Consider the following 549,812-nt stretch of genomic DNA (forward strand, 5'->3'; position numbering starts at 1 on the left):
ATGACACTTGTAAATGGCCACGATAGCGCAGCAACGACAGGCTCGGATGGTTGCAAAGTGATACGCGCTGGTACCGGAACCCGCGAAATGAATAGTCCGCATAATTACACGCGGTTACCTCTGCTCCAGGTCGATATTTCCATCCAAGTTATCGGTGTCATCGGACACGAGGCATTTATCGCGGCGATTCCCGAACGTGTACGCGTAACGTCGTAACGCGTCGATGACAATCGATACGACATACATTTTACCTCGGTGTGCAATTCGACCATGACCTCGAAACAATTGTTCCATTCTTTCGATACGATCTGCCGCCATCGTTGCGTCGCGTCGTTGCTTGGTGTCGTTTCAAAACATGGAAAAGAAGGTGACCAGCCGAGATCCTAACATTGACCTAGTCGTCGAACTATAGTAGTATAAATCCAATGGATAAATTATAGTCGGACTACTTTACTTACTCATCTACTATAATTAAGTTAAACGCGTGTATGTTTGAAATCTTCCGTAATATGTTTCAAGTTGCTCCGATAGAATTCAAGATAATGTTTATATAATAGGATTTCATGTAATAGGATTTTGCTTCTAGACGAGTGGATTCAATCGGCAGAATTTAATTAGACAGTGATTAAAATTTCGTTCGAACAATGGAGTTTTACTGTAGCGTCACTTTCCATTTGCTTTCGAACGAGTACGTGGATTCAATTTTTGCGCTATTAGCTAGTTCTCCAAAAATGCCCACGCAGGAGAACATCGAGTAGCATCGAGGAAATCGTCGGATATAATACAATAATTTTTCGATTTATTTTTTTGGAAGATCGATAAACATAGGTATATAATTTATCGCAGTTAATTTCGTTGGAATTATCCTATATTACATAACGGTAGATTTTATCCGTAATGATCGATCAGTTGCTAATATTCTTGCTAATTCGACCACATCATTGGTACTCGCATAAAACTTCGAGCAGGAAGAGAAAAAAAGTAGAATAAAATTAAGAAGCTGGTCAATCGGAAACCGGTATGACGTGTTTCTCGATCTAGCTTGCTAGATTCGCCGCTTATGAATGAAAGAACCTTATAGGTTCCGCCTGTTTTCCTCTTTCTCTCCAGCGCAGGATATTTCGGGGTCGAGTGAGTAATAAGCCGATGATTAATTTTGTCATTCCCATTGAGCAACATCGATCGCGAGCCAAAGAGATTACCTGGCAGTGGTTTCTTCGCTCAAGGAAAACATGACCAGTGGCGCTTGTCGCTTTAAACAGAACTGTATGTTATTCGAAAGATTATGGCAGGCGACGTATCTTCGTCACGAGTGAGTTTTGATACTTGCGGTTTACGTCAGTCTTGTCTCATCTTCGACAATGAGAATGCAGCTGCACCTGTACGCAGCTATAATCATGGTATTTGCACACTCGGTGACCTTGTAGGTATCCGTATCGCTCTGAGGAGCCTTGAACTTGCACGCTGAAGAATCTGGTACGAACATGGAAGAAGATCGAGTCGATCCGCTTGCTTCTCGTGTCTTCGTTCTTAACGAAACGCGGTTAGTTACTAGATTTTCGATGTTTAACGATCATCCTTTTCTAGATTACGTAATTCTATTAAAATATCGTACGAGTTTCTCAGGAGCTAATATGGCACCAGACATAGGATAACAGTGAAAAAAATAACTGGCTTGTCTTCATAAATTTATTTACACTAAAAACACGACATAATTAACGATGAATTGCAAGATAAATTAAAAAAAATAACTTCTCCTTGTTATTCGATTTTCCAGTGGATCAACGTGATTTCCGAGTGACACATATCGTTCTTTCGTATTTCTTTCTTAGGTCATTTTTTCCTGCAAGCAATGACATTAATCGACGGTAAAAAGAAAGATTTATCGGTGATACGTTGCTATGGATGATCCATTGAATTTATCTTACTGGAACAGAAAAGTGAACGACTGGAAAAATTCTAACATCGTTGTTAATTATTCGCTCATGAAGAAAATGGCAGAAAGAAGAAACCTTCGGATGCACAACCCCCTCGCGTGTCTTAAAATCGACCGACATCACGCTCTTTTTACCGATAACCATTAACATGGCTCTCGAACGTGAAATTACACTGCGAGTTCAACCTTCTCGCAAGGTTAAGCGCAAAATCGTCTGACGAGCGGCGAGATTCTTCTACTTGTCCGGCGGTTGCATCGCTGCTGCTCGAAGGCGATTATCCGTAATGGCGTTTCAGCGAAGGCAACAATTGCCAAGACAAGCACGCTGATCACGCTTATCGTTCCTTAATTCCTATGAAATCTCGCGCGTTATGCAACCTAGTGCCGCCTTCTCCTCGACCGAGGAATTTTTTTTCTTGCGCGTGGACGCGCTTGACCGAGACGAGCTGTTTAAGGTCAATGTCGAGGTGGATCGATCCAACGTATCCAACATCCGATATTCGGCCTGACTGATTTGATCGATCGAACACCGATTCGCATTAACGTGCGGTGATATTTACGAGAAACAGGAAACCCGGTAACGAGGAAGCTACCATCGCTGCGAGCTCATCTTATTACGCACGCACCACAATCTAGTCGATGTGCTCGTGCAACATCCTGATCGGAATCTTTGTTTCCACGTGTACATGGTATGGAATAAAATAAATCCAACAAATGGTAGATATATTCGATATCGCGTGGTAATGAACGTTAGGGTGCTCGTGCAACGTTAACGATTAAATTATTAAGCAATAATGTTAATCGATGAAGAACAAGTTTAGGTTGTAGATTTCTGCTATTCGAACAGATCGTTATACATAATTCGACAATGCTTTGTACGATTCATTTGCAAATCTTCGTTTTGCTATCAATCCTCGTGTTACACGATAATTTATTTCCTAGGAGTACTAATGAATTAAGAATCGTAGGAATTGAGGAACGTAAGTCGTAGATTTTTGTTACACGAACACAATGTTACATAAACGTTGTAGCTTTAGAATCTTCAAACCTGTGTAATTTGTAAGATTCATTAATTTATTAATGCACAATGTTTCACTCGTGATTTATGAAATTTTGCTAAAATATTAGTTCAAGCGTGTGAGAGGTTGCAAATATATTTTCTATCCGTTCCACTTAAGTTAGGTTCTTTTTTTTATTCTAACGCATGATTCTTAAATCACAACGATTGTTTCCACTCGGACGTCTGTTCGGATCAATTTTCACGATGATGGAACATTGAAAGAATCGAAGGTATGTGAGGCAATGCGAAAGATTCTTACGCAAAAACGGACGGTGTTCAAGGATCTAGTTTTATTGTTGGCGCGGGCATTTCTGTGCGAAAACACGCAGGGTTTCTTCTCGTCGCGTATATCCGCGCGAACCGATAATCAAGCGGCAACCTCGAACGCGAGTTGTTATTTTCGAATAGGAAGCGAGCGTTTCCGTGTGCATGGCGAGTACACGCGAGAAAGGAGACGCAAGAAAACCGAAAAAATCTGCGCGTCGCTATAAAAGCGCGAGCGTTATTTATTTTATTCTTGTTTTCTGGCTGGCGCCAGCTGATCGTCGTCATATGGGATCCGCGCAATTAAAGATTCAATTTCGCATGAAATTATAGTTATCCAGTCTGGGGAAAATGATGTGTTATTACAGGCCTGCTCGGTCTGTTCCGTTCTTCGCTCGCTGATGACTTCTTTCGATCCGCGAACATTTGTCACGGGCAAAAAGTCTTTGTAAAACAAAGTCTTGGTAAAACGCAATTGAAACTGTAATGCATAACGCGTACCACGTCTACGAGAAGTATTTCTGCAGACATCTTTAACAAGCACAGGTAATAAGGAATCTTTTGATTCGTTAGGACGATGCATGTAAAGCGTGAAATTTCCTCAAACGCAAACTTGTTAATGAACGGAGCAAGACTAACGTCTTCTTTGGTCAAATGTAAATTTACGTTCAATTAGCAATTGATTTCGGTCACGTATTAGCGTATTGATACGAATCGGCGCCACATAGATTAACGATAGATCAACGAGTTTGAATGACTTTGTTAGAAAGGCAGAGCTTGGATGGAGCGCAACAACGGTAATCACATCAATCTTTACGTGCATAAATTAACTTTGCACGGGGATTGAATGCGATGCAGGTTGAAAGGAGATTCACCGTATGCAAATTGACGATCGATCGTCGGGACCGTGGGGTGAATTATACCCATGTTGGCCGACATTATGGCTAACAAAGGCAGGGCTGGCACCGTCATCATCCGAATGCTTTACGAGCCAACGTAATAATCAAACGATCCAGAAAGTTGCAGCTCGTGAGTATTCATCTCTGCCTACGTTCGAAAGTATCGAATCGGTTTTGTTCTATTCAGCTCGTACGCGAGTCTACAACGTTCTATCGTTATTGTTCTAAGATTGATTCTAATCACGAGAACTTACGTTGATGCACGTCGTGGTAATTTACGTATTAGAATTTTAGATCGCGATACGAAATGCATTTAATCGATCTTGTTTGGAAAACGGAAATTCCTTTCAGGTTGATATCGACGGTAGCGTTATTACGCTATATGACAAATGCTGATCAATGAACGTAATTCGTAATACATGTCGCAGCAAGGCCATGGATAGCCGCATCGCGCGAATGGCAATGCGACCAGCAAGATAAATAACAAAAGACGACGAAGGCGTCTTCAGTCTGGCAATTATATCGAAGCGAAAGGTGGATGGTTTTGATCGAACCTTGAACGTTCGTGCGAAGAGATTTTCTCGCGATGCACGATGCTCATCGTGTAGCCACATACTCGGTTGCACAACCAGCCCGGAAACGCTTTATTGGTGGTTAATTGTTTGCATTGTTATCTGGCGTCGACATAACGGTTATGGAAATTCCGCGGAAAAAAACGAAATTGCCTTTCTAAGTAAATCACGGTCTCTTGTTTTAAACTATGTTTCATCCTGTTTCTAGCGTTAACGAGATATAACAATGAAACATACGCTTGAATATAAAATTAAATATAAAATTCGTAGAAAAGAAATCGAAGCGAAGGGCGTATGAAAAAATATATGAGACAAGAAGAGAGATAAAGATTCATCCATATATTGTACGGAAAGGTATTCGAATCTTAAAAAAATTCCCTGTTGAGAATCAAACTTTCCTCCCGATATCAAATTTGTATAAAAAATAAAACGAATGAAATGCGAGGCTGACTAAGTAGTTAGCTGTTCGTTAATCTATACAGATATATATATATTTGAAGTTTGTATTTATTTTTCTATTCACTTCCTTATGAAGTAAAAAAGATTTAATCTTTTATCGAAGCGAGCATCTCTTACGCATCCAATTTCATTATGACATTATAATTGCGAGATTCTTATGATTCACGGCGATGATAGGTTTCGCACGATTAATTTTACTTTCAAAGCGGCTCTACACTCGGTTGGTTTAGCATTGCTACAGTGTTTACAATTTCTATTTTCGTGTTACGTAAGTGCATCGGAACAAACGGCTTTATCTGTCGGTGTGATTTTCCTTAAAAATATCTATAAAAGAGGGGAAAGAAAAATATGCAAGTATAAAGTAAAAACGTACATTTTTAATTACTATATGAGTAACGCAGATATAATGCACGCTTTTAATAGCTAAAATTTCAGGTACGCGTACGGTTGTTTGAAGTTAAAAGCGTTTGCAAATACGTAAAACCTTTTCGCGCCATTGAATTTATTTGTATCGATTATAGGTAGCGCTATTTCTAATTCCCTCGTTTGGTAATCTATACGCAATAGGTAAATATTGTAAATGACATTAAAATGTTAAAAAAATCCAGAAAACTTCATCGAGGCTTGAGATAAAAAGATATATTAGCTGATATCTATTTTATATTTTGTCAGTTTTTATATATTTTTGTGTACGGTACCTTTTTATATATTTTTTTATTACAAATATCGGTCGATATCATGGAAGCGACCATGTTCTTCTTCATTTGGTCAGTTACTATAACTGTATGTTCTATGGATAAGGTAGATTCGGTAAAGCGACTTGTTTCATTGGCAAGACTGCGATTTTGCGTTCGCCATTTTGTTAACTGTCGGTATTTTTCGACGCGTGAGATTTTATTCATCTTAACTTTTATTGTCTTAATCGCTTCTTATTAAAAGCTTGAAACTTCGGTACTAATAAACTTCTACAATTCGCGATTATAGAAAATAAGATAGGGAAGCATTTGTTTTTACTTTTTTCTTATTTCTTTTTGTTTTGTTTATAGTTTTATAAATTCTCTTCTATTCTCTCAAGTCATAAGATCTTCGCAAGAAGAGAAATTTTTAACTTGATCTCCGAATGAGCGAATACATTAGTTTAATACTGAATATGGTCACAAGGTGGCGGACGTTATTACGAGTTTGCGCTGGATTGATATCTATTCTATATTTCGTCAAGGTTTATACATTTTTGTGGTTCTTTGTTAATTTGTTAACCTCAATCATTTCAAACATTTCTATAACGCGTGTTCAAACGTTCAGTTTCTTAAATATTTTTCATCAAACACTCTCATCTTTGTGAACAAGTACATTTTACCATTTTTATTCCATGTATACTCCGTTTGTTTGGCAATAAAAGTTTATATATGAAGGAGCCTAACCTATCACGAAACTTCCTACACGCATGTCAGAATGGAGACTTATCAAGAGTGGAAACTCTCGTATCGAAGCACGACATTCAAGATTGGACACACTTTAGACACACGACTTCCGGTGACACCGCGTTACATGTCGCCACCCGCGAGGGTCATTTGAATATCGTTCGATACCTATGCGAGAATTTCAAGGAACCAGATTTTAGAGTGAACGTCGCCAGTAGAGATATGAAAAGACCGCTGCACGAAGCGGCGCAGTTTGCTCGTAGCGATATACTCAAATATTTAATTGAAAAAGGTATTTATCTTTCGTTTGTAGCGCTAATTTTATTTTATAATTATAAATATATCATTCGCAACGTTATTCTCGTTTAAAGGTGCAGACGTGGATGCCTTAAAACGCGCCGATTGGACGCCGCTCATGCTGGCGTGTACAAAAACCGGAAGTGATGCCTATAAATGTATCGTAGCGCTTTTAGAGGCAAAAGCAAATCCGCTTTTGCGAAATAAAGATGGATGGACGTCGTTGCATCTAGTTTGTCGATCTGGCGATGAAAATGCTTTTGATTCGTTAGTAAATAAATGTATTGAACGCATCGATGATCGAAGCAATAATGGCCGTAGTGTTATGCACATTGCTGGTAAGAATTCCTCCACAAAATATTTTTATATTATCAATGATGTACAAATGGCGTAATACATAATTGGTATAAATATTTATAATTATGGATTATGAACCTGTTAAATGTACAGCATTTCACGGTCATGAGGGTTTAGTGAATCGTCTTATGGCTCTTAATACGAAACTTTTGAACGCGCGTGATTCCTCGGGGTCTACTCCTCTTCACGAAGCAGTTAAAGGAGGTCACCTATCCGTTGCAAAACGATTAATCGATTTGGGAGCCGATGTCGAAGCTAAAGACAACGCTAGTCAGACTATTTTACATATAGCAGCTGTAATTGGAAATACCGAAGCTATTAAAGCCATTTTGAAAAACTAATTTCGATAGGAAATTTTCTAAAATAGACAAAGACGAGACACATTTTATTCAGAGATTGGTACACATTTATTTATCCTTTTTTCCTGTATCAGACAGTCTTAAAGAAGCATACAAAAATGAAGAAACGGAGGCTCTTAGTAGATCGGAGATACCTAGATTTTACATTCTTCTTATTCGTTTGTGTTCTTCTTTTTCTTCTTCTTCCTCTTCTTCTGCTTGTTGTTCGGTGTTCCTCTTCCTTTTCATTTGTCAGCGTGCGCAGGCAGGCGATGATTCACAGGAAATCTACGCGCTTAATTACGTGCTAAAACCGTGTCCGCATACTTCTTTCTCTTTCTTTAATTACGTTCGTTAAATATCACTTACAAAGAGAGAACATAAATGGTAAAGATCACAGAATTTTCACGAATCCTATGTGAAAATGAATCGTGCGTCGGTTTGTCCAAAAATTCTGTAATTCGACCGATGCTGCTTCGTGCCTTTGGGTAAAACGGTTCAGAAAAAAGCCGATTCGAAAAATATTCCGACGCTTTGAGAGGATGGCTGCGGGTGGGGAAGGGATATTTTTGAGATGATCGGTGGAGTGTGCACACGTGGATGCATGTATATGTGGGCGTAGTGCGTTTCTATCTCCGCGGATTGACTTTCTGCGATTGCTTCAAATTTTCTTTCTCTGGCTGCCCCGATACAATTTTTTTCATTTTCTCTTTCCTTTCTTTCTTTTTTCTTTGCACGCAAAACGAAAGCTTAGCCGCTAAATATCTCGAGGGACGACTCGATCGTGGTTCGTTTGGAAACTCGATTACGCGATGCTGCTGCAGACAAGAGAACAAGGACGAAAAGTAAAGAGAGACAGCACACACGATTTGAAAGGAACATCTCGAGAATTGGACAGTACGGACAGGTATACTCGATCAGAAGAAAGATCAGCTTCGCGCCTATTTTGTCGCGTGAAAAGAGGAGAAGGATGGAGATCAAGGGCGAGGGGTTTGAGAAAGGAGGGGGAGGGAAGAGGATATTTATATTTATAAAACGGCTAAGGATAAAACATGCACTGTATATCTGTCCATCTGATTAACTGCTTGCACATTTTCATTCTTAATCATTCCCCTTCTTTTCTCCAATCTTTTTTCCCCTCTCTTCCGCTTTTGTCTAACGTTCGTGTTCTTGGTTTGTTCCTTTCTCCTGACTTTCCATTCGTTCAAGTAACAGTAACCTAACGCACGGGACGAGTGCTTCAATTCATATTATTTTTTCTTTTTACATTCCCACGTTTTCTCATCGAACCTACATATTTATCGTCCTTTCTTCTCTCTCTTTTTTTTTGTTTGTTCTTTTATTCATTTGTCGTTTACTTCTCTTTAGTGGAGTTCGTTTATAAATATCCAAAGATTACTTGGGCTCTCATTTAATATTGTTTTTTTTTTTTGTTTGTTTTACTTCCTCGCTTAATTTATTTACACATTAACTAATTACGCTTGGGACTTAAGTTAAATCGCGTCACGCGCCCGCCATCACGATAATAGTCACTGTAATATCCACTACTTACTAATAACTTGTCTTATCTAAGTGTATTCTTTTCTGTTTTCACATCGATCGTCTCGGTCGCCTCCTTCTTGTTCTCTCTTTCTCTCTCTCTCTCCCTTTCGTTCTTTACCTCTTTCTCTCATTTCCTCATGCACACATAATTCTCTCTTTCTCTCTTTTCCATTTACATTACAACGTGTTCAACATGTACAAAGCCCTATTTACATTATGTACACCTCATTTCGAGAATTTCCCAATGATAATGCTTCTATCTCTCTCACTCTCCTCTTTCGCACGCAACAATCTCTTAAACCAGTGCGTCTTCTTTCCTTTCTGTGGCTGCCGGTTACGCCGTTGTCGATGCTTAGAAAATAAAGAAAAATAGAAAAGGAATAAAGGAGAGACAAATAAAAAAAGAAGGAAAAAGAAGACAGACGGAAAATTACGTAAATTCGTAAATCGATTGCCTATTCACCAGGCACGTTTGCGCTCGAAGTTGTTCCCGTCTACTTGGCTCGTACACCTTTTATCCCCTTATCTCTTTCAATTACGATAAATCGAACGGATGGAATGTAGCTGCGTTTACGATTATATCCGATAATAGTGGTTCCGTGGGCAAGACCTTTCGCTTGTACAAAAATGCATAGAACTAAGCCCCGCCGCGTCGTGGACAGAGCGTTGGAGGACGTTCGCGAGACGCGACGACACAATCGTCGAGGGATACAAAAATCTTTCGTCCCTTTAATTCGCTTTGGAATCACGGGATTTAACAATCGTGTGTCTAAAAATGTAACATGCACTTCTGTGATTCGCGTTCACCGGAACGCGCGTCGAGAAATAAAATCTTAACGAGTTAAAACGTACAACGTCGTCGCGCACCGTCACGTACCGTAAAATTTCTTAAAGTTTAAGAGCAACCGCACGAGAGTTTTAGACGTGAAAGAACGCGAATCCGATCTTCATTTCTGGTATCGTTCAAGCTTGTCCGCGTATCTCGATTCCAATTCGATACAGTTTGATTTTTGCGATACTCGGTACGTTGCTCTGTAATTGACAGAAAATGATATCTCGCGGTTGGTTGTTGCTTATCGTGACGACGAAGGAATGTAAAAGTGGAACGAAAAAATGTCGAAGAAAGCGTGCGAAATTATCGACGCTGAAATACACGGTTCCGATGGCTGTTGTCGAACGGCGACGATTCGATACGCGACGACCGAGAAACGCGCGTACAGAGTTCACGTATTTATTCGCTACGGGCAAGAAACGAGACGGCAGAATTTTCATGGCGTTGGAAATTATATATACACATACTCGATAGGGTTACACATTTTCGTTCTACCTTTAACATCGTGGACAGAAACGGTTTTCAGATGCTTGACTGTCGTCTCAAGCTACGCTTGTGCGAAGGGTCTTCTAAACAGGAAAAACCAAGATAACCGCGAACGGGTTTTCACGCGATGCCAGAGTGAGCAATTACGTTTCATAGAAATCGGAGGAAACGCTCGTAACGCTTAATATAGCTACGCTGGTACCCTTAAAACGCTGTTTATCGCTATTTTAATAATTCGCCTATAGATTTATTCGTCTTAACGTACGATTTGCCGGAGAGAAGGATCACGGCCGGCCCGGCTGAGCAGAGAAATAAATTAAAGAAAAAGGAAACGACGAAACGCTGTTCAACCGAGAGAAAGACTATATTGAATTCACTGAGTTCGCGTGTGCCCTTTCTCGTTTAGGCAAATTTAAACTTCCATCGATTTAAACATAATTTAACAGGTTTCCGTTCGCGTACAACCGTAATAACACAATTAAAGAACAAAAGCTTGGTAAAAGAAGAACCTTTTCTCGTCAATTAGTCAATCCAACATATCTTTCTCCAGTCAAAAATGGAGAAGTCAGATGAGGAAATCGGATGTTCTGGGAAACGAACATCGAGCCATTGCTGACGTGTTTCAAAGCTCGACGTTCGTTCGTCTAATATATACGCTTACGCTCGTCGACGATGGATCTTCTTTGCAAGCAGAAAATGTCGTCGATCGATTCGACCATCGAACAACGGCGATTCGTTCGATCCATCTCATTTTGATACGATCATCTTCGATCGGTAATTATATCCGAACGATCGCGCGTCATTGATCGTCGATCTCGACACGACCGCTAATTACACATTAGATAACACTCACGGATGATAAAAAATAAATAGCGCGCGGGTTCCCTTAGTTACATATTAGATTACGCGGTTACGACATATACCTTTTTGTTCTTTAAAAAATAGTAAAAAACAGTGACTAAGTTTTTTTCGCTTTTTCCACGTCGCTCGGAAAATCGCTTTGTATCACTATATATATATATTTATATTTATATTTATATATATATATATATATATACTTGTTTCGTACAACTCTCACCCACCTTCTCTCTCTCTCTCTCTCTTCTCGTATTTTCTATATATATATATATATATATATATATGTAAATATAATATAGTTACTGTATACATACATATACATTTATATATATATATAATTTTTTTTATTTATAAAAATAACATTCTGGGACTAAAACGTAACGTTCCAAAGCAATATACATTGAGGAGCTGGCTGGGACGACCGATAAAGGTACTTTTAACCGCTGACTCTACCTTTCCCCGGGGGGAAACTTCAAGTTTTCAATCGTCGAAACTCGCTCGAAATGAACACGCGCGCCCTTTTCTTCTCCGGAACTCGAAGATTCTTTTTCCTTCTATCTCGCGAAGATACTGCCTGCATCTTTTGACAGATCGTGTCGCACGGAATTTTTCACGAAAGCAGTCTTAAGACTTTAGAAGTAACTCTACGATGCGACTAATGTAACGCGATAATGATTAATCGAAGTAAGCGTTGATCGATTATTAAGTAACTTTAGTTTTCTTCTACGTTCCGTGGCGAGGTCGGTTATCGATCAGCGCACCTGCGATATGTCGCTGCTCTTCGGTTCGATGAAAGCGGAGACGTTTGCGAGGAAACACGGACTTCAGATTCCTTTATCGAGTCGTCGCCGATTTCCTTCGGGGATTCGAATCGAATTCTCGTCGGTTCGACACTCGTTAACGAACGATTTTCACGCCCCCGCGGCCAAACCTTTTCCCTATTCGATCTCGATATGTCTGTTATTTTTCATATTATCCACGAATCACTTTCGTTAACGAGCAAAGCCAGCATCGACGAAACCATCGAGGAGAAAGTCTTCTCTCGATTTCTCAACGCGTACGAGAACAGGCTTCGAGGATACAATCGACAACGAACGAGAACATCGTGCTGAAGAACGCAAGGAAATTAATTCGCTCTGATATCGTTACACTTACTTACGAGCGTATATACGATAACTTCTCGTTCGAGTCGTTTACAATCCGCACGCGTACCTCGAAACCTCGAGCTCTGTAAGCGTTCTCCTAGCAAAATCTTAGCAATCTAAGAGGACTCGTCACGTTTTATCGTTTTCCGTACGATATCGTATTTTCCACTCTGTCAGTGAGCCAATCCCAAAAAGCCGAGCACAGCTTCGACGGTACAACGACGATCGATTAACTTCAACAACAGGTCCATATCGAATAATTCACGCTATCGTACACAGATCTTCGACGTTTCGTCACACATTCGCACGGTTCTAGTTCTGGAGACGACAGACACGTCCGTTTCGCGTGGACTTCCGCCATTGGTTGCACGCAATTCCCGAGTAAACGGATATGGAAACACAACAAAGGAGGTTCGGGGCCATCTTCGTAGAATCGGCCCGCTTATGGCTACAGAACGCGGCAATCATCCGGCTCCAGGTCGATCAGTCGCGTTCATGTTTGAGCTAGAGACGCGTTGTCATCGTTCGCAGCTCGTTCATCCGGTCGAACGTAGCTCGAGACGCGTCGGTTGTTCCGGAGTGATGGTTTTCTTCAGCGAGGAACCACCGTGCACGTCGCGTTAAACAAAAGACGTCGCCATCGTCGTAGTCATCGACGATATTTCTAACTTCGCGTGTCGAGGACGCGACCCTATAACATTCACGAACTACGCGTTGCTTCGATCGTTCCTTCGTCGATGGCCACGAGACGCGGTGTCTCGACAGCAAGGAGCGCATCCATCGTCCTCGTGCAGGAAGACGAAGAGGACAACAGGATCCTGCCAATGGAGTGCGTTCTAACACTCGCTGTAGGAAGGCGGTGGCATTCCGCGCCCGGTATACATGTCCGTCTGCGGCTGCAGATGACAGACGACCGTGTGTCCATCTAGAACCGCGACTGTTCTCGTGTGATCTGGCTGAGGCGGTATACCGTAACTGGCCGGAAGTCGAGGCAGCTCGCCACGTTCGTACCATGCTTGCTGCTTTCGTAGCTTCTCCCAGCAAGTGTTCAGGGTCCTCTCGAACGCAGGACTGTACTCTGACGCGTCACAATGGATATTTCCTCCGCCGCCACGGTCCGTCAACGTTTGCCCGTAATGCATCAGATTTCTATCGGTGGCCGGCGAGTATGGGATCAGCGGTCTGTGATCACCGTAACTTCTCGACGATTGTCTGCTCATGTCGCTTTGCCTTCTGCCGTCCTCGTCGGACATGTCCGACACTTGAATCTCACCGCCCCCGCCGCCACCGCCGCGCTCGATCTCTTCGTAAACTGGTTCGTCCTCGTTCGTCAAATCCCGCGGAAGATGTACGTGTTGACCGTGATGGGCGTGCAGCTGATGATGAGCTGGCCCGTTACTACGACCGTCCATGATCTCCGTGTATTTATGTTTGTACGGTATCGCAGTCCTTCGGCCACCACCGCCGCCTCCGGTAGTCCTATTGCCGCTCATCTCGTTGTTCTCGTTCAGTCCTCTCGCGCCGCGGTTTCGTCCGGAGTGTCCCAGGGTCAGGGTATTGTGTGTCCTAGGCGAGTCTTCTTGCTCGGAGCCACCATGGCCGGAGTCACGGGAATACGATTTAAAAGAAATGTTCTGCGGGAGAGACAGATACGTTTAAGTAGCCGCAGGTTGATGATGGTTCGAGGGATTTGATGAAATTTGATGGTCTGATAAATAACATAAAATGACTTGGCGTGTAACTTGGTATGTACGAGGAAGGGGGGTTGTGAGTGCGTGAACGATCATCTTCGATATTTCTGGAGTGACTTTTTAAGTTGAATTTAGAATTAGACAAACGAGGAATTCTTTGGAGAAAGAGAAAATGACGAATCAAGTAAATCGAATCGAAGCGATTCTGATTTTGTAATATTACCTTTGAATTGGTAATTAGAATGCCTCTTGAAGGATTTTGTTCTTTTTATATTTACTAGCTGATTAATTATACATTTCTTTTCTTTTCATTCTTTCCATATGTGCAACTATTTGATTATAAATTGATATTCGTCGTAAACCTATATGATCCTTTTTTAGAAAGCTCTTCAATTATTAATTTAACTCGCAGAAATGCAAGGATCTCGTTCGCACGACACCTACGAATTATAAATAGGGGAGGGTCAATGAGTCTCATCGAGGTGGATCCTCGATGACCTCGGGAACGTTTTACAAAATTCACGAGCTCGCATGCATGATCGAAGGAACGAGCGAGAAGATCCGTTACGTGCTGTATGATGATATGTACAAAGGCTATGATCATAAGGGCACGTTCATAGTATCATTCTGTCACTACTGAACGAAAACGTAAAACACACACAACGAGCTACGCGCCCCGTACGAAAATAAACACGTTCATCTTTGACAAAACTGAATATGGTCTTGTGTCTTTCAGTGTACCTATATACATTCTCCAGGATCATCGTCGAATTCGAAACCACGAGAATATTTTCTTTCCAGGACCATATACCTTAAACGACGAAAGACGCCGTCGTCTCTTTTTTTTTTGTATTTTCCTCGAATTTTCTTTCGTTGATCAACTTGAAGGTTTCGAAAACGAAATGATCGCGATGACACAGAGAACGAAAAGGGAGGAAAAAGGGGGGAACGCAAGCTCTCGTCCGACGAATATGTTCCACCGGAAACGGGTTTCCCCACACCTCCATGCGATTTCGAAGCGTCGGGTTTGGTCGAACCACGAGGTGTCCTCTAAGTGTGCAAAATGTGTTTCTAGGTGCTTGTCAAGTAAGGATCGAAGAAACGTAACGAAGAAGAATGGAAAAGACATGTTGAAAAACTAAAAACGTAAAAAGAGAATGAACGTAAAAAGAAAAATAAAAACCATGGCACACCATGCAGTCAATTAGAGAAACAATGGCAGAAGAACATAGTGAGAGAAAGGAAAAAGTTCGATCGAAACAATACACGACACGAGCGAGCGAGCGAGCGAGCGAGTGAGCGAGCCTTTTTCTTAGCTGCGGTGAGTTAGTTACCTTCCACATGAGGTTTTTGTTAAGGTGGCCCCAAGTGGCGGTGGCAGATTTGGGGATATTGGGAGCTGAGGGTAAGAAGGCGTGACGGGCGTATGGCAGGGTGGCCACGATGTGAGCCTCTGTTGGAGAGGATTCACGTGGCACGGTAACTGCCGGCTGCCTATCGACAATCGCCCAGCTTCGACCGGACGCCAAGTACTGGAAAAATCGAACCATTCGCCGTTCTCTCTTAACCCTTCGTTTACTGATACGCAAAGGGATGATCGAGTGTTGTGTCCTTTTTCATGAATCGGCGTAATGTGTGAATCGTTTAGGGGATGTCGTTTGAAATATTCTTATGGGGCCGTGTGTTTACGATGATTTGATGTAGTATTTGGACGATCGTTATCCATCGTCAATTACGCAATTCGGGAGTCATATTGTAATTGGAAATTACGTCGGGTCGAGGTTGTTACGTCCGTGTAGTACAACACACGAGGGTATAGTACTCTCGGTCCACGATACTGGAAAGATCAAGTGATTAATATCGAGGACATATCTGACACGGTGAATAACAGTGAAATACGATATTAAGAGACTGTTAAAGCGTCGAATAAAAGATCGTAATTAATTTTAAATAATCGATTATAAAAGTATCGCAGTTTACCAGTAAACAAAGGGTTGCTCGAATGTCACGAAACCTTAGACAAAACACCCTGCTCCGTAATTCCTCGTGTCCTTCTACGTATAATCTAGACAAAATTCCACACGTTCTCCGTCACCGGGAACTTTCTTCTTTCTCAAGAGTTCCCTTCGAAACTAATTAACCCAGCAACGCGAGGTTGTTCGTGACAAATACGGACCGGTGCGATCGTTTTCGTCGCCAGGCGGACGGATTAGTCGGATTTCGTGTGACACGGTTTAAAAAGGGCCTCCGACCCATCGGAAGCGACGCGCACACGGAAGATACGGACGGGGTAAGTCCGACGATATCTGACGGAGTTGCGATGCTCGCCGGAAGTGTGGCGGATTTAACTCGTACACGGGCAAATCTACGGCATAACGGACTGAGATACGCGACGTCAGCACGCACTCCCCGACCTCGTGCGTGTTTGGCTTCGGACGATACGCGACCACACCTGTTTTCCGGCTGTACCTGAACGACGATGAACCACCGACTTTCGATCGAGATTTTTTCCGCTTTCGATGAAACGTCGAAACAAGGACGAGCGACGGATTTAGGAAATTTTTCACTTTCCTCGTCCTTTATGTTTGATGGAGAAGAATTTTGTTTTTATCGCGTTTCTCGAATATTCTGAAGAGCTTCCAATTTTCTGTTCTTTCACCAAGTTAAAGTAATCGTCGTCTGAGCTTACCCAACAGATTTTTAGCTTTCATTACGTTTTACGAATAGTTTCGGATAGCTCTAGATGATTTTTGAATCCGTCAAGACACTCTTCAAACTCTAAGCGATATCGAGTTACAATAATAATTGGGATTAGTAAATGCACGAACAATTGTCGGAAAATGATTTGATTTTTAAGCGTTTTTACGTTGGAAAGGTTCTAGATTATCGATTCGTTGGTATTCCCTTGAAGCAACGCGATGGAGCAAGGTGAGATGCGACAGAGATCGTGGCGCGGGGAGAACGAGTCTTCTTTGTTTTCTTACTGTCTGTAATGAGGTAACGTCGGGAACCGGCTCCTCGTTTGCGCGGCTGACGTGCAACCGTGCCGAGACTGGGCCGTCTGTATCAGAGAGGAAATAGCGTAATACCGATCATCGTGATGGCGTTTCACCGACCCATCGAATAAAATTACCATCGTGCAACTTGTAAAACCGGCTTTGATCAAACCGTTCTCGTTCTAATGGGAACGCACCACTTTTCCACGTTCGCTCGGCTAATTATGGATTTTCGCGTTCTCGTGCTTTGCAGTTAAAGAACGTGAAGCGTCTCCGAGTTGTTGGAGCGCGAGCTGGATCGTTAGAGGCTTCGATGATCCGTATTACCCTATCCTTGCCTCTCGTCGCGCGAATGTGCACCTGGTGTTAATTAGCGAAAACGCACAGAGCAAGGGGAGAGAAAAAAAAATAGGAAAAAAAAAGACGATGTGTCTGTTTATCCATGTGTGTATGTCTGCCGTCTGCGTATGTGTGTGAGCGTGTCTGCGTGTATGCAGAGAGCAAAAGTAGTCGAGAATAGTATGCGATTGTGTATGTGTGTACGTTGCGAAGGAGGTGTGAGAGAGATGTGAATCGGATCGGTTCGACGAAGTCTTTTCTCGCCTTTACGGTTTTCTTCGCTCTTCGCGGTCATGTAACCGATCGTGTGATAGGTGAGTAGTCCAAAGAGCGTCTCGACGCGTGTGAACACGTACGTTTGTCCGACTGTGAACCGAACCGAGGCCGTTGATCGAAAGGCGCAGAAATATATATTTTCGAAAGGGAACGAAGAGAAGAGTCAATTCGAGCGCTTTTCGATCGAACGATCGCTTGACAGCAAGCGGCTTAAAGATATTTTTGCACTGCGTGGACAGAATTCGACGAACGAGAAGGATAAGATAAAATCTATAGCTATGGCATAGATTGCAAAAGTATTTTTTATGCGTATTTCAATAAGTACCGATAATTAATCGTACTCTGTCCACGCGGGCGGCTAAAAACAATATTCGCTCGTACATTACGAATCTTTCTGAACGTATACTTCCTTCATGTTCTACGGAAATTCGTTTAAACTTCTTTAATGATAGTATTACCGGTGGGCTCACGCATCAGTGCCTGCAGAGTAAAAAGGAGTCGATAAGCGACAAAACAGGTTTGCGAGGAAGCCATGGCTGATTTGCTAGAGCAGATGCTATTCGATGGAATGTGGGACCTGCCTTTTTAACCTTGCAATGGAAACTGCCAACATTTTCCTTATATTTTACGTTTTGCATATAGGAAATATAGAAGCGTGTCGAACGGTATCATGTTAAAATTCCAACTGGATATAAAAAATGAAAATTTTGTTAACTCTATATGTATACATACAAGGCAGATGATCAAATCTTTGAATTTTTACACTCGTCGTTCGTGAATATAAATAATATCGAACATTTTAACTAACACAGCAATATTAAAGTGTATATCTACAACCATGCACATTGTTGGCGTTAATTCAGCATGGATACCGACGCGCCTCGTTTTAGGGTGATAAAACATTGAGCAGACAGAGAATGGGCGCAGGCTGAAAGTGTTGCAAATAGCAGTCAGTCGTCAAAGGCGCAGCTGCGAAACCGATTGTATAAATCATCGATGTTACAGATTCGTTATGTCTCTCGTGCGTGTACCGGTCCGTAGCGAAGAGTTTCATTAACGTTCCGGAAACATCATCTGAAATAAATTGCGAGCTGTGTAAAGTCGGCTCGCTTTCACGTGCGTTGCAATAAAAGTAGGTCTCGATCTGGCGAGACGTGGGAACAAAAGGAAGGGAATAGGGTACAAAGTAGCCAGCAACCGCGTTACACCAAACCCAGAGCCAGATAAGAAGCACGAAAATCACCATTGTTAGTAGGAGGTCTTGCAAATAGTACGTTCGCGTGTTTACAGGTGTGCAAAAGTCGAGCGAGAGAGCGTGCCATGTATTTTTCACCTGGTGCTCGAAGACCAATGCTATGCTTACCGCGACGAGAATTTTCTCTCGTTTCGTTCTCTCTCGTTTTTGTCGCTTGTCGCAATCGACACCGTTTTCTTTCCTTTTTTCCCCTTTCCACTCAGGGTTGAAACAAGAACCGATATCGTGAATATCGATACAGAGAGAGAAAGAGAAGAGAGAGAGAAATAGATAGAGACGGGAGGGGGGACAATACGAATACAAATTTATCGAGAATCGTGATATTACGAAACACGGTTTTTATTTCTTTGGTTTCCCGGGTTTCGCTGCACGTTTAAATTGAAAGCACGAATTTTTTAGTATCTCCCGCGCGCGTTCGAGCTCAACGTTGACAATAATACAACTACAAAAAAAAAGGCACATCGTGAAACCGTACGAGTATCGTTTGCTTTTTGCGAAAACCACGAGGCACGTGCGTTACGAGCCGTTCTAAAATTCGGTGAATTTACGCCGGCGCGTCAATGACAAATTCATGAATAAACACAGCGGAAAAAAAAAAAAAAAAAAAGAAAATAGAAACAAGCAACGTGAAAAGGCGAAAACAGAAGAGAGAGGTGACAACGATATGAAATTATATAATCGTCATAGCAAATGTCGTTTATCATTTTTAGTCGATTTGTGTCTAGTAATTTCTACTAAATCCGATAAATTCAGCCGACAATTGGCAATAAATTTTTACGGAGAACATAACAGCGGCGCGATCGCGCATATTATAGCTCGCTGTGTGGTTATCGTTTCATCTACAACCGAGTATCGTTGTTTTATCATACAAATCTACGGCATGACCACGTTCAATCATGTCACCTATCTCTCTCTTTCTCTCTCTCCCTCTCTTTTTCTCTTTTACTGTTCCTCCAAACCAACCCCTGAATATCATTCTTCGCATGCTCTCTTCTCTCCCTATTCCCTACTCTAACTCCCTGAGTATATATACATCTGTCTGTCTCTCTCATTCTCTTTTTTCTCTCTAAATTTTCTTCACAGCGAGCGCGATAGAGCCGAAAGAGTCGAACGGTTCACGGTTAAATGCCGTTTTAGCTCATCCCGTTCCAGAACCAGCTTTTCGAGGCGGACGAAGAGACTCTCGGTGACGTTAAAAAAGTGTTTCTGGCACGCGTCGCTTTTGAGCGGAACGCGCGGCCATTCGAAACGAATCTCCCTCGACTAGGAGGGTCGAGGACACCCACTTCACAATTTATCCTGCAACAGACTTGGGGTAACACATTAAAAAAAAAAAAAAAAAAAGAACACGAAGAAGGAGAAGAAGAGAGACGACAAAAGGAAGGTAGCTGGAGGGCGCTATTTCGAAGATGATACGACGACGCGGTTGCATTAGCATACACGAGCGAACAGAGTCGAGGGTGGTAGACATGTTGCTGGTTAAACGTTTAACTAGTTTCGAAAGCCCTCCATTTCCTATGGTACTGTCTCTAAATACTAATCACAAAGAAAATCTGTTGCCTTTGTAAAGCGTACCTTCGTAAATCTTTACGAAGTCATTAGGAAGTGATAATTGTTAAGAAAGAGACTACCGCTTTGGATGAATAAGAGATTTATATCGAAAGAAGAAAAGGGTGCACGCCACACAGCCAACGATTGCGAATGTCTCGTGATCGTTTGGTGGAACGGTGACAGTGGGTGCATCGTTAAATTGAAGAGGAAGGTCCGGCCTTCAAAGGGTCACGTAGTAGCGGTCGTTAGAACCGCAACGGAAACCATTCTTCTTAATCGCGTGGATGATCGTGCAGCGAACAAGAAAACACGAGTGCTTGGTTGGTGTCGCGGTCGGTCGTCGACGACGGACGAAAGAATTCGCCCGATAAAGGTACAAGAACCTTCGTGTAGTTATCAACTCGAAAAGCTGGCTGACGTTCATGTAACGAGCGACAGAATGGCGTAGAGGGAGTGTGTTATTAATTCCAGTACTATTAATTATACTTGCGTTACTGGCAGAAAGCGATAGTCGAAAGTAAAGAATAACAAGAAGAAAAAAATAATGACGGAGTAATAGATGGCGAATAAAGAAGAACAGATGAGAATCAGTTATCGAGTCAAAGACAAATAGAGCTAGTTAGAAAGAAAAAAAAAAAAGAGAGAGAGAGTGACCTATTTTCGTTCGTTCTCCTCCTTCAAAAAATATTCCCTCTTTCGATCGTATGTTCTCACATTTTTTCCCGCGCGATAGACATACAGTTGTCAAAAACTGTTCGAACAATCGTTACGAAGAAAGAAATTGGTTTTTTTTTTCTCGGTTTGGTGTAGAAGCGGCTATCGGATACCTTGCTGAGCGGGATGCCTATTGTGGTTGCTAGGTGCCATCATGTGCATCTGGTGTGCCCCGACCGGCGACCTCAGCGACAAATTGTTCAGGTTCACGTTTATCGAAAGATTCGTATTGTTACAGGCGGCGGTCAGGTTGTTGTGATTGTTCGGCGGTGACGTGGTCGTTGTTGTACCCACATTGGAGGCGGCGTGCGGCGACAATCCGGAGCTATCGGTCGTCGGCGCCGACGGATTCGACGAGGTGTTGTGAGAGGCGAAGTCCTTGCCTCCATTAGCACCACCGGCGCCGCCGCTGGTACCGGAAGAGCCGCCGGAGCTTCCGGCCACCGTCTTCGAGCACCTGAGGCACTTGGGCAGCCAGGAGTGACGGCGCACGAACTTCCTGTATTCCTTCCTCACCTGCAATGGCGAAGCAAACCCACCCCCCGAACGAAAGGTTTTTTTTTAACGGTGCACAAAGAACCAAGGCAAGTGCGAGCGCGCGTTCGTTTCTCGTTCGTTCGCGTATGAATAATAATAACAATTAAAAGAAAAAGAGAAAAAAAAGGAAAACTAATTGAAAAGTATATATGATACAATCTTCCAGGATGACGATGATGATATACTTTAACGATGAACATATATATTTTGATATATTGAGAAACATGAATATGTGATCGAGTTTATGAAGCATTGGTGCTGAATTTACAGATAAATTAGGAAAAGAGCGGTGCATCCTGCAGTGGCAACCAAAATATAAACGTTGTTCAAACGAAAAGGAAGAAGATAACTGAATATAACGAGCTGCAAATCAGGCTACAGGATCCCGGTTAATTCGACAAATAAACGTGGGTGATTTTCGATTGCCACAGCACTTTATTTGAGACATCATTTGTTGTCATCGTGTTTTGTTTTGCGAGATACCATTACGATGTTTAGACTGCGTTTAACATGATTCCTCTCAAATGATCCTCTTGCTTATGGAGTTACTTGCTACTTATATAATACGAAGAATCCGCTTTCGTACATAGTGCATCGAATTCTTATGTTACAAGATCCTTGACTCGTGAATAATTGTGTTAACTATAAACCTTACGATAGAAACAGTTTTACAATTCTCATTATATAAAGTTCCGATTCGACAATTGCTTTCTTACTTTCCTTTAAACTTCGCGTTGACATTGCTTCTTGCTTTCGAAACGTTTCGCGGTTGCTCGATACAAAATTGAAAAATATACGCAATATAATCCACCGAGTAAACTAACATCCTGTTTTGTTTTTAATAATAATAATTATCGTAAATAATTTGTAACATTCTCTCGCAATAATTTTTCGCGCTGTTTAAGATGCCACTCGAATTTCGTTGGTTTCATTAACGATAAGAATGCACGACGAAAGATGAAAGAATGAAGGATGATTCAACGAGGCGTTCAAAAACGTTGGAACGCGCGTTAACAACACCAGAGAGTTTAAAGTAAGGTGGACGTTTGGACCCCGACGTATTCCCTTACCTTCTCGTTCTGAACGCAATGGAACACAAAGATAAACAGCCCCTGCAGACTATTCAATATGGTGAAGATGTACGCCATCACGACGGATTCTTGGTTCAAGTAGAGAAGCCCGAAGGTCCAGGTGAGTCCCAGTAGAAATACTAAGACGATCGCTCCTCTCAGCCATGCCCTAGTCAGAAAATATCGATCAATCAGTCACATTGAAGCTAAAAATCTCAAGAACAAGATAATCGCGAGCGATGCTTAAAGGAACGTGAACGAGAGCTATGTGAAGTTATCGGTATGAGGGATTTAGAGAAAAAAATACAAGAAAAAAAAAGGTAACGAAGAGAGTGGGGGAGGGGGGATGAAAGAAAACGATCTCTTTAGTCTCGTGCCATTGAAAGAATTAAGAGTAACGTGCTAAATGATCGATGATGGTGTGACTTTAATTCTAATAATTCCAATGCTACATTTGTCACGTTCTTATCGAAATGGAGCGGCGAGAACACGGAAGATTATCAGGAGACGGCGTTATGCACCGAAGTGCACGCAACATTTCGAGCTGCGCGATGCTAACGTGTATTACTAATGTTGCTGGTTTCTACACGCGTGCACGCGTCGAGTACACACTCTTCAACAAAAGCATTAGCATCGTTAATGTTCTCGCGAGTCTCGAAAGCGGCTGGCGTCCTATAAGCATCGCACACAGTGTTACTATTTCTTACTTCTTTCCACCTTCTCCGTATCGACGTTCTTACTATTTTTTGCTTTTTCTTTTCTTTTCTTTTCTTTTCTTTCCTAGTTCCTGATCTACTAGGAACGATCAAGACTGCGGATCTACGGGAGGATCGGGTACACGAACTACACAGGTAGGCAGGTGTTTATTACTTCTAATCTCGCGCGTATACACTAAGCTACTCTCAAATCAGGCCTTATACCCGAAACTAAAGGATAAATACGGCATGCGGTTTAAATCGTCGTATATGTACTCAGAGGAAAGGCAAACAGCGTGATGTAACTAAGAAATTCCGAGAATATCGATCGTCGCCACGTGTGTTCTCTGTCAAGCATTATCGCGAGGATACCACGCTACTTAAGCCATTGATAATTGCAAATTGCCCAGGCTTTTCTAAACCGATACAAAATAATATAACAATCAGGATAATAACATTTGCGATTCCAGTGAGTCACTAGATCAATGATCGTTCGATTAAACGATCACCGTGACTTTGTTCTTCCCGTGAACAAACTATGTACTACGTTCTACGTTCTACAGTCGAAAAAAAAAAAAAAAAAAAAAAGAAAAAATGATAAAATGAAACAATTATCGTATCAGTAGCTTTGAATTATAACGAAAAAGAAACAAGAGAAAACAGTGAACTTGTTAAATGAAAGAATGGTGAAATTAAAGACATGTGAATCGACGATTAGTAATAGAATGATGTAACGGTGAATGAACGAGATGTGGGTAATAATAAAAATTGGTAAATATCTTACAAGTGCGCTTGCAATTTGTTGGGAAGAGCATTCTCTTCCTTTCCACTACCAACCAACCACGCCATGCAGAAGAATGTAGAACAGTGTAGACAGAAGTGGGTAGAAGATTTAATACAAAAATGAAACAAGACAGCAAAGTTAGGTGATTGTTCCGGCACCATTTTAATTAATTGATTATTAAGAAAAAAAAAAACAACTTATCGTTTCGCTAGTGCAGTACTCGATTCGTATTACTATACGTTATATACCTGCGTTAGTACAATAGAACGTTCAACGACATTTAAATACGTTCGAATTATTCGAAAGGAAAATAATGAAAATGAAGTACAAAAAGGACGTAAAATGATTAAAAACGGAGAGGAAAACGAAACATAAAGAGAGAGACTGATTTTTTACGATAAAGCAATTTCGATAATAAAACGAGTCGAGTTTGCACGAGAATTTAACTACCGTCACCAACATTTTCGTACAGAAATTTATCAAGTTAATTACTTATTACTATCTCTCTCTTCATTCGACATAGTTTTGCTCGTTTCATTGAAATCACAGAAAACACAGAACGCAGGCTAATTATCATTGTACCCGTTCGATTGTTCGTGCGTCTAATTTCTCGTTGAAGCATGATTCGACTGTGACGGCATTTTTAATCACGTGTAATACATACATATTAACGAACGTTAGCAAATCATAGATACATGTATGTAATAGATATACATGTATATTATATATATATATATAGAACGATACCCATATAGTACCTAAGATTTATAGCAATACAAGTGGTGTGTCGAACGAACGGAAATCTTGCGATCATTCCAACACAGTAAATTAATAAAACGGAAATATATAGAAACGAAAAGAACTCAGCATGGCCGCCAAAAAGATGCGTGACAATAAAAGACTCTCTTTCGGGAGATATCTTTAAGCAAGTAAAGCTTGCGAACGTGAACCGAAAGCACCAAACAAACATTTGGATTCTACTCGACGATAGGATTGATATATCTCGAATGTGTTAACGGACGGACTCGATCGATTACTTTAATATAGAGATACATAATATATATGTACAAATTCGTTTGTTACGTTTCTCGTATTTACGGACAAACCCTGGAATTTCTAGGCTTACCTTGCGCTGGCCAATCGAGAGTGCTCCTTACTCTTCATCGCTACGGTCGTGTTTGCGTGTCGGCACATCATATAAATCGCCATCGATAGGAATACCAAGTTTGCCTAACAAGAAAACCGGATAACAGCTTCTGTATTGAACTTATTCTAAGAATAGAATATATAGATAGGTATATCAAATATTCATACGGCTTTACGTTTCATCGAAACACTCGATGCTTTAAAAACATTATTATATATTAATATAACGTGAATCGATTACGATTTATTTCGTACTTTTCTTGGGCAACAGTCATCTTACCAGTATAACGAGTATCACTGGTCCAACGAAGCTGAATATGAAGTAGTTATCCGCTCGTAGCCAGCAATATCGATCGGTACCGTAACTCAGAGGATCGATTATACATGAAATGGCTACGACCAGCAACGGAGCACCGTAGGCGACTAGATAATACCAGCGTAGCCTTGATTTTTCTGCTTCGAACACCTCGATCAGCATGACGTATAATTGAAACCCTGCAAAAGAAAATCGAAAGGAAATCAAACTGGTACTCCCGTTTCGCTGAACCGTTATTTGTTGTTAGTTAATGCGTGATTCGACAAACGGTAGCGTTGCGGATATTCTATTCGAGAGATACCTTCGAGGAACATCCAGGCGAATGCACAAAGAAAAAAGAAGTGCAACAATCCAGCGACGATACCGCAGATAATTCTCTGATTCGTTTGTCCGATTCCGCAAACGAATAAAATTTCCGCGATCAGCAAGCACACACACAGATTCTTGTGGATGGTTGTTCTATCCGACTGTAACAAAATGGCAAGAAACGCTTGGTAGATGTTCGATCGATACAGCTAAAGCTTTCGTACTTTGCGATCCATGTAAGATTCGGCACGGAATAGTTACCTTTAGTCCGCGAAATAATTGGAAAGTCAAAATTGCCAGAACCAGGCAAACCACGGAAATGATACAGCCGATATAGGTGATGATCTGCAACGCGACTTGATGAGCAATATCCAATCTGACGGCGTGCACGTCCATTAGAACGGCGAAATTTGTAAGATGGTTGCACTCGCATACTGTGTGAGTTTCGTTGGTTTTTCGTATTTCACAACCCTCCTCTGACCAAGCACTGAAATGGGAATTAAAAGTATATAAGAATAACAATTATCCCTGTGTCATCTTCGAAGAACAAAATTTTATTACGTATATAAATATTTTCCAAATAAACGACACTACGAATTAGCGAGAGAGATGTAATTAGAAGAGGAACTCACCTTAAGATGTAATCCCAGAACACACAAGTCGGATTGGTGACGTTCTCAATGGACAGATGCTTGAAATAGACTCTGACAGGCTCGCTGAGCTGTATGTGCCTTCCTTTGCCCAAAGACGCGGAGATCACTTTACTATTTAGAAGCCTGGTCGTGTTCCTTTTCGGCAGTGGCTGAGGGTCGTCGTTCATGACTAACGATGATACCTCAGCTTGCGGCTGTAAGATCTCCTCGAGCCTGTCAAAGGCCATGAAGACCAAACGGACAATGCCACCCTCGCTGTTCTCCAGCAAAGCTCCTCTGGTTAACTCGACACGATCGTTCGAAGCTGCCCATCTCTGTTGAGCTGCCTCCGTCGGGAACACTTCTAGATCATCGCCGATATTCCGTGCATCCAGAACGCGTACTTCCATTACTATTTAAAGAGACACGTGAATCGTGAACATCGAAGGATATCATGATATTTTTATATGGTGTAAACTAGTTTGGGTTGGATAAGATGTTTTATGCAATTGGAAAGAATCGAAAATGAAATCCAATACAAAATGTGTTGAATTCTTTTATTTCAATCGACGTTTTATAACCGGGAACTCGCGTTATTCTCGGTACCAATCATTTTGTTATAACCTTGGCCTTTACACTCGAACTTTCGAACGCAATACATATTCCGTAGAAACATGTCCACGTGGTGCATCGAAATAAAATTTATATCCTCGGGAAGGTATTTCGTCCTGAACAGGATGGCGCGGTGTTAACCGAACTCCGCAACGTTCGTCAATCTCGCGACCATAAAGTTCCGCTACTCGATTCATCTTCTCGAACGAACGATAAAACTAAACGCGCATATCTTTCTGTCGGTTATTTTTTCCTTGTTGTCACGGTGTTTCACTCATCGTATATTCCATTCGATCAGTCATAAAAGTGACGTCTTCGGCTGACAAGAAAAATTCGAGAGGACTAAACCCGGCGATAGTGGTAGCTAGTTTTCTGTTAGCACGAAAGAAAGAACACGGTCAGACGGGCGAATATTATGTTACATGGCATCCGGCCGGCTGTCGCTCATCAAACTCGTCTTCTTTTTACCCTTTACTGTTATGCTATTTATCACGTGCGGATCTAATGTTGGTGCTACTTCGTTCGACCGCGACGCAGAAAGTTGCTTCCAGCAGCCTCAATCACGACCGCGCGCTACGTTACTTTCAGGAAGTAAATCAAATTGCTCGTAATTTTCTCGGTGGTTTTGTTGTGTTAATGCCGGGTAGGGAGAGAGGTAAAGCTCGGGTTACAACATTATCCAGCTAGGTACCAGAGAATTACGATGGGTTTGAATCTTTGTTTTATCTACGCCGGATATTACCACCGTCGCATTCCACAGATAAGGGATCTAGATTTATGCGACCCGATGTTAAAGTCGGACCTACGATACTTGCATGTCCATTGTGCTAGACGACTCAACGTTAATTCGTTATACCGTCTGCCACTCCTTTTTACTCATCACGGCCCGTCGTCCTTTCTCTCAGCTCTTATCACACCATCTAAATTAGTTCGTGGCTAATTTTTCCTATAGACGTATCCTCGTCTATGATATAACTCCAACTAATTCGAGATTACGCGTCGCTAATTTAAATTTCCAATTACACTGCTTTCAAACGAATTACGGAAAGTTCAATTTGCCGTTCTAATTCAACAAGTAAAGATATATGTAACAATACTCACGTATGTTCCTCCCCTCATGAGTGATCGTTTTCTCGTGCATCAGCGTGTCGGCCAACAAAAACGCGTTCTCCTCGAGTCCGATCAATAAAGAGGTCGCGACTCTCATTTGTTCCTGATGGCTGAGATCCTTCCAAGACGCCATTTGCGCCTTGTCAAGCAGATTGCTGCCCGTCCTCACGACACCTTGCAGCAGCTCGGTCACGCTGACCTCCCTCTGATTCGCGTCTTGGTACGTCCTTATATCTTGTGCCATCTTCTCCGCCATATTCTTGATGATCTTAGTCGTGATCATCATGTCACCACCATAGAGACCTCTGCTGTTGTTCGTCACTTGCGATAATTCTCGACTGATTCCGAGGATCACATCGCCTTCTGTTACCCTGTTTTCCAGCGTGGTGAGCCAAACGGAGCGACACTCGCTCAGATCCGGACTGTCTCGATGCCAGAAGGCCGTGTCTGCCCTGGCCAGGCATCTCCAACGCGCCAAACCGTTAGCACCGCCTGGACAACTCTGAACAGCCACGTCGCCAGCTCTGGTCGTGTTCCACGACAGGTTCCTGGCTATCACCGGGGGACACACTTGTCTACCGTAGTCGTACCATTGGCCATTCGAGCTGGACTCTGGATACAGCGTGCTCGGCACTGGAATATTTGAGTTAGTTACGAGCGTTAGTTGGCCTGTTACTTGGCTTTAGTTAATGGCGTGGCTTTAATGTGATTCTAGTGTCAGGTCCCCGGCGGACCGGAGCTTAGCTCGCGCGCAACATCGTATCGGGTCTGTGAAATGGAATTTTGGATACCCAAGGGTGTCTTAATCTTTTGCAGTGATTGTTACGAGTTGCCGAGTTACATCGAAATCGAACGTTGGTTAGCTGATACGATTTATACGTTGACAGCCGTATTTCCTTGCTATTTTAACACGCAGTTGTACATTTGTCGCGAAAGAAAAGAAAAAGAACAACGCAGGCGATGGAATTTTCCTAATTAGAGATCGCTTTAGTTTCGGATATCTTTATAAAGTTACTTCGACGGTCTATCCATTCTTGGAACTCCCAAGTTTCTGACAGCTGCCTTTTGTGCATTAACCCTTTCGGTACGATCGTTGGCTGTAATTGACAGCTGACAAGCCCTCGAGCCAACGTGTCGACTATAATCGGCCGATGATGCTTCAAATCATCCACTCGATAAGTCTTGTTTCAGAGTGTAATTAGAGTGCAATATTTAATTACATTAATAATTCATCGATTTCACCCTTTCTAGGTTTCAGCGCGTAGTGATCGAACGAGAAAGCTCTTTAAGTAGCTTTCTGTTCGAAGCTGATGTTCTCAAGTACCGTCTCTCGATCTCGATGATAAAATAAACGATACATTCCGTGCTCTCTTTATCAAAACGCCATCAACGCTCTCCTCTCGTTTATGAAGACCGCTCAAACACTCGAGAACTTACCAGTGGTCCTTCGACTCGTTCTCCAAGGAGCAAAGGTCGACGTGGTTGTGGCCTGAGTGGTTTCAGGAACAATCGGAGGCACCGCTGGTACATTCGCAGACGGAACGTTTGCAGGAGATATTAAGTCTTGGTCCACTTCGAGGACCTCCGTATCGACCGGTGACCTCGTCGACGTGGGACTACAAAATGAAAAGGGTTTGTCACTTTCAACGACGCTCGTGCAGTCCAACTTATCGGCTCTCGTCCAACTAACGACGTAACGAAAATATTTCCCCGTCGAGAAAACGTAATAAAATTCTGCTTTTAATGGAACGTTTCGATAACTTTATTTTTCTAGCTGACACCGAAAGAATATCCTTCGAATCGTAGCAAAGTTACGTGACCGTTGAACGTTAAAGAAAATCTTTATTATTTCACGATCCATTTCGAAATATATCGTTATCTCTGCTATTAAAAATTACTATTAAACAAAATCTACAAAGACAAATTATGATTCGATAACGAATCGTTGAAACAAAGCTCGATAATTCAAACTAAACGAATTTGAAACTAAACAAAAGTATACTGACCTTGGCGTGGTGGTTATTGGGAGCGTCGGGGTGGACGGTGCTGGCGGCTGCGGCGGTTGTTGAGCCTGGGGTGTCGTAATCCTCGAGGGAGGCCTGACAGTCGGCTTAGCCGTGCTCCAAACGCTTGGCTGAGAAGCCATGATCCACGGAGGACTCGGACGGGACGTTGTGGTGGTTGTTGCCGCTGCAAGTGTTTCGTCGGTCTCGTTTTAATTCGTGGAAAACGGGAGAAGCACACGGGTGGGAAAACGAAACACGGGCTGATGACGAACACGCGGAAAGAAGAGACGCCAACTTTCAGGGAGGGTTACTCTCGAGGATGCTAAGAACTCGTCTACGAGCTTATCGGATTCGAACGCCGAGTATAATTAAGAAGGAAAGTGATTCGAGGAGCTCGAAGGCAGGGCCGGGTAAACGAGCTTTTCGACTGAGCTCAAACGACGGGGATATTTTAAACCTCGTTGCAGGCTAGGGGGTAGGGATCAATCTCTCGCCGATTCTCATCGGAACGTTTCCTCTCTCTTACGGCCAGAAACTAACGATCGCACTTTGTTTCTCGTGGAATTGCCACGTCACGGTGAAAACCTCTTTAATCTCTTCGATTCAAGCTCGCCTTTTTATTTTCGAGTGTTCGGGGTCCGACGAGAAATTAATCGTCGCGATAGCTATCGCGATGGATGATTACAATGAAGTTTTAACATTTTCTTGAAACTTATTATCGAAGCTATTTGGAACAAACGACTTTCGATGGAAAGTAACTCACCGTGTTATCTCTCTGCTTCGTAATCGATATGGCAAAACATTGATTCGATAACGATGCTTAGAAAGGACAAACGATCGATGCTCTCAGAAACCGGCAATTGTATCCTCTATGACCGTTCAAGCTCATTCCAGGATTCCCGTATCTCGAATATATATACGTATATACGTTCCATTACAGAGAGACATCCTTTGGTCTGGATGGTTCAATGCATCGGTCGAACAATCGTGATGTTGTATCGATCGCGACAGAAATATTCCCGAAAACGAAAGGTCTTGGCCATTCGGCGAAGCGAGTCGAAGCGAGCGGCAGGATTAGCCTACCTTCGAGGCCGATATCGCGACTATATCTGGCCTAAGAGGAGAAAACGATCTTTAACCCAAGATGGCGACGGCAGTTAATCCCTGAACGGGATGGTCCGCGTATTTCGCGGTACTATCTCTATAGGGGTCATCTTTATTGGCCGAAGGGGTTGGCGATAAGGTAAAATACCGGACGTCGCCGATGTCCGTTACGATAGTCGGCTATGCAAGAGAAGGACACCCGTATGCATACAGAGGGACGAACGAGAGAGAAATAGAGAGGCTTTCTCGTGGTATCGGGGCTACCAACAGATCCCTTACTCCCTCTTGAATATACACGTCGGTTAGACCGATCTATCGAGCCTCCTGGATATCGATCAGACGAAGAGGATGTGTTTGGAAGCTGTAAAAGGCGAACAGAGAGAGCCATAGAGAGAGCAGAGGGTTGACACTTTATGGTCCAATAAGTGATTGCGTTGCTTGGTGGTTTTGGTAGGTCGTAACCGGTGGGTGTTAACGCTGAAAGGTCAGGAAAGTCAGCTTCATTCGTTCGCTGCTAGTTAGAGTCTGTTTGAACGTCGTAAAGTCTTCAAATACTAGCAACGCTACACTCCGGTTATCATTCTGTAGAACGTATGCGTATAGAGAGTCGATAGAGGTGATTTCCTTTTGAACGTTTAAAAAAATCTCCATGTCTGGTCCTGTATATGTATTTTCACGCGTCTATGAATCGAAAATGTTAAGCTACTCTTATGGTTACGATTACAATAGCATGCATTATGTCAATGCTTATAATATGTAAATAGCTAGCAGGAAAATTGATACGAGTATTAATAATTGATGAGAGGCAAATTAATAGAAAGTACGATGCGGGTTTACTGTAACACGTCGAAACGTCGTTTCGTCACAGTCGAATCGCAGTATCATCGAGCGTAACGATCGACGCTCGCAGTAATCTTCCCTGCTTCTCTTGATCTCTCTGCTGTTTGCTCTTATTGGGTCGTAGAAGAGTTTCATTACGATACGAAACACGTCAGAAAAGTTGGACGTGCAGCCGTGTGTTCCTCTGCGTTACCGATCCCTACGATCGATTTCTCGATCGCAAAGATCACGTCTTCGCGAACCCTTCCACCTCTCTTCTTCTCTCTCTCTCTTTCCTCTCTTTGCGATCTTTTCTTTTCTTCACTTTATACTTCGTCTGTCTGGAGAGTGCATAGCCGATGCAAGCCGCTGGAAGATCTTTATCGGGACACGGGCTCGCAGTTACGTGGGCAACGTGAATCATAAGCGCCGGCTTCGGGAAATTCTAATCGATTCTCGCGGTCAGTTGAACAGCTTTTTACCCGTACGCTATGTATATAAACGGCCTGATAAAAAAAGCGAATATCGAGCTCTAGAACATGAGAATCTCGAGATGCGTACCATCGTTCTCGAGAATCGCATAGGTAAAAAATCGGCTCCTGAATTTTTTGCCTAATAATCATCGATATCGATGTCGGGAAAAAAGCTTAACGATTATACTTGTTATCGAAAGATCAGCTGGTTTCAGAAAACGAATTTAAAAATCAGAAACTCCTTCGGTATACGTGCTATAAATAGTTTTCTAAATTATTTTGTAATACATGTTGAACGTGTAATTGGTTGATTCTAATTAAAAAAAAAAAACACTATGAATTATTAACGCTAACGTATCATATTAATCCTTAAATAAAAATTTAAATAGGATCTCTTTAACGATCAAGTACAAGGAGAGTACAATTCGATTAATGTAATTTAAGTAATATTCTAATAATCGCAAAGGTTTCTTCTATATGATCTTGAAAAAGGAATATGTTCGCAAAGGAAAATGATCGCAAAGTCGGCGCCTATGCGATCGTTTGCCGGTATCTACGGAAGACCGTTCGTAGAATAAACGATACAGGGTACAGAGATATTACGAAGAGAAGGGCGCGTACAAAAATGGTGGAGTCTTACTTACCGGACAGGCAACGATAATGCGCCTCGAGGTACTTGTGCGTGTTGGGACAGGGATCGCCGAATTGCAGCGTCGATGCAACAATGCTGCAGTTCTGCTGGTCGTTGCACCTGGGTTGCGATTGGTCGGTTAACATGACAAACGTACACCCTTACCAAAGTGTACTGAACCATGGATCCTGTCCCTTCTCTCTTACCGTTATGGATGCTCGAAGAGGGATATTCACGAATGGAGAGACTTTTTCGACAAAGTTTGTGTCTTTCGTTGCTTTCTCGCATCTCGAAGATTCACGCTTTTCTCCAAGGTATTTCACACGAGTTTTCAAATTTGTTAATCATATTTGTCCTTTTAATCGCGTTTATCTTGGAAAAATCGTGATCCCGAGCGCTTGTGTGTAACTCGACGAAGGAAGATTCGTCGGTCGAAAAGAAAAGTATGCACCAACCTAGGCAATAGTACTGCGCCTCGATGTACTTCCCGGTTCCGGGACACGGGTCCTCCTCGAAAATCTCGCTGCGTACGTCCACCGAACAGGAATTACGATAATTGCACCTGTAATCGTCACGTGAGCAGAAAAGTCACCCCAGGGGACAATGATAAGTCACGAAGATTCGATGAAATGGATTTGATTAACGAGAATCAATGGCGTCGATGAAATGTGAACCGTGGCGATCTTGGAAGCATCCTCTAACTTCGAGTTTCAATGATTCTTTCACTCACAGCCCCAACTATGAAACTTTGCAAGGTATTTACAATCGAAAATAGAGAACATTTTTAAGCGTTTCGATGTTTCGTTCGAACGTGATATTAGATTTTGTAATATGTTATTTTCAAACGGGTCGCGACAGCGTTCCGGGAGGAATGTTAGTAACAACAGATGTTCGATATTCACGAGGTACACGTGTTAGCAAATAACAACAGAACAATGAGTTAGTAGAAATAGAGATTTGCAGTAGTTGTAAAAGCGCAGTATACGTTCGTGGTAGGACAGATGAATTCGTATTCGCAACATCGTGCGCCGATCGTTTCGTGTTAATAGTACAACGGTGTGTATGTACAGTGATACGAGTATCATGCAGAAAACTTGAATTTTGAACTCAAGCGCGTTTAAAAATTTTCCTAAATAAAATATTCTTCTCTCTTTTAGTTCATAGTTTTCGTTCGCGATTTCCATATTTTTACATAAAATAGTATACGATCACCGATTAAACCGAAAACACCAAACGAAAAATTTGGTTATTCTTTTAAACGTAACGCTTCGTTCTTGAGTACACTCGTCGAACGAACGCGAAAGTATCGGTGCCACGAAATAGTAAACTTTCGAGAGGAATCCTACATTACAATTGCCCCTTCTTCCGAGCAATACTTTGCAAGAGCCTCCTTCGTTAAAGAGTACCTTATTGTTGTATTCGCGAGGAACTTTTAAAGCTTTGCCCTCTTACAAAGCACAATGGAACGAAAAATCGTGTTCGACGATGACGCGTGGGAAGCCGCGTGTCTCCGACGACATCGGAGTTTTCTACTTATTTCCAAATCTTCAGTCACTTCAAAGATGTTTTCGCCCGATTCTAATCCCGACGACGCGACGTTTCGTCATTGTTCGCATGGATCGTTGGTCGTTTGATTCAAAGCGAACTATAATCGTCTTACCAACGAAAGCAGCTTTCGCCTCTTAAAACAAAATCGTTCCATTAAAAATAAATCGATGAATTAAACGCGACCTTTCTTGCTTCTTATACCTTTCGCCACTTCGGACGAAGTAAGAAAGTACGCGGTGCCGCTTTCTGATGTTATTAGAAAAATCCCGTTGACGCGAGGAAACGGAAAGAGAGAAAACGGCCGTAACGAACCGATCGATGACGTGGAAGTGCGCCCGACTTAATGATCAACATCGATGCATTAATTAACGTTTCATACAGTTTTGCACGTTCGTCTTGTTCCTTCTTTTATAGTATATTATGTTAAATATTTGTATCATATTTATAGCATATTTATTCCGAGGTAATTTTAATTCTTTTGAAAGATAAATATGCCTTATTTCATAACGTATCTACTCCATCTCGAGCATTGGATATTAGGTACCACTGTACGCTATATAAATAACTCTTTCTCATCTTCCTAGCGAGATTCCACGATATACTGTATTTTACAATGAACGCGAACGTAGCCAATTTCCCACATTCACCACGATCAAACAAAACACCTCGCGGTTACTTCGTCGATCCCGGCGAACTCGTCGCTTCGATCCGACCACGCCGCTTACTTTCTGCATAATACACGCACGCGGGGCCCCCGCCTTAGAATCGGTAAAGTGTGCACGGTTTAATCTCGATCGGGGGCGAGCCATTAAAGCGAGTGCACGGCCCATTGTTGGCCAGGCGGAGCGGTGTGCAGGTGAAAAGCCCACACACGACCTGTTATCGGTCCTCGTGGCAGCTACTATTTCAGAGGATTAACCGGCCTCTGCTTTTCACCCGAAATTTCATCCGAAAACCCCTGTTCTCCATCGTCTCGAAACAATTTTTTCTCTCCCTTCATCGAGGTTGAAACACGGATTTTCCGGGGGCGTGAACACGACGAACGAACAACAGGAAGGAAGGAAGGTAAAAGAGAAACGTTCCTTCGGGCGGGAAGGATTAATTCGCGCCGCTGACACGACGACAATCGATCGCCAACCGAAAGGGCGGGATTCCTGTTGACTTTGCTACGGGTTCCGGCCACGTCAATTTGTCGTGATTCGAGTGGCGTGTATCGACAGGCAACCGGGAACTTCTGGTTACTTCGTGTAATTGGCCCCGCTAGTAGATTACTATGTTATGGGAGAAGAAAACGGGACCGAAACGTTCCTGTTATCGACAAATCCCGTTTGATTCTTGACTCTCACTTCTCGCACGTGCCTCTTCCACTCAACTTACGCTCCGTAAAAGGTCACGCTTCTTCGAATTCATTAAACGTAGCTGATGGAAAGCAAGAGCGAAGAAAAAAAATTATACGAAGATGTAAAATTATATGTTAAACGCAGTAAATAAACGTGTGTTCTCTTTCGACGATGTTGGTTCGTGTCGCGATGACGTCGCTCCCCTTTTCGTCGGGGATCGTCCTCCTTGCACGCGCGCCGCCAAATAGAACCACTGGCGAGGGTAAACGTAATTTCAGACGGATAAACTACGAGTGAACACGAAAAATCGCCATTTCGCGGATGTTGCGCCGCTCGTTATTAAGGCCTTCGGTTTCCTTCGACCCCTCTTACAGCCCCTTCTCGCTTTCATCGTTCGTTTCCATCTGAGTCGACATGCCGGTCGCGTTTGCTCGTCGTATCGTGCGACTCCTTTCTGCCTGGTGGTTGTGCTTTAATCATCGATTTCACGACGATTCAGACGAGCCTTCCGACACGCCTGGGCTGACCCCGGATTTAATACGTTTCGACCCGTTCACGGTTTGCCCCGTTATTTATCTGGGCCAACCACTGTTATTTTTTCGCCGAGCCGACGCGACGTTTCGGCGCACGAAAAAGGAGTTTCAACCGCGAAAAGCCCGCCGCCTCGGCGCGACGTTCCGAACCGACCAACCATTTTTCTTCTCTTTTATTTTGCGACCGCTTCCTGTCCAATTGCTTCCCCCTCCCCACATTACGAAGATACGCGTATAATCTATGCATGGAACTTTTGATCGACTCCGCATCGGTTTAATGACCGTTTTACGCGTTACAAAGAGAGCTCTCACCTCGTTTCTGGCACTGCATTAAAATTTCAATTTCGATGAACACTTTTTTTTTTCTCCGGTTTCACAACGCGTTTGCATCGTCGATATTATAAATGATATTCCGATAGATCAGCGAAGAGAAGTATAATAGATAGTTGCCCATAGGTATTTACAGGAAAGTATGACCGAAAAAAGTAATCTATGTGCGCTTATTGGATTGTGGTAAATGGTATTCGAATGGTATTTTACAACAGAGTAGAAGAAAATGAAACGATTCTAAAAGTGGATTGAACGATCCACTTAAAGTAATTTAGTACGATCGAGCGTCAGACATTTTGAAATGTGTAATTTAGCCAACGGGAAAAACGCTAGGAATCCTTAATGAAACTTGTCTATCGTTACGTCGAGTGGTTTTACCGTGCATGCTTAGACACGAATCATATAGCCCCGTCGTTCATCTTCGCGATTTAACACCTTCAAACACAGACGTATTTACATTCCGCGATATGCAAAATTTATCGTTATCGTTATACATATCCGCGTGCCTCAGGTTGGTTCGAATAATTTACGGCTATTTTAAGCGACCACCGAAACGTTGCCTGTAAATGTAACAACGCGTAAATTATACAACAAATGTCAAAAACAAAGGAAAATCCGAATCCAGTAAAATTCTTGTTTTAATATGTTAAAGAAAGGAAACGATTAAAAAATTGCCTTCCCCTCCTGCTGGGAGAGACGGCCATTAAAAAACGCCGATTCGATCTAACTGCTAAATAAAACTCGGACCTAAAGTCTTCCGCAAAAGTTTATTCAAATGATAGCTCGAACCCGGCGTTTTTCTCCTATCTAAAATTCTGCCCGATGATTTACGATATCCTTATTTATGCACCTGGCGTTTAATAACGCCAAAGGGAACGACCACGACGCTCGACTGTCACGCGACACCTCGTCGCTTTAACCTACGTTTCGCGAGTGGAACTTTTGTACAAACCTGATTTTTTATTAAAAAAACTAAATATTTTTATCTAGGAATTCTTCCATCAATACATTTCCCTGTTATTTATCGATTATTCAATTAATTTTACAGGACGCCTGCAATTCCTCTTTTCTTATTTTCTATTCTTTGTACTTTTACTCGAATTAAAATCTTGTTATATTTTCATGCGATCTTTCTAGCGGTAATCGAATCGTATCAATTATGAAGCGAACGTTTCTAAAACGTTTCGAGTAATTAAGGTTGAAGACGGAAAGGAAGAATTACAACCGACACGCGTGAAAAATGCAGTGCATTTGCCGAAAATATCTAAACGATCTACGTAAACGATCGATGGTCAAGTTTTTTGGTCGATTAGATGACACGAAAGCGCCATTCGCGTGGAAAATGACCAGGCGAAATGAAGTTCGTGACGGTGGTGCGGCTACACAGATTCAGTTTTAACCGGAAACGCGGTCGAAATGGGCGGAAACGTCGGCGGATCGGTACGAGGGAAGCAGAAACGTGCTACGCGATTGATCGAATGACGGTGATGGCGCTCCCGCGCGAAATTAATCGAACGTCGAAGAACGATTGGCCTTCTCTCATCCCGTTGCTTCGAGTGTGGCGTGTATCGACGAAAAATCAATTAACCAAGCCCCGAGGAAGATTATGAAAAATCGTTTCGGGGCTGATTCGCGTGGCCGTATCTGCGTGGAATCGCGAGGTCGTAACGCGAGTCGAGTCACGCCTACGGTTTCGTCGTTTGGAAACGTATCGGCAGGGAAGAGAAATGCGCGAACAACACACAAATCGAACGAACAGTATACACATGCGGCGGTGGCGGCGGAGGCGGCGGCGGATGTTCATGGAACAGAGACGATAGAACACGAAGCGGTTCTCGTTTCGGATCGTATCCGAAGCTCGTGTGACTTTTTAATCGACGAAGGAATTTCTTTGTGCAAGAGAAGCCGAGTCCCGTCGATTGTTCGCGAATCTTCGAAGGGGGTGGAGACGCACGAGCTACCGAAAATCACGCGTCGAGAAACGAGATCGTTTTCCTTTGACGTTTTGCGAGAGACACAGAGATACGGTCGTTGCGCGCATGGTCCTCGCGATACTGGACGCGAGCAAAACGAAGAATCGTGGCAAAAAAGAACCGGACCGAGGAACGAGGCAGCGCACGTCGAAAATTGGTCGCTTTGAGAAACTCGATCGTCCGTTTGTAAACGATCATTACCGCGTCACGCGCGATGACGAGCGAAAGAGAGATCCTCCTGGGAGGTTAATAAAACGCTTTTAAATGGTAATTGATGTAGTGTCTTGAAAAATTTTTATTGATTACCCATCGATGATATTAGTAGGATGAGACGATTCATCTCGTATGAATTACTTTTTCAGCGGGGGGAGTGATGTTAAACGTTTTTTTTAATTCGATGTAATTGCAATATTGTTAATTATGCATTGATTAATGTCAGATATTGTTTCGATTGACGTAGTAATTGGTTATGCTGTGTTTGTTTTTTGGTAGGATAACAAGTAAACGAGTATCGGAATGTAATTAAAATACCGTATACTACTAGATCCACGAAGATTGGAAAAAGAAAAAAAAAAAAAAACGATCTGCAATTTGTTTTAGTCAGAACAAGTAATTAATCGATCTTACGTTGTCTACGGAATATTGCACTTCGTCACGAAGCTGTTTCGATCCGCTCGTTTTGCGAGCAGGATGCCACGGATACGCTCACCCATGGCTGGACAAGTCGCCGACTAATTTCATCCTTCGATGCTTATTTTTAGCGTAACACGGGATTCGTAAACGTGCATTCTGTACGTTCACCGTGTTAAACGATACCCCGTGCTCTTAAAAAAATGACACATTTCAAAAGCGAATTTTTTATCAAATTTTTCTGACTTCAATCTTTTTCATCAATCTTTCGGAAATATATTGCGCGTAGTTCGCGAGTAATTTGCACGAAACAGTATAATGAATGGACAGCGAAAAGATTTAGTGCAGAATCTCTAGAGGAAATTGATTCAGACTGTGATTGCTATGAGACGAAAGGGTGTGACGAATGTCGACGAAAAAGCCTCTGATCCAGAAAGAATTTTCCCCAGGATAATTTCCCTCGCAGACACCACAAGGACGTGTGTGCGGCGATCGTGTCAGAGTGGAGAAACAAGAGAACACAACACAGGAGCATCTCTTCGTAGCATTCCGGACGGTGACAAGAGTAAAGGGAAAAAGATCCATGGTAGCACACGTGGCGTTCTTTTATGTATAAGTATGTATATGTTCATTTTTCCTTTCCATTACGAATTAGACCTGGAATAGTAGCGTCGCAAAAAGAGTTCTTAACGTGTAACATGATTCGTAAGATCACGCGATATTACAGAAAAAATTATTCTTTCCAAAAAGGCTAATAAACAAATTTTTATATCAATTTTTTTCTTAATAACTCTGCTCTATTTTACAATCGGTATCGATCGATCGATAAAAATATCACGATTTAAGATCTCCTTCTGCGAATCCTCTAGTTACCGCCACGATCGTCGATTTCAATAACAATTCTCTTCAAATAAAAGTTCACGCAAATAGATCATTTAACTCACAATTAAGGAATCGTTGATCGAAACTGAAATCTCTTAATGGATCATTGCAACGAATCCGCTAACTGGCCAGCGCAAAGCGTTACAATGATCGAACAGAACGTGCGTACGATCGTGGCTGTAACGAGCTGTACAAAGATCCAGCAACTCTCTACGTCTGTAAGAGTACATTATATAATAAACTTTGTGGCATGCAATTGGTCGCTTGTGTATCAAGATGGAGCAAGGATATCACGGAAAGTGCGATATATACATTGCGTATCTACAAAAATTCATTTCCTTTTTCCGTAGTATAATGTTTTAAATATTACCCTCGTAGCTTTCCCGCTCGTTTTCACCCTCCTTTTGGCTCTACCTTTATTCGTTCCGCGCTTCCACCCTGTATCCGCCTGTGCACCACCCTACAACCCTGTTCCACGAGGGTAACGAGAAATATTCGTCGGACTTTCGCCGCGTTCTCGTGATTGGAATACTTTTAAGTACCTAACTGGGAGCTCTCTAACTCTCTTGCTCTCTCTCTCTCTCTCTTCTCTCCTCCTCCCTGTTCAAGTCTCTTCCTCTTAATCTGCCAGAGGATTAAACGAGTTTTGTCGAGAGAACTTGAAGATACGTAGAACGTGTGCGGATACGGTGGTGTCTTATTCTTAGAACGAGTTACATTCGAAACTGGTATAAACGCAATATGGTTGTCGAGGATCTCGTATTAAACGAATACGATTATAGAGATTCGGTTGGTTCTTTAATAAAGTCGGTTATAAAGCTATATACCCGTAGATAAAGTGGCTGGCGAGCTAAACCTTCTTTTTTTAAATGTGGTTCCGAAGCATCGATTAATTATCAGGGATGAAAAGAAACATCAATGAAGCAATCTTTTACACAATGATTTAAGTGGATAATCCTGCGATTATATCGAGCAGCGTAGAAAATCACATTCTATTAACTGGGATCAACGACAGTGTCGTAAAAGCGTTCTCACGACGGTCCCACGGTTGGGAACCGCATTGCGTTAATAGTTTATCGACGGTCGAACGCTTTGCTCGCCAATTACAGTCAACGTCTATTAACGTTTCGACCGACCATTTAAGGGACTAATGAAAATCCCGACCAGAGTAAGCCTCTCGATCGTCCTCGAGAAAAAATTCGAGAGGCGACCAGACAAACATGTTCGAGTGTATTTTTTGAATGAAAAAGGACGAACGGTCGATTGAAAAATCCGACGAAAAGGTAGGACGAGCAGAGAATTGTGCTGCTGCCTTTTAACGAACAGCCGGTGAGATTGGAACCAGGCGAAGAGAGGAATTAAAAAGAAAAGAATCAAAAAAACAGAGAGAGAGAGAGAGAGAAAGAGGGAGGAGAAAGGAAAGGCAAAAGAACAGGAAGAACGATCGAGGCTACAATCGAGAGGCGAAGAGTAACCGCGACAGCGGCTACGATCGCGTTAATGTCTTTTGATTGAATGAAAGAACTAATTTCGTATAATACGATTATCGACGGAATTCTCGAGACCGCAATTAGTTTAGGTTAAATGCCAAGCCGGGACAGACCGAGATTGGTAAGGGCTTGCAAAATAATACAAGTTTATCGAATTAAAGAAAGTCAGAAAAGTTCTAATTTTCGATCGGTCGATGGAGATTGACACGGCTTATTTTATGCAAATGCAATTATCGAAGAGAGTATCGTTCGCGAAAAATCACCTCGAGAAACGACTGGCTTTTCGAGTACGTATCGATCGAACGATGCTCGGTTTCGATCAAACGCCATTTTACTCTTTGACTATCGTCTTTTGTCGAACGATGCACGTATGTAAGTACTTACGTTGATTGCTTCACTTTTTGTTTTTTTTTTTTTTTATTTATTTCATCCCTGATATCTTAGATATTTTTAAAAAATATCCAAGTGAATGTTTCATAAAATTTGAACTAAGAGTACTAAACATTTTATCGAGATCTGTAATAACGCGATAAAGTACAGAAATAATATCAGAAAACGCGTTCGCGAATAGACTTTGTTCAAAGTGTATCGTTGAAAAATTACGGATATGTTTACGATTTCCGTACGATCGTTGTATTAGCCAGGAGCAAAACACGCAAGGAACCTGTCACGAAGAAAAATTCCCGCAGAGGAATGAAGGATAAACACGAACAGCTTTTTTCACATCGCGAAAACGACGTATACCGTGATCATTTCATTAGTAGCTATTCTCCCATAACAGAGGAACTTGTTTATCAACGAGGCACCGGGAACCAGAGAAACCAAGCTTTCCTTTCTATTTATTTTCCTGTTTCTTTCTTTGATCGTGAAATGGGTGTATTTTGACAAATATCCGACAGGACAAGATAGAATTTCGTGGTAGACGTTCTCATAATTGTTTGTTATCCCGGTCAAGATTAAGTTCGGCTGATTGCGGTACGAAATTACGTTCTTCTCACGTTTTCTGCCATGGTTAATTATCCTCTTCGAAGACGATGACGAATCGTGAAATTGTTTAATGTATCTACGTCGGATCGATTACGCCGTAACATATCCCCGTGTAGCGTGAAACAATCTCCTTTCTCCACCTACCCTCGTCATTGTACTATTTTTCTCTTTCTCGTTATGCTCATTTATGTATGTCCCTTCTTTTCTGTTTATTATTTTTTTTTCTCCCTTCTCGTTGATCGCTCGTTATTAACTGGCAAACTAACAAGCACCCGGGAATCAGGAAACGTTGAATTTAATTTCCGAACGTAACGAGAATCGACACGCGCTCCACACGTATCGCGTTGTGTCATCGATTATCGTCGGTGTATAGCCGCGACTGGATAGAGAATATCGCGAAAATATAAATATTAAGAACACAAACAGCGAGTATCGCTTCATATAAAATATTTTTTTATTTTTTTTATTCCTTTTATCGCTCAGTCGAACCTGCACCATCGTGTCGTGTTTATTAGTTAAATATTAACGCCTGTAATTCCGCGGTGATCGTAACTGTTTACGTTAAAAATATTTTAAACAACTATCGAATCGAGTTTCTTTTGTATTTTTTATTTTTCAATGAATTGTATTGCGTTGAATGATCAAACGTTGAGAACATTGTGAATTGTAACGGTGACTGGTTTTCGTTTGTGGAGATACCGTGATGAACGAGAAGAAAGAAAAAACAAGTTGATAGAAAAGAAGGTTCGAGGATCTTGAAGTTTTCGAACTGGTTCCCTGGCCGGTCTGAGTTAACGACGAGAATCGAATCATCGAGTGGCTATTAGCGCAATGTAATTACGCCGCGATTGCGCAACCTGGTGGAAAGAATTCGTTCCCAGAAGGTTTGGGATGGCAACAGCCTCGCTACGAACTCTTTCAGCTACTTTTCTCGATGATCACTTTGTATTATAGCGTGTATACCTGCTCGTCAAGCTGTCTCGAACGTATGGCTGGTTCGCACGAAAAACTTTGGAACTTTCACTTTCGATTACAGTACGTTATTGATGAAGAAAATTTCGAAAATTTTTATTCTCGATATTTTATAAATATTGTAATAAAATTACAAATATTTGACGAATAAGGCCAGAATTAGAATTACAACGCTACCAACTCATGTATCTCGAAAATATTAAACAGCTCATCAAAAGTTAATTCTAGATTCAAGTATAGATAGTTATAAAAAGAAATATATAATTGATCAAAATCCGATTAATGAAAACTTTGAATAACAAAGATGTTTCCGCCACTTAAACGTTTCCAATTTTAATGCACTTTTATTATGTATACTATCTACGATAAATTTATCGTATCTTAATCGTCAAGCGTTACCACGTACCAATGCTTCAAAGTATGCAATTAGACGAAGCGCTAAGACAATTAAGAAATCGGTTACGAAAGTCTACTCTACAAATCACCGCGATAAAAACCAAGCCAGTAACAGTATAAAATGCAAAACGTAAAAGAAAGATCGCAATGATCGATCGATCGTGATGCTTCGAAAGAGGTGATTACGCTGATTTTAAACTGCGTCTCTTGGTGGGGAGCTGTTAACGCGACACATAAAACGGAACTAATTTTCACGTTGGAGCCCGCGACCAGTAAATTGGTCATTCTTTTCCGATATAATTGCTCACCGGCTTCTAGCGTGGCAGATTAAGAGTGGAAAATCCAGCAAACCAGCCGCGTCATTTCTCAACTGGTGTAATGAACATTTCCACGGTTACGCGCGGCGCGCGTCATTAATTCCGTAGACTGAGTTTCGCAGCGAAACCCGGCCGTTCAATTTCATTAATCGTTCCGGCAAAGCCGCCCCCTGCCCAGTTTCACTTAAATCGTAATCTCGTACGTGCCCAGCGCACCCTTGATAAATCTGTCTCTAACCGGCCTGTACAACCGTCAATCCGTCGTTTCGACGCTGGTTTCCGGCTTTGTCCGTAGCCCATCGCTGTTAATCCGCGATCGATGTTCCTCAACATGGCGCGTGAATTAGACGATTTCTCGATGAGAAGAGTTTTTCAACTTGGATATTTTGCCGAAGCAAGATTGCGAAAAGTTTCTTTGCGTGAGACGTCGATTGGTCGATTTTTGCGGGGGATTACCGCACACGTATTTCAAAACTAGAAAAAGTTTTTCAGGAAAAGTAAGAAAGTATTACTTTAATATTGGCAAAAAGAACAGTCTCAAGGAAACTAGGATGATCAAATATTATTTAATTATATCATATTGTAATTTCTAATGATAGTTTTTGATCACAGAACTGAATTATTTCGATTTCTGACGCTTGAAACACATGTGCGATATGTACACTGCTGGCCACAAGTATTAGAATTGTCCCGCTGTTTTTACTTTTTAGATATTTTATTATAGATCCGTTACATCATTTAAAATACCAAATAATTACATAAATAGTTACAATTTGTTCGAGTAAGTGTCCTAATACTTGTGGCTAACAGTGTCTATCGCGAACAGCGATGGATCATGGCGTTGAAACGATAGATACTAATAAATCGCGAAGGTAAACTAAATCGTATAATCGTCGAAGATAAACTTGATACAGGGAAGAAGCTAACGAGCATAGATAAAGAGAAAGAGAGAACACACTGATAATTCCACACCGGTATAACTATAGAGATGCATTAGGAGGAAGTGGCGAGTGTAGCTTGCGAGAGAACAGAGAGAAGGATGGCATGTATCATCCTCAGAATTACCGTAAACTACTTGTCCCTTGATTTAGGATACGCTTGCTCCATTTTGCTTACTTCTAGAAAAAAAGCCTTCCTAAGGAATAACGTTAAGAGGGGATGTTAAAGAAACGCATCAACTGACATATAAGAGCTTGTGAATGGATATGTTCGAGAAATCTACGATCAGCTAGAATTTAAATTAGAATCGAAATGGTTGGCGATCGACTAAATGTACGAGATTTCTGAAACGTACACCAAAGATTGCATAGCTCCCATTCACAATGCCAGGTAACGCGTTAATGAGTGAAACAAAGTCTCATTATTCACAGGGATCGCATTAACAAAGGATCTTTCGGAGCGAAACACTGTGGAAGGTAGACCCAGAACACCTAGCGGTAAATGTTTCAAGCGAGAGTATGTACATGCGTGTGAATTTTTATGAAAGTCGATGCACCTTGCCCCAACTACAGCCTGGTGTTAAAGGAAAGAGCAGGTTAAACGTAACAAACGGGATCGGTTATTGCAAAGGATGTAACAAAGATCAAACGAACGAAAATAAAAGCGGTTTGAATTATGCGAAAGTTACGACTACTCGTGAACGAGATTCTCGAATCGAGCGAGTTGATAAAAATTCGCGCCGTTGATTCTCGATTTTTGGCTAAGTGAGATGTCCTCGCGAGAAATGTACCAGAGATTCGACGCTTCTCATAGACGATGCCAACGATAACGGTGCCGATAAGGTACGATCCGCGTAGCACGTTAAAGCCGTCCAGTTCACGTTCTGGCTTGGAAAAATGGGATGCGAATGATCGAGAGAAAATATCCGATCTGGAAATTAAACGAGCTACTAATACGTATCCGAGGTACAGATATTTTTCTACGAGAGAAACCGTCTTCGCTGGTACACTGTTCGCGATATTCGTTCGATATTCAGCTGCTAATATATGTACTAATATATATACTATCGCACAACGTTTTCCCGGTTTCGCGGAATATACTTTTGAGACACGGCAAGAAGAAAAGGAGAAAAAGTCGTCACGAAGTCTAGATGGATCCACGAAGAGGAAAGAAGCAAAAAGGTTACAGATGATTGTCAAGAGAGAACGAGAGAGAATGAGAGAGAAAAGAGAGAAAGGCGAACGTATACCAAGGGAAGAAACGGTGATTACGATCAGGCAAACTGGTGATCTTCTCGATCGATTCCGCGAAACGAGTTAAATTGACGTCAAACTCTCTTGCCCCGTCTCGCGAAACGCATAGATAGAGTGTTGCCGTATGCACGCGCGTAGAACCGCGACAGACGTATACGTGTATGACTCCACGGTAGAAGCAACACCGTGGAACTTCTCCACTTAAAGTTAATCCGGAAGTTATTACTCGTCAGCCAAAGGAGGTCCTTAGACCGACTCCAAGCCGGCGAGAGACGGCGCGGCGCCACGAACTTTAAATGCATTTTTCTGAAAATCTACTTCAAGCCCTAGACGGTGGCACATTTCGATATCAACGCGTGCTTCTAGCGGTTCTTACGCGATTACGTGGCGCTTTTGTATTCTCGCAGTCTTCTTATGTCTCTTCTCCTTCTTCTTCTTCTTCTTCTTTCTCTTCCTCTTCTTATTCCTCATCGTCGTTTCGTTTTCTTCTTCCTTGGTTTCACCAACGTAATCGACAACAGGGATCGAGTTTGCTCGCAGCTACCGCTTTCAGAGCTACGCGACGATAACGTTAATGGATACGATTTTGATTCGTCATCGCGATTATCTTTCCCAATTATTCACACTACCGGCACGTCGACGGTCTTATCGTCGTGAGACGTAGCAACAGTCACGTTTCCCCTTTTTTTTAGTTTCCCGCGAAACTAATTTCCGCTAGCGAGCTATTAATCACAACGACGAAACGCGCTTCGCGTCAGATCAACGAAATTCTACGTCACCGTTTTCCCTTTGTCTCTCTTCTCTCTGTGTCTTTCTCTCTCATCGTTTCCCTTTACCTTCTGCGCTTTCGAATCGAACATCTAGACCAACGGGTGCGACAGATTCCCGATTTCGTCATATGCCGTTCAAACGAAAAGAAAGAGAGAAAAAAAAAAGAAATAAAAAACCAGAATATAGAAAAAGGAATCCGCAGGATATTTCATCAGGTTGGGTATCCTAGAATACGGATCGGTGGAACGTGGATCTTGTGACACGTGGAAATGCGCGTGAAACGCGCGTGTCCTTGAGTGTATATATTTCATATGTATACGTTTATACGAGTGTGCATGTGTTTGAAACTTAGGAGGACGCAAAGACACGAAGACCGAAGGAAATAGAGGGGATGTTCACGAGGACCGAGATAGAGAAGCGACCGCTGAGTTTGCGATTCTTCCTACCGCTCTGATCCGCCGCGAAATACGCTCTTCAATGGTCAAGCAATTGGCCAGTTCGCTGGACCATATGAAGCCGTCCACTCCTTCCTCGTTTTCCTTCTTCTCTGGATATATCCTCTTTTCCCCCGTCCTTTACCCCTTCGTTTATTTCCTCGCGATTTCGACTCCATGCTCTTTGCTCCATTTCCGTGGGCGGACAGGGATAGAGATGGAACAACGTCGAGGAAGCTGATGGCTCGTGTCCTTTCGTATCCGTTCGAAATTATTACTCTGATTTTAAGAAATCCGATAACTTTAGTAGAATAATTGCAGTCGCGTGAAAGCTGCCTTGATTTAATAATGTGACTGTAATCGGTTATCCCGAACCTCGTTTAATATTTTATACAGTCAGATATACTGCCTTCCATAAGTCATCAAACACCTGTTTATTTTAGGTAAAATGATCGTTAGAACGTAGGTGTACAATTTCTTGAATTTTTTTATCATTTATCTGTAAGACACTCAATCGAATTATAATACGTGCGATTTTATACTACGAACTAATCTGTACTATGAAACGAAGTTAGTATTTGCGTCAAATATCGAAAATAATGCACGTAATGTGAAAAACATTGTACATTCTAAGAAACATTTTGCCCAAAATAGACAAGTATCCGATGACTTATGGATGCGAGAGTACACGTGCTATCTCGTTAAACCTTTATTCAACTTGCAAGCTTTCTCTCCACGCTGTTACTAACATATTTTATTACCGCATAAATGAGGATGCGTTAAGAACAGTTTCAAAAGCATGGAAAAATATTCGAAGCTAAAAGTTGAGTAGATCGATATTTCGAACGATTGATCTGAGAGAGATGGCTTTCGCGGTTCGAAGAACGGCCACACATCTCCGGACAGCATCTTCCCTCCGTGCGAAATCGACGAGTCGAATTTCCGCATACTCGACGGTTAATAATTTTTCACTCTCAGGTACTGACCGAACCATCCAATAGCGCGCGCGTAACTCTGGCTGCCGAGGGATAGATCCGCGCGATCGGATCGAGATTCGCTCGGATAGATCGTATAGATCGGCCTCTCGTCCAAGGTCATCGAAAGACTATGATCGATATATACACGGACACGCGCGCACGGCACCGTTCAGGAAGCGTTTCTCGTTACCGCGAAGGGAACGAGTTAGACTCTCAGGTGTCATGCTGGATATCTCTCGAATGGAACGGTCGTAAAAGCTTCGCCGTGTAGATACCGATCCATGTGGAAAGTCGGATCGTTCGATAACCCGGGGACCAGGTGACAAGCGCGATCTACGCTCGATCGGATCGGACGTCTCCTTTAATTGGTGCTACTCGACTCATTAAGGATAGAAAATGCTTGTCAGCCTGACCGTTCCCACTTTTCTCTCTTTTTTTTTTTCTTGTCTATTTTTTCTTCCCTTATTTCTCCTCTTTTTCGCTTTCGATAATATCGGCAGAGTTCAAGAACGGATTCGATTTGACGTTGCCATCGTGATTCCTCGACGCGATTCGTAAAATAGGGATAAAGGATGGGGGGAAGAGGCTGATTGATCAGAACCAGTTGCGTATGTAGGATGCAAGTACGTCGATCATCGGAATACTTACTCGCTGTTCAGCACCCGAAAGGATTTCGGTGACATGCAGTTCACGCTCCAATCGGTGTTTCCGTGCTCGTTGCATATCGTTATCGAGAACCTTCCATAGTTCGCACGTATGAGGTGGATCAGCTTTCCCTCGCCGCACTCAATCCACAGGGTCTTGCCCTCGCAGGCGTACGCGGTGTCGTACCTATCTGTAATAGAAATGAAACGAGATCGTCAGCTGGATCAAATATTACATTCATTCGTGATTCTTCTTTAACATAAAATCTAACGTAAAATCTAAATGAGATATCGTTATGCCTTCTATCAAAATAATTTTACCAATCTTGATTCTTCTATAGACAATTCTTGGTAAAAGAACGTCGTTAGTAAGAATGCCTGTCTCTTCCAAATATAACAACCATTTATTTTTTCGTATAGAACCAGTTTCCCCGTCGACAAAAACCAACAGAAACATTCCAGCTGGTCAAGACAAGCGAAAACCACCCTTCACACTATAGCCATGCTTCGTTTCGCCCTCGAAAGTCGTACGCAACGAGGGTCTAATTAGTCAGCGCGATCGCTCAACAATGAGAAAACGAATAAAATACCAAAGTCACGACTTGGTTGTAAAGAAATAACACCGACAATCCCAACTAACCCCCTGCACCTCCCCTTTAGCGATAGACTGTAGAGAGGGGGTTGAATTACCGCGAATGAATAAGGAGTCCAGAGTAAGAGGATGAGGGTCGAGATTTCCAAGCGGCGAGAGTCAAGGATACGTCAAAGTAGCTTGCACGAAATTACAGTGACGAGTCGGTTGGAGAAGGGTGGCTCGGTGGTTGTTGCCGGGCAGGCTGAGTCAGAGGGTGCATTACCGGCACGCAGTTGGCTGGGTCGTGTCGCGTTGCGAAGTGTAATGGAATTAAGATAAAGGACACCGGTGTATAGACGCGCGTATACAGGAAACGCAAACAATGAGACGTCGTTGAGAGAGACAGAGAGACAGAGAGAGAGAGAGAGAAAGAGAGGGAGGCAGAGATCATGGTTGTTACGGTACGGTTCGTGGGATCGACTGACAGGAGGTCGAGATAGCCGGCTCGAGCTCAGACCTCGACTCTTTGTCGATCCTACCCCATTTATTCGCTGCCACGGGGATTTATCCCGCGGAAAATTTACCGGAAGGTTTCCTTTGAAAGAAAATTAGCGAATTTACAGGCGCGACTTTCTTCGAAGAAAAGTCCTCTCGCTTTTGCTGCTTGTTACTTCTCCTCGTCTCGTGATACGCGTCTGACAGCGTTCTTCCGGGACCACGGTTGCTTTTCTTCCTGCGAATGCAGACCGTGGCTCGGTTTAATGGCCGCGAAAATGGCTGAAGTGTATATTCTGTCTGTCTCGTTTACACGGTTTAAAAAGTGTGAAATAAAGGTTGAAAACGGGGGACGTTAGTACGGTGATTATCTCGGTTTAAAAAAGAATTGACTAACGAAATAAGTCTGTCGTAAATAATATGCATAAACGATAGTTTGTTCGTGTACATCGATATTTCATTCGTTTCATTTCAGAACCTAGCATCGACAATTGTGATTGTTATACACGTACACGTGGAGAAGCAGGCGTTTGAACGAGATAAAAGGAGTTGCTAAGAAGACTAACAGCCAGAAGAAAGGGTCGTAAAACTAGGTCCGGGCTTATTTAGACGGAGGAATGATAGATCTGCCATAATATTGGTGAGCCATAGTGTTCAGTTCGTGACGGAGGGCGCAAGCGGTGTGTCCCGAAGAAGGAAGAAGGCGGCGAGAAGTACCCCGGGGAACGAAGCAAGAGGACTAGCACGGGGGCAAGGACGAGAGGAGTACTATAGTCGGGGAGAAGGGCTGTAATAACTCTGTCCGTGAAAGCCCCGTCGTGAGTTCATTAGTTCCATACTGACGCGCCACAATGCCATTTTAGACCGCTGTTAGGACTTTCCGCAAACGATGCAGTTGGTTTCTTGCTTCCTCAAAATACAACGAACGCGTCCAAGGTTTCTAAACAAATAGCCTGCCGAGGGCGTGTACTTTTACAAGAAAAAACAGCATAACTACACGATCGATATCGGCTCGTTACATTTAATAATGTTTTTACAAAGACGCGAAGACAATTTTCCCTAGTCACGGTTAAATCGACGAACAAAGGACAAACGAGAGATCGCTATAATAAGGTAAACTTCGAGCCTATCGACACCGATTCAACGGGAGTGTATACACATTAGAAGAATGTTCGCCGTAAAAACGGTAGGGCGGTTCGACCGGCACGAAGAAATGCCGATTTTACGGTATCTCGAAGGCTTTCCATTACCGTAAAAGATCTCAAGGTATTCGATTTAAACGAGAACAAAATCGCCGGTCACGCTAGGATGGATTCCTCGAGCTTCGGAAGGGAGCGAGGAAATAGAAGATTTTATAGGATCCAGGTAATTTCTCACCGCTTCCCTTCCTAGGTGTTCGCGTCGCGATTAAGCGGCACCAAGACACGGGCCACGTTTATTCTTCGCTGTGGTTTGTTCGTCGTTAATTAACCGTATCTCGATAACACCGTAAGCGAGAGGTAATCGATATATGGCGTCATCGTAGTTGGAACAACATCCACACGGTTGAAACAGAAACAGGAATGGCGCGCTACGCGTCGTACTACGAAACAATCCCACGATAAAAACTTTGCTGCTGTTGTCGAGCGTTGCTATTACGTAGAAACGGAGCGGCTCTCGAATAAGCTTACCTACCTTTCGTGAAACGAGCGTGCCATAACCGCGGCCGCATGTCGCCCGTTCACTCGCTCGCGCGTCACTCGCAGCTGCGCCCTGCAACCGGTGCATTCTCTCGGTGCACCTCTAACGCGAACGCGATGAAAAAAAGGCCGCGTTCAAGCTGACGTAAAGGAACACGCTTCGCATCGGCTTCCTTCTCTCGTTCGAACGTCGGCCCTCTGGCATTCCTCCCCCTTTTATCACGGCAGACCGAACACTCTCGACCTTTTTCTCCTGTTTGTACGCGTTTACCTTTTTTACTTTGTTTGCGTTGCGCACGAGAGGGCTCGAGTTTTTGGCTTCCGAATTTAATGCAAGTGGGAAATGTTTGCCGTCTTTTAACGGTAGTTAGAGGCATTCAGGTGTCGTTACCTTTTTGAATATAATCGAGATATGTGTAAGAGGTATAATAATACTTGTCCTTTTGTTACTCGCATTAAGGTATCGCGGTAATTAATTGCAATCTCTCGACATCAAGAGAAAACGATGACTCTTCGTTTTCACGAGTCAAATACCAGTTGTATGGCCATTGTAACCGCGACTTTGAGTCGTTTACTCGTCGCGTTTCGCTTCTCTGTCTCTTTCTTTCTCTGTCTCTGTCTCGCCATCTCTAACTACGCAGCGAGACAAGCAAACAGTAGAGGACTATTACGATTCGCGCGAAAAGCGAGATTGAAGTGTCGCCCGAGCATCCTGTGTCGGGAAGCGTTACTTCCCGTTTTGCGATTTCGTTACGCTGGCTGTTTTGAAAAAAGGTTTTCTCGCGGAAACGCGCACCACGCGAACACCAAGGATCATAATGACGATACGTAGGGGGTGCGCGCGTGATAATCTGACTCGTCGTTTCACCGAACGACAGGAAAATCTACCATCTTTTTGCCGGAGTTCTCGCGTCTGACCCTTGCATAGCACTTTGACGGAGTGCATTCGAATGAATGCCGTGAAAAGTTTTTAACGAGTGCACTCTCTTGCCGACGCTGTAACGCCCTGTCGTGTCTAGTGGAAATGACGACGACGCTGTCGGGATCCGAGATGGTATAACGATACATACTATGGTTCCGAGGATAATATCCTGGAGAAATTGCCGAATGCTGTTATCGCTTTACTTCCGATTCCACTCGAGACGCGATAATCGTCAAGAAAGAACGACGTGAAGATCCATCGAGCAAACTTCTTTTTACAAGGACTCGCTAATGTTCTTGTTGATCTGTTTAAATTACAAGACTAGGTGGAGCAAACACAAGAATGCATTTCCTTGAACGCTGAAACATCGTTCTTTCTGCTAAAGCAGAAAACAAAAAGAACGACCTATCTGCCGTTTCTTCTGATTTCTTTCCATCTCGTTCCAAACTTGACCTCGTTTCAAATATAATTTTTCGTGGGACCTAAATTGTTTCAGACTTTGAGAAAAACTTGTTCGTACCAGTAATTGACGACAGATACAGTTCAAACGTTGTTGCTGTCTTCGTTTCTCCGCGATCTCTTCGATCCTTGTAGTACACGCAACATCGACCGATGGAAGATTAAACGAAACGAACGAAAAGCAGGAGCAACCAAAATCCGTAATTCACGACATTCGAAGGAAACGCCGATATTATCGTTTCTGACGCCAATTAATCGGGTCTCAATTGCATAACATTCAAGAGGAGGATCTAATCAGGCAAGTTTCCCGAGATTGCGGCGGAGACGCGGATTTCCATCGCGGTCCCATTGAAGCTCTTTGAAGTCGCGTAGCTCGCTGTCTCGCGACAGACGCCGCATCGGTCGCCAGGGAAGGTGAGAACGCCGCAGGATTTCGTGCGGTCAATGCGCAGCCTGAACTCTGCCCAGGGATTCTAAGTACGGATTCTGAGGCACAACGGGCTTCAAACTTGCCGTGGCTCTCTAGAAAGCTCTCTCTCTCTCTCTCTCTCTCTCTTTCTCTGTCTCTCGTCTATGTGCACATGCCTGTAAGTCGCGGCTGCGTGTATCGGTTTGACCGCGCATAAGTGCGCGTGTACCCGTGAACGAAGGGGTGGAAGCGCTTGAATACCGACAGGACCTTTCCCCAGGGACAAAGTTTCAAGGGAGCCGGGTTCGAGTATCCGTGTTTCGAGTTCGATCGTCCTCGGGATTTACGCGCTGCGGCGACTTCGAACGGCGAGGAGCTGCGTAACTATCCGCAGCGGTGTTCGCGCAAATCTATGCGAGTCGGAAGCGATCGTGACCGTCGACGTCCAAGATGTAAGTCCTCGATTTCGATTGGACAAAGAGCAGAAACATATATCGATGTCCGCGCATTGATCTTTGAGTAGAAATCACGCTTGAATTTCGAGTTCCGTCAGGCGAAACGAACCTCTGCGGTTCTTGGTTCGATCTGCACGTTCGAAGACCATTAGTTTCAAGTCAAAAGTGATTAATCTGGTCGGTTAAAATAAACGTTAATGATAATTGATGAATATAAACAATGGACAATCGAAGATATCATCGTTCTTCCGAGGTAAAATGAACTCTTGAACTCGGATGGACGAGTAAAAAATTCAAGGAGGAAAGAATGGCAGGAAGCAAGACAGGGAGGAGGAACAAGAAATTCCAAGTGCTCGAGTATTAGCGTTTCCTAGGGGTGGCAAGGGGAGAGATAATTAATTACCTACAGTATTCCATCACACGAGTAGGCTGAACGTATCGTCAATAAAACATTCGATATTTCTCGATTAATTCCAGATCCGTTGGACCGGCTGGGAGGCAGGAGACGCCGCTCCATGGCCAAGAGAGGGAACCGTACCTTCTGCCTCGCCGGGCATTCCGTGGACGGCACGTGGAGGGAAAAGAGGAGAATTGCAGTTTACCATTAATGACTTCGGGTAATAATATATCGGAGGTCCGGCAAGCCGTGCCTCCCGCTGCCGCGGCGGCCAACTTGAAAGGACCGACCTAACAGCGGGATGTCGTCAGCTCGATGCGGTCTTAGGCCTCGAAACCTTTACTATGGTATATACACTCGCCGTGGGTGATGCCTTGTTGAAACACTGTGCGGCCATTGTTGCCCACGGACACAATTCCCCAGTCGGCAAACGCTCGTCGCGCCATCCTTTCGACCCCAGAAACACGCGCTCTCCAACAACGATTTTAGCGAATCCGAGAGACGAACGAAGTGAGCATCGTTTTTGGAGCTGTGTCCAGTATCGCTGAGACTCGGGTGTCGCGAGGAATTTTGATGACACGACAGAAGAAGAAACGGGTGGAGGATTTGAAGAGTTTCATTACGGATAGTCGACGGGTGGAAGACGAGGTGCTCTTGTTTGCGACTTGGTAGATTTTCGAGTAGTATACGGAACGGCAAGAGACTGTTTTCCGTAGAAGAGGGATATAATGGTGTACTGATTCTTCGCGCTTTAGTATAGCTCGCATAGCGTTGTATTTTCTCACCTGAAACTATGTAGCTCTACTCTGGATCTGAAGCTGCTGTTCTTGGATTTCTGGTGTACACTTCTTCTAATCTTGACAAGCGAATTGACAAAGAGCAATCCAAGAGAATAAGAATCTCAAAAGATACTAAGAATCTCATATTTTAGCTCCGGCTTGAATTCCTATCCTAAAAATGTCGTGTACGATCCTAAACGTCACTGTATCTATCAAGCGTCGAGTATTTCCTATTTCTTACTTCAAATATTCAAAAATGGAAGAAACTAGGATAACGCGAGCAACGAAAAATGTGCTTCTCGCCGTGCGATTCAAAATCTACTTATCTTCTTGCGGTCGCTTCCGATCCTCCAATAAAAGAAATCGACTCATTACACCATGACAAATTGAAATCCATCGTACACCTCTGGTGCGAAGAAGCTTACGTATCCGTGCCACGGGTACACCGTGACACGCTGCTAATTATTTCCCCGGGGATTAAAACCATAGAACACAGAGGAGAGAGAACTATTACTCTTCCGTGTATCACCGGCCATAGAATGCCGTGAGGCGTGCAAGAGAAGAAGAAAAAGAGCGCGCGTTTCGTTTTCGCGGCTATCGATCGAGGGCAACATTATAGAGACGCGAGTTTGGCGTCGGTGCACTCCTCGTCCGGTTGGCCATGCATCTTTGGACTCGGCGAGCTGCACACGGTTGCTGCACTCTCCGTGAAGCGCTCCCGGGACGCATAAATCAAAGTCCTCCGTAGAGACTTGCCTTGGTTACGTTCTTCGTTCGCTTCCTCTCGCTTGCTCTTTCGTGTCCCTTTGCACGTCTCATCCGTGCTTCTCCTACGAACCGGAGCGTGGTCCGCCTTCGTTGCCTGGTCCGTTCTCGTCCCTCCTTCGAGCCGGAGCCGAGCCGTGTTGGCGGAATTTCTAATTCGAGCTAATCCTTTTTCGACGCTCTAATTACATTATCAATTCACGGTAGATGGGACCTGCTGGCCAGGCAAGAACCAGCGTGAGCGCGCGTGCATATACGCGCCGCCGCGCGGATACGCTCTGTGCATCGGCATTTACATGGTCGGCCTGTTGCACGTCGCGGTCTCGTCGCGCTCGACTGATTTATGGCGGCCGAATAAATTATAAGGAGCAGATAGAAAACAGCGTCAACCGGCTTCGGAGGACAGTGTCAGCAATTATCTGCCTCCCTTGATCCCTTCGTGCCCCATGCGATCGATTATGGCGCAGTTGTTCCTCCGGTACCTGGAAATGGAATCGCCTGCTCCTTTTTGTCGGCTGTCCCCGAAATTATTGAGTGGGGTAATGCAATTAAAGCATGCATTTTATGAGAGAGAATTACGCTTTTTAGTGATACGTGCAGTTTACGCTAATCATACAGCATTATTCTCATTTCTTCGCATTCGATCCTCTCCGCCAAAAATTACATTTTTAATGGCGGAATTCTTGAATTGATATATCAAAAGACGAATACAAAATTCCGGGGCTTACGTATATTTAAATACATACATGTATGCATGTATATATTTCAGCTACGTCGAATATTCCAGCCATAATTCTCTTGAATCTAGAGATAGGATTCTAGTAAGAATTAAAAAGAATCCGTGTCTTTTACGTGGCTGCCACGATGATACATCCTGATTTAATTATCATTTAAAATTCGATCGGAATGTCATCGTCGGATGGAATCTACTTTGTCAGTAGTATAAGTACATCGCTTGTCAGCCTTAATTAGTTCTCGCATGCGGAAATATTTAAAAACGGCTCATCGGCCACGTGTTTGTGCGTGTGCCGGATATAACGAAGATGCACGATTGAACAAGATTCGTAATTACATTCCGTGAGTAATGAAACGGTATTTATGAAGTCTTGGTGAATACTCCACACAGGCCTTCCCTTTCGACCGTAATGGATAACGCAATCCGGACATAATTTCGCGCTTAGGAAAGCACGTGGGCATAATTTACAACTGGCGGGACAGCTGGCTAAACGAGGAGAATCGCTTGGATCAGTTCGATGGGAGGAATAAGTGCGAGATGATGGTTCGAAAGTATCGTTCGCGTCTTCTGGCTGGTATTGTTCCTGGCACGTCGATCGGATCGTTTAACGGGGCTAAGGCAGATGCAGCGGTCGGAAATAAGAAACCGTATTATGCATCCTATCGCGTAGTTTCCACGTTTTACGATGACGTCATCTAAGATAGCGGGTGGGGTAACACGAGACACCTCTTATCTGGCTTATTTAGCGATCACGTTTCATACATCTCCCATTCATAATATTTTCATTGTGCAGGCCTTATATGAATCGCCGATCCAATTACACCGGCCTGGTATCGTCGATCGATACCAGCGAACGATCCGCAGCGCTGCAGCGACAAATTATGAACGATGAACCTACGAATCTCATTGCACAGGCTTTTCTAACATTCTCGTTCGCTCGTGGGTCGAGATCATAATTTACGCAGGCAATTGGATGCTCAAAGGCTTTATCGATGCTCTGTCGGCCACTCAAAGAACTTCCTTTTCTTCAAGTACCTTTATTATAAAGATGAACTGCCTCCCTACCATTTGTTTCTTACATATTCCGTTCTTCCACCTATACAAATACGTATTGCCGAGTAATTTCCGCACGCGTTTATTCTCCGACGATACCCTCGAATCTCGAAGATTAAACGCGAACCGAACTTAAACCAAACAACGTACATCATCGCCGCGGCTCAAAGGAAAAAGAGGCAACGATGCGGCGAAGGATACATCCTTTACACGGCTCCCACTTCGCTAATAATCAGCGTGGCCCACATTTCACGACATCGAATTCGATTCGCGTTACATGACAGGTAACACGAGCGGTCGCGTGTAAATGGCCCCAACGGAGCGGTGATGGGAGTAAGAGGTGTGCGATGACAGGGACGGGGAGGAACGTGGACGAGAAACGAGGTGGCATGACGGAGAGAAACGAAAAATCGTTACTGTCGCGTTCCCGAGGAGGGAGGGAGAGAAAAAATTTTTGGATAGAGGATGGACACCGGTCGCGAGACGTCACTCATCGCGGACGTCGGCACCGTCGTCCAACCCTGTCGATATCAGTTACCGTACTCGCTGCGCGTCGCTTGATCGATGACCGACGCGATGGAAATGACATTTCGTGGAATGCCGTTGTCGTCGCTGACCACTTTTTTTTCTCCCACACTCGCCTCTTCTGTCTCCGTCTCTGCCATCCCTTCGTTCGTTTACCCCTTTCTCTCTTTGTATCTCTGATTTTTTTCCACCCTTTCGTCGTGCCGCTCTTCTTTGTCCGTTTCTCTCCTCTTTTTTTTTTTCATATTGTTCCTACCCTTTTGTTGGAAATTAACACAATTCGTTTTTGACGCGGCTCGACTTGTTTTCACGCCAACAGTGGGTTTATCATAAAAATATATTGAAAAAAGGAATGGACGCATCGTGGAAATACGTTGAATTTGCGAAACGTTGGTACGAATCGAGGGTAAGGTAATACGTAATTTGTAGAAAATATTATACGATACAGCTGGAAAATAGTTGTTAAATGAGAGCTGTGCCTGGGGCTGACCAACAATCGCTGAAACTAAATGCATCGCCGTTTAATGGCTACATTTTTATTTTCATCGAAACGAGCGGCAGGTAATTTTCAGAAATCGTGAAACGCTGACGCCTCCCGCCATTGTTTCAACGCTGTAATTGGCCGCCTTTGACAGGAATCATGCAACGGACGGCAATCGACGCGGTTTAAAGCGAAATATGCTTTGCATGCAAACCGTCGATCCTGAGCCTACGAGCCCACGTTTCTCCGATTTGTGATCCCATTTTCACCGAAAATCGAGGATCGCGTCGCCTGGAAAACGATGTGTTTTCCAGCTTTGACAGCAGCTTTTTAATCGCAACGACGAAAAAACACGATATCAGGAATATACAGAATTAAAAAGAGATGGGCAAGATATCATCTACCTTCTCCGATATTTTATTTGTTATCCAATCTCGACGTTTTTCAATCACGACACGATCTTTCTTGTTTTCAAATAAAGCTAACAAAATAATAAAATTTTAATTTACGTAGAAAAATCTGAATGCAAACAATTGCCGCGTTTCACGAGATGCTCGTTCAAGGCCTCTCTAAAGCAGTAATTGAAGCAGCATCCATCCAGTTAAAGGTTATTAAAATTCTTCGAAGGCGTGTATCAGAGGAGGCAGAGCGTTTTCGCGTTGGCTAACGGCATTACGGATTAATTTCCAGGGACAAAAAGGGTGCGTCAGAGAACGGAAGGAAGCCAGGCAAGGGGATGGGTGGGAAAGGCGAACGGCTCTCATAAATTTCCCAGACCGGGTTGGAACAAAAGAACGATTGTACGCCGAACACGCCAGGAAAAAATCGTCCCAACGTACGTATATACCTATATCTTGATTAATTCAGATACTATACGTTGGTGCTGGTTGCTCTCGTGAGAGGATCGTAGGAAGTTGCGTAGCAGACAGTCGAAGAGGGAGGCGAAAACGAGGCTTCTACCAGTGGTCCGACAACGAACGACGCGGAGATAGGAAGAAAGAGACGTCTAATGCACATCTACGGCTATCATGAACGACATAATTGCGAGGTATACTTCATTAAATGAGATCGCCTGAGTCGGTAGGCGTATGTGGCGCGTCTCGTTACGTTGATTCTCGTCTCGCCGTGCCACCGTATTGGTACATGCACACTCGTGCACACCTGGAAAGAGCGGCTCTCAACCATTTTCAACCCCCGCCGTTTCCCTCTGTCTCTGTCGTTTCTCCCACGCTCGATGTCACCCCCCTTGTACCTGTTTCTTTCTACCTTTTTCTACCCGCTTTATCTACCCATCCTCTTTTTATTCGCGCACCGCCGGTTCACGTACACGCGCGTGCACACACGCCGAGCTTAACCCTCTCTGCGACGACGAGCGTACTCCACTCGAAAGCTTTGACATCGGAGACGTCGGCAAGTACATCGAAGGACGGATTTATCGGATATTCTTTTCCACCCAGAGCGCGCGATGCAACGGGCCAGACGGAGAATTTCAACCACGATAGCAGAGAGGTGTAAGTCGGAATTATTACCGGGTTGAAGAGAACTTTCCCGGATCTAAGCATCGGCGCGTTATGAAAATTTGTCCCGTGGATGAGCCACGCGAGTTACGACGTGGTCGGGGGTTCGGATGACTCGAGACGAAGAAAGGAAAAGGCGTATTAACGCGCGGTATTCCCGTCGGTATTAAGACTTTTAATTTTCATTATAACAGGGACCATCGCTGAGTGGTGGAGCCCTTTGTTCAAGGGTTACTCCCGTTTAGTTGTTAATTATAAAATTCTTCGTTGCTTTCATTAGCGACGAATTATTTTTTTCCACGCTGTGGAGAAAGAATTTTGTTTAATTAGTCTGTAGTCTTTCGGCTCCTTGCTTTCTCGATGTCTGCTGCCACAGTCTCTTGATATCGATATTTCTTTCTTTCCTTTTTCGATACTACACCGAGAAAACTGTATCGGTATTCGACGTTGCGAATTTACAACGAGGTAGGTGATGTTTCGTCTGCAAATTATTTTTATTATTTCAGCTAGTATCGTGAAAAATTATCTCTTGGAATCTCCTGTCTATCTCTCTGTACGTAATCGATTGATTCGACTATCTTTACGTTGAAAGAGCTTAGGCAAACGAAATCTGGACGAAGGGCGAGATGAAGACAAGGCGGATAATTGTACGCAGAAGACTGCGCAAGATGCAAACCTCGAGGGACCGGTCTCCGAGGCCAGTTCCGATCGGTCGTACGTCTTCCTGAGATACTACTCGTATCGAGTTTCCTGGAGGATCGACGTATATCGTTCTCTACGTCGGCGTAGGACAAGAAACGACGATAGAACGGCGTTCTTAGCGTGGATACGGCGTCTCGTGTGCGGTATGCTGCACCACGACACCGCCTCCACGGGTCAAAGACCATTGACGGGGGCTAATAAACGTAGCACGTGTCCTCATCGAGGGAGCTCGTAAATGCAGCCGGGCTACGATACCCGCGACGCGAGTTAATGAAAGAAACAACGTATCCGCTTCTATACTTTTCTACCACCACCGCTCTCAATGGATCGAACGATAGGATTTTACAACGAACCCATCCTCTCGATGGAAGATCGTTCGTCGCCATAGCTCTTGCGTAATGTAATATTCCATAACTTTTTTACTCTAGCAATTCTTCCTCTACATCATCAGCGGAAAAAAAGAAAACGCAAAAGAATCGAAAGAATAGCGGATCCGATATTTCAGTAATGGCTTTCTGTTACAGTACAGAGTATAACGAAGTTGAAATGTTAAATGGAATTGATGAATTCGTGATGTGGATTAAACGCGGTATTAACTCAAGATTAATATAAAAAATTCAGTCGCGTGATATTGTATTCTGGAAATTTTCCTAGCGCGCTCGCTTAAAATTGCACGGATCCTCGCTCGAATTTTAAGGCGAGCTTCTCTTTAATCCGACATGGTAGAACGAAGCAGAAGAAAGCAGGGTTAGGATAAAGAAACCACAGCCGCGTTTTATAAGATTTCAAGAGTGACTTAATAAGTCGTACGACTCTTGCTCATCGAGCGAGGAGGCAACGTCGGGAATCGCTGAAAGAAGACTAATGAACTTGTTGGCTCATGGCCGAAAAGGGGGTCATTTCGTGCTTCTTAACCGCGGCTTGAATAAAACGGTCATTTGGTTCTCGGCAACGAGCGACTGCCTGAAATTTCCAAAAAATGCGTCCATCGTGGCTGTCGATGAGAGGCTTGGTGAAACGCGTTGAATCTCTGCGAAGTTAAATCGCTGATAAAATCCGCCTGAAAAATTATCAACTTTTAATTTTCCAGAATAATCTCGGAAAACTAACTTTGATTTCCGACTTCGTTCATCGATAATCCTTATTTGCGAACTATTATCGTAGATCAGCATCTAACGAAACTGCACAGTCAGTTGCGGCGCGTTGGCCGAAAACGGGTTAACCGGTGCGATCGATTACAACCAGTGACCGCGTTTAATATACCGGCATAAATAATAAACGGTTCTCGGGGGTGTAATGTAAACGGGAGCGTGTGTTCCGGTTAGCGAGGTACACAGGGCGAGGAAAGCGGGCAGCGAAATGCTTGAGGAAGATCAACAACGCGTCGAACCGTCGAGGTGGAGTGAAAAGTTTGGAAGCGAAGGCGTTTCGGTTGAGTCCAAAAACTTTCTAAATTAGAGTATAGTTCGAGGGCGACGAGTGCAATGATTTTTAACTAGTACCCTTCCAGTGAGAATTTCAGAAAGTGGTTGAAAGTTTAACCTAGAGAAAAAGAAGGAGGAGCAAGTTGTTTGGTTTTATTAACCAGAGGCGACGTCAAGTTGATTGGAGTAGAATATTAAAGTGCTGCCAGGAATATTAACTCTCTGCCACGGACGAAAACGTTATCGAAGACGAGGAAAAGAGTATCGGTGAAAATTGAACAGCAATGCAGCGTTGGTTACGTTTGATATAAACATTATTAATATCGTTATAAATCTCTAAGCTGTAACGAAAGCGTAGAGAGAACGCTGTGAGGTTATTTGCAATTTTTAACAAACGATAACAACGAATGGAGAACGCGTTCCAACAATGTTGCGACGCCACTGAAGAATGCGGACATGCTACGTATAGATCACAACAGCGCAAACAGTGTTGTTGCTTGTACGCTGGAACCAGACTAATGAAAGTTCATCGTTTTTGAAACTGAATCGTACATATGTACATAGCATGTTACTGCTTCTCTCATTTTGTTAGAATACTAATGATTTGTGTAACTTTCTAAAAACAAAGATGGTTTAGTAATGTAAAGTATCTAAGTAACTTTAAGTATAATTTTTTTTTTTTTATTTTGGTTTTTTACAATTTATCCTTATGGACATTTGGTAAAGTGTTATATCTTATTGCTGAAAAAAATAAAATAAAATAAAATAAAAATAAATATAGCATGTGGGTGGCTACCCCCAGCGGGGTGCCAGCTTCGTTTTTTCTAAGTTATATCTTTTATGATTTAAGTATAATGTTCTCTAAACTCATTCAACAAACAGAATTTTCAAATCTATGAATTTATCAGACGCGTGAACTGTCTTTCGAAAGTATTTTTAAACAGACATATCGTAGCTATTAGATATAATTAACCTAGTCGGTTAAAATTTGCAACTGTAATCTAACAAAAATACATTCGACTCACAACGGTATTTGTAGAAGTGGTCATCACTTCTAAGAAAACTCTACATCCGGTCTTTTAGTTTTCTCAAGCGCCGAAGCCATCGACAGAGTATGGACAAAAGACTGGGAAGACAGACCATAAACATTACACACGTTGGCTTCAGGGTTTTCAGTCATAGGGTAACACCGCTAGCGTGCGGGTCTGGATCAGCTCAATTATATTCCGATTTGTATTTACACTTCAGTATTTAAAATATATTTTCTACCTTACAATTTATCCACGTGTTCCTTTGTTCATATACATCTAATAACCTCAACATGTTTGACCAGAGAATGTATTTAACCGAGTTTCTCATTTTACACAAACTTCATAATACTATATTTACGAATTTAAATGCGATTGACATTTGTGTGGTTGAAACTCTCGATGATTTGCAAACTACACCGTCGTGTGCAGTTTCGTTTCCATGGGAACACAGAAATTCTCGCGTTAGTGAAGTTTCTAGAGTATATGTACAAAGTTTCGCATAATGGTCTACTCGAGACAAGTGTTCGTTGCAGTAATCATCCACTTTTAAATGGTGAAACATATCTCGTTGTAATTGCTCAAAAATACGATTGAAAAATATTCCTTCTTGATTACCACTACTATTGAATATTTCATATCGATTTACGTTTAATGGAAACGAAGATCATACCACTAATTAGGAGGAGAGTTCGTTAAATTCTGATTTTCATAAAAGATATAACTTAGAAAAAACGAAGCTGGCACCCCTCTGGGGGTAGCCGCCCACATGCTATATTTATTTTTTATTTATAATTTTTTTTTTCACCAACAAGATATAACACTTTACCAAATGTCCACAAGGACAAATTGTAAAATAACCAAAATAAAATAAAAAAAAAAGAAATGCCGTATAACATTCTGTATATTTAATAACTCTTGCAATAAAGCGAGCGTACACCTGACGATAACCAAGCCAATGGTTCGATGAGTATCTTCGAGTTTCCTATAATTCCGTTACCAACGTCCATCGTAATATTTTTTGGTGCGGGAATCTTAATAGCTTTTGCTGTCGCTGCGATAACGCGGAGGGAAGTAGAAATAAAATAAGAACTCACGTCTAGACGGTGAATCCAGTTCGGACGCGTGTTCCTGAAATTTTCAAGAGTCGAATGCCGCCACTTTTGACTACACCTGTCATCTATAATTACCAACTGTAGCGAGAAAATATTGCCCATTTTCGAAAGAGCTATTCTGATCTATATATGAATAGTCACGAATGACATAGCGGAAGATTTTGAAACGTATTCAGGAGAAAGAAAATCAATATAATGATGGTGAAACTCGAGCAACGCGACAGATAATTCGTCTGCATTTTCCTGAGAGCGAATGCACGTGCACAAACTTCTCGTAACTGGTTCGATTACAAATCCACGATAAAATTTTATCCGCGCTGGGAATCCGCGTCTTCGTTCTAGCTTTCTCTGACCAGTTCGTTCGACGCTGATTGATCCATCGATCACGCGAATCCGACGTAGTCGTTCGAGATCGTTGATCCGTGTAATTTAATCCTTTAAATTTCTGTCACATATCTCTCTACTGTGACACCGTTACCATCTCATGCATCGCATTTAATTTTAACTATATCAAGCAGAAATATCGATCTCGAATTCTCCACGAGAAAGCCACGTTAAATTCGATATCGAAATTGTGGTGGAATCGGTGAAATAGAGGGGGAGGGGGAAGATCGTGTTAGAGTCTGGTGGATCGAGAGTTTCTCTTGTTCTTTCTTGAGGATTCCACTGAAGAAACGGGCGTTATCGGGATAGAAACGTTCGATGCGGCACGCAACGCAGAAATGGAGGCTGCAGTCACGGCACGACTGCATTCCTGTGGTATTTCGGACAGGATGGAACGTGGATGGATATCTGGACGCCTCTTTCGAAACGATTTAGACGATGCATTTCTCTAATGGCTGTATCGAATTAAGTTACGGTTCTTCGACGCAAATCTGTTATCCAACTTTAACTAAATTCCCATTTTAATCTGATTTCTCTTCTGATTCGTTTTATTTCTCGATCTACACGTTTAGAAATGTAATAAGTTTCGATCGAAAGTAAATCATCCGTTCGTTGGGGCATTTTTTCGATTGAAAGCTTCTAGGTGAAAGATTCGAATCGATTCAGAATGCATGGTCGAAAGAAATTCGACTCGTTTGTGCGACGTGAAAGTGCTAAGATCGCGTTACGTGGTTTCGTTTCTCGCGCCAGAGGTTCACGGGTGTGGGCTGTACAGGCACGAAAACGAAACGGGAGAAGACGCAGGTGCTCACGGCTACTCGGCCCTGTAATTAGGCTAGGAACGCCGAATCCGTCTGCACAGCCAGCGGGACGGTAGCTATTCACCTTAAGGGAAACGCGTCAAATATGCTTTTGCCGCTTAAGGATTCACGCGCAAGAAACTTGAGTCTCACATATTTATTTATACTTTGTTCAAAATTGTTCAAAAAGATGTTTTTCAATATCAATGTCAATATATCGTACTTTCTAGGAATTTAACTAATTCGAATCGGTATATTTGATATTTGGAAACTTTTTACCGCGTAGCGCATGTTTTATCGCAGACCTTACAATTTAATTTCCACGTAGTCTTATCTACAGAGAGAAAAAGATTGTGTAAGTCGAGTTTCGTGCTACCCTCGAAAAACATCGGCCTAATCTCGCGAGAGATATCGTTCTAGCGACCACCAAAGTGTCTGTCTTGTAATCGTTAGAGGGGGTAACGTACAGGCCGGAAGAAATTTGCTGCTCGCACCAGTAGCCGCAACCATCGCGTAAGGGGACAGCAAGGGAAAGAGATTCAGATCTTCAGAGGTGCGCGAACGCGGCCGAGGGGGAAGCTGGAGAAAAGGGACAAGGGCCGTGGCGGTATAGACGAGAGTGGCTGGCTTGAAAGAGGTGCTTTACATTATTTCAAGAAGCCGGTTCCACGTTGTGGAGGGCGAAGTGCGAAGGCGGCGAATGAATGGCGAGCGGCCATGAAATAAAACGAGAGCCAGCTGGGAGAAACGCAAGAAAGAAAAGAAAGGGGATGTCGACGACGACAACGTTAATGTCGACCAGGGGGGTTTTAGAGGGAGTCGCACGAGATTTAATTACACGATCGGTTTAAAGGTTTTTCTTCTTAGCTGATCGCGACATTGTAAATGACCGAGAACCGTGGAAACCCGTTTTCCACGGATAGCAAACCCCGCCGACTCGACTTCTTTGATTCATTATCGAACGATTCCTACTAACAGGATTACGTCAATGTTTTTCTTGTTGGCACTGGCTAATTTAATAAGGCGAACAGTTCTGCTTCTTCTTTTCTAGTCAGTGTGTTCGCTCGACTTTAATTCTCGGCCCGTGGTGATTCCTCCGCTTGCTCTTTTCCCGGTCGCGGAGCCGACGCGACGACGACGCGATTAAAAATTCAATTTTATTTATAATCGGATTAGCCCGTCGACGTTTTTCACTGTCAACGTTGCGCAGGCTGCACGCCTTCGCGTCCTTTTCCACTTCAGTTTCAACTTTTTATTCGAGTTACGTTGTTTTCAGTTAAAAGGTACGCGTTTAAATATTTTGATGTCGAGGAAACGATGGAAATACAACGCGATAACGCTATGTTCATCGAAGCTCCACATCGCATCTATCAGCATTCTCCGCACGAACAACACTCTCGCTCTCGTGTAAAATTGTTTAATACACAATACGCGCATACACCCGTTTCAAAATTTTTTAACATATCGACTAACGTATTTTGTAACGAACTCCTCTCATCGAAATCAACGTTATCTATGTATATGAATTCATGCGCAGCGTATTCGAAATTATTCTCGATGCTTTCATGAAAAACAAAACAGACACGCTTTTGATGCACGAATACACCGTGCGATTCCTACGATATCGTTCCCACAGGTATCTCGCGAGGGAAAGAAAAGAGCGGAAAGTAAATTTCACGGTGGTAGTTCGGTGCAAAGAGGGAAGAGTGTTGCACTTAGTGCGCGGTATATAAGATCAAGTCCTTTTCGTCGAGGTCAGTTAGAGCCGCCTAGGGAGAACGTTGCGAACAAGGCAACGAGATACACCGGGACGAGCTTCCTTAAACATTCAATGCTCCACCCTCGCCAAGGCGTGCAACAACCATCCGACCAGACCATGGAAGGCGCTAACCGATAGAATTGGAATTACCTATAGCTAGTCGGTGGCTTGCCAGCTCGGCAACGCAACAAGAACAGTCCTTCACAGACAGGAATTAGGGTACGCGGTTGTATTCACCGGAATCGAGCGTTCCACTTGAATTAGGAATTTCCCTGCTTGCCGATTCGACCGTTTCTATGCGCCTATCGTCGAAAATAGTTTCAGAATGGTTAGTCGAGCTCGATATAATCCCCAAAGGGACTTTCGCTACGGTGTACGCCACTACGATACACGAGGATTGATCATCCAGCGAACTTTTTACGAGTGTTTCCGTGAATCGGCTCACCTTTCGTAATTTAACGATCTCGGGGATTCGGGGTACGCTTTCCAAGACGATTCGAGATAAATGGAGCGACCTGTATAATGGGGTTAAAGGGAAGATTAACGAAGAAGCAGCGGAGAATGAATAAACGATGGTACGAGGGTATTGGTAATTATCGAATGGAGCCTTTTAGAAGTACATTTTCATTTGGCGTACTCGAATAAGAACGGTCTGCAGAAGGGTTTCCGTTATCGGGCGATTTCAGTTATGGTTTCGAAAGTCGATCTGCAAGTTTAAGTTGCAAGCGTTTACATTGAACGAATATAATGTGAATGGCCGAGAACACGGAAAAAAAGGGATATTATGTTGGTACATTAATGTAGTACGTATTCTCAGTAAAATCTTAAACCATTCAGGTCAACTAATGTTTAATTTAATTATCGATATCACGTACACAAGGGAATTTCAACTAAGAAAAATTCTTTCGTGTCATTCGCCATCAATTGTCACCTCACCGTCATCAACATCAAGCCTCAAGTAAATATAAATTTTCCGATAGTTGGCGAGACAAATAGTATGCAGCCGAGGAGAGAAACAGCGTGGCTTACAACGCCACGAAGTTTGAAACAATGGCGACGCGGGATTGGGGTTGCATTTCCCACGTTCTCGAAAAGTTCCCTTTGGCCTCGGCCTCGGCCAAACCAAGTTGCATTATCGTTTAATTTCGTTCGCTTTACACGCAGCCCGATTGCCATTCTCGGTTCGATTATCGCGTTCTCTCGGCTGATACCCCGAAAACAATGCAGCGCGACTGTTTTCAAGCGGATAAAGCGGTCCTCGTTGGCCACGACGAAAATGAAAAAATCCAACCGAGATGAACTGCGCGTAAGCCTACCAGAGTAGCCTGGTATTTTTTATTTCCACTCTAGAAAACATCTCGTATTTCCGTTAATACCGCGCGAACTTGATACTCCCACTACCATAGTTTTCCTCGCTGTAGCCCGTCTCTCCCCTTGACGTTACTGTTCCACGTAATTGCTATTGATTTTGATTCGCACATTTTCGTTCGCCACCCGCACGGTGAAGTTATTCTCCCGCTGCGTCGTGCGACGCGAAGCTTTCGCGTTATCGCACTGCCCGATTCCGCGTTTATAAACGATATTTTAATCGACGGAATTTTCAATCGCGCTCGTGCGCAACGTGAGAAATAATTTAATCTTTGATTAGAGTGTGCACGCTAGTTCCCAATCGAATTACCTGGCGGCTAATTTCATGCTACTTTTATTCACCTCTTTTACCATTACGCTATGAAGCCGAATTTCTTCGAAATTATGTACGATGATAAAAGAAGATCCAAGGGATAGTATCGGTTAAGCATTGGCTGATTTATGTATATAGCCGGCATTAGTCTACGTTTCCGCGCGGTGGCAATCGGAGCGGGAGTGGGAGAAGCAATTCAGCCTCCATGCTTGACGATGGATGGGTCCGATCAATCATAGCTCTTTCAAACGCGAGATCGATGCTGTTCCCGTGAATGCACCATAGCTCGATTCTCTAGTCGATCAGCAAACCGAAACAATTATACAATTCTACCGCGCGATTTCCGTAATATCCCTTTACGCGATTGAATGAGGGGAAGGAGTGGTGGAGAACGCAGCCTGGATCGGTCGGTTCATTCCCAAATGAAGAAACATCCCCGGCACGGGGGACGGTGTTCGGGCTCGTTCCGGCCAACGTTTCGTTCGATAAATTCTCGGCCGGGCTCGCGTGCACGCGCGATCTCGCGCGGAACACAACGGAAAGTCGAATAACTTACGCGACAGCGAGGTGGTGGGGTGCGCGCGGAACAGGCACGAGGAAAAAGGGAGGCGGCAAAGGAAGACAGGATCCGAAAAGTAATGTGAGAAATACGAGGAGAGGTTCGAGGGTCAAAAGGTGCATCGCTGACCGTGCCGGTGAAGACGATCAAGGGTGCGAGAAGCAGGGCGCGGAGAGGCTAAAGGGGAAAAGAGGACCGACAGAGATATTTGGAACGTTGTTGGTGCACAATTCGAGGGATAGGAAGCCCGGAGAGATATCGCGCGTTGGAGAACTGTGCCCGTTCGTTCGCAGCTTGCTCGCTGGCGAAATAACCGAAGAATCTTATGCTCATTTCACGAGTCAGAGAGAAAGGGAACCCGGTACCCGGAGTCGCCGACAATTCCGTATCGGACTGGAGATCGCATTGTCACCACCTTCCTTTCTTTACCTCCTCTTCCTTTGCCAGCTTCTCGTCCGTTCTGCCCGCCTCCCACCCTTCCCCTCTTACCTTTCTTCTGTTTCCGCCTGTTCGTTGCAACCCTCGTATTTCCTCGAACCTCTGTGACACTCGCGCACGGCGCCGACATTAAATCTAACCTAGCACAATGGTACGCGTTACGGTATATAGGATATTTCGCGGATCGATGCCTTTTATTTCTGCGTGGTCTCCTGGTGCGGATAAACGGCACCGCGCTTCTGTACGCTCGAAATCTCTCACCGACGAGTTCAGCATTCTATCGTACAGTTGACGAGGCAAGCGGATTTGTTTTATTAGGAACGAGCATCCTGTTGTTGATGTTGGTTTTTCGCAGGAAAAGAAAAGAGTCGGCGATGAATGAAACGCGGCTAGCAATTGAATCTACCGGCAAGTAGTATAGACGAGGATCTGTTGTTCCGTGAATAACTATTGTAATCCATTCGGTTGTTCGAATCTACCTGATATATTTTTTCGAATTTCCGCACTTCGAGCTTCTACGTGTTGTAATAACACGTATAGAGAAAAATTCACTGACCTATTCACTTTTCGATACAGGAATTCGGTTTTAGCGTAATATTATTCCAATTGAAATTTGTAGATCGCAGAAGATGAACGCGATAAGTACGTTTTTCTAGATTTCTTTATTTTAATGTCACTTTGTGGCTGGACAGAACAATTGTAATATCGCGCGATTGAAAATGAAAATCTGTCAAGTTCTATGTTTTTATTCAAAATATTCGACGAATTGACGAAGCTTCAAGATAGCCACTCATTCCAAAGATATAGAATAGAGTAACATACTAAAAGAACGATAGAAAGACACACATTTATCTTCAAAACCACGTACACGGGCAATCTTAACGATATAGGATTGATTTACATCGTACCGAACTGCTTCCTTGTAAAAGCTACGAAACGCGATATATCGTGTTCTTGTCTTAGTAATGTACATTTATAATGTTAGTCTATTAGCATTGAATTGGAAGGTTTGGCGAAATTACGTTTCCGCGTATGATCTTCGTAATTACCGCGCTGCATCCCAGCAAGGTCGGATCTGATCGATCGCGTTGAGAGATTGTATTCTCGCGAGACAGTTCAGCCGGCGATTACGATTTAATCCGGCAGACGTTTCGACTTGTCGTATTATACCCCGGTTAGAGCTTCCGTCTGCGCGATGCTGATATTTCGTGTCACGCCTGTACATTTCAATTTGTCCGACAAATCCGCGGTTTCCGGCTGAATCGGAATTTAACGCGATCGCTTAAATTTACATCGCTCGCCAGGGTTATTATCGCCGATGCATCGTTATCGCCGATCTCATTGTAACATTTATGTTATCGCGGACCAATATTGTGCGACATGTAAATAAATAGCGTACGCGCGAGATCACACGCGGCGACATCGAGCTGATTAATCGTTGTCAGTCTATAAAATAAATAGCGCGCGAGTTTCGCGGCTCGGTTCATCGCGAATGAGTTTCTCGCGTTCTCGCTCGTGCGCGGCCGGCTACGTGGCCTAATTAAAATTGCGGCGGCGATTAATTCATTGCACGTAAACGCTCGCTGAAGAAAAGCCCGGTCTTTCTAATTAAAAATTACCACGCCGCGCTAATCCCGCCCCCGTTTTAATTCCGCACCGTCGCCAGATAATACGCTTTTTCGAATCTCTTTTTGGACAGCCTCGTTTTCATGTTTGCGTGAAACGCGCCGTGGAAATAGAATCACCGTGTAGGACCGTGTATGCATAATAACGAATCCCTCTTGCAAAAATAGCCGAAGCTATTAACTGTCGGCGTAGAAACCGAGCCGCCCATAGGCTGAATTAATTCGATATTGTATTAGCGACTGTTTCCTTCTTTTTATACGATGGATGAATGAATTTTTTTTCTAGTCGTCTCGTGACGAGAAAAGAGGATGCTCTTCATCGTAGAAAATCGATCCGTTGTTATAGAGAAGCTTGGCTCGGAAGCGCAAAAAAGTAGCTACCTTTGGCTCCGGCTAATATCCATTCATCCGATCGAACAGGAGCGAAAAGCAGCGGCGGAAGGAGATTGCGCGCGTTATCTTCTCCACCTCTTTCACGTCTTTCGATTCGATCCCCTTTTTATTCTTCTTTCTTCCTATGCATCTCTCCACTGTTCCCTGCTGGTGGCCGTTTTTTTTCTACGCCGAGTCGATCACTTGGAGGAGCCGTTGCATCTACGACGGTTGAAGGTGATCGATGGGCCCGTCAGCAATGTATGGTAATGATACGTCTCCGCGACGAGATGTACCATTACCTGTCCCGAAAAATAGGAAAAATATTGGATTCGGACGAGGCCGATACGTGAATGAACATCGTGGAACGTTTCGGTTTTCAGAGAAGTCCGAAGAGCGTTCGAGAAGAACGAACACGAGGGACCGTAGTTAAAGCGCACGAGGAAGAGAACGAAGAAGCAGAAGAAGAAGAAGAAGAACGCGGAGAGTAAGAGTCGTGGAAGAAGGCCTGAAACTGCTAGTCGATATTTCATCCAGAGAACAAGCAAGATAACAGCAGGCACGCCCTCCCTTTTCTCTCCTCGTTTCTCCGTTTCTCTGTTCGCGCGTTCCACCTCTTTCTACGAGTCAGCTAGCCCTTCAGCATCGTGCGCACTCGCCGATATCCTCTGCTCGTAACAGACTCGCGACCGTTTTAAAATATTGCTCGCCACCCCTCAGCCGGCATCGTGGCAGCCTGTGTTACACCCATTCCGAACGCTCTGCGGAGAAGTGGCCAAGGGTGGAGACGACAAACGACAAAGACGAAGAGAAGTGTACCGATACAAGCCGTGTACGACCCTTGAAAATCCACTGGCGAGACCCTGCGCCGGATTAATTCTGGCCGGTGTTTCTAGTATCGCGCCACTTTTCTTGTCTGGTCCACGGATTTTCTCCCGAGTCGAGTCCCGACATCCACGCGATCCCGATATTTTCACGATGTCTCGAGTGGTCGATCTGCCTCGTCCAACTAGTCTCTGCCTCGTGCAAATCGCTGGTGGTCACTTTCCATTCGAACGTACAAATACGACGACGTGTTTACAGAAGTTTCACGAATAAAGACCATGGAAAACTCTGAACATAGACAAACGGGAAATATAGCTTCGAGCTATCTTTGTGTACTTCTATTGTTAACGCCGTATCAATGAATATTTGATGGAAACTATATATTTCGGAAGATTTTCCGAAGGTTTGACGGTTCGTTGCCCGGCTATAAAAAGGATCCAATGATATCTATCGTGAAAGCAAACATGGAAACTGTTTCGTCCGCTAAAACGTTATAGAAACCGATATTATCCACACAGAATATTGTTTCGTGGACGTGACGTGTCAAATAAGTTGGCGTAAAACTCGATATTTCCATCCAGCTGTAGCGGAGCGGGCGGTTAATTGTTTCTAACGCAGCGGCGTTGAAAATCGACCTTTACCGACCAAACTTTCGTCGAACAATGGAATACGATCCGCAAGGAAATGCGAATCAAATTCGTTATCTCTTTACGTTCCTCGTTTTCCTTTCGGTGTGAGCGGTGATGGAAACGCCAATTCCCAGAAAGTGGCAACGAACGATCGCCTTGGCCAGAGGATACCTCTCGGATGACTCGCCGAAACGAGCTGACTGGCAGTTTCCTGATCCCATTTTGGCAGGATTCTTTTCTCTTCTGCTTCGACTTCCAGCGAATGCAATTTGTGTCGCGGTTTTTTATCGAGTAACAATGCCGAACGTACAATGCCGTTTTCTTCGTTCGATTAAGAAACAGAAACGGCAGGGAAGATGGAGAGGAAAGCTGTCGCGGTTGCCTTCTGCGCGATCGACGGCCATTCCACCCTTCGATGTGGCTACGTTCGAGAAAGTTGCGCACTTGTTGCTGAGCCACTGGCCACCGGGCTTTTATTCTGCTCGCTTGCATGTCCATTCGATCTTGGAAAAAGAGTGGAATCGCGGCGCTCTTGTGAATGGTCGCGACACGGAAGTTCTTCCATGCTCCCGCAAGAGTAAACGAGAGCGAGATTCGAGCGAGTCGCGAGCCAGTACGAGAGCCTAGGGTGAGCTTGTGGAAACGTACTTAAGAGAAAATAAGCTGAGGTTTTTCCTGTAGGGCTCATCGAGAGAGGAAACGACGCAAATTCCCCCTTTTTTCCTCCTTCCGAGGGTTCGTTAACGACATCAGAACGGAATTGCTCGAGTAGTCTGCGATTCAAGATGCTGAAAGAATTTTGTCTATTTTTATTCGAACGTTGAATCAAAGAAAATCTTTGGTTAACAGAAATTTCCTAATTAACATGTACGATTTTTCTTCGTTTTACGAATAACTGTAATATAAATGAAAACAAAATGAGGAAAATATTTACAGGCACGTAAAAACATCGATAGAGAGGACATAATTTTATTCGTACGCCCTAGATTTGATCTGGCAGGAAACACGTTCGCGTGGAAATAAGCGGTCCGGACCGGGCATTTTGTTAACCACATTTTCGGTCTGATCTCGATCATTTTCATCGCGGATACTCGACTATGAAGTCCGTCATTGCGTCGGATTACAGGCTGACCCTTTCTCGCCGCAGCGATTTTCACGCTCTCGCACGCACAAAGTGGCCATCCGTTCGAGTGGATGGTGCGTGCTTGCACATACACTCGTTTACCAGCACGTATACGAACAGCTCTACAACAGAGAATGCTGACAAGCAAAGGCGAAGAAAAAGTTCCGAACGTAAGATTGCAGGTGGCTTTTTTCTGTCTGAAGAGCCTTGTTAAAAGGGGTAAAAAGCGATAGGGCAATCGTAATTTCGAACCGCCAGGGACCGCTGGCTTTTTAAACTAGTTTTACCATTTGATACCGTTATTTCGATTACGTTTACACGCGTTGTCAAAGTACAGTTATAAGTTCGTCCTCGTACAACGATCTATCGACGTCAGGGTTTTATCGGATAGCCATTTATCAGTGTAAGAAGGAAAAGATTCCTTCGAGCGATCGCTCTTCAGATTATCGCCGCAATTAATTTCCACCGGGGCGTACCGATATTTCTTAAAATCTCCCTGATGTATAATATACCCGTTAAAAGAGAAAGAGATAGAGAAAGGCTTGAGAAGCACTGCGATCCGGAGCACGAAAGAGTCAAAGTCCGGCTTTCGATTCTAAGTTATCCGATTAACCGTGACACCCGTGCAATCTACTTCAGCGGGTCTTACCGACCTCTGGAAGGTCCATCCAGACCGTCTTACTTTTTCCCTTGCCACTGGTCCCCCGCCTTCACGGTCAACTCCCATAAGTCGTTGAAAATCTCTTCGTATCTTTTCTGAAAGGCGGTCGGACACACCGAGTCGCGGATCTTTTCACGCGTGTCCCGCGTGACCGTGTCCACCGGCCGTGATTCGTCACGCTGAATGCCTCACCTATATGTAGCTGTGTGTCTGTGTGTGCGCGCGCGTACCAAGAGTTACGTGACGTGAAAATTTCAACGTCTCTCCAGCCTGTTTTGAAGCGTCGTTGCCAAGTGTCAGCCACGAAAAATCGCCACGTTGTTCAAAATTCCTGCGTTGCGTTTCTATGCGCTCGACGATCTCGTCCGAAACGATTGTTAACAGTCGCTAATTGGTAAGTACACACGAACGTGGAATTATACGAGGGAAGACGCGTATCGTCTCAGGGACATGGTCTGTCGTTGTACGACGCAGCAATTTTCGGAAACGAGATTTCTCGTGCACGATGGATTCGTTGATACATCGTCGATCTTGCCGCGCGTAATTCCTCGACGCGATCCTGTCCGGAGAATTTCGACGATGCGTTCGAAGGGGACGAGCTACGGAGAAGACGTGGCAGATAAAGGCGAGAAGATGAGCGACGGTGACGAGAAATGGAAAGGAACGCGAGACCCCGTTCCTATCTTTCAAACAACGTAGTGCACTTTAAGAGTGCCAGATAACGGGCATACTGACCGTTATATTACCGACCCTATAATTATTATTCCAGCCCTCTCTTCTACTCTTTCCTTCTCTCCTCCCTGTGCCTTCTTCCTTCCCTTTTTCCCCCCTATCTTCGAAACTTCCCCCTGCTGGGCCGCCTTCTTTTCTCTCTGACTGTCTGGAGACCGTAGGGCCTCCTGTTTATCGAGACGAGAGTGGTCCCGGTTCGGACGGGACATCCGTAACTAATGACCCTGATAGCCGGCTATCTTCCTCCGCTGTCCGTCTCGCTCTTACCCCCTTCGAATCGAGCTGCTTTCGTCTTTCGGCCTCTCCCTCGCATAATTTCTCGTTCATTGTGTCTTCGAAGGTTAAGAATACCCGGCGAATCTTGGGAGTCACTTAATTAATTTTCCGTTTCGATGCCGAAGGGGAAGGGAAGGGCATCGAAAAGCTCGTTATCTCGACTTATTACTCCTCGCATTCTCGTTGTCCTCTCCCCGTGTGCCACCCCATCGAGAACTGCCGCTCCCTTTCGTACACCTTTCAGCTACCAACCTAAGCGAGAACCGTTTCGGGTATTCTTCGATCTTCGTGAACCGTGACGTGAATAAATAATACGCGTGACGATCTACAAAAAGGGGGAGGGGTGAAAGGTAGGGTTCGTTCGTTCGTTCGTCATTCGTGGTATTTTTCGATGTTCTTTCGGGGTTCCTCGGTCTGTGCGGCAACGCGAGCCTGATAGCCATGGATTTTAATTAAAATTCCTCGTTCAAGATTATCCCCCTGCTTTCCCTCTTTTTTCTTTTTCTGGAAAGTGGCTTCTATTCCGACGGATTGTTAATCATTCTTTTGAAATGTATTCTCTCTTTAATTATTTGACTTAACGCTTTTGTTCCTTCTTTTTTAATATTTAGCAATAAGGTTTTATAAAATTTTACATCGCTATGTCTCGGAACGTTCAATCAAGAGATAGAAGGACGATTCTTTTACGATCATCGATTTATCTTTACTCCTAACGGAGCAAGAATTACGAGCTGCGGAAAAAATTTGTAGAAATGTCTTCCGCGTGTTACTCACGCACGATCCGCGCGTTAATCGAATCGAACGATCTACGCGCGCAATGCAATCGCGAAGTCGAAATTCCAAGGCGGCGAGCTGGGCTGCCCTCGGCCTTTCGACTCCACGATATTTCTTTTGTCCTTTGTTCTCACCGAGTTCTCCGCGTGTTCACGCACAAGAGTCACGAAGCTCGAAGATTCCACGCCTAATCGAAACGTAATAATTAAGGAACCTCTTATCTCTGTATAAATTGCGCCTACGTACTATTGTACCCGAAATCTCATAAATATTATGTATATTCGTATTAATAAATCATTCTCGTCTCTCTGAATCTTTTTTAAAATTATTTACAAATTAAACTGTTCTTATAAAGTTTCCTAAAAGAAATTTAAGCCTGTTGGACGATACGTGTCGTAGCAAAACAGGTGAATACTTTTGCCACTGCAAAAAATGTCAAAAAAAAAAAAAAAGTAAACAAACGTAGCGGAAAATGCAAAATTACTGAAGCCGGTCGACCGCCGGTGGTGCAATTATCTTATACGCGAAAATAAAATCTTCGCGCTACGGTGCCATTGTCCCGCGGCGCTTAAGCGTGCCATTTCCCTGCGAGGCGCGACCGTAATTGCTCCTTTTTTCCCCTCTCCGACTTTCGGCTCGTTAGCTCGCTGAAAGAAGCTGGAATCTACGCTTTGTAAGACGAGCGATGGACCGTAAAGTCTCCCGAATCTGGATGCCTCTCGTAGCCCGAGTGCTCGTTGGCCCTTCGTTTTCTTCGGCTGATCGATATGTTCGCCGATTTATCTGGGTCCTTCGGCTTCGTCGGAAATTCTCTTGGAAATTTCTTCGTCGTCTTGGCTCTGTTTTTCGACACACGTTGCTCTTAAATTCTTTCCATCTAACTACGAATGTTCTTTTTTGACAAATGATCCCTGTGAAGTCATTACTCGCGAGATATCTTCTTGTCAAATACAATTTAATGTAACTGATAATCGAAGATAGAACAAAATGTGATAGATAGCATTGATGCGCTAAATTTGAAGTTGCAAGATTTCGTATGTACCAATCCGATATTACGTTTGGTCGATTTAAGTTGGTTTCGAGTTTCTCCGATAACTTTCGCTTAATCGATGATAAATTTTGCGCTCGTGTAATATTCAATTTAGTGTAATATCCGAAAGAACGATCTCCATTAACGTATTTCGATTGAAAGAATTTTTTGCACAGTTGCGTGATTCTACAAACGGAGACGCAACATCCGATGATCATCATCGATCGCAATTTGAATTTTCGCATACGCTTGACAGACACAGGACTCGAGATATAAATAACACGCGTCTCGCGTTTGCATCGTTGCAAAGGTTTATAGTGCTAGATTATGACGAAGAAAAGTTTCGCAAAAGAGAACCGTGTGATTATGCTAATCGGTCGTTGGGTGAAATAACAGACAGCTATACTGTCCGGCCGGCAGATACGAAAACCGGGGCTAGAGGGAAAGAAAAAACAGAAGATCGATGCGACGTCTGCGAAATGCGAAGTGGCATAGTTAAAAAGTTGTCGAGCGGCGTGTTGACGACGTAGAAATTCTTGTTCGTCGATGGTATCTCGCTCTGTTCTACCAGTCATTTTGTCACTTTTTCATTGTGTAAACGCAAAACGAATATCGTTCGGACATCTGTGGAGGTGTTTAGATCGCGATCCGGGTATAAACGAGGCCTTGAAACGAAAAATGACGTGAATATCAAGAAGCTGTGAATCGGTCGACCGAAACGGATATATGTAAATTAATGAATTCTCTTTCAGGAAATCAACATACAAATGCTCGTTTAACAGCCACGAACAATGTCACGGCAGTTCGATTTTTGTAATCTACACATGTCTCAAAATTAACGAATCTTTAATGAAACTTTTAAAAAGCAAACTTCGACGGTGAATGAATTTAATCGATATCTAACTTTTTCCCTCGTCAAACATCCATGAAAATTGGATGAAAATTTGTCCATGTAATAAGAAGAAAGAAGCGAGGAGGAGGAATATTCGTGACGGTTTGGAGCAGCCACCCTCGAAAAAGAGGTCTGAACGTCGAATCCCGATGGCACCCTCTCCCTTCGTACCGGCGTCGTCTGGTACGAAAAAGCACGTACGGAAATTGCCGAGGAAATTAGGGAACGCCGAATTAGAGTACGTTTGGAAAATACGTGAGCGGCGGCTGTATCGGCATCGATCGGCTGTTAGACCATTGATTATACGAATGTGGTCGGAGCCGCCCTGTGATTTGCATACGACGATTAGGCCCCGTGGCTTGGCATTAGGCGTATACTCGAAGCATTTAGACGCGTCGCTCTGATAAAACGCGATTCGATGTTTCTCTACGTCCCTTTACCGTTCGATCGTTCACCGGCGACTCAGACATCGCTGTCGGAATTCACGTGAGCCATTGCCTCTCATTAATTCGGGACCACTGTGAAAAACATAATCGATTCTGGTCATGCACCGGGTGCCACTCGTCCTTCTGGAGCCGATCGTTGTCCCGAAGGGAAAAGGGACGACGCAGGCCGGACGAAACTGCGCGAGGTATTCGAAAAAAGGCCGGGATTCCTCGGTCCTCGTGTTTTCTCGAATCGTTCGGCTACGGGTGTTTCCGTGGATATAGTTGTCAGCGATAACGTCAGAAAAGGTGTATTTTTGTGAAGGCCCCCGGGAACGCGAATGTATCGATCGAGACGACTTACGTGTATCTGGATTTCTTGAATTCTCTTTACGTCTTTGCAAATGTTTTGTCGTAGGAGTATTTGAGTACATACCTGAAACAGAAAAATTTAATTCGCTATTAATATCCGATATCGTTTCATTCTCGGTACGCGCTGCTCTTAGAGCACTTAGCGAACTATCGTATCATGTACGTTATAAAAGAGTTTAAAATTTCATTAGCACCGTATTACACAGGAATTTTCTATAAGTGCTGTAATATTTTCGTGAGCACTGAATATTAATAATAAATTAGAAGAATTTGTTACTTTTACGAAGAGAATCTTCCAAGTCGATTCTATTGTCTGTTGAGATTCTCTGGATCATTGTTATCGGCATAGAAATCATAACGGGGAGGTGTAGGTATCCGCGCGGAAATACGCGTATCGTGTTAATCCTGTCAGGTTGGATAAAGAGAAGTCGCGAATCCCGAATCGGCCGATCCTTTGCCGGATAAGCGTCTATACTCTTCCTGTGGTCGCAGTCATAACGGTTCGCCGTGAAATACGCAAATGCTCGGTAACTCGTAAAAGCAATCGACCACAAGCTAAGCTTGCCAATAGTCCCGACCATAATCCACGAGCATGCAGCAGGACGGAGAAGGAGAGGACGAACAAAAGAGGGAAGAGGGACGATGGTGGATAAGCAGAAATAGGTGGAAAGCACCTTGAACCCTCGTATAATCGACGTTCCATCGTTGTTCTTATCTTCCTTCTCCTCCTTCTATTCCTCTTCGTTCGTTGTTCATCGATACGGTGGTGCCCATTTAGTTGCCGATAATTTTAATTAATTAAAGGATGCGAGCGATGAAATGGATTCTGCGGAAAATTACGTAGTAATTTTCTAGATTGCTTCCTAATCATTTCGTTCGGCTGAATCGAACTTCGTGAGAGTGGAACCCGTTACCCACGATCTCAAAGGGACCTAGAATTTCGTATAAACGTGAATACCATGTGCTGCGTAATAATCATCGAGGCTTCGAACGCAACGAGATAAAAGTAATACTCGGACGTGCCGCTATCGATCGGCCGAATACCAACAGTTGGAGTTTCACTGTTCGACGAACCACGATCAATTGACTTTCCAAGATATCTTCCTAATCATAGGTTCTTCTTTTTACATTTCTCATAGGCTGAGTCTTAAACAGTAATGGAAATAAGGAAATGATATGTTAGTAACGTTGGGAATAAAGTTCCGAACTCGATACGTATCGTATATTTAAAAATCTTCAGGCTCCGTTAGTTCACCTCAGAACTGTCGCGTACAGCGATTAGCGTTAGGAAATGGCACGAAGTATCACGAAGTTCCTGTTCATTCGACTCCGCGTCGCGTATTAAATCTGAATCATCATCGGTCGATCGGCCGTCTATTTTCTCTCATGACTACGTCCGCAGGGAATCTCCGCGATGCAGTCGCCGTGAGAATCCTGCGCGAGAACCTTTGACAGGAACGTGTCTCGCGTAATCGTTTATCGAATGATTCAAACGCGAGTTTCGGTGCTTGGAAAACACGTGAAAGTATTGCTACCGTGGCGAAGGAATGCGCGTGGAATGGTGGAAGCTAGAAAAGAGGAGGACGACACCGCTGAAACTTTTCAAGGCTATATATACCGAGTTATGCAACGCGTCTTTTCTTTGAAATTTATTCGCCAAGAGAAATATTTTCTCCTTTAGCTCTCGGTTGGTAAGCCGTGCCAAGAATTACGAAAAACGAGCGATCAATGGACGTTAGTTCGTTTTCAAACGATCTCGAAGAAAAACGAACGGCCCGAACGTACCTACTCGACGAGAACGTGATAAATTTCCCCCCTTCTTTTTTTTTTTATCGCGTCCTCATCGTCGCGCGTATCTTTATCGCGCGCTTCCTACGCCGCGTCACAAATCACCGCGATTATTTTTCATCGATATCCCCGATATCACCGGCCATGTTCCCCTGAATCGGAATCAAATCGCGATAGCCGCGCGCACGTTATTTCTGTCGCAGGACAATGCCTCTCGCAGGACGTTCGCACCGGAGAATTCACGAATCGCGAACGTGCACGCGCGACCAAAGCCACTTTCTGCACGTACGTGCAGAGAAAACGTGCACGCGTGTACGTGTGTCGTCGCGCAGGGCGTATCTCGTTGACGTAGTGCGCCGCGCTTGCGCTATCGGTATCAATGTCCTGGCGTCTCGTGTCCTGGATGGATTACGAGAATTTAAAACTTCGACGGCGTGTACCTTCGCGGAATATGCGCTGCGGTGATTTTTTGCGCACTTGGTAAAAAGCAATCGAGCGTTTTCAGATCGAACGAACACCGGATTGAGATTTTGAATCGGAGATTCATCGTATGCACTTGTAGATTATGAATTGTATTGTTAAGTCTCCTTATCACGCGACATTACGAGCGTATAATTGTGATGCTTGGTGAAAAAAAGAGCTACGAGTTACAGTAAATATAATGATAAATATCGGAAATATAAAGTGTAAGTGAGTTGTTAGAGAGAAAGATTCGTCGGTCGACTCATTCGTATCAACATATTTAAATTATCGTAAAACGAAAATGTTTACAAGTTGAAAAATAAGACTCAAACAACATCTCTCTTTAGAAAGCTTCTCTATCGTTGTTTTCAATGTCGTAAGATTTTTTAACAATTTCAGGGCGAACACTGGATGAAAAAGTTATTTAGTAAACTGCAAACTTCGTTGAACGTTTCATAGTTTGTAACAGAGATTTTGTAACAGCAAGAAAGAAAACATTATTACCATAATACTCTTACTGTGATTCAAATTAATCTCCAGCTCTCATCAAGATGCATCAAATATTTCGCAGACTAATGAAGGGAACTAAATACCTTGGGAACTCTGAGGAAAATCCAAGCAAATGAATGCAAAATTGCAAATCCATGGGGGTCGCGAAAATACGAGAAAAGGGTAGGCAGGATTCCTAAAATTCTGTTTGATCGTCCTTCGCGGTGATAATGTGTCAGACTGCTTAAAAACATGCAAAAGAGCACCGATGTTCCGACTGCGTATTTTACAAACGAATGAAAATATTTCTTGAATTTTGCATCGTGTTTGAACGTTCTAAAATCTGCGTTAACGTTAAACCACGAAACAAGAGTTTGGCTAAGACTGTTTTGTCAGACGTTTTAACAAACACGATGAAACAAATTATTTTGAAAACTCCCAAGGCTCAAGTTTCGAAGAAAGTCGAACAAACGTTTGAGCTTGGAAGCTCGAGGTTAGACCAAAAGCTTTATTTTCAGAGTGGAAAGAAATATTCAATCTCGAAAGCTTAAGGTCGAACTTTACGTCCCATTTTGCGACTAATTTGTCGATTAATTGAAAGATAAATGTTTTTGTCGTTGGATGGCATCGGGAAATATAAACGAAATATATGGAAATCTGCGTGCAAATTCCATGTCAACGACAAGGTGAACCTCTTCGTACGGTGTTTTAATGAACAACGTTGCTTGTCCCCGTTGGCTATAAAAAAGGAATCGTGAAATTGGAAAGAAAGTTCTTAATGTCCCGGAGGAGTTCCGTGCTCGTATTAAGTGAGCTTGTTGGCCTTTTGCGCAATTCTTTCACTTTGCTGTACCCATTATTCTGCCATGAGGGAACACAAGTAGGAAATACCTGCGTGAGAAAGTTCGAAGAAAATCGTTGTCTTTTGCGTTCTAGTACGATCGCTTCCATAAATTTTGCTATTCTCCGGTGTGCTCTTCGTTCTCGTTAATCCGCGAACAGCGAAACGATAAATCATTACTCGTTGGGTTCTTCGTGCGTGGCAAACGGGCGAAACTTTCGTTCTAGTACTTGCAAAATTTCCAAGAGAATTACGAATACAATTTAATTCCTCGCAATTATATCGCGACGAGTGCCGGAAGAGAATATCAGAAAATAGGAAATCGGCGATCCTCGCGCAGAGTCAGAGTCTTTAACGTCGTCTCTCGTTTAAATCGTTATTGTAGTTGATGAAACAGACGGTGGAATCAGCAAAAAATCTATTATTCCTTGCTTTCTTCGTCTTGGTCTCTGGATAAATCTCCAACGAGCAACATACCGAGGAGTTGAGTATTTCACTATGGTAGAAAAACACCAACCGACGAGGAGAGAGAACTATCTTAAAGTGTCGTTAGGAAGTCATCCATTATGCGGCAAAGGCTGCTCGTTCGCCTAGCCCACGCCAGAAGTCTTCTCCCGGTGGACTTTACACACGGACACGCCTCCACAGCTTTCTCCGTCTCCTTTCTCGTTGTCTTCCTCATCCCTCTGTATACCTTGCTATGCCCTTAACTCTTTGACGACGCGTGTTTTCCATCGCGCGACTTTTAGGAACCATTCATTGGTTAGAACGTCGTTGAAAGATCTCTGAAAGAACCTCCTCGAGTAAATATTTCTTACATTCTGTCGTAACTCCATTATGTGTACGTAATTCGAAATTGCTTTCGAACGAAACAGTCGGTCACTTTGGCTGATTAATCGTTCCAAGTTACTACTCGATGTAAAAATCTTCCAAGAATGTCCGTAACTATTCCAAATGTGAAAGCACCGTTACAACACTGTTGTACATCGAGTAATTTGATAAACGCATAAGGAATCTCGCACGAGCAGTTAGTTAACACTGCAATTGGCCTCTACTAACGATGCTATCGATATTCCCGTAATTTGTGTATCGAAATGGTTGCTTCTTCTTTTTTCTTTTTCTCTCACCGTTCCCAGAAACCGACACGCTTCCTGGCCACGTCCTCGTTACGGCTTATCGATAAATCCTTCGCGAGAAATTCCGTTCCGCGAGACTATCGTCGGTAAATAACGAGCATCCGATTGATTTAATAAATGCATCCTAATTAGCGTAACACCGTCGGTGTGGATGTTCCGCCCGGTATCAGCCGCGGCATTCGTGGTCGATCTGTTACACCGAATCGATCCTTCCTACGCCGATTAATCACGGAAGTGTGTCCGCGGCCCGGAATCCCGTCTAACAGATGTTACGTCTGGGACACAAACCCTTTCGAGTGCCATTGTTTCGGTCGCGTACCGCTTTGGGAGACTTGCAACCGGCGGAAAGTTCCTCGGGACACGGTGTTTCGTCGCGGAGCCGACATTACAAGCGCGAAGTCTTCCCGAGAAAAGTTATGCTCGGGGTGCCTCGTCGGAATACAAAGGGGGCCCCTGCGTGATCCTTCACCGCTTGGAACAATGCGCCGTGAAGCATGGCCGCTCGTTTCCCGTGTCGCACACGAACACGCGCTCGAAACTTTGCGAATCGCGAGAACCTCTTCTAATATCTGTGAGAGCCTGCCTGTATTTCACGCACGCTAATCGAATCCGCTAGTCCGCCGGGATATGTATACAAAGGTTTACGTTTTAACGAAACTTAGAGGATCGTCGTTATGAGACTGGATCGTGAAAAACATTCCTAGTACTGAAATGCTGTGACGTTATTTAATTCGACGAAATCGTTTAATTGGCGAGACTTGACGTTACGATGACTGGCCATTTTCGGAGATACCTTTCGCGTTAAGAATTAACAAAATTTTTAATTTTATTATTTAATAACTTTGAATATTTAAAAAATGAGAGGTAAGAGGTGGAAGTAATTAAAGGAACAAACAACGCGTATAGCCTATGTAACGTGTTTTTCGTTCACGTGCGAACTTGTAACGCGGGTTCGAACGTTGCACTGACGATGCAGTTCCTCGCTTGTACGGAGGAAGCTCTGCGGTCGAGTTTAAACAACTGCGTCTGCTGATTAACGAACGTCACGATAATCAAGCAACTTATTAACCGTCACTGCCATCAGATATCCGTCTATTGCCCGGCGATGGATCGTTTAATGTCGTTTCATCCAGCAAACGTGGCTTCAGTGAGAACTGCATATAGATGAGGATCGAGTCTCTTGTACGACGTTTGTACACGTCCTCCATCCACGACGTAATGATTTTCCGCAAAGAGGAGTTGTATATAGAAATTAATACGATGGTTTTGAATGTTCGTAAGATGAAAAATTCAAATATTGATGTGACACGTAGGAAGAGGCAATACATCGATGTACGAAGGCATTTCTTAGAGAAACGTCGACGAAAAGATTAAAACAAAAATGATATGTACCGATTGGCAGAAGTCGCTCCTCGATCGCATCACGCTGATCACAGATAGAAACTATTTCTGTTTTTGACATTCTTCTCGTGCTTCGATAATCTCACATTCTCGGTTCGAGCATTCGATAGTTCAAGCAATTCACCTGGCGAATTCTATCAACGAGGCTTTTATTAGTGAAACGATTGTAAATATGTATATAGAGTAGTTGTCGTCCGATATTGATTTCAAATTAGCAAGATAGTCGTGAGAAGGTCGTGGTGGTGAATAGAAATGATCGAACAAAGATCGAGACTATAATAGAATCAGTTAGGTTTGCATAGATTCGAATAACGTCCCTCTTATACGCTAGTTAGCCGATCATTCTCTATTTAGATTACCTTTGATAAATTTGCAGTGCAATCCATTTGCTTTCCTCTTTTTAACCCTCTGGCATTAATATATAGCCTTCCTCTTAAACAACAAATAAAAGCAAATCGGCAGGCCATATATAAGATTGGATGTTGCAGCCGGCTCAGGCAGCAGGTTGAAAGCGTTACGTATCCGTGCAGCAATGTGTCTTAAGAGCGGCGAGTTCGTTCAACAAAATTGTACGGCCCAAGTCAAATTAGTACTTGTAATAAGTGATGAAACACCATTAGGGCGTACGTTATGCCTGTATAATTTCATCAGCTCGATACATGGGACCGCTTAATCGGTCATAGAACAGAGAGGGGAGTGTCGACGTAACCGAGAAGAGATACGAGGTAAGGACAGGTTTGTTGGTTACATAAAAAAGCGTTGAGCTGCTGATACAAAATTGCGAGGCTTCGACTTTGTGGCAGCTGTTAGATAATGGAACGAGCTTGGTTCAAAAAGAACTCCGAATCAACATTAATCTTTGTTCAGAATCCGTGCTTGATTTACACGAGAAAAAAGGGTGAAAGTGCATAAAGGTGTCTAATCGTTGCATGGTTGCAATAAAATTGCGTGGCCCTACGATAAATCAACTCCGTGTATCGCATCGGTTAATGGAACACTTTTGCGGATCGCGCTCGTTGAGTGGTTTATTGGATGTCGACGTGGGAGGGCTGAAACAAGGGAGGGAGATGTTCTTTGACATATTAGTGCTACACATCGAGGAATACATTTAAGTATCTATAATGTAATGGAAAATCAATATCAGAGTTGTTGGTTCAGTGTTACGTAATAGAAATCGCTCGATATTTATACTATAATTAATGTACGGATAGAGAGACACGTAGTTGGCATATATATATATTTTTCTATAAATGTCTACGTTCTATGTTTAGATTATCGTATATTTATAGTTCGGTACTTTAAGTCGAAAATAACGAGGAAGCTATTCTTAGAATTAAATTCTTTCTGTTATTGAAGAAGGTAAGTGCTGGAGGGAGTTGTCGCGCGATTAGCGCCGAGGGTGGAATTGCATAAAGGTGTCTAATTATTAGTTCGTGCGAGGGCGCGGCGCCAGATCGAATCAGCGTGCATGCACAACAGCCATAATATTTTCGATGTGCTTTCTCTACTATCACCAACGCATACCCTATACACACACCCCATATACACACCGTGAATTTCCATTTTTCCACTTTAATCATAGTGAGCCGTCCTCTAAATTTCTCCCGCTGCAATGAACAAGCCCTGAAAAAAAATAATGCTAGGAGGATTTCTCCTCCCCCGCTCTTCTGTTACGCCCGTATCACAGGTAAAAAATATTTCATTTCGTTTTTACTACTTTTTTTTCTTCTATGTCCCTCGAAAGGTAAACGTTTTAATGGCTAGATTTTTACGAGCGTTTCTCGCGTGTCGTTTACTTGAGAAGTATCTGACGAAGCCGTAGCCGTGTACGTCGGTCTCTATCGGAAATTCGAGATTGTCGTCAAACACGTTGAGGGCACTTGATAGTTTCCGTCTGGAAGTTTTACGATTCTTTTCAAGGCTACACGCAATCTCTAAGTCGCTTCATACTTTTCAAGCACGTTTCTTCTTTTTTTTCTTCTTTTTTCCGATCTTAAAACTGATCATACCCTCGAACGTACACCGCTATTATTTAAGAACTTCTCTCTCGGAGGATTTACTCCGAAGTTTCGTTTCGAAGCTTTTCGAAATCATCTTCTTTCAGAAAGATCACTAATATACCATCTGTATATACATATTAAAATAACCAGAGGGGTTGGTGAATCGCGGTCCAAGAATAACCTTTCTTAAATTGTATTTACCATTCGCAAACACCGTGAACCTCTGGAAAAGCCCATTACTGCTCGGTCCCTGAATGGCTCTTTTCTCATCCGATCAAGAACTGAATCGCGTCTCGACCGCCAGGTCTCCCAATGCCTCCTTGTCCAACGAGGTATTCGTATCCCTCCATTAAATTCGCATCTGAGGATAATCGCGAGTGACGCAACTATAGATATTCGCAGAGTTTATCGAGCCAGGTTGTGACCTGATCTTCGCCAGTCGAAAAGGTTAATTACGTTTGACGGTAAGCGTTGTAACATTATCGTAAACGTGCATCATCGAAGACGACGAATAGTTTTACCGGCGTTGCCGCGATGAATATCGTACGAGCAGTCGCGATAGAAGACGCGCAGCGTTGAAAGTAAATCGCCAAGAAGCATGCATGAACGATAAGTGTGATAGGCATTGATGCGGTAACTTATCGACGATCCCGCGTAGCTCGCCACCATTGCGATTTATTATTACGTCCACGTGGTATGAAGAATAAGGGGGAAAACAAAGGATGCCACGGAACAGCTTGAAAAAATCAAGTTTTAATACTCTGCAGACAAAGTTTGATGAATTTAACCGTATTAGTAAGGAAATGAGGACAGAGTGGATGAAGGAAGGAGAAAGAGGAAAGAAGCGAGAGAAGGAAAAAAAGAAGAAGATAGGGAAAGGAAACCATTAAGAGTAGTACACTTTTATTCCTGTTCCTTCTCTTGCCTGATAAAGATATTTTATACTCCACTACCCCATTATTCAATTCTAAATCTGTTTCGCCACAACTCAATCAAGATTTCTATCAGCAAAACACCTTGTATAAAACGTCAACTAATTAGACCAATTATCGTAATAACAAGTACGAGAACGACTGCTGTAAATATTAATTAACCCCGCAGAGGTTGCGATTAATCACTTAAATATGCGCGAAGACGTCGGTGACCACTATTCTTCGCATTGCGTATGCCGTTGGGGTACGCTTGTATATCGTCTGAAGAACGCATGGGTTTTCCAAAGGCGTGCAAATATTCGGATCGGAGAGGGGGAGAAAAAAAGGAAGGAAATAAAGGCGGGAAGAAGGCGCAGGTTGAAAGAACTTAGTCTAGCCTTCGAAACGCCCGTGAGCGTGCGCTTTAAGGCACGCTAAAGCCGCAATTATGCCATTCTATAGCGCGCCTCTTTTACGACCTTTACTCCGCTTCTCTCTTTTCAACGGTGTGCGTGCGTTTACTTCTCCCTGTCTTCCCTATCTTCCCCTCTCTTGCTCCCTCGCACGACGTTTAAACGCGTATCCTTACGTGTACCACACACGTACGCGTCTTACACGCTACAAAAAGCTGTCATGGTAGTTTAATATAATTGCGTGGCGGCTCAAGATCGGAACAGCAGAGGGGTTGATACCGGGACGAGCTGTAATTTCGTTCGGATGCTGATTGTCGGATGGGTAACGAATCTATTGAAAAAATCCGAGTATTTATGCCGAGAAGAGAATCGAAGTCGGACGAGAAGGAAAGGCGTCAGGTAATTGCAACAACGATAGGCGTTGGGCATGCCATTTCTGCTCCACTTATCGTCGTTTTCACTTGAATTCTCTTTTCGTGCGATGCAACTTTGCTAGATGAGATACACGACGATGCGACACAGTATTCAACTAAACTTATAATTTATTACAATACACGTACATGTATACAATAGCAAAGAAATCACGCTTGTCTTAGAAACTTGGCCCACGATGAATAAATGCGACTTCCGGGGTTTGTATTTAAAGCGTCGACAGAGATATGCGTGGCTTTGTTTCGCGATGATGCATTCGGAGGACGCGTGTGCAAATTGCGCATGCACACTACGAAACACCACTTTTACACGACATAAATCAAAAAGCATTGGCTGTAAAGTCATCCTTATGAAAAGCGCTTAGCTTCGTCGGTGGTTACTTTCAGTTTCCGTTTTAACACGAAGAAGCGAAAATATATTGAAACCGAACGCAACAACGTGTAAGTCGTCGCAAAAGAAATCTACGCCAGAGATCTGAAAAGATAGCTACCGTTTCGCAGTGACGATTTAATTCGTTCGCTGTTCGTTTCTCTTCCAAACAAACGTTCACCAGGGCAATCGGAGACAGTCGAGATCGTCGTTCTGAGAAAAATTCTTCGCCCCGCGGAAAGAAGGCCGATAGAATAGAAAAGGAGGACGCGGGCTGTTTGTTTGCCATGCACTTTGCGACTCTCGTCGCCAAGTTCTTGACACGACTACTTCGTTTTCAGGTTGCGTTGGCAGGATACGCTTAGCAGAGCCGCGCGCGCCGTGTGAATCTAGATAGACCGTACACAGATTTCGAGTTATTCGAAGAAAAGCGTTTTCTTATCTGATAACGATATTAACGTCTTTTATCGATAGTTCGTTCTATCGACTTGTAAGAATTTCACGTTCTAACGAACTCAACGTTTAATTCATTTGTTTCAGACTTGCCGACTGTCGATTTAATTAAGTAGCGGATTGAAGTGACGTTTCTAGAGCGATGAAATACTTACGTGCGTTCTGTCTAACGAAAGACGAGTACAATGGCTTTTAAAATAATTTATTTCTCTCAAAATATCCGTTTCTATCGAACGAAATTTTAACAGCACGGCTCTAAATAATATTCCGCAATCTCACCTAAAACATTTTCAATCGTATCGCAAAACAAGAGAGGAGACTCGATTGGACAATGTGAAATTCACTTGGCCGTGTCCCCGTGCAGCGGGAATCTTGACACGACTTTTTCCTTGGTCGTTTTTTCTCGGTTGTGGCGAACGCGTGGGCACGACGCAGTTAGGTAGTCCCGACGGACAAGGCCTTCCGTGTCGGTTGCCTCGTCGCTTGTATTCCGCGTATATAAACCGCAAGCACAGCCGGCCCCGCCTTCGTTGCATTTCGTCGTCGTCATCTGCCGATCGCGCGACCGTGTGTTGCAACGAATGCAGCGCCTTCCGAATCGGATCGTCTCTTCGTTCGCTTTATGCACGATTCCTTTGCCTTTCTTCCAGCGTGTGTGTATCGCGCGTGAGGCATCTACACGCGCATTCCGTCTGTGGTTTACGTAAGGTGACATTATCCTTGCGAAATCGAAACACCTCCGCGATTTCCTCCCGAATTATAGCGGAATCATTTTGATCTTGAAAAGAGAGAGAGAGAGAACGTCGTTGCGTAGGAGAAACTGTTGTTTTCAGCGAAGAAAAGTTGGGTAGATTTCTGAGGTAGCGGCCCATTGACGACAGAAAAGAAGCAACAAGTTGAGTCATACTTCCTAGGGGTTGTTTAATTGACTTTATATAAAGAAATAGAGGTCGGGAATTGAATTTATTCAAAGTTTTCGTTAGAGACGAACGGAAGAATGTTAAAACTGGCGTAACAATGAAATAGCTTTTTATACAAAGTATAATAACAGTGTTATTGCACAATATATTTAAGTAGAACATTTTCCCACGTTTTAATTAACCTCATCGAAATTTATCAAACGAAATATGTTATATCACTTGGTAGATTTTCATCTATCGCTCTTAATCGAGAACAATTTTTGTTAGCTTTCCGCAATCGATGTGAAATTTGATCGCGGAACGTCATACAGACGGCCTCGTCACGAAATAATACGCGCAATTCATTTTATATGTTATCGAGCCGCGCCAATCGCGATCACTGCAGCGGAAAAGCGGTCAGTTTTTCGTGTTTGCGGCAGAATTTCTGGCAGGGCCGATTTTCCATACGACCCCGAGACGGCTGCAATTCCATCATCGTCATAGATTATTTCGGAATTCGGGCGCAATCGCATTTCCGTTCGCTGATCGACCGATCGAATCGAACGTGTTCGACACCCTCGAAAACGCCCGGCTGCCGTGCAACCGACGAAAGAGAGAACGGATCGATGGAAATGACTGTTGTCCCGTTAAAAATTCAACGATAACCCGCGCCAGACGCGGCGCATGGCAATGTATTCGACAGTTATTTGGGTATTTGGAGCCGGTAAGAGCAGTTATCGCCAATATTGCGGCAATCCCTGGCTAGTTATTTGCCGACAAGATGGCTAAATAATGAAAATAAATATTCTCAGGACTAGTCGTCGGCTGGTAACGCTGAACTAGAAGCTCCGCTAGAGGTGGACGAAACCGGAAACCTCTCTTTTCTACAATTGTTTCTTTTTCTGTTGTTAATCCCGAATGACTCGTACAGAAAATTCGTTCGTTACAATATAATTTTTGCTCGAGTTAATTAGTAATGTGGATACGAGGAACGTAACACGAGACTAATAAACGAAGAACCTTGAACTTGTTACAAATATTCATATCGTTAGATTCGCAATAACGAATGGTAATACGCTGGAAACGATCGTAAGAAAAGAGGAAATAAATACAGAGCTCGTATGTATATGAGTGCGCGCGGCAAGCTGTTCTCGCAGCAGCTGTTCACTAATACCGAAAAGCTACTTGACTTTTAACGTCAGCTTGTTCGACCGATGAACAAGCGAAATCTGTCGCGTTTACAAGCCAGACACGCCACAGGAAGGTAGGTGAAAGCGATCCCGTATTAAGATCGATAAGGAAACGGCATAAAATCAGGGGACTGGTGCGCCTCGTTACCGGTCGAGGTGACTAAAATTCCATATTTGGGTCAGCCGAGTGAGGCACGAGGGGGACGTCCTTTTCATTTGCATACGTAGGTACATCTGTAATGGCAGACCCGCCTGCGAGAGTCGTACACGCCTTCGCATAATGCCTCTGATGCATTATGTATGCTTCACACCCTTCTGATGATTCGGAAAATCACGGGAGGGTCGACGTGGACCGTCTGTCTTCGTGCACGAACGATCGTGACGCGTCTACGATGCTGCGTGTCGTGCCGGCACTGCAAATCGATTCTAGCGAAAAAGCGGCCTGCAACCAACCTGTCGATCGATTAGATTTGCTCGACGGTGTACGAGGATCGTTGCTGCGCTTTTAAAGCCACGAAAAATTCAAGGAATTCGCGTCTCGTCTTTCTCGATGTTTTCTCTTTACGAATAAACACTCGTATACAGAAACAATTACCGCGGTTGGCAATTGAATCGCGTTTTTCAAATGGAATTTTTCATCAACAGCCGTTTTAATCCCGTTTCACGGACCGGGGTGGTTTGAAAACATTCGTCCGCCCGCGGAGAACGAGATTAAACATGAAATTTCCAGCGCAGCCGGTTAAACGCGCGGTTAATCTTCCGACTCTGTTCGCGAACGGACTTATTCCACAGACTGATTAACGCGTTCGGAACGGAACAACTTTGAAACGGGAACACGAACGATGTGCATAGGACCGCGATTAATTATCGTAACGTCATATGGAAACAAAGTCGGCCAATTACGGTCGATGGAACAACGACAATTCCGTGTAATCGGTAATCGGGGCTACGAAAACACCGACACGTGAATCAGAAATTCGAGTGTGCAACGTATAGAAACGTCTCCCATCCGAAACGGGAACTCGAGGACGCTTTAAACCCAGATCGTTCCATCACCGATAATTTTATCCGTCCGTCTGTGTTTGCCATTTTGACGTCGTTCTTTTCATTCGTTTAGTTCTTCATATATGAAATAATCGTTCGTTTCATCAAAATGTCGTGAGTATAAACTGGATGCGAACGGATGTCGAACGCAAGAAGCAAGCGAGCCACCTACTCAGAACTTTCGTGCATCCTGGACGACAAATCAATTTCCATTAGCACGATTAACGCGATTCATATCGAAGCTCGTTCTCGCTCGATCGTCGTGCAGTTTCGGGAATAATTTATGCATGCGCACCGTTCTCTTTCGAACGGCCTCGCCGCGCGTTTGACTCTCCCTTTTCTGCCTCTCTCGACATTGCTGTTTTTATTTTCGCGAGTCACGAACGCGCCAAGGCAAAGCGCCTCTCTTTTACGTCCGCGATTTAATTAGCGTGGATTAAGCTCGGACGTCCTCGATCTACGTTTCGTCTTCTTCCCCCCTTTCCTCCTCTTTACACCCTTGTACCGCCTCATTCCCTGTTCTTTCTCTCTTCCCATCTTGGTCCGGAGCGCGCGCACGGAGCTACAGGGAAGAGGAAGGAGAAAAAGCACAGTGTGTCTGTGGATCCATTGGAGAGAGGGACGATTCAGGCAGAGCGCGCTACAAAGAAGGACGAAAACTCGCTGAATTATGCGCGATACTTTTTCGTTCATTTGTCGCGGGCCCTCTCTCGTGTGGACAATATCTATTACGGCCGTTCTGAAATTCAATGATTCAGAACCTAATGAACTGCACGTCGATAAATTCGCGTTCGTTGGTTTCGTTGCTCGCCCCCGGAACACAGTCAATTTACCCGCGGACCGACTATGAATTATGGAGAATACGAATTCGCCGGGACCCCTTTTCATTTTACATCGTCGCTCCGTAACGTTTTCCGTGTCCGCGAGAAAGACCAGCGACCTCAATTGCAACTAGCGTCGTGATTTCTAAAAGTAGAATATCCCGTAAGAGTCAGACGTGTACGTCTGATGCAAACGCGTCTGTTGAATCTACTTAGAGGCGCTTTTTATCGATATACACTGCCCTCGTTGGTTTAAATATAATTATCCAGTATTTTTGTATTCTTAAAGATTTCCCATAACTTTTAAGCGAATTTATATCATAGGTAATCGCTTTTATATAAAATAATGACTAAATATTTGTGCTGTGTCGTATTATGATTCTGTTTCCTTCAATTTTGAAGTTGTGGACAAGACGCTTTAACAAAGGCGAACACTGTACTGTGATAACAAGCCTTTCACGCTAGTAGGAAACTTCTAGTGTGAACGTTGTGATCCTGAAACTTATAGAAAGGGTATCGCTTTCCATGGGACACGGATTATTTATTGACTGAAAGAAGAAAAAAGGAGCATCGTTACACCCTGTCTATATCGAGTGACGGGTGGCGAGCAAGTTTTATAAAATTCATATAAATTCAGAATATACGCGCGATTCCCGGTACGCGGTGGCTCTTCTGTTTTCCAACTTCCATCAGAAATTTCGTTCCATCCGTATTCCCAGCGTGCGCGTAATTCATAAGCACTTCCATTTCGTGGAAAAGCGTGTCCGGTGTATAAACAGGCTAACACAAAAGCGCGGCTATGAAAAACAAAAATGAAAAGGAGAACTAGGTGCAGAGTGAGAGGAAAAAAGAAGGATATCAAGGGAAAGCTGGCCGCGCGAGTCATAACACGCGACCGGCATAAAATACGCGTCCCTTTTGTTCCCCAATTAACATAAACACGAGACTCGACTCTCAGCGAGCGTTCGACGCATCGTTGTTACGATCGCGTTTGGCCACCTGAAATCACTTGGGATTACCGAGTTTTTCCACATTCGAGTGCCCTTCCTGGTAATTGATCGAGTCACGGTAAAAGATTCGTTTATCTTCCGCCTATCGCGGGCATTCGCTTTTAATTTCTCAATAAAGAGCATTCGTTGGATCGCTTGGATAGAACGGATCTTGGTAGTATGCAACCTTTTTTCGTTAACTCGACCAATTCCAGAAATTCTCTTTTAAGGCACACCGACGACAACGTGGATTCGGTCCACGAAACATCTAAATACACCATTAAAACGAAGCCCGGGAGTCTGGTCGGATGAAAAAGGAGACAAGCAGGACGATAGGAGATAGGTGAAAGGCCAGCAACGACGCCGGCGGACTTCTCCACCGCCATCGTCGATGGAACTAAAGGGACTCTCTGACTAGCGCAATTAAAGCCGAGAAATCTTTGGGAGAGATAAGGCGCACAGTCGGCCGTTCCTGTAGAGAGGGAAAAGAGGAGTAGAAAAAGAGAAAAGGATAAAGGAAACCGAAGGAAAGGGTCCTCCGAGTAGAGGGCTCGTCCCGGAATGGTCATCCGCAAGAGAAACTGATAAAAACTCGCCTCTCTATGCTTAATTAATGATATCGCAATTAAACGCATTGTCCCTTTGTCCGATGTTTCGATGGTCATCGTACATTCTTCCACGAACAAAAGCAAACACTTATCATTTTTCTAAATTCGTGTGTCTCTTTTCTGTTCGATCGTTTTGTCTGCTTTCTTCCGCTCTATCCCATTACACGTGGTTTCTTTTTCTCTTTTTCTTTTTCTTTTTAATAAAATATACCTGATCTGCTGCGATTTCAAAGGGCAGTGTTGCACGAGATCCACAGAATTATTATCCCTATTTCCCTTTATTCAGGGAAAAATGTGTCAGCAGTGGCGGTAAGAGGGAACGCCACGATTCAGAGGCAGCCATTCTCTGATACTCGATATCGTTCTCTGGACACAAAAGGACCTCGGTTGTTCCTTTTTCCCCCTTTGCTCCGTCTTTTACCCGCTTGGCTTCGCTGACACCGTTTCCACGCTTACCCGTTCGTCTCGCGAGCCTCTCGCGTGTTCTCTAATCTCGCCGGAAACGACCGTAATAGCTGGTCTGTCTATCGCTTTATCGGGCATTCTCATTAATCGGACAGACGAAGAAACCCAGCAGCGAAAAGGTAGTAGGGATGGTCGAATAATAGAGGCCAGGTATCGGCTCGTTTTTCGATAAAGCGGACACACGGTGACTCTCTTCGATAAAGTCACAAGGAAAACGCGATTGTGTGCGCGCTAAACTCACCCCGGTGCAATGGCATGGAGAATAGGGGAACGTCTGGTAGGTTCTACAATAAAGCCAGTTGACCACCATCGATCGGCGGTCCACCCCGAGAGCCACCGATTACCACCGAGAATTTCTAATTAACCGTTGGGCTCCTTACCATGACCGTACGAGGCTTCCCATACGAGATGCTCGGAAAGCACCACTTCGCGTTCACCGCTAATTTTCAACTATTCTCCATCCACCATCCCTTTTTGCCGCCCTTCTGCCTGTTTCCGTCTCATTCTCCACTCTCTGCAGTTGTATCGTCGAAGTTTCAGTGGGATCGTTCGAGTTCGAGAATTCTCTAGGAGTCACTCGTCCGAGTGGATGATCTCGAGGTTGCACGGTAATAGTGTATTATTACACGAGATTACTCGGATTTATCACGGATTTTGACGAGATACAAAGAGTGTAACGTCCGAGTGTATCTACTTAGAAAATTACAAGTTTGGAACGAGTGAGAGACGCGATAAGATTGCTTGGTTCTGACGAGCTCCTTAAAATTTCCAACCTAATGATTTCGAACACTCGCTGCAGCGGATTTTCCATATTCCGTTCACGAGCGTGGTGAATTATCATCAGAAGCCAGGAACAAGGAGAACTTTCGTTTCCAGTCCGATACTCGAGAGCTTCAACAACTTGGCCACGACTGTGAAATATCGAAGAAATTTCGCAGAAGCAGCATTGCCTGTGAGTACGTTTTCGACCGGTTGGGAATGCTTAATTCCGTAAAACTGATAACGCGTATCTGATCCCAGGAGTTGGTGCACGTACGTTCTATGATGCTGCTAGTTTGTGCCCGGGTTACGTGGAACAACGTTTCGCGGCAGAGATGGTAACTGGAAGTTGGGAAACTAGTGTACAAGTCGTACCTGTGACCCGATCCCCGTCGCTGGCACGCCTCTATTACCGCCACCGCACTCGGACGGGTCGCGCAGTAATTAATCGTACGTCTTGCAACGAGCTGACGTACTCTCGAGTTCAAGGGAAATCCCAGACGTCCGAGGAATTACGACTCGGCAAGCGACCACGGATTTCGAAAATCGCGCTCATCCCATGGCATCTGTAACTTCGATTTCAACTCGGTTACTTAATAGCTGCGTTGCGTTCGTCATAGATCGTACTAATATTCGTGAAAATCGAAAAAATTATCTGGCTGTCTAATATTATTAATTATACACACCATTCTCTCTGCTATTTTCCTCGCTTTTGTTTTATCTTCGTATCTCTTCGAGTATCTTCTTTTTGGAATAATTTATTCGTAAAAAGCGTGGAATACGCGAGAAGGCTATTACCAAATAACTAAAACTAATCGATATTTCAGTGATATGCATTGAAATGTAACATCCATTACGGTTCATACAGAGCTGAGGAGAACAGCATGGTTAATTATAAATTAGCGTAAAACTGAATGGACCTATTTGGAATTCTGGTTAAAGAATGAAGATGAAACAGAACATCATTTTCGTTATACTGGTTGCGCTTTTATAAAGCCTTGCGTGTATGAGGGAGAGATTTGTCGTAAATACGAGAAGAGGTTCTATCAGAATTTCTCATTTGCATGTTGCAATTATTTTTCATTAAAAATGCAGAAAGGAGAATAATTTTCGGAATTTCTCCTAAAAAGGCAGCGAATGGTATACCGATTTCCAGTTTACATACCGACGTTGTTAACGAGGGAATATCACTAATCAAGGCTCACGGGATTAGAGGAAAAATGAAGAAGAAGGAAAGGGAGAAAAAAGCAAACCCTAGCCGTACAAGTTGGCTGATAAAAGAGCGCGCATGAGCGCGTCGCGTTAAATTCATCGTTATCGAAGCAACCCTTATTCTTTCGTCTTCTTACACTGGCGTCGTGATCTTCCCTGGTATTCTATTCCATTCTATCGATCAGGCTACTCTGCAGCCTGCTCCCATGCAAACACACACGACACGGGGGCGAATGCGGTGAAACTGCTGGTATCTGCGATCGTTGCAGGCAGTAACAACGGCAGTTAATGTCCGAGGGCCCGTGCCTGGGTACTTCGTAACCCAATGAACAGATACAATCGGAACATAGATTAACTGCAATATAGACCTCGCGGCTCTGCCTCCATGGCCTCGAGAGGACAAAGAGAGAGGGAATCGAAGAGGCAGAGAGAGAGAGGGAGGGAGAGAGAAGAAGGATTCCCAATAGCTCCAGAGTCGTAGCTGAGGACGATCGTCTTATAATTGTCGGGCAAACTGCGATCGTTTCGTGAGCTCTTGATTGTTTTATTTTCATTGCCTTTTACAGAGTGTCGAGAAGTTGCTTAACAACCTTTCGTGCGATAGAACTATACGAAGTTGATGAAAATTTTAATTGTCGACGATCCTAAATTTAAACGGATCTTCCTGAAATTTAACTTTAGATGGACGTACCTGTCGAATATTAGTTTAAAATATCTTTTTCTTTTTTCATATTTCTCGCAAAATAAAATCTTTCAAGATTCCTAATTCAACCGATGATTCGTTCAACTGTCTCGACCGAATTTCCCAACAAATCTCATCATCGTCTGGAGCACTTCTTCGAAAATGCTATCGCGCGATTATTTCGATGTCCCTGGCAATCGTCCATGGCGTTATCGTAACGGGTCGCCGACCATCTGATTCGGCATCGCCTACCTCTTTTTCGTGGCAATAATCACGCTTATCTCTCGTTTACCCGCATTAAAGGGAAGGACCAACCTGACCAGACGAGCAGCGGCATTCTTGGATACCGGGTGGCGCCTAGTCATCCCGCCGGACGAGTTATTATCTCGAGCCGAAACGCCAGCGAGTCAGCCTTTCCGGGCCTTTGATGACGCTCAACTTGCGTCTCATCGCGGTCTCCACGAGCTAACGCGTAATACCTGTACGCGGTCACCCGACAACAGCAAGTCGCGTTCACGATGAATAATTATTCCGATGGAATATCCTGTATTCGTGAAATGTTTGGACCACGGATAAAAGGATACGTTGAATTTCAACGATACTACGTGGCGGCGATGTATATGCCGAGTACTTTTTATTAGGTACTCGAACCACGAATATGAGAAAATAATTCAAGAAATAATATAAAGTAGCGGACGATTATTTAGGATTTTGAATAATCCTAGGAGTTTGAATTCAGTGTAATGAATGTCATATTCGCGTAGAAACGTTCAAAGAACAAAGTTTACGACTGTAACTCTCCGGAATGAAATTTTATTTCCATAAACCACGACGAGGTCGAAACACGTCCGGGAGAAAATGGTAGCAACACGCAAAATACGAAGACGAATTAACGAAGTCGAGGAAGCCGGGGCACACCGGCTGGAATTATCCGAGGAGAGAGAAAGAGAGAGAGCGGGGGGAGGGAGAGAGAGAGAGAGAGAGGACCGTGTCCCTGGAAGTTTTGAAGTATTTTCCCAAGCGACGAGGGCCCGGCCAGGCAAGGACGTGCAGGTGGCAGGTGGCCGCCGGTGTTCCAGACAGGTTCGGGTCTCTGATCCTTCTGGTATAAGGACGCGCGCGCACAGTCGCGGCGTGGCGCGGCGCGGCATGGCGAATCGGGCGGAGTGTGTGCCCCGGCCCTCGCCGCTTCTTCGCTCCCATCGAAAAGAATCGACAACTTCTCCTTCTGTGTCTTCCATATATTATCGATTTCTTGCAAATCATGGTACGAATTCGATCGTAAATCACGCGCGAATCCCTCTTTCGTCCGCCAGTTCTTATCGGGGATATTCATAAATTAAGATCGAACGATTAAGCCTGGCGGATTAAATTTAAATCGGACGATTCGAAGAAGCACGCAAAAACGAACGAAAACGTTAGGCCTCGGCCTTTCTCCGATCGTCTACTTTCTTCTTCTTTTCTTTCGCTCGACTACAAGCAGGAGAGAGAGAGAGCCAGCCAGCCAGATCTGCGCGGAATTCGATTATAATTTACGCGCGATCGCGATCGTTAGGCGGTATTCGAGGCTACGAGTCATGATAATTAATCGTACGAACCGCACGCGGGACATTCGCGGGGTTCATTGAATCGATGCAGAAGAGATTAGCGACGGCGAATTGCGATGAAACGAGGACGCTCTTCTTCCTCTTCTTCGGCCTCACCTCTGCCTCTGTTGCGGAGAACTCTCGGCGCAACTTTCTTTCCCCGAGCGATGTGTTTGCGCGAACGCGCGAAAATCACGTTAAGTCGCGATTCAGGGCTGTCATTTATGTAAATGAAACATTAACAACGTCTACCAAGTTTTATGGTTCCGAGTTAACTCTTCGCCCCCAGGTACACACCGTGTTCTCGTTCCGTTCTTCTTCTCTATCTCGTCTACCTATAATCAGACGCAGGACGCCAGAGAGGCGCAAAGAAGAAGAGAGACGGAAAGTAAGACGAGGGAAAAGTGGAGAACGGAGTAGAATGGCCCTCGCTAAAGTTTCCTCGGCTATGAACGCAGTTTAAGAAATGACCACTCTTCGAAGCTCGCCCTTATGATTCACCACGGTTTTCCTCGAGTCGCTAACAAAGATGAAGCTTCGTCTCTCTCCTTAGCCTCTCGTGCCACTTTTATTCGGGTTACGTTCTTCCTTGTGCTTCTATTTCTTCGTTGGTACACGTGGAAGAGCCACTCAATTTTAGCCGAGCATTTAACACAGCGAATAATCTCATCCTCGAGAGGAAACACGGTTCCATCCTTTCCCCTCTCTTCGCTCTCCTTTCGACCCTGTAAGTCCTCCCGGACTTCAAGCTTGTTCCTTCGAGTATTACACGAACCGAGCTTTCCTTAGTCGCCTCGCGCTTACCTCGACTTAACTCACGAGCCTCAATTTCTGCTATCTATTTTCGCGGTCGACAGACTCGCCCCGGCGAATCCCCGTGTTTTCGTGGGAGCATCGACGCGAGGAAGGATTAAATTTTGGTACAGTTTGTTGGCAACAGTTTGTATACACGAAGCCAAAGGGCTACGAAGAGTTTTGTTGTTTCGATCGTGTACCGTTCTTGCTAGCTATAAACCAGCCTCCTCGTATACCTACGACAGAGGGAGATCACTTTATTTCGTCGTCGGTGAATCGACATTTTCTCTAATCTCTTCGGCGAAGATTGCATGACGAACGGCGCTGCTAATTGGACGGATGGATGATTAACGAGCAGCACCGGCCCGGATCGATATGTCTCTAATAATTTAATAACCACGATTAATTTAATTTCCAAACATTCGACAGGGAACGTGGGCGGACGGTAAAGGGAACTCGCGTCACCGGTGGTCCCGGCGTCGTCGACTTGATTGTGATATATGGAATTATTTCAGGAATGAGTTTGGAATTGGACAAATAAAAACTTGATCGAGAATCGATTGATGCCAGAAGTGGAAGGAATTAAAATAAAAAAAGGAAAAAAAAATAGAAACGACACGGAAAAGGCCATCCACGTTGTGGATTCATGCGATGAAATTTCTCTCGGCGATTGATATTCTCCATAATATTTAATATTCCCGTTCTCCTAGTTTTGCTATTTTTAACCCGAACTGTCGGGTGAAATAAAAAAAAAAAAAAAAAAAACATGATTGATCTGATCGCTCTGAAAATAGGACGAATCTGCGAAGAATAAAGTTAATCCGATATGTTATAGTCTTGCGTATAAAGTACTATACATCGCGTAACATCCCACCTACCACTTTAAAACCGAAGAACGAAATCATACATGACATCCAGGCAAATAAGGTCCCCCTCTTCCGCCAACGATTCGACAGAAAGATTATTAAGAGATAGGCGAAGACGAATACGATTCTGTTCGAGCTGAGAACAAACGCGAGAGCAAGAGGAACAGAAGATGGCCAAAGAAGCGTGAGAGAAACGGAGCGGAAAACGTTTATGCATATCTGCAGTCTGCAGAGTCGATTATCGTCGTTGGGATCGCGCTTTAGAGGCATCGTTGCACCTTCCGCACAGTCGGCCAGGCGTACACCAAGAGATAGAGGAGCTCGTAGATATTACTAGACATCGGACCATTATTCGGTCTTTCCAAGCCCGTTTTGGTGTAAGCATTTTGCTTTTCGTTGCACTCGCGAGTATCAGCCCTTGGTGCACGCGCGACTTCCAAAGAAAAGAAACGAAACGACGCTTTGTTTATGGAGTCGACTACCAAAGAATGGCGGAGAGTTGCAACTGCTACTATTTACGGACGAATTATATTCCGAATCGCAGCTTGGTCACCGCTGGCGACCGATTACAAATGTCACCTCACCTCTGTTTGCCTTTTGCAACGCGTTTCTAAGCATGTTTCTACGAGGCGCAGAATATATTATATCTAAGGACGTTTGTTACATGTTTGACAAATTTATCGTATATATTAATTTTTTGCAGGCTTTTTGCGGTATTTGAATACCTCTTAAATAATCTAATAATCGTATAAATCGGAGAGGATCAGAACGATCGGCATCTCCTCGAAGAAACTCATTCTCGTTCCCTTTCGACCAATTAATATTCCAATAGAGTTTGCGAACGAGAAAGCTCCGGTTGCCGCAGGTGTGATATGAAAATCATAAATTCTCGGCGGTCTCCGGAGGTACAATGAGATCGGCTAGGCTTCGTTAATAACATCTGCCGCTTATGACCGGGAACGAAGACGCTGTTCGGTGTCGTCGGAAAATTACCAAAGGGTCGGAACGAGCCAACTATTCCCACGTAGTCCAATCTTTAAGATATTCCATCGAAGTACCTTCTAAATCGTACGTGTGCTCTATGGAGAAAGAAACTGGAAGTATCGTCACGATTTCCGAGTTCTTTTCGAGGTGTATGAAGAAATCGTTGCGAATTGCTATTGACTCACGACGCTTGGCCAATCGAACCGAAAGCAATTCGAACACCTCCATTCGACGTTCGCCACTCGATATAGGAATTTCTCTGAACGAGCCTCGAGGTGGCATGACGCCACTTTAATTCGTAAATAGCAGAAAACGAAGCGAGAAAGAGATTGGTTCCTCGATTTTTGAACTTCGAGTCGTGCTTCGTGTCTTTTTTCTTTATTTCTTTCTCGTTCAATACTGTATCGACAACTCTAGTGACGAGAGCAGAGGTAAGTAGAAAACGCGACGATTTCCTCTTTCTCCGCCTCGTCTTCCGCTTTCTTCTTTTCGCTGCAATTTTCCTCCTACTTCTTTCTATCGTGTTTCATTTTCCGCCGGTTTCCTCGCCATTCGGTTCGTCCTCTTTTAGCGCTCATCAAGCAGCAGAGTTAAATAAAATTTATCTCGTCGGACGCAGTCTCCGCGGAATTCCGGCGCGTTCCAGCGGTCAGACATAGAAGCTGCATCCGGGTTCGTTGCGACGCAAAAGGAGGAAAGCGGAGCGAGAAACATGGGACGAGAAGCGCCTCTGTGGCGGACTTTCGGTCGAAACGTCGCTATGAGTGCAAATTTTAGCCCTCCTCGTCTTCGTTCTGCCATAATTTTTCTTGATTCTACGCTTCTGCAAGACCACTGCTGATTTCTTTGGTTTATTAACACAGTGACGTGCTATTAATTGGCAAGGCTTCGATACCTATCGATTCGATTAATATTCGCCGTGGTTGGTCTGCGAATTTGCAAATTTAACAGACGTTAATATTTCAGAGTTTTTATTTATTTCCTGGCATGGCTGCGCATTACATTTACGTGGCGAATACTTCATAGCCTCTGCCGTTGCTTAAATAATTCGTCGCTTTTACGTGTGATAGTACTTTGCGCCTGTTCAAGACACTAAGTGTCTTAAATAATCAGTGAATCATGCTGTCTGGCTAAACCAGATAAGTGCCGAAAAATGCTACTTCAAAATTCACGTGCACATCGTATATAACGTTTTGTACATCGTAATCGTCTTCAAGCTACTGAAAATTTTCGTAGCTTCATCGATTGACGAGAGAGTCGATGACGATTTTAAGTCATTCCCGAACGACGAAATTGAAGATCTAAATACAGCACGCAACGGGGAACCGAACGACGTGTAACGCACGCGTCTCTACGCACGACGAATTTCAAATATTTGCCCGCACGCGCGCTAAACGACACGTCACGCGTCGAAATGCCGCGCGATTTATTTCCTATCGCCCTCGATCGAGCCCTCGACCGTTTTCCGCCCCTACGAGACTCGCTAACCGCCAACCAACGTCGCGACCTTTTCACGTTGCGCAGTTTGCAGAAATAATGCAATTTTCGTGTTCGCCGCTAATTTACGGGTTGCACGGGTTACACCACCCCCCGCTGGATTTGATCTTAGCCTCCGTTGTTCTCGTGGGATTGTTCGCATTGTTTGTTTCCTCCTGTGGCCAGCGCCAGTTATTTTAATGCTCCTTTTTCTCTTTATTTCGGTGGGCGACGTAAAATTGGTAGAATTACAGGACGAGAAGTTTCTATATACGTAGAATGTTGCGTCGACTCCGATATAAAGGTTGAAAAGTTACGGTAGAAAATATCGTATTTAAGCGCGAGAGTAGCGAATTACTAATAAAACGTGCAAGCTTTAACGAGCAGCGTAATATTTTCGTATTATTCTACGTAAAAGTCCAAACACTATAGACGCTTGAAACCTTCGTTTTCGATGCGCCTTAATTTCAAGCGACAGAAGGATAATAGGGCGACTTTATTGCAAGCACATACGCGGATTAACAAAGCTGCGACGCGTTCTTTTATTACCGTGGCTGCATGCTCCAGCCGGTTAACGAGTTTAACTTCTTTTTGGTAACACCTTGGCGCGAACAAATTACGCAGTTGTTAAAACGCGATGGAAAGGAAAGGGGAGCGCACGGCAAATCGTTCGCGTACCTTTGAAAAACTAGTTTCGTATCTCGTCCACTTAATCGCGATTCTATTTGCTTTTCGGAGCCTAGAGCGTAGCCGAGGTCTTGATGCGTTTCACTTTTGTACTTGCCAAACTAATTCGCGGCGCAAAATCTCCGCACGCACGCCCGTAAGCGGCAGCCTTAATTACACGTTCGTATAATCCTATCGATCGGCAATTTACAGTGGTGGCGTCACCGTAAATGGGGAAGTTTAAGAGCTCGGCCGTTAAGTTCTCTCGCTCGTCGAATCGCGCGCGCAACTTGGCGCAATCAGCTTCGTTCTTCGCAGTTTACACCCTGTGTATGTGAGAAACGCGCCAATAAAAATCCAGCCGCATGTCAGACGAATATGTAGCCTGAAGGATAATGACGTCGCTAATTAACGTCGAATAAACGGAGCCCAATGTACACCGTTAACGACATAATGTCGGTGTGCATTTAATAAAGTCATTAACAACGACCAGAGTATTATCAGCTTGTCCATAGCCATTTCATAAAACTGCTTTTGTATAACGTCGAACGATCGTGATATAAGGCGTCATCGATGTTATTCGAGAAAACCGTCGATCGATCTTTTAAGCTCTCGAAAATAAGAGAAACTGTTCAAAAATTATGGAGCAAAATACCGAGCGTCGCGACGTTTCCGTTACCACGGCGGTTGGACGGCTGTTTAAGGTAGTAAATTTTTCAAGAAAATACTAAAACACTGCTCTCCAAGTAGCTGTACATTCTCCGCGAATACGGTTCCCGCGAGGAGAGAGTTATTTACCTTTTCGACCATCAGTTTCTCCTTTACTGATCTTTTCCCGTCCAATGTTCGTCTCTCGCTTTATCCTCGCGCGTTCGCTAACTGCTCGCATCGGCTTCATACGTTTATTCCGCAAAACCCGCAAGTAACGCTATTCCGCTGTATTCCCTAACGTTACCTCCGTTTTCTCTACGTTCTTTCTTTTCTCCCCTTTCTTCCATCCCTTTCCATCAAGCTTGCGAATAATTACGTTTTCCCTCTAGAAGCTGTCCATTCATTCTCGCATCTTCCCACCAAGGATTTTTTTTATTACCGTTCCCTTGGCCCGTTTTCTCTTATTTACGTGACTCTCTGTTATTTGTTCGAAAATTGTCGGACGATATAGCGTACGAGCGGCGATTCAAGACGAAATAAAAAGGGGCTCGGGAATCGCGTTAACGCAGAAGAAGCTACCGGCTGCTGGAAATCCCTTGAGAAAGGGCGGGTTTTCAAGCAGAGAGAGGAGAGTACGCGGCTTCTCTCACGCGAGGCTATGTTTGTTCCGGGGCTGTGTACATACTGAGGCCACTCGAGGCTGTCGGGTTTCGTGCTTTATCGGCCACTTAACGTGCGCGGCTAACATTGTGCCGAGCGCGAGGAACGCGCCGGAAAGAGCTACGATTGTCGCGACATCGCGAGGAGGATATTAGTTCTTAGCGAGGGAAAAAGCACGAAGGATATTGCCTCGGCCGTCACGACGCCAAAGGAATTAACCCGTACGTGCTACGAAATAATTGCGAGCGGATAAATCATCCAGGAAATATTCAATCGGATCGTTTGGATGCACGCGCCACATTGTTGATTCAGCCCTGCATTAATCGAGCTGCTTCGATTTTTACTTCGACCGGTTATTAATTACGTTCGCCGTGGGATTAGTTGTAGCGTATACTTCTGTATTATTCTTATCAGTTGTTTTAAACGAGTAGCAATTTTTCGATAAAGATTATTGAAACGTGTATATACGTAGAAAATAATTTTCGTGTCCGTAGCTGTACAAGATTAAATATAAAATTTCTATATCTCGCCATAGAGTCTTCAACCCTTAACGTCGTAACCTTCGATGAACTAAATAGTATCGCATGAAAATCATAATCGTTGCCAGAAGCTGTCAGCAACTCGATATTACGATACACGATGACAAGAAACGCTTCGTTAATAAGATTTTTCATTTTCCGTTAAACAATTATTCCGTTATCAACTACTTAGCTAATTCATCTAAAGTGCGATCGAAGCATATTATTCGAAATGTCAGACACTGTCAAAGAAACTCTATAGGTTAGCATGAAACAGGCGTTAAAGTCGTTTGACACAAGGAATCCTTCTAATACGTCGGTCTGTATTTCATCGAACTAATGAATTAAATAACTCCTTAGGCACGTACACACCCCACTGCAATATGCAATTACGGCTGCGATGCTGCTCTCATTGCGCGGGCTAAACGCGCGCTACGTAATTAATTTTCCCGGCAATCTGGCACCGCGTCCACTATTATGCCGCTACTATTTCCCGGGCTATCGTCGAGCATTATAGTGGCAACTATACTCCCACCTCCAGGCGGCGACCGCAACGCGCGTTTATACAAAACGCAACGCCCAGGTCAAATTTGTCGAGACTGTAACACGGAGAAACGTAGCTGTAATAAACCGTAACGTGCGATAATGCCGAACAATAAGCGAGGGTACGGTTCACGGTCGATCCGTAATTGCCGATGTTACGAGCTAATCGTGCTCGATCAAAACGGCAGTACGATTTATTCCGCTGCCAGGCTAATGAGCCGGTTTGCGGCTAATTTTCAATTTCTTCTCGTTAATCCGATCTACCATTCCTGTAGCAACATCCTCGGGGACAGTCATGATTAAGATCGTTCCCCTTGGTTGCAAAGTTTGAAACCAGATCGCAGAAATTTCGTCTGTGATGTCTACATAGGTACAGTTTCTTTCAAGCGTCAGACGCGTACGTTCGATATCGATGTGGTCGTTGAGAATCATTGAAAAGTATGCTTCTTCGTTGTTGCTGATAGAATATTTTAAGTTTATGAATTAACATTTGAATCGTTCAGACATTACGTTAATCAACTCTCCTGATCGAAAAGAAAAGAAAAGTGACGTTACAAACACTGTTTTTAATTTATCTTACTATTCTGTATGTCATTTCTATTTTCTTTTACTTTTTTTTGAGAATTGAAATTTGATTCCTCTCCTACGTAATAATATCGAAAGATCGATAAGTTTGCTACCGATAATTTTACTGAAATTAATCGATCCAATATAAAGTTCTAGCAAAGAGTAAAAAGTTGTACCAGAGAAGATTCTACGGTAAAATCGAATCGGACGGTTTAGAAAGCGTGGTCGGTTCTACCACATCGCTTACAGTGGATCTGATTTATAGCATGCCCGCAAAAACAAACGTATCGCGATGAATGATCCATGAATCGGGCGGGAAAAACTTCTGATTAATGGTGTCGTTTGTACGGCTTATCAACGCGGTGTATTAATGTTTGTCATCTCGGGCAACAATTTCGCGACGATGATAAGCTCTCCGGGAACGCAGCCGGTACCAGGTATAACAAGGTAAACCGCGACGAGAAACGCGAAACGATCTACGTGACCGTTCCGTTCTCTTCGAGGTTGATGCACGGCGAATGAAGAACTTGATACGTGCATTAGACGTTATAGCTGCTCGATAACACGTAGTTTCGTACTTCTCGCGTACGTGCGAAACTACGAGAAAAGAAGCTTACGAATCCAGATGAGAAGTTTTTTTTTTACGACGCAAAGTCATATACTCGAATTACTTCGACGAAACGATAATAAGTTTAATCGATCGTTTTTCAAAATTACACTTGTAATTTTCTATCAACGACGTCTATTTCGGTTTGCAAGAATCGTACGAAATTACTATGATCATGCAATTATTTCCGATAGATCTTACGAAGAAATTATTCACGTTATGAATTGGAGTTGGAAGGAATAATCGGGAACAAATATCGCACGGATCGGATCGATTCTTGAGATACTTTCGAATCATTTACAAGAAAACGTGAAACGGATTACGTTCCGGAAGTCGGGCGCCGGTGGCGAATGGCGATGCTTCAACTCCAGGCGGCCATATTAAGCAATATATCACAGATTTTATTTTTCACGAGCAACAAACTTGGACGACCGTAAAACAGAAACTAAAAGTATAAATCACGCGAACTGGCCGATATGAAACAACGAACGAACGAAATTTCTACGGCGCGCTGCGGTCACCGTAGTTCCGTGTTTTACGTCGCGCGACAAAAAGTAAGACTAGACTTTGGTTTCTCTCTTTTTCTCTTCCTTTTTCCTCGTCCCTGTTACTGATAAAAATCGAGTTGCGTAATCACCGTCCGCACAACTATAACCTCTGTGTTGCTTCTGAAACGTACGATTGACAAACTTCGTCGTTAAAAATCTGCGCGATGTCGTCCGTAAAAATTCAATTTCGAACACGTTCTTTGATGTTGCGAGATTGTCGGTACAGAAGTAAATTTTGTTAAATGAAAATTACATTAAGCATGGCTCCGTTCTATCTTGATCGTCTACAATTTGATTGTTCCTTTACGCGAATAGTTATTCTGCCATTAATAGTGACATTGATCGATACGGTGATGCAGGGTTGCATTTTATTTTCCTCTATGTTTATAGATATTCGCTTGTTAATATAACGCAGATCGTGCGATTTAGTTTCTGCAGCCAATATTTATTAAAAAAAAAAAAAAAAAAAAATCTAGAATTGATGAGAATCGTATTCCCATTTACAAAATTAGAAAAAATTCCAGGATAGCAAATGTATATGACATAGGGTTGAACTACATAGTTGCTGATGTCAACCGAGACACGATATATGTACCTATGCGAACTATACGGGGTTATAATAGTAGTGCATATACGTGATTTGACGATACGTATCTACATTGTTTCCGGTGTTCGTGCTACAATGCTTACATTACCATGCCATGTGTGTTGTAATCTGCGTGTCTCTTGCTAACTAACGTAGAAAACCTTAAGGGATTTACCTGGAAAGAAAAAGAGAATTACGTCGATTATTAAATATTAGAATTTATAAATAAATGTATGATATTAAAAAACTTATTGCCGAGTAGGTTTATTTAACTAAAAAAGAAAAATACGGAATAATAACAGTGTTTGAAAATTTTCCGAATAAGGGTGAAAGTGGTAACAAATTCCGGCGGCGTAACTCCGTTGATTACATTACGAAACCAGCGAGAAGTTAAATAACTGAAGGTACACTTGGTAGCCAACCGTCAGCCAGAAATAAACTACAAAAGCGAGGGAATATAAATAGCGGGGAAAACTAGCACCACTTTTCATCACTCTCGAATTCCGAGTCCTCTTCAAACATACAACCGAGCTGACAACCCGTGCACGACGTTCAAATAAACAATCCGTCGGTATCGAATGTCCATATCGAAGAAAACAAATTTCATCCGCAGCACGCACATGTCGTGTCGCGTTCCAGGTCGTATCGCGTCTACTCTGGCTAACGAATCCGATAGACGAAGAATAAAAATCACAAACGAAAAGAGAATAAGCTTATGAGATTTGCTTGCCTGCCTTCGTTATCTTTTATTATTTTACGCTACAGTTCACGAAGAAATACGATCGAACTCTAGCGACAACAAACTGACACAGCTTATTTGTTATCCTTTTCTTTACCTTCTTCTTTCTATTTGTCTATTATCTTATCAAATAGTCTACAGTATAGAACAATAGTCGTTAGTTCTGGTTTGAGTATACTCGTCTCGATAACTATACTCAAGTAATATCTTAAATGGTCTTTAGAGGTAGGCAGCTGAAACTTTGCAGAAATTAGCTTGCCGAAACTATCAATAATTGAGGAGGTCGTATTACTCGTAGCAAGTAGCGTAAGTCCTCTCGTCGTCCGCATTATCATCGTTCGCGATAAGAGTAATAAGAGGTCTTAGGCCTTCCAGGGACTCTGCGCGACTCTCTCTCTCTTTCTTTAATCCTCGGCATTCAGTGCATGCTCTTTATCATTATCCAGATTCTCCTGCCACCTTTTCAAATACGAAACCTTTCATTTTCTACGTTATACATATTCATACTATATAATACTCGTGCATTCGTTCAAATCAGACCTTGGTAGTCCTTCGAAACGCACATACTGTGTCACCTCGAAACGAAAACGAAAGAAACACGAGATTTTCTTTCACGCGATTCGAAGGTGGCACGGTGTCACGCGCGTCCCTAAGGATACACGCACACGCGTGCACGCAAATGAAGCACGGTCGCCCACGTTCCGTGGCGTGGATTCGCTGTATCACGATACGATTTACCGGTCGCATTCTCGTCCGTTCTACCCTTCCGTTCCTTTTCTTCTTTTTCTTCTTCTCGCATCCACTTTCCCCTCTTGAACAACGCAACGTACCTATGGCCGGGCCATCGGTCTTCAATCACGCTCGGATCTTTCGTCTCGATAGCGTGAGCATAAACGTACGCGAGACCCACATGTAACTCCTTACCTTTTTCTTCGTCTTTTCCGCGCGCGAACATCGTGCAATCACGATGCTGACCAGTCGGTTAATAATAAACCTTGTGTTTTTTCGCGCAACCAACGCGATCCAAGCGGTCAATCACCGCGGAGAACGTTATCTAGGAATCCACGAGGAATACAGTGTGCGCAGTTATCTGAATAATTGTACGGACGATAGGTGGAGAAACATGGTAAAACTGGCCACAGCACTGACCCGCTTTCCACCATTTTGGATACAATGTGTCGTGATAAATAGAGACGCGAGAACTATTTCTTGCGGCTCGGTGCTGCCCGTTGTGTTGCCTGGTTATTTATTAACGGGGGCAATGGAGAGTCTAATTTAACACGGCGAAGTAATTAATGATGCGCGCCAGCGGAACTGCTATGAATTTTAATAAAGATCGCGCGACTCTGCAAATTCCATGGGAACACATCGAACCGACGAGCGAACCGAATCGAATTTTGCTCGGCAAAAATTCGATCGAACTATTGTTCCGTTATAATGGTAGCTGGAACGGTAAATTCCGATTAACAAGATAATTTGTCGAAAAAGTATTTTTGCAGCGTGTGGTTTTCTTCGTTCCAGTTAAGATTTCTTCGATACATCAACATCGTTTGTGCGAATAATTGAAAATCGATAAGCTATCGAGATCGACGTATCACTGCTATTAGTAAATTATCGCGTTTCGAACGTGCTCTAACGACACATCTTTAGAAGTGGGTGCTTAACCTACATTTCTCGAGAGATCGCAGAGGTTTGCTTCATTTATATTCAGGTTACTATTAACCGTGTCTTCGAATTCTCCAAGTTGGTAGCGAACCACCAGATGCCTGATACAATATTCAAATATGTTAAACCAGCAACGAATGGATTCCCAGAGAAGCAACGAAGCCGGTCAAATCCTCGAACAACTACTATGCATTCTCCTTGGATGGATCTTTTTTTCGTTGGAAGCAGCACCTATGACCGGGCCATCGGTCTTCAATCACGTTCGGATCTCTTATCTCGTAAGCGCGAAGCGTATGGCGATACGGCAGCGGTTCTCAGCCGCGATCGCCGAGATTGACGGAGATCGACGAAGATCGATAGGCGAACGGCTGATTTACAGTCGTCTACGTGTTCCACGGACGGATATATTTATCCGGTAGAAATATTTAAAGAAGATCGCCAGGTCGGCCGGTTCGAGAGCAGACAGAAACGTTTCCCAGGGAAAATATTTGTTTAAACGCTTGCGTCCCCCGGGCTTGCAGAGGCGGTCGTGACGGTGTTCTAAATTTTTGTTCACCGTGTGTATGTTTACGCACCGCGCAAAAGGATGGGCTTCCATCTTTTTTCCTCGCTTTATCCACCCGCTGTGCGTCTGTTTATACATTGTCCATTATTGATGCGGTTTGTGGTGCACCCCGCAAGCAGAAGAAGGGATTGATCGGGCCATGGTTTATTCAGCAGACGCTTCAAAACTAGATTTGTGCCCCTTAACTGGAATATTAAGCACCATGCGAGAAGTCGAACGCGTATCCCTTCGACACCCAACCAAGATGAGTGGCGTCAACCATATATCCTACTATGTATTATTAAACTATCAATGAGCGCGTAATACAATGGAAGTATTAAGGACGTTGTAACTAGATCAGAATATCGTTGACACGTGAACGTCAATTTTCGTGATAAGTCGGTAACTGTCAGAGTCGAGTAATGAACGAGACGAGCGCGGTTATCGAATAATAAAACTAGGAAACGGTACCGCGAGAAACAACTTCGATTCTCTCTACAGCCTATGTCTTATCATTCGATCAATCTCATCAATTACCCACTTTCCACTCGATCGAGACGGGATTATTACGGTTCGCTTATACTATCCGCTATAAATCAATATACAGGCAGTCGGCGCGAAATCATTCGAAATCTTAAGATTCCGTTCTAACCGGCTGTTCCCACGAAACGATAGGAGCGCGTCGTTCACCGGGTAGAAGGTGTAAGCCGAGCACGCAGCGTTCAACCGAACGAAAATGAGTTTTCCCCGCGTTATTAATGGGGCCAAGTGGGGGCAAGGAGGTTAAGGCATTTTAGCTGGATGATAAATAACCGCGGTATTCCTAAGTTGATTTTATTTATATCATTTACAGCCGTCCTGGCTGTCTGCGCTTTGATATATACCACCGTCCCGTTTATTTCTTCGGGTACATTAAGTCACGGACGCCAAACTCTGTATTCTTTTCATTATCTCGCGGCCAGATACCAACAACAACGACGACTACGTGACTCTCCTTTCTTTCCCCTCGCTCTGGAGTTTCCACCATCTCGAGCGTTCCCCTTTCGCGTATCGATGCCGGGAGGAGAAAAATTGATTACTTCGGAATATATCGTGGAACACTGGCTTCGAGCATTGCGTATTATAAATAGAGCGCGAGAGCTGTCCCTGGTAAGGACGTGCTCTTTATAGTTCGTTATAAATAGCACGGCGACTTGAGATAACGAAAAAATATCTAACGAGTCGGTTGTAACCGGTAACCAATCTCGAATCAATACCTGCATTCATCGAACAAATGAATAGGCATTTGCGAGTAATCACTACGATTTAACGAATAGAAAAGCGCAAATGAATGGATCCGACTTAAACTTTATTATCGATAATGTAGTATCTTCTAGTAATTGATCTCGTACGATCGTTTTCAATAGACGATAATAATCTTACCTTGAACGTGAGAACGGGACCAGTTTCTCTACTTCCCCATCGATACTTTCTTCGATCGATTTCTCGAAATTATCGCGTTTCTCTACTCCGCTAGATCGAGAACCATAGAGAAAGAAAGGTAGACGTTCCGCGGTGAGTACAAAACGTGAAATCCATCGAATTACGATTACCTGTTTCGTGGCGCTCTACGTTCCTGCCAGATGGAAAAACCGGGGTAAGATCGATCCGGCTGCAACACATATATCGATGGAGCAGCGTGTTCGCACGGCTGGTATGCGAGCAAAATCTACGTGCATATAGAGAGAAAGGAAGAGAGGAAGAAGGATCATATGGCTGTATATTGTGTATACGCGGACACCGGCAGGAAGATCGTGCAGCTTTCGTATTATACCATCGCGACGGTCGAACGTTTGACCGCAAGATGAAACGGATTATTGCTCGGCCACGTTTGTGTACCGTGGCTAGGTATACCTGTCCACCGGCGCCGAGATAGCGACATATTCATGCCAAAGGGCTCCGACACGTCGCGATATATGCATATGTATCTGACGACGCGTCTGTATATATATACGTATATTTAGCGCACGTGCGTTTCGATGGTCGCCTCGAGGGGACTTGGCCCTCGTCTGATCCTCAAAGGCATAACGTCGTGATCCGTGAGCACTGGCAGACCCGTTGTTGTCGAATCGATTTGGATAATCCTCGATCGACCGTAAGACGTTCGATTAACTGGCAGAGTATCGAGCAGAGGATTAACAATTAGTTGGCTCCACGTCGGATCTTGTCTATTCCTGGTTGGGCGTTAATTAACTTTGGCTCCGTTCGAACGAGATATGTATCGTTGTTGTACGTTCGGCGGTTTGATTCGATTTCGTTTGATATTAAGGCGCGTTTTGCGATACGGTAAAGTATTATGACGTCTCTCGTTCCGACCAAGATTATTACGCTACATTTCGCGCGGAATAACCGAGGTCTGAGGATGCCTCGGGCAGCCGGCTAGGATACGACAATTCTATCTTCTACTCGCGTACCACCACCAAGGCAAACAGATTGCCAGATGTTGGGATTTCGCTGTTTGTTGATCCTACAGATATACTTAGGTCGTCTCGTTTACGTTGCAAGCCTGCTACTCCACGTTTTCCTTTTGATCGGTATTCTAAGAATTATTTTAATAATTCTAAATAACGGTCGTTCTAACTCGATTTCCATAAAATATCGATTACAGATTATCGATTCGTTGGAGAAGTCAATGTTACGCGACTTACTTATAATATACGCTGTATTAATAAATTGAATGTCGATTTCAAGGTAGCAGCCGTTCATTATATATAACAATGTCATTTATTTTTGCCGTTAATTTGACTTAATATTTCACAGGCTTTGTAAACTTTTATTTGTCTCCTTATAGCGGCCAACCTTCGTCCATGCATTAGATCTACTACCGATAACTCTGCGATCGAACGAATTTGTTTCGCGCCAGACTTCCTTTAGGTATCGAGGACGATGTCTACTTACGCGATCCTGCAAGAGGTCGAAAGATAGAGAGAGAAAGAGAGAGAGAGAGAGAGAGAGAGAGAGATTTATTATGCAAGAAGTCTGGCGCAGAGGCACCGGTTTCCTTACATTTTTTATCGTCCTTATTGATTTTCGATTATCGCCCTCTAATGCGTTGGACGTTTTTGGGTTAAAGACCAGTGGCAACGGAGCGTCTTCTCTCCAATGCTTCTCGTCCCCGAAACCCTTAAATCCTGACACGATCCCTTCGAGAGGAATTTCGAATTTCTATAGGGCAGTTTAATCAAGCTTGAAAGCCGATCCTCCTCAAAAGAGTCGACGACGCTGTCGGCATCAAAAATATCGATCGCGTTTCAAGTCAATTTCTGCAATTAACTAGAAGACTTTTGGAATAGTGAATTTAGTCGGATGGAGAATCGAGACGGCTGACTACTATATCGATGATAAATAGGTAAGGATAGCGTCAGAATACAGGAGCGCGAGGAAAGTTTCGTTGTAACAATAAGCGTATTCAGGCAACGAGATTTCTTGGAGCAGTATGGGAGCGTGACAAAGTTTCGAGCGGAATCGACTGGAGTTTCTAACGCGTACCGAGAGACGCAGTTTCCGTGGATGTATTTATAGCGAGACATCCGGCGAGGCAAGTATGACCTTCGGTTATTGATCGAATAAGTCAAAATCCGACTGAAGTTGAACCATTCAACGTGGATACGCGAGATAAAGAGTAAAGTGAAACGAAATAAGTTCGACAAGGTATATCAATAAGTATTCGTCCTCTGTGATATCGATGTGACGTCAAGCGTATTGTAAATTCTTCAGAGAAACGCGACATTTTTCAATAGCAGCAGGAGCAGCAGACTCAAGGCTGGGGAGTATTCAGGTTGGACGATGACTTCGATCGCAAATGTCGAACTGCCTCAAAGCGCAAACAAACGAGTAGGAAAACCACGAGGACATCGATGGATACGCTAGACAGACAGTTGGACAGATAGTATCAGGGTGCTGTGCGATGGTTTCGACGAGTCGCCTCGCGAAATAGGGTTAATCGAATTCGCATGCAGCGCCAGGGTATCTTTGATCCCGTTTTTGCCCCGAAAGAAACAGGCCCACGGTAATTCGTGTACCGGCATGAATAATTTGCCGGGCCGATATATCGGTTGGTTCTCGTCCTCTTTTTCGCTGTTCTCGTGTCCTGATCTCTTTACCGCTCTAGATCCTGTTACTCGCGAGGAACACGTGAAACGTTCTTATATGCCGAATGTATTATGTATAGGAACACAGACGCGTCTGTAAACATTTAAGGGAAATAGGCTCGTAACGCGTCGACTGCCGCGTTTTAAGGGAAAGGTATCGAGAAGAAAGGAATCCTGGAGGTGTAATGAAAACAAATGACGTGTATGTTTACTTTTATGCTGTTAAAAATATGCTTTCAGTCGTGCTAATTGTAGTTAAACTTTGATATTTATTTCTCAGAGGAAGCTTTGTCTTTTCAGTTTATCGTTCATTCGCGATACGATGCCTTTTCTTTCTTCGTCGTTTAACATCGAGATACGTAGAATGGTAACCAGAATATTACGAGACGAGATACACGTCTGTGCGTAACTTGATCAGACGTATCCACGACAAGAGAAACGCACGGCATCCGTGCGTGATTCCACCCCTGTGTTTAGGGTTGTCTCGGCCCCTCGAAAGTGAAATGGAGCGCGGCGAACCACAGAATGAGGATGATGATCGTTGCATAATTGAATGCCACATCCTTCGAGCTGATAGCGAGTACATTGTAGTCGATCGATCCTTCTCCTTAATCGTGCGTCGTTTTCTTAACGACGAACATCCTTGTCAGGGGATCGCTCGTACGAGATCATCCATCAAAATCAAAATGTTCTATGGAGTATATCTATAGTAAGTAATTTTTGAATCACGCGAACGAAATTGTTTGACGCTCGAAAGCGGGAAGAGAAGAAAACGACGAGCATGTTCGTTTGAGCGTTCATTTAAAATTGGATCCACCGTTGGCGATCGTGGCGGCATGCACGAAGAGAGTAGACTCCACGGGGAATCCTTTTTCGGCGAATTAATACAGGGAAACGAGTAATCTCGACGAGCAGCATGAAACTTAAATCCGCGGTGCCGCGCGTTAATTCCTCCGATTGGTTTATAAAGAACGCCGTACCGTAAACAGGGGAACCTTTTTACCTCTTCCGCGCTCCTTCGCTTTCTACGGTCCTCTGTATTTTCGTTAAAAGCCATAAACAATTCCATCTGTTTTCTGGTGGTCGAGCGGTTACATTACCTCCGCCAACGGCGAATAAAACCAAAAGAAAAGAGAAGAGAAAGAAGCATGTGACAGGATAAAAAAGTGTTGAAAAAAAGGAAGAAGAAGGGAAAAGATTTCCCGCTTAAGCCGGGGCGCACGGAATTTAAAAGCAGTTTAAATCCTGCCGAGCGCGAGAGAGCGTCATTAAAATCATAAAAATCTCATGGATATAAATGCATACGTGAAGCGCGCGGTCGTGCGATCCGTGCCGCGCTTCGACGTTTCCCTTTAAAACACTTTTCACCGGCGCGGCGGCCTTTCCCCTCGCCTGATCGTAATGGATAGAAAGAGCCTCGTCGAAGCTCTCTGCCGCAAATCCGAAGCACCCGGAGCTCCACCCGTTTCCCCGGCGGCCCCTTCAACCCTCTTCACCGTGTATCCACACCGGAGCGGCGTCCCCGCGTTCGCGTGCACACACGCTGATTTTTATTCTCGACTTTCCGTATCTCGTGCCAAGCTTCGGATACTTCAGAAGAGGAGCTGACGAAAGCTGACGCAAAAGCGTCGGCCCGTTAACCGCCGCCGTCGCCGCCGCTTCGAAAACGCCGCGCCGTGGCTAATGCTGCCTCTGCTCGCTTGCTTATTGCTACGTGCAGAGGCAAGCTCGCGCGATACTCGAGACAGTATAGTGGTGGCGGAGCGATGGTGGAAGCAACCGTGAAACTTGTAAGCGGGGCCGACCGGCGAGCAGTTCGAAATCAAACGGATCCACCCCTCGTCGAGCGCGAACACGACCGCGTATACTTGTTACGCCCATCTTGTTACTTGCTCGACGAAAACTCAGACGAACTTCGCCGAGATTGCCGATCTCCGATATTATCTTGATCGTACCGGTGTTTCAAGGGCGGCTACCCTTACACAGACAGTCTCTATCTGTCTTTCTTTCACTCCTTTACCTTCGCAAACCTTTCTCGTCATGCAGGCGAATTTCTTTCCTTTTTAGACTTTACGAGTAATCGCTACTTACGATGTTAGTTCACAGATACACGAGAAATGTAACGCGAGTGTATCGTGGTACTCGCGACACGTTCGACGGAGACCACCACCAAATGGGATCAATGTCGCGGCATTGCGATCCTCTGCAAGCAAAACGGAGATGCACCGGGCTCGGCTTACGCCTCTCCTCGTCTCCCTATTGCCTTCTCTTTGGTTCTGACATGCTCCTTGGTCCTTCTGTCTCTGCTGTCCTTCTCCCTCCTTCTCTATTCGTCCCCGTCCCTCTACAGATCTACCTCTTTGTAGCGCTGTTCAACGTACCCTTGCCCCTCCACAGTCACCGCCTCCGCCGCTCTTGTGCCGGTATTAACGCTTACGTGAGAGACACAATGTACCCAGGCGCATTGTAGCCTAAGTGCATAGCAGTGCAACTATCGGCCGCTTGGTTTGTATACAGGGTGACCGGTAAACACCGATTGAACTTCTCCGACCATGGAATCGACGGAATCGGAGAATCGCTTAGCGGATAATACGCTTGCGCTTTCAACGTAATCTCGATTGCTTTCGCTGCGATATGCTTTCGATGGAGATAAGCATTTCCATTTGGGGGACGAGAGAGTGTGAGGGGGGAGGAGGAGGTCGATGCGCGTGAAACTCGCGAAATAGCGAAACCGATCGACCGCGAGATTATCGCGACGCACGCGTACTAATGCGATCGCGGTATTACGCTTAGAACGATAGATCGATGGCAAACAACGATGGAATTGTCATAATGGAGACGAATGTGCGTTTCCTTTGTACGTTTTCGATGGATAAAAGCGAGAATTCCAAATCTCTCTCGCGTCGTGCGATCGAATAACTCTTTGGGGTTGTAAATAGTTTAAAGAGAAAACGAAAGGGAAAATTGGAAATGTGTAGGAATCGAAAGCGTGGTATTCATAAGGGAGTGTCTGCGAGGATCTCGGCGCTATTGATTTTCTCTAACGGGATGGCGAATGTCAATTTACCGATGCTTGCAACCGTTTCTACTTTCCATCCAGCGGTACTTCTACTTAACGTGTATTTCTTCAAGCTTTTGCCAGGAACTTCTTCATTCGCGTGTATCGTGATCTTTCCATTTCGAGAAATCAACCCTGTCTAGGAAACGTCTTGATCGATTGGCAATCTTAATCTTCTACATCACAAACACATATACGCGCTGGTTGGATGGAAGATGTCGTGTCGGTTGATCGAACGGCACGATCAAATTGTGAGCAATGTTGCGTGCATAACTAACATTTGCACGCTCCAAATATTCCTCGCGCTATCGAAGAGAAACGCAGTTGATAGCTATTCCTTCTCTCTCTCTATCTATCTATCTATCTATTTATCTATCTATCTACCTATCTCTTTGCTCGTTTCTTTGATACGCTCATTTCTGTTTATTGCTTCGATGATGATAATGCATCTGATAGAAATACATTGATAATGACAATAACGTGGTACGAAAGTGAAGGTAGTCGTGGATCATGTATATCCCAACACAATGCTGTAAAAAAATGTCAAGGGTTGAATTTGAAAACCTTCGTGGATATACGAGCGAAAACTGGCACATAACTTTCGTTCGTGATACGAACCCTCGTAAATACCAAGTTAATTAATGACACGATAAATATTATTCACTTTTATTTAAAGTGTACAACGAAATCAATTAACGAAGAACGGTATTCATTTGCGTCGATATTAATTACACAAGACGCGTTGCCTTTTGGCCGTTCGCGGCATTCCTCGATATTTGCCACGTTCAAACGCTGGCCAAAATTTTCCATGAACCATCGCGTGAAGAGCCGTTCATCATTAACGAAATTTAGCTGCTCTGTTATACGTTGTCGATCAACGCTGCGTTACATACCTCGGCAGCGTATCGAGCACCGGCGGCGAGCACGAATAACCAAATTCGATGGAAATCGACATTCCAGCACCGGCGAAGATTAAAGGGCTGAATTTCGCAGCGAGGTTTTTGTGGCAAATATTCTATCGAACGAATGATCTCGTCGAGAGTTCAACTTTTGCGTTTCAGTCGTGGCGGTATTTTCATCGATTCCATAGCGTTCGGATACGTCGATACGTTGTCGTGTAAGACATTCTCAGTCCTGTGTCTGCCAACTCACGTTTACAGCTGTTAGACAGAATTGTAATAAATAGACTGCGCATTTTTATGCAAATTTATGGTTTTATAGTTGCAAGTAACTAAAGAGAGAGAACTTAAATAGATGTTCAGTTTACCTATTAAAAATTACGACGTGTACTCTGCTTTAGATATTTTCTGCATTTTTATTCTATATCTCACATATGTACACTCTACATATTTTTGTATTTTTAAATTTCCTGTGAATACATTACAATCTGTGGCCCAACAAATGAACAAATCCAAGAGAAAGCACACCTGGTGGAATCGATCGAAATTCTACGTGGACCACCTCGTAGACGTGTAGGCTCGTAGGAGACGCGTTACTTCGTGAGCCGCGTAACGCATCTACTTATCCACTCACCTGCCGATATGCGCGACCAGTGCAGCATGTTGACAAGCATGTACACTGTACGCGCGTCGCGGTCGGTGCAGTACCCGCTGTACGACAAGAATTATCATGTGGACAGTTTAGTCTGGTCGTTAAACTTCGCGGACATCGTGTTCGATTCGAGCTGTGAAAGGATAGCAAAAGGAGGAAGAAGAAGAAGAACCAAGACGATCAACGTGTAAATAAAAAGAAGACGAAGGTGAAGAAAGGAAGAGAAGCCGTGCGAATTGAAGAGGAGCCGTGACAAATAGAACGAGGAAGATCGTTGGTTGCGTGAAGTGAGAACTTGGCGAAGAAAAAGAAGTTGGATGATACAGTGGACAAACGTGTGGATTAAAGTAGACAAATAACCTGGAAAGAAGAAGAGGGCGATAGGAATCGTAATGCAGATGCAGTAAAGAAGCGAATGGGAGGTGAAGAAGAGAAAGAAGAAGGCAGGTTGGCGAAGATAAAAAAGAAAAAGGAAAGAAATATAAAGGAAAAGGTATGAAGACGAAGGCAAACGAAAAGAACGCGTAGATCGTTCGCTTGATTATTTAACAACGATATCTGAGGGCGTTGCGAAAGCGAAGGAAACGCCGGATGAAAAATATATGATCCGCGAATGCAAGAATGGGGGGTGGGTACGGGCATGAATAACGAAGTTGGGGTGTACGCGAGAAAGTCACGACGTCACCGTTCAGAGTTTCTTGCTTTCGCATTTCTATTTCTTTCACGCCTCTTCCAAGGTATAGGGTAGAGAGTGGGAAAGGACGTCTTTCGTTTGGCAACGGAAAAAAAGCCACGTGAAATATGCCACGATTTTTCTTCGTCGTTCGAACTTTGAAACTTTAAAAGGGAACCGTCTAGAATTAATGGCATTCCAGTGACATTATCTCAAAAATGTCGACGAAACGAACAGGGAACAGGGTTTAAAACGTAAAAAACAGCCGAATGAACGGGAAATTTACGAAGGGAAGGAAAAAAGAAATAGGAGACAAAAAAAGAAAAAAGAAATAAAGAGAAGAATGAAAAAGAAAGATAAAATATTCGAACGACAACGGAAGTAAACGCGTTTTCAATATACTCGATTATTCGTAGCAATAGGCCTGTAATTTCGCTGGTACGGTATTATAGTAATTTACGACGATTAAACCGGCCCCGTCGAGTTTCATAATTTTTCAGCGGCAGTGCGCGTTCGTGCGTTCGCGTTGGTTCGCGCCGCTTTCTCAGGGGGATCAAGACAGTTCTCGGTGGCGAAGGTCAACGGTGTTAATAGAAATAAGACGGCATTAATAAACGCTTTAATGAAACATTCCTTCGAATAGCGAATTAATTGGGAGCGGCAATTCCCCGAGGCGTGAAAGTGACTCACGTAACGTGCTGAGTGCGGCTCGTGAGGCTGTTTCGACTTTGGGCCCCTCGCCAATTTTCTGCGATCAACGTTTATTAAACGCATTCCACGATTACCTCCCTCCTTCCCTCCTACCCTCACACTCACTCTCTCTCTCTTTCTCTCACTCGTTCCACCGTCCCTCCTCTACTTTCTTTTATTGTCTAACCGTAATTATGAATTTCCGTGAGCGGCGTACACGATCGAATCGGTTCCCGTTGTTACGCCATTCGATCGATCCGATCGGCTCTCTCCCTATTTCCTCTTCTACTCCTCCTTCTTACTCCATCGCCACACCAGCCGCTTCTTTTGTCCCTTGTGCGAGAAAAATTTTCCGCCAATCAGCGAAACAATCGAGTGCTGTTCTCGTCGAAATTCGATTCACGAATTCTTTTACTACCTGGCAATGAAAATTGTTCCCTGTAACCACAGCTAGCTAGTTCTATCGTCAGATGAGGGTTAATAAAAAAAAACCGGACGTTCTGCTAGGCTTCGTGGTTACAATGAAAAATCAACGAGATTGGTGGCTTTACTTTTAACGCTCTCCGAACGTACTTGCCGAGATGAAAGGCAGCACCAACACCAGCAGCAGCATCCGAGCCGCGTGAGATATGGTCGGTATCCATCAGCGTAGAGTGGGTGAGAGAGGCGTACTTTTGAATGGCTTTCTAATTACGAATAGCTCGGTACGAGTGAAATACGCGCATCGTATACCGGCGTTTCTCTCTGCTCTAGCGGGACGACAAGACGAAAAAAGAGAAACACGGAGATTCGACCGCCTTCCCTTCGCGGCAAACTAATAAAAAAATTTAGAATTTATATCGCGAGCCCACGATGTTGTAGCCTGAATCACTGTAGTCCGCATGATGCGTGCGTTAACCGTGCACGGAACAGGACGTTTCAAAGAAGAACGATTATATCGATCGCTGTCCTCAAAGAAACAGAAATTACGTTGCATTTTTTACCCGATGCTTGAAAAGCGTTTTAGTAGACTGTTTAATGACTCGCAATTTCTTTACGTATGATTCATATTGCTAAAGTGATTCACAATGATCTTTCGTTAAATATCGTGCCTGAAGTAACACGCGAATCAATATGTTCGTGTCGTAAGAAGTACGGTCGCTTTGTTCCTTCTCTTCCATAAAAAAAAATCTTAATGTACAATATTGAGGTCGTATTAAATGCATCGTTATAAACCGCTACGAGAAGTATCCGGATCTAAAACCGCAAAATACCTGGTACAATAAAAAAAAAAAAAAAAGCGGGTCGCTGGAATCTCGTGACATTTTCAACCGGAGGTGAAGCATTCCGAAAGAATGCTCTTTTTACGTAACTGCTTTTCTCCACCGAACAATTCCGCCCGTTGACTAAACGTGAGGTTACGATAAAGTTTCGTGTGTCATAGATCGCGAGACTCTGGCCATCGAGAGGTCGAAAGTCGCGCGTTTCGCGATACGAAAGGAGGCACGGAAAGGCGAAACAATTTCACGATCCGCGCGATACCGGCGCACACCTCGGCTGTTCCTTAACTTATCTCGAATTCGAAAATCGAATAACATCAATCTCTTTTGCGGCGTCCCTCGCACCTTGGGACCCTTTCGTTTTCTTCTGGGTTCTCCCTTGGCTTTTGCGCTCGCCGTGGACCCAGCAGCATTGACTGCTCGAGTGCAAGTCTCTTTGTCTCCTCTGATGGCATATACGCGAGGCAAAGGTACCCGCTACGAGAGTTATAACGGTAAGGCGGCGGCTTTGGCTTTTGAAATTTATTGATTTAAGCCCTTCCGCCTTTCTCCCTCTTCTCCGCGTTTCTCGTTTGCCATTCCCTTTCACTTTTTTTCTTGCTCTCCTCGAGCCCCGTTTCTTTTCCCGCCTTATTCCTCCTCCCGTGATGTACGACCCGTTCGCGGAATCGATGTACAGCCCGCCACGACACACGCTGGAAAATAGAGCTCCCTTTTGTGCGCTTTTGTGTCTGTCGAGCGTAACACGATCGAGTGAATTGCATCGCGGAATCTCTGGTTAAAATCACGCCTGGCCTTCTGGACGCGATCCGTCCTTTTCGAACGAAGGACTACACGAAGGGCTCTTCTTGAGTAGAAGGACTTTGGTACTTGAGCGAAGGGAACACTTGGAGGGCTGGCCGAGCGTTGACGAAAAGCAGCCTTACTTTGCTGAACTTTTAATGATTTTTTGTGTAGTCGAGTATCTTCGGTACACTAGCATATTTAGTACGGTAAATTAGTAACTATTATTAGACAATTATATAGCAGTGTTTACGTGTTTTCTCTTCTTCTATTTGTCGTGTCATAATATCCGATGTAAATAAAAATTCTTCTACATATCGATTTAAGTATAACGCGAAACATTTATTTAAATGAAAATTTTTACACGCTCCAATGTATAGCGATTGCAATTGATGCGAGATGTAATAAAAAAGTTAATCTACGAGAATTAAATATTTCGTTATGAATATACATATTATAGATCGATTGATCACGTACTTTCGTTTGAATGATTAGCTGGTGCTGTAGCAAGTAGCCTCTTTTGTTCGGCCAGACCGATTCAATTCGATTGGCAGAGTTTTTGTTCAGCTGAGCGATCACCAGGAGAAGAGGATGGCGGTGTTCTCTGGTTTAACACGGAATTACGAGACTGGACCGTTCGCTAATTCCAAATCAAAGTACATGGACGAAATCGTGGCAAAGAGCAGATTCGTATCGGATGTTAACGAATCGAATGTAATCGGGCGCCAGGCTCCAACGTGAAACGACGACTATTTTGTACAAAGTTCGTAACGAACGAGTCGTTAAAGTGTCGATAGCTAATTAAAAAAATGGAGACAGAAACGTGGGTCTCTGATCAGGGAACACGCAAAAAGTTACGATAAAACAGAAAAGTACCACTCGTGCGAGAAATCGAATTTTTGAGCCGAGTGATAAGCGAGGAATATTTAAATTCATTTTTGAACGAATTTTGGTCACGGAGAAAATGCTCCATTCATTATGACTGATTGCAAGAATAATCTTTTCATTTTATTGATATTAGGATCCTGTATTTTTGTACTCCATGTAATATAATGTATTCCATCGTACGAACGAACGTAGTGCATTCTACGTTGGAAGATTTTTGATAGAAATATCAACCAGCAATCAAACTCTTATGATATATTTAGTATCTATATAAATGTTTTAATATACGAGTTATCTACTATTTCAAAGCCACATCGGATAGAATATCGAAATGATAATCAAATATTTAATTATTGAATTTAATAATTTTCGCTTTGAATTCAAGCTAAGCTTAGACTTCAAATTAAATTTTAATATAAATATAACCTTTCATTAAATAGAAACCATGACACTTGTTATGAGCATGATTAGATATTATAAGATTTATAAGACCTCGGAGTTTATCAATCTAACTCTTGGATAATGCACTATGAATTATAAATATAATTTATGCCTCTCATCAATTTTATCAGCAAATTGTCGTCTTGTCTTCTAAGATTAAAATTACGAAATTTAATAATGTAATTCCTATAGAAAATAGTATCGAATCGAATAGACGTATTATGCGTGTCACGAAATAATTTGACAAAGAATCGTCGATGGACAGAAACTGCGTGCACTGTAAGTGCGATGCCTTCGATTCGTTCGCGAACACGCATCGCAGGACGAACTAATTGCGAGCGCGCGAGCAGTCTCTTCTCTCCCGCTGACGCGTGTCAAACGATAATTAATAACCTCTCGCTGGTCGGTGTCGACGGTAAATAAACAACGGCGGCCTGATCGAGCGATCGACCAACGTGAAGAGTCGGCGTCGGCCGAGAGCTCTCATGTAAAATGCCTAAAATACATTGGGCCGCGTCGCGATAAATTACGTGAGCGTCGCGGCGTCGCATAATAAAACGGAAACAGGGCTTTAGCGCGCGAGACCGTGGATGAAACACGATGGCGATCAACCGGGGTCACAGCCTCGGTAAAGATAAGTTGCACACGTGAAAAAGCGTAAAATATCAGGCGATAAGTGATTCGAACAAATCTGTCGTGTTTCGTTTAAAAAGTATTCCTATTGACATTTTTCAATATTAATTTCTGAATATAAGAGAGATGGAAAATTGAATTTTTAAAGATTTCTTGGAAGCTTGATAAATCTATAAAATTCTTCAATTTGAAGCATTTTGGGAAAATGTTGCAATTGTTCGATATAGAAAAAAAATTAAAAAAAAGAAAACATTTTATGCGGGCTCAAGAGTTCGGTCGTTCTAGAAAATGATCTAATTCGAAGAAAATAATAATAGATAATATAGCAGGTAATGGATAATAGATAACTGATACACTACGTCGAAGATACAGTTAACATACGTAGTTTGTGCGAAAAGTTAAGAGGAGATATTTTTCTTGCCAGGGTGGCGATTCTCGTACGAAACAGAGACTACGTTGACCTCGAACCGGTCCGAAGGTAGTTTATGACGGTGCTTGATTTCCCAAACGAAAGGGAGGAGCGGCGAGAGACCGGAGATTCACAATCCACGAACCATCGGATTGATATATCGATGTTCCCGCACGGACATGGGGCCTCGCCCCCATGAAGCATTACAACAGGCCCCCGGTTGTTGGACCAGGGGTTCGTGTGTAGTCGAAGAGCATCGAGTGTCTGTCTTCTCTCTGTTTCCTGCCGTACATTCATTCTCGATCCTCTATCCCTTATATCGCACGTTTTACTACCGTGTAATATACTTTCTACGATAATCTAATTCTACGGCTACACTTTCGTCTCCTGTTACATATATCGAAGAATTTCATAAAATAATTCTAGTAGAAGTATACATATAAATTTTACATTTCAAAACGAATTTCATTTTTATCGATGATATAGATTCTCCTCCTTATGTATCCGTTGTTCGTATCTCACGAACAGCGATACAAATCGATGTCATCTCACATCAAACACTCTGTCCATAAAGCACGACTCTCTGAGGTCCATAATTCGTGCCCGGAAGCGCGTATGACCCGGCAAATCACGGAATCCGGATGAGATCGAGGGTTAGATGAAAAGCGCCGCTATTAACAGCTCCCTTCGATGTCCCTCGGAAGCTTTAGCCGATCAAAGGTCTCCCTTCCGCCGTTGAGTAGTCGGAAAACTGGCACGCGGTCGGACTAATCATCGAAACGAAGAAAAGGTTCGACTCTCGCGCGAACCATAATGGTCCCTGCGGTGTCAGAGGCGAAGCAAACCGAAGATAGGGGAATAAAGAAGGAGGACAAGGTGCAAAGAGAATTTGTTTTTTCCACCGACTAAAACATTCACGAGATACCGACCGTCTGCTGGGGTTCTCGAGGTTTCTCCGACGACGGCACGAGACACTCTCGCGTTCATCCGATGGCCTTTTCCCTTCTGCTCACCGTCGCTTCTTCGTCGTTACCACGGCTCCTTTTATCGCGCCACTTTTTTCACGCTATCGTGCTTCTGTTTCCTCCGGTAGGTTCGCCCTGTCTGCTGTCTTTTATCACCATCGACGCTTTTCGCGTCTGGCTGGGCTTCTCTTCTGTTTGCTTTACGGTTTCGTGTCCGCCTTTACCATTTCCTTTGCGACGAGTTAATCAAACCGGAGGATCTTATCGTCCACTCTGGTCCGTTCCAGCGAGACCCGTAGCGAGACAGCGATTTTGAAAGTGGTTTTATGAAAACTGGAGAATTTAATATCGAGGGTTGGGGATGGTGCAAATAGTCACGATGAATTTCGGTGTCTCTGTGAAGAGTACAATATCCTGGCGATCGAGCGCGGGACCGAGTCAAAATCGTATCGTAATGGAAGGAAGTAATTAATTCGTCCGAGGCAACCGCGATTTCATCGGTTTAAATAGTATCGTATAAAAATCGTTTAAAACGGGGTGGCGTTTTTATCTTTTTTTTCTTTTTTGTTCTCATCCTGCAACAAGAAACAAAGTGGTCGAACAACAGCGGACGCGTGTAAACTCGGGTGTACCTTATGAAAATACGACGGGACGTTTTTCAGCGGGATCATGCATTATTCATTCGTCGATGGCGGATCAACGATCGAGGCTCATAGTGACAAATTGATTGCTTCCGGAACGAGCGGCGTGACAGTTCAAAGCGGCTCCATCTAGTCGTGACGCGATATCAGTAATTGCAGCAGCTAGTGTCAGTCGCACACAGATATGATTTGTTAGATGGCACGTAACAATGCGGTTGCAATTCGTGGAATTACCCCGTCTGATTTATTTGCTTTGCTCGCACGATAATGATACCGGCGAAGAATACGCCGTTTCTCCGTTCGCTTGCACATCCAACGATTTCTAATGTCTAGCGTTATAGTCTGTATAAATCAAGCGCGGAAATGTTCGATGAGAAAAATTATTGTTACGTCAAGAGATGGACAGCTGAAAGGAAACTATGTATGTGCATGCATTATTTTTATCCGACCAGTGAAGGCACGTTACGGTGCTTTCCATGTATTCTAATAAATCCCCAATATTCGAAGCAACTCGAGCGAAAAATAATTTTAATTATTCGATAAAAAAAATGTGTAAAGCAGGGTTTGGGGATTAATCATTCGCGTTAATCACTGTTTCTTATTCATTAAAATTTGTACACTTTTTCAGCTCGATATTACAATATTTATAAACTCGCGTTGTTTAAAAGCCGATTAAAATTTACGCATCCAGCCCTCATTGTTACATTTTTTAACAACACGAATGCGTGGGATTATACAGCGGAGATAATCACGATTGGCAAACGAGATTTCATAGGGAACAACAGGCATCACCCCCGTCACGGTTAAGAGTCCAGTTGAGCGATTCAGACACGTATCAATAACAGCGTAACGGACATTTACTGGCGCAGTTTGTTAGGTGGCGCGTAACAATGGCGGTCATGACTCGTGGTCGGCCATTAATTAAACAAGCCGCGGGTAATTAGGTCGCGGGGAATAAATTCGGTTTATCTCTAATTATTCCGCGAGTGTATCGACGGTCAAAGGATTCGTCTGCATTAGGGATGAAGCGTGACTGGCGGAAAGTACTCGTCGGAGCATTACTAGATAGCGTATCTGAACGTTTCTAGAGTCAGCGCGAGATATCGATCGATCGATTTAATTAGCCTTGTATAAATCGAAATAACTGGGAACGAGTGTCGGTTCGTTTGTCTGGCTCGATGAAAAGAGTTCTTCCGCGGGACGAAACAGCGCGCAAACCCCGAAGAATCGTCCCGGTGCGTGTTTAACCGATGCAATTAACGCGAAAGAGCGGGCCGCCTAGCATACGCGAAACGTTTCATCGTCTGGCTGGTAATTGCGTAGATAAAGTGTCGTAATTGATGTTGCAACGTTTATCGTCGTCCGAGATTGCTCGTGTAATTACACTTGGCTGTGATAACAATGAGAGGAAGGAAGGGAGAAAGGAAAAAAACCGCGAGTTCATAAGCCGAAGGAAAGCGCGCGAGCGATTTCTACGAGCTGGAACGATTGCTTGCCAGCCGGAAGCCTTCGAAACTCTTTGAATTTTAGGGGATAAAATTTTACGACCTCGTAAACCATAAGTGGAAGAAACGAGAAAGAAAGCCACAGACCAGATACCATAATCGTGCTCGATACTAACAATTCTCCATTAACGCATTGCGAAATTATCATTTCGGAGATTTCTACTTAGCAGATTCACTGACAAGAAACTACTAACCACGAGCGTAGAGGAACACTGGCGAAGCTCGTGGAAATTACCCGGAACTATCGTTGCCTTCTTTCTTACCCTGTCGGTTTTTCTCTCCCCTCGATCACAGTTTTCCAGCGTTAACCCAGAGACCCACGCACGACTAATCGGAAAGGAGACGGCGACGCGATCCTGAAAATGGGCTCGTATTACTTTTTGTCCAGTCCTTTCCGAAAAACGATTGGATCTAAGTGGCAAGAGGTGAGCGCACGGTCGGTGAGCAGAGGGTGCTGGCGCCAAAGCTGGATGGCGTTCCACAGAGGGGTGGCTGATGTAGCTAAAGGAACGGGTAGCGACGGAGGCCAATCAAGCCAGAACACACACAGCGGATTCGGAAACGAAGCAATTTCTCTTCGAGCCACGTTGCTGGAACTCTCTTGCCTGCGTTTCTGCCCTCTTCCGCTTCCTTTCGCCCCGCTGCCGCTCGTCGACGCTCGTTCCCTCTTATCCTCGAACCGCTCTCGGCTTCCTCTTGCACCGGCAATCGAGGTATACGCTAGAATTTCTCTGGTCTCGGGCGAGAAAAAGGGAGTTTTCCTCGAGATAACGACCGGAGAGTACTTCGGGAGGAACACCCTTCTTGCTTTCGGTCTGCCGGCGAGAGGGGAGCATGCCGCCGAGAAAGAATACTCTCTTGGTGGAAAAGGGAAAGAGGGAAAGGACGAGGACGTACGTGCGAAAATGAGAAAGGGAAAGGTGCACAGGAGCAACAAGAGAAAGAGAACGAGGTTCAGTCGGTAGAAACCGGCCAACCGGCAAGAACGCGAGACGATCGCCATTAGCGCCTCCGTCCACGGTGTACAAAGGCGGAGAAACGCGCGAACGTGAAACGGCAGCCATCACGAGGAAGGCCGCACGCGAGAATGCGTGAAACGCACTGGATCGCGTCGCGATGAACCCTGGCAGATGCTTTTGCGCGACTTGACGTCCCTAAATGACCTAAGGGAGAAAGAGAGAAAGAGAGACCGCGGTGAGTGTCATTTATCTAGATTCTAGACAGCACCTGGAAGTGGCTGTCTGACCAGTAATATTACCGATGTAATTTTCCTTTTTCTTTATTGAATACGAGGCATATACGCGGCGAATTCAGTAGCGTGTGCACGATAAAGTGATAAAATTGGATCGGTTAACCGAGAAGGATTCTAAATATAATTAAACAGTAGCCACATTGCTCTATAACGACCAATTACCATGAGTTATAATACAAAGAAAAAATTAAAGGAGATACATAAAACAATGGGTCGGTTGAAAAAGTTGGCGCAACGAACCAGAGGAATTCTCAGCGATCGCGGACTAATTTTTTTCTTTTTACTTTGACAGTAATAAAGGCTGTAATATTAGCCATTTATGACCGTGAATGTGTACGGCGCACGAGACGGTGTTGCGAGGAGGCAAAGGAGTCGTTAAAGGTAATGGGTACACGGGAGAGAGATAGCCGTGCGCACCTTTCGTTCGGCGAAATTTGCGGTAATAGCCGAGGCAGACCGGAGGAATCAAATTTTATAGAAAATTTTACTGCGTTCCATCGACGCCACTTTATGGGGCGAACTTTTTATCGGGAAACAGGAGCGCCAGAGGAGTGGAAGCGGTGAAGTTTTCAGAAGCCACGGATTCGATGCAGCTGACACGAAAGCCTGGATGCTAGTCGCCTATCGGTTAAGCCCAATCACAAGGGATAAAAGTTTCTCCGCGATGTGTTCTTTCTCATCTTCTGGAAAAATCTAACGGTGACCCAAATTCCATAGGCCTGACCATTGTAACAGAACATTGTAGCAACGGGACGGGGGAAAAGATAAGTTTCGTGCCTTTAATTTCCTGTTGTATCCCCGATCTCGCGTGTAACAGTGTTAAGAAGGTAGCTACGTTAATTGCGTTTACCTTCGAGCCCAATATGGCTTTAAATGAAGCTGTTTCATCGTACCTATATTTCAATTAACAGATAGGCATACAGACAAACATTCCTACACCCGAATTCCATGTTTCTCAAACAAATGCCCGCAACCATCGCCTTCGGTTGAACCAGCAACTTCTTCGTCTCTTCCAGGTTCTCTGATCTTATCGTTCGGATTCATCCGAATAGCCAGGTTATCTGTTAAATAGATTCAAAAGCTGACGTTGCTCCGAGCGATCAGTTTTGTAGGCGATGTTTACAGAAGCCACGTGACGGCATTCCGGAGCGTTGTCGTTAATAAATTCATCGGAGGGACGATCTAGCCGCGATTGTTTCTTGAAAATTCATGAGAAACTATACACCATCGTCTTTCAGGTTAGTGTAGGAGACCTAGGCGAGAACGAATGAAATCGTTACGACTGAGCAGCACAAAAGCGCGTGGCTCACGGACGAATCGTTGGTCGCGGCAGGCGTCTCAATTTCCCTGGACATCTGCGATGTAACGTCAGATAATGGACGAGTTACACGCTGAGAGAGCAACGATGATGCCACCAGGCACCGTAGCGACTTCTGACCGAACGATAAACCTTCTTCTCACGCCGGTTAGTGTTTTTCCAACGTTTCACCATAAGTCATCGAGAAAGAGGGAGAGAATCGCCCCCTGGCGCGAGCGTTGCTCGCTAATTAAGAGGCGTGCCCGCGCCGCGTTTCTACCCTGTACCGTGAGCTACAATAGAAACCGAGATCGTTTCGCAGTCGTTGTTCGTGCGCTCGAGTCTCCTGCGTTAGGTCGCCTGCGGCTAGCCGCATGTAACCAAAGAGTACCGCGTCTCGACGCTAATGCGAATTTTTATCAGAGGTCGCCTAGCTTCGCCAAGATGCCGCGCTGTACGCCGGTGTCTGTTTCACTTCCGCGTGGAAAGTTCGATGATCGACGCGAGATGTAATCGGCGATGCTGTGCACGGATAACCGATAATTTCAGGTCTGCTGGAAGCCGTCCGTGGCGAGGCGAGCACCGGGTTCGCGCGCGTCCCGCGCAGATACGAGCGATGGAATTTTTTGAAACTGGATCCTCGCGCGCCACGCTCTAGCCAGATTCAATTATTGCACCCGTCGTTATCGGATGGGCGCCGCGTGAAAGGTTACAAGGGAGATTTCGCGTCCGTTTGCAGTTACGTCGAATTTCGCCTTCCATTAGGCTGAGCCGTTCAGAATCGTGACTTAATAGAATCGGTACATTATTTAATCGCTAGACTGCAGATTTTCGTTCAGTCGTGGAATATTTGAAAATTTATACAGATAAAATTCTGTAGCATCCAAAGTAGGGTACCTAATTGTTACATCACTCGGTAGACGAAACAAATCTGCCTAACATCGTAATCGTACAAATGTAAATTCGCGCGAGCTTTCGCAGTTTATCAATCATTATTAAACGATGTCGATACGAAGAAATTTCCTATCTTTTGCAAATAATTCGACAACTGTCCACGTTGAGAAAAGTACGTTTCACATCGATGGATACTCGTTGAAATTCCATTGCACACGTTATATTCAAACACGTATCGTATTTGAAGATTCTCAAGAATTCGTAAAAAAGCTGAAAACGTACGATCTAGTGGCGAACTTTTATTCGAAGAGCGCTACGTGCCGAGCAAGAACCGTCGATCGGCATTAGTGAATTGCTCGCCTACTCGAAGCAGCATGAACCGGGGAACGACGAGGAGGCAAAGAGGCGGGGGCAGTCGCGGCTCGGTGGTGGAGGAATGCGAGGAGGCCATCTTGGTGAAGGGGGCATCTCCCTCGGAGGCTTCTCACATCCATGGGATCTCCTTGTTGCACCATGGTCGGGGCCCGATCTCTCGCTCGCACCCTGTAGCTCCCTGTCTGTCGATCTGTCGGCCTCGTCCGCTCATCCGCCCGCCTGCAGAACCCGTACACACACCTGCGTTGATTGGCTTTACGCACGCGAGCGCCAATGTCACAATAATTATTAAAACATAAATCTTCGACAGCCACGGAGCAATATAGCGCTACCAGTCCTCCTTTTCTTTCCTACGTAGTTCATCAGCTTAAACCGAAGAATAGAGAGGATATTAACGGATTTATATCGAGTGGCATCTTTAACAAAATGCATATCGAATCTTCCGTTGATTCTATATACGCGAGCATGGAAAAGTAGCGAGCTCGATGGAAATCAGGGAATACAGGAAAGTACATATAGAGTTTATCGAGTTGACGCTGGCACGCGAAAGACGAAAGGGAATTGCCGTGGTCGAGTGTGTTTCCAGGTCGTCGTTTGAAATTCTAATTTTATAGGAATCCGTAAACGCGTGAGAACGTACATCATGGTGTTTCCGAGGGAAACTCGAATCGATAGGTTGTTGATATTGGTATTAAATTTTATTCGCTTCGAACGCGATATATCGTGACTAATAGAACCATTCGTTGATATTGGAAAATAAATAAGTGGAAGTACCTTCGAAGGTGTATCCTGATGGCTGGCGGTATATATCCGCAAGAATTTCTAAGCGAGCACACAGTAGCCGCGTGTGCGAACAGCTACTTACGAACCGGCTAATGCTTTCGGATTCCCGTTCGGAAGCGGGGGTAGCCGGAGTACATGTATCTCGACGGCTTAGCTCCGTTCACCCATCCTCTCTGTTGGATCTTTTCTTCGTTCTTTTCTTCCATCTGGCCAGCGTGTTTCGCGCTAAGATACATGTACAAGGAAGCGCAGGATGTTTTACTCTCCACGCCCGTTACTTGGCCACACACTAGTGCTCTCCAGCCGTAAAACACTGGCGTGGAAAACGGACCGAAAGCTCTGTGAGTGCTTGCCGGCCGTCGAAAGAAAAACGTTTCCTAATCCCCGCAACTGCGTCCTTCGTCGAGGCAGTAAGTGATACGGTTTAGGATTTTTTCTCCTTCCACGTTTTACCCCTGGTGGCTGAGTTTCTCCCTCGACTCGCGAGAATTATGACGGCTATGAGATCTCTCTTCCTTTTCCTCTCTGTTCGAGGAGCGTACCGCGAGCACGTTGGTTATACTTATTTCAACCGAGTTTACTGGCGGAACGGCCTGACATCCTTAAGTTCTCGTATCCTCCAGGGAGGGGAGGAAGTTTCATATAAAGCGCGAGGAATTTTCGAGGCAGCGGAGAAACGCGCGAAGGACGAACTTCCGCTGTCTAGCCTGACTTTTCTACTCATAGTCTTGACACTGGTTAAATTACCAGTTTCCAACTTTTTCGCTCGTTTTTACCGACGAATAAAAGTTTAACACTGGCACGTGTTAAATCGCATTTTCGATACAACCTTTCTCCCAGTAATTTATCGAGGTAAACTCGGTTAATTCTGTTTCTGTGCTGGATGTTCTCCGGTTCGTCAATAGTCTTCGACTACCTATATACGACAAAGGCGTCTGGTCCGTTTATCGATACTCTTGTGTGTTCATGAACAAGGCTGACATTTAGCGAAGCTGCACCAGCCAGACGACGATCTTAGCCCATAAACGTTGAATGGAACTGGACCAAAGAGATATCTCGTTGCTTTTGTGGCGAGCAAGCGATAACGGGAAGCGCGTATCGTGTCTTCTTATAGTAATTAAACGCGAGTAATTTAAGATATCCTTCTGACCACCTGGTCGTTCGATAAGACGCTAAAAGCGGTCATTCGGTGGGCGCAAGATACGTTTCCATTGGCGTAGCGTAGCATAGAAAACGAGCTAGCACGCGAATTACGACGAGGGGAAGCTGTTGCGTCGAATCGCATCGTAACTATAGCGTTATGGCTCCTTTAATTTTTTAATAAAGTGCAAGGAGTAAACTCGGCCGTATCGGAGCCGTTCAGCAACCAACCAACCAACGATAAAAGAAAATTGCTTGCCAGGAAGAATATCTCCCTTAACGCTGCACTTTGCGACCAGGATATCCTACGGGTAATTCTCCTTCGATCTTTGTGTACACGCGAGGATTATGTTGCTTAAGACGTTCGAGAATGCCTAGCTGAGTATGTACTCGTGTCTTGTATTTTACTAATTGTTATTCTACCGGTTACCATTGTTGTACGAAGGCATAGAGGTAGAAATACTCGTACACGTCAGATACGTTAACGGAGGAATCGGTTCTCGGCAAGTTTTCGTTAAGTAAAAGAGCAGACGTACGGCAACGAGTGATGTTTAGTCGTATCCTTGTCAATGTTTCGAAAATTACCATGGAAAGACGGACGCGCTTCTTATCGCAATTACCAACAATAATTTCGTAACTACTCATGGACGGGTGGTTTAGTTGCACGCCATGCTAAAAGCAGCCGTTCGATGGATGCAGGATGCACTCTCGTTCTCGTATATAGTCTGCAAAATGCACCTCGGAAGCACCTCTAAGTACCATGGAGAAACCTGCTGCGCGGAATTATGTCAGCGACGCTATATTATAGCTATTCTAATTGTTCAATAAAGTGGCTGAGCAACTGCTTAGTGCACGTTCCGAAGTTATAAAGCGATACATATCTATTACGGCGAAAAGAGTGTCCGAACTGTAAAACTCGTTACCATACAGATTTGTCCGATTGTACGATAATTACCGTTAATTAAACGCAAGGGACGTAACGAAAGTAACAAAACACGAATGCGTACTATGTTTCTAGCAAGCACCGCTGTTGTATGATCCGGGAACAAATTAATGCTCCTTTAAACGCTATCGGTGTTTGCTAATCACTCTCAACATTTCCTTCATTCTGAAATTTTATAATAAATTCCTAAAACGATTCCTTGGAAACTTGTAGTAAAAAAGTTCAAAATATTAAACCCTTAACAGTGTAATAATATTTCCTCATCCTTGAAATTTCTATATTTCGAATATTGAATACAAGAATATATGTTTTCAATATCTTATAGGAAACAAATGTCGATGATTTAGCTATGTCTGATGACGGCTTGACTTAGAATACGAAGTCTCATTTATGTTCGACAAGATATTTAAATTTTTCCATTTATTTACTTATCTCAGAACACTAGCAAATTATTATATTATTATTCCAATTATCACAGCAATGAAGCATTAAATTAGTCGAACGATCTACCAATCGAAATGTCAGAACAATCTACCGCTATCGTCGCATTTGAACAAAACGTCCCTCGTCGCCCTTGCCCGAGTCTTGAAGATTATATCCCTTTTCGCTTACCGATAGACCATTAAAATCACGCGTGGCAGTGGGATCGATCCCACGATCGGCCAGCTTCCAGTAAATTACATCCGCCGGCGTCTTCGCGAGCTCCTTTGCGCGATATAACCGTCGACGACAATTACGTAAGCGGTGGTGGGTTCTCGATACAGGTCGGTGTCGCGCTAAAAGCAGCCGTTCGATGAATGCACCGACACCGCTGTCTATTCAGCTTGCATGGCAGAGCACAGGGACGCGGTCGCGCGTTCACAAGCACGCATACACACACGCGAAGCCAGGGCTCACCCACGATGCTGCCGGTGCCGCATCTCCGGCACGCACAGAGGCGAAACCCGCTGGCGCCGGAGGATTACATCGAGACCCACCCCCGTGGCCTCGGTAATGCATCCGATTGAATATTCGACGGGGGTGGAGCAGGGAAGCGGGGCACCCGCAACGGTCCCCAGGCACGCCAATGCCAACGACGGCCCTTACGACGAGCAACCAGCCCGTGTACGCGCGCGTATTTGCACCGGCTCCTCCGCATTAAATGACCAGGGATGGATGCCGTTATTGCTGCTGCTGCGAAGCGATCCAGGACCAGGGAAAAATAACGAGCCATCACGGATTATCTTTTATTGCCGGCCTCGACCCGCGCCAATACATATCTGTTTTCCCTCCGTTTGAGATCGTGCTTGACGCCTGTTACTCGACGGTTTTCGTTTTAACCTTCTGCGATTGGCTCCTGAAAAAGCACAGACTCGCCAATGGTTTGTGGAAACTAAGTGTGAAACACTCCATAATGAATTCTTCTTTACGATCGAATAATCTGGTTGTTTCCTATCTTTGAAATATTGTAATCTCTTACCCGTTAATCAACGTGGATCGAACGTTAATTATGCACTTGTGTAACGAAATGAAAAAATTAACGAAAAGTGGAATTGATCGGCTCGGGGCTCGAGAGGTTCGTACTATCGTTAAGAACGATACGATAATAAATAAATAGATTTTGCAAGATGCGTAACCGTTCTCCCGCAAGATGCAACGCGTTACCAATATATTTAAAAATCATCGCGTCTGACATCGATGTCGCGTCGTTGCGTTTACTCAGACTCGCCCCTTACACGCTCATATATGTTCTACGTGGTTAAGCACACGTGCTCGCGATATTCCGAGCGACCCTCGGCTCATTCCACCAACGGCACGCCAGGGCAAACAGCCTAACGCGAAATTGGTTTTTGAAAATATTGAATGGTCGACCGTTCCATTGGGTGGATGTGTTGCCAGAGTATTCTTGTGGTTGACGGTGTCATCGCCCCCCTTCGCGTTTTCTTCGCACGAAGTACGACAGACAGAGAAGCTGAGAAAGCTGTTTAGGGATACTACAGCTCGAGATTTCGAAAAGGAAAGAAGAAATGAGACAAGACTGAGAATGAGGCAAGGGTCGATCTTGCAGGCGCACGTGCGCCTCGTGGATGTCGAAGATAGTCGACTATAAGGGAAGTGGAGAATTATCGTCGATGATCGATATTACATGGCGACGCGTAACTGCACAACCGTCTCGTGGTGTGCTCTATCGCTTCGTGTTCCCGTAAAGAAATTCGCCTGGTAATTTGCTCGCTCGACGCTTGCTCTCTCCTTGAAATTCTTTCGAAAAATCGATCGCGACGAAATTCTATCTTTGATAGATTTATGGCCGCGCCGTGTATCCTAGCATGGAAATTTTCGACGCGTGGAAGGCAACCGGGGACCGTTAGGTGTGGGTAAATGTGCGGTTTAGCGACACCCAGGTTGCGTCGAAGTAGCTGAATCTTCGGTGATTTATCGTTCGTTCCGGGGAACACGCTGTTAGTGGACTACGGGCTTGACGTGACGTGACGCGGCTACCACTCGCTCCAACCCTTCGTTCGGTAATTAATTACTTTCTGAAGCACCGAATGATCCTGTTAATTATTTTTCAGACCGGAATCGTTAGGGGCGAAGTACGTGTGTGCACGGTCGGCTGTGTAAACGTGGGATAAATCGTTCTAAGTGTTTCGTGCTCCGATCCCTAAATCACCTATATTCTGGTAGCAATCTTGTCTACCTGCCGATGACCGTTGTTAATGAGCGTTTTTAGCTAGAAAGAAACACAGATTTTTCTCGAACGGAACGTACTTATTCGACGTCGTGTACAAGGACGGAGGAAGCCTGAGGTGGTGTAACAATCATACACACGAATGGAACTGAGAGAAGCAGTAGCTCATAATTGAAGCGCTCGGTGCTTTCAATGTAGAGAACACGTTCGAACGATTTACAGAGGCCGGCCGTGGCAAAGTCACGCGACACGTCGAATCACCGCTGGCCGAACGGCCGTCCTTCTTCCGGTGCCCCTATAGACACCGCAGCGTATCCCTCCGGGCGAAAGAACGACTAGAAGAAGGCGAAGGATTTCGACGTTTCTTACGACCGGATCCCTTCTCTCGAACCGGTTAAGGATTCGACGATTTATATCTTCGCGTAAAGGGGCGCTTAGGAGAGTGTTCGCTGTGCGCTCTTGGCGTCTCGCTGGATGGCCACGTGAAACGGCGAGGACGGTGAACGAGAGCGAAACAACGGCAGGGAGAGAGAAGGGATAGAGAAGCTCGCGCGACGTACCGAGACAATACGACTATCGGTCGAGAGCCTTTGTAACGCGCCACCTTTTAACAGGGGTTCCGGCGATTTCGTGGAGGGTGAAAAAAGGGGATGAAAAATTAGAAGGACGGTGGTGGCCTCTGGGACGGAGCCTGAGAACGGTACGCCAGGGCGTTAATTGTGACCCGGCGAAAGACCGCGTGGGAGGTTCGAGAGAAAAGTTCGACGGCGAGACCGTCGAAAGAGAATTAAGCGATTCGAGATGAATTTTACGGGCCGCTTAAGATTCCGCCGAGATTCTCGAGTACTTTCGTCCCGATCCGTTTTTCTTCGGGCTTTCCCCGGGCTGGTTGGCTGGCTGGCTTGTTCCGCCGGGCTATGGGGGTGAGAAACACAGAGGGAGGAAACGATGCGACGAGGTACCACACAGAGAAAGACGAGGAAAGAGACGGGACGAAGGGAGGGACAACGGGAGAGGGAAAAGGCTGGCTCGTTTCGTAGCTTCGGCCTTTTTAGGAGGAGAAGAAAGGCCGTGAGCGGCGAAGAAGAAAAACTGGAGGAGAAGGGTGACGGAGTAAAGGGTCGACGACGACCTGAACAAGGACCGCCGACGACGATTTACCGCTTCCTTAGACGTATTGGAACGCAGCCTCGTTCGCTATAGTACCCTCGACAACGAGCGGATAGCAGGCTACTTCGGAGAAAAGTATGACGTTCCCGTCGAATTTCGGTGGAAATTTGTGGTCGGCAAAATGACCAACGGCAGAGGGGCCGAAGAGAAATTTTCCGCCACTTCTCTAGTACGATCGTCTTGTTGCTTGTTCCTTTCGTTTTGCTGCTGTTTATCTCGATACGCTATTAAATCGTTAAAAGAATCTGGGTCTTTTATCGTTCGCATTTTCATCGCTGTAAAGGGACGAAGAATACGTATGCGAATTCGGTAGCTGGTCGAGCGATCAAAATTCTCGGTGTCGACGATGAAACGTATCCAACCATCTATCTGATGTCCGCATCGCTGGAACTGATTCTTCGGCCAGTCGATGCGAGATAAGTTTAAGCTTGGCGTGCGTTCGATCGGTCGATCGATCTACGTATCTCTCGCGTGCACGAGAAAAAGAAGACCGAAAGAAGAACGTATAATTCTCAATTGGCACGTAGTGATATACAAAGGATGGGAAACTCGCGTGAGATTAATAACGACTTCGCGTAATCGAGAAACCTGGTGCACGCATACGTACGATATACAGAAGCGAGGAAGATACAGCAACAGCAGCTACGTAGCACAGTGTGCGTTCGAAAGTGGGAAGAAATCGCGACGAAGGAAGGACGAGGACGAAACGAGCGATCGAACGTGCGACAGAGAGGTGTACGCTTTGGTTTAGGCGATGGCCTGTAGTAACCTCAGCGGTCGAGCGGAGTCGGATCGACTGCGGTTCGAGACAGGAGAAAAGAAGATGCTGGAAGGACGGAGCAGCGAGGAAACAGGCGGAGAAAAAGGGATAAACAGAAGGAGAGAGCAGTAGGGAGAGAAACTGAGCCTTCTTACCCAAGGAACCGGTTCTCTCCTCTCTCTGTAGCCTGGTACGACTGCCGTGCCGGCCAGGATCCCTCTTCTTCTCCTGCTCTACCTCCGAGACATGGCACTTAGAGTCATCCGGGGACTCTGCTCCCCGAGATCCGCGGGACTTTTAGCGATCGGACCTTGCACTTGCCTTTAAATCGCTCCGCGTCAACTGGCTCTCTGTGATACCCGCTCGTGCTCTCCGGCGTGCACGCGTCCCTCATTGCTCCGGCGAACTGGTTGCCTTTCCTGCCCAGGAAACCATCGCCGTGTACTCTGTGCATAGTACGAGAGAAAGAGACCCGGTCGCGCATCCTAGGAATGTGTACGCCTCGGATTGACCGCAGTTTAATTGAAACGAACGTTCGAGAGACATTCTTCGCGTTCGCTTAATTAGCTGTAGATCTCCTTTTTTTTTTTTTTTTTTTTTTTTAAGAGATTAGCCATATAATTTATAGACAACTATATGGTAAATCGAAACGGTAAATTTTCATTACGTTCGTACATACGACTTTGCACAATTCCGTGCTTCCCGTGTTTCTAGTGATATCTTCGTTCGAATATGATTATTAAAGTGCAAGAGGAGAATAATAAAATAGGTTTCCATATAATAACTAGTACCATGGAACCAGTGTATCGGCTCGATTTCACAGGATTCACCAGGGGCGTTTTCCAGAAACCTAATATCGACAAGCTGTTAGGTTGGTCGCAACGTGAAATCCTATCTCCCGCTCTAGCGACTAAATATAATCGTCTATGAAACTTCTAGCCGCGCCTTTGCTCGATACCATGACACTGGCACCGGTCAACCCTTTCTCCCTCGCACTCCTCCACTTTCTCACTCTGTTACAGGAAACCTGTTTCGTGCGTTTCAAGTTTTCCCCAAGCGGTAACAGTACGCCCGTTTGAGGGTTAAGGTCGTCCCCGTGCAACCGGTCCGCTATTCGCGACACGTTGGTAGCTTTAACGCGAACCTACGATCTCTTCCTGTCGTTAAATCACGGTCGATCGTGTTTACTATCGATGGTGTTAAACCGTGCCCGCGGTGGATCAGTGGCTTGCAACGGGCACGTTGTTCCAGTTCGACTGTCGATCTAATCGGTACACTGGTTTCGTGACACTGGAGATAGCTTTCGTTTCAGTGTTGAACTAGATAATCGTTGCTTCTATAGTGTAGTCAATTTTACGAGTTTTAGCCGTAGGCGATCTGGGTCAATGACAATCCACGAGAAATTTCACCTTTGTATTTCTTCCTTTTGAATCCTTATTTCATCGAAAGAGGCTTCGATATTTTGAAAACCAGCAAAGGAGAGAATTAGACCTGACTATAAGCTATCACGTTTTCACAAGAAGTGCAAAAGGAATGGTTATATCTATCGTTTCTTTGCGCTGTCTCCTGTTTTCCAACGAGTCGTATTTTTATTAGGTTCTGCACATCATTTTCACGGTGTTGGATCGTTGCAAATAATTTCTATAATATTAGGGTTGCATTACATTATTTAATTTCTATATGAAAACAATCGTTTTCAATAAAATATTCTCTAGGTAACTTTCGACCAACTTCGATACTATCGTTCTGCAACTAAATTTTACTAGGGGTAGAATAGCTAGCGTTGGGTTGAAGGAAGAAATAGGGAGGTGAAACGCGTACCGCCGTGTGCAGACGCGCGGAACCACAGCGAGTGAGAAAGCGAAAGGGAAAGGGAAAGTGGGATAGAAACGGTCAGACGCGAATATACGAGTTGCCCTTCGCTCCGTTGCGTTATAAATCGCGGATTTCTACGTAGGTGACTGCTGGCCGCACGTATACCGTAGTCGGACGTCGGATGATCCATTTAATGCCGCGCGCCGTCATGCGGCATAAATCACGCGCACGTTATACCGACATGTAATATAACCGACATCGTGTGCTTTCTGCGGTACGGGGACCCGCGATCCCGTCGACGATGCGACGATACTACGTATGCAGTCGTCCTATGTCTAGGCTAAAATGGACTGGCATCTTGATCGCCTCTAACGCGCCCACTTTCCATCGCTGTTTCGCCATTTTCATAATGACGGTAGTATACTAAGGGTGGGTTATTTGAGATGTTTAAGCTTCGACGTCTTAAAATTCGTTATTATTCTTTCATATAGTAACGAAGGAATGAGAGAATATCGTGCGTTTTAGGTCTAACGAGAAAGAAGACGGAGAATGAGAAAATAGTTTAAATATCTCTATGGTGAAGATATTTATTTGAGTCAGAAAACGCCGCTGAATTATCATAATTTTCCAAGGAGAATATTAACATTAATTGAACAAAGAATTCCGAGGCAAATTACATACTTAGCTTGACTCGAGTGTCCTTTTGATCCAGATGATCCTACCTTTTATCTTGTAATCAAATTGGATACACAGAATAGCAATATGATTAACTTTGTGGACGACTTTTATCTTTCTCGGGCTAATGATAACGATGGAAATAAAATTTGGAGAGGTGAACGAACTGGAAGAATACGTGATAATGTTCTCTTCCTTCTTTCTTCTCACCAATGGATTGCGCGAAGAATTTATAGCTCTCCTACGTATTGTTGTTCTACTGATTATTGGACAGGCTGATTAATGGCTTTTGATGCTATCAAGGCTATGCCACGGTACTTCCTTCGTGGCAGACTGTCGAAAGTACATACAGAACTCGGATCCCAAACTTCGTGAAACCGAAGAATCTCAAAGCGAATCCTAAATTTCGCAGGGTGCAAGGAACTTCTCTCTCTCTCTCTCTGTCTCTCTAGCAAAGCGTCCAGAATCTCTGTGAAGTTCCTGGCGTTTATGTAGCGCCGCTTGAATTTAATTATCCTCGCTAATTGTCGTACGTATAATCGGAATACGCCGCTCGGGATACTCGTGTCTCGAGTTTCTTACGTGTGAGAAAGGAAAAAAGCTGAGAAACGAGCGATCATCTCGTTCTGAGAGATTGGCCGCGTTCCGGTGGCGTTAAGCGCGAGCAACAACGTTACTAAAGAAGGAAAATGACTGATCAGGTTGATGTCGTGACAAGCGCGAACGAGCAAATGTATTCTCGGCTGGCAATCGTGGAAGAAACAGTTGCCAGAGCGACTGGCGTTTAATTGCGACGACTTTTCAAGTATCACCGCGATGTCAACCGTATGGCAGGAAAGCTCAGGTGTGTGTGTACACTGAAAGACCTCGAGCTGTATCGGGACACTATGGGTATCATAAATTCTATCGCGTATCCGGGCATTCCGAGCGTTTCGTAGCCATTCTCCGTGTAATTAACACCGGATGAGTCGGTCCGCGCGAGTACCAGGGGTGAAGAGGTGAAAATCCATTAGCGCGAAACGTCATGCGGGAAGGGTCCACGTGAAATTAACCTGCTATACGATCGGCCGAAGCTTTTTACCATAGAACCTTCGCCGAAGTAGAAGGCGATGAAGAAGAGGGGAGAAGAAGAGGGGGTGGGAGCAAAAAGATATGAAAGAAAGAAAGGACGGTCGATTGGATGCGGAAACAAACCGGTGGATACATTCGCCGGTAAGAAGGCGCGATCGGTATGCGTCCCCTGCAGTTCGACGATAGCTGTCCCTCCATTCGCGGATAATTAACTTTCATCCAGGCGTTAGTCGCGCTCCAGAATATCCGGCACGATTTCTCGCTCACGGCCAGATTGGACAGTTCGATTCGCAAAGCCGGGGCTAATTGTGAAATTCGATTTCGTTCGATTGTCCGTAACGAGGAAATTAATGCCGCAATTTAGCGGATCGAAGAAATATTCCGAATGAAAACGAGGGTCCACGGAGTTCCAGTGTTCTGTGACGGTGCAAAAACCGTACCGTGTCATTTCATACGAACCTCCCCTCGCTTTAAACGTAGGATTTTATCTAAAGAAACTGGTCTTCGCTCGGAGATCGGGGTGGTCTGAGAGCGAGAACGCGCAGACAAGGGGTTGTAGATCTTTGCCTAAAATTCCAAAGGATCCAGCAGAGCGAGGGCGGAAGGAGCCAGCGCTCGGTAAATCTACTGGCTCTGCTGCTTTAAATTGCGTAATTTATATTTCCAGCCCCTGGTTCGGGTGCTTATAATTAATTACGCTCAAGTTCGCCGAGAAGCCCCGGTGGAAAGAAGGCCAAAACGACCGTTTCGAGTAGTACCTAGGGGTTGAGGCGGGAAAAGGATATTCAAGAGAACCCGAGACACCCGACTGTGTTCGCTCAACGCGAACATTCTTGTAGCTGGTACGTGATACCATCGAATAGCGTCCGATTCGAGGGCCGAGCCAGGCGATCAATTATTTCAACCAGGTTCTTTCGCGTATCTCGTAATCAGCCCTTCAACTCTATACTCTATAGAGTCCTAAACTTTCCGGGTCACGGTGATTTCATTCTCTGGGGTTACGACAGGGGTTACGAAAGTAAAACGTAGGAAATCGGTCTCACGCGAACCACCGCTACCGGAAGTAACGCCGCTGGTGGTGTACTAGTGGAGGTCCTTGGCGCGCTTACGATGTTTCGGCCACTGGTATTTCCGGCAAACGGCGTCCACCCTCGCGGACCACAGGCCGTTTTTCACCCATTTCCACGGTGCCACCGTTGGTGAAGATGGTGGTGTTCTGCCACTGGACTCGTGGGGCTGAAAGTAGTTGGTGTGGAGAGCAACGGAACAGAGGGAGAGGGCTGCCGTTGCTACTTTCGTTATTTATGGTCGACGATATAGCCTCTCTTCTCGTCGCCTCCGTCGGTTGCACACGCCGACCCTAAAGGCGCGTTCTCCCCGCCAGCCGGCCTCCTCTGCTTTCCTTCAACCCTCTTAATACTTTCGCCTCTTCGAGGTCTAACTTCGGTTTCCCCGGAACAAGGGTTGCAAAGGCAACGCGCGAAATGAGATCCGGTCGCGCCAATGTTATACTACTATTGCTTGCGACGACAACTCGGAATGAAAGGTTGCCGACGCTTTACCGAAGGATATACATTCAGCGGTGCCGTTCCTCTCGGTATTGCGGCCGATAAATCTCGGAATCGATTACGGTCGTTGGATACTCGTTTCCACCATCGAGCAGAGTTTCTTTCTCAATTATCTTTTCCTTCGAATGATCTTGTTTCTGAAACGCGGCGGACCAAAGGAGGAAAAAATATATTTTTAAAAGTTTATCAAACTTTGCTCGTTCTCCAAAGATCCTCCTCTATTTCGAGTTGTGTAAGTACATGGAACTTCTATAGAGCAGCTATTCTCGAAATACAAGTAAATCATTTTCACCGTCCTGTCTGATAACGCTATAAATACGTCGTACGGTTACGAGCGAGTAATCGGCTTACGTATTAAAAGGGCTACATAGATAAAAAGCGTAACAGAGCGTGGCGGGTGATTAAAGCGTTATCTCGCGAGTGAACTCTGCTCGCGAAACTTGCGACCGGTATGGCACGACATCAAAGGGACGCCACGTTTTCCAGCCACGTCGGATTCCAGAACTCGCCTATATTAATTAAACGAGCCACGATTATCTTTCCATTTAGCTTCGGCGTCGATGGGTAATGCTTTCTCCGGCTGCCTCCGGATGGATCCAAGGTTATCCGGATGTCCCACGGTGCGGTGTGCGCGTCCAGCCCGATTTATCGTGTACCGTAAAACGCCACGGCATGAATTAACGGCGCCGATCTTTATATATAACCGCGTTTCTTCGATTTAAATCGATTACCCGAGCCGCGCGGATACGGGGACGTAGGAAAAGAAACGAGCTCCGGGAGATCGGAGCACCAGCAACCAGGAAAAAGATAGAGAAAGGGTAGAGAGAACGAAAGGATGAAAAGGGGGACCCGGAGTCGAAGAATAAGAGAAGCAGCAGAAGTAGCAACAGCAACAGCAGCAGGTCCAGCAGAAAAAGAAGAACGAGGAACGAAGAAGAAGAAGAACAACAACAAGAAGAAAAGGGAGAGTATGCGGCGTTCCAGAGCCGAGTTTAACATAAGCGCTGTTTTCCTATAGCCGGGCTCATTAGGAGTGCACGCAGATTACCGAGAAGATGACCTCGAGACGGCGGAGTCGTGGTGCTCTTTTAGACTAGCGGCCACAGTATGAGCGCCACCAGTATCCACCGCGTGTCCCGTAAGCTAATTAAGACGACAAAAGTCCACGTTAATCCGAGAAACACTCGTCTCGATAGGGAGGACCTTAAGTAAACCGTGCATCGTCGCCTGGTCGAAGCCTTCTACCAGTTGAACATCCGGTGGAATCCGGACGAACCGGAGGGTAACAGAGACAAACGGAATGCCGGATCGTTGCAGGAAAATGTGGCGAGTCGGTTTGTAAAACCAGGGATTATATTAATTTACGGGCAGCTGGTTAGAACCGACTCGTAACGGTTAACGATTTTAAATATAAAATTGAAGCTTGCAATTCAAAGTTTGGAATTTGTTATTTAATCTCGAAGATTTGAGAGTTTAACATTTATTACAGTGAAATGACGTTGAATGGCTTAATTTAATTCTCGCTTTCACTTTTGCAACTCGCCCTCAGGTGGTCCGAAGGAAGAGGCGAAAATACCTTGCAACAGAAACAACTGGAAGAAAGGTAGACAGTGTATGACGAAAAAAAGAAGACAAGCGGTACCACGGAGGACGCGTTTGCAAGCATGAAGAAAAACCGACATAATCATATTTAATGTGCTCGTAAAAATGTACATTTATATGTACCGAAAACAACGCAACTGGCGAGGCGAGTCTCGGGACTTATGGTAGAGGATAATTAATGCGGGATGCGGGCAGCGTAAAACGAAAGAGACGAAAATAGAAATAACCGAGGAGAAAAATGCGCGATTGATATATTATTTCGCATGAATATTATAAAATCCGTAAAAATACGAGAGGGAAACTTCCAATTACACCACGTTGCTTCAGTCTCCTCCATTCGATCAAATGCACGTTGTAAATATAAAAGAACGAACTGCACGATATCGCAAGAACGAAGCGGAGGATTTGCAAACGCGAGTTCTCTACAAATGGAATAAAGTTCAGATTTATCCAACACGCGCATCCACGCTATTACGATACTTAGTCTATAATAAATGTTCGCGTGATGCTTCTCTAGCGACACCAACAGCCTCCGCTATGCTCGTTCTCACCTTGTTACTTACACACAATAAGGTGCATGCGCATAAGTAACTCGATGCAACGGCGCGTCGCGGAATAAACGAGTTGACAAAGGGCCAGCAACCGTGCAACAGCAGTATCGTTCGGGACACGGCGGCGTTTTCTATCTTCAGCGTCCTACCGTTCCCGGTCGAATCGTCGACATCGTTATTCCTGCTTTTTCCACGTGCCACTTTCCGTTTCTCTCGGAAGGTAGCATCTTTCAATGCTAATTGCTACATGGTCCCGCTAGACTCCAATTACCTATTACCAATACACGGCTAAAGAACGTGGCTGCGAGCCAGGTTGCCACTTTTATTTTTTTTCTTCTTTTGCACACCGAAAGTACAATGTTAATCGTGACGTTGCTCGATAGTTAGATAGGTAGTTTTTAACTTGAGAAATTTTCAGCTCTCGTTTTCCCATTCGTTTCTAATAAAAAATACAAAATCTAGAATTTCTAAGTCATTGTATCTTTTAACTAAGTCTCGTGTCGAGAATTAACAGAAATATGCTTTCCGTTATATTTGTAGGAAAATTCGATAACTTCGACTGCTTCGAAATGAGGATAGAAGTAACATCTAATTAGAGAATCGTGTAAATAAGTAAATAAATGTATATATTGTGAACCAGTGGTTACCGCCCACGTGCCGATAGTGCCAGTCATCGTATTATCATGGATGGAATTTCGAATCAAATTGAAATACCGAACACGTAGAATAACCTTCCCAAGACTTTTAATGAATCGAAGAAATCAAGGTATGCCAAGGATAATGTACAATCTGAAGGAAGTAATTACCATATCGCGTGGAAATTACAAGAATCGCTGCAAAAGAAGCATCGAAGAGATAAAATCGCACGGGCAAACCGTTCTCACCTTATTACTTATACATTGTAAGCCACAGTACGGTACCTATTTGCCACGACTCGAATCGCAGAATAAGCGACGCGACAAAGACGCCTTATAAGCGGGTAAGACCGATGCGCGCACTCTTTTATTCCCTTTCGCGTCGCCGTTGCTAATCCCCTGGCGTTTCATGCTAGCTGCCCGCTCTCAGAAATATTTATATGCATCTTAAGCCACGCGGCACGCGCGGGGATACGCGACTGTCGAAAAAGATTATTATTAACGCTCGGCAGTCGACGGCATGGACCGAGCCGATAAGGGTCTTACGAGAAGCTACCCTTCTCTTTCACGATACAGGGGTTGGGACCCCGTGAAAAGGGCGACAGGAGACAGAGAGGCGCGTATATAATCGACTTCTCGATAAGCCTCGCGCCATGTCGCTGACAGCTATGATGACCGTCCACGGGGATCAAGCAGGGAGTATAAACTGGCTTTCAGAAATACACCCGGTCGCGATTTTTCGGCGTATCGCAGCTGATAGAGGGAGGGATGCGGTGAAATTGGGAAACGGAGATACTTACGATGGCGCCAAGGAGTCATATGGCCACCGTAAAGCAGGAAGAAGTGTAAATAGAAGGGACGAGGTTTGCTCGATGTACTTGGGTTCCAGCATCGAGGGTGAATGAATTAGTGGGGTGGTCTAAAAAAAAAAAATTGCGCCGTGTGCGAATATTTTTTGTATATCGCACAGAATCGGCGTAGTTAGCGTATAAAAGATCAATGTTTACGTCACGGGTAAATATTCGAGTAAGAAGATTCAGCAAGGAGTAACGGGTGGGTGTCGGAGAATTTTGGGCAGGTAGCAGCCAGCCGATAAAGCGAATTCATTCTCGTGACAAGCTGTGCATCGTTACGATAAAAACAACATGGTCATGAGCCATCGACGATGTCTAAGTTTCGCCCACACGTTCGCGGGGGAGCGCTTTTAAGGATCATAAGCCACGCGAATATGAAAAGAAGGGTGCGGTAATAAACGTTCCGGTAAAAAAATTAGTCTAATGTCACGTGGTCATAGCCGCGGAACCGTGGAACGCGGTGGACGTTTGTTACGCCGCCGGCATTCGCGTTCTTCTCTGTTTTAATGTCCAACGTCGATCTCTTCCCCTTCCTTGGCGAGTGGTCCGCTCGTGAAACACCGGCAACGCGCGGCGTCCACTCGCGGGACCGTAAAGTCGAAATATTTATTTCGAATGCGGCTTGTAAAGTACGCGGGACCCCGCCATTACAAGTCATTTTCATGGGGCCCCCAAGATCAAACGAGCTGATATTTACGTTCTATGCCTTTATACTCGTGTGTCCAACCTGCTCACAGACCGCGGGACCTGGATTCGCTCTCGTCCACGATTTCGGGACCGACGATCTCAGGACGAAAAGGTCCGGTAAAAACTCGTCCACCTTTCCCCCACGGCAATAATTAAAATCCCTCTACTTAGTAACGTAATGATACTTTGTAGCTGCCCCGCCAGCGATCGACTTTGTGAAACGGCCAAACTTTACGATTCAGGAGAGGGATCTCGATAAAATATGTATACGAGGTTGATTTTAAGACTAGTTTAACGACAAGTTCGCCAATGAAACTTGCGTTTGACGATGTGGCGGTGAGTCTAATTATCACACACAGCAACCGTGTGTTCTCAAAAATTGTAAGAAAACAAAATTCTCAAAAATTCTAAAAATGATGCAGATATCGAGAAAAATTGAACCCTTTAACAAACACATATATGTATTTTCTTAGTTAAATAGGTTAGAATCTGTAACTAGATTTTCTATATACTCTATAGTATCTTCGCGAAAGTGGAGATCACGCGAAGAAAATGCAAAGATAAACCTCCGAAAATCGAGTTGGTCGAAGGAAAGTCGGGGGATGGTTTCAGGAAACGCGGCCACGAGACGGGTTCGCGATTGCGATCGTGCTCCGCGACAAATTGCCCGTTCTTGTATTCATTTTTTCCCGGTGCTTGCGATCCGCGGACGAAATTTTTCTCGGTATTATCGCGTGGGACGTGCGTCGGTTGGAGCCGGCTTCCTTTCCCTCGGCTATCTCGTGGCGCACACGCCCGCAACCAGCCTGCTCTCTCGCGCACGTGTTTCACCGAGAAAAAGACGGTTTCCTGTGTGCCGGGGATGGTTTCGAGATGATGAACAGTCTCGGCGTGCGGCCTCGCTCGAAGCCTCGTGATATCTCGTGAAATTGTCTTCGTGCTTCGAAGCAGTTTCGAGTATGCGAGTCGGTACACGCTCCACCACACGTCAGGAAAAATATGTTTGCGATATTTACTCGGTCGGACGAGCAGAACCTTTGCTCCGACCACTACGATCGTCGTTTCGATCTCGTTATGGTGAACTTGTCGAATCTATGGCTAGCGCCTCTCTCCGATCGATCGGCTAATTAACGTCTAATCGCTCATGTAAGCATCACGAAATATAACGGTCAAAGCGAGGAATCTTTACGCTCGAACGCGCAGCCGCTGTGCTTAATATACTAATCACGTGGCAACGTATTTTCACGGGCTGAGATAGAGGGCGAAATCTCACGTCAGGGAGTAATTTCCCCGTACGCCGATATTTTACGCGCGTGCCTTGACCCATGATTGCCTCGATCCTCGTCTCGATCTTGTCCTTTTTTCTCCTCTTTTCCCCGATGCCTCTGCCGTCGCCTCCCCTTCGATGGTTCTTCCTTTTCGATCGGACCAGCGGCATCCTTCCGGCGTCTTAAGTAGCCATGAAAGAGACACTCGCCGATGGAATCTGTAATAGCTGCCTCCTTCGTTTTCTTCCACTTTCTTCGTCGATTACTCGTTCTACTCCTATCCTTCTTCTTCCTTTCTTTCCTGTCTTGATAGAGGCTGTCTTCGGCTGTTCGTTTTTTCCGCAAGGGCGCGAGAATAGAATCGCAAATAGGAAATTTCCAAGATTCGCTACGACTCGTTGAAGGAACCGGCGTCACGCGAGCTGTGCATTCTAACGGGGAGAAAGCAGGTTTGCTTTATTCAACGCGAGGCTCCAACGATTTCGGGTTCGATTAAGCGGAACGGTGATTCGCTAAGGAGTTCCACATGCAGCAGTGTTCGAAAGGTAAAATGCATGGCGTTCTTTCGACGCTTTCAGCCAAACAGCTGCTCTGCTCGCGAGTCACTTGAGCTCTAAACGGAGAAAAGTGCGAACTACGGTGAAATTTTGATGCGACTGAAAATACCTGAACTCTCGCTCACACGTCGGTGCAACTGTCAGACGGTAATCCAAAGAAGTAACAAACTGTACGCCAGTCGTTCAACTCGAACTTCTTCAACGCGAAACACCGGCGAAAGAAACTTTTCATCGACAAAGCAATTTCAGTGCCGCTTTCTCCGAGGGATGGTATACGAAATTAGCCCGGCGTCTCGAAGAACGAAACTCCATTTGAACGAGTCGAAGAAAAAGCTCGAGGAGCGTAAACACGGAAAATCGCGGAACCAGGGAGGAAACGATATTTTTTCCACTTAAGTGGCAACGCTTTCCTCGTCAATCTTCTTCGTTCTCGAGCGAGTAACGTTACGGGATCGATTCGAGGGTGCCAGAATTCAAATTCGAGCCCGAAAGAGAAAAGAAGAGATCGTGGAATTTTTCATCGACAAAAATGATAGACTAGAGAAAGGAAAAGCATGGAGGGAGAATAGCGTACCGTTGGTCGTGGAGGTGAAGATGGCAAGAGAGATATGTATGGCGAGAGCGTCAGTCTGCAGAAACTTTGACCGGCTTCATTCCCGGAATATCCCGCGGAAACGGAGGATTAATTCTCTGTCGGAAGTTTCTGACGTCTCGAACGTTCGGGGTCGGGGAGAAGCGTTTAAAGTATTATCCCCGAGACGGTTTCCCGATGCCCGGGCTCGACGACGTTGTCCGGGAACAGCGGGAATATCGAGGAGGCGACCGCGCCCCCTGATATCGGCCAATTTATCCGAGAATAACGCTTTAAAGCGTTCTCCGGCGTCGTGTCCAGGGGGCGGAGGGAAAGAACGAACGTTCGTTCTCTCGCGGATGGAATTCGTTTTGCTCGATAGATTCGGCGACGTTGAAATGTTGTCGCCATCCTGAGTTTTATCGGGAAGGATTATTATGGTTTCGATGAATGAGAGCGGTCTTGGAAACGACCGTCGATTTTTATATTATTGAAAATTTGTCTGCGTCGTCGAAAACGAAGTTCGCTCTTTGTAACCAGAATGGTTACCTACGAGAAGGAAAGATTATATTCGTGACAGGTTTTTACATTTCTCCTATACTTGTTACGAATAATCAAGAATAAAACTTGCGTTCATATTTTCACTAGCACAAGGAAAAACGTTTAACCTATGAAAAGATTTATTTCACCTACTGAATATTTCATTGCAAAGGTACATTAAATGATTCCTATATTTTGCATATTACGTGCGGTTTCTTCCTAGTTCCTTTAAATTTCTCATAGATACATGTAAACTCGCAATCTGGATACGAGTAGATTATTTGGTACGAGCATCGTGTTATACCGTTAAAATGCTGTAGCAAAAATAAAGCGCGGGGAAAATAGAATTTATAAAAGGTGAATACATACCATTGTTCACGAAAGTATTTCAACATTTTCATCAATATATTATTATGCGTGTTACGCGAAACATTTTGAAACTTTCTTAGTACTGTAATGTGTATAGAATTTCCGTGTTACACGAGGTTATAGAGAGTTGTTAAAGAATCACCTTTCCACTTTCAGACACTGCAGAGCTACCTTAAAAGGGAACGAAGGATATCATTAACGCTTTCCGAATAACAATTCCCTTTTATTCTCTTCCGAAGAATGCCAATGAAACTCTCTAACGAACGCAAAAATGCGGTTGCCTCCGCGTAAGTCACACCTCTGGTGGGTTAATTAAAAGGTTTTTCCGTTGTTCGACTGAAAATCCCACAGAACGGGAGAAAGGTGCGGTCGTTCCGCGAAACGGTACTGACGCTAATAAAGCGTTTTTGCAACGATTCAGCGAAGAACGGGGTGCGAGTTATCGCGGCCATTTTCCAGCGTCTTGGCGCGCGAGCGTTCGCGCGGTCACCGTTGCCTGGAATGGCTGGAAAAACGAGCGATAGACCGCTGGCAGGGGCCGTCCCTTTCCTACGGGGATAATGCCAACCCATATCCGGTTGGAACGTGCGAATCCCGCGACACCTGCGCCAACCTCGAGCGGATGATCGCGGCAATCATCGAGGAACGACGATTGCGGACAAGCTCGATCCCTCTCGCCCGGTTTTCTCGGAAATCGACGTCACGTAAACTTAACGTCCAGTATATGCTCGAGTCACGACTCGCGAAAGTCCCGCCGGAAATGTGGAAATCCGTCTGAATCTGTCCGTTCGGGGATTACCACCCCGATCGTTTTTCTCCTTTTTCTGCTGAGTCGTCCTTTTTTATTGACGCCTGGCAATGGCAAGAAACAACATCCGGTTTAACCGAACGTGTTGGTAGTGTAGTATGGTAAAGTTGGAGTTTAATTGGATGAAATAAACGAATATAATTAACGAATAATTAATGAAATAATTCTGTATCCTGTTGAAAATTATTATTTCGATTCTAAGTGAATTTTCTTAATGTCTTCAACTTCGTATACGATACGTTATGTACCCCGTATCAAAAGTTACGATCTTCGTTATCAATCACCAGTGTCGCCACTCTCATCAATTCCCCGAACAGGCTGCGCACCATTCACCGGATCTGTCTACATCCAGTCCCCTCCGGGAGACAGTTTGTTCTTAAGAAGGACCATCCGCAGGCGGAAGGAATTAAAACGCAGGCGAAGGGTGGCCGAAGGGGGTGGGCGGTTAATCGACCGTGGAAATGGCTCGATCTTTCCAAAGTGAATTTCCACGATCACTTCTCCCCTCGTGTCTCTCTCGACTAGGAAGACGAGAGACGGAGAAACGCGACGCCACTTAAGGTCGAAAAGATTGGCCAGAATTTTTTCGCGGACCTTCGTACATAGTCACTTCGCAGGGTGGGTGGGCAGTGGCGAAATGAGACTCAAATTAAAAACTATAAATCAGGCACGCGGAGGTTACGCGACGTTGAACGCGACCACGGGGATGGAGAAAGGTCGAAGGCAGAGAGCAGAGACGGATAAACGAGGATGGAGGCTGGAGAGAGTAAAAAAAAGCGTCGGCAAGAGTGCGGCGCGAATAAAAAGAGGAGAGAACGAGGGTAGGAGACAAGTGGAATACGAATATCTGCATAGGTAGACGACGTCGACCTAGAAATATTCTCGAGTGCTGCCTCTGAAACTTTCACCCCTCTCTGTCTTTTTCCCTTCGCTCTCCTTTTTTCTCCGCGTCGCGTCGTTGTCCTCTTTCCTTCTCTTTCTCTGTACGTGCAAGCCAAAGGGGAGGGCCGCACGAGTTTCTCTCTTATCGTTCTTTTGCTTCACGTTCCGCCGTAGTTTACATACGCAGCCGCCAGAGCACATCGTACGGGCCAAGTAGCTGGTATTGTTATTGCTTTCGCAGACGAGGCGGTCCGCTTCGTTACAACGTGTACAAGTGTTCCGCCAAACTTTTCTCGAAGAACCAGAAGGGCTGCACCAGACGATATTGCTCTCTGTTCGCCTCCTCCTTTAACCTGCCGCCACGTTCCCTCTGTAACCCTGCGAGCACACTCTTCTTCCGTGCACGCTTTCCACGCTTGCGTTCCTCTCGAGATATTCGCAATAAACAGAAATAACGAGAGAAATTGATGCGCGTGTATCTACTACGGTGTCTGCACCCACGACTCTCTTCGTGGAACGACCTCCGCCGATTCGTTTCGTTCGGTACTTCGGTTTGCATTGCTTTCCCAACACGCGACTATAAGAATTAACGGATTTACAGCGGGGAGGAAGGAGAGGTCATAAAGTCGGCCGTTTAACCGAAATTACAGCGATGCGCCGCCTCGGCGCAATAAGAATCCGTCTTTTCAGCGAATTACTTTTCTCTGTGGATCGTTCGTTTCGCGAACGGTCGTGCACCTCTCGTCGGAGAATAAAGACTGCAACGAAGGGAGAGAGAGAGAGAGAGAGAGAGAGAGAGAGAGAGCAGAGTAGAGACGAACAAAGGGTACAGTGCGAGAGAAGAAATCCTACGGATGGCAGAAGAGAAGAAAATACGAGGAACCAGCGAGAAAAAAGGAAAGAGTAGAGAGAAGATGAGGGGAACGCGCAACGGCGACCGGGGCGTTTACTCGCTCGCGAAAGGCGCCGAAACGGCGCTCGTAAAATGGCGCCCCCTTGCACTCTAAGCCACTTTTGCAATCAACGGCTCAATTACGCTCGTCCACGGGCGAACGTTTGAGCCGTGGGTCGATCCGCGTGGCCCGTTGCAATCCGGAAACAGGGTCACCGGTCTGGCCGGTCGCGCGGCCTGCATCATCTTCCGGGAACGAGGCAGAAGCGCGCGAGCGTGCAAACGCTCACACGCGTTTGCCGGACGCTTCGAAGGGCTATGAATAACATTAAGTCGTGAACGAGCTCGGCCGCGAGGGAGCGTCGCGGAACAATGTCAAAGTTTAAAGGGAATTTTAATGCGGCCGCCGGAAGGCATACATATTTCAGCGAGAGGAATCGCGCGGGAGATTATTGCGCAGCCCTGCAGCGAACGCCGCGAATCTATCGTTGAATATTTAAACTCCTATTCGAGTTGTTTCTTCATTCCATTTGGACGCGATGGCCACGCCGTTTCATTTTGGCCGACTTTAAACTCTAAACGATACTCTGTATTACCGTACAACTTAGTTGCGTCTTGTAAGATCGGACGTTAAAAAGATCGGAATGAAACGAGTATACGAAAAAGCGTGCGTCTGTACACAGGAGACATCGAAGAATATTACCATCGGAGAACGTAGACTCGACTGAAATTCTTTCGCTGGAGCAAATCGAACCTCTTGTTCGAAGATGGGAAAAAAAAGCCGAGGACTCGAATGAACACCGAGTACCATTTAAGACCGCTTAAAAGACAGCAGTGTCGCTGTGGAAACAGCAGCGATAAACGAGCGAATCTCCGGCAGACGAACCGGAGAATCGAGATGCAAGGGGTCGCAAAAGGACCCATTCAAAGTCGGTCTACTAAATTTCACCGACACTGGAGGCAGGTTCGTTCTCTCTCCCCTAGTCTACGGCGTAAGAGCGTCGTCCTGGCGAACCTGACTCGCAAAGACGCCACCGTCTGAGCTTTCCTCGTTCCCTTTCTTCCTCCCCTCTCGCCAATCCCTTCGTTTCCCCTGCTCACCCCATAGCCGCAGGGTAATATATCGCGGCAGTCCGGTATTAATCACTTTTATTAGGTTATTATAATACCCGGCCGACTGGCTCTTGGTTAAGGCGCAATTTATCTCCCGAACGATGCATATTTAACGCGAAGCGCCACTCTTCGTTCGCTATCATTCACGTGCGGCAATCTCGCGTTCCCGTGCTTCGTCCGCCACCACCGCCATCACCACCATCGGGGGCAGCGTAGAGGAGACGAGGGAGAAAACGAGAGAGAAAAGACGATAGAAGCTCGAACACGACGAAAAGAAAAACACGTACACTTTGGTTGTATATACAAGCATGCGAGGATAACACGTAAGCTTATATCGCTACCACGATCTGCCTTATTGCTAACTACGATCATGCAATTGCCTCTCTCTTCTTCTCCCTTTTTTCTATCCTTTCACTTTTTTTCCATTGCTTTCCTCTCTAACTTCCCTCCCTTCTTTTATTCTACGTTCACTCCACGGTTGCTCCTTTTTTGTGGTTCTTCTTACGGTTTACTCTTTTCCCCCGTTCGCCGACACGTTGCACCGATCAACTATCAATTACCTGGGTCGGTGCACCGGCAGCCTGCTGCAAGCACGACCTGCTCGGAATGCACCTTCAACCAGCGCCGGGACGATTCCTGTCGACCGCAAATCGAGACCGAGGAATCTCGTCTTCCGACCGCTCGACATTTGTCCCGGCTTATCAAGCCCGAGTTCGAGTAGCCTCGTACACGATACCGAGAGGGTTCCGGGACCACGAGGGACTCGTTGCTGATCGAACACCGATGCTCGGTGTGTCTATGTAGTAGAAGTTTCGTTCACGAAGAATAAAACTATTCGGTTGATGCCTTTACGATGCGGTCTTACAGACTGCTTCTCTCTGTTCGCGAAGAAATTTCATTTTGGCGAAAGTTGGCTAGTCGATGTCCGAATTTTAATTTTCAACATCATCGAAAGGGGTTCGGTGATAAAGAGAACGGCGAGGATTTGTGCCTCGATGAGTATTTTACGATGATACCTGGTACGTTATTTTATCGGCGCCGAAGTTTCCACGGGGACATTATTGAATTTGTTAAAAGTTATAGTCGATCGTCCTCCCCTTAGCGTTCCTTCCATAACGTCGTTTGATCGATGCGATGGACGAAGGAGCGTCTCTAATCGATGTTATCGCGGTACTTTCTTTTCAATATCGCTAGTACATAAAACGATATCGTTGTCCGCACGAAAAGTGTGACGTTCCAGGATTTTTAATAGCCGTTAACGATTGCTTTTATTCCCATAGACCTTAAAATTTCCTAGATGAAGAAAAAAAGAATCAAAAGACGATCTTAAAATGCAGGAAAATATTTCTCTCGTGAAACTTTGCATCTCTGCAACCTCTGTTTCGTAGCGACCAAAGCTGCAATCTCTTTCGCACTAAGCATCTCTTGTTTTCTCGTGGAACGAAGGTGACATAGAGAGGCGTTAAACTTTTCCATGCAAATTTCCTCGAGACCGTTTTGGTCTCGCGTAGACCCACCTCGGCCATTCAGCTTTACGAGCGCGAGTTTTTCCAATAACCCTGTCTTGCCTGCCTCTTCGTTCCCTTCCATTTCCCGTGTTCACCGATGCGTCCGGGCGATCAACTATCAATTACTTGGATCCGCGCTAGCCGGTCAACCGGGAACGCGAGTTTAAGTGGAAGGTGATTTCCGGCCTGTGTAACGGCGCATCGTTAGAACTTTGTCTCCGTGTGGCGAACGATCAACGAACACGAGGTCGACAGAGAGAGAGAGAGAGAGAGAGAGAGAGAGAGAGAGAGAGAGAAAGGAGAAGAGAGAGAAAGAGCGTGGAGGTGAAGAGGGCCGAAGGGAGCTCATTTTCTTCTGGCTCGTTGGTATGCAACGCGGGACACCGCGAGAGATCGACTATCGATCGAGGCAAAGCAAGGAGTACGAGAGAGAGAGAGAGAAGGAGAGAGAGAACAAGAGAGTGACGAGGCCAGGCGGTGGCTTGGCTCTCTGCACACGCGAGGCTGCGATTTGCAACGCGCATAATTTCGCGCGGCGGGCACACGGCAGGTGCGAGGCGACTGCGAAATTTCAGTTTCCGATAGTTGGACGCCGCGCGCGCCTCGCGATAATGGCGATCGTAATTCGATTTGCCGTTCTTCTTTTCCTGCGGCCTATTTCCCGCGTCCGTGGCAACGTCGTGCTACCAACCTGTGTCGCGCCAGGAATGTGAGCATCGTGCCAAGATACTCGGCGATTCGCAAGACCTCGAAGTTTAGCGGCACTTTCAAGAAAATACGCGTACAGAATTTAATCGTCGAATTTGTTTGGAGTTGCCGCAAAGAGCAAATAAGAATCGCCGAGTCAATTTGGGGGAAACATTCTTAGGCGACGATGTAATTGTATCTTTTTAATGTTACATATATGTAAAAGAACACATGGAAAGTCATAATGCAGCGCGTGTCTCAATCTCAGCCGAAGTCTTTTATATGCAGGCTGATCGTCTGGCGAATGACGGCGCGGCGTGTCACCTGGATCGTGCGGGATTTCCGGTGCACGCGCGACACATCGTCGGCCACGATCAATCGGGTTTTTCGCTTTGGCGCTGAGGACTCCGCGTCTTGCATTGATAATTCCGCAGTCCTTGACTGCCCTTACTCGAAGCGTTCGCGATGGATAAGGCATTCGACGATTTACCGTGACAGGATTCTCGAAAAATTTTCCTGTCTCTTGGCATTCGGTACCATTTACCACGATCCGTAGCTTCTTAAACCGACCGTGATACATTTCTACAGGATCGCGGAAAGAAGGTGATGATTTCCGACGTCGAATCCAATGAAACGCGATTTCCTTCGAGAAGAGAACATTCGAATTCATCGCGTAAGATTACGTAGGTTTCGTTAGTTTTTCGAATAGGAAAATAGAGCATATCGCTGTGTAACTCGATCGCGTTACTAAAGTAAATCGTTGTTTCGATGTCGGGTGTTAAATCGAAATTATTACCGACGGAATCCCCGAGGTCCGTGGAAGCCATCGAATATCGTCGCGCAAATCCGACGTCGAAAGTATGGCGATTCCGGTGGCCGATTCGCACGCTCGTCGATTTTCCTCAGGATTACCGGGCATTTCCATTTTCCGGTAGCGGTCTCGTGCGAGATGTAACAACGACCTACGACAATCCTACGTAATCGAGCGAGCTGGTCGAATAATTCTGGCCTCCCTGTACGACTCGTAAGCCATTCGAATGGTCCTTTGCCTATCGAGGCGATAGCCTTCCACGCCGGGAGGTAACGTAATTTATTGCACGGCTTGCCCTTAAATCTTAATGGGATTCGATTAAAGACGACATTTCCCGGCGACACCAGGAGAAACCCCTGCAACGTCTGCGACCTCCGCACTCTCGTACCCTACCGGCTTCCGCCAGCGTACCGCTCGATTCACGATCGTATTTCCACCTAACGCGATTCCCTCGTCCTACAGCGCTGGGAATTCCGTTAAGAGCCTGGCTTTTTCGTCCATCGTTTTTCCGCTGGCAGCCGCACGATATCGTTTCCACGAGCCGGCTTGAATTCCGTTTCGCCACAGGCTGGCGAAACCTCGTTTTTACTCGGTTACGATCTACACGTCTATTCTCAATATTGGTCCTGCCGATCAGGATACGAGTGTTACGGTTATTCTACAGCTCCAGATGAAAGTTTCGAAAAATCCTAAGCAGGTTTAAACGATGTAAAATCGAACTAAACGCGGTCGTATTTAAAACGTAACACGATGTACGGACAGGAAAACGTATTTTTCTTCCCTATAGCGTGGAACGAAGGTATCGCTAAATGTCTGATCAGCAGTATCGAGACCCGTGACAAAAGCAACCAAAGGACTTCGAAACAGAACACGTCAAAAATCAGAAACTGATGTGACAAAGATGCGGATTCAGCAAAGCTCATACGGAGGCGTCGTACGATTCGGAGCGTGCTAATTCGAGCGCGTCGCGCGTGACCTGCATCCGGTATCGTCACGGTGCCACCAGTTCCCGTACATTTTCAAGAAAGACGCTTCGACAATTTCCTCGAATACGAACCGCGATCCTTCGGGATTAAGTCGAGAACTAGCAGGTGTAATCGGCCGTTTCCATGCTGCCGGCAAGACCTTACCAGGTTATATTCCGACCGGGATCGCTCGAACGCGGAAGCATTCCAGCCCGTCTTTTTGCCGCCTTCTTCTTGGCATTTCTGCTGTCGTGGCAAGGGTCTTTCCTTCTGGTGAACCTGCTGTAGCTCCCTCGAAGAATTCGAGTTTGCTTCGTCGAGGAAAGAGAAAGAGAGATGCAAAGAAAAAGAAAGAAAGAGAGAGGGCAGCGCGAAAACGAATGGCCTAACGCTTGCCTATCTAACGGGGACTGCGTTTTCGAACGAATGAATCACGATTTTTCCAGGATCGAATGCCTCTCGGACCACGGTTCGTTCCACGAGCAGCTACATTCCCTGTATCCGTGCAGGAGTATAATTAGCGATGCTCGGAACGCGGGAAGAGCATGCACGGGCGTGTGTTTCGTTCGCTCGCTTCGAAAATCGATGCGACAGCCACCAGTGGAAGCGCGGTAGATTGCAGTAGATTCAGCTGTCGCTGGACAGGCCATCCGCGGTAATACTCCACGTCAGGCGTATACAAAATAAATTCTGTTTAAAACACTTCCGTCACTAATCATTACGAGTAAACGTAGCTATTTCGAATTAATGAATCTAGATATCTTAAATATATAAACGCGCATACACCTTAGCCGACCATTCGAATCATCGTCGACGTAATGTATCCAACGTAACGGTGTTCGCGCATCGAATATTCATTTTACGGGATTGCAATGTGTATACTGTGCGCATATTAACGCGAAAAGAAACAAACCAAACCACCGAGTACACGGTGATCCTTCTATTTTCCCCTAGGAGACGAGAAAGTGCTCGCGGACCAAAGCACAGCTGTACGCCTGGCAAACACGGGCTGGAATAACCATGAATCTTTAGACTGAACGTCCGCTACGAAGACAAAATCACGGCATTAACCATCCGTGGCTCGGATAAGGAGGAACACACGGGTGCACAGAATGAAGCGCCTAGAAACGGATGGCTTCCGTTTCAGGTGGACAAGCGGACAGCCATCGAGAGGCGAGCACCGGCGGATTCGTTGATTGGCTACACTGCGGAAGGATGAAGCAGCACGGCACAACCACGTCCATCGTTGTTGCTGCAACCGCTTCTTACCTATCCTCGCTTTCTCCCTTGGCCCTCCCACGCCAGGCTGCCTCTTCTCTCGACAGCGATGTACTACGTACCGTTTGTATACCGGCGCAAACCTTAACGTCGTCGCTGTGTACCCCGGTAGCTTCCAAATAAGACACGTACAAGACGCTCCAATTTCAGTTGACACCTGCGCTCCACGCCAACCGTGAAACGTTTCCAACGCGATTCTATCCCTCCTTATCCCTGGTCTTGCGATAGTCGCTCCTTTCTACGTGCGAGGAGTCTCCCGGAAACCAAACTGATCAACTGCATAAATTGAAGCGCGCAGGAAGATGATAGTTCCGAATAATATTCATTCAAACTTAACTCGAAATTTCTGATAAATCTTTCGTTTCTTTAAATGTCGAGTAATAATTGCGTAATTGAATAACAAAATCGAGAATGCTATAGAAAGAGTTGATCAGTTTGGCTGCCGAAAGACTCGCGCTATGTTTCTGTGAGCGATACAACGGAAGAACGAGAAGTACAAGTCTCGCGAAGATTTCAAATCACACAGCCATCCTGTGCGTACACGAGTAGAGTTTACTATCACGAGAACCGCGTAGTCTAGAGCTTAATCGCGCTAGGATTTAACGATGCTCGGCGGTGCGGAGACCTTTAATTCCGAAGATCACGCCGACACGTCTCTATCTCTCGGGCCAGGTGAAAGGTTCGTCCGACGAGCGTACCTGAATCTGCAGATGAAACCTGCACCGTGCTCTTTCTCTCTGACTCACAGTGAGAATGGCGGAAGATCCTTCGTGCTGGATAGATGCTTTATTATTCTGGGAATCGCGGTGCTCGAACGAGCGTACGTGTGGCATTCCACTGTTATTTCCGATCTCCGCTCTCTTCCTCTGGCTCATTAAAATCGAGCCAATTCGTTTCACGAACCGCAATGAAACTGCGCATCCAATGACCAACGAATTTCCTTTTCGTGAAACGATCGAAAGGAACAATTGTCTGCGTTTCGCGATTATGTGCCCCGGCAACATCTAGATTTGGTGTTGTCACGAAAACTAAAACGATTTACGACCGACGAATCGTGAGATTACGTGAGATGAAGATATTTGCTTAAACGTACAAGAGCCATTAAAATTCTATGATTTCGCGTTAAGTTAATATTACATGGTTTATCGCTGTTTAGTTCGATTGCTATTTCAAGCATAAAATAGATCCACTCTCGAATGGAAAGCGTATTTGTCAAGAATCGTAAAATTCACGGGGTTACAGGTGAATTCCATATCGACGCAAACTGCGATCGAATCGGATTGCTTAAATTAAGATCGACCTACCGTATTCTGTACATTCCCAAGTTTCTGCTTTCTAATCTTAATAGACATCGATCGAATTACGTACCTGAAACAGAAAAAGAGAATACGTATTCAGTATGGCGAACATGAATGTTTAATCCATCTAACATCGAAGTCACAGATCATGAAGGAAGATTTAGTACAATAATTAAGTACAAGACAATAATTTGAAAAAAATGATTATTTCAATGGTGAGAACAGGTAAATAGTTTTACGAAATATCACCGTTTAATTGAATCTACTTAGTTTTTATCGTTATCCTATTTTATCCTTATTGTAAATTTATTTAAACGATATTTTAATAATATTTTAGAACGTAAAATTTAAATAATTCAACGAATGTCTACATAGCTTAATTCTTTGATAAAACAATGAAATGACAAAGAATTTGGAATAGATGGTCTAGGAATTAATTATATCTTTATCCCCAAAAGTTTCAGAATTTTTGTTATCAGATACAAGAAATAGATACTTTCAGCTTCTGAAAGTAAAATAAATTTTAATAATTGTATTATGCGCGTTATCAACCATTGGAACAGGTACTCCTGAGATTTATTGGAAAAACTTTAACAAATTTTGCTTTAAGTATACGTATGATGAAAATGAAACGACATATTTATCTTACAACATGTAAGACAGGAATCTTATAGCTATAGTTGTATTTGAATCTACGAAAAGATCAACAATTAAATAACGAAAATAACCAAACTATTAAACTTATTTTAAACATAGATTTACAAAAATTCGCGTGCAAAATTTGCAAACAGGCTGTGTGCACGAGAATCGGAGGAGCTGTGGCACGCAGCTGCAGTGTGCGTGTGCACTGTGCAGACGCAGGCAGGTGGGTCGTAGCAAGACAATGCTTGCAACAGGGTAGAGTCATCGTTAATTAGCAATCTTCAACGTGTCGGTAAGACGTGTGGGTGACGCGTGGACGCGTGTGCGTGCATAGGTAACCGCGTGCATGCGTCATTCGGATGATACGCGACTGCGTAAGCGTGTTGTACACATTCGGCGAACAATGCCGGTCCGAGTCAATGGCTTGTCTTTTAAAACGATGATTGCGGACCTCCACTCTCTGCCCCACGCCCTCTTTCCTTTTCTACGCGTATATGCTTTCGCAGCCACACTGCGTGTTTATCAACCGTCTTCTCGTTTTGCCTTCTTCTCCCGCGTGTCTCGTCCTTTTTGCTGTCGCATTTCCGATTTTCTTTCCCGCGTGCAGAAATCGCCCGTAAATGGTCAGTCACTAATTAACGCGTAATTAAAGAGGAAAGGGATGCTGCGTTAAGTCCGATGCTTAACGGTACGCCCAGGGACGTTTCGCCGTAAACGCGGTGTAATTCCTTCGATCGTACGATTAAGTCTTCATCGTTTGGAATTTCAGATGTACGACGTAAACGATTCTCAGAGAGATTATTGCTGCTAGCGAAGGGAAACATAGAGGACTGCCATCTGATCTAACGTTTATATTCTACTCCCAGAGCCAATTATCGTATAAATCAAGCAAGTATGCTATCTAGTCTTCGTGAAACGTGACGAAAATCAGAGACGGAAATCAACCAGATCGACGACAGGGTTAGCAATATAGAAGCGACGATACAAGATCCAGATAGTTCCTCTCGTCTTCGGAAAAACGATACAATTTCATGTTGGTCCAAGGGTGCGCGATGTCCGGGAGCAAACATTTGCGTTACCGGTTTCCACGTGCACGGCGTGCATCTACGAGACACGTAGACTGGAAGCGCCTTAAATCACGTTAAATAGAAGGTAACTAGCGTCGGTTGTAGCTGTCGTCAAGCCTTTAATCCTCGATAGGTCTGTCGATAGAGGGTACAGCCGAGTGACTCGTCGCGATCGATTGTACGTAGCCGGGACCACGACGACGGAAACCGAAAGATTTACGGGCGTTCGATTTATCGATGCACGCTGACGAGAATGAGGGGGGGAAGAGAAGGAGGAGGAGGAGGGGGAGGAGGAGGAGGGGGAGGAGGAGGGGGAGGAGGAGGACGACGACGACGACGATCCCACGGCGGTTGACTACGTCGCATCCACAAATATACACACGCGCACACAGATACACTTACATAGACGCAAACAGGAAGGGATCACCAGCGCGCATATTCGACCCGGTCACACGTAACGCATTGATAACGAGAGTTAATGTAGCGAGACGAGGATCCAGCCGGCGTGTACCGAGCCGTAGTACGAAAAGTCATCGCAAGCGTGCGCGCGCGTGCGCTCGTACAAACGGTCGCACAGAAACGGAACCGTTTCTCGTGCCGCTCAATGAAACGTGGTCAGGCTGCCGCCATATTTTATACGTCGTGTACAGCGCACGATGATGTGGCACCGGAGTGCGGCGTGACGTTCCGTGCCACTCTCGACGCGACTGCACACCCTACGGCCACCCAATGACCCTTTCGAATAACCGCTACCTTCGACCGACCTTCGCGACTCAAAGGTTCGGACCGCAGATGACCCGCTCGGAGACTATGCACAGCTAGAAAGAAGTTCGGGACAGCGTAAGAGGCGTACTGATTGCCTCTGAGAATTTTTTAGTGTATTGGAGTCGATACAGGAATAAAAAGAGTATATATCGGTATTATATGATTTGCTATTAAGTACTTTAAATAATTACGAATGGAATATAATCGTGGTAATTATGCGTCATTGGAACGCTACTGAAAGTGCTTCGGAATGATTCGTATAAAACAGCTAACATTCATAAAAATTTTCTATAGTAAATGCTCAAGTATCTTTGCGAGTCGGTGTATATAACTTTACTGGTGGATGTGACTGTCAACTAATAAGGATGTCTAATTTTATGATCGTGTTGAATCTATTGGGAATAGCCAATCAGGTCCGTATTCCTTCCAGAGGACTTCCTTCTAAGTACGTATGTACATAGAACTGCAAGGTTTGAGATCTTCATCGAATGTTCTCTTACCTCCACTTCATTCCTACGCGAATTTCGTGTCTCTATGGTTTCTACTCGATTCAAGATGTACTGTTAACGATGTACTCGCATCCGGTGTCTTTTTCTATCGAGCAACATTAGTTCGGTTCGCTGTGTTCTCGCAACCGATTTCTTTTCATCTCTCATCCTCGCGATTCCGTGACCATGGGAGTACCATAATTAAGTTGATTCCGAAGTCGATTCGTAAGTTCGGCTTTTGCCGAGGATGTTCGAGAAGTGATCAGAGTAATTGCACGTTGCCGATAATAGCCAACGTGGCCGCGCTTTAATTAACTTCGCCCTCATGAGCGAATAGATCGGATAGCGTCCAGTGACGGCGCTAAACATTCTTTCGTACCCGTGACCTGTCGTCATCAAAGGGCGTCCCCTAATTTTTACGGACGCGTGTCCAAGAATCGATCCGGGACTCTCGTAACATCCTCGGGGGCGTAGTCATGTCGTGCGAAAGCTATAATCCCTGAAAGGGACAAGAACTTCCTTAAGAGAAACGAAAAAACTTTCGGTGGCGTGACTTATCTCACGCTGGCCCACAGTGATTTGCCAAGGTATTGTATAAAAGTACATATATATACAGTAGGTAAGTAAATATATATTTATATAAAATATACTTTTATATTACTTTTTGATTATATTCTTTACATAAATATATATTTGTGTAAGATATAAATCAGTTTACTTCTCGGCTTGATAGCTAGACGTTCCATCGCGACACGTTCCAATATGCGCGAAATACGACCGAAACTCGTGCAAACACGCGGCAATTCGAGAATAGAATGGCAAAGGAAGAGAGGAAAGCAAAGAGATGGGAAGCAGACCGGTCGAGATAAAAAGATATTTTGGGTAGCGATTGATGTACTAGTCCAGAATGGCCGCTCAAAGAGATGTCACTAGCGACACAAGCTACTCCTTGTCTTGTTACTATGAGCAAGACGTTGTACGATGTAACTCATGCTCTAAGGACGAAAGCCATTACTCGTGACAGCCGGCATCATAAAGTAGCTCGGAACGGTTTATATTAGCAATTTGCGTGGCGTAGACGTTTCCGTTTTCAAAGTTTGTCTCCGTGTAGCGAGATATTTAAAATGCTTGTCCGAGAATATATCGAGTCGAACGCTTCTTAATTACTTCTTTATCATCTTGATTGCTTATTAATGACCTTCCATGTCACAGATTTAAACTTCCTGATGTAAATTTTATTTTCCGCTAACGCTGCAATATCATCTGTATGTATCATCCATTCAGATCCATTTATACACAACAACCTCTTATTTCATTGAACAAAAAGTTAAACCAGTCTCCCGCGAATACCTTCCGCAATATTGTATCCGAAGAATCTTCAGGCAGCTTCATTGAACGCTGCAGCCAGGACAAAATTATCTCTGAGACCGTCTCGAATCGCGCGACACACACGGTAATTACGAAGCGTCCCGCTCCAGAGCCTTCCGCATCTTCTTATTCCACGACGAAACTCATCGTGGTCCCGTTGAACTTTTCGGCCATTAGTCTCGGCCCGTCTGGACGCGCGTTCCGGCGCGGCCTGTGCACTCTCGATCTCTCGAAAACGCTCGATTCAGGAAGAGAGAGTCGGACGGACGAGAGCAAAGAGACAGGTGGCCAGACTGCGTGTATTTATACACGGTGGTGTGAACGTGCGCCGCGTGTTTCTGCGCTCGCGTGTTCCATCGTCGAGCGTCTAGGGAATTCGCGGCGAGTGCCAAACAGCGTGTTTCTGGCATCTAGGCGCGTTCATTCATTCCGCCAGTCGGACCCACCTATGAATAGACGCTATTTAAAGGACACGCCATAGCCACGGAGTGCAATGGCTTGCGCATGGAACCGAGGAATTCCCGGCATCGCCATCAGCCTCTTTTCTCGAATTTGCGTCAGTCGCTTCGCCGTGGTGCCCAAGAGAAATCGTTCTTCAACGTCGACGCGCCATTGTGGCGGATCTCGTGTTCCTCGGCTCTCGATGAGTTACGAGCCACCGTTTCTCTCTCTTTCTACGCGTCTAAATCCCCATTAACGCTTTAACGCGAGTTGAGCAAAAACGTAAAGAGCGGAACGCGTTTCCAGCGTTCTAATTGACCGTACGGAGAATATGAATTCTCAGGTGCAAGCCAGAACAACGCGCGTTTATGTATCTGTATGTATCTTCTTTCGACATTTCAACGTTTCGTTACTGCTTGTTCGAGTTGGAGACGTACGAAAATGGAAGTTTCGAATAAGAAAGACGCAGACCGATGAGACGAGACACGTTAATCGTTTGATCGTTGCAGGCTCGAGAACGGCGGAGGGTTGGGACGTTGCGAGATCATCCTTGCTGGCAGATTACACAGGAAGCGGGGACCGTGAAGCGGGTAGGTCCAGGAAGATATAAGCTCCTCTCTTTCGACGATGAAAGGTTCCTTTTGTCTCGGGGCTTGTCATGGATAGCGTTGTTGCTGGCACGTATCCACGGCGTGCACGATAATAACCCCCAGTGGTAAGAGAAAACGCGGGATCCTTGCTACGTTCCCCGGATATTGCGACTCCGCCTTGTTGTTGCGAGACCGGCACGGTATGCATTGGCGACGCGGAACGTCTCCTCGTAGTCTCTCCTTCTCTCCCTGTCCCTCTATGTGTATACCACTGTATACGTACGAATCTGTTCGCTGAAACGTTCCGTTTCTGTCTTTGATCGACGTCTGGCTACGGTCTGATAAAGGAAACACCGCTCTGCAGCCACTTCCTACTGCCGCGCGTCTCTGATCAAAGGGGAGAGAACCGACGATGCTTTCGTTTCGATTCGGTATTAACGTTGCTCGCTAATTTCCGTGCTAGCGCCGCACCAGACCGGATCGATAGGCTGAGAGGCAGCCGGAGAAAATCGTTCGCAATCGTTGGCTTAAGCTCGCCAAGGGATACTCTGGTGGCCGAGGCAAATGTTTCACGAGTTGATGCGTTTCGTGTCGAGCGAAAGCAAAGCTGCGACCGGCATATAGCCGCGAGAGTGAGTCGCGGAACGGTGATCGGCGGTCGCGTGACAAGAATTGATGCGGCCACAGGTACGCGAGCTTGTTACGTGGACGGCAATTAATGCCGCGCCGCCGGCAATTGTCATTCAGATAGTTATCTAGGCCGGTTACGAGTCCTAGATACGCGGCTTGGTAGACTCGTTGGCGCCCCTTTGCGATTTCTATGCATCCTATCACGATTCGATGTATGTTTTCGTTAGCCGTTTTCGGTGCAAATTCCACCGGTAGCCAGTCGAACGAAGTTGAATGGGAAAATGGAATATGAAAAATGAACTACCGTCTTCACCCTCCGTCCCTTCTCCTTGCTATATATCTTCCCATTCGTTGCGCCCATTGATCAGCACACACAGCCATACAGATAGCCATTCCGCCCACATCGATCTGCACGTTTCAGCTTCCTCGTACCACACCGCGGAAAGCTCGTGAAAGAATTACAATTACAATCGGACAGTCTAGCTGTGCGCTACCTTTTAAGCGCAGCCGGCCGTATCGCGACACTGGGATCGCGAGCGACCGTTTTGATCCGCCGTCGCCGGCGCTGCCAATAGAAACCAGTTTGTACGACTCATTCGCGGAGTCACGAATAAAGTAACTTATCGCGTTGTGTGTCGTACAAGCCGGGCAATATATTTTCGTACGGCTAGGATGCGCCGAGAGCTCGAAAGATCGCGGTTCACGACGTCGCCACGAACCCAGTCTCCTTCGATAACGGTAATGGAATACGTTTTCTATGTTCTTTCCACGACTACCGCCACCGTCGAACGGACTTTGTCGTTGCTTAACCGAGAGTAAGCTAGCTGCAAGTTACCGGTAACGTTTGTACGTCCCTTGCGGATACCGATCTAAAGACCGAAGAGATCGTGTAGCATCGGCTTCCTCCATATTTTCCTGGCCTTTCGCGATCGCGTCCCAAGCTCCAGTAAATCCGTTAGAGAACTACGACGTGTTTCTGTTCGATCGATAAAATCCGCATCACGATGGACCAAATAAATAAGCGATCATTTTATTCGAGGGAAATGTTGCGCGGTACCCTCATAATCGATTCGACGTTTAACGGTTAATTGATTTTTAATTACACCGATCGACGCGCTTCCTCCGGAATCCGTTTGATTTACGGACTGGAAAAATAGCGTGGGCGTTTACTACGTTACGTTCGCCACCTGGAAGGATGCTCGTGAAAGGCGTGGTATCGTTCGCTGCTCGGGTTATCGACGAATACCTCGCCATATGCAGATTCAAAGAAACTTTTTGTATACTATACAAAGCGTTATAAAAGTATGGTAGACTTTGAGTGGTTTTAGTATTCTTCGAGAAGAGTAAATATTTCTAGTAAACATAGGTGCTAAAATCGATCTTTACTATGTTACGTCAAATCTTATTTTTCTATAGCATTAAAGAACGTCGAGATTGAAAATTTTCCCTTCTTAATCGCTCAATTTTAATCTGCCGAAGTTTTTTCTTCTAAACATCGTACGTCTAAAAATGTGAACAGAAATTTCCATGTTTCTCATAGGATGGAAAGTACCTATATATGGATTCGACATTTTTTATTCCCCTTTGTTTTGAAATACAATCTCATAGAGTTTCGATATCGTACGTAGCGCAACGCTATTCGCTGTAGGAGAAATTTAACTCCAAGACCGATTCCACGTTCCACTGATTTTCTCTTTCCACGTGCGACGAAACGAGTTCGAACGAGGCAAACCCTCGAGAAGCGTACGCCCCCGCGTACGAATCGAGCAGAAATCTTGGAAACGTCTCGCGTGGAATCCCGAAGGATCGGCGATGTAGGACGCAGTCAGCGTATTTCACCGGTGCAGATATTTAGACGTCGACGAACTTTTCGCCGGTTCGATTTGCAAAGGTGTGTACTCTTCTCGCGGCTCAGGACGCGGCTATGTAGCGATTGTGTGGCACGCTTCCAAATTCGATAAGGATCCAGCGGACGTAGGAGAAAGAACGCTACCGCTCGACACTCGAGATCTGGCACGACGAAAAGAAAAGCAAGATGAACGGCCAGATAGAGGGATTTATTGCCCTCCTAGATTCTCGAGTACCCCTTACCCCGTAACCGATAACGGATTCGGTCCGATTAACAAGTAAAAACGGCCACGGGAAGACGGAGAATATGTTAGAGATTAAAAGTGTTGGCGCGAAATGGTCCTGCATCGATAACGTTGGAACGAACACAAGTACCTTGCGATGAGAAACGAGCGATCGTTAGAATTGTGACAGGATTCGGAGGAGGAGTGGACTGGAAACGATATTTTCACAAACGAGCTATTCGAATGAATTATCTGTCCGTAAAATTTAGTTATCCGTAGATAGGAGTGTCCCTTTGACGAACATGGTAATAAATGTCGCAAATAATTCAATTATTTAAGCGATATCGGGAATTGATTCTGTGATTGGAATCGTGCATGATTTGCTTTAAAATTCGCTTAAAAACGCGATAAAGGAAAATATGTTTCGTTACATACGTATGCGGAAGAATCGAAACGATGATGTAATTATCGTTCTGGAAGATTCTAAAAGATTAACCTCTCGCTGAATCTTTCAACTATATAGCTAATTATATCGACAAATTCAATTTCCGTATTTATTGTTTCCCCCGGATTTCAAGCACGAATACAAAGCAGCGAAGCATCGACGCAGCCCCCAAACGAATACTCGACGAATCTTCCTATGAATTAAACATGTTACAATTACCGCGCGTACAAAACCTCCTGTTGTTCGCCTATAAACGAGTAAATAACACACAGCCAAGTCTCGCGGAAGACCACGCAAAGCTTTGTATCGCTCGACCCAGTTACATCGAGTTTCGTGAGTCCCATATACAGCGAACAAAAGAGTGAGCCCTTCAACGGGAAAACAACGAACCTCTGCGTGCCCCTTCCCAAAAAAAACAAGGGGGCAAACAGAAAAATGTGGAGAGAGGGAGAGACAAAGGAAAAAAAAAATCGCGAAACGTAGAAATCATTAACCACCCTCGTAACCATTCGCTGAGCTACCGAGCCAGCGCCAGTGGTTGCGCGTACAGACGATTGTCTGCAGGATTTCCGGTATATCGGTATCGTTCGTGGTAACGAAGGATGCGATCGAGAGACGAAGGGACGACAGGAGAATAGGAGGAACCGACGAGGAAGTGCGGGAAAGAGAAAGAGAGAGAGCCGTCATATTGACGTACATGCATTCCGGTCGGCGCATATTTGTAATGCAAATCTTCGCGGAGGTCGAACGGGGGTGGAGATGGAGGGTTTGAGGGAGTTAGCTGGTGCAGATAGAAAGGGCCGTCCATGATATACACGCCGATGACAAATAGCCAGGGAGAGAGAGTCCGCTCGGTGCGGTTCGCGCACGATATTACGAAGGGATACGCCCATACATTTCGCGCCGTTACCGCTGCCAACGTCGACCATTGGATTTCCTTCCGTTTTCCGTGGAAATTCTCTCTACTTCTCTGCGTGTATCCTTTTCCGCGAAACCTAAAGCTGTTGCGGCAAGGTGATCGCCGGTGTCCCTAATTAAACGATGTTGCAGAAGCGAGGATGCACGCAGGATGATTCGTCCGTATAACGTGGTGGGTTCGAATACGAAAATTGATATACATGGTTTTTCAGAATGACGGAAGAACGGAACGATTTCAATGTGCATGGTGAGTGACGAGCGATCGCGGTGGTACGAAGTGTCAGTCAAGCCTGTAATTCCATCACGCACGGTGAATTTGCTACGTTGAGATTAACGGAGCCCGTGCAAAGTGCCAGGAATCCACAAGGTTCGTCGACCTATCTTCCGTCCTGGAACCTTTCACGATCTCCTCTCTGTCATTTACAATGTTTGCGTCCTCATCGACGCAGAACTCTTCTTTAAGCAACTCGTACTCTACCTCGGTCCACTCTTAAGTTTAACGTTGTATCGATACCGCCCACGTATGCTCCGTACATTTCCTCATACCTTGGTATCAGGTAGTGTCAAAACTGCACGCGAAAAAAGTTCTATACTAAAATCAGGATATACGATCTCGATCGCACTCTTTCTCGCGCACTGCCTATGGTACAATGGTTAATTCAGCAGGCTTCGGGCGGGACAGCAAAACGCGATTCCCGAAGTGCGATAGAAAATATAAATATACGCGACGCGGGAGGTTCGACGACCTGCCCTATCCATTTATAACTCTTTTATAACCCTCTCTGGTGTGTGTCGCGGCCGTGACGCTTCATTTATCCCCTGATCAGCAGCGGCGCACACACGGAGCTCCGATCCCTCTTCTGGTCGCGCCGTGTGGCAGAAAATTATGTAAACATCGCGTCTAAAAACCGACAAAAGGCGGCGGTGCCAGCTAAACGCAACACGAGCGGGGCCGGTCTGCATTGTCAAAGGGGGCTAGCGTCGCTGGCCGATCGTCAAAGCCTCGTCAACCCCTTCGGAAAAGAAGGAAGAGAGCCCGAGACACACACAACGGGGTAGCAAGAGGGAAGAAGAGGAAAGGGTTAGTTCGCGTTGGCGCGTTTTGTGGAACGCGCGCGTCTCTACGAAAGGATCCTCCTCTCTTTTATCTTTCACCCCTTTTCTTCTCTCGATGCCACTCGAAAGAGGAAGACAGGGGGACTCTGGCTTGCTCTTGTTTCACGACGACGAAGGTAAAGGGCCGCTGCTCGAAGAAAGAGGCAAAGGGACGAGGGGGATGGACGAGGATGGAGGGTTCAGTGTTCTCAGCCACGAACCGACGACCACGCGGTCACGGACCATTGTACACAAAGATCCGCCAGCCCACGGAGAATCTGCTAATATGTCTTGCGCACCCTGCGGCTGCTATATGCCTCGTGTTTACCCCTAATCTCGTCGACGTTCTCTTGCCGAATCAACCTTCCTATCGTGGTGTGCTTTTCGTATTAATTTCTGTCCTTTTATTATCCCGATCACATGGAACATTCCACGGATCCATGAACGGATCATATACACGAGTGATTTCGTGGATTTCTTATTGTTGGTCGTGATATGAATCGTTCTATAAACTGCCGGGACTTGGCAGAGTCGTGGTATGAAACAGTCGGCACGATTTTACGCTACTCTCTCGTTCAAAAGTCTTAGGAGCTCGATATTTCATGCGAACTACGAACTTTACATTATATGCATTTTTTAATCAAACTTTTAATTCGACAGCAACATACAGATTAATTATTTTCTTTGTCGTATAAAATATCAAGTTAAGTAATAGTCTGTACTTATTACGTCTTGTTACAGCTATCTAAACTTCTTTAAATCCAACTTTGGCGTAGATATAACACCTATCGTAAAACTTTTGAACAGCGGAATAAGTTCTTTCTCCGCGATGCATCGATGCGACAAAGTTTATCACGTTCGTCTCTCGTATTTCCGCCTCCCACCAATTTGCGTATTTATTCTATATAATTTATTTTTTGTTTCGTCAGACGCCAAAAGACACGCACGATTCGCAACAGATCGTGAACGATCACGCCTCTCTCGCGAGTTCCTCGATTCTTTCGAAACGCGTATTCTTCGCTCGGTACAGTCTCGGTTCGAGTTTTCATGCTATATTATCCTCTGACCGGCCTGCTGTCAAACGACTCCGAGGTATATTCCACCTCCTGCTATAAATGCAACATTCATCGGTGTCCTTTAATCCCTTTCGTCTCGCGGCCGTGCAACGGGTACCGCTGTTGCACGTCGTTGCATATGGATACGCGTGTTCGCTTTGTTAGCCGCGTGGACAAGGGCGGAACGATCGCGACGCGGAAGGTGACGAGATCTCCTGCCGCCTTGGGACAGTACACGCAATACACGCTGCATCCGTGAAGATGCGCCACGATAAAAAGTTCATTTCCGCAGCCGAGGCCGGCTGTCGCGTCGTTGCAACGACCCGTGAGGAAGGTCAAGAAACGGCTCGACGTGCCTCGACGCTGCATTCCTCCGATGCATTATGGAATTCCTTTGAAATTTGTTGCGTTATTATTCCATGTACTAAAAATTTATGTATCTAAATTATAATTTTTCAAAGTCAATCTAAATACAACAAGCAAATACGAGCTATTCGGAATATCGATTAGCTGGATAAATCGAGAAGCAAAGACAAACGCGTTGAATCATATAATTTCTAAACATTTTTTAATTTACAAAAATTGAAGCCAATTAACAATCTTAAATATTCTTCTACTGTAAAAACTTGGAGAATCATAATGATATAGCAATCGTTAATTGCATCGTCGGTAGATAGGAAAAATCGAGGAGATTTCAAGTCAGAAATAATCGAGGAAAATGAATCCTTCGCGTCGGGGAACAAAAAGCGCTCTTATCGGGGCAGGAATAGAGCTAGCCGCAATAACCGCGTTGGTCGCTGATTAATTTCATTTGTCATCGACTTGTCGATGAGCGAACGCGATTTCAAGGGTTCGGCCTGCCGTTGTAACCCATTACGACCTGTCCTAGACGTCGAGGACGATAATTTGTTCGTCGTCCAATCGCCGCCGCAAGAAACGACAGAAGTGACGTTGACGAAAACGCGTTACGGATTGCGAGAACTCGTCAGAATTAATAGCTACGTCCAGTTCTAACCGCGTTTTACGTGGACCAGAACGCCTAACGACGTTAGCGACGAAACGATCGTCGTTAACGTCCCCCTCGCCCTCCCTCCTCCCACGGGTAATTGTTGCGACAAATTTATCGATTTATTCCAGCTGTTCGTTCGCTTGATTTTAGTTTGTTTGTCTCTAGGATTAACGACTTTCACGACCGACGAAACTTTCGAATCTCGTGGTCCTTCGTTTACGGTCGTTTTACGATCGCGACGTTATCGAATTTATAGGGGAATTTCGAACAGCGGAGAAAAATATCGGAGTTGGCCCTCTTTCTCTCATTCGTATTTAATACCGGACTTGTCGTTTCATTAGAAATCCTGTAATAACGTGAAATTGAGAATTTTTTTTATTACACTGGCAAAAATATAGCCGGTAATCCTGTTGATTAAAACCGCTGATTATTCATAGTTACGCGTGCACCCTGCGCGCGCGTTATTCGCGAACGTTATTCGCCGCGCCCTTCTAAATACAACAAGCCGGCCTCTATTCATAAAACGATAATACAACCAGTGATCAGACCAGATTAAATTTTACATAAAGTGGAAAATTTATTATAATTTTATGCAACCTCCATCCCTCCCTTCCTCCTACGCTCCTAAGCGCGCCAGGGATATGAATAACTTATTCATTAAGCGTTATCAAGGCCTTTCTCTGTTGGCTGCAATTCAATCAGTTCTTTCGAGCCGCTCTGCTTTTTAATCCTGTTACGATTCTCGTGAATTTGTTATCCACGAATATATATCGGTTTTTCCCCATGACACTTTTTGATTCTACCCGGGAGATTCCTTTGTTCCTTGTTAATTATTAAAATTAATAAAATTCAGCCAACTCGTGTGGTTCATTTATACGAGTACCTTTCGACGAATTCCCTTTCGTTGCTCGTTTCATTTCCTCTCCACTCTCTCTCTTTCTCTCTCTCGCTCTCTCTCATAAGTCAATTACCTCACGGATACCGTCGGATATAGAATATTAAGGTAGCGCCGTTGGCAGACGTTACAACGGTGACGGCATCGAGATCCAAGTTTTAACTACTTCCGAGATCGGGTCTACAATAATCCAGGACTCGGCTGCCACTGGCTTAACGACGGCGAAGAACGGATAGGAAAACGAAACGCCGCGGGAAAAATACAAGAACGATCCGTAAGCAACGAAGAAACATCGTCGATGTCTGGAATTCGTGTCGTCGAGCTTATCAACTCTGATTTTTCTTTAGGCATATTCATTCGAGACACGTGTTTTGCCCGCGGTATCTTATCAGTCGGTTTAACGTGGTTATTTGGTATTGCGGTTCCACGGTACGTGATCATTTTCCGTAGAATATTGTGATTTATCATAATTCCAAAAGTTGATAAACACGATTGCAATCAACTACGTGAACTATTTGACAAATGAGAGATTATTATTCCATGTCCTCCCATGAATGAAAAAGAAAAAATTCATATATTGCAGAATGCAAATCACTGTCATAATTCCTACGATACTTTAAGTATATTTAAATTCGAACATCGTAAGAGAAAATAAATTTCATCGTTATCACCTGTTCTAATTAATAATTTCAAACTTTGAACTTTCTACCTTAAACTGATTTCCTAAAAGACGTGTTCATCTTTGACCAACCACCACCAAATCAGCGATACGTATCGATGCAAAAATACCGCGTGTCCTTGGTATGCGCATTCCTGTAATTTACGTGTTTTCTTGGATCATACTTGCGCGATACCTATGCAACGCGTACACACGCGCGAGCATCGCGCACAAGCTCGCTCTTAGATAATATAATGACCGCTATTTACTCAGCTGGATCCAAATCATAATCCCAAACCAACCGCGAACGAGTACGCGGTGTGTTTGTTCCATTTACTGGAGGGTGCCCTCTTCGACAAGGAACTTTACGACCGCCCCTCTCCTATCTCTCTTTCTCTCATTTACTCATCCTCTGTTTCAGCTTTCGTTCTCAGCGTTCCGTGTGTTTCCGCGAGGAAAGGGTCAGAGGATATCGCTCCATGGCCCTCGTTGTCCCGCCGCCTCGTTAAGTGCAATAACTATGCCCGCCGACTGCGGAACTCTAATTGTTACTTGGCAACCAAATCGGATGGACCGCGGCGGCCATTCGTAGACTTGGACACTCGAGCGAAAAGGGGCGAATACTGATGGGGTAAAGTCTGCAGGGACGTTAGTTGGCAAGACGCGAAGGATTCGTCAGAGTAAGTCGAGAACCCAACTAAATTTCTTCTAATTTTTCCTTCCTGTTCCGTTACCTGGTCGTTTCTTCTCTTCAATTCTAAGTAGCTCTGAATGTAATTTTCAAATGGAAAGCTCGAAAGTCAATGGATGTAAGCCAGTTTTTCATTTACGTGCAGACTTCTCGTAAATGCATAAATAGTGATTATTGGGCAAAAACAGATGTCGATTATCTACTGGAATCGACTTCAGAGGCGGCTAATATCATTGTAAGTATTAGAAACGCGTATATAAATGTAAAACGAGTATTAAGTAGCAAAAGTATTCGGTAGAATAAGAAAACACGAATCGGATTTAAAATCAGCAGTTAGAGAAAGGAACAATCGAATCAAGCGTTTACCATTTGCCCTATAATCGTTTCTTGTTTCGCCTTTTAAAATCCTCTTCTGGAAAAGCTGCTGCAAAGCTTCGTAATACGTATACAGCCGGCTATTTTCGATCCCGTGGCTGGATTAAACGTTGACCGACATTCGCACGGTTCGTATGCGAAAAAGGCACGAGAAAGGGGAAGGAACTGGGCTCGGGGAGCGGTAGTTTATCGCAAGAAATTCCAGTAATCCCGGTGACAGTAATCGTCGGGAATAAATTAGAGCGGTGCACAAAGTCGCGGCGATATTCGAGGAGAAGTCGAGCACCGCTTATCAGCAACAGGAACGCGTAGGCCGTGCACGGTGCAATTAAAAAGAGATTAGACTCGACCGACGATCGACGATTAACCGGCAAAAATGCGCAAAAGGAAGTGCGCCGGTAAGGGCAACGATTCGTTGGATGAGGCAAACGAAAAAAAAAAAAAAAAAAAAGAAAGAAAAAAGAGAATTAACGGCGCATGGAGAACAACGGCTGATTGGTAGCCGATAGACCAACTACAAACAGCAGCCAGCGCGAAATCTCAATTAGCGATCCGCGTGGCTTTCTAATTACGCTCCCACGTGGTTCCGTGTAATTAAAATCGCGCTCCGCTCAGCCCGGCGATTAGTTTTCTCGACAAGAACCTATTCGACGGAGAATACTGCCAGATTACGAATAATTTCGACGCGCAAATGCTAATTGAAATGGTAAACTTGGTTAGCAGAATCTGATTTCCAGTTGTTAATCCAGTAGGAGATACTTTGTGTGCAGCGGATTGTTAAGATTACACAACTACAGATTTTTCCGTTTATTTCAATGTAATCTAGTCTTTTAATGACATTTAATTAAACGGTATTGTATTCGGAGAAGAGGCTGGGAATTAAATAATAGAAGGTCGTGTACAATGTGTTCATTTTCGTCGGTACATTTGAGACCTAAGAGAAGAAGAAACAGTGGATAAAAAGAAAGATGGAGAAACGCGCGATTTGTGCACATCGTTCGATGGGACTTGATCCTTTAAACTGCAGTAAAATTTATTTTGCTATTACACCGGTCGGTTTTACGATCGTTCAAGATCCGGAATAAAACCCAGTCGAACGTGCGGTCGGACAATTCTGCATCGATTCAAAGAGAAAAGAGAGATGAGAAGCTCGGTTTTATTTTCGAGGGAGAACGCGTATCGGGGAGGCTTTTAAATCGCAGCGTAGCCTTAAGAAACCGGACATCGGTAATCCGCCCGCTCGCTACTACCAAATCGAACTGGTTTCAATGTAGCGTACGCGTTCGACTCTCTCGTTAACGGTCGGTTCGACAGAATCCTTAAAAATCGTTCGGCCAATTTCGAATTCTCAGTCGATAATGGCAATGGTATCGCGATTACAAGCCGCTTAATCCGTTGTTGATGATCCTTTACGACTCCACAGCCATCGCGTTCTAACTCGAAGTTTGTTCAGAAATGAATTTCAAAAAAAAAAAGACAAAAAGCAAACGGCAGATCCTGTAATACCTACTATAATCGTGCGATTTTTTTGACAAACAATTATTTCATAAATACTGTGTATTTACATATCTGGCTGCAAAAAGTATTTGCACGACATTGTATTTATTACAGAATTTAATTAACTAGGTTCAAATATATTACATCTCGTATGGTTCAAAATTTATTTTCGTACGGCTGCAATAATTTGTTACTATGGAAATAAAATGTAAAATCTGATAAAAAAAGCGCTTCACTGGAAAATAAGAATACGCGCTGATATTTTTTTGCGTTGTATAAACCAGCAACTTGGTAAGCAACGTGTTCAAATAAACGTTATTACTTTCCAATTCATTTCTAATGAGTAGAATATGCAACTCATAAAGATGAGTCAAGATTGATAGCAGTGATTGTATGAAAATTTCCACGGCAGCGTATCAGTGGATCGAAATCATCCTGTTGATCCTCTGGAAACAGACGATCGAACATCGAGACGCACGATGATTGCACGTACGATACGCTTACGCATACACAGAGTAAAAAATTATTGAAACGACGGAGTGGCGAGATGAAAGAAACCTCGAGGGGCGACAAGGGGAGAGGATTGAAAGCGTAGATGAACGGAACGGCGCGCAGCTTTGTCGTGGAACGAGTGGATCGGTCGTCGCATTGTCCGACGCGACACCCATAAATTTCTTAACCATTGGAAAATGCATTTTTCCAAGCGTGCACCGGGCCGACTATGCACAGATAGATTTCTTCGCCGATCCGAAATCTCCCTTTGATCCTATTTTAACCTCGGCATTACGAGTCTTTACGGAACATCGTTGGGTCTCTAACCTTTCTCGAGTAGGCTTGTGCGAGCTGCGCACTTCTTAGAAGCTTAACACCCCGCTGCGCGATTCGTAGAAGCGTTTCCAGGCGTCAGCCCCTTCCGGTGTTGTTTTCTCGTGACGACAAACTGGTACGATTCTAATAGGAACGCGCGATTACGACGGGATACGGGTCGAAGGTGAGACACCTGGGGTAATTCGCACCAACCCCTATGAAAGGCACGAGTCGTTCGATCGACCGGCTAAATATTTTTCCTCCCTTTGTGAACGGTTACGTTGAATAGCCGAGGCTCGACGTGACATGTTTCGGTTCGGAATAGACTTTCGAGGGGCGGATTGGTCCGATGAAGATATCCAGATGATGAATGGAGAACCGAGGTTCCGTTAATTATGGGTGTAACGAATGTGGCGAGGAAGACCAGGGAAAAAAGAACAAATGGGATGACCGATTGGTGGCAAAAGAGCGATGTTGATATTGACGAATGAGGTATACTCTCTTGGGACTCTCCCTCTCCACCGTAAATAAGCCGATATGGATACTCGAATGTGAACAAAAATAATGCTTTTCTAACTTCTAACCCAACCTTGTAGACTTGGACCTTGGTATATTTTTCTATAAGGGAGAACTCGCTTTCACGGCGGAGTTTAAATTAAATTTGATTTATCTAGAGGCGAACGATCTAAAAACGCCAAGGAGAAAAAAGCGGAGGAGAGAGATTGGATCGCACGTGGGTAAATTTAATAAGTGCTGCTGCATTATGTCGACACGCGAAGAATGTTCGTTTAATTACATACGTTTCTTTCGATATTTTATTTTTGGTTTTATTAAAAAAGAAATAGAAAATTAGGACGCGAAAGCGAAAGAGGAACGCTGCGGAGAAATCGACCTTAAGTTTGAATGTTGCGGAAGACGCGTTTCGCGTGTGTCCATCCTTTCGACTCATTCGCTCAAAAGTTACCGCTCGTACGATATCAGCGACCGGAGGAATGTAAAATTTCGTGAAACGAGGAGGACGAAAAAAGAAAGTGAGAAGAGAAACAGAGAAGGGAAAAATTATGTAGCAACGGGGAATTCATAGGCCGGCACACAGAAACCGAGCGTGGAATTGCGAAATATCAGAAAGTTTGTTCCCGTTTGACGTCATCCTTAAAGCTTGCGTTTGCCCTCCTTTTCCCATATAATTTTCTTTTCCTTCTGCGTAATTCCTTTTTCGAACGGTGTATCGTGTTGCCACATTGTATCGACGATGTAATGGCGCATTGCCTCGAATTTGGAAAAAAAATTCACGTTCTAACGCCATCGATCAGCCGACATGGCAGCGAACGACGAAACTTAAAAAGCAGGGAGAATAATAGAACAGCTTCGAGAGAAAGTTGCTTACGGCTGGTGAATGATAAGCAATGGTGAAGATGTTTCGAGATGGAATAAAAACGTAGATGAAATTTAAAAATAGAAATTACTTTACCACGAAGTACAGGAATTCTATTATACGTGAATGCGACGAATCTAATCAAGCGCCCTAAATACCAAGATCGAATTTCTCGAAAAAATGTAATAGATACATCGTGAAACGTTACAGAACCTTGTTTCTTCGTGCAGAAACCTATAAAACGAATTGCGATCGTACAGCAAGAAACAGAAGAAATATATCATTCGTTATTAGCCAATCTATTTCCAATTACTGGAACGACCACAGATATCCGTGTTCGACTACTGTGCAAGAAATCAGGCTGCGAAAAAAGCAGCCAGGTCTGAAAGTAAAAAACGGAACAACCGAATCCGGGAAACCATCGTTTCCAAGTAGTTTATTCAATTTCACAGGTAACGAGTGGCGATTCTCGTGCACTGTGAGACGACTACGCGGAAGATAGAAGCGCGGAACGGTACGCTAGAAGGACTAAAGGGTGGCGGGTGGAAGGGGTGCCCAAACAGAAAGCGAATTCCTGGTGGAACCAAGTAAAAACCATCCAACTATCAAATTCCGTGGAACTGTCGTCGTGGGTACGATAAATACGCTGGTCGTCGCTTAATGCGCCTCACGGCTCTCCCACAATTCAGTCGAAATTCAGGTATTCAAAGTGAGCGCGGAGAATGGCGCTGGTGCACAGCCGGAAGGCTGCGAAGGAACTTCCGGCATCGAAATCGTCGTCCAGAGTTTCTAGCGGAGTCTTCGTCTTCGTCCAGAAGTGCAGGGTTTCCTCGTCTCGCGACACAAGAGGCTTCCTGTCGTCGTCGTCGTCGTCGTCGTTGTCCCCGTTCCCTCGATCGTCTTCATTGGTCAGAAATCTAGCAGCCGCGGACGTGCATTTGGCGCTCGTACGTCGTGCTCCTGGTCCCTGGTAATAGGTAATCGTAAACTGGCCAAGGTTTCCAGTCACGTACGGGAAGTCCGTTCTAAGCAGCGGGGCTGCTTCGTCGAGAATCTATGCTCGGTTTGGTTGGCGCGTTCAATTTTCAACGAGGGCCATCGGAAGCTTGGAAGGAGTGACGAACGCTGGAAGATGGTTACTCGAGGATCACAGGAAAACACGCTTACTCGTCGCTTCCACGGAGACCAACGAGAGTAAAAAGATCTAGCAAGAATTCTTGGCTTCGGAGGGATCGCTCGCGGCATAGTTTGAAAGCGGAAGAGGAAGAGGAAGAGGAAGAACAGAGGAAGAAGGTGGTTTTGATCGTCGGGATTCTTTGTCGTTCGTAATTCCAGCGCATAGACGAACGTGCAGCGTTCATGAACGACGATGTTATAATCATCCATGCATTCTCCATCGCTAGAACAGGCTGGTTGGATTTGTAGCCGTTGTTGTCACGTAATATGTAATCGTAAATTGGACAAGATTTCCAGTCACGTAGCGAAAGACCATTCGAACCGCCACGCTGTCTCACGAACCGCGGCCCCTCTTATCACCCCTCGAACCCTCCCTACCTCCTTTACCATACGTCTCTGTTTCTCTTTAGCCGCTTCCTCTTATGGTTATCCACGTAGTGGTAGTGGCGCAACGAGGAGAAGTAGAATGGAAAATACAGGACGGGGAAAAGAGATAAAAGATCGATGGAGATGAGCGCGCGTAAAACGTGATCGGGTAATACAATAGATGAGAGATCGATTGCGTTTTCATCCTCTGCCCGAGTCAACATCCACACACAGAGTCCGGTCTCTCTCGTTCTCTTTTTCTTTCTTTCTAGTCTTTGCTCGTCTCTTCCTGTTCGTCTATCATGGTCTCCTTTCACCTTCATATTCGTACGTGACTCCTACCTACCGGGTAGTCGGGCTACGAGTACGTGCATCCTGTTATATAAGGAGTTTAAATTGAGTATCAATTTTCACCAGCTAGCCAGCCGGTGGGAGCGCGTCCGCGTGCCTGTTCCAACGCAAGGGAAATATGAGCGAGAAAACACGAAGTTCGACCGTATTAACCAGCCTTCTTTCGTTCCAGATATTGCGATCATAATTAAATAGAGCCAGAAACATCTCTCTTTTACTTCACCGTTTCATTTGAATTATCTCGGAATATTTGTTTTTTAGCGCGCTTCTAATAATGTTCGAAACGAATAATGTTCGTACTTGAATCGTCGAATAAGTACAAGAACACACGTAATCATAGCCCAAATCGTCACAGAGACTTTACTACTATTAACTATCGAAAAGAAAACAGGAATTCAAAGAGCCGACGTGAATATGCGTAACAAATGGAATTCCCTTCGACGAGGCGAAAAAAAGTCAAAGGCCCAGTAAAGATTCGATTTCTCTTCATTCGTATAAAAATTTGACCGTTTCGCGGAACTAGCGAGCGAAGCGCAAAATAAAACGCGTTTATTACGACAATGTTCAGATTGTTGAGCAAGAACAAGGGTTGCGATCGAAACGCAATTGCCTTTTGTTCACCCTTTGTAGCCGTTCTCTGCTTGGCTTCGCGAGTTTTCCCGCAACGGAACGAGCGTTACGTGCGCGTAATGAGTTCCGCGGGGGCGCAACGCAGACGGTACGAAAGAAGGAAGAAGGTAGGAGAGAGAAAGAGAGAGAGAGAGAAAGAGAGGAAACTTTAGAGGAGAGAGTGTCGGTATCTGCGTGGCGATCTACAGAAGCGCAGGCCGTGTCAAAGAAGCGTGGAAAAGTGTGTCACGCGAGCGAACCCCGGGCGAGAAGTTGCCCGCATCACGGAAATTCAGCGGGTGTTTTACTTTCGGCCGAGCACAACACCGTCGGCGGCACCTTTTCAAGAAGTTTGCCCCGTGCTAAGGGCGGAAGCACTTCGAGGAATCGGGGCCGGCCGACCAACGACTTTTCGCGAAATTAAAAATGCACTCGTCTCGCGACGCTAATAGTTTCTCGCGAGCGTCGCCTCGAGTACGGTCTCTTAACCTTCCCGGTGCACGAACGAACAATTTTCAACAACGATACGGTCAAACGGAACTCGCTGTTATTCTTTCGGTTTATTCTTCTCGAGAAATATTCGCTTAAAGGATGGGCCACGCGAAAGTATTTCCATTTATTCGCACAAAAATTATTTCTACACTTTCTTTTTTCCTTCCACTCATTGACCGGAAAATGTTTCACTTTAATCGTTACAGAAGCCATTCGGTCGTATGTAACGAGTACAATTTCGTATTTAAAAAGAAAGTTCCCCTGGTGCGTTTTCTATCCGCGACATCGACCGCGCCACCTTTCAAAGCTCTCATTCACCGCGCGACAGGAATACAGCGCGTCGTGCAAACGTTTGATCCCCTTCTTCATTCTACGTTCACGGGGACGACAAATATCTCCAGCATTATAATATTTCTCGAGGGGTGGCCAGAACGTAGGGAGCATTAGATGGTCGCGGAGGGTCTGGTGGCCGCCTCCGGGTCTCTGTCGAATCCACAATGTTCCAACTCTTCCTCTCTTTCTCTCTTTCTCGCACGTTCTCTCTCTTGGCTCGCTCGCTCGCTGCGAAACACTCGTCTCGTTTAGTCGTTGCCGCGGGACAACGGCATGGCGGCAGCTTACCATGTGCATTTTAATTACGACATTAAGTCCCGGGCTCGTTTCGAGAGTCCGAGAACGGCAGCGTCGCGCCGCGAAAGGGAGGCCGAGTCTCGTCGGAATATTGGCGGCAGGAAAATGGCGAAACGGATGGGTAACCGCTGCTGCTGTCGCTGGAGGTGCCGCTGGCTGCTCGATGAATCGACGGGGGCCAAGATTTGATGAGAGATATCGAAACTGGTCCGCTGGCGCGTCGATTAATTCGAACCCCTGAAAACTGCTGACTTCGTCGATGCACGAACGCACGAAATTATGCTACTCCAGGTTTCTGACCCGAGGAACGGTCCATAAGGAAGTAGAAGAAGGAAGAAACTGTCGTCGTCTTGCTCGGTGCAAGTTTCAATTACACTGGCTTGGTGCGCCGTCGAAAAATGTAAATGTAATCAGGTTAATGGTAGCAGAAGCAGGCGTCCTCCCGCGGAGAACACGCTGACTCGCCAGTATCGAAATTCGAGACAACTACTCCCAATAACGAGCAACGGTTTGAAAGCTTCGCTTTGTATTCCGCGAAGCGAGAAAACCTCCTGCCAAAGATGAGTAGCCTCTCGAAGGTACGTGACCAAAGGGAGGCCTGTTCATTCATCACACCGCTTCTTACCGTCGTCGCTTCAGACTCCGAATGTTTCCAGTCCATCTTCTGGACGGCGAAGTTCCGACGAAGTTCGTGTTACAGGAAGAAACAGCTCGTCGCCCGTCAACGAGTACAATGGAAGCGTCTGTTGTATCGCAAGGAACAACGGACGACTCGACGACTCGAAACAGTAGCCGAGAAAGAACTAGAAGCTTGAGAAGCGTAGAGCAACGCGATGGCGCCATTTTAAAGTACGTGCCGATTAAGTTGACTCGAAAAGCTTGTCCCTGTCCCCCACGATGGCAATAGCCGCTGGAAATTGCGGCACTTTATGAGGTAGTCGCTGCACGATTCACTTCTACCCGTCTTCTATCTGTTTCCTTCGATTTCCCTTTTCGCGTGCTTGCCCGCTCGAACCGAGCCAAGAAGGAGCAACGTGGCTGAGCCCGAGGCGTTTGTATTGCTTTTCAAACGGACGAGAGAGGACCGGACTCGAGGTACACACGAGCTGAACACCACAACTCTCGGCTATCGATAAAGATTCCAGCCTGATTTCTTTGCTCCCTGGAATACGGTAGCCGTTATTGGTCGAATATCCGAAGGGATCGGAACTTTCTTTAAACATTCTCCGTGTCGAGCCAATACGAGGGCAATTTTGGAGGTCTGCCCCACGATCGCCGAATCCTGAATATTGCTAGAGAATATCGTGTCGAAAGATTCGCGAACGTACGATTTCGCGATGATGAAAGTTTATGTAGAATAGCGAAGAGTCTGGCGTGACACTTTTGAGTTAGGTCACAACGTAAGTGACCGGAGGGCTAGTAGGTTGTTGATGCGAGGTAACAAGGCTTCGCAGAGCTTTGTTCCGAGTTCTAATCTTTAATTCTAGAGCGGCAATCGACTATAAGAGAAAACAAAGTTACTTCCACGAGGATAGAATTCTTGGAATGGGAAATTCGCTGACATCGCTAGTGGGCAATTCTTTCGTTCGTTCCAACAACACGAATCAAACATTTTTAAGACTTCTTTAAACACTTCCGAGGAAATGAATATTCCATACCATACCGCGTACCGTAAAACTCTCTGTTTAGTCAAAAAGAACATCGGGACCGCGCTGGAATTAACAAAAGTCCGAGTTATTCAAAGCTTAATAGGTGTCCTAAATTTGCAACAGTTGCAACAAACTTCGCTTCGAACAACTCCCCTTTTTTATTTCCTCTGCTTTTTTAATAATTAATGGGATCGCGTAGGGATGGCGCACGCGGAAATAGAGGGGATTAGAGAACAATGTGAATTAATGAAAAGGGCAAGACGAGGGACGCGAGCGAGGAATAATTTCGATGGCCGTTGAGTTCACACCGCGAGGAGGGTGTAACACTTGTAATTTCGTTCTCGTTGGGAAACAACTGGCGGCCACGACTCGTTTTCCTTTTTCCCCCCTCAACTATGCTTTCTCTGCACGCTTTCCTCTGTTCCACCTGCAACGGCAATTACAAATTGTCCGTAATTTCGTTTACTTTGCGGCATCTTTGTCCTGACGAGGGATAAATGGCGAATGACGCGCGTATTGCCTCGCCTGCGCTAATTTATTCCGACGGGTGACGAATATATTCGACGAATTTTGACATATGGGAAACTCGATTGCTTCCAACTTTTGGGTGTTTCGTTTACAAGAAAAAATAAATTAAGCTCCTTCAAAAAATTCAACAAAATTTCTTTTCTATGTTTATAATTTCCCCTTCGCAATTAATTAGATTACCTACAGATTAGACGCATTTCAAAATTCATCAAGAACGGTATAGAACTAAAAAAAAAAAAAAAAAAACGAAAATAATCGAAAACTATCTCAAAGTCTAGGACTCGGTGTTTTAGTAATTGGTGGATTCCACGTGTCTGCGAGCTCCCGTTATTTTTTATTCAGAAAATTTATGTAACGTGCCGGAACAGAGTCGGGACGAGTACCCGAAGGAACATCGGCCGCGGAAGAACAAGGGAGAGGGACCGGTTCGAGGGAAGATATTGGTAGAAACAGAATTCTGAGCCCTCCGTCGCGACGGTAACTGTTTAATTATGTAATCGCGAATTTACATAATTGGCCGCGTCGCGCGGTTCTTCCCCGTCCGCTTTCCAGCAACTAACCGCGCGTCGAACAAATACCGACACGAAATTTTCATCCAACTACGCGTCAGACTTCGATATTTCGGTACAATTTCCGCCAACCATGCACGTCCACTATATTTCTCGCTCAAAAAATATTGTAATCTGCTATAACTGATTTTTATAATTAGTGCTTTTAAGTCGCTAAAGAAGAAAACGGCAAAGAAGGAAAGGAAAGATATAATAAGGAAAAATCTGCACGTTAGTTTCTTCTGTATGCGTTGGCAAATAGCAAACGTCGTTGAATTTTACGTTCCTTTAACGTCTTTCCTCTTCAAATCCGACTTTATCTGCTGAAATTGCTGAAAGCAACTGGCCACTCGAGAGCAGCACACGGTACGCTATTAATTATCGAACACACGTTCTCACCGCGGGGACACAGATTAAGAAGTAGCCAGTCGGTCGTGATCACTTTCCATCTCTGTCGGCAAATTGAAACACGTTTTCTCTTATCACGATCCATTCATTTCCCTCGAACGTAGCGATGTTTTATTATTCGTATTCGCGACATAATATGGAATTCCTTGCAAGTACGAAGAAAAAGATCCCATCGACGTAACGAAATTTCACGAAGCAAAAACAAGCGCTGTACCGAAAGGAGAAGAAGAGAAGCGGAGAAGAGGAGAACGTAACGGAAAGAAAAGGGCGAACTGAAAAGTCTTTTAAAAAATAATCCTCCAGCCGTGGACCACCTAAGTGGCACGAGGAACGCACAAGGACGAAAGGTTCGATCGGGAAGCTGTGTAACCGTGGCCCGCACCAAGGGATCCCGACCTGTTCGCCTGCAAGAAGTTGACAGGCGGCTGGGATTAATTAAAGAAATTCCCTCGGTTTGTCGACGCGCGTGCTTTCCCCGCGTCGACCTCTTTTCCCGGTCGATCTTCTTCGACCTGACGATGATCGGCAGGCAACGTCGTACTCGCTGCGACTTTCGAAGACAAATCGATGGTATTTGCATTTTTAAGCGACATAAATTAAGCTTGCCACGTCGGTGCTCCGATCTGGTCTCGCGCCTGCCTCGAAAAACCGCAGGCTAAAGCCGATTGTCGTTCGCGTTTCTCCGTCCGTCTCCATAGGGTGTTTCAGAAGTTGGTTACCGAAAGTAAAATGTGTTTTATCTTCGATACGAAGGTTGATAAGAAATTGAGTAAATCTAGCAAGCAAACAATATTGATAGAGCGATATATTATTCGCACGATACGAATGATGTATGAATAAAATAACGACGAGTAAAAATGAATAAAAATTAATTGTAAGGCAATTATTAAAAGAATATATAGACGCAAGCATGATCAACTAATGGAAAAAACAATTTCCTAATCGTTTTTTCACATACTTCGTATGTACATTTCGCGATGATTGTATATAAAAAGAATAAAAGATAATTGAATAATCGAATCGCTGTTGCTGCTTGTAAAGACAAACTGTATCCTTCAAACATTTTTTAATAAATCATTTTCCATAAGATTGGTTATAAATTTCTGCGTTCTTTCGCATTCTACCTTTTACTTTTGGAACATCCTATACACAGATGCAAGTTTATACACCGTGTGCGCGCTCTCGTGTACTCGTCAGCCACCTGATGTCTTTGGACGTAGATGAGATGTCACCGGGAACAGGCGAAAGAGAGAAAGGGAGAAGAGGGCCACGAAACGCGAGGCATCGGCGAGGATTGAACCAGGAACGCGCGTATACCGTAAAAGAGCCGACCAACGCCATTCTTTTGCGGCTTTCTACTTTATTTGGCCGTAAAGCAGCAGCGGCTGGTACGTTGTGGGATTAAGCGCACGCCAGAAGGGAGCGAGGAACGGTCAGAAACGAGGATGACCGAGGCGAAGGCTACGCGCGATTGGAGGAGAGGTCGTTTCGCGCTTTCGCTATTCGAATTAACTGTTAAAAGATCGAAACGAGTCGTTGCGTAAATTTGCCGCGGCATTTTCCTATTATTCGTCCACCATCGCAATGCCATTCGTTTACAACTTCCTCGTTCCATCTCGTCTCCCTAACGCTGCACCCTTTGACGTTATTCGGGAATTTATCGTTCACAAAGGATCACTCTGATCGTTTTTTGCTTCGAAATATTCCAGAATGATTCCGAATAGCAGATTTCTAATTGACAGATGGCTCTTTGAAACTGAAAGGGTAAAATGTGAAAAGTAAACGCAACGATTCTATCGATCGTTTCGATAAATGAAACGAGTACATTCGTTGAAAATGTTTGTGATTTAACCAAGAGAGCTTCACTCGCCGATTTCTTTCTGTTAACTACGATTAATTACTTAACGATCGGCCACGTGTCCGAGCAAGGACTTTTAAACAGACACACAGAGACGGGACCGCGTTTAACGGGCGAAACTCTGAATCGTTAATTTTCTTTTGAAGGACTCAATTTCGATTCCCATCCGAATCACCGGGCTGACCGCCGCTTAAATTCGTTCGATTCCGAGCTACTGCTGGACTCTCTCTTTGAAGCCCGATCAAGCCCGGATTCCCTTCAGGTGAATGGCGCTTTCATCGCGTGAAATGAGCAGACCAGCGTAGACGAGAGGGAGGACGATCGAAATCGGGTGAAAGCTTACGATAATCTCGCTTCGCACACGCCGATTACAACACTATGTTGCCGCTTTACGACGCTACGGCTGAGCGTTTTCCATCGTTCCATTGTGTTTCCGACCGTGGAAACAAGTCTTTCTATCGCAACGATATGAAACAACGCGCCTTTAATAAGATTGCTAACCGAATAATCTGGAATTCTCTTCGACAAAGTCACCGTTTCGAGCGAACGTTTTCAACGATGCAACGGTGGAAGAAAGAAGGAAGACGCGAGGCCGGAGTAAAGATAGTGGGATAGGGGGAAAAGTAGAGCAGAACGAGGATAGAAAAGTGGACAGATAGCGAAATGATCGGCAAATTTTTCTCTCGATCTTTCTCGCTGTTAGCTGTATGTTTCTTTCTCGTGATACAATGGGTAGAGCTCGAAAAAAAGAGAGGGAGGAGAAAAAAGAAAAAAAAGGGAAGAACGAAGACAGAGAGAGAGAGAGAGAGAGAGAGAAAAGCCAGGCTTTGACCTGGCTTCGATTTGGTGCGGCAGCCAGCGTACGCTGGACCGGCTCCCCGAGGCGAACGGGAGCACTCTCCGAGGAAATGGACAGATGGTCTGGAAGCTGCTCGATTCCACCTCGAGCAGAATCGGAATCCCGTTGTGTATATTCCCGCACGTTCGTTTTCCAGTCGTGTCCGAGTTCGCCACGAATCGGCGGATGGAAAATCCAGCCGAGAGGCTGGTTTACGGTAGCTTCGATCCGACGTTGGTTCCCTCCCGTCTGACAAATGCAATTTAGACAGAGAAAAGTTGCATCGCCGCGGTCCATATCGATAAATTTCACTCGATCACCGACTACAGGATTAATCGCGTTGTTGTTCGTGTGAAATTTCACGCTTTCATTTGTTACCATTGAACAGCGTCGTGTCTTTTGCGTCATCCCTCTTTGCGTTCGGGTCAACGAATTTAAAGTTCTCCCAATTTCTCGCTCCATTCGTTATCGTTTTAAAAAGCAAATCGATGTAACGGCGCTTCATCGTCGACGCGATTCTTCTCCTCGAACGGAGCAATGAATATAAATCAAATTTCGACGCGGAGGAGGTCTTTCGTTCTTGCTCTTTCTCTCTTTATCTCGCGAAGCGCAGGGAATAAGGGAAGACACGAAAGGCGACGCGACGTCGAGCGCCCTCGCCGCTTCCTCGAATTAATAACTACCCCCCTCGGTGTGGCCCGAGTGGATCTCTCTTCTGCTCTCGCGCGACTTTTGTCGAGCTTTTACTACGAGCACGGTGATCGAAGAGGTCCGTTTCTTTTGGCACGAGGTTAGAGAATGTTCCACCTCCCCGCACCAACGGAAAAGAGGGGTGGATTGGTTGGGGAAGGACAGATACAAATGGAATACACGGAATTCCGGGGCCATTAATGCGGCCAATGATAAATCGCTGGCAATACTTTAAACGATGACTGCCGAGGCCTCGTTCTTGTTCGTATTTTTGCCAACAGCACCGCGCAGTCAGTCAAGAAGACATTCCCTCTGGCTGTCCCCATCCCACCTCGTGTCCTCGTGTGCGCTCCACCCGGTGTGTGTCCTGAGCTCAGCAACACAGGAACGGTAATTCCATTCCGTCTCGCGAGCAGGACCACGCGTGTGCCTTCGTCGGAGGCAACGAACGTCGCTCTTCTTTGATTTATCGTACGGCAATGACGGCTAAGTGCTCCTTTGACTTTCTTGACTTTCGTTGGTCTCGCGCCCTCCTCGAGACCAGACCGCGCAAAGGGAGCCAGTAAATCACGCCACGCAGATAACCGATCGAAGAGACACGAACCTACGCTTCCGTACGCTGCGTGACAGCCGCGTTTGCCTTCTACAATCCTCTTCGGCTTAATGTCGCCCGGCACGTCGTATCGATACAATCCGGCCACGCATTATGCGTTCAACGGGGACGAACTTCGTTTTGTCAGACGTTTTTCTGAGACCCGTTTCGAAACACGCCACGACGAGAAGAGCGCGATTGCGATCCGATCTCTCGTCGCGAAACTAACTGGACGAATTCGTGGGAAGAACGGGCTTATCGTTTCTTTTTTTCTCTGCTTTTATTTGGAGAGAGGGCGGCTTTAGGCGAGGAGTTTGCGAAGCCGGGTCTCTCGTTTATTGGATCACTGCTAGCCGATTGAACTGTTGTTAAGCTTGAGGTTCCAATTGGCTGGTGTCTGTTATTGATCCCAGCAGACCGGGCAATAGAGTTCCTTCCTGCGATCCGCTCTATCAAATCGTGCACGGTTAAATTATCGAAGAATGTCAAGTAAGAAGTTTCAGGGGCTTGTTATTAGTTTTATGTTCTTCAGTGCTGCTGAATATAAGATTATAGTGGGTAGTACTTAAGTGCGTGTTAACGTTAAACGCGAAAAGACAGCGATGAACGATGTAACATGGTAGCTTTACACGTCATGGCCCGCGACACCGAAGCGTCCTCTTGTCCGACAATTTTTTTAACCCGCGTTGAAATCGTCGAACGGGCCAAAAATTCGTGATTTATGACGGTAAACGTGTCGAGCGAAGATCCATTCAATTATTTCTGTACCGACGTCGACGCATTTTCAATTTGATTTATCACGGTACGCCGACGTCGCGATACTAGATGCCTGGCAACCACCCAAATACGACGAATTCACGCGGATATCGTTTTTTCTAAGATGCTGATCGTAAAGTCGTCGGTCGGAGTGTCATAAAACATGAAGGAACAGGATAGAAGGGCATTCGTGAGAATGGAACAACTTTTAGACCATTAACACATCATCGTTAACAGCTATAGTTACATCATAAGCTTGCACGTGTTTCGTTCATCGTAAATCTGTTCTATCGTTCTCTCCAATAATAAAGCTACGTCTCGTAAATTACCAAATCGATATACTTAAATCCGTCAACTGGCGTCTCCCGTTTAAACTTGCCGAGAAAGTCGAACAATCAAAAGTCGATCCTAATAAAGAAGCCTGCTCGTGAATCGTGAAATTTCACAGTCTTCCTCAATCTTCCACTAAACTCGTGTAATTCTCGTTCAAATACAACGATCGTTTCGCAACACTGGAAGCGATTTCGACAAGCATCGACGGTGTTCGCTATCGACGAAGGAAACGGCGACGTTATTTCGACGAAGAAGCCCTACGAGGAAGGCAAACAAGGGGGAGATTCGTAATTTCTTTTCGCGTTCCAGCGACATCCTCTGGAGAATCCATTCTCGGAAACGAGCGGGAATATCGTTTTTCTCGTCGATGTCTTGACAAGCGGCCCGCTCGAAATCTTCAACGCGAAACCGGCACGAGCGCAAGTGTAATCCTCCCCTGTGGAAACGCGGGCCTAATGACGCGCGAGCTATCTGCGTGCAGCGAAGCGAAAGAGGCCCGGGAAGAGTGGCGAGAAGCCGTTTGTGACACGAGGGGGTGAAAACAGGGCGAGGAAGAAAGGGAAAAAGGCAGGCGAGGTCGTGAGGTGCTGCGAAATAAAGAGGGTAGCGTTTGGTTACCGATAGACGGGACAGGAGACGAGAACGGGACAGGTCCGGACACGAGAAGGTCTTCCCAATTCCAGGAGTCAATACACGCGGATATTGCAGCCATTTGAAGCCCCTTTCTGTCCGAATGAGAGCAAACGAGGGAGAGGCATCGAGAGAGAATCAAGGGAAAGAACGAAAGAGAGAAAAGGTTGGTAGAAGGGGAGGTGACCAAACGAAGGATCGAGGGCTTGCACAGAAGGGAAAGAGCGTTAGTGTCACATCCAATAAAATTGCCTGCTCACCCCCCAAGCTCTGACCCACCCTCGTGGAATAAAATGCAGTATCGGTCTGCAGCGGGTACCGATTGTAAAATGAGAGTCGGAGAACCGGCTGAACCGAAAGTAGGAAGGAACGAAGAGGAGCGGAGCGGCGGTTCGAGGATCCAGGAAAGGGTGAGGAACCAAGCAAATGTAATATAGAAACGTAACATGGCTCTGTTCTACCTTTTGCCTTTCTCTTTCTCGTTCTACTTCTCTTTGTCCTTCGCTGTCCGTGATCTATAATAGTTCCTGCACCTCTCTACAGCGCACGGTCAATTTACGAGATACTACGTCGTTCTCATGACACCGGCAACACACGTACATATACATATATATATTTATGGCTCGTGGCGAGGGATGAAAGTTGTTCGTGCACGTCAACGGGTCCCTTTTCCGCGAATAGACCGAGAGAACGGGCTGATGGGGGCGGCTGGGAGGACGAGGGGTTTCGCTGCCTTATTTTCAGAACAAGGTGATCTTCCTCGGGACGCGTATTACCTCGAAAGGAGCGTAGAGCTACGTCGTCGGTGAGGAACGACAATGCTTTCGGACGAACGTGGTGCGACGTGTATGCATGGTGGATACATCGCACGATATACAGAAATTTCGATCCACGAAGGAATTCTCGAAAATTCTTCGAAATAACGCGAAGAATGGGACACCGCCATTCGACGGTTGATTTCGAAGAACGAAGCGTTTTTTAATTCGCAAAAGAAACGGGACAATTTAAACGTTTGAACGTTACCGTTCGATTTGCTCGACGATCTCAGGAAAACTTCTTCGACAGTCGACGAATCGACGGAAACCACCTTCGTATTTCTGTACCTTTCCCACTTCCATCTTCTGCCCGTCACGTCGAGCCAACTCTCTTTAACCGAGTTAAACGTTATTCAACGGAGTGACAGTCGCTGGGAACGTGGCACTCCGAAGCTTCCGCGCGAGCGGTTCGGGAACCGATCCCACCGTCCCAGCTGTCACACAGAAACTCGCCACCCCTGTATAACCGTGTCGTCCCCGGGGGATGCGACGAGGCCACCCCGACGTGCCGCGGAATTATGATTCACGAGCAAAACATTCCACTGAAAGCTACTTTTTCTTTAGTCCTGTCAACGCTTCCCGTGGTTGATGGTGTCGCGGCGCGCGCGATGGGCGTACAGGAGAAGAATGTGGAATAAGGCACGGGCTCTTTTGTACACAATCCTCGTCGATGTCGACGTCGAACGGCAGAGGATGGGGTAAGAAGGAAGCGTCGCGAGAAAATGATTTGTGGTTAGAGGTAACAGGCAGCTCGTTTCCATTCCCAGAGGATCTTCGTTCTCGCGAGGGAAGAGTCTATCCAAAGCTCGTGCCTGAAAATCGATGCACGACCAACCGACACCGCTTGGATTACTTAATAAGACGCAGACGCAACGAGACGCAAGTGTCACAATTACCGGGCCTCTCGACCGTCGTCTACTCGCTGCTTCTTCGACTCTCCGGCAGTTTGTCCGCTCTCGTCCTTCGTCGAGATGGTGGTAGGAGTTTGGGATAGCGTCGTCCCAAGAGGTAGAGTTTCCAGCCAGACTTCGACTACTCGATCCGTTCCCGTCCTCCAAGTAGTTCGTCCCATACCGTTCCTTCCTCTCTGCTGTCTCCCTATAGCTTGTCCCGTGCCGTACGTGGAATCGTTCCTGAGTGGCTTCGCGATTGGAGTACTTAAACGGGACACGGACGAAGCGTTAATGAATCTCCGTCGGGACTCGTTCGCGCCACAAGGTCGATATCCTTTAACGCGCTTCGACGTGGAACGATGGTCCAACTACTCGAAAGGGACGAATCAATTTGGAAATTGTCGCGCGTCTCCTCCCGTTTGCCTGGAAACCGGTCGCGTACACGATGGCGGAATTGTATTCGGTTTATGGTGAACCTTGACGAACGAGTCTCACAAGGGGTTTCGTTGCGAAGAACATGATGCGGAAAGTTTCGAGAGGCAGCGGCGAAGTGCCGGTTAAAATGTAGAAGTTTCGTATCTTCCGGAAAGAGTTGGTGATTTATTAATAAATCTCGGTGTAATTAAACCGGTGGCCTTCTATGGATTCAATTATACTGCAGCGAACTCTCGACACTCGATTAAACTCGTTAAAAGCAACCCTATGCGTTAGGGTCGCTCGTTATACCTGGCTTCTTCGTCTAATCAAAATTAGTTGCCTATTTCTGCCGTTTTCTAATTAATATCCCTTACTCGCGATTCTACGTCTGCTTCTTACGAGGTGCTAAAATTGATCGGTTATTTTCGATAGATTCCACGCGATCATAAAATTAGAAACTCTTACGGTTCGAAAGTTTCACGTTTACGAATAAATCGTATAACATACTAACTGGCTACGAAAAGTATTCCTAGATAAATTTCGTGAGTCGGTGTACTTGGCTCTAATTAATTGCGGCAAACGCTATAATAAATACAACGGTACTTTTTATAGCCACTAAACATTCCTGCTATCTGAGAATATTTCCTGCCAGGTTTGCACAGTACTTTCGCATGACCGTTACAACTATTCAGAAATTGGTCGTCAAAGACCCAATTATACACGGAAAATCGATACCGGAATGCTTGCGGAATGGTCGGTCGAGTGGCGAAATCGCGTCCGATGCGCATTCCGCTCGTAATCCGTGTACGCTGCCGGAAACCGGTATAACGCCGCGCAGCTCTTCCGCGGATCGCCGTTTAAGGGCATCCTAATTGTGCCGCGTGAGATCGGGGCTGCGATCGGCGACCCTTCAAGACCGCTAGCGAGGCCGCTAGAAAATCCTCGTGTTGGCGAGCGTGCACGGTAGAAGCTTGGCGTTGAAAGAGAGAGAAAGAGGAGATAGACACGAAGGGAGAAAGAAAGAGAAGAAGGGAACGCGTGTCGCCGTGGCGCATGGAAAGGAGATGCAATCGGCCATGTAAAACAGGCCTGCCGGTAACGTACGTCTCTCCTCTCCTTTGCTGGCGTTCGTGGCGTTCCCGAGGCAGCTCGCGCGGTCACGAACGCGTGAAAGGGACGGGGAAAGTCGGAGAGAGAAAGAGTTTAACTTCGTCCCGCGCTTTCGCGCTTCTTTCGGAATTAATTTTACAACTGCCGCGTGTTAATTCCTAGAGTTAGTATTAAGAATTCGCGATAAGCAACCCGTTCACCTTTCGCCTTCCTGTTCAACTCGATTTCCTCTATTTTCTTTTCCTTCGGTGAACACCGTTAATTAGCCACTTTTAAGATTTCATTCATTGAATTAATAATAGGTATATATTATACAGGAGACAAATACATTGTTAATTAACCATGTGTTCTCAAAATTGTCTCTCCGTTTCGAGTCACATACATAGATCCGACAAGAATAAATCTTCGCAGAGAATACTTCCACCGAATTAACGACATACACGTGGAGAAAATAAAAACGATTTCAAGAAATACTATATCACGTTAATTCCACTCGACTATTCCGAACGTGGTTCCGAATGTCCGCGTTGCTCACCCTTAACGCCTCCACCAAACGGGGTGAATAAATATGTCGCCGAGAACGTCGTGCACCCAGGGAAACTGCGCGTTCTCGACATCCACCTTCCCCATCGCCTCTACACACTCTGATTTCAATCTGACCATTCGTGTTTCGAGGTTGCGGTAACACGGCACCGAAACGACCCGTGAACCAAGGGGGTGTTAGTGGCAGCAGGAGAACGAAGGAGGCGGAAAAGGCGGTGCACTCGCCTCGCACGAAACACGACTGCATTACGCTGCTGGCTGGCGTACATTAGGCGAGCAGGCGACGAGTTTCCACGTAGCACACACGATTGGCCGGTAATGCGCCAGGAATTTCCGACCTTCAGCCACGGTTACAGATGTTCCTCTTGCCGTACACTTCCGGGACACTCCAGCCTGCGCCAGAACACGTTCCCGCTAATGCTTCCGGCCTTTTCTTATCGACGATTGCCTGTCGCGCGTTCCCGACAATTGCACCCTTGCGATTTACGTCGAACAGATTGGAGCAACGGACCGAAGGAACGTGAACTATTCAAAATCGGCCTGACGTCAGGAAAAATGAGGACGAGATTATGGGAAGCAAAGTGTCGCGTCGAATAGAGGACATTTTAGAAATTAGAATTTTCTAAGCTAATTTTGAACGGACCCAGCATTTTCTCTCGATTCAACAGGCGAAAAATCTGACCAGTTCGTTTTTGTTGATTTTTTAATTCTAGTGCCAGTTTATGATTCTAGTTGAAAACGAAGATAATTTATTTGCTAAAAACAGCCGACAAATTGGCCAGGTTTTCTGAACGGTTATGGCACGCTTATTAAGAAAAGTACCATTTTTCAAAATTTTGCAAGGAACGACAACTATCTGACTAGAAAATAGGAAACGCGAAATATCGCGTGTCGTACGTTTTTCACGGAAGACTTGTAGAGAAAAGGAACGAACGGTATTTTCTCCACACCCTACGATTTTCTCCAGCAACCACTAAACCCGTGAAGAAACAATCGGTCGAAACCGAACGCGACGTGTATGTACAATTACAGATAAGCATAGAACCGAGTACGTTTCGCAAGGCCTTTCGCGACTGCTCGTCGGAGTCGTAGTAAATTTTCCGAAGAATTCGCTCCTTGGCTGGAACGCCAACGGTACCCCATTCTTTTCCCCATTGTGGAAACAATGGGAAATCCATCGGCGTTCCTGGCGAATCGCGGATCGCGCTAGTTATTTTATCGAAACCTAAACAGGGAGAGAGAGAGAGAGAGATAGAATATGTGTGTGTGTGTGAGGGAGGGTGCGGTGGTTTCGCGGCTTGGCCGATCTAACGGGACGAAAGTAGAGGAGAGAACGTAGCCAGGAATGTTGCTCCTGGTGATTTCGATCCGGCCGCGCATTATCATCGGGTCCATGTACGGTATTGCCACCGGCGGGAATAATAGTTAAGGACAATGGAATCTCGTAGCGCGATAGCGCCGGCGACGACCGTTGACGGCTCGCTGATATAACGTATACGTTACTGCCGGTGACGGACAATGGCTGGTAATTAATTACCTACAAAGTACAGAGGGGGTCGCATTGTAGTCTGTATCTGGTATTTATCTTGAAACATCAACAATGCGCGGAACAGCGGTGCGCTCGGCAACTGAGAACGAGAGAAAGAGAGTGTCGCGTGAAACCGAGAGATGCACCGTCCACCAATGCAATGGTTGGCAGTCTTCGCAAGAAATCACCATGTCATGTGCCCCCTCCTTTTCTTCTAACCATTTTCTTTCCCTTCTTTTTCGCCACCTATCTTCTTTCCCTTCTATTTTCGTTTATACGACTCTTTTTTTATTTTTCGCTCGTTTTGTCGCCGTACCCCCGATAAGCGAGTTCGCCTACTATTTTCGCCGCACCCACGGCCCGCGTTTTGCATTCCCCGTGTCGCGTACACACGCCGTTTAGTCAGCACTTTTCTCCTTGCGCCGCTTTTTGCATCGGTATCGCGAACGAGCGATTTCGTTTAGGTCGTTCTCGCGGGAGGGGCAGAGAGATCATCGACACGCGACACCAGCCACGCGATGGGTGGGGTCAGGGTGAATGGAAAAATCGAGCGTTCTCAGTGTTATTAGCAATGATGTATGAACGTCACAAACGTGACGAAACGAAGTGCGGAAAAATATAGTCGTCAGGGTAAAACTGTCATACGTCGCCGCAGATAATAGGTTTTCCGCGAACCGACTGGAAAGGGATGCACGAAATTACCGGTTCTCCCTTTCTCTCCCTTTTATTTGCAATTTACAACCTATGGTGGATTGTCTAGCGACGTGCAGTCTATAGGGTTCACACAACACGGATAAAGTCTCGTTCAACGCGATCGCTGTAATTCTCCTGTATTTTGAGACAGTCGGAGGAACGAGCTCCACCTTTCTCTGGTCGATCGATGCCTCGTTGGTAATTGGTTGCCGCGTATAATTCAAGACTTAGATTTTCGAAAGAGACGTGAGTTGTGTCGTTGTTATTCAACGCCCGAGAACCGTATTTTCTATCGAAAAGGTAAAGATCCCAAGATGGAATCGACAAACAGTCGTATCTTTCGAAAACACTTAAATTATTAATTCCAAATACCTCTGGTTCCTTCGAATCGTCCGTAAATCCCTGGGCATTTGTTCGTTTGACAAATCACCGAGATGAAACGAAAAGGAAGGAAGAAGGGAAAGAAGTAGAAGAAGAAGCAGCGTGTCGAGCTGAATCAGCCGGGTCGCAGCTTTTCCATGCCCGCCTATTTTCGCCGCCACAAATCATTCGGCGCCCGAGAAAATATGTTTCGACGTTCTGGTGGTCGTTCTGGTGGCGTTACGCGGACTTCACACGTTTGTAAACCCATTAACGGATTTAAGGCGGTGCCTCAGAGATCAGGCTCGTCTCAACCCTTTTCTACCTCAAGCCGTTTCTTTCGCCTTTATCCCGGAAGGAAGATTTATGGGCCACTAAACGATTCCACGGAATTTAATTGCCACGTCGCCGGTTATTATCGCGCCCCAACTTCGTTACGCATCGCTGCTTATGGATTAGATGTCGGCTCGATGAACGTCGAATCCCAGAGAGCGAAAGATAACCTCTCTCCCTCGAGCGGAATTGCTACTTCGAGGAGATTGCGAACATCGGAATGCCTGGGATCGTCTCGACGAGATTGATTCGCAAATTACGATATGGAAGATTAAGGATAAGAGATACCGATAGTTTTATTTCACTTTAGTTTTTAGCAATTAGGAGAGAGATTTATCGTTTAATTTATAGATCTCCAATGTCTCAAAGAAGCCACGAGGTATTTTCTCAGACGTCGTCATAGTTACTTTTAATTGAAGACATCTGGCGTGCTAATTAAATATTAAGCTAGAATTATATTTTTAAATATAGCGGTTACAAAGAGTATTTGCAGACATTTTCTAATTAACCTTTCGTTATCAGGCTCTACCTTTCATAGTATGCAATGTTTTTGTAGTCACACGATGGTATATCATGAAACGATACCAACGATGATACGACGATTAATATACTTGAATCTGATTAGTTATTAAACGCTAACCTATTTCTAACGTATTTTCTTTACCTTATTGATAATTTCTTCTTACATAGGGACAAGGATTGTAGATTGTAGAAGCAGAAGCGTCGATAAGCGTACTTTAAAGGTGCGACTGTAACTCGCGAATTAACATTCAATTTCTCGTCAAGCGCTCTGACCTCCACGGAATACTTTTCCATTAATCCCAGCGTAAATCTCGAAGTCGGGGGTGGAAAAGTTCTAGAAGAGGGTGCAAAACGCTGCAAGGCACGACTAATTCGCCCGGGCCCGAATTAATTAAGAAGAAACAACCCCGAAACCGAGTTGAAGAGGATTCGAATCGAATTTCATGGACGAAAGCTGTTTCGAAAGCGAGGATTTAAGATTTCTATACGATGGAGAGGAGCGAGCGAGAGGAGAGAAACGATCCTCTCGGTGAAAGTAGGCGAGCGGCTTCTTTATGGACCTCATTTCTCTCGGAGGCCGTGAAACAGTCCTTAAAGTACACCGAAGGGCCATCGATGCCAAACCCCGCGGTCCGCTAAAAGTGTTTTATTTAAAGATTTCTCGATCCAGCGAACGATCGCCTTTCGGCCGCAGAAAGGTCGTTAAGGGATCTCTCACTTTTCGTTCCCGCGGCCACGTTCTCCTGAGGGTCTGCCAGCTTGCGGACTGTTCTATCGACGGGAAATTCTAATATATAGCCCCGGCTTATACGACCTCGAACGAAGCATTGTGAATTTCCAGCCTGGAAACTGGTCGGTTATCCGTCGTGGTTAACCATTCCTTTTATACTGCCGTTCAGCTTCCGTTGCCTCTTAACTATCGCTTCCTTTGAATCCACGCGAGGATCATAGTGCATAACTAGCAAATTAAAGCGTAGCGAGTTTAATTCTACCAATCCAGTAAAAGAATTCACAATTTATGCACCCTCCATCTTTATTGCGTTCGTTCCAGCTACCCACAACTAACCATCATCCCTCGCCGAGCATCCACAACCTCCATTACGGCTTTCTTTATATAACTTTTCCTTATTATGATCACAGTGTCACGAGGTAACGAGCTAGAAGTCTACGAGTGGCAATTATACCGAAGGGTCTCGATATAAATATTCCATGAATAGCAGCTCTTTTCGACGTACTATTATATTGTAACACAAAGGTTGAAACTCAATGACCTCCGAATAATCTATCGAGACACGTTAGAAATACCCAAAAGAGAATACCTATAGTCCGACGTTTAAAAACTCGCTTGACGTTTAAAAGAAAAATGTCTGCAAATAGCTCTTTTTGCTTTAAGGAGCAGAAAAGTGGCGTTGGAGAAAAGGAATACTCCGTAGCAGCATCTGGTACACGCGACTATATACCTCGTTAAAAATATACCTCGCTCTTCGTCACGGTTTTCGTGACTCGTGATAGCAATGAGTGGCAAAGTGTTAAGAGACGCTTGCATCGAAGCGGAGATCCAAAACAGCTGTTTGAAAAAGCGTTGACTATAGTCTCCTTCTACCTTTCACTTCAGCGGCCACAGTCAAAGAGTTACGCGTCTGGAAAGTTCATCGACATCAATAATGAAACGCGGGTGTCGTCGACCGCGATGACGCCTATCTCCCTTTGCTCCTTCTCGAGACTGGTCCAATTAATTAGACGAATGTTTCTTAGCCGTTGTTTGGTATGAAACAATCCACGGAACAAGCCTTAGTCGAGGCTGACGCGCTGACGAATCGAGGTACCGACCTTATTAATATACATCGTAGTTGGTTCAGATGAGTCGGGAAGGACTCTGAGAAAACGACAATTGCGTCTGGCGTATTGTGATCGGACTAAAAACGCGAACGTTTTTAAGCATAGCGCTGTTATTCTTCCAGCATTCGTCTGAATTCACAGAGGAGAAGTTGCCGTTGCCCTGGGTGAATAACTCGTCTCTTCCATCTCCTTTCCGGGAAATCGAAGTACAGCTGAGAAACATCGTCGTGATAGCTTTAAATTATTCAAATAATAACACGCTTTGGTTCTAATCTACCAAGATATCGGAGCTCCTTTCCCATCGATGTTTAACATAATTGATACTTTTCCGCGGCCAGCTGGTAGACACGTTTCGCGCCGTTCTTTCATTACCGAGATTGCCTGCTGCGTTTAACGACCATCGTCGTTTCTTACTGTGAACGGCGAGCGTTGGAATTCTATGGAAGGGACTGTTGATATATTTACAATCACTTTTAAGCGATATTACTTTCAGCTTGCGCCGACAGAAAATTCCAAATAAAAAGATTATTTTCCAATATCTCGAATCCAACGAAGCAATTTATAGATTATATATATATATATATATATATGTCGGGTTGACGTTAGGGGCGTTTAATGAGTCTTCACCAGTGTTGTTCATGGTTGTCGCACAGATATTTATTACACAAGTATGGCTGATACAAGATTGACAATCGGACGCGGTAACTGGACGCTAATGACAATGGCCCTAGGTTCGATATAGCGAATCCACGGTCAACAGGATAACGAATATACTTTGCTTCAAAGTCTAAGTCGTACTCAACTTACTACTCGTGATACTAGGAACGCTTGATTGACTCTTAGCTAATCGGATTGCCAGAAAAGAATGAATTTCCGTCGCGACGACGCTGCAGAGGAAAACTATGACGGGGTGTGCCTAAGGGCACGAGATCATCGGATTCGTCAAAGAAAGCCTCCACTCGGAGGGTGAGGGAAATAGGCGCTGCTGTTAATTGGTCAATTTCTATGTTGGCGGTTGGAAAAGGATGCTAGCCGCCCTAGAGAGAGAGTTCCTAGCAGGCAACGCCGTACGTGACCAAATCAGGCTTTCCCGTAACTTCTCGCAATAGGTGACAGATTTACAGGCTGATGGAACAAAGACTGTTTGTCAATCTGAAGGACTTTAGTTAACTAGGTCCTAAGATTTATAACGGTTCCTCAGGCTATCTGAACATAAACTGTAAACGATGCATCGGCATCTGGCGATCATCTGGCCCAAAGAATGGGGTCTGTGCGTGGCGAGCTGCGGGGCCGCTGGAATGTCTTATTGTCAAGTGTCTGTACTGCCAATTCTTTAAAGGAAAGCTATGTTACTTTATGTCTCTGTTATGTGAAACGTTCATCCCGTGACCGTGGCTACGCTCGGCGACCGGATGTCGCCTCGAGCCTAAACTCATTGTCTCAAGTTTCGAATGACTGTGTCTGGGTTATTTCGTAAATGCTACAGTATTCGGGCTTTTCCAAATAATTCCAATGGGGGGGGGCCCGGTGTCCTTTCATCTCCGACATATATATATATATATATATATACTTGAATATATAAAATTGAACACGGTTGTTCTACATTTTCGTACTAAATTACAGAACCAAATGTAATTATATATTCTAATTTCCTACCCACCATTGGGAAGTCAGGACGGAGAATATTGGGAAGCGACCAGGCGTTCCATTTCCACGGATCGACACCCAATTCGCTGCTTCCTGTTCGACGAATAAATTTCTAATCTAGGCGTACTCAAAATAATTCCGTGTAATGCTGTCGCGATCGAAGAAGGATCAGTCTCGCGCGCAGGAAGAGGAAGAGGAAACGCGACGCGGATTCAAGGGTTGAAAAGGGAGGGCGCGCACACGACCGGGGATGCATCGATGGGACGAGCGAGCTTGATGGAGGTTTACAGCTGTTTGCCTCGGATATCGATGATCGCGAGGGAGGCGGTGATGCAATAAAAAGGGACGGGGAACGCGGCTGAGATAGAACGGGATCGGTGCAAACGTTCGAACAGGAAAGACGAGAACGGAATATGGTAGGAGAAGAGAGTAGGAGAACGAAAAAGAAATTTACCTTTAAATTCCAGCGCGACGCGGGGAAGTACGTGGAAGAAAAACGGGGATGGGGGGTGTCCTCCACCCCTCGGAGGAATAAGTAGATCGAGATTCGAGGCGCGCCTTTGCTGACGCTACTCGGCTCGATGCCGTTCGAGCGCAATAGAATCCCTTCCGCCAACAGGATCCTCGAGGATACCACGATATCACGGCTAAACGAAGCGCTTTCCGACTGATTTATCCACTGGCTCCCGTTCACTCTCTTCCCGCTCCTCCCCGTTCGATTGCTGCTTATTCTCCTCTTATTTCGAGGGTTGCGTCGTTCGATGGCGTATTCTTTTCTCTTAAGCCCAGCAAGAAGAATCGAAGCTCGTCACGATAGAAGAGCGGAAGATTGTTTCTCCTATTTCTCGTACGTTTCCGGCGTACAGTTCTGGCCGATTTCACGTGTCGCGAAGACGTTAAAGGAATGATATCCGTCGCAGTTGGTTAAGGGGAACGGTTTATCTGGTGATTTACGAGTTAAATGAATATTCTTCCACGATCTTTCGCGTCGAACGATAAAACTGTCACGCTCAGACCTTCCTAAATATCGCGATATTACGGCCAAGGGAATAACCGTCCGGCGACTGATTTATTATCTAGCGCCGGCTAGGCCTTTATGTAATTGTCGTGGTTCGGAGGCCAAGCAAGCCGCAAGCCAGTCTCAACGACTGCAATTCTTGTAACAATCGTGAAACGCACGGGTACGATATATAAAGCAAAATAGTGTTTTTACGAGACTGGAATAAAGGGAGTCGTTTCGACGAATTTCTGCGTGTCCGCGTGCGATCAAACCGATTGGAAAACCTCTCTATGTTACTCAAACTCGGTATAAAATTTCCTCAAATATTATATTCTATATACAGGTATAAAACAATGTAAAAGCGCACTTTCGATCGATTTATCAAAAGCGAAGCAGGATGCAAATTATCACGAATTCGACAAGAAGTAACGAGATGTCTAGACCACTCAACGAAGCGATAAAAAAAAAAAAGAAAGAGAGAAACCATTACACATCGTGTGGTAGGAGAAACAAGCGAAAAAATCATCTCCCGAACGCTGACGCGGTGTGTTCTTGTTGCGGGCGCACCGGTAGCGGGCACAGGGGTGCCTGTACAACTAATTAGTACCCTCCGGTGATATTACACGCGTCGATACAGTTGTTCAGCGCCGCGCAAGCAAGAATTTTCCACGGCGTAAGCCACGGTAGCAGCCACCCTCTCGGGTCGACTGGGGTGGATTTTATCAGAAACGTCGGAGAGCCTTTTGAAGGGGTCCGAAGCTACCCTTTCCTCGCACTGCACGCCCGTGTATATACACGCCAGCGGGTCCTTCGTGTTCCCGCTAGCGAAATCTCGGCTTCCCGGTGTGGAAGAACGCACCATCGAACAACCTTTCTCTCTCTCTCTCTCTCTTTCTCTATCGCTAGCTCTATCGCTCTTTGTTCCTCCATTCCCGACAAATCCATCAACCCTCTTCAGCGGCGATTGCCAACGTCGCGGTCGGTATGTGCGCACCGGCGCCAAGCAAATATTTCACGTAAACCCGTTTCTCTTGTGTACTTATACATATTTGCGGCTTGCTTTATAGCGTATTATTTCCCTGACCGTGTGTATCGTCCTGCTACGCGTTCGAAATTTATCCATTCGTTCCGTCCGTTCTAGATACACGCGGGGGAAAGATGCGTGACGCATACGCGTATAAATCGCGTAGAAATATTCGCAGCCGCGGGACAGTAGTTCCGTAGAACCGTAACTCTCTGTTCAGAGACCGTACACCCCCGAATGTTTCACTTCGCGTCAAACGCAACCCTCTGTGATTTTGGTATTTACGAGTGCGATGAAAATGTACTGGAACAATACCACGGTTCATCAGCGTGACTCCAAAGGCACCTGATCGCGCGTGCCCGTGTTTATTTTCCAATGACAGCAAGATAGCTACGGAACACGCGTGTATTTTCTGTTAAACGACCTTGCGTAACAGTTATTCTCGCGCAAATTACAACGAAACATGGCGCGCGCGGTTTCCACATTTCCTATCAGTCATTGCCCCGCGAGGAAGGTTTCTCGCGCGCGCCTAATTACAGGGAAGAATGACCAAGTGACTTTCGAGCAAAGTGCCAATTAATTCCATCTATTCTTCTGTGGATAAGAGGTAACTTCTTCCTGGTAGTTACGACTGAACCTGCGCGTTGCGACCCCGTTTTTACCTGTCACAGGCGAACGAGCTAAGCGAGAACCAAGAGACGCCGCGTTACGCGACCGATAGTGCGCGCTAGAGACAGAACGCGCCGTTCCACATACAAAAGTCACGCACACATCGCCAAAGCAAATGGTACGCGACGAGTGAGGCATTAACCGCATCCCGGGGCGATATCACGCGCGCTCACACAGTCGTAGGTCAAATTACCTGGTGGTACGTACCCGCGCCGGCGCTGGTTTCGCGTATGAAAGCACATTAGGAAGATATCCTAGTCTCCAAGGAGGCAACGCAAATTAAATACGTAACGCACACGACTGCCTCGCCGTTGTCACACGTGCTTATTTATGGATAGATAGCCAGCCGGCTTGGCTGCGTGCGTTATTCGGACATGTAAATGCTAGCGCTGGTCTGTATCACGGTACGCGCTAAGGGAAAGCCAAGGTAGGCGAGCTAAGTACAGAGAACGGGTGCATGGTCGACGCGGTACGCTCGTGAAACACGAACTCGCGATCCCGTATCGCGTGTAACGTCGTAATAAGGGATGTTATTACTTCTATTGCGTTTCCCGCTTCCACAGATAAGTTCTTGCGCGCCGCTGGACGACAGAGAGAGAGCATACTCTCCAAGCGAATCTCGCGTCTACGTGTGTGCAAGTAGATGAAACCGTGAAGCGTGTGCGAGCGGAGAAAGCACGATTCCTCGCAGGCGCGCGTGTGCATGTGCCGCGCGAGTGTACGAGCCCATTGCCGGCTCGTCAGCCTCGCTCGTTACTCCATAACTCACTTTGCTTGCATACACGCCGTGGCGAACCAGCGTCGACCGTACCTGCAGACCGAGCACGCGCGACCGCGATTCTCATGGTGTCTTTTGCGCGCCCGATTGACGTTCCTTTTACGGATTCTTCGGCTTTGAAGAACTCGTACCGTCCAACTTTCCTGCTCCGCGATCTTTTAACGGTGTAACGCGCAATTGGTTTACAATCGTGACTTATTGCTGCTACGAGAAACGTCGAGATACCCCTGAGAAATTAGTAAACTTCAACCCTCTATTACAGAGAGTAACGTATCCATTACAATGCAACGTGTGTTGCAATTAACCACCAGACACAATATAATCTCGGAGAGGTTATCGCGCGAAGAGTTATCGTTCCGCAGCCAGGTTCCTTCCGACGAACGCATTCGCCGTTCAATGCATCGCGATCAAGAGGAATTCACACAGTCACCGCTTCACACAGTCGCGTAATTCAATCGATCGTTTGCCTGTCGCAATCTTTTCGAGTCTCGTTGATAAACGCTAGAGAAAACCGCATATCATCCCTTCCACAAGCAAACGACTGTGTAATTCATTTGGGTAAATCGTGTACATAGTGTGGCTAGCATATCAACCGACATCGTCTTTGATATACGTGTGCCTTTTACAACTCCAAATGCGACACGTCCGACTTCATCTTTTTTACATATCACGCCGTGGCCGCGATAGGATCGCGTAATTTTTCCCCTTGCAAGGTCGCATGAATATTTTACCGAAAGGACATTGGTGGCCGCGATAAGTGGACGAAACTGTTTCCCTCGTGTATATGAATCACGGATAGAGCACTCGGTCGACTCTGTGATTGTGTTTCTCCTACGAAAAGCAAGCCAGCGTCATCACCGTGAAAGGCGCTGTTTCGCCTGAGATACAACAGTCGACTGGGATCTTTTCAAAAGTACACGCTCTGTATAGATCAGCCGAACGAAGAATAAAATAAAGTGGAAGGTATGAAACGTTAGGCGAGATTAACTCTCGAATTTTGTACGTCCCAATCTCGTTTTAGTTTCAACTCGGAGAACTTGTAACGTTTTAAAGAAATTATTGGAGCAAGATCGAAATGAAAAATAATAATCATAATTTCCTCAAATTTAGGAAGATACGTTTTGGTTGAAAATGACTCAAAGGGTGCAATATTAAAATGAATGAACGTAAAACTCGCGTTTGCTTATATCGATAGGTAAACAAACTTCCGCAAGCTTTACGAGCACACGATGTCTAGTCAAAGTAATTTATTCGCCAACAAGTTTCTCGTACGAGTCGGAAAGTTAATTAGCAGTTGATCCGAGGAATTTAGTTCATCGGCGAGTAAAAGGCTTGTTTCACGAAACATCTCGTCGCACGCTCCGTCCACGCGAAGTTTCATTTTTTCGTCTAAACTCCACCGTTGCGGTATCGATTGTCGCGTGCTTAGTCCGGGCTTAACAACGAAAACTCGGTAAGTCGAGAACCAGGTCATGGGAAAGCCAGATGGTAAGCTTTAGTGCCCGCACGTCCCGTTTCTGTGTCTCCTTCTCTGCGTTTGCTTTACTTTTTCTTTTCTGTTGTGTTCACGTACTAACACATAGACATGCACGAATGTCTACACGAGGAACCGCGTGTGCGCGAGAACAGGAAGTGTACGAGGGTCGGTGGTCAGTAGGAGGGTGGAGCGTGGTCTTGAGTGACGCGATACATGACTTAAGGATGTAGACACAAGGACACACGCGCGTGCGGTGCACAAGCTTTGAGGGTAGTTTTGCGAGGGAACGAGAACGTGCACGTAAAACAGAGTCGTATCACCTGGTTGCGGCGTCAGTCCTCTGACCAAGTAACGCGCGTTGCTCATGAAGGAAAAGACGAACTTGGAAGAATCAAAGAAAACAAATGCACGTGTATATTTAGAGACGACCGTAGGAACATCTACTAGAAGGAACAAGAGAAAGAGAGAGATTTGCGAAGTGATATATAGATAAATAGATAGATAAATAGATAGAGAAAGGGAAGGAGGCAGAGAGAGAGGAAGGTGACTACTTGAAATCTTGGTGCAAATAGGTAACGCAATTGCAACGGATAGCGACGTTAACACAGTTACGCAGAGGCTTACGGCAAATATACGGTTACCGCCACCACTGCTGAGCTTGTTAATTGTCCCGGTGGGAATTCGAATTTCCTCGGTCAGAGTACTTGAGCGGTTACCGCCGCGGAAACTTGCTTCTTACTTATGCGTTTGCGTGTTCGAGGAATGTTTGGTATATCGAAGATTGTCAAGAAAGATCCTAACATTATGAAATTATGAATCCAAGAACTCTACCTGTTTTTAGAAATCTACCCTTATATTAACCTTCAACACGGGAGTTGAAAATCTCCTTTGCACTCGTTGCAAAGAAATCCTTGACTCTAGAACGATGGGCTTCCAAGTCGTTACCAGGAAACGATACACTGTGCAACTCGGCTGATAAAATAAATCGCGAGGGTTGTTGATGCCAAGTTGTAGGACTACTACAGGGCTAGTGAGATCGCAGGAACTGGCAATTTTTCAGGGGTAAGGGGGTGCTTTCGATGGTTCGATCCGCGGGGGGCACCCTATTCACAAGGGCGGCCACGAGTCGTACGTTAGAGTTCGCTAAGTCGTTTATACTCGACCGGAGGGGGAGAAACCACCCTGTGCTCTCTTTTCGATGTTGCGACGGCCATTGGCGTCCTCGCGAAGAATAGGAACGATTTCGTCACTGCACGTGTACAAAGGAAAGAAAGGAGCGGGCGAGTGTACTCGCCGGGTAAAACCACACCCTTTCGTCCTGACTTTTTAGCTTTCTGCGGTGCATTTGTGGCCAGACTGGTTCTCCCTCGCCGTTCAGCCGCGCAATTTGAAGTTAATCGTCGTATAGCGAATTCTGTGTCTCCTGGGTTTGAACAATGTCTTCCCGAGGAACGGAAGAAGAATGGAATCCCACTGGTTTCATACGAAATGTGACAATTAATTTAAGACATCGAGCAAACGACTACTGGTCGACTACAATTTTGTATTATAAGTTTGTGATTCAATATATATGTCAAAACCATTTAAAAGGATTGCGGTAATATAACAAGTTAGAATAATTATGTGTTAGCTTCGATAGTCTTCTAATCCTAGTCCCATTGAAAGAATTTAAAGTAAATTAGCTAGGATACGATAAGCTTGACGAGTGACAGCTTGACGACAAAAGGTCGGCGATAACAGATATCTCGGATATTGGAACCACGCAGCTTTGCCCGATTCAGCTTCGACCATCGTTCCTACCCATATTTTATCGCGCTCCATGCATTTCGGCGAAGATCAATGCGATCGACTCGACATTTAGATCCTCGTTTTTGGGCGAGGACAGCTACGTATCGCAGTCAATCGGATGAATAGTTCTCGTAACTTTCATCGCGAGAGTGTCATAGTTCCGTGTTATAACCACTTCTTTCTTCAGCCGGTCAGTTTGAATAGGTTCGATAGCTGAATCTCGTCTGTCTCCTTTCGAAACGAGCCGCGTACGCGTAAATCGTGGAAAAATGAACTCTTGGAACGATTATTCGACCCGTTCGAGTTTTTAACGACGCGTATAAATTTTACGAGCCGACAGACCGAACTGTTCGATCCCGGTATACGCCTTAATTGAAGTTACTCGCGTAAAATTCAGGCCAGCCACTCTGCTGGAAACGCCAACAGCCAACCATCGTCGGCTCTCCCCTATTACACCTCGCAATCTCGTTTCAGCTTTTCCACGGATACGTTTGCTCGCGGTACCGTTCCCAAGGGTAACATTGTCTAGATTACCGAGTGGAGTTAGCTAACCTCCGAGAGAGGCTCCCCAAGCAGGCGCGAGGACATTGTAATTATGTATTCTCGTTGCTCGCATCTGGGACCCTTGGCTGGCAAGTTACGTGCTTGGTCCCGTGTACACGGGGCTACTTCTGCGTCGGTTATGTGTGCAAAGCCGCCTGTTAGTCTTTCCGACATTCCCTTCTACGATGCCAAGCACCGCCATCCCCGGCCAGGCTCTCCGCCCCTCGATCCTTTTTCTCGCCCTCTGTAACACCTCTCTCGCCGTTAACCTCGTCTCTTTTCAGCTTATACGCTTCTCGTTCCCTCTCTTCTTCGTGTCTCCGAGGACCTCTCTCTCTCTCCGATCTCATCCTCTAGAAGTCACCCCCGTACGCAACCCCCGATGACTAGAAGATTCGGCTGATTAAGTGACACGGACTCCCCTGTTATTCTACCTCGTGTAATTTAATCCGGTTCCTCGTGTCCTTCCTGTAAATCACAACTGACCGTCATGCCGTCACGCTCGAGTATTTAAATAATCTCTCTCGCTTGTCCACGTGTCTGGACGCCGACAATTTAAAGTTCACGCGATACCGGCAGCGATTTAATTCTTGCTACGAAGAATCGATTATCCACGGTTCACCGGTTGCAGATACAGGTTACGGTAGTGGACCAGTACACACGTATGTACGAGTAATATTATTACCGGGCACGTCTGAAAGCGGCGTGGAACAAGGGGTGTCTTGACCCACCTCCCTGCTCGGTCTTTCTCATTCCGTTTTCGATCCGCGGTCATAACTGGAACCCAGTCTTGCGCAATCTGCACGCTTATCTCGTGCACCATACGTCAAGTGCAGTACTGTCGGTGCCGGCTTTTTCTCCATTTTTCCTATCCGCTTTTTGCCCGTTGACCTCGTGTACCTGTCCAACCGTTGGTTATCCACCGACTTTTCCCCTACTCCTCCCTCTCTTCTATTTTCTTTATTTCTTTTCCATCCGCGTTTGGAATTCGGTCCTCTTTAACGCGGTTCTTCCGTACGTCGCATTCGGTCAACGGCAGAACCATTTAACTCTTACGAACGAACGAAACTTTTATTCAACGAGCGTTTAAGTTCGAAGTTTCGATGTTTAAAACTTCTGCATAAATTTCGTCGGAGAAATATTCAAATATCCTCGTGATATCTTCATTAGATCACGTGATATCTTCATTTGCCCATTTTGGATCAAATCGTCGTTGATGGGAAAATATTTGAAAATGGATGAACGAATAAAATTTTCCAGAGCTATTTCATAACGCGGTACGATATCTTCCGTATCAATAAAACACAAGAATCTTGCTTTCCAAGATGAGAAAGAAGCACGTGGTCGTCGAACGAAAGAGATCGCCGTATGACTGATTCTTTTCTATTCGTTTAAGACGGAAATAAGATTTGAAAAACCATCGACCAGTCAGTGAACTGAAATATAATAACGCGTGGATAGGGAGAACGTGGTATACGAGTGTCGAAATACGAGTGGCTCTCGATAGGAGGTGGAGTGCGAGCGATCGTTCGATCGATCCACCGACGTCGTCGCTGAGGAAACAAGTATCGCCTCGTAAAACGGAGCTTATCCGCAAAATTCTAATATTTATTCATATCCGCGGTGATGCGGGGCGCTGGTGGCATCGGCGATGCTGGCCGACCGGGCGGAAAAGCGTTCTCAAAATCCCCGGAGGGACGAAAAGTGGATGGCAGGATTACCCTTTTCTATAAGGCACAGCCAGCAAGAGCTGATGCGTATGTATATGTATGTTCCTCTATACATATATATAGGGACAGATAAAGGGTGGCTTTACTCGAGAGTACAGGTAAGGCATAACCAAAAAGAGAAAGGGGTGAGAAAAGACGAAGAAAAATAATACAGCGAAATAAGAATAAGAGAGAAAGGAAGAGATAAGACCAGAGACAACTTTCGGTAGGCGGAAGACTGAGCAGAAAAAGAGGAAGATTCGATGTCGTGGTACGAAGCTCGCCTGTTAAATGGCCTCGTGTTCAAAGTCTATCGAAAACACCGGACGTTTCGTGCCACCCTTTTCTCTTCTGTTCGAGGCACCCGCCTCGAATTCAACATCAGCCCATCCTTCCCCCGTTCCCGTTCCTTCCCTTATTCATCTTCTTCCAGCCACGAGTCAGCAGATCCGACGCAACCCCCTTGTATCCTCGCAATAAACTGCCATCGGCTAGGGGCTTGGGACCAACGTCCCCATCGGTGCTTTGCTTCCTCGTTCCGTGGGCCGACGACGATGACACCGTCACCATAAAAGGCTGTCGGAGGAGGCCGATTCCTTTGTCACCCTCTGTCAAACGCGAGGAGTATAAGAGAGGAGACAAATAAGAGAAGGAGAGCGCGATGGGGGGAGGTTGGAGAGGCCTCGCGAGACCGTTTTCAACCTGGAGAGCCGAAATTGCTCGTCCCGCCGCAGCAGAACCTCCCCGATCTTTCTCTCTGTTTTCATGAATTTCCTTGACGTCTGCCCGGAATTATAATCAGCGGTAGCGGCGCTTTATCACAGTTTACCCGTGGCGGGAGTTAATCATTCCGAACGGTGGAATCGGCAGAGCCTGATGAAACTCCGGCAAGATAGGTTAGCTACGGAGGGGAGACACAGAAGATTTTCTTGCCCTCGATGTTTCGTCGATCCCATCGAGAGAAGGATCGAGTTACTGGTTTTTTGTTCTTTCTCTCTAAACTTTCTTCGTTGCCGTGGGTGCGTGTTTTGCTACCCTGATTCTACCCACAGTGGAACGAAACAATGGATAAACGTAGAGGGATATTTTTGATTCTACTCGGGATGTTCGTGTAAAAGTAAAGAGAAGGGAGAACGAAGAAAAGAACGAATATATTTCATTGTTTGGTTAGAAGGGCGCCTGTTTCATCGTGCCTGTTTCTACCTACCTGCTGGATATAATCGAAGTAAAAGAACGCGGGGAGAAGCCGTCGAAGATTGTCGACGAAACCTACGCTATAACGAAAATTGCCTAAAGGTCTGCTCCAGGGGTATGAAATAACACACCTCGCTGGTTGCGGCTCACGTGAGCACGAAGTGTGCGAGAAAGAACAAGTTACAGTCTGTCGGCTGTGCAACCGTTCCTCGCGTCTCGTCTGTTCCGTTCACGAGACTTTCTTTCCTTCGTGTCTAAATTCTCTTTTTGGCCCCGGTGAGTTCGCACGGACTACGTACAACGTTTCTATTCTCGCTGCACGTTCTGAAAAGATTGCAGATAACGATTTCCTCTAGCCGTCGAGTGTCACGGAGTGGAGAACGAAAGGACGGTAGGGAGAGACGACAACGACGACGACGACGACGACGAGACTCTCGAATTAAACGACGTTCGAAACATCCTCGTCAGGATCGTTCGAAATCGCTTTCCGGCCCATTGCCCCGTCGTTTGCGCGGCTCCCGGAAGAACTCGCTTTTAATTGGGCGGAAGGGACCGATAAGGGAGGGTCTGTCTGTCTCATTATCGGACGCACGCACCAGCGAGATCGCTGACTGTCCGTTAGAAAAATACTCCAAGATCTTTCCTGCTTTCGTTGGATAACAAAGAAAGAAAGGAAATAGAAAGAAACAAAAAGGGAAAAAAGAGAGGAAAGGAACAAAAAGGCAAAAACGAAGCAATAAAACATGAAAAACGGCAGAGTGGAGATGCAAATCGTAGCAAGGTGCGACCGTTGCTCACCCACGAATCTTTTTTCCCCTTCCCACGCAGCCTTTTCCCTCGGCCACAGCTCCATGATTTCTCTCTCACGCACGTTGTGGCCAACTTTTAATTAAACGTCGATAGGAATAAAAAATACGCGTCCCGGTCGCCCGGTTATATTTCAACCCTCCGGTCCGTGCACCCGGTCTCAGAGTGATGAATGCTCCACCAGCTGATATATACATCGCGGGTCGTAGGTCGATGGAGGTATCGGTGCGGGCAGAAGCGGCTGCCAGCCACTGCCTGCTTCTTCGTTATCGTCAAAAAATTTGCCAGGCTGACACCTCGGCCTGATTAACCATTAAAGTTAATTTGCGGTTGACTGGCGGCATCTTTCGGGAGCATTCTCCAGGCGTCCCACGGGGGATCTTCTCTGAAAGAGCTCTGCCACCGTGAGAGGACATTTATGATGAATTGGAAATCGATCAGCCCCTGGTGGTAAATTAATCAACGGGATAATCGAGCCGGATCTTTCATAAATCATTGCCCGTCGAGTGGAAGGGTCGTGCTCCAATTCGCGTCTCTCGGCGGAAACTTGCTCCTTAAAAAATTCCATAGAACCAGCGTTTTTTCCCCTCGTACTACTATAGGTATTATTCAAGCATTCAACGATTATCATCGAACGATCGACGACGCGCGATCCCAGAGAAATTTCTTGAATCAAGCTCTTCTCTAAGCTCTTTTCCTCGATTTCGTTGCATCGAAAAAAGCAGCGTTCGATGGCGCGAGGCTTATGCCCTGGGTCCAGTTAAGCGCCATTTTTAGACACAAAGCGACCCTATGTAGTCGAGAGACCTTAACCGAGGTAGAGGAGAGAATACGAAGTGCTCGAAGAGAGACGCGAGAACGCCGGTAAAGTTGAAGGCGAAGAGAAGCGAATTCGCCATCGTCGTTGTCCTCGTCCTCGTCCTCGTCCTCGTCGTCTTTTCGTCTCGTCGAGGAGATGGAGGAGATGGAGGAGATTCGGTGAGAAACGACGCGACGGTGCAAAATAAAACGTCGCTCTATGCGACGCCTTTTTTTGCGACGGTACAGCCACCACTTCAATTTGACCTGTACAGCCCTCCGCGAGATCTTTGCGCGCCCTTTCTTAAGCATCGAGCGCCCTTTGTCGCGCGACGAGCGCCCTTAAACGAGGTCAATTGTTCGAAAAGTAGTTCGGACCCGGGTTCTTTCTTTTCTTTTTCCCTCTTTTCCTTTTTTTTTTCTTTTTTCTAATCCACGTGCATCACCTTTGAACGTTCCTCTGTTCTCTCCTCTCTAATTACGAATTATTGACGCTTCGTGGACGAGAGAACAGGATAAATATTTTCCGCTTTCGAAACTCTGAACGTGCACGTCGAATCAACAGAGTTCCGAAACAATCCAACCGTCACGAATTAAACCGTTCCGGTCATCGTTCTGCTTTTTTCCTCGTTACGTTTTGCAGCGACACGGTAACCCCGGCAAACGACCGCGTAATATGCCGATCCATATATGCGAGTACGCGAGTGATTCCACTCGCGCGCGAGCGCGTCTATGGCAAATTATTAATCCTTTGCTCCTGGAACACGAACAAATAGTAAACAATACCCGCGCACAATTAATTTGCTGCCGTAGCGGAGTGCCTTTTAATTAAAAAGCTCTCGTGCGGCGTAGAACGGAAGATGTCTACCAAACAAGCGGTCGCGCGACCATGAGCGCAATCACCACTGGCGCGTCCTAATTAAAAGAGATTGAATTCGTCGTTATTATTAGTACCGTTACCATACCGAGGGGCTGTCCTATTTTTCGTTTCTTCTCTTTTCTTTTCTTCAGCGCTAAAAAGCACGAAAGCCAAGAGTGTAAGGGAGTGAGAAAAATAGAAAAGGGAATGAGGAACAAGAGAGAGAGAGAGAGAGAGAGGATTCTGCTCAACGAATCTTCCTGTCGTCCTATGCGCACCCAAGTGAATAGACGGTCCGCCGCTTTTTTCCTTCCTTTAGCCTTTCATACGCACGTCCCCATTCAAACGAAGCTATCCCTCGTTTCAGTCCCACCTCTGAATTCGCGAATTTATTTTTATTCGCCAGTTTACCTTTTTATTCCATTAACACCACAGACCGTCGCGACGTCGCGGCTCGCGTGTCCTCCACACTGTACGCGCGAGAAAAATGGAGAGAGAGAGAGAGAGAGAGAGAAAGAGAGCTGCGCCTTCTTCCTTTCTATTTATCCCCCTCGAACACGAAACACCTTTGTGTTCTACTTGCTTAAAATACCTCCGTTCCGTTCTTCTTCCTCTTCGTTTCTTCCTGCGTCACTCTTCCTCTCTATTCCGGCCCGCCGTCTCTCCGGTTGCATCTTCATTCATCTCTTTTATATGATAAACCATAATGAATCGCCGTCCAGTCTCTGACCATCCCCCTTTACCTTACCATCGGCATTACGAATTTATGTTTCATTGTCCGTTCAACCAAATGAACTATTTATCTCCCTCCGCGGATCCGCTCGATTCAGCCGAGCCGCGCCGATTGTTTTTCGCTTCGTCTCTCCCTCGGAACCTGACCGAACAAATAACCGAATACGCGACGAGTGCACACTCGAGAGCCACACCGAGGACCAAATGGCGTTCGTTAGTAAAAGCCACCTCGTTCCTGAACCTCCTCTTCTCTCTCTCTCTCTCTCTCTCTCTCTCTCTCTTGCCCTCTCATCGTACCCACTTCGTTCAATTATCTATGGACGTTCGCCGCTCAGTCTCTTCGCCCCCGCATATCCTTTCCCTTTTTCACTCATGTTCTCGAGATTCTGCCTGAAATTTGATTTCCACCAAACGAAGGCTGCTCTCTCCCACTAACCATCCCATCCATGACAGACATAAAAAAAAAAAAAAAAAATACCAACGTAATTCTCTTTACAAAGTTCAGTGGAAACCTCTCCTCTCGATTTTCAAATCCTCTCACGAATGAAAACTTCCACAAGATAAAACCAACGATTCTTTCGATTGCAGAGGAATATCAACAAGCTCGGTGCTTTTCAGGCGACAAAAGACTTACACGACGAACCTCGGCGCGGAGTTTTAAACGAATTAGCTCCGTGCGCAACCCGTAACAGGAAAGTGCAATTAATACGCGGCGAGGACGAGCCGAGCGTTGGTTTCACAAATTCACGAGTCAGTGGAACGCGCGACACAGAGGAAAGAAAACGCGCGACGGCACAAAGGTGTGCGCGTCCTTTGACCGGGTCGCTCTAATCCCGGCTCGTAAAATGGGTTACGCGCAGGTTTCGGCCATGGCAAACAAACTTTCCGCCGCTACTTTTCGCAGTCGCGAATCTGTTCGCGCTAAACGCTGCCCCCTCGTGACGCAAAGGCCGCACCCTGCAGCGAGATCTGCTCATTTGCCTGCACGAACATCCCCGAGCAGCATGCAGATGCCAGCTCACGCTGCGAGTAAATGATGCGTTTCGGAGGGGCGCGCAAACGTGTGAGCCGTCGAAGAAAACAGGCGACGCGCCAACCTTTATAGTTTGTGTACTTGGTTGAAATTTCGTCGCTAAATATGCGGCTGTAGCGGGATTAAAATGTGAAAATTAAGCTTTGAGGGTTAAGGTTGAATTTAAGAACTTGGTATATTGAGAAATTTTGTTGGAGATGCTAAAGCAAGATGAAACTCTTCAAAGTGTTTCGGAGGGTGTTTCGTATAATTAATTCCGTATATTAGAATTTTGGACGGATATATTTATGTAAATACGCGGGATGTACCAGATTCGATTTGCTGTTCGTTAAGAGCGTTGAGAAGGATATAAAAAATAAATTATTTGCAACTGCAGGTTTGTCATTTTGTTACGTTTGAATAGGAACGCCTCTAATTATACGAAGTTTGCACCATTTAATTACGCGCGCTATGCAAGTGTTCCTGAACAAATGTAATTATACGGTGACTAGAAGATGCAAGAATGATTTTATAATTACTCTGCTACACTCTGGCAAAGCTTATATTTTTCTATCCACTTTCACAGGGATTGTTAATCGAATTTAGAGACAAATTCTTCGTTGAGATAACCAGGCCGCTGTTGTTATTTTGGCTATTTTAGATACCGCAGACATTGTGAGTTACGATGCCTCGGGGGTGCTTCAATTTGATCGTCGATAAACATACACACAGTTATGCAGTTGAACGCGATAAACTTCGCAGAGTTGAACTATTGGCACTCGTCTAACCGCAACGATTCCATTTATCGCGAGAAAAATTCTCGTTTGCGCGTGAAATCCGCGACTGTATCGAACAATCATCGATTCGACGTTCGTGCAGCCGACGTCAGGTGCAATCTATCAAAACTGCCTTTCACGTCCCTGGTGACAAATTTCAATCTACCTCTTCGAAAAATCATAAAACCACCCTCTCCTCTTCACTCCTGTGATTCAATGAGATTGAAACAGGCAACGGGGGTAAAAAAACCGTCAGTCAGTGGCGCGAATACCGCGCGTAATTGCTTCGTCAGCGAGTGAATTATCATCGTGGTTCGTCTCGCTTCATGGAGCGCACCTCTAACCCCTTGGACGCGGAGTGGCGCGTGCGCGAACCGAAAAATATGCGACAAGAAATCACAGCTGAAGCTTTTTGGTGCGAGAGAAAGAGAACGAAAGAGTGTCGAGAGGCTGCAGAGCGTGAACGCGAAACAGAGGGAGAAAGCAGATCGAAACGAACGAGGGATGGATAGACACAGAGAGGGTTGACGCTGGCCGGTACGCTTGTAATCGGAAAAGAGGGAAGCGGTCGCGGCCGAAAACACGGAAGCCTGCTTCAAACGAGCGTCATTTAACAAGCGTCGCTCGGGCGCGCGCAAACCGAAGGCCTGATTTTTCCGGATCTCATTAGCCGCGCGAGTGCACGCGCTGCCATTATAATCCCCCGTCGGCGCGCACAACCAGCGTTGACTGCACTAATTGCGTTTGAAGTACAAAAAGAAGGAGGACAAATAAAAGCCCGGCCAGAGGAGAAGGGTGGGAGGGTGGTGGTGGTGAGGGTGAGGAGGAGCAAGAGTAAGAGGAGAAAAAAAACGAAGGGGGTGTACCGGTGGTGGTGGCGGCTCGGGTTCCGTTCGCGCCTCGTTTGCCGTGCTCTGCTCGCCGAGCGAAAGCGCACAAAGCTGATTGGCGAGAATTCGCGGCGCGTTATCGTACCACCCGTCGATCCGTTGGTTTTGCGGATTTCCGGTTTTCGTCGCTTGCCATCCGCGCTGAAAATATTGTATAATACTTTGTATTTTCACGCGCCGCTGTTTTCCATCCCTCTGTTTTCCTACACCTTTTCGCAGCCCAACTATTACCGTTGTAATGCGGACAAAACGAGAGAAAAATGAGACAGCGATGCATGGATACCCGGAGAACATCAATTTTCATTGATTTTACCAGAGGATTGCGATTTCCACCGACGAGATTGCTACGTTCGGCGAGATAAAATAATGACAAATTCAAGTACAGTCCGGAGTGGAAATGCGCTCGGTTAGAATCTAAATCAAACGACCGTAATCTACCGACTCGACGTTCTCATACAACGTCTCGCGTAATAAATCCGATTTCACATTCGAACTCATTGTCTCGCGAAGAATTATTATCCGTCGGTGTACATTGTGTCGGTATTTTACACCGCGGGTTTTGATGTCTTTGTTATTACAACTTCGTGCTCTCGGTTCACTTTCTCGACCGGTTCGATTCTCATCCTCGATTCACCTACGTGCCATTCGCTCTCACCTCGAGCCCCGACAATTTACTCTCTCACCTTTCACGGCGCAATCAGTCCGTCACTCGTCATTTAGCGGCCCGTGCCCCATGCAACGATCACTTTAGCGCGCGGCCGTACCTAGTCAGGTTCGATCTACTTCGCGCGGGACCAAAGTAATCGGACCCGAGGCCGTGTAAAATCGTCATCAATTACGCTCAATCACCGAGATGTTTGCAAGACCGATTCTTCACAGAGACGGTCCATTCTATCCGACGATTCCCCTTTAACGATGAAACGACGTCACACAGGCATTGGAATTCATCGCACGATGAATATTTAGGTCTCAGCCGAATTATATCGTATCGTTGATAATACGGATGATTCGAAGCGTAATGGTCGAACGTTTGCTCGTATAATAAGCAGATTAATAAGTGATAATTAATTGGCGCCTTCGACGTTTATGGGTGACGGAGCACGCGATATGGGAAACCGTCTCGTCACCGGGACACGATTTTCCCATTCCACTGGAGCGTAGACGCGCCGGTACGGTCCGCCGGCTGACCCAGTTTCCTCAATCCCTTCCGCGAAAATCGATCGAGGCTCCCTGCCTTTTTCTGACGCTTTCAAATTACCGCGAGAGCCTATCGGAAGCATTCGCTCGTTAAAATTCTGTTGTACCGAGTGTGCAGCCGCGGTAACCCAGCCCTGTTTGAACTCGATTAAAACGAGATTTCGCGTGTTGCCAACGAACGATCGAATAATAAGAGAGAGAAAAGAAAAAAACGAAAAACGCGAGCTTCCTCGCCATTCTCACCGCCGAAAGGGGGAGAAGCTAACCGCGAAGAAGAGCAAACACTCCTTCTTTTAGCAGACCCCGATTTCACGACACCGACGAATTGCCTTCGTTTCTCTTCCCAGTGAAATAGAAGGGAAAATAGAAGCCTCTCCAAGACTGAGATTTCAACTCGTTCCGTGTACCACGCGTAAATCATCGGTGACCTAAAAAATTCGTCAAAAGTCCGACTTTTATTAAACGAACGCCGGATATTCAGCGAACACGGCGATACAACTTTTGAGCCCGATTTTTTAAGCTTCTGCAGGCTTTCATGCGAAATCGTTAAAACCTTTCGTCGCTCTCTCCTCCTTCTTCTCGTTGTACGATGGAAAATATTCGTTTCGTATACAGAGCCGTCGTCAACATCTCCGCGTCTAAGCCGGCTGTCTCCGTCAAAATAATGTTTTTCTTCGGCAGTGGTAGTTTTTTAGAGACTAAGAGGCCGGGGTAAGCGACGAAAGAAACACGACGGAACGGAGGAAAGAGGGCGACGAACGAAGAGAGTGGACGAGAAACAGGTTGACGCGAGGATGGCTTGAAAAGCGCAAAACACTACACACGGAGGGCCCAGCGCCTCCCTCGGCATTCCTGCCACCGCTCTGGCTCCCTCTTTTCACCGTCTTCGCTCGTCTCTCTTGTCTTTGTGAAGCGGTAACGCCGGGTTGCCGACCTTCCCTCCCCGGTCCAGCTTCTGTCCTCCGTCTTACGCTCGTCCTTTACCTCCCCTTTACCACCTGCTCGATGCTCGCGCCTCATTCTCGCGGGTCTCGGAATGCACTCGTCGCTCGTCTTTTCTCTTCCCCTCATTCCAGCGATTGTCTCGGTTCCGTGCGCACGCACACGAACGAACGACCGCGTGCACGTCGTCGCCGTCGTCGTCGCCGCCGCCACCACATCGCTTTTAGTCCTCCACGATGCGATGGGAAGAAATATTTGCACGTCCGACCAGAAGTCACTCGATGATGGTATTATTCGCTGCTAGCCAATGGACTTAGATACGCGCAAGCCGCAGGACGTCCTCGAGTTGCATCATTGAACGTGGTAAATCGTTTTTGTCGTGCAAGAGCCATTCATTGAGATGAATTACATTCCTTTGTATTTATCGAAGAAATATTTTGCCGTCGAATATTTTTCATTGATTATGATATGAAAGTTACATCGTCGAACGTTTTGATAACGGATACAAGGAGATTAGATATTTTTACAAATAAAGTCTCCTTATCTTTTTTCCTTTTGCTATTCCGTGTTAATTATCGAAGATCAAATCACATTAGATATCTGGTGCCGGTTAATTTCCCTCTGAAAGAGGCAACTACTTTTTAAGTAGTCGAAGAACACGAGAAATCATTCGAGTTCCCTATCTCGTCTTCTTTGAAATGATTCCGGCTACAAGGAAATTACGATCCAGGCGACGTTATCGAGGCTCACGACGCGAGTACAGTAAAATTCCGCGAACAACGTACGCCGCAGGTTTCGTTACATTGAGAACGCGCTTGTACATTCTTTACGCGGAATGGGCCAAGATTTTAGAGGCTTTTACGGCGAGAGCTTCTTGCGGGTCCGAGTCGTTAAACAGCGCGTGATTTCGGCCCCCTTTTTATTATCGGACATCACGACTGGATAAGAGGAGAGAGAAGGAGAGATCGAGCCTGGATGCGAACGTCGAACTAACAGAGAAACACGACGAGAAAGGGTGGGATGGCGGAGGACTCATTCTGAAAAAGATCACAAATTCAAACGAAGCGACGCGATAACTTTTCCGCGGGACGTTTATTACGCGGTCGTAACATGCGCCGACTAACGGGCCTACCTGCCTGCAAGCCGACTTAATTGCACGGAAACATCGGGATCGCATAATGAAGAGGTCTCCTGAAAAGGTATCGAGAAGGTGCGCGCGAATTTCGTCCGCTCTCTCTCTCTCTCTTTCTCTTTCACTCTTCTTTCGGACGCGTCGCGAGACCGTGCACGAGGTGGATTAAAAGCGTCGAAAGTCGAGACGTTGCGAAAATTACGCGTACCGTACCCGTTGCAGTTCGACATTCTGCCTTCTCGACTTTGCCGGTTCGACGTACTCTCGTTGCTCGATTTTCAAGAGAGTCGGAGAAACCAGACGGGGAACAGAGACATCTGTTCTCAGGAAATTGTCTTAAGCCCGAGGCTACCGGTTGCTGATCGATGGACCGGTCATAAATTCAAACTACAACTTTTATGGTTCTTTAAGTACTGCTCCGTACACTCGTCGCTGGTATTCGATGCATTCGCGATGCTGCCGTTTCTAACGATACGAAAAGAAGCCTACGCTTATATGGACGATTACTATTTAGATTTCGAAGGTTTATACGGTTTATATGGTTTATACGGTACCTATAATCTATGATAGTTTTACAATTCTCGTAGATATTTAAAATCCAGATACGGAGAATACTCGTAAAAGGCTACCGGTTAGTTACCGGTAGTTGGGCATAACGGAAGGGGCCGAACGACGCACGGTGTACACGGCGCATTAAATTTGTTCGCTTTAAGCGAGCATTGTTGCGTGTCGCCCGCTCGAAAGAGCTCGTAACCGGTTTTAATTAACATAACAGACACCGGTGGTGGATAAGGAACAACGCCGATGAAGAGGAACCGCGTCGAGAGCGAAGCTTTGCGGTTCGCGCTCGCACGAAAAAAGAATGCCGGCCAATTAAAATCGCGAACCGTCGCGCGCGCCGTTATTGCTACCGTCGGTCGACGCGCGCAGCTAATTTGAATCGTTCTAATGAAGAGGTCTTTCGCGATCGAACGCGCGACCAGCAGCGCAATTTAATCGGACACGCTGTGTGGTCCTCGTGGTGGCAAGGGGGCGGTCGAGACGCGTGTTCGCGAAATCTTCCAAAGTCGCACCGCTTAAACGATCCCGGTCCGTTTAATTGCAATTTATTACGCGCCTCCGTGGGACGAGAACGGAACAGAACGAGCACAGCCCTCTCGATTTCGCCGATCGAAAACAGGAGCCGACAATTCCGCTCGGTCCTACGGTGTCGCGCGTTCCTTCCTCCCGAGTACGAAGAAACGCGAAAGAGAGGAACCGTGTACACTGCGCCTCTGTTCGCCACGCGGCCCTTATTCTTCTCTCCCTTCGAACAATGTAACCGGCTTTAATTGCGTCAGTTATGGCCGCCGTTTGCTCGCTGCCGACTGCCAGGAATCCGCGCGATCCTCTCTCATTCGCCTGGGCGATCACGGCGATCCGTGAACTCGCTGCGTGAGACACGGATACCCCATGCTCCCGCCTCACGGTGGAATTACCGTGGAACGATAACCGGCTAACTGTAATTCAATTATCGCGTTAATTGCTGCCGACCATCGATCCCGATTCCATCGACCTTATCCGCGTATGTTTCATTGTTTTTAGTCTACTTTTATCGTTATGTGCAGTGGTTTACGTGTTGTACGTGGCAAGTATTCCGAAAGGTTAGTCACCAGTTCGATTTTAATGCCCCTTGTGGCGGGTATTGATTTATGGAACGGCAGATGAATTTCGCGTAGGATTATAATTTGTTGCATCGGATGTTGGTAATTATCCCGTCAAGAAGAAGGTCTAAATAAGAACAACGGTACTAACGAGTGTAATTACATGTATATTGGTGGTTGGCTATATGTAATTACTGTCTAACTACTGTATGAAGTTAAAAAAGGCAGTTTTTACTTTAACACGTTAATCCATGATAAATTTTCTGTTCTTCTTTTCGTATTACAGAGACGAAGCTTTCATCGAGATACACGTTACGTTGTAAATCAGTGTTTCGATCGACTGCAATTATTATTTTTCGACTCTGTTATTTCGCGCGAATAAATTCTCTTCAGCTTTCGCTCGTAAACCGTAATACACGACAACATTTTATAGGATAGTTTCCCAGGAAATAAACAATAACAACGTTTCGATAATATTGAGAGAAATCGGACGGAAATTACGGAACACAGCCTCTAACGTTTTTTAATACTCACTTGACCAGAAATAGCACCATTCGCTCGTCAACGATGTTTACAAGCAAATAGCAAACTACTATCCAACGTTAGAATCGTTTCATAAAAATCGCAAACATCGATGCGTGTTTATTTTAATAAAATTATCTTTTCTACGCCGCTTGTAATATATATCTTAAAAGAGGATAGAAAGTTAATATATGGTCGTATGGTTGGGATGCTCCGAAAATGAAAACCTCTTCCATTTGCTTGAAAAATAATGCCCGTAATAGGTTTCAAATCAAACGCTGCACGCAATCTATGACCAGACTCTGCTTCGCCATCCTTCGATTTATATCTCGTAAAATCACAAACGAACCCGGTGCAATTTATTCAAGCGTCGAAGACAATTTCCACGCATACGAGACGCTCGTTCCTTGACAAACGTGGCACGCGTCGAATGCAACGATCGAATCTTAATCCAGTCTAACCGTGTTCGGCGAGAGCTGGTGGAACGCTGGCGTCAATCGGCCATCGTCGCGACGAAATTAATTAAAGTTGCGCCGAAGGCTACGTAACTTTCGCGGAATGCGCGCCACGTAGCCCGACAATGGCACAGCGGTAACAAACTTTTTAATGCATCCCGATAACGATTCCGATAACTGACTGGCTCAAATAAAAATTACCCTCGACGAAAAAGGGAGGATAGCGTCGGAAGCAGGGGCGCGCCGAGGTTGGCTTAACGACACGTCGCGATCGCGTCCGCGTGAGAAAAGGCGAGTCGAGGGCAAAAGTGCAATCGGAACGCGCAATTTAAGCAAGAGTTACGGGTGGTACGCGAGCGCACGGTCAAAGTGGAGTTTCGCGTGGAGGGTAGTTTAAAAGATAATTTCCCTGGCGCGTTGTCGCGTTACGAACGTTCATTTCACGAGAGGAAGAAGTTTCGCAGTTTTACGATTTCGATTTTATCGGCCAGTTAGCCGCGCGACCGCCTGCCATTACATTTTTAGGGGGGTGACTTTCGCGCGATAAAGGAAACTGTTGTATTTTCGAGTTCGGTGGTAGTACCAGCGTAAAAACCATGGGACTGGCTTTGTATGAATTTAAACTGTTGAGATATGTATAATTTTCCGTGCTGGATTGGGTTAAATGCGTATTAGAGTTACTTGTGTGTGAGTATCAGTGTGTGGATACATGTGTGTAAGCGTCGGAGAGCGTCCAGGCTTTTGTTAGGATAAATGAGCATCTGGAAGCATCTGGAAAAAGAGTCGGTTAACGGTTGTGTGTGGAGAAAGTGCGGAGACGCGTGCAAGTGTGAATCGATGAATATATGAGAAATCGTTCTTGAAATAAATATATTATTATTTTAATATTAGACCCCAGTGTATATTCAATGTTCCTGTAACATTATTTCGGCACCAAAGATCCACAATTCTTAACATAAACAGACACGGAGGAAACTTTTACGTGAACCGCCGGTTTGAGATGAATTTCGCAGGAGAAAAACACGATGAGTAGATAGAGTTAGGTCTAAAAGCGAAAGTCTTTTAGAATTAATTGTCGATAGGTGGCAAAGCTTTATGAAAGTGAAAGACGCGATTATTGAGATTTCGAAATTTTCAACGCGATGCAAAAGTATACGTTCAGCTTAGAAATTAAATATAAAGACGAAAATGACGTCTTCGTAATACGAGGTAGATCGTGGTAGTGAATTTTAAAACTGTTGCCCTAAAAAAATAGGAGATGTGTCTTATCGCGTTCTTCCCTTACAACCTCCAGACGCGTAAAGAATTTTGAGAATGAACGCGGAACGTAACTCTTGGCGAAACCTAAGTAACCAAGTTGGCTTTTGTTTCCAATCGAAGTAATGGTCGTAGAAAGCAAGCCAGAGGCATTCGTTTTTCCACGGTCGTTTCACCAAGAAGCTACAACCCATTTGGAAGTTCGTTTCGCGGAGAAGCGAAGAGCAATTTGTCGCACTCGATAACGATCCTTCCCGTCCTTTAAGAGAATTCCGCGAACGGAGTGCCAACGTGTATCGAGATGCTTTACGGGTGGAAATGCGTGTCGCCAGCACGCGTGCTCGCGTCGTTCTGTTATTGTTGATCGAGTGGGCGCTCGTTCGTTCGCGAATCAATTTCTCGGGCGGCAGAAGTGGAATAGCTCGTCTGCAGATATCGGCCGGAGAAATTGGCGCGTGTAAACAAGCCAGCGGCGGCGACGAGTTGCAACGCGAACAGACGATAAAATTGCGATCGTGCGTCGAACGAAATTTAACCGGATCCACGTACGGTGTAAATGAGACGCGAAGCGATTCCCTCGTAAACTAGAATCGCCCATAGTACCGTAACCTTCATTTTGCCGCTCCGCTCTTTGCTCCGCTTTGACGCGGTACCGCGCGGAACGAGGGAATCAAGCATTCCGCCCGGGGATTTACAGCGAGAAATATGAAATCGGTGGTGAGCACAGCGTTCGAACGATCCTTTTGTGCGCTTTATCGCGTGCGCACGATATGAAACGGTAGCCTTTTATTGCCACCGTATACCGAATTCGTTGGTCGATTACGGAAGCACAGGAGGGTTCTTTAAAAGTCTGCGCACCAGTGATTTACAGTTTCCGCGATTCAAGCCCGTACCTTGCTTCTATATGGGACACTCGTTAAAGCATCGAAATACCATGGGGTTATGAAATTTCCCTTCGCATTAGTTCCAAGCTCGCACGATAAGGGACACCGATAAAAACTTACTTAAAATGCTAATGCTTATCGACTCATCTTACGCCGCTTGCTCAGAGCGTAAAATATTCCTAAAACATTCAATAAACATAATTCTTTCTTTTCATGCCATTCGGAGAGAATATATCACTCGTTCCCCTGTTCGTAACAAAATAACCAGAGGACCGGAGGTACCGTTTCAAGAAGAGACGTAACTGCATTCGTTTCGTCTTTGTAAACATTTCCCGACGCGGGGAGTGAAAGAAAGAAAAAAAAAAAAAGAAACAGAAAGAGAAGAAAGAATGGATGTCCACTTATAAAAGCAGGCGCGTGCAGCCAGGAAGCGTACACGAGCTTCTTGTAATCCGCGCATACCAACCGGGACCGGAGGGAGAATGAACGTAGAAGCAACCTGCCAGAAAAAGAGAGAGAGGGAGACATAGCTTGCGCGCTAAATTAATGTAACGCGCGACCGCGACGGGCTTATAATCTGATCCCCGGCTGCACCGGTAGCCGTGTCGCTTTTTTACGTATACCCCTGAACTCGGCCGATAAGGATTATTTGTTGAATCGCGCGGTACAACCACGAACCTTCGTCTCACGTAAGATCCTCGTATTTTCCACGGAAGGCGCCTCGATTTCGCTTAATTACCGCAGCTCGAGCCGTGACAGCCATCGAAGAAGCGGCTACAACGTGTTCGTTAGCGTTTACTGTTTTAGGTGCGAGACACTTCTTCGGCTTGATCGAGTACCTTTTTAAACAGGATAATCCTCTCTAAATACATGGAATCGAGGAGATACATGGAATCGTAAGTTTCAACGACGTTATTCTACTCGAAATGGCAGTCATCTCGAACAACAGAAACAGAAACACAATAGAGTCTTCCTAAAACGCATACGAAACTTTAAATAAAGATTTCACGAAACTGACGTTAATTCTGCGCGAAAAAAATAAAAAGCTACGCTTAATCGAGTCTAACGAAGCGAAGTCTTTTTTAAGCAGCTCGACCTTTTAACTTTCTAAGATCTTCGTTCTCGTTGAAACCGCCTTCTTAGTAGAGTGGTCGGAGTTGACGAAAAAATAAGAGTCTCAAGGTATATCAGCGTCGGTGGTCAGTCTGACCTCGATACGTCGATACGGAGCCGCAATATTTCGTCGGATCGTTTTACACGGTTCGCGAGGGCGAGGAGCTACGGGCTAGACAGGAATTTACAAAGCGGTTTAACAGAGTTCGCCGGCCGAAGAAGAAACTTCGGTTTAATTTGGCGCGCATTAATGCGCCTGGGAAACTTCGACAGGAAGTTTTAGTCCGCTACCGAGCCACTCTCTTGCCTTCTTTCATTTTTCTTTCTTATTTCTCCCCTTCTCCATCCTTCTTTTTCTTCCTTCTCTTCCTTCCCTTCTTTTATTTTTTTCTTTTATCTCGTCGATCGGTTGGGAAAAAGGCGCGCTTATTAAAAAATCAATAGACTCGAGCCGAGAAACGAGTCGGTCACGTCGGCAATCTTCCCTTAACGCCGCGATATTCTCTCGAATTTCACGAAAATCGATATCGGTATTCTCGCCTGCACCTCGCCTCCGCCGTAGTAAAAATCTTCTGTAACGCAACACGCTTCATCCTTTTAGGCACGAAGTTTACTTGGACGGCGCGATTAAGCGGACAGGTTTCGCACTATTTAACTGGTTTATCCAAGCAACTTTATACCTCCCCGATATTTACTCCTTTCGAATAACCGAAAGAACCGCGAAATCTTCCACTTTCGAATCTTTTCTCTTCGCTACCGCGTTCTTTGAAAACGAAACGTCCAACTACCGAGAGACGCGAACAAAACGAATCGTCGTAACACGAGGGAATACCTTTCGGAAACGAAGGTGATTTCGTTGGTACGCTTATTAGTAACTGCCTGCTAAAAGCAGATTCGAGACCCTGGAGCCGCTTTCACGCGATTTTAACCCCCGAAAAAATCCGCCGCCTGTGCACGAAGGCGCGATTGTGCTTGTACACGTCGACCGACCCTGCAGGGAAAAGGCCCGAGGGAGTCGTGGTTACCCCAGAGACCGTGAGAGGCTCTTTTCTCTCTTTGAGGGGGCGAGTCGACTTAGCGAAAAGGTCTCGTTCGTATGAATGTTAACGAGAGCGTGATCGGGAAAAAGGAGCACGAGGAGGAAGAAAAAGCGGAAGAAGCCGGAGGAGAGCGCGGAACAGAGATCGAATAAGGAGTGGAAGCGAGAAGGGTGAGTTACGTTGCCTTCGGCCAGAGAACGGAATAGGAAACGATTTCGAGTGTGTCGACTGTTTTCTATCGTTTGCAGAGAGAAGAAGCTCGGAAGCGGGTCAAGTGCGGGTGCAAGCGGAGCAAGGCAGAGCAGCGGTGACAGGGGAAACGTCGACGAAGAAGAGGAGAGGAGGAGAAGATAAAGGGAGAAAGCGAAGCGAATTCGTACGGGGCTGTGCATTAGCGAGGAACAATAGAGCGATCGCGCGAGTTCCACCGGAGAGAGAGAACAGTTCCACCCCCGCATTTCGTACGTCTTAATAAAGCACCGTTTCTTCGTCCACCCAGTTCGTTCTCTGTCTCTGTACCTTTTAGCCGCGGCTTTTTGCCGAAAAGCAGCTTGCTTGTCTCCCATCGAGTGTGCCTCTCTCGAGTCGCCCCTCTTGCACCCTAAGCCGCCTATTATCCTCTTTTTATCGCGGGCCCGCCGACTTGCACTCGGAAGCGGTTAACACGAGCCAAGAAGTAAAGCCGAATGTAATGTATGTATTAAGTAGATAACGCCAACAACCCTTCTTAGCTCACCCCCGTATGGTTCTTCCTCCTTGTCTATCTACCGCAATCGATCGTAGCAACATAGAGCGAACCGCGATCGGTGATAAAGTTATGGATCGAACGAGGATCAAGGACTGGCGTCTAGCCTCGTGCTAACTTCTCATAAGTCAGAGAACGACGAGGGTAGGAGCAACGACGATGGGAATGAACGACGAGAGGTCTCTGTCTCGCAACGCTGGAAAGCACGGCTTATTCCGGAGTTATTTTTCACGGAACGTTGAAAAATTGCTGCCACTAAGAAATCGGAAATCGATTACGTCGCGGAATCCGGGACGCGGGCGCGACGCCGTCGTAAGCAGTGAAACTGATGGGTGCCCCGTTCGAGAGACACTGGTAGCTCCGTTCTCGCGGAACGTCAGATCGATCTTCCGCTCGCACGTGCATTCGTACGATCGTCGACAGGTTGCTTCCTTACGTTCCATAAAATTAAAGGTGCAACTTCCGCAAATCATCCATGAAAACGAAATCATTGAGCGAAAACTCTCCGTCGATCGATCTTCCGCCATCCGTAAAAACGAACGAACCGACTTGCGTAGAATACAGAAAAGTTTGCAACGTAGCATTATCGAACACGATATCGTTAATTGCTTAGTCGCTTCCCGTTTCAACGAGAATATAAGTCGTTGGCGAACGAGATAGCCTCGGTTTCGCGTAACGGGCTGAGTCGAGTCGACGTTTCAGCCTTCAGAGAGGAAACAATTTCTCTAACTGAGCAGGCTAACGTGGCGCGAACTATGCCACGACCCCGATAAAAAGGAAACGATAATCCAGCGTTGAGCGCGCCGCTCAACGACTGCTCTATGCAAATGTCGGCACCGGGGGCGGCCACGGCAGAGCTGAAAAAACGCGGGTTGAAAGAAGAAAGCGCGACGGTGGACGACCAAAGAAGGGCGAAGATTTTCAATTACGGTCAAAAACCAGCCGGAGAGAAGGTGATCCAGCGCGAATAGAGAACAGGTTGACGTAGAGCTTGAGCCAAGGTTGGATGCAATTTTTGAGGCGCCTAGCGAGCGAACTGGGTCACGTACGCCGGAAGTAAACGTCACGAGAATTAAAAGTCCTCCTTCTACTCGTCATGGAACCACCACCACGTCCCGGAATTCCGGCTGAAAGACTCGCTTCTACTTTTCTCTCCGGTCCTCTCTCACTACTCCTCCGGTTTCCTCCTTCCTGCTAGCCGATCTTCTTGCTCGCTTCTTTCAACCATAAGTAGCACGACAACGAGAGACGCGAAGATCACGGCAATCTCTTATTTTCCGCGCGACCGATCCATTCGGCGCGAATTGGAAAACGCGAGCAGCAAGAGAACGAAGTTGCACGCCGGTGGGAACCGGAAGAAGCGATAGAGAGAATAGCACCGTAGTGAGAAAGAAGTTTAAAGTGAGAAAGGGGTAGCTTGGTATACGGAATTTTTATTCGGTCGCTTTCTATCGGGCTGAGAGATTTTTGCGGCATCGAAACCTGCTCATCCTAGTAAACCCGTAGAATACTATCGTTTCTTTATAACTTGTAATTACCTATACCGTAATAAAGATTTTATAGATACAACCGTTGAAGGAATTTACGGTCCCAATCGCTTCTCGTTAATTATCCTTCTTTGTCCTCGTAAAAAGAGATTAACAACGTGTAAATAATATGATATATGGTTTACGAAACACTAAAAGCGTCGTTACGAAATAGAGAAATTTCGATTTAATTCGAAAATAAAACAATCGAAAAACGGATTAAATCGTGTGATTGTAATACCGTGCGATATTAATGGAGTTTCTTTTTATAATTACAAGTCAAACCGCTAGGCGAATGTCAGTGACCAGTTAAATTTGCTCCTCAGACAGGTCGTTACCGTCTGAACGACTAATCGCATAGAACTCAATGAACTCGACGAAAACACGCCGAAGGGCACACAGAGAAGAAGAAAGAAGAGACAGCTAGCGAACTGTGCTCGCAGCAACAGCTCGCGCATGATTGGAAATTAGATTAGTCACGTTGAAGCGGCTTTCAACGAGCCTCGTCGTCGGCTGCCCATTGTTACGTGGTTGAACTTCCAGCTACCATATGCATCGCACTGTGAGCAGGAAAAGAAATACGCTATCTATATTGCACCCTTCCGGTAAAAGTAGAAAAATTACCAAGGTAGATTAACGTATTCGAAAAACGTTCCATCGCCGTAACGCTACTATACTTTTCGATACGCAATATAGTAGAATTACATTTATTGGAATGAAATTTTAGTCAGAGTCCAATTAAACGAATGCCTACCAATTGAATCTAATTATCCCAACTACTATTACATCGAGGGAAAATTGTAGGTAATTAAAATTATCGGTGAATTCCTATAATATGAGCCGTTTGATCGCTATACGAGTCTTTTTATAAAACTACGAACGCGTTTCCAAACGACTTTGGAATTAACTTCGACACCATGCGATAATTATCTAGAAACGGGATCGATTTGGAAACGAAAGAGCCATCTAATTTTTTAATACAATTTTCCAATACCGTGGAACTATGTTCCGCGGCAGAAACTCCAAAGTGGAAGAAGTTTAACAAGGAACTTTGGTTCGCCGTGGAAACAGCGTGCGCGGACCAATAGCGAAAAACCGATCGAGTGCAGGATAACGGATCAGAGAGGACGGGAAGAGGGCGAAAAGCTGGAAGAACGGAAACTCCTGTGGAGGAGAAACAACCTGGAAAAGCGGCGTAATGCGCAGTAAATTGGGGCCACCGTGTGTTGCCGATGTACCACAAATCTTAGACGCGAGGGTTCGCGGCAAGTTACGGTTTCCCGGGTTAGCTGGAAAAGCCAGAGAGAAAGAGGTGGGAAAACAGAGGCGCGGGTGGTTGTCGGTTGGAACGGAACGAGGTTGTTTGGCCGGTTGCTGGTGAACGACGCGACGTTGAGCTGGCGCACTTCCGCTACCAGCTGCACGGAACATCTCTCAACTACGACGTCGGCGAACGCCACAGTTGTATGTATTCCTTATCGTCGGGACACGCTTTGAATCGAACACGATGGGTTGATGCGGAGTTTCGCACGAATTTAAAGGTGGCTTATCTGGACCGCGTGTTTGTTGTTTGGCTTCCCTGGAACTTTCGAAGAACACTTTGCGATATTGATCGAGGAACAACTGGAAGGTACCGTTTCGGTCGGTAAAGGCGATCGTACGAGTTCCTAGATCTCCGAAACATCTTTTCTTAACGTCTTCTACGTTTTACGGAAATGCTCAAATACGAGTAAATAATACATCGATTCAGTTTCTGCAGAGATATACTCTACTTGAAAGGATTACTTCTCGTATATCCATGATTTTTATACTCTTCCTTTATGTTCGTACATTTCCTTTCAACGTTTGCCTTATAGTCGATCTTCGTCGCGATATTATAGGTATTTTGACCACGAATGTTTATGGATTTACTGTATAAAAAATATAGAGACGAAACAGAATATTTCGATAAAGCGATATCGATATTTCAGGAATCCTCGTTGAAATAATATCTGGAAAAATTTGAGAATCGCACAACCAATTGAGTCGTGTAGTGTCGCGAATAAATGGAAGATAGAAACGTGCGTTGTTGGAAACGGCCACGTCATGCCCATTTTTAGCTCTTTATCTACCCCTTGCCATTTTTCCCCGAGCGTTACTTCCGTTTCACGGCGAAATCAAAGACGTTGCCAAAGCTGTCTGAGCCGTCGACCGCACGCCGCACAATGCCGGAGATTTTGATTTATCTATCGCGCGAGTTTCCGTGTGCGTCGGTGAGCGAACGGAATGGACGTGAACGAGTTCTCCATCGAAAGGTTCGAAGGGTGAGATCCGCGATACGACGTCGAAGCAGAACGAAGGGCAAAACAGTGGAAATACAGTGACTATGGTTACGCGCGGATTAGGTGCACCGAAGTGTGTGATAACGCGAAGGAATAGAGAGAAACTCTTCTCTCGTCCCTAACCCTGGTTTGCTCCTTATTCGACCCCTCGCAACTCGAAATCGCTCTCGAGACTGCCGCTCGTTAATGCTCGGTTTCGACGTGTGTGCAGCACGCGTTCCCAAACTTCGGCTTGGTTGCGCAACCAACCAAATCTCCACCCTTTTTACCTGTGGACTCGTGCATGGAATACGAACCGCGTGCGTTGCGTGTCGCAACTAATAATTCACGAAAGAATATGAAACGTTTTATATCGGTTTGATAAGAGAAAACATCTGCTCTATTAAAACAATATTACGATAAACAAGAAAACGATAAAACGCACCCCGATGTTTCCCACAAATTACAATTGAAATTACAATTCTTCCTGCTTGTCTCTTCTATCCAGCCAATCCTCTGTCGCGATATTCTTCCAAATATTTAACCACAGTTAACCCCGGAACGCGTGTTTGTTCTCTAATTGCACCACAGCTCCGACAAACACACCCTCGCCGATTCTTCCCGCAACGATATCACTTCACACGCGGTTTCTCCTAAATCGATTAACAGACGAGTTAATTCTCAATGTGGCATGACGTGTTTCGTACACAGAACTGGCCTTCTAAGTAGCTACGACCGATGTCAACCTGCTGGTACGTTTCCTAAGGGTCTTTCGAGGGGGTTGAAGGGACGATCCTCGCCGGCGATAGTAAAATGTAACAGGCCGGCCAGTGTACACATCTCAACCGACTACCTCCATCCTTGTTATTAAACACACCGTGTTTGCTTTCCGATAAATGTTTCAACGGTCAACCCGTAAGCGCGGCCGCTGTGCTGCGGTTTCGCTCGACCGGATATGCAGTGCGTCGATCTGCGTCGTCCCCCCTTTGCTACCAGCAAAACCACCGCTTCAAAACCCACCCCCGCTCGCGTCCGCGTTGTTGCACGACCTTCCACTCGTGTATCCACATTCGACGATAACTATTTTTGCGTGGCATCCACTCGTCGAGAATCGGACGGATTGATTTCGATACAATCCGAAACTCGTTTTATTGAAAGTTAAATAAGCGATTGCGGATGGAATATTTTTTAAACGTGACGATACCTAATTACTTAAGAATCGGAGAAGCTAATCTTTTGACAAGTTAAAGAGATGCGAAGTTACGCTATATTTCCTTCGATATTTTATATCTGTTCTTTCCACTTAGAATTTAGATGAAACTTTATTCCGCATGTCCAAAGTACGATAATTCGTTACTCAGACATAGTTTCTAGCAAACAATAGATATTCTATGTACACTAATAAAACGCAAGGTTAATCCGAGAATATTAATCCGAACTTTGTAAATATGTTTAAGAACGAAAAACAACGGCGATTGTTCGAATCGTCCAAGACTCAACATTGACAGGAATCAAAAAGCTATACGGTATGGTATCCGGACTAGCGGGAAGTATTTTCTTCTTATCAATTATCCGTACGCAACAAAGCAAAAGCGTCGATTGCCTTTTCCCTTGACTCTGGCCACAGGCTTTTCATCGTTAGCCAGTCGAAACTCACGTTCGACTCGAAAGCTGTAATTTTTCAGGGACTCGGTGAACACGGTCTCGCTCACGTGCAACGCGTAAATATTCGCGCGCGTTCCTTCGTGAGGAGCCTTAATTGGCACAAGGACAGAGACCGAGAGCCTGTGGACAGGTCGCCGGTTTGGAATCGGCGCGCGCTGAAATCGTAAATACCTTGGCACTCACCTATATTTCGCGCCGCGACGGTACAACCGCTGGTTAGGAGCCACGCAAACACCAGGCCACTGAGTAGACCTTTCCGTCGACCCTTGCGGCACTCCATCGTGAAGTTCCGAGCTCCGACTACGCCTGCAAACAAAACAACCGGCATCGTTAGAGGGTGAGAGTAATTGCTACCGCGAGCGTTACACCGACCGCACGGCAACGCGATTTTTCATTGCGCCCAAACATTTTTCGCGTAGAAACATGTGGACTGGTTGGTGGCACGATTCAGAGGTTAAATTCGTGTCTTGTAGGTTTAACGAATAAAGAGCGTGTCAAATGCGTGCTCGAATTCCAAACTTTTAGCTCTTAGAATTTCCGTTTAGTTGGAAATTATAATCTTCTTAATTTTATGTTTCGTATTTCCTGAAATTTTCATTTAATATTTCATACGTGAGATTAGAATCGATAAGCTGGATAAACGCGCCGAGGCTTCCCTAAATTCCCTCGATCCATCGGGGATGATCGCGCCCATCTGCTCGGATCTGCACGCGCTGCGTGTTTACGCGCGTCCGACACACATCGCGCCCGCTTTTTTTTCCGCCGAGCTTTAAGCTCGATGTCAGTCGCATTCTCGCGAAATCCCTTTGTCGCGCGGCATTACCGAAGAAAAACATGTTATCCGTGCGATTTCGCGCCTAATCCAGCTAACGCACCTGCTCTCCTATCGCCGTTGAAATTCGTAACGATGACGGCGTCTCGTCGCGTGGATTTTTTTTACGTGAAAATGGGTTTGCCACTACCACGCTTACACGAAACTTTGACTAAAGCGTTCGAGCGACACATTTCACGGAGATACAGCGTTTTCTCTCGTTCTCCTATTATCGCCTCCATTTCCCAAAATCGACAACAACTGCTGCGAAGCGTAGCGTATATACGATGGAAAGAAAGTTGCAACGCTGTTGTCGGTGAAACGGTATAGATCAGTTTAATTCAGAGAGAACGAACGGAATAAATGCGGTCGAAGAGGAAAGAGTTGCTCCTGTTCACGGGACCAACTACGCTCGAGGGTTAGGCGCGTGAGCCTCTAGCCGAACGTTGCTCTGCGCCACCGTGAATATGGGTTAACGAAGGCAAAAAAGGAAAACAATTTTCGCATCAGCGTTTCGGCATTTAGCGGGCGCCGCACAATGGGACGTCGGCGGATGAAAACATTCGAGGCCAACGGCGAGAGAAACGAAGAGAAAGAATATAGAAAACGAAACGAAACGGAGCAGCGGTCAAAGAGAAAAAGGGCTCCGAAAAACAGAGGGACGGAAATAGAACGCGGCAACGCCAATACCGTGTTTCCCTCCCCGCACGTTTTCACAGACTGCACAACCGGAATCCTAGCAGAAACTCCCGAACTATTTATTTCCGTTCGACGTCGCGCCGCTTATGTTTTCGTTCTCGTTTTTTCTGACCGCGCGAAATCCGACCACACGACGATTACCTTCTTCATGTACGTCTGTCAATCGTTTTATCAACCATGTAAATTATTTTATATATCCTACGGATTATTTATTATTTATTCATTCGATTAATTTTTTCCCCACATTTAACGAACTACCAAATCAGTTGAAGCGACCAGTTATATCGATGCAAATAGTTTTGCATATGCGAATAACGTTAACGTTTACGTTCATCGAAACGAAAACATAATTATATGTATAATAGAAGTGCGTTTGTATGAATATGTCGTGGACAGATAGTTTGTATAATAGAATTTCCTCCACTACCCATGATTTTTCGTCGACATAATGGAAGTCTATCTCCAGCTATGCGAATTCAATTAGCGAAAGTTCATTTAATCACCGACTAAAATTTCAATCAAATAAATGAAGTTCTACTATGCCCACTCGCTCTAATTTTCGTTAACTACGTACGAAACATTTAGGTACAATCAAAGCCCGGTGGCTCTACTGTTAAGCTAACAACATTCCCAAACGCCTCTAACTCGATCTTCGAGCCAATCATCGTTCCCACATCCGTCACTGGACACCCACCGTACAGTATTACCTTGATTTACATGAGACCGCGTTACGATGCAGTTCGCAAGCGGAGCACGATCCCGTGGAAGTGTTCAAAGGTACTAACGACCGGGATACCTGGAGCAGTGCCAGCAGTCGGGTAACACGCCGCAGCTACGAGCGCAACCAGGACCGCGTGAATTTTTCCAACGAGCCTAATTAAGTCGCGTGGCAGTCTCGCAGTACCCTTGCCACCCTTTTGTTTTCCTTTCGAACTTTGCTGTGTCTGCGCACCGGCTCGCTGGACAACGTGCACCACGGTCTCCCTCCTCTCTGTCTCTTTCCCGTTACCGTTGCTGTTCAATGGCGGTTAATACGAGTTGGCAGGATAAACGTGCAATCGCGGAGCACCGTAATTATCGCGGAAACGTCGGTAAACTGCCGGAGTAACAATGATAATTGAATATAAGTAGAAGAGAGCGGCGGTCTTTGGGTTGCGCGTCAGAGCGTGCGCACGCACGCGATGCACATGTCCGACGCATTACGCATAATTAATCCAACGATGCTTATCTCTTCTAACCTGGGTATCCGCGTGCGTTCGCGTTCGCCGCGTGAATAGAACCGACCGCGCGCGATTCTCCTTTCATCGCCGGTATACGAGGTTGCCCTCGCCGCACGCGCGCTCTCCACACCGCGTCATCGATCCTCGTATTCTTCCTCGTCTTCGTTCCCTGTCTGTTTATGCACCGATGAATCCAGGTTTTCTCGCTGGTTCGCCGCGAAACGCGAACCGTACCTCGATTCGCGTTGATTAGTCGTGTCAAGAGCGTGTCGTTTCAGCCCGTATGAATATGCGATGTAGAATTTGGAATAATAACTCTGGTATAGATTATTCATAGAGTAGTTGGTAATAATTCTGCCTAGGTTTTTTGTTTGCTAACGGACGGTATCGTTGAAAGATCAGAGGTACAGCCGGGTGAACGCAAGATTAAACGAGATAGTTTGTAATTTTAAGGCCGCTCTTAATAAGCAGGCCGCAAAATACAATAAAACGTTTCCCACATCCACCGGCGATAATTCACAGGAGGAGAGCTACCGTGAAACCCTTACGCTCGCGTAGTAAAACGTAGGGAACGCGCGTTTACAGCGGCTGGTTATTGACTCGAAGCAGAAAAATTCCGAATTCGCGAGCACCCACGCTTTACTCCGCGAAACGTTATTGTTTGTTCAGGCGGTCCCGAGCTAATTACATTCCCACGGACGCGTGTATTTGTACGAGCGTAACGATAATTGCGATAAACTCGATGACAACGTGATTTCCATCTCTCGAAAGTTGGCCGCGCGCGCCTACTCCGACCTATCCGATATATGTACAATTGGCTACGCGCTGCTGGGCGCACAGCGTAATCTCAGGGGCGGCCGATTTTTCCCTCGACTGAATGCGATTCCTTGGAAACCACCGCCGGAACCAGTCGCTGGCTCTCTGTATTTTTGAAGATCGGTAATCGAGTCCTCCGTAGTCCGGCCTCGCTCGCGGAACGCATTCCCGCGGCATACAGCGCGCAGAAATTCTAAGAATCCGCCGTCGCTTATCGGATCGTCGAATCGGTTCGCTCCGCTTCGATTCTCGGCTCGATCTCCGCGAAAGAAACTAGAGAGGAAGCTTATTTTTAGAAATGTTTCCTCGATGATGCAAGAATAGGAATGAAATAGCGAATTAAGATTGCTTAAGACCACTTAAGAAGGTAGAAGAGTCGGGTAAAAATATTTATTAGGCGGCCGTGCAACCCTAACTCGTGGAACCTTGAATCATAAAATGTACGCATTTCTGATCCTTCGTTATCCACTGCTAATTAACCACCAGTAATTTTGCTATGACTGGACAGGCATCCATCCCCTTTCCTAAGGAATAAATCGAACCTAATCACCGTGCGAGTCGCATAATTATTATTATTATTGTACTATCAGGCCAAAGGAGCAAAATATTCGAGGGAAAAATATAAACCGATAAAAAGATCATCGAATAAAACGAGCCACTGGTCTACGACAAAACTGACGATTATTTCGCGAAATCGTGAAGGTAGAAAATCGGAACGAGTTCGTTGGCGGACCGCTAAAACGCGGGAGGATGGGAGGCAATCGCGATAACACGGCTGATCGGGCGCGATTCGGGATAATTCGGGAGGCCACTTAAAATCGTTTCGAGGCCGGTTTCCCCCAAGGGGTGAATGGCGAACGAGCCACGATAACTAGGCCGGTTTGTCCCCTGTCGGTCGTTCCGGCGCGATTTCGCGACGTTTTCGAGCACGAAACGCGTTAATCGTCGGCCGGACCCTCCGCGAGACGAATCAGGCGTACGGAAGCTCCGTGTTCCAGACGCGAAACCGCCGCTGCAACTGGGGGGAGGGGGGGCGCGATCGACGCGAAATTATTTGTTGAAAATCACATTATCCAATGAACACGTGGGGCCTCCGGTCGTCCGCGTACCCGTCGGATTTGCAGGTTTCAATTTTACACCCAGACGCATTTTAATGCGGCCGCGGAAACCCCGAACGCAATCGCCATTCCCCGGTGCAATTAAAAATAATTGCGTATTCGCGTGCTACGCGAATTGCCGCTGGCTCGCGGAACCACAGCTCTGCTTCCAGGCTAGGCGTTAGCGTGGCACCGGCTCGCGCTTGCCTGATGAGTTTTGTTTCGTCGATGGACGATGCGCTGTGAGCTTGATTAGCCAGTTATTTCCTGCCTATGGGATTCGTGCGTAGCTCGAAAAGATCGAAATAATCGACGGTTTGTTGCAGGCTGTGCGTGCTCTTGAAATTGTTTGATGGATTTTGAATGTATTGTTAAATAGAGGCCGTATAATAAATCGACGAGATCTGTATTGCTTGTTACGTCGCGATACTGTTCATTGTTGGATCGAACGACCCACGTTGTTCGAAATATTTGCCTAACGAGCGAAGGACGTCGCCTCGTGTTTCCACGCCGCAATAGAGGGAATTAAACGGATTTTCAGGCAGTTCCGCGTTTAACGACAGTCGCTTAAAAGCAGAAACCGTACGAATCACCGCCGTGGTCAACGTAGCGTTCGTTTCTCTTTTCCCTCTTTTTGTTTATTCATTCGCGTCGAACGGAACGGTCATGCGGTCATGGAAACCATAATGTTCCCGCAAACTTAAGAATTACGGATCGTGGCATGCGCCGCAGACGTAAAAATTGCGCGGTTCGCGTTGCTTGATTTTGTTTCGACTCGGGGTTGCAAACGAATCGTTCTCGCCATCCCTCTTTTTCTTTTTCCCGGCGTACAGCCGCAAAGAAACCAGTACGCGTGCATGCGTGGTGCGTGCACCGACACAAAAGCTCCGCAGCTTTGTTCGCCGCATGCAACTCCGCGTATTACAACAATTACTCCTTTGAATCAGTTGCCTCCCCGGCTGGTCCCGATTGTTCGCCGTCCCGATTTTCCACTCTGCCACTTTGAAACAGACGCTGTCGAGACCTTTGCGCGACTTTGTCCCCTTTTACACGACGACAGCCGAATACAGAAAAATCAACATATGCCCGCGACGAACAATCATATTCATTAACCAATACACGTGTTTCGCATACAATGCTCTACCAGCTACAGCATTTATACTATACTAATGAAAACGGAGTGAGAACAGTTCTTCGATTCGTAATTTACCTTCGACGATACTAGATTGTGATTTACGTAAAATCAGTTACGGCAGACCACCGGTTCCGTTTTATCCGATCATGAAAGTTCGAAGGCCAACCTGATTAACTCCACTTTTGCGAATTTTTCGCATTCGCTGTCCAGAAATGTAATTAATGTTCCATTTCTAAAAGAATGTACGGCCCACTCCCATTAGCTTACTTATGGAAAGACTTCGGTGTTTGTACTTTGTAATTTATCAAGTTGATCAGTATGGTTTTTGAGCGGCTCGTATGATATAACAACCAACGGATGATAATTGATTTATACTTTCAGATTAACCGACTATTCGTTTATTCGGCCAGTGGTTCAGTCTTTCAGAGGTTGGAGGTGCGATGCATAAATAATTTGCGTTAAATAAAAGCGAGGATCGTATCAACCGTCGCTTGCAAAAAGAATCTGATTCCGAATCAACTGGCAAAGCACCAGCCTTTCGCCACATTCGCGACACATCGTCAGCTTTGCGGCAGCGTAAATCGCGGTACAACCAGAAGAAGGCTTTTCTATCGCGTAAATGGAACGCGTGTCTTTCCGTCGACGACGCCGACGTTCCCCGTTGCCGTGCTCGGCGTAACGTCTTCCTTTTGCTGCATCGTGGCATGCATGCACGTCACGGAACGCGAGCTGCCAGCCGCGCACGTGCACCGCGGCGGAAAGCCGCGAGAGGACAATTGGAAACGGGGTCACGTCAGAGGACAAGATGGAGCGGAATAAAAAGGAGTTCCCCGACGGGATGTGTTGCGGTTAAATTTTATTTTCGCATAGAAAACCTGCCGAGATCGCTGCTACTGTATCTGGCTGCGGGAAGAACGAACGTTTACCGTTCCAGGCAACGACGGTACGATCGATCTTGTCCATTTCTTTCGATTGAATCATGGTAATCGTTTGTAGACCGATCCTCGCGAGGATAACGCGTTTCTGGATTGAGTTCGTGAAATTTTGATCAACGTCTATTTCCGGTGTGCCGTCACGAAGATCAGAGCAGCCAGAGACGAAGAAGAAGAGAGAGAGAGAGAGTAGAGTAGAAGTAAGAGGCAGAGGGAAAGAGAAATTCTCTTACAGATTGGCGGACAAGGAACGGAAAACGAGCAGGATAGAGGGCGTAGCGCGGCATTTGAGTGGCACGGGGAAGCGACACGATGGAATTTCAGAAATTGCGCTTGACATTTTCACGTGCATCGCTATATACCCGTTCCTCCGCGGCACACCAACCCCTTGCTGTCCCTCCCAGTATCTGCACCTTCGTTGCAGCTTTCTATTTTCACCCGTGGAGGCGTCGACAATGCCTGCCTTCCTTCTAGTCGATCGTTCCTCGCGAAACGATCGAAACACTCTGGAATTTATCGGTGCAGATACTAACAGATACCGAGAATATTGGAAAAATTATCCGTCGATGGATATGATGCATCGTGTATGGGAATGAACTGAATTAGGATAGCAAACAAGATAACAAATTTTACAATACGCGAATAGTAGAATATTTTTCATATGAGCCGATTCTTTTCGAGTACGCGGGTCGATCCGCCGTTCCATGCTGCTCTGTTCCCTTTTACCCGATTACTTGGCTCCGTTGGAGCGCGCGATCCTTTCATCGGGAAGTCCGGGGAGGAAATCGACAGTTTGAAAATACGATCGCCTGGATCCAAGAGAAAGGAAAAAATTTAGTGGTCGACAAGCTAGCGACCGGTTCTCGTTCCAAACATCTTCCGACTCGTACGTATCAGAAATCGGATGTTACTGCAGGCAGCAGAGATGAAAACTGCGAAGTGCTGCACTCGATTATCGAAGCGGAGTGTTTCTGACTTGGACAGAACGTGACCTTTTTTTTTTTATTATTTTTCTACCATAGAACGATCCCAAACTTGTATTATTACATGGAACTGTTCGATTTCACGAATCGGCGCGACATTTTTCCCGCGAAACGAATGGACTCGGCGGGTCGAGGTAGTTTCGGCAAATCTTGCGGAATTTTTCCACGAGAACCTTCGGAAGAATATCCTTTTCATGGTGCTCGCGGCTACGTTTCGAGAGACGAGTGTTTCAACACGGTGCACCGAAAATGCGAGCAGACGAGGCGGAAGCTCGCTAAAAAACCGAGAGAAAGCGTCGATTTGTTTCGCAATCCGCGTCATGCGGCGCAAATAGGCGGCCGAGAGGGTCGCGAGAGGACGGCTGTAAAATACTTACCAGCGAATACCGTGAAACGCTGATAATTTCAAAGAGGACCAACGGCACAGAAGAAACGAGCGAGTGAAAAGGGTAAAAAGAACGGGGAAGACGGAAAAGGGGAAAAGACGAGGAGGACGTGCAACGTAGCGAAAGACCGTTCTCACTGTCAATGGCGGAATGCCTGAAGTTCCAGAGTGGTCGAGCGTGGCGCATCGTCGAGAAAAATAAATAGAATCGAGTAGTCCGCGCGGAAACAGAACGGAACAAAGAAACAATTAAAAGAACACACGGGGGCGTTTCTAACTTGCGAGACAAAATAATTAAATTCACTGCCACCGCTGACGAGTCTGTCGTCCCGCGGCACACTCTTTTTTGGCTCATTAAACACGACGTCTTTTCGCTCTGTGCCGCTGTAGAAGTATGGCCGATAAGAGAAAGAAATAAAGTGATAAAATTATTAATAAAAATTGCACGGTATAAGGACCGCTCGAGAATGTTCAACGCCGAGGAAAAACGCTTTCGAATTGACACAAACGACGAGGATGAATCGCTATATAGCCTCGGTATTACGGAAAATATTACCGGAGAGGCAGAGAAATGGGACGAAAAAGGGTGGGGGTAACGATTGTATTATTCGGCCCCTTTTAGAAAATTCTGCCCGATCTTCGTGTTCCGAGTACGCGATCCTGGCTTTGGGCTCTACCTTTATGGAACGAGGGCTCACTTTTCACTTAAGAACGCCAAGGGTTGGCTTCCCCTTTCTTCCCTTCTCACTCTCTTTCTCTCTTTCTCTCTCTAACTGCATGGCATTATTCGTTATTACCGCGTGCGTGATACGAGCAGGGCAAAACGGTATCGCCGATAAATCTCAGGGAACAAACCGGAGAGACCAGCCAGATAAAGTCTGGCTGGATATACGAGCGTACGAGAGCAACAATCTCACTCCGTCTTTCTTTTCTCGTGGTTCTCGTGACTGGAGGGTTCCTCGTCTTCTGCCGTTTCTCTGGTCCAGTTCACCCCCGGCTATAAGATTTCCGTCGGGACAGCAACCAGCGGAAGAGCACGGAGGCCTACGCGGAGTTAGACGCGAAGGAAGGAGCTCGAAGTACTTCCGAGGGAGAAAAGAAGCGACTTCAGTGACTTTGCCGCGGGTTTGCTCCGGCGGCGACGAGAATAACGCGCGTTAAGCCACCTTCGACCTCCTATTTCTCGTCGTCCAACTCCCGACTCTCGTCGATCCGCCACGTCTCAGGCCCTTTGAAAAATGTACTCGCTTCCACCATCTACCGCGTTCAGCCGCCTGTTCCACGCTCTATACTCCGCTTTATACGATTTTCCTCCTGTTTATCCCCTTTGCTGGATTTTACTATTTCCAAAGTAACAACAAACTCTTCGATCTTAAGAGACATCGATGACATACCGAACGGTAATCTCGATTAGACCCACGACAGATTACCACAAATCTCTTCTAAATGGAAAGAGGGTGACGCGAACCCTATTTAGGGGGTCTATTTCCAATTGCCAGCATTCTCGATCGCGTTCTGCCGCTAAGCTATTCGTGGGTTGGCCCGTATGAATAGGAACGACGTCGAAACGGGCCTCTGCGAATTCCGGGCTTCCGCGCGATAAATCCTCCGGAGCAACGTCTATTCCGCGTTACATCTAATGATTCCGGTTCGCTGGCTCCCTCCTGTTCCGCGCGCGACATTAACCCCGCCGACATTATATGGCGTGTCTGAATGGCAGTAACGATTCCCTTAAAACAATTTATGCGCATTGATTAATAGGATAAAGCTCTCGAGAGTCGTGGGCCCGAGAAGGGAACCTGGCCGAGGAAGCGAGCCGAGGGGAAGAGGACGTCGGAGGTCTCGCAGCCACGGGGAGACGATAGGGCGAGATATCGAGTACACGCAGCGCGAAATGCAAGGGACCGTGAAGCCATCAATTTAAATGTGCATTGGCGCCGGATCGGTCGTCGAGAGGCTTAAATTCGGCAGAACGAAACGGTTCCCGCTCTTCGCGGAGTGGAAGAAAAGGGCCGGTAGGTATTGCCGGGAATACGAGGAGCTTTTAATCCACCTTGCCGACTCTTCGATACGATTAATCCCAGGCGCGGAGAACAGGGAATTTATTACAGGCTCCGCCTTCACGAAACCGCGCGGGCGGCCCTGTATCTCAGCTCGCAAAACGAAACGCTCTCAAATATTTTTCTCCCGCTCTTTCTCCTTATTAAGGACGGATTTTCGACTGAAGGGACGCGGAACATTTCCCATTCGCTTACCTCACGCGCGAAACATTCAGAACGGAGGATTACGTCGCAAAGGGTTTCGCTCTCGGCTCGTGTTCAACGAGCATCGAACGAGTGTCTTTAAAATGAAATTCTCCAACGTGAATACCAACTTCTAATTCTTCGTCTAAAGTCTTATGATATGAAACTGGTTCACCGTACGATATAAGGTATTCTTGTTTCTTCAACAAGTCAAGGAATAATTAAATTTTATCGAATATTCCGGACACTGTAAAGACGAATCGTTATTTTTAAATCTCTGTCGCGCTTCACATTCCTCGGCTTTTCACGCTACGAATGGTGTAACGATATTTTTGCACAGGAAATTGGAACGTTCTTCGGAGATCTTGTAAATGCCAGACAACAGCGCGATGTCTGAATATCTCGGATCGAATTCCTGGCGGATCTCTCAGATGCACGGAGAACCTAACCTGGCCCGTATTTCCGAAAACAATGATCCGCAGTATTGCGGTTACGTGCAAGAGAGCGCGATACACTCGATACACGGTAACCGGGGAAAACCAGTAATGTGTACACGGCACGGTTCCGTGAACACATAGAGCTGCGGGGGCGTATGAAAGCTCCGAAAAGCAGAACTGCATTACGGGCCTGCAACGGCGGCGGTGTCAGCGCAGATGCATTAACTCCGCTCACACGTTCAAGCGCGAGCGCAAACACACGCCGACCGATCTTGTACGGTGTTTCTTTCGACCGCGATCCGCTAATCCGTTTCGACTGTCTCGTTTCGCGTCGATAAATCGACTAATTATTTCACCGACTCGCTCGTCCCCGATGGCTCTCCCTTTCGCGTCTTTTTTCTCTTCGATATTCTCTTGCTCGGCGAGAATCTGTTATTGGTCGCGACCGATAGTTTGCACTTTTACTTGTTCTCTCCTTCGTTTCGATCAGTCGAGCTTGATCACCGAGGTTGTTTAAGATTCTTCAAGATCGTATCAGATTTCAATTAACCCCACGGTAAAAGGGATTCCTCGAATCGCTTCCAACGCTCGTATTTGGCCACAGGGGCAGATTAGATGGAATCGTACCATTCTCCTAACCATGGCACGTAATTAAAAGCGAAAATATCAGAGACTCGTATACGACGCGGAAGAACGTAGGGGAAGGAAGATATAGAAAGAAGAATTTTCATCTAGATGCAGCGGCGCGCAAAGTGCAGCATCTCGGATGCCTTTAATGAAACGATCTTATCCCTCGTCGTATATATTCGTCCCTCAGGTTCCGTACACCCTCGTTCCCCGTCCGAGGGAGCGACGTTAGATCGAAGATAAGATACGACAGAAACGCGCGTATCGAATCGTGTCGAACAAATAATTCGGCAAAGTTGTTTCGGTCAACTACAAAGAGAACGCGAGTCGGAACGAAAGAGGGTGAGCGAGCGAAGGTCAAAAGGAGAAAACGAGAAGAGACGACGTGGAAGAGTAGAGCGAGTATGGTGCACGTCGGCAACGTAGTAGGGTTATTAATTTTGGGACGGTGGCAGTGGCGTAACAAAGCCATCTGGCGTAATGGGTTTCTGCTCGAGCCGATTACAAGCTCGTGAGTGGAAAAGAAAGAAACTAAAGCGCAGCAGTACCGCGTAGATTAACTCTCATGAACGTGGACAAAATTTCATAAACGCAATTACATACCTAATCCGACATCTAATATCTCTCTGAACGATCAATGGACTCGTACAGTTATCGTCGAAGAAGAAAATTGGTATCAATATTCGATCGAAAAAAATGCGTTTATCCGTGTAATCTGGCGAGATTACAGTGTATCAGGCGCGAGATTCCGATTTCGTTTCTATTTCGAAGTACTCTGGGTGCCTCGTTATGCGTTCTGATTTCACGGACTGCTAGGAGCCAGATCGCTGAAAGAAATCCAACGTTGGCGATCGAGAACCTATCGAGGCGATTATAACGCGGCGGCACAGCAGATGCGATTCGTATTCCAGCGATTCGATCGTCGATAGTAATTCATGCCCATTTCTGCGGTCCACGGACGGGTTGCGGTTTTGATTTGCAACCGGTAAATGGAATCACGCATCTTCGATGGCGTCTCAGCCCGTAATCGAGACGAGCATCGGGGAAACGCGATGATCCTTCTGTTCCACGGCGTCGAGAATCGACTCGCGTTGCATCCTGTCCCCGCGAATCGTCTAAAAGAAACAGGAAGCCGTGTAATCAAATCAATTTCGCGCCCCGTGTGCTACACAGCCTCTTTTTGCAGCCTCGAATCGATCCATGCCCTTCTACTGTTTTATTTTTTACACTGCCGCTTCTCTTTGACTAAAAATAAGACGTTGGAATGGAAAAAACGAATTTGTACGTTGACTCACGAAGATACGTATCTAAACATTATGGGAAACTTTCATATCTATATCGCGTGTGTTATATACGACATCTTGAAATTTTATCAACACCGTAACAAGACAGGGGGGGGGGCTGTTATCGAGACCGAACGTACAAAGAAAAATATGGATACGTTCTACGAAAAAAAATTCGCTCTGCTTTCGCTTCTTGCAATTACGCGTAATTTGGTTACACGATCCAAAGTGTCTATTACGACATCGTCGCTCGACGTCGTCTTTCCTTGTCCTTCGTGATGCTAGGAAGACGAGAAACGATCACAGCGTGAGAAGGGTATTTTTCATAAACTGCTATCGAGGAGAACAAGTTTCGTGAGGTGATAAATATTCAGTGGACTCGGCTAGATTATTCTTCGGCTTCTTGTTCGGTAATGGTGTCGTGATTGACATGTAAATCATAAAATATCTTTTTATATTTCCCTCCATAGGACACCATTAAGTCTCTTCGCCAACCAACCAACGTTGCTTCGTAGTTACAGGCCGAGCAATAAACGTCCTTCGTACACGATATAAATAATCATTGATACGACGATAGGCCAGTCATAATTAAGTAAACCGGTGATATACTCGAAAATCGTAAAATATGGAAATTTATGCCATGTAGAAAGACGTAAACTCATCTTGGAAAGGAAAGGTAGGCGAGAGTAGACTCTCTTACGATTACATTTAGATTTTTATTACACGGTAATCCTGTTTGATACTTTCGTTTCAAAATCCCATTAGTATTTGATAGTTACACAAAAACGATAGAGGACAAGATTAACTATTGGAAGACGATAAATCTTTCAAAATTTCTCTCGTGGAGAAATCACGGGGGTGAAGAAGCAAAAGTGGGTATCAGAAGAGAGTTGGAACGCCAGGGTGGAGGCTGGGAAAGCAGAGGCCGGTAAACGCGAAGTAACCAGGGACCACCGACCACTTTGCGTAATTACCAGCTACCCGACCAGGACCGTAGTATTTAATCGGGCTAAAGTGCAGGCCCACTCTCCCTTTCTCTCTCTCTGCCCCCCCCTCTCTCTCTCTTTCCACTTCTCTTTTTCACTTTCTACCTTTGCGATACGTCTCTTCTCGTCCACCTTCCATCGCGAATCTCTGCCTTTTCTCTCCCATCCATGCGACTTTTCGTTGATGTAGTACGCGCACCCCGAAAAAAAAAAAAAGCGGGAAGGTCGGAACGCGGTGTAGCGTAAGGACGGATCCTCGTTCGTTCGGGGATGCCCAAATATTTGAGCGGGAAAATGATATTTCCCCATTTGGCAATTCGTGTGGCCCGGGACGACGATTCCGGAGGATGAGAACATAGGAATTTTGACGGAACCGGAAGCATTCCTTTCTTTACTCGAGATTCGACTCCATCAAAAATTCTCCTTCCCTTTTCACGATCCCTTTCACGCTGCTCGTTCCCTTCGTTGTGTAAAGAGATACGAACGAAGGGACTCGCGATCCACCTACGATTCTTTTTCTCGCTTCCTGCCACTATAAAAGTCGCCGAGAGAATAGGTTCGGTAATTTGCGAGAAGCGGTCGAAAGGGAACACGAAAAGAAATTTCGAGGTTCGGAGCACTTTCGAGACCGAGGAGCTGGTAACAACGTACGTAATTGGTTCCAGGGACGGAAGCAATTTCCCTATTGGACCGGGGATGATCGGCGATTACGAGGACGGTCGAAAAACGTTCGTCCAGAGTTCGTGACGTTTCTTCGCGAAGAAAAATTCTAGGAAAAAGGAAAGGCGCCACGAATGGAAAGAGCGTCTCGCATGGCGATAGGGGGAAACCGGGATTCCCGCTCTGCTGGCTAGATTAAAACCGTAATTACGAGAAGAATGGCTCGCTAAGAAATAGTCATTGAACATAGCCAACGGTCAGCCAAGAAAATTACAATTATTTCACCGCGGAGACGTTCTTCAGAGTCGCCACCTTTGTTCGTTCTTTTCATTCCCTTGTATTCTTTCGGTTTTACGTTCTATCCTTGTTAATCACGCCTCGCCCTCGTGTCCAAATCCAACCGCCGCTCAAACATTCACCTCGGTAAAAATGTCCTCTATATTTTCCTCTGCCTACGAACAACGAATTCCAGATCGAGCTTCTCTCGGCTCGCTCCATTCCTCCTTCCTTTCCCCTCCGTTCATCCTTACCCGTTTCTCCTCCGATTCCGCACAGTCTTCATTGCATTTTCATGTCTTCGGGTGTTCCATTTCTCGCGCGTCACCCTCATATTTATGCAACGAGCCCCGTTGTTGAACCACAATCCTAGATTTTATACAGCGTAATTGTTCGGGATCACGGGAACCACGAGTCGATGATTCACCGTTCGACTCGAGCCAAAGAAAACAAGCAAACGTCTCCTCCTATTTTTCCAAGGGGAGAACCGTTCCAAAGATTCAATTTGCCCACGTTGCTTTTGCTATTAAAGGGAGGAATTTCCAGAATTTCGTAGGTGGCGACCGAAGGGAAGAAAGATGGATGGATGATATTTAATTTTTCAGCAGGCGGTCGAAATTTCCAGGACCGTTGAAAATTCGCGAAGTCGTAACCCGTCACGAAAGGGATGAGAAATTCGAGCTCACGTTTCTGCGCTGTCTTTTTCTCACCAGAGAAACCTCCTCCACCTCCTGGCGGCGCTTCCACTGTCATCGGCGAAGCCTTCATCGCATTTTCATGTCGCCGCGTGCACCGTTGCTTGCGCGCGGTTCCCTCATATTTATGCAACGGTTGCACGACCGGACACGGATCTCGCCAGGGAAATGTTTTCCGCGCTCGTTTTTCTCAGCGAAAAACGCTCGCCGCCATCCTCGTTCAAAGGCGGCTTCCGCGTTTACGCGCTCGGCCTTAGTTTAAAATTCAGGTGCGAAAAAAAGAGGTGGAGGACCCACTCGGTCGGTCCCGCTCCTCTTTCGCTTCTCTCCCGTTCCTTCTCGTTCTCGTTCATCGTCGCGTCTTCCTTTCTCTCGCTGTGATTTCCAGATGGATCGTACGCGTTACGAATGGTACGTGTGCGCGTATCGCGACAAACTGAGAGGGCGATGCTAGCCATTTTTTTCGCCACCGATGGTAGCGTAATATATCAATTCGTTTAAAAAAGGGAAATCAAAGGGGAGAAAAAACGATTGGATTGGATTACTTCGATAGAGAAGCGTGACGCTCCTTTTTTAATCGACGCCGAATATCCACGATGTTTGAAATGTTTAAGAGAGTTTGAAAGAGGACCCGAATAGTGGTCTCGCGGGTGGTAAAAATCGTCAGAAGTGCATCTTCGAAGACAGCTTTATCCGGTGCACATGTTTACGATAGACGGCATGACGAATCGGCTATTTTCGAGCGAGACACGTACCCTTAAGGGCACTTCTCTTTCTTTAGGGCGCGCTTTTAGGAGTGCGTTAAACAGTCCGGTTAAAAGAGTCCGAGCCAAATGAATGTACGGTTAGATTCTCCATTACCCCGACTAATAGGGACACGTGACCCATTCAGTCCGGAGAATTTCGGTACAATAGACGGTCGGTTTTCTGGAATTTTTCTCCACCGATGGTTCGGGTATCTCGGACTGGTTAACTCGGAGATAAACCGAAAATAACTCGAACGAAGATAACGTTGAAAGTTTTTGAAACTTATGCGACTTTTATACTTTCGGCCGTCCAGCTCTTCTCGTATTTCTCAGACGTAGAGGTGAAGAAAACGACGTATTCCGAACAATTCACATTTACAATCGTTGGTTCAGCCGGCGCCGCGTTTTTCATGGTTCACCGGGGAGGGCTGCGATCGATCGCCCAGAGTGGAACGAATAAAAGCGCGCGCGTACACGAACATCGTATCCTATACTCGCTCGCCTATATTCCAAATGTATCGGGAAAACTAAGCAATAGCAGGTGACAGAAGGAACGAGATCGGCCCACGTAACTCAAGCTCCGATGTCAACTATACATGAAACTCAATCACATTTTTTAGCATCTTCGTCGGATCGTTTGTTACGCGCACGAGTGCGTAATATTCCATGGAAACGATCAACTATTCGGCGCGAGAAGCCAACGTGTACAGACAGACAGAGAAGAACAGGAAGATCGAACGAGTACACTTTGTATTACCCTGTGTGCACTAGTACGAATTCTCCGCTATCAAGTATCGTCCAAAAATTGCCCGAAGGAATTCGATATTCGTGAAATGTTGCCTAGGCGACTGTGACGAATCGTACGCGTGTTCGTTGAAGCCGCACCGAGTGCAGCGGCAGTTATTCGCGTCCTATGGTCTTCGATACGCGCGTTTTCCCGCCGCAAACATTACGAGCCGATATCTATTTGGAAATTCATTAACATACAAAAATGCTTGACAAACGAAAAAGGAAAAGGAAAAGGAAAAGGAAGCGAAAAGAAGATAGAAGGATAACCGTCTTTGATCGGTGTATCCGACTGGTCGATTTTCTGCTTCCTCCATTCCCTTTTCTGTTCTTCTTGTTCACCGTGTCTTTATGTATATCGTTCTCACCGACGGTTTCTGCCTGCCCTACTGGCTCTGCATCGTGCACGTTCACGGTCTCGCTCGTTGAATAGATTAAACGAATACACGTCGGTAAGCCGGCGTAACGTCGTTCGTGGATTCGAACGTGAATTTCAACCGTGAAAATATGCCCGCGCTCTTTGTAAGTACACAGGCCGAGACGCGGAGGCAGGATAATCCGCCGAAACGAACAAACTCGTTTCCAACCGCTTCTTCCGACCCTACACACCACTCGACATAATGCTAGATTATGGTTAGAGGTTGGTCTGCTACTCCTCCTCTTCTCGTTCTTTCGTCGAGGCTGCCGCTCCACTTCGTTCCTCTTCTCTGCGTTTTAGATCGCACCTCAGACTCGCATTTTCGACCATCTTCGAATATTCCAAGATCTACCCTTTAGACGTCGACCGTGTATCAAATTTAGGAGGATCGAGAATTTTGCCAACTATATGATTCGCAGAGAGAAATAACGATGCGAGAGGCGAAATTGATGACACTGTGAAGCGTTTGTAGATCGCAGGTTGAACGAGAGGAACGTGGCAGTCTTGGATTCCGTCAGCTCCGGCGAGGTATGGCTGTTTGAACAGCCTGTTTCGAACTCGATGAACGTTCGAGAAACAGAACGTGTAGTATGAGTAAACAGCAGCTTCTGCGGCTAAGGATACACGTACCTTAATTTCGCTTGCTCCGTCAATACTAAATTTTATCCAAGACTACCTAAGACGCTTCAAGAGTTCCTTTATCGCTTTAACAATGTCATCATTCACGCGTATATCGACGACATAACACTTAAGAAAAGACAATATTATCTAGAATTTAATTACACCCTTTACAACTTTCCGACCCTGTCTACTTTTGCGAAATTGAACCATCAATTTCGTTGAAGGTAGCGTTGATTAATAACACCCTTCGCACGATAGCTGCGAATAAAGGAGGTGGTCCTCCAACTCGAAGGGGTGACAATTTCCGGCACTCAAGATCTTGGCGAGTAATTTGCAATGGAACAGGTCAAAGTCTGTCGTGTTTTCGTCGCACGGAGCCGAAACGTTTCGAAAAACGTGAAACCACGCGAACCTTCGACACAGGCGGCGGCCCCGTCGAATCGAGCAACGACGCGTCAAAATTGATTTTCGACCGATTGCGCCGCATTGACCTCTGACTTCATTAAGCACGGCCGCGCCTCGCGTTTCGAATTAATTATACATTCGGTTTTCGCCCGGCGGCCCCGCATCGCGAGAGATAATACACCTTCGGCGCTGTGCTTTTGCGCGTATTTTCCTGAAATTGACCGGAGGTCAGCCGCGTTCTATATGGCAGCGATCGACAAGATCGATTCGCTTCCTGGTTCTCTTGTTCGCGAAACCAGCTACCGTGCAATCATTAAGTCCTCCCAAACCAGCCAGCCCATTTAGCTGCTCCGCGTTACACCAGTTTCGCCTATATGTACTATGATTTCAATAGAGAAATCAAATTTTCCTGCATTCGAATTACAATTTCAAGTTATCTTTGACCCTTTCATGCGCGTCGTTGCGGATCACCAACGCTGTACTTTGAATCCTTACTAATTAAACGAACGAACTTATTCTGAAATTTAGTGCCGCGTGTCTTCCGCAAAGAGATAAAAAGTAATATGTTTATACGAGATCAATACATTTCTTCAATAGAGATAATCAAACGTTTCATTCAGGAATTATTTACAATCGCGAGTTATCTTTAGCGCTTTGTAGTTTAAAATCTGACTAAGCAATTAAATGATAAAATAAAGCTGTTCCAAATCCTATCGCGTTCTGTCTTCCTTACAAAGAGATAACAGACAATGTGTCTCTATTATCGATGACAGATACAGCCTCAGGAGCATTTGGTCTTTAATAAAAATAATCATAGAATAATAACTATTTTCTTCGCGTTGCTTAAATCACCGATGCGAGTACATGGATAGAGCTAGATAACGCGATAAGATCTATCAATAAATCCAGACAGTAACATATACGAGGAAACAAGGCTTCCCTATCGGTTCCAAGCATCGATCCTCATATCCTTGCAACACTTCCCACGCGTTAGCAACGGCGTGCCATGCAGAAATGTTACAGTCCATGCAAGGAAAGATAGGCAGAGGAAAAAAATGCGGGCGTCCTTAACGACGTTCGACGAACAGCCATAAAAAGACCATGTACGTATATAAAGTGGACTTTGCGACTTCCGCGATCTCGAACACCACCATCTCACGTGCCTACTAATCCGCAAAGGTAGCGGAGCTCCGTTTCACGGTAGTTAGCGCGCGTCGCGATACGCGCACGTCCAAGACGTGCGATCCTACCAATTATTAATAGTTGGCCGTATATCGGTACTCGTTCGCCTTATACCGTGGTCGGTGGCGCAAAATTTCCAGTGCCTCGTAATGCTTCCGAGCGAACGCAACTCGCCTATATATACACACGTATACCCGAACCATTAATTACAACTCATTAGGAGAGCAACTGCCATCCGTCCCTAGCAGCCTGTGAATCACTCTTAATCATTTCATCCACAGTTCAACTACGATGACTACTGTTGTCGACCCCGACTCGTGATCGCTATAGCGTCTCACGAGTGTATTTCAACATTTAGCGTCGAAAAATGTCTATAGATATATTTTGCGTATTGCACGAGTCGCTCACAAGTTGCTCATCAATTCCACGAATTAAATTGCATAGGAGAATGGCGATCGTAAACGATCAAAAACATTTTTTTTTTAATTTAAAATTATTTTACTATTATTTTACTATTTAATGCGAAATCGACGATCTTCTCGGAAGCGGAGTGGATCGATTTGGCTTTTGAGAGGATCGTATAAAACATTTTGAAATTTCGTTAATTTCATTTTCACCACTGTGATGGCATTCGACTATCGTTGTTACGTCGATAAAAATTCGAAATCAATCTGAAAACCTATGTAAAAGTTAGATATTTTGTAGAAATATATATTTACAATATACGCGCAAGTGTACTTTCGTGAGCCGCTGTAACCTCCTCCTCCTCCTTCCGTGGTATAACCATAACGGTAGTTGCGCTTTTTATCGTGTCCATGTACGTAATGTGTGTTTCTCTTTGTTCTTTTGTGTTTCATTTTGTTGCAACCTCTTTGTGAAGTAGCGAGTGTATGGAGGGAGTAAAAATTGGAGTGAGGTAACCGGGAGTTCACGGATTATTGCCACTTAAGCGGGCAACGCTAATCGATGTGACGAATCGCCTCGAGTTACGCCCGCTCTGCTGCTTATTGCTTCGTTAGGGAAACCGATCGCGGGTAATGTATCGTGTCGCCGCGAATTGATCGGCGATCCCGTCCTTTATAATTAAGTTATCGCGGCAGCAACCCGGCAGCGGTCCTCAAACGTATGTTTACCGTTTCGCTGTTGATTCAGGACCTAATTCACGATTTAACTCACGATCGAATAGAGAATTGAACGTACGAACAATTGTTCGTAGAAAAGAACTGGTTACTTTTCACGCGAGATGAATACGAATACAGTGGCGGTCGAAAAACGAGGGAAAACTCTCTGAGAGCGTGTTTGCTCGTTTGTACGATGCCGTGAAATCGTGTGATATCGTTAGCAGACGATAACTGCTGACAGAAGTCAAGAAGAAACGGACGAACGATCGAGACACGAGAACAGGGTCGAACAGCCTTTGTCGCAAATTAGTTTCGGTCTCGTTTAAAGAACCGTCGGCACGACCGTTTTCTTCTCGTCGTGCAGATACAGGGGCAATGTTTCATGACAATCGTTCATTTGCGCGACACCTTTCCCGCGATCCAATACGCACGGAGGATCGTCCGCGTTGAGATTTCCTCGATGTATATCGTGTCACACGAGATATTTTTTCTGCCGTGCATTAAAGAACGAACTCGACGACGATTAAACGCTAATCCATACGGCGATTGTCCCACTCGTGTAGATGGTTTCAATTCCGATAAAGAGATAAAAAGTTGCGCACGAAGAGGCACGATTTACCTGGTGTTCTGAATAGCCATCGAATTTGCGAGCATAGTTAACCGGTGGCTAAGACCGCGCTATAGTTGTACGGGATGTTTCGTACTATCTCCATACCATTTCCAATTAATTTTACAACGACAGAACAACGCTAATTGGAGTAGAAATAATATTCGTCGTTCAGCAGCGCGGCCGAGCCACGCATTGTGTTTATCAATTACACCTGGCACCGCAACGATACAGTCGGTCCGTTATTGTTTCTCCGGCAATGGTTGCGCGTCGATGCAGGCTGCGGGTTTCGAATAATTGCACGGAAAATGAAACCGACAGAAGAACGGAGGAATCTACAAATATGTGTCAGCGCCACCCACTTCCAAGCAAAAGAGCGCAGCCTGCGCGTATAGTGCGTAAAGCATCGAAATGGCGTAAATAACGACTAGCTTTTTCCCCCTCTTCGTCGTCCAGTAACACAGAATCCACTCGATGGACAGTTCGTGGAGAAAAAAAAAAAAAAAAACGGTGGTAGTTCGTTAAAGCGCGTTCTCACCGGTGTTCGCAAACTATTCGCGTGCATGTTCGTGAAATATGATTCTCTGAAGCATATACATACATTAAAAAGTCTGGCAAATACGATGTGTAACGGATACGTAAAATATTTTTGTACGCTTCGAGAATTATTTGTGGTTGCGAACGAGCGTTCGGGAAAGAATCGTAGAAAAGTCGTAAGATGTTTGCGACGGTTTTGCGACCATTGTTTACGGCCGCCATTTGCTAGTAAATACGCACCTTTAAACTAAGCAACTCGAAATAGTAAAAGGCAGTCGTCTATAGCGCAAACAAGTCCCGTTATTTAAAGACCATTAAGGCGTCTCTATCGACGACAAGACTCTTTGACTTGTTGTTAGACTCGGAAAACGCATTCGTAGGAAATCTTGGAAGACCGAGCGACGCAGGAATAGAAACGAAAAGAGTGGCGAACCGTGTTTTTTCCTCCCCACTGACCGAAAATTTGTTTGCTCTCTGTCCTCCGTTTCTCGACGCTTCGTAACGTTCTCTTTCAGGCTGGTAAGATTTACGAGCCGAAAAACCGTCGCGCTTAGAAACGAGAATTCTTCAACGTCAGGGGTAATTAAGTTCCGCAGGAATTTCGATAACGGATGGTTGCCCGAAGTCATTAAACTTCGGAGAGTTCACTTGTAGGTTAATTCGTGACATTCGAATTTAGATTGTCTCCGTTGAATACTAAGCGAAAAGTGGTTTGTACTTTGTCGAGCGACGCTCTTCGAACCTATTCGATCTATGTCGGTTTTTCAGATGTTCGCGTGATCATCGAATCGATCGTGATCGATCTCATATCGCGAACGAACCAGAGAAACAATTTTTTCCATCCGTTGCCGTAAAACTCTGCACCCCCATCGGGCAAGTTCGCTAACTTCTTTCGATCGGAACGAAGTTTCGATCCCCTTTTCGGCGCTGTCGTTACTCCATTTGATCGTAATCACTCGATTCGATACGGTCGACTTAGCCCCGGGACTGCGCTCGCTCCATTCCATATTCTGCTTTCGTCCGTAAATCTTCGAACTTGTTTGAAAGCACCGCTCTCTCTCTCTCTCTCTCCCTCTGTATCCTGTTTTCTCTTTCTCGCGTGTCTAGAAAGGCAGAGATAGAGAAGGAGAGAAAGTCAACAGAGGGCGGTAAAGTTTCGAACGTGTGAAGCTCAAAGGAACAAAAATAAACGTCGAAATAATTCTGGCTGCGCGATCTCCGGGGGCTTTCGAATAAAGTTTTTAATATACGAGCTTGTACGTTCAAAGCCTCGAAAACGTTTCTATTCATTCTCAGTCGCCCCATTGTTCTTACCCTCCCTTAGCTACTGTTTCCAATTTTTTCTTCTCCCTCCGTATCTTTTTATCTCTACATCGATCCTCTATCAATGGTTGACCGAACGTGTAAAAACTTCATTCCGAAAGTCGTTCATCCACGTACACACTGATGATCGTAGTCACGATGTTTAATGGACGATTCTGAAGGAAGGACGCGACGTCGACGAGCCTCTCGCCGACCCTTCCTAACCGACGAAAGACATTTCCTCTCCGTTCGAAGGCAACCGAACCGAGGCTAATCCACGATATCGTTCGTACTTCATTAAGGGTCATTTCCAACGGACCGAGAAGCGATTCGTGATTTATCGACTCGATCCACTTTATTCGATTCGCTCCCGCAGTTTCTCTCCCGGCCGATTCTCTACGAGTTATTTATTCGAATCGATTGCACGCACAGCGACCTCGATAACGTACGCGTACCAGCTCGCGCGGATCGCTTATTCCATGTCGCGATCCCGCCATTAATTAGGAGGAGGAAGGAGGAGGGAGGACAATCTGTACGTGCTCCGGGAGCGCTCGTTGCTTTCAGACGAAACAAATTTTTCTTACGTGCCTTTTTATCGTAAAAAGAAAGTACGTACGTACGAACGTTTCGTTTCGTTTCGTCTCGAAGGAAGAGAAAATATTTCACGTTCGAGATGTTCTTCTATTCGACGAAGAGTCAAAAGGAATATTACGATACTTGTACGCAAGTGCGTCGAGAACAAAGTCGTGTTTCCCATTGCGTTTTAGCAACGGCACGAGCCACTCGTGTACCAGCATCCAACGTTCCCAGTCCCAGGATCGTTCTCTTTATTTATCCGTTGAAACGCGTAGAATGCAGCCATTGAACGAACGTTTCTCAAGCGGAGGCGCCCGATTCCGGTATCTTCCTGCACCGCCCGGAACACATTTCCCTCTGTCAGGAGAACTTACTGGGCCGAGACTAATTCAAGATATCGTTTCTACTTTGTTAAGGGCCATTCTCCGTGAAGCAGCTCGATACGTGATTTACCGTTCCCGGCCGCACGAATTACCTTCTCGTGGTGTTCGTCGTTCGTGTGCCGGCAACTGTCGACCAGGTTCGAAAAGGCCCGTAACGAATCAATTCCTCTTATTGTCCAACACCTTCGCCTTTCCCCGTCGTCTACGGTGAGACGTGGCTCGGTCACCAAGCTTTCCACGATCTATCCTCTACCTTCCTCCTCGAAAACAGCGAGTCGTAATGAAGCTGTGTTCGATCCGAGCATCCCAATCCGCGATGATAAAGGGAGAGAGCGATTTAATCGAGAGAGTCTAAGCCGCAAATGAACCGAGCAGAACTCGTGGCGACCACGAGCGATCGTCGGGCGAAGGGGTGGTGGAAGACGAGGGCTGCAGGGTGATGACGGCGAAACGAAAGGGAAGATAGAGGTAGTAAGTAGTTGGATCTGGGGAAATTGACGAGGAGCAAGAGCGTTCCAGCCGGACAAGCGAAGAAGACAAAGACAGGTAAAGGGGGTTCGATTAGCGGCTGCGAAAGGGAGAACTTAAATATAATCTTCCGACCTCCACGTAATCCGACTCCTTCCACCGTTTCTTCCTTCTTTCATCGACTACGAGAACGATCCTTGTCGCTCACCCACGCACGCACCCACCCTCGACACCTTTCGTCCTCGAGGTTCTTTTTACCGGGGCTACCGGGACGTGGCATTTTTTAATTAATCCCCAAGTATTTTTTATGAGAATTCCGCGCCGCGATCGTGTCAGGGTTCTCGTCCGGAGCATATAGCGAGGGATCCGGCGCGCGCCTCGCCCGTACACGTCTACCCATAGAGGGGTTAAGTAGAAAAATTCATATATAGGAATATGCTGTCACGTGTACACGAAAAGACACAGATACACGCGCACGCGTACCTCGTTGATAGATGTATTAGAGTGTATCCGTGCAAAGGAAGGACCCTTCGACGTGGGGGTTGCGGGGACTGCTCGGTAGGTACGGTCTCCCTGGACGGCCCCGGAGGGGTTGGCAGGGGGCTGAAAGGAGGTAAATAACGCGAAGCGAAGGGGCGAGGGTACGTCAGCCTACTATGATTAATATCGTTGCGGCATGCAATCAGATCGGACATATATATGTATGCGCGCGGCCGGCCATTCGAATTACACCCGCCGGTGGGAGGATCGTTGTTCTCCCTTCTCGCTTCTCCTCGGTCTCTCTTCGTTTTCCCTTCGTTCGCGTTACCCGTGAACTCTCTGGTCGTCGGTTTCTCTGTTTTCTCGAGGCGATGTGGTTCGAGGTAGCAGGCAGAAAGCACGAAGCCAGCAACCACGCCACTCTCCACCAACCCCGATGATTCACGTGGCCGAACCGACGAATTAATTCCGCGTTCGACGACACACTGCTAGCCGCGGCGCTTAATTAATCCTAATTTAATTTTAATTTCTTGATTCAATTTCCTCCCTTTGTGTCGTCGAGTCAAGCCCTTCCGCGGTCGCCAACGCTTTGTACGCCACGAAGTCTTCAATTAATTCCTCGTGCTACCGGCAAAACGCGCGCTTCTCTCTTCTCTCTGGTTACGAAACGATGAAATGCCACAGCGATTCCATATTCGACTCCGTACGAGGAGAGTCCGAGGACCGAAGCATTTCGGTAAACAAGCCGCGCCATGGGGAACGTTCGAAATTTTATGACGCCAGGCTCTCGGGGGTGACCGTGTGTCACCGTGAAAGGGTTACGCGCGTCGTGCCACGAAGAAACAGACCAGGGAGAGCCGATCGTTTCGACTCGACTCGAGCAGCGATCCGAATGTCATTAATACAACGGGGGGTCAGAGCAAATATTGACGGTATAAACATGCACGCTGCTTGAGACTTCGCGTGTATCCGCGTGTGCAAGCAGCTACTCGTCGGGAGCGCGGTAAATATACGCCCGACGCCAACGTCGTGTTCATAGACGAAACACTGCCAGGAAACTGGCATACGTTGAATCGCTTCGTTTTTTCAATTTATCCGCGCACGATCGTTTCCCATAGAGGGTCGCGAACAAATCGAAAGGTGGTAGAAGGAAGCAGAAAGATGCGCGGCCGAAGAAGAAGAGCGAGCGAAATAAAAAGAAGGGGAAACGTAATTTTCATCGAGAGGTACGCTTGGACGTTAATCGCTGGCGCAAAATCGCGCGGACCAAGATTTATGCGCGGAAGGCGTACGTACACCGGCGTCTCTATTATTAAAAGCTGCGTAATAACCAGGGGGCACCCCTCGCCGACTTTCGAACAAACGGAACGATCGTAAATCATTGGCAAATTGGAGGACATGTTAATCTTGTTTCGCCTCGAATCCGAGCGGCGTACGCGAAAAGAATAAACGACCGCTCTACGTTTCAATATGTTTCATTCAATTTCTTACACGTTGCTTGGCTCGGGATTCGTCCTGTCGATTTTATTTCGGAACCTATTGTACTCGTCCTTAATATACCTATCAAGAATCGAGAGATGTCGATCGATTGTACGAATTTGGTATCGACGCTGAGCGATGTATCTTTTTCTATAATGTTTCATCGATCGTTCTTTTTCGTAAGCACGTGGCCTCCTTTCCTAAGAAACTATTCTGGTTAAAGACGATGAGAAATTCGTAGCTACAGCTCTAATATTATTTACTTCTATTAGAGATGACTATCGTTATATCACGAAGAAAGCTAATTAACCGATGGACTCGATTCCCCGCAAACCAGAATAATTAGCGGTAACCGTATCAAAGGACTCTCGATCGTTCCAATCTCAAATAAAGAGAGGAACGACGTGACTCGCCGACCTAATAAAACCGCGGACAATTACCGCACGATACATAAAATTCCACGCTATTCCGAAACATTGGAACGCCTGGAGCCCGAAATTCCAATATGGCCGGTAACGGGGGCGCGTTCTGCTCGTGCTTCTCGCACGGGAATAGTTGCGAGCGAAACACGTATCGCATCGGGGGACCAAAAGCTTCGACATTCCGGGAACGCGAGCGCTAGAAAGCATCGAGCGAGTCGAGCGCGTGCACGCACGTACGAGCGTAGCAACGCGTAAAATCCTCTCGCTGGTCTGTACCGATCGTGCTTTACGAGTGTACACACGAGGACAACGTATACGACGCGCGTACCCGTACACCCAAGAGAGCGAAAGAGAGAAAGATAAGGAGTGAGAGAGAGAGAGAGAGAGAATATCGAGAGGACCCCGCGACGGGCGTATACCTGTAATTTCGATGTCGCCATTGTTCGTCGGATGCGACGATTAACGTCCCTTTAATAGCTTCGCCGACGATAGACCGGCGGAGAGACCGATCAGGAACGCGATTTCTCCCCTTCCCCTCTTGTTCGCAGAGTCGACTGTAATTCGTGGCGGGCGCCGCGAGAAGCATTTCGAGGACCGGCGTACGTAATGGCCTCGCTCGGGTGGAATGTTCTATCTCGTCGAGACTCGTGAGATCATAATTACGATCACGAATAGGGGATAGATGATAAATCTTTTTCTTATTTTACCGCGAAAATCATCGCCATCACACGACCTCCGTTCGTGGTTATCTGTGACGACAGAATTATCTAGGGAGAGAGGTGGATTCGCGCAACGGCGATTCGAAGAATCGACTACGAATTTGCAAGGCGAATCGTCATCGGCCGGATTTAGAGAATCGCGCGTGCGAACTATGCGACGAGATGGCATTCGAACATCGAAAATCCTTCTGCCGTCTCGTCGCTTTCTCGCTAGGCCGTTGATTTAAACGCGTACCACGACGCAGCCTGGACGAAGTTCCGAGGATTATGAGCGACGCATACGAGCGTTTTGCAGAAACGCGGCGAAAGTTATTTTCTGAGCTGCGAATGCAACAGCGTGGTAACGGATCCCATTAGACTTCCTATCGGCCGGGCCGAGAGGCCCTTCTCGACCGCGTGGTTTCAGTTTTATGGCGAATCGCTTTTAGCAACTATCTAAATGACGATTTCTCGGCTAAACGGCTCGTATATACCGCGAACACTCACCTCGAATGCGGGAGAATCCGCTTGGACGCGGTCCGCTCTCGTCGAACCACTCGTCCTTATACTTGCTTTTCGATCGTTCAGCGACTTTTTTAATGCTTTCCATTACCGGTGCGCGGATAAGCGAACCTCGGAAATGTAGACACTAGCGAAATATACGATTCGCCGCGGCACGAGGAATGCCGCGTTCTCTGATCGCCGTGTGTCTGTCCGTTTGTCGCGGAAATCGCCAGAAACCATTATTAGCGCATACGAATTTCGGTCTCGATCGAACGGTAGCTAACAGGTACTGGATTAAGCTACGGGGAAACTAAATACACGTTCGTCTAAATGAAACGGGTATTTCGAGAGCGAATACTCGGCTGTACTCTACGGGTTACCGATAAATAATATTGCGTAGAGAATCGATGTCCCGTGCAATTAAATCGTCTGATTCTCTATTACACGGCCGATCCTATAGCACGCACCGATGGCACACGGAAACTGATTAATAGAAAAAATGATTCGCCGCTCGATTTCGAATCTATTATAGAAAACTAATTTGTACCCAGAGGCAGAGGCAGAGAAAGATGGCAATAAAGCTAGACGAACAGGTACGGGCAAAAGCTGAAGCGTTTTATAGGTTCGACGTGTGCCTCGATCGTCGCCACTTTTCAATCTCTCGCACAGCTATCGGCAGTCGCTTTATTGGCTTTTTATTCGCTATGCCGTCGATTTTTTTTCTCCGCTGTATAAATATCGCTCGACGATTCGCGCCAATAATCGACGAGAGCGCAATTTTTCATAGAGAAACGTACAAAGGGATAAACTCGTGTACCGTTTGGTTTCATTAAAAATCAGGTTCCTATCGAAATTTCTTCGCCGATGTTCGAAATTGATGGTGCAAAAGGAAAGCGTGGTTACAACCCGATTACGATGGAAAGCGTTTCCAGCTTATTAAGCGCAGATGATAGCTCGGCACAAAAGTAGGCAGTAGGTAGCACGGTCAGAGACGAGCGAGCATAAATCCGCTTATCCCCGCGCCGCGCCGGCGTCCGGCAAACAAAACTATGGATTTCCCGTGGGACTCTACATAGTGACGTGCCGACGGGGGAATTCTCAGGTAGTTTTCAGGTAATCCCGGTTTCTCGGCAGGCAACGTTACCAGCCTTTTTCCAAGACAGAGAACGCGTCCTTCCCCGAGGGAACAACGGGACAACGTTCAAGTATGCCGAAAATCCGGAACCGGCTGACGTAAACTGCGCCACAACAAACGTTTCCTTCCTTTAAATCCCTCCACCGCGTCAATTTCCATGAAATTAATGGTTACTCTTGCCACAGAGAACGATTCACCACCTACGATCCCTTAAAAACTTATTACGTTATGATTCACCGATTTACGAGCCGAATATATCACCGCTGACGTTGATTTCACTCTAGCGAGCAAGATATCTAATTTCCTGGAAACTTTCCCTCTATTTCGAATCACGGAACTTTCCAAAAGCCTCCACCGTCAAAATTTCTCGGCGGATGCGGTTTTATTCCTCGCGAAACACGTCAGAGCTACGAAAGAAAAGCAATCTCGACGGGGTGAAATAGGAATTCGCGAGTACGTTCTCCAGGATTTCCAGGGCTCATGAAATATTCCCGCCGTATTACGTCCAGGTTCTGGCTCATGCACGGCGATCACGGACGCGTTTCCTAAAATGCAACACGGAGAAAGCTTCGCGTACACGTCCGGGTTAATCGTCGGCCAATAACGACGTTTACGTTGTCTTCTTTCGCGTCCACGCGGATTTCACCAGCAGCCATCAATTTTACGAGGTTCGGTCGTTCGACGATGTGGCCCGTCCCCGATATTTTCGTTTCTCTTAAAAGCGGATCGTCCGTATAGCCGATTAAACGGACAACGTCGTGTCGCATCGCCGGTCCTCTATTAATGCGTTGTTGCGTAGATAAAACACACCCACCGGCATACTGCTCGATCCTATTATCTCAATCCCCGGCACCGCTTCTCTATCCTGTTGCCTCTGCCATCGAAAATTCTATGCTAGTTGGAAAACCGGACGTTCGTTCCAACGTCATCGTGATTACGTTGTCATTTTCATCGTTCGACGAATTAACAAAATAAACTTGATGCGCCCATGTTGACACGTTTAATTTCGCTCGGTCGAACCAGAAGACATCGAGCGACGACAGAAAATCGATTCTCCGTGCTGCTCCGCGCCTAACCATTGTTACTCGAGAAAAAGTTTGTAAGGTGCGCAACGAATCGGAGAAATGCGATTTACGACGCTTTAACGTCGCGTTTACGTAAATGTACCGCTAACAAGACGTCGACCACGCCGCGAACAAAAAGCGTCAGGCCGATCGTAGCAACGGCACGCGTAAAACCGTGACCGCGGTTACGAACACAGGCGAAACACGAGGAGAAAGAATTTCGCGAGGACGTAACGCGAACGCGTGCCTATTTCTCCAACCGCTGCTTCATTCCGCTCGCTCGCAAGATGTCTCTTCTCCTCGTGAGCAACAACGCGGCCGTCTTTAATAAGACGCTTCCTTATTCTCCTGGCCATAAAGCAAACATAAATTACGAAGGGGCTCGCCGAGGCCACCATGCGACGCAGAGAAGATGGTACTAACCGGAACACACGACGCACGCTGCGGCCCCACCCTACGATCTCTATCCTCCTTCGCTGCTTTTCTTTGCCATCTTCCTCCTATTCTTTCCTTTCTCGCGGACGACGGTCAACGCGAGAATGCCGTGTCTTTCTGCAAGACGACGAGGGTGGCCGAATAAATTAACGTTAAGGCCGTGGACATTAGCAAACGGCAAGGAACACACGCATGATCGATTATAATGCAAGATAGAGAGTTTCTCGAGTCACCTAAGCTTCGGCAATTTAAAATTTAATCGTGAACTTTGCATACTTTCGTTGTATGTAAAAGAAGAAACAACGATTCGATACGATATCATCTTTTGTTCGTTTGCTTATTTCGATGTGTACGACAAGCTTCGTCCATAATACGAAAAACGCGACGAGAAAAGAATTCGATAGAACAGAAGATTGCCAACGGCACGATGTGGATAATCCCAAACCAATTCTTTTTTTTATGGCAGCACTCTTAAAAGAGGGTGCTCGAAATTTTCGTTGCGCGTTGTTTGCGTCGTCTCCCTGGGAGTACGCTGCGTTTTACGCTTCCGTTAAAGCTCGGCGTTGTTTGGCTCGTTTGGTTTACCCTGCAATCCACGGAGACCGAAGAGAACGATTTTCCTGATCGAATATCGAGTTTGTTGGAGAACTCCATCGAAATCGTTTTATAATTTGTATTGTTCGAGCCGGATCGATAGCGGTCTATTTCGACGGCCGAAAGATTTTCGAGTATTCGCACAACGGAGATACAGCATTTTGCAAACGAAATTCTCCTAAACTTCTAAAGAGCTATCGACGTACGAACAACTTTTCTCTCGTTCTGAACTATTCCAAACACAAATTACCCACCGATCTTCTGCCATCTCCACACGAAGTGCGCTATTTATTCATTCGAGAAACTTTAGAATCCTTTTCGAAAGACTCCATACGTATCAATTTTTTGCACGACACCGTTCGATCGAGATCGATCATCGACGATCTCGACGATCGTGAACGATGTAGCGGTATATGGTAGCTGATGTAGCAACGTATTCGTCGCGGAACACCTGAAACAGCACTGGCCGAGCAGCGACCATTTACCCCAACGTTCTTTTTACGAGAGCTCTTCTCGCGAAATCCGCGACGCGTATCCCGGTTGAATAAGTTTACAAGGCGTCACTAGAACCGTTTGCAGGTTCAACGACGTCTAGCGTAAAAACGTAGTTCGACAAAACGACGAACGCCCCTTTAACAGGGAGCAGCGTTCGCTCTTTACGACGAGGCAAGCGTAAACTCGACTTCGTCCTCGTCCACGAGGATGTTTCGCGCTTTTCTTCGTCTGGCTTGGCGAGGAAAATTCTTTCACGCTGCAGACGCAAATATTTACCGTTCGAATTCGAAAGAGCGAACTCGTCGACTCGAGAACGCACACTGTACAACGTTCGTTCTTGGAATCCTCGTCGCACCGCGCGACTAACAACGCCACTATTTTACGCGACCCGTGCTCGAGCATAGCTCGTGCTGACCGCTCTCGCCACGCTCGTCAATGTCGTATCGGAAGTGCCTTCTAAATCTCGCGCGTCGCCGCACCACGGCTCGTTACTCGCGTGTAATTGCCGCGCGCGAAACACGTTCGGTCTCCGACGAAGAAACCAACCGGCGGGGACCCACACGCATAGTCTTCTCGTTTACGACTTGGCGAAAAAACCGTCGCAAGTGTTTGTTAGGTGGCAACGTGTTGGTTTAAATTGCTCGTTCGTCGAGATGAATTCTGCGTTCGAGGAGAACTTGAACGGTCCTCGAAGAAACGTTGGGAAATTTAAGACTTTACTTAGAATAAGTGACTCTCTCTCTCTCTCTATTCATTTTTGTACTATTATATTAACTCTGCTATATGGTTTGGATCATTTTCGATGAAATTATAAATTTGTCGAACGTGATTGAGACTGTAAAAGAAAACTTAGCGATACGCGTGATTTCCCGTTTAAATTGCACAGCTCGCGATCACGTATTCCGAATATAGCAGATGTGGTATAGAAAACAACTGTTGGAACAGCGGAACAAGATTAAAAAGTAAGAAATACGATGGCTGCAGCGCGAGCAAATGATTAAACCGGACGCTTGCATCTAACATTCTATAAGATGTGTGTTATCCTTGCTAATCCCGAACTCCTTGTAATCCACGAACAAATCGGACATAATTCTAGACTTGCTCTATAAATACCGATCCCCCTATTCGATGATTCCATTGGTCAAGGTTAATCCACTAACGAGCAGATTAAATCTACGCTATAATTCTTTCTGAAACGTATTGCTCGTTATCCTTGGGGAATCGTTGGCACACGTTTCGCTCGAAACGAGCGTCATCGGTGCGTCTGCAAGGTATCGATCGACTCGTAAATCTCGCGCAACGTGAGATCCTCGAATATTAATGCAATCAAGCGAAGCGTAAAGTGAAACGGACGCAAGCAAGACCTTTCGATGACCTGTTCTCGGAAATATCTCATGGATGTTCTTATCCATATTCTTCGAGATGCTTCGTTTCTCGCGAATTAGAAATAGCGAGTGACACGAGGAACGATGGAAGTTAAAGGTCGCGGAAAATCGTGAGTCGAGAATAGAAAAGCGCGACCGCAGCCGCCGGGAGGTCGTCGTAAATGCGCTTTATCGCCGGTGAATGCCACGGCGGAAGAATGCTATTCGTGGCGCGGCTGGATTCGCGAGAAGGCTTTATTAACCCGTCGTTTGATTTAGGGTGCGTCGCTGTTTCGTCTGGTTCTCGAGACGTCGTAAACGCTTCTACGATACCGATACGGTGGCATTAGACCAGTAAGCAAGACGGTCGCGATAACGACACATCTGGCAAGGGAATGTACTCTGCGAAATGAAAGATACGTTACGGGACGAATGAAGATCGCGCGTCGAACACACTCGCGCGATGCTGCTGATTAATTATTCTAAAGAAACAAGCCAATCTAAATGGCAAAGAAGAAAGAAATGTATGAAAAAGAGATCGCGGGGGTGGATAGCGATAAATGTATGACCGATATACTGACCGATAAAAAGGGAAGGTATTAACTCATCCGGCAATCAGATACAGGAAACGGTACAGACAAGGGTGTAAACTACGTATAGGACTGACGAAATCAGGCCACGGTATCTTAACGCAAACGACCGAGGGAGAGAGAAGGGCGACACATCGGTCGCTGCATACGTCGTATAGATCGATCCTCCGGGGAGCTATTATCGATATAATCACTCTGGCCGTGCGTGTCACCCTAGCTACCGCCACAGTCATCCACCTTAGTCCTCCCCTATTATCGTCCTGCGTCGCGCGCTCCGTGCAGGAATCATCTGAGCGTGGCCCCTGGAGTGAGGGAACCGCTCTTTCGTCATACGTCGGTCGTTACGCTATCGCACGCGCGACTCGAGTTCCCCTTGGAAAATTGAAACAAAAGATTCCATTGCTGGGCCAGGGGCGAGCCAGACTTTATGGATCTCATCTCGAGAATTCGTATGATCGGCTCGTATAAAGCGCGTTTATCGCACGGCGGGGACCTCAAGGACGAAGAGGACGAAGGAAAATCGATTTCCTCGGTTTTCGTTATCGACGCGATCGTTCTCGAGCCGTGCGTGCAGATATTCGCTATATCACGGTAGTCTCGTTCGCGTATCGATAAGGTCTCCTCTCGCCAAGTACCGCGTAGCATTATACTTTCTTTCTCTTTCTCTCTCTTGGAACGTGTCACGGTTTGAAGGTTGGCACGCGCTGCCTCTTCCGTACCTCCTTCACCTTCGCCTTCAGCGTTTCTCGTGCACGTGAGATCCACCTTGTCGAGGAAAAAGTGCAACGCGTATACATAGCAGCGCTCGGAAACGCTGACGCGGTTCCCCGTTGATCGTTTACATAAAAGTCAAACCTTACGGCCGCCTCCCGGAAGGGGTAGCATCCCCGGTGATTTCTACGCACGCTATTTTTATCGCTTTATCCATCGCGATACACCTACACCCTGGTCCAACGAGGATCTCGTCGTTGTCGAGCTTCGGATCTTTGTGGCACGTGAAAGGGACGAGGGATTACCAGGCTGCTCGATCGTGTCGGCCAGTCTGGCTGACTTTGAAATTTTCAAGAATGAACCTACCGTGGACGAAGCGGAGGAAACGGAAAAAGAAGGGGAGGACTGTTTCTCGAACGACACGGAGATTCTTCTCTGGTACAAGCAAAAGGAATGCGGGATGACTCGCGGTGAGGTAACTCAGACTCGGCAGTTCGTTCCAGCGAGTTGCGCCGGCTTCGATGGAAGTTCGCGATCGAATTCGATAAAGGAATTCCAGGAAGGAAGGATAAATCCATTTCGAGAGTGCAGGAGCAACTCCAGAGGAGGACATGAATATTTGAAAAGAGTATCGCTGCGGTTTCATAGAATTTACGAATTCGACGCTTGGAACGGACACCTCTCGCCTCCAGACGAGACCCTTGAGACTTTGTTTACGAGATAACCATTGTTAAGGCAACTTCCTCTGCGCGCAAGAACGCTCTGCTACGTTTTTCGCCATTTCCTTTGCCTAGGGAGCGGAGCAGGAGAAAGGGTTGCGCTACGACGAAAGAAACAAGCACCGGTGCAACAATTCCTGAGAAACCAATCTGCATTGCCACTCTTCTCTTTCGTATCTAGCCCACGCTTTTCACGTATCTCTCTAGCTTATACTTTATCGATAGTCTGCGGATTTTTATGCGATTTTATATTTTTATGAACGCAACGAAAGCAACGGATCCTCGGTAGAGATTTGTTGTTTGCTATCTAAATATTCTAACAGAAAGTTTGCTCCGAAAATTTTGTACACGTTTCGTAAACGCATAAAAATCTGCGATCTGCTTATTCCGAACAAACAGAGATACGTTTCATTTTCATCGAGCATCGCAAATAACGCGATCAGATGTTAACTTTACGCAAGAAACGTTGTAATCGTTGGCGCTTTGCTGGTCAAAATATTGTTCGCTGTTTGAAAACTGTTGCCAAGAAAAATATCAGTGAAACAGTTCCACCCATCTGCCAAGTACACTTCTTAGAATCGAGGGTGACGATGGTTAACAGTTATCGAACCGAAGTGACGGGATTTGGGGTTCGATTTCAGGTAGACGGCTCGACCGTCTGTCTCCTGTCTGTGAAAGGACTCGACCCGGGTCAAATTGACTCGTATTCACGAGCTGTTACCTCCGTGAAACCGTAGTTTGTCGTTTGAAATCTTTGTACTATCTGGGAGCAAAAAACCTAGTGGCGCTATGAGCCAACCTTAGTGATCGTCATGCTCGGTAGTTTCTCGTTCTTCTTGGCAAGATGAATCGATAATGCTTGTGAGATAAAAGCGATTCTGATCGATTTTGGAAATTTCACGCGCTGAATATCCGAGGAAATCTCTCGACTATAGAGAAAGAAAGAGAGAGCTCCGTAGTTATCCCGTAGTTATCTCGTAGTATCGTGGAGAAAAGGGAGTAGGTTCTTTCTTTCGCGGCCTCCGTTCCTCTAACTTGGTACGACTATTGCCGCGGCGAGGCAACGAAGGCCAATGAAAGGAGATAATGGCGAGTAGGTACGTGCAAGAACGAGAGAAAGAAAAAAGGGGCTGGGAGGGACGAGGGGCAAGTTGGTCTGGTGGAAGGGCTGGCTGAATAGAGGAGGAACGGAGAAGTCTGGAGGAGTGCCGCGAGGGTCGGTGGAGAAAAGAAGAGACGAGCAGAGCGAAGGGGATGGAAGAATACCGAGAGCGAGTTGGTGAGAAGGACGAGCAGACGAGGCGAAGCAGAAGAAGAAGAGAGCGAGTCGAACTGAGCGAGCAAGCCGGGCCGATGTTGCTCCGTTCGGAAGAAGAGAGGCCAGATTCAGCGTCAGAGTCCGTCGAGTCCAAGGGAAACGAGAGAGACAAGACAGAGAGAACGAGAGGGCGAGAGCGGAGGAACTGTGGAAAGAAAAAGAGAGCCGCACGGCGGTGGTGGCGGCGGTGGTGGCGGCGGCGGCGGCAACGGCGGCCACAGTTCAAGAGAAGAGTAAAGAGGGAGAGAGAGTTGCGTGAGATGGAGCTGGGTGCGCCCCGGGGGCACATCCTGTTCCCCTTCGAGGCTCCCGATAAATCAAACGCGGCCGAATGCATAATACGCTAATTACCGAACACGTCATTCTTCGCTTTCTCTCCGGTCTCCGTCTCTTTCTGGCTCTCGCGGTACTGCGGCTCTCTCGCGGCCTTTCACCCGCGCCCCTCTCGCGCCGACGATCGCACGCCAGAGATCGAACGCACCGATCGGCCACGCTCCATAGATTTGCTCTTACGCCCCCGCCCGATATCGAGAAACGGCTAATTGTCCGTTATACCTATCGATTCGTACGATCTTTCGCGCCGCTGTCGAAGGAAAGACTCGTCGTCGAATCGAGAAATACGTTACATTCCGGCGTGGATTTTTCATATCTCGCGACAACCCGTGTACACATTCGCTCGGGCCGATTGTGTGTTTGATCGAGCGTGAAATTTCTATTTCCAATATATGACGCGCGCTTTGTTACTATTTTTCCTTTGATTTTTCTTCGATCGACGGATGGATGGTGCGCGGCGTCGATTCTTTGTTCGCCACGGACACGAACACACGCAAATACGCGCGCGTTCGTCCTTATTAACAATGCCGAATGAAAGAAACGAGCGAACGATCGCGTTGAAGCTCGCGCGCGCTCGCGGTGTTAGCCGGTATCCGAGCGTTCGCGCAACGCGTTACAACATAATTACGGGCCTTTGGCTCCCCGTGTAAGAATAACATTTTTATTCTGTCGCGCGTGCACGCTCACGGCCCACGTTCAACGCTCTCTCCCGCTTATTAGACGGCGGGCTAACAAGTACGCGCGCGAAACGCGACGAATAAAAAATTTGACGAGTATACGTAGCCGGCGTAACCGGGCTGGCAATTAGAACCACGGCTTCGCGGCCTCGCTCTTTCTCTCTTTCTCCGTATATCACGACGAAGCATCTGGAACAGCACGTGCATAGACGAACGGTACACACTTGTGTACCTTTGCAGGGAAAATCTGGGGCGAGAGCGCGGACCTGAATAACCGAGGGAAACACGCTGAAAATTCCGTCCTCGTGGCTGCACGATGCACACCCGACGCTTTCGTTGGCTCGTTGCACGGAACGAGGACAGCTGGCGAGGAAAACCGAGGAAAGAAGCGAGAAACGGTGAACGGTCGAGAGAGCGAGATAGTTGGAAGAAAATCAGGACGGAACAAGCGAGAGAGGGAGAGAGAGAGAGAGAGAGAGACGCTTATAAACGTCGTGGGTTGGGGTCGATCTTCGGTCCTGAGGCACTCTATGAAAGCTTCAAACTTTGTTGAGCCGTGACACAGCGCCGTACTAACGAGATAATAGCGCGGAAAGAAAGAGAGACGGGTTTGAACGAGAAGAACGGCCAGCAGGCGAAGGGGCGGGGGAGAGGTCGAAAAAAGAAATCCATCGCTTCGGGGACCAAATTCGGGGCCTTCGAGACGGGCTCTCGATCAACGTGCACGACGTGTTTTCAATTCATCGTACGTCACGCGTGGATGGAACGTTATCTCCCTTATTAGCGATATTCTCAGCCGATGAAAACTGTACGTGGTTCTTCTTCGCGCGATCGGAACGTTTGTAATTGCTACCTGTGCTTGTAACAAAGCCTTACCAATGGAAACTCGTGCTATATCTGTCGTTTGTTCGAGAGATTGCAAGAAAACGACCAAACAACTATTCTCTATCGAAGAAATACAGTTTTCCTGCGAACAGAAGGAAAAACCTAACCAAGTTGTCCAGTGCTCGCGGGGAAATGGAAATTCGTCGAAAGAAACGTCCGCGTTGTCACGACCGAGGCATTCCTGCTGTCTGAGAATCGTTAATGACCGCTTGAAGCGCGAATATAGTTTGGAAGTTTATCGACGTTAAGTGGATGGCGGGGAAATTAGTAATTTATCGCCGTCTTGGAGACTTCGGGGAGAATTTATCGAGACATCGCTCGTACAGTTCCTCTGGTCAAGGAAAATAATCTCGCTGAGGGAGAAGGAACAGGTACAGAAGCGAAAAGAAAGCGAAAGAGTCGAGGAAGAAAGAGCAAAAGCTCTGGAATGACGCAATCTCGCGATTTTTATTAGCACCGCCACAGGTATTGTCCGTGGTTGGTTCCGCGTGTGTCGTATTTTTTGAATTACGCGCCCCGTGTATCTCACTCCTGGGATCTGTGCAGCCGTTATTATTATGCTCGTCCCACCGCGCAACTGTTTCCCTCCCTTTCCTGCGTTACCCTCATCCCTCCATTCCCAACTTCGTACCTCTTTAGGTTAGGTTGTAAAGTGGCCAGGCTCGGCCTGAAACCTCCTGTTTTGTTCGCGCGGGGTAATAAAAAGCCCGGCTATTACTATTGTTACTGTTGTTGTTATTACCGTCGTTATTAGTAAGCTGATACTGGGAATTTCACAGACTTGTTAATCGCGCCTGTCGCCCTTTCTTTTCCTCCCCTATCTTGTTTCTATATCTGCTTACTTTTGCCTGTTCCCTTGATAAAATCACGCGCACGCTTTCTCCTTGTGTCACGTCTTATCGAACCGATCGAACGAAAGATTCTCGTGCCCGCAGCTCAGGCGCCACGCTCCTCGTAGAAACGAGATGTTCATGGTTCTAATTTGTACCTGGCTCGTTCGTATTCGAACGCGTAAAGCACGTAACACCTTGGCGAACAGTCTGAATAGGCTGGCCGGGTGAGAACGGTTCCACCATCCTCGGCTCGCTACTACTCATCTTAGTAGCTCCTCGGAGGGAAGACGGTAGGTAGTATACTGTTTTATGCCCAAGAGGCTGCGCGATCACGAACTAAACTCGAGCTACGGGACGTGTAATTTTGGCCTTCTACTTGAAACAGGTTTTATGTTCACCCCCGTAGGGTTACCGTATAGCTTCCAGGATTGTATATACGAGCAAACGTATATCTCGGCGTAGGTTAGGCGGCCTTAAAAAATTTTTCGTAATAACTGGCTCGGGGCTGGCGGGGATGCGGCCTCGCAGTTCGATGCCGGCCAGATTATACGCGTTTCGAACTAGCCGCTGTTAATTGGACGTTATGTTTCAGTTAGAATTAACGATAGTGTCGTAATGATATCGTAACGGAGGTGAGGCTTATCAACTCCGATTCTCTCTACGAGGATAAAAGAGATCTGCCTCCGGTTCCCCTATCGTAATTAGTCTCGCCCGACGCGTGATTTCCTCCGCTCGCTCCAAGCGTTTGATGGCTACGCTGTTATAAATTACATTGTTCGCGATCGTTATGCCGGGGCAGACAACTGAAATCGCGACCGGACAGAGATATTACGTTTCCTATTGAGACACGCTTTTCTATGACGCGTCATCGAAGATTAATACGTGACGCTAGAAACTCGAATCGAATCGAAGCGTTACTTCCACCAGCAGGTATATAACGTATACAGGTATAATATATACGAGTCAATGGTTGGAGTGGATCCGAAAAGAATAAGGATACGAATAAAAGATACGGCGTTCTTATACGATTCGTCACTCATGAAATTCATTACATTTACAACAATGAGTCTGTAATAGCCGCGTCTCGTTATCCGTAGACAAAAGGTACGATGTTCGTACATCAAAACTAAAGGAAGACGCATGCGATCATGAACCGTACATGGCTCGTTCGAACGGTCGAGGTCTCGATAAAAAAGAGATCGAAAACAGTCCTAGCACGGACGAGAAGTAGAGAACGATCAACGAGATACATCGCGAGCACGTCGACGATCGAATTCAAATTCAACTCACAATTAAACTTCGATCACCGAAAAAGAAGATACGGCGAGTCATGCTTTATTGGTTTCGCTACCATCATCGACGAATCCATCTCCTGCACGTGTACGCGCGTTCACGAATGTGTGCACGCGTGCCTAATAAGACGAGACTGGTTAGATTCCCGTCGATCGAATTCGAACGCTTGCGAAGCATATACGAGAGAGGCGCGTTGCACAAGAAACAAGAGTTATTGTAACGAATCAGGATTATAAGTATCTGCTAGTCGGCGAGGTCGTTTTCTCTTTCTCGATGGCCGAGAAGCGATCGAGGAGACACCGAGGGCACAACACAACGGGAGCCCGTTTGAGCACGCGTGCTCCTTCTCTCTCTCTCTTTCCCTGCGTCTTTTTGTACCTCATCATGACGACAGATACAAATAGAAGATTGCACGACCATACACACGACCTTCCCTTTTCTCCGACACGATTTGCTCTTCGTGGTGCATTTAAATTCTCTCGCTGAGATATTGAAAAATGATGTCCGCGGGTCCATGCACGCATTAATCAAACGTCTCTCGCGGATTCTCGCGACTGCAACGGAGAACGACCGTGATGCGGGCGAAAATTGCGAATCGGTAGTCGATCGTGATCCTTCTCGACGATCGATATCCGACTCGATGTCAAAATACGTAGATACAGCGATTCCTCGGTCGTCAAAACGTACACGTAGATACGACTGTCTCGACGAGTAACGTATTCGATACACGCATGATACTACCAGGCAAAGAGTCGCGCGGCTCGATGTTTTCCGGTCAAACGAGCATTATAAAATCACGCGAAATTATTAGCATTGCAAATCGCGGCCGTATCACGAGGACGTGGCTCGCGCTTAACCATATTCGTTCGAGCATTCATAAAATCGTTCCTCTATTCACGGATTCCATATTCATAGCAAGCGTGGCTCGGTTACGCCAGTACCCCCCGCCAAGCTTTTACTGCACTATATATCACGCGGTAAATTATAAAACGTAAAAATGAAGCGTCGATGTGAATCGCGCGCAACCATTGCCACTCTGACCGGTCTGGTATAGGTGTACCTGGTTGGTCGTCGGCGTTACGAAGGAGAACGCGCGCCGTTTCTCTTTCTCTCTCTCTCTCTCTCTCTCCCTTTCTCTCTGTCTCTCTTCCTCTGTGTACGAGATCTCGTATCGTGTGTGATCGTCTCTGATCGAAGATAAGCTTATATCCCGAGATGCTGGACGAGGGTTCTTTCAGGGCCACGTGACATCTGCCGAGAGGCGCATACAATGTTAGAATACCGTATTACAATCGTCAAACCGCACGAACGTCACGAGATTCGATTGTAATTGCAACGAAGGGAGAGAGAGAGAGAGAGAGAGAGGCGAGTGGACGGGCTGACGATCGAGCGAGTGTGTGCGAGTAAGCGAGCGAACGAGGCAAACGCGCGCGCTGGCATTCATTACCGATACGAATCTGATACTTCGGTTCATCATCGAGTCAATGACAATCATTGTTCGGACGGGCATTCCATAAGCGTTAATGCATTATTCATGGCGGTTCGGTAATAGCTGTGACTAGCATTCACCGCGAATTACGACCGCGGTAATCCAATTATAAATCGATCGACGATGCGAGTGCGATTGGAAGCCGCGGCCGCGGGTGTCTTCGACCTTCGGAGCCTCTCTTTCGCGTTTGCCTTTCTCGTCGATCGGGAGAGGAATTTGAATTCGTGCGGCGAAACGATGATCGACCGTTCGGGTTTATCTAATCCGGTGCGCGCGGCTGGACGCACCGAGACGCGTCTGAAAAACGCTCGACGACCATTCTCGACGCCGGATCCATTTGGTGGACGCTAAACACAGAATTGCTTTCAGAATGCGTGCTTCATTTGCATAAATACCTGAGAAAAACCGGCGAGAACGGGTTTCCTAATCTGAGACTTGTCCCTGCCCTGCTATCCACCGAGGGAATGAAGCTACTCCCTGTGGTAAAACACTAACCCGGGACGATTAGCCGCGGACAACTATTAACCGTGGCCCCTGATCGTTGTCCTGTAACCTTTAACCCTTCGTTACACACGAGACCAAGGGAGAGATGAACGGTATGGATGTAACGTCGGGGAACCAAAGGCTTTTCACGAAATCGGAAGCTGCCACTGAGGATCACCGAGCGAGGGTTCCGAGCTTTCTGTACAGGTCGCCTATATGTAGGACGTTATAAAAGTATTAAAGGGACGTTGAGAGACGAGGGACAAGGTTAAACGAACGAGCTAGAAAGAGAGACGAAAACCAGAACAAAGGAATAAAAGGAGGGTTCGTGAAAGCGGAACGTGCGAATTACGGGTATAATACGAAATTCGGGCTTATCCTACGGCCGATGGGAAGGGCTGCCGACCCCGAAGATGCCGCTGTTGCGTACTACGAACCGTAACAACGCTCTCTAGAGCGCAACAACGGGGGTGGCCTTATAACACTTACATCGGGACAATAACGATTAAAAGCGAGTTGCTGAAGTTCGCAAGGGGAGCAAATACACCGACCGACTCGCCCACGTTTTTACCACCAAGTTTCCAAGCTGCGAAAGGATACAGAAAGAGAATAAAAAGTTAGAGGAAAAGATGAAACAGAGAATGAAAGAAAGAGAGAGAAAGCGAAGGGGGAAAACGAAGGAAAGTAAGGGAGAATTTAGATGCTAAAGGTTTCGTGAAGAAGGAAGTCCTTAGCAGCAGGAAAGAACCTTTCGAGTCTCCTCCGAGCCGTCAACGACTTATGGTTTATTGCCTGTCTACGCAGCTTCCTAGAGTATCCTTAGGGAGCCAGAGAAATGAGTACACAGATGTTCCTTCCGCGATATTTCTCAGGAGGAGCGAACAAAATTCCTGGTGTTTTCCGCTACTGGAGAGTAACACGGATTTACCGAGCAGCTTGTCGATCGAATGGAAAAGAAAAAACAAACGGTAAAAAAGAAAAGAGGAAAAAATACAAAGCACTTAGAAATGGTTCGCGTGACTTGGCTTGGAAAAGCGTAACGTGCACAACAACATCGAAATAATACCGATCGTTGGAAATATCAGCGATTATACTCTCGCCTGATCGTTTCTATTATAAAATGTTCTGTTGTCGCATCGTGCGAGAACACTGTCATTTCGCAGACAAGAAGCGACGATGAAAACGAGCGTCGATAAGACGTACGCGATACTCGCGACATGGGCTTTCGCGAGAAAAACAAGTATTTAGTCGATAGCACGAGAGAATATCGAGAATCGTGAAAAAAGAAGGCGGTTGATCGCCGATATTCGAGTTTCGAAATCACCTGAACGTCGTAGCACGGCTACGCAACCGCTGACGAGATAATCGTGTCCGCGGCCGACGATAAAACAAGATTTATTCCAATTCGAAATTGCCTCGCGCGTAGACGCTTAATGAGAGAAGAAGCAGCACGTACCAGTGCATCTGTTTATGGCGATAAATCCTGGTTTACTGTCGGCCGGTCGCGGCAAGCCGTATAATGGACTCGTCCCGTCAACTCCGTCAACGCCATGGAAAAACAGCGACCAAAGGATAGACGAATGGCAGGGGAGCTGAAGGAAACGCGACGAAAAAAATAATCGTTAATTGCTATTCTTGGAACCGTGCGTACCATCGCGAGAGAGATTAACTATAATAAACGTTCGAGCTAATCTGGTGACAATCGGTATTCGCTAATCGCGAATGAACGCCCAGCACAGTAAGAGCGTTGAAAATAAATTAATCGTAATTGTAAGATGTAATCGCGGCCTCTGTGAATTCTATAGCCGACAAATTGCTAGGTACAAAAAGTGCGTTTAATGATCGGATGATCGCGAATGGATAGACAATTATTTCAACGCGAAGAAAAAAGGGTGCGCCTGACTGCGCTTGCCGCGCGTGTCGTGTTCTGACACAGGAACTGTAACACAGGAAGGAGGGAGTACTATCGGTGGAAAAAGAAATTATCCACGTAACAACGCCGTTAACGTTGGTGGCGTAACGCGGGTCACGTTGTTCACGGAATACCAAAGAGCCGAGGAATATTCGAATCGGTCGCGTACGAGGCCGATATTAAAACCGGGCACGAAGCGTCGTGGCGACGGGCAACGTTAATTAGTCGAAAACACAGCGCAGCCTGTATGCCTACGGGCTCCCGGCGACCCGTTTTATTACCTTCTGTAACGAGTACAGTGGCGCGCACGCGGCGTTTCTAAATAAAATTACCTCGGAACAGTCGCCATCCTTTTCCATCCTTGGCGACTACCACGAAAGCAAGGACAAAGAAACGGAGAAAGACAACGACAACATCGGTCCCCGAGTGTCGTCGACCGCGTTTTACCGCGCGCGCTATTGCTGGCCAGCAGCACGTGGGGAACAGACTTCGGGACCATTTGCAGTGTTTCGAGGCTGCTACGCCAGGCAATTGTACCAACTCCTACCTACTTTATCCGATTGTTTTCACTTGCTCGTTACGGCCGCAGTTAAGAAAATCTTTCGACGATATTTGTAATTTTCCAGTTTAACTCCTCGTGGTTCGTAAATGTGCTGCAACCGCTGCAAATGCCAGGTAATACGCTTCCAATATACTTGCGTGTAATTTTGCAATGGACCGTTCGAAATCAGTTAATCGTTTCCGACGATTTTTCTCAATTATACGAGATACATTCTAAATAAAATACAATATTTTCCGCAACGCGAAAAGCGGCACGAATCTACGATATTTAAACAGTTCCTAAATAATTACGTAAAACGTTCTAACGTTCCGAGTTCGAACATTAAAGAATATATATATATATATATATACCTATCCACCTATTACATCCAGTAATGGTATTCTCAGTATCCTGAGACTCGGAACAGCAACGAATAGCCTTCCTGATAGTTGAACAAACTGCTACGTATTCGTAACTAGACGAGCTCCCCACAATCGAGTAAATTACCAGGCAGTGTAACGCGAACGTGAAAGATCCACTTCGCTCTACAATTCATACGATGGTAAAAAGCGTATGAGAAAAAAAAAAAAACAGTAAAGAGAAGGAGCGTACGAGTACAGCTGGCGACGAGAAAGAGTTGAATCTAGTGGAGAAAAACGTGGGCATTTCAACGGATTCCAAAGTGAAAGGGACAGGTTCAGGCGGTACGCGTGCTGCGTGATTACGTGTAGTTACAACCCCCTTAAATCGCGTAAAAGATAAGACCGGCTTTACATTAAACGCGTGCAACCCCCATAAATAACACGGGGGTGCCTACCTCTCGTTCAACCCTGTCCATTTTGCCCTTCCTCCTTTCGCTCATTGATTCCTCGGTTTCTTTTCAATGAATTCACGGGTGCGAAAGGCGAGTTATTGGAAAGCACGATGACACGACCGCCGATTATCCCTCTTAGCACCCTCGCGATACATTCAACCACGCGCGAATTCAACGTCTCCCACGCCACCCTATCACCCCATGACACGCCAACTTTTTATCCTTTTTTTTTTCTTACACCCTCTTTTTTAAATACGTGTTTGCAATCCAGAGGAAAAACACTGATCGCCGTAGAAACAGCGATCAACGACTGGTAAAAACGTAACGCAGATGCAGTTCGATTAATTCGCCGGCGGGTGCACCGCAATTGGGTCATCGCAATGGGACACGAGCGAATTCGATTTTGCAACACAGCCACGATCCGTTGCTAGCCCGTATAACGCTAACAATTTCCTTTCCCGTCTCGAGCGTCCGTTGTGCACGCCGCTTTTCCACGTTGCGTTCACAGTCGCTCCAAATGTAGTAAATCCAGAGCTAGTCGCGATACGCCAGAAATTCGACGAGAAAAAAAGAGGACAGCGACGCGATAAATCAGCGGTAGCTAGGGCTGGCTGATTTAAATGCCATTCAGCGAGCACGTTGCATCGAAGCTAGCACGAGAAGGGACACTTTCTGTCGCGTCCAACGTAGCAAGGAAGAGCCCTTTTCTCAGGGTTATTTTCATCGCTCTTCCGGCACTCGAGAACGCTTCGACTCGAGCAAGAAGGAAGCACGAAAGAAAAAAACAGTCTTCTATCATTCGCTGCGCGCGAAGATAAGTCGACATGGTGTCACAATCCGTCGAGATTTCGAAAGATAGAGACAAGAAGGGAGCTTCGTTGTGACGGACGCGGCTCGAGGAGAAGCGATCGAAGCCGTTCGTCGTTTCATCGATATCGGAAATATCGCAGAAATTAATCGACCAGCGAAGAGAACGAGGCACGAAAAGATAGAGCGAGATAAAAAAACGAACGTGTTTGTTTAAGCGAAAAATTAGACGAGACCGTTTTGAATACCATTTCTGCTCTCGCACGTCGATCACCGAAGGTAGAAAGAACGCGCTCTGCTAAACTAACTTCCCTGACACTCGCTGGAATATAAATTGGATGCTTGACTGCTGCGTCCACGGTCTCGCCAATCTGTGCTCGCACCAGTACGTACGTATACGTGATTTTTCAGCAAGAGCGTTGAATTGTGAATCGTGGAAAATTCTGAGGAAATGGGAACGAAAAGTCGGTACGGTCGCGATAGTTACACCATATATTGATTGTAGCGACCCTGTCGGACGCCATTGGCGCGGCCACACACCATTGCTGACAAGGCATTTAGCTGTTTCCCCTTTATCGTGTGTCTGTCGCCGCGTGGCAAAGTGGGTTTCGATGTGAATGTGGGTGGTTGCACCGGCTCTCCGCGTTTTCGAGCGCATCTATGGTGTGCACCAGGCTCACGCGTACACCCGAGTAGAGTCTCTCCCTTGATGTACACAGACAAACGATCGTACGATGCACGCGTGCACGTATGGCCGGATGGCTACGTGTTCGCAGGCTCTTTTGACGCAACGAAAGAGCACCGTAGCACCAACGCTACGTTTTCAGGTCGCCAAAAGGTAATATCGACCAACGAGATACGTCTATACCAGGCGTCTCCGTTGAATCTGGTAGCGAGCCGGGCTCCATTACCAAACTGTCAATGCGTGACTCTCACTTGTAAGGTGTTCCACGGCCCCGTCGACACGTACACTCGGGCGAATTTCTTTCCTCGCCCGGGGACCGTCTAAATTCACCTTCCGAGAAAATATTGCTTCGGAGAGTGGCTCGTACGTGTTGGATGCGCGTATTGTGAGAAAGAAGTACTTTGCGTACGTTACAAGACGAATAGAAAATTTTACAAGGTAAGGGATTTTGGTACAATCCTAATCCTTCGATCGCAGAAACTCTCGCAAGAGTCGCGGCAATAATTTCAGTAAACCAACAAAGTTCGTCTAAAAATCAAGTACTTTCATCAACCTGAAATCAAATCGATCCATTTCCACTTCCAATAAATACCAGTTAAATATTGGAGAAGCCTTCTTGCGGCCGCGAATTCTTCAATCATTACCTTTGTCTTACGCTGTTTGTCATACGTCATCCAAAGAAGTAATCACGTGCTAGCCTTACTGTTACCACGATAGAAGTACACCCAAGGCTATGAAGTGTTTTTCGAAATCCAATCGCGGGACTATTCGACGATCGGAAAAGTTTCACGCTATCCTATGATATGTAAATATAGGTAATAAAAAGCTTATAAACGACGACTCGTAATGGTTTTCAATAACGAAGGAAAAAGAAGAGGAACACCTTGTTCAGATCGTAACCGCGCATAAATTATGTCTCGAGCGAAACGAGCACGTGGATACGTTCGATGAAACGCGTAGCGGCAGATCCAGCGCCTACGAGTTGGCATTTCCACGAAGAGAGAGGGAGAGACCGCGCGTGAATCTCATTTTTTTGCTCCCCCTTTCTCGTGGTGACGCGATTTCGTAAACGAGAGAGGTTGATTTTGCAAAATGTCAGTTGCACGCGCCCAGCCGGTCTGGGCTGACGCGTCGCGGCGCGTGAGCGCAAAAAGCCAACGATCTGATACAACCAGATTAAAACCTTTGACGCGCGTCTCGCTGACACATCGGACACCACCGTTCCCGTCGTGTTTTCTGCGGTAGTGCGTCACCCGCGATTATAGCGGTCAGAGAAAATGTGCCGGACAGTCAAGCACGCGACTCGAAACGGCCTTGGCTATTTTAACGGCTTACGTGGACAATTTTTAGCGTTGGCCGTATCTTTTAGCGAACATGAGACTAATTTGTTAGGCCTTAGAGCTCGCAACTGATCGTTATCAGGGGATTGGAGAGCCAAGGTTTACGAGACATTAACCATTAAACTTGTTCCAACAGTTGTACAGTCTGGTATATATCAGATCTATTTTTAGATATTAGATCGCTGAAAGAACTATGATCCTGCTATGACAATGATATACATATGCAAATGGAGAATAAATACATGTAAATTCAGAATATGAATAGAGAAGGAAAAAGTTCAAACGAATAAGTCGAGAATGTAATTAAAACGTAACACATATACGTTTTTTATGTAAATAAATGAATAAAAAATCGATATTTTCTGCATATCTGCAATTAATTTGACCTTCTGCGATGCTCGTATTTGCAAGGATAATGCGTCACCTAAAATATGCCACGTCGATGAGTACGATAATCTGCGTATCCATTGGAATCGCTAGATATTTGCATTTTTACGCGGCGCATCAATCGCTGCACGACGCAATTTAAAGGAGAACGACCTAAACGTAACAAGCCTCCGTTTCGCGAAAAGGAAACGACGAACAGCGAGTTTATAAGGAACGGTTGCCACTGTTCCGTACTTGGAATTGGCCCGTTTCTTGAGTCACGCGGTAATAATGTCGCAACTGGTGGAGATTCGCGGCGATTACGTTTGCGACGCGCTGTTGCGTCGTGAAATTTAAATAAACTACACCGGCCGGTACGACGAGAAAAACGCGGAAGTCGACGTGGCCCTCCCGTGTTGTCGGCGTCGTCGTTCTACAACAACGGCGTACCATTTTCAACAACGAGATCTCTCGCTGCAACCAGAGTCTCGCCTGTCCTTTCGCCTTATCCCGCTTCTCCCGCGGGAAGTGGAAGAAACGAGAGGCAAGAAGTGGTAGACAGGTTACAAGGAAAGAGACGACAGTCGTGCGAAGTACGACGTAGTCAAATCGACGGGTCGTTTCGCAGCGAGTAACGGATGAAAAGGGGTTTACGCTCCAAGACGTGCTTCCATCGAAAGAAATATTTTTCGTCGTGTAACCTGGTCTGCCTAGTTGTTCCAAGTAGAAAGAGGAGCGAGATAGAAGAAAAGTATGGTAAAGAAGTGACACGGGCGTATATATTCCGGAAGAATAAGCGACTGCCATAGGTAAGGGCGGAAAGGGACGAGAAAGGTACAACTCTTAGAAGAGGCCGAAAAAGAATTGGAATCGCGTTGAATTCCTCTGGATTAATTTTCTTCGTGTATCGTATGTTCGCCGGCTGCGATTCTCACCTCTCGGGAATTTCAAATCACAGATCGTAACATGTGCAGATGCGAACAACGATTCAAACATCGTTCGAGATACTCTGGATCCTCGCGCGAGAAGCGAGACGTGGAGCCGAAGAGGGAGGAAAAGATCGGCGAGAGAGCTGGCACAGGTAGACGAGAAAAAAAGGGGTGAACAGCAAGGGGGAAAGTGGGAGCGAGGAAGACGGGGCCAGAGAGAAGGGCAGCGCGGCCAAAGGATGCAAAACTTCCGAAAAAGAGCACTAGGTAAGCGTGAAGTGCGCCAATCACGGGCCGTTATTGGCGGCAATTATGATAATAGCATACCTCGAGCGAGAATCTCTCGTACATGCATACGTAGGTGTACGTGTACGTGCACGCGCGCAGGTAGACACGCCGACCGGCGCGGCGATGCGGCGTCGGCCGAAGGAGAAGAACAGAGCCGTAGGCTCGCGAACTACCGGCCTCTATTAATCACATAAATGGTTCATCGCAGCTAGCTGTATCGCTATCCGCGATAATTACGCGCAAATTACGCTTACGAAAAGCCGACCCTGCGATCCCATTGCTCTCCGTCCTCCCCGCCAAACGGAAGGGACATGCTTTTAAGAGAATGAAGTCTGGCGCGCAACCACGGGACAGCAGACTGCTTGTAGCAGTGAAATCTCGGGAATACATAGGATGAAGAGATAGACTCCGATATGGCGAACATCTGGCGACGAGTAAGTAAGCGAACTACATACTTAAATTTAAGTGCTACTATTCTTTACCTTCCTTTTTCCTGAGATTTTCAATGGCTATATAATTACGTGTATTTCATAAACGTATTTTATATTCGATCAATGGAAGCGTGTAGCTATTATTATAACGTACCGGTCTTTTTGGTCATAACCGGATCTGGTTTACCCTACCAGTCGCGTAGCAAGTATTACACCCTACCAGGCAAGGGTAGAAGCATCCAAGCGCGCTCGTTCAGATCGAGCAACGATAGCTGGCAATGGAAATCGTGTTTATCATCGCAACGGAAGCAAACGTCTTTCCATCGAGGAGATCTCGAAGAAACCGAAAACGTACGAGTCATTCGTTTTCGAGCACGCCGACAGATATTCTCGCGCACCAGAAAACGAGTCGGGTTTCTCATGCGGCGATTGCGAAATGAGAAAATTGCGCAGTCGATCGTTCGCGCCGTCTAATTACGGGACGAAATCTCGAGGTCGTCTCGACGTTCCCGCGGTTACAGAGTATCCACTATCGAGTAACAGTTTCGCGTGTCTAATTGGACACGTGTAGTTATTTGCTACGGCCAAGTCTTGATCGAGCCTGTTCCGCGCTCTCAAAGTAGCACGCGTACGCGTGTGTGCGTTTACACGCGCCACAAGCTCGCAAACGTGAACACACAGGTATACTCGCAGGGCCAGGCCATAAAAGCTCGTGGACACCATAACTTCGCAAACACGCCTCCTACATACGCGGCTACGCGCGTTCTTCCACCCGATAAGAGGCCACTCGTGTACGCGCTGCGTGTGACGCGTCCGCGTGACCGTGTGCGTGCACGTGCGTAAAACCATTGTGCAAGCTACGTTTCAAATCGCCGTGAACGGTTGAATCGAACTCGCCTCGGTAAAACCACTTTCTTCCACCCTCGTTCGTATTCTTGCGAGTATTATTGCATCGATGATTCTTTAAATGGTCCGATTAAATCTGACACGAAGGTATTTTCAGAGCGTAGAAATTTGCATATTGCGGGTCATATTTTCGCAAGACTGTTTCCAACAAGTGATAGCTATAATTCGTATTTCGAAACTGCCTGTCTTGTTGCGCAATACGACGAAAATCCATTTATCTAATATTCGTTTATACGAATGAAATTTCAGTTAATTAGTTCGATCAAACGATCTTCCGCTCGTTGGATCCATTAGAAATCACTTAAAAATCACTAGGAGTGCGAAAATGAACGAGCTATCGTTATATAAACTCCAGTTGCACGAACTGTTTGACCCTCGGATAAATTTAAATAAATACTTCCGAGTTCACACCGTATTCGTTTCTTACTCGATTATAAAACCAACAACTCATACCCTCAAATGCCTCGTACTAGAATTTACTTCTCCAAACCGAGAATAGTCTGATGATGAAAATCTTCGTGAATAAACCAAACGTTAAATCGTCGAACGTCTGATTCCAAATAGATTACAATTATCCAGATATAAATGTCTATCGCGACTTCGTATGAATAGTTAATCATGGAATAACATTTTCCGGGAAAGAGAGCGATTCGATCGTGAAATGCCAGTCCACGACTCGTACATGCGCCCCGAATCTCCAATAGGGTGAAAGAGAGACAAAGAGAGGGTGGGGGAGGAGAGAATTGCAACTCGAACCTACCACTTAGAAGCATGCATGCCCGAGTAGGATAATGTTACGCATTTTCCGCACTCGTGCTCGCCAACTATTCCGAAGCACGGCACGGGGCCGTGAAAACAATCGATATCGCGAAACCGCCAACGGCTCCAACACCGTTACGTATATTCCGGGCCCCGCTCATCGCCTATCGAAACACCGTGCCGCCGCCCGCGAGTATCAGCGCGTTCTCGCGTCAGAAACGCCGATAACGCGGCGTCGTTAATAATCCTCGGCACCCCGTATTCGAGCCATGTTCCAAGGAAATTTCTATAAAGCGGAGAGAAAACAATGCCGAAACGCGCTCGTTGCTTTAAGCTCAAAAACCAAATATCGATCTCGTCCGCCTCTCCGCCGCGTTCTTCGCGTTACAAATCGAAACTATTCCTTTTTTTTAGAATCGTTGAAAATTATTCGAGACGCGATTCCAAACGATTTCGAATATCTCAGCCTTCGATGTCTCGATAGCGAATTCGACTGTACTTTCGATACAACGTATACACTCGCGCGACGCTTTGACGATTTTCCGTGTCGAATGGCGAGAAATAAAATCGTGATATATCCAACGGTTCCTCGATCCAGCATCGACAATGGTCGTCTATAATCCCGCGGAAATTTAAGAGTTCCGTGATTCGACACGGATGATCCGAACGTCAGACGAACGGATGTTCCGGAGCGAGCGTGTTTTTCTTCGCGGCTCCGCACGATCCTACTCCGTCTAAGGATGAACGAACCGTGGGGCCACGATTTAACGTTAATTTTCGATTCGACATGACGATTATCCCTATACCGTCTTTCTCTATCTTTATCTTTCTTCCTCTCTGTTTCGTGACACGGACACGGCGTACGCGGCGTTAGACAATGAACTGCCCTCGGGTTCCCAGGAACGGATCGCCGGTAGAGATGGAACGGGACGAAGGAACGGCAATTACGCGTAATTCGCAGGTGTTGTGAGAAAATGGCGGTTGCTGGATGTGTTTTCAACCTTAATCGCGGCAATTTTTCTGCCATTACTAAGTTTATCGGCACCGTACGCGCCGCGTTCGGCACGATACACACACCGGACCGAGCCGAACGGCCGCGATTTAACATTATGATCGCGCGCCACGTCGATGCCACGTCTCCGTACACACACGTATACGCCGAACAGAGAAAGAGAAAGAGAGAAAGAAAGAAAGAGAGAGAAAACTCGCGAGCGAGCCGGTTGAACGCGCGAAAAATGCTCGTCGACGCGTTACGTTCCAGCGAGTTTCGAAGGAAACGCGCGAAACGTGTTATTTCGTCGGACGCCAAAGTCCCACCGTGAATATTGTAACGGCCGGCTTGATCTACGGTTTCGGATTGAGCAACGGGGATAATCGAGCGATGCCACCGGCGCTCGTGTCCGCTTGAAAATCGTTTTGCTTGCGAGATTCTAACGGCACAAGGACGAAACTATCCATAACGAGGTGTTTCGGTCGTAATTATGCCCTCTATTCGCAAACGGTGTCGCAACGATTTCGCAATCGTAACGCGAACAGATTCGCATACCTGTCGCTACTTACGTAAACACATAGAAATAAATAGTCGAAAATCCTCCTCGAGAAAGGAATACCCGAAACACGGATAAATTATATAATGTACACGTTTGGGACGAAAAGTTTGCAGAAACGAGTGTTTGATAGACACTTTGCCTATATACCTGAATTTATGTCTTTCCTGGTATGGAAAACGCGCGTAACAAATTCTCATAATTCTTAGTTACGCTACGGAGAAACTTTTCGATACCTCCCTATCGCGATTACCGCGAGTATAAGCCCATAAAATTACCCGATCAGTCGGTTCTGTGGATTTATGGTTTATGGACAAACGAAATTTCCCCTTTCGAAACCAGTACGAAACTAAGGCGAGAGATACTCGCGGATTGCGAAACGCTACGAGTCAATGAACGAACGATATTAAAACCAGCACCGTTTCCACTCACGGCAAAGTAAATACGGCGAGGCGAGGCAACCAATGGAGGCAGCAGCGAAGGTGGTCACTCGTTTCCCGAGAGATACGATCGTCCGAAATGGATTCAGGTATTTCCTGTTTCCTCGTGTATCTTCGCCACCTGCACCCGTTTCTCAACTTTTTCATCGGCATGTCCTCTGCATGTTTCATAAGGATTCTGCGCGGAGGTGTAAAAAGCGGAATCGAGAATGAATCGGAGTATAAATTAAGCGGTAAGGCAGTAGTCGGTGACGCCGTTTCGAAACAGCGTGACACGCGAGCACGGATGAGAGCGGAAAATCAAAGGCGACTGTGTCGTTACCGACAGAAACGATTTGGCAAATAATTTTCGCTTTTCATCGCGTAATTCGAAAAGAAACGGCCGGTCACGGTCAGACACGTCGTCGTTCGAGATACACGATCACGTTTGCGCGTTCGTGACCGAAACACGCGTGAAAACGCGATTCTCATCGCGAATCGTAAAAGATGAAAGCGAACGAGGAAAGAAAGAAAGAAAGAAGGGAGGTCGCAGGGGAGAACGATGCAGCGTGCAAGACGTTGTGAATCATTCGACAAAAACAAGCGCTTGTAAGCTTAATTAGCTCGTCGTGACGACGAGCGTTCGTGTAAACGAGCGCAAACACGGTCGAACTTAATTGACCGGGCAAATACAAAAATCTTGGGAAAACATTGGTATCTCGTCGGTGCGCTCGGAGCGTTTCGTTCGACGAATGCGCTTCTATTGATGTATTTGTCGGAGTTTTGAGGCGACACGGTTTTCCAATATTCCGATACACGGGCCTGTGCACAGGGGGCTTCGATGGCAGACAGCCGAAAAAACGACGAGTGTCGTGACCTTCGAGAGGAAAAAAAGCCTGGCTCGACGAGTGGTGCGCGCGACTCGTTCTCTCGTGGGAGAACGGATTAACGGAGCACGGTTTTTCCGCGAACGAACGAAAGACCGACGATTCACCATTTGTGAAAGCGATCAGACTAGAACGCAAGAACAGTGAAATACCGACGGCAAATGTCATCGGGAGCCGAGCATGCACCGCAGATGTCACGAATCGAACCGTTATCGCGAACCAGTGAGCTCGCGTTATCTATCGATACTTCGAATCGTTGTTTCCAGCGTTCTTCTTCGTTAAACGATCCGATCGATGATCGGATCGATAATCAAACTCCGAGACGATAAACCAAGAAAGAAAAACAAAGTATCGCGGGAATGTTAGCCGTAATCGCCCTACGTGCTCTAATATTGATATAAATGAATCACACGCGGCTCTCCTCTCCAGAGGCCTTCGATCACCGGCGTCACCTAAATTTCCAGCAACTTCTATCCGAAGTTTCTTACGGCCGGTCGTAACTTATTCTCCCAGAGGAGCAGCCAGAGGCACGTAGCCTTCAGCACACACGCCATGAAATTTCACGAATTTCTGCCGCGAAAATCAAAGGTCTACGAACGTATAACACGGAACAGCAGCGGATGGTTCGATACCGAATGCCGGTCGAAAACATTCGGGAAAAGATAGTTTGCTCGCGAACTAATCGATTCAACGGGTAACACGTCGATCTAACGAACGGGCTTTAATTCCAATATCCGGACGGCTGGCTAGGAACGCGATTACAAACAACGCGCGTATCTTTCAAACGTCGAATCTTTGAAGAATACTCGTCGAGTATCCTTTTCGAGGTCAAGCCTCGTTCACCGTACTCCGAAATACGTGCACGAGGGTCAACTATGTATACGCGCATAGAATTCTCGGATCACGTGTACACACAACGCGTTTGTGGTTACCACGGACTAAGCACAGCCGTTGCAAAGCTTTGAGCATCGGCTCGTAAAACGAGACCTAATGCGAGGTCTTCCCGCGGGACGTGTCAAAGTCACCGGTGCCGTCGCTTCTCGCGACCTTTGCTTTCACGACAGAGGATACCGTGTGCACGCTGTCACGAACTGCTTCTCTCGATTTTCAAACGCTTTTATCCAGAACGAACACCGCGCGAATCGAGTCGTCCGTTTTATTCGTCGTTCACGCGTTGGAAAAGCGCGGGAACCTCTCGAGATTTTATCGAATTTCGAGCGCGCACAGATCACACTGATAGAATACGACTCGGCTACTTACAAGATGGAAGACGAAGACGGCGTGGTCTGGGTACATCGCACGAGGAATTTAAATCGGAACGCACAGAACTGTCACTGACACATGAGAAGCACTCCGGTCGAGTCGAGCTAAAGCGAGAAAAATCAACGTGGACGGGACACGAGGAAAGGATCCTTGGTCGCGGCAAATCCAGCCGTACTTCCGCAAGATCGGTGGACCGATCGGAGCACGACCAAGCGTCCGACGGCTCGGCGTTCGCTTCTCTCGGTAGCCTCGAGGCACGAGGAAGCGGTCCTTGGAAATTTCCTCCCTTCCTCTGTTCGTTGATCGCACACCGCTAAATACCGAGAACTCTCGCGTCTCTTCAAACGGCCTGATAAATTATACTCCTCACTGTGGTGAACCGGTTGCTAGTTCTCACTGCGCTCGAACGCAAGAACGCTCGAGGAATAAACAACTCACGATGATACGCACCGTACGAAACGAGCAACAGGGCTGCTCGCCAACTTTCTTCCACCCAGTACACACGAAAAACAAACGCAACGATTTCTCACGAAACAACCATGTTTTCCGCGCACTATTCGACGAATCGTTTCATCCGGTCATAGGGGCAGGTCGGTTCGGTCCACTATGAAAAATTTCAATCTCTCCACCACCGTTGTTGATTGCAGCTGCTGCCCCGATCGTAGCGCACTATCCAAACCGTGTATCACGCTTTCCACGAGTCTCCATGATTCCGATGATCGTTCGACACGCGTTCGAATCGCGCACGATCCTACTCGACGGAACAGTCACCGGGTCCCGCAAGGCAGGACGAAGCAGCAGTGACTCCGAACGGTTCGCCGCGAGGTGATCATCCACGAGGAAGAACAACGACACGCTCGATCCGCTTTCAGCGGCGTCGACGGAGAAACTAACCGAGCTCGGGGTACGAGAGAGCGTCGGCCCCCACCACCGACGCTCGCCGCGCATCCCCACCGTTCCGACAGCCGAGTGATTCCCCTCTCGCGCCTAGTCACCCACCCCATCGCCTCGGTTCGCCATCCACGGCAACCAGCTCGCTTCTAGCCACCGCTCGCCCCTCCGTAAGCCTTCCTTCCTTCTCTCTCGCGAACCCGACGGCAACCTATTTCCCTCCCTTACCACCAGGTTCACCCGTTCTCGCTCTTTCTCTTTCACCCATCTATCCTTCTCTCCCTACCTCTCAGCCGCTTTCCCTTACCAATGCTCTGTCGGTTTCCGAAGCTCTCGCTCTTTCTCTCGTTCACGCTCTCTCCGCTTGCCCTCGTCGCTGAACTCTCAAGGTGGAGGCACTCGGCGACCGAAGGAGATGCGCTCTCTTGGTATCTTCTCGTTCTGCCTCTCGCTCGCCGCTACTTTCCCGTGTGTGCACGACCGTGCGTGCGTGGCGGCCGGTCCTAGCGTAGTGTGCGCGGCCGAGAGAGATGAACCGTTAGGTGGTGAGATCCAAAGGGTGTTCTAATCGCTCCGTAAACGAAGACCCGACGTTCGACGTGTCGCCTGTTTACGACTATTCTCCGCGAGAAAGAGAGAGAGAGAGAGAGAGATCGGTTGTTAGGGGTGGTCGGATTTTTGAGATTTTGAAGTTACAGAGGACGTGATCGACCTGCGTAGAGACGCGACAAATTGAACCGTTTCGTTCGTTGATCCAGATCATTCTGTAAGTGATCGGAAGCAGATAAATACAATTCGTTATGGAGGATCATCGAGGAGTACGGCATTGAGAGTCGAACCGTTGTTTGTTAGTTCGTCGATGCTTCGTAGCTTGCGCCGTTTTAATTGCCATTTTAATTTACAATAGATCGCTTATCGCGATACGATACGAGTGACGAATGAAACGAGGAAATAATTCGAGGATTTCCTCCACCACCGCTGTCGTGTTCTTCTTAACGTCTCGATATCGAGGTAGCGTTAAGCTACGAGTCGTTTAATCTAATCGAAAAATAATATTTCCGCTCCATCTCGAGCAAGAGTTGAAACGCTTAAGCACGGGAACGATTAAAGGAGTCGGCTACATCGTTCTAACGATGCGACGCGATTTTACGCCATCGACTTTTTCACGTGGAAGGACGCGACGACGCGCTAAACAATAACGTCTCGCGATTACCACAAATCCTCCGCCGCTTTCTTCGTCACTTATCACAGCCCGCTGATCCGGGTTAAGTCTCCTAAAGCGTCCGGGAGGAAAGCGACGCTTGTAAAGCGTTCGCGGAATCGCTTCGGCCACGTAACCGAGCGTGTATACACGGCCGGTCCGTGAGATACGTCATGTCCCCGAAATTTATTCATCCGTATTTCTTGCGAACGGTGAAAACCGCCCCTGGACAAAAGAGCAACCCTATCTCCGAGGTATCGCATAAACAACCGAGATCGCGATCTTCCTTGAGAATGTACGATCCCCTTCTCCCACTCCGAGCTTTTCTCCCCATATCCCTTTACGTGTCACCGGTGGGTTGCAGCTATTCGAGAGTGTGAGCGAATTCACAAAAGAGACACGATCCCTCTCGAGCTTTCTCCCGTTAATCCCAAAAGTCCATAAATAGTAAAAGGGAGTGTATTCTCCGATGGGTCGTTTACAGGATCACGATGGTACCGTGACACGGGCCGATGACGCTTTAATCCGACGACGCTACGCGCCAATCACAGTATCGTAGAATTAGCGACCGCTGTTTTCGCATGCAACTGTCCGATTATCATACTGCGAATTCAACTGGTTCAAATCGTCGACACTGGTGTTACGCTACCGAAATGGAAGATTAGATGGCAACGATTACACCTTTGCGAAGGTATCCGTATCGTGTATCGACGATCGAAAGAGGATGGGATAGTTCGAACAGACTCGACGAAGAAAATAATAATAATCATAGTCCGAGCTTAGGAATCCGACGATTGTTTTCCAACGTATCCACGCAGAACTTGTCATTAGATGTTAAAACACGCAGCGATCCCTTGCATCGAGCAGGGGCGTTAGAAAGCTAATTCTTTCCAAGATGCCGTACAGACAATTGTGTAATGCAAATGCCGTCATGTTCCAGCTTACGTAAACGATCCACGCGAACGATTACCAACGAGTCACTCAATAGAACGCCAAGAATACCAATAGTGCATGACTTCTTGGCACGTTTCACGCTTGATCTAAGGACAAATCGGCGCTCGTTACTATAAAATCGCAACGCATTAGAATTTTCCGTTCTCCTCTGTTTGCGAAATCGAAACAGTTCCCTTCAAATACGAGCTCTATCCGCTGAAAATGCTGATCAACGCTGTATCATCGACTCGCCGAGGACTTTCAGCGCGACGAAAGCTTGCACGTGTTTGTAGGTGAAACGCGATTCGTTTCAACGGTTTCGAATGCTACTGCTTACCCTAGAAGCGTCGCCGTGTCCCACGCAAACTCAAGGTCCACGATGAGTTTCCAAGCGACGCAGCACGCTTTCACACTTCACGAACCTACGACAATCGTCACTGTCTAGCTTCCATGGCGTTCGAGCAGCTGCCTGAAACGAGATTTCGGGGATGTTCGGCGGAGGGGCGGGGGCGAGTAGGTGGCCCATTGTCAGAGCGAGTTCTCTCTGTTAACCTTCGTGAACCATCATCGGGTATTGACAATTTCACGGTTCGTTCCAGCGCGTAAAAAGCGAAAAATTCGAACGAGTCCCTTCCAAAATGAAGCGACAAAACGATCCTTTATTACCTCGCGATTGTAGCGATGACGTTTTAATCATGCATACATGTTTCGAGAAATATCGAACACCTGTCGAACAACAGGACGAAGAAATCTATCGGTATGCGAATTAAATAAATCAATGACTCGCGAGTGTCGCTCTCTTCTCCTCACGTCGGATCGATATTTCTCGCTCGAGTAATTAGTCCAGTTTCGCTTACGATACGGCAACACGGCCGTGTCGTACGAGCGAACATTATTCGAATTCGTTGCGCGTGTCTGACATCATTTTACAGCCTCGTTGATTTTATGGAAACTCGTATCGTGCGAGATGCGAGAGTTTCACGACACGTGACCGATTTCGCGAGTTACGAGCGCGAAAAAGCCGGGAGCCTCGGGTTAAAATCTACCCTGCTCGATACGATGTTGCGCGACTATCTAAAACGCGAAGAAGAAACGACACGTAAGAACGCAAAGTTTCCACGTTCCTCGAGCGAGCACGCAGAGACACGTGGAACAGAGAACGAAGGGTCTTTAACGACTTTTCCGACCGGTGTATTTTACGCGTGTTGCGTCAGCGTTGTCCGATAGAATGGAACATCTGGCTGGGGAATTAAACGTCACGCATAAGGCCGATTCCACTAGCTCGGACTATACTTTGCCGCCTATAGTTGTTTCCTGTGCCCGATAAATACTATGTATGTACTTTAACGAGCAGAGTCGTTCTATGTGTTACGGTCACTTAACTAATCGTAATATACAAAGTCGAGTTCGCCTTTTACATAGTCACTTACGACTTTAAACGATTCGCTTATTCCGCGAGAACGAGAGAAGCATGAACGTCAAAAAGAAGAAATACATTTTCCTGTACGACGAAACTCTTGGGGCTTATCACGAATCAGCCATTCGTAGATTCACCGGTAAACAGATTATACGGAAATCTAGAATCGCCTTAATTCCGCACACGTAGATGTATACGTGCTTCGAGTGTTGTAGGCATTACCGAGCCACGACGCGTAATAACTTCATTTACGGCATGTTTCCGTAACAATCTCCGTGCAACTGTAGCAGCACCTGCTCGTGGGAAAGAATTCCCTTTGTCCAGCTACGATCGAATCGGCGTTGGTCGCGTGTTTCTGTAATGGCAGGACGAGCTTCCACGACCTAACGCAGAACCGGGCTACGCGGTGACACGGCGAAAAGCGATGCAAGAGACCCGGCGATACGATCTAACGGCGGTGATATCGATTAAATATCGAGCGATTGGCACCAGGCCGTTCTATGTACAGTGTACTCACGCAATTTTTCGTTGCTGCGTCCGGCTAGTCCCGAGTCGTTGACGGGTGTCTGCAACAGAAAACCAGCCGGTCATTAACGCTGTATCGGCTTCACCGAGCAGCTATTTATACGACTACGCGGCTCACGTATCCGCGTGTACACACGGCCGCGGCCGCGCAAGATCGAATCTCGAAACTCGTTCGCTATGCGACCAATAGCTAAGGTTCGTTTAAACGCGTTCGCCCTTAATCCCACTATTTCTTCCATTATAATCACACTGTGGACAAGACAGCGTGCTGAACCGTCCCATTTGCGTTAAATGCTCGCATTACCTGCGTATACCGTGCGTTCCTCTGTCGTACAACAAACGGAAGAAGGTAAGGGAATCGTCGTGTAGTTTGGCTTTTAAAAAGGAGCCGAGATGAGGGAAACGACACCGGTGGCCGATAACGAAACATATCCTTGCGACTATAAGCGTGGTCATCGGCGTATCCAAGATAAAAGAACATTGTATTAGATTATCGTAAGGTTTTGCATTCGAGGGATTTCAGTAATCCATTCTCTTTCTGTAATCCCATTATCGGCCGTTTTCCTTACACACACACACGTAACGCGACTGCTTTCGCGTCACCATGTTTCGAGGGATGATCTCTCGCACGGAATTGGCCTCGTTGAAAATAGGGACGATCCAACTGGCGTATAATCGCCACTACTCGTCCGAGACTCTTATGTTTCTTCTCGTTTACGCCAAAACTATCGTAACGCGACCAAACTATACAGAGCGAGCGTAGTTTATAGGATCGTTCCATTGGTGAATGAAGTTCCAGGCTACGATCGCGTGTAATAAATCGGGTCGGATACGTCGTCTATTTACGCGTTTCGAGGACGCCCGTTTATTTATCCGTCTCGTCTGGCGGAATAACATTTTACATAAATCAGTGATTAATTCCGTGGAATCGGAGCTACGAGCCGCTCCATTGACTGTGCAAACACACGTACAGGGATCGTGTACATATGCTACGAACACGTGCGTACGAGACTATCGTCCACGTGGCGACACAGTTCGCTTTCTTTTTCTTTTTCACCATTTCTCTCTCTCTCTCCATCCATCACTCTCTGTCTATTTTTCTCCTTTTCTCGGCCAACAGGCGTTCGCCGGCATAATAATTGTGACACGTATCGAATGCATTCATTTCGCGTAGGTAACGTCTCACTCGACGTCGCGACGTTTGCGAGCGCAAACGCCGGAGGGGAGACACTGTTACCACACTTCGCTATTACCACACTCACGCTTTATTCACTCACACTCGCTACTTATACACGCGTTTGTACGTGTGGAGACATAGCAACGTACTGCGCGATTCGTACACACGTATACACACGGATGCATATTGGAGCCGAGGGACCGACGGCCCTTTTGGAGATCCTCCCTACGGGGTAACCAAGATCGACTCGAATCGAAAGGGAACCAGCCCGGAGCGGGTCGGGAGTGGTGCCAACTTAATGAGGGACCACCTAGCTCTAACTGTTTGTTTTTCGACGAGATCGGGCCCCGAAGGAAATACGCTGGCGCGATCCACCGAACGGCCTTGTATCGCGAGCCCTATTCCCATAACTTCCGCGATTTGGGCGTGAAATTACACGCGGCGGAATCGGCGCGAGAAACGCCGATAGTTCGATAAAGACCCGCCCCTTTCATTCTCGTAGTTCTTACTTATTTTTTCTCTTTTTTTTCCTTCGTCGAGATGAATCCCGATGGATATAAAGGTTATCTTGGCGATTCGTGGTAACATTGTTACGGAGTTATTTAAGGACAGCGTAGAAAGAAAAGATGGAATTTTCATTCGAAAGATCAACAGATCTCGATGGTATCCAGGCACGATACAAAGACACGTATTAATTCGACGGATCTCTCCGATTTTCCGTAATTCGCGGCTATAAATTAATCCTCGCCGTGCATTAACGACGCGCAAATTACACGCGCACCCAAGATATTTAATCCCGAAGACACGCTGTAATTATCATGGGTCGCGCGATGTCCGACTTTTTTCATAAATGGATCCTCGGCTAACGCGATGTAACGCATTTATAACGGGCTTCGATGGTAGCCCGGGACACGAGCAGCCACGGAATTACCAGCTCCTAATGTCGTGTTTTTTTCAGACAAGCTTCTGCACCACCCGGGGACCTCGCTTCCACCGTTCTTTCATCCGGACCATTCCGAGAGGAAATTAGGCAGGAATCCCTTGCGCTTCGTCAAATTTACCATGTGTTTTTATGAGATCTATCCTTTCTTGCAATCTCCTCTTCCATCCTGTTTATTAATCGATATCTCGCGTCGCTACTTCTTTCTCTTTTATCGGATAGTCTATTTAGATATAGAGTTCATTTTACTGTAAGTATACGCTTTACATATTTGCGGTACGCTTTTCTTGCACGTTTCATCTTTATATTCTAACGACTTGTGATAACAGATTAAGAGAGGCTCCTGTGAGATTTAAACTTACACGTTAATGACAGATTAAGAAAGAATCCTATGCGCTTTAACATTCAATCGTGCTTTATCTCTAACCGCGTTACATTTATCGAACCAAGTGTTTTACATCATTCTCCATTATCCTCTCTTCCCTCTCTCTGTTAATTACGAATCTGCATACGTACGATGCTCGCGTCCTGCGCAGTCATACCGAAGATAACAAACCCTGAAAACCAGCCACTTAGATTTCGATATAACGTACAATTACGCGCAATTATTACACGACGTCTTCCGAGCACGATATTTATTAGCGTAAGTGGTTATGCGGTGTATGCGTAGCTTCCTCCAGGAGTGCATTCATGCGAACCGCGCATTAATACATTCCGCCATACGACATACATATATGTATATCGATTATACCGTTACGTTTCGCTTTAAAAAACGATGGAACATACGACGAAACGAAATATCTTCCACATACGTGGTCCGTGCGTGTGTTGTTCGTACTTCTCCATGATCGACGCGCGACACGGTATTGCTAAACTGCTCCCACGTAGTTGTACATTTGTACGTTGGAATCCCTTTATCGCATCTCGCTTCGTTATTCTACAATTGGCGGAAATTTTATACACAATATTGAAATTTAAAGTACACGATTCGAACAAGGTAAAAAGATCTCCTTTCTTTCGTCATTACATATATTAAAGACTAATAGGATCTCGTTATATATAAATCTTATTATTCCGTGAAAGGTTCAAGGCTGAATTTTAAAATATCGAAGCTTCACTGACGCAAATACCCATGTCCTATTTAAAAAGACTGGTGAAGCTAAGAAGAAGTACAAAAAAAAACTTGCGAAAAATGAATCACCCAGCACGATATCGGTCATCCAGGGAAAAAATACACCGGTCACGATTTTATTTTATTTGCTACTGACAGGTTCCGCGAGAAAGCTCGACAGAAGCTCCGCCGGTCATGTTGCTCGCTGTTACCGTGTGTCTGTAGGCTATCCTACACGATCACAAGTATCATTCTGGATTTTTGCGCGTGACACGCGTGTGAAAAATGTTTCCGCGCGAAACGTGTCGACGTTCGAACGCGTTTGCCTCCGACACCTATCACGGTAATTGATTAATCGATATTTTTGATTCCGCGAATCTTTGATTCTTCATCGAGAGATCTACGTGAGATCGATGCGAGATCTGGCGGATGGCGAAGAAACGTGGAGAAGCGTGGTAGAGGGAAATAAACGCGAGTCAGAGGCGAACACGTCGATCCGGTCGTGGCACTTTCATTCAACGGCTGGCCCAAGGACGATTTGTTCCTATTAGCGGGCTCGTGTTAATCGCCACGGCTGTATAAACTCGCCTGCTAATGAGTCGACGTATCATTTTCTCCGCGCAAACAAATTCCGTCGGGACGAGACGATACGCGAGTTCGTATTAATCCCAGGATGCTGAGAAAATTATCGTTCGTCAACTTGATAACGTTTTTATGCGACAAATCACGCACTTCCGTCATAAAGCTCCCCGTTCTTCCTAGGCAAACAATTCGCTGAAGATGACAAACTGTTTTACTGCTGCCATTACAGGCATCTCGAAGACGTTCGTTCGACTGGATCTCCGTTACCGGTTTTGAGATACATCTAATTCTTGCATTTATCTACGTACCGATGAATCGTTGGTAGTATATTTTTAGTAGGATTTTTTTCATCGTCAGCGAGAAATTGTATATGTTTTTTAATCTTTGAAAGATAATCGTCGTACGTGTGTACGAAGCGTGAAAAGTCTCTCACAGCCGTCTTGATCGATCGAATCGATTAATCGCTGGAAAATTTCTCTATAAAAGGTGGTAATTGCATCTAGCCAGCACGGTACTCTCCGCGGGAACGAGCTCTCGATTACTGACCCCGGTATTTCACCGCGAGATTGCTTCGATTTATCGATCCTCGGCTCCCACTCTCGCTCATGATCAATACGTTTCTTGGGAAGAAAGACTCGCGTCGTTGGCCATTTTGCTTCCCGAAACTTATCGAGCTCGTTCCTTCAAACGAACATATTTTTATTTACCGTGTTCTATGCATCGGTGAAATCTTGCGCGAGACGGAACACGAAATGTCACTTACTTGGAAACATCATGCCACCATACCTGGCCTCTAGTGCCCCCTTTCTCGGCTTACCCCAGTCTCCCCTCGCGACTCTCCTCTCGTCGACTGATCAATTCCCGCAGCGTCCCAAGGTGGAACGCGCGAGTACAGACACCAGTTGGTCGTTACGATCGAATCATTCTAAATAAATAAGCAAAATATTCGCGTTATACGCTGTGGATTACGAAAATCAGCGAGGCACCCGATAGCTTCGTTGACGTGGACGAAGCGAAAGTCGGGGAAGTCGACCTTTACCGTCTCGTGGAAAACACGTCCCGCGTACGAACGAATCGCGAATAGCAACTAGTCGGTCGGCCATTGATTATCGAGGGAATAGGAAAGGGGTGACGTTGACAAAAGGCGGTTTGACGAAGGAAATGTTAACGAGGGTTGCTTCTGTTTCCTAGGATGTCAGAATCCACGTGTGCAGCGCTGTTTCGCGTTGGAGCTTGTTCACCACTCGAATCAACCCTCTTTGTATCGGTCGGCGTATCGTGCATTTTTATTAAGCCTCGGCCCCGGAATAATCGACGCGAAATTCGAGATCGCCAAAGGCATTTCGTCGCTACTGTCGTGCACGCGTCTGTCGTCCGTTCATTCTCGCACGCGCACCCTCCCGCTTCTCCTTTCTCTTTTTCCAAGCCAGGCCTTTGACATCCGGTGACCTGTTCCAAGCCATATGCCGAGTTTCAATAATTTTCAATTAGTCTAAAAAGAATCGGCGCTCTACAGGCCGAACGCTCGACCGAATTTTAATTCGAGCCTCGTCCGAATCCTTTGCTCTTTTCAACCCTTCGACGTCGCTCTTTGTCCAAGAACTGTACGTTCTAAACGAAGGTTCGGTAGCGGCCGCGAACGAATCAGTTTTGCTATCGCAAGACTGTTCCATCGCAAATAGTTCAACGATAATCTCTTTTTCTATAGATGGAACGCGATCGCGTTATTCGCGGGATAAATTGCATTAGCGTCCAATTTGTCCGCTAATTAGTATCGTCTGACAATGTTGACCAATGTTATTGTGACAAGTAAACAATTACCACGGGGCGAGTGTACGGCTTGATGCGATATTGATAACGAACGAGCCCCATATGACGATACTTGTTATAGTTGGCAAGCAAATAATTATCTATATTATTAGATGAATATCGAAATTCAAAAGCAACGTCCTATTAATCGAAAACGTACGCAACGTCGTTCTTCGAGTATCGCCGAGATGGTATTCGCGACTTGTTCGTATCGAATATTCTAGTCCAATATCGTGGCTCTGAAGCGTACGAAAAGAGAACGAATATCGAGGTGGATTATATTCGAAGAGTAATCATCGGTGATCAGTCTCGTCGTGCGCCACGAGCAGTTACGAAGTCGCGTCGAAAACGTTCGTGGCGCGACGAGTACGTGCACTCTTTTCCTTGGTTCCGCGAGCTCTTAGAGAATAATCGGCGGTGAATCGGTCTCATCGGGAGCCGTCGGATGTGTACGATAATATCGATACATCTGGGGAATAAGGGTGGTTCGCGTAGACACGCTTCGAGATGCTCAGCGATGTGCACATCGAGTACAAGAGGGAGGCTTTAATAGAGCCAGCCAGCGTACAGGCGTACGCTATACGATGCTTTCGTAACACTGGCGTACAGTGCATCGGTACAGCGCACAATAAACCAATGTGTATTCGAAAGGGCTTAACCAGACGAACTATTCCGCGTAGTTTCTATTAGTAAATCATCCGCGTACTGTGTGGCATAGATAACGACCCCCCGTAGCCAAACTACAATGCCGCCGACGCGGAAACTTAATTAAGTATATAATAATTAAAATCCTTCCCGCCGATGTTGCAGCCAGTGTCGTCGTTCCGTCGACACGAAGCTACGTAGTCGTCCCTGTGTCAACGTAGCACGCCGACTACCTAGTCGTCATTTACGAAACTCGATCACGTTGTTGCTGTCGGTTTCGCGATCGATCCCAAGAAATCTATTATACCCGCGATAATTAATCCTTTATCGAGTCTCGAAAGATTTCTCCTCTCCTTTTTTGTAAATCACTCTTAATCGGTTCGATGCAACGTTAGTTCTATTCATCTGTCGAAACGCGTCGCCGGTTACCCAGCGAATTTATAACTCGGTAGGAACGCGAAGTCGGCCACGGTAAGAAAGAATGCCGGCCGAGAGACCGACGAGGACCGGGCGAACCGGTGGACGGGGCTGTTTAAAAGCCCGACAACCGCGCGTTCGCTCCTTATCGCGTATACATTGTAAGTACGTACAGCTGATTCTCGTTTTGCATAAAATCGAGGCGACATCGCGGGCCCGGCTCCCGGTTTGGCCTGCACGCGCGCCTGCCTACACGTATACGTACGCATCGCGAAACGCACACGAATCCGCTGCGTTGCACACGAATTTCTTTTACGGCCAGTTACTGAAGACATTAAAGTCCACGAGAGGGAGAGCACAGGAGATTTGGACGGGCGGATGCCGTGGGGTCCTGCGGTCCCTGCGCTAACAAGACGATCTTTAAAGGAGGAAAGCGTTTCCCCAATCACCAGTTAACATCTTTGTCTCGTACTCGCACTGTCGGCAACCGCCGCTTGTGAATATATTCATGAGAAACCGACGCCGTTATCGACCGCGAGCCGTCCAAACTTTCGAAAGCCCCGACGCCGTTTTTCGGATCGCGACGCGGTAACGCTCGCGCCGCCAAACTTTCGAAAGCTGCGCTAGTAGATCCAGCGTAGCCGCGCCCGTATCTTCGATCGACCAGCTCTCGAACGTCGAGCCACGTCCGTCGCACTTTCATCAAGTACCGATCAAAGTGTTCCCGACGAATCCTAGTTAGAATGACAAAGGTCCAAAGGATATGATCGCGCGATCCTCGACGTTGGCCCGTAATTTCCTCCTATACCGGACGATTCAAATGCAACCACTTGGTTCAAAGGTTAAGCAAGATTGCAAAAGCAGGTGTACGAGGGATAGAAAGGAGGAAATATTTAACGCTAAATGCCGGCGACAATTACGAGGGATTCTCACCTGCGGTTACCGATGTCTCATAAATCAACGACAATTTTTTGAACGTTCCTTTGCGTAACTACCGTACGAATACTTACTCCGGACGCTTTATCAGGATTATCTTGTACACGCGCAACCATCGAAGAAGGATTAACGAAATACCGACATTGTTATAGAAGGAGATTACGAAGCTCTCTCTCGACGTATCGGAAGAAAAACAGTCGAGACATTGTTCGATTAATTAACGCCTTTCTAATTAACGTCAGACGTTCTGAACGATAGACAGTCGTCTAAGGGTTGATCGGAGTTTTATTAATGCGACGGGTTCTCGGGCGGAAACACCTCCGGCGAACAAACCCGGACTGATTTATTTTCATCGCGAATTGCCGCCTGCATCGCTTCCGGCGTTATCTTGATTTGATATCGGGCCACCCTACACGGCTAAAAATTTTTTCCATAGCGAAACACACCCTAACGCCAGTGCGTCGCACGTATCCACCGATAATCGAGATCGTTTCGCTCTATCGAAAACGCCCATTTGCCGGGAATAATAAGTTGGTCCGGGTGAGAGGGCGCGCCCCCTTGATGCTAAATTATAATTCGATCGTGTTCCGCGCGAGTATTTTCATCGGTCTCCGAGGAATAATTTTTAGTCGCGCGGTTAAAAGAGCTCGCTGCTGGAACAAGTTTTCCGTGTTATTTTTAATAGACGCATAAACCTCGAGGAAGATCGAGTAGGGAATAAAAAAGAAAAAGGGGGAAAGGGGGAAGAAAAGTAGGTGCAAAGTTGAAAGGAATATGTTTCGTCTGGTGCCTGCTAATGAATTTGTCAATAAGGCTACAGATATACGTGTTTGTTTTTCCCTTTTCGATCGAAGAATCAATAGATTATTCTTTCTCTTGTCATATACTAACACGCTTATCTCTAAAACATAGCGGCTTACGATAGTATTCGCATACTTAGCACGAAAAATATTTTGTAAGCTACTATACACAACTGCTCGACAGATGTGGGCTTCCGTAGAATTAGAAGAAGGAAACGTATAGAGAAAATCGGATCAGTGAAGAATTCTCGTATAAGTTTAGTGTATGTAATAGAGGCGTAAGTTGCAGGCTTAAGATAATTTCAAGGAAGCAAACGTCGATTCGAAGAAAGCGTTCCGAAGGACGATTAAAGCAAGTCAAACATTTTACCATTGGGTTATTACATCAAATTCGGTGACGCGTCCCCTTAACGTCGCTTATCTCTTCACTGGTAATATTTGTTCAGATACGAGGTTGCGCGGCTACACGACGACAGCTGTCGATAGAGACGACACACTTGGGAAAATAGTGATGCGCCACGGCCACGGGACGGCACCCTATCGTCCCTTTTCCCGCTGTAATCGGCCAACACCGATGTCTCCGTAACCGAGGGATTTTTCCAACGTTCGGAAACAACAAGGGTAATACCTGATCCGTTACGAACCGAGATTACGACAGATAATCTGGTACAGCTGTAAAACGACGTTATCGTCGTTATTCGAGTATTATTCTCACACTACAATTCTCAGGCGTGTTTCCTATTTTTGCACGAGTGGTCCATCGAAACGGAACAGAGACGGAAGCTGATCGTGGTATTCGCGATTTCAGAATCGCTGGATTAAAAGTCGAAACGCGACGGAGAGGTACACCGTGGAATTTACGAAATTTCAATGTCATCTGGCATATTCGTCACGAATACACGAAAAATGTTATCGAGCGCGATACGATCGTCCGTCACTTAAACACGTAGGCCTCGCGTCGGACGAAATAAATGAAATTTAGCGGGGGGAAGTTTGGTGGATGGCTAAGTGACGCTCGTTTTCGATATCTTTTAAGAGTACAAAGATATTTTCCTATCTCTCGGAGGTATTCTTATCCGTTTCTTCGACCGGTGCGACGCGACGTTCCCACTGCTCCACGATCGGCTCACACTCGTGACAGCGCTGTCCCTCACAAATGGACGATAAAGTTTTATCAGTCTTGTTGTCAGTTCCAAAATGTAGGCTGCTATTCCTCGCGCTCGCACACAAACTCGCGCGACTGCAAGTCTGCCACTAACGCGTCGTCGGTTGGCTGCATTATCTGTCTAGACGTTTCTTCTCACACTCTACATCCATGCATTCTTCGAGCGTTATACGAACGTAGCTCGTTTAGCTTCTCCTTTTCTTTTCCCTCCGTTTTCTTCCTTCAAAGGGAAAACATTACGCTACCACGCTTCTACTCGCGATTCGTATATAATAAGCTACTCGTTCTATTTATTAAAGCAATGTTCGACTATCGGCACGTAAGCAGCCAAGCCATGCGCGTTCACTAGGTAGACGGCAGAAAGGTGAATTTTACAGTACCGTTAATTTCACGAGAATTTTACAGTTGAAATTTTAAGGGATGCTCGTCGCTCGCATTAATATTAAGTTCAGAAACGTAAAAAATTGAATTGCTAATGTTGTCGACGTATTCCCAAGCAGAATGATATACGAGAGAGCTCTAATTTGATTCAACCCGCCTGTAAATATATATATGCGGCTCCTCCCTTCCGTCCTGCAGTGTTCTACGATTAACAATGCGCACGTGGTAAACGAAGGTGAGCCCGCAACAAAATATCGTAGGAATTATTAAACGGAATACGTGGACCGAAATCCTGATCTTGGAAACGTAATATTACCCTGCTTTTTGATCATGTCAGCTGTTCGCTTGTAATTATCGTCGTTCGTAACCTGGTTTTATTTAAAAAGTGCACGTTGGTGAAATTATCCACGGTGGAGCTCCGTTTATTGGGGCGAGAATTTAACGCATCTGTTTGGTAAACTGCAATTATGCGAACGAAAAATAACAAGTTACGAGAGAACTTGGTGTATTTTAGTTACATAAACTGTCTTGCCATTGGACGAATACAGATAAATTTTATTATACTTAATTCGCGACAGATGAATTCCACGAAATCAACATCGATTCACGTCTCGTGCTATTTCTCATGTTTCACAATACTCGCTGATTCTAAACCTTCGTGTCCTTTCAAAAAACAAGCTACATAATCAACTTTTGTACGCTACGAAAAGAATAGCCAGCGCTGGCGATCTACGTGTAACTCTTGCCTATTCGGTTTCGTAACTACGAAAGCAACCCTATGTACGATACCAAGAAACCAATTACGATTCCAGCGTTATTGTTGAAAACGAGGGGGCTCGGATTACTCACGATGAAGGAAGAACCTCTTTGTCGCAAGCGGAACGTCACAATCGTCGCCGAAGTGGTCAGAAGAGGGTTGCTGTTATATCGGCGTGTCCGGTTTTATGGGATCAGGCATTCAATGCAGGTATGACGGACGCGTAAACGACAGGTTTCCGGTCTCCACGATCTGGGCACACGCGAAACCAACTGGAAAGACGTGAGAGAAAAACGAGGTAGGCGTGCCAGTGGATTCGGTTGAAAGTATCGTACAGGCACACATATGTAACGTACGTGTCTTCACCGATACGAAATCGTTTCAACGTGACGAATAATTAAAATTTAGAGTCACTATCGCTTGCCAATGTTCGCTTATATCACGTTCCAAGAATCGTATTAATTACGTTTGCCTCATTCGTCCGCGAAAGTGAGATTTCACGTGGATGACAAATAATTGAGAACCGAGCGAATGTCGCTGCCAAAGTATCGTTAGTCAGCGACGAGTGATTCACAGTATTCGCTCAGATATGATATCACGTGGATACGATGTACGTTGCGTATATGCAAATTCCGTAAAATTCCAATGTCGCGATCGAGAAAGAGAGTTTTAACGGTTATTGTCCTTGTCATTTTACTATTTCATTTTGTACGTATCGAATAAAACTCTGTCTGAGATTCACGAATCCTACAAATTATTCGTTTCTCTCGCTTCTTTAATTCAGTCGCCGGTAGGAAACGGCCGGAAGCGACAGAATTTCGCTGGAGAACGTTTCTCGGATAAAAATCTAATCCGGGGCATCTCCGAGGTGGCGGACAAAGACAAGTTTCACGCTTTTCGCGATCACGTCGCGTTGCATCGACAGATGCAGATACCGGCTGGCCGTACGTACTGCTGGACATACCGAGCCGAGGCACAAGGGAAGAATAAGGTAGGCGTGTCGTGGCGGCGTTAGAGGTGCGTTACACTGTGCGTGCGCGCGACAAAGAGAGGATACGTTGGTATATAAGCCGGCTTATTACGCGATGCCGGAGGCTACAAACACGCCGAATAATGGCCGTGGCTTTGCAATAGGGCGCGAGACGATCGAAGAACGGGAGGGGTAGTATCGTATTAAATTATAATAATTCCAGTGCGAAATTATTAGAACGACTGCCGAAGGGGAGAGAAGGAAGGAGAGCAAGAAAACTGAGAAAGAAACGATCCACAGCGATCGTAAGCATAAAGGGCTGTACGCCGCGTCTTTCCATTGCCGGGTACGCGCGGTGCGGTTACACATTTTCTACGCGCGACCATCTATATCTATACAATCCGCACAATGTTCGCCTTTATCCGGTTACGCGACACGCCCGGCCCTGCGTACACGGATCCCGCCAGGGGGTACATCCGCGACATTTGTTAACAAATATTTTACCCCGTAATACGATATACAATCTGGCCCGTAATTACGTCGTTCGATGCTTGGATAATAACGAGGAATGCGGGAACGTTGCACGTAGAAAGTGGAACAAGAGCTGTCACTGGAGCACCGTGGAAAATATAGCTATTTGAAAAAAAAAAAAAGAGAGAAAAAAATGGCAATTTACTGTTGCAATTACGAGCGTTGAAATCGTGGTCGAAGCATTCATTCCCATTTCAAGAGAATATAGCCGAGTATAAATTATAAAATTTGTGAACAGTCCGTTTCATCCAGTTCGAGCAACGCAACTATGATAATTTGAAGAAATTCTTCTCAAGGGAATGAATAATTCCTCGTAGCTTGCTTGTATCTTTATTATATATATTTTTATCTATTTCTAGATACATGCCAGCTCCCTACTCCGTTACTCGTTTCTTTTCATCGAGTTTACGCAAAAGCCCTGCCTTCTATTGCAAAGGTAAAACTCGAGCGGAGCAAGACGAGCAGAAGTTCATCGGAACGAGGTCGGCACTCTCTCGCGGAAAACGGAACAGGTATCGAGATAAAATGCTATGAAATTCTCAAAGCGCTCACCCGGTCGATTTGGATGCCCTTCCTTTTCTTCGTTCCACTCGGATTCACCGAGCAAAACGGGGCTGCGGGAGAGAACAAAGAATTTTGCCTAGTAAAAAGGAAGCGGAGGAAGTTATCGAACGGCCATAAACGCGTCGTGCCGCTGGATTTATTATCGATTCCTTTCATCCTTATCTCCTTACAACATACTTTCGTTATCGTCCGCTGGAAAAGAGCCTTCTACTCTGTACAACATTTTCACTGTGTGTTGCCTACAGGATGCATAATTATCGCGATATGCCTATGCAAGGCACCCGCTATTAATATTCATAAAGTCGATCCGTCGAAACGGCTCCTGTTTACGCCCGCGATCCTTTACTTTTCCGTCACCCTTCGAACGATCTCGTACGGTCGCTCGATGAGCGAAGGAAAATGAAAAAGGAAGCGGATGCGCAAAGTCAAACCAACGGATACTTGCTGAAGCAGATACAAGATTAGTAAAAGATCATGGATGAGGTACACATAGATGCGAGATATTCAACGCGAAAAGACGAGAAAGTTTGAAATGTAAATTTAAAATATCGACGTATCGAAGAAAATCGTGAAATATTTATGCGTGTAGGTTGATACGATCTTGTACGTATTTTTGGTACCAACGAAGCTCGTAATTTAACGAACGATTACGAATAACATTTTTACGAAAGAAATAAAACTTGATAAGAGAGGATCGCTCGAAACGCCACTAAGCAGTTTTACGTATTACAAAGAAGGCAAAGGTATAATTTTTCTTTCCATCTGTAAAGGAACACGAGCTAATATATCAACCGACGGTATCATCGACGAGGTACGAGGCGAGGCGTGGATATTAGCCGAATTATCCGTAACATAATTATCCGGTAATCTAATTTACAAACTTACAACGTAAATTACTCTCAATTAGCGTTTATGCCGTTCTCTTCCGAAACGTTCTCAAATTAATGAGCGGCGCCCTGTGCGTAGACGCGAGCTATAATCGCGAGAAGTGTCTGAATCGCAATCAAGAACCGAGAATATGTTTAAATCATACAGCACATACGGAGCGTATAACGAATAATAAGAGGCCATCGGTTCGCTTTAACTACCGATTCGTCCTACTTCCACGTGAATCACGGATCGACTTACGCGAAGTCGTCGAGTTTGCATTTTTCAGGAACCCGTTGACGTTTACACGCCTTGGTTAACGTTTCCTGTAATCGAACCACCGATTAGACGGTACGCGAAACTCCACGAAACGAATGCTCTTTCGATTCTAAAGTTGCCACCAGTTTGATTATTCTTTGGCTCGGTTGATCGATCGCGAATCGAGACGATTGACCATTTAACGACACGGAACGTCGACGAAAAAGGTACGGACGTGCCGGTGGAAATCGTGGGAATTAGATTCGAGAGTCCCTTCTATAAATATGCTCGACGCTTATTATCGAACGCCATCGTCGGCATGTAAATTATCGAGACAGTCGAGTGCATCGATAGAATTCCGTGGCACGTTTCTCCGTTTATTTCGAGATTTCGAGCGGTTGTCTCGCGAACACCGCCCTTTGTGTACAGTAAAATAAATTGTCCTCGTGTTATCGTACGCTTCTGCAGTTTTTACGGAACCCTTAGAATTTTTACGCCATGAATAAACATCAACGGTATTTCATTAATCATCGACTTACTCAACATCGCTCAACTTAACGTAAAGCTTTAGTCGCAAAAAGACTTTGCAGAAAGAATAGACGAATGGTTATTAAAATGCACATACCATATTCGTTAGTATCTACCATTTCCTAGTACTCGTTATTTGGCTCGCGTTTAGAAACAGAACGGACGAGCTATTATCGTCAATGCTAAAATTTTAATTTCTTCTAAGCGTAACGAGCGTCGGCGTGTATCGCGGGGACCCTTTTCGTCGGCTTGCAAGCATCGCGACGGCAACCCGAAACAAGAAACGCACAAAACGAGTCCGGTAAACACACGTTCCGGAAATACTTTGGCGTAACGAAGCGCGCTTTTCTTTAGTCGTGCTCTATTTCGTTACTCTCTGGTCCTCGCGATAAATAACATTTTGTCTGCACTAAGTGGTTCGTAAAAATTTACTCGTTCGTTTGCTGGCGAAAAAAGCGGAAACGGAAGAGGGAATTTTTGCGAAAATTTCGCAAATATCGGACCGTGTATCGACGGGTGCACGAGCGAGATATATCGCGTTTCTCGATGCAATATCTTTTATCTAAAGTTTCTGCCCTCCTTTCGAGGCGTGGAACGATAGTATAGGAGCTTCCATTACCAGGTGCCGCCGAAGAATTTTAATTCATCCCGAAAATTATGGCACGGTCATATGCTCCACTACGCTGCGCTGCCTTTGCTATTCTCCTCGCCGACCACTCATTATCCTCGTACCTGATCATCTTTTTCTCCACGGCCTAATCGCTTCTCACGAGCGAGTCACGAGCGAGTCGCGCGCACTTGATCCTCAAACACCGCGGCTTAGCAACGATTCACAGGTGTCTGCAAGTCCGAAACACACGTCGAAGGACGAACCTTTTATCGTCCTTGTCCCGATTGTATCGATGCAGAATGTTGCGTTCTCTTGTCGTCGTCGGGAGGAAAGGTCTGTGATTAGCTCGACCAGTTTCCGATGAAAGGAGACTGAGAATCGTGCAGCGGGCAAGCCTGCCGTTCTTTTCTCGGACGTTTTTTTCATAATTGTTGTTTGTTCCATCGAAGGTCCATCGCCTTTAATTACACGACGAAGAAATAATCGTTCGCAATGCATAAGCGGTTTTGCGTGTTTCAGGTTTTATGAATTACCATCGGCTAATCTTTCATCTTAGAATTAATTTTTTTCCTGTTACACTGGAATACTAAACTCGTTTTTATTACCCACAGCTCACATTAGAATATCTATTAAAATATATGGTGTATAAGGTCGAGCGATTCTCGAGAACTCTTAATAGCGAGCAATAAAGCAAACAAAAAGATCATCGTCAGACCGAATATTTTAAACTGAAAAATATGCTTATTACGCAAACTACGTCGGACACGAAATCGGGCGATTATCAACGCGGCGTTATCACGTGACAGTTACCAAAGACTCGAGACACGAGGTTGAAGGGATAATCGAAATCGAGGCAGACACGCGGATTTCAAAGTTTCCGAGCGTATCGTGATCCCTAATGACCAGAAAATATTACGAAGGAGGAACAAGAGAGCCCCGGTAGCCCGGTCGGCAACTTACAGATTGAAATCCACCCTTCGGCCTCTTTGTTCTCATTGTTATCGTCGCTCGTAGCACGCCACGAAGCCGGCCAGCGGCCGTCTCACCCGCTGGTTATTAATGCAGCGCGTTCGGTCTGCTCGGGCAACTTTGAAAAATGGCCGGCCCGCGATGATTCAGAGTTTTGCGCGGACTAGGCGATATCGTGTCGACGGACGCACGCTTCGGTGGAAATATTCAGCGAAACAGGTGGCGGAGTTCACATCGAGGCCTCCGACAAGAGACCCCTTGCGCGACGCTGCTCGACCTTCCCGAGACCTCTCTTCGTCCATCTACCGCTGCGAATAGGAGCACGATTCTATGCACTGCCTCCCGCCAACGACTCCAACTAACGTTCATCTACTCGATTCTTCGTTCTTAGGGGATGATTCAGATTGTTGGCAAACCCAAATATCGTGCACGGTGTCGATGTTTATACGAGAACAGATTTAGGCTACAGATACGTACAGCAAATTCACGCAAACATTGGAACTCTCGCACAAACCTCTTCTAAATATATTATAAAAAATATTTGAAAATTCAGCCGAGTATTTTGTCCGAGTTACGACGTAATTAAATTATTACTGCACGTAGAACTATCATTTTCTTCGGGAAGAACTAATACCGAGAAGTTAATTGGAATATTAATCCAGTTCACCGACGCCGTTATACATTCTCATTTTCCCAACGTACAATACCATCCTCTTCATCTTTGGCAAGATAGCTCAAGGAAAAGAGAGCGAGACTTGTAATTCACGAACGCTCCGTCGAAACGGTCCAACGATTTCAATCACAATTCCGCGCCACCGACGAAATTCTGTCGTCGATCATAGCCGAATGCGCGATGCCGATCCGCGACGTATAAAAGAAGCTGTGCCTTTCCGGTTTGTATAGATGGCTCGTCGAAGGAAGGTTTTTCCTTTTTCTTTTCTTTTTTTTTTTTTTCCTTTTTAGAGAAACGATACACGCGCCGTGCTTCCTATTCCACGTCGTCTTTCCAAAATCAATATAGCCCCACGGATTGTTATTTATACCAGCAAGAAGATACGGTATTCCGTTTGAAGTCCTCTCCTGGCATTATCCTCGAAGAGCGGTTAGCGGGGCTGTAGCACAGATAGATAAGAGAACGAACAGGGGGTGGGAAACGGGAGCCCGGCATCGGGGGTGGATAGGACGGATTACAAGAAGCGTCTCGGGTGCCTCTAAGCACGGTAATGCGAGGCGGGGAACAAGGGCTCTTTGATAAATGCGAAATGTACCATTCGAGTTTGTTATGGTTCCCGCAATCCACTATTTACGGCGTTTTCTTTGAACTTTCGGGGGTAAAGGAGACAACGAACGCGACGCGACGCCTGCACCAGCAGCCAATGGCCGGGGTAAACGATGCGGTTACCACGCTGGAACGACCCGTCGACGATTTAGGACAAAAGGAAAAACTAAAGCAGTTGATACATCGAGATGCTGTTTGCCAATTTCTTCCTGCTATTAATCAGAAGAATCTCGAATAAAATTGTCGCACGATTCATTCTCCGTTCGTTGGTTTGGCAACGTTTTTTTGTAATTTGTCGAATCTTTTGTAATTTATGAATTTTTAATATCGTTTAATTCACTTCGATCGCAAGTATTTCTGGTCCTTTCGATGGATAATTGTAAAGATATATTCGCTCGTTTATAGCTTAAGAAAAGTGCCCTGTTCGGCCCTGTTAAAAAGCGATAGTTAACTTAAGTGCGTAATTATAGGAGGAAATGGCTAACGCTAAACGACGGTGTTAAATCTCGAAACGCAGGACAAGAAAAGGCACTTTTAGAAACGATAGCGGACGAACGTGGATAAAGTTCCATCGACGATCTTGAGAACGCAAAGCGACGAGTTGGTTTGTCAGGAACAACGATATTTGCCGTTCGTTGCCGTTCAAATGATCAAATAATCGGTGGACGGTATCTTTATAACCTTAGCTCACGCAACGATCTCGATTCAATTATAAAATGAACTTTTCGAAGAATTCCTTCCTCTTGCTTTCCAGCCACAATCATAAATTACACGTCGTCGACCTGCTATTGCCTGCGGCAATTATTAATCATTTCTTACGTGTACAAATGAAACGGTATTATATGTAAATGTAAAAGGTTTGTCTAAGTGAAAGCTGTGCCGATTTATGAATTTTACGTTCGTTGTAACGTAAAACAGTTCTTTGGAAGAATGGACGTGGCGCACGCGAAATTCGGTCAATTTCGTTCCATGTTGATAAAATCACGCGCGGAAGTATTTTCAGGGGGCGAGCTTCTTGCTACCGGAAGTATCAATTGCCCTGTCGGAAAAGAAAGCAGCCGCAACGGCGTTGAAAAGATGATTCTGCCGCGGAACGATATTGCACGAAGGCGAGAATCGTCGACGTGCGAGCGGGAAAACAAATTTCGAAACAACGATGCCGGATAGGTTGTCGGTTGAATGAAATTTATAAAAGTCGCTGGAACGAAGAGCCGAAGAAAACCGCCCCTAACCGCGCGATTCGATTATGTAACCGGCAGCGTTACAGCGTAGAGAAAAGAAAGAACCTCCGAATCGGGTTATCTGGTACACGCTTTTCGACATGCTGTAATTAATATCGGTGTGACGGGTTTAAAACGCGAAGCGGGACACGCCGGGTCGCGTTCCGTGTACACCAGTCAGAGACACGGTTTCGTGTTCCTTGGAAAGTGTCACGGAACGAGCGTAAAGCTCGGTGAAAAGCTTGCCAGCGATAACGGTTGCGATGCAGGGAAACGCTCATAACCTTTTTCCCTTAGATTACGCGGTAGCAACCGGTAACCCTTTTTCGTGCTCGGTACGCGTTATTATTTCGTTTCGCCTTGACAACGCGTTATCTTGTCACTTTGCCAGGTTGCAGCCGGAAAACCAGTGAAAACCGGGTTAAAATACGCCGGACCTTTCGATCTGGTCGTTCTAAACTCGACGGTTTATCTCGAATATTTGGCCGAGTGTCTCTTGATTGGAAAAAGAGAAAAGAAAAAGAAAAGAAAGAGGAGATAATGGGGCCTCGGAACGTTCCAAGGTAAAGAAGCAGGTATTTACCGAGTCCCTGTAATCTCTCTGCCACGAATGAACCGCGTCGATACACCGTTGAATTCAACACTCAATTAAAAGTGACTGGCGCAACTTATTCGACGAGTGCGCGTCATTTTCTAATTGGAGACTCTTTCGGTCGGTAAAACTGAGAAATACCTGACAGCACGGGTGCCGTCCAACGATGGCAAGCATCCTGTGCTCATTAACAGTTTGAAAGGGAAATGATACGTAGCGTGGATGTTTTACATCGTTGAATTCCTGCTGCTTTTTCCGGAGTCCTCGGCTGGAATCGAGGCCGGCGATAACGTTGGACACACAGAACATGTACGAGAGCGGTGTTTTTCTCGCCGTAGAGACCACGCAAGTTATTACGAGGGTGCAGCACGAGGACTTTGCCCGAGGATCCTTTAGAAAAGTCCCAGGGTTCGCAACAAAAATAAAATATCGCCCTCTTTTAAAAATGCACCGGCGCATCCACGAACGTAACGCCGGAACGGCTCGTTAACTGATAACGCGCCTCCTCGCCCCCTTTTCTGTCTGTCTCTCGCGTTCCGCTTTTCCCGTCTCTCTCTCCTTGTAACCAGGCGAGGCTTGTTTACGTAACCCGGTGTTTGCGAGCTACGCTGATCTAGATTGACGGAAAAAAAAAAAAAAAGGGGAGGATATGAGCGGCGAGTAATTAATACGATTGATTGAGCTTACCTCTCCGCGAAACTAGCGTTTCAATAGCGCGGCAACGGGAGAATTTTATTATATTTTAGGGCAGCTCACCGATATATCGCTCGTTGCGTGTTTACCTGAACCGGAATTTATGCGTAAAAATGAACGGGAGAGCACAGTGGCAACGGAACCTCGCGAACGAGCGAAAAATATCCGATTTCGACGAAAGATAACAAACGTTCACAAATAACTGTGCGCACTTCCGGATTATATTACCGGGGTTTATTTGACGTTCGATGAATGAAAAATCCGGTAGACTTGTTTGAACGAAGGCGTGCCACACCCGTGGTACATATGAATGCACATGTACGTACGTGCTAGGTGATACCGGTGTTGGAAAATACGCGGCCGGAAAAAGGACGAACCAGGGTGGTACAAAGCCAGGATTAAAATTATGGAATAGCGGGAACGTAGGCGATCGAGAGACTCCGTGAACAGTTAACCGCGATCCGGTTCGAATCGGATTCGGGGCTGGCAGTTGGACGAAGCGTAGTACGCGGTTCGGATCAATGGGCCGCGGCCGGATCGAACCATGTAACTTCGCGTGGAAACACGACTACGACGAACCAACTCGTACGAACCATCCTGTTTCTCGTAATCGACCTGTTCACGAGAAATTGGAAAAATGGTCGAAAGAAACAGGGTGGACTCGATGTAATTAATACGAAGAAGCTTGGAACAGGATCAGGAACAGTTAGGCCGAACCTATCTTTCTCGATGCACGTCTAATTAACTAATCGTCTCGGGGATCTTATCGATTTAATCCTGCATGCGACAGTTAGCAAGCCGTGCAAAGGGTATCTCCGAGTATAATCGGAACGTGTCCTCGGTTCTCGACGGTACGCCGCTCGATTCTTTTTGGTGTTCGCCCCGCGAGAACCCGTTATTAAAGCTTCGCCTATACATTCGATCCTATCGGTGCTCATCTAGTTTCCACACCGGCAAACAGACAACCGGCTGCATTTCCTGATCGCCTCGACTCTCGCCAATCTTCCTCCTCCTTTTACACTTATGTCACCGATGCAACTACATATCACGATTGATAGAGGTTGTTAGAGGTTCGAGAAATAGAAGTTGTTGAGACAACTTCAAACGATTTTCCGTTTCTCTTCCCTACTCTATAAACGCACGTATATGCGCGAGAAGATCATAGCCGACCTCGTTTCTATAATGGTAAAATTATCGTTGACCCAGTGGCTATCGTCGAGTCACCGATTTCCGGTTCGCACAGTTTCTCCCCTAGTTTTCAACGTCCAACCATCTTGCAACTTCCGAAGCGCCATCGAGACAATACCGAGCGCGTATCAGAAAAAAAAAAAAGAAAAAGAAAAAATAGGTGGTTGCGCGTCGTCGGGGATAGATAACCTTACGGGTTAAATATTAAAAGTCGCATGAATAAACGCGATAGCGGTCGTATCTTAGCGGCCTAGCCTGGCGGGCGCGACATACATATTCATGTCTCTTTGCTCTTACCATCGCGTCGCTGTTGCACCGGGCTTTCCCCGCGTACTTAGGCGGCCCGGCGAAGACGATCAGCGAGGTGTTGCCTGCGGTCTCTATACCCGTGAAAACACGCGAAACACCCCGGAAATTTACGTCGAATGCTAGAAGAAATTTTACGTCGCCGGATCACGCGCTCTCGCGGTTACGTAGCATGCGCGCACTTTCAATGGACGAACCAGGGATTTCACCCTATTCAGTCGGCTGTGATCTTTCGAAAATTTTCGAAAAGCCGACAGCTGCGGTCGAGCCTCGCGCAATAATCTGCCCGTGCACGCTCATGGGGCGACTGGGCGATCGATAAGAGAAACAAATGTCGAAAGGAATTAGTCGGTCGTGTCCCGAGCATGTTCAACAGTCACGCTAGGTAAGTAGCAAGCAAGTAGCACGAGGTAATTTAAATCTACATGTGGAGAACGAAGATTTTGTTCTACTTTGGTAATCCGGAAATCGCGTGAAGGAGAGTAGGGATGGAATTAAATACATGTAGAGTTCCAATTCGAGCGGCTATCACCACCATCTAATGACAAAAAACCTAGTTGAACCTTGGAACAAAATCTTGGTTCGATCGTTATTCACGACGTTAGCGAACTTGTTGAAAAATCAGCATCGTTTCATCGACGACCTGATCGAGCGTGGACCGAGCGAAACACGAGGTGTGCATCGTCGTACATACGGTCGTTTGCGAGGGAAGCTCCAGCGTGACGAAGCGATCTTTGCCTCGACAAACGACCGTAATCATTGTCAAAAGCATAACAGAGAGGCTACGAGAGATTGTTTCGTTGATCAGAGAAAGCAGGGTATAGAGAGCGAAACGCAAAGAGATAGAGGGTCAACAGAGACGCGATACGACGTGAAATCGTACGGAGACGCCGATAACGACGTCGTTACGTACGCACAGGCGTGACGACTGATTAGAATCGGCCGTACGTTCTTGCCCGGCGTTACTAATCGCGGGTCAACGATGTTACCTGGTACGATACGACTGGTTTCAGCTTTAACTCGGCCTCGGCAATAATTCGTGCTGGAGAATATATCGCGACGTGGCCGATTGGTCAACGAGCGTGCCGTTAATCCCGCCTTGTCGATCTCGTGTACCTAAACGCCATGCCGCCACATCAAACACACGATACGCTTCTCTCTCTCTCTCTCTCTCTCTCATTTTTTACGCTCTTCCATTCGAGTAATTAACGGGAATTAGTATCATCGCATACGACGAGAATCAGAGAAACTACGGTTGACCTGTTGGAGGGTTAATAACGTGCGATAACTCGATTCGAATTATCGATACCATGATATCCCGTAGATAACGCGAAACAAAGTTCACGGTGCAAGTTGATCGACGATAGAAGCCTGCGGTATGTACGGAATATTTGTCGGTACTTGAAATCACGGTTGTTCGATCCTCTCTCGAGACGTTCTTCGGATAAATTAATCCCGTAAAAGTCACTGTCATAACGTTCGATACGTAACGACGACTCGTTGCCAAGTTGCGTCACTGTATAATGGAGCTGCGAATAGAAAGAATATTTTTAACGTATTTTTATCGTTTGTTTAACGATAAGTCTGTGTATTGTCGGTGATATCTACGTTCTCTGACAACCGACTATCTTCTCGATGACGTTGCGCTGTATTCTTAGCGATATCTGTGGCTTTTTCCGTTGACTGATTTCACATAGTAAAATAAATTCTCCCTAATACGGAAATGGGTGTTTATTGATTCAGTACGGGAAGGAATATTCCATACTATTTCTTCGAAAAAGGCTGGCGCAGCCGTTGCAAACTTCAACCTACCAAAATGGGTGCGTAACAAGAGTATAGGACGCTATAACTCTACGGACGTATTATACATGCTCTTTTAGTTAGAACCAACCTTTCTCGTTCGAATTATAATAGGAAAAAGTTGACGCGGAAGTGAAATCACGTATGAAATGTATATTCCATAAACACGGATATTTCACAATGTGAAAAGTTAGTGGTATAAGCGAGAGTGGTATAGGCCGAGTCGCGCCGATCATTTGGAACGTCGCTGGTACATAGGTATAATAGACGCCTTTCCAATGAAATTGTCGTACGACCTTGCGTAATTTCTAAATTGCAGCATTTTTATTAAGTAATTTGCCCTAGTGACAAATGGCTATCGTATGTCACTACAGTGTAACTCTTACGACTCTGATTTGCGGACTATCGATTGATACTTACGGAGAATGTAACACGAGGTAAATTCAGCAACACCAGGCAAATTGGCTTCTTCTTTGATTTTGATACAAAAGCGATTTGTCGGGAATATTTTGTCTCCACTCTTACTTGGTTATACCTGTTTCGAAGAACTGTTCCGTTTTTTTAATTTATTAATGTAACAAAGATACGGAAAGTAACTTTCGCCGAGAAAAATGTTACGAACGATTATGTCTCTTCGCTCTACACTGTCCCTACGCGTATAAAATATCAACAGTTTCCGCGCGTATCCCAACTGTATTATTTGCGCGGAACGTGAATCGCAAAAATGGAAAATCTATCGATCTTCTAATTATAGAACAGCTCGAAGTCCGTGTATTATATTTTTCCAGATCCCGGACAGGATATAATAAACGCGAGATACCGTCAACATCTACTCGCGATCAGTCCGCCGCTTCAACGAATCCGTTCGATTTTCCTCCCAAATGTTGTCGATCGAATTCTACGTCGGTTTCTCCCCTCCGAACCCTCTCTATTGAAAATTTAGCCGGCAGCTAGCGATCGGGAACACAGCATCACGAGACGTCAGAGGCGTTGCTACGAAGGACAGGTGTAAACGATCGCGAAAACGAATCGACGCGACCCTCGCCCTCGCCCTCGCCCCGTCTGTGCGTCCCGTCAACGTCCATTTATTTATTAACGGATCGTGCCTCGTCGAATTCGTCCGGATTATCGCGATCCCTGATTTCACCCTGCTCGTTACGGCTTTAATCTTTTCGCCCTATTGTATGGATGATTTAGTGGCGGCCGCGCCCGTCGCGTTACTCCGCGCGATACTGCCACTCTATTTTCGCTGGAAATCAGCCGGCGCGTTAACACGGTCGGCAGCGCGACGCTTCGCGCGGCGAACAACGCGTTCGAGCACCGGGGCTTGACGAGCTCTCGCACATCCGGTCGTGTTCGAATTTTGGCTGGCGTGTTACCATGCGCGTCCACCAGACTGGCAGCGCGATCGACGACGATAGGGAGGATAGGCGGCGTCGCGGAGCAAGTGGCCGCGTGTTCGAGCGGAGTGGACGAGCGTCCGTGTGTCACGCGCTCGAGATCGTGTGTTACAAGCTGGCCGTTCATCCTCGTCCACCGTGCAGCTTTATTCCGGCGTGGACAATGTTTTCATTAACCGAATACACGCCGACTATAGCACGATCGAATCGTGTACGCGGATCGATCCAAGGAACGCGGAAGCTTTTTCGCCGGGAATTTTCGCGGTGAAAATTTTCAGCGGGAAAAATTTTCGTGTCGGCAGAGCGTGACGTGTGATCAACTCCGGGAATCGAATAAACGGCTCGTCCAATCGAAATACGTAGTAGCGCGAATGGAAGACCTCTGGCATCTTGGCGAAGCATACGCGGCGTTTAAGACTGTTGTTGGGTGATTATCGCTTTACTGCCGCGGAGTTCGTGGCATACGTTTACATAAACGCGGTGTACGGGGTAATTCCAGGAAGCGAAATTGCCAGTAGTTGCGAAAACCATAGTCGAAGGTGATACAAGCGGAATGCTGCCAATACCATGGAATTTGTTGCGCGATTAGCTAATAAAATGGATCTGTACGAGCGCGTGTCTGTCTATTTAGAAGAGTGATATATACGCAACACAGGCGACGGCATATCTTTGATACCGCGAACGTTGAATTTTCACTATTGGTTAACACGGTGTGTACGCAGGATGTTAGGCGACGCGGGGATACTCGACGTTTCCTAGAATTCCTTCCAACGAAGTAGTTATTCGATAGAAAAGATAAGATATCCATGTACGAAACAGAGCCACGTATCGCGCGTTCGAGGAAAAAACCGTGATAAAAAGATCGTTCGCCGTAGTCGTTGGACGTTTCCACTCGCCAACTTCCATCCCGGTCCGTTCCAATTCCTAAAATCGCTGAATACGTGGCGGCACTCGAGGGCAAGTCTCACGACCGGAGCTCGACAAAAGCAGCAACGAACGCGGAACGCGCCGGTTGCATCACGCTGCGCCACACGGCACGACCAAAAAAGTCCCGGCATAAATACCTCCACGTTGTTCCTTTCTACCCGTAAACGAGCGATTTCTGCTCGATTTGCTTCGTATGGACAGAAACGAGCGCTCGATCAAAGCGTGCGGCAATTAAACGCGCAATTAATACATTAACGTTGATGAAGTATCGACCGGTCGTTAATTCAGCAGCACCGCTCTCGCTGACCATAAATATCGCGCGACGTCGCGTCCCCACCCTCCGTCACTTTTCTTGCTTCTCCATGTAAATCCAGCCGTTCTATCGACTTTATCAGAGATTATGAGCGCGCACATCGACCCAACTTCATACTTCGTAACCCTTGTTCGTCAGTCGGCATCGTTTTTGTCCAAGCGGTTGCTATACGAGAGGGTAACACGTTCGAGCTTCCATTACTAGACGAGTTTTCTTTGATCGTCGCTTGTTCCGACCGATTAATTAGGAGATAAACGCGATACCGGTCATGACGCGAGAATTTTTGGTCGCCTTTGTTGGCTAACGAAAGAACTCCACCGCGACCGTGTTCCGCGAGTCTTTGAGAGAGAGAGAGAGATAGAGAGAGAGAGAAGGGAGAGGCACAGGCGCTCGCGAATATCCTGCGAATTACGCGACGAAAACGACGGAAGAAGAGGGTCGCGCCACTCGGGAAACCACAAATTTCCGACTGCAGGGTAAATAAAAACGCGGAAAAACTGGAGCATGCAAATATATTCCGACGAACGCGCGACCGCGCAATCCCTAAAAGTTTAGCGCGTCGTGGATGGTTGGTGCTCCGCGCGGTGCACGTCGCTGTGCGCTCCAACCTAGCGAGGAAAAAACCGTCGCCAGTCGGGGACATGTATATGCAAGCTAAATTAAATATACATGCTGTGCAAATAAGACTCGACTAGCTGGTCTCTCTTTCTGCTTTCTCTCTCTCTCTCTCTCTCTCTCTCTCTCTCTCTCTCTCTATCTCTCTCTTTGTGGAGGCCTGTCTCTCCGATTCTTGGTCATTTTAGTCGGTAGACAGGAACGCGACGTCTGCGGAACAGTACAAACGAACGAGGTCACGGCCCGTCTCGAGGATAATCGTGACGATATTCCGCCTTTCAGACCTGTAATTATAACGAGACAATCAGAATCCGATGGAGATCGTCACGACAGTCTTCCTATAACGTCCTCGTTAGCTCTTTGATCGCATCGTGGCTAAATTATTACATGATATACTGTAAGATATAAGATACGATCGTCGATTCGGAGAATCGAGCGCGTAATCGTATCGGGACGACAAAAGGTACAATCCCGAGAAGACAATCGGGACGGCGATAGGAAGAAGTCGAGTTCCCATTAATATTTCGCGTTCGAGCGCATTACCCTTCGTGGCTGGCCGACGTCGTGTCCTAGATTTCGGTTCTCCTTGTCGTAACGCGATATTAATGCGCAGAAAGATATGAAAGTGTCGTTCCCTTTTCCCAGGTTACGCTCCGGCGAGGTGTTCTCTGGCGTTATGAAATAAGAACGCATCTCCCGCGACGAGCCGCGGACTCTGTCAGCTTTTACGTCGTTCCCTGCTACTGTTTGAAACCACGGAATATTTTTCACGGAATATCACCTTGAACGGTACAACGGTGCGCGCGCGCGGTGTGCTCGCCATCCGCGAGTTTCGGCCTGAATAAAACGGTCAAGATTACCGACGATTCTTTTCGTATGACACTGCGGCGATATATCTTTTTAATATATGCGTTGTTTTTCAAGCGGACGTACCACCTCGCCAGTGTCCGTTACATTTATTATTCAGGAAATTAAGCGACAGCTTCGAACAAAAAAGAATCTTCGCCGGTGTCGGCCGTCCCCTGTGCTCGACGAACGCGAGAAGCACCGTGCGGAAACGTGCGCGGTTTTTCGTCGCTGCTGACTCGCGACAACATCGCGATGACGAACGCGCGGAAATCGACCAAACTGCGCGCAGGATGTTTCTTAATTTATGGGAAATAGTTCCACGAGCTGGAAACAACAAAAACTTTACGAGAACGTCTATATGTCGCGTAAGCTTGCTTTACAGCTTTCTATATCTCTCTGTGACTGTTTGCTGCGCATTGACGTACACGTATGCGTCTGCGTATGTAACATTCGCGTTATTTTATCGTCCACCGACTCGATGACGCTTCGTATTAAATACGGTGTAATCCTTTCTCGACGAGTTTGCGCGCTCGACTTTGGCAACGATAGCAATTTTCTGGCCATTAATCGAGGAATACGGTTGAACGGTGGCGACGTCGCGTCACGATATTCAACCCCGTACCGGAATTAGTTAGAAGCGTAATAAAGTGTTGGTGCTTTTTATCGAGCGAGTTTCAATCGAGGATGCCGTGGATCGACGTCAAGCGCCGTTTCCTGCGGACGTGACGGTCTCCGCGTCTTGGCAGCTCCATTATCTGCTCCATCAATCGGCTGTTCTTTTTCCCTTTGCATCATCCATGTACACCAGCTCGCGGATGCAGGCGGAAGAAAGCGGAGCAGAGTGGAAGGAAAAGGAGAGAAACGGGTGCAACGTGGAAAAGCGTGGAAGATGGCGGCTAGAAGCGAGGGAACAGGAACAAGGGAGGAGGAAATGGTTTCATTAAAACAATCCCGGTGGCTCGTGGCGCTTGATCGAAACCCCGTGTACAGAATAATGAGCGTGTGTCCCCGGTGTATGTGCCCGTACACGTACATACGTACAGCTACCTATGCGCCGCTTCCACCAGCTCGTGTATTGTAAAGGTTCTTACACACCGAACACGCCGAGCCAAGGATTAACTTTCGCCTTGAACACAATCGAAACTTTATACCCCCGGCCGTTATCGTAATTCGCCGTTTTGCATGAGTAGCTAATTAGCTGAATCGTAGAAGGGTATCGTTCTGCTTTCGTGACGTAATCGTCGCGGTGTCGCTCAACGAAACGGTTTATTAATAAAGTATTATGCGAAACACGAATCTCGTACACGCGTTCCATTTACGAGTATCGTATCGTTCGATCGCTCCAGTAGATCTAATCGTCTCGCCGCGCTAGTCTTTCCTTTTACTCTACGGATTTTTCAACAATTAAACAACGATACCGATACGCTTGCGGAAGCGAGATAACGTCTTCGCGTTTCTTTTCTTTCCTTTTTCAAGTTTGCGTATCGCGTGCCTTCGGGCGGCTCCAACTTCCACGCCACGACCTGAAATTTAATCGCTTAACGATCGATTAATAATTCATTAAACTGGAGCCGGAAAGCTCCGGTATGTAGAGGGCTTAAAATTCGGCGCGTACAAGCGATCCGTGCATGTGTGCCGCGAGGTGAAAAGCGAAACAGCGAGGTGTTCGCGGCGTTGCGAGTGTGTCGGTGGCGCTCGGTGAAATGCGTGTATCCGAACAATTAGATTCCAGACTCAACCCCCATTCCCGGCGCGGCCGCCGGGGCAAACCACCCCGCGATAATATGTACATACTAGAAACTCTCGTGTTTTCTGTTAACGTATCGCGAAAACATGAGAAATAACGTTTCCCATTGCCATACCGTGCCGTGACGACGAGTTAAAAGCGACGTCGTCCAACTCGCTATGGAACGCGACGCACCCCTAATCGTGCACTGATATTTCCACCTGGCTAAGCTGTGCGACTCACCCCCTTTACCGACCAGCTCCACGTATGTAGCGTGCGTGCACGCGCCTAAGAAACCTTTGGCTCCGCAGCTCTCATATTCGTTATACACTGTCGCAGCGATATCTTGTTTCGTCGCGGCACACCGACTATTATTTTCCAAAGTATCTGCAGTCTGGCGATTAATTTACGACGATTCGCGATAACCTCGACCGTATATAGTTTCCCCCACGGGCAAGCGGAAATCGTTGATCTCGTCTCTTTTCAAAGCGAATCGAGTTCTTGTGGATAATGAATTTTACTTCATCGAGAACATCGTTGTCCGATTAGTTGCGGAACGTGGCACGATCGAAGCCGCAGCGTTCGAGTAATACGCGCGTATTCCTACACGCTTCTTGCGGCGTTCATTCATCGAGCAATTAGTGTGTTTACTTTGCTATTCCCTCGCGGAACCGATTCAAAGAGGCTATACGCGACGATCGTAATTGCGCGTTCGCATTCCCCTCGTGTTAACGAGTGTTATTTCAGTCGGAGGCCAATCCGCGAAGCTCGTGATACTCGAAATCGCCGGAAGTTCGCGTCGAAGGGGATGGTTCTGCGAACAGGGTGAAGCTATGGTCGTTCAGCGTGGGAAGGGAAGCCTGTCATGGAAAATATTATACCACTCCGTGGCGGTGGAATAATTTGATTAATGAAGGTTATTTAAATTAAGTCGAGGTGGCGCATCTCCTTAGCGACAGCTCGTTGACCCGCAGCAATTCTTTTAAAAGAGCAACCTGCTTCCTCCGTGCGACCAAGTGATAAATGTTGAACCTCCGGCTCCCAGTAACGCCGAGTGTGAATCATTTTTCCCGCCCTTTGCGCCACGCAAATCGCTCGAACCTATTGTTTAACTTGCAAGAGATTATGCTTCGCGACTTGCAGCCTCGTTAGATGCAAATCAACAGACTGGCTGTCATCCTAATGGAACTCTAAGCGCTACCAACAGGATTTTCACCATTTTTATCGCCATTCGTTATCGTTATCGTTGTGTGAAGATATAGTCGAACTTTCGTAATAATTGAAGGATAAACCAGGATTACGAGTAGCTAAACGTTTCGGCTATCGGCGATTAGTTAATCGCACAACCATCGGATATCGTTTTTGAAAATTTTCGTTCTTAGCTCGATCCCCTATGATCCCTGTTTGACTGTTACGTTGTTGACACACGCGATATGTATAAGTTGCATTTTAATTGATCACACACAGGAACGTCTTATTAATTTTGAAGCAGCACATTTTGATCGTAATTGTAGGAAATCCTAGCTTTATTTCACAATACCTTTTTGTCCGTATCCGTACACATCACGGAAGCTTCGAACCGACCGCGAACGATTTTGCGCGGTCTCGATTTTGCCGTTGCCGGACTAAACTCGCGGTATTTCCACGGAAACGATCGCAGTTCGCGGTGGGCTGCCTTCCGGGAGGTCTGTGCTCGCATTCCAGAACGTTGACGACGAAGAGCGGTAAAGGGAAACATACGGGGCGAAAACGAGAGTGCACAAGTGGATGCTTCTTCTCTTGCTTCGGTTTTTCCACCAGGGGAATGGTATTCGTCACGAAACTGGACTTATCGTCCGCCTCAGTCCTATATACACTATACACCGTGTCACAGAGTTTGTTTTGAAGACGTGACTTAACCAAAATAAGTTGGGCAAACACGATCCAGCCGGCTCGTCCTCCGGCTCGTCCTCGGGCACGGCTTCTGCAGGACCCGTTCCTTCTTTCATCTTAAAGGCTCGCCTCCTTATGGGTAGCCTTCGAGAAATGAGCCGCGAGTAAATACGGGGAACAAGATAAACGAGAGGTTCGACGGTCTAGTGTTTACAGTTTATCGTACGGGAATCGATCGTATGAGAAAATAACCGATCGACGTGCGGACGAATCGACGAGGATGGAATGCAAACGAGCAACGAGCTGGATCTGTTCGCGAACGTATTTTTATAGGACAAAGACGTTCGTTTTCGGAATCGGTGCTCCGACTACGGGCGGCGAAATAACTTTCGTCAAACGTTCGATTACTTTTTTTCCCGGTAAGCGGCTAAAACTTCTCGATTTGCCACGAAAACCTACAAAATTTGGTCATTGTACAGAAGAAAAAGTGTAGCATCTTTCGTCGATGAAGAAAATTTCAATGCGAACCATTTTGGAGGTAGCGCATCGAAAGTGAAAACGTATCACAGAAATAATATTGATTTGGCAATAAATTGTATGTTGGAATACCATAATTCCTGTAGAAGCTGCCTGTCGATACTTGGAACGAGAGCTCCAGACAGCTGAGCATAGCAAAACATTTGTTTCCCGGGACGTGACTTAATTAAAATATTTGACGGGGTGAGCCAGGAGTGTTTAGCTTCTGTTTGTAAAGGAGTCTGGAAGCAGGAAACGATTATTTACACCGACGTGAAGTGGAACGATGAGAAGAGGATACGTCGATCCGAGAACGCATGCTTTTTAGTACTTTCCCCCTTGGCGGGAAAAGAAGCAAGCGTAACCGTGAGAAAGATAGAGCAGCAAGTGGTGGTGGCTCGTGAAAGCATTGTATTAGAGAAATTCGCCGGCTCGCATTTCACTACGACTCGATAAAACAAAGAAATCCCTTTCGTTCCGCGAAACAGGGACCCTTCGTCTCGTAAAGTAAATTGAAAAGCGCTAGCCTGACGTAGCAACCCTCCGCCTTGTGCCCCGTTTCGGCTTTCCACGAGCTTTTCAGCGGCTTCTTCAGGGCGGTGGGAAAGCGAGGAATTTAGAGGCAGGTTGTGTAATCGGAGGAGAGGCGGCCCGTTGCCTCCGCGATATTAATAAAGATTTATAACCGGCCGGATTTTGTTGCGGCAACGTATACCGAATCTAGCCCCGTTTCGCCACGTAACTTCGTCAAAAATTCGTGCCGGAACCGTGGCAAAGTAACATTCGCGCGATCGTTTCTCTTCATTGAGCGTTTCGTTTCGTTCATCGAAGCCGCTGATAAACCGCCGGTATTAAACCGATTCCGTCTAATTCAGATTGACGAAACTGCGCGATAAAGAAATTCACGAGACACCGATTTAAAAAGCAAGGAAACGATCAATTTTCATTCTACGACGTTGCGTAATTAGAATAGAAAAATGTTGTTGAACGTTTGATCTTAAACTTACCAAAGAAAAAGGAAAAAAAGAAACAGTTCGTCGATGTGAAATCGGAGAAACCGACAGGAAAGTAACTGCGGAGATTCATTGACGATGCAACTGCTTGGCTCGCGACCGCGTGTTTGCCTTTGGAGGTTAAGTTACCGAGAGCAACGAGAGAAGAAAGACCGTTCACCGACCACCAGCGACAAAAGACGAGATTACTAAACGAGATGCCTCTTACCCTGTTTCAATCAACCTTGTCCCCTTCCTGATTCCCAAGAAAAGTTTCAGGGAAGTGTACTAGAATCGACGGAGTGACGGAGATCACTTGCTTTCTTCTTTCGAGTTTCATCGCGTGGCTCTGACGGCTTCGTCAAGTTTATGCATTTATTCTTTTCTTAAAACGAATCGACCCTTACATAGTTATTGGAATTAGTTTCCTTTGGCAAAGATCGCAGATAATTTCAATACCATCTCGATAACTCGCATGTAGCGCTTAAGCGTTTTTTCATTACTTAAATGGTCCCAGTGAGGCCTTTAACGAAAGGAAGCTCATTTTTTTTCTCGAATTACCCACCCCTTAAATACGCATTTTCCACCTGTACTGCCAAGGATTAATAGCACGATTCAAAATAATTACACCGGTTCCGCTGGCTCTCTCGTTCCTTCCTTTTTATAGCTACTGTTCCGTGACTCAATTTTCAATCTTCATCCAATTTGCCCCGTTCGGCGAGCAAGTTTATCGTGCCAGAGTGCACTATATTCGGTCGGTAGGAATTACACGTGATGCACTCGCGTCCATCGCGGATCATCCAGGTTAAGGTGTAACCGCTTTTCTCGATGGTGATTCTCTTCTATATCCCTTCTTTATTTTCTCATCTCGTTCTTCGGTTCGCCGAGGATGCGCCTGAAGAGTCGAAAAGCGGCAAGAAAATGCGGGTCGTATGGGCTGGCAAATAGGTCGGTGCGGCCGATGCGGAGACGGCAACTAAGTGAGTGTGGATTTTATCAATACCGACTAATGCGCATTCTTTAATCGTCAAACGAACAAACTGTATATAAAATACATAAAGACGTACGAAGATACGTACAGATTCGTAATACGTCGAGTATACTCGTCGAGGATTTGCTAGACGAGAGGAATATCTGTTTAGGAACCAATTTATCATCCATTGGGTTAGCAACTAAGGAAACGCGGATCATATGTCGTGGCGGGGTTAATAGAGAGCGTGTAAGCGAGGTACCTCGCGCCACCTCGTCTCTCCGGAACAAAGGTGGTTAGAAGGTAACGCAGAAGGCAGCCGAGGATAGCCGAGAGTGGAGAGTATTTTCGAGCGGGCAGATAGCATCCCGAAAGATTTAGAGGGTCAGCGCTGCAATTAGCGATGTTTAGAAGCGAATTATGAGGCCGTATATCTCTCGTGCTCTGTATCTCTCTTGCTCTCCTTTTCTTCGACCGCGTTCCTCTTTATATATCCTTCTCTCACGGTGCAGTCTGGCTCCGCGGGCCGCTTTCATATTGCGCCCCGAAGAGCTTGGCCCGAGCCAGACACGAACAGCACGCATACACACGAGAGAAAGAGAACGAAGTAGAATCGAGAGCCCGTGAGCCGTGTTTCACCTGCGCGTTTCGTGAACTGTCGGTGTATTTATTTCTTCAGCCGCGGCCGACGCGAATCCTCTTGAACCGTTAGCCGGCTGCAAATCGTTGGCAATCGTAACGCGGCTACCGACTTCCCTTCGAACGCGTCTCGCGCTTCTTCTTTTGCGGTTATTACGAAACGATCTGTCTCGATGATATCGGCTCGATCGTTAATTTTATAGACAGCCGCAGTCGCACGCTCGCAGTACATATTTTTCATCGGAATGAAAATAGTCGAGTGGAAAGAAGATGGTTCTTGCTTGTAATTTCTAGATCGATAGCCGAATCCTTTACGAGCCCACGGTGCGTTTTGAATATTTCAACTTTCGACAGGTTTCCACGGTAATATATAACATTTTTCAGATACACGATCCTCTTCTTTCCCGTTTATTTTCGGGAAAATCATTTCGCCCGTTCCGCTCCTCAAAGCGCACCTTCCCCTCTCTCCGTCGCGTCGATGTACTTTTCAACCGGAGAGATACAGAGAACGTGTATCGGCGAGAGAAAGGATAGAAAAGAGGACTCGGAGCGTAAGAGCAAAAGTGCATTTCATCCCTCTCCTTCGAAAAGTATATCTCGCGCCACAAAATTCTACACCCAACGGATATTTTATTTTCCGTCAGTTTCATCGTTGTCGATGGATTCTCGTATTATTGTATACGGTATACGACGTACGTGTGTCTCTTCGCCCAACAGGACTGAGAAAATCGAGAAGAGAACGAGAACACCGGACAGTGAGAAACGATAGTTTGCGCAGCGACGCGCTTCCGCGCCATTAAAAATTTTTTCTCCGCGATTTTCACCGACATTAGGCGAGAGATGTAGGAAAGATGCGCGAGATTGGAGCTGCGGGTGATGTGTTAACCATTGCGTCGCAGTCAGAATGTTCTCCGCGCATAGGAAAAAAGCCCCCGAATATCTCTAAAACGTCGGTGAAAAGTATGAAAATTGCTGGACGGTATTTTTCTCCGGTGCAAAAGTACGCTCGGGACTCGCCAGCTTTGTTCCATCGCGCCTACAAAAAGATATGGGATAGAGGCGGAATAGGGGTCGTAAAGAGAAACTTTCTCCTTCGTCGTTTATTCCCAACTTCAATCATCCTGCTCGAAAGACGAACGTGCAACTTTCTTGTCTGTTCGACGGAAATATCGATTCTACGTACTCGGGTATCGGTCTCTTTCTTCTCCAATTCTTCCAAATTCTTTCTGCGTCGTTTTACTTCGGACGACCGAAAGAATCAAACGTAACGAACGAAACTCGATAAGGTCCGGGCTAGTAACAGAAAGGACAGGTAAATTTTGCAAAACGGTATTTCAATCGTGAAACTACCGACGCTTGGGTAAGCATCTAATCGTGGCAAGTTGCTCACGCACCAAAAATAAACATTTCGCCGAACGCGAGCTTTTCAGCGTCACGAGACTGAATTACCCTGCGAAACTTCCAATTTATCTACGTCTCTATACTCGTTTTACCGAATCATCGCTAATTTGAAGAAACGTGAAAGCAAGCAAATGTTTGTTGTATTTTATACGCTACATATACGAGTCAGCTTGGATGGTTCTCGTTCTTCGTCGTCGACGTCGTTCTCGTCTTTCAACGTTCCTGCTGTCTGTTTCGATCGTCGCTACGCTGAAATCACCTTTCCCCTGCCGGGTTTCCTCGTCTACGAAAGCTGATTCGTAGAAACACCGAAGAAACGCTTGTTTGTCTTGTCTTTAATCCGTTCGAATGGAGGAACGAAACAAACGAACAAGTATAAAAGGGTTTTCCGCGTCGACTTTAATCGTCCCTGCTCGCGAACGAGGTGGCAAATCCTCTCGTCGCTCGTCTAAAGATTGTGTTAAGAATTTCAAGATACCAGAGTCTCTCGTCGAAAAATCGCTATCTACGTTCCTGATTTCGATAGGACAAAGAATTGAACACTATTTACAACGATCGACGGGTGACATAAAATTTGATGCGCGATTTATTTCGTCGTTTGGGATGCATCGTTCGACGAATATCGTTTGCCGTTTCTCTCGCGGAATCATCGTATTGCCCGCTTATCGCGTTGTTATTACGAGAAAAATTCGTATCGCTGAACGCTAGAACGAAACGAAACGTCGATATAATCGATTCGACTAAAGAGACGCGTTCGTTAAAAATACGGTCAAAATACACGATTGCGTTTGGATGAAAAGATCGACCTTTACAAGGTATGGCAAAAGGTTAACGATTGATCGATAAGCTACAGAGAGAAACAATAGTTTGGTCGTCGTTCTTCCGTGAAAACTTTTCGTGGCATTGGGGATTGTTAGTAGACAAGTCAGAATTGAACAAGAAGGTAAGAAGAGAGGTTGAAAACGCGAAACCCGGAGGAACGGAGGAATGGACAAGCAGGCGGCTCTGTTGCGCGGCTGTCACAGCGGCAGCTAGTTAAAGAAGTTTTTCGACGGTATGGCGACAGTCTCCCTCGTCTCGAAACTGTAGCCATTGTCAGCTTATAACGATGCAATAATAAAACCGACGGTCTAACGATCGGATCGTGTTTCCCGGAGACGCCGGTCTGCCCACGAACAATGAAACGTACATTTTCTTTCCGGTCATAATCAAGCAATCCAATTGTGCCGACTTATCGCGCAAGATAAAGCTTTCCATAAACTTTCGAGACAGCTTTTCGCGCTTAGCGATCGTCGATTTAATTCGTTCTTTTTTCCCTTTCCTTTTTGTTTTTTTTTTTTTTTTTAACGATGGAACTCGTTTTATTGACCGCGTCGCAATTATTCCCCACGATCGTTTACGATACGCTTTCCTCTGTGATATCGTCGATGGATATCTCCTAACAAACGACGGTCCATCGTTCGTGCGGATCGTTCGATGCAATTTACACTCGGTCGATTTTTCTTTCCTTTTTTTTTTTTTTTTTTTTTTGTCGCATAGAGCTATGGATAGGACAAGCTTCGTTTTCCACGTTCGTGAATATAAGAAGACTGAAAAATGACGGACCCTATTTCACTCGCAAAACCGCGTACACGACATTTCCTCTCACGGACGATTGGCTGGTTGTCAGATAGCGGTCTAATGCGTGGACGCGACGTATGTATAGAAGGAGGATGAGTTATTGGCGAAGTTCTCTCGTTGAAATAACGCGTCGGAAGGCAGAGAAACGAGGACGGGGCTCTTCCTTCGGAGGAAGATCGACCGGTGGATACGCGAAAAAGTAATTTGCGACCGAATCCCTCGGGGGTGACCATAAAATTCCACTTTTTGGCCTGTCGCTGCCGTTCCTCCGCATCGCGGAGATATTCTCGCGTCTGTATCGTGAATGAACCGGGAGGCCAATTATAATTCAGACTCTCGGGATCGTATAGAAATTCATAACGAAAGAAGAGGAGGGAAAAAAGAGGAAGGAGGGGACGCGGTAGATATCGGGAACGATAAAAACCGCGCAAACGAAACAGGAGAAACGCAAACAAGGGGAGAGAGTCGGGTATCTCTTTGCCATTAAATATCTCGCGTTAGATCCACTTTCGATCGGAGAAAAAGTGAGAATCCCGGCCTGTGCGCCAGAGTCGGGGCGTAATTCGAGTTTCTCTGTCCCCGACTCTCGAAGAAGAGGAAAAAGAAGAAGCCATGTAAGATCGCGGAATGAAAAATCGCGAAAAGAAAATGGAAGATGGAACGCGAGCGAGACCAAATACTCTGCGTTAACCGATGCGTGTACCGGTCTCGTGTATCGCCACGCTCGATCTACCGCTCGTTATTAATATCTTATTTTGCACGAGCATAAATATCGCGTGCTCAATGGAAAAAAAGGGAAACGCATTTGTTAATCGACCGAGAACGGATTTTACGTGGTTCTTCTTTTACTCTACTCGACTCTGTCGTTCCGACTGGTTCCTTTTCTTACCTCTTCTCCAGCGCGTTCCTTTCTCTTCCTCCTCCTTTTAGCTCCCACCATCGGTCTTTTTCTCTCTCTCTCTCTCTCTCTTTCTCTTTGCACGCCCCTCTTTAACTCGAGGCAATCTCGTTCGATAGAACTTATGTTAATTTGCATAGCCACCTCGAGTTCCGAGTACGATCAGGGGCCCCTATCGTATCGTTGTAACTGCGGCAATATTGCGTCGATATGAAGTTATCGTGCGTAACCGCGAAACGATACGGCGCCGATAGTTTCCATTTTTACGGAATCGTCGAGCGATCGTTTCGTGCGCGCAGACCACCGTTCCCGAGGAATCGACGAGCGGTTAATTTATATACGGAGGTAATTTCTTCATTAAACGCGGCTCCGCGAGGCGATACCAATGTTTCGTAACTCGGCGATTTAATGCACTTGAGGAGAACGAAGGGAACGAGAGGAGAGAGAGAGAGAGAGGTTGCACGCGTACGCGAAATTGTTGTGCAACATGCATCGATTTTACGATACACCCGTTCCTGAAATCGACTCGCTACTTGCTACCTGTTGGTACATAATGGAATTGTAATTACTTCTTCGAGATTGTGCAGGATAATTTTTGCGAGCGGCAAAACGTAAGCGCCTTCGGAAGAATTATTTGTGGATCGTTGTAAGATAAAATTAATACCGCCGATCGGTAATTGTAGCGATTACATCGTAATCGCGATATAAAGGACAATTTGTAAACCGTTAATTCGATATCTTTGATAGAGTTGCGGGATTTGCAGTAGGCCGGTAAACAATCGGTACTAAGCGTTTAAATTTAATCACCGGTACATTAGGTACGATCGGTTCATTACCGCGGTCGCGACTATCGAATTCGGAAAATAATTCGGCCATTCGTTAAACCCCAAGTTAATCACTCGTGCTAGACCCGATAAATGATTTTCAAAGATGCAAAATAGCACTCGGTGGTTTGAAATCGCCGTCTAACTTTGTCCTTCTCTATGCTCCCTCGTCGTGCATATCCCCGTCTCTTTCCATATTGCCACATCGATGCATTAATATACCGAATAATCATAACGCATCGATGTATCCACAGAGATTAAATAATCCTGCTAATCGACAGCTCATAGCTCCATATAAACCAATCATCGTGTATTTAGTTATTTCTCTATGACCAAGCGAATCGTCAACAGCTTGGCCCGGCCTGTGGTCCACCGGCCGAGCCAGAAATGAATTCGAAATGCCCCTGCAGCGGAATACCGCCGCATAGCCCGATGCACCAGACTCTGTCTCCTCTCTAATCGATCTTTTTCATTACGATGTCGTTAACTCGCGGCCCTCCGTTCCTTTTTCTTCAGCTGCATTCCATTAGTCGTCGTCCGTGCATCCTTTTACCCATCCGTACAGTTCCTTTACGTACTCGGACGAATACGTACCTACTCTACATACGGTATGGCCGTGATGCATCGCGACACGAGTACGAATCGTCGATATTTCATACAAATCGTCGCACTGAAAAGTATTGATGACTTCGAGAGTATTATCGCGTCATCTGCAAAAGTACCATGCAAGATCTGGTACCACCGTGGCAGTGAGACCAGCAGGATCGCTCGATCCCGCGTATAGATGCGTCGCTTTCGTTCGTTAAACCTGGTGTACGCTGGCCGTACCACAGGAAACGAGATATCGCCCTTTCTGAACGGGCATACCGAGTTGTTTCTACGACCTCGACGCGATCCCATATCCAATACGTTACCCATTACTCTGTCGTCAGCCATATCGTAACCTGTCAAAAGGGACAGGTACGTCTGCCTCTCTAACCGCTTCTGGATCTATTCTGGTATCTACGTTCCGATTTCGTCATCGTGAAAATTGCCGCTCCGATCGTAGTTCCAATTACTACGATCTTTTTCGGTCTTCTGTCTCTCGTTTCTTTCTTGTCTCCTTTCTTCTAATCAACCGAATAGGTAACGTACGAACGAAGCGCATGGTGAAAATTTTGTACGAGATTTCTCGCGGAACTTAGTACGAATCCATTGGCGCGTTAACCAATTGACTCGTCAAATCTTGTCTTGTCTAGTAACTCAGACAATCTGACAAATGTAATCAATCTTGTTTATACGTTGGACCCCGAGTCCGATGTAACAGGAGAGCGGAACGAAACGATATAACAGGCAATCTCACTTCTGAAAAATTGAAGGGAGCAACAGGATAGTCCTGATCGGTAGACCGCAAGTAGAAACCGGATTCTTCGTTTACCGAACGACCGCTCTAACCAATTGAGCTATTCACGTTGTCGGCAGCTTTTTCTGTCCAGATTTAATATTCGATGAAACGGTTCGCTGTCTGTAAACTCTCGTAATATCGGCGCGTTCGATCGCGACCAAGTGGGAAAGCGTCCTCTCGTAAATTGCGTTCGATCGAAGACTTGCGAAACGTTCTAAGGAATACGAGGGAATGGAGAGAGGTTAAAGCAACCGGTCGTTCGCCAAGAACTTGGTCAAACTTTCGGACACGGTTTCAAACCACTCCCGATCTTGGCCAGATATTCGTCCGCCTGTTAGAAATTCCGTCCGAGGATTGCTTATTCGACTATCAGTGACGCGATAATAGCGGATCAGGGGATAGAGGGACCTGGCGATTTGCTGACGCCACTGGTTACACGCAAATACGATGGAAACGAGTAGCTTGCTATCGTTCGTCGGACAATGGCTCTATCGCTTGCGAAAGGAATCTCTTGACCCTTCGGACTGGACGCGATAGGTCGCAAGGCAAATATTTTCTTTCAATATTTTGTCACGGTTTTACATTAAACGCATTGCAACGTGTTTGCAGGGACAGCTATACGCGTATGTCAGAGATACGCGACGAAATGAAGATCGATTTCAAGATCGGCCTTCGTTATCGTCGATGACTTTCAATTTATTCGACGTTTAAATTATTCTGATAGAGCGTAATCTACAGCGTCGATTTAAACAACGCTTCGACATAGTCGATTGTCAAGCGCGATTATAAACTATTGTCCGATCTACAGTCAGATTTAGATTTAGATTCAGAGTTATGGTCGATTTATAGAAACGTATATTTTATTCTACCGAATGACTGCAGCGAACAGTCTTCTGGCTTAAAAATCGTAGCAGCGGAACCTGTCACTCGAATCTGCCCGCGTAATATAAGCTCGCGTGCATCGTTTTAAAATTCTGTCCGGCAAAGAGAAAACTGAAAAGGAAAGGAAACCGACGAAACCTTTACCCGGGCAGACGCGGCTGCAAGTAGAATTAATCTCTCCAATCAAGCTAATTCGTTCCCAGGAAAAGAGAACATTTAAAAACAGATTTTCCACGTTCAAAATTTTTTCGCGTGCTTTTTCACTCGACGCGAGTAGAAACGAAAAATATGAGAGAGAGAGAGAGAGAGAAAAGAAAGAAAGAAAGAAAGAAACGTGGAACAGTTTTCGAATTTCGCGTTTTTCGCGAGTAGGCGAGCCGGAGGATGATCGTAACGCGGTACATTTGTAATCCCAACAAACAGCACGGTCTGTCCGGAAATTTACAGGCGCGATCGTCCGAATAATTTCAGGTATTACCAGCCGAAATTTTCCTATCTTGCGAGATAAATATGTAGCAAAGCTTAATACGGCACTTGCTGCTAATTTCGTCGGAATTATTATAATTTCGTAGCAGTTACAGTGCCGCAGTTCGATTATTATTGGTCTCAGTCATTACGTGTACCAGTGATTTTCGATCTATTTTTATTCGCGCGTAATCCCAACACAGCGGATGGGGAGGGGGCGCGAGTTTGGACATGGAAAAGGGATTGGCCACGGAAATCCAGCTCGTTTCCTGTTCCTCGTGGAACGAGGATCCGACAATGATCGCGGCCGATCGCTCGATCCGTAATGAAAATTCCAACCTGCATTGATATGCATCTACAAGATTCCGGCAGCAGCCAACTGCCGCTCGCCGTTCATTTCGTGCGATTTCAGGACTTTCCAACGGAATCTCGTAAAAGCGAATTCTTCGCGACGAGAAGCACGTTTACCTTCCGACGCGTACCGCGGCTCCTCTAAAACAGCTCTAAATCGTGATAGAATGCGCTTCGCCAGACATTCCCAAACAAGATAGATCAATCGCGTATCGAGATTCAATATGAATCCATCGAATTCATATACCTTTCATCTCCCTCGATGAGCTCTTATCTCTCGAATTGATACTTGTCTACCTGAATCGAATAATTTAACCAGAGTACTAGGTTGACGTTCGATTTTGAAATATTTTTGATTAGAATGTCTCGGCTCGCTTTGCACCAACGGTTATCGTTATTATCACGCGAATAGGGCATAATCGGTGGTCACTATAAATTCTTCGCGTGACAATACTCGATACAATTAATATCTAGAATGGACTAATTACTACACAAATTACAGAGGTTCTCCTCGTTCCGGTGCGCCGACGTTGCTCTATATCGGTCATTGATTATCATCGCTCGTGGACCGGTTATTTATTACCGAATTGAATTATCGACGAGAACCGAGCGTGCTCCAGGGAACAACCGTACTCTCGTTCGGCAACTTTTCATTTTTCCTACGTGTATGTGCAGAGCTTTGGCGCGCTCAAGCGTTTTAATTATTTGTTCGATAAATAAACAGGTAGGTGTAATCGTCAGATCGATAGAGATAGTTTTCGTCGCCGGGCGTCGTTATTACAGCGGAACATGCTATTAATATAAATACTTCCCGTGACAACACTCGGTTCAATTAATTCCCAGAATCGTGTAGCTAATTACAGCGCAAATTACAGAGGCCCTCTCTTCTCGGTCGAGTGCGCCTGCTATTACGGCTTATACACCGGGCCCGGCGATTATCGTCGCTGTCGACCGATTATTTGTCACCGCGTCTGATCGTCGACAAGATCCAGCCGAGCGCTTTTTCCTCCATATCCCCGGCGTTTTGTCACGCGCGTTTGATCGGATTCGGTATCGGTGGAATGCGGAATTTGCAAAAACAAGCATCGAAAACACGGCGTGGCACACAGTCCTGCACACGGTGCGCCGCGTGCAGGATTGTTTGGTGTGCGACCGCACCTATACACGCGCGTACGATCAGGGCCCGACACTCGAAAACGCTTGGACCAGAGAGTTTGACCGGATCTGCAGTCGATTCGCTGACGAAATGGATGGGAATTCGAGAGCGAAAGTGCCGCTAGTACACGAGAACTACCGCCACCTTTCATCGTTTTTTCTCTGCTTTTTTCATCTCCCACCCTTTTCTGCCTCTCTTTTTTTTCTTTTTTTTTTTTTTTTTTATTTTATTTTCGGACGACAAGCAAGAGACAGTGCGAAGCGAAACCATACAATAGCCGTATAAAAATGCGCAATACGTAAAAAAGTATAGCCAAACGGATTGATATTTCTGCCGTCACATGGAATCAGGTTGCATGACCTATACAACAGATCCCGTGTTATAGTTACCAGTTCCGCTTGTCGAACATTTCAAATCTGCGAACCTCGCCTTTAAATTAGTCTCCGATTTATGCTCCAAGTATTTCGAACGACTGCGATCCTGGTCGATGTTACCACCGCTAATTTCCGGATGATGTTCGCGTTTCGATGATTAGAAAGGTTCTGCGAATCGTCGAAAGGATGTACGAGGCGATTGGTCTCGCCGGAAACGAAACCTCGTTCGAGCCCCACTAGATCGACTCTATTCACGGACGGGTTAGCGGTAATCGTTTGAGAAATTTAGTTTTCGGTTATGCTCGCCGCAAGAACACGAGAGTATCCGATTCGATAGGATCGTAGCGATGCCACGCTGTGTGCTCGATATTGCTCCATGTTACTCAATTATCTAAATTCCGTGGTGAAGTAACGGTGTTTTTCGAAGGTTTTTTATCTCTCAAAACCGACTAATAGATCGCGCGATCAAGTTCCATCGAATCGGATATACGAGTATACGTATAACGCTGATAAATTGAAACGAAGTGTTCAACCGGTTGCCACTACGCCCATCTATAGAAATTTTTATTCTTTTTTCCAACTATCCCGTTCCATCGGACGCACGTACGTAGTTGGCGTTTCGATTCGCCTATTTTATTCAATTATAACGATATCGGTCGCCTGGATATCAATAATACACCGATATTTGATCAAATTTGATCGAACTCGATCAAACTTGCAGTAGTTCCCCGGAGTTGAAAAGCGTATGTAGGTGGGTCAAAGGGAGTGCATGGCGCGAACAGCGTAGAATTTTTGAAATGTTTTTTGACTAATAGACGGGGTCCGCGGGCGACGTGCCAATTCGTCGCTCGGTTTTGAACCGTGTAACGTCGAATGACGTCGTTGAACCGGCGCGTTGTACGGCAGGCATTCGGAGCTCGGACCGCAGCGTTTGGTAAATTTGGCCACCCAGAGGTAAAGCAACGGTAATAAATGAGCGGCGAGCACGCTGCCAGCGTGCCCGCTCCAGGTCCAATTTCCCAGGAGGTTATACCGGGCAAAACCGCAGCCTAAAAACAATATCCTACTGCTACGGGCCAGTGACAGTGCCCGATAGGTGGCTATACCGCGACGATAACTTATCGTCGTCCATCTAACATCCGAAAAGGTAATAACTTTCGCGACGGGGCGGGATCCACGGCAAAAAGCTAGCCGAGATTTCGGAGATCGACGAGTCGTTCGAACGAACTCGCTCGATGAAAGTTGGCTACGGTTCGCTCGTCGAAGAAAAGACCTCGTCCCAATCTCGGGTTTCGCGTCGCGCGCCTCGTCCACAGGAATAAGAAGTTTAGCGGTAAATTTCGTCGAGGGGATCGAGCGCGTAATATCGTGCGATTCTTTAGGAAAAGAGGATCGATCGAGCCTGGAGAAAAAGAAGGAGAAACAATGGAGAAGCTCGTGAGAAAAATCCACGGAAATTATTATGCGATCGCCGAAAAATCCCTCGAGTTTTATTTGGGCATGACGGCTCGTCGATTTCTCGAGTTTTCCACTTGCGCGTATCGGCGAACTCTCTCTTGAAAAATTCCGACGTAGCTGGGGCGTGTGTCCGTACAGTTTCCTTCTCGCGACAGTCGGACCGTATAGTAACCGAGCGTTTCGACGAAGCGGGGCGAACTGGGAGTCGAACGAAGGGGTGAAGGAGAAAGGAGGAAAATGTTGAAAAGGGAACAGAGCGAGAGAAGTAAAAAGAGAGCGCATTGGAAGACGTACGTCGAAGGAGAGGTGAATTCTGGAGGGTTTGTCGATTTACTACTCGAAGATAGATAGTTTACTCCAAGTCTGAGCACGAAATGATTTCAGAGGTACGGGTGCGGCAAGCACTTGCCTCCTCTATCTATTTCGACCCGTGTTTTCCTCTCTCTCCGCCCTGTCTCTTTCTCTCCTATCCCATCGGCAACGTTCCATCTCCGTGGCCTTCTCTCGGCCCCCCTACCCTCTCAAGGCAGTCGAGTTCCACGAGCAAAGAGGCACTGCGGACATTGGGTTGTATTTCATAAAGTGAGAAGCCAAGTTCAGGCCGGGCTTGAAAGTTCGTCGAGGTCCGACCCTGAGACGCGCACTTTAATACAAGTTTTCCATTCAGACCAAAGGGGACCGCTTTTCTCTTTCTCTCTTGACGCGTTAGTTTATTAACTGGTAAGGAGAAACCGGCGCCAGGCGCCTGGCCGCGGGGGCGGCTTTCGTGGTGCTCTCGAGCACGCTCGCAAAAACGACGCTGAAACGAAGTCCGTGTAGCAAGAAGACGTTATGTGACACGCTCGTGAAAGTGTTATTTACGACCACGCCGCTTCCGGACCGCGACACGATGCACGTGGTTGCACGCGGATCGCGGACCAGCAAAAATTTCTGTCGCCAACGCCGACACCGTAATGAACCGGCGCGGTGAATATGTCGCGAGCTTCACGACCGTTGTATTATATTTGTCACGACGCAGACCAATTCGTCGCGATGCCCAACCGTACGACGGTGCTGTTTTAACGAAAATCGATTCGGCTTTTTGCTCCTTTTTCTTCGCGATTTCCGTCTTCGCGAAGGAAACGATCGGAGGAATGGCCAGCTCTTTCGAAATCTCGTCAGCGAGTATTCGTCCGAACGAAATACGAACGTAGGAAAGCGTTACACTGGCGTGTCGTACAGCTGGCTACGCAAATTTTTAATTTACGCAATATTTTTAAATTGAATCGTGCTTCCTGCGAAGCGTGGATCGTAGCTAGAAAATTGATATTTAATTTCTCCGCGTGTATTGCACGCCAATCAGCGTTCAACCGTTTGAATTACGTTAATTCTTCGCTCGAAACGAACCGACGCACAAAGAGTACCACGAAAAAGCTATGTATTCTCTTTTCTGAGCTGATCGAATCACGGGACCGGCAGCCGTGTTATTATGATATGAACGAATCGGTCTTGCAAAAAAGTCGAGTTCGAGCGAGCTTTTGCGCCTCGATCTGGCCTCGCTCGTTCCTCCGCCTGTTTCACGGCGTATAATAAAGGCGAGAGACGTGGGGGGCAGCATCAACGATGAATCTTAACTGCCGAACTTTAATATGCACCGAAAAAGCCGAACTTCCGGAATCTCTCGAGCATAGACAGAAAAATAAAGATCACCGAACAACGGGGAGAATCTCTCGGCGAAGACGCTCCATGGGAAACATTGCGAAACGTTTGCCGAGATTATAATTTCAGGGCAACTCCGCGAGCGCAGCGAGTAACGAGCGACTATTCATTACAAGTACGTACGCACGTACATCGCGCGCACAAAAACCACCTCGCCCTATAATTATCTCGCGATGTCTTGGTAATGAAAAATTATTGCTAATAATTATTCGTAAACGTTAGAAACGCCTTTGCTCGGGCAAGCTCCGGCGAGAACTTTCCACGTCGTCCTTCTCGCTAACTCGTCTTGCCACCTTTCTTAATCTTTCGCGCCTTTTTCCTCTCTTCTCTCTGCTAACCCTTTCTCGACGCCTACGAAAGAATTATAATCAAACACCGGCGGAGAGAGAGCCAGGCAATTAACCATTCCTCGATGTTTCTAAAACGCGATACCCGTTTCTCTCTTTCTCCGTGGCGCTTTTCCTCGCGCTGCCGATCCTTTCTTCTCCCGTTGCCACGTTTCGCGCGTTTGCATAATTAAGGCGCATAATTTCTCGAACCGTTAAGAAATTACTACAAGTTTCTTCGCGCACACGGTTGCCTTCTTTTCTCGAACTGGTTCATCAGTATGTTCGGTCCGTGCAATGCGCTGCCGCCAGTAGCGAGGGAAAGGTAAAGGGAGTTTAGGAATTTTTCGACCTCCGCGCACAGCCGAGAAACCTGTTCTTATTTTGCGTTTACACGCGTAGCCTCGCGTCGTTCCAGCTGCCTTTTCTCGCCATCAGTGCCTCGTCTCTCGCATTACCGTCGTAATTACGTTTCCTACAATGGAATCGTTACTTTCTACGCTGGCGTATCGAACGCATCGGAGGCGTGTTTCGGCGAAAATGAACGTAAAATCATCGCCGTACAGACCAGAATGAAAATAAGAAACAACGTCGGGGTTAGCGATCCAATTGGCGTAGCTAGTAACAAGAGACTAAAAGATTCTCGATATCCTACTCTGATCGATGGGGAACGATTCGCAATCCTATCAACGAGTAAGCTCGTTTTACTGAAAATCGAGATTTTTCCGGATCCTCTTTCCTTGTTTCCTTCCATTCCCGTACACGTATTAGAACTCCATGGCAATCTTTTTCCGACCGAGCTATAATATCTCCCATAGGTTGACCAATCGTATCGCTCTTCGCGGAATTATCCGGCGAGGTGATTTTTTTTCTAAAGAATAATATCGATGCGATGGCCAATCAGTACCAATTGCCCGCGGCTATTTGCCTTCTGATTTTTTCCAATCACAGATAAACCGAAACAAAATGATTCCAAGATGAATCAACTACTTTTTCATACGATCGTATAACGTACGCGTGCTTTTTTTACAGTTCATAAAGCCATCGACGTTGGATTTCGTCTTCAAAGATTTATACCTGCGTTATTGTTTCAGAAAATATTCCCGATCGTTTCCCTCTTCACAGTTCATAAATCAATCCGCTGAAAACAGGCTACGATTACGACGTCTGTTTTACCAACCCTCGAATTCCCTCGTTTTCTCGTTTCGGAACGCGTATATTTCGATCGATGTCTTTCTTAAATCCTCGCTGCGTTTCGCTTGCATATTTTATTATACAACGCTGAAGAAGATTCCTGCTTTGTAGCAACGCGAACGCGAAGGTAACGCGCGAGCCGATTCACGAAACGATTCAACGTAAAATCCAGATTTCTTGGTTGGCGAATTCGGTGTTATTAGAATCGTCGGTCGTAACTTTGATATTCTAGTTGCAGCTGATTTTAAAACGCAACGCTACCTTCTGCACAGATCAAAAATGAATTACAGCCCTCCTGCGGCCGATTCAACTTGGATACGCTTCCTTCTCATTTTTCTCTGCCCAGCTTGCTTCTTCGACATTTGGCTAATATTTCATCCGCGGTTATTCTCAAATGTCTATTAACACAGCGTCGCTGTAAATTCGTCTTCTATTTCAGCCGGCAATAATCGTACATCACGGTGAAACGCAACGAGGAAAACAGTGTCGTAAAGAACGCGTTCGCGGTAACTCGTTTTTCCCGCTACATACGCGAAATTGGATAAAGCAACGTTTCGAATAGCCGCGCAAATATTTAACGAATTCGAGGCACTAGCGCATTCCCGAGATACATCTATCCGCTGCGTGTTTTATCCTGAAACGATAATTTATCTAGTTTTCGCTTGCTCGTAATTCATTAAATCCAATCTCTCAAGATTAACATCTCGTTTCTCAATCTTCGTAATTATCCGATCCAATTATCGCGTTAATTGGAGACGGTAAACGGTACACATACCGCGACGCGTGACTATCGTACTCGTAATTTAACCAATACGATTTGCCGCGCGAGATCGTGGTTCAATTTCGTACGATATCCCATTCCGGAGCAGCTAATAGCTCATCTCGTCTAAAGCAGGAAAATTAAATAGGTTTTTGTTCTTTCAGCTTGATCATCTGACTAATGACTATCTGACGTCGGGTATGGTACGGAGGCGTTTATAAATCAGAAGCAAGCATTTGCCCGTGAAACGTTTAATTTTTGCTCGGGACAGAACGTTGGCCGAGAAATCGTAGAAAAAGGATAAAACGCAGGACCAACTTCCGTGCCTTCGTTTCTACATTTTCATTTCCACGATTTTAGCTCGAAGAACTTTACGGTCGGCGGCAACGTCCGGCCATAATAAAAATTCTACGTGCGCGACGAAAGCTACAGATCGCCAAGTATTAACAGAGAAGCGAAATATAGAAGACCAAGGAATTCGTTAAAACGAGACAGAAACTACGAATTAAACGTTGGCGATACGAGGCCGCGGAACTATTTCTCCGCTCGCGATCTTCTTAGCTGGCGATTTATTGCCAAACATTCCCGCAGATCTGTTCGCGATCAACTTGTACCAGCCATTATCGTCGAAACTTCTTATCAACGATGCCGTTTCTTTGCAGCCAACCGCTTCAGACCGGGCCGAGAAAAAGGTTCGTGGAACAGAAGGGAGAGAAACGAGGTAAAAAAGGCGACGAAGGAAGGACGCGAGCCATAAATAAGCATCGGGGAAAAAGCGTAATCCCTTATCGTTTGTGTATTCTACGGCGACGCCTAACAATAAAGGAAAAGTTTCTTCGTTCTTCGTTCTCTCTGCCGTCTCGGTCCTGGTCATCCTTTTCGTGCACCGTTTCTCCCCGCCCTTCTTCAGCACCGCTCGCAAATCGTATGTCGCCCCCGGATGCAGGAGGAAAAAGCGAGCGCAGTCTGTCTCGCGTTTGTCGACAGGGGTGCATGCAGCACGGGCGGCGGGAGCTAAAGCAAAGAGGGTGGTGGCAGAAGAAACGTAGATTTCAACTGCACGGAACGGAGGGAGGCATCGCGAAGCGTGGATATGACGAAGGGAAATAAGAAAAAGAACGATACGCGAAGAAACAGCGGAAGAACGAGGGAAAAAGACAGGTGGGATTGTGAAATAGAGGGATGAGAGCGTGGGGGAGGAGAAAGAAGCAGAAAGAACGAAAGAAAGAAGGGGGTTAAGAAATCTTTTAAGAGATGCGACGCTTTAAGGACGTATTAAAAATGGCAGGCGGCGGAGAGGCCCGAGGTGCAGCCTGCAGTTTACTGTGGTATAAATTAGACTCGCTGTTCCAGCATAATCTGATATATTAACGAGTCAAACCTCGGTTCTCTGCGCTCTCTCTGCCGCGACGAGAAGGAACACATCGTCGAAAGACGAGGACACGGCTAAACGCTGCGTAGCCAGGTGAAAAAAGGACGAAACAACTGACGAAGAACGAAAGGAACAAAGATGGGAGGAGGTGAGTAGAGATAGAGATAGATAGAGAGAGAGAGAGAGAGAAAGCAGCGAAGACTGGTGAGGGGAGGGAGGGAAGCCCGCGGGACGTATCGTCGATTTTTACTTGCTTAGTATCTCGGTTATAGTCTCGCAGTTTTTACGGTCCGGCGATCTCGCCGGGGCTTAACGCCGTAATTGAAATTGTGGCCTTGCTTATCGGCCTGTCGTAACGTTGAGAAATGGATCTTTATTAGGGAGCTGCGCGCAGAAGTGGCGAGCTGAAGGGTGCTGAGAAATTTAAGGGGAAAGGGAGGTCTCCGGAGTGAAACAGAGACAGACGCAGGGATTAAGATAAAGAAAGGGGGAGGAGAGGGACGGTCTTTGGCAGAAACAAAATGATATCGAGTACGTTGCGGCAAGAGAGGAAATCGACCGTGGCGAAGACTTAAATACTTCTCTTTACAGTTCGCTCGCCTCGAGCACGGTTCACCGGTGATCGTGGGCGTCCTGCTCCTACGCCAAGGACATTGACAACCCTTTAAACATCGAGAAAGTCACGAAATAGAACGACTGGTGTACGAGATCTCGAACAACGGCCAACGTCGAACCGAGACGCGATGGAATTAGAGGATAAATGAAAAGACGTTAAATCTGAAGTGAGAACAGATATATACAGCGAGTTGGTGAACAATCGACGACTTAGCATCGGTTAGATCGGAATGGTAGTCGCGTCTAATTAGAGGCGTTATGAATTACAACGGAATAATCGTTATTATTTAACACAAAGAGAGCGTAATTACCGGTGGCCCATAAACAGATTATATCGAGGCCGAGGGAATTTATTTTCGAAGCAGTGGGACGATGGTGTAGCCGGTGAATGGTGATGAAGATTGCGTAAAAGCGTGACGCTCGCTAGTAATGAGAAAGAAGCCGCCTCATTATGATTTATTTGTCGCGGTCAATTAGAGCGAGCCGCTCGCCTCTCGCTGGTTCCGAAGCCGGTCGACGTTGGATGGAAGAAGAAGAGGAAGGCGATGAAGGAATTACGTGGACTCTCGTAAAACAGCTTAACGGTCTCTCGGGAGAGTATCGAGTGCGAGTTAAGTGGGTAAAAAAATTGCTACGCCTGAACGGAGAGACGCGTTTTTCTCGAGTCACCCTCTGATAATTCGTCGAAGCACTCGTTGCTCCGACCTTCCGACGCTTCTTGCCAATAGCCCCTTGTGATTAACTTAAGTTCTAAATCGGAGCCTGCTCCGGCCGAATGAATCGCAGTCAAACCCACGTAATTGCATTGCCACCGATCATAATCATAACCGTAATTACGTTCTATCGTCTTAATTGTAATTTTATTCGCCGATAATACCGCGCATTAAATAAATAAACGTATATAGATATAGCCGATGATACGCGCGGCGTGATCATTATGCCGTAACGTGTTTGTCGCATATTTAACGGTCAGTTGATAATAACAATCGCTAACATTGTGCGCGATAATCGCGGTCGACGTAAATCCGAAATTCCGAAATCGATGCTTGTTCGCTCATGTGCGCATCTCGTTCGTTATACGACGAAAAAGAAAAGTTCTTTTGTGACGGTATTAATAATCTAGCAGAGAATAATGATCCGAGCATCCAGCCTCTAGCCTCTATACCGTATCAGCTTCATAGATCGTTAGGTATATCTTGTCCCTAATTATAAGTCTCATTAATGAAGATTGATTTCGAATTCAACGCCGGTAATAAACACCGATTCAGCATACAGCACGTAATCACGGAATGTCTGACATACAGCGGACTATTAATTCTTATTAGAAATCGTTACGAGCCAGCGTCTTTCGTCCCGTCGCGAAACACAATTTGCTAATCACGAAATACCTTGGAGCATCGATTCGCGAGAATAGCTTCTCACGCTTAATACGATTCTCACGACTCTTAAAAGACGCGCTTTCCAAAGTGACATAGATAAGATCCGAACTACCATGATTCTACCATTTCCCGCACGGTCGCAGTGTTTCCGCGTCACCGAGACGAATCGATAGCTCGTTTTAATTGAAAAACGAAAAAGAACGGAAAAAGAAAAAAAGAAACGCGGTGAACGCGACGGAGAAGATTAAAACTAATTCAATTATCGACGCCACGCAAAAGGGACCCGTTCGTGGAATTAAATCCTCGATATTAGAACCCGGTTCACCGTTCACGGGCACCGAAAGAAAATTCCCATAGGATCCCTGGAACGATCGTAACGGCCACGGTACACTAGGCCAGCACGCTACGAACCAGCTACGAATCGGCTACAAAGTAACCGAGAGAGAAAGAAGAAGAGGAGAAAAGAAGAGAAAGTGTCTTTCAGGAAATCGCAAGTGACAGAGAGACGATAAAATCTGTCGTTTCTATTCCGTCGAAGGAAGCGGTGAGGCAACGGTGGTAGCGGCGCCGCGACGGGATAACGACCGTGCATTGTCCGGCGTCGTTGGTCTGATTGGTGCATTTCCGCAGGTGCAACAAGGTACGACACGAAACGTAACGAGAGCCTTTTCGACGAGCCAGTATTACTTTTATTCCGATGGTGGTGAACCTCGGAGGTTCGCCAGCCTCTTACGTATGTATCGTAAGCATCGGCGAACGCCGCGTAAGCGCACGGAAATACTCGTTAACGTCACTTCTCGTCGCTGTCGTAATTCAAACCGCACTCCATCTCCTTCTTCTCGTGTGTCCTCCTATCTTCGTGTCCCCGATTCGCATTCGTACGCATTCTCTGCCCCTATCATTTTGCGTTGCATCGGCGCGAGCGCGTCTCAGCCACGCAACGAATAACGAATCCGCGACCAACCGAACTCGGGCAAAACATTCCACGACATTTGCATGACCTTTTTACGCCACCTGCATTTTCCAGCTATCGTATTAGCAACGCACTGGCAACGTATCGTTCAGCCAACATTGTTCGGCCCTTGTTAATCGGTTTTATCTTCGACGCAAACAGAGGAGCGTCCGGTATGCGCTCTACGCTCGCCAGCGTTTCTACGAATCCGGCTATTGCGGATTTTTCCCGGGAAATCTGTTCTCGCCGTGTACTCTGATCTATTTACGAATGCGAAGCGAATTTACGCGCGTAGCGTGTTTTTGATATTAAATTGCGAGCTGACGTAGAAACGTTCGTTCGCTTTATCCCATGTTTATTTGTATCGTTATTTTCGCTTTCGATTTTAAGAAACGCACGAGGATAAAATTACTAACGTCTGTTTCCGAAGAAACTTTAATTCCTTAGCTGGAGTTCGTCGGATGAATATTACGGTTGGAACAATGTAACCGGCGAATTCACGAGTTAAGGGAGTTCCGAAGCTGCGTCTCGTATAAAGTCTTCTCCGGTACCGAAAATGTCCCTTTGCATCGACTTTACGCGCGCATTGAAATAAGTGCGTACTTGTCGCACGGAAATCCTCGTTAACGTCAATTCTCGTCGGCGTTGTAATTCAGGGAACGTGCCTCTTTCTTCTTCTGGTTCCTCTCCTTCTCCTCCTCTATACCGCTCCGCACCTTCCTTTTTTCTGTCACGTACCTACGCGGGTATATACGTCCCGCTGTCGCTCCGCGAACTTTCCGAAGGCAACTTGTTCGCGGATAATGGAAATACAAGCCAGCGCGTTTCGACGCATTCGTTTCGAAGCCGGCTCGCCTCGAAACGTGAAACAAGCCGAACGAAGGTGTATAATGCTGGCTGCCTCGACGGTGATACAAATTTAGTATTAAATGGACACGTCCGAAGTTCCATCTCGTTACACCGTTCCTATTCTTTCTTTTTCCTTCTCTCCGTCGTCCAAGTCGCAACCACCACTGAATTCCACCGGCTACACGGATACAGGTTGCCCTGACTCGCGCCACTTACCGCTTGTAAATATAAGCTGACCGATATAACGAGCACAGCGAATGTAGTCGGCAGCGACGCGACGCCAGCTTCCCTAAGTGACTGTACACGTCGAAACAATAGAGCGAGAATATTTTCTATGGATACCGAACGCGACTGTCTGAATGTGAAGGCGTTGTTATTCTCTTTAAGCTGTTTGCTTAAGTGGCCGTTCGTGGGTATCGGTAAAAATGATAACCCACGCGAATAGAATATTATCATACACATTACGGTGCTGCTAGAATGGTAGTATTATTAACACCGACAATCGAGATATAGGAAACAGCATCGTAGTTTAACCATCGACGAACACGAGGCAAAGATCGCCAAACGATTCTATCCGATTCGGTTTCCTCGGTCTATTAGCCAACCGCCTGTACAATATGCAGAGTATGAATTCACGAGAGATACAAGTTTCTTCGCTCGACGACGATGATATCGTCGCGCTTTCTTGCGCCCGATGAAATTTCCTCGAAGTCGATTCACCGAAGGATAATGGTAACGTGGCGTTCGGGCTGTTGTACCAGCGACGGCGGCGGCGGCGTTTCTACGGGACGAAAGAAAGTGCTGGTTCTTCTTGTTCTTCCTTCTTTTTTACGGGTCTCGAGTGTCAGAACGAACAAGCGGGATTTGCACGCGGACCTCCGTGCAGGTAGCAATCGGCTTATTTCCAATCGATTCGGTCCGCGGCAAGTTTCTTTCTTCCTCCTCTCTACCTTTCTGCCTCCCTCTTAAGCTGTTCTTCCGTACCTGTTCTCTTCATCTTCCATTCACGTGCCTTCATCTACCGATCCGCTATTTTTTTCCGCTATTTTTTTCCCCTATTCCACGGCACTCTGTTCCTTTCTTTACTTCCAACCGTGTACGATGGATCGCTTGCCTTCTCGTCGAAATTATGTCTGAAACGATGCGTTTCAGCAACATCGGCGAATCCGGACACGCTGCCACAATCTTTCACCGTAGCAATGTAAACAGGAGAAACGTATCGAGAGTGGAACGACGAACTAGATTAATTCGCTGGCGCCAGTAAGTTTAGTGGAGCAGGACGCAGTGTCCGATTATGACCGACTAATTCCCCTATCAGCAGCGCTCAATGTATCTATACTCTATGCATCGTACGCTTCCCACGCTTCTATCCAAATATCTCAATTTAGCGAATAAACGTGCAACACATTGCTAGTACAAAATAATATTTGTATCGATCCCTCTTTTTAATCTGCTAATTAACTTCGACTAATTTCCGGCTAAAATAGCCTACTTTCCGATAATATCGCGGAATATCGTATACGGAGTGCCCCGAATATGCACGCAGTTCCATTACATCCAGTCTAACTCAAACATTCGTGACGGTATGGTTGCAGGATGAAATCTACGCTCGACCTCTATATCCTAACTTTCTTTCTACGTGGGGCACGGATCAACGGCCGTGGGCAGTTTGCCTTCGTGGTGGAAAGAAGAAACGACCGGCCCTTTCTCCGACGTACGAAGAATCGCGGCGTAAAAGGGAAAACCGACAAACGAGATTGTGCCGCGATATATATTTGTAGGTCGTAATTGGACGTGAACGAGATCGTGCGGTGAAATTCAGCGGGTCGAGTTTGCGTGGCCAGGCGTACTATCCCCGAGGACCTATTAGTATCCGATTAGAAGAAGGGGCCAATGGGGTCGATGCGTACATGACGACCGGACGCGTTCGCGAGCCTCTTTACAAACGTTTTCCTCGTATCGAGATAAGGAGAAATCGAGTTTCCTCCCCTTGTACTAGCGAGCCACTTACGACGGAACGAGTGGACCCTCGAAAACGAGCGTTCGCGTTGCACACAGACGATTCGGAACAAGTAGATAACTCGAACGTTACGGGTATGTAAAGCGGCCCGTGAATGGAGACTCGCATGCAACGGAATTTATACCACCGGCCAGATAAGAAGCAAATCTGTGGATATTCGAGCAAGATCTGGCGAGTCTTTACACGAACGTGTACGTACATCCGCGTGTATGTGCGTGTATGCATGCACTTCGTGTAACGATAAACTAACCGCAGCCCTGTGGAATCGGAAAACGAATTTTATACGCGCAGAAAATTGTTCTATCTAAAAAGGTTAATTTCACCGGACCGCGATATTCTTCGGCGTCGCATACTTTGTCCATAAAAACGTTCCTCTCGATGAACTTCGCCGAGATAAAGCTCCGCCAGAGGCTCGTTTTGCTTGGAAATGTACTTCCTACCTTTTATTTCGAAACGCATACATACTTTGTTTCTCGCCTTTTTAGTCGACGATACTTTGATTTCGTATTCTGAAGTATACGTATACCGGTTGAAGGTTTCTTCGATAAGAGATTCAAAGTGGTAACGAAGCGACGCAGTCTCGCGTTATTAGTTCGAAGAAATGAAAATCTTTGTCGATCGTCGTTATCATCGAACGTCGCGAAATATATGTAAGGTTGCGGCAGACGTTGCGAAAAAAAAAAAAAAAAAAAAAAATGGTCGGCGTAACAAAGGCAGCTGGCTCGAGAAGGAGCAGCGTGTTTCAGGTTCGTCCAGAGGGAAGCAAAGGAGAAGCAAACGTGGAAGAACGGAGTGGAAGTGCGGGTGCCGGCGATTGGGCCCGGTGACGAGCCTCGCAAAAAGGAAGAAACAGCAGAAGCAGCAACCAGCGCACTTCTGTTTATTCCGAGAAACGGCTCCATTAACGAAATAGCCGGACAAACGAAACCGAACGCAGCGCGATCGCGCGCAATACACGCACTCCGTGGGCCCCGGCACCGTGTGTATCGCTAGAACGATCGGCTACCTCTCTTACCGGCGCGGCGTGGCGGCCCCGAGAAACAGAGAAAGTGAGTTAAGAGTGGCTGGACGAGAAGATACAGCGATGCGGTGGATTCCAGCGTCAAGGCGGTGAGGTCTCTTTGAAGGTTGCATCTGTTCGTCTCGCAGCCAACGGAACGATGCAGCCAGCCACCGCGGAATTTTATTATCGACATCCGATGTTCGACGTTCGACCGAGAGTTTCTATCTCTAACTATTCCCTGTTCAGGTAAAGAAAATTTCAAAGATACTCGTGGTCGCGAGCGTCGTCGAACGTTTAATCGCCGCGGAGCGTTTCACTTTGCGCGCCTGTTCGTGATTCCTGGTAATGAGACGCGTGTAAAGCGAGAGAGTAAACGTTGGAACAAGCCATGCTCGACTTGTCTCGCGGTCCCGGTTGTTCGCACGTTTTTCTCTCGCGCAAAGGATATTCTCTTCTCGGTACAGAATACCGGCTGCATTTCCGAGTGTGCGTTACACGCGTTTAGCGTACGCATTTAGCAGACATCCTGGCCAAGGTACATCGGGGAGGAACGTTAAGCCGGCTATTAAAAGCGCGATAGACCGTAATACCTGTAGTTAACCGAACGTGGCCGGCTCACTACATTTAGCAGGAATTGCAAAAGTTACGGGCATTATTATCCATCCGCTCTCGACCAGCCTTTTTCTATCGAGCCACGGTGCGCCGTGCTACGTTGCGCCAATAAAAGCTATTTTACTTCTTAATCCGAGATACTGCAATTTTCTGTGGCCCAAGAGAGGCGGGAAGAGGAAGGGACGCGGCAGGGTGAGTCGAGAGACCTTTTTAGTGGGCGCCATTCGGCGCGGCGTTCAGGCCGCACCAGCCGTCGTAGCCAGGGAATGCGCCTCTCCCCCCCTTGCGTTTTCCCGCATTTACTTTTAAAACTCATTTTTCCCCATTACGCTTCCCCGACGTTTTCGAAATCGAGTTTCATCGTTCGCCGATACGTACAACCGGTGGATCGTACCTCCGGCAGAGTTTACCGCGTTATTGCGAGATGCGTCGGCGTTTTATTAAAATTGCGTTTACAGCGGTGCCCGCGTTGCTACCTCCTGTTTGCCTTTCGACGGAGATGGGGCCGATAAACGAAAGAGAATCCGGCGAAAACGAAATGGAAGAAAAACGAAACGGAAGTTGCACGTAGTTGAGTCGGGGCTTGGTGGAATCTCGGAGAAAATGACAATGAGAACCGAGCGTTTTCCAGACGCGCGGCAAGGTGACGCGTTTCCAGAAGAGGAGCGCGAAATTCCAAGTGTGACTTTTACGTAGCCACCGCCACTGCAAAGAGAGAAAAAAGTCTGTCCTCATGCATTTTACATGAGGAAACGGTTTTGTCAATACCGTTGTTGTGATCGAAAATGGCTCCTGGAAGATACGATTTGAATAAGAGGGCCGTGGGGACGGGGTCGTCGTGTCGAACTTGAATCAGGCCGACTGTAACGAATAAATTGCTCGCATTACGAGCGTCGCCAGCGATCCGCCGTCCTATACGTATGACTATAGAATAGATCAACTTTTGCTCCCGCCGCACTTTGTACGCCGATTTATTTTGAAACGCGACCATCGCTCGACAAATCCATAATGCAAATATCGATGTCGTAGGCTTCGCGCGATCGTTCCGAAACAGAAACTAAGGGAAAGTATTTCGCGCAGGTTACGCGGTAGACGTTACGCGCGTTCGACAAATGGATATGAAATTTCGACGATTCCTTAGCCTGCCATCGAATTTCACGTAAATAGTATTTTTTGTTGTTTGATCGGTTTTTTACGAAATTTTTACGAACAATTAATATTTTTTGGAACGAACGTTGTTCGCCTTATGAAACGAAATTGGTCCACTTTCGAGAGGTCACCGAGATTAATGCCGATTATTTCGACCGCAATTACGGACCAACCGTCGCAATTCTGGAAATCACAGGCAGTAGGCCGAGCAAGTGAGATTTTCGTTGCAGCACGAAGGCGGAAAGAGAGACCTGTTTTTAGAATTGCACTGCCCTCGCGACAGTTGCAGGCAATTATCGTATATCCGGTGCTTAGAAGCCGCTGCAGTTAAGAGTGTACGTCCCGTTCAAATGGGAGCAAGCGCAACGGGGAAAATAAGAATGCGTTTCACTTTGCGCGGCCAATTACAGAACGGCTAAGAGCACCACAGGTAGCCCGTCGTTTATTCTCAGAAAGATACTTCCCCGTGTTTTGCATACCTCTCCTCCGAGCGACTCCTCTTTCTTTCATCCCCCATCCTACTTTACATTCTTTTTTCAATCTTTTTACGTTTCACCTTTTCGAATGCAAATTACTAGGAACACCGCTTTTCGAGTTCTCGCCCGCTCGCGATACGCTGCAGACTCGAAACTATCAACGACACGAACACACCAACGTGCACCGATGTGAGTCATACCCCTATCAGATGACACTACTGCGCCTTAGTTTGATAAACGCACGCGTCTCACCGCGAGAAAAAAACCTTGCCAGACCAACGATTGAACTCTGAATATGACAGATAATGGCTATATTCCTGCCGGAGGAACGTCCTTCGACTTGTCCGATAATTGATCAAATTGCATCTTTCTATTAGTTGCGTGACTGAAGATTCATTACCGATGCAACTGAAATCGAAGCAGCACTCTGCAACACGTACTTCAGATTGCCTGTCTCGTTCAAACTACCGACTTGCGATCGGAAGTAGTTTTCGAGTACCTACACTTAGAATGAATATACGCGTACAAATACATATATCTACAATTCTATTTTCAAACTCGATGTAAAATGTTTCGCGTGTTATGAAACAGTTCCGGAATTCTCGATATTCGTAACAATCGAGTCACTCTATGTCCTCTAAAAAATGCTCGCCTCGTTTTCCGCAAGGAACAATGATGCCACTTTTCCGGTCAATAAATTCCTCGCTGGTACAGTAATATTTCCACGAGTTAATCCGGCCACAAAAGTCAGAGGGTTATATATTTTCAGCGGTGCGCGGACGTCGTACGGCGGAATAGCCAGGTATTTACAGGAGCCTAGTCGTGTTTATGAAAAGCGGACAGTCGGTCGCGATACGCGCAATTTAACATCGACTCGTTGATTAGCATGCGAAGAGTAACACACAGGGGAACAACGCGTCGGGTCCGTGGCCGAGGCGTTGAATGATCGCCGCTCGAAAAACCGTGTCAGCTCGGACGTCAACGATTTTAGCATAAGAATACCGAGATCTCGCCGCGGCGCGCTGGTCCGGCTTGTATTTGTACGTTCATTGTCCGGCCCGGATGCTAACACGAGGAACGGCCAGAAGAAAAATAGACTGCGTCACCGGTGCCGTGAACTACGTCGTGATCGAGTGCAGTTATGACACTCCCGACGGCACATTTGTATGCGAATAAACACGGACGTGGGAGGTGAGAGACTGAATAATAACTGTGGCTAACGTCTCGCTGTCAGAGGGACTTGCCGGCCGGTTAACGGGCTACTTTTGCGTCTTCATTCGCGGAAAGTATCTGCCAGACAAAAGGTATTCCATTAAAACCACCGGCTAACGCGTCGAATTCCTGTACCAGTATACGTAACTCCAAGTTACCTTACGAACCTCGAACCTGTCTATTTATATCTACCTACCTACGCGTAATATTGCTCTTAATGGACGTATATTGGTAACAGGATCATATACGGAAGATCGAAGACACGCGAACGTAACAACTTGTTTCTTACATTGATAGCTTTTTGCGTGTCGAACGTCTCTGTAAATATTTAAAAGATCGATAACGTTACGCGTTTTCCTAGTAGCGAAGCGATCACAGACTACCGCGATGAAAAATACCCGCGGAGGTAAAGTTGTCGCGGTAGCTGATGGAAATTACCATGGTCGTAAACGACGTGCGCGATTCCCGATGATTGCAAACGACACCCGGACAGCCCCTTCGCGGACCAATTTAATATGCGAACGACCGAGTCCCGGTCCCGGCGGTGCGCTGATATAAAATGATCCGCGGCTGTATCTAACGCGGTAACGTGCAGTCTGTTGCGCCGACTGACAGGTGAGGCTACATTCAATTTTTGTAATCGAGCCCGAGAGGGCTTTAGCCTCCTACCCTCAGGCATCGTACCGATTCTCTCTCTCTCTTTCTTTCTCTTTCTCTCTGTATAGTCGCGTGGATTCGGCAGTTTCGACCCCCTTTTGTGTCTGACAGATAAACCGCAACCATTATTCGCCCTCTTTCTCTTGGCAAGTCCGCGCGCCACCCTTTCCACGGTCGCGGTGTTCGTTGTATCCTTTTCTGCAGAGGCTGGCGGTAATAGCCGAGTCCGGTCGTGCGCTTCGATAGCGGTAGATAACCGACACGAGCAGAGTACAGAGAGCGAAGCACCAATTAGGAATTAGATTTCTCCTGGATGCCGGATCTCTTTATTTGTTCTCTTGGCATGCCTCTATGTTCCCCGCTGCGATCTCCGCGGTTGCTACGAGGCTGAGTACGTGTGCCCGTTTAGTCGGTGCGGGCTCTCTTTCTCTTTCTCTGTACTGATTCACAGCCATTGGTATACTCGCAGTGGTACGTGTCTCGCGAGCGCAACGAGAAGTACACGCGTACAGAAAAAGAAAGAGAAAGAGAGAGAGAGAGAGAGAGAGAGAGAGAGACCAAGCCAGCTCTAATGAACGCTGAAAATTAGCCGCTATCTATTCATCTGACTGGTAGCTGCGTCCTGCCGCGAAGGAACGAAGAAGCCCGGAGAGAGGAAGGGAGAAAAAGAAGAGTGCGCAAGTCGGCAGCCTATGCGAAAACTACTACCTTCTGTCGTGTGCCGGGGTACCTCCATCGCGATTTAATTCGATCGTCCATTCGAGCAGACGACGCAACTCCTGTAAAATCACTCGTACAATGCGAGCTATTAATAAAATTAATTCACTCTGTATTAGAACGAATAACTTCGTTCCGATATTAATTCTACGTTACGGACCGAACAATAATACCGAGACCGTCGTTAAGAATCGAATAAGTTATGATTCGCGTACGAACGAGCCTGCTCGAAACGCGTAATATTGGATTTCATTTATCCATGGCGAAAGAAATGACGACAACGAGAGAAAAACGAAGAAAATTCGTCTTACGGAAAATATGAGCGACAGACGGAAATATGACAAAGAACCGGTGGATTACAGTCGCTGGGAGGAAAGGAAAGAAGAGGAGAGAGCGGCTTTTGCGGAGACAACAATTTTACGAGATAGAAGCGCGTACATGAGACGATATAAAACACCGCTTCCAGAGAGCCTATGCCACTTTGGCTCACCCGATAGGCAAGGGTACAGCTAAAAGCGGAATGTCGTTCGATGACATAACTTTAGGAAAATTTGTTTCACGAGGAAAATATTTTTACGTTTTAGCTTCTTGTTTGTCGCGAATGAGCGCCTGCGCGACAGAAAATAACCCGGCTGCTTGTTCGCGTGGCAAAATTATTACTTATTTATCGCGAGGAAAGTCAATCATCACACTCGTACATTCGCTTTTGTACCAGCAACGCGAGTTGCTGGTTTGCTAAATAATTAACCGAGTGCGCATAAAACAAGCAATCTCGATAGCGTAATTACTGATTCCTGGGCATCAAATTTCGTCGTGCGTATAAAGTATTTCTTTCCGAGCTTCTACTCCTATCTGGCTCATTTTGCAAAATTCAGGATCGTTCGCCTGAAGCGGAATTTCTTTCATTGTTCTTCAACAATGTTTACCCGGTAACATGAAATTTGTCATGCGTGTTTAATTAAACACGCAACCGAAAACAAAGCCGACGTTTCTTTCCAGCTAGGTCGCCAATATTCGCGAGGTACGATGGAACGTGCAGATTCTATTATCACGAGAACAGGAACTCGTAGCATGGCCAGAGTATCCGCTGCTCTGATGCTGCTGCCTCTGGTCCAGCGGAGTTGGTCAATCGGGATCTCTCTTGGATTACGCTTTACACGGATCCAATCCCCGTTCCTACCCGTCCTACCTAATTAAACGGAACTAATACTGACGCTGCATGTAGTCATTGAAAACGCCTATAACGAACGTTCCCTAGCATGCCGCAACTACACGTACAACGATCGACTTGTGTTCATTTCGTTCGCGCGTATTCATCAGCCCGCTCAATAAGACAAAGTGAATCGAATCATGGCCAAGAAACTCGTAACCTATAACGATTCTAAGTAGACGTTTCATATTTTAGTTTTCTTTTAACGCTTTCGCAGTGACCAATCGCTTTTTATTCCTTCGCGTTGATCGTGTATTTTCGTCGTGAAATTTCAACGTCAGACCATAGTAAACAGTATAGCATTTTAATATGTTTGATTGCGTCAAAGAGAACACGTTACTTGCCACGAATCTATATCGAACCTTCGAACGCGCTTGTACGACTATTAATGAACTAGAAGCAGAAGCGTTCGTCTGTCTGCTATTATAAGACCGAACGTTTGACATTAGCTTTATTAAATAAAATCGCATCAAGAGGATCGTATACAACGGGGTTAATTGAATGATTGGTCGTGGTATACCCGGGTCAGGTCGTATCGCATTTTCCTACCGCGTGTATTGCCCCCGCGTCTATTCGAACATCATCGTGCACGCGTGTATGTGCGCGGGGCCACAATACTTCTCCGACTGTTTATTCACGCTTACGTAACTGCATATACGCCGAGGCTACACATTCATTCATACAACGTAAAATACTTTGGTGTATTTCGTTTGACGTAGTTTGCACATTAGTAATGCAAATTCCACGCTATTTCACCTTCCGTGAGGGCTCAACCACTATGGATTTTCAGAGATAGCACTCAACCACGGACCTTTTTGGTACGCGAAAAGGGATGGAAATTTGGTAGCATCAAGGGCCACGTTAATTTCGATCCACTGACGTAAGTGGAAGCGAATTACGCCATCACGGCGCACGGCGAATCATCGAATCGCTGAGAAAATTGGATCGCGTTATACGGACGAACCAACTTTATCGGACAAACATCTTTCGAATATTTGTCTCTGCTACAAACGGAATATTCGTCGATCCTTTCTTTTCTCTCTATACTTTTTCTTTCTCTTTTGTTTAGTCTTTACGTGACCATTAATTTTAAATGTACACGGGAAATCGACAAAAAGTCGACTGTTACTAGACGCTTCGTATCAGCCCGTTAGGAATGTTCATTTTTTCGGCGTGCAATGTAATGTTGGTTAATGTAAAATACCTTCTACTTTTTAACTGACGGATCGAAGGAACAGCGCGTAATCATCAAGACCATTAACGAGTACATTTTTTACCGAAACGTGCAAGTTTACGATCGTTTTTAATGGCAAGATGAATCTTCCAATATCTCGTTTTTGCCATCCAACCCGGAGAACATGTAACGAAATAAAGCATGGCGTTAATCCAATTTTCATTGCTGTTTTCATTACGATAATGCGTTGGCATTTCAAAGTATCGGATAACTCGGTTTTTGTTCGCGTTCAATCCTTTCGCCAGCCGTCCCATTTACTTTTTTTCCCATCGTCGTTTCTTCCGATCGTTCTTGTTGCTAAACTTACCAGTTTCGAATATTGCGTAACGAAAAGAATATGCACGGAACACATGCAACGTGCCTTCGATCCTTTTCGTTATTCGACACCACGCTAGTAGAAGAAGATTCGTTTACGATCGCAGAATGCATTTGCTCATAACATAGATGCACAGACATTGATCGTGTATAAATGCGCATTCCGGACAACGAGCGTCATTCGTCGATTAGACGCTTTCGAATTCTTTAATTAGACAGCCAGCGTTAAGGAGCAGCCAGTTTTCATTACGTTAATGAGTAAAAAATGGCGAGTGGCCGCGTATAAAATCTGCCGGCGGTTCTTAGCGTGTCGCGAGGGAAGCCCAATGAAATTCCTGAGAAAGAATTAATTACATCGGTATTGCGGCGTCGGCGGGGTCAACGTTGTCGAGCGAAAGTATTTTCCACGGATCAATAGAATCCAGCTGAATTGCATTGAGATCGAGCAAAATGCTAATAACGTCGACGTCGCATTGTTCGACGGAATCGTAAGAGTGATTCACCGATACGCCCAACGACAATGCCTTTTTAATATCGGTTCACGAGGCGCGACTGTTACACTCGCGGAATTATTATAACGAGGACTTCTGAAGTATCTAGTTACCGAGCTGTATAGTGACCTCCTCTTATCCCTACGTTCCTCTAAATAGAAACGCACCGAGACGATCTCCGTTTCAATGATCTCGCGCGTGGTTAAGCTTTTCCGGTAATACGCTTCCCTACGGGCGTTACGGTAATAAAATTCGTGGAACACACTGTTGTACGTACCACGCTGCAACGAATCGATAATAAGTAACAATCGCGTGGCAATAGAGTAACAATTAAAATGCAACCATACAACCGTCAGATTTCTTCCGAGTCTCTTCACGGACGTTAAGATGCGTACATAAGCAATAGGTTCATGAAAGCAATAAAATCGCTTTCCTATTTCTACACCATAATGCGAGATTTAATTAAAATAATAATAGCAAGCTACCATTGAGAGTTACTTGTATGCAACTTGTTCGCCTTCGATTCTACGCGAGAGTTTCACTTGCAAATTATACACGCCGCGTCACCGATCGTTCGATCAACGATTCCAGTGAAAGGCTAGGTGGAAGATTATTTCTAAATCACAATGCGATTACCACCTACTCGATACTACGTATTAATATATAAGCTCGTCAAGATATATGTATACGGGCAATATGTATTTGCGAGAAAGTTGAAAACATCTTCTCTTTAGTGTCGAGAAATGATATTCACTGTGTACGTCAATGGAAAGAAATGATTCAGATGGCAAAAGAGAATCTTTAAACCTTCTTAATCGCTTGAGAATCCGTTTGACATATCGGAGAAGCGAAACTAAACTCCCGCTAAGTTCTGCTCATCCTTTCGTTTGTACCACTAGAAACGTTCATTTCACTAAGAAAACCTTGGCATGCATATCTATCTGTCACGATTCTCGATCACGATCGGTTTCATCGATTTCATAGAATATGCCCGCCTGATCGAGAAGAACAATAATCCCTGGTCCTATCTCTGATTATACTGCCTTGAAAATCGCAAAACGGCTTGCGCGGCTCGCATGGCATCGTGTAAGAACCTATTATCTATTTATATTATTTTCAGCATCGATCGATCGCCTGCATCTCAATTACACCTTTTCCCTCGATCCGCTTTTGCCGTATTTCGAAAGGTCACCGAGCACCCAAGCGAAATAGACCATTCCGAGCTAACCGCGGAGGAAAGTCGTCTCACTCGCACACGATCGCCTCTGCGGGGAGCATAAGAACGATTCGAAGATAGCAGCAGTGCCGGACGGTTCACGTCATAATAAAATTAAATTCATATCTGAGATCAAGGGAACGCGAGAGAGCTACCGCGGCATGACCTCCCGTTTATTGTAAGCAAACACGTATGTCCTAGTTCGTCTTTCTTTGTCTCCTTCATCTACCCTTTCTGTACTTCTTCCTTTCTCTGCCTATCCCTTTTAACGTCAGCCTGTCTCCCTTTTGGCCTCGTTCTCGCGCGTAGTTCCATATCTCTTTCTCCGTCTCAAATAGTTTTGATTCATGAGAAGGGTGTAACCTGAGCATGCGTGCTACGCGTGTGTGCGTGCACACCTTGAGTGTTGTGTTTTTCCACTCGTCTCTGTACACCACGTTCCGTTCACCTTCTTCGTCTAGCGCGTTCTTCCGACGGACGAGGCGAAATCCGACACTGCATACCAGTAACTCGACTTCCAACCCGGCGCCCACCCTCTCTTTCTTCTTCCGCCACGTCCGTCTACCTTTCCTCCCGCCTCCATCTTTTCCGTTCCTCCAACTCTTCCTCCTACTCTGTCACCTACTCCACCTCTCTCACTTTCTACTCTAACGTGTCTGATTTTACGTGTGCTCGCGCTCACACGACCGGTCTACGTATAAACACGTGTCAACATGTCGGTTGACATAGATTTTTCGCCGAGATAGAAGCTCGGAAATAAGACGAGAAGCCCCGAAACGCACTCGAGAGAAGCTTGATCGACTCTCCTTCGAGGGAGACGGAGTACGAGAAAGAGAATAAGCCGAGCACGAGGGAGGAGTATCCCGAAACCAGTTTGTACGTTTCGGAGAGACGCATCGTTCTTAAATGTACGGCCACTTGGGGCGCTTGTGGATCCGCGTTTAACACCAGCAGGCATAGTGTTGCATTGTTGCCTCGCTTGACTTTTAGGAACGGTGTATCGCGTTTGTTATGTCCTTAATTGATGCCTCTCTTTTTTCACGAGTGTTATTAGCTATAACTGGTTATTAGTTCCAGCGATCGCTTACGCGTCGAATCTATCCGCAAATTTTTCCATCAGCCTCGTTTCGTTCCGCACGGAGCTTCGTTAAACGATGATCCGTCGAGTGGAATAAAAAAACGAAGCAGGTTCAGTATAATGTACTTGTTGTTCGTCGTTCTCGATCGATCTAAGATCTCGCGATATTTCCTATCTATATTCAAATTTTTATTCACAAGGCAATACTTTCAAACAATAGCTTCGTTTATATCGAGAATAAACGGATTCATCGCGTGAAACAGATCTAGATTAAAATTGTAGCCAGACAAGTCCACTTCTGGATATCATAAAGCCGATTTGTAGTAGCATGATTAACCGACTCAGATCGGTAATTGACGTGCACGCTATTTTCCGAGTTGGAAACGGTCCCTCTTGCTGTTTGATAATTTTCTTCCTACGTTCGTGCCGTAACCATGAATCATGTGTTCACGCCGAAAGACCAAGATGTACATGCACACATTACATGTATGCGTCCTAGCGCGGGTGAAAGTTGTGATATATCCGTTATAATTTCGTACAGTTGGCGTATTGCTTCCGGACGTAGGAACCATTTGTTCCGGAAAATGGCGCAATTTTGTCTCCCCCGCGCGGCAGAACAAGCGCAATACCTTCGTGGATATAATTTAAACAAGGGCTCTTTATGTAACACGGTCTATTTATTTGGGCATACCTACGCTTGTCCGCCGTATACAATGCCCATGCGAAACGTCACACAATTTCTGTTAAACGTCCTCGCCTCTAATGGACGTGTCGACTCGCGTGCGGCTTTGTAGAAATGTATTATATTTTGCAGTTTCGACCAGAGACAATGCTCGATTTAACCGACAATAGTCGATACATTCTGGTACGATCAGAATTTTCCACTCCTGTACGAAACTTCGATGCTTCGAATACGTGGTCGTATGAATTAAACGCGAAATACTTCGATTATTCCACTTTACCCGAAGATTCCACGTTTCCCGAACATCGTGTAATGATATCGTACAAAGATAATTTCAAAAACTCTCGTCAAACGTTAAATATAATCCACATAAAAGAGTACCAATTTTTCGACAATCTGTGTAGCACGAAGATCGACGATACTAATTTTCTCAAAATTTACGCGCAAATGTATAAGTCGTTTTGTTCTACCGTTTAAACGCAATTCGAGTAGTAAAGCACCGATGTAGCCTTTCCGCATTCTCGAACGCGACGAAATTTGACCAATAAAGAGCACACTCTTTTATAGCTACTATAACCCCGCGGTGGCTATACTCACAATTTTATAAATCGTATGCGACTAAATTGCAGGGAAACGCCGACACGCAAAATCGGCACGTTCGCTCGACACAAGTACTTTCTTCTTCGTCCAGGCCATACTGACGTACGAATTTTCTCCTACTCGCCGGTCCGGCACTCTTTCTCCCTCCTTTTCCATCCCCAAGAGGACCCTCGTCTCGGAAAATTCGATTTCAAGGATTTGCTAGCGACAGACACGAACACACGACTTTCGCGGCATAGTGCAGCATGAGTGGAGAGACGAAGCTCTTCTACAGGTACAAAAGCTATTGCTGCTCTTCGTCAATGACGATACGTCTATACGTAATACATATCCGAAAACTCGAGCGTTTCGTCGTCTAGACACGTATGCGTACTCCGTTACTTTTATGCATCGATATTAAAACTGTTAAGGTTATTCAGTGGATGGAATTAAAGAAATGCGTGGGCAAACTGCAAGGTATTGAAAGTATATATATATTGAATAGTAAAATACAAAATATGTGGTACTATGTAAGCTGATCCAGATCCTCTCGCTAGCAACGTTACCCTGAGACTAAAGACAACTGCCGAAACCAACGTCGCACGTGTACCGCTTATCGTCTTTCCTCGACGCATTCTTTTGTCTACGCGCTATCGATGACCTTAGGCTCTTGAGAAACCGAAGACCAAATGTAGAGTTTTCTCAGAAGTGACGATCACTTCAACAAAAACAAACTTTATTTCCATTTCTTTTACCGATACGATTCGAACGAGAGTTATTTAGAACGCGAATTATTTGCAAGTATCATTTAGGAAGTATTTGTATAACTATGGAAATAAAAAACAGCGATACATATAACCATCGCGAATTTATATAATTGGCGTGGCAGTGCTGCGATATTGCTCGAGGACATGCAAAAATATGTACTATGCGACCTCAATTTTGAGCTACGATTATTTTCATGTTGCACATGTTTGGGTCGCATGGGGATTCTACTACCAATCGAAACAATGCTCCCTTGGTTTAATATACCAGGCCGGCTGACAGCTACAGAAATTAGTTACGCCAACGCAATTTGTCAAAAGAATTACCGGAACAGAGAAATGATTGTAATTCGTGAACAAGGTCAAGTATGGTACGCGGTGGTCGAGTTTCGAGAAACCACGCTCTCATGCAATAATGCTGCTTGTATTATGCGAAAGTATAAAATAAATACGCGGCCGAATATCATCGTTGTTATGCCGTAAATATTGATCCGCAATGTAATTGTTCAATTTACGGCAACGTGTAACATACGATGGAGGAGAAGAAAAAGGTAAAAGAATAGATTGGTTCGAGTTTGACTCACCTTCGGTCGGCGTGCAGCAGCAATTCCACGATACGAACAGCAAAACTGGCCACTGGGCAGGATTGAAAAAACCACGAAAAAATCGAGATGACCGAGGGCACGGGGTTTTTCTGCTCCTCGAGTTCTTCCCTCGAAAGGGGTGCGTGAATGCGTGCGTGCGTGTCTAAGGTCCCTCTCGCGTGCGGTGTGAGAACTCTTTTTCGGTGTTCGCGAAACGAGGTAAAAAGTAGACGATGAGGTCGGCCAAGTCCACTTGCAGATTCCACGCTCCGTTTCTGACCCTTTCTTCGTTCGCCTTGCTTCTTTAATTACTGCTTTTTTCTTTAATTACCCCTCTTAATATGCGAAACGGCACACGAATTTCAATAGGTTCGCGTGATTATTAATTAAGACGTTCCATTCCAATCGAGCTGAATGATGTATATACACTGTAAGGTGATCAGGACATCGGGCCGATGATTGGTCGTGCAGAACGAATGCCTCCTTTCGCTTGGTCCTGATTAATTATCTATTCGGGTAATCGGCGTCGTTCATTTACTTTGTCCGCCAAGATACGTGTTCAACAACTTTCAAATATGGACGTCGATGAACGTTGCCCGCTGGTTAATTAACTTAACGAAAAGTCAAGAAGAATGTCTTTTTTTCCTGGCGAGAAACCACGTGATGCGCAGAACGTCAAGATAAAAACACTGCACGACTTTGTCGGATATAATATTGTCGGAAATATTTTCGTAAATCGATCGAATTATTTCTGCATCGTGCACTTATTTCGAACGTGTCGCTTAAACGATGCGCATAACGTACTGGCTTTAATCTTCGATACGATACATTGTTTCGATTGCGATAAGCGACTGACGTCGGACGGTACGATAGGCACGCGGTCGATGGTCGGTCGGTTACTTACTGAAAAAGACATAAACACCGGTGCACGTCGTAGTAACAAACAATGTTTATCAACACGAAACATCAATTCTGTGTAACAGTACCGTGTCAATATCGACGAGTTTGTCAATACCGAAACTTGTGTTTTGCTATTTTAATTAATCTCCTTGTTCGAAATGCGACGTAGAGTGAAGTCGTCTGCTGATCCGGTAACATAGACGTTTTACAGCTGCATAAGCGGTAGATAGAATCTGATTTGCTACGCGTGAAGGAATTGGAACATTGTTCTTGAATATCACTCTCTTTCTCTGTCTCCCTCTCTCTCTCTCTATATATATATATATATATATTTTTTCTCTGTTTAATGGTTAATCGTTCTCACGCGATTAACTCGTCGATGATTTTGATTCTGTCGTTTACGCTTGTGCCCTTCGATTATCTTTCCATCGATTGTCATTATCCTCTATGTATCAAGCAAATTCCAATCAAGACTCTAATCTTTCGAGGCTGTAATCAAACGACAAGCCCTAGATTCTGAATCGACGTCAGTGATTGACTCTGCGTAGAGAAACGAGGATGTCTGTCCGCACATACGTCGGATTAATTACTCCAGCGGTTAGTCGGCACACTACGCTCACTCGTGGCCAAGTTACCGGTATATATACGGCTACACCGGCCTCCAATTGCAGTTACTCGTGGCTGATGCACCACAGGACGCATCTCGAAACCCACACGCAGACGGCAACCCCGAAGCTTGCACTAGAAACACCCTCGGTAGCACTCCAGAGTACTCGATCGCACTCACGTCGACGGATCATGATGTTGCCAACGAGCACTGATTCAATGTAAACACACACACGTACACGGTTACACACACGTATACATAGACTATATGCGCACACTATAGTCGTGTCACAAATCCGAACGACGTTGTCGTCAAAATTAGTTACTAATCATCCTTCGATCAATTCCAGAAGACAATCCCGCTCGACGACGACACTCCTTGCAAAGTATACTACACGATAACACACCGTTCCAACGAAGGATTCACGTGTACGTAACTGGTCCTAGTCGTACACGGATCTACTCGATCGATATTCTAGGTTAAATTTCCGCGTTATCATCGCGCGCGATTCTAGTCCACCATATTGTATCACACTTACCAATAGGCAATTCGAAACCATCGGGATGGGATTACTGTAAATATCGATTCTCGATTAAGGTGGATAACCTCGAAATTGCGATTCGATACTTCTCAGTCGAGATTGATTTCGCGCGTGAAACGCATCGCAGTGGACCGACCGACGAACGTCACTGATTGACAGTTTCGCGAACACGCGGCCGCTAGTGAAATTTAAACGCGAATCGGTCGTATGGACCACCGTGATCCGGCCTCGGAACACACGCTCGTTGAACTGTCGTTCGGAGCAGCTCGGCCCGCGGTTTAGTATCAACGTTCGTTCTTGGCTGGCGTCGCGCCCCTCCCGGGACGCCGGTCGACGCCAATCGAGTGCGCGTATACCTACGTGCACGTACCTGCGAACCTGAGAGGAGAACCCACCTCTGCCTTCCTGCCTGAATCTCGACTGCACGCACCTCTACGTGATCCTGTGTGAGTACCTTTTCTGTATTTGCATTCGCGTCCTATTCGACGATTTTGTTTCAGTTCCGCCATTTTTTCCCTCTTTTTTTCTAACTCGCTACCAATATCGCCGGGTATCTTCGATATTGAATTGTCATTCGACGAATAACCGTAACTGGGAACAAGTCACAGAGAATTTTGATTTTCATACGATATTTCGTTTAAAAGCAAGCAATTTTCTCATTTAATCTTTTTAACCTAGCTTTGCAAGTATCTTTGAACGAGTTTTATCATTGACAGAGCGTGGCGCTATCGTCGTGTCGCTTCGACTAGTTTTTGGCGGGCAACCGACAGTAATTTGACGCGTTCGAATTGCTATGTATACGTATATGTAATACGCTTTAAATCTTTCAATTTTTCCGTGACTTGCTTTTTCTGAATTTTCATTTTTAAATAATGCGTTTTATACAGTGTCGGCCCATATGCTTGTGCAACTAAATTACTCAGTATTTTGTTAATTCTATTATATATACATGTTTGTATTATAAAATGCATTATTTTCGGTAAACGTAATGTTTCAAAACGATATAAACCTTTTTTCGCTTGTGTCTCGAGCGTAACGTTCACGATATTTTTTATCCACGAGATTTTTCTATAATTATTTACTGTAGAAAGTATTTGTGACGCGATAAAATAATACAAAGGAGTATGATACAAACTGTAGGTAGATCAAAGCTCACGACGAGTACATTAGTAAAAGGGCTTGCCTCTCAGGTGGCTCAATTTAATTGAAGTACAACAGGTATACTGGTGGAAGGCCAGACTCGTTTTCCTTCTCATCGTATTACCATACTTGAGTAGCACGCGCGGACAGCAAACGCGGAATTCGCAGCGCCGCGTCTCGACCTTGCTTTCGCTCTAATTGGCAGACGCTGATCTAAGGTCTCGAATTTAAACGTTCGTTTAATGACAAAACTTCTATTATTCTTCACGATCTCGCTTCGCCCGTGGCATCTTGTTACAATCCTGCCTTCCAATCGATCGATAGAACCAGGTGGATTTATATTTAACAGCAGCCTTTGTCCTGCTTATTAATTTCCTGGCTGTGTAGGATGATACAATTGAAAAGAAATAACGTTAGTACACATGAAATTGAAATGCCATTACCGTTTTTCGATTGAATATGTTGCACCCAGGAAAAGAATGTCGATAATAATTATTCTGTATGATTTTCCCGTTCTTCTATCTCAAAACATATGTTACACGAATTTTCCATTGGATAAACAACCGATATTACGCGAAACCGTATTATTGGATGTTTGTGTGGTCGCGAGCACTATGTGCTAGTCGAAAATTTCTTGTTTAATCATTTTATCGTTACGTATACCAACGTATACCACGTCATTTCATATCTGTTTTAGTTTGCGATCGTTTCCGTTTCCACATGCATATGTTCGGACGAATACATGGAAAGTATCGGCCGGGAACTTCCGAGCACTCGATTTTACCAGTGGTGTTGGTAGTTCACATAAGTGTAGAGAAAAGCCAGGCTACATGCCGCATGCAGAGCCACGCATGTGCGCCTGTTGGGAAGAGATTTCATAGTCCATGTAGTTTGGCATCAATGCGAAATCTGGGGTTGGTTTCAGACGCGCGATAAAGCCATTTCAAATTGAATAACAGATTTCTGAGTACACAACAAAATGCACTTGCTGCGAACGCTTCTGAAACCTGGGAAAGAGGGTGGAACAATAGTGCGCGCTTTCCCCTCTACTTACACTTTCCATTTGGCCTGTCTGCGAGCCCGACTGTCTACGTTTTCAACAAATATGTACGTTACCAGCCTGATCGACTGTTTCACTTCCATCTCTGTACATGTTCGCTATTTATATCCACGCTCGATGACTAACAGTAAGTATAGCTATGCCGTATGCGTTAAAAAACGTACTTTTTACTTTTCTCGTTTCATTTTTCTATCTCTAACGTGAAAAATAAAAAGCGTTTGTCATTGAGATTAATCGCATTAGCACGAGATCGTGATCGTAAGAGAGGTTGGTCCTTTAGGTTTCTGTAAAAGTTACGACGAATATTTTCGCCACATTACAGTTCTACTTTCTCCGATATGTTTAATTCCTCCTTAAGTGCTCGTGCTGTTCGTTATCAACGTTTACGAGACGAGGAATATTATTTAACAAGATTCGTCAATTAATTTATCGGAATTCTAAAGTCGCTACCGCTTAAATTAAATCGTAAATTTTTAAGCGATGATCATAATTAAATCGTGCGTGATAAATTGTTCGTGGAAACAGTTTGAAAGAAATGCAAAAGTAAATACAAGCGGAGTCACTCAGAGCAATTGCGAAATATTTGACAGGTAATTAAGACGATGTCACTACGTTAATTTTGCATTTGCATGCAATTAACGTTGAGTATCAAGTTGCATCTGCCGTTTCGTTAAAGCGTCGATAAAACAAGATAATTAAATAAAAAATTGCTTTTAGCTAAATTGGTTGGTTAACTGATCGGTCGATCATAAAAAGTGGACGGACGAAAAATTATCGTAATAAATTTTTGTCATTCAAGGAATTTTATACTAGTTGAAAAATCATTTATTCAGCTACCTCCTTTCTCATTATAATTTAATACCACGTTAATACTTTTATAGGATAACGTTCGCTGTTTGATATTAATGATTCGAATGTATCACATGAATGTTTTTCATTTTTCGTAATTGCATTTACCAATTCAACGCCCATAGGTACATAGTGATGTATTGAATATTTAAATCAGGAATATTGATTTCAACTTCGATATATTCAAAAATCACTCATATTTAACTTCATTTAAAATTATTTACACATACTGTATGGTCGGGGCAGCTTTTTGTCAAAACTGCGAGCGCACTGATGTAATCTGACTGAATAGAATCGACGCGGCGTAATTACCATTTATTCTATTTTTAATGAACCGCCTTTAAAAATCATCGACGTGTACGAGCTCGAGTGATTCTTTAAAATATACTGGCTCCATTGTTCGTACGTGATAAAAGAGTTACATGTTTCAAAACACGCCTACAGCGACAAGCTTGATTTTTCTTTGAAATATCGTGACCGCATCGTTTCACTTTTTCTCTATATTATCTCGCTGCACCGTATATTCAGATAATTACGTATTAATTCATATGCTGATTACGAACTTCTCTACGCAGTCGGCATCGTTCGTAACAATGCCGGTTATTTGTTTAACATTAACGCACGTTCATTTTACATTCATTAAGCGATGATTTACTATCTTTTACGGCGTACCTTGTAGAATCGTACCGCGAGATTGGGCCAATTAATAAACGCTTCGATATATAATAATAATTATCTGCCATTGTCAACGTTATCATGGCTAATTGCGATTTTAATTGCCTTTTACGAGTTATACGTTAACGACGTTACAAGATTATACCAGGTCCGATAAATTCTGTCACGCGACGAGACGTTATAAAATTCTCGCTGATAGTCAGCAAAGACATTACCATACGTTTCGCGAACGAGCGAGCGATCAGTTTGGTTTACCGTGTCACAGAGCACAGTCAATCTCGTCCCGATTCGAAGTTTCAGCTTTCGAGCGCGTGCTTCAGCAAAACTGATATTCCAAAACTTTTCACGGTTGACACGTTCGAGAGCGCTGGCTGTGAGAGGGTCGCGGGAACAAGTACGGTCGGATTGACGCTACGCGAAAGAGCGAGAGAGAGAGTGAGATAGATAGAGAGGGAGAGAGTTTTACGGCGCGAGTTTCGAACCCTGAATCCCGAAGCCAACAACATTTGACAGCCAGAAAGCGACGAAGCAAAGTTAACGGGCGCCGTGCCGGTCGCGTTGCGCGCGTTCGGGGTTAAAGCGTAAGCGGCTATATGTTATGTAGATGCCCCCGCTGGACGGATAGTTATATAGCTTTCCACAGCTACTAGGATCTTGTTGTATGAAATTAGCATGGCTGTGATAGGATTGAATTTATTCATGTACGACTTAAACTAGCTGACGAGGGTAGCGCGCCTTTGTCGAGCATCCTCCAATGTTCGTTACTCGTTCTCTCTCTTTCCACTTATATCCTTGTTCCTTACTTCGTCCGATCGGTACACCCTTCTCCGCTCGTTCTCTCCTCTTCGCACGGTTCCACCATAGCACTTACTTGTGTTTTGCGCTCGACACGATCGCTGCTTCTCTGTGTCTGTGCAAAACCGCGCGGCCAGTGTCGGCACGAACTGCATGCCCTCCTGCGCGTGCCACTCGTGCATTCTTTGCGCCGATCGGACGTTATGCAGATCCTCTCCGAGGCTGAATTTGTGCCTGATGGCGAGGTACGAGGCAAGGTCGTGCATCAACCGGCAGAGTGACCGAGACTTTGCGCTACGAACCTTCAGGATCCCTCAAGATTCTTGGAATATTCCGTTCGCGTTATACGATGCTGACAAACAATATACCTATTCCACGTCCCAGTAAAGAAGTTATCCACGCGATGTTGCTTTGGTTTTTCAAACGATGCGCGATTAACAGAACGATCCTCGGGTCTAATCGATCGAATGTTTATAAAGGCATCGTTGTATCTACTGGCATTGCGCGATCAATCTGAAATACAATTCTACTTGTTACGTCGATAATCAAATGGCAAATGGGGACAACGTGGAAAAGGAATCTGAATGAATTGCGTGAGTCGTTCCTCGTTCGTTATCGCATAAATTGCACATTCTTGTCGCGAAATGAATTTCCCGCGTTCCCTAATCGCGTGGAAATGATTTAACGGTGTATTTAGTCGTCGAATAACGGCAGGCGATGGAACCATTCTTCGTCGTCGCACGTCGGAGTACGTTCGCCATCGTCTGGATCGATAAAGACTCGGCGAAGCATCGACAGAACAATGGCAAATGATATTTATGTATTATCACGCGTGAAAACGTTTATACGCTATCAAATTACTCGATAATATAGCAAAGAACATCGTTTCAACGCTAGAGAGCGAAAGGGGAGGTGAAATAAATGTGGCAAAGGAATCGTCATTGAAATTAACAAGGAAAGCTACTTCGCGAGGTGGTGCACTGTCGCTAGCCGAAATGGTAGGTACACGTGTCACGTGTACGTGTTCTCACCGAATCAGCTCAGCGTAGTATGTATTTACGAACAACGACAAACACGTGTCGCGCCTTACTAAACTATGTACTATTCCAACACGACGATGATGACGTTAATTGCTTCGGAATAAATTCTACGACAAAACGAAAACTTTGTCAAGTATGAACAGATTCTATGGCTAACTTATCGTATCGCTTATCGTATCGTGAGATACGACTAACGTACCAGATTACGTTTATAGAGTTTCATAATTCGAGAATACGATCGATTATGTAGAATTGTTACGTTTATTTTGCTCGAGCATCCGATGAAGCAAGTGATACAATCAACGCCGTTTAGGGTTGTCTTACGCGCGTAAAATTAAAGCAGCATAAATGAAATTAAGAAGTAACGAAAAGACAGAGGCAGAAGAGGTATCTGCGAGGTTGAAAAACGGCTTGGCGCTTAACGCCTCGTTCTTGGGTCGATCTAGAATGAAAAATTCTCTGTTGAAACGCAGCATTGCCGACGGCCTGAAAATTTCCTCCGGACGGAACGAGCCGGAAAGGTCTTTAATGATAAAGTGTCTTAAGGTCGGACGTCCCGCTCCAACTTGCTGGCTAACTAAATTAAGAGCGGCAGCTCGAGTACGCGCGCGTGAGAGCGTTCTTAAAATGAGTTTTAACTACCGTACGCAAACAACGACAACGGCTGCGACGAGGCGACAGTTAAATCTCAGAGGACAATAATTATTTGGCGATGATTCAGGCGCACGCCCTATCCCGTGATTCGACTCAACGTCACCATGACAGATTCTATTCTGCTGGCATTGAACAGAATTCAGGGGTGACTTTGAGTTGTCAGCATAGCAATTGCCGCTGAAAATAGTCGCTAGAAAACCGGCGAAATCGAATCTACAGACTTACGAAGAATCTCGGTTTGAAACAGCCTTACTTTCGAACGATTCTGACGCGACTTAGATGACCAACGATGACTTTTAAACGATCTTGACCGAAAACTTGGTATTCTATTAATAATTCTATCTCTACTGATTCTAAAATTGATTCGAACTTCTGATTCTTTAACATCCTCGGAGATACTTTATACTCGTAGTGTACTCTCATTTTCCTATAGCTTCATTCGCTGTGGTGTTTAGGAAAACTTGTAAATCTTCTTCGAATACCTACATTGCCAGGAGCGTGTATGAAGTCTCGAAGAGCAGGTTTCAAACACATAACTCTCCAGCTTCCCCTCCTCTTCTTGCTCGTTTTTCGCAGTCTACACGGCCGATTGCATTTTGCTTGGACGTTTTACGAGACGAAAACGACAATTGTCGCTCGCTCTTTCATAACAAAACCAGCGATGCTACTTTATGAGCTTATATCAAGCATCTTTGCTCTCTTACTTTCTATTCTCTTCCTCCATGTCGTAACGTAAGTCGTATCTATAATGATTCGACTTAAGTTTAACAAGGAGTATCGTCTTTTAAAAATCGTTTGATATCGTTCCTTCCAAGAGATCTGGTGGTGATTGCGTCCCATGAAAAGGTTCGCTTTCCATTCTTCAAATAACTTTAATTCGTTTCCCATCACTTTCCCGGTGCTCTGCATCTCACACGATACATCGTTCTTCGCTGCACGATTCCCCGACGAAGCTGAGTATGCATCAAGACTGAAGTAGCCTTGCAACCGGTCCGATAATTATCTCGAACCGGAGGTGTACTATTAGTGATCGCAGTTTGACGTATACGGTGGGCTCTTATCATCTTGCTGTTGCGCCGCTCGGTCCTTTGCATCCTTCCTCGTCATTAAAAGCAATCCTTTTGGCTGTACCGTATAGTCATTACTACGTACTTACGACACGTTACGCGATAATTAATACATCACATTAATACATCCAGGATGACGGATGTGGTGCAGCAGTGTGGGAGAGATGCTGACTTTTCTTTCAAATTCGTAAATTTCGTCTTAATTTACACATATCGTTGTTGTTACAAAGGAAATCTATAAAAATAATTGCAATATATTTAACGACATTAATATCGACATTTGCATCATGGTTTGTAAACGTAAATTCCGTTTAAGCATTGCTAATACACATCCACGAAAACGATCAGCTGAAAAGAAGCGTTTTTAAACTGTAAAGAGGTCGGCGATTAATTACCGTAAATTGGTACGGATGCTAATAGAAAAAGGCGGCGGATCAGCGTTGGTAACAGGTTGCAAATTGTTTGAAGTCGCGGTCGTCGAAATGGAGGGATGTAAGTGGACTGAAACGTCCCACGCGGCTGCGAAATGGCAATTCTGGGGGCGGTTGGCGCGAGAGAGGAAGGGGAGGGTGGGATTAGGGGAGCGAGAAAGGGTGTGAGGATAGAAAGGGAAGCGACCAAAGAAGCATGGAGAAGGGGGTTTAGGATCGCGTGCTACGAGCCGGTTGTGTAGCCGGCATAAATGATAAAAACGGACAGGAGGAGCGACCGGTTCGCGGCTAAACCTCAATAAGTGTAAAGACCGCATGCAAATGCCAACCAATTATAAAAGGGAGTCTCTGCCATCTCTCGTCGTGAAATATTATCAATTTTCGACGCGCGTTATCGCACACCCCCGCATTCGGCGCACTGGCTGCGTTACCGCCGGCTGAAAGCGCAAGAACGCGCGTTGCGCTCTCGGACGTTGCGATCGTTTCCTAAAGTATAGGGATGTATAGGAAGAGTAGAACCGTCACGATGTTTCTCGCAACTTGCACTTCCCATCGATTCTCCGCAATCCTCCGAGAGGAATATTACGTCCATCCACGAAACGTTTCAGCTTATCGGAAATATTCGACGAGCGCGATTATCTCGTTAGAGTTCGATTATGCGATAAATACGTTGTATCGCGTACCTTCTCTCAGAGGCAGTGACATACTCTGCACTTCTGACGTCTCGTTTCGCAACGATTCTACAGAGACAAAAGAACAAAACGAGATAGGTAGAACGAGAAATAGAGAGGGAACAGTTGCATAACATACAAATAACGAAGTATTCGCGAGTCGATGAGAGATAGCTCGTGACAAGGATTAATGGGGCGTAGCATCGGCGTTGCTTATTATTAGTAGTACTACTCGCATAATTAGCTATGGGAAAACGTGTAAGCAATGATCGATTCGAACGTCGACTCTCGAGTTTCGCTCTCTTAGTCTCCCGGTGGAGAGCGCGTTCTTTTTCTCGGCCGCTAAAGAGGCTCTTCTTGCCCCGCCGGTATTCCACCGGCTCGCAACGTCGATCTGACAGTGATCGAGCACTGTCATTCGAGTCGACGGCGCATACCTTACAAGATTCTGTACGCGCCAGCAATTATGCTATCTTGGGAATGCCTTGTATCACTCGATTCTCGCTTTTCGCGGCATTAACAAAAGTACCAACATCGTACCGGCTACTGGAAACAGCACGGCATGCCGGGCCCGAACTGGCACCGCTGGTTATTCGCGGTAATGCCACACCACCAAATATGAACCGAAGCTTAATTAACGTACAAGCAATTAACCGTAGAATTATCGTGCTCGGTTTTGCCACCCGGTGATTATCGGGAGGAGTGGGATTCCTCGAAACCGGAACGGTACGACGCCCGGAGGAAATTATTACGTACGTTTTTGTTCTATGTTACGTCGAAATTGTACGAACACGAGAAAGGGAACGGTCATTTTTGAGCAGCCCACGTAACATCCTACCGTTTCTACGGTTTAATTATTCTTTCGATTATGTTCCTTTTCTTCTTTATAGAAACCTGTTAGGATCGTTCAAATATTAACATTTAATTACTTACTACTGCTTTGGACTAATTCGCACGAACGGTACAGAATTTCTCTTCTGTTTGATAATTCCAGCGTACAAACGTAGATATTTAAAACATTCTTCGAGAAAAGATCGAGATGCGTAATACAAAAGGTAACGTAAAACCGTTTGGAAGCTATCGATCGTCGCATTAAAGAAAGGATCATCCCGGAAAGTTGGTACAAATAACCTTTAGCCAAGAACGTCGACAGTTTCGATTTCAGTCAGCCAGACAACCATAGCAGGGAAACTTTTCGCAGGTTATTATCGTTTTGAAAGGGAACAGTGCCCGCGGCCGGAATCCGGTTGAACGATTCGTGGCGGTCGTCGTGAGCGGAAACGCGAGAACGATCGAGCCACCCTCGGTCTCCTTCGTACTACGGGCTTTCCATGCCTCCGCTCTTCGAGACCGCCACGAAGAATTCGCGGAATGTCGTCGCAGATCGCTTCTCCGAGGGTGAAAGCGGACCGCGTCCGGGGTACAGCCGAAACTTTTTGAAATAGAAAAATTAGATATCCGTTGTCTGTCCGAGAGAGATCCGTGGTCCCGCCACGTGAATTTTCTCTCGCGAAAAAGGGCGATGCGACGGCTGCGTAGGATCGGTCGAAGAAACAGAAACGGAGAAGACGAGCGAACTGGAAAAGAGAGGCGTATGATATATGGAAGACTAAATCGAATTTTCGTTCGTTTGTGAACTTCGTTTGGCCGAAGAGTACAAGGCTAAAAGGATCTTGCAGTCGGGAATGAAATTTTTCCACTATCCGGGAAAACTTAACAGGGAGTGTGGAGTGAGGTTGTTATAAGGGCAGGTGGGGGTGGTTATGGGTGGGGTTACAATTTTGTCCCTTGTTCCTTGCTTCTACTTATTAAAAAACACCTTTCGCGCTAATCCGCTCGTTATCGCGATGTAAAAATTAATCAAGTTTTCAAAGTCGTCCGCGTCGTCGTGACCCGTTCAAACGTAAATTCAAGAATGCCGCTTTTACGAACTTCCTTTATTATTTATTCGATAATTATTAAGACCGGGATTAAAAGTTGCGCCATTGCGGCGTAAGCTCACTGTCCACGACGTAAGCGGTTCAAGATTTTACGGACGGGAAGGAGAGTATAAAAATTAAATTAATAAGAGACGCTTGGTTCCCATGGAAGATGAAGACGGCCTGATTCAGCGAATTTAGGGCCGGGCTTCTTCCTGGTTTTCTATATATTTTTTTCCTCTTTCTGCGCGTCCGAGGTCAAAGACCTGCGACGTCGCGCGGAGCTCTTCCTTCGTCGCGTCCATGTCCCCGAGGATGAAGAGTACAGAAAGTCAGGAAGGGTAGATGGATGTCCTAACTGAGTTATAAACGCGACTATAAAAATCAAATTTGCGGCGTCTCCCCCGGCCAAATTGACTTAGACATTATTCCAATCTATTGCAGTCGAGGCTCTTCTAGAACAATTTTCAGTCTTGCCCGTCATAATATTCTCCACGCGGTATGAATCTTCGATTACTCGCGATTCGTGTAACATTTTTCTCAGACTACGGACACGAAAGAAGACGAAAGCTGAGCGAAGAAGGCGCAAATATTCCGAGGTCGCGTTTGAAAAGCTTTCGACTTTGTCGATCTGTTGCGAGCATGTTTCTACGAAACCATGGCGATATTTTCACGTAGTCTCTTATGACGTGAAATCTCCAAGAACCGACCACCATTCCGGTGTCGCATCGTTTCGTTGCCTTTCGCGGCTGCGTTCAATTTTTTCGCGCACGTGCTTCTAAGTAGTTCTCTTTTTCTGTTTGTGTTTATTTTCTTCTTTCGTCTCTTCGACTGGACGAGGACGTTGCGTTTTACGAAACATAAAGCCGTAGAAACGACGTCCGACGAAACAGTTCGTGTCAAAGCGAATGCCCAGAGACGAAGTCAGCCGACAAATTTCACTTCCAATAAATGGCTGTGGTCGGCGGCCACTGTCAATCTTTATGAGATTTCGTGGTCAATGGAGATAATTTAGAACAGCGTCATTGCTCGTTCCCATGGTGCACGATTTATTGCCGGCGTTATTACGAACGGTCGTACCAAACCCTGTTAAGAGTGGTTGTTGCAGCCGCGGTGCAACTGGACAAGAGACAGGGGGACAGAAATGGAAAAGATGAAGAAAGAAATAGAGCCTCGAAGCCATACCATACAGAAACGCCTCGCGTGTAGACGTCCTTAAATAATATGCAGATTTTAACTGCTTGTTCTGTCAACGTTATTATTTTATTGAGCAAACGACCATAGGTGGGAACGTATGTTCCGACTGGGTAACGTGTAATAGCGGAATTTTTCCTCGTTTAATTTATCGATCCGCTAGTTGTACTAATTCAAGCGTGTTTTCATTTTGATTCACTCCGCGAAAGAGATCTTTCCTTTAAATTGCCATAACGAGTCGTTGGAAAAATGCAGAAACTGCATGAAGATATTTGAGCTAATAACGCAGATTTATATAAAAAAATCAGTGATACAGAGAAAAACAGCAGCTGTGGTAATTTACCCATGCGTACTCTTTGCACAGGTCTCTCATCTAAAATTTAAATGAGCTTTACTTTGAGGAAGAGAAATTTACAGACCCATGTTTATTAATATCTGCTCGAGCTCCAAAACGGCTGTAAATTTGTTGACGCCACGGTAAAAACGATTTTTCCAACGATGCAGCCGCGGTGAGAGATTGAACTGGCTGCCAATTTAACGCCATTATCTCGGTTGACGTCGAACGCGAGAACCGGAGGCCGAAGGTGAGGTGTCGGGGGTTGGACGTAGACGTCGTCGTGATCGTCGCCGTCGTCGTCGTGTTGCTGGGGTGGCGGGCCGCTATATAAATTTCAAGGAAAGTGTTACGGAAGCGATTTGCAGTATGCGGGGAGCTATCCGGAGGCAGTTATGATCCGTTGCCAATAGCTAATGCGGCGATGGCGTGCAAATCGACGTAGACGGAACATGATTCAGTTGACTCGAAGTTGGCGCTGCCGGGTCTACCAATCGATCCTGAATCTCTGCATAAGCCTGTGTACCCGCTGTAACCGGTGCAGGTTGCTGCAGTTCACGACTAAAGCTGCAGCAAGTCGATACGGAGATGCGCCACCGGCGATTAAGAAACTTGTTCTAACGTCGCAAAGTTCCGGCGATAAAGCGAATAATGGTTCCGTCCGTTTTACGTGCCGTATCAGCCCGCTGAAAAACGTTTTCAAACGATCGAGCTACGGGACTCCACGAATTTCGTTTCGCCTACGTGATTCCAAAGAAATTCAAAATATAATCTCTGTCGAGTTTGTAATAACGTTTAAAGTAGTAATTTTTATCTCTCTCCCTTTATCGCTTTATAACAGTTGGGACGGTTTAAAATTTAAATTAAGGGTACAACAATAGCGAATCGGAACGTTTTCACGGATGCCAGACGCTCGGTATTCGAGAAAAGTTGTTCGTGTGACATCTAAATATTCATGAAAATATGGAAGCACCGATTGAAACGCATCGTAGTCGGATGCCTTTCAGTCTCGAGAAGTCTTTATGGAATCCACGCGATACAACCAATACACTTTATGGATATCGATCAAAAGCAATAAGAACGATGATAGAATGCATCGCGCGTATAGAACGTTTTCTGCAAAGTAATGGCGACCGGGTGCATAGGCATCGATTTCCAATGAACGCTCGCTTTTAAGGCTAACAAGCTACTCCGTCACGTAAATCCTTAAGAATCGGAACCGGCCATTCTCATCGGGCCTCATTGAAACGGGATGGTTATATACGTGACGGAAATCGTGTTTCATTTCTCACGTTCTTCTTTACAATACCCTCTCGGCAACTTGGCTGATACTTCAACTTTTAATGGGTGCAAACAACTGCCCTCTGCGCGCGCCACATCCTTCGGAATCGCTTCTTACTGTCTTTCGTTAGCGATGCCCGGATCAATCGGCTCGCGGATCTCTCGAAAGACAACCGTGAGAGGGAGAAAGAGAGATCTCGCTGTCAACCAGCCGAACGAGATCGTTTTAAATTCGAGGCCGCTCGCCAACCACCACCGTTTATTAATTTAACCAGCGGAGGCTTAATTAAACGCGGAGTCTCGTTTCGTGTTCGCGAAAAGGGGCGTGTCGGTTCGTGCGAATTCATCCCGAACGAAATGATTAGTCGAAATAAATTAGTACATCTAGCGTAATAACCCCCGATCAATGTTTTCCTCTACAAATTACAGGCCGTGTTTTCACGCGTGCCTCGAACTCGCGAGCACTCGAAAACAAACCTGCGAAAAAAAGGTGCGCGGTAACACGATGTTTTGTTTTGTTTCGTAACAGGTGACAGGGCGAATCTATGAAATGCCCGAATTCCAATTGCGATCGGCATTTATCAGCTGACATTCGGGACACGTAAACAGGCGGCGAGACGGCCTGTTTGCCAGTTTTTCCATCCAGGCTTTACCACGGAATCGCGACACGCATTCAGTGGGCATCGCGCGGCCACCCGATCTGCTATCTGTTACAATGCGCGACATTATGCAACGGTATTCAGCCGTGAAACAATTATATGCGTTTCAAGCGGACCACGTTCGGCCTCGTAATCGTCGTAAATCTATTTTCGCGCGGTATTGTTTGCCGTGCATATTAACTTGTTACCGGCTCTTCTAAACGAATGATACGAACCAAACGATAATAATTTGCCATCGTGTAAATCTGTGTAAATTATCAGAGATCTCAGTTTTCTATTCCAACGTTTATCTTACGTAAATTTATCTTAGTTTATCATGGTTAAATTTCTGATTAACTCCTTTGGTAATTTGCTAATTAATTATTTTCCCATTTCTCACTGAACAAATGTACATACTACGGTCGTGTTCCAAAGGGAAAAATAAAAATAACAGGACGTCCATGTCCCGATTGAACGAATAAACGTTCGATTTCATCAGTCGTAAAGCTTCTAGCGATTCGACGATATTTCGTAGAGAAAGAAACAAGGGGTAAAATCGTAGTATCGCGACGAATGCGAGTCATCGACGCATTTTCGACACTTTGCGTTTTTTTTCGTCCTCTTGTCCCTTTCTGTTTTTTGGTCCAAGCTTGGCTCCTGCTCGTTGTCCACAAAAGGCCATTTATTACGTTATCGTCGTATCGTCCGTTTCTCTCCAAAAGTTTCATTCCGAGTAATCAAGTAAACAGTCCCTTATGCGACACACAAAGTGCACGGCCCGAATTCGCGAGACGAGTATGAATACGGGACATGCGAATTGCAATCCCGTCCTTTCCTCCAGAGTAAACTGATTTACACTCGTTGATGCGAGTCCTTTTCTACTTTCATACTGGAAACTGTCTCATATGCCGTAGGCAACCCGTATTTCGCCATCTGCCAGGATTTTCCACGTGTCATAGGACTACTCTATTTTCTGGCTATGGTAGCCGCCTCTTTCGTTTGGCCTCTTTGTCCGTTTTCTCTTCTTTTTCCCTCGGTTTTTCAACGCGTACACGGTGTACCAGCAAGGAGTAGCACGCGTGTTCCTCTCGTTCGTCTCTTTTCGTAAATGCTCTCGTCGCGTTGAACGTCTCTCGATGCCAATTCCAGATAGACACTGACGTTTTCCCAAGGGTAACGTTATGGCAATCGTAGCTGATAGGATTCTGGCAAATCGACAACGTCTTTGCGCGCGTTTCTTGCTCGAATCTAAGCGATTCGAGTATAACCGGAATCGTATTTGGATTTCATTAGCGTGCTCGCGTTTAATCAACACACTGTCTATTCGAGGCGGAGATAACCGAAATCCTGGAATTCACCGTTTAACGACACCTACACACAGCGATATAACGACTCACGCGAACGCGTGTATGACGCGTTTTATGTCGCATAGCGTGTCCGATCGTGAAGCTTCGACCTCGCGATATCGCGGCGAAATAAAAAGGAAATTTATATTTCACACGATCGTGTTCCGAATCGGTAAAGATACGGGAACCCAGCAGTAAAAATTTCGCCGCTAAATATTCTTGCTTCAGACCCGACTGAAATAAACTCGCGCCACTCGATGGGGCTGTACACGGTGTTCTGGAAAAGATAGCCGATAGCGAGCAAGATTTTCAGACAGTTTAATCTGAAATACATATTTATTCTGGAAATTTACTGCTTCAGATAACGACTATCTCCTACATAGTATTTGGTACGGATATCACGTACATTCCACATATAATTTAAAAACCTACATTTTATAATTACATTGGTCGTTTAGACGGTTAAGTAAACTTTTCTGATATCGTTTGAACGTCTGTTCCTCTATCATAACATCTTATCGATACGGCGAATTAATCCCTCGATGTATCTGACGTAAAAAGTAATTAGAGATCGCGTTGAGCGTATTTAAGTCACGAGCCAAACGTATCTCTTTGAAAATTATCGCTAAAAGTAGACGCGAGTCACTTTCTTCCTGGACACCCAGTACAATACGAACCCGATCACTCGCGAACGCGCTTGCCCATTCACGGCCACGGAGCTGCGTGGTTCACAGACACAAACACTCACGCACAGGCTCCTTTGAATCGAACCACGCTCGATTATGGACGTTGTCCACTTTGATGTTCGTGCCGATGCCGTGGAATCGGCCGTGCTGCGCCGATAGATTTCCACAAAGTAAATGTCGGCGGCAGGTGGCTGTTGGCCCGCCGTTTCACGGAATTCCCCGCGAAATCCTGGACTGCGTAATCGCAGCTCCGACCTACGCGCCGCGGGAGGCTACTCACTCCGTTTGCGTTTGCCTCCCAAAGGCTATCGTTTGCCCGAAAGATTGGTTTCTGTACGTGACGCCGACCTAACAGACTGTGCAACACGTGAACCAAGTATACGAATTTGAATTAAAAGTCTTGTATTTGAAACGTCGAATGTAAAACTTTAAATTTGTAATTCGACGCTTTGAACTTGCGATCTTTAATCAGATTCTAAATTGTTTGAATTATTTTATCCCAAACTCGAAACTTTCTTTAGTAAGAGAAAGGGACCGTAATGATCCTGAAAGATCCTTATCAAACAAGCGATTACTTCCAGTCCTGCGACGTAAATTAAACGTTCGTAAGTTTTGGGATCAGCGCCTTGCCATTCTATCGGGTACCTCTTAGCATGGTATATTTTCCTACAATCCTCTTTCCAACTATAACTCGTAGCGGGTTTCATAAGCGATTTCTTCAAAATGTAAGAACGAGCAAGCGCGTATCACGAAATCTCGCGTAATAATCACTGGATTTTAATCCTCTTAGGTAGTGGCCGAATTAACTTTGCGTAGAATGATCAATCGAAATTGAAGGTAGAACATTTAAATGCAAAAACAAATACTAACAACACATATTGTCCGTTGCATCGTGAAAATGATAAGAATATTACACATTTAAATTACGTTTTTGCATGTCATTAGTATGCCCAGCCAACTGGCGAAGTACAATTTATCATTGGCCGGTGATTACAAATAATTGTAATGTGACTCTAATTATTAAATAATTGATGACAGGAAATTGTTGCACGGTCATTTCGTTGATTATTGAAATATTTAATACGATTCATCATGAAGATTAATAAGCTCGTCATTACGGGAAAACAAATTGCCACGATGATATAATAGACGGGGTCGCCTGTTCGGAAACAAATTAATTCACGCACCAACAATTTTATGTAACCTGTCCGTTTCTTATTGCTCTCGTTTCGTCGCGTTTATTTCTTCCCTGGGAACCATCGATTTCACATCAACCACTCATAAGAAATTTCGTACGTGTTTGCGACGCGTGAAATTACTCGATTCGTATCTGTGTGTCGCAACCTTTACTCGTAACCGAAACTTTTTTCTCCTACGGCTGCTCGGTACGTGAGCGCGTTTCCCTCGTCCTGAAAGGTGTACACGCGCTCGTAACGATACCATTCGAACGGGCTTGAAATTATTACACCGGTTATCGATAGCGCGTTTCTCGCGCGGTCAGATAAATTAACCCATTGCGCAATAATAAACAATTCATCATCGGCCCGTTATGAAACGCAACGTTACGATCCGTTCTGTACGCCCATTGAGTTCGCGTGTTTCGCAAGAAAACCGGGCAAAGACCCAACCACGCGACGCGCTTACCACACTCGCGCGATTGTTCTAGGCATAAATAACCGCGGACTGTGTACAACTCGCGCGCGCGATAAACAAATAGGCAAGGAATTATTATTAAAATGACCGCAGACAGTGGGCCGTAAATCATCCGAGACAGACAGACAGACAGAGAGAGAGAGAGAGAGAGAGCACAAAGACAAGTCGGAAACCGCGAAAGCCGGACTGACTCAAAAAGCACCGCGCGCATCGGGATTGGCGAGAATAGCATTCACGGAAGAGGAGCACAAAGTGTTCTTTCAGCTACAAGAACCCTCTCTGTTGGAGAAGCCGCGTGTAATGACACATCAACGGCCGCAATTCGGTGCCTCGGCCGATCTCGATCGCGATCTCGATCGCGGAACGGTGATCATGCGAACTCGTCGCCCGTTTTTGGCCCGCGTGTGGTCTCTCTCGAGTCGGTCGGCAGAAGAGTAAAGTTCCACGTTACGCTGCGAAATCTCGACCGAGGCAGGTCATTGTCTACCGTTGGCGACCTGGACGCGGCCACCAATCGCGCGGCCGAAAGGCGATGGTTCGTTCCGAGCGACGCGACTCCACGCAACGCAACGGCGTTCTATCTTTGAGCGGCGTGGTTAGCGGAGAGATTGATGCGCTGAGAGTGAAGGGCTGTCCGTCCGTGAATACGTGAGCACCTGTCAGGTGCATCGGGCATTTCAGCTTCCTGCATGTTCCCGCTTCTATTCTCGATAGACACGGACCGCGGCTCGATAAGTAATGCAGAACGGTGTAGGTGTTGCTGCAGTGGACAGCACGGGACACGGCACTTACGACCGAAAGGCCAGGACCGTTCGCTAAAGCTCTCTAGTCGATACAGGGTGACGCGGTAATAGCGTTACGATAGAATCGCTGGCAGAATCGCGGGGATGGCGACCGAAACGAAGCGAGTGGTTCGTGTGTGAGAGAATGCACCGTCCGCGACCATGTATCCCAAGTTTCCACTCGTTATAACCGATAATTACGTTAGAAATTTCTCGATTCTCGTGGCGAGAATTTGTTAACTTATTGGGTGATAGTTTGGCAGAGTCGCGGATCGTAATTCGATCGAAATTTATCATTATATCGTAGACGTTTCAACGAATCCGGAATTATATCGTTCGATACTTTTCGATATTTGTAAATTTCGAAACTACCTTTCGTTTCTATCGTGCGCTTATCAACAGATGATTTTTCGATACATCGCGATATACTCGGGATGAAAAGGATTTTTTCACAAAAACCGGTAACATAGGAGATTCATAATGGTCCAACGAGGTCGACTCGAGCCAACGCGATTCTAACATGGAATATATTTTGAAACGCGCGGAAAGGGATATCAATTAACCGCATTTCTCTTTGACGATCGTTCGATGAGACAGAGAAAAAAGAGTGTAGGAAGCACTTTGATGGTTGAATTCGAGTCGCTGGAACGTCCGACCTCGTCAAACATCGACATAGATTTTCCGACGGAATCGATTCTAGCTGTCGTATGTGCGGCTGGAGTTGAGATATGACGTCGTGTGTCATTAGGTACGTCGTTATTCATTAAACTGACGTTCTAGTACTTCAGTCGGTCAAACGATAATCGATGTAGACGTATAGAACCGTGATAGTATTGGTGCCCCATCCGAAGTTGATTCTCCTCTTTCCCTTGCAAAGTGAGTGTCCCGCGAGAGGTCCGGCCCGATTTTCACCTGCCGTAGTTCGATCAATCGGCTTCGTTAGTTATTTCGCGAGCGTTACGCAAACAAAAAGATCGTTTCTGGTGGAATTAGCAATTCCTTACATTTCGTCCCTATGCGAGTTTCGATCCCTGTACGTTTACCCTCCAACGTTCTATGTTCGAACGACTTCGAATGTAGAAACGAACTATGTTCCGTTTTTTCCGACGCTGGAAGACAGTTGCGAAATTACGTCGATGTTGGAACAGAAAAACGTAGGTTTATGCCGGCCGTGCAAAAAGGATAACGCCTCGTTTTCATTCCGCTAAGTGCTACTAATCGTCATACCGAGACCAATCTTCTCTCCGATCGAAGAATCCAATTTTACAATTATTTTTCCTGCACGCAGTAAATCCGCCGACGATGCATCAACTCGGTCGTCTACGAATAATTCGTCGAGCAATGGCGCCGTCGTGCCGCGGGAAACCTCGTCAAAGTCGATCCGTGTCGATTCTTATCGCGCACCCGTTGGATTAGTATTCCGCATTCGCAAGCGTTGCAAAGCTCTTCGCATAAAACGATACGCGCACGCATTAAGGTTTGCGCGTGCGTGTAGTCGTGAACACTGGCAAAACGCGTGGAAATAGCCGCAGCGAGTGCGTGGGTAACGGTCTTCACGAAAATTACAAACCGATCGCTTACCCTCGAGCGGACGGATTGGATCGGTACAAGGAGGCGAGCTACACGGCTCTATACGAGCCTGTCGCTTTATCGAGATCACATCGAGCCGGCAATTAATCGGCGCTGATCACACGGGCCCGGATTCATCCTTATAAATTGTAATACACGCCTTCTAAGCGATACGCTTCCTATTGGGTTAACGAAGCGAAACCGTTACACGTGGATCCTTTGCTCTTCCAAGGTTGCCCCGAAACCAGACACCGTTAAGGTAACGCGTGGTTAGAAACGAACAGCCCATTACTTTCCAAGTATATACATCGATTTCCATCCTGATAATTACTACTGACAAGTTGTTGCGCTGTACGTCGATTTTTAACAGCGATCGGACCTTCGATCGTTTTCGTTTACATAGACTGTCACTGTTTTGAGAGATCGACGAGTTGTACAAGATTCGTATAGGGTTTACGTCGTCCGGTGTATTTTTCTTGGCATATTATATTACTTAATAAATTTTCTTTGTAAGATTCCTCGTGAAAGATCCGTAGATGTACGAACACAGTGACTTTGGTTATCAGTTATATTCAGGTTCTCGCGATTAACTAAATATCGTAACTTTAATTACTGCTCGAAGTATGACAAGATGGTTCGTATGGCCAGTCTTTAATTCGACGAGAGAAATTCTCTTCTCGGTAATATCACGGACATGTTCGCCATTATCCCAGGTTCTTGCATAGCTTCGATCTGCCTTTGCTCTCCAGCAAGCCATTCTCCTTCTTCTCGTTTCACTGCTTTCTTCTGCTCTATCCTTACCATCCTGTTGATCATTCTACTTGTTTATGCACACATGTTACACGAGAGGAATGACGAGGCTCTCGTGTACCCGCGAGATATCAAAACACACTAGCGACCGAGCCAAGGCGAGGAATGCGTATTCGAAAGAATACCTCGGAGGCAACGCACACAGACGCCGCGACACCGACTTTGCATCGACGCTGCGCCAGCCGAAGGCGTCGCAAATAACTAAGGTTAATGAAAATGTATACGCGACCCCGTGTAACCTACGATCGTTTTGGCTTTTGCAACTTGGTTGAAAAAATTCTCCCATTTATTCGAACCGGTTGCAATAACAATGTGCATTAGGATCGAGTAGCCGTGTATTGAACGTAGAATCGTTGTCGTAAGTTTGTTTGCAGAATAAGCAACACGTGGTAACAATATGCTAGACCTTGGTTGGATCGACAGAAAATCGAGATACATACTACATCGGTCAATAATTTGGGATCACTTCTTCGATATTATTATTAATTCGAAGTTGACGCTGCAAATATCATCAACGCCATATCCTTTAGCAAGATAAAATTTTGTAGCACAAAAGTTTTTAAGATGGCGGAATTCTAAATTGACGAAATTTCTCGATTCTATGAGGCACGTAACGATTGCAAATATTTTACGTATTAGCTTCCGTTTTAATCATCGGACCTATTAACTTTGATCATTCCTGACTCACCTACGATGTAGATTTCCGGGCCGTCTAATAACACAAAAAAGCAGGCAATTAAAAAATGTAAATGCGTTCAAGTATCTGTATAACATGTTGATACCACTTTTTAATCGTTATCGGTCTCGTTGGAATCGCGTTACGCGCTTAATGTCACAGGTACAAAATTAGAATAATTTAACACGCTATTATGGAACGGTGTTAGCTATGTTGCTATTATTAGTAGGCTTACGGGGAGAGATGCGTCAAAGGAGAGACACGAAGGGCCCCGGGGCAACGTGCATTTACACGGTGCATCGGCGTTGCATCGCGCCGCGCGTCACAAATAACGGTGACTAATGAAAACGCGCATTCTATGGTCTCGTGCAGTTTTGCGCACGCGTGGACGTCAACCACAATAATCAATTGTAATCCGTGCAAATCACAGAGGTAGTAAAATAAAATAACTCGCCGCACTTAAACAGATACCGTGCAATTTCCCGTGATTCTATTGGTTCGCGCAGCACATTCCTGCAGTCTCCAACAATTCACTTTGAAACAACGTAACCATTTAAGACTTTGCTAATTTATTTTTTAACGACTATCGTCTATACATTTAATATCGTCGGTATAGATTTGTCAAGAAGCTTGGCAAAGCTATTAGAAGGATGAAAAGTATTTCTATTTGAGAAAATTATCCGCGAATCAGGGCAAATATACGACCATCGAGATGACAGAAATTCGGATATCAAGGTCGCTCGAATCAAAGTTAGATCAACGTCGTGCGAAGAATACTCGATGGTCTCTTAAAATCATAAATTTATTTCCGCGAATAACAGTAAAGGTCCTTTAACCTGCAAACAGAATCTTCGAAATTAATTAAATCTTAATCAATTTTGCGAACTTCGTCCCGTAGATTTTATTCGATACGTTTCGTTCGAGCGCACGCGTGGACCGTTCTTGGAATTTTCCTTTGCACGAAGGTGCGCACGTTGATAGCTCGGAGATATCGGTAACCGATGGATCGCCGATAAGCAGATAAAAGCGAAACGCTCGGTAATACCTGGCCAAGACTGCGCGGAAAGACGCGTCGACGTCGAGACCGCATCGCGACGCATCTGCAAGGGCGCAACAAATAACAACGACTAATGAAAACATGCATTCACTCATCTCCTAGACGGAGCACGATAAGTTTTTGCATGATTCATTGTGCCATTACATAGCACATCCGTCGACTGAATACGCGCTCATCGTGATATCGACGATTTATTACTCGACCGTTGGCGCGATCGTCGTGACGACTGCAAAATCCGAAACTGGTTGAAACTTCTTCCTTTGATCTACGAATTCGCAGAATCCCGTGAAACTTCCATGGATCACGGGCTTACGGTGTATTCCGCGAACACCGATTTCAAGATAGCCGCTGTACTCGGTAAATTGCATACTCGGATCTTCCGAGGGCCACCAAATCGTCTAACGTTTAATATGCAAATGACAAAGTTGGCTTGAAATTTCCGCGAACACGACTCTGATGTGCGGAATAATGGCGAGCCGATTTTTGCGCAACGAATACTAGATGAGCTAGTTCGGATTGCCAAGCTACCCGCTGAGCTTTATGTCATCCCAACGTTATTAATCCGAATGAGTGTGCGCGAGCGTAATAACCGGTGAAGCAAAACGAACGTTTAACGCGTGTACGTACGCGAATCCCTGATACCTGCAGACGATCGTGCCAGGCACTTTTCATTGAGCCACGATTTGGAGCGGTGTCACGCACGGCATTAGTGTAACGAGAATTATCTAATCTTTCGTACGTGCTTCGTTCAAACGACGCGATGGTTCGGTCGGTTGTCGTGTGTGACTCATAGGTTAGCGGTCCAGGCAACACCAGAGAAATGGGAACAGGGAGGCAATGGGATCGCTGACGAGTGCGTTATGTAGCGTAATTCCCCGCTGACCGCTAGTTCACTCGTTCCTTACCAGTCTCGTTCCGTATGTGAATCATACACGGCCTTAATATAACGCGGAAGATCGGCGAGCGTACAGCGAAAGCCGGCGTAGACAAACGTCGCGTTGTGCAGAGACTTGGCCGTGCGAACGCACGTACACACGCGGCTGCGGCCACGTACGAGACACGAATCAGACATTCCTCGTCGTTAACGACCGATCGGTTACGTTATTTCATTTACATCTTACATGATCGGCTAACCACGGCTACGGTACGCGGTGTCGCGTTGCATTCACGATCTGGCCGCTCGGTCTGTCGAGTTTATTACAGTCACGTGCCGTCAAAACTGTGTTTAGTTTGGCAAATTAATTATCGGTCTGTGCAGTTGAATGTATCACACGGGTATTGGATTATCGATTTGTCGGAAGAGTAGGTAAACCCTGTTCGAGCGTTGCCGTTCCTTCTCTCCTTTCTTTTTCCCTCGGCTGCGTACGAAATTTATAATCTAAATCACTCGGCCGGTGATGAACGGCTGGAAGCGTCCGCTGCAAAGGGCGCACGGAGCAAAAACTCTTTTGATGCACCGCTTCGGGAAGAAATATTCGCGAGAAGGTTCACGGACGTTCGCGAGCTTCAAGCAGGCTCCTTTTATCGATGAAATCGACGACAATCGGACGAAGAGACTGGAACCGAGCGGACAGGCTGGCGTCCTATCATCGGTCGATCGGCTGTCGCACGATTTTTCGAGGAAGAATTACACCCGGTCGCAATTTCGCGTCGAGATCGTTTCCACGCAAACGCGAGTCGATATACGATAAAGACTGGCCGATTTCGACGGTTCCCTTTGCAGGACAACGCGCTCACGGGATCGATTCCCATTTTCCTTTGTATATTCACGCGGAATTGTACGCTGTCGACGAGGAGGACGCTTAGATCATGCCGTTATCATCGCGGTAATTACTGAAACCGCTTTGTCGCTGGGAATTGGACTGCGATATCGATGGTTGACCTTTTCGATTCGAACGAATAGCAAATGTTTCCCTACGCGGACACACGCCATTCGATTGCAAACAAAACGCACGGTATGATCAATAGACGAGGAGTGATTCGCTTCGCTCGACGACGTTAAATTACCAGCAATCTGTTCGTCGCATGAAAAATCGGCAGACTACGTGTTGCATTGCCAATAATTTAAGGTTGTCGAGTTAAGCGACTCATATCGTATATTAAGGCTGTTTCGCTGCGCGAATAAAAATCTAATAATATGGAGGATAAAATAGTCGGGAAAAGGTAATTTATCGAACGAGCTGGTATGGCAGAAAACAAAGAGAATTTGTCATGCAATCCCATTTCTCATCTACCCCTAATATTTTTTCTCCGAATTCGATGTTTTCGCGTTATTGCTTCTATCGCGAGATACGAATGTTTATTAAATATATACATACGGTATCAACGAGAGATGGACGAGAGATGAAAGATGTTGGCTCGGGCAAATTTCGCCGACTATAATATGAAATTACGTCGATGAAAGGAAAAATGAATGGAGGAGGGGAAAAATGGAAGTTGGTCGTAACCGTGCGTGCAAATTGTCATATCTGCTCGACCACCTACCTCCCGTTATGACGAATACATTCGAGCAAACGGAACGTACGTGCACCGCCGTTAAAACTCTTCGTTAATCCTGTGCCCACACGCGTCCGCCCCCTCTCACGAAAATTACGAGCGGTATTGTGAAATCTTTTCTGGCCTCGCTCGTGCGCGTACACGAAAAAATGTCTATCTCCTTCGTCGCCGTTGGTTCGAGCGCTAATGACGATAGTTATTAGGAAGCGGACCGAATCTCTGGTCTGGTGTGCGTGTACGCGAAAGAAAAAACCGGCGGGAGCGTTGCGGAGGAAGGGACTCGGGCGAACACGGCAGGAGAAACGGTCATTATCGACGATGACTGGCAGCGGGGTCATCGTCGTCGGTAAGGTTTAACGCTCTTTTGTGAGGCAAGCTTAACAATGTACGCGGTCGATGTGTACAAACTCGCCGAAATCATTAACGTGTGCTGCCCGATTTAACTCGACGCGGGAACCTTCTCGTTGGTGCCCACCCAGTTTCCACAGCGTGTTCCAGCGCGCGATGCTTCCTATCGAAATCGTTTGCCTTGCCTTTCTCCTCTTTACCCGAATGAAAGCTCTATTTGATAACTGGAGCAAACCGAGGTCGAAGTTTGTTCGAAAGCGCAAGAAATTCGCGTTGGAGATTCGTTCGATGATTTGGAACGTGAAATCGCGGGGCGAAGTTCGTTATATTTTTTCCTCGCGTGATAAACGCTGCTATCGGTAACTAGGGTGAATAAACATCGTAATCTGAGACTGGAGGGCGAGGATTAACAGGACGGGACGGTTAACGGTATAAATATTAATTGCAGGGGTCCGCTCATAATTGCGCGGCTAAGCGGCGTGCAATTTTATTTAGTGTATACGCGGGGCAACAACAATAACGATAATCAGGCGCGAACGCCGTTTACCGGAGTAATTACGGAATCGTAAATAACAACGTCGCGTAGACATTATCACGGGAGACCCCGTGTTCCCTGTGGTAATTGTAATTTCTGGTACGCCTCTGCGTAGTTCGTACGTAACAGGAGCGCCGCGGCAACATCGTGCCCGGTATAGTAATCGGCATCGTAATATAATCTGCGTCGACGCGTAGAACTGGCGGTAGCTCACGTACCACTGAATCGCGTAACTTTATTGGAAGACGAGAGCAGGGACCTCGACGGTGGTTATCTCCGGCAGCCGACAGGGACAAACGGACGACGAGGCCGAAAGCTTGAAGGGACGCAGACGGAGCGAAAGGGGTTGCTTCTAATAGCCCTTAAGTTGGATAAAGTTGGCCATTGTGCGCGCCACCCGGCCGTACGTGATCAGTTTTACCCTTGGATAATCACACCGGCGCAGATCTGACCTATCCCCCCCTTTCGTTTATTTCCTATATAGGAACATCAAGACGGCCAGGGGTGAAACGAGAACGAGCGTATAATGGCAGGGATTAAGATTCGTGGCTGTAATTGATAGTTGATCGCAGCCACTGCTCCGCTCGCAAATATATCGCTAAACTTTGAACGACGGCGCCGCGTTTATGAAAGAACGAGGGTGCTCTTAATGAAATTCGTAGTCTAAGATTTACCTTCTAATATTCTATAATGGAAACTCGTTGATGTATGGATATTCTATAGGCAGACATCGACGCACGGTTGTTGGAAAATAGCATCGAGTTGATTTTTCCGCGCCTCATCCGCGATACGAAATTATCGTTTAATTTATCGTAGCAACGAGTTTTAGCAACGAATAATTCATCTTATCTACGGCGTCGATGCGCGGGGAAGCAACGATTCACAAAAGCTGATTGGCGAGCGTGTACGTGTTGCAGCTTTGAGCGTTCGCGGTTGTTCTTCAAAGGCATAGGTTATTACGATCGCTCACGATCGCTGGGAACAGATTACGTAGCTTTCGTAATTCCAACGTATCGCGCAGATAACTGGATAATCGGCTTGTGTGTACTTCACTATTTAACGCGTTAAGTAGATTGACGATACTTTGTACTCCGTTACCTCATTTATTTCAGTTCGCCACTACGAATTCGCGTTAGAGAATCGATATCGTGCCATTTGTTGGGAACACGTTTAACGAAATTCGAATGAAATCGTTAAAAATCGTATAGCTGTAAACTGAATTACTATCAATTACTATGATTTATGAAAGTAAAAAGATGGTTATTATCTTTCAGACTTTGCGTTATAATCGCTTCCGTGTTGTTGGGAATCAGGCAGAAAAATAATTAATTAACATGGTTCGTTTAATAATTCCCCCGCTGTTCGAAACGCACGAAGTCTTTCATCACAGCTACTAACGCTGATATAATCCATACACCTCGTCCGACGATTAAACGATGGGATCGATTAATCTCGCGGTTATCCTCCGCTCTTCGTTTTCCAGTCTGCACGTAATCCGCGATGCTGCTTTGGGTTTCACGGAGGATCCATAGATCCTCTTTCTCTTGTTGCTCTCTCCTGCGCTACCTTAGCGGAAAACAAGTTGAGTTTACACCGGCGTAAGCGCCAGTCACGCTTGAACGTGGGGGATGTTTTCTCGGCATTGTGGAATACAAAATGAGAAAATTCTGAACAAGCGGAAGTTGTCGTAGAACAGAAAAGTGTGTTCACACCGTAGACTTCTTTCCTTGACACTTGAAACGTTTCATTTTTTATTTCATCTCCTCTCTAGTTTCGTGCTTTCGTTCTAAAATTTTACTTTACTTCAAGAATACTTTACAAAGATAATTTTATATCAACGTATCATCAGTGGAAAAACTCGATCTTTGCGATCGAACAAGATTCCCTTTTTCTCCGGTCTTAGTCTTCTTAACGCGCGTATAATCCGCGACGTTCGGTTTAGGTTCCAGAAACTAGGCGAGCTTTGGCGAACGCATTAACGTACACCGTTCGTGTCTTGCTAGAAAGTTCGAAATATCCGTTTTGGCGCTGCTCGTGGATGGGGCTGTGGCGGGAGAAGTTGGAGAGATAGAAAGGGAGGAGGTTAAGGGGACGAGAGAGAGAGAGAGAGAGAGAGAGACGGTTGCAAGGGCTTTTCCGGTGGGTGAAGAGGATACGAGGAGGGTTTGTAAAATAAGGGTGGGAGGATAGAGAAGGCAGGTTGTAGAGCGTGGAAGCTACGTTTAATTGGACGACTTCCAGGAGCTGGAATTAGGAGAGAGCACGAGCTGAGCAACGCGTTCCGTTGGAAGAGTCGATGGATAAGGACAGGCGGTAAGAAAGAGGGACTGAAAGGTGCGTAGGGTGGATAAAGGGCGGCTTATCGGCTAATGTCACTTTAACATTGTATCAAATTATCAGTCGCCTCGCCAGACCGACGGATTAATTAAGCTAATTATTGTTTACGGTTGGACGGATACGCAGGCTCCTGGTGTGCCCGGGGAGCAAGTCATTTCGCGCGTATTACAGTTTACGCCGAAGTGGTTCGTTGTTGTTTCGCCGCCTTCCTTCACACCTCGATGCATATAACTGACGGCGATGCTTCTCCGGCTGCAGTTGCGTTTCCACCCTTCGTAGACGAAGACGGCGATAGCAACGAGAACGGCAACAACAACGAAGACTGTGCAACGGTGAAACGCGAACGAGAACGCGAACGAGAAGGATGAGGGTGAATAAGAGAGGACGGGTACAACTGAGAAGCTCGATGACAACCTAGGTGGCTCGGTGTGAGGCGTATTTATAGCCAAGCCTCCGCTTTATCGTTGTGCCTCTTGTTATCGAGCCGTCGTTACCGTTATTGCGCCGTGGTGTCTGCGAAGCGACGAGACGCGTAGATCCGCGCGATACCGATCCGAGAGGAACGAGATTGGACAAGTAAATTCCGCGCTTAAAGTCTTTCTTCGCTGTCCGAGAACGTCGTTAAGGCTCAACGTTGGATCGAGACAGCTTCACGGAGAGCGTAACGCAGATTATATCGATGCTCTAGGAATGTATTTTCTCGTACGAAATAAGTGCAGAACCGGGCTGGAACGAGGCAAATACGCTCGGAATAAAGTTAAGGGCCAAGAAGTGGATTAACCTTAACAACGCGAATCTGCTTTAGAACGCGATAAACACGCAGTAAATATTCCTTCGGTTCGGCGTGTTGGTTCGATCGGACGTGGCCTTTTCTGAATCGGTAATTTTTCTATCTTTTCGTTTTCTCTTATTTCAACCTAGCTTTCCTTTAAACGACGACGTTTCAAACGAGAAACGTTCGCGGAAAGAAAATCTTCCCGGATGAAATGCCATGACTTGCTCTTTACAGCCACCGTACACCGTTCCTCGTCCTGGTATAATGAAGTTGCCCGGACAAAACATTCATAAACCTCGCTTCAACTTGTTTTTAAGCTTCTTCGACGAAACATTTTGGAACAAATTTCCCGACGGCAAAGGACGTCTACCACGATGAACTAACGATCGAATAAAGAAACCTAGCGCATCGACCTGTGCCCGTGTTCCTCTTCTTTCTTTTCTCGTGAAACGAACGGGACGAACGCGAGTCGTCGACCAGCGAAACAGCAAGTGAAAAATACGGAAAGTTCCTGCTGTCGGTGAAATCTCGTACCGATTATTATCCGTCGGCTCGAAACAAGCAAATTAAAACGCTAATTAAACGATTAATATAAACGGACAGATGTAGCTACGATGTTGTCCGACACGGCGATGTACGCGCGTGTAAGAGATCGTGTGCCATGGATTCTTAATGAAGATGATCTCCGTGCGTTAACACGGCCCATTCATTTGTTCCCAGAAAAGAACAAGCCGGGATATCAACGATGACAACGAGGATTCACCGATGAAGCAGGAGAGGACAGGAGGGTCGCATTCCATCGGATCGAGATTTATTTGCCGAATAAATGTTGAGAAGGTATTTTTAATGGCCGACAATAGTGGCCCGATAGTGATCTCAGAAACGTATTGTCGTTGGACGTCGTATATAATCCCAGAGGCATCGACGCAACCAACAAAACGGATACACTCTCTACTCCACCGTTCCTCGTTGCTTCTCTTTCGTCTTCTCCCACGTAACTCTCCTTGTTTCTCTGCTTGCTTATCGGTTGCGAGAGAAAGACAGAGAGAAAGAGAGAGTTGCTTTCGTGCTCTCCTCGTACCGTGATCTTTACTCCTCTTCGCTCTTTCGACCCGCGTATATATCCTCGCCTTTCGTCTCTCTTGATACCACCCGATCTTTGTGCAAGTTCCTCATTTTCTCTCCTTTCTTTTCCTTTTCGTCGATTCTTTTCTCACCCGTTCGACATAGGTATTCCTCGTTTCTTTTTACCTCGCGCAGTGGACTATCCCCGCGCGTTCACCTGCTCAAGTCTTTGAAGTCGATTCTTTTGTGAATTGACATTATTATTGTAATTGAATACTTGTCTCCTAGAGGGATATCCTTTCGTTTCGTGTACGTCACGATGCCACAGCTTAAATCGGGACTAATGCCCGTAGAAAGATCTCTTCTCCCGCTTCGACTCCGCAACATCGGCGTTCGAATCGATCCCTCGGGCGTTATCTAGCGCGTTGTTGGCTCAAAATATTTTACACCGCCATCGACGCTTATCGAAACCGCTCGATCCTGCATTTCTTACGCAACCGACATACATTTTCGATCGAGGCTACCGATCGTGCCAACATTCGTGTTCTTCTGACATCTCGGGCGTCCGCGAAATTTATCGTTTCATTATCTCAGATCGCGTCGTTCCTCTTACGCGCGCCAACCGACTCGTTCTTTTTCTTCGTCGCGAAATTAACACCGTGCAGTGAGAAATGTCCCTCCTCGAGCCGAGAGAGAAAGTATATGTATCCCTACACGCGAGAGAAGAGAATGTCGCAACTGTGGACCAGTTTTTTCGTTTTAGCCCGTGTTTGCGCGCGATAAAGGTCACGGTAACAACGACCAGTAATGAAACTGCGGGAAAGCCAGCAAGCTGCAGCTATGCGGATTCGTTTTCAATTTCCACGACATCTTCCACGACGCACACTCGTGTGTAGTCCCGGCCTCGTGTTCCGACACGGTACACGGATTCCGGGTACACGGATCGAGGTACTTAGGTCGACGTTACAACGAATGCGTGCCAAGTTTCACGAGGCACGCCGATTATTGATGAAGTACCTACCGAAGCAGTACGCATATTCCGCTGAAAGGATACAGTTATGATTGCTACAAGCAACGGCCTCGACGCGATCCACCGGCGTACCACATTCGAGCGTTATTAACGTGAGAAAATGTGGTTACACCGTCCTCCTCCTCATCGACTAACGCGAATCTTCGTAATGGATATGATTTTCCATACTCCGGGAACCGACGCGCGGCGGATAGGGCTGTACGTGTATGGGGAATACGCTGCGTACACGCGGTGCGTGTAGATCGTTAAGGCGAATGCTGTTTCAGCCGATTCGTTCATTTCGAGGACGTGTTACAACAGCTTCCGAACTTTTCTACTTTTTATTTCGGTTGCTAGTTCCAGTCCGCCGAAGGGTTCGCGGCAACGTAGGTAGCCGATAGGAGAATTTTTCGCGCGAAACAACGCGCGGCATCTGCTAGCGAAATTACGCCAGGCAATTGCCGAGCTATTAACGAAAAAAGACGATTCATCCGTTCTCAACGTTAAGGTGAATTACGACGGTGAAAATGGCGGATCGTCTCACGCTGATTTTCGCGAAAGAATCTCCCGACGATCTTGCGAGTCGTGCGACTCGATGCGAACGATCGTCCGATGATGGAACTCTTTTGGCTCGTGAGATTTTGCACGCAGTATCGCGATCCGCGTTACCGAACAATTCGTCGCGTCTGACGTCTATCGGTTGTTTCTACTGTACTGTATAAAACTCATCGCGCATGTGATACGTATCGTACGTATTCACACCGTTTGATAAAATTCGTCGTACATTTGCGATGTACGAGAGAAGAACAGACACGTGTGTACATATGTTGTAAATGATTACCGAGGAAGGCGTTTCTCGTATCGGAAACTTCTTCTAGATCCGTATCGACGAGATACGCCGTTTTAAACAATTTCGAGTCGTTTTTGGTAATAACAACGTCCTGTGTACAGAGGTAACAGCCTCCTTGTTTCACGTACGAGCAGAGGGACGGGCAGATCGACCGGTTGCAGACGATTTTAATCGGTGAACCCGACCGATTCTCAAAATGAGATTAGATAAAACAGATAAGAGATACGCGTTCCAGTAATATAGCGGCCGAGCAGTTCTTTCTGCGCGCCGCAATTGCGCCGTGAGTCACGTGTTAAAATTCAGTCGCGGCCTGAAACCGCCCCCTCATAAAGGAAGCGTCAGTTCATAAATTGCCCCCTACCCAGCCCCCCTGTTCCCCGTGTCCCTTCTCCTCTGACCCTTCCCGCCGACGGTGCAACGATCTCAATTTTGAGGGTGCCAGCAGGAAACTACCACCCTCGACAAAACTTACTGAATTCATTATGGAGCGAACAAAGGCTTCATGGAAAAGCCTTAGGCAACGTACACTTCGCCACGGGAACGAAGAAAGACTCGGTGAACCAACGACGAGTCGCCACGATCGCGTCGCGATTGGTATTGATATCGACTTGATATAGACGGTGAAACGTTTGGTCCAAACTATGATAAAGATAATTCTATGGAACAGGTATGGCAAATACGATTTAAGCAAAAGTTTGTTGGATTCTTCGCGCAAATTCTTCTCTTATAAACAGCCCGCATTCTTCGGTAAGATAAAAATATTCCATGTTAAATCCTGTGTCAGATAGACAGTACGAAATGATAGTCTAGAAAGGCGATACATCGTGATAGCATTGGCGATCTTCTGCAAGAAACGGTTCTCGGTTGAACGTATTCGAGGCTAGCCCAAAAGTCAGGCTACACCTAAAGTGCATCAAACAACCGGTTACCAGTCTTGGGCTCCATTTGCATCCCTCACGAACGTATCAATAATGAACGTTCGAGCTCGTGGAGAGCGATATAGCGGCAAACTGGTGAGTACGAAACGTAGGGGCGGTGGAAAGGCTTCCGATCGTGTTTCGCAACGGAATCGTAGGAAGCGCGCGAGGCAAGCATAATTGAAGATACCCTTCGCGTTTCAGGGCACGTTGAACGAAATCAAAATACAACATAAACCGCGTGTCTCGTCTTCTTTGGTTCGCGAGACAAGATAACGTGGCCAAGGCTCCGCCCGTTCCAAAGAAACCAGAGGTCCACCAATGAAGATCTGAAGCTACGGCGCGCACGCGACCAGTTAGGCTAAGGGCAAACGTAAAACTTACCGATCGGCAAGATAACTGGTGTTTAACACGCGAGCCAAACCGCCATTAAGCCCGGCCCACCGTACAATTTCCACGCGGTCCGCTTCGAATCTCTCTCCGTTTCTCGCGGCGCGTCGACGATTGATTTACGGGTCGTACCGGCACTTTTTCTCGTAGAAAGAGAGGATCGAGACAGGCGGAGACACACGCATACACACGCGTGCCTTGGCCGCGTAGCCGTACTCGAACGCCGGTTACAGGAACGACGCCGTGGATGCTCGGTGATTGCCGTGAATCGAGTTCGTTGCACCGAGGCTCGAAACGTCCGGAACAGTGAGATGGGATCGAGCAGGCGGATGTGATCTGGCTAGATCGGATCTACCTGCTTCTTCGCCGGAGCCTCGACTCGGTGTTTCATGGGAATCGATGTTCTCGATTTCTCGAAAGCGATAGTATTGATTGGAAGCTCTATGGTCCGTTCCTACGTCGATCGCTTTAATTAATTATTTTTTCCCCGTGTCACCGTCCTTGTCGTCGTTGACGCCCGTATTGTTCGCCGCGATGGATTTAGTGTCTGCTTGAAATTCAGTCTACACGATCGGCCCGTGCTGTCGGTCTACGTCGAGGATACGTCGTCGTAGACGAGCGTGTTCTCAACGCGTGTTCCTTCTTTTCACGAATCGCGGTTAATCGATTGAATTTCGGTACGACTACCGATTACGGAACGTCCACCGATCACGGAACGTCCACGACTGCTAATTAGAACGGAGTCGGGAAAATTTATGAACGCGTTATCGCCTGACGAGATACGCGCAAAGAAAGCTGAGCGTCATAAAGTTCTCGTGAGAGACAGTTATCTTATAATTCCCCGGCTACCTTCCACGCACTCCGTTTTCCGCTACCGATTTTTACGCGATACAAAAATGCTCTCGACCGACGCCTAATTAACGGCCCACCGTCTAATTAAGGCCCATTCGAGCCTTTTACAGCAGTTTATCTTTCACTCGAGCAACCTTCGATAAGGTCGAGAATTCCAGGTAGAAAGAACTAACGTTAAGAAACTAACGGAAGATGAAGCTCGCCACGGTAGTTCACGAGCCCCGTCGCTCGTTCCCTTTGAATTCATAATGCTCTAATCAGAAAACCGTGGTGGTTGAGGAACGTCATGCATTAGGAAAGGTGGCTCGGACGAAGAGAATGGAAGTAACGAGACTTATAAAGCTAACCGGAAATTACTGGAATATCTTGTTTCGTTTCCGAGCTACATTTACGCGTACTCGGCCGAGGCTTCCGATTCAATTTTTTCCGAACATCTTTGAAATATTCGAAACTTCATTTTGATCGCGACAATTACGAACCTCGTCGAGAAACGTGGTTTCGAGGAAAGGAACGGCGAGGATTTCGTAAAAACTTCATCTTTGGTGCAGCTACGAAATCAAATTACGTATCGTCGGATACCAATTTGAACGTGCTACGTAGCGTCGTATCTCGTCGAAATAATTCGGTTAAATTTCGTTCGAACGACTCCCGTGTAACAGCCTCGTAGCTTGCTATCAATCAGAACAGCGTATTACTTAACAAACGACAAATACACAACCGAGTCGGAAGTGAACTCGATACAACGGTTCCTATCTATCTTGGCAACTAGTTTCCGTACCTCCATTAACCAGCGCCTCGAGTCGCAATACGTTGTTAATAACAATTCAACCGGCAGCTCCCTGTACCTCGCCAATTCCATTCGCCAGACAATCCTCCGTTTACGGAGGATCGAAATATTTTGAACGAGCCAACGGAACGAACATCCCGTCACGATACAGGAAATTTCTCTAATTCTATGAATGCAATATGATCTCGCGCGTTCGTGAATTGAATTCCGCGATCGATGCTCCGTCCGAGCGGAATGGAAAACGGGGGAAAAAAACGCGCAATTTCGGTTTTAGCGGGACGGAAAAACACCGGTCTGTGTAATGGTGTATCGCGTTGGTGTTTTCTCTTCCTTCTCCGTTCTCTTTTTTTCGTCTCTCTCTCTCTCCTTTTTTGTTTTTACGGAAACAAAATGCGTAGCCAAACGCTTGTTGCGTTTTCGAGCGCGCGACTGCTCGTCGCTCGATGTAATCGGGGATTGGTCGAAAATTCATTTTTATGAAATCTCCGATTGTCGATATTTCCCTCCCAGCCATATTTATAACATACCAAAAATAAAACAGGATGCCGCACATTTGATAAAAAAAATAATAGAAATTACGCGGCATGTGTGCAACATTAATGCAGTCCCTTTTATTTAAAGCACAATATCCCGCGTCGGTGATTTGCATTTCCGTCTCGAAATATTAAACCCACGTTTACGCTATTCCAAAGGGAAGCACTGAAAAATCGTTATTAAAAGCATCGAAGCCTTTCGTTCAACCGTGCAAATTAGCTACGATTAAAACGCTAGAAAAATACCCAAGACTTTTCCTCCGATATGTTTTATCGCAGCCTATGAACAGATCCGTTTAATCGACGTATCTGTAACGCGTCCGATGGTTTGTTCTTTCTTCGCGAATCGCGTAACCGACGCTTATTCGAAAACGAAAACGAGGCCAGCAGCGACATGGAAATATCTAGGTGAAATCCTAACTATGTAAAATACGAGGGTATGCACGGCGCCTGTTATTCCGTCGTATTAATAGCACGTACTCCACTGCATCGTACATTTCTGCCATTCTGTGTCGAGGCTAGGAATCGTATCGGACGTTCACGATCGAGTTTCCTATTGGAGAACGATCCAGAAATCGGCTCGGAAGCGGCGGAACGTTGGGTCGCGATGCGACGTGGCGACGGCGCGCGGCGGTACTCTTGCAGATCCACCGGCAGAAAACGCACAGGAATATAAATCAGCGTCGTAACGAGTAATCGATCAAGATAATGCATTGGGAATCGGAGAAAAAGTCACGCGGACAGACCGATAAATAAGGACAAATAGAGCCGGTCGCGAGAACGATACGAGAACGTCCGACAGAAAAACGGCACGCGTGGCGCCCCATCGACGTTAATCTGCCCCTGTGTGCACGCGAAACCGAGAAGGGCACGGAGAGAAACATGGCACAGAGAGAAAGAGAGAGAGAGAGAGAAAGAAAGAGAGAGAGAGGGGGGCACAGGTGGTAGAATCGGAGAACAAGAGAGAGAGAGAGAGGGAAGTAGGGAACGTGTCGCCGGATATACACGACACGTACGGCGAACTCCTTTTTCCGATCGTGTAAAAGAAGTTGACTCGCTGCTGGATTTACAGAGTATCGACTGGAGCATGGCCTGAGGCTTCCTTCGATGCGCCATGATTAAGACGTCCCTGGATCCGATGGTCGGCGTGGAATGGATTCGAGAAACCAAGGAACCGATAGCAGCTTGTGGACAATCCTTGATAACAATAAATCGGCCAACGTGTCATGGACTATGGGATTGGATGATAACGAGAGAACTTGGTAAGTAATTTTTGAACGTCCTTAATTTTTCTAGCGATTTAATAATTACTACCCTCTGTAAGTAATGTTACCTTCGATGTTTACTTGATATTAATACATGAAAATGTATCGTACGCGTATGAAAATATTGCACAGAGGTAATGTCTATAGAATCGTGTTCAATAATGCACATTTAATTACAAGCCACAGGGCATACGTACGTTATTAGTAGCGCAAACGTGTTCAAAGAATACCAAGCGGCTCTGAACGTTTTCGCGTGTTCTGCATGACGAATGACGTCTTGACGCCAAGGCGGTCTCGCTCGCGTCGCGTCGGCCGAATGAAAAAAGCTTGGCTCGCCACGAGAAGCACGTCGAGGCAACGCGGTCGCTCGGCAATCGTCAATAAAACCCGACTTTAAACCAGACCAGCGATACCGTGATCCAATCACAAATCAATTTATCTGCCATCCGGCACAGGCACGATAAAAAATCTCACTACCGGGACGCATTACCCTGTGGATGTTCGTGATACACTCGTCTATTACGCTCCCGTATTAAAAGTCGATACAATTTTTCGATTGGCTACCGGTTCTCGGCGTGTACAATAGGACTAATAGAAACGTTTGTTCGCCTGCATTTTTACGATAGTCTGCCACGTACCCGATCGAGTGCTCGGAAGTTATCGTTCTAATTTGAGAAAGTGCATTGCGGTCAGTTTTCAGCGATCGATTCCACCGAAAGCTTTAAAAGAGAAAATACTAGAGAAAAAACAAAAAGGAAAAAAAAAAGAAATTCTTTGTTTTCAAAGTGTGCTCTTGTACAAAATGTCATTTACGAAACGATCTCTGCACAAGCGAGCAAACGTTAAGCTATTCTGTGAATGGCTGTATTAACGAACACACGAAGCTATCGCGTTTATCTTAACGTTAATGCCCTCTGCTACTTATACATCATCTTTTTTTTCATCGATGACGATCTAAGGTATCCAAATTGCGTTTCGAAACAGTCGATAGACAACTGTGACAGGTCATGAATATTATCGACGAAGCGGTCAACCATCGGCCCATCGTACAAATATTTCCTCGAGTGGCAGCATAACGCGTGACACAAAGCCGGATTAAAGTGGCGGAGACCGTAAAGTAGAACTAGAGAGATCCTTAGTCTATGTTCGAGAGCGACATCTTCGAACTGTCTGTCGGTATTTTTAATTATTAAACAACCGTGCTACGAATACGTGTGTTGTCGCTGTTTCCATCTTACGACGCGTTACCGTGGCGATATACTAAAAACAGTATCAACGTTTTATCAAAGAAAAAGGCGTCGACGTTCCAAGAATACAGTTCCGACGTTCTTTAATTAATATCAAGCATGTATAAAGCATTTTCCCGCGCGGCTATAGCTCGTCTCGCGTGTACCTCGCTTCATACACTATTTTTCCCTTCTTCGACCGCGCTTCTGCATTATTAACGTCCTTCCTTCTTTCTCCTGGCTCTGCTCTTGTGCGTAGAACGCTTTGGACAAACGCTTTGGACAAACGTGAAAGTTCTGCAACAAACCACCCTGGTCACTGACGAGTTGCGAGAAACGTTTTATCGCGGCTGATCGACGAGGGAAAACGGTATCGTTGCGATAACGAAACGGCAACGTGGAATCGATACGCGATTATAAGCTTCGGTTGTAAGAGGCGTGCATGCACGCGTGCACCGTGCATCGATTTTAGGTTCAATGAATGTTTAACATGGCTGCAATTGGATGAATCCGCCTGTTTCGCTCAGGGAAACGGATCTTTGAAATAATGCCTAGCATTCACGACCGTGGACCACCCCCTTTTCTTTAAGGAACGCGGCCTCGACGCGGATGACAGTTGTCTTTGTTGCTAAACGTCGCAGTCACGTCGCCCATGACGTTTATCTCGGCGTCGTTACCGCGAAATGTAATAACGTCTGGGAAACGCGAGGTTGTACGTGACGTTAATTTGAAGAATAATCGTACGCATTCTACGCAAACGCGACCTCGTTAATTAACGCGCAGGAACTATCAGAATGGGATATATCGAGTTCGCGTTTAACAAAACCTATCCACTTTACAGTTTGTTGAAATTCTACTTCAAATCGATATAATTTTCACGAGAAATAAATCTTTCTTTAAATTCTTCGAAATCTAAGATCTGACACGAGCGTTCTATTATCCGTTAAGGCGATAAGATCGTTTAACGAATGTTTCGGCAAGTTTAGAAACCACGAGTGCGCGAAAAGCGTGGAATTTCTTCTGGCAACGGGAGAAGAGGCCATGGAACGGAGCGCAGTCGGTCGCAATTAGCAGGCTCGACTCGCAAAGTGGAAACGCTTAGAGGTGCCTTGTCAAGGGGGCAAATTGCAGTTTTACTTCGGCACGTTTATCAGAGAGAGCGCGTTCGCGAGATTGCAGGTACACGACTGGCCCCGTGTTAAAACAAAGTCACGCTGCTGGATGTCAGCCGCGCGGCATATGTACACCATGCGCTCGTGCAAACAACGCGGTTTCACGCGGGCGCCAATTAGCTAACGACGAAAGTTTGGCGACGACGCCGAGGAACTAATCAAGATACCGTGGATACCGTAATCACCGTTGATACCGTTGCTAGACACCGTCTCCTCTCGATCCTGTCACGAAGCTTCGCGACGAAATGCAAAAGAGGCCGGATTATCCGGCGAATTAACAGTAGGAACCGTCTTCCGTGTTCTCCGATCGATAATTATCGTGACGAACGATCCTCGACGAGATGCTTGTCTTTGAAAGTCGATCTTTTGAGTTCGCGTCAACGCGCTCGTATATATAAGCTTTGTACGGATCCAAAGATCGAAGAATTTTACTCGTCTATGGTAATCCGAATGTGCATAAATATGCAGTATTTCAAGTTAAACGTTCCTCGATGCACCCTCTGCATGTTTAATTCATGAACAACTTTCTACAGGTCGGTCGAAATGCGAGCGTAACTCAAACGAGTCGAATTCTACTTGCCCATTCATCGACCTAGCTCCGTTGGTTATCGATTAAAAATTTCCCACGCAACGACCTGGAATTTCGTGAAAACGATCGTTTCCACCAAAATTCTGCCACGCTCACGCTTATTAAGTCGTTAACGTACGAAAGGGAGCACCACCTTCTTCTTGTCCCTCGCGCGTTTCTTCGACTGGAACGAACAGACGCCGTTCTTTCTCCAACTTTGTTCCTCCACGTTTTTTCTCTTCGTTTCTCTTCACTTCGCCTCCTCTGTCACTGACCCTGTCGGGTCATCGCCTCGATTTTCTTTTTTCTTTCGCTTCTTCATCCCTGTTTCGCTCGTACCGCGTTCCTGGGGCACGCCAAGGGACGAGCGCGTCCGACAACGGAATAATAATAATTCGCTGGTAATGACCGGACAGTGTCGTCGGTGCAGCGTACCATTCGATCGGACCAAAAAGAATTCTTTTCTTAGTCGGACGCCTTCCTTTCGTCGTGTTCAACCGCATCCTCGTTGCACCTAATATCGCGATGATGTTTCCTTTTTGAAAACGTGGGAACGGAGTTGGTTCGATACGCAATTTCTATCGTCTAGTGGATCGCTAAATTCGAACGTTATAGTACGTGCAGTAACGTTAGAATACATTATAAATCTTCGAATCGTCTGGTTGCACTCCGCAATACTGTTCCGACGAATAGGGAATCTAAGGTTTGGCAAAGCGAACGACCTTGAAAAGGCAGCGGTTCTGGCGTGTAGTTTCTATCCGCGGGACCAGGCGTTAGCCTAGCACGGATCGAGGTACCCGACATGTCTGAACGTAACACGGACGTGCACTCAGTGTTTTCGATTATTCAGGAACGAGAGAGGACACGTTCCACGATCCTGTCGAAGCCGATCCCTGTCGGAACGGCCGCACACATTCATCGAACGTGATCACGAACGTGTACGGACTACGGTCAGCCAGCGAGAGAGGACTTGGTCAGAGATCGAGTCGTAACAACAATGGCCTGATTGATATCTGGCGGCCGGCATCAAAATAATATCGCGGCGATAGGTACGCCGGGACGAGGTTAAAAGCTTAACGAGTTACAGGCATGATATTGGATCCAAAGAAATTTATGGTCCTTGTAGTACCGGTGGGGCCCGTTTGCCTCCCGCGGCGCGGCCCACGGACCGCGTGGTCCACCGCTACATCAATAAGATACCGCGCCGAAATAAATTCGCTGTTTTGACGGCGTTTAATAATAATTCGCCAATCCTACTTGCTGCACGGGCTTGAGCGCAGGGTCGCCAGCGGTGAACACTGGTTGACAGTAACGAAATATCACTGGAGCTTCCGCGAGCAACGAGTTTCAACGCGCGTGGAAATTTTCTGGTTACAGACGGGTTTTCCCTGTTTCACAGGGATTGCGGCAAAATTGAAATTCGATGTTAGAGTGACAGGGATGGAACACCGCGCGCGTTCGATTTCCATCGGGTTGGGCTGAAATCTTCCGGATACATCGGTTTTTTTCCAGCGATCGAGCAACGCCCGGTCGAATTTGATATTCGAACGACAGCGACGGAACATTAACAGAACCGATTATCCGATCTATCGATTGTATCGCATCTGGCTTTCGTTCGATACTCTCCACCATCGAAGTCGAGACAAATTTCCAACGGCTTTATAAGCGGAATAGAGAAGTACCATGTATTTCTGTTGTTTAAACGTTATCTCGTTTCGTTATACCATAAATCGTCCAGTTCTATGCAAGTAGAAGCATCTTCCACTTAGGTAGATTAAAATGTAGCAATGTAATAATTCATACACGTTCGTCAAAGCGCCTGCAAGTTTCGTGTTCTTCCGTGCTTGGTAATATACATATTACCAGCATCGTCGTCCAAACTCGATGACCGGACGGTCTTTCATCGTGATTCACCGCATCCACTTTGCGCGGCGTGGCAAGCGCAAGAAGTGGCAGGGGATGAAGACGTAGCTAACGCCCCCGAGATATCCACGGGCTTCTGCGTCTTTGTCGTTGTTGGAGTGTTGCTTTGCTTAGGTATTTCCTGGAACCGGGTACCGCATTAGCATTTCCGTTACCGTTACCCTTCTCCTGAGTACCGACCACGGAAATTTCTGTCGTGAAACACGGGATACTGACGCAAACATATACACGATACAACCGCAACTTGTACGAACACGAAACACTTGGCTTTGATCGAGGCGTCAGCATCTAGACTTCCATTTAATTAATGCTTAACCAGCGTGACAAACAAATGGTTTCTTCTTCCGTTCTAACCTTTGGATCGCCTCATTTTTCATCCACCTATCGGGTAATTAATAACTTGGACCGAGCAGCGGAATAAATCGAAGATTATGGAAATTACTTCGTTCTGCTTTCAAGAAGACCTCGTCATTCGTGTGAGTTACATATACGTGCGATTGAAATATACAAGTCGGAATCAACATTCTGAATCGTGTCGTCGTTTGAACACGCCAGTGGGAGCGAGTCCAAACGCCTAAAAGCAACGTTTGGCCTTTACGGAAACTTTCACGAACCCTTCGGTTGTTTGCATTCCCACATTTCCTAGGCCGCGAGAGACAAATCGTCCTCGGCCCGACTGCCATCCATCATCGGCGTCTTCGCAGCAACCTTGCTGTCTGGAACGAACAGCCAGACGATGCGAAAGAATACGTCTCTCTATGATCGACATGGTTGACAGAGCATTTGAAGGAGCGTGTAAAAACGACCGAGGGAAAAAAGTATTTTCCGCTAATTATCTAAAATCGTTTTCATCCTTCTCTTCCGTTTATCCGTTTCCGACGAGGTTCGTCTGCGTTCGCTGCAAGTAGATTTAAACTTGAAAATCAAAAATGAACGAATCAGAGATTCGAACGAGCAATTTATTACATCTCGCTAGTTAATCAACCTGCCACATCGTACGTAGTAAGATTGCCAAATATTTAAATTTTCGAACATTTCAATTTTCAATTACGACTGTCGAGCCTGATGTTTTCCCTACGGCGGAATCTTCGATAAAGTAGCTAGTCATCGTCCACAACGAGTCGGACTAGAAATCATCCGAGCCACTTAAACGTCCAGCCAGTGATCGTTAAATTCCGTCGTTCGTATCGCGTGCTCGTTGTTTGTAATTACATTGTTAAGACGAATCGGTCGAAAGACAGTGTCGTGTTTCTTTCGCGGAACGTACGCGTGATCACCGCGAGTCCCGAGCAAACGAAGTAACCAGCTGCTCGAACGAAACCTTTTACAGGCCCGTGTGATATCAGCGAGCGAATATTCGCGTTGCCGACGAAGAAAAAACTCTGTCGGAACGGTTTCGTTTATTTTGCGACCCGGCTGACGATCCGCGCAACGAACAATTAGTGTTTATCCTCGTCTGACGCACGGTATCGATCCTGTTTTTGCGCCGTCAGTCTCTGTTATCCTTGCGAGCCGGCAAGAAGGATCACCAAGCGAGCATACATCCGTTTAATCGTGGGCCGCGGGTAAAATAAAAACGACTCCATTTGGTGAAACGACGCGGTGGCTATAAATTGTATTAACGAATCAAGTGTACGGCGGATCCTATTTGCATAATGTATGCTTATCTGCCGCGTTTAATGGATATCTGAATGTCATCGCTAATGGGACCGGTAATATCCCGGCGTTTCAGCGGTCGACACCGGCCTTTCACGAAAATTTGAAGAATCTAACCCCGCTGTGATCAGCACGCTTTCGAAACCATCGAATATTCCCTATTTCGGACGCGACCGCTCAGTGCCCTCGTGCCTCCTAAAAGCTTTCACGTAGAATCAAAAGCATGTGCTATGAATTTTCCAAATATCATTCTTATACGATATTAATACTGCTATATAAGATTCAGAAACCAGTGGGTTTCGTTTAGAGGGAAGACCGCCAAGTATTATTTAGTCTACAGAGTCCTCGAAATTTTAGCGATCCTTGCTCTTTGAAAGGCGCGTGGTGTTTTATGTCTGTTTTACATAGAAGAGAAGAGGCGGAAGACGACGACAAGCCGAAGAAGGAAAGTAACCGGTACACGCTGTGAGAGAGACAGAGAGAGAGAGAGAGAGGGAGAGAGAGAGAGGGAGAGAGAGAGAGAGAGTTGATGCACTCGTAGGAGTGGCGCTACCGCTGGTAGTAATGTATGCCAGCAACGGGTGGATCGAACGACGGCGCCGATTTGCTCGAAGATTTACAACTAGCACTAAATATCCGTGGCTCGGTGTTATTATCGACTTTATTACATCCCCCGTCGGCCGTCGAACGGGTTCCACGCGGCACGATAGGGTTAACAGAAAGAGCGAAATGCCATTCCGCGTCTACGCGTCGTATATCATTCCCGGGCTTCATTGATTCCTCGCGTTGACTAGGCTTGTTCCATTTCGCGACTACGCTCCCGCAGTCAGGGGAAAGATGGCCCCCGCGTCTACGTCTGCTGTCTAACATTCGGCCACAAGGCGCACAATGCGATATGCTATAGAGCAGACGCTCAAACTCGGGGCGTTGCCTTGTCTCTTTTAGTGCCACCCTCCGACAGAGACGGTTTTCGCTGTAAATAATGCTTCTTATCTGAACTGTCGCGAAGTATGGACTACGGGACCCGATGTTGCCGCGATACGATCAGAAGCGTTTCGAGTTTATGTCGTCGCCGATGGGGGAGTCGCTTCTAACGCTGATTCCTGCGTTCCCTTTCTTCTCGTATCCGCACGACGACCCCTTTCCTCGTCGGCCACCGTTCTACGCTCCGAGGAACCGGCGAACGCCCCGTCTAGACTCGAGGCCAAATCGAGGAATCACGTGTCGCGAGATTTATCGTCCTGGTAATTTTTTTACGAAACTACATCGGCCAGATTTTAATATTCGTACTTTAATATTCATGAGCGCGCCGATTAATTGACACTTTAAACAGTAGCGTGTTCGTGTCGTACCGGCGAGGCCCCGGGAATTTGCATAATTTGTATTTGGTGACCGTTAATGTCGCGACATCGATTTTATTAGACGCGTAGCCGACTAATACGCGAGTATGTTCTCTCTTGTATTACAAATCACTTACGTATGGAGAAATATATGTATTATACGTATAGGTTTGCGTCTAAGGAACCGAGACACCTCAAGCAGCGATCTCGAGTCGCGACAACAAACTTTTCACGTTCTTAAGCGCGTTAACGTACTTAGCGCTTGTGCACGCAAACGATTTTACCTTCCTTGGTAGAAAAACACGCGTAAGCTCGAATCGTTAAAAAGAACGATTCGACGTTCGCGGGTATCGTCGAAGCGTCGTAATAAGAGTTCCGCGCGAATCTCGGCGACGCGACGAAGCGACGAGCGATAATGCGATATACGCAGCGAGGACTTAAAAAAACGACGAGGAGAAACAGGAAGATACCGACAAAAGAGCACTAAACAGGTATCAGACAAACGGTCAAGGATTGCGAAGGGAGGATAAACGAAAGAAAGGAAAAGGAAAATACGCTAATGATTGGCACGGTGAAGACGAGGCCTGGCGTAACGGAATCTCGCGAGCCAATGTGTTCCTCGATTTTTTTTAAAGAAGTCCGTTCGTTAAGAGGCGCTTTATTTGAGGAACGAGCGGTGCTGTTTCGCAAACAGCCCGCTGAAAAGACGCGGGACAAAGGGGAGGTTAATTGCGCCCATTTAATCGATTCGTCGTCGCTTTGATATTTGTTTTTCAAAGCGTCGTATGCGACCCGATCGATGAGTCAGGTTTTAATTACAACGCGGTTCATCTTCGATTAAACGGTACGACAGCAAAGTCTCCCGCTGGTCGTTTTAACCTAATGACTTGCACGACGATACGCGATCGAGGAAAACTTGGCACGCGAGACGTACTCGCTTTGAGACACTTTGAACGTCCATTATCGTTCTTAGTAACGCACGTAAGTTAACTATCCTTCTGTGGAGCGTTTCAGTGGAGGATTTCAAAAGTTCATTCGCGATGGGAGAAACAGGAAGACAACGCGAGATCTTGTCTCGATGGTAGATCGTCTCGAGGGAGAGAATTTTTACAGGAACGAATGGATATCGTCGAGCGGCCGAATACTAGCCGTTAATAAGCGGCATTTAAAACAAGACGAGGGACTGGCTCGACGTTCGCATTGTCGCACGCCCTCCACGGACTCGACCATCGACGAAATTTCGTTTTGAATACACTTATTGTCGGGGTCTCGGGACGGTGCGCGACCATTCAACAGCGTCGTCGTTATCAACGGCATGGAATTTCGCTGGAAGACACCCCTTTTTGATTATTCATCGACGGTGGAAAAGGAGAAACCGCAGAGGCCGGCTTGCCAAAATGATTTCGTCGTGCAATGGGAAGGGAATGACGGTAGGTAGACAACCACGGACACGATAAGAGAAACGACATCGAGGGAGGGCCGGAGAGAGGAAGAGAGACAGAGAGAGAGAGAGAGAGAGAGAGAGAGAGAAGAAATATCGGAATGAAGGAAAGAGAACACCGGGTCATGGAGGAACGACGAGGAGGGCGGTACAGGGAAAGAGGACCAAGAACGAAGTGAAATTTATTCGCGTACAAACGGATGTAAATTTATTTAAATTACGCGATTTCGACCGGGGGTTTATTGTGGCGCGGCGCGAGCGGCTTTATTTGCTTTATCACTGCGTGGGACAAGGGATGGGCGTGGACCGTAGCTAGAGCGCGAGAAGGATTCTATTTTGCGGGAAATTAAAAACTCTCTGGCGCGCGAGACCTGGACACCGTTCCCGTTTACATCGCGCACCGTCGGAAGTAAACTTTCAATCTTTCTCCCTTCTCTTTCTTTTTTCGTTCGTATTTCTTTTTGCCGTTGATTCGCGACCGACGCGATCCCTTCTCGCTTCGTTCAGTGCCATTGTCAACGCCATATGCGGAATTTAAGCGAACGCCTCGTTAAGAATCGAATTTCGGCAGGGAGCAACGAGCAAATTCGTGGTTACCTGCGCGCGCTTGGACGCTAAATTATTCGCAGGTATCCAAGTACCTCGTGATCATACGAGAGCGGTAAAGTTCGTTACGGTCATCGATAAACTATCACGTTCTTGGCGTAGAAAAGTGTCGGGGCAAACGCGTATTAGCAGGGCATATCGGCCCGGCAGTAAATCTCGTTTTGTTGATGTTTCGCACGTATCTCAGCGGTAATAGGCAAAACGTTTCGTAACCGGTTCCGAGCACCGATTAATTTCGATTCGATCGGTACGCGTTAGAGTCGCTGGTATTTGCAATGCTCTCATGATACATTACGCAACAGTTTTGCGACTACGTACGCGGACATTTAACATGGCCAGTGAATAATTACCTGTATCGCGTGTACCAACGAACACGGTACCGTTTACGTATATACGCACTCGAAACCCATGTGCGCTCGCACTGACGCTTTCTATGCATCTGCATAGCGCGACGGCCCAACCGACCTTAATTAGATTCGTTATAGAAACGGTTCGTGTGTCGTCTTTAATACCCCCACGTACGAGTAACGAGATAAATGCCCGTGCTACGAACGTGCCCGCGTAGAAGCCGAGGGAACCGTTGATTATCTCGTTACTTAACGCGGGACCGATACGCGGAGTTGCTTTGCTCGAACGGCTGCCAGCATGGTATGCGTAGAAATATCTATCGTTCGAGACGATATTAATTTCAAAATCGCCGGCTATTAATGAAACCAGTGAAACATCCACGGTTCGGACATCGCATCGCGTGGAATACTCCGTGGAAATGGCGTTTTAAACATCGGTGCGTGCACGGTTCGAGCGGACACCACCGGTTAACGAGATAAATAGTTCGTAAATAGGATAGACGCCGTATAACTCAGAGGCATCGATTAGCTTGTTACCTCGCGCGGCTGAAATATGGCCCCTCGTTCAAACTTGTTGAAACGCACTCGCACGGTATGTCGATACCTAGCGACCATTGAATATTTAATAGAGCGACGCGTTTCGATTTACCGATGTAATTCGAGAAATCGAGAAATCGAGAAATCCGAGAACTCGTATTAATCATGAAATTTTGAAGCTACGTTTCATAATACATGTACAACATTCCTCCACCGTTCCACCAACTCGACCGTCGTACGTTAAGTACTTATGCACAGCTTGGTAGATCGATTATTTTCGAAAGCCGATCGGATCGAGGCAGGTCGAGAAGAGTAAGAAAAGCAGAGAGGAGATTTGCATTCGCGTGTAGGGGCGGAGACGCGCGGCCGAAATCACGTTGCACAGTGTCACCGACAGCCAATTCGAAAGAGCTAAACAATGCGCGGCGATGGGCTATCACGGGGAGATGCTGCGTTCGCTCGCGGTACTTCATCTCGAGAACGAGGCTGGCTACGAGCGATTCGATTGAATTATTTCATGCCATCGGTGCCGTCGTTCTTCCGAGCGGCGTATATCGGAAGCCCCTGTTGCACGCGGGATATGCACGGCAATATGAACGAGAAGGAGAAGGAGCGCGTTCCAAGAGGAGAAGAGAAAAGCGAGACGAAAGGGAAACGCACGGGCCAGGGTGAAGGGACGCGGAGAAGACAACGGACAAGGACGAAGGGAAGAATAAGAAGAAGAAGAAAACGGGAGAACCACTCGACGTTCTATACCTCCGGCTACTGCATACGCATTTATTATAATCTACGAATTCCCGAGGAGAACGATTGCGGTGGGAGGTGGGGAGCCACGGGGCGGTGGATGGGCACCGTTTCGGGGCAAGACGGAAGAGAGATAGATGAAAGAACGATGAGGAAGACCACGGAGAAGCCGAGCGACCGACGGAGCGACCGATCTCTCCCGATGCGAAGAGAAAATATATCGTCGAAACAAAAGCAAGGAGAGAGGACTCGGCGAGATACCACGGTCGCGTTGGAGGGGATCATCGCGATCGCGGGGAAGGACGAAGGATCGAGACGGGAGGGAATGAGAATCGGTGATCGTGCGAAAAGGAGAGAAAGGCAATGCAAGGGAATAAAAGAGAAATAGAGATTCGGAGGTAGCTCTCGTTGGCTTCGCAGTCCTGGGCCTCGGGTAACCTCAATTTTTGAGCATAACTCATGTGCGAGCGAGCTGCGCTTAAATCTTCTGTCCGAATAATAAGAGGAGCGCATTTACTTTGGGGCTACTGCGGTGACAACCTATCCGAAGCCCGTCCACGTATCGGCGACCTACGCTGCACAAGGATCGACCAGAGTTGCCCGATAGAGAGGATGGAAGAAGGATGGAACCGGGGAGGGAAAAGGAGGTAGCGCGTATTCCTGTTTGGCAAGGCCGAACGAATCGTTATTCTCTGCTGGCACAGGTTGGTCGGCAACCTGCCTTATACCTTATAGTCCTTTGATTTCACCGATCCCGCGGACAGTCTGACTCGTTGCTTTCCGACTCGTCTTCTTTTCATAAGATCGCCCAAAACGCTGTTGCGCGAATCCGTGGCTGCCCGTTTGCCGAAACCCATCCTGAATTGTTCGCTATCGTGCATGGTCGATCCGTGCCAGATTTGCCAGCCTTCGGAAACATGGAATCTACGACGTGGACCGTTCCTCGTATTTTCTCCCAGCTTTTAGTGCCAACGAGGTTAATACCGAGTTTCTTCCAGAACAACGTTTCTACTTCCCGATTAATCGAAACTTTTCCATCTACTTGTATATTAGATTACCGTTTCTTGTACAGGCGCAACGGCTGTTCTTCCTCCACTTTCGAAGCTAACTCTTCTCGTTCCCTCGCTCCGCTTCTTCTCGAGCTAAATCGAAATCGTTTTCTTCCAACGCGTGCCTGAAGGAAACCAGGAAAGTCGACGAGATCTCGCGCGATGTCTTGATTCACGCGCGATTCGTCGGCTCGTTTCGTCGAACTTGGTTCGCGTCGCCGAATACCTTCGAAACGTTGCTCGTTTAATCCCTATACGTCTTCATGGAAACGTGATTAACGCACGAGTATATAGATGCTAAAAATCCGGCGAAGAATTCCAGCCACATACCGGCCACCCAATACCGCGGCACGATTCTTCAGGATTGAGAAGAACACGCGTGCTACGTCGTCGCGGACAGAAAAGGGGACGACGATGGACCGACCGGAATCTGCAGGTTCCGCGAATCGGCCGGACGCATCGAATCATTTACCGGACTGTTGCACGCGGCACGTTCGTCGGATCGAACCGTACCTGCAGGAGGATCAACAAAATTCCGCGATAGGACGAGCTACGCAAGAAGCTCGCGAGTAACTGGCTTGCCTTTTAATCGCTCCCCGAGAACCAAGGAATCTTCGATCAATGAGTTTGTCCTATACACGTTGGCCGCTTTAGTTCGAACGTGTCGACAACGAGACGAGCAATGACGCGTGCATGAAGAAGGGAGACGAAGAGAAGGGGCAGGGAAAATTGCGCGTAAGCTCGTTCGATCGAGATCAATCGCCGTGGCGAAGCTTTAATCGTTTCCCGAACTAAAACGCATCATTCGATGTGCCATGCAGCTGGTGTTCGCTTTGCTCTCCGAGCTACTCGATACCGGGGCCGAAGTTACAGAAAGTTACGCCGCAACTAACGCAAACGCGGAACACACTGCCGCGTATTTGTTGTTGCTAACAAGGTTAACTACGAGAAGCCTGACACAGCGCCCTGTACGATAAATTAATGACGATTTTTGAGACTGTGGTTTATCAAGATTAAAGGTAAACGAACGTTATCTGCTTCGTGGATTTTTAGCAGCGAGCTCGATCGTTCATAAAATTTGAGATTATGATTGAGCGGATATTGTCAAATATCTAATTGTCGTTCGTCGGAACGATTAGAGAACGCCGAAGTTGGACTGTAGAAAGAGAGTCATGGGGTGAAAAGTTTCTGACGTCTTGGACAGGTTATATTAGATTAAGGAGAACTTTCACTCGATCGCTAACTCGTGTCGGAACACGGGGAAGAAAAAAAGAAGCGCGAACGAAAGTGGCGTGTAGTTAGACTGTATTAAATATCGTCTGTATAATGGTTTTACCGACTCTTCCAGAACTTCGATAATTAGTTCGAGCATAGTTTAGCATCCTGTCTGCCCACCTTTCATCGCTCTCGTTGATCCTGCATACACAATTTCAGCCGTCCGAAAGTCGGTTAAAATTCCATTCTGCGGTTTGATGCTTCGATCGTCGACCATCAACCAGCATAGAGATCCTACGAACACGATTTTTCACATTTAATTTCAACTCTGTCGCGTTCTTTCATCGTGATTTTTAATTTCAATAAATTTCTCAGGTTTGGGCAAAGTAAAGTGAAACTTGGAATCTGGAAAAAGACGATTCATCGAAAAGGGATGTGCAAATGCTCTTTATAGCCTGTACGCATGTCAGAATTTTTCTTGAGACGTTCAAAATCGGTTTGCGTGTAACGAGAATGAGATTGAAACGTAAAAATTCGACGACCGTGGAAAAATTGACTCTTACTGGTATCATTGGGCCACTGGGGTTAGGTAACAATTTAACGTTAGATTACCTAATCTTCGGACTTTTAATTTAACTTAATTTGGTAACAGAAATTATCATAGGCACCTGTAGATAAACGATACCGTAATATTTGAGAATGAAACATCGCCCTTATCCCTCTGTGCAATTTTATTCAAAATGAACACATTTTCAGATATTTCCCAATAGTTGCTTTCCCTTGGGCGAGTTAGTGGTAGTTTCTCGCGGTGCGATCTCAATATCGAAAGCAGCAATCGCAACGGCCATTGGCCGATGGCTCGACAACCGGATATCCTTAGGCCGGTATTTACCCAGGGCGGTCGCACGAATTTTCGTTATTGCAAGAAATTAACAGGTACCGGTAGGAAAGGGATCGATCTCGGCAGGCCTGGCTTCTCTCGGTAGTCGGATAATTGACGTTCTCGTATGACGCGCACCAAGACGTTCCTAATAACATGTCGAAGAGAGCTAGCAACCACTGCGCCGGTTGGCGCGGTGCGCGTTAGCGATTGAATCGATTTATCAATCATAAGTTATCGCCTCCGACGATCGTGTATCCGATCGATCCGCTCGACACTAAGTTACGCGTGCGCGCGTTCTTGCGTCTCTTCTCGTCTCTGCTCGCGATCGCTCCCCTCGTATTACATATTTCTGCGTGCACCAGAGTACGTGCACCGCACACGCTCACCGCTCCGAGCAGATGATCGCCGCGAATCAATGAATCGGGATCGCGTCACGTAACGCGAGGAAATTATTGTGCATCCTGTTCGACCGAACGAAACTCGCCGCAAAGTCGACGATACTGCCGCTGTCTACGAGGCAGTGATGGGATCGTTATTGATACGCTCGATCGATACACCGTTTCTCTCTTCTTAGATCGCACCAAGATCACAGATGAATAAATCGGGATACTCGCTGCTCTCGTAAAAACGATTTCTGTATGTATAGGTCGGATGGCTTCGAGTTGGATCGCATTAGAAAGCAATCCAATTGGCTAATGGCAATGGAGACATTAAGCGGCGACATTCAGTCGCTTGATTCGGACGAAATTTCAGCTTTATCTCGTCGGATAAACATGTTCGCTAGATGATCGTGCGTACGAGCTACGCGTTTTTTTTTTTCTAATCGATAAGATGCCTAGGCATGGATTCGAGGGATACGCGAACCTTCAGATCAAGATTACGTCGTGTATCAGTCGTATCTGCGTTGGAGAATCTGATGCGTGTCATCGATACCCCCACTACGCATCAGCTATTCGTTTTTTTTTTTTTTCATTCTCCCTATTGGATATCGTTCGAGCCCCGAGCATTCTATTTGGAATACAAATCGGTTAATCCCTGTGCCTTTGTTCGTTCCATGACACGTGTACAGAAGGAAAATTTGAAATTAGAATTCACCGGAGATTTATGGAAAACCTCGAGCGTTCGAAAATGAAGCTTATTAAATGTATAATACGCTGCTGCTATGTATAATTCGCGATTTATTAGGTCGAGAAGCAGCCGCGATGAATACTTCAGTATGACGTTTAAATAGATTCGATTACAAGGTCTAAATTCACCTAGAAACGAATTTGTCGTCGTTAGAACTCGATTCGCTCGCCGTTACTTGAAGCTTCTTCTTTTAATTCGACAAGAACAAGTTGGAATCCGAACGCTCATATTTCTGTATGTAAGAGAAAGACGCGAATTAAGAACGAAAATATATTTTCTACCGATCGATTCTTCGCCCGAGGAAACAGAATACCTCAGAAAAATAAGCGTTCTGTGTCTTTTACGACGATATGACGTAACATTTTCGTTTGCTGCGTTATATCGTCGATCTATCAAACTCACATACACGAAAAAAGAAAGGAAAGAATTTCTTTCGAACTAACTAACAGAGATGACGAGCAGAATCGTCCAAAGTCTTCGTGTCGTGTGGTTGTTGACACCAATATCGAACAGTCGTACGAGCGACTAAGTCACGTTGGTTAAGTCGGTACGAGAGACGGGTACGGACGTTACGTAGATCAAAACTGAGATTACCGGCCGAAACTCAATCGTAAGTTGGAAACGCGGCGTATAATTAGCGCGACTGTTGCAACGGATATCCCGGCGTGTGGTTTGACTCCGCATCGCAGGAACTAATTGACTGTAGAAAGGTGGTTTCGCGATATCGATTCGTCGCTGAGTTTCCGTGGATGCCACGGAAGATGGTATTAACATGATAGCGATAATTTGCCCGACAATTGCAATTGATAACAGTTAATTAGATGAGCGAACCGGATCCGCTTCCGATTGGAATTTCATTAACCTACGGTGATTTTCTTTCGACCTACGTACATACCGTAATAGAAACGTACCCGAGAGCTAGCGAAATAAAATTAGTCATTTTTATGGCAAAAAGAATGAGAAGCGGTTGCAGAGGATCGAGGATCGAAGGAGAATGAATTTTCGGATTGAACGAAGGCCGCGGCGGCTGAACCGACGGAAATAAATGTCAGCCGACAGATCACGGGGTCAAATCGATGGCTTAGGACCGAATCACCCGGCTGTACCATCTTGTCTTTATTTGTTATATAGCGACGTCCCTGGATCACGGGGAATCTCGGGATACTTTACGATTATCCGAGCCGTGACGTGCACTGTACCACGTTGCAACGAAGGAACGACAAGGCCCTTAAAATTGAGACCATAAAAACCATCGTTGCAACAACTTTACCGTTCCATACTCCTTACAGTATCCACCACCCAGCGATCGTTCTTTAAATATCCACTAAACGTAAACAAGTACAATGCTATCGATGGTATTTCAATCGAACCGTCCAACGACGCTCGAACCAAAAGAGAACTCTCGACAACGTGCGTACCGTCTCGACGTTGTGTCTAACTATAAGCTAAAAGAGTTTCTATCGCCGATCGAAAGAACATTCGGGGAATCTTAAAGCAAGGACGAGATAGGCGAAAGGACGTGGGCCCGATGCAAGGCGGTGGCACCGAATCGGGACACCGCAACAACGCACGCTCCTCGTGTATCGCTCCACGGGCGGCTGGTCGCAGACATGGGCGCTACAAATGGGCGGGCCAGCCCGTGGTGCCCTCGGGTCACGAGGAGGAAACGCACGGCCCTGCCGGCCACATTGGGCTCCGGGTGCGAGGAGGATGTACACGGCGGCACGGGAAGACAGGTGAGAGAAGGCGAAACGGCCAGAAGAGACGACCGGGAAGAGTTGGAAGGGGGCCAGGAAGGGAACGTAGGGGAAGATGGGGCCCGACGAAGAGAGGAGGGGACGATAGGCCCCGAAGAGGGACAGAGAGAAGAGGAAGATGATTGTCTGGGTCGAGGAGGAAGGGAGAAACGGCTGGAAAAATGGTAGGGGCGGCCTGTGGATCGGTGCACAGGGAGGGGAAAGCGCCCCGAGGTAAAGAGGGCCCTATCAAGGTGAACCACTTACACTTTACCGACTGGATTACACTAAGCGATCGAACTTGGGCTTGGAACGTAGAAGGAAGGGTCGCTCGCATTGCGTGCGAGCTCCGATGCCGAGAAACCGTAGGAGTAAGAAGAGGAACAACGAAGCGGCGAATGGCAGATGCGAGGCGCAGGGAAAGGGAGGAGAGGTTCTAGGCGCAGAACTCGTTCCCCTGCGAGACAAGGACTGTCCGTCAGCTGATGCCGACGCGCTGCTTCGTCGCGATTGTTCGCGCGGTATTCGCTCGACCGGCTCGGCGATTGCGGATGAAATAGTTTACTGCTTAATCTCGAGCATGCTTTTGCGCGATGGTTTTATGGAAAGTCGTGCAAAACAATCGAGGCCGGGAACTGAATGGAGAGGCCTAACGCGGGTCGCTCGGCATCAGCGTTCTCAGTTTAAAGCGCGCAGCTTTATTACGCATAAATTTACGAGCGGAGGGTTTATTCGCACCGATCTTTGCCGCGTTTCGTCGAGCATCGCGTGTTCGATAAAGTTTACAGGCGACCTTCGTTTCGTCCAGCAATTTGAAGGAGCGTGGGTATGCGAATCGTTATTCCAACGATCAACTTCATCTTTGCTTCGATGTTTCATCGAATATCTTTAAGAGGAGAATCCCGTGCGTTCGTTTTCGTCGGGAGAACCTTTAATCCTATTTGTTTCGTTCCGATTATCCATTATTCGGTGCTCCGTTCAAAGGCAACAGAACGGCCACCAAAGATGCAAACAAATGTTGAAGTGATCGCCACTTCTAAAAAAAACTCTACATCTGGTCTTTGGTTTTCTCAAGCGCTAAGGTCATCGATAGCGCATAGACAAAAGAATGCGTCGATGACGGACCATAAACGGTACACGTGCGACGTTGGTTTCGGCGGTTCTTCTAGTCTCAGGGTAACGTTGCTAGCGTGAGGATCTGGACCAGCTTACATTGTATTCCACACTTTGTACTTTAATGTTCACAATATATATACTTACAATTCCTTACAATTCACCCACGCGTTTCTTTAATTCCACATACACCGAATAACCTTAACAGTGAAAACGAATCGAGAAGAATCAGGGGCACGTACAACCATCGGAATTCGGCCTGATTTGGTAGGAATTGCCAAAGGATAAATAAAACGATTAATTTCTGTGACTCTTTTATACGTGCTCCAAATAGGGCAACTTTTTAAAGCCATGATAAATACATTCGTTAAACACTTTATTCGTTTAGGAAAAGTTGCAAGAGAGCTGGCTTTCATTCAGCCATTGGAAGCGATTCAAAAGGCTGCGCGTAGCTTGCGAAAATCGAGGTTACGGGCTGTTCGATGGGAATATAAGCTCTCTCGGTGACTGTTCGGGCATCGAATTGCGCCGCGAGTGAGCGGAAAGCAGCCTCGAGTGGTGGATCCGATGATACGAGAAAAAAGAAACGTCCCCGTTTCCCACTTCGACCGTACGAGCTTCACGGACGTGTTTCGTAATATTTCCGAGATTGCCGCGTGTCTCTCGCGCATACTTGGTCGCAAAAACGAAACGAAACATAAACGGATTGGTTCCACGCCCATCTCGAACCGCGCGTGTCGCATTCTCGAATTCCGAGCAAAAAAGAATCGCTGATTTATTACGCGGCGGGTCAATTGAAAACACCTGCAATTTCACTACTTTCCGCATTGCGGTTTCGCAATCGATCCGTCGACTTCGATTAATATGCCCGGTTACACGATTAGTAGGTTGCGCGAAGTTTATTACCCGGGTACGATGGAAAAATTGCGACGCGAGAAACTCCCGGCCTTCTAATAAATTCCTGAGGTCGAGAAGTCATCCGCCGTCGGTTGGAAATGCGACCCAATTGTCGAACGTCGATTCCTTACCACCCGCGAAACCCACTTCGCATTTCATTCTTTTCCTTTTACGCCGTACGATTATCTGTGCAAAGAACGTATTTACGTTGCCCCGATCAAAGACAAACGTCGAGCTAAACCGTTTATTATTTCATAGACCAGACAGTAAACCTTACGCTAGACGTATAATTTCAGAGTCAGAAGATTTGTAATTGTTTTAGTGACATATCGATGTATGACTTTTTAACAAACCAACTGAATATCGAAGCTTCTCGCAAGCTATTTGATTTAACTTGTTTTAGGAAAATATTGTTCGCGAAAAGGAAGAAAAAAATCGTAGAATTATTTTTCAAATATCGTATAATTTTCTAGCGCGACAGCAATTTTTTCTCGCAGTTTTAAGCGCAGAAATATCGCTGCAAATTTCGCAACAGCTGGAAAGCTAGAATGCGGACAAATTTCAGGGTTGGCCAAAATTGTCGGTGATATCGCTTAAAAAATCTGCGCCCGCGTCGTTGAAAAGCAAGGGCTTTATGAACGCGCGAACGCGCGTATACACGTGCCGTCGTAACTTTTTCGGGCTGATGCAGGGAGAGGAAAACAAGAGAAACACGTGAACAAGTACAGGTGGGAGGGAGAAAGGGTTGGACAGCTGAGCAAGAGAGAAAAGGGAATGCGAGACAGAGACGGGAGACGTAAAATGTCGTGTGCGCACGCCCGCTCGTAATTGCAGTTTGCGTTTCTCACGCAAGGATCTTCGACGTGATCTTCGGCTCCGTGGCAAGGTAAAGCCTGCGAAAGATCGTGATAATTTTCGATACGCGATAAAATAGTTCGATTTATGTCGTCGTGGTGTGAAGCACGATCGTGCGAAGGGATTGTGGCAAGAATCTCGCGATAGGGTTACCGGCAACGTCTCTATAGGATCGCTTTCGTTATTTACAAGCTTAATATAGCGATGCCGGTCGGGTGCATAAAACGTAAGAATAAAAGGAAATCGTGGAGCGTCGATGCGACGCGTAAGTTATAGACAGCATTAAGAATTCCAATGGCAGCAACGGCTGCTGGTTTCGAGATAAATCAACGATGCAAAAAAGTCGATAGAAAAGACAGTAAAACTTAGTGACCTCCAACAACGAGGATATTAATACGAATATGCATAATACCGTACAAAAAGATCGTATGAAACTACCTGTTTTCGATATTTACATATCAAGACTGTTTGAAACGACACCGAAGTACCGATCGAATGGCCCTTCTTAATAGCATATGCTTAAACTTTTATTTCCTAATATCGCGAGATGTTTACAGAGGCGGTATCTTCCAGTAGTTTATTAACAGCACGCTAACGAAGTGGAAAACGAGATGTGCGCTAGGTACAACCGGATTACCAGTGAATTAAATTTCTCGGTAGAAGTATCGATAGGTGCAAGCAACGTTTCTTCGTACAACGTTCATTTACAAGTCAAATTCGCATGCTATCGAATTTGATTGGTATCGGTAATATCGGCATCGTGTCATCCCGATCGTTAACAGGCTTCACCGTAAACGCTATAAATAGGTAGAAGGCGACGGTATTGCGCAAAAATCGTGGACGTCGTAGCGCGATTACGTAGCCGTTGTAGCCATTTAATTACCGATAATAACGATAAAAAGGAGGAGCTGGTAGTAGCCTGACAAGAATATAATTCGCGTCATACGTTGGTTTACGGCTTGAAATATCGTACAAGGTGGTCGTTCCTTTAAAGCAACGGAATGGCAAATATTCGCGGCGTTTCGTCGAAGCTTTCGTCCGCTGACGCAATCGTTTCCCAAGTATTATCCGGTCACGCTGAGCACCGTTGCGCATTTCTAAGACGTTGGATTTTTCGGCGACCGACCGTTCACCACCGCCGGCTAATGTTTTACTCGTAACGGCAACTGCGTTCTTGGATTTTATCGTTGGATTCCGAAACGAACGTTCGACGCGCGGTTCCATGTAATCCGTAGCTCCGCGACAATTTCGCGCATACTCCGGCCAATGTTTAAGATCATGGCATACCAAATGCGAAGAAGGGAAAACGACGAGCAAGGAAGACAGCACGGAGTAAACGAGAGGCGGAGAAGAAGAAAGAAAAGGAAAAAAGAGTGGAAGGAAACGTGGCAGGATGCGTTAAATGCGGCGGTTATCTGAGATTGATCGGTCGATACCGTTTCAACGTCCTTCTTACGTCGGTTGCATGGTCAGGGTTTCCGTTCGCCAGTTCATTTTCAATTTATCAAAGAATCCGATAATGTCCGACTAAAAGCAAAAGAAATAGGGAAAAATGCGTATCGGTTACAAAATCGTATGTCGCGATCGACCATGGCGCGCGGCGTTCGGCACAATTTCACAAAGACAATCGACAGGATCGAGATAATCACGGGCCGTGCCAATCATCAACCCCGCGAACCACGCACATACATTGTTTCAGCGGGGCCCACGTCACGCCGGAATTATGATCTGTATTTATGCGAGATCATTATCGCCTCGTGGAAACGTTTCTCTCTCGAAAGCATCAGATAATGCGTATTGTTCTCACGAAAGAAGGTTATACCTACCGAGGAATAAAACCGACTCATTTTCAGGCGACGTTTACGAGGCCCGCTCCGACTTATGCTTCCCCGTTCTCGCTTTTACGATTTATTCCGGTTTAAATACCTTTCGACCGTGTGCCGGCTTCAAATTTCACGCGGCCATTCCTGTTCGATCTTTACGTTCGACCAGCGTTCGGCTTTTAACGATTCCGCCGCCGTTTCTGTATTTCGGGCCGATACCGTTTACTCTGTTTCTTCGTTAATCTAGGAATCACCACTAGCGAAAACTCTTTTTCCCGAAATTATTAACGGTCCTAGAAATGATACCGCGTTTAATGTTTCTCGTTAGAGTTCTGATCGTTGATCGACATTAGGATAAGACTACGAGGAATATCGATCGAATTTAAAGCCAATTTAAGCCACATATTAGGAAATATGCATGTTCCCAGTTTGCAGCAATTAGAGGAATTATTAGATAGTTAACCAAGCAGTGGTAAGAAGTTAGAAATTACTTATGGCAATCAAGGGAAGTTGAAATTAGCTACGTACGAATTAATTCATAGACAAAGATCTCGTACCTATGATACGCGATAACAATCGTACCATAATAGACACGAATCTCTGACACGTAGAAAAGAAATTTAGTTTTGACATCTAAGACTCAAAATTTGCAAAATTGATATTTAGAAAGTTAAGATTTAAGATGTTATACATAAATCGAAATCTTTCATCCTGTTATCGCTTGAAACGGTGTTCGATAACGCGAGCAAAACTCATCGAATTCGTCGCCTGTTTCCTCGATAATCGATCAGAGATTCGTCTAATTTCGCGAGAGTTGAAATAGCGCGAATACTCGTCGCGCTATTCTTCGGTCCCGATAGAAAGGCATCGAAGCGAACGCGAGTGTGTTGTCTCCTCGAAGCGCAGTTTACGCACACCGCGTCGCGCACGAATGACGCGCGCACGTGTGACACGCGTGCTTGCACGAGCGGCCATCGTGAAAACGATTCGAGGAGCTTGCAAACGATTTGCCTGCGCCTCGCTGATCAACGAATAAAGGACAATTTTCAAAGGGGAACGCACAGAGCCGGGGTGCGGTTCTAGCATCGAAAATATTGCCTTTTCAAATCCATGTTTGCTCGACACTTTTGCTGTTTGGTTTCACAGAGATTTAGTCCGTCGTATATATTACGGGACAAATCTTGTCTTTTTTGTTAGCCGTGTACGTACGTACGGATACGTCTCCGCTTTAAACGCTAAACATCTCCCTGAGATTGTATGTCTCCGCGTTTTAATTATAACTCGTTGCTGAGGGCAACTCGTTTCGTGCACGCTCTTTACGTTTCCCCGGTTGTTTAAAGGTAGCACCGCGGCTGGCTTTTTAATTTTCTAAGTCTTAAACGCCCTAACTCGTTCTGACATTTTCTGCTGTCTGACTCCGATTAGGTCTTCAAAAAGTCATTAGTATTTAAACGAGGTAATCTTTTCAGTGGCGTATCATTGATATATTTCCTTTTTCGTTAGAAATAGAGGAAAAGATATCGAACAAGATGTAGAATAATCTGTTAGGATCGAATATTGCACGTGAATATAAATAGAAGACAAAGAAACGAAAATATTATCGCTACAAATTTTGATCCTATTTTTCGATTGATCTTTTTTTTTTTTTGTCAATTGTGATCAGTTTAGCGATGGTCAGAAAGAACTACAAAGCAACCGCTGACCGGTACATAACGATTGTTAGGGTTTTAAAATATCGGGAAATGGTAGCAGTTCCAGGAAACAGGAATGCTCTATCACGAAACGGTAATTGTTCTTGGAACAATTCGCGGAAATATATAAATTCCGCTGCAACGGAACTGTCGATTTTGCCGAACACCTGTTTAAAACGAACTTTTGATTGCTCGAACGAGCCATAAACACGGGCTCGTTTAAACGCATTACACGCGTTGCAAATTGTCGAATCGCGTTACGTCGGCGTATTGAACGATCTAACGAACCCTAACGCGGTTTAAAGTTGTTTAGTCATTCTTCGTGAAAGTCCTAATAACAAATGACAAACGTTTTACCCGTAACTTATGCTATGCATTTATACGCGTACAAGAGAGGAAGGAAATAAAAGAAGAAGGGAAAGAGAAAGTTGGGAACAATCGCGCGTGAATGCGAGTTCATTTATATTCGACACCGAATTCATTGAAACTTCATACAGTAGGGATATTATGACAATAAAAAAGGCGAAAGAAATAAAGAGAGTCGCGTAGTCCAGATAAATAATCGGTTTTTCAGGGACAGGTACGGTACAGTGGCTTAATAACAAATATCTCGTGCGAGAAGGCAAATTAATCGTACGACTTTATCTCCCGATCGCTACAATACTCCGAGATTCCAGCGCGATTTAATTAATCGATCGACTCGCGAAGCGAATCGCGTAATTTCGTGCGATCAATTTCTTTAAAGTGGTCGCTATAAAACGCTCGCCGTGACTGTTACGTTACGCCAGCCGTATTTATCGGGCAAATATCCGCGTAATTATTCGTATACGTATGCCGTGCACGATACCAGTAGTCCTTCTACGATTTTCGAGCGAAACCAGAGGTTATGCTCGTATACGATGGGACAGCGCTTCACCCTGTTTGCCTCTCAAGCTGCTGTTCCCTTTGCTTTTCCTCTCGTTATATATCAAAATAATAATCTATGGTTAGAACGGAAGGCATTAAAAGACAAAGTAGAATACAGAGGATACGGACGACGGTGCTCGACTAGGGTGGCGAATTACAGGCATTATTTATGGCGATGCGAAGGTACAGCGAAAAATAGCGACGACGGAGAGACACGATTCGCAAAGACAGAGAGAGAGAGAGAGAGAGAGAGCAATGTACGCGCGCGGACCTTTTTCCTGCCACGTGGCAGAGACGTGTTTGTAAATTGCTTCCGATATGGACGAGCGAGACTGGCACGCGTGCTCGACTAGTCCGCGCTGGATTTACGACAGTTTGCTTCCACTTCGCCCTTTTTTCTACCCCTTGTTCCTCGTTCCTCTTCTTCTTGCCTCGCATGGACCGAGATTTCCGTGGGATCGTTTGCATTCGTTGCTCCGACAATGAAGCAAAGCCTACGATTTACATTCCCCTGGTCGAATTCGAAGCTAAACTGGCCTTTGTCGTCGACGGAGAACGAATATCGTCGATGCCAGAGAATATAGAAAGAAAAAGAAGCAGTGGAAAGGAAGGAAGAGGAGGAAGGAGGAAATCTGCGTCGATGTGAAAACGAACGTGGCAAATCGCGACGCGGACGACGAACAAAATGGATGGACTATGGCCGCGATTTACGTCCCGAGATTATTTATGGAATGGTGTAATGAAAATAACGAGAACGGAAGCGATCGGAAAAATATTTATATTGCCCCGTGCTCTCTCGTTTTTGCGTGGCGCGCGCGCTGGAACACGCGTGACAAGTCACTTCCTCTATGAATGGGCAAATGACACGCGTGCGTGCGCGTGTGCGTTTCGAGTTTACGGCTCGAATCCTTTCCTTTCCACCCCTATGCTTTTTCATAGAGCGGCGGTTCCACGGCCTCCATGCCACTTGTTTCACAAATGAGCACCGTTAAAACCGCTTCTGTTTTTGTCGACGGCCGTTGTGTCCCATGCGCGTGTGTTACGCTGCTTCGCCACTTAAACGTCCCGACGCCTCTTTCTCTCAACGACGACGCGACACCGCGTGCTTTCCACCAGTCGCGCGTGTACCTGCAATCTCTCTCTCTTTCTCTCTCTCTGCCCCTCCCTCATCGGTTTGTTTTGTTTCAACGAAACTACGCGTCGCAACTCTCGCACAATGATACGAGCCACTAAAACGTCTCATTGCGAGGAAATTTCGGTAAGTAGCTTGATATGTGGCTCTTTCCCGAGTTAAACACTATAACGCGAATTCCCGTTTGTCACCGCTTAAGCGCCACATCGCCGGGATTATGCTTATCAATCTGGCTATTCAAATGATGCACGTGCCTGTCTACCTTTTGCGCTATTCTAATCTCTAAGTGGAGTGGAAAAAGAGAGACAAGTAGCGTTAAAGCTGTATCGAACGTAGATGAATTCGTACGTGCAATGAAAAGTGCGATATAACGAGAGCTAAGCAAGTCGATCGGAAATCTTTGGACGCGGAAGCGCGTTCGGTGGCAGTAATCTGTCAGAGAACCGATCGGAACAAAGGCCAATACCGAGAGGCATTTAAATCGACTTTAAAAGAGGCACGATGTTCGTTCGGGCCAACGGTTGCGACGATACTTCGACCCTCGGCTCGGTGGCGGGCCGGCATAATTTCTATTTCGATCATTAGAAGACAAAACGTGTCCACGTGTGTTCGCCGATAGTATCGGGACAACAAGGCCAACAAGGGAACGGAACAGTGTGTTGGCCGTGTAAACGGTAGATGGGCAGAGCAGTCGAGCCTCGAAGCGATGGCAAGTGGACCAGTGGGGCAAGTTCCATCGGACCTCCGCAGAGGTATAGGAGGCCAACGAGTCGATGGAAAGAGAAAGAAGAAATAGAGAAGGAACGGGACAACGAAAAGAATAAGGGATCGAGGAGTTATTACGGACAGAGGTTACGTGGTCGTTGGTATACTCGTAACTACGCGGAATATCTCGTGTGTTCGGTGAGTTTCGAACTGGAAACAGGAAATTCTTGAATCGTTTCGCAAGACCGCAACCTTTTAGGTATTTTCTCATCGGTCGATATCGTTTCGTAAGGCAGCTTGTATTCGTACGATCGAGCCACGCGTTACTGCTCCATCTTTTATTTTACTCTAACGTTTCTAATTTTTCTACCATATTGTTTTCATGTTATATCGACGATTGATGAAGTTAGTCGTCTGATATCGCAGTAGGATACTTTGGATTATCCTGTGATCCATTCGACGTAGCAGTATCGATGTTTCTTCCTGTACGTACGCGATCGTTAGACGGCCGTTAGATAAATGATGTTGCCAAGAAACGATTTGATCGGTGGCCGTCGATGATATATTAGTAAAAGAGAAAACATTGATATAACACGAGAACGGTGGGTTTTAGCGTGTAACGCTTACGCAACGAAATTTATCGGAGGGCCAGGGGCTTCGATTCCTTCGCTCGTAAGACAACAGCTCGCGTGATGCTCACAGATTCACAACTTGGTACCACGTCCCCTATGTACAAGACTGATCTGTATACTTTCGTATACATTAACGAGAATCGAAAGACTCGAACAATTTGGGAAGAGAAACAGCCTGGATTCGACCATAGTCCGGCTTTTTTTTCAAGGTTCACGGTGAGCCGGTGACGTCAGTCAAAAAAGATCTCGACCACGAATACCGAAGATAGCGGGAGGCCTGGATCGTGGCTACAAGGTAGGCATCTCTTGTCGGTAACGTTAGATTCCAGTACGCTGAACATTCGTACATATATTATGATTGCCACGATGATACGTGCCGCCGGGTTTGCTCAGCCCATTCTTGAACTTGATATTTGCTGGCAAGCTAGCCGAGAAAATCAGCACCGAATTTTGGTGATGAAATTGGCACTTTCGGTACCGGCCCGTTTCATTTCGTGCGTGAACGTTGTTTCTTATGGGTGTCGTTCACATCAAAACCTTTCGTTAAACGAGATTTCCACACCGAAAGTCGTTCAGAATTACCGACAACGTTTTGTACGAAGGTCGATGCACACGAATCGATCTCTGTTCGCGAGTTTGTTTCAATTTTGACGAGTTGACACTCGCTGTTCTTCGTCGAAGATAGATACTCTATCCTGTTAACAAAGGCAATATTCCAAGTCACTTACGGCTCGAGATAACACGTTCGTCATCGTAAAGTTCGTTTAAAATTCCCAGCACTGAGAGTCGACTATTCGTCTGTCGAGAGTCTGTTAACAGCAACGAGCATCGACCTATTAATCGCATCGCGGTATCGTGGTATCACTGCGAGCCTGTAGCACGGGCTCGTTCTTCTACTTTCAGTACATCCTTTGCCATCCGTGTCCCTTTCGAGGCTGTCTCTCTGTTCGAGCGTTCATTCGGATATTGCCGAATATCTCGGGCGGGTAAGGCAAGGGTCGGCTTCGTGGCGCTTTGTCCGGCGCTCACAATGGCACACGGCGGGGGAATAATAAGAAACCGGTGGTTTCTCGATCGAAACGGTCGAGGCGCGGAGAAAAGGGGATGGTTGCAGGAACGGACAGACGAGAAACTGGCAAAAGCCGCATGCACCGTTGCAACGGGGCAAGAGACGAAGAAGCCACCGAGAAACAAAAGATAAAACTCGGCCGACTCGAAGATACGATCCGCCAAATCCACATTTGTATATTCCTCTTACCAACCGGCTGGTCCACCTTCTTTCTCTTCTCTCGTTTCCATGCTGCGACTCCTGGTTCCTCCTCTATCGCCGTTGGTTCCCCGCTGACGAGTTCCTTCTGTTCGTCGACCGACGACTCGACGTGTCCCACGTCCAGGCGCGTCTCGCGACCCGTCACCGATCCTTCGAGCAAGTCAATCCTACGTGTTCCATCGCAAGAAGAAGGTAGATAGGAAGAAACAGGAGGGAAAACGAGGCAGCTCTCCCGCGACGAAGTTGCCCGGTACGGGCCAAATTCAACTGTCATTCCGAATAACTATTTACAACAGAGTTCGAGAGACCGACCGGATTCTTGCATACGAGAATATGAGCGGTCGTGCCTGCGGCGACTCCGCGGGAAAGAGGCTCGGCGATTCGCCTGCAGGGCGGTCTGGTCTCATTAAACGTTGCACGGGGGCCACGCGAGATCGCGAGTCGGCCGTTTCGCCGCGTGCAATCGTCTCCGGAGATCTCTGTCATTCGACGGAATGACTTTCCGCGTCGTTGGCCGCCACCGTCGTCGTCGAAACAACCAGCGAGAATAAAATGTATGGGAGAGAAAAAGGCAAGGAACGACGTTTCGCGATCGCAGGCGATTTTGGAGAAGATGCAGAAAGTGGAAAGGATGGCAAGAGAAGAAGAGAGATGGAGAGAACGACACGTCACCACGCTACGGTAAACAAAGTAATTAATGGCGATCGGGTAAATTAAAAACGTCGCGCCGTGTAAATTTGTTATCGCGTTTGCTCTTTCGAATTTATTCCGCGCGCTTCGCCCTCGTACGGGATACGAAATCATTTCCGCGTTTACGAGCCGATGACAGGCCACGCGAACGGACCGATTTAACCAGTTCGTTGTTTTTGCGCGAAGCTTCGTTATGAACAATAATTAATTTTCGTCCGCGTGAATCGTGAAATCGTTTAACGAGACGGTCATCGATCGTTTCGCCGCCATTCGTTTCGAGGATCGACGGCTGGCTTGTTTCGAGTTTAAGATTTTTGTCTCGTAATAGGTTTCGTCGTTGTTTCGTATACTTTGCGATACTTTCGAACCAGCCATTCCTATAAATCGGCTAATGGAACGACGCTATCGGGATCGAAGATCCCGTTTGAACTGCACAAATTGCAAAGATTCGGGCACGCGAAAAGGCCATACGTTGGAGGAACAGCAACTGCCGTAGCGCGAGTTTCACTTCATCGGTGCATAAAATTGGCGTTAAACGCCTGGTGGTCGGTACTGGGGACGAATCGCGTAATTAAGTGAAAACGTTTAAACGCACGCGCGTCATTGAGCCTTCGATCGGCGATTCCAACCGTGAAAATTTATGAAACGTCACGTTCCCCACTCTGCCTTCCAATTAACGAGCATAATTAACGAGACCAGGTAAAAATGTCTGGCGGCAAGTTCGACAACTCGACCGCTAACTCGCGGAGTTCTTTTCGCGTCGATGGAAAAAGAAGAACTGCTGCAAGAAGGGAAGGGCCATGGAAGCAGGGTAGAAACACGAGATACCACACGCGATACCACGTTAAAATAATACTAGCGAAATTTATCGTGGTCGCGGCACCAGGTAGCTAGCCACTTCCGCGTAGATCGCCCATTATCTCTTTCGCTCGAACCAGAGAAGTTGGTCGGACTCTCCTTTCGTTCCGTAACTTCTGCCGCAGATAACCGTGCCCATAAAACGTCCCCTATCGGGGGTGAAAGTTCAACGGGACATTATTATTGCTTTCCGGGTCCAAACTGGGTGAAATTAAAAGAAAACAGAACCGATCGCACGTTCGACGAGCACCGTGTCGACGAACGATCACACCGACGCCGGCTTATTACTTTTTAATTAAAAAACCGCGAGACTTTTGACTCGCGTTGTTCCTATGGTACGTTGTGTTTTCACCCCTTCGCACATGTTTCGTATCTCGCGTTTGCTCTCGTGCTTTTCGAATACGCGCAAAAACTAAATGGAGCATCGTTTCCGCTACGGTATCGGATCGACGAAAACACGAGGTCCACGGGATCGAGTCGTAAAGCGACCGGTCGAATCGTGAAAAAATAAAAACGGGAGAAAGGGGGCGCGAAAAAAAAAAGAGAAGCGTAGGTGGCTGCACCTCGAAACAGAGGGATCCTTCGGCTACGTAATCGTTCGAACCAGATAAAATCGGAGCGTAAGCCGCAATAAAATCGTAACGAGATTGCGTCGTGTGGGCGTGGCGGGCGGGCTTCAATTATTTCGGGAAGCGTGGCCGGATTTAAAGCAGCGAGCGAGCGCTAGCGCCCGCTACGTTTCGGGGAGGTTTACGCTGAAAATTATTTTACAATTTTATAGGGGCGTACGGGTTTCCGCGTTCTGAATTTTACACGGGGCGTATACGTAGTTCCTGTCCCTGGTCCCCTTTCACGTGCATCGCTACCCAAAGCGTTACGGTTACGTGCTACGTGCTCCAGCCTGTAAAATGCACAAACGTTACCGTCTTCCACTGTAATCCCCTCGAGAAGAAACGCGATTTCGTGCCCATTTCCGATTGCGGCCACTCGCATTTTCACTCATTGTCCTATCTCATCGCGTCCATACTAAACATTCGACGTTTACATACGATCTTTGGTTTCCAGCTTATTTCAATCGTGTTGACTAATTGATTTTATCGACGCCGATTATCGCAAAATTGAGCTTTCTGAAACAAAATCCTACACACCTATGGCGCCCATTCTATCTTCTAGTTACTTAGTTGTATCGCAAAATTCTCTGAGAATCGTTATAATTACCTATTCGAACGTGGTTGCTGTTAGAATTAATAAAAAAGAAACAAAATACAGTTTGACACAATTTACCTAAATTTATCGTATAAATCTTTCGTCAGAAGCTCCCAAATCGTCGATATAGGTTGTGGTTTTGACTCTGGTATTGACCTGTTAAACGATCGTTCGTCCAGTCAAACAACATCAATTTGCCTGAGTTTCCCAACGTAGGTACTTACATATTCGATTTCGCACATACAACGTTCGCCGTGTCTCGTATTTACAGAAGACACCCGGCAACTCTGTGTGAATATTTTGGGTAACGAACGCCGGCGCGGAGAGCCTCCAGCAAAAATGTAACATAATAATTACTCGTCTCGCAACTTCGTAGCCCGAACTTACGCAACCGGTCGTGTTTGCATAATCAAATCCGCGTACGTCGCGGCGGTCGAAACGTCTTTATCGTTGCCGCACGCTTTACATATCTGTGCCATTGCGTGTCACATTTTTGCGCGCCGCTCGCCCGAGAACATGCGCCGCCCAACATAATTAAATACGCGTAAAACAAAGCGAATACCCTTGTCGGAATCCCGGATACGTTGTGCAATTAACGCACGATGCTTCTCGTTCCGGTCAGGCAAGATTAAACGAATTCACTGGCCTTTTTTTTTTACAAGCATCGCGGCTGATATTTAACAGACCGAATTGTGGTCGGTGTAATTCTCGTCCGCAATTCTGCGTTTCGTTCGAAGAAATATTTGCTTACAGCGACATCGATTTTAACTTTCTAATTCAGTTTCGCAGCTGCATCGATCGTGTCTGAAACTGATGTAGGTATAAAGTGCTTATTCACTAACACGATAACACGGGGGAATATCCAAAATTCTCAAAGTATAAAGCACTCGTTGCAACGTTTAAACGATGACCACATCTGTCTTTTTTAGTCTTATTTATAAAAATCTGAATTTCCATCGTATCACTTCCTTTCGAATCGCTATATAGACTGGTTCGTTAAATCGCTCGAGTTTTCTACCTATCTTCCTCCGAATGATTCCAAGTTACTCTAAAAGACTTCAAAGAAAGATAGGTAGCAGGACGTTTTTCTAAATCCTGTTCCTACGAGGCACGAGCAAGCGTGCGAGTTTCGAGCTGATGTATAACACAACCACGGGATTAATTCCGGACGAGCGTTCCGGGGTTTCGCGAAGTCTCGCGCGACGCTCAGCTTGTTTCGAGTTTAAATGCTTTCGCTCGAGCGGGCCGGAAAGAGGGTCCGGCTTAATTTATCGTGCGGGTTAAATACTGGGAGCGCGGAGTAAGAAGCGGCCCGGTCGTGGCAAAGAATCGCGCGTCGAACAAACCGTCCCGGGGGCTTGGTGATTCCGCTCGAGCGGTCGCGCTGGAACGAGCAGGGAACTCTGTCTTCTGCCTCCTCGGCCCACGGCACGGTGGAAACGCTTTAAGAATCTCGAAACATCTGCTGCCACGGCTGACTGGGAACCCGTGAAACACACAATCGGTCCACACGTTCCACCTCGCGGCCACAGCGATCTCGATTTTATCGCGGCGACGCGCCTGTTACCGAGCTGCTCGATCCTCCTCCGATAAAATGGAGTTTTTGTCCTCCGGTCGGGTTAACTTTTCGCTCAACAACGCGGTAAATTGCGAAACGGTGAATCGTTGCTCGGAATACCGGAGGTTCCGTTGAATTCGATGATAGCAGAGATTTCTGGAGGAAGAGGGAGGAATAATTTTATTGGTTTAGCGCGTTCCCTGCGGATCTGATTTTCATTATTTATAATGCTGTATAATATTAACATACATAATATTAACATGGATATGAATGATTACGAATTATTTTATTAACATTTCATGATTTTTAATTCACCATCCACCACGTTCAACTGGCTGTTATACACGTAAGACAAAAGTACGCGTCAACTCGAATTCGTACTTGTCGGTGAACATATTAAGCAGAATAAACGTTTGTATAGAAAACTAGAAACATTTTCCTTCGTGTTAAGCTGTGTGACGATTCTTTAAAATTAATTCTTTCATCGTGATTCGATTATGAATAAACATATTTAATGTATGGGTATATTTTATCATGTATTTAATTTATAATGATAAATATATTTTGTTTATGAACGTTTCAACGGTATCTAACCGAGTACGAATCTCATTTTGGTTCTCACGGAAAACCAACGAAATTCGTGAACACGTTCGACTACCACGAGTTTCATTTGCGTGCAAAATTCTACAAATTCGTAAGTGGAATAGCGGCTCGTGGAAACGCGAGCGATCATCAGCAACGAGGTTCGTCGCCTGAGTCGACGTTATCTCCAGAGAATTGAAAAACTACCACGAAACTGTGACCTGCGTTCCAATTTTGCCGGTGTACCGGCCATGGATCATAATTTAAGACGCGCGGGAGCTTTGTCTCCGTCGCGGCTTCTTGGGGATCCAAACGCGAATCCGGTGCGAGAAATCGTTGCTCCGATCGTATCGGTCGGTCCCGTCAAGCCCGGCAACTTTTTCCTTCGCGGAACGTTTCAATTTTCTGTATTCCCTGGACGACGATTTTGCCGTGCTGCTTGGTCGCCGACTATCGACGGGTCAGCGATGTTATGCTTTTTAGAGCGTTCAGTAAATAATGCATCCCTCTCGATCGTGACTGGAAGCAGAAAACCAGGAATTTCGTGACAGCAGCGTTTTCACCAACAGCTATTACAACTTTCAAGTTAATTGCGTGTTGCTAGAACTGTCGTTCTAATGAATATGCAATCCGGCGAATAAATGGAAATATGCATTCCGGCCTCCTGCTTAATAACTTCACGATCATGTTTTAGAAAAGAACGACACGCGTAGATTTTCCGAATGTATGAATTTACGAAGAAACAGCGTCCTGATTAGAATAATTCTTCGCCAATGGATCATCTCTCTCTCTCTCTTTTCGATAATTCTCTCCATAAAAAAATTGACAATTCAACGTGTATTGGAAATATGTACTCCGTGAAAGTGGCATCGTCGCTATGGTAAACAGGCGATTCGCACGATCCGCAGTGGATGGATCTCCGTCAACAAGGACACGAAATCGAAGCGTTTGCTTGACCGAGGTTCGATCGTTCCGATTCCCAGAGCTGGTTTCGATGCGCTGCAGCCACGTCTCAATATTTGGAAAGATATAATCGGCTTATAGTCTCCGGATGGTAAGTCGGGACGGGGTCCTACCTGGCTGCTCGCGTTCCACGAACGTGACATGTGAACGGGTCCGGATATCTCTTGGTAGAAAGAATAACAGAAGCAACGGGACCATGGCAGATACGACGAAGGGAAGAAAGAAAAAGGGAGGGGGAGAAAGGCCCCGAGATGTCGTATCGACTTGGTGAGGAACACGAGATTTCAATTACTCGGCTACCATTTCATCAAACCGGGACTCTTGGCCTCTCTTCTCGTGGCCGAAAGACCCTTCTCGGTAGCCAGCCCTCACCAGCCGCCATGTCATTTCTAACGAGCGACGAAATGGGACAGACCTGCATACCGAGCGAGCTGGCTCTTGTCTTTCGCTGGTTGCTCTGGGATCCGGATGAATTTTCGTCGACAGCGTGAACATGGATTTGTCAACGTCCGTTGCTCGTTCTCCCGGGATCGATATGATTAACCAGAACAACGTCAAGATACCATTTACGCGGTTTAACGTTTAACGTCTGCTGCGCAGCTGATTTTCATTGCAACACCGTATACTAATATATAATGTTTGTACGATATACGTTCCGATATCGTAAGACTTTATACACAGCTTAAGGCAGCGTAAGCAAGTAAGCTTTGTTATCTTAAAATTCAATCGTGAACTTTGCATAGAATAATCAAACTTGCTGTATATTACGAGACTTTATTGCTCTTTGATGCAGTAACGTAAAAACTAGAAAATATTTTTTAACACTCCTTTCATTTAAATTAGTATGAAATTCTTTCGCACAATTTCGTGATTTCTAGCACGCGGCCAGCAAATTCAATTTAGTAACATACACGTAATCTAAAAATACGTGCTCGCTCGGATGTACAGCCGTTCGTGTTAAACCAACGTTATCGAACGTGTAATAAATCGCAATCTTCCTAATCCTCTGCCATGAACGAGAAGTAGAAATACCTCGTGTATGAAAGAGTACAACGAAGCTTATCTAAAATCAACAGGATAACGAGGAAAATCAGCAGCGCGAACGCACCAAGCGCAAACTATCGAAAGTTTCGAAGCAGATCTCGGTTTCTCGAATTCCATTCGATGGAATTGCGCGGTGAAATTAGAAACGGAATTGGAGCGATAGAGAAACGAAGAAAGAGAGAACGTAGAATTCGTCGGACTGTTTATCGCGCTTAATCTAAGTGGATCTGCGAGATACGGAATAATCTCGGTATTCATCCGCGGAGAAAAGAGGACAAATAAAGAAACGGGGACGTTAGAACGCTTCGCGTTCGCCTTTGAGCAGCGTCGTTTTCCTTATCTCGTTTGGCGAACTACTAGAAATTGCGAGTTAGGCCGGCGCGCTTCTGTTATCGGCTTCCTGGAGCTCGTTAATGCTCACCCCGATACTAATTAACGAGATGCGCAGGCGTTTGTCATCGACGCGCCGCTTCCGGTGAAATTTTCTAGCCGATATCCGACCGGTAGCCTGTTCGCGGAAAAAACGACCAGGTAGATAAAGCGAGTTGCCCTTGTTGTCCAGATAGCTTTGATCAAGATCGTGCAATTAAGACTCGTTCATAGGGTTTCTTCGATCGAAAAATTGAAACAGAGAGAAGGAAAGAAAGAGAGAGAAAGAGAGGCAGAATATATTCGTTTCCGTGGTTAATTCCGCGAGATCAGGATATAAGGAGCATTTCGTTTTCATTCGAATCACCAGGCAACGAGATCGAGATCGAGATCGAGCCATTAAAAGCTGGTGTAATAAATATCGTAAACGTGTATGAAATCCGTTATACAGCGTTTACGATCGCGTTTACGCGCATTTTCTTTTCGCCTTGTTCTACCCTCCTACACATCCGATTCAATTATTCCGTGTACCCGTATTGCGAGGCTGAACATAGGATTTTCTAATTCCAGAATTTCGCATGACGTTTCGATCAGGTGATTACGCTTCGACATTTAAGACGTTCAAAGAGCCAAGTTTTATTTATCGCTCTGTGATCTTAGTTATCGTAAAAAATAATTACCAAGTACGGGAAACAACGTAAGAATCCTAGCCTCTTTAAATCATCAACGCGACACCTAGATCGTCATCGCTCGATCAAAATACGGTTCTAGAAATTTCACTGTTCGTTTCCACTCGACTGCGAACGCACTTTCCCGTTCTACTGGAATTCCTGTTCGCTCGCTTACGAGGCCATTCGTCGTACGAACAGGTGTTAAGGAGTTTCCCCCTTTCCGATTGCCTATTCGTTCTACGAAATGTTTTCGGACGTCGAGGAATATATTCGCGTTGTAGAAACGGAGATGTACGAGCAGAGTCCCGTTGTTCAGGGAAATTTACTAAAGCTAAGAACAGACGGGGGAGAGAGCGAGGTGTTCCAGAGTTTCGGGCTCGCCGCTTAAACACTGCGGTGTTACATAATCCCGAAGGATTAACCGTACTCTCGCGGGATTAACTGGTGGAGACGGATTCTCGTAGTCCTCGTCAGCCTCGAATGCGCTTGGTCGACCAAAAATATCAAAGCGTGATCGTCCACGCCTTCGACAGATCTCGCGTGTAATCTCCTCCAAATCGTTAAACGATTCTCGTTCTTCAGAGGAATACTTGTAAACATGTAACGAAGCGTGACGTGCTTGTTCTGACTGCCTCTTGCGGCCAATCTTTATTCTTTCGTCCTCCACGAGACAGGATTATTCGATTGCGAATGTTTCCTATCTTTTTGCTTCTATTTCGATTCGAGTCTCGTTTTTCTCCGATTTCTTGTTATTCACGTTCTTGGAAGAGCAACGTCATTTTCGAATACTTATCGTCAGCTCGCGGCAGTATGTGAGAAAATTCTCTGTTAATGTTTTTAGCTCTTCCGTTCTAAAATCCGTACTAGTCGAAATGGAAATATACTTTAAATATTCTGTTTTATAGAAGTATTCTTACAGGGTATTCTGGTTTATAGAAGTTTAAAATATTTAGTTTAAAACGAGATATATATGGGGAGATAGCGAAGAAGAAGGAAGGAGAACAACAGCGGTAAACTCTTTTAAATTAGAATAAATTTACACGAAACATTGCAAAAGGAATCGTTGGAAATTAAGCAACGTTAATTTCTCATTAAGCAAAAGATCTAAAAATACTCAACCAATTTAAGGTAACTATTTGCAGCGGGGAATCCGACTATTCTTTCTCAAGAGTTCGTTAGCCAGGCCATGCATCATTTAAGCTTTTTGTTAATTCGTTTTTTTTAACCGCGATATACAAGCTAAAGGGAGGCAACGGATCGGCGAATATTTATTTTTGCGCGGCGGCGGCCCGAAGAGGTCGCGGCGTTACGTGTTCGTGGTTCAACGTTCCCGCGCCACGCGATATTTAACTGTGCTATAGCGCGATATTAATATTCGAGCTAAATCGGCCCGTACATCATCGCGTGGAGGGCAGCAGGAAAAAGGCGAGCCGCGAATCCACACGACGTCGTGGAAACACGGACAGGAACATCGAACCGGTGAAATTATTGCGACAGAGTTCCGAGAAGGCGCCGCGAAATTTCTTTCCTTCGGCGTGGACCCTCGTGAAACAACCGATTCCACGGAAAGGACTCGTCCCCGATGCAATTTGTAACGATTCTGTCTTATTTTATACCTTATTTGTAATTCAAATTAATAATCGCCAGAATTAATTTAATTTTCTTTATATTTATGAGAAAAAAAAATTAATAATTCTGCCTCGGAATTTTAACATTCGACTACCCCCATAGAAATTGAACCAGTTGAATTGAAACGGTTAACGTAACAGTCAAGCTCGTTGATTCTCTCCGCTACCTATAATTTTTCGTTCGTACAATAAGACTTGTGGTAATCAGCTATTAACCAAAAATTTGTTCAAATAAACGCAGCTCGCACAAACGTGGCGTTAATAATCAAATAAAATACATTCATCAGAATCGTTTCATTTTCCAAGAACAGCTACTTGTCACTTCCCGAACGACGTTCGCACTCTACAAGCCTAAGAGAGACAAAAATCAACGGTGTCTTGCTCTAAACCTGATTAATCATGAACGTCCACGAACCGGACATTTGGTCGACGCGTTATTAAACAACGATCCCAAAAAGGATATATTGGGAGGGAGGCGAGCGGTACGCGTTATTTTTTTCATTCACGGAATTACGGCCCCTTAATGGACGAATGTGTCTCGCGGAGGTCGATTCATGGGCGCGCACTAAAACCGGAATTAGATGCATCGGTCAGGTTGCGCGGCAGGGGAGCGAAGGGGACGAGACAGAGAAAATGCGTCCGGCTCGTTTAAACCGAAACGTTCGTGATTAAAGGCAGATTACGCGAAGGAGAGAGCCGATGGTCGATGGTCCATAGGGAAAGGGTGGGTTGTGAACCAACGACAACAAGAAGAAGCGGAAGGACGGTTGGCATGCTACGTCGAAAGAATGCGTCGTAGCAGAAACGATCGTAAAGTCCTGACGCGCCGGGACGTCACGCGAGACGTCCACGAAGAGTAGAGACGGCCAAGCGACAAAATCGTAATCTCGCCAAAAAAAGAAAAAGAAAAAAAGAAAAAAGAAGGGAATACGCCGGATAATTATTCAGATATTCCCGAGAAGAATGTCCGAGGTATCTAGATACCTTTAATGGAGCAAGCTTTCAGCCGTTATCTGGCCAAGGCTCACTCGGGCTTTTACTCGGCTCAGTCGCCCGCGCAGATAAAATACACTCGTAGTCCCCCCAATATAATTAACCGCTATCGGGGCGCGCGGCGTTCTACTTCCTTTTTTCTTTCTATCCTCTTTTTTTTTTAACCTCTCGTTCGTTTCTTCGTCCTTCTTCCATCTGTTCTCTATCGTACGTTTCTTCGTCTTTCTTCCATCCTTCCTCTATCGTTCGTTTCCTCTTCTTTCTCTCTTTCTCCTTCTTCGTTTCTTCTTCCTTTATTTCGTCCGAATCGAAATTCCATTACGAGCCATTTATTTTATGCGTGCGTGATCGTCGTCCGGACGTCGTCCGCGTCTCGTCGTCGCGTCGGCCAAGAGACGGCCAACAGACGGCCACGATAAAAGGAGAAATCGGGCATGCACCGAACTGACGTCGTTATATGCGAAGAAGCAGCCGTTCTCACGGGAGGAAACGGAAACCGTAAAGTTTTCATACGCCGGAGATAGGAACACGGAAATTGTTTATCCATCGGTATTTGATCGTCGTTGGAACGATACCTCATTTCGTGCATTCTACTCTCGTCGAAACGTTCTACAAAAAGCATATTCCTCCAAATATCCTTGCTCAAACTTTACAATCTTGGAAAACTAGATACAACACCTGTTCCTTGTTTATTACAAAAGTCCCTTCGACGCATCGTTAAATCGTTGAAATTCTTGAATCGATCTGAGAAGAAATTTCTCAAAGGCAACAAATACTAAGAAAATCCTTCTATTCTCCACTCTAAAAATATATATCCAAGAAATAGAATCGCGAAAGTCGACGGAGAGGAGCCGATTCGTCGAAATATCGCGAGAGACGGCCAGCTCCTTGAGCCCGTTATCGGTTGCATCGTGACAGTCCATAATTTCCCGCGCAGGCCGCGCGCCGTGCGGAGCCGAGCGTGTACGTAGCGAACGCGTGTAGAGCGGCGAGCACGAGGATCGGCCGGGCGATCGCCGGTTGATAACCGCGTAGGAAGAGCGCCGCGCCGTTGCTATTGTGTTATCGCTCGTGGTAACGAGGCGCGTCTTAGCGGAGTTCGTAGCAGCTGTCGTTGCCCTTAAGAAAGAAGCGTCGCTCGTATCCCCGATACGAAATGCACGCGAGCAACGCGCGGCCCTTCGTCTCATATTAATGCGTCCTTCTCGCATGGTCCTTTCCGCGATTTTTTCGAGAGATCGTACGCTTCAAGAGGAAAGAGAGAGAAAGAGAGAGAGTCAACTGGCTCAGCCACGAAAGGAATATCAATTTTGAATCCGATCGGTGGATACGCGCAACCGTTCCATCTCCACAGAGACGACTACGAGAGAGCGAAGAACTTCTCTCCTTCTTTTCTCTGTGGACCGGTCCCAAACTGGTTTGCTCTCTCTGTTTTCTCTCGCAGCTTACTCTCCTGGCCGATACAGCTCGCGGCGGACATCGACGAACGATTCGTTATGATCGTCGTTGTGAACGGTTCTATCTAGATTCGAGCGGAGCGGAAAAACGAGCAGCGAAAGAAGGGCTCTGCTAATTGGTGATCCAAGGCGACGGCACAACTGTCCGACGGTGTCTTTCCTTTTACCCTCTTTCTATTCCTCCGGGACGATACATCCAAACCTTAGATAGTTGGTTAATTTAATTACCGCAAGGCTAAGCCTACGTCTTAGCGGCGCGTGGGTGGATGAAATCGCGGATGCCGTTGAATTCGTGGCTGACTTTGCACGTAGGATACTTGCGTCGATCAGCTTCTTTAAAAGAATATTTCCTACGAAACCCGTGTCGCTTAACGCGAATAATCGTATGCTTAACCGTTGTTCGATCGGAAAGTTGTTTCGAAGAATCAATGCTGTCACTAGCAGACTGTCCGAGGAAGATTGAAATCAGCCGACATTGAAACGATAAACAAGCCTCTTCTCGTTCGTTCTCCGGAATCCTTGCGAAGTTAAATCGCCGTAAACATTCACGATGACTCTCGAGGAAGCAATAAACCGTGCAGATTCGAAACGAAAGCCATTTATTCATTACAAGACATTACCCTCGCGACTGTATGACATCCGGCAAGCATCGCGAATTTATTCTCGACCAGTGTCGAACAGAAGCGTAATTTCGAAGAAATAGGCAACGAATCGCGCGTCTGATCCCTTCAAGAAGAGAAGAGAGCATCTCGCGAAACGAAAACCGGCCAGCAAGCCAGCCATCCAGTCAGTCACTGGCGCGTTATTTATTTGGAGCTCGACGACTCCCGCATCAACATAGTATCTACGTCGAGCATCCGTCGCCGTCCTTCCTCGCGGTCTGATTAATGAGCTGTCTCGGTCCGTTCTCGAGCGCTGGAATCGGATACGCGAAAACGGCCTGCTAACATTAATAACGACATGCTAAAGTTTGTCCGACGTACGTCGCTGATCTCGGACCGGCGATACCACGAGAAACAAGAGCAACGACATTGGTTACATCGTAATTAAGCCTCCCGCGGACTACTTCCGTTTCTGTCTGGCCGCACCCCCTCGTTTCAGCCCCGTCCCAGGGTGACGCTCACCCCGAGATCAAAGGTTAGTAGGGGGCTTTTAACGAACTACCGGCGAAACGATAGAAGCGTTTCGTGTGTACCTGAATGCAACCATTTAAAGTTCTTTGCTTTGTGCTCTAAACCCTGTAGTAGTTGCTTTCGGGCAAAAGTCGATTTTCACCGAATTAGGTTGTTGTAGTTTCAGCTTGTTTAGCAACGAGTAAATGGAACGAGGTTCCTTGCTTTTCCGGGGCAAGGTATACATAGAGATTTCGAGGCAAAAATTGGCAGAATTGTAAAGGGACCTGATGATGGACGGAGCATATATGCCGCTTTTGTATTCTACGTTGCAGCGAAGTGTACAGTCCGATGTCGAGAGAAGGATGCTTCAGATTAAAGCATCGAAACGCGCGGCGTGGCATGAGAATAACCGATATCGCAATTTTTCCCGGGGCCACGTCGCGAGAGTGCGGTAAATGAAAAAGTAATGAACGAAAGTGCACTAGGCGCTTGCTCTTTCGCGTGTAAAGCGATCCGACTCGATAGAGAGCGACGGGCTACTTCGGGAATACTTTCGATAACCAACCGGGTTATTTATTTCTCTTCTTTTCTTCTTCTCTTTTTTCGCTAGCTGCAGAGGAGGAAGTTAAAAGCACAAGGGCAAAGGAACTGCGAAGAAGAGAATGTAGAAATATTCGCGCGATTCGTTAAATCTCGTCATTTTGCGCTACGTAATAAAACGTCGAATCTATCGCACAACCGAGTGCTATTATCCGTTTCGGACGTGCACGCTCGAGGATGGTTTTCAACGACGCGAGCAAACGAAGCGGCACTTCGGACTAGACAGAAAGCTGGCTTCCTGCACGATTTTCCACCGCTGGAAAGCCACTCCTCTATCTCCTTCTATATTATATACCCTATATAAGAAACGAAGAACTTAACCGAAACCCTATTCGCACGAAGGACGAAGATCGAGGAAACGAGAACGGACTCTGGGTTCTTTCTTCGACTTTTCATCAGCCGCGAGAATGGTTTTCGATTAAGGCGGCGGATTGGCGGAAGTGGAGATGGAACGAGATCTCGAGGAGACAAGAGCGAAGAGAGAATAAGTACCAGGGACAAGAGGTTAATTACGGTCACCGACTATAAGCTGTCACGATGGCTAACTCTTCTCATTTAAGTTGCTGTTCGGGCTTCTCGATCAACCGAACCGTCTATTTGTCTATTATCGTTCGCAGACGAAATCTCGAAGATTGAACGAAGAAAATCGAATGGTTCTCCTCTACGAACGATCGAGGTGTCGCGTGATTTCCTGTATTTTCATCCCGTATTTCCTTTTCTTCCGTCGTTCTTCATTTTTTGTTCACTTTTCTTTTAATCGTTTAACGAGAACGAGATAATGGAACTTCGCCAGTTCGATAAGTAAGCCAGTGGCTTTTGTCGCCGAGTATAATCAGGCCAAGTTACGAAGTTTTCGTATGAATGGAAGGTAATCTGATTTCCGGTGGGTCAATGTTCTTTGGAAATTGCGGTGACCTGTCGCTCCGGTCTTCCGTGAACTGAAAGAAGATTAAAGCCCGGGAGTTCGAATTTGAAGCGATCCTCCGCGGAACTTGGAAACTGTAACGCGACGCCTTCTTTCGCGAATCCTCTTACCTCGATGCCGTTCAATGCTTATGTATCGTGAACTGCACGAAACTTGTGCGTTTTTCTAATCCGATGTTACTCCGACTAACGTAATTATAACAACAAGAACAGAGATTTCCGAACATCTCAACGTGAAAAATACAACGATAGATTTCTCGTCCATGCAGATTAGAAACCTGGCTACGATTAGCTAGAAAGTTAGGTATTGTTCCGCGGAACAAGATAGGGAAACCTTCTCAAAATTACCTCTCGAGTTGCCGAGGGTTTGACCCCTTAAGTTGTCGATTCTCTGAAACCGTGGGTTTCCAATTACGAAGCTACCACTGTGTACAGTGTACACACGGCGATTCGTACGATTCAGCGTTTTAAGGAAACGATCGTCGATTAAAGCTGTCCCTGCTTGTGCGTTTTTTTTTTTTTTCTCTACGAATCCCTTTATCGGCGCGTTTCCATTCGATTAATCGCCACTTTTGTTGCTTACTCGCGATCAAGTATTTTCTACGTCTTCATTTGTCGAAAAAATCTATCGGAAACTTTCTCATCGTAGAGAGTAACATTCAAACGAGATGAAAAATGTAAAATTTTCACGGAAGAAGCTTATCTAAATCGCTTAAAACTATCCTTGTATAATAGGGAGGACCTTTGGCGTTCGCAACGTTTACGTTTCTATTTGTCAGCGAGCTTTGCCTCGGCTTTAAAACGCGATCGACGTCTTTGCCGTGGCGTTTGACAGCCCTTAACGACGAAGACCCGAAACGAAACGAGACTGTTCGCCTCTGGGCGAGATCGGGTCGAAGACCGGAACCGTCAATCGGATTCATCCGCTCGGATCATCCTTCGGGGTCTGGAGATAGAAAACGAACGACAAGAGGACGTTTCCTGCGAGACGCGGCCGCTCCTGTGTTTGGACAAAGATCACGGATTGTCCCTCGAGCTAATGAGATTCCCCTTGTCACTGTGCACGATCTGACGATGCGGCGGCGAAGGATTCTGCAAGGAGAAATTCTGCCGGGAAGTCCTTGTTAGCCGGAGGCTGACTGCGGCCAGGGATATAGCGGCTGGTGTCGATTTCCCGGAAGGTCAAACGTTCGTCTCCTCCTGAATTCCATTTATTAGCGCAGCCGTCGATTGCTTTCTTCGAATTCCACCGGCATATTTCATTGCGTTCCTCTGCAATTAAAATGGAAATTTAGAGAGTTAATAGCGGAATAAGGATGATCGTACTTTGAATATTCTCGCCGATAGTTCGAATCACATCATTTTTCAAATGGGCCTTCGAAGGAAATACTCCGGCCAACCACAAGCAAATATAAGACATCAAGGTAACGGTAACTGATCGAAATGACGTGAATTTTGTGAAAACCCGTGTTCCTTATAATCGTTGCGACTGCATTTTCTTGTCGTATTACAAACGCGAATGAGGTTTGAAAGTGGAAAAGAAAAAGCTTAAGGAAATTTGAACGAATTTCATTGCGTGGTGTATTCGCGGCTCGCGATGAACGACGCGAAATAATAACGTTCGTAGCAGTCGATTCGTTCCACCGGTCGATTTATTATTTTATCCGGTTAAGCGTTGTCACCCAGGGCCAGGCAAAAATCTCCTCCATCGAAAGGGACAACGCCGGTTGATTTATTGCAGCGCGCGTATGACACTCGCATTTATCACCAAGTGGATCAACCGGTCGGTGCCGCGTTGTTATGACATAAGGCGTGCCACTTTTGAGCAAGAGACGCGTCTCCCCGTCTGTTCGCCTTCCTCGCGTATCTCGAGAAGGATCGGACTGTCGATTTTCGAGGGTAGCTCTCTTTTTGTCGAAGCGAATTGCGATCCTACGAAATTTCTGTTCACTGCGCAACGTGTAACCGGCTTGTACCGCGTTATCGTGTCGTTTATTCGTGAAATTTCCGGTTCCATCCGAATCGACAAGCAGATCGAGTCGTTGTGTTTTACATTCTTCCGCTAAACGCCGTTGAACCGTGAAAAGCCGTGAATGCCGCCCGCCGCCCAGAGTATTTTAATTAAATAATCGAACGCCGTACCGGTTTTAAAGGGGTTTAGCTCGTGTCAGTATTAAAACGCGACCCGCTTATATTTCGTTGTATTCTATTAATCTCGATCAACTGAATTATCGCGTTAAACCAGATAGATAATTAAATTTCCATACACGCGCGTGTCGCCTATCTGCGGCGAGTGCTTCGAAAAGCCGCGTTTTTCCTCTCGTCCGCTACATAAAATGTAAACGAAGGATTTTGATAAACGACGATTTCGTTCTGTATGCAAATAACCCGTCGATACGATGGTCGCACGCCGTTTGACGATTGTCACGCGTACCACGCGCGTTTCGTTCCAAGAAATCGATACAGCCTCTCGCAAAGATGCTTCGCGCGTCACGCGAAAATCGATGCTCAATCGTATGTACGGTTCGACCGCGTTGTCGCCATATACCCCGTCTAGAAAATATTCTTCAACACGTTACGCTGCGTGGGCTTTGTGTTTGCTCAACCTTCGCTCTACAGTCGTAAGTTTCCAAGAATTATTCGTATACATAAATCGCGTTGCAAATATTTGTTCACCGTTCGCTACATCTTAATATCGAATTGTAATAGGAATACACAGTACTAAGGAAAAGTAGTTGGACACCACTGACATTCCTTGATTCTCGCATGCTTTGCCATTCATGTTGCGTAACTACGCGAGTATCGTTAGAAGGCATCGTATCGCTTTCACGAGGTTAAAGAACAATCGTAAGACAGGGTTCGATCAACGTCTTTTCTACGTTCCAACGACTGTTAATCGCGCTCGAAGGTGTTCGTCTCCGCAACCAGGCCGAATGGAACTTCTTGCAATTTGCGCGTAGGCGTCGGCGAAGGTTGTGGCCAAGCGTTTTTGCTGATTCGCAACTGCGAAATCACACGGAACATTCGTGGATTTCGCGGTAGAATCGCGTGTAGCCGTTGCGTGCGCGGAGACAACCCGCAAAAAGCTCCGTTACGCTTGTAAGCGTTGTCAGCGTTGCACTTAGCCGGCGCGCGCGCAGGCACGCGTTATACGATACGATTTCACGTGTGCGAGGAGAAAGAATGATGCACGAACATGGATTGTAATTGTTTCATAAACTCGTGGGGGTCGTTTGATGAACGAACGCGTCTCGAAAGTTTGTTACCCCGCGCAGGCAATCGAATGGCGCGCGTTGATCCGACATTTTTAATTAGAGGACAGGTTGTTTTGATATCTGTGATCGATAGGATAGACTCGGAGCGGTGAAAAACGTGCGAATACTTTCCCTGTAATTACAGAAATTACAGAAAGCGTTGTTAATTACAGTTTTCTAGGTCGTTGACCTGCTTCTCCTGTTTATCGTGTTTTTAATTGTTTTTTCTCTTCGATCGCTAGAAAATTACAGGAAGCACAGCAAGGCGGTCTTTAATCCTGGTTTCCATCGCGATTTATAGTTACCGTTCAGAGGATCACGATCGCTAGGAGCGTGCCAACAGAGCGTGCTCTCAATATTTGATTCGCGCTAACACTCGACAATTATAACGGTGAAGTATCGATTCGTGCGCGGCCGAAGGTAATCAGAGTACGGGGCGCTCGCGAACCTGTCCGCGGGATTCCATCGAAGGTCATGCGACCGCTGGTTGGATACCGCTATAACTTTACTTTCGTCCCGTTGAATCGCTTCCGTTGTTTGTGTACACGCGATTAACCGATACGACTATTATTGCCGGCATTAAACGTGCCCAACGGCCAATCCACGCCGGTACGAATCGAACGAGACGGTCAAGCCAGACCTCGTCTGGCCAGCTATGCCCTGAACCTGACTGCTCCGTATGAATTATGTACGGCATAATTAATCGAAGTAGTCGTTGATTAAAGTAGCGATAAAGCTTCGAGGTGTTTGCGCATCGAGCACCGTAACTACGGCGCCGTGGATCCAGAATAATTTCCATTACTAACGAACAGCCGGAATTAATAGAACTCTCAACGCTCGTAGGATATATACGAGCTTACACGTCGAGAAGTTCGCTCAAGATCGATGCGATCTGTTTTAATTCAATTGGTCGACGCAACTGAGACGAAAGGAACGAAGGATAAACGGGTAAGAAGAAGCTTCGAAGGGCGGAGAGAAGGATGAAACGGGCAAAGAGGAAAGGAGCTTGGCGAGGATGGGAAAAGGGTGAAGAGAGGGTGAAACAGTTCGCGTAATTCGTCGGGTCGACCCAGTGACAAACGTTCGCCACCTACGAGAATGCTCGCACTTATTTAGGAGGGATTAAGAAGCCCTCGTTTTCGTCGACGGTCTTACGAGCTCCTTTTTCCTCGGGCTCGAGCTTCTTTCCTCGCTCGACCGTACCTTCGCTTACTCGTATCTTGCCGAGTCTGCGAGCTATTAGCGATCGATTGTTTTCCGAATCGAGAGAAGAACAGTCCCTTTCTCCGTTCTTTAGTCGCCTTTAGTTCTCTCGCGATTTCCTTACTTTGGCTTCTTCGTGTCTGCGGACAAAACACTTTCTTCCACGATCCATTTACGTGACGCGAGTCGCAGGAAAGATACCACTTTCGTTTGCCGTTTGGCATCGAGACGAGTCTCGATGATTCAATTTTATGGCACATTACGGAATTGACAGCGACGCGCTTAATCGGCGGGGGAGCGTAACTTACGTTTCACTGCGATCGTAAATCGAATGGGAAATAACTGCATTGCAAAAACTCGGCCCATGAATTATTGGACGGTACATGGGCGCGCGAGCCGCTCCATCCGTGTATCCGTTCCGATTGTTTCGCGAACCGATAGAAAACGGTCGTTCGATTTCTTCGTGCGTGTCTTAGCTGGCGCACACGCGTGTACCACACACTCTAATTCCTCGGAAAGCTGAAACGCCTGTTGGAGACATTTATTATCGACTCCCTTCTGGCGGTGTGCGTCACCGCTGTCTGGAATGAGAGTCAGGATACGCTTTTTCATCCCTGCGAACGAAACAGAGAGGAGGAGAAAAGGAGAAGAACGACTGGTGCTTGGGTGGGCGTTCCCTCGGCAAGTAGTAAATTTTTGCTATTCATGGAATAGCGATTGCTTCCGTCGCCATAAGCGAACATCGACGACCGGCTACTGGCGAAGAATACACTAATTTCGCGAGGGGTTGTCGCCCCTCAGAATCGGTTCTTCCCACTTCCTCTTTCACCCTCCCGGTTCTTTTTCCATTGTGAAAAAAGTTCTCGTCTGGTGGGACGGCCCAAGAGCAACCGGTGAATCGGTCGCGTTATGGAAACGATTTTACAAGAGTTAGTTCCCTATAAAGAAATTTTTATACGATCGTATTAGCACGTTGTAATTCGATTCTCGGGCGAGCATTCGGATCCATTGGAAATTCGATATCGCGTAATAAGCAGCTACCTGCGCCGTGGATCGTTGTATATGTTCGAAAATAACAAGAAGCACGAAAAGCGTCGGTCGTGCAACCGGTAGAAATATCATCGGTGCTCGTATAATATTTTTATCGAAAGCTCGTCTATCTGTTAGCCGCGGCCGACCGGCGGATCGACCAGTGTTCGATTTCACTGAAAAGTGCACAGACCTGCAAAGGCTTGCCGGAACGCAGATTACTTTTTCTCTTGCTTCCTACGCCCGGTGATATCCGATATGTTCCGGCACATCCGGCACCAGGGAAGACTCTGACGTTTTATGAGACGCGACGCGGTCGCCGTGTCGGCCTTTAATGAGGATCGAGGGAAAGTTTCCTGGGGCTTTCGAGGCTCCCAGGTTCCCTCGCGCGCATTATCCGCACAGTGGACGTAGCGTCATCGTCCTCGTCGTCGTTATCGTTTACTATATTCTACCTCTAAACCTGCCATATCCCTGCGGTACCCCTTTCGCTCCTCGTGCCACCCTGTAACGTTCATTAAGAAGACCTTTCGGACGACGTTAACTTATTAGCCATGCGGAGTGCGAGCATTAACCCGCTGCTCGGTGAATCGTCATGGCGAAGATCGGTCTCGTCCTTCCAATTACGCGAAATTTGTCGCGGTGACGGCAATTGGTCCTGATAACATTGAATTTCTCGCCAGAATTTTGGACATAGTCATGCTGCCGTGGCTCCGTCCACCGTGATCGTCGATTACGCGAGTCAGTTTTGAAACGGGGCTTGAAACGGGTGCCCGGTAATTTATGTGGATGACACGGTATATTCGCTGGAATTGGTTGTTGCCGTTTGTTGAATGACTGTGGAGTTATGCGCGACTCGAGGCTAAGTACCGTGTCGTGGCTTGTAATCAGAAATACATATTTAGAGTCGGACAAACTCGATACTTACCTTTTCACTCTCGTCCTTTTGAAAACACTACGATAATCGCGTTCATCGTTAGGTGTAGTCGTTCGTGTGGTTATCGTCGAAGATACACGAACGCGAGTTAAACACACGAGCGGAATATTGTTCCATCCACGAACCTCGATATCGTACGAAAGCTCGGTCAAAGGTCGGAACATTTTCTTTGATAGCGAGCCAGGCTGAATTAGGTGGACGCCTGGGACAGAAGATGGTACCTGATTTTCCCCGGAAATAACTTGGAAAAAGTTCCATTACGAGTCGGGTAAGGTTTGTAAACAGCACATCCAAGCTGTGTTGCACGAGGGTGAACGCGCAGAGGAGGAAGGTGTCGGAGGTGATTCGACGAAGGGAAAGGACGAGTGGGACTCGTTCGGTTAGTGGGCAGACGGAGGACGACGGTAGAGAAGGGAAGATGAAATCGTTGATGGAAGTAAGGAAGACAGAGAGCCGGGGCTGCGGAGACCTCCCTTTGGTAACTCAACTTTTGAAAACAGTGAAAGTCATTTAAAGTTTGCCCCGCGTTCGCGTCACCTCTCTCATTTTCCGCAACCCTCGAACGTTGCGGCTCCTTCTTCCCCCGTTCTTCCACTTCACCCCGTCCTTCTATTCCCTTTTCCCTTTTCCCCGATCTCCCCACACCGATTCCCTCTTTCACCGTTTCACCGTTCTATCCCGTAACCTCTCTACGGTTCAGGATCAAGCGTACGCGACCCGACCCGAGGCGGCCGATCGCTAAATCCTGCCGCTCGCCGGCCTGAAAGCTACGCTTGAAATTTCACATTCGAGTTAGCTTTTTACTCGAGCCGAGCCACGCCGCTAGATCGACTTTTCGTGGCGTGAGGCTTGCGAAATTCGTAAGGGTGAGCCCGACGAATACGTGTTAGGATCGCGTTCTTACATTTCGACTCCATTTTCCTTCCATGCTTTACCGTATCGCGAAGTTTAACTGAATACCGATTCAGCGGATTCGATTCTTCTTCCAACGGTGGAATCTTTCAACCTCGTCCAAGGTTAATGCATCGAATAAGGCAAACGGTGCTATAGGTTATACGTAAAGCAGCGGTGAAATGTCGTCGAAAAGCACTCGTAATTGTTCAACTATTGAAAAATATTTTTCGAAACTTTTAACCCTCTTTCGTTTTGTATAAAACGCGTACCGAACTGTATTCTAATTCAACGTTTAAAAACGAAAATGCTACACGCCTCGAAAATTTCTCACGAACATGCGTTCAAGAAATTTACAGCTACGTTCCATCTGACCTAGTTACATCGACAGATCCACGTTACAGAATGTATGTATGCTTTTACAGGGGGAAAACGTTCGCATTCGTATTTTCAGAAATTTTATATTTCTTCTTTATTTTCTCGGAAATATTTTCTGTAGATATAACCCGTTTACAAACGTCATTTCCTACTATCGAAATATTATACAGTGTGGCGCATAATTATTCTCCTGTCATTTCCCTCCGTATTCCTATCCTTTTCATTCTATTACGCGTCTCGGATCTAAATCGTTCAAGAAATTCCATTAATTATCGATATAGCTTCTGCTCGGTTTATTATTGCCTCTGTCTTAAATTTACATTATGCAAGAAATAATCATCGATTATCGATGTCTTCCAAATAATTACAAGCTGTAGTGTATCGTTCCTCGAACAAATATTCCTTCCCAAATTACCCTTCCTGTCTGTTGCGGCCCCTTCTAGATGCGCGTCGCAACCACAGGGGCAAATCCATCGACAAAGGAAGAAAGTAAACATGGACGGAAGACAGAAGGAAGGATCCCGGGAACGTATCGAAACCACTTGGTATCTGGCTTATACGCGATTCTCCCCGTTGCGCCGTGTGACGCGTTTCGAGCGATCGGCTGGTGCGGCCACGTCGCAAACCGCGCGCCGCGCCTCCGTCGCTATGGCATTACCATACAGGGACCAGTTCAAACAGACGTAGACTGATGTATGCATGGTTCGTCAGCGTATTCGAATTTCGTATTCAAATGGCACATCTCTCGGAGTCTAGATGGCTGACGGGCCCAAACAGTGGCTGAGAAGAGGGTTACCGTGCGAGAAGGATGGTTCGAGAGGGTGCGTAACCGGGGAAAGGGAACGAACCACCGGTTGGCCTCCAACAGGGTCGTACGCGTATGACGATCCCGATTGCACGTCCCCACTCGGTATTTCGTCGGTTGGTGTTAACCGTGCGATGCGTAAACGCAAACACGCGGAGACGAAGTAACTGCGGTACAAGGGGTTCCTATTCGAACCCTTTGCTTCTCAAGCAGCGAGCGCGTGCTATCCTGTCGGAAATACTTACCGTCACCGGATTGCCTATACCGATACGCAAATAATTATATTTATAATTATATATATGTAAACTTCCTAGAGTTCACGTGGGATTGGGATTCTTTTTGTTTTACGGGTAGCACGACTTTTTCTAACGGTCAGAGCGACTCTCTTAGGGTTCTACGGTCAACCATTTTTGAGAGACGCTCTTTTCCCAAACGGACGGACAGAGAGCAACATCAGAGACAGACAAGAGCACGGAATAACCATTTAAAATTTTGAAGATTGACAAAGAAAGATCGGTAGCTCAGGACGTTGAAAATCGATTCTCGATTTTCAGGTAAACATTGTATAGAACTTGTTATCTCGCGTCTATGTAAATTATTGTCATTTATTGTTATAGACGGATATCAATTGTTGTTTATTTTTTGTATTTTATCTAGCTACCTTCACAATAAAACTCGATTTTCAGACTTCAGAATCGATCACCTGAATTACCCCCAAGATTTACGTTATTACATATATGTCGGGTTAACGTTAGAGTTAGGGGCGTGTAACGAATCTTTCTTTCATTTAAAAAATTTAATTTCTTTCATTATCAAATCTCTTGCTGTAATAGAAGAGTCTTTATTAGTATCGTTTAAATAACTTGCAACTTGTGAATTGCAGAATTCCGCTAATAACATTAGTTCAGTCGTGCAAGAGGACTTTGTAGATGAAATTTACTTCCAGACGAGGTATTACAGACATCGGTGTCTTCAAATTAGATAGATGACGATGAACGTCTATTCATCGTCTGATGATCGCAGCGAATAATCGTCGAGCTGTCAGGGGACAACAAAAATGTTTTTATACATAGTATCGTATTTGCTTGTACATTCATACTTTATTTGTTTTGATTTGCATTTTCATTTTGTTCTATAAACTGTTTGCAAAGTGTTCGATATTCTACGGTCGTAAAATAAAACGCGTTTCCTTTAATTCGCATGTTATTCAGAAAGTATTAACTTCGTTAGATACTCGATGAATTGGCAATGAATTATCGAGAATCATCCCGTATAATTTTGTGTAATCGCTCGAAATTTATGGTCGATTTATAGGGCAAATTTTTCAAACACAGTACTTTCGATTTCCCGATTTATTGTCTCGAGCTTAATCGAGCTTCCCGGATATTTGTCAAAGTTCGTAAAGGGCGATATCGACGTTCCAGTTTAACGGTCGAAGTCTTCATCAACTTGCGATCGAGAAACTGTGCGGTTAGATCGTGAAACTTGGAGGAAGCAGATATTGAAAGAAGCTATTAGAGCATTAGAGGAAAGTGGGTGAACATGTATAGCCGTGCCTCCATCTATCCAGTTAACAATGTCCTTGTAATACTAACACACTTGCCTTTTGTAAGTCTATTAATCCTGTCGCGTCGATAGCGGATTTCGCGTCGATAATTTTTGCCAGACAAATTCGTCGGAAAATAAAAATACAAGTACGAGGTATAGTAATTAATCTTGTAAAATTTCCAGTTTCTTCTGTAGCAATCGAGTTTCATTAGTTGCAGTGTGCACGTTAAATTATTCAAAGATTAAACAAGTGCAATTTACCGCTAGTTTCGTTTTTAACCTGCTTCTATCTTTCGGAGAGGCAGCGCTCTGTCCTCCTCTAATTATGCCGTTAGTATTTCCATGTTCGCCGCGATAGAAATATCCTTTAACTAATATATTATCAAATTGCATTACGGGAATTCCCGATATTCGAATACTCTTCTCTCGCATTTAGAATTTTTCAAATTTTTCCATAATTATGCTATTCCAATCTAGCAAATATAATATTTCGCTGCTTTTAACGGTTCTATTAATTGGTAATCTCGAAAATACATCCGTGTCTGGCTATATTAAAACGTCGTTACGTGCGATCGTTCTGGTTCATCGGCGATTCGATCAAATACGAGAATCGCAGACTTTGTAGGGAAATTAACACGGCCGAAAAATTGGGCTGAACGACTGATTTCACAAAGGCACTAATTCGTGGCGTTAATTCGTACAAAAGAGGCAACGAAGCAAACGCAGTGAACACGGAAACAGTAACACGCGTTAAATATTTGTTTGGCGCCAGATGGCTCAAAATACACTACCAGTCGTGTTTATTTAATCCAGACAAACATTCACCGCGTACCTCGCCCTAAAAAATATATCAAATATATAACAGAGAGTATTTCCAAAATTGTACAAACGTCGTAACTGTAAGCACTTGGACGAAGTACCTGTATCAGGTTCGCCGGGAAGTGGGAAAAAGGACACGCCTCGACGGAAATATTCGCCGCGTCCCAGTTCGACGACAGCGATAGTAATTTCGGTAAAATCGCGCCTCGGCTAAAGCGTAAAGTGTGAACTCCGTGGGAGAAGTAACTTTTTGGAGAAGTCGTTCCGCTCCACATAACAAGTCGCTGGTCGAGGTCAGTTCGGGTAACTAACGGAAAACTATCCGGGTGTCCTGTTTTCTCTGGATACCGGCATTCTATCTGCCCTGTTCGTGCGAGAAGCGGACAGGACAAGGGAAAGACGAAGGATAAAAGAGGAAAGATGCTGTCTGAGAGAGAGAGAGGATAGCCTTCTACCGCGCGAACTTACTCGAAAACTTGCCACCGCTTGAAGCAGCACTCGTTCGCTCGCCTAGGTCCTCTCTCACAGCCATTTCCTACGTTAGTACGTAGAAGAGACTCGCTACGAGCCGGTGAAAGACGGTAGCCCGCGTTAAAGTTTATCTCCGTGCGAGCGGGAGTCTTAAAGTTCACTTTATTAAAGACCCCCGTGACTACTTGAACGTTGGTTGGCTGGGCCGAGCTGGCTGGGCTAGTTGGCTGCGTGGAAGGAAGGAAGGAAGGAAGGAAGGAAGGAGGATCACTTTCCTGCGGTTCCGCCGCGTCTTTCCCTGACGTATACGTTTCGCGCGAAATTAAAAGCTTGTAGAGTTTCACCGCCCATCCGTCTCGGGCTTTATTAATGGGGTCGATGCTGCCCTGTAAACAGACAATAAGCGCGGCCCGACGGGGAAGCGCCGCTTTCGGCGGAGGGGGATCTCCCTCGTCCGGAAATTTCTTCGAGAATTGAGAGTCGAGTTGCCTGAATCCTGTGCATCCGATGTTCTCTTCTTCTCCAAAGATCGTTGTTTCGCGAACCTGCAATTAGAAGATGAATCTCAAAGAATGTTCGTCGAAGTAGAGAAATAGAGTAGAGGAACGGGAAAATGTTTGAAAATAGATGCTGTTTTAATTAGACGACATTAACGTAGTGGTTGCTAGGTGGTACGCTCGTGGTACGCCGAACCGTTTTATCGTTCTAGTTTATCCACGCGTGAAACGGATATCCAGCGTTCGAATGGTTACAATGACAATGCACCGCGATATCGAGACTAATTGCAAATCGATACTATCGTTCTTGTCATTAAGCGATGCTATCTACAATTAATCGAGTTATCTCCATCATACGATATCTAGACACGTTTTACTCCAGACAAAGTATGACGTATCGTAGATACGTTTTATTTACACGTTACACGTGTAAACACGAATCGATCGTGATAAAAGACACCATCCATTAGAATACGTATTATCCACAAAATATCCAGAAAACCGACGCAGTTCTCTCTCTTTTCGCCTGCGATTCTCTCAAAATCGAGCTAGGATCGGTTAGCGGTATCCTGAAGCAACGAAATTGAATTCCTCGCGGGGAAAGGTTCGCCGGCTCGAATTTCTCCTCGGGCGAAATAATTTCATTCGCGAGATCGTCGGATCGATTCGCGCGACTACCTTCACCGATGGAAAAACCGACACAGGGGTTACTGGCAGAAGGGAGGGGGTGGTTGAAAGGTGAATATCGTGAGCGGAGGGAGGACGCAGCAAAATTCGCCAAGAGTCGATAGGGAAAAATGCGGAGGGACAGAGAGAAAAAGTTAGAGATGGATAGATAGATAAAGCGAGGGAGAGAGAGCAAAGCGAGTAGCGGGAACAAATCGCGGAGGTGAGTGGCGGTTATCCATATTTCGAGTCGTTGGACCGTGCAGAGGGGTCGCTAGAGTTCATTACGGTAATCTGCCCTTCCTGAGTAACGCACCAATGAAAATGTATAATCGTATCTGGCGCTCCCGTGCACCGATCTCCAACGATATCCCAGGTATACGCACGCGGTCGTCTATGTAAGGTGTACATAGGTAACCCCATCAACCGATCCGAGATAATTATCGTTCCCGAGAAGCCTGCTGATCGCGTCTCGGTTCGTGCGTTCCGATAATCCGGATGCGTGTTACGGGACGTTGAGGATCATTCCGTCGCGAGGACTTAACTGTCGTAATTTTTGCAGTTAGTTATTGGTCGCTTTTTTTTAACGTTCCTCGCCGTATTTCAAACTGAGAGAATTGCGATCAAAGAGATTTGTACGCGTCTGCTACGGAATATGTCTTCTTCGTCGATGATATCTTACGAAATTTTTGAAGTATAAGTGTATATAAAATGTGTATATATATATATATTTATTTATTTATTTATTTATTTATTTATTTATTTATTTATTTATGTTTATGACGTATTACGATTAGAAATTTTGTTTAGAGGTTGGATCGTTTATGTGAGAGCGTAAAGAAAATCCAGGTGCTAATGCACTTGAGTGAAATATCGATGTGTAGTTATAAATGGAACGAAGAACGCGACGAAAATAACTCGGTAGTTTCCACGGTGTTTGATACGTGCTATATTATGCCGTTTATACGTGAAATCTTATACGTGCTCGTAACGTTAGAGTGTGTCTAGAGCAAAAGAAATTACATTCGACGTAGGATAATTATGTGTGGCCTGTTATTATAAGGTAAACCGCCTGCATGTTGTATTTTAAGCAACTTCTTCGTATAATAACGCAGACAGTTCTGTATTATCCCAACAATCGAAGAAACCAGGCTAGTTTAAATCGTTCTATAAGATAATGTTAAAGGTCGTCGATTTTACTTCAAAGGGAAAGAGCATTTTGCGCAACTATATGAGCCATTTCAAGTTAGATCGATCCAACAGAGTTCGACGTCGCGTAACGCGAAGCGATTGAAGAGGAAACGCAAGTTTTCACGGCAGTTTGGGAGCGCCTCTGGGAAAACACAGTGGCTGTGTAAACGTGCATGTTTTCCAGCTGTTAGGAGCCCTTTTTATGTCGAACCAACGCAGACTTTAACATCTACAAACGGAATAAAACGGGGCAGCGATGTAACGCCGCTATTCGTGCCGCGTTCCACGCGTCTCGTTGTAAAATACAATCGGAGACGGATGAACGAACAAGATAAACGTCGTCAGACAAATCTACCGCAATAAGTTTGGCGAGAATGTTTACATTTGAAGTAAAACGCATAATAAAAGAATACATACATAAGCTTTGACGTTTCATGACTGGATATATTAAATATTAAATATAAGGCGAAGTGGCGATTGAAGGTAAATGATAACTTTTCGAAACTTTTGATGTTACGATATCATTGATACCGCAGAAAGTGACACGCGCTCGTTCAACAATATTTGCTTGTATATAACATGTTCTAACTCACTCATGAGCATTAACGGACGTAAGAGAAACATTTTTGCGTGGGGAAGAGCGAAAGATAAAAGTAACAGCAATATTTGCAGCGATATCGCGCAATCGCGACAAATATAGCCTCGCAACGAGGAGAAAAAGACCATTGACAACACATTATTCTAGCGTATTTCTATGTATCCTTTCTAGAAGAATCCCATGAGACATGCAATTTCTTCGGCGCGCCTCTCTGTAATTTGCATCGATCACGTGGATCTAAGCGTTAACGACACGTTGAAGAACACCGTGAGAGACGCACAAATGGTCACCGTGCGCGTAATCCAAGAAAAATACTACGTGTACCGTGGCGTTCTCTCACAGAGAAACGTTTCTTTTCTAGCGAAAGAAAAAAAAAAAAAAAAAGAAAAAGAAACGGGAAAGGCGGAAAGAAAAACAGGCAGATAAGTTGGCTTTAACGCGAAACGTACGCGACCATCGGCGTTACTCGGTCGAACGCGCTCACCCGTTGTTGGTGTCATCGCGAAACTTAAATGGATATCCATAAAAGCGTGTACGCCTACGTGGAAGTCGCGGAAGTTGGTAGAAAAGGGTGGAAAACCGATGCTCGGCATTATATAGCGAAGGTGTAAAAATAGAGAGAGGGAAACGATATAAACCGGAAGCTCGTGGTCCCGACACGTCATGGCATGGTGAAGAATAATATGGCCGACGAGAGAAGAAATGAATTCCGCCCACAGACGGCTCGTACACTTTCGAATGTCGCAACGTATAAACGTAAATGACGAAATTTACGCGGCGAGTTTTGGCTTTATACGAAGGTCGTGAGTTTCTGCGCGAGGCAGTATTCGCGAAATCTCGGTGCATAGGAGGGTTGTTAACGGTAAAAATGGCGGAGAAGAGGTACAGCGAGCTCGTTGGCGAACGGTGTCGTGTTCTAACCCCTCGTTATCGTATATAACGTTTGGCATTTAAGACAGAAAAATTCCATGCAATTTTCGCTAGACCGGCCGTGATCGTAATCCGGTCCGCTTCGGGCGAGATGTTCTCGCGGAATCGAAGATACAATGGGAATTAAAAAGAGATTCGAACAAACGGACGAGATGAAATCAACTATCCGTGAAATCCTGTCTCCGCGAAATGGAGCGGCAGAAATATGAAAAAATCTGCAGAGAAAAGAGCGAACCGCGAGGGTGGAACAGAGGATTCGTGTATGGCCGTGGAGTATGTATGCGCGGGAGAGACGGGGACAGGAATCAAACGACGCAAAGAGAGCGAAAGAGGTTACAAAAAAAAAAAAGAAAAAAGAATAGAGAGAGAGAGAGAGAGAGAGAAGGAGCAAGTGTGGGGGGGAAGTAGCGAGGGGAAACGATTGCGGTCGTTCGAACGATAACACACGATCACGCGGAACGATTGCTTCTCCCTTTTCCATCGGCTACTTCTGGCCGGACTGCTAAAATTGCCGAACGAATTATTTTCCCGTGTAAATCGGCCGGGTCCCGGCATTCACAGCGAGAGATGCCACGATTATTTGGGCGAGTGCCGCCGCGGACGGTGTAACAATCGCTATTACCGCTTGCATATCGAGCAGCTGCCCATAAATATTTATCGGCGATTTTGCAACGGTCGGCTAATTATTTATACGCCGCTGTGGGATGATTAATTCATGGCGGAGGAAACGACGTCTGCCGGTTTCGCGCGACGTCCGAGGTCCTTTTCCCTCGGCGACTTACATAACTCAACGTAAGTGACAACGCCGTACGCTTGCTTGTAAACCTTCGCTTCCGGTCTACCGAAACAAAAGCAACGACCAAGATTTCGAGGGCGCACGAATCCGCTCCAGGCCATTCCGATACGAAAGTTTCGCGTTCACGGGAGCAAAAAATACCTTCGACTCGCGCTTCAAATTTCTGTCTCATTATCGAAATTACCGGGGCCGATAATATCTTTCAATGATCGGACTGGAGTCAATCTAAATTTCGCGGAATTTATGTGCGCCCGTAAGATGAACCCTAATTACACGGTAATACTTCTCGGGAGAGTTTATATAGAGTACAATGTAAGGTAGGTAAGAGCACGTTGCCGGTTGGTTTATTTTTATGCGTGAAAATTGCTATATATTAAATGTATCGAAGAATATCATTAGGCGGGATTAAAGGGCCCTAGAAGTCGTATTCTTCAATATGTATAATTGTAGCCGATATTTAGGTAAATTCAGTGCCCGTAATCACACGTTGGACGTCAACGTGAAACAGTCAACGATAATCACGTTCCTGTGACATACGAAACTAACGTTCGTTCGACGTCATAATCTCGACTCGACACTCCACTTAAGGGTGGTGGTAAACGAACCACTAAGAAACGTGTTTATCAATGTATACATCGATGCACTAACCAACAGTTAAGAAGGGTATAAATTCCAGGGTTAGATCGTTATACTTTCGCGGCACGTTCGTCAACAACGTGTCGTCGATCGTGTGATCGCTCGGTGCGAAAGTTATCGTAAATAGACAGGAAGCTGTCTGTATTCCGTGATTTTCTAATCGAAGCGCCGTATCTTACTTGGAACGGTATAATTCGAATTTCCTTCTCCGACTAGAACGCGTTTTAATTTATTCCGATGTCGTTCCCGGTACCGGATCACGAGTCAAAGAAATATCGGGACGGTTAATAGTTGGTGTACCAATCGGGACTCGAAGAAGGAAGAAGGACGACCCCTCCGCGAAAGTATGCTCGGTTTTAACGATCAAAGAGGACGTGGGTGTATATTAGCTGGCAGAAGAAACGACGAAAAAAAGAAGACAGAAGAAGAAAAAGAAAGAGAGAGAGAGAGAGAGAAAGGAGCGAGGAACAGAAAAGAGCGAGAGAAGGGCAGGCAAATAACGTCGGATGCAAAAAAGCGAGAAGAAGTTCGCGCAGAATGATCTCTCGAGCAAGAGGAGCCCTAAAGGGAGAGCTCGAACCACCCATGGTGTCCGTTATTGGAGGACATTAAGTCATTATTGATTACCTCTCCGTACAGGCATCTATTGCGGTCTACCCATAGACTGCTTAAGGAGAAACGAAAAGAAGAAGAAAGGACAATAAGAAAAGAGCGAGTATTCGAAGATACACGTGCTCGTGGCACTCGGACCACGTACGAGGACCGTATCGACCTGCCGATGGATATTGCAATAATTTGTTATTTTTCAGGGCGAGCGTCATTCCCTTTCCATCATAAGTCACTCTCGAAACCGTGTCTCGCAATGTGTCATCCATAAGAAAAAAAATTCCTTCGCTTTACTTCTAAAATCGTTTCTCGCTTTTTTGGCCCGTGGTATTTCGTATGTTCGTGTCCACATGCTCCCTTTTTGTCGGTTTCGTTTGTTTCGCAACGATCAGAGAAAATATTCGGTGCGTGGGAATTTGAACGTTCGCGACCGCGGCTTTCACGAAAATTGTTCTCGGTCGTTGGCGACCGTGTGGCGTGTTCTCCATGAACGACGAGCCATCGAGAAAACAATTTAGCCCCGGTCCGAAGGAAAGAGTCGACCTAACTAAATTTTTAACGAATCGACCAACTTTTCCTTCGAATCCAATTAAAAAGTGGCGGCGGGAAAGCGAGAACGCGGGCGAACGAGAAAGATGTGGCCTCGTAACTTTTTCGAATGTTCGTTCCGCTTCGTCGCGTGCTCGTCGCTGTTGGCTCGGCCTAACGTTTAAACATTCGTTATACGGGCCAAAGAACCGGCCCGGATAATTCGACGTTCTAATTAGTAATGGCGAGATGCGTATATCGTTTCCGCGCTGAAGTTAATTACCGAAAGGAAATTCGGGCAAGGGCCATTTAACGTGTTACACCGTGAACCTTGCGCTGGGCATTACGTTACACGACTGGCCGGCCACGCTCGCTAACCGACCGCGTTTAACGATACACACCGTACGAGATACAATTGCTCGCAAAGCTCGTCCGTATCCGCGCGAGAACGCGTACACAGGATGTTCGATAAATTCGAGAGGAGGCCAGCCGTGATAATTCCTGATCGCGCCACCTCCATGGCTCTTGAGATTATCGATGGGAATTTCACCGACCAAGCTTTCGATCGCGTTATTTAGGAAATTGGCTTGCCAGGAAATCAAACAGGGTTAGAGAAAATATTCCAAAATTTACGATATACCGTTCGACGATCGATTTGCTGCATGTATTTATGCGTAGGCGTGGTTATACCCAAAGGTAATCAACGTGGACTAAGATTGGAAATTTGCAACGAATTAGAAACACGTAACGAGTATTTCAATATCATTTTTGAGCTTACGATGATTTGTATCGTACAAATTGATAGGTATTGTAAGGTACACATACATATATCGTAGGTTGATTAAAGTGTTTACATATGTAGGTCCTAGACAAACACGTTCTAGTTCTATGCATATTCATTGTATAGGAATTCACACGTACACGTACATATTTCATAGAGTTACCACCCGTATGGGCACACGTGTCTTTGTATTTATATACGTTGCATATGCATATACGTGCATTACATGTTTATCGAGGATAACCGGAAAATATTCGTGGAAAGTAGCCTGTTTATTTAACCACAGAGAATAGGTTCGTCCTACTCTTCCCGAATTTAGAATAAAAATTGAATTAATTCCAATCCCGTTTCCATGAACCAGCATAATATTATTAAACGTGAAATTCTATACAATAATATATCACGTGACCGAACCGAATTGTAGAGTTTAGACATAAACACAAACAATTTCATCCATTTATGATAACGCTATTATGTAGAAGCAAACGAAATTAATTTAATCGCACGTTAATTTAGACAAGTTCTGCGTCGAAATATTAATTAATAATGGGCGAATGACATAAATTATGCGTTGATAATAATTGTTTATTACGATTATACGTTACAGCAACGGCCGAGTACAAATATAGATTAGCACCCGTTAGCTGGATCTTTCGTCGCTTTGATAAAATTTATCTTTCGTTAATCCATGTCATCCTATCTTTATTACTTTATCCCAGTTAAAATCAGCTCCGTCTAATCACCATGTACCGCGACCGAGCTCGTATATACGTGGATATAAACGGTGCGTATCTATTGCGTGAACGCAGACTACGAGGATACGCGTGAACGAAGCTAGTTGTCCCATGGAAGTGACATGCTCCGGCTAAAATCCTCATAAACCCGGCATTATCGAGTCACTGTCATAGCAGACTGCAACCAGGCTGTATTAATTGAAGCCTATCAATTCGAAACGTATTGCCTCTATCCACGAGCGGAATATCGCTCAGTTTTATAGTTCGATACATCATGGTTTCACATTAGACAATTACAATCAGCATACGTACACGTATATACAATACATACGTGTACTCTAAAAAGAGAGAATAGTATTCTCGTGTGTGTGTGTATTTACGATTCTATCCTACATATATTCACGTACTATACATGCGCTATACATTCAGACGAATACATAATGGAGTTTCTATCTGGAATAAATGCGTAACGTTAATCCATACCGATCGATAGACCAATGACGTGCAGGGGCTACTGGTGTTGCAGCTCGAAAATATTTGATGGGTTTGATTGGGTTATACTGCGAACGGATCGGTTATTATTAGTTTACTACGGATCGTCGGATGGAAATGCAGTCTGAGAGAGAGTGTAATGTAATGTTGTAATTGAGGTCCAATCTGGAGCCATTGTTTGAGCTGATTAGCGGCGAACGTCCGCCACTATTTTCAGTGGAACCGCGAAATAGAATTTGCGCGGTGACAACCGTGATCATTTTCTTCACAAGGTAAACTGACGTTTCGCAAAAATATGTATCGATAGAAGTTTCGATAAACAGACGATATTGGAAATAGTAGAGAGGTCAGCAACTTTTTTATCGCGCTTGACAAATGACAATTTCTAAGTTTCAGCGGCGCGTTATTTCGATGTATTTCCTAGAAAAGATACCTAAATATAAAAACGCTTTCGTGCTAAAGAGTTGTTCGCCTTTTTTACCAACTGTCTGCAGCTTCGTTCGAGACAACGGTGTAGTTTTCGAGCAAGCGCGAATAAGAGACCGTGTTAACATCGGACAAATTGGAACCACACTTATTAATGTTGGAAAGTCTCGGCTAGTTCCTTCCGTCATGCATCGGCAGGATAAAAAGAGCTTTTAACCATTTAAGGAGAGCATTCGTGATCGATTCGCGAAAGTCGAAAAGTGGATCGTTTTAACAGGCGTAAATTCGTTAAACACGAGCGATCGATATTACATCCGTTTTGTATCATTCCGGTTATTCGAGCTCGTACAAAGTACTACTAGTCCATTGCAAGGAATTATTAAATTGTATAGTAGACGTTTGGGTCGTTGCCAAAATGGGTGCCGTCCGTGTTCGCGTGGCCGAAGCGGCAACAGCACGAAATCAGGATGAAAGGTTAAGGAGAGAAAACAACAATCAGAAATAATGGATAAATAACAAAAGAATCTTTCTGCGATATTAAAAGTGACTTAAAATTTATCAAAATTTTAAATTTCTACATTTTATCCTCTGGTTTCCACGCTATTCTCTACGTTATCCTTCTTTTATCATTATTAACTTCTGGCATTGTCAATACTTTTCGATATTGAAAAATTCAAGTTGAATATCGTCGAAAATTTAGATTGTAGCGATGCAAATACCGATACTGGTAGATAAACGATGAGAATATTGACAATGATTTCAACTAATATTCAATTTTTAAATTCAATACGTCGACGAGTAGTTTGATATTATTTAAAGCTTCTTTATTTACTTTAGGGGTTAAATATGTACTCTTGCTATCTATCTGTTTCAAATATTTCCAACTATACTTACAATTATTGCAATTACATAAAATGGAAACAAAAGAAAGGTTATTAATCCGAAAGCAGGATTTTTCGTTCTCCCACATCGATTCTCACGTCAGTGCCCGGAGGATGCATTTTTCTCTGATGCTCTCGGTACTATTATTCCAGCTGTATAGGTGTATAGCTGGCGTGTATATCGGTCGGACGGCGGCGTTTGCCTGGATACGAGAGGCCAGGCCCGGTCCCTCCGGTTTCTCGAAGGGACCTGTAACCTCGAGGCTATTAGGGCGGTCCAAGTATTTGAACCTCACACCTCGATCTCGTGGCCGAGAGGCACCTGCTCTTTTGGGACTGGGCGGTCCGTAATTACCTACCCTATGTTTCGCCCACCGGTCCGTGCGTAGATGTAATCAAAACGAATGATTTGAAAACTCAATTACCCTCATTACGTCTATTAAAGTGTCTATCCTGTACGGTCCAGGATCGCCTCTCGATGCGGCATCGTCGTCATCGTCGTCGTCGTCGTCTGCGTTCCGTCCCTTTCACGCGTTCTCCTACCTCACCGACTATACCGCTACCCTCTCCGCGTTTTCTGTCTCGCGCTCGCATGCTTTTTTTCTGGCCGCCTCGTGGCTCTTGCGAGTCAGCCGGCTGCTGCTGGCCCCGCGGTTTCCATTTCGTTAATTGACATCGTCGGACTTTTCGTCCTTTCGTCTTCGCTTTGATGTTTTCACTCTGTTCCGAGGGAGAACGCTGCCTCCGTTACGTGGCGAGATTTCATTACGAGCGTTACACGCGTGCGGCAACGCAATCACGATGGCGGACAGTGGTTTCGATCCGAAACTGTTACAAAAATAGGTCCGCGAGTACTTTATAAAGTTAGTTATTCTACTATTTTTATTCGTTTCATCGTGTTACTACAATATCTCCCTGCTATCAAATCTATTTCACTTCGAACAAAGAAAATTCGCGGTGAAGCAAAAGCAGGTGACACCGAGTAGGCAGAAACAGCTAATTTACACGGTTATATCGTGTGTAGTAAAGTAGCAAGATTTCCCCCAGAACAGGTGCAAATTATAGGAAGAGGAAAGACCGAGAGGGACGAAAAGACAGGGACAGGGAGTTGGCTGGTTTTTAGGGGCTTGTTGGCAAGGAAAACAGAGGACGGAGCTTGGCCAAGTTCGTTGCTGCGGCTACGAATAAGCCATCTATATGTTAAAACGGCCGATATCGGCATCCCTCTATTATCAGCAATAAGAAAACCGCTTTCACGTTGTCGTATTATGTTAATTCGAGCGTGTGATACTCGCGCGTTTCCGTATACACGGGCTCGACCATGCGCCCGTGTCTTCATTGGAAATTAGCCTCGCCGAAACAAACTCGTTCGTATCTCTCTCCTTCTTATCCTCTCTCTGCTTCTCGTTGATCGTCCGCATTGGCCGTCGTTCTCGGTTTCTTCCTCCCTCGTGCCTTTCACCGTGTTCCCGCGTTTCTTTCGCCGACCGTGGCCTGTCTGTCGTGCAAAGCACCAGCGAGGTCCGTGTTACGCTCCTAAGGTCGGCGATATCTCTATTTGCGATTGCACGCGAGCCTCGTTCTCTCCTTGGGATCCTTCTCTCCGTTTCCCCTCCGCCACTCAGCCATCGCGTTTCCCCGTCTTCCTCCCGTGAAGTCTTGCAAGATTTTACCTCGAGGGGGACACAAAAGCCTTAGACCGTTCGGTTTGTTCGGCGAGTAAGAAACAGGAAATCGTAATTGCCAGTCGACCGGTTATTAGAGCAGGCGCGAACGCTAAAAGGTATTAAGATATCCCGAGCACCGTACCGGTCATTAGCATAGTCGTTGTCTAGGTCGGGTCACGAGCCCGTTCAAACTCTCTGTTGCACTTTGTTACTCGGTAATTAAATCTACAACGAGGTGAAAGTCTTTCGGAACGGTTTCTTACGGCCGCTGCAGCCGCTCGTTAACGCGCCTTGAAATTTTCTCGCGAGTTTTGAGTTTTCGCGTCGGGACGTCTCTCGTCACGATTTCTCTTTCGTCGTGTTACGAAACGGTAATTAAACGAACGTGTCGCACCACCGCGACGCGGATAAATCTTTTGTCGCCAGGTATCTGTTGCTCTTGTTTTGATTTTATTATCAAGAGACGTGGTAAAATGTCTGACTACTATGCACACGTAGAAAGTCTGTCCGGGGAGAAATATATCGTTCGTTTTTCACCTTAGAACTGTGTAATCCGAACGAACGAAAAGAACACGCAGATTAAGACTCTCGAGATTCCTGGAAATCAGTTCGTCAAGGAATAATCCACCACAGGTTAGCATTAAGCTGTTCCGTAATACGGTTAATGGTCGACTGCTCCGAAATTCGTGATGCTAGATGCTGTTCTATTTTTCCATCGATCGTGTGCAACACCTGCCGCTTAGACCGTTTCCAAATGATAGAGTACAGATTTCTAGCTAGAAGTAGCAACGCGATGCAAAATCGCTCGAGCGAGAAATAAAAACGATCGCCATCGAATTACCGTCTTTCTATCGTCAAAATCTCATCGATGACAGATGCCTTTCATCTGGGGCACGTCGATCGCCTATTATCGCGTGACAATTTTTGCTCCGACAGGATCAGCAATGCAGCCGTTCTTCGGATAAAAGAAAACCAACCTATGTGGCAGGTGTTCGACGTACTGATATAATTACCTGGATCGAACACGCGAGCCGACGAACCGCTTCTCACGACGTCCAAGGTGATCCTAGTACCGAGAAGGAGACAAACGGCATCGTGACCGTGGCGTTCCAGGCGCAAGAAACAGGAAATGGTAATTGCTCGGTATACCTTATAATAGCTTGCGACGTTACATATCTATAGTTTCGCGATTCGTTTTCTTATTCGGTGATTATCCATGGAAAACGATGATCTTTGATTTCCGTTAATTAGTCTAATCGACTAGATTAACAATTTCCTTCGGCTCGATCCTTGGCGAAACTGTTGGTAATGATCGCCAGCGCAGAGGTTATGGATCGAGGAAGTTGGCGAAGCCTCGCTAAATATAACGCGATAACACATTGCTTCGGGTAAACTTCTTGGACGCGGGCTTAGTATTGCTTAAAACTTGGCAGTGGAAGTTGAAGGCTGGTTCCTATACTTTTCAATTACACCGGCTATAATCTTGTTAATGCTTCAGCCTGCGTGCGCTCGCCGGTATCGCGAACGGTATAACTTTTCGTTAAGACGCGCAAGCTTGAAGCGTTACATCGTTCGGCCGTACAGCTTCATAGTTGCGAATAGAAATATACACCGGAAGGTGGTAATATCGTTCTCGCGAAGGGAATCGATCCCGTGGATCAGACAAATACGTAGCTCGAAGCTTGATGTTCGTCGAAAATATTGATAATCGATGATTTCTCATTTATCGACGATCGAAACATCTTTCGTATATGTTCAAGTTTGTGGATTTCAAAGGAATATATCAAATAGAAAGATAAAAGAAATTGCAAGATCTACGTGACAGTTATGCGCATTCGGAGCAGCCATACACTCGAATGACAATTTCTCATCGCGAAATTTTAAAGAAACGTTCGGTTGCATTTTTTAAATATATTTCCAAACGATTTGACTGACGAACAACAAGGAAATTAAGCAGTCAAGGGGGGCGGAAGATTACCTAATCGTGAAACGAAGCGCGCGGCGTCGTACATCGACCGTGAAAAGGCAGAGAGTCTGATTACAGCATTACGAGGCGTCTTCATAAACGCTCATTCTCGCTGCGAGATTGCGCGTTTTAATTAGTAGCTTTTCAGGCTGATAAAGCATCCGGGAAAGCCGGTCTTGATTTACGTCATGAACGTAACAGCTTTTAATCCATCTCTAATTTAACGGTGACGCATTAGATGCGTTAGAGCGAGTCTTTATGTTCCCGACGTTGTTATGTCGTTAAAAAGCCGTTACGTAGCGGGAAGGCAGATTGGAATGCGCAAAACCTTTACTAGTAGCAGTCGCGTGAAATCGCGACGATTTCCTATAATGCTTGATCAGCTTTCGACTTTTCAATGATTGATCGATTACAGTGATCACGAGTCTCGCCGATGGAATCATCTCTACGCGTTTTCCGTCCTCCTACCGCACGGTAATTCCATCGAGTTGCATCGGAAGCTTATAAATTCTCACTACCTGTTTGCTATCCGCGATAAAAGAGAAACGGCCACGAGGATCGTTGCCGTTGGTCCTGCGTTCTCGATGCCTCTACGCTCGACGAACCTCGCATTATATCGCAATCATCTAGTACGCGATTATCTAGATTGTTTCGTAAATGAATCACTTACCGCGATAAAATATCGTGAGAGGAGAGGCAATCGAAAATATAAGATGAAAAAGTGTAACGTCTGGATCGATAGATGGATGCCTCGAGACGGTGCACGAGGTCTTTTACTCGATTCCTTACTTTTCGCTGAACGAGATTGAAAGTATCCAAGGTTCGAGAGATTCGATCGTTTACGATCGCAAGAAATCTGAGAAATCGTCTCTACGGTGCGGGACAAATCGAACCGTGGTCCACGAGGTCGTGGAAGAATCGTAGCGAACGTTGGATACGAAACGTTCGTCCTTAAAAAAATAGAATACCGGTCCGCATTGCAACTTGGCATTTCACCAACAGCCCCGATACCGCGAAAAGCTCTGGCCGAGCGTGCCTTGTAAAAAGTCCAAAACCGCTACCCATCCTGACGCGCCATTATAGAAAATGCTGTGCGCGTTTATTTCTGGAAAACGTTCGTCTGAAAACATCCACTCGGTTATTCATACGTACTTCGCGTCTTTGTACGTACTCGTCTATCCTTTTTCTTTTGTTTCCACCTTCTCTGCACCTCTCTTCTACTTCTTCTTCTTCTTCTTCTCTGGTTACCTTTCTATCCTTTAACTTTGTCTTCGTCCCCCTTCTTTTTTATCACGCTATAAAATTGCGATTCCGGGTCGCGGGGACCGATAAAACCCGCGTGAGATACTATTTAGTTTTTATTGTCCTCGTAAAAAACATATGTGCGCGCAGGTGCGCGTTCGCCTACGTACCAACCGGAAATCCGGAATATATAGAACAACTATCCCGGGCGGGAGCGTAACTTCCGAAATTACTTGGAAAAGTCGCGTATGCCGAGTTCGTTGTAGCTTTTGGCGTCGAGCGAAACGCGCATACGCCTATTGTTTGTACGCAACGAAGTTGTTACGAAGAATTATCGAGCAAACGGATTTTTCCAGATGAAATTATTCCAGACAGTCGAGTACCTTTCGCCGACCCAGTTTTTCATTTATAGATAAAAACACGTCCAGCCGAAATATACGATCTGTGTGCTTTTTATTTTTAAACGACGACTAGATTATAGTTATACGAGTTTACATTCGAATTTATTTACAACTTTCAGTAGAAATTTGAATTCAGATTCGCTACGAATACATCGTGTTTGCCTTGTCGAAGAAGTCGGCCACAGTGCAATACCGTGCATGGCCTCTTATTTACCTGCGTTTGTCTCTAACGATCGTGCCATCGACCAGTTGTCACGTTTCAGCACGGACGTTTCAGTTGTTTAGTACGGCAATCCGTCTGCCTACCTGTCGAACCGCGAAAATTTGTATCGAAACTAGTACAATATATTTGATCCGATTGCCGTGTAAAGGCCCTGTTACCATCATATATCGTTAAATTTACAAAATTGTTGATGTCGCATAAATATTGCCGAATGAAATAAATTTTTCACCCAATGCGTCCTACGTACACGAGACAAATGCCCCTGCGATGTCGTCGTTGTAACGCTGGAATTTATTTAACAAAGTTACGATGCTCGTAGTTGGCGGATACACCAAATGTATTGTCACCTATCGCAAACATTAGGAACGAGACAAAGCGTTGAGTTTAATGAGCAAAATGCATATATAATTATCTGATGAGAATGATGATGTGTAAGTAATAAGAATATATTTCGTTACTACGTAATTATCAAACTTACAGAAAGATTAATCGAAGGTTTTAGTTAACAGAATGGATCTCCAAATCCTATAATTTATTGAACGATCGAAAATGTAGTAGAACATTTGTGAAAGTTGATTTTCAGTTAGTCGACACTTTCAATAGGACCGATAAATTTGCAGTACGATAGAACGGATGTAATACCGTTGATCACGAAGTTTGCACGATAAAATCGAAAATTTTTTAATGCGATTTCTAACTAGTTCCAACTAATTCCAGTCCCTGGGATATTTCGTTGGAATATATGGGAAAAAAGAGGAACGACCGAAGACGGTTAAAGAGGTTTCCTACTTGGGTGAAATGGTTTTTTTGTAGCCCAATTTTTGTACACTGTTCTCGACCGCGAGCGCGCTGTTTTCATTTTATTTCATCGCAATCGAGATATTTAAATTCGCTACATCGATCGGTCATGTGATTGGGAGCGAGAACGAACTTTCTTCGTGTGAGTGCGATTGAAATCTCTTCCTCTATCTCTCTAAAAAAAAAAAAAAAAAAAAAAAGAAATACGAGTCTCGTGCAATAGATGAATCGTGTAACAGCTAATTATCCGTCAAAAACTGAAAAATTCAATTGTACGGGCAATTTCAGCGAAAGAATTCATGGAACGAATTTTCGTAAAAAATAGAAAGTGCAACTGAGAGGCGAAGCAGTAACCTATAACAACAACAATATCTTATTGTTAATAACGTCAATTTAAATTAATAATTTCACATGGTCATGGTATCGCACAGGCTATTTCATTTTTTTATATACCCGTGTCTTTCTCTCGTACTTTCTCATATATATATATGTGAAAGCTATTTGGACATCTCTAATTAGTATAATTAACAAACTGAACGAACGAACGTTAATTTTACAGAATTTTTCCATCGCACATTAACCATAGAAATAACGATATTTTTAATAAACAAATATTCTCTGTTTGCGACCTCCTATGACAAACAGCTTATTTTTCGGATAGATTTTTCGTAAGGTATCTTCGAGGGAATATCGAAAACAATAATTTTGAAAGAAAGTTTCTTATTTTCTTTCGTATACGATTACATCGATAGAAAGCGCGCATTACAACTGAAAGCTCTGGCTGAAACGTGCGCGCGTTAATGTCACGACAAGCTGAATTTAATGCGGTGCTATAATGTAACGTGTTGCAGGTGTTAAGAGCATTTTAAAGCATATAACCGGATCAGGGTAGAAATGAACGACTTACGACGTTCTATATAATATTTTGTGATTTTATTGCGGCCAATCCGGTACAAGCTAGCATCATTGAATAGCGACAGGAATTCTCATTTACCCTCTTTTCCACCTATTACACCTTTTTAGATTAGACCTTCGTTATCGATAATCGTTTCACGTGCAAAATTCTCCTTTGTGTTCCGACGCGTTTCACCACCTGTTCCATTCGATGCTCTTATCTCACGAAATTACGTCTTCCCTTCATCTTTCAGTTTAACGCTCTTAAAAGGGAAATAAAAAAGGAAAGAAGAGAAAGACGGCGCATCGCATCATATAAATAAGCGTCGTTAAATAAACGACACCGTGAAGCATGTACACGACCGATGAGAGATCACGATACCGGGAAAGATAAATTCGTCCCTACGCGGATCCTATTCTTTTCGAAATGGCTACCGACCCTGCCGTTCGTCCCGCCGTAATTCAATTCTTAAGGGTATCAAACACACAACCCTTTCATTAGACAGAGCCCTTCATCAGTGTAAGAGTCGTCGGCCGGGACGGTCGGTCACGGGACAGACAACGAAGTTAACATTGCAGAAGTACTCAAAGCGAAAATTTTAACGATCGATATGGATACCTTGGTCGCTCTCGGGAAATCACGTTTGACGTCTTTCCTTGTGAACGCGAGAAATAATTGCCAGGGTGATGGAGTTTCTTTTATGCGAGCGACGAGACGAGTATGGATTTAATTCGTAGTATTTTTGTGCCATTTTCGACAATTTGCCCAAGCCAAGTTCTACGTTTATCGTTTGAAATTATAGAATGCGGGATAAAAATTATTTCAATGGATATTTCAATTCGTGTATAAATAAAGCTCTATCTGTCGATGAATCTGCTACGAAAAATTGACAACAAATTTTTTAAACCGGCCACTACGATTTTAAAGAATTTAAAGTACGGACATCCCCAAATGAACGATCTGAATTTTTATTTTAATCAAACATTTAACCGGCTGAAACAGCAAATTTTTATTAGATTATGTTAATCTAATATTTCCATGCTACGAACAGAAACGGTATTTCGTGCCACAATCGCGCGAAACACGCGCGCCCGCGAGGAAACGGGAAAGAGAGGAAAAACTTTTTAATTAGTTTATTTTGTTCGTGGACGATCGAGAAAGGAAAACCGCTCCTCCATATTCATAGTAGCCGCGCTCATCGAGAAACTATTTTGTTTCCGGGATTTCGTTTCACGTACGAAGAGGCACGTCAGAAATGTATTCCGCGGACGGTGCCTCTCGAATTTCTCGAATTGTCAAACTTTTACGACCGCGATTCCACTTTGCTCGTCCAACCGCTGCCAGCGTGTTCGTTTTATCTCGCAAATTTAGGTCGCCGTGTCCCAGGTACACGGTTAAAAAGCTCGCGATTATCATACGAATGCGTTCAATAATATGTAAATGAATTGTTTTTCGTGTTTCCTGTATCCACCTCGGACGGACGCGTCGCGAGCGAAAGGACGGCAACATCACCGATGATGGAAAACTCCCGCGCAAGACGAGTACTTCATTTCATACACATATTTACACATTGTACGTAGATATATGGTTGCTTCTTTAGCGTACACTATATCCTGACAATGAACGAACATCGTCGCGTTTAATCACCATCGAACAGGTTAAAATATAAATGTTGTTAACGGGAAGGTTTATCTTTTTCAGGCAAATTACTTGTTCGACAATTTGTGGAAGCGTTAGAAAGCGCTCGAAGCGGTCAAGACAAGCGAAACACGTTGTAAAGTAAATTCGAGGAGCAAAAAAATAATCGCGCGTTAGTTGAAACGCAAGTTACCTCGTTAACAAACTTACAAAGTCCGGGGGGGATCGTTAAGAAGTTAGAGTACGACCTATCGGCCGAAGAATTAACGAGATGATACTTATCGTTACGGTTTTATCAACAAGAATACGGCGGTCGAGTCTAGGAAACAGAGAGAAGGGAATTAGGTATGAAAGGAAGCGCGTTCGTATTCCCAGTGCGCGATGATCGAGCACCCGTGTCCATTATTGACGAAAAAATTTCGCTCGTCGAACAAATACGACGACGCGAGGCAACGCGAATGCGTTCAACGCGATTTAAACGATACTCACACACGATAAACCATCTCCGCTCGTGATATACATTCGATCATATAAACTTTTTTTATTTCTCCGTAAAGTTTAATCTCGGTCTTTTACGAGGCACTGTCATTCCACGAGCGACATATTTCATCAGCGTTGCGTTATACCGGGCGATTTTCTCCCTTAACTGCGACCGCTCGTGGCTCATAAGCCAACGCCGGAATATCCGATAAACGTGTACGACTTAATTAATGCTTTGTCACTCCGGTGTCTTACCACGCATCGCGTACCGCCGCCACCATTACCAACATCGCACCACCATCGCCCAGCGCAACCACTACCACCTATTTACCACCACTATCGGCGTCCCGGTGGTGTTACACGTTAAACGGACCTACGCACGCACGTGTACGCTTCTCAACTTCCTGTACGCTCCGAAGGATTCACGCGTTATGCCCTAAATCACCGTATTAACGCGTATACATGCAATACCCCGGCGCGAGTCGCACGCATGAAAATGTTGGATTCCGTGATCGTGTTGGTACACGCGTGCACGTCTCCTCTGTTTCTCCGCTATAGGCCATTTACGAAGAGACCTGCCGGAGAGCATCTGTCTAATAAAAATCGAACGATGTAACCGCCAGCACGATGAATATTGTGACGACATGAAACGAGCTACAAGGTCTCGCGATGCGTTTCCAGAATCGATAAATTTTGCGAAACGTCCTATGGCCGAGACCTCGCCGCCCTCCGCGTCGACCTTCGATTCTCGAACGGTTCCGTGCAACGTTTTACGCAACGGTGCAAGGCGACATCCTTGTTTCACGCATGCTTTATCGCAGCCGCGTTACGCGAACCAGCCATCGTTTTATGGGCGTCGTGGTTTTTAGAGTCGCTACGAGCAAATTGACCTCGTTCCGCAGGCTCGAGCTTCGGTCGGTCCACCACTCTTTGCGTTTACGGTGGATCCGGCGTTGCAAGCTACTTTGCGTTACATCGTCACTGTCGTAAGGAAAAAGGCACGCGAATGGGAGTGGTTTTTACGTCAGCAACAGAGGGACTTTAGGGCTTTTCATAATTGCAGGATTTAATGCTCGCAGTGACTTTTGCAACCCGAATACAACGTTTAGCGAAATTATTAGCGAAGGACTGTACTTGCCGAAGATCGCGTTGACGCGTTTATAGTAAATTATTTAAGTAGCCGATTAACGCGCAGCTCTATCGTAACGAATCGGAACGGTGAAGAAAAGAGAAAAAAGTCGAGCACCGGAGATCTCGAATTTCAAGGCAGCGTGCACGCGCGAAACGGTAATTTATGTTTATGAATATGGATGATGCTGTAATTAAAGGTGTGCAGATAGAGAGACGGTGCGAAGGGGTACGAGAATTTCGGGAAACAATATCGAAGAAATACGATCGCGTATCGCGTGCAATTTCGTGCCGGTTTCGCGAAATGTCGCCACGTATCGGCGACCGTGGATGAACGACGACAAAGAGAACGTGTATTAATTAACGTATGTCAATTAACGACGGGAAGACCCGTCGTGCCTTTGTATTCTCATTTGCCTGATTGGCTATTTCCTTTCCGACTCCTCTCGCTCCTTGTCTGCCACTCGACGCCCAACACGCCGATCCCCGGCGTCGTGTGAACTCATTTCGTAAAGAGTTCTCGTGTACACGCGTCTGGCCATGTACGCGACCGGCTCCGATAATAAGTTGCACGGGAATAATTGTTTGAATCCCCGCGCTCGCCGCGATTCATCGTACCCTGGCGAATAGAATTAATTTTGTAAGGGTGAGCTATGTGTGTCTGCGCGATAGGTATTAACCGTACAAAGGCCGCGGCGCGTATTGTCGCGGTTTCAATGGTCCGCTAATCCCCGTGACGATAAAAAGGATTCCGCCTTTCGCGGTTTGTCAACTAAAATCGTAGCTCGTTATTAAGCGTTTCGCTTGTTAAACAAATCAAAATGGTTTTATAATCGATGAGATTGCTTTTGCGCGAAATTTCTCCATCCGACTATCCGTTCCATCCGATGATGCACCGCGAATCGTACGCGTTACATGTTTTCACAGTTCCGAACCGTTTCGTTTTTTCACCGAGCCGGTATATTAAAAAAAAGTGTCACGAAACTGACAAATTTATGCGTGACACGATCGAAGCGTCCGGCGTTTATGCTAATTCGTGCGACACCAGGGTGCGCGCGTAGCTGCAGTGAAAAACACGCTTAATTCACGGAAAGCCGAGACGTTAGGAAGATGAATTATCGTGTGTATAGGTAGGTACGGTGGCCGGCAGCGTAATTCATCGCGCGATGGCGGCAAGAAAGGGAATTAGCGCTAGAGAAATCGAAATTCGTTCCTTAACGTTGGTAATCACGCGATGCAATCGGCGTGCTCGCGAACGGCCCTCGCCGCTCTCGCCTCTCGCCCCGATGAAATAACGTTGTTCCTTTGTAAGAAAAACCGATGAAGCTATACGTACCTGGCCAATGTATCATTTCGAATGTAAGTACTTCAAAGGCGTATTATTATTTCCATGTGCCGTGACGTGAAAAGGGAAACGTGACACGCCGCAATATTCGAGTCGGAGCTGACGATACTCTGTGCGCGCACCAGCGCAGCGTTGTTGCTGCCTTCGACGTTCTGAAGGCGGATGGACGTGCAAATCACGCGATCGCCGGCTACCTTCGACTCACAGATGCCGGCGCGTTGGGTGGCGGCGGTAATTGCATGTAATTTTTGCTATAGATTAAGAATCGAGGTGAGCGCTTTTTTTCGATCGCAAAAATTAACCGTTCAACGTAACACGAAACGTTCGGTAAAGCGCCAGCGGGCTTTCCGGCCCGACTTTTACCGCTTCGTACTGTCTCATCGACGCGATCGATTTCATTGTTTCGTTGGTCGCGTTCCGCCGATCGATTAAAAAACAAAAGAACGAAATATAAATCGTTGGAACCGGCGACAAACTCTCGCAACCATCTCTCGCATTGGCGCACCTAATTTCATACCGACGAATAAATGGACGAGTAACGATGGCAAATAAGAGCCTATTAAGCGCACTGTTCTGCATAATCACGTAATTAATATTTCAATGCCGTAGTAGGCAGTCGGCTGACGCGTAGACCGAAGGAAATCGATGTCGAGCACCGATCGAGAGATCGTACGAGACATACGGCCGACGGCGTGCTTGCGGCCGAAAAGGTTCGCGGAATCGCAAAATTTCGAAGGCGTGTTTAGAGTCCATCAGGCGCGACGGCGCTCGCTCATTCAGCACGTAGGGACCATAGCTGGGCCTCTCATTTGCCGGTGGATTGTGTCGGTACGTTAATGCATCGTTTGCACGCCACCGTCGAGGGAGGTTTACCGGTGCGAACGAGACATTCTGCACACGCTCGAACGCGCGCCGAAACTACCTCCGCCATGGAATTCCTCTTTTTCAGACTTCAAACAAATTTTTATTACACTCGCCGAGGTTATTCCGCGAGTTATTAAATATCTTGGAGAATATATTCACGATTACCATCGGAATCCGTATCTGTCCAGAATTTTATTTTGCCATTAATTCTTGACAAGCTTTACTCGTAGTACTGGATGGATGCTCTTCGAGGGTGCGCCGCATCCATTTTTAAACAAATCGCGAGAATATTCCTCGCCACGGTGTCCGCTGGATACAGTTTTTCTGGTAAAATGGGCGATCGTAGATGCACAGGTTAAAATTTACGCTCCGTGCTCGACACGAAGATTTTATTATCGCGCTCGACTATTCATCACATTCCAGTTTCAGAAACAAGTAACCGAAAGGCTAATTCCACGAACTGAATATAAAATGTCCCAATGGTGTCCTCATTAGCGTTTCATGATATTGCACCGTTTTTAAGATTTATGATATCAATGCGGGTGGTGGATACACCGGTGTACCGAGGTAATTTTTTAAATCCGTCTCGGCGGTCGGTGCGCCGTGTACACGGGCGCGCCACGGATACGATGTAAATATTTAAATAATCCGTCCGGACAGATAATTAATGTGCCGTTAATAAAGTGCGCTCGACATTACGGGGAATGTGGGTCAATTAAACCGAAACGGTCGATTAGAAACGCAGCCATGTCGGTGCTCCTTCACTAACCGTATGCAAAACGCTCTAATAGGTAATCATTTGCATTTTAAATTCTGTTACTGCCGCGCTGCTTTCACTCTCCAATTAATAGCAACGTCCGTAATGTACGGATCCTTGACAGGCTTCGGGATACAGTGTACCATTGCCTCCAAAATATTTTTACACAGAATATCACGATTACGTGTATATATTATTGAAGAAAGAAGGAAGAGTTTCTATCGATTGCTATTTAATTAGGGGAAACAGGTAGTTGCGAAATTTGTAATCGTCGTTCGAAGTCCATCGAAATTAAATGGCTCCATTAGCAAAACCAACGCGACCCAAAACAACACAGGACCATCGTTATCAAGCGAATCGGTAAAACAATCATCGCGATTAATTCCTTTCCCATTGGTGGGTGCCGGTTGGCTTGGTCGGAACGATCCATTAGACGAAACCGCAGTCGTCGCGCTCACTCCTCTGTCCACGTGCCGCCTCCACGTAAACACGTTTCTCGATTTGATGGCTTCCTGTCCTCGGATTTGGGAGCTCGCGTGTCCCTCGGGAGCGTCGTCTTCGTCGCGTAGGGTAAAACACGACGGCGCGCGTGTTCCACGACCTTTATGGCGACCGCGTGGAAATCAAGCTTGAACCAATGACAGATGTAGGGAAGGAGAGAAAGCGAGAGAGAAAGAGAGAGAGGGAGAGTTGGGTGGCGATCGGTAAAGCGAAAGGGCGACGGATTAATCTGGTTATGGCATGCAACTGGGAGTGCGTGAAAGCTCGCGCTACTTAGATGGACGAAGTGTGTCGTCCTGGTGGCGGGATTACCCGTGTACACGCGTCGTTATAAATACAGGTCTATTGTAAATATAAATCTATCCGACCAACGGTCCTGTCACGCGTAACTTCGCCCGTTAGGCCGTCCGCATGGCCAGACCACGGCTATTTCACTTAGCTATTCCTCGTATTTCCTTCCTACCTTTCGCCTCCTTTCGTCCTTTTCAACCTCTCGCTCCTCGACGTAATCCTTGTTGCGTCGATGTTATTTCAAGATATAATGGACCGACGAGAACGGCAGGTGAGCAGCGACTTTCGGAAGTGAATAGAGTTTTTAGATCAGATTAAATTGTACCGGTGGTTTGTGTTTGAGAATTGTTATCGTACTGAGAAAATTCACGTGTTTTAATAAAGAATACGCGTTTGTAAATATCGGGAAAATAATGACGCTAGTATTGGTACTCGTTTATTCGAAAGATATCTATCAACGAGCTGTTGTAATTTTATGATAATGATTTATAGTATTTAAAAGACACGGTCCTGTATTTTGACGCATTGTACGCACCGGGTACTCGTGTTTATTTTTCATGCGATCGATTATTGGAATTTTTACGCGGTCTTTTTTTAAACCGACCTTAAGGTGGAATTTAATCAGCTCGAATGGCTGTGGTACTCGAAGAGGCAGGAGTGAGGGAAAAGGGAATCCTTCGGCACGGACGAGCGCAGTTAGCCAAAGAAAGATAATTCTGTTAACCGAGCTAAGATGGCGTTCGTACGAAGGCGAAACGTTTCGAAGCCTGAAGGAAAATATGCCACAAAGGTGCCACAAAGATGCCACGAAGCCGCGGTTTCGCCACTGCGAGCGTACAGGGATCGCTCGGATATTTTTGGTCCTGGAATTCCTGCATACAAGAAAGCCTGCGTCAGTCGCACACAGAAGGAGTGCTCTCTCGAACAGAGATGAACCGAGAGAATGGCCAATGTAAAAAGAAAGGTAACGAACCAACGAAAGAAAGAAAGAAAGTACAGTAGAGATGTACTAACAAAGAGAATTATTGACCGTGCCGTTAATACGAACGTTGTCGGTCATCGTTTCGTCGTCCAACGTCCGTCCACCGTCTCCTCAGGCCCAGGACAACGGTTTATACTTGCAAATTAAACGAAACGAAACAATCGACCGACCAACCCCTCGATGTCCTCAAGAATTTTACTCTCTCTCTCTTTCTCTCTCTTTCCTTTTTTTTTTTTTTTTTTTAATACACAACGGCATTCCCACGTGATGAAACGTACATAATACCGCATCGTCGAGTTTCTACCAAGCAGAAACGTGATTAAGCTACAAGCAGCAAGAGTAAAAGGTTATATTGAGAGATCAAATCACCGTCAGCTGGATGGAATAAAAGAAAAGTAATTAGCATTGGTCGCGAGGGAGCACAGGTTCGTTCGATCCTGTTTGTGTCGTGTAGCCTGTGTGTGTCCAGGCCGCTAATACCACGAGGTGGGGTCCACGATCGCGATTACCCGAACTTTAAGTCCTCAGCAGGAGAACCGAGCAGTTGGTTTGCGCGGGAACATGCTCGCGACCCACCACACATTATATATATATATATTCTTTTTTCTCTTTTCTCTTCTACCCTCTCCCCGTGTCTGCCTCCTTCTCTTTAGTTTTTCGTTTTTCTCTTATTTTTATCGTTGGCTGCGCGTACGGGATTCCTGGGTACACGGTATAAAGGAGGTGTGACGTCGGACGCACCACGAAAATTTATCAGCCGATTCAATGCCGCGGCGTTACTCGCGCTAATTTATATACACTCGCCGAAACCGCGAACGGCCAGTGGTGCTCGTCTCGTTTCTTCTGCCGAGCGTACACCTTTATCCACGGGTCTCTCGTGCAAATCGTTGAACACTTGGCGAAGAATCGCTGCCACGAACGTACCCTCACCGACGAGGTTAATAAAAACCGATGGAGCGTGCCGGGGGTACTACTAGAAGCATTGATCTTTTTCATAAGCGGCTATCTCCGGACTCGTAGAATCGCCGCGAGCGACGGGAATCAGCGAGAGAGGTGGTTTTTCAGCAGCCGGTGAAATTAATGTACATTTCGTCGAAGACGTCGAGCCCGGGAACGAATGCGACCGTCAAGGATTAAATCATTTTCTAGCCGCGAGACGGCTGCAATTTACAATGCTTTCAGTGGTTTCACGACTGTTCGTTTCCATCCGGACCGATTGCTTTCTTCATTAATTAATAATGCACGCTCGGCTTTCGTCCTTGTTCGGTTTTATGGAATCACTGTTCGTAGCATCGTGTACATTACTCATATCCGTATCTGACAACTGTCGTTCGATTCGAAGTGTTACTATTTATTATTTATTCTTCTCTTATATGTTTAACGCAGTACGTCTCTACGATTTACAATATCATGCAGGAACAAGATACGTTAACAAATCAATACGAGCTTGAAGATGGTGCATCCAAGAACGATTTTCGATGAGTCAATGATAAAAATAAAAAGAAATGGACGACGAGAAAGCATGGGTAATGTGGGATTATAAGACGGCGATAAAGATTGCGCCCGATGAAATACGCGGCGGTTTTTCAACACCGGCGATTAATGCACATTTCATCGAAGACACCCGCACGGCAGATTAATACACCGTGAAAGGGGTTAAATCATGTTTCACCCCGTGTCGCGTTCTTGATTTACTAGCCGTTTAATGGTTTTACGACTGTCCACTTGGGTTAGGATTGCTTTCTTCATTAATAAACGAGGGTTTCGCCTGTACGTCGCGTAAATCTTGTCTTCAGCTCGAATAAAAATATATCGCCTCGTAGTAGACGCCCGTCGCGCTTGTCGCTTAAATTTTTCTCGTCTCAACGTCTTCTAAACGTTTTACCAACATAGTCCGATCGTTTACTCCCAACAGCGAAATCGTTCAGTCGCCTAGTATTATTTACGATTAGTATTACATTAGTTTAGATCGTGACGATCAAATTTTCTCCGTTGAAACGAATTTCAAACAAACTATTCTTTTCCAATGAAAGTTCTGATGTTTCTTGATCGCAAACAACAGCAACTAGCCGTTCGTTTGGCAAACTTTCTGCCTGGTAAACTCGACGAGTGTCGTGAAAAAACGTCACTGCCCATCCCTCGGATCGATCCACGGAGTAGCATCGTAGCATCCGTGGAACGCGTGCAACATGGAGGTTTTTTTGCCAAGAGACGGTAATTGTTGACGAGAGGCGAAGTGACCCCCAGGTCCGGCGCGTTAAAAGCGAAAACACACAGAGGTAAATTAATTTACGACACGGTGGGAGCCGCAACGCGGCCGTTCTTGCTGTTTCTCGCAATTAGTATCAGACGATGTTCGTGTGCCGTTCCACTAATCCACGAATAATAAATGCAGTCGCGAGACCTCGATGTGCTTTCGTCACACGCGCCAACGAAACGAAAAGGGTCGAGGGGAAAGGGAACGAGCGTGAAATTAAAATAGCATCGCTGGCTTTCGTGACTGGGAACGTCCTGTAACCAAGCTCCACGTTGTTTTGTTCCTGTTGTTTACCGTGTTGTTCGCCAACGACTCGGATCCGCGAGAATTTCTTCAGACCAGGAGAAAAACCAGAAGAAAAACGAGAAGGAGAACGCGAGGAATGGAAAGAAAATATGATTACGTGTAGTGCATGTTCATACGGTTGAAATTTACAGTTTTTCCAGGATGCTCGATACAGAATCGAATCAAGTTTCTAACGAAATGCTTGCGGTATTGCTTTCTTAACTAACGATTCTCGTCCCTCGCGGCGGAATGCCGGCGGAAGATGGGCGAGCTTGCGCGTACGCGCGGCTTACCAACCTTCGCGGCAAGAGAAAATAGGTAATTCAAAGGTAAATCGAGGTAATTCGAAGACGGATGAATCTTGGGATCCGCGGAGCATACTTAATAGCACGACGATAAATTACATTAAGATACAACAGGTTTCCGTGCGTAAAAGTATGGGCTACATTGTTGAGTTCGCCGCTGGGATTCTTGCAAACTTCTGCACGCGGACTTTCCTGAGACATTTACCTTTTTATTTTACATAGATATTTGCAATAACTACACATTTCCTTGAAACTAGGAGTATTATAACGTAGATTTTTTATCTTCTTTATACATTTGATCCGGATACAAATCACAGAGCAGAAATCGATATTTCATCGTACCAAGAGTAGCGTGATATTTCATTAAATTCTTTATAAAATCACGTGCGTTATTTTCTTCGCGAAAGCATAGAATCTTTTTCAAAGAAAAAGAAAAAGAAAAGAAGCAGGAAAGTTACATATCGATCAAGGAATAGCGCCTAAAATTGCGAATAGTAGTTTAATGAAATTCGTTAAATAACGCCGGCTTGCTTTTACTTGTGACGTCGATTCGAAGGGACGAATCGGTCTGATGAGATTTATTTACCGGATCGACGATGAAAGAACGATAAATAGTTCGGAAGGAGAGAGCCTGCCAAGTTTCATCTATCGAGTATTGTGAAACCGTTTAATGAAGGTAACCGATGCACACAAGGCCCGGCGTAGTTAATTCCAATTCGGTGAGGAGCCACAACCTCCACGGTGGAAAGACGTGGAATCTGACCTGGCCCGAATGAAAAATTACCCGACGTCACGGTTTTCAAATTTCCGCCCGCGGTACATCAATAAAGACGCTGACGATTATTAAGCGGCGCGCGCGCCTTCGTGCTTGTTACGGGGCATTGTTTCTCCACCGATATTGTGTTCCGACGTCGGAGAAAGTGAAATACCGACTGTTCCACTTAATGACGGGACCTACGCGTGCATTCGGTTACGAGCAAACTACAGTTAAAAATCGTCCATTATTAATGTATCAATCGCGATTTATATACAATGAGAAAAAATCGCTCGCTTTTCTGGCTTAAACGTAAATACAAGTTCGGATGTAAACTTCTATTTGAGTTTGAGTTTGAGCTCGTTTGATTGATAAAAATATGTCTTGGACCGTAGCGTTTGAAAATAGCTGACGCGTGCGGTTCAATAAGTAGTCTGTTGAACTGTGTTCGATCACTTGGTTTATGACGCCTGACGTTTTCACCGGAAAGAAATGCGTACGCGTTGTAATCGATCGCATCGTGCAACGGACGCTCTGTTACGACAGCATTAGTCGCGTTTAATATCCATCATTTCGTACATTGATTGTTGCTTTCTGTGGCCAATGCACTGTCCCGCAGCGAACAGAACCTACCTATAGGTACGTTGAAATAGTGTATCTACAGAGTGTTCGATTAATCGCGGTACGCTGAATCGTACAATGCATCGAAGAAATAGTTTACATTGTTCTGGTTAACGGTGAAACGATCATTTGGGTCACTTGACGCGGCATCGATTTACTTTTTACCTATTCATTCGGCAACAATTGCCACTTTGTGGTTCGTGTATCTCGATTTATCGGACACCCTGTGTACGACCCTATTTTTCTGGCGCGTGTGTGCACGCTGTGCGTTGCACGAACGAGAACGAAGCGTACAGAACCGACTACAAATCTATAGATCAGTTGGTAGCCGGCGCAAGTAAGCATTCTAAAACATAATGTCAGTAATTAATTGTCTGCCAAGAAATGATGCGGCTATCTCACGCGACCGATGCAAAGCTCTCTCACGAGAAGAATCTTTCCCTTTCTCTCCTCGTCGTGTACTATCCACGTCCTTCTTTCTCCTTCGTTCAATCCCTCGACCTTCCTCAGAACCCTCTTTCATCTCTGCTCTTCCCAGCTGTGCTAGTCCTGTTCGTTCTTTTGTTCGGACTTCTCTCGCTCGGCCGGTCCCACCTTTCCGCCTCCTTCGTTTCTTTCTTTCGATCGGCCCCGGACTAGTAATGCATTTAAACAATCTCTTTATCTCCGATTCGACACTCCGGGCGACACGGCCGCTCGTAATAATGAGAGGAAAACATTCCCGCGTGCCGCGAGACCATGTTGCAGGATTTTTGTTCTGGTCGCCTCCATTGGAGAGTTTCGACGTTTCCTTCCCTTCCAGCGTCCTGACCCGTGCGCTATCAACCTTTTCTTATCCATCGATATTCTTGCGAATCAAACAGGATGTTACAAATAAGTTGGAATAGGAGAGTTTCTCGTGCGTTTTTAACAAGATTAACGTCTCAATCTGTGAAATTTGAAATCGGTGTATTCTTCATCCCCGAAAACATAATAAGTATTTAATCTTTGGTTTTAACGATTTAGAGATAGAGTCGAAGGAAGAAAAATCGTTGTAGAGTCGAAGAAGGTTCACCCGTGCCTCTGACAAGACTGCGATCGTAACGTCTTCATTCTGAAATCAATGTTCTGTTCGTGGTTCAAAAAGTACCGATAATCGTTAATCTACGGTTTCTACCAATTTGCACGTGTATTATCTCTGTGCCACGGAACTTGATGCGGATAGGATTGAGACAGAAAATTTCGAATCCTGAAGGCTTTCTCGCGAAGGCCGGTTATCGACAGCAGCTCTGACTCTATTCTGTCTCGTGTCGAAACATTCAACGGTCTGGATTTAAAAAATTTTTGATCGATCGGGGTTCTGGAGCGACCTTCTCGGCGCAGGTCCTCCTGGTGGGTCTATGCATTCCATTGGACCAGTGTGCACACACGGCCCAGGTCGTTCGGCCCGTACAATAACTTTACGCGGCCATTGTACAATTTGATAATCATTTTGCCGTTGAAGTCACCCGTTCATTAGCATATTTAATTATGAATATTTAAGATTTTTGGCGCAGCGGGACAGCGTTCTACCCGAGAGCCGTTCCCTCGGCGTATTAAAATAAAGCCTGCATGGTGCATGAGGCTCCATCGTAAATTTCGTCGGACACACAAGGACTGGTTGTTGCTCCGATCTTGCAGCAAAAGACGAGTAAAAAGGTATCTGGAAGACAGGCATACGATACGTATTGCCACTAGCGGCGTAACACGAGGAAAAAAACACGCGAGACCCACCTCTGCACGTGCGTGTGTACACGCGTGTGCGTTCCGCGTGGAGAAAGGCCTCGGCGTTTCGTATTTTCATTTTCTCCCTGCTGGTGCTTCGTGAACGCTAGTTTTGTACGAAGACTCGAAAACCCACGTGAGATATAGTCGTTGAGTATCCCGTTTGTCCGTTAACGACGGAATAAAGAAACAAAATTAAGAAGGAATTTCGCTTGGAACATTAAACGCGTATTTAAAGATATCGCAATTTTATGAAATGAATTATTAGTACATTGACAACATTAACGATAGATAGATATCTATAATTGTTACGACATATTTTAGGATTCCACGTTTCCCTGTGTTTAATTCCCTTTTCATCGGATCTCCGACGTTTCTATCTTTCAAAACGATTCAATCTTTCGGAGCTGAACGAGGGAAATTACTTAATACGAGGTAAGCCCGCGGAACGGTCGTGGAAATATTAATTACAAAGCGAGCTTCAAAGTTCATTCCGTAAATTTACATAAGCAGACCGGAGAAAATTCTTTTATTTATCGCTGCCCATTGTTCCCCATGGCCTTCCATCGACGTTAACAGAGGAGAACACAATCCACGGTGTTCTCTCTGGCCGTCGCGATTTCTGAAGCGGGTTCTTACGCACCAGCTCTCCGCTGTTTCTCTCTCTCCGTTCATCCCTCCCGTCACTCTCTTTTCCTCTCCTCTCGTTGCCCACGCATTATAATAGCGGCATTTTAAAAGGGTACAGGATGAATAAGGTGTGTATAGAGGCTCCTAGCACCTGCAGCCCATTATAATGAAAGGGTCTGGACGCCTACTTCTTTAAATAATACGTAATGGGCCCTAATAATTAGTCGGGGGAACATCGTCAGGGTGTGTAAAACTAATGCTGCTCGAACGACCGACCAGCTAAAATCATTTACATGCCCGGCCATTTATTCCTTTCTCTTTCTTTTAATTGCCCCGTCCCTTCCAAAGCCAGGCTAAGTTTGATCCCGTAGTTGTTATTATCAGCCGGATGATCGCCTCGACGATCGATCATCTATGCTCCTTTTTATTCCGCACACTGTTTGGTGATCGGACATTTTGTTCATCATTTTTCCATCGTGATTCGCTAAAATCTTGTCTCCGTGTAATACACGAAGATCGCAACAGAGAGGCATGACACGTACACTTCTGTCGATTTTCTCATTTTAATATCACTTTGTGAATAAACTGCGGAATTTGAATGTAGCGCAAGTAATTGAAAATGGAAACAACCTGTTAGGCCTAAGACCTGCTGGCGAAGATTTATGGAAATCTAAGGCACGTTTATTAGAACAAGCACCCACCTAACACCTTCGACATTGTAACATTATATCGAGCTGTATTTGAAAATGTATATCGTAAAGATAATTTTGCACGGAATCTTAAAACAAGTTTCCTGTAAAAAGTTGCAGACAGCTGACTTGTCATGTTCTTTTCCCGTAGTCGTCCTACAGAGAGGAAGAATAGAAGAGGAACAATAGGAAGAGTCAAATTCGTTCTACTCGGAATGACGAATTAGTTCTGTTTCATTATTACAGAACGTTATGTTCTCAAATTAACGACGCGATCTCGCGAGGCACAACGCAACGAATGCGGTGGACGAAAAAGTTTAAGCAGTCGAAATTCAAATTACAAATCTGACCAGAAGGAAGCGAAGGGGCTGAATAGGGGGTTGGAGAGAAGATCCTGTTGCCCTCGCTGTCCCCACCTACAACATACTTTCGCCGTTCGCGAAATTAAAGATCGCTTTTTACTGTAATTATGGCAGAATCGCGTCTTCAAAATACATCGCCACGGGGCGCCAACTTAGTGCGGCAGTTAAATAAATATCGCCATAGGCGCCCCATTCGTTTCTTCGGAGGAGGCCCAACGGTGCACGAACCCGCGGGATTAACGCTTTCTACCCATTGTAGCCTTTCTCGTAAACGTCAAAACGTAACGATCTTTCCCTCCTCTCTCTCTCTCTCTCTCTCTCTCTCTCTATCTGTCTGTCTCTCTTTTTCTCTTTCTTTCTTTTCTCTGGCTTCGCCTTATGATCTCGACTCGTGCGCACGGGTGCGCGTTACGCACCTTATAAAATCCAATTGAATATACCGCATTGTCGACGGTTCAATCGATAATAACGCTTGTGAAATAAATACCTGGCCTCGATCCGTTGACACGCGATCTGATACTGACCAGTACGATGTTTTACGAGCTTTCTTCGTTCCCGCGAGTACTATAGACCGTTCTAGTAAATAGTGTTCGAACAGGATTTCGTAAATCTTCAAACGGCTCTCTAGCTCTGTAGTTTGATATAAATATGAGGTACGTTTCTTTCTTTTCTTTCGTTTTTTAAGTTTTTTAAGTTTTTTAAGTTCGTCACGAAATTGAAAGAAGTCGTATGTAAATCATTTAATGAAACTTTTTACAAACCTCCAACGTTAGAATCTTCAAATTTTATAACTTAGTTCTTTCTGCAGCGTAGCTTGAATTCTTGCCGGTTCTCAAAGAAGTTGGCTTGTTTTCGAGGCCGAACGAAGAGCCATTGACGTAATAAGAGGCACAAAGTAAGAGTTAATACGAAACAGAGATGGTAGACCGTGCGAGAAAGAGAGACGGCGCGGGTGACTTAATAAGAGACTGTAAATATACAACAACGGCGAAGCTGAACGATATTAAAACCCGCGTTCCATGACGCGGCCAATCTTTTTTCCAGCGACTCATAAGTCAGAACGCCGCGGCGAGCGTACACGGACGAGAGACGAGTTCCTCTGATCTCGCTTTAATTGCATTTCTCTCGTGGCGAAGTCAGAAAAAGATACTGTCCGACTTAATTCGGCAGAAACGCGGCGTAGGCCCCGGGGCCCAAAACCGACGGGAATAGGACCGACTGCTCGCCGCGCGGGCAGAAATCATTCGTCCGCCGATTTATTACTTTTAATTAGTATTAAATTCAATCCGGCCCGTCTCGCCGTAGGTGGCGCGTTTACATCATGTAATTCGTGTCTTCCGTTATGGTCATTTTCTCGTGGCATGCCCACGCTTTATCAGAACGCCCGCCTCTGGACACTCCATTATATCAGTCGGCACGAAACAAATAAAGAGACACATATAAATAAATGAACGCGTGATATCGAACGGTACCGTGCAACGGCAGTGCTACGTGACGGGAATGTCGTACTTTGCTTCTCCATCTACTTTCGTTGTTCGTTTCGCGATATAAAGCTTGTCGCGAATTCCTATACGAGTAGCACCGTATTCGCAACTTTTTAGAATTATTGAAAAAAAGTACTAAAGGTTTGCGTAATCCACAGCGCGAAGATGGTTCGACGTTCCCTTCGTCACGGTGAGACGTGTTCTATGACAGTTAAACGAAATTAATTAACCACGTGTCAAGAATTTCGTACGCGAAAACTCTATTCCTGCTAAGTGGTTCATCGCTGATCGATAACAAAGACTCACGAAAATACCTTTTTGAGGTTATTTACAGCGACGTGTTCCTGGCTGTATATCAAATTAAAACGCGATATGATTAAATGGTGTACGGAAAATATAAAGTTCAAAAATATCAGAGGAAGTAATTTGCATTCTTAAATCCAGTTTAAAGTAACGTTACAAAAGTAGGACGAGCTTCCCGCTAATTACGAACATTCAGCCAGCTATTTCAGGCGATATTTCAATTTCGGCACGAATCTCATTTTCCCTGGTAGGTACGTCATTTTCAAAGTCGCAGACTCCATCACGAGTACGTTTCGCTTCCGTCGTTTCTCACGGCTTCCACGGCTCGCGATTCTCGTAGGCAATCGCTACGATAATTGTACGTAATCACCGACGGATGATTGTTTTACCGTTTCGCCAAATGCCAGACCCTCATGCGCGATAAGCTCGCAAACGCAATTAGCCTGATCCAGCGGCTCCGATATTGCTCGTTGCGCGAATTAACCGATCGTACGAGAATTCCATCGCGTTCGTCTGTTGGTAATACGCGTTTCTTTTCCTTCGAATATAAAGATAATTTATTTGATCGTTGGTATAAGAGGAGCGCGTATTATCGTAGATTACGGAGCGTCGTGCACGTTAGCAGCGCGTAATCACGTCGGTGTCACATCCGAATGTTAGCCCTTACCTACGACTTAGTAGAGTTTAACCGGGATTTTATCTTGAGCCTGGCTTAGGCTCCCGACCGGTGATGCACGATTGTTTGTAGAAATATTCTTCCGGCCGTTATTTACACGCCTATCAAAACGTCCAAGCAAAGTGGCCTCGTGTAAGCTGGTTTCATGGCCAGTTTGTCCCTACACCCTGTCCACCTATCCGTCCTCTACCTAGAAGAACGGAGGATTAGGGAAGGTGCGTTACGATCGGCTCGATATTGTCTTGTTACGTGGAGCAAAATCGCGTATTATCCGATTATCCGTTAAATATCCGATCATCAACCTTATTACGCGTTGGGATCATGTACTGGCTCGCAATTTTAGAGTAACTGGGATTACGGTAGGTTTTCGCCTACAAATACGTATGGGATAGTTTAGGAAAAGAGTATAAAATACGAAAGCGTTCTAAGCGAATATTACATTGAACGAATAAATTATTTCAACGTCTTGTAGCTGTTATACTTACTTTTAATACATATTTGACAAAGTGAGGATAAAAACGATAGCCAATGATTCGATCTATTGTTCGACAAAGTGTTGACTACCTGACGAATAAAGGATTTTCTTAGGGATGTTAAGGAATCACGGGGAAAAATCTTGCAACGTTTTCACTGTTCATCGAGAAATTCATAATCGCGGTGCATGTAGCGTAACTAACGGTATCTCGTCTCGTGTTTCGACTTTTAATCGAAATGTACGAACGAAACTGGAGTTGAACGTTCGCACGAGTCATTTCCATTGTCGCCAGAAATGTTTCGTACTATTTTTCCTCGAGGTTACGCCTCCTTTTTTCTCGGTAGCGAATTTTTTTGTTCGTGTTTAGTTTAATTAAACTCACGCTCTCTCCGCAGACGCGCGAAATTGTATCTCGCGGCCGGAAAACTCGCAGCGCCAGAGTTTTGGGGGTTTAATTAATTCGAGCTTTTTAGAGGCGGTAATTAGGAAATCGCGGCGGCCGTCTCGCGGTGCGTGAAAACGCGAGCTCCGCGTCTCGTTCGCGTCCTGACTATAAACGTAACGTCGACGAATTTCTAGGACGTGGTTCGTATTTTTTCTCTGTCCCGGTTCGCGAACCTTTTTATACCGTCTCCTCTGTTGTAGAATGTTCGGATCTCCTTCGTGTGTGATCAACTTCCACGCGAAACCGGAGTGTTGTCTGTTCGTCGAGTCAAACTCGCGATAATTGTCCTTCTCAAACTTCTTTCTGCAGCGGGAAACACTGGCGACGCTCATCGCAAATTTATTCGGTTTTGCAAGCGCGCATTGTGTGCTTATTGCACGAGCAGCTCGACGAGAGCAGAGAAGTAAAAACAACGAGGAGGCCGTGCGGTTCTCCGAGCTATCGCTAAAAATTAAACTCAAAACCGGGCTCCCGTTCAGCGAAGAGGCTCGTTCGCCGTTTAAAAGAGCCGAAAAATAAAAACGGAGTGGAAAAAGGAAAGATAGAAGGGAAGAACCGTGGCCACGGCGCACCTACAACGGCAGGCTTAAATCTGATTTAAGTCATATACCGTGTCGCGATGTTTCTGCCGAAAAAAGACAAGGATCCCTCCCGTGAGCTACCTTAAATTTACATCAAACTATACGCGCTTTAATCCGGGAATGCGGCGGTCCCGCTCGCTCGCTGTCTCTCCTCGTTGGCTGGCTCTGCTGGCTGATGCTCTCGCGCGTACAACCATACCAGGTCCCTAGCCGAACCAGTGCACACATGGAACGAAGGACGCGTCATTGGACGTAGCCAAGCCTACCCGTATCTCGCCTTTTAATCTTATTACGGACCCCGGACGGAAGATATGCCCGAGACGTATCATTTTCACCTTTGCTAATTTATCACTTTCCATAAACTGCTCGGCCTCTAAGCGCGGATTCCGTAACGCCGATGATAAATCGCGAGCGAACGGATCGGTTGCCCGATATAGCGACCGAGCCACCGAGAAAACAGCGGCTGCAAATCGGCGCGAAGAAGGGCGCGGAGGGTGAAACCTATGGAGGGTGGGAAGATGCTTTAATAAAAAAAAAAAGCAACAACAGGGGGAAATATTAAAAAATCCGCAAAATGAGCTGCCTGTGCGCAGGTATATGAAAACCCAAAGTATAGTCGCGGTGGTGAACGCGAAGATAAAGACCGAGACGAACATGAAAGCGAAGACAAGAAGGAAGATAAAGGTGAAAACGAAGATAATGTTAGCCTCGTTCTTCGTTGCACAACTGTGATATTAAAGTGCAACGCGCCACGTTTTAAGACTATACCGCCAATTAAAATCAATCGCGGCCAGCGATTTTTCGATATACCAGAGAAGAGAAACTACGAGATGGTACACAGGGGGCAACGAGCGGTACTCGCTCGTGCGCTGGCAACCGAGCGAGAACGTGCACGAGGAAGCTTGATTAGCTTCGCGATTAATTCGCTTAGGCAACAGAAGCGTCGACTGAAAACTCTCGTCGACTACACAGATTCGCGAACACGACCCGCTCTCAGCGTTCAAGCTTATCTCTGCTTGTATAATCGTTCTTTCTCGACGATAAATTAACGCCGTAGGAGTGGCCCTCGATATGGTTGCTATGTCGATATCTTCGATCGAACTTTTAATAACTATTCGACCTTACTGATTAATTCCATAGATGGAAATGTCACTGAAATTTCTTCCTTCGATCCTTTCCCACATCGCGCAAATTTTTATCAAAAACAACGCCACGATTCTGAGAATTCGTTTGAAAAAATTTAATTTAACCGAAAAATATCATCTATATCGCATCGTTGAGAGACACTATCACAGACCCATAAGCTAAGAAGGCGATGTGATTTCGTTGCGGGATAAAAGAAAAAGGAAAAGGAAATTCAATCACTGGTCGTAAATAATTGACCATTCTTGGGCGTTGCGCGCTCAATATTGGCAAAACGGGATTTTCGTAGGCTCATGCAGAGGGTAAAACGCGCGTATATACGCCGCGACGTGTATCCTCGGCGGCAGCGGAGGTGTGCGGCGTACGGTCGATGCGAGGCGGAGGCGTCAGGCTTAAGGCCTTAAAGCCCGTGCAAAAAGGTCGTAAAACAAAGGAAGGCCCTATTTAATAAGATTACCGCGTCTCGAGGAGATTGTGTTGCCCGACTCTTGAGTATCGGATAACGTAAGCTACCTAAGGGGCAACGTTATGCGAGCAAAGAAAGAGGACGTTGGAGGTGGAGGGTGACAGGACGGAACCAGCGTGAATACTTAATCGTCCTATTTTAAACATCGCATTAGCGTCGTTCCCTCGACGACGAATTCTTTGCTCCGTCGCGGTTTACCGCATGGTAAGAGAAAAAATAAAAAAGAAAAAAGAAAGATGAAAAAAGAGAAAAGAAATATCGGCCTGTGCCCCTGGTTGCGTAACAACGGTTCCGCGGGAATTGTAGAGACGAGGTCGACTTTAAACTTAAACGATCAGAATCTCCGCGATTTTAAATCGCGACAAAGCCACCTCAGAGCCGCGCTCAAGGATGAACACCGAGCTAGTTCAAGGTATTTACGCGAAAATAAAGTCTCGTAACGATATAATGCGTAACGTTGGAAAGCATGATAAAACCGACGGATATTGAAGTGGAAGAAAGAGAGGGATAAAGAGAGGGAGAACGAACGTATTTCTTGCCGACGCGCACGGTCCGCCGCAAATTGCGAGATGAAACACAGGAAGGGATACCGAGTAGGTATAAGTAAAGAATAAAGAGCAAAGATGGAAGAACGGTGAAGTATTCAACAGAATTGTAGCGCGTAGAACGTTACATTATATTCTTGATCGTATATTCTGCTACGTAGCTGAAAAACTCTTCCAAGCCAGCGATATAAGCGGCTTTTCTCTTTGCCATGTTTCGCCTCGACGTCCCTCGACCGTGGCTGTTAGGTCCTCCCTCTCTCCTTTTTTCTCCCTTTACTTTTTTTTCTTTTTTTTTTTTTTTTTGTTTGTTGCCTCTCCCGCTCGTCTTCTCTCTTCATCGCGTGCATCTCTCTCCCTCTCTCTCTCTCTCACACACACCCTTGTCTTTCCCCCTTGGCTGAATTAACGTACGACTTCCGGCCGCGAATTGTCTCGTACGAGCAGCGCATAATCTCCGAACGAGGCTGCTCCTTTGTTAGTTCGTCTTTAGACCGAACGGTAACGCGAGTAAAATAAACTCCGAGCGGAGAAATTTTTTAGGAGCTTTTAAAAACCATTCGCGCATCGAGGCGTAATAAAAGAATTTTTTTCCACGAAATCACCACCATCTCCTCGAGGCAGCTTCAACCCTCTCTTAGCCGTTTAGTTGAGTCGCGAAAGGGTACCCTACGCAGCAAGATTGGAGCGCAAGGTGGCCGAGGAACGCCGCGCCGCGTAGCGAACGTTTCCTTACAAATGGCGCGCGTCACGCGGCCGCTGCGCTTCGTGGCAAATTAAAAGGACACCGAGGCAGCTTCGTTACCGGTTGGCGCGGCGTGCCGCGTCTGCGACGCGGATAAGTGAAACTATTTACGACCACCCTGGAAACAAACAATCGGCAAGGAACGAGTTAATAGGCGCGTTGATCACGCGAAACAAGATTTTCGATCAACGGTTTTATCGCGCGGCTGAATCGCCGTGCTGGCCCATTTTTTCAAGCCGAGATTGAGCCAATTAAAAAGAATCTTCGGCAACGTTGCAACCGAGAATGTAACGCAGGTTGCAAGAGAAATCTTTGAGGAGCCTTGCCGTCACACATTGTCGCAGTTTTATCCAAATGATGGAAGCCGATGTTTTTTTCAAAGGCAACGGCGGCTGGACACGCTTAATGGCTACGTCAAGACCGCGTAGCAACATTTTTGGCCAATGTTTTATCGCTTCGAGATAATCCCTTTTGGCCTTCACGCTTTAATTCATCCCGCGACCGGTAAGAGCGGTCTGGGCTGCTAATGGCGGTTCGAATAAAAGTGAAACTGCAACCGGATCAACGGAGGCGACACACGTTGTTGCTGGCCCCAGTCCCGATACATCTCGGATGCATTAAGCTTGTCTTACCTGGCGCGCAGGTCTGTCGCGAACGACCGATTAATCCGGGGATAAGAATTCTCCCGGTATAAATGGATTGAGAACCGATGCGCGCGAGCGAGCAAACGCACGCTCACTCCCCCGTTCCCTTGGCTTTGCCCCGTTCGTTCAGCCGCGTATCTACCGGCCGTGGGAGCTTAGATTTTGCATACCGAAGGGTAACCAATGGGATTAAACCGCAGAAACCTTTAAGTGCATGCCATTCCGCCGCTCCGCGTGAAATCCATGCGATATTATTTCGGGAATTTATGGAAATACCAGCCCTTGGCTCCGATTCCTTAGTTTTTGCCGATGATAAAACGACCGGATGCGCGGCCCCGTTCCGGATAAAACTACCTTTCGTGGATGGAATAATCGTTCCTAACGTCCCTCTCCCGTAATCGTGTTTCGCTTTGCAACATCGAACTTGGTGCTCCACGATTTCAACGATATAGCGCAGTCGCGTCGCGTATAACGCGCTATGCATTCGTACGATGATAAAAACGTTTCTAGCGTTTTTGTGCTACGCGATTAAAGTGAAAACGAAAGAACATAAAAATTCTCAAGTTGAAGAATTTGTCTTTTCATCTTAAGCTACTCTATACGTAAACGAAGAAGATGAAAATAAATATGTCTGTTATACGGAGAATCTATCTCTAGCGTTATAGGTGGTCCTATCGCATACAGAATATATATTATCCATACCGGTATTTAGTGTAGCCAGTGAAAGATAGATGTATAGAGAGAAACTAAATCCTCGATTAAAGATCGTTCGTGTTGTTCCACGAGCTGTCTATTCCTCTCTCTAACGTCCGATCTTCGTCGTCGGAGATTGGTCTTACATCCGCGTGAGGAAGGACTTCGCTATCTCGCAATAACGCGTAACTGATAGGATTAAGATCGGCCGATGGTCTCGGTCCGGTGAGCTTAGATCGGGTTCCTGCGCGGATACAAGCTTGTAATTACTCGGAGAAAAATTATTCGCTTGATGTATCATTCGGCTGTTGCTCTCGCGAGCGATCGCCTCTCATTAGCATAACCAACGGAGTCGAGTCGCCTTTTGAAATCGGAATATTTCTACGCGACGATCGTACGCGACAGAGTCGAGGCGCGGCGAAGAAGAGGACGAGAACGAGGACGGGAAGACGAGACCGAAACTCCTGATAATCCCGTGGGACGCGGAAAGCGTTCGAGGGGAAAAGCGAGTTCTCCGCGCGACGAAGCACGAGAGACGGTTGATCCTTTATTTAGGTGTTGCCGCGTATTGCTATAACGCGTTTCACGGAAGCTCGGTTAGCTCGATTAGGTCCGCGCGCATCTTCGCGTTGGCGAACGATTTCCAAATGCGGTCTCGTAACGATTGAAAGCGTCGAAATTATCGATACACTCGTGGCTACGTCGCGGCGATAAAGAATCGCAGATTAACGAGCGCGCCATTGTAAAATAACACGAAGAAGTTTACGTCGAGGTTTGATAAACGATCGCGCGATAAAATGTAAAACTGGGAATTTATGCCCTGCTTTCTGCGAGCTTTCGATTTTTCGGGGATTATTACGGTTGATTTATAAGGGCTTCGTAGGAAGTCGCGCTTTTATATCGCGGCCAGCGAGGAGAGGTGGAATTGTAAATTTAATTCGGCCCCGATAAGCAATTAAAGACAGGATGTGGTTTCTCATTTTTTAACGTCGCGGTAAATAACCTTTGTTTTCGAGGATTCTCCAATACCGAATGCTTTCGGCATCGTTTCTCTTCTATTGTGCTCTCGCGGGATACCACTCATTGACGGCTTCTTCATCAATTAGTAATTAATCAATTATTTCATTCGCATAGCGCAATAAGATCGCATCGAATCCGCGGTGCATCGAAGACTGCCGTATTCATGAAATTTCAAATCCTTCGTGACTTTTTTTTTAGAAAACGGTAATTAAGGTTAATTCTATGATTGGAAATAGCCAGGTCGTCGACCGACTGTCGACTTTTTTTTAATTATAACTCGATTCTCTATTGGTACAAAAAACGAACTCCGTAGGCAGGTGTGCTGTAATTCATGCCTTTTAGACTACCGATTTATATACGGAGGACCATTCGATTTAAAAGTAATTTGCTATTTGTCTACGACAAGGATTCTCTATTTCACGATAATTTGCCTTTCCGTCTTTTAAAAGTTATTCCAACTTTTATTTCCTGCGTTACTTTTTACTTTCCTCCCTAAACTTTTCCTTCTCGGAATCATATAACACCAAAGGCTCGCCGTAACCGCACACCCGATGGATAACGACGTCGTTTTTAATAAATCGGCTCGTTACTCGCAATAAGGCCCCCTTCCACCGAGCCAATGATCGTTTCATTTACTTAAAGACCTGCTCGATACTCGGCGGTGAACGGCGTAACAGGGGAAACAAGACGGACCGAATTCCCCTCAAAAAGTAGGTAGGATACGACAGACTGAGATATACTTATCGGGTATAAGTGAAAATGCAGGCACGCAAGTAAATTGGCAATCTGATTTTACAGGATCCCATAATTTTTACGATCGATCGGCTAGAATCGAGCCACGATACGAAAACAGAGGACCTCACACGTGCTTCGCGTATATACCAGGCGTGTCCGAGTGTTTACGCGCGGCTATCGCCACCTCGATTCGAATGTGAATGTATGTTGAGCGGGGTGAGATGGAAACCGTCTTAAATACGTCGTATTCACGTCCATCCTGATGAAGCGGCCGCTTCGTATCCGCTCGCGAACGCCTGCCTATGCTCTCGTGTGTTCGTACGTGTGTATGTGAATCACGCGAGATGAAAATTTATCATGAGGTATTTATCATCTTAGAGACGATGCGTTTAGGCGGCTGAGTCGACCAGACTCTGGCCACTGGACTCTTGCTTTTCTACCGGCGATTATTTATGTCTACTCGTACGGCCGTTCGAACGTAGTCGTGAAAGGATTACGCAGGGGAATTAAGGTCAACGGCGTCGTTTTCGATGACTAGCAACCGTGTGCTCGCGATTAAGATCAAGGTTAATATCCTACCGTGTCGGTGTGTTCGAGAGGTTTCGAGGAGCCGGAAATGGAGGTTCGAAGTCTGCGACGCGACGTTTCGAAAGCGCGATACGTCTGCCGCGGAATCAGCCTGTTTTTGCAGCACATGATTGAACGTGGCGGTTATGGCTGTCCGAATGAACGATGGCAGCCGTGAACGCGATTCAGACTAAGGAAATCGAGTGGCGATTCCTGGCGATCGCGCGGCTGATTTCCCTGTCTGGAATACGGAAAACGTTTCGATACAGCACGGAAGAAGAATTTGGGAAAAATCGGATCATATAATAGAAAGGATGATAGATTTTGTTACGCTATTCGATTGTTTCTATTACTACTTTTACGTTTCACTATATTTGCAGTCGAGCGAGAGATATGACTTGTCCCAGATGTTCCTGTACGATTTAACGAAAATAAATAAATAAATAAATAAATAAATAAATAAATAAAATAAAAAGAAAACAGAAAAAGGTATAAACGGGGCAGTATATGATTTAAAGCTCGAAACTTGTATGGAAAATATAGCGGTGGAGAATAAACTCGACGATCATTCGATAGTCGATACATACTATATCTATATACCTTGGCTATATATATTATGTATACGCAAGAACTCAAGTAACGTTTGGCGTTTAGTTTTCCGCAACTTGAAACTGAACTAAAGCCGCAAGCACGATTTCGTAACTATACGCGTACAACTCGTGAACGCATTAATTAAACCGATACGTTTCAAGACTGGTCTTTGATTAATCACGCCACATTCCATCCGTTCTATTGAGAAAGCCGCTGAATAATCTCTCTGGCAAGTAAGACACACTCGTGGCCCGCTGGAAACACAATAGGATAGCTGAATCTGGTATCGATGATCGATAGCTTCAGATGATATCCTCGTGGTCCCTTCGTAAAAAGGAATCGGAGAACCGACACGACGCCCACGCGAGGCATGCGCGCCTTTATTCAACAACGTGCCGATTTTAAACGTATTACGAATATCGATCCTTTGCCGAATCGACTTCAATGAATACTCGTTAATTCTACGTGTCTTTCAGATTTTATTTCACTTTTTGTCATTCGTTACTGCGATTCGCTCGCAAAGGTATGTATAAAAATTCAGTTGGTGATCGAACGAGGAAAGCATTCGAATTAGGTGGAAATTAGCATGATTTAATTAGGTAACGTTGTTGCAATCTCGAGAACGCGCGTGTACGTATGCACCGGTGTAGGATTGAACCGCGCGAGTTTCAAACCTCAATGTATTTAGATATGCATGGTCTACATCGTCAAATTGCTTATTAATCAGGTCACGCTTACGCGACGGCTTCGTGTGGTTAAGCAATACGCTTTTCATTATCTTCGCGCCGCATGAAACCGTTTAACCGGTGGAATCACTCGCTGAGATCACTCGCTGGATTATTCCAAATTGCGCAATCTGTAATTAGTTTTTGAGCAGATTAGCTCTCTCATCGATTTGAAGAGGATAATACTTCGTATCTTTTATCTTTTCCGATCTTCTTGCAATTCTAATCTTTATTTCAAACTTCGAGAATAATTTTTCCTACTCGAATTCATAGATTCGACAAAACGCTTCGCTCTTCGCGGAACAATAAATACGTCGTTATCCTGACTTTGTGTGCGCGTGTGTGTTAGTCATCGAAACGCGTGCACGGGATCGTAATTAACGCGATCCAATCAGGAAATTCGCGCAAAAATCGTTGCCCCCGAGCGACGATCCGCAAAAAAATCCGATCGACGACGATGATTGTGCTCCCCTCTCTCGTATACGGCAATCGGGCTCACGGTTGATGATCCCAGCGTTCGACGATGATTTACACCGAAATGCAGAGTCACGCCAGTAACGCCGGTAGCACGATGGAACGTTAATACACTGCAAGTAGTCGAAGCACCAGTTTGCGATGTATACGTTCGATTGTATTCCGACCCTATCGTACTTGTCGGTATTATTATTTTATTCGCGTTTTTAGAACCACGCTTTTTTCGGTATTTCAATTATAATCTTCGACTATCAAAGGATGGTACTTTACGCTTTCGCTTTTAAACATTAGGGCACTTTCTGATTTCATATAAAACGTTAATTGTATTACCTTAAGTTCTCAAGGAAACGATTAATCGGCCATGATTTTGCGTTCGTATAAGATAACGATGTAAGAATTTTTCAGATCTTATTTGTACGAGTTGCAACCTCATTTTGTCCTAAATAAATGCAAAGCTACATTATTTAAGAAAGAATACGATAAAGGTATTAATAAACGATTGCCTGAAATCGTATGTTGTTTTAAGACATTAAACGCGCAAATTATTTATTTCGATTAATATTCTACAGGATTCTTCCAGGTCTCTATCTATCTTTCATAAGTTCCAAAAATAATTCCTAGTTTCATCATTTCTACGGATAACCTCGTTTTTTGCAAGTGTTCTAATACATACGAACACGAATGTACGTTTTGTCTTCTTAAATGTTTTACCGTACTTTTTAAGTCACGAACGATCGACGAAGGTGAGAATCATCGGAATAAAATTTCTCAGACATTTCCAAGAAGATTCGTGTTATTACACTGTTTCAACCTGTAACGACGATCGAAACTAACCGGCCATCTCTCTCATAATGACATAAAATTCCATGGAAGAAGACGTTCGTGAAGTAGCGTGGTTCGACAGTTTTCGTCCTTTCTTTTTTTCCGCGAAGAAATTGCAATCGAAGTTCGACCGGTCTACGTTCCATACAGCGAATCGAATTAGTCCTGGTAAATTATTGGCGTGTAGCTCGATAACCGTGGCACACGATGGAACGAGAGGCTCGCGCGGACTATACTTAAACGACAATTTGGTGCCGGCCCCGGCGAGCCGGCGTTTAACCGATGTATTTTAATTTCCATCGATTTCGCGCGCTAAATCGCCACTTACATTAGTCGAGGGCACCGATTACCTTTATCGCGTCGGCCTTTTAAGCCGCTCGTACAGACCGCGGCCGCTTAACGACGACTTTCGACACCGGGTCCGAGCGGAGTCGCGCGATTAGTACGTTCCAATTTTCACGCGAACCACAAACTCGCCACCGGTGGTTGCGAGCATTTAGATGGAATCGCGCCGCGTCTACAAAATTAATCTTTGTTTTGTTGCCCGCGATGAGGACGCGATACCACGAAAAGATCGCGTTAACGGCAGCATCGATCGAAGATTTCGTGAAAACGTAAACGCAGGTTGAAAAGAAAAACTGAAATATGAGATATACATTTTGTACAGTCGTCGTTGAAAGTCGAAGTGGAAGTCGAAGTGGAGAACCAGTAACGCGACTTTCGACTTCGACAGAACGTTAACTGATCCTTTTCCTCTGCTTTATGACACTCGTTCGTATTTTGTCTCTACGCTTTATCTTAATTCCTTCGGTCCACCTTTCGAGAGAAGGCATTTAGACTGGCACGAAAATATCGCTCCTCCGGCTTGTCGCTGATATCCGAAAGCTTTGGAAGAGGGGCGTGTGTCCGCTTAAAAGCAGTTCCCAAAGAATCATTACTTGGACGAGGCGGCTTTGTACTGGCTTGTCGTGCTAAGTTCATACTTTATGTACGCAAAGTAGAAATTATTGTCCGAAACTTATTCAAATACATCGAGATAAGAGGGACAACCGGTTCGTCAGGATCAGCGTAGGGGTTAAGCTACAATGTATCGCACGCGGGAGGAACCCAACAGGCCAGGACACTGCGTTTTTAAACCGGAATTATTCGTAACAAAGTTACGTGCCGCGGTCTCCGCGGAATCTCCGACCGAAATGCCTGTTCCACGAATGGAACACGTGCGGTGAACGTTACTGTCTACCTGGATCGAAATACGATGACAGCGAGACCGAAAGCCTGGGAAATAAACGCTCGAATAAACAAAGAATGCTGCCCTTCCAAACGACAGAAACCCTTGCTACTTTTAGGATTGCCACAAAATTCTTCCGCTCGACTAGTGCGAACAATTATCGTTGTATTTTACGGGTCAAAGGATACCATTCGTAACTAAATCACATGTATCCAAGTTGCGGATCTCTGAATTATTGCTACGCTAATCCTACAAGATTAAACTAACAAGTACAGTTATGAGTAAAAAAATTGATACATATTCCCTGCATTTTCTTTCATCACGTTTGTTATCCGGGTCGCGTATCTACATAATATGTGTAACGCTTTAAGATTAATTCAAATTTACAGCAGCTATAAACAGTATTTGCATATCATCGTATTTATCATAGAATTTACATACTAACTGAGTATAAGTTTATTAAATAATGTTAAATAGAGATTAATGTATAACTGATGTTCTTGGTTAAAAGAAAAATCTCAAGCAGTTTATCGCTTAAAATAAAAGTGTGTTATATCATTAAATATATTGATCAGAAGTACAAAAAACAGATTATATAATCCCTGATGGATATTTTACTTTAGTTCACTACGGTAGCAAAGGTGTTAATACGACAACGATGTAGCCGCTTTACAAATTCTGTTCTTAACAAGCCTGGTGCCGTAAAAAATAGCGCGAACATCAAACACACGAGGGTGACATAATATTCCCATTTCTCACGGTTGACGCGATAATCGCGGGGGGTGGCATCGTCTCCGTGCAAGTATACGCAACAACGAAGAATTAACACCATGTGCCGCAAGGACCTACCCCAATCCGTGATTTTTACGGCTCATCGGGGGTTGCCGTGTATAGAAACACGTAGCCAGCGAATAGAGACATTTGTTAACGCGGATCTCAGCCCGCATATTGCACCCTCCTGCTTGCCACCCCTCTTGCGACGTTCTACCGGACCCTCTTGATTTATTGTCTCGATTGTCATTACTGGGAAGCCCGGTGTCGTACCAAATGCGGTCTGCGCCGCGTCTGCATTAACATGTTACATACCGATCCGGCGTGCAAACAAACTTTTGTCAGGATTACGCATCGATGATTCTGTCCTATCGACGATATATGTGTGTATATACGGGTGTCGTGACACCAGCCTCGAAGTTAATTGCATGGCTTACCGGTTTCCCGCTCGTTTCGCCGTGAATCCTGGGAAAAAATGTGAATTCGTGGGACCAGTAGCTTTTGATTTGTGTAAATTGATTTGTCGGGCATATTTCTGAATAGGGGAGACTGAATGGCGTTGTTGGCATTGTTGAAAGAAAGGCTATTCGTATTCCATTTGTTGGAAATAAATAGAGAAGAATATCAGTGAAAATTTCTTTCGCGTTTACGATTCCCTGTTTCGTCCAAAAACATTGGTTCAGTATTAATAGAATGATGGAAATGCTTACTATTTTAGATAGCATATGTAATTTAAATAGAAACCGCGAGATCTCGTGAGATTTTCCGACAATCGTTTAAGTGGATTACCATTGTTGCGAGGTTTTCGATCGTGGCAAATACACGTCAAAGGAAATCTCGCGAAGAAGAGGGTTATTAAATTGCGCTTAATGCGTGCCCGGGTATAGAGCAGATAAACCGGAAAGCGGAAAAGGGCGCGCTGGTAATCTGCGCAAGTATAAACGAAGGATTTAACGCGGTACGTTTCAGGGATTCCGGACGCTCGTAGCGTTTTGAATTCAACTTTCAGCCACGCTGGAAACAGAGCACGGATCCTGGGTCTCTTTGCGATCAATCACGAGATAACCGAGGAAAAGGGAAGCTATTAAACCGGCAGGAGATTTAGGTTCTTGAATGAAGCGCAAGAATACCGAATAATCCCGCGCCTCGTCTTTTCCTCACGAATGAAATCGCTGCAAAATTGCGAGCAACGCGTTTTACTCTTCCAATAAGAATTCCTGTAAGATGCCACCATTAATATTCTTTGAATTTGTCGAGCATTAACAGCGTTTTAAAAATACCAGCCATTTTATAAGAACGAATAAACGAAAAAGCATAAAATAAATTGCGACACGATTGACGCCTGCTTTCATACATTTTAAGAATTCCTGCCAGTAAAATCAAGTCGAACTCTTCGTTCTTCGTTTTCTAACGCTTTACAGAATGTAGGACAAACTCGATAGAACGGTCGATCGTTCTTTTTTCGAAGCAGGATTCTCTTGTATATCTAGTTCTAACAATGTTATTAGTGAAATTTTCACAAGTTACAAGTTATCGGTATCAATAGATTCTCTTGCGTTATTATAAGAAATTTTTTTTTTATTTTATTTTGGTTTTTTTACAATTTGTCCTTATGGACATTTGATAAAGTGTTATATCTTATTGGTGAAAAAAAAAAGAAAAAAAAAGAAAAATAAATATAGCATGTGGGTGGCTACCTCCAGCGGGGTGCCAGCTTCGTTTTTTCTAAGTTATATCTTTTATGCTTATAAGAAATTTGATAAGAAACTAATGAAACTTTAAAAATAAATTCTACAAATTACACGTTATCGAAGGTATCCTACTCGACGTAAAAGGATACAATCGCAAGATAGAATTTTATAGCTTACCAATTTCTAATCTGTCAATTTACTAAAATTACTAGTTGATAAATTATCGTTCAAGAGGTACAAAGGTATAACGTATAGATCACGATTTTTCCTTGAAGAAGCTTCGTAAAGGGAACACACAAGACGTCAGTTGCAGCGTGTATGTTTTACGTGGTCCGTGGTTCACGGTTTCTTGCATGTAGCGTTACGCGCCTCTTCTTTCAGCCTCCGCTTTATTTATACTGACGAGAACACTGTACCGGTAAACGAGCGACGCGACGCACACTCCAACTTATGCGCATCCGTTACATATTTTAGCGCAGCAACGATGTTCCTTTCTTTTATCACGTAATGATTAATCGAACCAGAAGTCGCATCCTAAAAATATCGAGTCACAGAGAACGTTCCCAGACCGCGAAAAAATTTCTCGGCCCCCTCCGCTCGTTTATTTCCGAGAACGACTTCCTCGACGCGAAGAAACGAGCGTTTGTCACCGATGTTTCTTCGAGTCTCGTCTGCTTCGAAAGACGCTGCTTAATTAATTGGTATGTGACTGTATTAATTATGACCCTCCTTCCTTCCGGTTCGCTTATTTTTAAATTTAAACCTTGTTTTATAATGAATGTAGAAGAACCGTACACGAGACAACGTCCAAGTCGATAGAGTCTTAATTCAATTTGCAAAGGTGTAACCCTCGTCCGACGTAGCGTGGATCAAATTGCTGACAGATATAACGGATGTGTTTTCTCTCCTGCATATGTTTTTCATTTTTTCAGAGATAAAGCACAATGCAAGATTAATTGTTGGCCGAGCTCTTTCCCAATTAATTCGTTATTTATTACTTCAGAACAGTCGAGGGTTAAGGTTTCGTCATAGAGGGAAATGTGGGATATGTTGAACAGAGTTGTGAAATTTAACTGAAAGATACACCGTTGGTCGTAAGTGTCGGAACATCTGCTAATAGTTGGTAGAAATTACGAAATGTACAATTATAAATCTGTTACATCGTTCGAGTCACGTACACGTCTTACGATGTGAAACACGAAACGAAGAAAAATTTGTTGATTTTCCAACAATATATTAACGCTTGTGGCTGACAATGTAATTTCGTTGTAACGATGCTTGGGATAATTAGTAGACACGTCGCAGTACAATGTAAGCGCTTCTTGCGTGAATCGTGCAAGTAACAATCGCGAGAAGTATCGTTCGATATTTCCGCTCGAACATTGCCCGCTACATAATGTAATTAATCAAAGCCGGTTCGTTCGGTCGATACCGAAGGGACTGTGCTCTCTACGAAAGGTAGCTAGCTAGTAAGTATGACGAGGGGGAGAAAACATCCCTCGGCTGCGATAAACCGAAGCCTTGTTGCGTAGTTCGTAACAACGCCCGGCAGGACAATAAACGCGCGCGTTTACACGTGTACACGCACACTAACAAAAGCAACGTGACTTAAGAACACGGCTGTTTAAGTGGCTCTCGTCTTTCGCCTGAAATCGCAGCGTTGCTGCAAGGTGTGCGAATTTCACTCGCTTGTCATTGAAACGGAGGAACTTCATGGATAATTCAACGAGCGGAAGCTCGCGTTATTTTCATCTCGTTAGTCAATACGAGTGACCTAATATGTATGTTGTAAATAAAACTCCTCTCGGTGGAATATTATGTCAACAATATTTTCTAATTATCGAAGAATATCGGACATTTCGCGAAACAAGATTCGCGGAAAATACGATAATATGATAAACTAATAGCCCAAAATATGTACACTAAATATTCGTTTGTAACGTGTCATACGCGTCACGCGGGACAGTTGAAATCTTTCGTTTATTTCTTCCTTGTAAACTTTAAAATTGGAATAATTTTTAAATATCAGTGTTTTTTAAGGAGACAACGAGGAAAGGTTGTCAAATAATACAAAGCGCGAAAGAGTTTGAATGGAGACGTCGTCCCACGAATTGAAACGTAAGAATTTCGAGCTTCGATCATTCACCATGACCATCGATGGCGACGTTGGCGTCTTAATTGACGAGATATCGAGGCTGTTCGCTTCCTGCAGACGTTACAAACTTTCTTACGATCGACGCGAAGCACCGGCGACGATTATACCCGCGAAATTGGCCGCATAGAATTGGCACGTCGCCACGCAGATGTTCGACCCTCGTTTACGACTCTGCCGCGTAAACGAAAGTATCCTTAACAGGCTTCCATCGTCTCGCGGTATTCAAACCACTGTCTATGGATATTTTCCACGATCCAACGAGTGTTAGTTTCCACGTATCGCCTTTACGATCATCGAAGATTGCACCTTCTCACCGGTATTTGCTTTCCAGCTGAATCATCGGGAAAGTGGAACGGTCGTTTCCTTTTTACGAAGTACGTCGCAGTGTGTTTTATTTAGCTTGACACTTCGAATGCGTTGGTCGAGAGGAATTGCATTTTCCCGTGGATCTTTTTAAATAGCGGTACTTTCTCTGTCGGTAGTTTCAATCCACTGAATTTATCACGGATCAACGTATGTCGCGTAGCTTTCTAAGCATAAGCTCCTCAGGAAGCTATTCAGTAAATATATGGAACATTTCTTCGGTCCCTTCGTATGGAATTCAGATCAATTCTCGTGGATGATTTACGAATATCTCTGTCCTCACACAATTAAGATAAAAAAGTAGAATATCTCTGAAGGAGAGGACTTTCCGAGAGCCATATGTTCGCTTTAAATATAAACACGAATTAAGTACGACGGCGAGGAACGATATCACGGGCGACAACGAGAGAGATGGAATTCCGCGACGTGGTCAAACACGAGGAAGAAGAAGAGAAGGTTTCGATACCTGCTCGATATCGCGGATCCACTTTCCATTATCGCGAAATACGCGAAAGCTAAATTACTCGGACGCGTAGCAATAAGCTTCCCCTTGCAGTTTCTCCTCTCGTTTCATCCCGCGGCTCTTAAGTATGCCGATACAAAAGGGTCGGCATGGGCCAAATAAATCTGCCGCGCGATCGACCAATCCGACTCTCCTCCGCGCGAGCGGAAGGGCGCGCTGCCCGCACGTTTGGGCCTCCACCGGAATCGGTGAATGGTAAAAACGGTCGAACTGCAACTTCATTAGCCGTAACTTTGCGCTCATCGTAATTCCACGGTGTCTTTCCTCGCGAGAACAGAAGATGGTAAGCGTTTGGAAGGGGAAGCACGTAGAATAAGAAGTGGAAGAATTGGTAAAGAGGGTAAAAGAGAAGGGTGAAGGAGTCGTTCGCCATTTTCACCTGCGCCACCATCACCGTGCGTCCGGTACGTCCGCGTTTCGTAGCAGCGTGGGCTACGTGGCCCGAAGAAGCGAGCGGAGATTTGACAAAAGAATGGACAGGTACATGTACGAACGTACGACGGCGGTGAAGGAGAAGGTGAACGTGGGGAAAAAGCGAGAAGCACGAGAGAAGAAGCAGCGGGAAGAAAGAGGCGAACAGCGAAGAGGAACGAAAAGAGTCGGCGAACGAAGAAGACGGAGCACGCGTACGTACACGCGTGCAGCCACCGTGTCCACGAAGACGAAGAGGAACGAAGGAAGAGGGGAAGAAGGATGATAGGGGAAGACGTAGGGGACGATGGGAAGGGAAGGGCAGGAATGAAAAGCGAAGAAAAAAATGAACCGTTCCGTAGATCGCGCGCCATGGGACGACGGCTGGTCTCTCCCTTCTTCTCTTTTCCTTTTCCTTCTTACCTTCGCGTTTGTCTCTCCCTCGGACTCTCGCTTGTTCTTCTACTTCGTTGCTCCTCCTTCACATCCACGACTTCATCCTGTGCAGTGCGTGACGTAAATGCGCCGATGTCGCGGAACCGCGAACCGCGGATTTCTTGCGATCGCGTTCTCACCTGCGGCGCGATAACCTCGTTCCGAAGCCTCGATGTGGATGATCGCGAATTTGAACTTCTCTCGCTGGAAAACGTGTAGAATAGAAATTTCACACGTTATTAGGTACAATCTTTTATCGCAGCCTTTTCCAACAATCCCAAGCGGCGCTCTGAAATTCGACAAAAAAAGTCCTGTTTCATAAATAGACCTGTCGTCTCGGAAGTTAAAGCTCAGCCAGGAATTCATTATTTACTCGCGTGGGACACGTGAGAAGCTCGGGTATCAAAAAGAGAAGATCGAAGGCGACGAGGGACAAAGAAGGAAGGAATCTCGCGGAAAGAGGAAGGAAGACAGGGTGGGAGAACTTCCTGCCCTCGTGGCAGGAAGAACGGCTAAAGGCAGAGAGACAGGGGAGAGAAGTACGGTACAGAGTCGGAGACGGTGCGAGGACGAGGGAGACAGGAACGCAGTTTCATCTCTGCCAAGTTTTCGTGGCGGATAATGGCGAGAATACAATGCACCGACGCGAATTCCAGAAGTTGCGCCGAATGCGGGACGCCTTTTGATTATCTCAACTGTACCTGGCCCCGGAGTTTGTATCGAAGGAGACGACGCACACAGCGTGGAGAAGAACAACCGGCGAGAGCGGTAGGATGGACCGGCGTCGGATGAAAAGAGGACGAGAGACGACGGATGGCGAAGCGAACGCAGGAAAAGGGGGAAGGAACGCGGTAAGGGTGGAACGGGGAACGGGGAACGACGACGAGTGCCAACCGTGTGCGCGATGGTCCGATCAAGTAGTATACGGGGCCAGGCTCATTATAACCTTTATGGCTGGTCATTTGGCCAGGCCTCGAGTCTTAACACGAATGCCGACATGCAAAGGACGCATCATTGTCCGTTACGCGAACCCAACGCCGAATGGATCTATCTGCGCGCCGTTCTGTTATTACGGATCGTGCTCGACACAAAAAACGATCTGACCTGTGAGCAAACAATGTTGCAGTCAGTTCAGTCGATGTTATAGATGATGATTGTGCGGGATTTCGGTTCATTTTCAAACCTCCGGACCGCAAACTTTCGCCAACTTATTGGATTTAAACAAAAGGTAATGATATAGGCGACCGAATTGATATACGTACATATTATACAGGTCCAAGGTCTTTGAAATAAATATAATAACTCTGTTAAGGCTTTTAAGCGGGGGTGCATGTATAGCGAGGGCGCAGATATGGAAATAAATATTCTACCTTTGTCACGAGTGAAGATATTTATAATTTTACCGTTAAAGAATATCGTACCTTGGAAGCATCGAAAGAAGCTAGTACCATTCTTCGACGTACATCTATTCCTACGTTTCATCGATTTCTGTGCCTACTCTAACCACGTACGTTCAATCTGTTTCATCATCAACGCGTGTTACATCGCGAATACAGTAGCTCGCAGGCGGATTCAAAGCGTACCTTCGCTAGCGAATGTTTTCCAACGAAACGAACAAGACCAGTAGGTACGTACGTAGCTCGGACGCGAGTTTAATAATGGCTCGGTATGATAATTGAGGCATAAAAGATCGAGTAATCTCCCGGCACGATTCGCCCAGGAATGAAACGAACGGGGGATACACGTAGCCTGTGTACACGATTCGTACGGACGTTACCCATTTTCCTTTTCCTCTTTTACCTCGTTTCTTCTCTCTCTTTCGGTGGTTCTCTCCCCCGCAGCGTGTTGCCAGGGTTGCCGCGTATCGCCAACGAAAGCATACCAACCTCGGCTGCCACGAGTTGTGTGCAGGAGTCAATTTACGGGCAGAAAATAAGCACGTGAAATTGTTTCGTCTAAGGTAGCGGTTCGTTTAGCCTTGAGTTCCACGGCGGTGGCAAAGGGGAACAGGACACGGGTCGTTTCGTTCCGCGCCCTGGGCCACTACCTATCATGCGAATCCAATGGAATACTTCCGTGGATAAACGCGAACACGTGGCTGTACGCCCTCCAGCCTGGGATTATTAAATTAGACCGTTAGGTGGCCCCGTGTCCCGCGCTCCCGTGATTACGGACTGCCTCGAACAGAGAGCAACTAGTCGTGCCCTCAGCGAAACGAGAAATTGCATTTTTGTTTTTAGTGTTCAGCCATTCGCTGTCTAATACGGTGACGGGAGATTACAGTGGTCGAACGAATACGCTTCGAATCGGTGGTGAAATCACGAATACCTTAAAACGAGTCGCGAGCTATTTCGATTTAACGATCGACCATTCGACGTTTCCATATTTCTTTGGAAATAACCTATCGATAAAACGTTCGGCTAATTCAACTTGGAAAACCGTGGGTCTGCTACTTCTTCACGAGGATACGGTGGAAAGAAAAGCCCGTTATCGCTCCGTCGTTTCATTATCATTTATCATCGGCATCGGAGCAATCGTTTTATCACCGGTTGCGTAATAGCATCGGGAAAAGGTCCAGTAACGTGGAGGTTCGCGCACGCACCTGGCAATCGATCATTCCGAATACGATTGGCCAGTGTTCGCCAGAAAAGTTGACGTATCGGGAAAGGTGGTTGTGGCGGTGGTGGGCAACGGACGACCGATATATTGTATTGGATGGGTGGATCGTTCCACGATGAGTGTATTCGCAAGATCGGAGTACACGATGTCGTGTCGAGGTCCTGTGGAGAAACGCGCGTGCATTAAAGCCGATAGAAAACGATATCGTTGTGGCAAACGATATAGCGTTGCAGGCGCACGCGCAGCGACTTCATCGATTCGCTAACGGGGGGTGGCAGGGGATTGCTTGCATGTGCGAACGTTTGTGCGGAGATCCGCGCACCTGTGCGCCTTCCGATTCTGTTTACGCGTTCGTATCTACAGTGTTTCATGGGGTTAGTCCAAAGAGAGCGAAAGACCGAAGGGAAAGGGAAGAGAGCTAGGACGCGGGATGAAAGAAGAAGGAACGGATAGATGAGTACAATAACCGAAGATCCTTTCATTAATGCGACGAGAAAGGCGACAGAGGCAAAGGGTGTAGGTAAACGACGGGGTAATCGATCGGCATGGAGGGGCTGGCACCCTTCATCACGATATTTTCTTTCCATTTTTCTCGTCAAGCTTACCCCCTCCGCTCCCCGTCCACGGTACTCCTCTTTCTCGCCGACGTCTAAATCTGGAAGCACTGGAGGCCTTGTTATTGGAAGAAACGTGGCCACGAGATTCCACCGAACGATAAATTGTTTGCTCGTTTCGTGGAACACGAACGAGTAGATCCGTTCGTTGGCTGATCGTTTGATGCTGTTTGTACGTTTCTCTCTTTGTTAATAAACGATATTATGCTGGTGAAGAGTGGCAGGGAGGAGAAAGCTTCTCTATATTTAACGGAACGTCCGTTCTCGTTCGAAAGAATCGTCGGATAAAGCGTTTTTCATGGCGGACGAATCGGCACGAAAACATCGCCAATTAGTCTCCGATATTTTCAAGATCCTCATCGGGGAAAGCGTAGTACATTCAACGATCGATCTATAAATGTAACCGAAGGAAACGCTCGACCTGGAATATTAAGACCGAAGGGCGAAACGCTGATTAATCGAAACCAGACAGATACGAGATTTCATCGTTTCTTTCAGTCGAACGTTCTCCTTATTCTCGATGACGATGCTTTCCTGCGCGCGTTCGCCATCCATTCTCTCGCTCGCGTATTTAGCGAGGAGACGCGAGGCGAGGTTCACCACGCTTTTGATCTTTTCCTCTGCTTTCTCCTTCTTACCGTTCGAAAGTGACGTCCATGCGGGACGAGCTACGTCGCAACACGTGGAAGGACAAGGCTATTGACAATCCTTAGACGGTACTTAGCAGCACTTTTTCCTCCTTCGTGCTGCTGGAGACTCGCGCAGCTACCTCTCCTCTCTCTCTCTTTTTCTCTGGACTATTTGTCGGATTCAGAGAATTAAATATCCCTCGTTCGCGGAGTCAGAAGAACCGCGTCCCTTCAACGATACATCGTTCCTTTGTAGAACGAATTCCTCTGAATGATTTTAAAAGCACGACGACGTATTCTGTCTCCTTCTTCTTTCATCCTTTTTCTACTATTTTTTCTTCTTTTCGTCGCCATCGGTATCTTCTCGTGCCTTCGTAAATCGTACGACAGCGAAGAAAGAATCTCAGAATGGTAGAACGGAGTACTTTGACGGAAATTCCCAATTGAAAGTTAATGTGGAAGCTATGCGGATGTTCCGATAACGGCGGTTATTATTTCTTATTCTCCCCGCGATCCAGTCGTTTTATAGAGCCATACCAGAGATTGAAGTCTCGATACGCGATTAGCAAACCCTTGCGCAAGGGTTCTCGGTCTCCAGAACAACCGATCAATCGAATCTCTCGAGACTGCCGCCCCTTATTACGACCCGATTCACCGGCATATTCTTCTCGACAGTATTGCCAATGACACTGTCGAGGGGCGGAACACAGGCAAAAATTTCCTCGTCGCGATTCGACGCAACGACTCGTCTATTTTTTCCCCCTTTCTATCTTCTTCCACTTCTCCTTTTTTCTTTTTTTTTTTTTTTTATTCGCGTTTACCGTTTGCAGGATTCCAAGAGGGTGCAAGAACCATAGGGGGTTGCGAACGCCGCGATCAACGCATCCCCTGGTACAACGGTATTCGACCTCTAGGATAGAGCTGATCAACCGAATCTCCAGAGAATATTGACTGCCTTGTATTCACAAAAGGGATACCCCTACACATCTGTTTCCTTTACCCCCCGTGCACACGCGAAACCATTCACGGTGTGCTCCTTACATACTCGCCGTTTCCTTCCATATCTCGATTTCTATCTGCGCGTATAGCGGTGCTCATCGTTTGAATTGACCGTTTCAGAAAGCCAGCGAGTCCATTTCTCGCGGAATCGCGTTGCCACCGAAGAAGATTCCCGTCTCGAAGAGGCCATCGAAGCGCCGACGTCGTGTTCCATCGTTTTCCAGCTATTCAGACTCTTCTATCGTACCTTTCTATTCTCTGAATAGACGCTGGAATTTTAGACTGCGATAATTTACTCGACGAGCTACTTCCGGTTCGTGACGAATTTGGCGTAATTAAATATATGTGATTGATGAAGATATTTTCGACTGTGGACTGTGACAGTACGAAATGCATAGAATGTAATATTTAGAAGTATACCAAATATAATATTTCATGGCTGAGACAAATCTCTATTTGAGTCCCATTTCTCTCACCTATGTTCGTACGAATTTGAAGATAAAGCATAGGAAATGACGAAAGCACAACTAATAGTCGTGATTGAAATATTCTCATAGCGTCGGGTTAAAGTGTGACTTATTTTCGTGCTGTGACGTATTGAGGGCATGTTTCTGGCCTTGGGACCGAAAGATAGAATTGTTAGTTTCTACTAAAAATTGTAATTGAAATCCGCCAACAATAATTTCTAATAAATACGTACTGCTTATATTCGAATATAATTTATACGCGAATCGATCTAGGAATAGCTGCCAAAGCAATTATAATGAACAAAGATGGAATCGTAATAACGTTCGTTGGTATCGCGACAGAGAAAACGGCAGCGTTAATTTGGAACACGAGATAATTCATTGAAACCGCATTTTCACTTTCATTCCCGAAGTCTCGCTGAAATTGCCCGTTTTATTTATCGCTGTGCGCTACGTAACGCCTGGTTTCCGACGTTTTTGATAACGCTGCTTTTGCGTATTCAGTTTCATCCGATAATCATAGATCGATGCTGAGGGGACGTCGACCGTTTTCTTCTTTTCTCTCTGTATGAAAAATACACAAAAATGTACCGTGACGGTTGTGGTGCCAAGTTATTACGCAGAATAGCCGTTGTGGATGTACATTAGCGAATGGAACGAGCGTTTCCTCCCCAAAGAACTTCTATTATCAATAGTTTGCTGTCTCGTCCCTAGGAACATGACGGCAAAAGATGCGAAAATGTCGCTTGATTCGTTTATATCTTCAGTTCGTGTCTTACCATGACTTATCGCTGTTAAGAAAAAGTTCAGTTTGTTTTATCATTTCCTAATTTAGTATCTATATTTTTACTTATTTGAATGGTATCACGTTTGAGACTAGGTAACTACATTACAAAGTACTTTGACGGCACGCTAGAAATCGTGAAACAAACCAATCGTGGAATTCGTGGTGTCAAGTTATTACGCAGAATATGCGCCGTGGATGTACATTAGCGAATGGAACGAGCGTTTCCTCCCCAAAGAATTTCTATTATCAATAGTTCGCTGTCTTGTCCCTAGGAACTTTTTTTTTTATTTTATTTTGGTTTTTTTCAATTTGTCCTTATGGACATTTGGTAAAGTGTTATATCTTATTGGTGAAAAAATAAAATAAAATAAAAATAAATATAACATGTGGGTGGCTACCCCCAGCGGGGTGCCAGCTTCGTTTTTTCCAAGTTATATCTTTTATGAACCCTAGGAACATGACGCCAAAAGATGCGAAACTGTCGCTTGATTCGTTTATACCTTCAGTTCGTGTCTTACCATGACTTACCGCTGTTAAGAAAAAGTTCAGTTTGTTTTATCATCTCCTAATTTAGTATCTATATTTTTACTTATTTGAATGGTATCACGTTTGAGACTAGGAACTACACCACAAAGTGCTTTGACGGCACGCTAGAGATCGTAAAACAAACCAACCGTGGAATTCGTGGCGCATTCTATATACAAGAAAACTACAGTTTCTATGTTAATGAAGTTCACGGAAGGCGATACCGTGGTCGGCGAAAAATACTCGGTTGGACGGTGCTTCGAATTAATTGGAACAAATACAAATTCAGAAGCTAGTATTTGCATTCGACCACGGCCATGACAAGGATGAAACGACACGAGACACAAAATTCTACAGTACATTTGAATTAGGCAGGAAAAAAGTTAAAGGGATGAGACGTAATAGCTACTGAACGTGCGATTAATTGATATTCTCAATTTAAACAATCTTTAAAATTTCGAGGATATCCTTAAATTAATTTAAAGGAGCGTAGATCAGAATTAGAGAATGAAAGATGATTGATACTTCTGGATCAATATTTTGAAAAACGTGTATAATTTTTGACCAACGGCACAGTCAAGACAGGTATTGCTGTTCCCATAAAGAATCTTTCCAACTATAGAATTTTGTTCAATTGTATTCCTAAAAATATGAATTTGCATAAATATTTGCAATCTAGGAATAACGATAACGAATCCATAACCTTCATAGTAAAAACGAAACAAATTATAATAAGCGTATCGTTCGAGTTACGAGCGGTTCTGTATATGAACTGTAGGCAACTGGCAACCTACGATATACCAAAATATATACAATAATTCATTAACATTTAAAAGTTGGTCACGTTTTAGCCCAGCGGATAATAAACCTTGGTTTCCACACAGAGTAAAAATATAACAATAATACCCTGGTCCCTTCCACATGCCGGTATCACAATTTAAATAAGAACGTTCGGGACGTAAATCTCCTTTCGAACGAGATAGCAAGAGGATAGTTGGTTGAAAGTAGAAACCGCAGATACATGGGGTGGAATTACACAAAAGTAGCAATAGAGGGAAACCTTTTATCGCGAGTACCCGGGAGAGTAGTCCAGAAGGATACTTTTCCATTCGCTTTCCCCCTTTTGCATGTATTCCCTGGATCCTGGACGGGCCGAAGGAATCTTGTTGAGGAAGGACTTCATGAGATCGACCACGGTAGATTTATTTGTGCTGCTCTGTGCTCTTCCTTCGAGTCGTACACGAACGTGATCGCGAGCGCGTAACCTTTTACCGTCTCTCTATTTCTATTTTCCGCTATTCGCATAAAGCAAAGGGTCGATGTATAGTAGAGGAATTGGGAAGAGATCGACATCCATCACTCGGTTAACCGAGATAAGAGAAAGCTCGCCTGGATGAGCTATCGATGGAGCACGAGCCTCCACTTAGGAAAATACAATTGGATGGTCGAAATAAATTTTCGCGGCCTTTCTCGTCCACGCTATATTCTTGCCTGTTTTCCGACCCGCCTCTTCTCGCGGCATTTGTTTCCCCGGCTCGAGACCGATGATAGCGGTATATTACCAGAGTTCCAACCGAGTTTGCCGCCTCCGATCCCGCCAGACAGATGGACGCAGCCGATAAAGCGAGCTGCGAGAATCGCTGAAAACTGTCAAATATTCGAAACTGATATCGCCGCTGCAATTTTTGCGAACGAACGTTTTAATCCAATAGACTGGAATAAAATCCATCATTTCCAAAGCTACTTTAAAGCCGTATAGCGTTTATAACGCGAACAAGATGAATTTTATTTGACAGAGATAAAACGAAGCGGAACGACCTTTATTTAGAAGAATTTGGTGGAACGTTGAATTATAACGAAAGAAGAAGTCATCTTCTTGAAAGCGTTCGAAACGAGCAAAGAGGTTATACGTACAGAGAATACAGCGTATATATTCAGGTTGCAGTATGCTGAAATTTCGTGTACCGATGGTGACATATTTCCGTGGCCCGTAGCAAAAACCGCGTCGGAATTGCGCTTGCCAAGTAATTTCTAGTCGCGTCCCAGATTTCAGCTGTCTCGTTTAACCACGTTGCATCGATAACCGCACGAACACAGACAGTGGAAGATAGGCGCGTATAGCGCGCGAGAGAGACGAAGGACCGAAGCATCTTAAACGGAATCGTCGATTTATCAAGTTTCGAAGATAGTTCGGCGTGCAAACAAAGAAAACTTGCCGGGGCGAAACGTTTACACGGCCGGATAGCTGAGGGAGATGATTTTGCATACAAATTACTGTCACGTTATTACGAAGGCAATAATATAGTGGAGGGTAGCCGCGCATCCAAAGTGTATTATCGCGTACACCATTTTGGTGGAAGTAAATTGAATCTCATCGGCCGTGCCACCCCCGCAACCGACAACGCCCGACGCCGGTTCGGATCCTTTAGACAAAGAAGGACGGTAGTTCTGACAATTTGCATATTTACAGCCGGCCGGAATAAAGAGAAGACCGACTACGGTATTTTATTTGCTAGATACCGGCGTTACGACTGCTGGCCTCCTCGTGCTTAAGTGTGCTCCACGATGACTTCCGGGACGTTTAATTCGAGTGCACCATTCTGTCGGAATTAAATCCCGGTATAATCTTCTTTTTAACGTAATAGAAACTTTAACCTCCGTGTGCCATCTACCTCTTTCGTCCTTTCAACCAAACTTCTTTTCTTTCCTTTTACGATAACCCTACACGTAATTTACAGGACTCTTTCATTCACGATTCGTCGACTTTTCTATCCGTAGCTACAGTCACACCACAACGAAACAGCCGACAGAACGGATCAAACGTATCGCACAAACCAGACAATAACAAACTGCATCGTTGCCAACGCGAAACGCTAGAAACGTTGAAGGGAAGCAGAGGGTGAGTCGCGTAATCTCGGCAACTCAGAATCTTAATCACGAAAGCGTCAGCTCCGAAATCCCGTGGCGCGGTCGAATTTCGAGCCCTTCGATTGTTAAACGGCCAATAAAGTCGCGCGATCTCTTCCAGGCTGACAGCGGCCAACAATGGGACGATCCCGTGGCCGGTCCCGCTTCGCTCAAATAAATGTATTTGATTTCGGTTTTCAAAGGACCAACGAAACGCGCGTGCACGCACACGGTTACCAGTGTGAAACGCACGCATGCGTGCGCGTATCTACACCCTCGAAACGTAAACGGGGCCACGTGTCTAGTTTAAACAGAGCCGCGAAGGGTTCCCCATGGCCGGAACTGGGCTCACCGTCACCACCGCCATCGTCCACGAGAGCACCGCGTTCGGATTCAAACTCGATGATCCCGAGCCGAGAGTGTGCTGAACCGTAAGGTATTGTCGTTGGGGCTTGGCCACCCCTCGTTGCTGTTCCTAAAGCCCACACAACCACCGGCAACGGTACAATTACTACCACCGTAACAGTCATCGAGCGTGTATTGCCTTCTGCCCTTCGTACTCCGACGCTATCCGTCTCTGTTTCACTGCCTCTGTCCGCAGAGACCGGCAGCTTCAGATTATTTCGCACAGTTTTCGAACAGCCTATTAAAAGCCGACTCGTTGGGGAGATAAACGTTGATTCGGTAGTCGACTTTCTCTATCCTTCCCTGTTTCTATTTCTCTGTCTTGTAATCTCCGCTTCCCTCGTTCCAAGGGTGTCCTTCGTTTTGTTCTTCAAAGGGCTTCCACTTCAACCTGGACCGCCTGCGGAGCTTTGTTCTCGCTTCCTACGCGTACATGGTTCATCAAGGTGCGCGACAATAAGACTCGACGATCAATGTGACCCAACGAGGGAACTTTGTTTATATAGATTGTTCGTAGACAGTGTACGCGAAGATCATACGGGAATGATACGACAAGTCATTGACGTCGACGTTTTGATTTGATGTTATTTGGCGGCTAAAAGAGGTATTTTGAGATGAAATGCTTGAAAAAGGCAATAATCCCAAAATGAAACACAGATATTGTTTTCTGACGTAGAATTAGTTGACGATTATCGAATTTCGGAATTGATGTTCTATAAAAAACGGGGAATGGACTTATCGTGTTTTTCATCTGTGTGATTTAAATGATATTCGATGTTCCATGTCGATCTTTGGATTTTTTAATTTGCCAGAATGCTCGTAAGATTACATCTGGTATACCTATATATGTGTACGGTTCTGTGTTATATTTGTGCATCAGAAAGAGGCGCAGATAGAAATGGGAAAAGCGAACCAGCGAGTTTGTTAAAGTAAAGAGCGGAACGCGCGTGGCGGACGAATTTTCGTTGATTTTCGAGCGAGTTATTAAAAGCAGACTCGTTAGGGATGCGAACGCCGCTTCGATTTCCGATTAGTTCCCCTTTGCATTCTTCGTTTCCCACTCCCGTTTTTTTTTTTTTTTCGCCGCCATGTATCCGTTTCTTTCCCTTTCTCTCTTTTGCTACGGATCTGGTTCACTGGCTTCCTTTCCGACACGGATACCCCGCAGCGATTCGTTTTGTGTTTCGCGTATCGGCCCCGAAAGGATACACAACAATAAAAATCCAGGAACGTTGCGGCAAAGTGATGCGTCAAACCATCGCGTCGCTCTATCGGAAACGTAGCGAGTTCTCGTGTGGACGAACGCTACTGTGCAATTTCTTGCCCCAGTTGGCAAGTGTCACTTTGAATATTTTTAATCGGCTTGACCGTCGCGCTGCTTCGGCAAAGTATAATAGATTTCCGAAAAAAGAAAGATCGGATATAAAGCAGAGTTACGAAATATTCATCTCGTTTATAACCGAGCACGATGTCATCGTCCATGAGAAATTATTTTATTCCGAGAAGAGAGAAATTCTATTCCTCATTTTACTATGGTATAATTTTAGGTACGATTATAAACGGTAAATTTATCATCGCGAAGGTAATACACAAAAGCATCGCTAACGAGTGTAATCAACCAAATAATAAACAAACTATTTATTTCATATAATAAATAATTTTCGAAATAATTTGCAAGCTATCGGCCAATATTCCACTTGGTTTGATTGATAAATTAAAGTCGAACGTATCGAAATGGGCAATACCGACAGCGGCGATCCCCGACGGACTTTCCTTTCCCTTTCTCAGTCTTCTACTCTGCCGAGATTTCATTCAGTCGCTTCCTTTTTGAGCCAGACTCCCCGCGGCGTTCTGTTTCATGTTTCCCGTATCGGTCAGACCGAGCGGTTGTCGAGATACATAACAATGAAAAGCTGGTACGTAGGATGCGTCGAATTGTCGCCGTACCGGAAATGTAACGTGGTTCTCCGTTCGCCGGTCCTGGGGTGTGTTTATCTCGCCACGTGACTTCCTCTCTGGCCACGGCCATGACATGGTTTTTCTATAGCCGTGGCTCGCCGCGTTCTGGCAGGTGACTGTCTCGTCCCACCTTTCAGAAACCTGTCAACGATTTCGGCGGAGGATATTACCACCCCTATCTACGTTTTTCCATTAACATTTCATCAAGACAGTTTTACCGTGAAAGTGACTGCAGTGAAAATTATAATCGAAAATCACAGGAGGAAAATACGACGAGTAGATTTTTGCTGATTTTTTCAATTTTAATCGACGATGTATACCGAATTTTAAAACTACTTCCTTGTAAAACATAGATACCGTGGCTTATTATCTTCTCCCTCTATAATCTTCTAATTAAATATGAAAATGTTCGACATTCGGGATTCTATAGGATTATTTCAATTTTTGTATTCCTCGGATTTCAACAGAGGAAACGTTCATTAATTAGAGGATAAATTAGAGGATTAATATTTTACCATGGAAACTATACAATATTGATGATGCAATATTAATTTCGAATAAATTAATCTGCGCGTGAAATCGATCTCGATATTCGCATCAGAATCTTGTATCGTCGTAAAATGTAAATGAAATTCACTTTCCTCGGAACATTTCATTGGGAATGTTACTAAGCGTAATTGGCCATCGCGTTTACCTCGCTGATTTAGCTAGCCCCGTCTCGGTACGTTCTCCCGTCTATATCCCGTTGGTTGGGTCGCATTCCGCGTGATGGAACGGGTAGAAATCAGAAACTGGGAAAGGGAGAACCTCTAAATATCGTATATATAATCTGTAGATACATCTATACAGGGTCGTATTATAGATCGAGTAGGCACAGCATCGTCGGTCCATTATCATATAGCGGAGTTGGCAACCCTCCCACGTTGCTCGGCTGAATTGCAAGGTTGCCCTTCCAGCCAGCGTGGCGAGATACGACTTTCACTCCCACGTCCGCCGGTAGTAACGCACAAAAAGATGTTCTGAATAGAAACTTCGCGGCATTAGGGGACAATTGGGCTCTGTCGTCACGTTATTATTCCTGCCGCTGCTGCCACGAAGAGGAAGAGAGAGGGAGAGAGAGAACGAAAGAGAAAGAAAGGAGATGAGAGGAGGGAGAGCAGGCAGCAGCAGCAGCAGCAGCAGCAGCACTCCAGAAATTGCTAAAATTTATGGACTCTATCGTGGAACATGGAGAAAAGGGATAGAGCAAGCGAGAGAAGGGGGATGGTAAAAGAGAGATTCGTCGGGATCACCAAAGAAAGTTTTCTCTTTTCGCGCGACGCTTACGACCCTCCTCTTTCGACGAATCGTTCCCTCTTTTGCACGACTTTCTCGTAAGACGAACGGTCCACGCTAAGAAACCGACGTTTCTCGTGAAAAGATCGTCCTCTCTTTCGCCGGTTTCTACCTTCTCTTCCGCTTCGTTCGATGCTCCTCGAGTGCTATACCGGTAATGGGATAGTGATCGAAAGTTATATAGATAATTTATCGGCGATTCGTTTTTCCTCTGGATTATACCCGATCACGATGGTTTGCTTGGGAAACACCGAGCGTATACTTCACTCGCCTCGACGAAGTGGCCTGTTTAATAGAAATTGTTTAAAACTTCCCTGGGAATTTTATCCCAAGTTTAGATATTGTCTTATTTATCAAAGTTTATTTTCCGTCTATATTAAATACACAACTCACTTCCGCTTATTATTAAACGCGGATTTTCAGTAATGAGGGGTAAACTTACAAGCGTTTAATCTACGCACCCTATATTACACGACTATTCGTGTTATGCTTCGTTCGATAAAAAGAAACACGTTCTTGAAGATGAATCGCGAAGAATACGATGGATGCTGATTTGAACGCTCGATCGGGAGGATCGTGGTAAACCATGAAACGATGAATCAACCGAATAACGTGTACATGCTTACGTCATACAGAGAGACGTATAGAGATCGGTAGACGAGGCAAGGTAAGGTAAGTGATAAATATGTTTGACTAACCCAATGAGGTTGTCGGAGTTGACGCACAAAAGCTGTTGAAATACGCGTAGCGTAAATAGCGAAAGGAGGACAGAAAGTTGCAAAGCTGGAGACTCTCCGGCTCGTTCTAGAGTTTTAAGTTTTAATACTGAACAAATACAAGTATACACCTGATATCGAAAGATGGAGCTTTGATTCCTCGAGGGTTTTTCATCCAAGACTCGAAACCGTTGACTTAGCATCGAAACTTCTTATACCGTCTTGTTACAGACAACCTGTGCATTATTGTTACGCGCCTTGCTCGACGAGTCTTTCTCTTTCTTCGCAATAGTTAGCTAAAGTAGCTTGTAACGAAGCTCGATATTCCTTTTAAAAATGAGAATACGATTCGTCTACTTTCGATAGAAACGTTGGAAGAACAGGTGCGTCCTTTAGTGCGCGATAGATGCGAGAAGAACGTTGTTGAAAGGTTCGCTGTAAAATCGACTGCAGCGGTGTTTAACGAATTTTTAACGAGACTCGCAGCATAAAACGGAAACTTAGGGTCGAAATCTTTTCCGCGATAGAGGGGCAGAAATCAAGCGGCTCGAAGGGCGTTTAAGTAATGTAAAACGCTTTTGATAAAACTTCTTAAGGATCCGCCATCCCTCCGCATCCCGTGGTCCGCCAACATAAATTTCGTTGTACTACACAAATATTTCACGTGGCGCTCCCCATTTAAAGTTAGTTCGAGAAACTGCTTAGCATCTACTTATTCACTAGATTTTTCAACATGAACATCGGGGCTGCAAGTTATCCAGCCGGTCCGCGCTTCCAGACAGACGTATAGATCGCGAGCCATAAATATCAGAGGAAAGCCTCGTCTTTAATGCGATGCCCATTTCCCGAACTCATAACCGTTGATCTTCCACGAGAAAATTCACCAGAGAACGCGACAAAGTATTATTTGGTTTCGTCTCGGATTTCGTTTTGGATCGAACGTATGATTCCATATTTTTGAAAGATTTCGAGAATACCTTTGCTAGCGATCGGTAAAGCGCTTAATAAAAAATGATCGATGAGATGCTCGTGCAGCTCGTTTAGCGCTTGATTAGATTTCGACATCCGATCGTAGACGTTCGTAAAAGTTTTCGGAATTAGCTTGCAAAACGAGAAATAATTTTTTCGTCGCGCATTAACATCGTCCTGCTGTCAATTTGAAAAATTTGGTAAAATTTAAGTGGCCTCGATAAAAAACTTAAACGTGAAATTAATTATCGAGTTCTAATGCCGTTAGAAAACGAGGCAAAAACATAAAGCTTAAGAAATCTACTTAAGAAATCGAAGGGACGAGAAACGTTGGTTAGGTAAAATGGAATAACGGATGATGAGGGATTCAAAGGGGCCGAGAAGAAAACCCAGAATCGCGTCGCCTCATCAAAATTACATGGGGGTTCATGTGCAAGATGCACAGGGTGTATTCAACAAACGCCGGTAGACAAAGGCACGGCGTTCCAAACTATACAACATACATTTTGACAAGTTCCAGTTTCGCTTTGCAAGCAGCCGGAAATTGAACGTACGTACACACGTTCCTCAGGAATCTCGTTTAATGAAATGTCAATATCCATGACCGAGGCTTTGGTCTTGCCGACCGGCTGTATCTCTTGTACTACCGGTGAACCGAATTCCACGATGATAGTTTTACCGTGCTTTCAAGACAAACCGAGACGACAGAACGGATTTACACGGTAAGACAGACACGCGCCCCATCGTTCCAAACTGCCCTGGTCGTCGCGTCGTTACGACAATATTTTACGAACCATCCGGTTCCTCCTCCTTCCGGATTAAATATTTCAGATTCCAAATGTAGAACAAGGCATTTTACCTAGCACCATTTTCCCCCATTTTCACTCCCTCGATTCGTGGTAATTCTCTGGCAAAATTGCTCGAGCAACAGGGATGGTGTAGAGGGTGGATTAGAATCCTAATAAAGAGTCGACTGTTGAATTCTAAAATAATCTTTCGCTGCCCGAAGCGTGGCTCGGTTTGCGTGCTAACGAATTGCACAACAGAGCCGAAAGTAACGATAATTGGCTAATTGGCGGTGATATTACCGCGGAGACTCTCACAGAGGTCGACGTCTGATCGTTGGGCGTGCCAAATTTTCCTTGCTGCAATTTTCATTAGTTGCTCCCTTCTGTCGTTTTTCCGTGTTATTTGTTTCCTGTGGTGACGCTAGATAGACTGCTGGAAGAAAAAGATTACCCACCAAATTTGTCTGCTTTTTCTTCATCCTCTTCGGAAGCAGAAGTTTACGCCGATAATGATTCCGTAGCGCGAATACGTAGCGTGGGGAAGGAGACGGAAATTGCCGCGCATTGACAAATAACGTCAATCGTTTGCCCTCGCCCGTTGGTCCAGGATTATAGGCAATCTCTGACAATCTTCGCCTTATTTTTCTCACAGAATGCGCCTTAATTCGGCCCCGTCTAACGTTTCTTTCTTCTCTTCGCGAAGATGAAAATACAATATACATCACTACGCAAAAGTATCCAGACGCTTGTGTATTTTTGATAAAATGCATTTGAATTGTGGATTACGATTAAATAAAAATACAATGATTTTATTTTTCATAATCTACGCGTAACGGTATATATTATAATCCGATTGCATCGATTGTTCAAAAACGCGGTCATAAAACTTGTACGTTTCGGTCAAATTGTCAAATATTATTACGACAAGTCGAGCAAAGCGTCTGGATATTTCTGAGCAGTGACGAGCATCCAATAGGGTTGATCGTTGCATGAGAAATTCGAAAATCAAAAATAACAATCAGATTTCATAAAGCAATGATAAGAATATACTATGAAATAAAAGGTAAGACAAGTTGTTTTAAGACGATGGAGCAAATCCATTAGTAACGGTTCTTCCAAAGGATAGCGATTGAGTTTTAAAACGTATTGGTTGTATCACAAATAGGAATAGGGGTGAGGTCAGTTTTCGACGATAGGTCAGCGATGAAATAAATTAAGCAGAGTTTTCTGCACCAACGTTGTTATGTATATCGGAAATTTAATGGGTCACTGGTATCCACGACCTAATTGTACCGATCCGGACGATTAAACAGCGGAAAAATGTGATTTCACGGTAATTGAGAGTACGTGGCCCGTTCGTGTGTGTGTGTGTGTGTGCAGGCCTTATTTTTCAGTTATTGCGCATTAATGATGCAGTACGTTAATTCGATCGAGCACGATGACGTTGTTTGGGATAAACGCGCCGTGCCGCGGAGTTTATCGGAACGATGGGGCCGTAAATGGTTCTCGATGGAAATCGAATAACCCGCGGAAACAATAACGAACGAATAAATTCGCCTCACGTTCTGGATTTCTATCAAATATTAGAGACCAATATTTGGTTCTTAAATTATGAGATATACATCCATTATGCCATTATTTCAATCTGTCAGAAAGTGGATTAATTTCAAAGTAAAAATAAAACGATGGTGAAATCTTATTGGTCTTTATAGCTCTTCGGAATAATCACGGTATTAATCAGATCGTTCGAACAGGATCGAGGTTATCTCGAATCGAAAATAGGATAGCGAGCTCGAGGAACCGAAATACCACCTGACGATTCAAATTCCACGATTACATGACACCCAAATCGGAACATTCTGATATCGAACATTAATTAACGCTAGAATGCTTTGACTCATTCAACTAGAGTTCATTGATCTCAGATCCTCCGAATATGGAGCACACATGCTTCAAAATATAGTCTAAGCGTTCAAGTTATAGTCAACTGTACCGATTTGCGGAGCTCGCAACTCGTAAACGCCGCGTCTCGAGTTCCTCGATCTTGCGATACTCCGCATCGAGTTTCATGACCCGGAGGTATTGCAACTCGATTCTGACGATCCGAAAAGTTCGGAAAGAAAGATGTCGCGAGGGGAGGGGGTGGTTGCAGGTGAGAAAAGAAACGATCCGTCTGTGACTCGCGACGTAGTCGTTGCCCTTAAGGCTTCCATTCGTCCTTCTTGCTCGTCTCTTCTTCTTGATTCCTACATCCGTTCAATTCCGCCGCTCATCCCCGGGGGCTGTGTAACACGTGCGTGGCACGGGAAGACCGTCTGTAGGAGGGTGGAATCGGCGACGGGTTACGAACCGAGGGTCTCGGTGGTAGGGAGCGGCGCAAGAGTAACTGCTAGTAACAATGTTTTCTCACCCTTTTGCGTTTTAGCGGCGGGGGAGTAACGGGGCATCGGGGAGGATGAGCGGGACCCTTCACCCTCTCTTCGTTCTACCCCCGGACAACCTCACGGGTAGCGCCACCCCGCACGAAGCGAAGCTCGGTTATACACCCTCCGCAATCAATTTCGTCAATACCGCTTGTTGCGGAGGGGTGGCTGTGCTGTCTCGCCCGCGGCTGCCTTTCACCCACCCACGCCCGCCACTTCATCTCCCCGTGTCGTTCTTCAGGAGAAGGGTCTGTTGATAGATTTTTACGTTCAAACCGCCACGACCATAAAGTCACCGAGCTCTTTTGTTTTCTCTTCGTCGGAAGCGCCTTACCCCGGTTTTCTCTGATCCTTGATAGATCGATATCCTGCGTCGATTCGATGGGATTTAAGCGAAATTTCATTTTCGTTCTCTCCCGACGATTCATTTGTGTGGGAATTTTAGGAGATTCTTTCGTGGATGGATTAGAATTAATGGAAAGCACGAAGAGGGTGATAGTTGGAGACAAAGCGAATAAAGTGATACTAAATATAAAAAATAAATAAAGGTATACTAAGTAGTCGTCGATATTGCCGATTCAAAAGGTTGGCTGAGTATGTGTGAGAGGCTGGTTTACCTATCGCCTATTAGGATAGGCCGTTTTTACAAATATTGTTTCAAAATTTTCGACGAGGTAATCTTACAGGCTTCTCCAACGATCGAAGATCTTGAGATACAACGGTTTTCAGTGAAATAACAAGCCTCCGGGCATCCATGACCCTAACGTACAGCCATGTGTTTCGTTCTTCCTCTGCCGCATATAATTGGAGTTCATGATTCTGTGCAAATATCGCGTAACCAAGCAAACAACAGCGAAGTATAGGCTATACAAACAAAATAAGAATGTCTATCGAGCGGAGCGGAAACGGATGGTAAATTGGACAGCCGTATATTTCGCGGAAATACATTTTTCGATGTTCCATTTAACAACGAGAGGAGGGAAAAGCGAACGATCCAGAAATTCTTTCCTGTATTTTAACGATCGTTCCTTTCATACGCGTATAATACAACAGGCTCATCTCGTAGACCACGAGTAAACGGCCGACAAGCATCGATATTTCAAAAAATTCACCGACGAAATACCTGGACGAAGGTTACAATGTATCCGGCATTTAAGTATTTCCGCAAAGGTTCGGGAATCACAATATCTGCGGCTTAAGCCCGTTCCTCCAACGTCACTTCAGTCGCTAGATCCTTTCTCCGTTGCCTCCCACGCCTCTGACTTCGATATAAATATCGATTACCTCGGTTATCCGGATAATCCTTACAGATTGAAATTACCATTCGTACTCGTGGTCCCTGTAACACCAAGCTATAGCCGAACGCGTAGCCCGTGCTCCTTCGTCGTTTTTCATCCTGTAGCCAATCTTGCTCTCGTCGTTCGTCCCTCTTTGCATGCCGGTTCCTTAATTACTCGTGACGATCACGAAAAATTTCGCGCCGTCTGCAAATCATGTACGAACGATTTCAATGAAACGATTTCGATCGAACGATTTCATTGAGAGAAGGATACGCGTGGGGCAGATCATAGACCAGACGAAGGGTTGATACGTGATCGAATACGTTTCCGTCAGGATTTTATTTGCCAGAGAGGAAGCAAGGAAAGCTGGTCGATGGTGACGGTTTGCTTCGAAACGTGCGCCGCTGTTATCTAATAGTTAAACCTTCGTGTTGGCCGCGCATTTATCGTCGATTTACAACCGATCGTACGTCGTTCCGATTCCAGCGCAGGCTACGATAAATATTTGAGCACGTTCACGAATCGTGTACGTGGTTACGTTCTACTTTGCGCGGGCCTCGACGCGCCTCCATGTTCTTTCACTCTCTCGTAAAAGTTTCTCTTACACGGAGAAATCTGATGTTAATTGACACCCAACGTGGCTGTACAACGATATCGCGTGACTTTATTACTTACGTTACGTTATGTTTGTTTCTAAAAAAGGAAGAGTAAATTGGAAGACAATTTTTTTCTACCAACGATTAGATTAGAGGCTCGATAATTTTAGCTACGACACACCACCTTTTCAGCCCGCAATTTCCCGCAGCTTGATCCTCCTTTAATAGATCCCCGCTGGTTCGCGTTACTCTTCTACCCTTGTGCCCGATTTAATGTTTTTATTCCTGCACCTTTGGTGCGACGAGACACGAGTCGTCTTTTATGAACAGACGTGGAATATTGACACGTACAAAGCTCCTAGTTTTTGCGCTTGAAACTGCCACCTGGCGGGTGGTGAAGGAAGGGAGTGAAAAAAGGAAAGGCCGAGGTAATGGTGAATGGTCTCATTAAAGGAAAACGCTACCGGGAAAACTCTTTCCGAGGGACGAGCTTCTAGCCTATTTACCGGTTTTATTTTTAGAAAAACCGCTCGATGCCGGCCGACCTAGGCAAAAGCTTCTAAACTCAGTTTAATGCTTCATAAGTCAAACGAAAGCGGCAATTTTCATCAGTATCATTATATGGAAGTGCTTTTCATCAGTCAATCGAGAAATTGCTTTATTCATTTATACCAGCCACCTTTTTGACGCTGCTCGCCCGCGTGCTGCTAGCCATTTTTGCTTCATTCAAATAATCACAGAGCGAAGCCGTACAGGGATAGGAGAGACGTTTGTCGATCGATGACCGGTCAGCCATAGAACCGTCGCGTCGCGAATTTTAATCGCTTGTCGAAACTGTCAGTCATACTTCGGATCATGGTATTTCGCCAGATTTTTTTTTTTTTTTTTTTATATATATTCTCGAGGTTCCGACAAAAAAGAAAAAGAAATAACGCCACATTCGGTAAACTTTCACCTTCGCCTATCCATCATCCGTGTAGCTCCTATCGAATCACCCAAAGCGAAGGAATTACCTTTGGGTAATTCGTTACGAGTTGTACAATTTCAGTCGTGACTCGTCAAGAAAGAACCACTTCCGCCTTCGTTTGTCCTCAACGGTCGATACGACTTCTATAATCAAGCATTTGTCATACACACGTGTCGAATCCTCCTTAGATTCCAATCCAGTACTTCGTCCCTTGGACTTTAATAACCTTACCATCGAGCAACGTCGGGATAAAACGATAACGCTTTTACATAATTCTCTTCCAGAAAGTTGCAGAGCATAAAAGAAGCTGCCGTGGTTGTTCACCGTATACTCCCTTGCTTTCTTCAGTATCCGGGTGGAAATCTTGGTTCGGCCTTAGTCAGTACGATCCCCGGGTTCGCTGGAACGTAAAAGAATTCGGTTCATTCGATAGCACGCATGGACGGGCCCCGCTTTTATTCGTTTTATGAGGTTTGCGTGCGTCGTCGGGGAAAACCGAGACCGCGGCTTTTTCCATCCGTGGCGCTGAGAATAAAAATGCCAGACACGTCGGCGATCGCGCGCCTACCATGGATTCGTTTGACACGACGATTGATCGCGGTCGTGTTTCCTTTGTCCTTCTCTTCCTCTCGTTTTCTCATCCTCTGTCTCTTTACACGTTCCATCCCTTCCTCCTTCCCCTTCTCTCCTCTTGTCCATTACCTAATTGCCGGGCGTAAGTAATTATCGACCGATGGAGAAGACGAACCCGCGCGGCCTCGTGATTTCGATCGCCCGCAATCGCGATCGGTGTACGCGAAGCGGACACGAGCGGACCAGGATAGCCGCGGGTAATACGTATTACGTTACCACCGGTGTTTGTACACACTGCGTACGAGCAAACAGACTATGAATTCGTGTGCCTCCGATTGCCATTTATGAAATTAAATTTCATAGCCGGTGATCAGCTGCCCCGGCTCTGACTTCCGTACACGCGATCACGTGACACTGGTTACGCGAACGCTTTTCTATCTTTCGACTTTTCAGCAGAAAGTATACGTATATTACGTATAGACACCAACTCTTTGAACAGACATTTTTCTAATACTATAAAATAATTTTCTATAATTCGTCGAATTAAAAGCGATTGAAGAAAGTACTTCAACGTTTATCGACATCGAAATTTTTTGCGTATATATTGCGAGTGTTGTGTAAAACAGTATGAAATTTCATTCGCAGTGAATTCACGGAATTGTTTCAAATGTTATCGATACGATCGTGATAGTTCGATTGTCTCTTTACATCGCCAATGAAATTTCAAAATGCTTCCTATAAGACGCATAATGTAGTCGTAAAAGTTTCCTACGAATGTTGGAACATTTCGGCGAACCACGTTTCTTCAAGAAACATTCTGGCAATACCTATTCCAGTCTCTAACGTTATCTGTGAATTATATATCTTAAACGTAAAAAGCGAAAAGCTCGTCGATCGCGATTCGATCGAATTAAAGAATACGAGCAAATAATTCGATACGATTGTTTGCATGTAGTCGTTCACTACCAAACACTACCGCTCTGGTTATCAACGGTAGCCATTTATGAAATTAAATTCGACGGTCTGCGGTCAGCCGGTTGCTATCGGTATATTCGACGCGACGTTGAATTTCACGGAATAACAGCGATCCTTTCATTCGGCCTCTGCCCCGGTTAGGATCCGAGACGCGCGAATTATTCGTTCATTTATGAACGCATCGTACGTTTCGGGCGGTAATTGTCGATCGAAACGTTTCGAAGGATCTTGTTTCAACTACATAGTTGCATTTGTGAACAACGCAACAGCGGTGTGTGTATCGTTTGAATCTATTTTCCTGGTTTTTATTCGAAACTATAACAAATGTTACGGGAAATTCAACGACATTATAATATATTTTTCGTAAAGTTTAAAAACTTGGATTCATCGATACAAGTCATAACCCTTGAAAAAGAATGGGCAACTTAGTAAGAAAAATGATTACTATAAAGGGAAAAGCAGGTGTTTTTTAACGGTTCATAAAAGCAAATTAATACTTGTCTGTTATCTTAACGCGACATACGAGACGAGGGCGAGGGAAAAAAGATAGGAAGCGTAGCAGCTAGTTGTCGATTGTCTCACGTCCGATTAGGCGGCAACAACGTAAGGGTGAATCCCCATGGCGCCGATACTTTCCAGGCATCGAGCCAACAAGAAGGAGTACACAGATGCGTGCGCGGCGCGTAATTAAATAAAAAGTCCATCAGTTATAGTGGTGCTCCGAAACTGTTGTCGAGCGTCGACAGGATCAAGGACTCACGGGAATTTAGATGGGAAACTGTCGGTGTTGCGTATCGATCCTCGATTACGTCGACGCGCGGATGCAGTTTCTGCTCGAATTAAAAGCACTCATCAATAAATAATCGCGAGTGAATCGGCCCAAAAAAAAAAAAAGAAATGTGACTGCCGATCGATACCGATGCGTTCGTTTTTTTACCGTTTTATGCGTTCAATAAAAAACTAAAAAAAAAGTAGGAAAAAATGAAAAAAGGAAGGGAAAACGTGAAAAAAATATAAAAAGAAAAATTGAAACGCAACACCTGTGATAACGATAAAGATACCAGTATAGCGGTTCGCCATGAAAATACAACGATTGGACACCTGTCAATTCCAGTTTCCATTAATTTCTAAAAAAAAAAGAGCAAAAAAGCGCGTTACATGTACAAATCTTTTGCACGAAACAGCGCTATTCGCGGTGCGTCCAACGGCTCCGTCCGGCGGAGCGCTTTTTGGGATCGTTCTCGTGCCGACAAACGGGAAACGCAGTTCGACGCTGAGTTGTGCCCGATTTACAAATCGTCCGACCGAAGTTGCAACCATTTCCCGCCTAAAAGTCCGTGAATTATAGGCGGTCACGCGTACAGCAAAAGTTACTGGTCGTTTCGCGGTTGCAACTTTTACATAGCCTGTACGCCGGCAATTCCAAAACGAGTTACGCCGTTTGATGAAATGTAAACCGTGTTATTCCAGTTGTAATCTTGCGCAAACGTTTCTGGAAAACAATTTAAATTTCCTTCCGCAAATTTGTTTTATCGATGTTCCAAGCGATTAGAAATTTGATGCAGTTCGACGACACCGACGAGTTTCATGAGGGACGTTAATGAATAGAGTCAGACGTTATTGTTTCTACGTGGTAGACGGCCATCAAACGAGAAGAAGATCGAGGAAAATGACCGAGCAATAGAATCGACGTTCGGTAAATCGACGTCGATGGCCTCCGTCGCTTCTCCTCGAGAAATCTCTCGTATCTCCCGTTTGGCTTCACCCTAATCGACCTCGAGGCCCTCCGAAACTCGCTCCAATCCATTTCTGGTGGTAGTTTTCTTTGGCGCACCTGATCCCACGGATCACCCTCCGTTAGTTCGACGGACGATCATTATTTAAACGCCAGTGGAATCATTGTTTAAGAATCAGGCTATGGATCCGACACAACTAATTTGTATTGCTCGTGCCGAAATTGTACGTTAAGGGACGATTTCTCAGAAATAATTTTCTGTTTCTATCATATTGAAAAAGGATATTAAAGATAAAAATGAGCACAGCGAACCGCTTACTAGTAATTATATTTTATTTGTTTAAAGATCCTTTACTACTAAAAATCGCACGTGTTTCGTTTAAAAGTTTCGAAAGGAAAGGAATTAAACGCGTGACGTGTATTCGTAATTCAATTATTGGAACTCATTGTATTAAAAAGTTGACGTTTCGAATAGGGAATCAGGCGGTAAAAGGAGTGCGTAACAGGGAGCACATTTGTTTGTGATTAGCTTGATTGAAGAGAAGTTACACAGTATCGACGTCAACGACAATGCTATGCCAAAAGTTCTTCTACCGGGCAATGTCGGCAAATTGGTGAAAGGGTTGGCTTCAAACTGAAATTGAGAGGGGTTGGACGTCGCAGTACCCAACATCAGAAGGGCAGAGGCGGGATACGACGCTTCTGGGCTGTCGTGAACCCTGGCTGGAGCCACCGGTGTACTTGGCAGAGAGTGCTTTTCATCTCCGTAAATGGACCGGCGGTAAAGCAATTTTGGTACATTACCTATACCTGCTTTAACTCCCTCCCTCTCGCCTTTTCTGACAGACTTCCCAGCCACCCCCATCGTCTTTCATCTTGCATCATCCGACTCTCGATCGCGGGGAACGTTTGATTTCGATGGGAAACGTCGTAAAGGCATTAAACAAAGGGGGAGAATTGCTGGCCAGGCCGGCGAAACAAAGAAGCGATTTCGCTGTTTCCATCGTTGCCGACGACAGCCTTTTTGTAAATGACCATAATCGCGCCCCCTTTGACAAGATAAAACCCTCTTTCGTGACGTTGATCGAGCGTTTGCTGCAAATTTAGCGCGATTTTACGGCGTCCAACAGTTTGTCGAACAATCGATATGTCACCGAATATTTTTAATAGCTCTCTCTCTCTCTCTCTCTCTCTCTCTCTCTCTCTCTCTCTCTCTCTGGTCCAACTAACTCGTTCTATAATCGTACTATACTTTTAACCTTTCACGTACGTTTCACACCGTCGTGCCACATGTTCCACGAACCTGTTCGAAATTTAAAAAAATACCCATTCCTGTTCCGACTTCGTTTCAAACAAATTTCACGGTTAACACATTCAAAGTTTCTACTGTTCGATTAGTTCTAGCTGGTTTGCAACGCGATTCACTGATTCGTGGAATAGAACGAGGCGTTCGAGGGACTCGCCTTCACCCCTGGCAGAGTATCGTCGAAAAAGAATATGAATTCCCGGAGGCGGACCTGTAGATCTTTCAATCTTAACGAGCATGCGAACGCGTATCGCCGTTGTTCGGGTAGATTCTAATTTCGTCGGGTATCCAATTCAAAAATCTCGTTGGCAATCGAATCGCTGTTTAAATGTCGGCGACCCGTAAAACCGTGCGATCCCCGTTGACCCAGATCGCGGGTCGCCGCGTTAGATTTACCGCAGCGAACAAGAAGGAAGAGTAGAGAGAAGAATAAGGGACAGAAAGAGAGGAATAAAAAGAGAGGGAGCGGCACGAGGAGAAGTGGCACGCAGCTAGAAAGTATCAACGTTTAATCCAACCTGATTGCATTCGGTCGTGCGACGATTTTACGAGCACACTCAAAACGGACGGGCAAACACATTTTCCTTTTCGCGAATTTTTTCCTGCAATCACGACCGAGACGAGCAAACGTTCGTAAACGAGCATTTCTCGTTTGCCCGCGCTTCGACTGAGCAACCGGATTCACACTGGACGGGACGGCTAATTTTGGTCCACTAGGAAAAGAAATTGGCAGAAATCCGCTTACCGTTCTCCAAAGAGGGTTAACGAATTTATCGCGGAATATCGACTCGCGTATACAGAAGAAACCTACGGCAGATCTGAAAAATCATTTTTTTGAAATTTCAATTCTTAATTGTACAATGACTGATAAATTGATAAATGTACAACGACACGGTACGGTATTTTAAATCGAATTTTTTCGTTGTAACGTTTAGTGGTAAATGCAACGTCAGAAATGCGATTAAGTCTCTCGAACAACTCGTTTTTTGTCAAGTCCTGTCACCTGATTCAAGTCATATTGTTACGCTTATCGTAGGTATAAATTTGGAAACGACTCCATTCCTTTAATCCACTCTTTATATTTTAGTACCTAATTATCAACTATGACAGACAATTGAAATTCTTATTATTCCTGTTAAGGTTATTTGATGTATGTGTAATCAAAGAAACGCGTGGGTAAATTGTAATGTATTGTAAGTATATATACTGTGAATATTAAAGTACAAAGTGTGGAATACAATGTAAGCTGGTCCAGATCCGCAGATCCTAGCAATGTTACCCTGAGACTAAAAGAACTCTGAAGCCAACGTCGCACATGTTATGTCTGCTTATGGTCTGTCATCGACACATTCTTTTGTCTATGCACTGTCGATGACCTCGGCTTCGGCTTGAGAAAACCGAAGACCAGATGTAGAGTTTTCTTAGAAATGGCGATCGCTTCAACAATTCCCACCATCTTGTAAAGTACCTACGATTAACGAATTCACAAATAAATGAATTTATCACCTGCATTTCCATCCTTTTTCGTGATAGATTTCTATGATGCTTCGTACGACTCTTTCTCCAACGAGATATGACGTCAATCGCGACAGTGTACCAAAAATTATCGCGAAATGATGTGGTGGTTTATTTCGTGCCATATAAAGGACCGTTTATCACGACGAAATTGTTACGTAGACGGGTAGCGATTTGCAGCAGGGCGAAGAGGCAGATGGCTAGACACAGAGACTAACTTTCCTCTGCACACTTGCGGCCGTGAAGAAGGGGGCTGTTGCTTTTGTCGCGCTGCACAGACGCGTGGAAAAGAAGAGAGTGGGCTCTGCGACGGTATTGTCGTGGTTCGCGTTGTCCTGCGCCCTGTCGTCGCTGCCATTCGGATAACAAACGTCACGGTTTGAGGGGTCTCGCTTTTCCAGCCGGTGGACAGCCTCTTTAAAGAGTAATTACGCCTACACTTGGTATATCCTGCGCCCCGTAATAGATATTCTTCATCGTTTTTTCAGGTGAGCTATTTTCATCGCTCGCTCTTTGACGTTTTTCTTCCTTTTTTTACTCTTGCTTCTTTTTTCTGTCTTTCTTCTCCTCCTCTTTTCCCCCTTGTCGCGAAAGTACAATTTCTAGATTGTTGTGCCGCGACCATGGAACAATGTGTCTATGGGCGAACGTGGTGCAACGGTTCATATTCAGCCTCTCTTTGTTCGCCAAAGAGCAGATTTGTTGCTTTTGTCGCGCCGCGCAGACGCATGGAAAAAGAAGAAGAGACGCCAAGGATGGCCACCATTGTTGCATCCAGGCACACGCTTCGCTCTCTCGATAACCAAAAATCCTGACGATTCTTCGAAGGATCTCGAAATGTTTTCGTCTTGTTCAACATTTTCGATATTCCTTACTGCGTTACAGTACAACGATATTTCACGCATAAGCATAAGTACCCTTACATAGACACCCACACAGGCATTTAAACAGGACACTTACACGGGTCATACTCGTTACTGTATAGAGAGTGGAATTCAAAGTATTTAAGGGATCATGGGTTACTACCTAAGTCTAGTCTGAGAGTAACTGGCCAACAATCAACAATTCTTGTATACGTTGTTAATTATATCACTCGCTTATATACATTTGCTTCTGTAGTTCTGTTTAATAAACATCGCTGAATATTATTTCAACACAAACATCGTGTCTTCCACAGATTATTAATCTTAACTTCAAGATTAAATTCTGACATACTGCATAAAAATTGAAAACTTCCTACTTGAAACTTTCTACGACTTTCTACTTCATACTTATTCAGAAATAAGCAATATTAACAGGCCAAGTATAGATAGATTTTGGTTTCGTCGAATGCCGAGAGATTACGATCTTTAAATTGTACAAAGCACGAAAATTCTGCTCGATCCCCTAAACTCTATAATCACAGTTAACAATCCTGCTCTTACCTTGTTAGAGACGATCGCGTGAAATCCAAGTCGCAAGACCACGAGAGCGATAACTTTCATGAGTCGTGATTCGCACAATGGGCGCACTGATTAGTCGGTCCCTTTCGCCACCTTGGCTGAGAATTTCCCGTAGGGCGACCTGTCCGTGTCCGCTCCGAGGGGTTTGCGGCATCGCTATTTCGCGAGCCGAAGTGGTCGTGAAGAAGGTCCGCTTACACGGAATGCGGTTCCTCCATCGGCCCCGGGGGATCGGTCCTCCCTTCCAGATAGCTAAGACTCTCCCGACTCGATGCCCGTGACTTTGCACCCCTCGTCAGAAATATCCCTGGGTACGCGTTACGCGTGCCTCTCGCGCTTCCACGAGGGTCCTGCCTTTTCTTCGGCCTGGCCTTCCCGGCCAGTTCGAATTGAGATTACCTCATGAAGGTCGCGTTTTATTGTCGCTTTCTATTCGATGCCATCCTCGACCTCTCAGCACCGTTTCCAAGAAGTGGCTTGAGAACGATTCTGCAAGAATTCGACCGGATTTAGGACGGCGGATTTTTGACGAATTTAAGCTGCAACGAAGGATGAGCGGATAAGATTCGTGGAAAGTGAAACGATGACTCGAATGGAATTAGAGAATTTAATTGTCAGATCAGTAGGAAAATCATGCTATATCGACAGCTTCTTTAAATCTACATTCTCGTTCAAAAGTTTTAGAGAAAAGTTTCATTTTTGACGAAACTTTAGTATTTAATGTAGATTATGAACTTAGAATTTCATATAGATATATCTATATTTTATAGTATGAATTTTAATATAACTCAGCACATTACGTACTTTTATTGTTGCATAAAGTATTAAGTTAAGTGATATTCCCAAATAATTTTAACGATTACTCAGTTTTAAAGCAACTATAATATCTGCTCCAAAAATCTTTAAACAGGGCTATTGAGATGTGTATAATTTTGTGTGCTAGACTAGATTAGCCGCGTAGTAGTGACACACGTATGTGAATATGAGTGTATCGAAGTAGGTGTGTGCACAGCGTCTCGAAAAGCAGACGAATGCAGTCTGGCATAGAAGATAGTGAGACAAAGAGAGTGCCGAGACGCGTGCAAATATATCGACGAAGATCCTGGAAATCGTTTATTAAATAAATCTAAAACTATTTTGATAAAAATTCTAAGCGTAATCTTCGTGTTCCTTTACTTTTATTTCGGCGATTAAGATCAATCTCTACAATTCTCAACGAGGGCTGTAAATTCTATTACACTTTACACTTTGCGAGGAGCTTTTAATTCTATTACGTGTATCTGCGACTATCTAGTTGCTGTTTTATCTTTTTTCACAAACGTCAGGAACCTTGATTCCAATTTCACAGACGGTGTTAGAGCTAGATGGTCGAAGTACGGGCACTTGTCTTGTAATCGCGGAGTACGTTACCCTCGTCTGCTGGTCCGTCGTATAAAATACAGAACGCATTAATTAAAGCGTGGCCGTTGATAGGGATGATGTCAGAACGACGGTGGTGGTGGCGTTGCAACGTGTCGTAGCTCAAAGCGGTTTACAACCCCTGTAAATTCGAGCGGCAGGAACAATGGACGTCTTAAATTTCTCTCGTAGGCCGCGCAGGGAGTTTAAACCCGTCCGATTTCGAGGCACTCGACGCCTGTGCGAACGTACACTATCAGATCGACGCGCAAAGCAATGAAACTGACTTTATTCCCTGGATTATCTTATATTGTCCTTTCCCTATTGTCGTTGGGGGATGGGCAACGCTGATAAAACTATCGAGATTGAAACGCGTTGACGATGATGTCTCGCGTTTCGTTACACGGATCTTGTACATCTTGATATCGTGTTTATTTCCTCTCGAGGATAGTTTATCGAACGCAAATTTCCTGACGTATCTTTTATACGTGTTAAACGTAACCGATGCTATTCGTTGAATTAATTATACAATTTTTAATTGGTGAGTTATTTTTGTATGTAATTAATGCCAAACGTCAGAGATTCTTTGTGTTTCATATACACCTGGTTAAAACTGGTACAGTTCAAAAATTCTTTATTACGAACGAGAAAATAGAAAATGTCCATGTCCGAGAAATATCGATTAATTAATAATTATAATCAACTTTCGCGTTTAGTATGGCAAGGTGTTTATTTTACAGGCAGTATCGTTCTTTAAATCATCTTACGGTTAAGATTAATTCCACGAAAAGCCTAATCACGCACCGACATCGCACCGTTGTTATTTTCGAATCTCTCGAGAGGCAGCATCACCAAGTTAAATTTCATTTCCTTCTATCGTTACACGAACAGATCGAGGTATCTAATTGCGGGGTCGCGACGCGTTCGGAATCCATCTACTCCAGTTGCTTTGTTCTATTATTAGAGAGTCGGCGAGCGATCAGCCGGTAAATCAGCAGCGGATCCCGTTGCGTAACAGAAATTAAACGACCGATTCCCAGATTTAAGATCCCCGGCAGCGATTGACGACGCGATAATCGGTCACGCAACCGGAGATCACAATAGCCTCCGGGTGGCGAGAATAAATGAACTGGCTCTGATACGAGAAAGGGTGAAAGGAAGTCGAGAGATAGGAAAACCGAGCGACGTTCTAGCGCGAGTGCTCGCAGGTTCCTACCCTCCAGTCAAAAGGGTTTATGGCGCGGACAGAAATCCCGCAGACAATAGCTGAATTAATTCCTTAAGGTCTAATCGGTCTGTAATGATCCTGATCTTAGTCGCTCGGTCAGGATGGAATTAGCTCAAGTATTCGTGGTCGCCCAGATTACTGCCGTTCGTCACGTAATTAACGACATTTCGCCCAATGATTTAAGGGTTTGGATTCGAACTAACCAACCCCCTAAATCGCGGCTTCCTTTGTTGACGATAAAACGTGGGGCGGGGGTCCTTTTTGGGACGACCCCTTGGATTTCATGCGAATTTTCGTCAAAAGAAATCGATTTCTGATAGTTTGAAACCGAAACGGCATGAAACATCTTAAGTATCCGAGAAAAATATAGTGAAAGAATTTTTCGGTGTTTAAAAATAGAAATCGATTCAACGATGCTATTTCCGAATTGGTTCAGCTAAAAGATTCAATTCCATCTTCGAAA

General features: G+C 45.6%; 2 protein-coding genes across 6 annotated transcripts; one reads left to right on the top strand and one right to left on the bottom strand.

The window, feature by feature from the left end:
- The first annotated feature begins 6,407 nt into the window (after positions 1-6,407).
- Positions 6,408-7,872, top strand: LOC132910280 (ankyrin repeat domain-containing protein 16-like). Its single transcript, XM_060965840.1, has 3 exons — positions 6,408-6,903; positions 6,983-7,246; positions 7,359-7,872. The coding sequence occupies exons 1-3, from the start codon at positions 6,597-6,599 to the stop codon at positions 7,604-7,606; spliced, it is 819 nt and encodes a 272-aa protein (XP_060821823.1). The 5' UTR covers positions 6,408-6,596; the 3' UTR covers positions 7,607-7,872.
- On the bottom strand, positions 7,649-372,103 carry LOC132910268 (latrophilin Cirl-like). Of its 5 annotated transcripts, XM_060965824.1 has the most exons (18): positions 371,777-372,103; positions 301,898-301,946; positions 240,790-240,912; positions 49,950-50,136; positions 33,543-33,649; positions 30,503-30,686; positions 29,934-30,112; positions 28,488-29,129; positions 26,775-27,186; positions 26,404-26,629; positions 26,138-26,303; positions 25,801-26,015; positions 25,501-25,604; positions 24,375-24,419; positions 22,896-23,064; positions 21,583-21,804; positions 15,492-15,689; positions 7,649-14,100 (listed from the first exon to the last, which is right to left on the bottom strand). In XM_060965824.1, exons 3-18 carry the CDS (start codon positions 240,884-240,886, stop codon positions 13,303-13,305), a joined length of 3,951 nt encoding a protein of 1,316 aa, XP_060821807.1. In that variant the 5' UTR covers positions 240,887-240,912; positions 301,898-301,946; positions 371,777-372,103; the 3' UTR covers positions 7,649-13,302. The 5 variants fall into 5 exon arrangements, with proteins under 5 accessions (XP_060821807.1, XP_060821803.1, XP_060821804.1 ...); XM_060965820.1 differs by lacking the exons at positions 301,898-301,946; positions 371,777-372,103 and adding an exon at positions 296,936-297,856; XM_060965821.1 differs by lacking the exons at positions 33,543-33,649; positions 301,898-301,946; positions 371,777-372,103 and adding exons at positions 33,985-34,091; positions 296,936-297,856.
- Between the last annotated feature and the right edge of the window lie 177,709 nt (positions 372,104-549,812).

The sequence above is a fragment of the Bombus pascuorum genome, chromosome 9, assembly GCF_905332965.1.
Source record: "Bombus pascuorum chromosome 9, iyBomPasc1.1, whole genome shotgun sequence".
Taxonomy (NCBI): domain Eukaryota; kingdom Metazoa; phylum Arthropoda; class Insecta; order Hymenoptera; family Apidae; genus Bombus; species Bombus pascuorum.

What these genes read in the sequence shown, in the direction of transcription:
- LOC132910280 (XM_060965840.1), top strand. Translation starts at nt 6,597, where the DNA reads ATGAAGGAGCCTAACCTATCACGAAACTTCCTACACGCATGTCAGAAT. An exon ending in CAAATATTTAATTGAAAAAG is followed by an intron (nt 6,904 to 6,982) that starts GTATTTATCTTT and finishes TCTCGTTTAAAG; the next exon opens with GTGCAGACGTGGATGCCTTA. An exon ending in TAGTGTTATGCACATTGCTG is followed by an intron (nt 7,247 to 7,358) that starts GTAAGAATTCCT and finishes TTAAATGTACAG; the next exon opens with CATTTCACGGTCATGAGGGT.
- LOC132910268 (XM_060965824.1), bottom strand. Translation starts at nt 240,886, where the DNA reads ATGGAGTGCCGCAAGGGTCGACGGAAAGGTCTACTCAGTGGCCTGGTG. An exon ending in CGTCGCGGCGCGAAATATAG is followed by an intron (nt 50,137 to 240,789) that starts GTGAGTGCCAAG and finishes TTTCTATTACAG; the next exon opens with ATAGGTACGACACCGCGTAC. An exon ending in TCTCGATTGGCCAGCGCAAG is followed by an intron (nt 24,420 to 25,500) that starts GTAAGCCTAGAA and finishes GTTGGTTGGTAG; the next exon opens with TGGAAAGGAAGAGAATGCTC.